This window comes from Caretta caretta, chromosome 2, assembly GCF_965140235.1.
Source record: "Caretta caretta isolate rCarCar2 chromosome 2, rCarCar1.hap1, whole genome shotgun sequence".
NCBI lineage: Eukaryota > Metazoa > Chordata > Testudines > Cheloniidae > Caretta > Caretta caretta.
Genome location: NC_134207.1, coordinates 260666599 through 261243314, shown reverse-complemented (window position 1 = coordinate 261243314; position 576716 = coordinate 260666599). Strand labels below are relative to the sequence as shown.

At 44.3% G+C, this 576716-nt stretch overlaps 3 protein-coding genes across 14 annotated transcripts; 2 read left to right on the top strand and 1 right to left on the bottom strand.

The window, feature by feature from the left end:
• The first annotated feature begins 237894 nt into the window (after window positions 1–237894).
• LOC125631165 (vasoactive intestinal polypeptide receptor 1-like) lies at window positions 237895–278413 on the top strand. Of its 3 annotated transcripts, none has more exons than XM_048837439.2 (13): window positions 237895–238002; window positions 252305–252404; window positions 256167–256274; window positions 260051–260160; window positions 263956–264053; window positions 265245–265377; window positions 266231–266384; window positions 267781–267841; window positions 269770–269842; window positions 271268–271359; window positions 272611–272740; window positions 274716–274757; window positions 277995–278413. In XM_048837439.2, exons 1-13 carry the CDS (start codon window positions 237970–237972, stop codon window positions 278181–278183), a joined length of 1323 nt encoding a protein of 440 aa, XP_048693396.1. In that variant the 5' UTR covers window positions 237895–237969; the 3' UTR covers window positions 278184–278413. The 3 variants fall into 3 exon arrangements, with proteins under 3 accessions (XP_048693396.1, XP_074982135.1, XP_074982136.1); XM_075126034.1 differs by lacking the exon at window positions 237895–238002 and adding an exon at window positions 241975–242118; XM_075126035.1 differs by lacking the exons at window positions 237895–238002; window positions 272611–272740 and adding an exon at window positions 241975–242118 and having other exon boundaries at window positions 277995–278132.
• Window positions 278414–294338: 15925 nt separating this feature from the next.
• Window positions 294339–474879, bottom strand: ADCYAP1R1 (ADCYAP receptor type I). 9 transcript variants are annotated; one of them, XM_048837440.2, is made up of 18 exons: window positions 474347–474879; window positions 438094–438258; window positions 414172–414277; window positions 377571–377678; window positions 362448–362483; window positions 361713–361754; window positions 360672–360781; window positions 359993–360090; window positions 358779–358911; window positions 354373–354526; window positions 350327–350387; window positions 341421–341490; window positions 337554–337645; window positions 328502–328543; window positions 315911–315994; window positions 306434–306563; window positions 306131–306172; window positions 294339–303068 (listed from the first exon to the last, which is right to left on the bottom strand). In XM_048837440.2, the coding sequence occupies exons 2-18, from the start codon at window positions 438142–438144 to the stop codon at window positions 302859–302861; spliced, it is 1569 nt and encodes a 522-aa protein (XP_048693397.1). In that variant the 5' UTR covers window positions 438145–438258; window positions 474347–474879; the 3' UTR covers window positions 294339–302858. The 9 variants fall into 9 exon arrangements, with proteins under 9 accessions (XP_048693397.1, XP_048693398.1, XP_048693401.1 ...); XM_048837441.2 differs by having other exon boundaries at window positions 294339–303055; window positions 474347–474877; XM_048837444.2 differs by lacking the exon at window positions 328502–328543 and having other exon boundaries at window positions 315911–315991; window positions 474347–474878.
• LOC125633076 (uncharacterized) lies at window positions 473766–519762 on the top strand. 2 transcript variants are annotated; one of them, XM_048842185.2, is made up of 3 exons: window positions 473766–474399; window positions 517768–518817; window positions 519205–519762. In XM_048842185.2, the coding sequence occupies exons 2-3, from the start codon at window positions 518238–518240 to the stop codon at window positions 519759–519761; spliced, it is 1137 nt and encodes a 378-aa protein (XP_048698142.2). In that variant the 5' UTR covers window positions 473766–474399; window positions 517768–518237; the 3' UTR covers window position 519762. The 2 variants fall into 2 exon arrangements, with proteins under 2 accessions (XP_048698142.2, XP_074982134.1); XM_075126033.1 differs by lacking the exon at window positions 473766–474399 and adding an exon at window positions 514679–514749.
• The last annotated feature ends 56954 nt before the right edge of the window (window positions 519763–576716 follow it).

Genomic DNA, 576716 nt, shown 5'->3' with positions numbered 1-576716 from the left:
GTGAGACATTTTGCTGACATTAACCATCCACAGGCACGGCCCCTTCAGCTCCAAGTGGCTGTGGTTCAATGTTCCTTCCCAATGGAAGCTGCGGGAATCATAGAATCATAGAATCATAGAATATCAGGGTTGGAAGGGACCCCAGAAGGTCATCTAGTCCAACCCCCTGCTCAAAGCAGGACCAATTCCCAGTTAAATCATCCCAGCCAGGGCTTTGTCAAGCCTGACCTTAAAAACCTCTAAGGAAGGAGATTCTACCACCTCCCTAGGTAACGCATTCCAGTGTTTCACCACCCTCTTAGTGAAAAAGTTTTTCCTAATATCCAATCTAAACCTCCCCCACTGCAACTTGAGACCATTACTCCTCGTTCTGTCATCTGCTACCATTGAGAACAGTCTAGAGACATTCTCTTTGGAACCCCCTTTCAGGGAAGCAGCGGGCTGCAGGGACGTGCTGCCTGCCACTTCCCGCAACTCCCATTGGCAGGGAACAGCGAACCACGGGCCCTGGGAGCTGTGGGGGCCCACGCCTGTGGATGGTCAACATCAACAAAATGTCTCGCAGCCTGCAATCAAATTACCCTGATGGCCCACATGTGGCCCGCAGGTTGCCCACCACTGGTCTAAGGCCAGAAGGGACCGTTATCATCATCTGGTCTGATCTTCTACATAGCACAAGCCAGAGAATTTTCCTCTGTAATACTTGGTATCAAGCATAGTCACCTGTGGTGGAACCAGAGTGTATTGTTTTTAGAAAAATATCAGGTCCTGATTTAAAGATGCAAAGGAAGAGAACATTTACTAGTCTTTTCTTGTCTTCCCTCCTGGCCCACCCTCTTTGTCACACCTGTGTGTTGTGACTATCTGAACATTCTTTGACTTTGGGGAAGTCCATATGTAGGTCCAAAGTTTGCAGTTTGACCTTCTCTCAGCACTGGCTTGATGCTGCAGACAATTCTTTTCAAAAGAAGATATAAAACTTCAATCACTGAGCCAAACTAAATAAATCTGCCGGTGTGTTTTCTCTTCGGCAAGTTCAGAACCCAAGTTTTCCATTGAGGACCCCCACCTCTACAAATACCATTATTTATTATCATGATTACAATATCTTCCAGAGATCTCATCTGAGATTGAGGCCCTCATTGTGTCAGGCGCTGGACAAAGGCATAGTCAAAGACAGTCCTTGCCCTGAAGAGTTCACAATTTAAATAGATAAGACAGACAAAGGAAGGGTTCTTTTCCCATTCTGGGGAAGTGAGGCAGAGAGACATTAAGTGGCTTGCCCAAGGAATTTTGTGGCAGCAAGTGAACCCAAATCCCCTGAATCCCAGTCCAGTGCCTTAGTTTAGATCAGGGATCGGCAACCTTTGGCACGCAGCCCATCAGGGAAATCCATTGGCTGGCCGGGATGCTTTGTTTACCTGCAGCGTCCGCAGGTTCAGCTGATCGTGGCTCCCACTGGCCACGGTTCGCCGTTCCAGGCCAATGGGGGCTGCGGGAAGCGGCGTGGGCCAAGGGATGTGCAGACGCTGCAGGTAAACAAACCGCCCCAGCTCGCCAGTGGATTTCCCTGATGGGCCGTGTGCCAAAGGGTGCCACCGATCCCTGGTTTAGATTGTAAACCTTTGGGGGCATAGATGCCATTTACTGTATGTTTGTACAAGTACAAAGCTTAGCACAGTGGGGCCCTACTTGGCTGATATGTCTAGATGTAACAACAATGCAAATAAATACAAAACAATATTTAATACTCCATTAACCATGAGACCATCCTTCCGCTAAATAGGAAATTGTTTAAACATTTAAGATCTTGCTGTGTACTTCTTGTTCCACTTCTTTGATCATTGGGTTCTTATGAAGGCTGTGTCAAGAGGCATGATAATATTACTTGTCTTATACATTGCCATTTAATGTCTTGTCCGGGCCACAGCAGTCCAGCTCTTTGGTTAGAACCAGGCTGAGTGGACTAGGAGCCAGAGAGTCAGAACTGGAGTCAGGAACCAGAGCCAAGGGTCAGAACCACAGTGACGAACTAGGATCAAGGCAGGAACAGGACCAGAGCAGGACCGGAACAATGAAAGAGCAGGGCCAGAACAAGGCAGGAGGAGGACCAGAGCTGATGCAGGACATGATCAAGGAAGGAGCAAGAGCAATCACAGCTGCCAAAACACTGAGCAGCCAGTGACCTGCTAAAGCTGCTGAGCCTAAAAGCAGGCCGGCTGGTCCCCCTCAGCCAATCATGTGGGCCGGCCAACCAGGCAGTCCTTCAGCAGCTCACCTTAGCTCATCAGTCTGCCTTGAGGCCGGGATGGCTAGTCCTCAGGCTCAACTGAAGGTACTTAAAACGGACATTTAAAAGGAGCCCTGAGCAAAAAGGTGTCTGATGCTTTATGCGTAATAAAATGCACAGTAACCTTTCTGTAAACATTCAGCAAAGGCCAGGCTTTCGTGTGTGTATTTTTTGGCAATGAACTATGATAACACTAGACACACTTTAATCTTTATACAATAAAATGTAGAGGCCTGCAGATCTACGCTCTCAAGATGTTGTTATTGTATTATTGACTGAGTGCTGTCAGCATACTGAGCCCTGCACAAAACCTACAGGAAGACTTGGTTGCAGCTCCAAGAAGAATACTGTCTAAATGAGACAAGACATATAGGCAGGTGCATATGTCAGCTTTCAGATACTAAGAAAGGTCAGGAGTTGACTGGAGGATATTGACAGTGAGTCTACGTCTCAAGCGATGGTGCTGAAGAATCAAGAGGTGGCAGTCTTCCCTCAGAGGAGATTACAATCAAAATAGACAAGACAGACAAAGGACGCATAATCCCCATTTTACAGATACAGGGGCAGGGAGATTAAGTGGCTCACCTAAAGTCACTCAGGCAGAGCAGAGAGCGGAACCTAGGAATCAGGAGATGAAGTCAAATGCCTTAAGTTACAGGATCATGCTTCTTTCTGGAACCGTTCATTGGCCTGTCTCAGGCCCTTCCATGGAAAAACCCACAGAAGAGGAAACCTTGCTAGAAAAGCACTTGTGGTTCATACTGTGGAGTCTTATGGCATCCCCTCAGCAAGGTGGGGCTAGTGGCAATGCTGGCCTATCATCCATCCACAGTCTGAAGATGCACAGGAAATCAATAGACCACAAAATGTCTTCATTCAAGGCCAGCTGCTGAAAGAAATACCATGGCCAGCTCTTCCCTTCAGGCTGTATCCCCGACTCACTGGACATGTTGCCATTGCTCTGTCGTCTAATCCTTCATTTACCTGACACTTCTATTGTCTTAGAAAGCACAGAATGGCTCTTATTAATATTCTCAGCAGGATTCACTTCCAGTGAGTTTTCCATCAGCAATTGGCTAGGGCAGCGCTGTCCAATACGTTCGCCACTAGCCACATGTGGCTAATAGGCTATTGAATTGTGGCTAATGGATGTGGCTTTTTTATAATGTGGCTAATAAGAAAAATTCAAAACCACAAGTGTGGCTATCAGTGTGGCTAGCATCGAATTTCTATTGGACACCGCTGGGCTAGGGGATCATGCCACCTGTGCCATGCCACAACTCACCACCTATACACGCTCCAAAATTCCTCTGGAGCCTCCAATGTGTATTTTCCTAACTTCTGAGTGTGAGACTTCGCAACCTTAACAATAAGAAAAGGAGGACTTGTGGCACCTTAGAGACTAACAAATTTATTTGAGCATAAGCTTTCGTGAGCTACAGCTCACTTCATCGGATGCATTCAGTGGAAAATACATTGGGGATGCATCTGATGAAGTGAGCTGTAGCTCACGAAAGCTTATGCTCAAATAAACTGGTTAGTCTCTAAGGTGCCACAAGTCCTCCTTTTCTTTTTGCGAATACAGACTAACATGGCTGCTACTCTGAAACCAACCTTAACAATGTTCTTTTAGCATTATTTTATAAATATTTTACGAAGTTTTAAAAAGGCAAAGTGACCCCCCCACAAAAAATATCATCAGGTGGCATCACAGAAATGTAGGGTTGGAAGGGACCTCATCAAGTCCAGTCCCCTGTGCTGAGGTGGGACCAAGTAAACCTAGACCATTCCTGAAAGGGATTTGTCCAACCTGTTCTTAAAAACCTCCAATGACGGGGGTTCTACAACCTCCCTTGGAAGCCTGGTCCAGAGCTTGACTACCCTTATAGTGAGAAAGCTTTTTCTAGCATTTAATCTTAAACTCTCTGTGATGCTGGCAGACCAGGTGCCAGCTCACGCCAAGATCCCCAGGCCTTAATTGAATGCTGACAAATACATAGGTGGGATCAGTCTGGCTCACCAGTGTGTCAGTATTATTAAAATGGGTATTAGAATTAGAAAGAATGTGTTTAGCGTTTAGATTTCATGGAATGCTTGTGAGTTGCTGCATGCAGGGCCGTCCTTAGGCATAGGCAACATACGCAGCTTTGTAGGGCACCCGAAAATTTGCGGGACCCCTGGGTCTTAGTGTCCACCCTCACACCGCTTCCTATCCCTGTTCTGACCCTTCCTGCAGGCTCCCATGACTGGCTGCTGCAGCCTGGTGAGTCTTCCTCCAGAGGGGAGCTAATAACTTAAAAGTGAAAAAGCCCTTCCAGCCCTATTAGCACAACATTGAAACGTGCACGGGCTGAAATTGTGGAAAAGCAGCATCACTTGCCCCATAACCTCAGCCATGCGGAACGCAATGCCATCCACAGCCTCAGAAACAACTCTGACATCATAATCAAAAAGGCTGACAAAGGAGGTGCTGTTGTCATCATGAATAGGTCGGAATATGAACAAGAGGCTGCTCGGCAGCTCTCCAACACGAGTTTCTACAAGCCATTACCCTATGATCCCACTGAGAGTTACCAAAAGCAACTACAGCATTTGCTCAAGAAACTTCCTGAAAAAGCACAAGATCAAATCCGCACAGACACACCCCTGGAACCCCGACCTGGGATATTCTATCTACTACCCAAGATCCATAAACCTGGAAATCCTGGGCGCCCCATCATCTCAGGCATTGGCACCCTGACAGCAGGATTGTCTGGCTATGTAGACTCCCTCCTCAGGCCCTACGCTACCAGCACTCCCAGCTACCTTCGAGACACCACTGACTTCCTGAGGAAACTTCAATCCATCGGTGATCTTCCTGATAACAACATCCTGGCTACTATGGGTGTAGAAGCCCTCTACACCAACATTCCACACAAAGATGGACTACAAGCCGTCAAGAACACTATCCCCGATAATGTCACGGCTAACCTGGTGGCTGAACTTTGTGACTTTGTCCTTACCCATAACTATTTCACATTTGGGGACAATGTATACCTTCAGATCAGCGGCACTGCTATGGGTACCCGCATGGCCCCACAGTATGCCAACATTTTTATGGCTGATTTAGAACAACGCTTCCTCAGCTCTCGTCCCCTAACGCCCCTACTCTACTTGCGCTATATTGATGACATCTTCATCATCTGGACCCATGGAAAAGAAGCCCTTGAGGAATTCCACCATGATTTCAACAATTTCCATCCCACCACCAACCTCAGCCTGGTCCAGTCCACACAAGAGATCCACTTCCTGGACACTACAGTGCTAATAAACAATGGCCACATAAACACCACCCTATACCGGAAACCTACTGACCGCTATTCCTACCTGCATGCCTCCAGCTTTCACCCTGACCACACCACACGATCCATCATCTACAGCCAAGCTCTGCGATACAACCGCATTTGCTCCAACCCCTCAGACAGAGACAAACACCTACAAGATCTCTGTCAAGCTTTCTTACAACTACAGTACCCACCTGCAGAAGTAAAGAAACAGATTGATAGAGCCAGAAGAGTTCCCAGAAGTTACCTACTACAGGACAGGCCTAACAAAGAAAATAACAGAACGCCACTAGCGGTCACCTTCAGCCCCCAACTAAAACCCCTCCAACGCATTATTAAGGATCTACAACCTATCCTAAAGGATGACCCAACACTCTCACAAGTCTTGGGAGACAGGCCAGTCCTTGCCTACAGACAGCCCCGCAACCTGAAGCAAATACTCACCAACAACCACATACCACACAACAGAACCACTAACCCAGGAACTTATCCTTGCAACAAAGCCCGTTGCCAATTGTGCCCACATATCTATTCAGGGGACACCATCACAGGGCCTAATAACATCAGCCACACTATCAGAGGCTCGTTCACCTGCACATCCACCAATGTGATATATGCCATCATGTGCCAGCAATGCCCCTCTGCCATGTACATTGGTCAAACTGGACAGTCTCTACGTAAAAGAATAAATGGACACAAATCAGATGTCAAGAATTATAACATTCATAAACCAGTCGGAGAACACTTCAATCTCTCTGGTCACGCAATCACAGACATGAAGGTCGCTATCTTAAAACAAAAAAACTTCAAATCCAGACTCCAGCGAGAAACTGCTGAATTGGAATTCATTTGCAAATTGGATACTATTAATTTAGGCTTAAATAGAGACTGGGAGTGGCTAAGTCATTATGCAAGGTAGCCTGTTTCCTCTTGTTTTTTCCTACCCCCCCCCCAGATGTTCTGGTTTAACTTGGATTTAAACTTGGAGAGTGGTCAGTTTAGATGAGCTATTACCAGCAGGAGAGTGAGTTTGTGTGTGTATGGGGGTGGGGGGGATGTGAGAAAACCTGGATTTATGCAGGAAATAGCCCGACTTGATTATGTAAAGATTTGTCACTTTGGATGGGCTAGCACCAGCAGGAGAGTGAATTTGTGTGGGGGGGTGGAGGGTGAGAAAACCTGGATTTGTTCTGGAAATGGCCCACCTGATGATCACTTTAGATAAGCTATTACCAGCAGGACAGTGGGGTGGGAGGAGGTATTGTTTCATATTCTCTGTGTATATATAAAGTCTGCTGCAGTTTCCACGGTATGCATCCGATGAAGTGAGCTGTAGCTCACGAAAGCTCATGCTCAAATAAATTGGTTAGTCTCTAAGGTGCCACAAGTACTCCTTTTCTTTTTGCGAATACAGACTAACACGGCTGTTACTCTGAAATTGAAACTATTAAAGAGTCATTCAAGTGGTAATAAGAAAAGGAGGACTTGTGGCACCTTAGAGACTAACCAATTTATTTGAGCATGAGCTTTCATGAGCTCCGTGATGCATCCGATGAAGTGAGCTGTAGCTCACGAAAGTTCATGCTCAGATAAATTGGTTAGTCTCTAAGGTGCCACAAGTACTCCTTTTCTTTTTGCGAATACAGACTAACATGGCTGTTACTCTGAATTAAGTGGTAATGAAGCCATTTAACAGGCATTTGTCAACCCCCAGGTATATACTGTCAGTTTCTGAATTTACTGACAAAAACAGTTGTGCATTACTGTAATATTTGCTCAGAACATGTTAGTCTACAGGACCTTAATTTAAAATTTGCTTTAAAAATATTTCATTAGTGTGTTGCTGAAGATTATAAAATCACAACTCTAAAATATCCTTGCATAGATTTTTAGATGCACAATCTGAGTATTCATTTTTAGCCTTAAATGCTTGGATCTTCAGACATTGAAGTTTTTATATAAATCCTTCAAAAGACCACCCTTATCTAAAATACACATTTTAATTTGAATTACTATAGTACAAAAAACTTACTTCCTAAGTCTTCCTGTCCTTTCTGTCCATCCCTTTCTCCCTTCACCCCCCTGTTGAAGAGAGCCCTTAAAGGGACAACACCCCTTTCCTTCCAGATAGCTAGAGAAAAGAGTTTCCTTTTCTTTACTTCTGACTATTTGGTGAACTAGTTTTAAGAGAACACTCCAGCAAAATCAATAGCTAAGTAAGATATAAAATCCTTTGTTATGCCTAAAATCTTTGGAAACATATTTTTTTTAAAAAGGAGGACTTGTGGCACCTTAGAGACTAACAAATTTATTTGAGCATAAGCTTTTGTGGGCTACAGCTCACTTCAGCAGATGCATTCAGTGGAAAATACAGTGGGGAGATTTATATACACAGAGAACATGAAACAATGGGTGTTACCATACAGACTGTAAGGAGAGTGATCAGGTAAGGTGAGCTATTACCAGCAGGAGAGTCGGGGAGGTGGGGGGGGGAACCTTTTGCAGTGATAATCAAGGTGGGCCATTGCCAGCAGTTGACAAGAATGTCTGAGGAACAGCCCGGGGGGGGGGGGGGGGATAAACATGGGGACGTACTCCTTTTCTTTTTGCGAATACAGACTAACACAGCTGCTACTCTGAAACCTATTTCCCCATGTTTATTCCTCCCTCCCCCCCCCCCCCCCCCCGCTGTTCCTCAGACATTCTTGTCAACTGCTGGCAATGGCCCATCTTGATTATCACTGCAAAAGGTTCCCCCCCCCCCGCCCTCCTGCTGGTAATAGCTCAACTTACCTGATCACTCTCCTTAGAGTCTGATGTATTATGATGTAGCTGGACTTGTGATTGTCACTGACTTCTGGGCAGAGCAGTCTGTACGGTAACAACCCATTGTTTCATGTTCTCTGTGTATATAAATCTCCCCACTGTATTTTCCACTGAATGCATCCGATGAAGTGAGCTGTAGCTCATGAAAGCTTATGCTCAGATAAATTGGTTAGTCTCTAAGGTGCCACAAGTCCTCCTTTTCTTTTTGCGGATACAATCTAACACGGCTGCTACTCTGAAACCATATTTTTTAAAGTTGGTGAAATTTCATAAACATGTCTATTGTTATGGAGATCACACAAAGTATATTAGTGTTCCCTTTTTCTAAAAGCAATGAACATTGTTATGAACACTCAACCTCTGTGACTGATTATTTTAAAATAATGTCTTTATTTCAGTGAGTTAAACATGTAGTAATCTGGAATGAGTACTTTATGAAGGCTTAAGATTACATTTAAAATATAAATATAATAAAATAAATGATGAAATCATCTGAGAAATACTGATTAAGAAAATGTAAAACAGAGAAGGGCTGCATCATGTATCCCATAATATTTAATGTTGTATTCAGCAGGACAGCTGACTTGCCCTTATTACAAAGTTTTTGCAAATAAATCTGTGACAAAGTTCAGTTTATATCAAAAACCCCATGACTGACAGTTTTTATTCCCAAATTTCGTGCTTTTAATTAGGTACATTCTGCCTGTCCAGTCTTCACCATCCGGCATGCAGTGGAAAACATGCTCCATTTTCTAAGGCCTTGTCTACACTGCCACTTTACAGCACTGCAACTTTCTCACTCAGGGGTGTGAAAAAACAGTGGCTGGTAGCTACTCCCCTCGTGGGGGTGGTTTTTTTACAGTGGCAGCTTTAACGTTGCTAGTGAAGACAGACCCTTAGAAAGAAATTGCAGAAGAGTGGTTTTTTCAAATGTCATTTGCTTCATTTGGGTTCAGAGATTTGGCGGGAAGGGGGTGAGCAGGGAGAGGGAGGGAAGAGAGGAGGGAGACAGTGGGGAGAGGGTGGGCCTGGGCACAGTGGGGGCGGGGCATGGGGCAAGCAGGGGTGGAGTATGAGCGAGGCCACTGGCAGAAGAGGTGGGCTGGGGAGCTGAACTGCCTTCGCTGAATTTAAAAAAAAGAACAATCAGAATGAGGCAGATGTTTGGCATGGAAAATTTCAGCTGAAATGCTTAAAGTTTGGCCAAGTTGTAAACTGAAAACAGGGTCTTAATGGGAAGTGTCAGGCCACCTTAATAATAGGTGGCGCTACCAGACCTGCTTATAATAAAACAGCTCCACTGACAATTAACACTCTCAAGGTTTTTTATTCTTTTCAAGATATTTAATTAAAAATAGACCAGTTCCTTTAAGTCGTTTGCAAATCTGGAAAGGACAGTGCAATAATTTCAGAAGAGGAGAGAAAAAAATCTCTCTCCCACACAAACACATAAACACCCCTTTCTGCAAACACAAAAACCAGATTACAATGGTATTTACTCTGCCAAGCCTCTGTTGACAATAACTGCTCAACTGTTTGGATTAACCCCTTTGGTTTCCAGTTTGAACAACAGCCATGTCTGTCAGAGTATTAATAAAAAGCCATTTTTTTTAGATTACTTCACTCCTTAAACATGTTTTGGGTTTCAGCTGAAATAGGCTGTTCCAAGTTTCCAAAGGTTATCTACACTCAACTAAATAATGGAGTGTATGTGTTGACTGTAGGACTGTTGGAAAACCAACATACTTCACAGCCGGTGTTTTCTTTTACTTCAAGGATTATATCCCATTGTATAAAGACAGTGTGTTACACGGCCAAAAATAAGACCAGAGATGAGAGAGCAGCAGAACAAACCCTAAAGCTTTTAATAGTCACAAGGCAAAGAGAATTTAATTTTCTAGAATAATAAAAATTATTCTCCAAGAGCAAAGATTCCATTGACTTCAGTGGAGCAGGATTAGACCCACCCTCCCCAAAAACACAAACAACCTCTGACTCGACTATTTTACCTCTCATTACACAACTGACTTCTTTTCTGTTGGACTTTGGTAATCACCAAATTATACCAGACTTCTTGTGTGGTCTTGGACATGGTGTTTTGGCCCAGAGCCACAAAGATATGTAGGTGCCTAATGGAATGGAAATTAAGATCCTAAATACCTTTGAGGATTTGGACCTTAATCTATCTGTGCCTCAGTTCCCCATCACCGGGTCCTAGGCAAAACTCTCTGATGTCCACCCCCAGCCACCTCTCTCCCAACCGGTCCCCCCAACATGGACACTCACTGCAGTGCCTCCTACTTGTAGCCGGACTTGTGGTTGTCACTGACTGAGTCTTCTGGGCAGAGCAGAGGTGGCATGGGCTGCTGGAAGTGGGGCAGCAGCAAGGAGGAGCAGTACTGGCTGTTCCATTGCCCACGCAGGTTTGGCCCTGCTGCCTCTCTGTCATGACAGGGAGGAGAAGGAGGCATGGCCAGGCCAAACGTAAGTGAGTGCCATTGCAACCTGGCACAGCACCACTCCGTTTTGGCCTCGCCGCCTATCCATGATGATGGAGCGTGGCAGGACCAAATTTGAGTGAGTGGTATTGCATTCGGGGTGCATGAGGCCACAGTACCACGCAGGTTGCCCCCCACCACCAAATTGAGACCTAGAAGCATGCCTAGGTTGCCTATACATTAACCTGGCCATGGGTGCTGGGAAGATAAATCTATTAAAAGGCTTGTGAAGCACTCAGATACTACAGTAATGGAAGCCATATTAGTAGCTAGGATGGACAGAGCACACCTCCTCCCAGCGGTCACTGACAAGTGAAAGCTATTCCTGCTTTGTAAGTATTACTTCTTTGTAAGTAGGGATAAAATGAGAACAGACCTGAACATTCACTCAAAACTTCAACCAGGCCCATCCCTTTTCAGCTAATCAAACTAGGGTCAGTTAGCTATTAGTTAGACGCAATGACTTAGGGGCCTTCACAATATTCTAAACATGTGTCTTGCTTCAGTGGAGAAGTGGGGCACTGGAGCTGGTGGTTAGGGACTTCCAATTGACCCTTCTGTCCACCACACCCCTATCTGTTTGCGTGGGCTTCCATGGCTCTCATTGGTTGGGTGTGGTTTGAGAGAGAGGCTTGGGGAACCAGATTGAAACAAAGCATTCTGTTGTAGGGTAGAACCTGGCCTGCCTCCAGCTCTAGGGAAGGCAGGGAGGTTAGAGTTAGGGATGCATTGTAAAGTTGGTTGGGTTTTTAGACAATATGGTCACTGTGTTCCTTTGAATATCTCTGTCACAATATAGTAGTGTCAGTGTCAGAAGAGTTAAGGAAGAAAGTATTAAAGTGGATGTAATAGGCTGAGCCTTTACCGGGTCCCACATGGGCATTTTGAGAGTCTCTTCTCCTTCCAAAGTCTTTTCCCCCTTTGGGAACCTTGTTTCAGACTTTCTTGATTCTCAGGTCCGGGGATCTTCCAGTTAAGGGGATGTTAAAGGGGGAATTTTCCTTTAAGAGAATCTATAGAGGTCTGGCTTGTTTACGGCAGTTAGGCAAGACTGAACCCTGTGTCAGAGTTTATCTTTCGCCCTTCCCTGTAGTGATTGGCTTGTACTTGGTCTGGTGGGCCCTTGTGAGCAGCGGACCTTTCCAAGCTCTCTTCCTCCCAGCAACTCTGTCATGAGAGTCAGCTAATTCCGAGGCAAAGCAGTTTCCCTCCAGTTGACACCCCTTCCTATGGCATGTTCTCCCTTTTAAGCTTGCTTCCTCCAAGCGGAGCCGGCCTTGCGCCTATGTAGTTCAGCCTGAATGCAGAGGAGCTTGTTAGCCTGCATGCCCCATCACAGTGGAAAGAAGTTAACCATCATTATTTAACACCAGTATGATGGTAACACCTAGAGGTCTCATCCAGGGACACTGTACATACAGTGCGACAGTGTCTGCCCCAAAGCATTTACAATGTCAGTGATGGATCTAAGTCTGAGAATTCCTGCAATGGGAATCTTATAATTAGCGCTGAAGTCTGGCACTAGACAAGGAAGCATGCATAAGGCCCAGATCTTGCAAGTCATTCCATGTGGGTGTAACGATGCTGGTTCTGGCGGGATCCGACTGAGAGTGCCAATTCAGGACAAATTGCTTAAAGCGGGGCAGTTACAGCCCAAGGCTGGGGTTTTTCCACCTCTAAGGCAAACCAAACCAGCCAGACAGAGTGGACTTTGGTTTTACCCAACTGGCTAACCAAAAGTCACACAAGCAATTCTCTTAGACACTCCAATTTCCCAGTATCACCACCAGTGCCACTCGTTATGGGGACAGATGGTTATGAAAACCAATAGCCCAGTAAAAGAAAAAAAGGTTCTCTCGATCCCAAAGAACCAAGGCCCAGATCCAGGTCAATATACAAATCAGATTTTACCCACAAATCGCGCTGTTGCCAATCCTTTAGAATCTAAAATCTAAAGGTTTATTCATAAAAGGAAAAAGATACAGAGGAGAGCTAGAATTGGTTAAATGGAATCAATTACATACAGTAATGGCAAAGTTCTTGGCTCAGGCTTGTAGCAGCGATAGAATAAACTGCAGGTTCAAATCAAGTCTCTGGAGTACATCCACAGCTGGGATGGGTCATCAGTCCTTTGTTTAGAGCTTCTGTTTGTAGCAAAGTCCCTCCAGAGGTAAGAAGCAGGATTGAAGACAAGATGGAGATGAGACATCAGCCTTCCATAGTGTTTTCCAGGTGTAAGAACAGCTCTTTGAAAATTACAGCAAAATTACAGAAAATTACAGCAAAATGGCGTTTGAAGTCACATGGGCAAGTTCCTGAATACTTTGCTGAGTCACACGGTGTATCTGCCTTCTCTCAATGGGTCAATTGTATAGCCGATGGTCCTTAATGGGTCATCAAGCAGGCTAGGCAGAGCTGACACCAACTTGTCTGGGGTGTCACCCAGAAGGACAGCATAAGTTTGAAATACAGACAGTATAGAGCCAATACTTATAACTTTAAATACAAAAATGATTCATGAATACGGATAGCATAATCACAACCAGCCAACCATAACCTTGTCTTAGACACCTTATTTGACCCCCTTTATACAAGATTTGGTGCCACTACAGGACTTTGGTTGCAACACTGATCTATAATGTCCCAGATTATGTCAATAACATCACAGTGGGTCAACCTCTATTCACTTCAGTTGGGCTCTGCATGGATGCATGGGTCTGCCCATGCAGAACAAATTGCAGGATCAGGGCCACAGATCACAACACTTGACTATTTTTCCATATTAATGTTGTGGGAAATGTGCAGAAGAACTCTGCGCTGGGAAATGAAAAGAGTCAGCGCTGCATGGAAACATGGCGGGCTGCTCAAAGTGACTGATGACCTGTTTCAAACACCGAGAGATTGCTCATCCCAGTAAGGAATGTAATAACTCCTGAGATGAGCTCTCAGTGTCACTGCTCCCAGGATTTAGTGTCTGTCTGTGGGGAGCAAATTTATACGATTCCCGTATAAGTACAAGGAATATACACTCAGCCTGCTCTGTCTCTCGCATGAGTGTCTGCCTCTGTGCAGAAGGCTCTTGCTCACTGAAACATGCCTTTGATTTTGCAGTGTGGGAGCTAAAAAAGCTTTTGACCCTGGCAAGAGAAATCAAAAACAAAGTGAATGCAGATCGTTCCCCGCTCTGAGGAATCTCAGTGACTTGCTTTGCATGTTACTGGAGCAAATGAAACTCAAAACTCTCAATGTCTCCAAACACCCAATGAGCAATAGTGCGGAAACTGTCAAAAGTGTTGTTGTGTTACCTAAAAGAAAAAGCATCACTGAAGATGCTCTCGCCTGCCCATTTTCAGCCACACTGGTGAATAAGTTTCAGAGGGGTAGCCATGTTAGTCTGTATCATCAGAAAGAACGAGGAGTCCTTGTGGCACCTTAGAGACTAACAAATTTATTTGGGCATAAGCTTTCATGGGCTAAAACCCACTTCATCAGATGCATGGAGTGGAAAATACAGTAGGAAGATATATATATACAGAGAACATGAAAAGATGGGGGTTGCCTTACCAACTCTAATGAGACAAATCAATTAAAGTGGGCAATTATCAGCACTTTTATAGTGATAATCAGGATGGCCCATTTCAAACAGTTGACAAGAAGGTGTAACAGTAGCGGGAAGACTTAGCATGGGGAAATAGTTTTTAGTTTGTGTAATGCCCCACCCACTCCCAGTCTTTATTCAGGTCTAATTTGATGGTGTCCAGTTTGAAAATTAATTCCAGTTCTGCAGTTTCTCGTTGGAGTCTGTTTTTGAAGTTTTTTTGTTGAAGAATTGCCACTTTTACGTCTGTAATTGAGTGTCCAGGGAGGGTGAAGTGTTTGCTGACTGTTTTTTGAATGTTATAATTCTTGACATCTGATTTGTGTCCATTTATTCTTTTGCATAAAGACTGTCTGGTTTGGCCAATGTCCATTGCAGAAGGCGTTGCTGGCACATGATGGCATATATCACATTGGTAGATGTGCAGGTGAACAAGCCCCTGATGGGGTGGCTGATGTGATTAGGTCCTATGATAGTGTCCTTTGAATAGATAAGTGGCCAGAGCTGGCAATGGGGTTTGTTGCACAGATAGGTTCCCGGGTGAGTGTTTTTGTTGTGTGGTGTGTGGTTGTTGGTATTTGCTTCAGGCTGGGGGACTGTCTGTTAGTGAGGACTGGCCTGACTCCCAAGGTCTGTGAGAGTGAGAGATTGTATTTCAGGATAGGTTGTAGATCCTTGATGATGTGCTGGAGAGGTTTTAGTTGGGGGCTGAAGGTGACGGCTAGTGGCATTCTGTTACTTTCTTTGTTGGGCCTGTCCTGTAGTAGGTGACTTCTGGGTACCCTTCTGGCTCTGTCAATCTGTTTCTTCACGTCAGCAAGTGGGTATTGTAGTTGTAAGAACGCTTGATAGAGATCCTGTAGGTGTTTATCTCTGTCCGAGGGATTGGAGCAAATGTGGTTGTATCTTAGAGCTTGGCTGTAGACAATGGATCGTGTGATGTGGTCTGGATGAAAGCTGGAGGCTAATTTTTCCGCCTACTGTTACTCACACCTTCTTTTGAACTGTTTGTAATGGGCCATTCTGATTACCACAATAAAAGTTATTTTCCCTCTTGCTGATAATAGCCCACTTTAATTGATTTGTCTCATTAGAGTTGGTATGGCAACCCCCATCTTTTCATGTTCTCTGTATATATATATCTTCCTATTGTATTTCCCACTCCATGCATCTGATGAAGTGGGTTTTAATCCACTTAAGCTTATGTCCAAATGACAGGTTTCAGAGTAACAGCTGTGTTAGTCTGTATTCGCAAAAAGAAAAGGAGTACTTGTGGCACCTTAGAGACTAACCAATTTATTTGAGCATGAGCTTTCGTGAGCTACAGCTCACTTCATCGGATGCATACTGTGGAAACTGCAGAAGACATTATATACACAGGTTTCAGAGGAACAGCCGTGTTAGTCTGTATTCGCAAAAAGAAAAGGAGTACTTGTGGCACCTTAGAGACTAACCAATTTATTTGAGCATGAGCTTTCGTGAGCTACAGCTCACTTCATCAGATGCATACCGTGGAAACTGCAGCAGACTTTATATACACACAGAGAATATGAAACAATACCTCCTCCCACCCCACTGTCCTGCTGGTAATAGCTTATCTAAAGTGATCAACAGGTGGGCCATTTCCAGCACAAATCCAGGTTTTCTCACCCTCCACCCTCCCACACAAATTCACTCTCCTGCTGGTGCTAGCCCATCCAAAGTGACAACTCTTTACATAATCAAGTCGGGCTATTTCCTGCATATCTATATCCAGGTTTTCTCACCCCTCCCCCCACAGACACACAAACTCACTCTCCTGCTGGTAATAGTTCATCCAAAGAGACCACTCTCCCTACAATGTGCATGGTCTCTGGTCACGCAATTACAGACATGAAGGTCGCTATCTTAAAACAAAAAAACTTCAAATCCAGACTCCAGCGAGAAACTGCTGAATTGGAATTCATTTGCAAATTGGATACTATTAATTTAGGCTTAAATAGAGACTGGGAGTGGCTAAGTCATTATGCAAGGTAGCCTATTTCCCCTTGTTTTTCCCTACCCCCCCCCCCGACGTTCTGGTTAAACTTGGATTTGTGCTGGAAATGGCCCACCTTGATTATCATGCACATTGTAGGAAGAGTGGTCACTTTGGATGAACTATTACCAGCAGGAGAGTGAGTTTGTGTGTGTGGGGGGGGTGAGAAAACCTGGATTTGTACTGGAAATGGCCCACCTTGATTGTCATGCACATTGTAGGGAGAGTGGTCACTTTGGATAAGCTATTACCAGCAGGAGAGTGAGTTTGTGTGTGTGTGTTTTGGGGGGTGTGTGAGAAAACCTGGATTTGTGCTGGAAATGGCCCACCTTGATTTTCATACACATTGTAAGGAGAGTGGTCACTTTGGATAAGCTATTACCAGCAGGAGAGTGGGGTGGGAGGAGGTATTGTTTCATGGTCTCTGTGTATATAATGTCTTCTGCAGTTTCCACAGTATGCATCCGCTGAAGTGAGCTGTAGCTCACGAAAGCTTATGCTCAAATAAATTGGTTAGTCTCTAAGGTGCCACAAGTACTCCTTTTCTTTTTGTCCAAATGAATTTATTAGTCTCTGAGGTGCCACTGGTGAATAAGACCCACTGACTGTGCCCACGTAGTGGTTTTATTCTGTAGTGTGTTGTGTGCTGTGGATGTTCAGATGGTCACTATACTCTCACCTGGCACAGAGCTGGCTGGCTTTCTGCCAGGCCTAACCTTCAGCTTACTCAGTTCCAGCTATTGAGGCAAACTCATGGAGTATCGTATCACGCCACCAGAGCACATCTTGTCCGAAAAAGACATACACATACCTGGCCTGTTCAGAGTGTCTACAAAACCTGTAGTCGCAGGAAGCCCTGAAATCAGAGGGGCCCCCCATAGGTGCTGAGGCTTCCTCTGCTGTCCCTGCCCTGAGGCTGCACCCGCACAGCGCTGGGAGGCAGCGGGTGCAAGGAGGAGACCCTCCTATCTCTGCGGGGAAGTTGTGGGGTGGTCAGCTGGGCTGGTGGATAAAAGCCTGGCTACAGTTTGAACCTCTTCTCAGCAAAGGGGAGCCTCTGTGCAGTTTGGCCGGCTTTGCAAGCATCTGGGAGCCCTGACTGGGAGGGGGCCGGAGCTGCTGAGGAACAAGAGGCCACCTGGAGCTGACGCTCAGGTAAAGCTTCCCACTTCCAGCCAAGCCTCCCCCACATCCCTTCTGGGGCTCCCTGCCTGCATACACAGAGCCCCCTGCCCTCCAATCAGACCCCTGACCCTCTCACCTCATGCCCTGTAACCCTCCTGTGACACACTAGGAAATAGCTGCATTATTTTCTGTGAAAATGGTGCATACCTGTGTGTGTTTGTGTACAGTGGGTTCCTTGCTATGGGGTGAGAGGTCTGATGGGACCACGCAGGAAAGGCAAACATAAGGGCATCACTCAGGTACTATCATACAGAAAACCAGGGCTCCTAAGGGGAGCTAGTATTTGGGTGGATGTCTCTGCTTGGCGTCCTCCCGGCTGGCAAAGTGCACTCTTCCCTGGGCAAACCTGAGATCCAAGGGGATACTAAAACCGCTCAGGATGCTAGCCTGCAGAAAGGGAGGGGGAGAAAGGATTGTCAGCCGCTGCAGGCTGACACAGACTGTCGGAGAGTCAGTCTGCAGCAAGTGGGCTCTAACTTGGCATCGAGGAGCCCTGAGGTTAAGTCCTGTCTCCCTCAGTGCTTGAGGGGAATGCCAAGTGTTGGTAAGACCGTGTGCATCTAGGTGTCTTTGTTATTTTAAATCCATTTCTCTGAGCGCTGTGAACCTTCTGGCAAATAAACCATACTTCGTTTGGAAGAGCCACTTCTGTGTCACTGCATCTAGTACAGGCCACAGGCTCCCAACGGAAAACTCTCACAGATGTCAAGTCTGTTGGGCCTGCTAGGTATCACAACTGGTACCTAGGGGGGCATAACCCAGAGACCCAGTCAGAGGGTGGTTGGCTTGTGGGATTCCACCCCCAAGAGAAGGGAAGATATGGGCCTATCTCCTGAAAGGAGGGCACTCAGGGGACTGGAAAAGGGTTTCAGAAGGGGCAACTTATCCAGGGACCACACCAGCCACCCAGATTCCCCCAGCTAAGCTCCTTTCTCTTTCAACTTCCACCACACAGATCTCAATCAGCCAGACCACCTTCAACCAGGCCTTCAGGCATACATTCCAGGGATGCCCTCTGTGCCTGGGTTCAACAAAAGGAGTTCGTGTGTGACTGGAAATCCTCATCCACCTTGGACCTGCTCATCTGAATGCTCTGGTATCACTTGTTTCACATAATCATGGAAGTCATTTTGTGTCTGTGATGTGTGGCTAACTAGTGGTAGCTTCAACAGACAACATGCAAAGACAAATTCATACCCAGTGAAACAGTCACGGAGTATGAATCAAAGCATGACTGAAAAAAATGGGGTGATTTCAGGAGCTCCTGGTGGGCTTCCTGCTACAGATAATAAACAGCACATGATTGCTAGAAGGCGTGATCTGAACTAATCATTTGCATTTACTTTGGTAAAGAACGTGAATCAGTGTCCCACTGTGTCATTTTCTACGGACTGTTATCCAATCATTCAGTGAAACCTTCCCTCCTTTAACATCCCCTCAGCACAAAGCACAGCTCTTCAAAAGACAAACCTCTGCATATTTTTTCAAAGGAGAAATTTAAATGAATGGAAAGACGGCCATCAAATAACATCTTTCAGTGGCATCCATGTGAAGGCCCAAGAAGCCTCAGACCATATAACCCTGAGGATTGCTCCGACTCGGAAAGCTCATACAGTTGGTGAAACTCAATGTTATCTGCAGCAAAAGACACTGTGTCATCGATTCTGGGTGATCACGCTACAAAACAGTTTGATATTGTTTCTTTATCTAACAACAGTGCGCCAAGATGACATGGCCTCTCAGAGAAGAAGATAGAATGCGTGAAAACAGGATACAGTCTTTTCATTGCCGTTAGACAAGCAATAATTTTGCTCAGCTTCTTATTTAATGTTTGAATGGGAAATGACAGCTAAAGCAGAGTTCTTGGTTTGTGAGGATCTATCAAGACGTACTATGGCAGAAGAAACGTTTAACAAACAAAATGAGTTCATCACAACAAATGGTGGGGCACGGCAGAGCTGCATTGCTGTATTTTCTGACTAAGTGGGCGCAACGGCTGGGAAATTTGGTGATATTCTGGGAAAAAATAAAGTGGCATCATATAAGTTCTCTCCCCGCAGCATTCATTGTGAGGTGCTAGTTGCCAAAAAATGCTTGCCAATTTGAAAATTGGTCTGGCTGAAGCTGTCAGTTTTACTAAAGCATAATGATTAAACTCTCACTTGTTTTCAGTTTTGTGCAATGAAATGGGACGGGAGCTCAAAACTTCTCTGTACAAAAGTGAAGTGACTCTGACCTCCATGCTGAGGTATACGTTTTCCTTAGTGAGTGTAGTTTTGCATATGCTGATTGCTTTGTGGCTGATGAGTCATGGCTGTCAAGGCTAGCCTATTTAGCTGACTTGTTCATGCATCTCAATTAACCGAATCCCAGTTTACAGGAACTGGAACCTCTGTCTTTTGATCTTTGTGATAAGCCAAGGGAAATGATAAAGAAACCAAAGTTTATAGAACAGGAGGGAGAAAATGGAATTGCCTGTCATTCCCAACCTGGGAATATTTCTTCAGTGGAACTAACTGAACATTCGTTTTGACCTCATGGTTGACATAAAGAACATTGCTGGAATTTAGTCACCACGTTTAACAAACCCTTTCCCAACGGTAACAAATGAGAATTGGATATGGGATCCATTTTCAAAAGAAGACATCCTGCTAGATGGCTTCTCAGCAAAGGAAAACGAAGTGTGGCCCGAGCAGTCATATGATGGTGGGACTCAAGCCTGAATTCAACCAAATACAGCTCAGCAACTTTTAGTTGAGACACAGAGAGAGGAATTTATCGTGATGTCAGACAGAGCTTTGAAGTTGTTGATGCGGTTCAGCATTACATATCTGTGTGAGGCTGGTTTATCTGCCCTGATCACCATTCAAAACAAGTACAGGATAAACTCCATGCAGAACCAGATCTTTTGCTGACATTCACCAATCTCTCCTCTGACATAAAGCAGCTATGTTCACTGAAGCAAGCACACCCTTATTAATGGAACTTTTGTTTTCTTTGAGAGCTACTCAATGGATTTGTATTTTTTCTTGATTTAAATGTTGTAGAATTGTAAGAAAGGGGAACTTTGGCGACTGTTCAGTCATCCAGATAAACATTAGCAGGAACTTCAAACTTAAATCGGACAAGATCAAAAGTCAAGCCACTGATGTAGTTCAGCAGCTTACCAAAACATATCAAGATGTCATTTCTAACTTATTTTGTCTGGTAATTCGAATAGCACAAAAGCCATAAATAATAATAAGAGCTGCTTTGCTGTGTATCTTTTCACTGCACTGCCTAAAAACCTGAGATGTTTAAAAAGGATGTTATCACCTAACATGTTAGGCTTCCTTATGCATTTATGTTACTATAGAGTCTGGAAATATTAAAGGTCAGCCTATCAAATCCTAAAATAAAAGGTGCACAGGAAGAAAAGTAGTTCATATGGTACTTCAAACATCCATTTTTAAAGACGGGGACAGCTGAATAAATAAAGCTTGGGAACCGCTGTCTTACATAAAGAAAGGCTCAGATCCTGCAAGCCTTGCCAACCCAAAACTCCCATCAAACCTAATGGGAATTTAGGGGTACACAAGGCCAGTAGGGCTGGGTTAAAAGACTGCCTCTTCATAAACACAGATGATTTCTATTTGTGTGCTCCGGAGTTGCATGGACTTTTTCAAATGTTTTATACCTGCTGGCTGAGCATGTCCCATGCAATATTTTTCAGATTCATCATTTTGTGTGTCTGATTCTGCTCTCACGTGCATCATTTTCACAATTAGACTGTAGGCTCTTTGGGTCAGAGACTATCTTGTACAGCACTATGGGAGTGGGTAGGTTCCACTTTATGAATACATGCCTGGGAATAAAAATACCCAAATTCATCAGCTAAATTATTCATGGATGAATAATTCAACAGATCAGCATGTCATAGGTATTAAAAATACACAATACTGGGCCTGATCTTGCTCCCATTGTATTCAGGGAGAGCTTTGTCATTGACCTGAATAGGAACAGATTAGGTTCACTTGTTTTAGAATTCTGAATTGCCAAGTTTCATGTCTTCATCATAGCAGATAATTGGTTTTGGTTTCAGTCCACCTGCTACTAATAATTTGTAATGCATCAATTCCTCCTCTTTCCTTTTATTCCATCTGTAATTATCATGGGAAAAACCCAAAGGATAGGAAAGGTGCCTGGTGCTTAGAACAGGGAAGCCTGGCACTCAGGAGTCCTGGTTTCTACTCCCAGGTCTTCCACTGACTTACTGTGGGCCTGATCTAAAGACTATTGAAATCATTAGAAATACTCCCATTGGCTTCAGTGGTCTTTCGATCAGGCCCTCTGTGATCTGGGCAAGTTTCTTCGTTTACCAAGCTATATAAATAGGGATAAACACTTATGTGTGTCAAAGGAATGTTGTGTGGCTTAATGGTTTAGGCTGGGGTGATCAGAAAAGGTGGAAATGGAGGTAAGTGCCCGACTTCCCCTGGAAGGCAATGGAATCTGGGTACTTAATTCTCTTAAGGCATTTGCAGAGCCCTACCTCAATGTTTCTAAAGCATTTTGAGAACTTTGAATGAAATGTTATGCATTTGAAGTGCAATGCATTGTAATTATCTGAGGAAGTAGGGGGGGGGGGGAGGGCGGAACTCAAAGCTCATTAGTTCAGCTGGAAACCACATACTGTAACTAATCTTTTTGATATCAGTGTGTTTGCTGCTCAATCCTGGAAAATCTTTCCATCCTGAAGCGTGTGTTTATTGTCCACCAGCTGCCTTTGTCACCTTGTATCCATTTCTGATTGTAGAGATAACACAGGCAGTTAATATTTTACTTCTCTTGTTGCTCTTATTTATCTTTGTTTCTTGTGGTTGCTAGACTTCATCTCCATTGGGAGAGTTCAATCACATTTTGAATGCTTTGAAATTTCATTCTAGTGGATAGGTTTCATTCTAAATTTGGAAGCACAAGTCAAAAAAAGTGTCGCAAGACACTTTGGTGATCATGTCAGGTGACATGAGGTCACATAAGTTGCTTGTGACGATAAAGAACCAGAGAAACACATTTGTAGATTCAAACTAAATTAATATTAGAAGAGATCAGGCCCTATAAACTAATATAGGAAACCAAGATTAAATAATTGGTCCTGGTCTCTGGCTCCCTAGGGCTGGAATAAGCAGCACAGTCCTTCTTTGTCTTGTTTAACTTTAATACTCTTATCCCCTGACCAGGGAGCAAACATTTATGGGCTGCAAAGAGATCGCTATGCAGACATCCTTAGCCTGAAAACTGGTGGTTTGGAATGGGACAAAGGAGTGAACCTTTGTTACAAAGGTAGCAAAGAAACATGGATGGTCCTCAAGGCTATTATTGTAAGGTTGCAGTGGAGAAATCTCACTGCTATCTCCCACCGAAGGAGAAAGAATAAATCTCAGAAATACACCATCAGAAAACACATTATTCCTAAGTGGTAACTGAAAACCAACATTTAAAAAAAAAACATAACCTGGTCTGACCGCATGAATAGCCTAGAGGGCAAATCTCCATTGGCCAGAATGAAAAGCAGGTAGTGGTAGATCCTCCCAGAAAAATCTGCCAGTTAATTAGGCAAGGAGCCAGTGGCACATCCAAATGCTGCTAGAGGCAAGAGCAAAAACTACTGAAGCATGGCCTGTCTCAATCTCCTAGCTTGCCAATCTATGCACACTGGAGAAATGACTACATATGATGTGCCAGAGCAGGGCAAGGACAGAGAGGGAAGAAGTTTTACCAGCAATTCATATTCTTAATGTGTTGACTGAATTGTTTTTTTAAAGTGCTGCCTTGCACCTAGAGTAGAGATAAACGGCGAAGTTTGGCTCCATACCTTAATTCCCCCATAGTTTGGGCACATTTGTATTCGGGGGGGGAGGGGGTTACTTTGGGTCCATCTGTAATCTTGATCATGTCCAAAAAAAAGGGTTATGGGAAGGTAAATACAATAGACTGAAATGAAAATACATTCTACATTTTCCCCATACTCCTTAGAAAATCAAGTGGATTTGGATTAGGGTGACCAGATGTCCCAATATTTGGGCTTTGTCTTATTATAGGCACCTATAAACCCCCACCCCCGTCCCGATTTTTCACACTTGCTGTCTCGTCACCCTAATTTGGATGGTGACCCCCAAACAAAAATCCAGGCTGCTCCTCTCCTTATGCATGATTAGAGGGTATTGCATCACTGTGCAACTAGCTTGGAAGTGAGGAAGAACTGTCCAGCTTTTATGGCACTACCTTAGGCTTTGGGTTCCCATCCCCGTTCTTCCCTGACTTCTTGTGTCACTTAGGGCTTGTCTACATGCATGGCAACGCTCACTAAAGGGGTGTGACAGATGACAGAACAAGAAGCAGTGGTCTCAAGTTGCCATGGGGGAGGTCTGGGTTGGATATTAGGAAACATTATTTCACGAGGAGGGTGGTGAAGCATTGGAATAGGTTACCTAGGGAGGTGGTGGAATCTCCATCCTTAGAAGTTTTTAAGGCCCGGCTTGACAAAGCCCTGGCTGGGATGATTTAGTTGGGGATTGGTCCTGCTTTGAACAGGGGTTGGACTAGATGACCTCCTGAGGTCCCTTCCAACCCTGATATTCTATGATTCTATTCTATGATTCTATGTGCGTCATCTAAAGCAGTGGTCTCCAAAGTGGGGTGCGTGTCAGACGATCCCTGGGGGGGCGCGGCAGGAGGAGCGCCGCCAGCAGCTCTTCTACCTTTGATTCTGCTGGAGGAGCGTGCCTGCAGCAGCTCTTCCACACAGCAGCTCTTCCCTTGTGTTTTCTTCAGCGTCACGCCCGCAGCAGCCCTCTCAGGGTTCTGGTTTTCGGCGGCACGCCTGCGGCAGCCCTCCTAGGGTTCTGGTTTTTGGCGTCACGCCTGCGGCAGCCCTCCCAGGGTTCTGGTTTTTGGCGTCACGCCTGCGGCAGCCCTCCCAGGGTTCTGGTTTTCAGCGGCACGCCTGCGGCAGCCCTCCCAGGGTTCTGGTTTTCGGCGGCACGCCTGCGGCAGCCCTCCCAGGGTTCTGGTTTTCGGCGTCACGCCTGTGGCAGCCCTCCCAGGGTTCTGGTTTTTGGCGTCACGCCTGCGGCAGCCCTCCCAGAGTTCTGGTTTTCGGCGGCACGCCTGCGGCAGCCCTCCCAAGGTTCTGGTTTTCAGCGGCACGCCTGCGGCAGCCCTCCCAGGGTTCTGGTTTTTGGCGGCATGCCTGCGGCAGCCCTCCCAGGGTTCTGGTTTTCGGCGGCACGCCTGCGGCAGCCCCTCCCCATTCTTTTCTTCAGCGGCACGCCTATGGGAGCTCTTCCACTTTTTGTTTTCTTGGGGGTGAGCAGTCAAAAAAGTTTGGAGACCACGGATCTAAAGTATAGTCAGGTGTTGCCTGCTAAAAGACCCCTCGTGACAGCTAGGGTACCATGGTTAGATAATAGTTGGACAAGCGCGGGAGATGGTACCTACAGAGAGAATATCCACAGAATCAGTATTTTCTTTTGGAAGCAGCCAAGTCCCATTTTCAAAAGCATTTAGGAGCCGGCGCGTCAATGGGACGCAAGCTCGTAAATCGCTGAGGTGCTGTTGAACCATTTTACCCAAGAGCTCAGTGATCAGCGATGAATAGAAAACAGTAGTGGATTTGCCAGTTAATCTCTGTAAAATGACAGGTAAACTGTGAAGCACATCAGCACTCACTGTGAACATTTGGGATGTCTGATATATGCTAATATATGCTAATGTATGCCTCCCAGCCCCACAACATGGTGAGGCAGAACAATTTTTGCTCTGAGTTAGTAGAAGCGTAACCTTTCAGGGTGATATCTGTGATAGGTTCATATACTCAGATACAAGTGAATCGTTTTTCTTTTCTTTCCCTCTCTTCAAAGTTCGTATCCGTTAGTCACACTGGAACTGAAGGAGTGGACTCTAGCGGTGTAATCTGATGGTGGAGGAAACACAGCATTACTGGCACAAGGGGACTTGAAAGAGGCCAGCTGAGTATTTCTTTATTTGCCCCTGGAGGGTATAGAGCAGGGGTGGCCAGCTGGAGAAGGAGCCAGAATTGACCAATGTACATTGCCAAAGAGCCACAGTAATACGTCAGCAGCCCCCCGTCAGCTCCGCCCTGTCAGTTCACCCCCCCACTCCCAGCACCTCCCACCCACCAGCAGCCCCACCAATCAGCGCCTCCCCTTCCCTCCCCATCAGCTGTTTCCTGGCGTGCAGAAGGCTCTGGGTGCGGAGAAGCGAGGGCATAGCAGGCTCAGGGGAGGGCCTACGAAGGGGTGGAGGGCGGGCAGGGCCTGTGGCAGAGCCAGGGGTTGAGCAGGGAGCCTCCCCCCCGCCTCCGGCACACTGGAAAGTTGGCGCCTGTAGCTCCAGCCCCGGAGTCGGTGCCTAGACAAGGAGCCGCATGTTAACGTCTGAAGAGTCGCGTGTGGCTCCGGAGCCACCGATTGGCCACCCCTGGTCTAGAGTACCCAGGATTTAGGCTAAGAGGATTTACAGCATTCACCAGCTGGATATTTCCAATACAGATGGAATTTTGGAATTAGGTGTTGATCCTTGCTTGATATGAGGACTCTTGGTGGGTGTACGTGAGGGTATCTGATGATACTCGGACCATTCCAAAATCACATGTGCTGATGTGCAACATAAACTGTTTTTCAGTGAGTAAAATTGAAGGTGCAGGTGCCTTGCTCCTTGTGGACATTTGCTTTTATTAAAATTGGACTCACATGCACAACTAGTAATTCTTAAAGCTTGGAGTGAGAGGCTGCACATTGGTGCAGTAGGTTATATTATTAACAGTAATAAGCCAAAAGATGAGCATCTGGATGTGTTCCGGGCCAAGGTGTTCGAAGCACCGCAGGCCGGCAGAGGTACTCTGAGAAACGAGACCCACACGCAGCTAAGCAGCGAGTTATTGGCTTTATTGAAGGTCAGTGACACACCCGCAACGGGGACGCCAAGCGTTGCTGTCACGGAGGCGGAGAACCCAGCGCACCGGAGCTCTGCCTGGGACGGGGTCCGACGAAGGGGCAACCAGCGAGCCATGATAAGCAGTACACAGAAATAGCTCATGAATATATAATTAGGTACTTTCCTAAAGGGGCTTTCCGCTACCTGGCAAAGGGCCATGCAGGGCAGACAGAACCGGCCTAAAACCGGTTAGAATTAGTTCCCCATGTCCTACAGTGACCGGGCGGCCTCGAGAAAGCGGAAGTTCCCTAGCTAGGCCGTAACAAAGTCTTCCACAGTCCCTTACAGTATGGCTTCAAGCTGAGTTTACTGGAAAACTGTTGCCTCCTGGATAAAGAGTTGAATGTTTCAAATAATTAACTATCCAAGGGCCATATTCGTAGCGAGGGTGACTCGAAACAGCTCCCTCATCTCAGAAGCATGCATTTTAAAATGGAGATGAAGGCTGGCTGAAGGAAATGCTCCATAGCTGCATCTCTGACTGACATGGGTTGTCTTTATGAGGAGTTCATTGTTACCTCAGTAGAAACTACTGCCATGTTCTGATGAACAAAAATAAATAAATAGAAAGATACTCTAAAATCCAAAGGTAAAGTTTCTCAGTTTGCTAAAACTGATCTCATTGATACTCCACTCCTGGATGGAATGCTGCCAGAATTTCCTCACTGTTGAAACAAAAGTAGAGTGGAGACATATTGTCAAAACTAGCCACCTAGCTTCTGTGTGTAAAATGAATCCATGACTCACTGTGTGAGACATTATCAGTCCCCACTTGTAGTTGGAAAACAGGCAAGCTGTGGCATTCGTAACTTCTTGTTCATATGCACAAACAAAGTGTCTACTGGTACAATTTGGGTGGCCACTTTTGAAAATCAGCCCATTGCTGCGGACAATGAAATTTAGAGAATGTGTCAGGTTCTGATCGTTATCCATACACTATGTGTGCCAAACGTCTTAATCTTTGGAGTTTCTGCAGTTGCTTGGGAGAACCTTCTGTTACAATACCCACAATGATACATGGTTCTCCTGGTTTCAGATTGTGTTACAATCTTGACATTCAAGCAAAGATCTTTGGAAGGCTTGCGAATAGTGCTAGTTGAAATTGTTTTGATAAAACTTTATATTTTGTCCCAAAATTGAGGTTTCAACAAGAAATTTGGACTTTGTTTTTGTTTTTAACACAAAAATTCAAGTTTTCAAAAAAACAAAACAAAACTGAAAACCAAATATTTTAGCTTTAAAACAAAGTTTTCAGTTTTAAAAATGAAAACATTTCAATTTCCAATTATTGACAATCATTTTGGATTTCCAGCCAAAAATATAGGGAAGGATTCAATTTTTCAAAACAAAACAAAAACCTGAAATTTTTCATGGGGAAAAAATAATTTCCTTCTGAGCTCTTCTTTTGAGTCTTGTAAATAACCATAGGCTGAAATGTTTTGGTCCTGTGTCAAAACCTAATGAAACCATGCGGCTGATGTGAAAATTAGCAGGTCTGGATAACTTTTGCATTAATTTTTGGTTTCACTGAAACCAAAAACGTGTTAGATGTGATAATACATAAATCAGAACTAGGGTGACCAGATGTCCCGATTTTATAGGGACAGTCCCGATTTTGGGGTCTTTTTCTTATATAGGCTCCTATTACCCCACATCTCCTGTCCTGATTTTTCACATTTGCTGTCTGGTCACCCTAATCAGAACTAAAGCATCACACGAACCGCTATGATGTCAAACACTACTGTGTTACACAGCTTTTAAACTCCTTTCTAAAATTAACACTACGCTGTAGTGCTGAAACATTAGGTTGGATTCGGATCTTAGTTACACCAACGTAGAACAAGAGCAGCTCTGCACCCCACCATGAAATTCCTCTGGAGTAAATGAAATAAGCATCTTGTCCATGGAGCACAAGCTGATGAATTACTAGAAAATGCATGATGGAAACCCTTCCTTGAATCTTTATGCAAAATTATTTTTGATTCGTTGAAATACATGTACCTGTCAGACTACCCATTGGGTCCATTATTATCCAGTAAATCCCATTGTTCTGGTAATGCAACCCTGACAGAATAATAGGAGTAACTGAAATGCAACTAGAAACATGTATAGTAAGGAACATATGTAATTTTTTAGAACAGATTGATTTACCCTGCTCTATTCCCACAGCCACCATTCCATTAGTCATTGTTTATTAATCTACAATATCCAATGACTACAACACTACATTACACTGTCATAAAGAACATGCATAATAAAACTGTACTTTCGAACATCACAATCTTTTTGTCAGTTATTTAAGCAATATGACATAATGTATTTTGCATGGGAGTCTGTATAAAATGAAACACAAATTGATCTTTCTTCAGAAATTTTACAGGCCACATACAAAGTGGCTTCTCGAGGATGTGCATAAATTGAGGTTCATTTCTGCTTGCACACCTCTCATGAACTAGCTACAAAAGGGGGAGTGGACCAGATTTTGTGCCCAGCCCATAGATACGATTCTGGGGGATCCAGAGAAGTTTATTCTTTCTTTCCCTGATTTCTCTCCCTTAAACATGATGGCTGCAAGGTGAGGTGTGTGTGTGTATGTGGAGGTGAGAAGATTGCTGTTTCCCACCTTTGTACTCATGATCCATAGGGTCATACTGCTCACTGGCTTATATTTTAGGACCCAAATAGGTCCATTGTACACCCCAGGAATTACAGGAACGCAGCCATTAGGGTGCCCAGATGTCTCGATTTTATAGGGACAGTCTTGATATTTGGGGCTTTGTCTTATGTAGGCACCTATTACCCCCCACCCCCATCCCTATTTTTCATACTTGCTGTCTGGTCACCCTAGCAGCCTTGCTCACTTACTCCATGTAAACTCCAACATACTTCCGGTGCTGACTCTCTAAGAGCCAGCAGTACCCCAAACCCAGGGAATTCTCTGCTACCCAAGTGTTTTCCTTTGGTAACTGACATATGCTAGACTGCCAGATGAATGATGAACTATAACTTAGGGTCTGATCTGGCCCTGTTTTATTTGCACGATGTGGTATTGTCATCTGTGATTAGCCCAACTGATTTTAGTGGCACAACTTGCCAAGTCTGAGTAACGGAGGAGAAATCAGTAATTGTGTGTTTGATTTTGTTAAAGAGACAAATTTGGCTCCAGTGGCTCCTAGCTGCGCAGGTCATACATAATAAACAAACAAACCGACAGATAAAAATAATGAATTTCAATGTAAGTCTTAAATCCTAAAATAAAATGTTTCCTGTGTCCTGACCTCAGCAGTGAATTCCGGCCCACAGATGGCATCCTTAGCCTCCGTGGCTGTCTCTGATCAACAGCCTTAGTGTTAAAGGTCTACAGGCCCATAGCAGCCACGCCCCTGACCCCTGATTGCATGGACGGGAAGCACTTCCATTGGGTGCCTGGATTGTATAAAGGCCCCAGCTGGAAGAGGAAGTTGTCTGAGCAACAGGCCACAGCATGCATTGACTGCCCCGCTCTGCCCCCTTGCCTCACCTCACCTTCTCAACTGTAACAGGCCGCTGGCCAGGATGCCCTGAGCCAGGCCTCTGTTAGCCCAGCTCCAATTAAGAAGGATTAATTGGGGCTGGCTGAGTATGACACGCCTAATTGGTGAAAGACGAGCACCTGCGGGCCTCATTAGCCAGGGGGCTATATAAAGCTGGCAGGAAGGAAGTTAAAGTGGGGGAAAGGAAAGAGTCGAGTCGAGTCATGTCATAAGCTGTGCATCCCTGCTGGCTGGAGAAGTGAGCTGTCCCCCAGGTTGCTGGTTTACACCTGTCTGTAAATAGAAGGTGGTGGGAGCTGACACTGTTAATAAAAGAAGCACTGGTGATTGCACTTGGAGGAGGTCTCTGACTGTTTTGTGTGAGGGCAAGCGAAGGCCTTGTTCCACCAACCCACTGCCCCAGCCCCTTGGATCAGTTCTTTCAGCTATCAAGTCTCGTGAGGACTCCAGCTATTGCCCTTGACTGCTTCCGATACGGATTGACCTGCCAGCTACCCGGCCACTCACGTACCCTTGACTACTGCTCTGGAAGGCCCCCTAGCCTGCCTCCGCCACCCCGCATTACATCCATATGCTAAATAAACGTCCCCTGCACAGTACAGCACTAAAAATGTAAGGTCCAGATCCTGCAAACGTGCTTAGCTTTACTATTATGAGGATTCCTATTGAAATCAAGGCGGCTTGCTCAATGTAGCTAAGCTACACACATGTGTAAGTGTTTGCAGAATGGGGAGCTGAGACTGAAAGCGACGATACCTATTTTTCATTGTTCAGGTAGAAGGGAAACGAAAAGACAATACAAACTACCAAGTAAAGTAGGACTGCGTTTTTCAAAATAGGAGATTTAAACATATTTGGAGTGATTTTCAAAGGCACAAATGGAAACTGGGTGATTGATTACTCTCCTTTGAAAATCCCAACCATCCTTTCATGTGCTGTGTATTTATACTTGCCTACTGTATGTTCCACTCCATGCATCTGATGAAGTGGGTTTTAGCCCACGAAAGCTTATGCCCAAATAAATTGGTTGGTCTCTAAGGTGCCACAAGGAGTCCTCGTTGTTTTTGCTAACCATCTGTGGTACTGGAACAATTTTTATAGCGAGGGTGCGGAAGGCATAGGCCATGTATTTGGGCTATTACTACTCCTTCAAGCCAGGGGGTGAGGCAGCATCACCAGCACCCCTAGTTCCAGCACCTACGCTAACCATTGATTTTAATGGAAGACATGTCTCAGTTTCCTATTTTCGAAATAGTGCATGGAGGAAATGTGTCTAAATCCCCTAGCCTGCTTTGGAAATTTCAGCCCCTGGAGGCTTCTCCTTTTTAAAAATGTCCGGTGTGATAGACACATAGCAGAAGAAAGGTATTTATAAGGCATGATTTTTAAGTTGACGGTGCTCCTTTAGCAGTTTTGAAATTAATTGTAACAATATTTAAAGCTACTGTAACCCTTCTGCCCGTCTGAGTTGGCAGCAACAAGGGCCGGGTTCAATATCTAGGGGATTCATTCCAATAACACAATGCAAACCGGCTTGAGCCCCCACCCAGTGACCTGGGACAAATATATACCACCCCCGCTGGGCGCCTCCAAGGGGCAATACTTCCCCTCTCGCAGGCACATAGTCTGAGTGTAGCAAAAAGCCTTTTAATAACAGAGAGAAACAATGTGGCATTATGTTGGGGAAACACCACCAACAGAATTCATAACACAAACCATGAGCAAAAAACCCACCCCAAGCAAATTGGGGCATGCTCTTTCCCTTTGGTTCTTGAGTCCAGCAACCCCAAATCACCCAAAGTCCCAAAAGTCCAATGACCCAAAAGTCTCTGTCCCTGGTCAGGGCAGCCCCAGAGTTCGAAAGTTTATCTGCAGAGCTTTACCTCCCAACCTGGGCGGAGATGGGGGCGGGGGTAAGAGGCACCTTACATGATCTGAAGCTGACCGCCCCACAGCTCCATAGGCCTTCGCTCCGCTCTGCCAGCCGTCCCACGAACTGCTTCGCTCAGCTCCGCTCTGCGGCCCACAAGCAGCTCCCGCCATCCCACGAACTGCTCCACCAGCCGGTCCACAAACTGCTCCGTGTCCCATCAGCAGCTCCCGCCGTCCTATGAACTGCTCCACCAGCCTGTCCACAAGGCACTCCAGCCGTCCTGCAAACTGCTCCACAATATATCTTCAGGCTCCCCCACTACTTAACACAACGCTCAGTGATTTCAGCTCTTAGTCAGTTCAGCTCTTTGGTGAATTCAGCTTGTAGTAGGGGAGCCTCAGTGCTGGTGCACCATTAGCTCAAAGTGAGCTCAGCAGCCTGTAACTAGACTCCTAACAGGATCAAAATTAGCTCTGATATTCCACAGTGGAGAGAGGAGGAAGTGCAATTAGCATGAAGAGCCCGCACCAAGGGGCCCATGCCACCAAGTATTAATACTTGTCCCCAGCCTCTCTCCAGTCACAGAGTTTTAAAACCCATGACCCTTGCCTAGCGAGTGCTACTTAGTTGATGGTGAGTCCCTCCATCATAACAAAAGGCCAAGTACAGTTCCAAGCACAGTTCCCATAATCAGGGTAATAACAATTTATTCTTCCTGCCCCAATAACAGAGACACTGGGGATCCCACAGCAGCCAAAGTGACCATTTGGGCAGCTATGGCCTCATTCTAGGCGGGGTGGGTGTGCCTATGCAAATGAGATCGGCCCCTGAAGTTCTTTTCCACAACTTGCCACACCTCACCACCAGATGTCAGGGTGGAGCTCATCCTGACACTGCTTACACTACATAGTACATTTTAAGTACTTTGCACAAAAGCTGTAAACTGGAGGATGATTCCAATAAATAGAACCACTACTCGGTAAATGGAATTAGTATTTAATTATTAACAATTATTATCAATTATTAAACATGATTTAATCTCCATATCTGAGGTGCTCAAGCTAACTTTCATTGGAAAGTAAGAAATAACACATCCTATTAAAAATTATTGCCTGTATCATCTGAGAGTATCAGATGAATGAGTCATTAAAGCACATTTAAACCATAAATCATCATCATTACAACAGTGCATGAAAATGCACTTACATCACAGAAATTCAAGGTTTAAAAAACAAAACAAACAAACAAACAAGCAAGCAAAAAACGCAACAACACTGAACCAGAAGAAATATCTTGTAAAGAGAGTGCAATTTACAATTCTACAATATTGCTTGGTTGGCTGAAAGATTTGCTACAGAAGTTATTTACTAGAATAAGATGTTGTGGGAAATAATTTTGCTCATATGAAATGGCTGTACGATGTCTAGCCACAATGTGACAAGATTTCACTAAGCCCCAAGCTCGTGTAGATGAATCGGGAGTGCGTGTGTGTCGGGGGAGGGGAGGAGGGAGTACAGCAAGACAAAACCCACTTCCTAATATTTCCCAAAAATAAAGCTAATGGCTATATAGAAGAGTTGACTCATGCCTGGTGCACGCCTCATGCCTGGGCACGGCAAAGCAGGCTCGCCTCATCTAGCACCTCCTGTCAACAGCAGCTCCAGCCCCATGGTGGTCTGCCTCTTCTTGTGACTTAGCCCTCCAGCCAGGTCATGGCTAGTCCCACCCCTTCCAGGGTAAGGCAAGAGTCCAATAAACTGAATTTAGCTTTTCATCTCCACCCCCTGCAGACTTTTCCTCTGCAGACTTTTCACCTCCTCCTGGTCTCTGCGGGGTTATCCTCTTGCTCTTGTGCAGAACAACACCTCCTAGCACTTTCTCCCTGGAGGCCCAGTTCCACATTCAATAATGCTTTCTCCCTCTCAGTCCCTCTTCTCCCTCCCCCGCCTGCCTTGTGTCAGGGCATTTCCACACCTCCTTTTCAAGTAGCTATTAGGGGAACCCTCATTCTCTTCAAGGTTCCTATCCAGGGACCCTATGGCAAGTCTGCTCTTTCAGAGTCCTCATGGCCTCCCTGGGCTTCTTCTTGTCTTGACTTTCCTTCAGGCCCTTTCCCACAGCCCCTCCTTGGCACCTTTTCTGTGCTTTCTGCTACTAAAGCAGGATCACAAGCTCCCCTCTCTCCCTACCATCCCCTTTTAATCTCTGCTTCTTTTCTTTACAGTTACCAGCCAGCTCCTTCCCATGCTGCACTGCATCTTTAATTAAGCATGGCCCACCCTCCAGGGGCAGCCAGACAGTCTAATAGTCCACCCCTTCCTGAGGGTGAAAGGGTTTCATTGCCTGTGTGGGGCATACAGGCATAAATAAGGGGTACATTTTTGACCTGGCGGGTAATTAACCATTGGAACCATTTACCACGGTCATCGTGGATTCTCCATCACAGGCAATTTTTAAATTAAGATGGGATGTTTTTCTAAAAGACCCGCTCTAGGAATTAGTTTGGGGAATTTCTATGGAATACGTTATGCAGGAGGTCAGACTACATGGTCACAATGGTCACCTTCTGGCCTTGGAATCTCTGAGCCCTGTCAAAGGCTAGTTCCTGTCATTTTACTATTTCACTTCAAGATGTTCCACAAAGAGAACCAGTCACAATGCTGTGTTAATGAATTTGAATGATATTTTTGTCTGGCTATATCTTTATGAAAACGGGCTGCTCTGCCCCAGCTGTCTGGGAGCCACCATGGTGGTATAGGCTAGTATTTTATAACTGGACTCATTGTTTCTTCTCATTCAGGGGGCCAGGTCTACACTTAAAACGGTTGCAGCTGCACCCATACGTGAAGATGCTCCTATACCGGTGGGAGCGCTTCTCCCATCAACGTACTTAATCTACCCCCCCCACCCCAAGAGGTGGTAGATCTGCTGTCGACACAGCACTGTCTACATGGGGCTTAGATCGGTATAATTACATCACTCAGTGGGGCGGATTTTTCACCCCCCCACGTGACGTAGTTATACCCATATAGGCCTCTAGTGTAGACTTAGTCTCAGGGTAGGTCTACACTACCTGCCGGATCGGTGGGTAGTGATCAATATGTCGGGGGTCGATTTATCACGTCTAGTCTAGAAGCAATAAATCGATCCCTGAGTGCTCTCCCATCGACTCCGGAACTCCAGCGCCACAAGAGGCGCAAGCAGAGTCAACGGGGGAGTGGCGGGAGCTGACTCACCGCCGTGAAGACGCCGCGATAAGTCGATCTAGGTATGTCGACTTCAGCTACTCTATTCTCGTAGCTGAAGTCGTGTACCTTACATTGACTCCCCCCCAAGTGTAGACCAGGGCTCAGTGATTCAAGTGATCATTGTTCAATTCCTGGCTCTGCCAAAGACTTCCTGAGTGACTTTGAGTAGGCCTGATCCAATGCCCATTGGAACCAGTGGTCTCCCATTGACTTCAGTGCATTGGAACAGGCCCTAAATCTCTCTGTGCCTCACTGCTCCATCTGAAAAATGGGCCTAATAATACTTCTCTTCTCCCACCCTTTGTCTTCCTTGTCTATTTAACCCTGGAAACACTTTGCATGTGCTTAACTTTACATACCTCAGGCCATGTCTACACTAGGAATTCATTACCGGCCTAGGAATGCCAGTACACTACATAAGGAATGCGGAATCACCTATGTTAGCAAAACTGCACTTTGTACCAGTATAATAAATTAACCCCTCCTCCCCATGAGCAAAACAAGTGAGATCGGTAAAAGCTCAGCTTTGCTGATATGTCGATGTCTACACTAGGGACTTCTGCGAGCCTGGGTATGTCAGTCAGGCATCCGACTTCTTCATACCCCTGACCACCATAGCTATGCCTGTGGAAGTCCCCAGTGTATATCCCAGCTTCAGTATCTTGCTTAACTTTACAGTCCCATTGAGTTCAAAAGCATTGCTCACATGTGTAGCATTAAGCATGTGCATAAGTGTTTACAGGATCAGGGCCTTGGATTGTAAAATCATAAGGGCAGGGACTCTAAAATGTATTTGCATAGTGTGTACAACAATGGAGCTCTGATCTCAGTTGGGTCTTGTCATAAATATAAAGGGAAGGGTAAACCCCTTTAAAATCCCTCCTGGCCAGAGGAAAAATCCTCTCACCTGTAAAGGGTTAAGAAGCTAAATGTAACCTCTCTGGCACCTGACCAAAATGACCAATGGGGAGACAAGATACTTTCAAAAGCTGGGAGGAGGGAGAGAAACAAAGGGTCTGGGTCTGTCTGTATGCTGCTTTTGCCGGGGACAGAACAGGAATGTCATCTTGGGATGCATCAGGAGAGGTATTTCCAGTAGGGATAAGGAGGTTTTAGTACCATTATATAAGGCACTGGTGAGACCTCACCTGGAATACTGTGTGCAGTTCTGGTCTCCCATGTTTAAGAAGGATGAATTCAAACTGGAACAGGTACAGAGAAGGGCTACTGGGATGATCCGAGGAATGGAAAACTTGTCTTATGAAAGGAGACTCAGGGAGCTTGGCTTGTTTAGCCTAACTAAAAGAAGGTTGAGGGGAGATATGATTGCTCTCTATAAGTATATCAGAGGGATAAATACCAGAGAGGGAGAGGAATTATTTAAACTCAGTACCAATGTGGACACAAGAACAAATGGATATAAACTGGCCACTAGGAAATTTAGATTAGAAATTAGACGAAGGTTTCTAACCATCAGAGGAGTGAAGTTTTGGAATAGCCTTCCGAGGGAAGTAGTGGGGGCAAAAGATCTATCTTGCTTTAAGATTAAACTCGATAAGTTTATGGAGGAGATGGTATGATGGGATAACATGGTTTTGGTAATTAAATATTCATGGTAAATAGGCCCAATGGCCTGTGATGGGTTTTTAGATGGGGTAAGATCCAAGTTACCCGGGAAAGAATTTTCTGTAGTATCTGGCTGATGAATCTTGCCCATATGCTCAGGGTTTAGCTGATCGCCATATTTGGGGTCGGGAAGGAATTTTCCTCCAGGGCAGATTGGAAGGCCCTGGAGGTTTTTCGCCTTCCTCTGTAGCATGGGGCACGGGTCACTTGCTGGAGGATTCTCTGCTCCTTGAGGTCTTCAAACTACAATTTGAGGACTTCAATAGCACAGATATAGATGTGAGGTCTTTTTTAGGAGTGGTGGGTGAAATTCTGTGGCCTGCATTGTGCAGGAGGTCAGACTAGATGATCATAATGGTCCCTTCTGGCCTAAATATCTATGAATCTATGAATCTATGAATGGAGTCTTAGAACTTTTAGTAAGTAATCTATCTAGGTATGTGTTAGATTATGATTTCTTTAAATGGCTGAGAAAAGAACTGTGCTGAATAGAATGACTATCCCTGTCTGTGTGTCTTTTTTGTAACTTAAGGTTTTGCCTAGAGGGATTCTCTATGTTTTGAATCTAATTACCCAGTCAGGTATCTACCATCCTGATTTTACAGAGGTGATTCCTTTACTTCTATTAAAAGTCTTCTTGTAAGAAAACTGAATGCTTTTTCATTGTTCTAAGATCCAAGGTTTTGGGTCTGTGGTCACCTATGCAAATTGGTGAGGATTTTTACCAAACCTTCCCCAGAAAGTGGGGTGCAAGGGTTGGGAGGATTTTGGGGGGAAAGACGTGTCCAAACTACGTTTCCCAGTAAACCCAGTTAAAGTTTGGTGGTGGCAGTGGAAATTCCAAGGGCAAAGGGTAAAATTAATTTGTACCTTGGGGAAGTTTTAACCTAAGCTGGTAAAAGTAAGCTTAGGATGTTTTCATGCAGGTCCCCACATCTGTACCCTAGAGTTCAGAGACGGGGAGGAACCTTGACAGGTCTGCTCGGTGCTACTGTACTACATTTAATACTAAGAGTCTGAAAAGTCACTTTGAAAATACTAAGCATGTTTCAAAACTACTTCGTTAATTTTAGCGCTTGCAAAAAGGTTCTGGGTAGAATCTCGTTCTCCAGTTCTGGCTTTTTACCCAGCATTTACTTCACAGGCCGTAGCAGTGCAACCTTGCCCCCAGCAGCCCCACCAGCATGTCTCAACCCTGTTATATCCCTGCCGAAGTGAGGGGAAGGAGAGATCGTGGCTCCCATCATCCTCAGAGCTCTCGTTTCTGTCGCTGGAACTAGACCATTTTACACCAGATAGGAATCCGGCTTTCTGTTTAAAAAACTAAAACTTTAATTCTGTGGATTTTCATTCAACAGGTTGGCACGGGGGGAAGATTGTCCCCCTGAAATTCCATTACCAGTCCCTTGAGCTACGGAGGTGGGAAGACGTTGTATCCCAGCATGGTCCAGGCCTTTCAATAGTAAAATCAGCCATCTAAGAATGCATGCTGCTATTGGATCCATGGGCAACTTAGATCTTAAGACCTTTCCTTCCAGCAGACCTCAAGATTTTCAGAAGATTAATTCATTTAATCTCCAGTATACATGCTGAGCAGTTGCTTACAGCCCATTTGGCTCCGGACAGCTCTGGACTGTGTAAAAGTTACCTTAAAAGGCTTTTATAAGCTGGATCCAACCACAACCCAGTTTTCAGTGTATAATTATTGTCTTTGAATTGTAATTTCCCTCTAGTTCTGCACTGAAAAGTCAGCTGCATGCTGTCCCCCCAACTCACAGCATCAAGTAGTGCATATTGTCAGAAGCCAGTTTTGGTGGCTGGTCCAATATACCTTGCATATCTGAAGCTACCATTGATTTAAAAAGTGGGTTGCACAAGTATAATGCATCCTGCCTGGGCTATCAGTGAGATTTGAACCAAGGACTTCATCACAAGGGCCCCAATTCAACAAAGCATTTAAGCACACATCTAAGGCCCAGTGAAGTTAATGGGCCTAAACACACGGTTAAGTGCTTTGATGAACAGGGACGGAACTAAGCATGTTGTTAAAGATCAGCATGTGCGTAAATGCTTTGATTAAAAGCACGAGCCTCTCATAAAGGATTATCTCCCTTAGGGCTCATCTACATTAACCACAGGATTGGCGGGCAGCAATCGATCCAGCGGGGGGTTGATTTATCCTGTCTAGTCTAGACGCACTAAATCGACCACAGAGCACTCTCCTGTCGACTCCGGTACTCCACTGGAGCAAGAGGCGCAGGCGGAGTCAACGGGGGAGCATCAGCAGCCAACCTACTGCAGTGAAGACATCGCGGTGAGTAGACCTAAGTACGTCGACGTCAGCTACGTTATTCACATACCTGAAGTTGCGTAACTTAGATCTATGCCCCCACCCAGTGTAGACCAGGCCTTTAGCCAACAGCTGTAGCAAATGCTGATCCTCTTACATGGAAAGAGCCACACTCTCCTGGATTGCGTTACACAAGGAATGAAGGATCTAGCCCTTGATGCCTGAATGAATCGTCTGATCTGATATGGCAAGTCCTTTACCAACATGATTACACAGACCAAAGGTGAACTTTTGTCCATCACTTAAACAGAACCTGACTCAGACCTTTCTCCGGGGCGGGCTAACCTTTAGATTTTTCATTTATTTTCACTCACAGTGTAATTCCCCAGGACACTTGGGAAGATGCCCCTAATCTTCAGAAAATCACCACAGAATCTTAAATAACCAGAAACACTCAGCACCTTAGTTTTTGGTCTCATCCAGAGAATGCCACCTTCACCAGCACCGTGCACCCTGTCGCTATGCAGAGGGCTTAATTCAGGGCTTGTCCTCATTGCACAGCTAACTCAAGCGTTGCCCCAGACCCAACTCCCGTCCACACCCAAAAATCTCTAGCTTCAGTGTGGTGGTGCTTTACACTCACACTAGTTGGCCCATCTGGGGGTATAGGTTAAAACTGGAGTGATGCTGATGCTCAAGCTACCACATGCTGTGTGGCTGCAGCTAGAGACCACTCAAGTGTTGATAGTCCCCCAGGTTCTTCCCAAAATTTCCCCCCGGGCCCTTGTTGTGTCTGCCTAGTTACTCCCTGCTACCGGACCAGAAGTTATAAATAGCCAGTATAAATAGCCCACTCCGGCATTCTAACCCTGCCCATGGTATTCAGGAAAACATGTTCCCCGTGTGCAGCTGGCTGACGAAAGTTAACACAAAGTTTTTGTAGATCTGTGGTGTGTGGCCAGCAAAACTCTATGATTTCACGTCCAGGACCAGAAATCACAAGTCTTGTGGCACTGTCTCCCTGAAGCTAGCTGAGGAAGGAATCCACTGGACTGGACTGTATCGGGCCTATAAAGCAGCACAATCATCAACCAATCTTGCCTAAAGTACTCCTCCTTATCCTTATGTTGCAAAGGGGACAGCATGTCCCAGTAACATCGCCTCTTTGAAGACGCTGCAGAAAGACTCTCTGCCACTTCTCATGCCCTGTATCTGCCTGTAGTGCAAAGTTAAGAACTAAGGGAAATGACCCCAGAAGGCCTAGTATCTCATGCAGTTCAGTGTCAGTGTGGACACAGTAAGTGAATATGGCTCCACTTACCCTTTTCAGTGTGGATGCTCGCACTCGAGCTAGACTAAGTGGAGAAACTTGAGTTAACTTTGTAGTGGAAACTTACCCTCAGAGGGGAAAGAATGCCCCCTAGTGAATCTCCAAAGACCTTCTCTTGCAGCACCTAGGCTTTCTCTTAATGGTCTCCTGTCCAAATGTTAATCAGGCCTACTGTTCACCGGTGAGACAGGTGCAGGTGAATTTGTTCTCAAATTTTTATTTTATTTTGGCATAGAGATAGATTAAGCCTGTATATCAGAGCTGAGCAATCATTCAGAAGCCTTCCGTAGCAAAGTTCAAAGTCGTCAACACCTTTCAGAAATCTGGCTCGGTGTATCATTTTCCTTTCATGCAAAATATTTGCTTATTTCTATTTGCCATGTACATAATGTGCTTTACCTTGGAGAAATAAATCACTTAGAAGCTATGATCATATCCTCCTGTGCCTAGAATGTATTTGTTTCATTTACTCTTATCGAGTGTATAAATTAATTAAACCTTTCTGTCTGAAGGGGAATAACACAATGCATGATGCTGGCTCCAGGGTAGATGTAATTCAACAATGCTTCCACCTGGATCCCAAGCCTGACTTTGATGATGTTAAAATATGCGTTGGAGAGAGAGAGTAAATCTGGTGACAAAAATTAAAAATGAACAACTCAAAAACAAGTAGAAAAAGAAATTGAAGGCAGAATACAAAGATCTTTGCTCCCTACACTGTTGTACAAGCTACCAAGATGTTGACTGAGAGTACAGAGAACCACACTACTTGGGGATTCCAACAACATGAAAAGTGCCATAGAAGAGTCACGCCGCGACTTAAAATGAGAATCACAACAGAAGCCACAGAGCAGTGGATCTATACCAAGGAGGCCAACCAAGAGCTGTGACTTTATCTACTTAGAAGGGAAGCTGAAGCAGATGGTTGAGAAGATGAAGGAAACTAGAACTTGGGAGCGGAAAATGAACCCATAGACTATTTAGTTCAAAGGAGAGGAATTGCCAAAATCAGTGATTCATAGATCTTAAGGCCAAAAGGAACCATTATGAGCATCTAGTATAATCTCCTGGATAACATAGGCCATAGAATTTCACCTAGCAATTCCTCCAGCAAGTCAATAACTTCTGGTTGAGCTAAAGGATATCTTTTAGAAAGACATGAAGTCTTGATTTAAAGGGAGCATCCACCACATCCCTTGGTAAATTATTCCAATGGTTAATTACCCACATTGTTAAAAATCTGTGCCCCACTGCCAGTGTGAATTTCTTTAGTTTCAGCTTCCAGCCATTGGATCTGGTTATGCTAAATTAAAGAGCACTCTACCACTAGAGGTCTTCTCCATATGTAGGTTCTTTTTTAGACCATGATAAAGTCACTCAACCTTGCCATTGATAAACTAAAATAGATTGAGCTTCTTAAACTGCTTATAGTAAGGTATGTTTTCCAGTCCTCAAATCATTTGTGAAGCTCTTTTCTGAACCCTTTCCAAATGTGGGCAGCAGAACTAGATACAGTTTTTCAGTAATGGTCCCACTCACGCTATACATGGAGGTAATACCACTTCCCGACTTCAACATGATACTCCCTTGTTTATACATCCAAGGATCAAACTAGCCATGTTAGCCACAGCATCACATTGGGAGCTCATGTTTAGATGGGTATCCTCTATGACCCTTATATCCTTTTCAGAGTCACTGCATTCTAGGATACAGTCCCGCACCCTGTAAATATGACCTACCTTCTTTGTTCCTGGATATATGACCTTGCATTTGATTATATTAAAATGAACCTTGTCTGGAAAAACCCAGTTTACCAAGCCATCCAGATTAGTCTGCATAACTGACCTGTCCTTGTCATTACTCACCACTCCACCAATTTTAATGTCACCTGCAAACTTTACAAGCCGTGATTTTATATTTTCTTCCAGATCATTCATATAGATATCAAATGGGGCCAAAAATAGGTCCCTGTGAAGCCCCAGAAGAAACACTGTCATTGGACGGTGATTTAAATCCGTTTAACATGTCCTCCATTGATATTGTGCACCGCTAATTGTTTAGTCAGAATGTCGTGTGACAGCAACTCACACTGCTTACAGAAGTTTAAGTATGATGTCCGTGGTTGCCTGGAAGGTGAGGTTATGTCAAAAATGCCTTCACTGGAGCAGATCCACAGGTTCTCAGCTCCGAGACCTAGGAACAACTTTCTCACAGTCTCTCCCTTCATGCTCTTTGCTCGCTATGCCCCTACCATCCCACTTCCTGTGTGTCTCACCTACTTCAAAACGCACTGCTGTGGCTTGGCTTTCTGCACCCACTCCTGTGCTGCCAACATTTTGATGAAAAAAGTGGATGACATTGTCACGAAAATTTTGTCCAGCATTTTGACCCGCTTGGCTAGCCACACAGCGGTAACAGTGTAGTTGGCTTCCCAAAATGTGCCCCAGTCTAGAATGGCCCCCAAAATGAGTATTAATCTCCACTGATACATGAAGCTGAGCTGAGGTGACCCCAGTGAAAGAAGGTGGACAGCAAGGGTGAAATTAAACCCCGCACAGAGATCAGCACAAGGGTTGTGCCCTACTTTCACCTGCTCTGAGAGTTTGAGGGTTGCTTAGAGTGGTGCAAAGGCACAGTGTAGATAGTGGATACCACATGGGACTGGAACACAGAAGCTTTAGGTTTTAGGGTGCTGCGTGATCTTTGGCGAATTAATTCCGATCTCTATGCCTCGGTTTCCCCATATGTAAAATGGGGATAGTGATACTAACCTCCTTTGTAAAGAACTTTGAGATCTATTGATGAAAATTGCTCTGTAAAAAGAGCTAGGTATTAGTATTTTCTGGCCCATTTGCCCTGCGGTGAACAAGTAAAATTGAGTAAGATGTATTCCTTCTGTCTTTCAGCCTGGTTTGGAAGGGTGAATACCTCTTCCTTAAGAAAGCAATTCTAAATACAAATTAGTAATAAGAGACAATAAAATCAGTGCTGACTGGCAGCAATAATCAGAACAAAGAATATGAAGGGGGAGATGGGAAAATATTAATCTGCTCCTTTTATAGATTTATGGCAGCTGCAAGTGTGTTCACAGAATCAGGAAGCAAAAACTGTGTCAAAAAGATGAATGATCTGTGCTACTCGCAGTTGCAAATTGCATTTTTAAGATCCATTCACCTCCACTCAGCCAAAATGACTGCAGGATAACTTACACAGTTCTCACCGATATATACATATATAGATATAATTAATCTTTTGCACAGATGTAGCAACATTCACTCAAAAATCCAAAATCATTTTACCAATATGGATTATTATTTATTATTTGCACTACAGTAGCATCTAGAACCTCCATACAGGACTGGGGTCCCATTATGTTAGCATTGTACAAACACATGGCGAGAGAGAGTCCCTAACTTGAAGAGTTTACAAGCCAAGACTCAGGTCCTGCAAACGTACATGTATGTAGTACAGATCCTCAACTGGCTTAAATTAACATAACTCCATTCACTTCAGTGGAGCTATGATCACTCTCAACGGTTGAAAATCTAGCCTGTTGACTTTACTTGAATTTGACACATGTGGGAAGTTAAGCATGCATGTCAGTGGTAACAGGAGCGGGGCCTAATTTGAGACAAGATGTGACAAAGGAGTGTTAAGGTGAGGAAAACAAGATCACATGGCTTCAGCTGTGGAGGGGTCGATCTTGAGGAAGAGCAGTTTGTGGCTTTATAGAGTAATTCAAGGAGGAAGCTCCACACACAAGGGTCAGCTCCACACACAAAAGAGCAGCAATGACTGAAGGAGAAGCTGAGAGAGGATGAGTCTATATAGCAGCCCTCTGAACTAATTAGCTGTTGCTATGATTGTTATGACCCCTTAAAAGATACACAAACTGCATTGCAGGGAAGCTCATAAGAACATAAGAATAGCTCTACTGGGTCAGATCAAAGGACCATCTAGCCCAGTATCCTGTCTTCCGACCGTGGACAATGCCAGGTGCCCCAGAGGGAATGAACAGACAGGTAATCGTCAAGTGATCCATCCCCTGTCGCTCATTCCCAGCTTCTGGCAAACAGAGGCTAGGGGCTCAGTGACTTCACACAACCAGTCTATGGGTGGGTTAGGATGAGAACCCAGCCTTCCTGACTCTCCAGGCTCCTGCTCTAACTAACTACTGCAAACCATATGTCTCTCTCTACAAATTCCCATCTTGCTCAGTCTGAACAAGGAAGCACAGAAATAAAGTCTCTCTTTAAAGCAAACTTGCTTTCACATATCTACACTGTCTGTCCTTGATCTGCTCGTTAGATTTATTTATGCTTAGGCTCAAGAACAAAATAAGATCAGGAGCTCTGCATTCAGACATCGGTTCTAGCTTTAACTTTATTTATTTACCACATTGAATGATCATCCACTAGGCATCTGACTAAGACAGGGAGAGGATTGGGATGGCAAATTAATGAGCAATAGTCAATAAAGTATAACTTCTGATTAATGACCTTGTAACTGTTAGAGTCATTCCTCTCAACTTACTCCCCGTCGCCATCTTCATCCGCTCTTTTCCTTTGAATGGACTTTTTGAGCTTCCAGCAGTCATACAGAACTGGAGTGTCGGCATGAGAAAGACTCCTGTTCAGAGCGTGGTTCCAGCTAAGGGAGGGAGAGAAGGGTCTATTCACCCTGATACCCCCTAATATGAAAAGGTGGGGGGGATGTAATGAGGAGTGGGAGGAGCCCTGGCTTCACCCCCCTCCTTCCAACCCCCTCAAACACACGCGCATTGGCCAGAGTAGCTAATTGGGCACATGGGAATGAACTGCTCCATGAAAAGGGATGAAGTAACTTGGCCCAGACTCCTCAAAGGTGTTTAATATGTATTAGATTTTAGTGGGAGTTAGGAACCTAAACACCTTTGAGGATCTGGGCCTTGCTCCTTCCCTAGAGCAATGGGAGTAGGGTCAGAATTGGAATGGTTACTCTCTGGGTCACAATTCATTCTCTAGTATGCTTCCTGTGCAATGCAGCTATGTGCTGCCCCTTAGGACAAATTGCAAATTTACAAATTGCAAATTTATTGCTTGGAAATGGTATGAGTGGGAGGATTTTGTCTGTTCTCATGCTACCTCCAGCAATATCTAAGCCCCTCTGAGGAAGACTTCCCTGGCTTTTCAGTTCCACTCTTTGCAGATTACTCCTAATCCTCCTGTGAAAATGTTAAAAAACCTTCTTCAGTGAAACTATAAAAACAAAGAAGTGTTTTTTTAGTCAATGTAATGCAATGCAACTAACTAGGTAACTCATTGCTATGTTTTATCAAAAATAATTCTTAAATCCACACTTTAATTTACCCAGTCACAACCACCACCTGCGCTAAAGGAATACCACAATTGGTTGGCAGCAGTAGTAAACTCTTATCTTCTTGTAGATCAGCCCCTAGAAAGAATGTGACATCCAGTTTGCCCTATTAAGTTTGCACAAGTTATAAGAACAATTAAGGAAAGGAAACACAAGAAAGCAAGTAAGTCAACAGGGAGCCTTTAGCAAAACAAGACGTAATTAAGATGAAAGCTCAAGAGAACCCTTATAACACCTCAAACAAATTAATGACACCTTAACTTCAGGATTGCAGATAGGCAGCTAACTGGTATTTAACATGGCACCTCTTAGAAATGTAAACATAAGTAGCACTTGTGCAGATTGCTGGAGGCAAATTGTTCCATGTGAAAGCACAGACCAGATATTACTGAAAGTAAAAGAAGTGATTGCAAAACTAAAGCTTGTGTGATTCCATAATCATGCAGCATTTACATACACTGCTAAGGTTTTGGGTCTCTGAAAAATTCTGTCATAAATTACCCATTTTCACAGTTGTTCAAAAAAGAATTTGGGCATTGTTAGTTTTCACCCATGGAATAATTTTTAAGTGTACTTAAAAACATATAACTTAATAATAAGCTGATTAAATGATCAGCTACCTAATAGGGATAGTGTTGAGCTTAATACTTGCAATTAATTATTAGTTTAATTACTATTTGCGACGCATGCTCAGATGCAAATTTGGTATTGCTGAGTCCAAGTGTTCAAAAATGATGAGTCAGCCCCTCCAAATCATAAGACTGGCTTAAAAATAATGAGATGGTAAAAAAAAGAACAAATGTTGAGTTCATTTCAATTTGCCTTCTGATGTTTGAGCTTTTAGTTACAAACATGAGGGCTAGAGATTGGGATTTTTAAAAATGGAAACTGAAATTTGCAAATAATCACATGACTCCAGGAGCTAGAGCTTTAAGATGACCACCAATTTTGTGAGACTCTTGATAAAGTTATGAGAGTGGGCAACATTGCAGGAAAGCAATATTGCAATTCAAAGAATGGTAGGATAGCGTACTCCTACTTATGGAAAAGCCAGTGGGCTGGGGTGGGGGGGAAAGAAAAGTCAGTGAGGTATGTTTTATTGGAATAATTCATGCCCTTCCAGGCCCAATACACTTCTGCCTCGAAAGCTAGTCTCACCCACCAACAGAAGTTGGTCCAATAAAAGATATTACCACACCCACCTTGTCTCTCCAATATCTTGGGACAACACGGCGGCAACAACACTGCACATCCTCCTTCCCCACACACATATCCCAGACACCACAGAGAGCCTTTAATGGGGTTCAGGAGCAAAGTGCATGAGAGTCCATGATGGTGATGGATTCCCTTCCTCTGCACACTCAGGGGGATATTCACAGATGGAGAGTCCATTCTGCCACCTCATGACACTTTACACAAAGAGCAGTTATAGCTTAGTATTGTCTTTAGCCTTGCTGAACCAGTGACTGAAGGCAAAGGAAAATAAAGCAAGCAGGCTTCCTTTAAGAAATAGAGGGTGGAAGGGCAGCCTCATCTCTGATACCTCTTAGCAGGGTATTCCAGAGAGAAGGTGCTAAAAGGCTGAAGCTCCAACCACTCATTTCAAATTGTAAATATATTTAAAGATGTCAGTACTACAGGCCAAGGAGGCGTAATTAGGGGTAAGGTCATGAAGCTGAGAAAGGCTAGATACCAGGAAGAAAAAGCTCCCCAAAAAAAAAAATCACCCATGTGTGGCATAATCTCTCACGGGCAGTGGTGGAAACTCATGCCATTCAAGTTTTGAGGATGACTTCAGCTGGTGCCTGGAGACGTGAGCGGTGAAGAAGTCAGAAAAATGATGTAGGCCAATATTTCAGCATAGTGTGACAGGGCAAGGCCAGATGGAAAAGTAGTGGGAGATAGATATATTAGCTCCAGGCTAAACGAATCCCTAGTACCAGGATAAGTACCATCACAAAATAGGGAAGAGATGGCCAGCCCTCTGTGGAGATAGAGGTGGTAAGGGACTATTTAGAAAAGCTGGACGTGCACAAGTCCATGGGGCCGGACGAGTTGCATCCGAGAGTGCTGAAGGAATTGGTGGCTGTGATTGCAGAGCCATTGGCCATTATCTTTGAAAACTCGTGGCGAACGGGGGAAGTCCCGGATGACTGGAAAAAGGCTAATGTAGTGCCAATCTTTAAAAAAGGGAAGAAGGAGGATCCAGGGAACTACAGGCCAGTCAGCCTCACCTCAGTCCCTGGAAAAATCATGGAGCAGGTCCTCAAAGAATCAATCCTGAAGCACTTGCATGAGAGGAAAGTGATCAGGAACAGCCAGCATGGATTCACCAAGGGAAGGTCATGCCTGACTAATCTAATTGCCTTTTATGATGAGATTACTGGTTCTGTGGATGAAGGGAAAGCAGTGGATGTATTGTTTCTTGACTTTAGCAAAGCTTTTGACACTGTCTCCCACAGTATTCTTGTCAGCAAGTTAAGGAAGTATGGGCTGGATGAATGCACTATAAGGTGGGTAGAAAGCTGGCTAGATTGTCGGGCTCAACGGGTAGTGATCAATGGCTCCATGTCTAGTTGGCAGCCGGTATCAAGTGGAGTGCCCCAAGGGTCGGTCCTGGGGCCGGTTTTGTTCAATATCTTCATAAATGATCTGGAGGATGGTGTGGATTGCACTCTCAGCAAATTTGCGGATGATACTAAACTGGGAGGAGTGGTAGATACGCTGGAGGGGAGGGATAGGATACAGAAGGACCTAGACAAATTGGAGGATTGGGCCAAAAGAAATCTGATGAGGTTCAATAAGGATAAGTGCAGGGTCCTGCACTTAGGGTGGAAGAATCCAATGCACCGCTACAGACTAGGGACCGAATGGCTAGGCAGCAGTTCTGCGGAAAAGGACCTAGGGGTGACAGTGGACGAGAAGCTGGATATGAGTCAGCAGTGTGCCGTTGTTGCCAAGAAGGCCAATGGCATTTTGGGATGTATAAGTAGGGGCATAGCGAGCAGATCGAGGGACGTGATCGTTCCCCTCTATTCGACATTGGTGAGGCCTCATCTGGAGTACTGTGTCCAGTTTTGGGCCCCACACTACAAGAAGGATGTGGATAAATTGGAGAGAGTCCAGCGAAGGGCAACAAAAATGATTAGGGGTCTAGAACACATGACTTATGAGGAGAGGCTGAGGGAGCTGGGATTGTTTAGCCTGCAGAAGAGAAGAATGAGGGGGAATTTGATAGCTGCTTTCAACTACCTGAAAGGGGGTTCCAAAGAGGATGGCTCTAGACTGTTCTCAATGGTAGCAGATGACAGAACGAGGAGTAATGGTCTCAAGTTGCAGTGGGGGAGGTTTAGATTGGATATTAGGAAAAACTTTTTCACTAAGAGGGTGGTGAAACACTGGAATGCGTTACCTAGGGAGGTGGTAGAATCTCCTTCCTTAGAGGTTTTTAAGGTCAGGCTTGACAAAGCCCTGGCTGGGATGATTTAACTGGGAATTGGTCCTGCTTCGAGCAGGGGGTTGGACTAGATGACCTTCAGGGGTCCCTTCCAACCCTGATATTCTATGATTCTATGATTCTAAGTGAAATGGCAGCTGCTCCAGGTCAATTAAGACACCTGGGGCCAATTAAGAACTCCCCAGAAGGCAGGGAGAATGCTAGGTTGATTGGGACACCTGAAGCCAATCAGGGGCTGGCTGAAACTAGTTAAAAGCCTCCCAGTTAGTCAGGTGGGGGTGCATGTCAGGAGCTGTGGGAGGAAGTTGCGCTGTTGGAGAGGCTGAGTAGTACACACCACATCAGGCACAAGAAAGGAGGCCCTGAGGAAAGGGTGAAGTGGAGCTTGAGGAAGTGAGGGCTGCTGTGGAGGAAGGAGCCCAGGGAATTGTACATGTCATGTTTCTAAAAGGTCAGCTACCATAGCTGATACTATTAGGGTCCCTGGGCTGGAGCCCGGAGTAGAGGGTGGGCCTGAGCTCCTCCCCCCACCTTTACCCCCTGATTAATCATTGAGACTGGGAGACAACAGAGACTGTGCAAGGAAGGATAATTTCTCCTCACCTCCCTCACTGGCTTATGATGAAAATGGCTCAGTAGACTCTGACCCTTGTCTCTAGAGAGAGAAGGGTTACGTGGAGGGTCACAGTGAGCTTCTGAGGCTAGCGAAATCTGCCAGGAAACGCGGGACCCACAGAGGCAAGGGCAGAGCTTTGTCACAATAGTTATAAGTCAAGAGAAGCGTGGCAAGCCTGGCATTGGAACAAACGTACTTGCTCAATCCAGTCACAATCCCAGTAGCAGCAGCATTTTTACTAGCTGAAACCTGTCAGCCCTTAGGAGCCTGCGTATTCCTGAGGTGTTTACTGTGGGACCCAGCCAAATGGGGGTGCTGAATGAAGGAGCCACTATGGATGTGATCCATGAAGCCACTTAGGTGCCTACATTCCAGTCTGCAGCACCACTGAACTCCACAAAACTCCCGCTTGGTTGCTGCCTAACCCTGTAGGCACTTAAAGTCACTCGGTGCCTAACTTTCCCCTGTAAAAGTTCGCAGGTGCCTAAGGTTTAAACTGTAGGGCACACGTGCTGCTGCCCCACTGTAGGTGTCTGGACATCAGTCGCCCACCTAAGTTGCAGAGCGATTCACAAACTGGGGGAAGATAAGCATTTGCGTGCCTAAGTCACATGTGAGTTTGTTAGTTTCTAAGGTGCCACAAGTACTCCTTTTCTTTCTGCTCTGGTAGGCGGCCTCCGAGCCTGGTTAGTGGATTGGGTCCTGTTCAAAATTTGGAGGGAAAAAGGAGAAGCCCAACGGTTAGAGCATTCATCTGGGATGTAGGAGACCTGGGTTCAGTTTCAGCCTCCCTACCACAGAGGGAAAAAAAGATTTGAACAGGGAGCTCTTACCTCTCAGAAGAATTTGCTGACCACTGAGCTATGGGCTCCCTCAGTCTCTCCTGTTGAAGCAGCTCCCACTGTGAATAAATAATGAAAGTGTGATTGAAGCAGGGGGATTGGCTCTAGGGTCTTCCACCTCCCATATGGGTGTCCTAACTCAACACTGCACTACAGAGACTCTCTCTTTCTGGTCCAACTATGACTGTTCCACTGTGGATAAACACTTAAATAGTCATTGGGGCAGTGAGAGAGACACAGTTATAGATAGCATTGCCCCAGTATCCACTTGATTTGGCCTAGCTAGCTTTGGGAATGGACCAGGAACATAGGAATTGCCATACTGGATCAGAGCTGAGTTTCAGTTACTCCTCTTTCCAGCAGTTGCCTGGCCTGGCTGCTTCAGAGGAAGCTGTAAGAAACCCGATAGTCATGGGATAACCTGCCCCCATGGACAGTTCCTTCCTGAAGGATAATGGGGACCATGTCAGAGTGGATGATGATGACGACACAGAGGTTAGATTTCAGAGTGGGGACTAAAATCACCAAAATCCTGCTGGGGGGTGGGGCGGTGAGGAGGGGTTGGGTTGTCTTCTCCTATCCTATGTGTAAAATGTAATTATATTTCGACTTTACACAGATAGGGTGAAACTAACCCTTGTGCATAGGGCCAGCCCAAGGCCTGTATGTGGTATCACAACAAATGGAATCAGAGTCTGTCTTAAACCGGAGGTATGTATTAAAGAAACAGCTGCTAACCCTAGATCCAAACCTTTAGGCTATGTCTACACTACTAAGGTAAGTCGACCTATGCTACGCAATTCCACTTGCGTGAATAATGTAGCTGGAGTCGACATACCTTAGGTCAAGTTACTGCAGGATCTACACTGTGGGGGGTCAATGGGAGAAAATCTCCCGTCAACTTACCTTACTCTTCTCATCAGGGGTAGAGTACAGGGGTCGACTGGAGAGCGATCTGCTGTCGATTTGGTGGGTCTTCACTAGACCCGCTAAATCGACCACTGGCCCGCTAAATCAACCATGGGTGGATCGATCTCAGAGGATTGATCTGAGCTTTAGTGTAGATGTAGCGTTAGGCTTCCATGCAGCTTGAGTTCCAGCTTTGGCTTCTTTGTTTAACAGGTACCACACCCTGCCAGGAAGGTTATACAGAACACAGTGCCATCTCGTGGCTGAACCATATAGTGCAGATAAATATCATCATTACACAACACTTAGGTCCACTAAAGTTCTAAGGTGTGTGTAGCCTTTTCATAGATTCAGAGATTATAAGGCTAAAAGGGACAACTGTGAACATCGAGTCTGACCTTCTGTATAATACAGACCATAGGTTTCAGAGTACCAGCCGTGTAGTCTGTATCCGCAAAAAGAAAAGGAGTACTTGTGGCACCTTAGAGACTAACAAATTTATTTGAGCATAAGCTTTCATGAGCTACAGCTCACTTCATTGGACGTATGCAGTGGAAAATACAGTGGAGAGATTTTATATACACAGAGAACATGAAACAATGGGTGTTACCATACACACTGTAACGAGAGTGATCAGGAAAGGTGAGCTATTACCAGCAGGAGAGAAAAAAAACCTTTTGTAGTGATAATCAAGGTGGGCCATTTCCAGCAGTTGACAAGAAAGTGTGAGGAACAGTGTGTGTGTGTGGGGGAAATAAACATGGGGAAATAGTTTTACATTGTAATGACACATCCACTCCCAGTCTTTATTCAAGCCTAAGTTAATGGTGTCCAGTTTGAAAATTAATTCCAATTCAGCAGTCTCTCGTTGGAGTCTGTTTTTGAAGTTTTGTTGTTGAAGAATTGCCACTTTTAGGCCTGTAATTGAGTGACCAGAGAGACTGAAGTGTTCTCTGACTGGTTTTTGAATGTTATAATTCTTGACGTCTGATTTGTGTCCATTTATGCTTTTATGTAGAGGCTGTCCAGTTTGGCCAATGTACATGGCAGACGGGCATTGCTGGCACATGATGGCATATATCACATTGGTGGATGTGCAGGTGAACGAGCCTCTGATAGTGTGGCTGATGTGATTAGGCCCTATGATGGTGTCCCCTGAATAGATAGGTGGGCACAGTTGGCAACGGGCTTTGTTGCAAGGATAGGTTCCTGGGTTAGGGGTTTTGTTGTGTGGTGTGTGGTTGCTGGTGAGTATTTGCTTCAGGTTGGGGGGCTGTCTGTAGGCAAGGACTGGCCTGTCTCCCAAGATCTGTGAGAGTGATGGGTCTCCTTCAGGATAGGTTGTAGATCCTTGATGATGCGTTGGAGAGGTTTTAGTTGGGGGCTGAAGGTGATGGCTAGTGGTGTTCTGTTATTTTCTTTGTTGGGCCTGTCCCGTAGTAGGTGACTTCTGGGTACTCTTCTGGCTCTGTCAATCTGTTTCTTCACTTCAGCAGGTGGGTATTGTAGTTGTACGAATGCTTGATAGAGATCTTGTAGGTGTTTGTCTCTGAGGGGTTGGAGCAAATGTGGTTGTATCGTAGAGCTTGGCTGTAGACAATGGATCATGTGGTGTGTCCTGGATGGAAGCTGGAGGCATGTACGTAAATATAGCGGTCCGTAGGTTTCCGGTATAGCGTGGTGTTTATGTGACCATCGCTTATTAGCACCGTAGTGTCCAGGAAGTGGATCTCTTGTGTGGACTGGTCCAGGCTGAGGTTGGTGGTAAGATGGAAATTGTTGAAATCATGGTGGAATTCCTCAAGGGCTTCTTTTCCATGGGTCCAGATGATGAAGATGTCATCAATGTAGCGCAAGTAGAGTAGGGGCATTAGGGACGAGAGCTGAGGAAGCATTGTTCTAAGTCAGCTATAAAAATGTTGGCATACTGTGGGGCCATGCGGGTACCCATAGCAGTGCCGCTGATTTGAAGGTATACATTGTCCCCAAATGTGAAATACTTATGGGTCAGGACAAAGTCACAAAGTTTAGCCACCAGGTTTGCTGTGATATTATCGGGGATACAGTTCCTGACGGCTTGTAGACCATCTTTGTGTGGAATGTTGGTGTAGAGGGCTTCTACATCCATAGTGGCTAGGATGGTGTTTTCAAGAAGATCACCAATGGATTGTAGTTTCTTCAGAAAGTCAGTGGTGTCTCGAAGACAGCTAGGAGTGCTGGTAGCATAGGGCCTGAGGAGGGAGTCTACATAGCCAGACAATCCTGCAGTCAGGGTGCCAATGCCTGAGATGATGGGGCATCCAGGATTTCCAGGTTTAAATGGCCCACCTTGATTATCACTACAAAAAGTTTTTTTCCTCTCCTGCCGGTAATAACTCACCTTACCTGATCACTCTCTTTACAGTGTGTATGGTAACACCTATTGCTTCATGTTCTCTGTGTATATAAAATCACCCCACTGTATTTTCCACTCCATGCATCTGATGAAGTGAGCTGTAGCTCACGAAAGCTTATGCTCAAATAAATTTGTTAGTCTCTAAGGTGCCACAAGTCCTCCTTTTCTTTTTACAGACCATAGGACTTCTCTGAATCACGTCCTGTTTGAACTCGGGCATAGCTTTCAGAAAAACATCCAGACTTGATTTAAAAATTTGCAGGGATGGAGAATCCACCACAACCTTAGGTAAATTGTTTCAGTGGCTAATTACCCTCACTCTTAATTACCATCACTGGCTCTGTGCAAAGTGATCAATTTCACCCTGAGGGTAGATTGGAGGGATGGTGTTTTAGACTGAATTTCCTTCCTTATTTTGCTTTTAACCCAGTTACCCACATTCTCGCTCTCCTTGCTTCTCCAGAATTCTTCATTGACTGCACTGGTGCTTTTGCTTGGGTACGGACTGAAGAATAGGGCCCATGATTTTTACATCCTTGGTGGAAAAAAATATAAATAAGCTGAAAGAAACATACATTGTTTTCAAGCGACTTTTATTGTTCCATTATTCTTTGGCAGTTGACTTGCTTACCATCCAGCTATGGAATACTAATATTAATGCTTAAACATATTACCCTCATGTAGTTATTATGCTGATTATATCTTAATTGCAGCATAATTCACCTCAAATAACATAAACCATGAAAACATAATTGCACTTTTATTACATCATTAAATTTAATTCCTATTTTATGGGCTCTTTTATATTGAAAACTGAACCTCTCTAGTCTACACTAGACATCACGGTCTATTTCCTGTTTGACAAATTCAAGCCCTATTTTTATTCCTTTCCAGGAATATGGGTGCAAAGCACCACTAGACATAGGACCATCATAAGGTCTATGGGTCAGCTTTTAAAAGGTATTTAGGAGCCTAAAAATGCAGATAAGTGCCTAGGGGGGATTTTCTAAAACTTGAAGTCAGTGGGAGTTAGGTGCTTTGAAAATCCCACTCTGGGCTAAATTCACAAAGGGGATTTAGATTCAACATTGCAATGTAGAACTTCAGACACCCTGCCTCCCAGTGGAATCCACAGTCTCATGTTAGGCACCCAGGCTTCTTACGTAAGGCACGAGGAGAGCTAGGTGCCTAAGAATGGGATTCACAGACACCAGCATGCTGAGCAGGGAGGCAGTAGGAAATGCCAAGGAGAGGGATCGGGCTTAAGACCATGCTCTCGAAGGGAATGAGGCGCCAAAGTCTGGGCTGTGAATCCTGTCCTGGAGTTAGACCTGTAGGTACAGGCATTGACTTTTGTTTTTGCCAGTGAGTGCTCCTCTCTGGCCCCACCCCCTGGGGCAAGCAGTGGGTGGAGCCTCAAAGGGAAGGGGCCGAGTAGGGGCGGGGCTTCAGGGTGGAGCATAGGCGGGACCTCAGGGCAAGAGGCCAAGCGGGGGCAGGGCCTCGGTGTGGAGCGGGGACAGAGCAGGGGCGGGGCCCCAGTCTGGGCGCTGGTGCCCACAAAATATTAATCGGTCCTGCAATTCCTGAACCCCTCCCTATTTTTTCTGGTGGGTGCTTAAGCCCCGGAGCACCCACAGAGTCGCCGCCTATGCCTGTAGCCCAGGTGAACCGCTTCTCACAAAAACAGCAGGGGTGCTTCCCACACCTTATGCCCTGTAGTCCACTGATTAGAGCACTCACCCTGGATATGGCACACCCAGGATCAAATCCCCACGCTGCCTGATGCAGAGCAGGGACTTGATGCCACACCTCCAAGGGGAGTTGTAAGGTATTCTGGATGCAGTACTCCTGGTGCTTCTGGTGAGGCTGTTCCACTTTATATAATATATGTACGACTTCATTCAATCAGGGACTTGAATGACTCTTTTCATCCCAGATGAACTTCCTAGCCACTAGGGTACACAGTCAACCTCTGTCTCAATGAATATTTAATTAGATATACAAAGCCTGGCACACATTCAAAGGCTCCCAAGTCAGAATGCTCTATAGCTCAGGAGTTAGGGCTTCCAGCTGGGAAACCGACATTAACATCCCCACATTGATTTAGACAGAATAGGGATTTGAACCTGGGCCTCCCACATCCTGGGTGAGTGCACTAACCACTAGGCTATAAGGCATACCGCTGTTTTCACCAGTTACCTTTTGTGTGGGGCCTGATCCAGCAGGCATGGTCCCCAGTAGCCTCTGAGAAAACCTACTGGATTGGACCCCACGGATGACATAGGCAGGGGAACATCTGGCCTGAGGATCTTGCCTGGATTTAGGCCTGAGTAGGTGCCAGGTGTCAGGACTTAGGCAGGATTTTGCATATGTCCACTGGCACAAATGTAGAGTCAGTGGAAACTTAGGCACCTACAGGGTTAGGCGACAGCTGAGTGGGACTTTTCAGATTCTAAATTTTGGAGGTGCCTAAAATGGCAGATGGGGCTAAATCCCTTTGTGGATCTAGCCCTAGGTGCCTATCTGCATCTTCATGTGTCTAAATACCTTTAAAAATCTGGTCTTATGTCCCACCTGGATCGTACTGAAATCCTCAAAACAGGGGCAAATTTCACCCTGTCTGCAGACTTATATACAGCAACCTGAACACATGAAGAAGCAGGAGTTAAATAATGGGGGTCAACAACTGCTATCTCACTACCCCCGTCGCTACATGGCCATGCCTCTCACCTCATGAGAATGTGGGGGATCCAATGCTCACTGAAGTCAATGAGAGTCTTTCCACTGACTTCAGTGGCCTTTGAATCAGGCCCGATCTCATTATTTTAAGCTTGTTAAGTTAATGCCCTAGGATCATGGTGCCCCGAGCTGAAAGATCATCTCGTGGGTACAAGCTGGAAATCTCAAGCAGAATCTTAGCAGTAAAATAATGAGTAAAACGATCTTACATTTGCAGCTGCTGAATGGGTTTATTTACTAATAGTGGGTGACTAATTTGGGAGGCAGATGAATTTGTCATTCCATATCAACGCTACAATTGTTCAGGTGCTGGTGCCACTTAACTTCATGCACGAGGTCCCCTGTTCATTAAATCAGCTTAACAACATTCGCTTCTGCTTTTCACTAATGGTTTAATAGGTGCAGTGCCTGTATTCAGTATTGCAAGACCTGATGTCTCTCTTGTCCTTAACGCATCCAGGTTTAAAAAAAATAGGAAGAGGAGCAAAAAAAAGTCACCGTAGCTAAACAACAGAGTAAAAGAGGCTGTTAGAAACAGACAGTCTTCCTTTAAAAATTGGAAGTAAATCCTACTGAGGAAAATAGTAAGGAGCATAAACTCTGGTATTAAGTAAACCTAATATAGGATAGACATATAATTACTTCCTTGGCCACTGACCCATCCCTCTCTCATTTCGTTGTTGCTTCCACCTGTTGTCACAATCCTAGAATCTGAGCACTCTAGGGATTTTTTTTCCACAAGTTTGTACGGCACCTAGCACAATGATCCTTGATTGAACCCTGATCCTTAATTGGAGCCTTAAATGCTCCTGTAATATAAATAATATGCAATCTATCAAAAGAAGCATAAAACACAGAGGGTTAGCTGCAGAATGATTTGATAAGTTCCATTTGCAGAGAGTGTTTTTTTTTTAATTAAATTATTCTTTTTAAAGTAAGTGACTGTAATGCTCATGAAAGAGGCTGGACTGAAGGTGATAGGGCCTGAACTCAAACGAGGCACAGTGTCATTAAAAGCAATGGAAGAGCCACACCAGTGCCCCTCAAACCTGAACTGGAGGAACCAGGGATGAAATACTGACCCCATGGTAGTCAATGGCTAAATTCCCATGGACTTCAGTGAGGCCTTGATTTCACCCCAGATCTAGGAATCCATTCTCCGTCCCCCATGATAATTGGATTCTTCTGGGCATTTATAGCCACAAACCATGCTATCTGAGTGCTTCCGGCCTTAGCAACCACGTAGTCATTCATATTTCTATGATAGATAGAGTGGTCAAACAATTAGATTCAGCACCCTACATATACCTTCAACTACCTGAATGGGGGTTCCAAAGAGGATAGAGCTCGGCTGTTCTCAGTGGTGGCGGATGACAGACCAAGGAGCAATGGTCTCAAGTTGCAGTGGGGGAGGTCTAGATTGGCTATTAGGAAACACTCTGTCACTAGGAGGGTGGTGAAGCACTGGAATGGGTTACCTAGGGAGGTGGTGGAATCTCCATCCTTAGAGGTTTTTAAGGCCTGGCTTGACAAAGCCTGGGATGATTTAGTTGGTGTTGGTCCTGCTTTGAGCAGGGGATTGGAGTAGATGACCCCCTGAGGTCTCTTCTAACCCTAACATTCTAAGATTCTATACAGTTCATGGCTCTAATTCACAGAGGCTCGAGTCCTGCAAACCCTTGCGCGTGGGGAATCCCATGCACAAGTGTCTGCGGCAGCATCAGGGCGTAAGGGTGAAGCTCAGCCCCTGTTTAGAGGGTCAGAGTAAGGCTAAGTCACTGCTTTAATCCCATTCCGATTTGAGGGCTGAATTGGTGTCTAGGCTGTGTGCTTACCCTTCTGCATCAGTGTGAATTTCACCCTTGATACGGCAAGTACACTTGGGGCATTGGTATGCTGGATGCAGATATCTATTACTCTTTGGGCTCCCTGAAAGTACAAAGTGAAACAGGTCACACAGTAGTGGCTCCATATTTTATTCAATGAGTTTGGGGTGGATGGTTCCTTCAAATAAATTCAATTAACAAACAGTCCAGAGCTGCATTTTCTCATTGTGTTTTCTTATTATTAACTGTCTTCTACCCATTCATTTGATGTCTTGTCCATGCCACTGTGACTCCATTTAGGAACTTTGATTTCCCCTGTCCTTGACTGCTATGGCTCACAATCCTAGCTGTGTCCTTAGTTCATGCTATGGCATTCTGGTTTTAGACCGAGTGGACTTAGACCCACCCCAATTTAACTCCAGGGAATTCATGACTGGGGTGAGCATAAAAATTGAATAAATGACTTAGATGGGATAACCTGTCTACACTATGGCACCACTGCGGCCCAGGTGCAGTGCGGTAGCTGTTCTTCCATAGCCACAGTAGTTAATGCATGGCCTAAGACCACTTTACACCATTCTGGCAGCCTAAAGTGCCCTTAAAGTGTACGCAAATTTGCACCCTATTTAAGATCCCTTTTAGTGTCAGACTGCGGATAAATGGCCTTAGTTTAAACAAGAATCTGGCCCTTCATCTGCAATAATTTGCATCTCTCGGGGGACGGGGACGGGGACGGGGGAGTGTGTTAAATAGCCTCGGTTCCAGCCTGTGCCTACAGCTGCTTCTTGCCACTCTAACTGCGAAGTTTCAGCTTCTGAATGTTGGGCTGACTCAAGGCTCACCTGGGTCTATTAATGCCATGGTCCTTAGCCATTCCTTTCAGGCTTTCACAAGATTAGCTGTTAAATAATGCCAGGGAATGGTTTAACTCCCACAATCCACCCCCAGATCTCTTCAGCATTAACATTTACAGTAAGCACTCACCTTCCCCAGGGCTCTTGTCAGAACAAACCTCTCCTTCAGCTCTGGCATTTATTGGTTTGGAATTGATTTGCTAAATTTCTAATTAAGGCTAATAGTTTTCAGATTTTGGATACAACTTTAATAAAATGGATTATGTTTGTTTAGAAATGGAATCAGGAGAAGCTAAAATGCTAGCACTTAATTCATTGTTTGAGAACCTGATATGAATCTACATTCCCCTTTGCTAGTTGAAATCAATTAACCACTAATGAAACTTTCTAAATGTGACTCATGTATGGGTTAGGGAAACAAACCAGTCATTAGGGCTTTTTTTTGGGCAGATAGAGGCCCAAATACTGCAGGCTTTATTAAGGCAAAACAGCCAGTGAATTCATTTAAACCCCAGTTGTGAGGATCTGGGGATGGAACCCAGGTTTGCTGTGTCTACACTGCCACCTGGCAGCTCTCAGAAAGTGGGGAACAGCAGCCTGTGTAAGGCCTCGGGAAAATGTAAGTGGGGAACTTACACCCTGTGTAAGGCCTCGGGAAAACACCTGGAGGCCGTCTGTGCATCTAGGCAGAACCCTGCCTGGCTGTGCAAAACAGACCTTGGTGAACACTCATTATACCTGTCCTCTCTTCTGATCCCTGCCGCCCTGCTCTGCTCCTGACACTTTGCTCTGCCTCTGTCCCACTAACCCTACTGCGGCTGACTCACTTGGCTCCGGCCCGGTCCTTTGACACTGACTTGATCCTCTGGCGTGATGCTAATGCAAACTGCTGCTTCCGGCCTTGATCCTCTAGAGTCTAGACTGAACTCGCACCATGTTCTTGAGTCCTCTCCCACTCAGGCCCGGGCCTCCACCAGCATGGGAGTCCTGACATCGACCCACTAAAGCACTCACGCATATGCATAACATTGAGCACGTGAGTATTCTCCTTGATGTCAACATGCTTAAAATTAAGCGTATGCTTAAGTGTTTGCTGAGTCAGGGCCTTGGAGTTCTGCCTAGGAAAGACTTAACTAAAGACTTCAGGAACTGTGCTGCTAGGGCTACTAAGCTGCCCCTCTTAAAGGTGAAGTTCACAGCTATGGACAAGGTTTCCGTGGAAGCCCTGAGGCTGTATCACCTTTGCCGGGTAATCTCCACAGTCCTGATGTCGGAGACATGTTAGTCTCTCTGATCCCGCTTTCCCCTCCCATCTCCATTTGTGCTGACACTCTCAGTTGTACGGCGGATATGTTAATGTATATGTAATGTAGTTTCAAGTGGTGTGTACAGACATGTCTCAGTGCTGCCCCCTTCCTAGGTATATAGGAATTGGCAGGCTGGATCAGACCCAAAGTCCATCTAGTTCTGTATCCTAACTGTGACAGTAACTAATACCACAAGCTTCATAGGACAATGTAAAAACCCTGTAGTGACAGATGTAGGATAATCTGCCGCTCACGTCAGGTCTCATCCTAATGTCTAATAGTTAGAGACTGGCTTAATCCCTGAAGCACAATAGTAATATCCCCTCTGAACGTTTATTTTACATAAGAACAGCCATACTAGGTCAGACCAATGGTTCATCAAGCCCCAGGATCCTGTCTTCCAACAGTGGTCGGAGTCAGATCCTCAAAAGGAATGAACAGAGCAAGGCACTTTGAGTTCCTGTCATCCAGTCCCAGCTTCTAGGAGTCAGAGATTTAGGGACACCCAGAGAATGGAGTTCCATCCCTGACCATCTTGGCTAATAGCCATTGATGGACCTATCCCTCAGGAACTTATCTAGTCCTTTTTTGAACCCAGTTATACTTTTTGACTGTACAACATCCGCTGGCAACAAGTTCTACAGATTATGTGCTGTGTGAAGAAGTACTTCATTTTGTTTGCTTTAAATTTACTGCCTATTAATTTCATAGAGTGACCCCTGGTTCATGTATTTTGTGAAGGGGTAAATAACACTTCCTTCTTCTTTTTCTCCACACCACTCATGACTGTATAGACCTCTGTCACATACCCGCCCCGGTCAGTCGTCTCTTTTCCAAACTGAATAGGTCCAGTCTTTTTAATTCCTTCTCATACGGAAGCTGTTTCATACCCTTAATCATTTTTGTTGCCCTTCTGTACTTTTTCCAATTCTAATAGATCTTTTCTGAGATGAGATGACCGGAACTGCACAGTATTCATGGCGTGGGTGTACCATGGATTTATAAAGTGGCATTATGGTATTTTTAGTCTTATCTATCCCTTTCCTAATGGTTCCTACCGTTCCCCTAATTTTTTTTGACTGCTGCTGAGAAGATGTTTTCAGAGAACTGTCCTTGCTAACTCCAAGTTCTCTTGCTTGAAGGGTCAGAGCTAATTTAGAACCCATTGTTTTGTACGTGTAGTTGGGATTATGTTTTCCAATATGCATTACTTTCCATTTATCAACATTGAATTTCATGTGCCATTTTGTTGTTCGGTCACCCCGTTTTGTGAGATCCCTTTGTAGTTCTTCGCAGTCAGTTTTGGATTTAACTATTTTGAGTAATTTTGTATCATTTGCAAATTTGCCACCTCACTGTTTACTCCTTTTTCCAGATCATTTATGAATATGTTGAACAGTTTCAGTCACAATACAGATCCTTCGGGGACCCTGCTATTAACATCTCTCCTCTGTGAAAACTGACAGTTTATTCCTACCCTTTTGTTTCCTGTCTTTTAACCAGTTACTGATCCATGAAAGGACCATCCCCCCTCATCCCATGATTCCTTACTTTGCTTAAGAGCTTTAGGTTAGGAGCCTTGTCAAAGGCTTTCTGAAAGTTCAAGTACACTATAGCCACTGGATTAGCCTTGTCCACATGCTTGTTGACACCCTATAGTGAGGAGGTGTGGCCCCTCCGCTGAGACTGACAGGAAGGAAGCCCCATCTACCTCCTGGTAGCGGATGGCGGGGATAGGAAGCTTAAAAGGCGGGTCCTGCAGCTCATCTGGAAGGGATTTGGCAAAGCCCGATGCCTTAGGATGAGCCCTGCAGTGCTAAGGACCCTAAAGGATAGGAGCGTGGAGGAGCTACTGGGAGTGCTGGGGGGGATGGAGGACCTCCATGAGATAGAGGTACACTGCAACGGGGTCATAGGAAGTACCCCAGGGACACCAGACAATAATCCGGTTGTGTGGCTACAATACTGGTTAGCGTGTTTCAGTGGCATCCCTGCTGACCAAGTGGTCATAGAATCATAGAATCATAGAATATCAGGGTTGGAAGGGACCTCAGGAGGTCATCTAGTCCAACCCCCTGCTCAAAAGCAGGACCCATCCCCAATTAAATCATCCCAGCCAGGGCTTTGTCAAGCCTGACCTTAAAAACTTCTAAGGAAGGAGATTCCACCACCTCCCTAGGTAACGCATTCCAGTGTTTCACCACCCTCCTAGTGAAAAAGTTTTTCCTAATATCCAACCTAAACCTCCCCCACTGCAACTTGAGACCATTACTCCTTGTCCTGTCATCTTCCACCACTGAGAATAGTCTAGAACCATCCTCTCTGGAACCACCTCTCAGGTAGTTGAAAGCAGCTATCAAATCCCCCCTCATTCTTCTCTTCCGCAGACTAAACAATCCCAGTTCCCTCAGCCTCTCCTCATAAGTCATGTGTTCCAGACCCCTAATCATTTTTGTTGCCCTTCGCTGGACTCTCTCCAATTTATCCACATCCTTCATGTAGTGTGGGGCCCAAAACTGGACACAGTACTCCAGATGAGGCCTCACCAATGTCGAATAGAGGGGGACAATCACGTCCCTCGATCTGCTCGCTATGCCCCTACTTATACATCCCAAAATGCCATTGGCCTTCTTGGCAACAAGGGCACACTGCTGACTCATATCCAGCTTCTCGTCCACTGTCACCCCTAGGTCCTTTTCCGCAGAACTGCTGCCTAGCCATTCGGTCCCTAGTCTGTAGCTGTGCATTGGGTTCTTCCATCCTAAGTGCAGGACCCTGCACTTATCCTTATTGAACCTCATCAGAGCTCTCTGCCACTGTCAGGACCCTGGGCTGGGAACTGGTGGAGTAGGGTGGGCCCAGGTCCCCCTAACCGCTGCGGCCGCCCCATCCCTGGGGTGGCAGCCTCCCCACCTTAGGACAAGAGGCCTGTGTTTGTCTGCCGTCTGCCTGAGCCAGGACACCAGGCAAAAGACTGTTTATTGCTCTGCCCTAACTGGAGATTCAGACTCCCATTAAAACTATTTGTTGATCCATGCTGCCTGAAGGTCTGAGCACCCTAGACCAGTGGTCACCAACCCATAGATCGTGATTGACTGGTCAGTCCTGGAACCTCGTCCAGTTGATCGCGATCTCTGACTGCTAGAAGTCCGGTGCCTCTCTGCCTGCCCCGGCCCCACACCGCTCCCGGAAGCAGCCATCATGCCCCCACAGCCCTTGAGGAGGGGGTAGGGGTCTCCTCATGCTGCTCCAGCCTGCAAGCACCACCCCTGCAGCTCCTATTGGCCTGGAACAGGAAACTGTGGCCAATGAGAGCTGCGGCGGCACTGCTTGCAGGCAGGAGCAGTGCGCAGAGCCACGTGCCCACCCCCATGGGCTGCAGAGGTGTGCTGCCTGCTTCTGGGAGCAGCATGCTGTCCACTTCTTGGGGCAAGCAGGGAGTTCACCTTAGCCACGCTGCGCTGCTGCCCGGGACCTACCCGAGGTAAGTGCTCTGCGATGGGAGCTTGCGCCCCAGCCCTGAGCCCCGTGCCAGAGCCAGCAACCGATACCCCCTCCTGCACCTTGAACCCCCTCCTTTATCCCAAGCCCCTGCCCCTGAGCCCCCTCCCAGAGCCAGCAACCCATACCCCCTCCTGCACCCCAAACCCGCTCCCACACCCTCTCCCCCCCCTGCCCTGACCCCCATCCCGGAGCCAGCACCTCATACCTTCTCCTGCACCCCAACACTCTGCCCCAGCCGGGAGCCCCCTCCTGCACCCCAACTCCCTGCCCCAGGCTCACCCCGGAGCCACCTCCCACACTCCAAACCCCTCGGCCCTAGCCCAGAGCCCGCACCCCTCCCTCATCCCAATCCCCTGCCCCAACCCAGTGAAAGTGAGTGAGGGTGGGGGAGAGCAAGCGACAGAGGGAGCGAGGGATGGAGGGAGCAGGGGAGGGCTTCAGGGAAGGGGCGGGGCCTCAGGGAAGGGGCAGAGTAGATCCTGGGTTGCACTTAAATTCAAAAAGTGATCTTGTGCATGCAAAGGTTGGAGACCCCTGCCCTAGACTGTTTGTGGCTCCACCCTCCCTGAAGGCCTGAGCTCCCTAGACTGCTTACTGCTCGGCCTTGCCCAGAGGGCCCAGCATCATAGTCTGCTTGTTGCTCTGCCCTGCCCTGGGACGGGGCCAGAGTCCTGAAAGCTCTGATTCCCCCTTATGCTTTGCTGGACAGCCACATGGTAGTGAGGGGCATGCCTCCCCCCCACACCGAGAGTGACAGGGAGGGAAGACCAAAAACCCTTACACACCCTCAAAGAATTCTAGTAGATTGGTGAGGCATGATTTCCCCTTACAAAAGCTCGGTTGACTCTTTCCCAACATATTGTGTTTACCAATATGTCTGATCATTCTGTTCTTTCCTGTAGTTTCAGCCAATTTGCCTGGTACTGCAGTTAGGCTTATCAGCCTACAATTGCCAGGATTGGCTCTGGAGCGTTTTTAAAAATTCAGCATTATATTAGCTATCAGTAAGTCATCTGGTACAGAGGCTTATTTAAGCCACAGGTTACTGTGGTGTTAGATGTGCTGTGGTGTTAGATAGTGCTGGGCAGAGACGGGCTCCATCTTACGAAGAGAGGGAAGAGCATCTTTGCCAGCAGGCTGGCTAACCTAGTGAGGAGGGCTTTAAACTAGGTTCACCGGGGGAAGGAGACCAAAGCCCTGAGGTAAGTGGGAAAGTGGGATACAGGGAGGAAGCACAGGCAGGAATGTCTGTGAGGGGAGGGCTCCTGCCTCATACTGGGAATGAGGGGCGATCAACAGGTTATCTCAAGTGCTTATATACAAATGCACAAAGCCTTGGTAACAAGCAGGGAGAACTGGAGGTCCTGGTGATGTCAAAGAACTATGATGTGATTGGAATAACAGAGACTTGGTGGGATAACTCACATGACTGGAGTACTGTCATGGATGGTTATAAACTGTTCAGGAAGGACAGGCAGGGCAGAAAAGGTGGGGGAGTAGCACTGTATGTAAGGGAGCAGTATGACTGCTCAGAGCTGTGGTACGAAACTGCAGAAAAACCTGTGTCTCTGGATTAAGTTTAGAAGTGTGTGCAACAAGAGTGATGTAGTGGTGGGAGTCTGCTATAGACCACCGGACCAGGGGGATGAGGTAGATGAGGCTTTCTTCCGGCAACTCACGGAAGCTACTAGATCGCACGCCCTGGTTCTCATGGGTGACTTTAATTTTCCTGATATCTGCTGGGAGAGCAATACAGCGGGGCATAGACAATCCAGGAAGTTTTTGGAAAGCGTAGGGGACAATTTCCTGGCGCAAGTGCTAGAGGAGCCAACTAGAGGGGGCGCTTTTCTTGACCTGCTGCTCACAAACCGGGTAGAATTAGTGGGGGAAGCAAAAGTGGATGGGAATCTGGGAGGCAGTGACCATGAGTTGGTTGAGTTCAGGATCCTGACGCAGGGAAGAAAGGTAAGCAGCAGGATACGGACCCTGGACTTCAGGAAAGCAGACTTCGACTCCCTCAGGGAACAGATGGCCAGGATCCCCTGGGGGACTAACTTGAAGGGGAAAGGAGTCCAGGAGAGCTAGCTGTATTTCAAGGAATCCCTGTTGAGGTTACAGGGACAAACCATCCCGATGAGTCGAAAGAATAGTAAATATGGCAGGCGACCAGCTTGGCTTAATGGTGAAATCCTAGCGGATCTTAAACATAAAAAAGAAGCTTACAAGAAGTGGAAGGTTGTCATATGACCAGGGAAGAGTATAAAAATATTGCTCGGGCATGTAGGAATGATATCAGGAGGGCCAAATTGCACCTGGAGCTGCAGCTAGCAAGAGATGTCAAGAGTAACAAGAAGGGTTTCTTCAGGTATGTTGGCAACAAGAAGAAAGCCAAGGAAAGTGTGGGCCCCTTACTGAATGAGGGAGGCAACCTAGTGACAGAAGATGTGGAAAAAGCTAATGTACTCAATGCTTTTTTTGCCTCTGTTTTCACTAACAAGGTCAGCTCCCAGACTGCTGCGCTGGGCATCCCAAAATGGGGAAGAGATGGCCAGCCCTCTGTGGAGATAGAGGTGGTTAGGGACTATTTAGAAAAGCTGGATGTGCACAAGTCCATGAGGCCGGACGAGTTGCATCCGAGAGTGCTGAAGGAATTGGCGGCTGTGATTGCAGAGCCATTGGCCATTATCTTTGAAAACTCGTGGCGAACGGGGGAAGTTCCGGATGACTGGAAAAAGGCTAATGTAGTGCCAATCTTTAAAAAAGGGAAGAAGGAGGATCCAGGGAACTACAGGCCAGTCAGCCTCACCTCAGTCCCTGGAAAAATCATGGAGCAGGTCCTCAAAGAATCAATCCTGAAGCACTTGCATGAGAGGAAAGTGATCAGGAACAGCCAGCATGGATTCACCAAGGGAAGGTCATGCCTGACTAATCTAATCGCCTTTTATGATGAGATTACTGGTTCTGTGGATGAAGGGAAAGCAGTGGATGTATTGTTTCTTGACTTTAGCAAAGCTTTTGACACGGTCTCCCACAGTATTCTTGTCAGCAAGTTAAAGAAGTATGGGCTGGATGAATGCACTATAAGGTGGATAGAAAGCTGGCTAGATTGTCGGGCTCAACGGGTAGTGATCAATGGCTCCATATCTAGTTGGCAGCCGGTATCAAGTGGAGTGCCCCAAGGGTCGGTCCTGGGGCCGGTTTTGTTCAATATCTTCATAAATGATCTGGAGGATGGTGTGGATTGCACTCTCAGCAAATTTGCGGATGATACTAAATTGGGAGGAGTGGTAGATACGCTGGAGGGGAGGGATAGGATACAGAAGGACCTAGACAAATTGGAGGATTGGGCCAAAAGAAATCTGATGAGGTTCAATAAGGATAAGTACAGGGTCCTGCACTTAGGATGGAAGAATCCAATGCACCGCTACAGACTAGGGACCGAATGGCTAGGCAGCAGTTCTGCGGAAAAGGACCTAGGGGTGACAGTGGACGAGAAGCTGGATATGAGTCAGCAGTGTGCCGTTGTTGCCAAGAAGGCCAATGGCATTTTGGGATGTATAAGTAGGGGCATAGCGAGCAGATCGAGGGACGTGATCATTCCCCTCTATTCGACATTGGTGAGGCCTCATCTGGAGTACTGTGTCCAGTTTTGGGCCCCACACTACAAGAAGGATGTGGATAAATTGGAGAGAGTCCAGCGAAGGGCAACAAAAATGATTAGGGGTCTGGAACACATGACTTATGAGGAGAGGCTGAGGGGACTGGGATTGTTTAGCCTGCAGAAGAGAAGAATGAGGGGGGATTTGATAGCTGCTTTCAACTACCTGAAAGGGGGTTCCAAAGAGGATGGCTCTAGACTGTTCTCAATGGTAGCAGATGACAGAACGAGGAGTAATGGTCTCAAGTTGCAGTGGGGGAGGTTTAGATTGGATATTAGGAAAAACTTTTTGACTAGGAGGGTGGTGAAACACTGGAATGCGTTACCTAGGGAGGTGGTAGAATCTCCTTCCTTAGAGGTTTTTAAGGTCAGGCTTGACAAAGCCCTGGCTGGGATGATTTAACTGGGAATTGGTCCTGCTTCGAGCAGGGGGTTGGACTAGATGACCTTCAGGGGTCCCTTCCAACCCTGATATTCTATGATTCTATGTAGCTTGTAATTATTAGAATTGGGAGCACTGGCTGTTGGGAGTCTGAAAGGACAGGAAACAGGAGAAAGCGGGGAGGAGTTCAGAGGCTGGGAGAGAGCTACAGAGGGTGCAGCAGCAGCTTGGTAAAGAGGTTTCCACTTTGAAAATAAAGTCCTGTTGAAGCTTGTTAGTACCTTGCCTGGTTGATACAACAGTTACATACCACTGTTAGTAGTTCTGCAATTTCATATTTCAGTTCCTTCAGAAAGCTTGTGTCAATACCATCTGGTCCTGGTGACTTATTACTGTCTAAATTATCAATTTGTTCCCAAACCTCCTCTATTAACATCTCAGTCTGGCACAGTTCCTCAGATTTGTCACTGCAAAACATAATTCATTTAGTTTCTCCACAACAGCCTTGTCTTCCTTGAGTGCTTCTTTAGTACCTTGATCATCCGGTGGGCCCACTGTTTGTTTGGCAGGCTTCCTGCTTCTGATATACTTTTAAAAAGTTTTTGCAGTTAGTTTTGGTGTCTTTTGCTAGTTGCTCTTCAAATTAGTTTTTGCCTCCCTAATTATATTTTTACACTTGACTTACCAGAGTTTATGCTCCTTACTATTTTCCTCAGTAGGATTTACTTCCAAATTTTAAAGGATATCTGTTGATTTCTAACAGGCTCTTTTATTCTGTTGTTTAGCTATGGTGACTTTTTTGGGTCCTCTTACTACTTCTTTTTATTTGGGGTATACATACAGTTTGAGCCTGTATTATGGTGTTTTTAAAAAGTTTCCATGCAATTTACAGGCACTGCACTCAAGTGACTGTTCCTTTTAATTTCTGCAAAACCACCACCCTCATTTTTTGTGTAGTTCCCCTTTTTGAAGTTAAATGCTATTGTGGTGGGTTTCACTGGTATTCCCCCTACAAAGATGTTAAATGTAATTACATTATGGTCATCTATAGTCACCTCTTGGACCAGATCCTGTGCACCACATAGGACTAAATCAAGAACTGTCTCTCCCCTTGAGAGTTCCAGGCTAGCTGCTCCAAGAAGCAATCATTACTGGTGTCTGGAATTTTTATCTTTGCATCCGGTCCTGAGGTGACACTTACCCAATCAATATGGGGGTTAGCTGAAATCCTCCATTATTATTGGGTTTTCTGTTTTTGTGGCCTCTCTAATCTCCCTGTGCATTTCACAATTAATGTCACCATCCTGGTCAGGTGATTGGGAGTGTATTCTTACTGCTAGACTCTTATTATTCAAGCATGGAATTTCTATCCATAGAGATTCTATGGTACAGTTTGGTTCATTTAAGGTTTTTCCTAAATTTTTCCTAAATTCCTGTGCTTTCTTTCACATATACTGCCACTCCCTCACCATCATGACCTACTCTAATATTCCTATATATTGTATACTCTGGTAATACAATGTCCCTTTGATTGTCATCCTTCCACTAAGTTCCTGTGATGCCTGTTATATCAATATCCTTATTTAATATCAGGAACTCAAGTTCACCCATCACAGTAGTTAGACTTCTAGCATTTGTATACAACCACTTACAACATTTGGCAATATTTAGTTGTCTGTCTTCATGTGATGTAACTGGATGGTACTTTTTCATTTGACTGTTTCTCTTCAGTTCCTACCTGTACTTTATCAAAGTCTATACTCTCTTCTTTACTTGGAGATAGGGTAGCTCCTTTCATAGGCACTGACTTACTCAGATCCTGGGGGGGGGGGGGTGCTCGATTCCTGCTCTGTCCCAGACCCCAACCCCACTTCACCCCATCCTCCAAGCCCCCACCCCACCCCTTCCTGCCCCCGCTCTGCCCTGCCGCTTCCTCTCCCGCTCCCCACCTCTTCCTGCTCCTGCTTTTCCACCTCCCGCTCCTCCCAGAGCCTCCTGCATACTGCTGAATAGCTGATGGCGGTGGATGGGAGGCACTGCGAGGGAGGAGTTGATCAACGGGCTGACGGCAGGTGGGAGGCCCTGGATGGGGGAGGGGGGAGGCACTGATCCACGGGGCTGCCAGTGGGGGGCACCCCTATATTTTTTCCATGGCTGATCCAGAGCACCCATTGAGTCGACCCCTATGGCTCCTTTAATAAATCCTCCCCTACAGCATGTGTCTGTCTGGACTGTGTGTTCCTCCACACCTGTCAGCTTTCCCTCATCCCTTAGTTTAAAAACTCCTCTATGACCTTTTTAATTTTACATGCTGTTACACAGGGTTTTCACAACCCAAAGCAGTGGTAATTTAACCGTTTCTCTCCAGGTGGTGTTAGGAATAAATCAATAAATGTTTGATACAAGCAACCGAGCTCTTATCTAAATATACTATTTATTAGACATTAATTAGACACATACACAATAGATTTAGGACAGCCCAGATGTCGTTACTCACAGTCTGAGATGGTTTCAGTGATCACCAGCCAGGTTTCCAGGGGCCCTCTTTCCATCCAGCTGATGGGGAGTTTAGATGTCAGCTCCTTGCCTGAAGAAAAGCTCCCTCGGACTGACTGTGCAGAAGTATTTACTTTTACCTAATCTTTTATAGCTAAGTCTAACAAAGCACATAACCTATAGTGTCTCCTAGTGGGTCAGCAAAATGATCTCCACTGGGTAACCAATTCTCCAATTTCACCAAACTACTCATTATCTCAAAACATTTCTAGCCATAACAAGAATATATTGGCACCTAAACCCCAGGTCACTATTCACTCACTCTCTTCCATAACTTTCTGTCCCATCCCCCTGTTCTGATTAGTAATCTACAAGCATGCAGTTGTCTGACCTTGTCTCACACAGGCCTAAGATTATTCCTAGCTATGGGATGTTTGGTTTGCAGCTTACAGTGGCTGAACATACAAAATGTGTCACTGCGGTACTATCAAGTTCTGGGGTACACACAGGAATGTCAAATTCCAGGGTAACAATTCCAGTAATCTGTTCCATTTTGGTTTAGGTAGAGCCCATCCTTCCTATATAGGCTCCTCCTTCCCAAAAGGTTCCCCAGTTCCTGCACTTCGGAAGGAAGAATCCCAGGCACTGCTACAGGCTGCGGACCGACTGGCTAAGCAGCAGTTCTGCAGGAAAGCACCTGGGGATTACAGTGGACGAGAAGCTGGATATGAGTCAGCAGTGTGCCCTCGTTGCCAAGAAGACCAACAGCATATTGGGCTGTTTTGAGGGAAGTGATTATTCCCCTCTATTAGACACTGGTGAGGTCACATCTGGAGTATTGCGTCCAGTTTTGGTCCTCCGACTACAGAAGGAATGTGGACAAATTGGAGAGAGTCCAGCGGAGGGCAACGAAAATGATTAGGGGGCTGGGCACATGACTTACGAGGAGAGGTTGAGGGAACTGGGGTTATTTAGTCTGCAGAAGAGAAGAGTGAGGGGGGGATTTGATAGCAGCCTTCAACTACCTGAAGGGGGGTTTCAAAGAGGATGGAGCTCGGCTGTTCTCAGTGGTGACAGATGACAGATGAAGAAGCAATGGTGTCAAGTTGCAGTGTGCGAGGTCTAAGTTGGATATTAGGAAACACTATTTCACTCGGAGGGTAATGAAGCCCTAGAATGGGTCACCTAGGGAGGTGGTGGAATCTCCATCCTTAGAGGTTTTTAAGGTCAGGCTTGACAAAGCTCTGGCTGGGATGATTTAGTTGGTGTTGGTCCTGCTTTGAGCAGGGGGTTGGGCTATTTGACCTCCTGAGGTGTCTTCCAACCCTGATCTTCTATGATTGATTCTAAATCTAAACTCTTGCTCCCTACACCGTCTCATCCATGTGTTGGGACCCTGTAGTTCTGTCTGTCTTACTGGTCCTGCTCGTGGAACTAGAAGCATTTCAGAGGATGCCACCATGGAGGTACTTTAATTTCTTACCTAGCAGCCTAAATTTGGCCTCCAGAACCTCTCTCCTACCTTTTTCTAGGTCACTAGTACCTATATGTATGACAACCATTGACTCCTCCCCAGTACTGCACATTAGTCTGTCTAGACGTCTCAAGAAGTCCACAACCTTTGCACCCAGCAGGCAATTCACCATGTGGTTCTTCTGGTCATTGCAAATCCAGCTATGTCTATTTCTAATGATCAAATCCCCCATAACTATGACCTGTCTCTTCCTAAAAACTAGGGTTCCCTCCCCTGGAGGGGTATCTTCTATGTGAGAGGATATCATGACATCATTTGGACAGAACACACTACAAACTTAAATCAATCAGGCACACGGCAAGGAAGCACACAACGACAAACAAACTGACAGCAAACTCACCCCAAGGGTCACATCGTCGCTCCTCCTTTTCTTGGAGAAGTCCCTCACGTAACTCCCCTGCTTGCTGCTCCTCTTTGCAGTTTAGGCATGAGTTATAACTCTGGATATTCTAAATATGCATATAAATGTCCAATCCTTAATTTCTTGGTCTCAACAACTTTCTGTGGCAACAAGTTCCACAGTCTAATTGCATACTGTGTGGAAAAGCTATACCTGCCTTTTATTTCCTGTCGTGCCACCCCTGCACATCATCAGTACAGGCAGTAACCATGTCCATTCACTATTTCTTTTCAGCATGCCAGCTAGCCTCCTTGTGTTTGATTTTATGGCACAGCATTTGATTCTCAACGCAGCGCGGAAAAAAGCTTTTTTTCCTTTTTACTGCAAGAGTACTTAAAAGTGCCAGAAGATGGATTTCCAATAGCTTCCCCGAGAGCGCGTGTGTCACTTTGTCAGATTGCATTGTGTCATCTGAAGTAGAACAAATGTCATGTTTTATCACAAAGATAAAGGGTCTCTCCTGGGTTAATCTTACAGGGCCAGATTCATCCATATGCTCCTCTTCCCCACTGTCTCATTTCCCATTCCTTTGTGTCCCTCACACAGTGTAATCAGGTCTTTCTAACCCGCCCCTAACACCATCCTTGTTTTCTTTTAATTCTCAATAGGTCCCCTATCTTCTGTGGTATTCTTTTTGAGTGCCTGAAGTCCAGCACACTCTCTGCTGGGATTTGGATGCTGTTCTATTGAAATCCGGGGCATGCCAGGGTTCCCCCAAATCAGGCATCCTTCTCGCAACTCTGGGGAACTCTGGAACTCAAATGACTTGAAGAGAACTGCTGAGTAATCTGTGGTTGTGAGAGTCCAAGAAGGATTTCAGCCTGGATAACCTGTTCTGAGTCACACACAGAGGGGAATGAAATTGTCCCAGACTGTCTTTATTTTTAAGAGAGGAGCTGAGGGTTAAGATAGTCTTGGTTTTTTACATAATGATTTGCCAGAAGCTGGGAATGAGCAACAGGGGATGGATCAGTTGATGATTACCTGTTCTGTTCATTACCTCTGGGGCACCTGGCATTGGCTACAGTTGGAAGACAGAATACTGGGGTAGATGGACCTTTGGTCTGACCCAGGATGGCCGTTCTTATGCCCATTCCCTAGTTTACAAACTTTTAATGAATTGGACGATAGCACAATATGCTACTGGGGAAACCCATAGTGCATGTAAGTTCAGTAAACCTACCATCCCTTTACCTGACGATAATTACCTGAATTCTGACCTGGAGGAGCCTTCAGTAACTCTAGGGGCTGAAAAGGGAGACCAGTTTCTGTGCTCATTTAATCCATGCATGCCGACTCATGCCCTTAACTTGTCTGCTGAGAATGTCACTAAGGACGCCTAGTGTGAAGCAGGTTCTTCTATGACGGGAACCCAGTCACTAGTGATTTACCAGAGAGCGCCAGCTCTTTTCACATATGGCACCACACGGCCCTTCAGTGACTGGTAACTGAGGCTGGCTTTGAAGCAGTGTATTAAAGGTAAGGAAGGATGGTCCAGCAGTTAGAATGGTAGATTAAGATGCAGGTTCAATTCCCCCAGCAAGAATATACTAAGTGTGAAGCACTCCAGTAGTGAACATAAACAGATGGTTGCACATCTCAAAATCCCATTAGCTAGACCTTCTTGCAGCAGATAGACTGCAAATCTCCACTACTTCAGGTCAGTGTGGCTGAAGGTGGCTATATGTCTCCAGCAGAAGACAGGAATCCCCCAGGGCCATACAACTGGTAAGACTCTGATAGAGAACTTTCCTGGGTATTTGCCATTTGTGTTACTATGGGAAACAGGTATTCTCCAGGTACCCACAGAGAGGAGTGGTATGCAGGATCCCCAGCCCTTCAACCTTGCAAGGACAGCAGGGAGGGGGTGGGTGTGCACCTCAAGGCAATTGTGTGAAATCCTCCTCTCTTGGTGCAGCAGTTGTCAACCTTCTTTGGCCTACAATCCACAAAATGACCGATAAAACACCCCACTACCCATCGTACCCCACAACCCTTGATGGGTTTGAAGAGTTGTGATATTTTGATCTTGGGATAATTTTTCAGCCAGTTTTTCTGGGGCAAGTTTGTATGCTGGGGGCCTGCTGCTCTTGAGCAGGGAGAAAGGGACAGCTGCTGGCCTTAAACACTGTGACTCTGCTGGGATGGGGGCATGGGACACCTGAGCGGGGGTCAGTGGTGACATCCCCTATGCACAGCTGAGTTCTGGCAGTTGGGAAAGGCTGCTTTAGGGGGCTGTGAAGCTGGCTTTGCAATCCCTTGAAGCCTCAGCTCCACAGCTGAGTGCTATTCAGGCAGAGGAGAAGATGAGGCTGATTATCTGCTGCTCTGGAATGGGGCGTGGGGAAAGGATGGGGAAAGGGCAGCCCAAATCACAGGGGACAGGGAGAAGGCCAGCTGCTCTTTCCCTCCGCTGCTCATGCTCCTTCTGGGTCCTAGCGACTGTGGGGTATAGGAGCTCTCTGATGGTGGTTCTGCCCCATAGCGCTCTGTCAAGGCTAACTGCCCACTCTGGCACTGCGAGTGCAGAAGGTGGGGGCCCGCAAGGATTCTAAAAATTAATACTGGCCACTCCAGGCTTGTGTTAAACCCCCAAGGCTACAGCTCTTCTCTGACCTTGGATTAGTAGATGCTGGCTGGTTGGGTATCCATAAAAGGGAGCTAGCACCCACCCCCACTTCATTTATCACAGGATCCCTCCTCATGACCAGCAGGTGGAGAAGTGGTGTCTTAGAAAAAAAGTGACCTGTACTCGGGGCACCGGGAATCTCTGAGCCTAATCCTCACCCTGACAGTGACTAGCTCTGTGCTCCTGAGCCACTCACTTCTCTGCCTCAGTTTCTGCAGCTCGACTATGGCTATTATGGCTCTCTCGGGGCTGCTGTGGGGGCTAGGCAGTTACTGTTTGTAAAGCACTTTGAATCGCTTTGTACTGTATCAGCTTTTCCACACCAAACTGAGGAATGAACTCCTGTCTGATACGGATTGCTGGCTAGCAGGATGCACACTCAGATATAAAAATATTTAAAAAAGAAACAAACCCTAGAACATATTGTACAATCTATTGGTGTGGCTAAAAACAGTTACAATACTTGGCCTACTCCCTATGCCTATTAATACGAACACAGAAGAATCAATACACTTGACATATTTTCCATTAGTGTTGTAAGGTCAAAGCAATTGCATGTTTTCATGAATTCCTTGGCTTGGGTCAGCAATGCAAAATGTCAAACAGTTCTGGTAAGTTTTCACTGTATCAAAATTCTGACAATCGATGGTTAAAAACTAGGGCTGATTGGAAATTTTCCATTAAGGCCACCACACTGCAAACCGTAAGCATTCAAAAAACAAAAACAGCCCAAACCAAAACCTGTAAGTTAAGCCTCTGGAACATAGTAGCAGCTGGTGCTATACCACCTCCAAAGTTATGCTGTCCCATAAAACAAGGACAAAGGGAAATTAATAGCAGGTGAACATCGGATAATGTTATGGCCTATTACAACTAGTTATGTGCATTAAAACAGGAAGAGGGCACCTGGCTCTCTCTTATGTCTCTCCAACTCAGACTCACAAAGCAAAGTGGTACAAGTTTCTGCAGACTATGTTCTAGCCAGGCCTTTGAAATACCCAAATAAAGAGTCTCTGCACAGAACCTGGGGTGAATTCTCAAGAGATTGTTCTATACATATTCATGCAGTGAAAATATGGGGCCTTACTCCCCATTGCTTTAGTCCAGTTTTATGCAAATGTAACTCCACTGGCTGTGATTCTCATAATGCAGACTTCAAGACCAGAAGGGACCATCATGATCATCTAGTCTGACCTCCTGCACATCGCAGGCCACAGAACCTCACTCACCCACTCCTGTAATAGGCCCATAACCTCTGGCTGAGTTACTGAAGTCTTCAAATCTTGATTTAAAGAATTAAGTTACAGAGAATCTGCCATTTACTCTCATTCAAACCAGCAAATGACCCATGCTTCATGCTGCAGAAGAAGGTGAAAAAACCCAGGGTCTCTGCCAATCTGACCCGGGGGTAAATTCCTTCCCAGCCCCAAATATGGTGATCAGTTAGACCCGGAGCATGCGGGCGAGACTCACCATCCAGACCCCAGGGAAATAATTTTCTATAGTAACTCAGAGTCCTCCTCCTCTAGTGTCCCATCTTTGGCAATTGGAGATATTTGCTAATAGCAGTTGTGGATGGGTCTTATGCCATTGTAGGCAACCTCATCATACCATCCCCCTCCACAAACTTATCAAGCTCAGTTTTGAAAGAAGTTAGGTTCTTTGTCCCCACTACTCTCCTAGGAAGGCTGTTCCAGAACTTCATTCCTGTGATGGTTCAAAACCATCTAATTTGAAGCATAAACTTACTGATGGCCAGTCTATATCTCATTTGCTCTTGTGCTAACATTAGCTCTTAATTTAAATAACTCCTCTCCCTCCCTGGTGTTTATCCCCCGCCTGTATTTATACAGAGCAATCATATCTCCCCTCTGCCTTCATTTTGTTAGGCTAACCAACTCAAGCTCCTTAAGTCTCCTTTCATAAGGTCGGTTCTCGATTCCTCTGATCATCTTAGTAGACCATCTCTACACCTGTTCCAGTCTGAATTCATCTTTCTTAAACATGGGAGACGAGAATACAATTTGATTTATTTGGTAGCTAAAGATTAGACTCTTGAGGAAAGGACAGACAGGAGAAGGAAACATTTTCTATTGTAAGAAACACTCATAAATAGTACAAAGTTCTATTTAATTGCTGCTTAGTAATATGTAGCACTGTTTTCCCTTCATGGAAGGTTTGTCTGTCCCCTCCTTCCACAGCCACTGTCCCTAGTCCTGGGCATGGGGAATATCTGAGTCTTTACAGTGGTTTGTTTTCTTGGAAACTACGGAACTAGAAATAATTGGCCTGATTTTCCTCTGGTGCTCCAAAGCAAATTGCAGGTAATTTCCTTGAGTCAATAGTTGCACTGATGTAAAGCTGTTGGAATGAAGAATCAGTATCTGTGTCTAAAGAATGCAAAGCCACTAGGGCTGATTTTGTTTAAGAGGGTGGATGATGGTTTTTAATGTGGTGGAGAAACAAAGAACAGGGTGCCACTAGCACTGAGGAGGGGTGGTCTTATAGCTAACATGGTGGGGTAGGGTTCGGGAGGTATGTGTTTAATTCCTGAGTCTGCCCCAGACTTTGCCCCTTTGGGGCAGGTTACTTTCTCTCTCTATGACTCAATTCCTCACCTGGGAAATGGAGATAATACTTTCTTTGTCTGCCTTGATATTAACTCCAAAAGATTTCTGATTTGGAATATTCCTCAGGGAATCACATATGAACACCCAGCAGCCTTCTGATTCCTGTATAGTTCGAACATGGGAAAGAAACATGTGTCGTTCAGAAACTGAACTTGGTTTGGATGGATGGAGCTGCTGATGGAAACTGACATTCTCCTTCAGTGAAAAGTATGAACTGTTCTGGCAAACTGGACTCCCTGGTATGATGACTTAGGGTTGTCTACAGACAAGGCTTCTTTGTTATTTGATCATTCCCTCAACCCTGTAGTTTGTGCTGGTTTCTGTATTCTAAATATGCTAAGAATCTGGAAGCATGTTGTGTTTGTGATGCCAGATTTTGTTTCTTGTATCAAAGCTTTGAATCAATCCAATATTGCAGACTTTTTAAAAACCAAACCAAGAAAAACCGGACATCTTTGTTGCCTAGGGTGGAACATACTATTTCCACAACAGGTTTTCTAATTTCAGGTCCTTAAACACTAAGGAGATGAGTAACAGGATTGCAAATGACTCATGTGTGACCTCAAGTTTAGTTGATGATGCTATTATCTGCCAAGGTATCTGGAGTATACAGCCAATGATTATTATAACCTGGAAATGTAACAGCAAGAGCCACTGTGTGAGACAGTATATTCAACTAGCTAGCCCGTCAAGTCCACTCTGCTCTCCTGTCAAAGCTGAGGAACATCTTCTCTTCTTAGTTGGGAAGTTTTCTGATTTTGTTGGGTGGGATAAGTCCTTACTGGTCACTTCAGCATCAAAGTTATTTGCTTCAGGAACTTCAGTGCCAGAGAAAACAGAAGCCTTATTTTCTCAACCAGCAAGTTGTTCCAGTTGCTTTGCTAGAAATCAATCACTTGCCAAGTTAGCTTTGTGTTTCCCATTAGTACTTGGATGATCATTTATGAGAAGTGCATGGAAACTCAATGCTTTACAAACATAAGGTACATGGTCCCTGTCCTGAGGAGCCTCCGTGTGATTAATCTGATTACCCAGGGAATCAATAGGAACAGCTGATCACTAAGGGGATCAGTATAAAAACCACAAAGGATATAAGAATTAAACCAAGATTGGGAGTTCCAGCCATTTCCACCACAAACATCCTTTGGCTGAGAAGGAGAGCCAGGAACCATCAGATATATGATGCATTCCCAACTCTGATCTTCCTCCATCCCTGACAGTTTTTCCCACCTCTAAACAGTTTAAGAGGACAGGCAGTTGTCTGGAGATGGGCCAAAGTCACCCAGAGTTAAAAGAGTTGTCCACCTGGATGAGGAAGCTGGCGATAGAGTCTGGGTGTGAATTGACTTTGTTTTATCTTGGTAATTATGGAAGTGTTTTCTGCAGACAAGGACTCTGTATTTCATGTCATCACTGATCACTCTCTAGCGTGCTTTCATTGTTGCCTTCAGTAAAGATCTGCAGGCTCAAGAAGGAAACAAACAGCACAAGGAATTATTCAAAAAAACATTTTCTAGCCAAATGGAAGTACCATTTCTCTGCCGCATTCCTGTAGAAGAAAAATCAAGTAACTTTACACTCATCTTCAATTAGGTGGTTTCTATATTATATTTAGACTAAGTTCTATGGGGAAAGGACTGGCACAATGGGGCCTCTTTCCTGGTTGACATCTCTAGGTGTTACTCTACTATAAATAATAAGTCACGAGAGAACAAAGAAAGGCAGCCTTTAAGTTTGCATGTTTGTTGCTTTTTATTTGAAAAGTATTTAAGAACTAAGCAGAAAGATACTGAATATAAACTTAAAACCCACCCTCCAAACCTTGGTCTGGTTTCTTGGTTTGTGGTTTTAAAAAAATCTCTCATGTTTTCCCCTTAGCAATCTCTCCTGAGTCTAATGAACTTAAAGTCTGTTACGCATGAATTGATTGGAAAACCTTTACATAAGAGTTTGCACCTGCTCTAAGGTGATATAGAGAATAACCTCTGTGGGAGCTATTGAAAGTGAGGTCTCTTATCTATCTACGCATGGACTTAGGGGTATAATTCTAGGCTCCTATTCTTTTTAAAATTGTGGTCCTACTTCTATCCATTACTCATTTAATAGTTAGGAAAGTGCATTATTTTACACTCCTTTTTTCCTTCTTGGAGGAAAACTGTGAGTTTTCATGAATTCCAGCTACTGACCTTTCTATGCCTCTGTGGGTGGACTCCGCTGTTCCAGAACTTTGACTGCAGGTACGTCCTTTGTAGGTTTGTACTCACCCAGCAGCATCTGGAAGAGCCCAGGAGTGCTTTATCCACACGGATGAGTTTTCACTTTCTCGTAACAACTTTAGTGACCCCTCAGAAATGAAGCTTTCCAAAACCTTCTTTCTCAAGGACTGCAGAGAGCCAGGAATCCCTGACCTGCAGTGAAATGTTCCAAGATCTATAATACACATAGCTAAGAATGACTATGGTGCACAATGACTGTGGCCAACTATGGTAGTTTCACATGGCACATCAAATTCAGAGAGGGGTGAATAAATGAATGAATGAAGAAATCCCCACAGAATTCTTTTATCTCCTGGCCAGCTTGGGAAGACTCCAAGTCTATTTCAGGGTGCAGGTTGATTTCGTATTTGAGAAGTTCAGAGGAATGGTTTCCACAGGGGGCTATGGAAGCGTACCAGTCACTTTCTTTACTGATTGCCAAGTGCTGTAAAAAGTGTATTTCTCTATTTGTTAAGTCTGACTTACAGTGCGGGTAAGTGCCTCCCTCTTCTCTACAAGAGAATTAAATATTTTTCTGAATTTCTGGCTTCCAGCAAGATTAGCATCTCCTACACACTCTGGATGCAATTTAGTCCTGAACAGAGGGCTGGTAAAAGCTAGTTCACCAGTTAAACCCAGTAAGGCCCTATTGTCAAGGCAGAAGTGGTTCACCATCCTTGTGCTGATCCCCCACAAAGAAAAGTGAACCCTCTGTGACCTGAAGGTTCACTTGAATGCAGCTAGCTGAAGGGGGGTTCACTAGCAGCACCTCAAAATGCCACCCCTGCCGTGAAAAGCTCAGGAGCAGCATGTGGATGAATGTACTGGACTCACACCACAAACTGTGAAATTTATTGAGGTTATACAGGTAAATGTAGGCCTTCTATGGCAACTGTTAGTAGGGCGACCAGGTGTCTGGTTTTCGACTAGAACACCTGATTGAAAAGGGACCCTGGCCGCTCTGGTCAGCACCGCCAGCTGGACCGTTAAAGGTCCGGTTGGCGGAGCTAAAGCAGGCTAGTCCCTACCTGTCCTGGGGCACTGCGCTGTGCTCCAGAAGCGGCCAGCAGATCCGGCTCCTAGGTGGGGGCCATGGGGCTCTGCACGCTGCCCCGTCCTGAGCACCCGGCCAATGGGAGATGGGGGGGGGGTGCCTGCTGGTGAGAGCAGCATGCATGGAGCCTCCCCCAGCCTTCTAGCACCAGCATGCACGTGCAATGCGGTGTCACGACAGGCAGGCAGCCTGCCTTAGCCCCCTCACTGCGCTGCTGTCCGGGAGCCACGCAGGGTAAGCCCGAGTTCCAACCCCAAGCCTCACCCCCCTGCTCCAGCCCTGAGCCCCCCACCCAAACCCTGAGCCTCCTCCTGCAACCCAAACCCCTCATCCCTGGCCCCACCCCAGAGCCTGCACCCCTAGCCCAGACCCCTCACACACCCCTGCATTCCAACCCCCTGCCCCAGCCCTGACACCCCACAAACCTGGAGCCCCATCCTGCACCCAAAAGCCCTCATCCCCAGTCCCACCCCAGAGCCTTCACCCCCAGCCCAGAGTCCTTACCCCTCCCGCACCCAAGCCCCTGTCCCAGCCCTGTGAAAGTGAGTGAGGGTGGGGGTGATGAGCCACCAAAGGAGGGAGGATGTAGTCAGTGGGGGCAGGGCCTCAGGGAAGGGCCGAGGCTAGCATGTTCGGTTTTGTGTGATTAGAAAGTTGGCAACACTACGCCAATCCTATTGACTATTCTGCATCACTGTTGGCTCACTCTCCAGGAAAGAAAAAAATGAATAGGATAGGGATAGATATGGATTTTTGGAGAGAAGAACTCTGCTTCTACTCAGTTTTATACCAAAAAGTGGGATAGAGTAGAACATGGGCACCTCTCCCTTGAAGGGCCACTGAGTAGAATTGGGTGGGAAATGATTTTCCGTCCCGTGAAAGTTTGAGATAATGTCAAAATTCTGACAATTTTCCTGAACTGAAAACTGAAACATTTTATTTTGACCATGTGATGCAGAGGTTCATTGGTGGTTTACTCTTCTGTGTCAGCAGCTCTGGTCAGGCCTGACAAACTCACTAGACCCAACTCACTAATGTCATAATCTGTATCTAAAAGGCGAGATATCATTGGACAACTAATAATTCACTGATCATTAATATTCTTGCACAATGCATATAGGGGGTGTTTACAAAGAGTTATGAATATGTGCTAGAATTGTGTTTGTTTGGCAAGCAGTGCATAAGCACAGTTTGCCTTAGACAAAGGCATGTGTATTTGTTTGTCTGTCCAACCTGGTAATCAGGCAGAGACAGTGAAGGTCCATTTACATATAAGGTAAACCAAGCTATCAAGCTAACATGCTGGGGAGAAGACAGCATGGTAGCTTACACCCAGCAGAAGAAAGAAACTCTATCTGGGCTATAAAGACAAGGGGTCTGAACCTCAAATGGTAAGCAGTTGAATCAACTGATTGTATACAATATTACTGTGTTATAAAAGTGTATCAGGTAAGGTCTTTTCTGAAAGCTAATGACACACTGGTGTTTAATACATAGTACTCCCACCTCTTGAATACTGTGTGCAGATGTAGTCATCCCAGCTCAAAAAAGATATATTGGAATTGGAAAAGGTACAGAAAAGGGCAACAAAAATGATAAATTTTCAGAATCGAGAGGGGTAACTAGTAGTGTTCCCCAAGGGTCAGTACTAGGACCAATCCTAGTCAACTTATTCATAAGTGATCTGGAGAAAGGGGTAAACAGTGAGGTGGCAAAGTTTGCAGATGATACTAAACTGCTCAAGATAGTTAAGACCGAAGCAGATTGTGGAGAACTTCAAAAAGATCTCACAAAACTAAGTGATTGAGCCACAAAATGGCAAATGAAATTTAATGTGGATAAATGTAAAGTAATGCACATTGGAAAAAATAGCCCCAACTATACATACAATATGATGGGGGCTAATTTAGCTACAACTAATCAGGAAAGAGATCTTGAGTCATCGTGGATAGTTCTCCGAAGACATCCACGCAGTGTGTAGCGGCAGTCAAAAAAGCAAACGGGATGTTAGGAATCATTAAAAAAGGAATAGAGAATAAGACGGAGAATATCTTATTGCCCTTATATAAATCCACAGTACGCCCACATCTTGAATACTGCATACACATGTGGTCTCCTCATCTCAAAAAAGATATACTGGCATTAGAAAAGGTTCAGAGAAGGGCAACTAAAATGATTAGGGGTTTGGAACAGGTCCCATATGAGGAGAGATTAAAGATTCAGCTTGGAAAAGAGGAGACTGAGGGGGGATATGATAGAGGTATATAAAATCATGAGTACTGTGGAGAAAGCAAATAAGCAAAAGTTATTTACTTGTTCCCAGAGTATAAGAATTAGGGGCCACCAAATTAAATTAATGGGCAGCAGGTTTAAAACAAATAAAAGGAAGTTCTTCTTCACTCAGTGCACAGTCAACCTGTGGAACTACCTGCCTGAGGAAGTTGTGAAGGCTAGGGACTATAACAGGGTTTAAAAGAGAACTAGATAAATTCATGGAGTTTAAGTCCATTAATGGCTATTAGCCAGGATCGGTAAGGAATGGTGTCCCTAGCCTCTGTTTGTCAGAGGGTGGAGATGGATGGTAGGAGAGAGATCACTTCATCATTACCTGTTAGGTTCATTCCCTCTGGGGCACCTGGCATTGGCCCCTGTCGGAAGACAGGTTACTGGGCTGGATGGACCTTTGGTCTGACCCAGTATGGCGATTCTTATGTTCTTATGTTCTTAAGATTAGGGACATGAAACAGCTTCCATATGAGGAGAGATTAATAAGACTGTGAATTTTCAGCATGGAGAAGAGACAGCTAAGGGGGGATATGATAGAGGTCTATAAAATAATGAATGGTGTGGAGAAATATATTATTTACTCCTTCTCATAACACAAGAATTAGGGGCCACCAAATGACATTAATAGGCAGCAGGTTTAAAACAAACAAAAGCAAGTATTTCTTCACACAATGCACAGTCAACCTATGTATCTCTTTGCCAGAGGATGTTGTGAAGGCCAAGACTAAAACATGGTTAAAAAAAACTAGATACATTCATGGAGGACAGGTCCGTCAATGGCTATTAGCCAGGATGGGCAGGGACAGTGTTCCTAGCCTCTGTTTGCCAGAAGCTGGGAATGGGCGACAGGATGGATCACTTGATGATGCGCTGGGCAACACAGCATAGGGAGTAGGTGGCCAGCCCTCTGTGGAGAAAGAAGTGGTTAGGGACTATTTAGATAAGCTGGACGTGCACAAGTCCATGGGGCCGGATGCGTTGCATCCGAGAGTGCTAAAGGAGTTGGCGGCTGTGATTGCAGAGCCATTGGCCATTATCTTTGAAAACTCATGGCGATCCGGGGAAGTCCCGGACGACTGGAAAAAGGCTAATGTAGTGCCCATCTTTAAAAAAGGGAAGAAGGAGGATCCTGGGAACTACAGGCCAGTCAGCCTCACCTCAGTCCCCAGAAAAATCATGGAGCAGATCCTCAAGGAATCAATCCTGAAGCACTTACACGAGAGGAAAGTGATCAGGAACAGTCAGCATGGATTCACCAAGGGAAGGTCATGCCTGACTAATCTAATCACCTTCTATGATGAGATTACTAGTTCTGTGGATGAAGGGAAAGCAGTAGATGTATTGTTTCTTGACTTTAGCAAAGCTTTTGACACGGTCTCCCACAGTATTCTTGTCAGCAAGTTAAAGAAGTATGGGCTGGATGAATGCACTATAAGGTGGGTAGAAAGTTGGCTAGATTGTCGGGCTCATCAGGTAGCGATCAATGGCTCCATGTCTAGTTGGCAGCCGGTATCAAGTGGAGTGCCCCAAGGGTTGGTCCTGGGGCCGGTTTTGTTCAATATCTTCATAAATGATCTGGAGGATGGTGTGGATTGCACTCTCAGCAAATTTGTGGATGATACTAACTAGGAGGAGTGGTAGATACGGTGGCAGGTAGGGATAGGATACAGAGGGACCTAGACAAATTGGAGGATTGGGCCAAAAGAAATCTGATGAGGTTCAACAAGGATAAGTGCAGGGTCCTGCACTTAGGACGGAAGAATCCAATGCACCGCTACAGACTAGGGACCGAATGGCTAAGCAACAGTTCTGCGGAAAAGGACCTAGGGGTGACAAAGGACGAGAAGCTGGATATGAGTCAACAGTGTGCCCTTGTTGCCAAGAAGGCCAATGGCATTTTGGGATGTATAAGTAGGGGCATTGCCAGCAGATTGAGGGACGTGATCGTTCCCCTCTATTCGACATTGGTGAGGCCTCATCTGGAGTACTGTGTCCAGTTTTGGGCCCCACACTACATGAAGGATGTGGAAAAATTGGAAAGAGTCCAGCGAAGGGCAACAAAAATGATTAGGGGTCTGGAACACATGACTTATGAGGAGAGGCTGAGGGGACTGGGATTGTTTAGTCTGCAGAAGAGAAGAATGAGGGGGGATTTGATAGCTGCTTTCAACTACCTGAGAGGTGGTTCCAAAGAGGATGGTTCTAGACTATTCTCAGTGGTGGAAGATGACAGGACAAGGAGTAATGGTCTCAAGTTGCAGTGGGGGAGGTTTAGGTTGGATATTAGGAAAAACTTTTTCACTAGGAGGGTGGTGAAACACTGGAATGCGTTACCTAGGGAGGTGGTGGAATCTCCTTCCTTAGAAGTTTTTAAGGTCAGGCTTGACAAAGCCCTGGCTGGGATGATTTAATTGGGGATTGGTCCTGCTTTGAGCAGGGGGTTGGACTAGATGACCTCCTGAGGTCCCTTCCAACCCTGATATTCTATGATTCTATGACCCATTCTGTTCATTCCCTCTGAAGCACCTGGCACTGGCCACTGTTGGAAGACAGGATACTGGGCTAGATGGATCTTTGGTCTGACCCAGTATGTCTGTTCTTTTGTGAAATGTATGGATTAACACAATATGAGGAAATATGGATACTTAATGATATTATTCTTTAAAGTCTGTGACAAAACACAGGGAGAAAAAGGTTCCCTCCCAGATAGGAGGGAAGGCAGCTGTCTACCTGTCTCCAATGAAATTAATCAAGGTGTGACCAAACACAATGGAAGCCCCATTTGCATACATATCAGCAGGGGCATGGGAAGTCCACAAGAAGGGAAGACCAGCATGAGGTCATCCTGCCTCTTGAAACAAGGTCAGTGAACTTTGGAGGGTATAAACAAGGACAGAAGCCATCTTGGCATCCATCACTAGATGGAAACAAGGGGCCAGAGCTCTTGCAATCTAAGAAAGATGGGTCCTTCAGCCTATGAGGTTGAAGTCTCTGGGAATGGAAGATTGGTAAGGAAACTACCTTGAGTAAAGAGTGTAGCTTGTTAAGTTAGGTCTTAGACTCTAGAAAGCATATTTTACTTTTATTTGTTTGTAACCCTTTCTAACTTTATTCCATCTACCTGGTATCACTTAACCTATGTTCTGTTTTCACCATAACACAAATCAGTGCTGTACTTGGAGGGAAGGGTATATTTATCCCTGTTACTAAGCTGTAATGTGCTTTTGCCTCTTTAAAGGAGTAAACTAACTGTATCATTTCTCTGAGTGTTCCAGGAGAAGGCTGGACCTATCAGGGCAGACAGTTTTGAGGAATTTCACAACTGGGAGGGGGTTGGTCACCCCTGCATAAAGTAACTGGGTGACTGAGTGGGGCTGTTTTGTTGCGGGAAGGCTTCTGGGGTCAGAGGGCTGAACAGGGCTGCAGAGCAGATGGACACTCAGGATATTGCTTGCTTGTCTGCTGCCTGAAAACATCCAGAAAAGAGACCCACAGTAGCTGAGCATTTTGAGGCACTCATGGTTACAGGGCAGTGACAACCGCTCATTGGTCTGGATTGCGCCCTAGAACATGACAAGCATCTTAATGTTGTGGCTTGGTGCACAAATTAGCTGATGTTTCTAAACCAAAGTCATTTAAAAGTGGAAAAACTGAAATTTTAGTTTAAAAAAATTCAAAATGGGAGGTTTCAACAGTTTTCAAGCTATAATTTTTTTTTTCAAAAAAGTTTCGAGTCCAGGAATTTGTCAAGACAGCCCCCTTTCCGGTGAAAAATTTCCATTTTCACAAATTGGCTTTCCCACCTCCACCACCCAGCCGGCTCTAGATTTGAGCACGGGTCTGGGCTCCCGCCAGCCAGAGTTCCGGCTAATCGTTGGTGGTCTTGTTGTGATCCCCTCTCCATTGTCTTGCGGTTATCCAGCCAGAGCAGTTGCCACATGGCCCCTGCTTGCAGGCTGCTCTTCCTGTACCCTGCTGCTGCCTGCACCCTGCATCTCTGCTTGGCTTGCACCTTCTCTTGTGCCACCTGCTGTTGGTGCTGGTTCACCCAAGGGAACTTCTCCAGCTCACCCCTGGAGGGAGAGGAAGGCAGGCAAAGAATCTGCTGCTCTGCAGACTCATCATGTTATTACATAGTGGATGAGTCTTTCCTGGGTGTCTGGCTGGTGAGTCTTGCCCACATGCTCAGGGTTCAGCTGATCGCCATATTTGGGGTCGGGAAGGAATTTTCCTCCAGGGCAGATTGGAAGAGGCCCTGAGGGTTTTTCACCTTCCTCTGCAGCGTGGGGCATGGGTCACTTGCTGGAGGATTCTCCGCACCTTGAAGTCTTTAAACCATGATTTGAAGACTTCATAGCTCAGATATAGGTCAGGGGTTTGTTACAGGAGTGGGTGGGTGAGATTCTGTGGCCTGCGTTGTGCAGGAGGTCAGACTAGACGATCCTAATGGTCCCTTCTGACCTTAAAGTCTATGAGTCTATTGGTCTATGAGCCACAAACTGTGGCATTGGACAGGGACACTGGAGCTTGGGGGATGCAGATCGGCATGCAGCGTGTCCAGGGAGGTGCCGTGGGTGTTAGGAGATCTGCACTCAAATCCCTGCCTCAGTTTCCTCACCATTCCCTCTCTTGCCCCCCAGGCAGAGCTGCAGTTCACCAGAGGGCCAGAGCATCTCATGTTGCAAGATAAGCTCCAGCCCTGGCCAAACTTACCTGACTCCAGGTGACAACACTGTGGAGCAAAAAGACGTGCAGTGTCTACTGAGGTCTGCTACGAGTCGTGACCCAGATAGTCGCAGTGCTGCTTCTGGGTAGTGGAAGGACATTAACTGTTTCAGTGCTTTCCAGCACAACCAGGCAGAACTCAAAGTGTGTTCCCAGTATCACAAACCCCAAATATCCAAAAATCATGAGCCAATCACCTCCCCCCCGCAAAAAAAATCACAAGACTGGCTTAAAAATCTTGAGGTTTTAAATAATAATAATAAATTATAGGTTCTTATTTGCCTGTGTTTTTTAAGTTGTTAGGTTACACTTGTATTATATTCTTTTGAGCTTTTCTCTGCAAGCACAAAGGCTTAAAATTTCTTTTCTTTTTTAATTAATGAAAAGTTTCTCGTGTAATAACTTGTGTCCCTCCCCTGGGGCTTTAGGAAAAACATCAACTATTGAGAGACTCGTAATGAAATCCCAAGAATCAGCAGGCTGCTTCCATTTCTAAAATGCATTTCAGCCCACATAAACAGTGACTGAATGTTACTAATGTAATGAGGACTATTTACAGCGTTATTACCATCTGACTGTCTTGTCTTGTTCATCTGAAATGGATTTCATTTTAAATGCACTCATCAATAGCTCTGTGTGTCTGTATAAAAAGGTTACATTAGCTGTCACAGATCCAACATAACAATCAGCTGGGAAAAATATTTGTTATGAAAAATTGTTGTTGTTTTTTTGACAAGACAGTTTTACTTTTCCATCTAAAAACTTTTTACAAGAGAACTTCCATATGTATGAAATTTAGCATTTTTACAGAGCATTTTTGAACCCCCCATTTCAAGGCGAAGTAGATCAAGGTTGTCAAAGTTTGACTCAGACTCACAATTTATCAGACCACTCTGTTTTATTAGGAAAGCTGCTCTGCTAATACATTTAGAAGTGAGCCCCCCGAGTGGGGCTTGTGTCTCTTAATTTGTACAGTTTTTTGGAGAACAAGTTACAGAGAAGTTACAGACAAAAGAAGAAAAAGATTTTAGTCACCACCCTTCAAGATCCCTGAGACCAGTCACGTATCTTCAATTACCTGCCACCCTTAACAATCTCCTTTAACAGCTTTCAGTTAACTTAACTAATTGCCCTTCACACCTTCCATTCTGATGCCTGCTTCTTAGACATGCTGGCTCTATCTTAATTGCTTCTCCATTCAAAAGTTAACTGTCCCTACGTGTGTTCCCTCAGATACTTTGTAACATGTTTTGGCATGCCCTCTCATATACAATGTATCCAGCATGTCCCCTTATACAACGTTATACTTATACAATGTTATACTTCCACAAGGTACACTGGGAATTTTAGTGCATGGTCGAAGGGTCCACATGGACAGTTAATGTATGGCACACATGTTAACTCTTCATCTAAACAAGCTCTAGGGTTAGTCTCATACCACATGAGTTTTTTTGTGATTCCTGATTGGTTCATTGTAACCGTAACAGAGGACAGGGATCATTGATATTCTCAGGCAGAGGATGTGTTCTGTTTGTTCAGTTACAGAAACATGGCCAGGTTTAGAAGGATTAGGGAACTATTTGGGGACGTTGCCTTTTATTAGGCAAAGACACGCTCCATTGTGTGAAGTTGTTGTTACTATCCATATCCCATATGCAGCTGTCATATGCCAAGGTCCCTTCAGGAGCCGGTGAGCACATACACACACATCTACGCACCGGTCCAGCAACATGCCAATGAAAGGGAACTACTTACTCCATTTGTGGGTAGTCTAACAAATTCCTGTGTAAAACTGAATCTGAAAATAACTGGTCTGGATATGGAAGCAATAGGATTTTTTGTAGATTTTATGTCATGACGGAGCTGTACATAGATCTCATACACTTAGTAAAAGAATTGTATTAAAGTATTTCCTTAAAATATGTATGAACTTACCATGAGTACTTTCAAGAAAATATTACTTGCATTTGCTAAATGCTTCCTTGTAAGACCTGCAGGTATTTTTCTAACCAGAGACTAGGCAAAACAGACAATTTTACTGAGGTTTGATACTGTCCATGCATACTAAAGAGAAAACTTGGTTCACTGATATAGAAAGATTTGCTCTTGCTGAATCAAGTTTTCCTTTTTTTCCATACACCTCAGGAAAAATCACAGAGTTTGTCTGTAATCAAAATACCCTGATTAAATCAAGACATTCAAATAACAGTTCTGTGACGTCCTTGCATTCATTAGTAGTATTGCAAGAGAGAGATGAAATACTGTACATCCTATATCAAGACTTCTTAAAATACACTGTAATATATCAGAGGAGATACACGGAAAGATAACAAACAAATAAACCATCTAATCCAGGGACATCCTGGATGTACTTCACAGGTACATTTTTGTGAATCATTTTAGCACGGATCTCCAAATACTATTATTGTACAAGCAGCCTATCCTCAAAAAAGTTGGAAGGTTTGAAGTAACAACATATAATTCCATACAGTATTTAAAAAACTTCAGATTCACTGTAAAAGCCGTGATGTGCAAAGATAGGTAAACAAAAAAAGAGACCTTTATGATCTGCTAGTCTGACTTCCTGCACCACACAAGGCATAGAATTTCATCCAGTAATTCCTGCAGAGGATAAAATTATTTCCCCTTAATATGTAAGTGAGCATAAGTATAAGTGAAAAGTAGTGTGGAAGGGAGTAATTATTGGAGTGGCTGATGTCCACACTACCCTCCGTCTGTCGTCTACTCTCACCAGGAGTGCTTCCACTGACTTAAGAGGGGCAGGGTGGGCGGCTGAGAGCCAGGGCTGTCACCTCCATGCAGCTCCCTGCTGGGAGCCCAGATGCCCAAGGCTTCTCGCCTCCAGCAGGGAGACCCACACCCAGGCTGCCATGCTTCCGGTGAGGAACTAAGAGTGGGGGGAGGGGGGCAACCAGGCTCCGAGCTGGGAGCCTCCGTGCAGCTGGGCTCCCTGCTGGAAGCAGGGAGTGGGAATCCTGGGGCCCAGCACGGCTTCCAGTGGGGATCCCAGGGAGCCCAGGGGCAGCCCAAGCCAGGAGCCTGGATGGCAGCCCAGCTTGGAGCGGAGACCGGGCAGCAGCCCGACAGTGGCTGGCTGGGAAGCTGGGAGCTGGACTTTCTTGTCAATTTCAGGGCTCTAGTGGTGCCCTGAAATTGACAAGACAGCCAACACCCAGTGTAAGTGACGCAATGTCTACCCTGACACTGTGCCACCCTAACTAGGGTTAAGCCCTACGCCTCTCATGGAGGTGGAGTTATTATGTTGGTGTATTAGGGCACCTACATCAGTGGGAGCAAGGCTGTAATCTGTACACTGTCATAACTAGATCGATGTAAGCTGCCTTACGTCTACCTAACTGGGAAGTGTGGACCAAGTCTCTGATGCGCTTGGTGAATGGAATGCTCATGAACAGAATGAACCAAAGTACATTGTCTGTAGTGTAGCCAAGGCCCCACCCACTCCAGGCTGCACAGCTCTGCCACTCACCTGTCCTCACCTGCTAGTCAGGTCCAGCAGATTCTCAGTTATAGCTGATCTGGGCTGGTTTTGCACGAGAGACTGTATTAATAATTTAGGGTCAAATTCTTCCTTCCAGCCATACTGCTGATGAGTATGGCTTTATTCCTCATGCAGTCCTAATTAAACCAATGTGAGTAATGGTGGCGCAGGATCTGGCCCTTATAGAGCACTGTCATTTTGCTCAGAATTGTATAATTTCTAAAGGCAGACATTTTCCCCACCCCATGAAACTTACAGTTGGTGTCTACGGGAACTGAGAGTCCCTACTCAAGCAGGATCAAAAACTAAGTCATGCAGACAATGTGGATCAATACATGTGCTATATACTGTAGACTGAAGGTTGACACTTGAACCAGTCCAGACTCCCCCCCCCCCCCCATGTATCCTCTGATCAGTGGATTATCATATAAAGGCTTAGATTATGAGCTCTTGAGAGCAGGGACAGCCCTTCAGTGTTTGGAAACCTAGCATATATCAGGTGCTATCAGAAATAAATAATAACAAATAGTAAAAATATGTAGACCAAGTATATTGGAAGCGGGATTCGAATAAATGGAGGCAAATTGCTTGGAAACTGAGGGAGTCACAAGCATGGAACAGGCTCACAGAAGGCATGAAGGTGACTGTAGAAGGTACAAAAGTGATACATGTTGAACCTCTGTACTCCAACACCCTTGGGACCTGACTGGTGCCAAACCAGAGAATTTGCCGAACCACGGGAGGTCAATACAGTACTGTAGTGAGCAGGTCTCTTTTTATGTTTATCTCACCGGGGCAAATAAACGGAACAACGTCCTGATGTGTCTCCTTTTCCAATTTCTGCAACAATTCCGCCTTCTGCTGTATCGATATTGACACATGCTTACGCTTCGCAGCATTGCCAACACTTCCACTGCCTGTTGGTCTCTTAGAAGACATATTTAGGGGTAAATTAGAGCTAAATAACAGCACAGAACACTGAGAGCCTGGTGGCTGCAGACGAACCTTGCCGGACCGCGGGAAACTTGGCCCCATCCCTGATAAGCGGACATCCAGCTAACTAAAATCATGCCAGACCGCGGATGTTGCCGGACCAGAGAATGCTGGACTAGAGAAGTTTAACCTGCTATTCAGAATGAAAGGAGCAGGGCCAGATTTAGGGAAAATGTTGCCCTGGGCGAACTTGTATTTTGGAGCCCCTGGCCCCCTTGGGTGCTGTGTCCCCCCACTGCCCCGGCTCCTGTGGGCTCCCTACCCACTCTTCACCCCTATCCCTTGCATCCCCCTCCTGCGCCCATGTGGGGAAAGTGACCTGGATGCACAGAATGGCTGGCATGGCTGCTCGCTCCCCCCATCAGATGCTGCTCCTTCATGACCCCCTAAGGGACTGTGTGTGGGGAGGGGGAGGGAGCAAGGAACAACGTCAGGGCTCCCTGCATCCAGATCACTTTCCCCACATAGGCTGTGTAAGGGGAGGAAGCAGGGAGAAATCTGCCCCCCTTCCACCCCGCAGCACTCCCCAGGGAGCAGTTTCTGATGCTACACCAACAGCACGCACCACTGCATGGCGCCCCTTGACCATGGCACCCTGGGCGGTCGCTGGGTGGCCCACTCCGAAGGCCGGTCCTGGGAAGGTGCAGAAGCAGAGAGAGAGAGAAAAGGAAGAGGAAGAAATGAGAATGGAGATGCAAAGTGTCTCTCCACTATCCTGAGACTGACATGGCTACAACCACACAGCATACAACAATGGAGAGGCAGGCCGGATCAGCGTTGAACAGAGCTTTTAAGGGTAGGATGATGTGCAAAAGATGAAAGGAAGCTAGTAAAGGGATAGGATGAGGGGAGTGACATAGCTGCTGCTTAGCTACTAAGGAGACAGGCACTTTATACGTTCCCTCTCTTTGTCCCCTGACCTGTGTGGCCTCTATTGCTGTAACATCTGAGCATCTCCATGGATGACGGCGGGTCAGAGCAGACAGAGGGAGAGAGAATTTTAGCAGCAGCATTTTGAATGCGGTGAGATGAGATGTTGGAGACCAGAAAGATGTGGGTAGAAGCAATATAGGTAAGAAGTGACCAAGATGTTCATGAGGGTTTCAGCATTTGGGCTGGAGAGGAAAGGACGGATTTGGGAGATTCTGAGGAGGGAAAAAGCGACAGGATTTGGCAAGTATCTGGATATGGTAGTGAAATAGCAGAGGGGGCTCAGATCTGACAGTCTGTGTGACAGGGAGGATGGTGACAACAGAGGGACTCAGATATGATTCTGAGGTAACCGTAGCTGAACCTTAGAGGGTCCAATGGGGTTTCTATTTGAAGTTGAATTTTGCCTCCTGCCTAAAATCCACATGCCTAATTGGATCAGCTTGAAAACTGATGTGCTGTCCAATTGCAATTTGACACACAGTTATTAGGTTTGAACTTCAGCATCTGGAAGTGAAAAACTAATGCTTTAACTCAGTGTTACAGAACAAAAACAATACAATAAAAACACGTAGAGCACTTTTCATTTTAAGTTCACAATGCACTTTGTACGCATTAACTAAGCCTCATAACAATGGTGCCATATGGGCAAATATCATTTTAACCTTTCTACAAATGGGGAAACTGAAGCACTGAAAGGTTAACTAGCCTGGGTAAAGCCACGTAAGAAGTCAATGGCAGAGCCAGAAATAGAAGTCCTGGGTGGGAAATAGTTTTCTTGTCTTGCAAAACTTCTGGGGATTTCAAGTTTGCATTGGGATGGGACAGAGACCATTCAAAGTTTTTTTTGTGAAAAATAAGAGCGAGGGAGAGACATGAGAACAACCAGTGTCCCAATGGTTAGAGCGTTCATGTGGGATGGGGGAGGCACAGATTCAAGTCTCTGCTTTGCTTCCTCCCCACATTTCCCAAGTGAGTGCCCAAAGCACCTACCTATTGGCTATTCTAGGATCGGACTGGCTCAGTCTCTGTTGTATTGATCTCAACAATCGAAACAGTTAAAGATGTTTTAAACTCTTTCCCTGTCCAGCATTGAAACAGCATTACAAAGGTTCCAAGTTCTCTCTACCGAGGCCCTGGTTTAGTTTCTTGGCAAACACCCAAAAGCACTCACTCTGAGGTTGGAAGTTAATTCATTAAAACACAGAAAAGAACAAGAAATCAAATCAAGCAAAACAGAGTAAAACTGAAACTGAGTAATTATACAAAACAAACAATCAAAACTTTTTATAGTCTGTCTTCTCTTGGAGGCAAAATATCAAAGTCTCTTCTTTTACCAACTACCTTTCTTTGAGGAAAAGGAAAGGGTTATTTTACTCTCAGTCCTGATTACGTGGAGGGGATCCACTTCTCCTGTTTTTAACAGACAGACACAAGGTGGAGAAGAAACAGGGTAGAAAAGGTGGGGTGAAGATACGGCTTTTGTCAATGTGCTTGGAGCCCATGGTGGCTGGTCAGTCACAAATGGGTGCGTTAGGCTAGCAGGTTGACCACAACCTCTGTTGCTCTGGACTCTGGCTCACATTCTAGTCATCATTTGGTTGGTTCCTTTCTCCTCAGACAGGGCAGGGCTACATGGGCCATCTCATCCTCCTTTGCTGAGAGGTAGGATAAGAAGAATAGTTGGTCAGAAAGTAATATCAAAAATGAAGGGAGACAGAATAGGATCTTACATGCCACTGACTGGAACCTTCTCAATGCAGACAATCAGGTATCCCTCCTGGAGGGCTGAGGGCTGGATGTCATGATGATATTTAATGACTTTCATGACTCACAGGTGAAGGACAAAGTTCCTTAAACAAGACCAAGGCCTCATGGCCTTCCCTTCTAAAAGAAAATCCTTCAGTCTGGTCTGCTCCTTTTGTCTTGGAGAAGCCAGTGAGAATTTTTTCAAGTCTCCTTTTAAAGTCCACCCAAAATGGGGTGGGAAGTGGATGACACAGTTCATCTCCTCGTCATTTCATTCACCAGTTAAACCCCACCCCTAAGGCCAAACTTGGCATAGGTAGCTTTGTTCCCACATTTTTCGTATTTAAGTCCAACTTCAACACAGTCCTTGAGCCTTATCTGCAGGCCTTTTTGTTTGGACTACTTCAGACTTTGTCTGGTTCTCTTGTGCCTGTATTTAACATTCATTATTGAAAACAACTCGACCCACTTTTCATAGTTAGTTCCCAAGCAAGAAAATATTATAGGCCCAGTTAGTACAACATCTCTGCTGTTGGTACTGTTCTACAATAACTAATGAAATACTGATGGTGCTGGAGAGAAACTAACTTTATAGCCCGGTGTTGTTAGCACTCCCCTGAGCTGTGGAAAATCCAGGTTCAAGTCTCTGCTCTGAATTAAGCCAGGCAGGGACTTGAATCTGGATCTTCTACAGCCCAGCTGAGTCCTAACCAAGTGGCTATTTTGGGGCCTCATTTTCTGCTTTTGACAAGAAATCCCAGGCTTGAACTGAGAAAGCTTTCTCAATGATAGTTTTGCCATACCTGATGCATTCCAGTTGTTAGCCAGTATATATATATATATATATATATATATATATGAGTGTTACATACCGGGGCACAATCCAGACTAGTGAGGGGCTGTACCGCTCCTGCCCTGTTACCGCGGGTACCTTACAATGCTTTTCTATAGTTTCCACAAACAAGCCATACCCTGAGTGTGTGTGTGTAACTGCAGCCTGCCTGCTACACCCTGGCTCTCACCAGCATTGGCTATACCGCAGGGTGACCCCAATACCCCCCCCACACTCCTATACTGACCAGCCCTCTCCTGGATAATACAATTATATTGTCTGTTATTTCTTTAGGGAATAATATGCCATTTTATTATCTTAAATAGTTATCCAGACACTTCGTCTAAACACAGTGGATTACATAGAACAGTAAAACAAGTTTATTAACTACAAAGAGAGAGATTTTAAATGAGTAAAAGTAATGAGCCCAAAAACTCAGAAATGGTTACAAGAAAAATGAAGATAAAATGCTTATTGGTATCTACTTAAGAAACTATCTTAGTTTCAAAGCAAACTTTCTCACCACATGCTCCAGCAGATTACTGACCAAAATTTCAGGTCAGGACCCCTCCCACAGAGTCCAGCGGCTCTTTCCTTTTGTCCTTTCGGTGTGAAGAATGAGGTGGGCAGGGAGAGAGAGGGGCCTGTCTTGGGATGTCTGCCTTTCTTTTTATAGTCCTTTCCCACCTTTGAGAACCACTTCCTCAGCTGGGAGCAAGGTCACACGCAGCTTGGTAAAGAAAGAAAACTCCATGCTGTTTCTTTGCTAAAATGTAGATTTTTTTGTCCCTAACCCCCTTTCATGCCAAAGAATGGCCCCTTAGCAGTTAATAGTCCATTAGCCTTGTTGACACCTGGCTGAAGTGTTTCTGAGTAATTTGGTTTAGCCACTCCCCAGACTTATCTGAGAAACATACTTCAGTTCAGATTTTAGCTTATGTTCATAACTTTACATATAATGTTGCTATGTGCATTTTGCCATGATATTATTGATCAGCAAGTTATGAGTTTGTAAATGATACCTCACAAGGCATACCTTCTACAAATTTATTACATCAGTGTGTAGGTTGTCACATAAGGGTATGTTCTGTCACAATATGTATTTCACACCATATTAATATGTATTACGCTTTATACTATATATGAATATTAATATATTATATATAAATGTTATCACAAAGCTTTATATTTGAATGGTATTATGCTTACTCTTGTTCATTCATGCTGAGTATCCCATAACACTTTGCAAAGCTGAAGTCAGCTTTGGCATGAGCAAATATGAAAGCTGTCAAAATCAAGATACATTCATTCCATGTCCCAGTACAGCTACCTTTACAGGCAACTGGTTGGAATGTGGCATCCAAAACATAGCGAAGAAAAGTACAGAACAAAACTACAAGTTAAGTTTGGATTTTAGTGATGCGCAAGACTTTTGTAACTTTTGAAATCACACTATAAATACTACTAGCTGAAATGTGTATCTTTGAAGTCCACCTTCTGTGTAAGGTGAACTGAAGATGCTGTGAAATAAGAATCACTTCCCCTAAAGGAAGCGTATTTATGTGTCCCTTTTATATTGCAGGTTTCAGAGTAGCAGCCATGTTAGTCTGTATCTGCAAAAAAATAGGAGTACTTGTGGCACCTTAGAGACTAACAAATTTATTTGAGCATAAGCTTTCATGGGCTACAGCCCACTTCATCGGATGCATCGTGGGATACAGCCCACAAAAGCTTATGCTCAAATAAATTTGTTAGTTTCTAAGGTGCCACAAGTCCTCCTGTTTTTTTTTATATTGTACTTTTTTGTCTTAGACAATAAACTCGGTTAAGTTAGGTCATTTGGTCTCTTGAACATTTTTCATGATGAGCCACAATTGTAGTCAAACAACTGGCTATGTATTAATCAATTCCATGAAAAGTTTTGGTTTTGTTGAAAAATTCCCAACCAGCTGTAGTCATGACTGCGGTCCATGAGTTCTAACCACTAGATACGTTCCCTCCATATCCAGCATACATATTCAGTGAATAATGGCCATAAGAATATGTGTTTTCTCCTTTACCTTGAACATATTTTGGAACCAATTCCAGGAATATCTTATGGAATCTCCTCTTCTGTTCAGGGGTTATAAAGAAGAACAAATATCTAAGTAGTAGCAGGAGGCAAATAGCCCTGTGTTTAGTGATGCGTTCTTTAGCCCATTAAAACATCTGGCTTTTATCCCTCTCGAAAGTATTTTTATTTGCGTTCAGAATTAGTTTAATTGTATAGTAAAATGTCAAATACCATTCAGATACATTACATCCTTATGGCTCTGTGGGGAAGATCAGGCTGTTAATGGAGAAAAATGTGTAATGATGATGCTAAACTGAAAGTACACACTCTGTTTCCTCTCCTCCTTGGTGAAGTAAGTTGTGCATAGATGGCTCCTATTAAACAGGACTCTACCAAATGTCCCACCCACATATGGAAATGGTAGCAATGGGATGCCTCTCATCATAATGCTTGGTACCCATATAGGATTTCAGAGCACACTGAAGACAATGATTAAGCCTCTGTATGGTATGTTTCAAAGAGTTTAAGGTCAGAAGGGACCATGAGATCATCTAATCTGATCTCCTGGAAAGCACAGGCCACTAAGCCTAACCCGGATACCCTGACATTGAACCCAACAACTTTTGAGTTAGAACAGATTGAAATTTTTCCTTCAAAATGTAATTTTGTTGAAAAATAACTTTTCATTGAAAAAGAGAATATGCCATTTTTTTAGAAAAACAAACAAACAAAAAAGCACCAACCGACCAGCCAATCAAAAAATTCACAGAAGCAAACTGAAGGCTATCCTGAAATTCAAAATATTTTGGGTTTCAGTTTCATAAAAAATAATTAATTAATTAAGCAAACTTTCCTGAGCTAGTTTGATGAAAATGAACATGCTTTAAAATTTTCCTTGAAAAATAAAAGGTATTTTTGACCAGCTTTACTCATAAACCCCTTTTTACAGATGGGTAAATTGAGGCACAAAGGAATTAAATGACTTCCTCAAAGCTATATCAGGATTGAGTGGGAAGTCATACATCACATGCCTCTGTGCTGACCATTAGCTATTACTGCCTCTTTCATCTGAGGCACCACAGTAGCCATTAAAACTCTTCAATTTATCTATTTTTCAGACTTTTGTGACTGCAAAAGTAGAAGTTGAAGTTACAAATTCAATTTAGGAACTAGGACCTAACTCCCATTGAAATCAATAGGAGTTATGTGCTTTGAGGATCTGGGACTGGGTGAATTTAGTAGCTGAAAGGTATATGTATGCATTTCAAAGGAAATACTCCCTTCCAACACTTCTTGGGGGGAAAAAACCAGTGAGGGGTGGGGGGAGAAACTCGTAGTACTCAGTATTATAATATACATGGGTTTTTTTTTACTTTGTAGACTGGGAAAGAGCATTCTAGTAAAAGTCATGAGATAAGGTATTTGTTCTGTAGCCATATTTCATTTTGAAAAATTGGTGAACAGATTATGTTATGGGATTTCTCTGCAAATGAAAGTTGAAAAGTTGTCAGTTTCCTCCCAGCAATTTCAAAGAACCTTGATAAGCAACATGGGTATATGGATGTAGGTTGTCTCAAAGATCTAAGATATAATTATATGGCCTTTGGAGCACTCCTAATAATTTGTTCTGAGTGAAAAAAGAATGCCAATGTTTTTGGTTTGGCATTTGGAACCAGTTAAGTGCTTTATATGGGTAGACATGATGAATATTGTCACCTCTGATCAAAGCCAATGTCTTCTAAAGAGCATCGGCCTTTTTCCCTCCAGAACTTGATGAATGATAATTATATCAACATATTCAAGTAAGTTAAGCAAGTTGTCACTATTAATTGCAATCTTTCCTTCTAAGATGCAACTTCTATGGCTTCTACACAAATAACCAATTTTCATTTTTACTTCATTATCTATATCAATATCAACGCAGCATGACAAATTCACATCAAGCTAAAGATAGGATATTAAGAAATTACTAATGCAAATTCCATCTTGCTCAAGGTTACAATTACATATGATAATTTAGATTTACTCCTCTTTGTCCTTTTGCAGAACATGGCCTTGCTCTCTAAGGCAGTTAAGTAGATGGTTCTAATTACATGTACCTGGATCTGAAGTGCAATATACTAGTTCAGTCAGTAAATGGGGATTTGTTCAAAAGAGGTAAAATGAAATTTGAAGGATTCTTGGCACCAGAGTGACAAACATGGTGTTAATTCCTAGGTCTGACAGACAGGTAAATGGACAAAACATAGAAGATTAAATACATGTGGTGGATCTATTTTTCAAACATTGTCACCTCAGTTGGACATCTGGCTTCAACATCTGGATACTCGATCACCACAAAGGCATATTAAATGGGTATTTCCATGCCTGAGGACTGATCTCAGTGCCTAAATAGAGTATTTGAATGTGTCTGCATTTTCAAACTGGGTTCTAAATGCCACTGCATAAGCAGTGAGCTGCACGAGGGAACTTTTCTTGTTGAAGGAACCAAAATAAAGAACTTTAAGATAAGCAATAAGACTGGGTGATGGTGAACCAGCTTGGACAAGATCACCCCAGTCTTGATCTAAATGCTTAAAAATGCTTAGTTAACTTTTTGAAATTATTATTTCTTATTTTCTGGCATCTCTGCAACTCCTGGTTGCAACCAGGACTAGAAACAGAGCTGGTTCTTTCCCACCTATGTAAATGGGTGTCATGTGCTACCATTGTGCTTTAATAGCTTTTGGCACTCAGTGTAAGTAACTAAGACCGAGCATTTGGCACAGATGTAAGTGACTATGGAAGGTAGGGAAAAAATCAGATCCAAAATTATATAACATGGTCACAGGTCCAACCAAACCCCTGGGATCTGGTCCACCCTTCAAGTTTGTGGGAGTCCACATCTGGATCCAAACTTTTAAACTGGACCCTCTCTCTCTATACTAGAATGAGCCAGAACCCCAGATCTGAACACCTACTAAGCTACAGGAAAGTTTGCATCTGTGTCTGAGATCTCTAGTTAAGAAGTATTTTATGGACTATAGAAGGTTAAAAGTAACTATATTGCATTACATGCTCTCCCTGTTGTAAATTAAACATCACCATAACGTTCAGGTGAAGAATTCCAACTCCTAATCCCTGTCCTTCAAAGACAAACTTTCGTCACTGCTGCTGGTTGCCACCAAACACAAGAGAAATTACCATTGACTTCAACACAAGAAAGATCAGGGCCTTATGGGCGGTCTGGATCTTTTCTGGTAGGAGAAAGGTAGGACAAGAGTCACTCCATACTGAGTCAAAACCTTAATCGGGTCTCCATAACACAGAGAGCTGAAAATGGTCCCATTTCCTAAGGTTTAAGAATTCTGCCCATATAAGCAGTATCACCAGTTTTTACCAGAGAAATTTGAGTATTGTCCAGCATAAAGTTGAACCAAATGCACTAATTTCTTTAGCTGTCTAAAGGCATTTAGCAGTTAGCTGTGGGGCTGAGAAAAAGTGTATATTGATTTAGTTTTTTCTTTTGTAATTGGATCATGATTTTGTATAATAGTATGGAAGCTTCTGTGATCAAAAGCAGATTAGCTCCCCATCACAGTGCTTTTTTTCCAACAGAGGGTTTCAACAAAGATACCTGCGGTTCCCTAGTCCTTTCAGCTTAGGCAAAGAGCCACTAGCATTGTCATAAGGCAAAGCCGACTTGCTTTACAGCAGGAATATGAATCATAAACGAAAACTGTAAAGTGCAGACAAAAGCCCTGCTTCACAAACAACTTATTCTTCCATCACTGCTTTTTTATGTAAAACTTCAGAGTTCCAACAGGACACAAAGTAAATTGACTAAGATCTAAAATATTGCCCGTGACAGAAGGTTGTATTCCCAGATCCTTAGTTGGAGCACATCAAGATAGAGTTCAATAGAGCTATGCTGACGTAAACCAGGTAGTTATCTGGGCCTGGAGATTTTAATGATCCCCACATAGACAGAAATATTTAGGCTTTAAAATTCCAACAAGGCTGTCAGACACATAATCAAATTTAATTCACAACCAAGAAGCTGATTGACTCATGGATTTCATAATATGACTAATAAGCTTTCATAGAAAACTGGCTAGAATGTCGAGCTCAGTGGGTAGTGATCAACGGCTTGATGTCTAGTTGGCAGCCGGTATCAATCAGAGTGCCCCAGGGGTTGGTCCTGGGGCCAGTTTTGTTCAACATCTTTCTCAATAATCTGGATGATGGGATTAATACACCCTCAGCAAGTTCGCAGATGACCCTAAACTGGAGGGAGAAGTAGATAGGCTGGAGGGTAGGGATAGGATACAGAGTGACCTAGACAAATTGGAGGATTGGGCCAAAAGAAATCTGATGAGGTTCAACAAGGACAAGAGCAGAGTCCTGCACTTAGGAAGGAAGAATTCCATGCACCCCTATAGGCTGGGGACCGACTGGCTAAGCGGCAGTTCTGCAGAAAAGGACCTGGGGATTACAGTGGACAAGAAGATGGATATGAGTCAGCAGTGTGCCCTTGTTGCCAAGAAGGCCAACAGCATATTGAGCCGTATTAGTAGGAGCACTGCCAGCAGATTGAGGGAAGTGATTTTTCCCCTCTATTCGGCACTGGTGAGGCCACATCTGGAGTATTGCGTCCAGTTTTGGTCCTCCCACTACAAAAGGGATGTGGACAAATTGGAGACAGTCCAGCGGAGGGCAACGAAAATGATTAGGGGGCTGGACACATGACTTACAAGGAGAGGCTGAGGGAGCTGGGCTTATTTAGTCTGCAGAAGAGGAGAGTGAGGGGGGATTTGATAGCAGCCTTCAACTACCTGAAGGAGGTTCCAAAGAGGATGGAGCTCGGCTGTTCTCAGTGGTGGCAGACGACAGAACAAGAAGCAATGGTCTCAGGTTGCAGTGGGGGAGGTCTAGGTTGGATATGAGGAAACACTATTTCACTCGGAGGGTGGTGAAGCACTGGAATGGGTTACCTACGGAAGTGGTGGAATCTCCACCCTTAGAGGTTTTTAAGGCCTAGCTTGACAAAGCCTTGGCTGGGATGATTTAGTTGGGGATTGGTCCTGCTTCGAGCAGGAGGATGGACTAGATACCCCCTGAGGTCCCTTCCAACCCTGATATTCTATGATCTCTAGATCACCGGTTCAAATCCAGCCCCTGTTGAAAGTGACTGACCGTGCTAGCACCCAGGAAACTGCTCAATGGCCTATGTATAATCCATGTTATTTAACCCACTGAGCCTCCATGAATCCCAAATATTTGTTTCCCTACATGCCAACCTTCAACCCAATTTGCCACTTTACGTGGCAGTGCTGTCTCAGAGCTGCTACCTCACTTTTCACAGAGCCATCTTTCTTCAACCAGCCCTGCAGCTCCGCTCCCATTGCCTGCTTCTCCTCTTCTCTTCCAGATTGGCCTCCTCATTTCCCTCAGCCCTAACCCCCATCTCACTTCTTCCTCCCAGCAGCTCCATTAGCCCCTCCTCAGTCCCTGTCACCCTCTCAACTTTATCCTAGTAAACCCCACTTAGTATCCCTTCTGAGGAACCATCAGCTGCCCCTTCCCTATTCCTCACACATCCTCAGCAGCCAGCACACCCATAGCCAGCACCCACCAATCCTCCAAAATTTCATAACTGCCTATCAACAGATCCTCTATTAACACCCTAGGACTCTAAATCATTCACAGTTTCTGCTGTGATCCCAATATCATAATATTGTGACGCATCAGGAGATAGAGGTAAGAAGCCATGGGTGGAAAAAGGAAACCACTGCCCTAGACAGCTATCTTATGTACTTATATAGTCCCATCACCACAGTATCTGAGCACCTCCCATGCTATAACATACTTCTCTTCATGGGAAGTGCTATTATTCCCAGTTTTACAGATGGGGAACTGAGGCAGAGAGAGAAAGAGGCTTGCTTAAGGTCATACAGAAAGTTTGTGGTGGAACAAGGAATTGAACCTAGGGTGCCTCACTCGGCACACTTAACCACAGGGCCATCTTTTTTCCAGAGATTCAGCACTCCAGATAGTCTGCTGCATTTCTTCTGTTCAAATTTGTTTAAAACAGTTTGGTTTATAACCAAGAGGATACTTTTCCCCGCATAGGATGTGTAAAAATACTATAATGTATGTACCAGGAATATAGTACAGAAATACAATTGTCTCATGACTTCTTGTGCCCTTCTATTCATTCCCAGAAGAAACCATGTAAGGTTCCTTTAGGAAAGGACGACATTACAAAAGACACCAATGGGGAACTCATTAGTGGTGGTAATACCCTTCGTCACATTTCTTATGAAGCTGCTAGATATTAAAAGAATTTCTCATACTGTTAATAAAAAAGGAAAGCAGAGGTCAAGAGCTCAACACCCACAGTTGTTTAGAATTCTCTTTGTTTACTGTCTCATTTGGTATGTATTAAATTACTCTGTAGAGAGGCAGAAACGTTACAGCAGTGTTTCTTTTTAAATAGAACTTGATGTAATGCTGGCGGATTGATAACCCAAATACTTTAAATCACTGATCTACTCTCAGAACAGTATAGACACTGGTTGTGAAATCCTGGCCCTACTGAGGTCAATAAGAGGTTTGTCATTGACTTCAGTAGGGGCAGGATTTCACCTGCAATGCAAACTTTCTCCAATTACTTTGGCAATGCATCTCAATACAGGACATAGGAAAGAGCTAAGTGGCATTTTTCGGACAAATGTGTTTTTTGCTGACAAAATGCAGATTTGGGTCAACTGAAACAGTTCACAGATTCGGGTTGAATTTGCCATATTCTTCCAAGTATAAAACAAAAACAAAAAATTCAGAAACATAAGGTATATAAGAATGAGCATACTGGGTCAGACCAAAGGTCCATCTAGCCCGGTATCCTGTCTTCCGATAGTGGCCAGTGCCAGGTGCTTCAGAGGGAATGAACAGAACAGGTCATCATCAAGTGATCCATCTCCTGTCACCTATTCCCAGCTTCTGATGAACAAAGGCTAGGGACACCATCCCTGCCAGTCCCTGCTAATAGCCATTGCTGGACCTATCCTCCAGGAACTTATCTAATTCTTTTTTGAACCCTGAATACCTAATCATTTTGTTTCAACATTTTCAATACAAAATGATTTGATTTCTTTGATTCAGAATGAATTTTTGTTTAGAATTTTACTTCAACTTTGTATTTTAAAAAAAGTTAAGGAAACCAAAAATCAAACAAAACATTTGTGAACTAAAAAACTTTTTTCACTTTTAGTTTCAGGTCAAATTAAATGTTTTATTTTGGATCATATGAAACGTTCTGTTTGACCTGAAATGAAACAAAACTTTTTTGACCTTTTCAGTTCACAAATATATTCCATTTCAGGACAACCCAAAAAGATATTTTTATTATCTTTCACAACAGAACCAAAGCCACAGTTATGAGCACAGCACTAGTCGGAGATCCACCTCTAGGGGAGAGAAGACAGTTAAGATTTTATAGGTCTTCTGTTGGGAGAGTCAAATGTAACAGTTAGTTTCAGTTATAGGGGTATAACCAGGGGTCTTGAACCCAGACCTACAGTATGATGAGGCAAGACTTTTGCGCACTACACCACAAACAGAAACAGCACCTAACCCCTCACCACCAGAGGTTACACCCACAGACAGGCACAAAGCTTCCTGTTCCTGTCCCATTATTTGTCTGAGGAACTAGTAGCAAAGCCTGATTTTGACCAGATCCCTGAGACTAAGTTCTGGCCTCTTCAACTGCTTCCCGCACCTGTTATCACACCTTGTACCTGGTTCATGCTTCCTTGGCACAATTCCAGTTAGTGACTCCAGCTTGATCCTTGGTGTGACTTTGGACTCTGGTCCTGGCACTGACCCTTGGCATGGACCCTGACCCTGGTTTGACCTTGGTGGGCTTCAAACTCTGAACTTGGCTTTGACCTTTTGTGTGACTTCTGACTGCAGCCTACCTCTGATCACTAGGTCAGACTGATCTGTTATAGGCCCCAACCGGTGTCTTAGTTGATGTGGACCATTATCCACTTATGGCCTGATCCAAATCTCATTGGCAGCATTGGAAAGATTCTCCCTGACTTTAATGGATCAGGCACTAGATAGTGGGCTAAGTTACCAGCTCATTTCACATAGGACTCATCAGATGGCAACAACTTTTGATCATTACCAACACTGGCCAGATTCAAACCTCTGACCTGGATGTGAACTAGACAATCACTCACAGAAACGTTTCTTGCCTATCAACAGTATATTATGGTTCTTCTTTTCATAATCTAGCATACTTAACTGACTATAGTCCTGCAAGGAACCCCTTGGGATTGTTCAGTGTCCTGCGTTCCCACGGAAGTCAAAGGAAAAGTTATAAACAAGTTAGAAATAACTTTTCAATTGTAAGCCGTTGTGCCTTGAAAATATAATCAAGGAGAAATTATGAGCCTCTTATGCAAGATTGATACAAAATAATGTGTTATATTACAGTATACAACTTATACTTGCACTGATTAGAATAATGATTTAGTATCAATTCAAATGCCTACGGTATGTAATAAAGCCTCCCATCACTTGTTAAATTTTATGATTGCTAACCCTCTCCAATCCCACTCACTACACTTCCCAAGATCATTCTCAAGTCACCTGGAACCAGCTTAACCATAGGAATTGTCACATCAGAGAAGACCAATGATCCACCTAGTTCGGGTTCCTTTCACAAACAATAGCAGTTACCCCATGCTTCAAAGGAATGCATAACACCCTGCAAATTTTCAAAAGAACTTAGGCACCCAAAGCCTTCTTGACTTTCTTACTATTATTCTCACCTGAGTGATTTGAGGTGGACACTTTGATACGTATTTTAGAGATTTTATTTTTCTTTTCTTGTATATTTTATTTGTGAAGGTCATGGGTTTGGTACATTCAAAATAAAAATTATTGTCAAATCAGATTGTCGTGAGGGAAATTTCTTCCTGGCCCCCATACATAGAATCATAGAATCATAGAATATAAGGGTTGGAAGGGACCCCAGAAGGTCATCTAGTCCAACCCCCTGCTCGAAGCAGGACCAATTCCCAGTTAAATCATCCCAGCCAGGGCTTTGTCAAGCCTGACCTTAAAAACCTCTAAGGAAGGAGATTCTACCACCTCCCTAGGTAACGCATTCCAGTGTTTCACCACCCTCATAGTGAAAAAGTTTTTCCTAATATCCAATCTAAACCTCCCCCACTGCAGCTTGAGACCATTACTCCTCGTTCTGTCATCTGATACCATTGAGAACAGTCTAGAGCCATCCTCTTTGGAACATAATTTAGTTCATGCCATGAAGTATGAGCTCTGATAACTCTTGTAATTTTATCCTGGCTAATGTGACTGATTCCTTGACCTGGTCAACACTTACAAATTTTGCTGACATAGCAATGTCACCTAGGGTTTGAAAAAAACAAAAATCACATCCCAAACAAACATAGCTTTGCTAAAAAAATAAATAAATAAAAGCCCTAATGTAGATGCAGTTTATATCAGCAAAAAAGTTCTTTTACTTGTATAGCTTATTTTGTTGGGGGAACAAGTGTAAACTGACAAAAGTATTATTTTGCGGGTGTAACTGTAACCCACCCACCTCCTGGGTATGGTGTTCTGGCCCATCTAGTGGCACAGAAACCACTTAGAGAGAGAGATTAACGAGTCTACTCTATAGTCTTAGCTAACAGCTCATGCAGTAGAGGCTCATGCACTAAACTTAGAGGTCCCAGGTTTGATGACAACCGAGGTCTGTCAGTGTTACATAACCATAGGGTGGGCTAGAGGTTTACTTCACCTTCACCTTCCCTCTCCTAGTGCTTAAAAATACTCCTGTAAAAAAAGCACCTAGAGAACCAGTATTCAGTCATTGAGGATTTTCAGCACAGGTTGTACAGGGTCGACCTTGGCACAATCAAATCCGAACAAAAGGAATGAACTTAATTCTTAAGTACCGATTTTATAAAATCTTATAAACATAAAGAATCATAATAGTAATACCTCAGTTTCTAGTACATAACAAGGCTACTTCATAACCATGTACATTATCTTCATAGTTATACATAAGCAAAATAAACACACTATATCTAAACAGGTCAGTCCCCACAACCATAAGTAACTCAGAGTTCCAAAAGCTTAGTTCACATTTCCCTGAGGCCTGGTCAACACTAGAACAATAAACTGGATTAACTACGTCGCTCAAGGGAGTGAAAAATCCACACCCCTGAGTGGCATAGTTAAGATGACCTAAGTCCCCGTGTAGACAGCAACGGAATTCTGACATTGACCCAGATACTGTCTCTTGGGGCGGTGGATTACCCAAGTGATGGGAGAACCCCTCCTGTTGGTGTAGGTTGTGTCTACATAGAAGCACAACAGCGGTGCAATTGCAGCTGTGCCGCTGTAGCATTGTAAGTGTTGGCAAGCCCTGAGTCTCAGTTAGAGTCTATGTTCATCAACTCGGTACAGTTTGCTGAGTCAAGAGCACTGCAGCAATAGCTTTTCTCCTCTTGCTTGCAGAGCTCTCCATCCGGAACCCATGTAGACTCTTTCTCCTCCTCTGCCGGACTGTGGAATCAGTCAATTAGCTAGTTGGCGAACTAATTAACTAATTAATCCACAGGTGCGGTGCTCTGGAACACTCCCTGGGAAGAGCCCCCCTGAGGGGGACATCACTTCATCGGATGAAGTGAGCTGTAGCTCACAAAAGCTTATGCTCAAATAAATTGGTTAGTCTCTAAGGTGCCACAAGTCCTCCTTTTCTTTTTGCGAATACAGACTAACACGGCTGTTACTCTGAAATCTTTCACTAGGGTAAGCCACTTGGCTTCACTGCCTCCTTAGACCAAACCTCAAAGCTTTCAGCTCCCCTGCTTCACGCTGTGAGCTCCCTTCAGTGAGTCCACTTGAGTTGGATACCTGGGAGAGACTTGTATAGCCAAAGGAAGCAATGCACTCCCACTTTCAGCATGTGCAATGACTCTCAGCCAGCATTGTAAAAGCAGTAGGGTTTACTAGGTGTCTGCAACACAGCATAGCAAGTCCTTGGTTAGCACAGAGAACAGAAAATTACAGCATGGTCCATCTTGTTCAGCCTGGAGCCCTCTGACCCCTCTTTTTTCCCAGTTCAGGAGAATCAGAAGTTTCCAGCAAACCACTTTTAACAACCCCACCCCCCAACCTGGCCTCTCCTCAGTCTTTTGTTCTTGTTCCCAGGCAAACATGGCAAGCTTCCAGCAGAGGGGTGGGCCATCCATAGTCGTTAGTTGCTAGGTACCAAATGTCTAGGCTACTGGAGTGACCCAGTGACCCAAGTGTCTTCTTGGTCTCTCCGTAGACATGGGCCCAGGGCCCAGACAGCTAGACATCAGTCACACCTGGATCTTTGCAGAAAGTAAACCACCTTTCCCCATCACCTAATCAACAATGCAGCATACATGGGAAATTGAGACACTCACAACAGTCATACAAAATATTACAGAAAATTCCCACTCCTGTTACAGTCCTCCATGGAGTCCATGAGTCCAGCTACAGGGAACCTATTGAGCATCCCCCCAAACTACCACACCAAATCCAGAAACTTCTGGGTGCGAAATGCTAATTGTGTATCTGCCTAGTAACAATGACCCAGACACAACTCACTCCCCTTTTTCCACTTCTCTCTAGATCTCTGATGAGATATCTCCCTATAAGTTGGGGATTAGTTTTTATTTTATTAGTTGGGGATTGGTCCTGATCTGGGCAGGGGGTTGGACTAGATGACCTCCTGAGGTCCCTTCCAACCCTGATATTCTATGATTCTATGTATAAGGCACGTGGGTTACACTGGTATTGGCTTTGTCTCCACTGGGAGAGTTGGCCAATATAGCCATAGCGGTATAGCGATCATAGAATCATAGAATATCAGGGTTGGAAGAGACCTCAGGAGGTCATCTAGTTCAACCCACTGCTCAAAGCAAGACCAACCCCAACTAAATCATCCCAGCCAGGGCTTTGTCAAGCCGGGCCTTAAAAACCTCTAAGGATGGAGATTCCACCTCCTCCCTAAGTAACCCATTCCAGTGCTTCACCACCGTCCCAGTGAAACAGCGTTTCCTAATATCCAACCCAGACCTCCCCCACTGCAACTTGAGACCATTGCTTCTTGTTCTGTCGTCTGTCTATCTCGGCAAACCCTTTCTATGTATATAAGGGCAGTATCCTGCCATTTGCAGTGACAGGAAGACAGGTAAATAAGCTTTTGCAATAGAATTCCATTTTTTGAAGTATTGATGGGTTAAAAGATCTCCACTTGGATCTCTGTTTGTATGTTTGTCGTATACGGCCTGTCTCGTCCTTCGCAACTGGGACTGGCTGGGCGGACACCATCTGCCCATTTACAATTCTGCACAACCACCTGGAAAATCAGTCAGCTCTACAGAAGTATCATTGACTGCATTATGTTCTTCCAGCCAGAGCTGATGTGAACAGAACTTGGTACCGTGAATGTTCGCTGAAAAGCAAACTCAAAAAAGGGGAAGAACATGAGTAGGTTGACTCAGGAGTCCAAGCTAGACACCATTTTTTGTGAACAAATGTTTCCACACTTTGTTCAGCTCTGCAGAAGGGTCACACTCATACCCATAGAAAAGCAGCTGTCTTAAGAAAAGATGAGTAAGTCTGTGAAGTAGCCTAAACTCATTTCAGTCCAAAAAGTCTTCAACATAAAAGTTCTTTTCTCATGGCAGCGTTTAGTGCTCATTAAGGATGCAGGAAAGTCCCCGTGGGTGGAAGAAAATAAAGATTTTACTTCAGCGGTAATGGAATGGAATGATATGGAATCCATTTTTATCTGTACTTTAAAGTGCCATGTACATCTAAAGCATGGTGCTATTTGTCAGGAAACAGGGCCTGCAGCAACGTCAAATCTCCAGGCAACCCAAAGATTGCAACGGGCCTGCAGTAGGCTGTCTGATGGACTGAGTCAGAAGACTGGCTCTTAAGCTCAGCAACAGTTTGGTGGCTGCTCAAGCATAGATCCAGAGCTGTAACATTGACGGTCCCTGCTTGTTCCTAGCCCTGCTCCTGCCTTGCCTCACTCCAGGTAACTCAGGCATCACTCTGGCTCTAATTTCCATTCTGTGGTAAATTTAGACATTTCAAAATTGGTTTTTGTTCCAAATTGGAACAAAAAGCTGAATTTTGAAATTTCCCACAGAGTGAAAATTCCGTGAAATTTCATTTTGAATCCATCAAAATGTTCCATTTCAATAATGTTGAGGCGTAATAAAAATAATTTCTATATACCATTAACATTAATCTTTTAATAGAATAGAAACATTGAAACAAAATGAATCAAAATGAATTGATTTTACCGTATCAGGAAAACATATTTTGACGTTATTGAAATTTACGGTTTTGACATTATCAGAATGAGAAAGTTGAAATGATTCCTTTAGACTTTTTCCCATCAAAATGTTTGTAGAAATCAACACATCCCAGTGACATGCTTCAACTCTGATGAAACTGCATTTTCCAATGGAAAATGGTTCTACTGAAAATATGTCAACCAGCTCTATGGTACATGTTGCTCCTATTGAAGCAGTACTAAAGATAATTTCCTCTAGGTTCCACTGAGCTTTATTGTTCAGTACCAGAGAAATGACTTCTGGACCCTCCACTCAGCCAATAATCATCTTCACAATGTTCCCCCTCTACCTCCATCCCCAGAGTGCCAAAACCGTATTGTGCAGTAGGCCAAGATTTTCAAAACTAGGGCTGGAATTTTCTGGGGATGCTAAGGGAATTTCTTTAGGTGCCTAACTCCCTTAGGCCCTTTTCAAAATCCCAGCCTCCACGCTTACAGTTAGATTCCTAAACTCAAAGGTATGTGCCCTTAATTAAGCGGCCTAATTTTCAGAGAGGCTGAGCACCTAGAATCTCCCATTGAGTTCAGTGGGAGCCACTTATTTAGGTATCTCAGTATGGATTTAGGAGCCTACCTTTAGGCAACTAGGGTAAATTTTTCAAAATTGTCTACATGCGTTAGGCTCCTAAATCTCATTGAAAGTCAATGGGATTTAGACTCCTAAAAAGCCTAAGTCACTTTTGAAAATGTGATGTAGGCTCCTAGGGCACTTAGACTCTGTCGAAAATTTTACCCTTAGTGTTGAAAGTCTTGGTCTTAAACAGTGAAAAACACAGTTTGACGATATTGATTCCTTTTAAAGAAGGTGAGATGTGATTTTAATTGTTCTTACTGACAAAGATCAATCTCTTTCCGGAACGCGAAACCTCATAAATCCACTGTAGGAAAAATGAAGTTGACATGCAGCTAGTGGGAATGTGACATGCAGTGAGTGCATTTCAAAATTTTCCAAGTTTCTCTTGGATAACTAAATAATGTTACCAGAGCAATCTAGTCTAGTATTTCCCAGATATTCCCTATGCTTGGAAGGTATATCGAAAGCTGTTGAAAGTGAATGAATTCTTAATGGTTTTGATCCTCTACCAAACCATGAAAACTAATTTCTCCTAATGGAAAATGGCACTTCTCTTTTACCTGGAAAACACAAAGACAAAGAACAGTTTGCTCACTGACCTTTAGATGCTAAGAACAGAAATGGCTCTTCAGTCAATTGTTTCTTTAAATTCCCGCACCATTTCCTGCAATCGCAAAGCATATACATCATTATGGAATCCTATCTAATTTCCTTAACAAGAAACTCTTTTTTGTCAGCCTGAAAAATATCTGCTTTTCTTCCAGCAATCGCAGCTTCTCTGTCAGGAATGAACTCACAGAGAGAGCCACTTAACACTTTCCCTACTGCAGCTTTTTGGATTCAGATGTTCAGTTCAGATAATCATCTACAAGGTTTGAATGCCTCCCAAAAACATAGTTTTCTCAATGAAACCTAATGGATTTCACATATTCCTTATAATGCGTGTTGACCAACAAGGAGAGATATTTTTTCCTCCTTTTTTCTTCCAAAATTTCAAGGCAGATCCTCAGTTCTTGTCAGTGGATTTGCACCAGCTGAAAATTGGTCTAGTTGGTTGGATTTTCAAAAGAACTCAGTGTTGATCTAACTCTGCTCCCTTTGAAATCAATGGGAGGTTGATCATTGACTTTGGAGCAAAGTTATGCCAATGCTAAAGGATTCTGAAAACCGCAACCATTGCATATGCTTCTGTACATGATAAGTTCAGTATTCGGTGAATCTCAGGAATACTGTTTAGAAAAGTACCTAAAAAAGTTGGAATACTTATTGGAACTTTAGTGGCTTTGCAAAATTGGACTAGAAATCTCAAAAGAGCCAGTTCTGTCACCAGGTGTCTGTCATAATGAGAGGGTAAGTCAAACCCAGGATGAATTGTTGGCTTTTTCTAGCTGGACTGGTTGGGTTTGTCATTTGGTATTTCTTCTGGCTCCCTTATTTGCTGAGCTTACTCCATGGTTTGGGTGGAGAGCAATAAAGATGGCTAAAAGCAATAGCAACAGCAGAAGAGCCGGTTCTACTGATATTTTATAACCTATAATCTAAGTCTCTTTCAAAGCAGTTCAGTGGGATGTTAATTTAGTTATTGTCATCATTGGTTCAGAAGAAACTATTTGCTAATGGGGAAAAACAGAAAATACAGTAGAGCACACAAGCTCCTCAATCCGTGAGCAGGGCATCTGTGATAGGTGCCGTACAAACCAACAAAAAAAAGACTATGGGCCTATGAGGGGACATAGAAACCCCACCCTGGGCAGCACGAGCTTAATGAGCTATCGTGGGCTCTCTTCAGCCCCACCCCCCTGTGTGTGATGTCAGACTTGGAGGGAGGATCTTAAAAAGGAAGAACACAGTACGACTTGGGGCAGGCCAGAGAGGAGAGCAGGCCTCAGCTCCCGGAGAAGGACTGTCTGAAGGCAAAAACTCCTTAACGGCTGACCAACGACCCCCTTCATGATGGGAGGTGGAGAGAGTCCGATACTAAACCACTACTGTAAGATTATTATTCTAGACTAGCCTGTGAGTCCAGATGGGTTTACCAGGGACCCTGTGAAGAAAGAGAGCCCTACTGCACCTGTGGGACACTTCATTTTTGTTCACTGATTTTTTGTGTGTGTTCATTGACAACCCCAACAGGATATCCCGTACCCAGCCACAGGGCTAAACCTTCTATGACCGGACTGATGTGGCCGAATGCCCAGATGTTGCAGACCAAAGGTAGAGGAGAGCAAAAGCCCTATCATGGCCCCTTGGAGAGGAACATGGTGACAGGGCCAGATTTTTAAAGGTGTCTAGGCGCCTAACTCCCACTGACTTCACTGTCTAAAGACCTTTAAAAATCTTATGTTTTTTCAATGTTTCCAGATAGCAGAAACAGTAAGTGTCAAGGTTCCTCCCCAACTCTGAACTCTAGGGTACAGATGTGGGGACCTGCATGAAAAACCTCCTAAGATTATCTCTTTACCAGCTTAGGTCAAAACTTCCCCAAGGTACAAAATATTCCACCCTTTGTCCTTGGATTGGCCGCTACCACCACCAAACTAATACTGGTTACTGGGGAAGAGCTGTTTGGACACGTCTTTCCCCCCAAAATACTTCCCAAAACCTTGCACCCCACTTCCTGGACAATTTGCCTAGGTGACTACAGACCCAGACCCTTGGATCTTAAGAACAATGAACAATCCTCCCAACACTTGCACCCCCCTTTCCTGGGAAATGTTGGATAAAAAGCCTCACCAATTTGCATAGGTGACCACAGACCCAAACCCTTGGATCTGAGAACAATGAAAAAGCATTCAGTTTTCTTACAAGAAGACTTTTAATAAAAATAGAAGTAAATAGAAATAAAGAAATCCCCCCTGTAAAATCAGGATGGTGGATACCTTACAGGGTAATTAGATTCAAAACATAGAGAACCCCTCTAGGCAAAACCGTAAGTTACAAAAAAGATACGCAGACAGAAATAGTTATTCTATTCAGCACAGTTCTTTTCTCAACCATTTAAAGAAATCATAATCTAACACGTACCTAGCTAGATTACTTACTAAAAGTTCTAAGACTCCATTCCTGGTCTATCCCCGGCAAAGACAGAATATAGACAGACCCACAGACCCTTTGTTTTTCTCCCTCCTCCCAGCTTTTGAAAGTATCTTGTCTCCTCATTGGTCATTTTGGTCAGGTGCCAGTGAGGTTACCTTTAGCTTCTTAACCCTTTACAGGTGAGAGGATTTTTTTCTCTGGCCAGGAGGGATTTTAAAGGGGTTTACCCTTTCCTTTATATTTATGACAGTAAGCTTAAGCTTTTATTCAATATTATCTGCTAAACATGTAGTGCTGAACTGCTTTGCCACGACTAAACAACTTTTGTTTGACAGTGAGTGCATTTCTTTTGTGATTCCTTTTACTCATTGGCCATATTGTATAGCTTAAAACAGTTCCCTTTCCATTTTCAGTATATTAGGTCTCACAGTGGTTATCTTTCATGTAAAGACTTTGTCTTCCCCGATGTAAAAAGATAAGAGATTGTAAAAAGTAGTAATAATGACACTATATTAGTATGAACAGCACATTTAGATGATGAACATTGGGAGCGCTCAAAATCCTTGTGTCTGCAATTCCACAGAAAGAAAGAAATTTCATCAAAAGAGCTCCCATTCTGAAGAGGCCACAGCCAGTTACATAACCTGGTTTACATGGGAGCTGGTGGTGACCTTACTGGGAGGACATTGTGCTGGGAGACATAAGGAAGGCCCAAAGCACAGTACCATGCTAGATAGCTGACTTGAATGGGAGTAGCTAGAAGGATCATGAACTCCTACCAAATGTGCACCATCTACATGACTGAGACATTTCTTTCCAGCCACCATACCTTCACGCCCGTAGGGGTGCTGTTCTGTTGTTGAGAAAGGTAATGCCATGAAGATGATGGGGCTGAGGTGAGATGGATGACAGACTATGTGACAATGGTTAGGCAGCTGGTGTACTGTGACTGCTGCTTTTCATGCTGGCGAGTTTTGTCTCATTGCTATCTTGTGCTATCCCCATCTGATTGTATTGTAAGCTGCTTGGGGTAGGGGCTGTCCTTTTGTTATCTGATTGTACATAGCCTAGAACAATACATTCCTGGTCTATGGTTGTGGCCCCTGTGTGATCCTGCAATACAAATAAATAATAATAAATGGTTGCCTGTGGATAGTGAATTCCGCCAGATTAAACTGGGTGGTGACTTTCTCTTAGTTGTGAAGATTCATGAGCATTATTTATTGGTAATTTAACTACATTACAAGGCTGAAATCAGAACAATCCAGGACTGATAAAGAAAACCATATAATTTCAGTCCAAAGTGATTTAAGATTAAAGAGATGTATAGAAAGGGAGAACAAAAGTAAACTCCCTGAGAGAGCACAGTGTATGTCTCCTCGAAAAGCAGGTTGCAACAACTCTGAAAACAAAATGGCTGCTGTTTCTATAGACAGTTTCTTAGAAATTTAAAGATGATGTATGCAGAAAACAAGTATATTATCAGTTTCAAGCTACATATGTCACAGATTCAATTAATGGTCATAATATTGTTTTACAGCTACATTTTTAGAGTTAATTAAAATGTCTAAAATCCAGAGCTGACATCTCAATGGCGTCTTGAAAAAGTGGTAGATATCTTACAGATCATAACTGCATTTAATTAAAAAATATACCTCCTAGAAAAATCCCTCCATGCCCATCACAGCTACTTTTGCAAGTGCTGCATATCAATTATATACATGGAGATGAATTCTTGGTAAATAGTCCATGAGGTTTTATTGCTTAATCTTTGCCCAAACCTCCCCCTGTTGAAGCCTGATGCTCTTGCCCTTGCCTTCAAAGGAAGCAGCCTTTAGGCCCCATATATCTTCTGCCATTCCATCCCAGTTCTCTCCTTGAAAAGTTTTTTCACGGCACCTCTTCATGTGTTCCTCCTCCCCCACTCCTGTACACTTTTCAGTTCCCTTCAGTGCGGCACCTTTTCATGTAATGGATTTATGTGTCAGTATTTGCTCCAAGACTGAATATTTTACATTGATCTGTATTAGATCCAGCTTCCACCTACAGTATTACTCATGTACTTAAACTGTCTCTGTCCTGCTGCATCTGGCTGCTCCTAATTACTGGAGCACTCATCTATAAATTTGAAATATGCAACGCTCAATATTGTAGTCTTAGATATATAAAGAAATAACGAAAAGCTGCAGACATGGAGCTGATCCCTATAAATCAATGCCCTGCTTTGGCTTTGAGCTGTCGGCTTTTTGCAGCAAATTTCAATTATTTTAATCAAAGAACTGACCACCTGAGAACCAAAACATTTCAATTTGGAAATATTCCCCTGGAGCGTTATGGGAGTTGCAGCTCTGTCATGTTCTCATAATCCTCTATAGGCTGAACTCTCCAGCCAGTCTACATCTCCCATCAGGCACCTGGGTCAGGGACTCCCATGATGCACACCTCCCCTCTCCAAAAGGGGGCAACTGCTGCATCATAGGAGAGGAGAATGGGAGCACGAAGCACCTAACCTACAACTCCCAGAAAGCAACAGTTTTCAATATTCAAATTTCCACCAAACAAGTAATATCTGCTGAAGGAAAACAATCCTGTTTTTCAACCAGTTTCCCCCCTGAGTTCTACTCTGGCTATGCCAGTACTTTGTTGGGCCCTTATGAATCACAGAATCATAGAATTATAGGGTTGGAAGAGACCTCAGGAGGTCATCTACTCCAATCCCTGCTCAAAGCAGGACCAACACCAACTAAATCATCCCAGGCAGGGCTTTGTCAAGCTAGGCTTTGAAAACCTCTAAGGATGGAGATTCCACCACCTCCCTAGGTATCCCATTCCAATGCTTCACCCCCCTCCAAGTGAAATAGTGTTTCCTAATATCCAATCTAGACCTCCCCCACTTCAACTTGAGACCATTGCTCCTTGTTCTGTCATCTGCCACCACTGAGAATAGGCTAGCTCCATCCTCTTTGGAACTCCCCTTCAGGTAATTGAAGGCTGCTATCAAATGCCCCCTCACTCTTCTCTTCTGCAGACTAAAAAAGCCCAGTTCCCTCAGCCTATCCTCATAAGTCATATGCCCCAGCCCCCTAAACATTTCTGTTGCCCTCCGCTGGACTCTCTCCAATTTGTCCACCTCCCTTCTGTGGGGGGGCAGCCCAAAACTGAAACAATACCCCAGGTGTGGCCTCACCAGTGCCAAATAGAGGGGAATAATCACTTCCCTCGATCTGCTGGCAATGCTCCTACTAATACAGTCCAATATGCCATTAGCCTTCTTGGCAACAAAGGCACACTGCTGACTCATATCCAGCTTCTTGTCCACTGTAATCCCCAAGTCCTGTTATGCAGAACTGCTGTTTAGCCAGTCGGACCCCAGGCTGTAGCGGTGCATGGGGTTCTTCTTTCCTAAGTGCAGGACTCTGGACTTGTCCTTGTTGAACCTCATCAGATTTCTTTTGGCCAAATCCTCCAATTTGTTATGCATAAGTACATTGGCACCATTGGGACTATTCATGGAGTAAGGTACAATTCAGAAGGAGGAAGCCTGGTGCCTCTGCTTGCTTTTAGGTATTACGGCAATGGACACACAAATTAGTTTACCCGTTTTTAAAAAATGGGATGAAAATACTTAACCATCTCACAGGCATATAGTGAGTCTTAATTGTCCGTAAAGTGCTTTGAGAGTGTTAGATGAAAGATTGCTTATCAACATGAAGCCTCATTATCAAATAGCATTAATTACTAGACAGCTAATATCTCAAAGCAGTGGTTTTCAACCTTTTTTTCATTTCCGGATCCCTAAAATTTCAAATGGAGGTACAGACTCCTTGGGAAATCTTAAACATAGTCTGTGTCTGCAGACCACAGGTTGAAAACCACCATTTTAAAATAATTTCAAGCTGGAGCCTGCTGTGCCAATGTATCATTTCAATACATCGGTTCAAAAGCTTGCCCGTGGTCACAAAGTGAGTCAGAGCTAAGGACGGGACCTTGGAATTCCGACTCCTCACGCCTTGCTCTGACTAATACACCCCTTTTTTTCATAGGTCAAAGGCAAACTTTTGCCTCAAAGGGAGAGCAGCAATACATATCTGGAATCACTCTGGCTCACCAATGTGTTAATATTGTTATAATTCTATTACCCATTTTAAGAATGCTTTTTACCTGTTTAGACTTTATTGAATGCTTATGAGTTGCTACATGCATATGTGACCTTCCTACCTTGAAACCAGCTTGTTTCTCTTTAATCACACTCTTATTTCAAAATGTCCTTCCATTTGGGCTCTTATTATAGCTTCTAATGCTTTGCCCTACAACTGAATAGCGTGTCCTTAAACATTTTCCTAACAGAATGACTGAAGAAATTGGCCATTTTCCATTCTTCTAAATTATGAGAGCTTTTAAAAAAAATGCAGTTAAAGCTTCTTTAATTTCTGTCACCAATCCAATCTCTCTCCTCCAGACATTTTTAAAATTGCTTTTAGTTTTAAGTATACAAGCATTAGATGATACAAATCATGTAGTATAGGGCTTCTGGCATGGGGATTTATTAGTTTAATTTTCAGGGTTTCTTTTTAGCAATTGTTGAGTTTTATATAGATGTCCAAAACTCTGTACACACTGTCATGAGTAATCTCTCTGTTATGTTCCCTCGTGTGTGCTTCAGTGTAATATTATTTCAAACAGCACTATGTTAAAGCGCACTAGGGAACCTTTAGTGCGCACCAGCAAGGTCTACACAGACCAATTAATGCACAATATGCTAGTGCGCTTTAGAAATCACATCCCCATGGTCTACATTACTGATCTGGGTAGACAAGTCCTTGGATACAAATAACCATATCTGTTTCCCCCCCGCTATGTTTATTCAATAAAAACCTATGTCCGATATTTTTTTAAACAGGGGTGCTTTATCCATGTTTATGGGTTAAAACTGAAAATCAGAAGCCCTATGTATTAATACAACACAGTATAGCATTTACAGTTCACCAAATCATAGAGAGCTATACTGTATATGTAATATACATTACCCCCACATGCTTCACAAGCCATATATCCAGGGTCAGATTTTAGGTATTGCACTTGCCCGATCAGCTCCCATGCAGGAGGGGGTAAGGAAAGAAGGAGGATATGTCATTGGTCTTAGTGGGACACATTGGGTGTCAAGTGCTTTTGCCCACTTCATTTAGGTACCTCAATGAGAGTTGAGGGCTATTGGAAATGTGGTTCCCATGTGGGTGCTGAGCATTTTTGAAAAATTATCCGATTAACTATAACACGCACATACCTAACAAACAGCACTAACATACAACCACATCTCGGGTGACAGTGTACCAGTCAGCCAGAGGAATTTTGCCAGACTTCAGGGACCGAGGGGATACCATGGCTTTAGACCAAGGAAATAAGAATGTCTGGCCAAGGAAATCAGAGTTTCATGCTTAATACAGCATGTTGCAAACCCTACCTCTCTGAAGTAATGGCTGCTCTTATTTGCAGCATGGCTGGTGTCTGGCTTTGAAAATAATGAACTTGAATTGTAATTTGGAGCAAACGCTGTGTATTTCATCCTAAAAGTGATGGAGTTCTAATTCCATTCCCTGAACAGTTTTATTAGTAACAATTTCTTACATTTATAAGGCCGTCCATTCAGTAAATGCTTTACAAAGTGAAACACAAACCACAGCTACCTTTCAGATGGGGGGAGTGTTTCCATCCAACCTATTGGCTTGTCCTTGAAGATGTCACATCCAAACAATTAAGCAGTCTACTCCAGTGATCTAACAGGTTCACAGCACAGGGCAATACAACAGCAGGTTTAAGGTAGCTGCTCACCAGGGAAAATTTCAGTTAGCATGAGACAATGTCTTCTATGTTAAGGGGCAGATTATGCCATCATAAGAACAGCCATACTGGGTCAGACTAAAAGTCCATTTAGCCCAGTATCCTGTCTTCCAACAGTGGCCAGTGCCAGATGCTTCAGAGGGAATGAATAGAACAGGTGATCAACAAGTGATCCATCCCCTGTCGCCCATTCCCAGCTTCTGGCAAACGGAGGCTAGGGGCACCGTCCCTGCCCATCCTGGCTAATAGCCATTGAAGGACCTATCCTCCATGAACGTATCTAGTTCTTTTTTGAAACTTACTTCTATTTAGTACCTTTCTCACTGAGTAGTGGACTACTCAGTGAGTAAGGTACTATTCAATGAGAGTACGGGTGGCAGAATCTGCTGCTTTAAGTAGATTGCATTTAATCACTTGTCTATAAAGGCAAATCCATCATCATAATTAAGTAAAACAGATAACGAAATTGGACCAATACGTTTCTGCCTTAGGCTTCAGAAACTGAATCTCATTATAATGGATTATTTTGTGTTGATGGACAATATTTGAAAATCTGCCAGTTCAAAAATATTTCTGCAATACCAGATGAGCTTTTAAAAACCTTTTTAAGGTGACCAAAGGAACTTGATCAGAAGGAGCGAGTCTGAGATGATTTCTGGGATTTCACAACAGTTGTATTTTGCTGAATCTTGAGCTCAGATTTGTGAGTCTCTGTGTAATGCTCTCATGCACCTTGTGGGACGACAGCCTACATGCACCACCTGAATTTGGGTTTCCCTGGTATCAGGTGATATGTGACCGAAAGATACCAGCTGCCCAGTCCGAAAATCAACTCCTTTGTAAATGCTGAGCAGTATTTATAATGTATTTTATCGCTGTAGCAACTGTGATGTGTATGACATTTTATAGACATGGTCCCTCACCGGGAGAGCTTACCACCTGCCAGCTATATTATACCTGCTCCGTCCTATGTGTGTTGGAGACTTAGCAGGGAATCTGTCTCCTATCGTCTCCACCACTCCCCATTGTTTGGCTTTCTGTTATCCCTGATCTCAGGATTACCCAGGGAAACCTTCTTAGTTTGGTAGGAGTTCAGTGAAATTGTAACTCAATCTCTTCTGCTCCCTTCCTTGCCAACTGTTCACCCTCCCCAGTAAATTGAAGACATGGTTCATTATTTGCAAAGATTGCATAGGGACTTAATTTCATCCAATCTTTCTTATTTAGCTATGGTGTGTGTTTGCCGACACCAAGGAGTCTATATATGGAAGCGTTAATGGGAAGACATTGTAGAAACACTTTATTATTAACCTTTTAGAATTGTGGAAGAATCTGCAAAGAAAAGAAAACTATAATTTCCATAATTAATGATATGGTTCTAAAGAATGATTTCCTGTAGCTCAACAGGTTAGGGGCTGACTGAACAAGGTAGGTTGTGTATGAAAGAACATGAAGCAATGTGAGATTAATTCCATGTGTCTCTCCAAAGATCACAGGTTATCAATGTGGGAATAGGATTTTATAATTGTACTATAAAAATTGATGTAAACTTTGAATTAATTCTGCCAGACACCCTTTTTGCATAACAGAAAGGAATGACCTTCTGAGACTGGGATCTTGTTTCCTATATGCATTATAAACTTCCCTCTAGTCATTTCTTTGGTTTAAGGTTTAGTAAGTAAAAGACAGGATCTTGTATTGTGCCTATGTTAATTAGATTAAAGGAATGATAAAGGCCTAAGCCACAATGTAAACTGTTTTGACCACAAGATTTAGTAAAGTTTAATTTACAATGTCTTCTGCTGAATATAAAATACTGCTGTCTTCTCGGTGAGAGATTGTTTGTGTGAATGAGGAATGAATGCATCATGAAAAGATAAGGTGTGAAAGCCATCACAAATGTCCAGTTGGTCAAGAAAAAGTGAGAGACTTGGAAACACCAGGAGACAATCAGAAAACATCCATTGTATCCAGTGCTAAACATGTTAGCAGCATTGACGGCCTCAGAGGTGAGGCAGCCACCCCCGAAGGCAAGACAACAAACAGGAGATAACCATGGGAAGCCGGACAATAACCATCAAATGATAACAGCGGAAGGATTACCACCACTAAAGGACTAATGATTACAGGATGACATTGCAAAATGCATGGACTCAAATGGGAATTTACAAGTATAAAGCTGGGGTGTTTTGCCATGAAACTCTGGGTTCAGTCCTGCCAAAACCTCAGAGCATCGGATTGCGACCAACAGAGCCCAGCTCCTCACTCGTGTTCAATCTAACTGGCCATTAGATTGACTTGAGCTACAACAGACTGGTAACTATAAAAACATCAACTGGCAGGACTGTGTGCCTGATGTGTATGTGTGTGTGACTGAAAAGCATATGCTAACTGTTGTGTTTTCAAAAAATATGGCGTATTTGCCTTCTCCCTTATAAAAGATTCCGTGTGCTTTACATAACATCAGTGGGTGCTAAAACATTTTCCCCCCTCAAAAACACTTATCTAAATGATTAAGCAGACACAATATGGTCTGTTGGCAGGTAATGGAGAACTCTGACTGAACAATGTAGAAGATGAAGAGGAAATTGTGGAATATGAAACGGCATGCAGCAGACAACACTATCCTGTAATTTACAAAGCTTTCCTTAAAGTTGTCTTCTCTTCTTTTGCATATTATTGTCTGCTATCCAGAAGATGGGACTCCTCATCTAGACTGGACCATGCATCTCTAAAAATCCTAATTCAATGTAGGTGCCTAACTTTCTTCAAGGTCATACGGCAAGTCGGTGACTGAGGAAGGTTAGAACCCACATATGCTGACTCCCGGCGTCATTTATTTAACCATTTGACTGTCTACCTTCCCATGTATAGATACAGCATAGTGTATGCAACTTCTCCTCCAGTAGATCATTCAAGGATATTTTCACCATTATGCAGAAAACGCTCTGCAGATGCAGTTCAACTTTTGGCACCATGCACTAGGTGACTCACAAAGCTTCGCTTTGGCCTAGGACCTTTGCAAGACCGAAACTCTGTTTCTGCGGATATTAGAAGGTGCCAGGGCCATGCACCTGAAGGACATAATTCACCTTTGGTCACTTGGAAGTTTTGTTTGCGCAGAGTTCAGTAGATGAGGGTTACACTGTATTTAGCAACTACATCTTTTAACAGCTTTATGCCCATGTCCAGCTAATGCTGGCAGTAATTTGTCTTCCTCCATTTGCCTAGCTCTGCTCCTAAACCAATTGGGCATGAAAATGCCACCCCAAAATGGTAGCTGAGCTTTTTTGAAAAACTGACCATTTATTTCAGGGCCTAAATGGGAGCTGAGCTCTTAAGGAAAGATTTTTTTCTTCATATTTGTTTTATTTATGAATTTATGCTACTCTCTAAATTAGGTGGTGCCAAATGTTTGTAGCGCTTTCTTATATTGTTAGTTTTGGGGTTTGGGCTCTATCCCGTGACTCTTGTCATCGTGTTTTATAGGTGACTCATGTTAATTTCAGTGGGGACTCCTGCATGCAGATTGGGAGCAGGATATTACCCACAATGTACATATACATTTCTGAGTCACACGTAACATGGGAGAACTTGTGAGGAGGCTCTATGGAGCAGGCTGGACTACATTTCCCATGATGCACATCACTTTATTCCGTCTTGGGGAGGCGAGGGGATACAGCATAAGAGTCCCTGGCCAGGTGCATCATGGCAGATATAGTCTGGCTAGAAAGCCCAGCCCAGAAAGGAAAATGGAAGCAGAAGGCAATCAAAATATAATGTTCATGAAGCACTGCAGTGCCATGTTGAATCACAATATTCTGGTTTTCAGGTATGCTGGGTTTTTATATAATATCAAAATTTACCACAGAAAGCAGACACTTTTTGGTATGTGTGCAAAAGATGTTGTTTCATCAAAAACACAATTTTCTGTTCAAAAAGTTAGAGGGAAAGCTTTCACCCAACCTTAGTCACACAGTATTTATGTTCCCTGACTGGATGAGTAATGGTAAGAAAGAAGGAGAAAGCGTGATCCGGAATAATAAATGTTAACCCTTGTAGATATTCATTTATTTGTTACCACTTAGTGAACTTCACTTCTATTATGTCTCTTCTGTCCTCATACTAGAGGGGAAAATAATGAATTAAGTATTAAACAAGTGAGCTGCTTCGTCCCACAGGTTGACAGATGGAAAAAGTCTGACTCACTTTTGTCTCCTTCACAGGCAAAGACCAAGTCATGTTATGGCGGAGGCAAATGTTATGCCACTCATTTTACAGAAGCAGACTCTCTCTGTGTTGCCAGGTTCAAACATAACTGTTTTCTATGGTATGTTCAATATAATATGCCAGCAATTCACTAGAAAGATTTTCCCCTTCAGTTGGCATGGTAGCATAATTTACGGAGTAAAAAATATTGATTTGGAAGACGAAAAACACCTCTTCAGTAGTATATACAATGGCATTAGTATTAAAGATGTCAACATTGGAGCTGTTTGGCTCTCTGTATGAACGTTATTCTCAGTTCAGTACAAGCAGTTATCTGGATATCTCTAAGGAAATGCTCTTAAGTTTTGGGGGTTTCTGATAATTTGGGGAAGAGGAAAACAAAAACAAAGCATTCATTCAGAATCAAGGTTTTCCATAAGAATTATGGGAATGAATAAAATGCCCCAATCTCTTTGCAGATACTGTTCCAGCTGTAAAATCATAGAATCATAGAAGATCAGGGTTGGAAGAGACCTCAGGAGGTCATCAAGTATAATACCCTGCTCAAAGCAGGACCAACGCCATCTAAAACATCCCAGCCAGCGCTTTGTCAAGCCGGGCCTTAAAAACCTTTAAGGATGGAGATTCGACCACCTCCCTAGGTAACCCATTCCAGTGCTTCACCACCCTCCTCGTGAAAATGGGATCCTTTTAGCATTTCCTTATTGCCATCAGACTGTGAAGACCAGACCGCTGGTTTTCAGCCCCCTACGGGTCCACAGACTATTTCTAAGGGGTGTGCGAAAGGTGACTATGAAAATAAAGTTTCAGATCCCAGAAGAGCATTTCGTTTTTATCAATCAAAATATCTGAATACCCCCACCAAAAGGTCAAGACCCGGAAGTATTGTCGTTACCATGGAAGCCCACAGTTTAACGTCCTTTCTCACGTTGCATCAAATGCCATGTGTAACATGCAACATTTATAGATGAATTCTAGTCAGTCAGTTTTCAGTCAAAGACTTCTATGGTAGGGGTCCGCGGACAACAGGTTGAATTTCCGAAGAGGTCCGCACCTCCATTTGAAAAAATTTAGGAGTTCGCAAAAGTGTGAAAAAAGGTTGAAAACCACTGGTCTAGACCCTCTCAATTCAGCCTCTTCTTTTTCTTAGTGTATGCCAGGAGTTTTGTTTTTGTTTCAATGTGAAACTGCAGAACGGGAATTAATTTGGAAACTGGACACCGTCAAATTAGGCCTGAATAAAGACAAAGTGGTTGGATCATCACAAAACCTAAACCTAATTTCCCCCTACTGTTACTCACACCTTCTTGTCAACTGTTTGAAATGGGCCATTCTCATTACCACTACAAAAGTTATTTTTCCTCCCTGGTGTTGATTGAATTGTCTTGTTAGACTGACCTCACACTTGGTAACGCAACTCCCATCCTTTCATGTATTTATACCTGCTCCTGTATTTTCCACTCCATGAATCTGATGAAGTGGATTCTAGCCCACAAAAGCTTATGTCCAAATAAATTTGTTAGTCTCTAAGGTGCCACAAGGACTCCTCGTTGTTTTTCCTTCTTTGTTTGCTATCTGCTAGTGGAACCTTAAGGGTGAAACAATAAAACCTCCTAAAAACCCTGGAAAGGCATTTCTTCAGCTCTCAGGCCACCTGTGAGCTGTTTATTGACAGATAAAGTTAGAACGAGTGCAAGAAATCAGGACTTTCACATCTTCCATAAAACATCTTGATGAAAATTATTTACCACTGATGCCTCTGGAGGTGAAGAAATCTTGTTTGTAAGGATGCCTGGGTGGCGTCTTAGGCAGCAAACATCCATCATGTTAAATCTGGCTTCTAATAACTGAACTCATATACACAAAGACCCTATTACTCTTATTGCTAACGCATAGCTTGCACAAAATGTGATTTGGAGGGAAAACTGTGGATTTACCAATCTCAGCTTCCTCAGCCTGTTCTCGGTACTCATTGTTATGCCTTAAAGTACATCCTTCTGTCTCTTCCTTGCTACTCAATGCTCTGCATGTCTACAGGTCCAAGAACTGCTTTACCTCCATGGAAGCTGTGATCTTTGGAAGTAGGAAGGATACTTTGTGGGGAAATTTTATTTTCCATCCCCTCCCTCTCTTTTAACTACTGCTGTCTCTGCTCCTGCTTACATAAGAGTACTTCCGGGTATAAAGCTGAGCAAAGGGGGAACATCAGATTTGTATCTGTACTGTTTTATTTCTCTAGATTTTCTGTCTCTCTCCAAATTCGTTTGTTTCAGGCGAACTAAATGGGACAAAATATTACCACAAAATTAGTTACAGACCTGAATCAGAATCCCAGATCTGGTAAGTGCCAGACTCTTGGGAAGCTCAGTTGTTGGACCCAAACTTTGCCAGGGCTCTTATCATGGGCAGCAGGTGAACCATGGGCTTGGGGATGCTAGCCTCTGGTTGCCATGCCCCTTCTGCCCAGGGCCCTGCCCTTCCTGCCCCCACCAGAGGCCCCCCCACCAGTCCCAGGCTGCCTGAGTTCCCACCCCAGGCCCAGAGTGCCAGGCAGGCAGGCAGCTGAGTGCAGCCCCCAGGCCCAGTGCAGCGGGCGGGCCAGGGAGCAGCACGGCCCCCAACCCTGGAGTGCCAGGTGGGCGGGCAGCGTGAGTCCCTGGCTGCAGGCCAGCCCCAATAGCCCCAGCCCCAGCCCAGGGCAGGGACACCAGAGCCCTCCAAAAAGTGTGTGTGAGGGGCCAGGGGCCCGCGTTCCCGCGGTCCGAGGTGGAGACAAAAGCAGCCCCCTGCCCATGTCCCAAGCCCCGCACCCAGGGCAGGCATGGCAGAGGGACCCAGGCTCCCCACAGCTGCCCATGTGGCTCTTATCATGGCCAGACTGCGGCTCCGAGTTGTCGTCCCCCGGCTGGAGCCGGGCCAGGGAGAGCCGCACAGGCAGCTGTGAGGAGCTGACAATGTGGACGGGCGGTGAGCCCAGGGGTGTGGGGACATGAGTCAGGGACTGCTCTCAGCTGCCCCGCACCCCAGACAGGTGGAGAGTCTGCCATGGCTCCCCACAGCTACCCGGGATCCCCAGCCAGGCTCCACACTGGTCTGGCCAGGCACGGGGCCTCGGGGGGAAGGGGGTGGGGTCCGCCCCAGTGAAAAGTGGACAGGCCAGGCCCATCCACTTTCAAAAACTGGGAGGGCCCTGTCCCCCCAGTTCTGGCACCACTGGCCTGAGGTCCCAGCCACAGGGGAAGGAAGAGCCACTGCAGACTGCGGCGGGAAGCAGGAGGGGGCTTGGGAGTGGTGTGTGAGCAGAGTCATGTAGGCAGTTTGGCTTGGCACAGCCTTCCCCTGCCTTTGATACCTGCCGCCCATGGCTCCTATCTCTATAATGGAGAAGAAAAACACTCCAAGGACAGAACTGCAAGGACAGATTTCTAGCTGATGTAAATCAATGTGGCTCCATCCAAATCAGGTGAGCTATGTACATTTTTGGCAGAAGATCCAGTCCCAAATCAGAACACCCCAGAACTTTGGGAGAGTCCAACTCCAGGTCTGAACTTTGCAGCTGAGGTCCATCCCTACTAAAATCCTAGAAAGTCTCTGTGAAACACAAGACCACTGAATGATCTAAGACCTGTTTCTTATATGTCTACTGTGGGGGTTTCCACAATCTTTGTCCTATCTGTCCATCCATCTGTTCATCTATCTACATATACAGGCATTATTGTGTGTTCACCATGAGAATATTTCTTCCTCAAGGTACAGAAAACATACTGAGGACTCACCAGGTCCTAATATTTTTAGGACTGTCATGCAGGGAGTCTCCTTTTCCTCCCATAAGTGAAGAAGATGTGAAATGTAGTCGTTAAAACATGGTCAAGGGTGCTTGCTGTTTTTTCTTGTTTGGACTCATTTCCACTGACAACTCAGGAAAACCCAAGCCAGCTATTGAATATGTACGTGTAGAATGGATTGTCTCTGCTTAGGCTCAGCACTGCGTGAAAGCGACTAAGCAAGAAGGGAGGAGAAACCCTATTTTTCCCATTTTTAGGGCTTGCTTGAGCTTCTCCTTGAAAAGGGCAGAAACTCTCTTGACAGGCTATGTGGTTCTGTTGAACTGCAGTTTCTTAAATGTTCATAAACCAATGCACGGATTTAAAGTCAGAGAATCAACCAGCCACAGAATGCCGAGGACACAAATTCCTAATGGTGGAAATAGATGCGGTGAAGTCTAGTTTAACGCTCACAGATCTAGCCGGGGTTTGTTCACCCAACCCCACAGATCTCCTGAGATCCATAGCCAGGAGAAAGGCCTTGCATTTCTACACTGCCTCCCAACCCACCGTATGGGATCAGGATGATGCTCCAGAGAGCAGCTGTGTATCCTCCAGTTCTGCCTCCATCCCTAGCAAGTGGAACACAGAAGAGCACACTGAGTGGTGTTTGCAGGAATAATAGAGTATGTAGCAGAGTTAGCCCTACCCCCTTCTAGGACCCCTGCAACCAGCCTGCATCCAATGATTTTAGCTACCCTCTGCTCGCAGATGCAGATGTTAGCGTATAGCTCCAAGTTATTATAAGATAACCCAGGGTCGGGGACTGGGTTATGCCTCAAAACACAATCTGACCATAAAAGAACAGAGATTTACTTCCTCGGGTAGCTGAGTGGAGCTCAGACACACCTGAATATCTGGGCCATTGACTCCAGTAATATAAGGGAGAGCAGAATTTGATCATACCCTGTGGTACTGTTTTCATCAGCTTCAGAAAACTACCTAGTCTCAGGTTGGTGTTGCCATCCACCATCCTATATACTGTAGTATCACTTGTATCTTTTAAGGTGGTCTGGAATAGTTTACATCTCTAAGATAGGTGAGTAAATCACATCAACACCAATTTCAACACAAGTTTTGTTGTACAGGTGAGAGCACTCTGTGTGTTTGGTGGTGCTGTTAGCTATATTTTAGAGGATTAGAAAGCTGGATCATATAATGGCTTTATTGTGCCCTAAGCACTGTACATTTCCATGTTGTTAGCTTCCTACTTTTACTGAGTAACTAATTTAGGTAAAGACAGTTACTTTAAGTTGTAACAGTGTACTTATTTTTTCGATCCCCTTTGCCAAGTAAAAGGACTACAGTTGTAACATCAAAATATACCATGTACGGGTATACTAAAAGCATACCGTGATGCATCTCTTTTTAAAATAAAATATAGCCAATCAACACAGCAGTAATAGTCCAGGGCCAAATATATGCCACAGCATCCTGCACTGGAAAACATTTCCTCTCTTTCACTTCTCATACATTATTGCAAAGCTATACTGTGGATAAAAACAACCATTCGGAACCCTCCTAAATCAGCCTTTCAGTTGGTTGAAAGTCTAGGGCTCTGACGCTGTCAGTCAGAATTTTCCGAACCTTTGAGAAAACATGCACTTAAAAAAAATAACAGCAGTTTCAGGTTTGCAACCTCTAAGGTGGCTGGCGGTAATAACCACCCATCAAATGGAATTGATGTTGGGGAAATCTGCTTTTAACTCTGCCAGCATCAAAGCAACATACATTATATCCTCTCATAACTGTAGCTGTTTGATGGCTTTAGGAAAGCCAGCGTGTTATATATTAGGAAGGCCTGTGTGTGCACACCCACATGTACACATGGATTGAACCGACAGTATCCATTAATTGGATTTTTAATTAGCATAACAGCGTAACGCACTGCAATAACTGGAAGGATAGTATGCAGAAGGTGTATTGCTTGCATTGCATTAAATAAGGCTTTAGTTGGGGCATGCCTTAGAGGAGGTGGTTAATGAAGAGGCAGATGTCCCTAAATAAGGAGCACTGAGGTTGTGGCAAGGGATAAGTATGGAGCCCTCAGGAGCATGAAGTTGGAATGGTGCAATTAAATATTATTCATTGGTATTGCAGCCTTTGTAAACAAGCATGGGGCAAAAGGGAAAGAGATAATGGCATACAGCAAGAAAGCTCCATGAGACAGAAAGAAAAAGAGCAGCTTCCCAGTCCCCTTCAGAGCGACACACGGCGCAAGAACAAGATTCCACACTGCGGGATTAGGCTGGAGAAAAATTACGAGGAGAAAGCACTAGTTCCTCCGTAAATAACTGCAGCATTCGTGTGCGACAGAAAATGCCTGACATTGTTCCCATTGAATTCAATGAGAGTTTTGCCTAAAAACTGAGGAATGCCTTCAGGGTTTGTGTTACTGATATTTGCTTTCTGTATACGTATTCTCTTTCCGTAATAGTTTGAATTAAAGGCTGTGTTGCTGGAAGAGTAGAGCTGGAGGAACGAAGGTCAGGTAAACAGCAGTGTGGCCAACTCTCATAACTTTATCATGAGCCTTGTGATACTGGGGTTTCCCTCAAAGCCCCAGCTCCTGGAGTCATGTGATTATGTGAGAACCACAGCTGTCATTTATTCTTAAAGAGACAAGCTAGGAGAGGTAACATTTTATTGGACCAACTTCTGCTGAAGGAGGGGACAAGCTTTCAAGCTGCACAGAGCTCTTCCTCTTGTTACCTTCTCCAGACCTGTACGATAACTCTGTGCAGCTCGAAAGCTTGACCCTTACACCAACAGAAGTTGTTCCAATAAAAGATATTATTCACCCACCTTGTCTTTCTCATGTCCTGGGACCACCCCAACAACAATGCAAACAACATTTTAAGTAAGTTTCTAGCCCTTGTCGTTGAGAAGAAAAGCTTGAAAACATGAGCTGAGTGTAAAGCAAAGGCACAAAAACCAGAAAGTGAATAAAAAGAACACTAACATTTAGTAGTAGTATTTTTTACAAAAATCTCATGATTTTTAAGTTGAGCTCGTGATTTTTGGGGCCCAATTTATGATCTTTCTTTTATAGTTGGGATTGGTAATATTAAAACAGGCATTGTCATGCCTCCTGTATATAGTTCAGTGGTTTCTGAAAGGCTTGTTTTTACAGACACACATGAAATTGATTGTCTTACCAATAGATAAGTATACGGTTTTTAGGTTATGATTAATTGTAAGTGGATACTTTACAAGAAATCAGAGCTCAGAGACCATTAAAACCTAGGGTCCCAATGCTCAGATACCACAGTGACAGGCATGGTATAAAAATCGGAACAAAATAAAATCGAGCCCAGAGCATCCCTAAATCTGACAGAATCAAGGATTGGGCTTTAGTACAGGATTTCTGTTAAAAGCAAGATAACAGACTGACGTGGAAATCAGTGTGAGAAATTCTACCTTTCTCCACTTGAATCTTCATTTTTGTTTTGATTACGGACATTTTATTAGTGAGGGTGGAGTACAACAGTTTGTATAGCTGGATGACTCATGCGTTTTGCGGTAGAACAGCAAAAATAAAAAACAGCGCCATACAGAGCTGCTGTTACATGCACCTTCATTCCCAAATAGTTTAGCGCCTCTCTTAGTCTTTCAAATTCAAAAGTATATGTCTACAATGGATTGTACAGGAAAATATTTCAATGAGAATGTTGCCTTAACACTAACATTCTTACATGACTGAAGAATCGGGAAGTTTGATTGAGCACACCTATTGGCTTTCTAAAGCCAGCCATAAACTGTGCTCATTTTTTCCCCAACAAAGCAACGGTGTGTGTACATCCAGCCTACCTTTAATGCCATCTAGGTTCAGATGGCCCCTGTCCTGACAGGCAAAAAATACATGTTTTTCAATCATGTTAGTCCGGCACAATTGAAAATTCCTCCTCAGACTCATTAAGACACATAGCCACTTTAACAACAATATCCAGGTCTTATGATCAGTAGATTTCAAAGCATGTTATGAAGGAGGCATCATTATCCCCATTTTACAGATAGGGAAACTGAGGCACGAAGTGGCATGCCAAAATCTCTCAGCAGCCAATCCAGGAATAGAACCGAGGTCTTCTGGGTCCTAGTCCAGCACACTGCTCACTAGACCACACCCTGAAAGGGTAAGTGCTATGGAATGGGTTTCATTACCATTTTCATAGAATCATAGAATATCAGGGTTGGAAGGGACCTCAGGAGGTTATCTAGTCCAACCCCCTGCTCAAAGCAGGACCGATCCCCAATTAAATCATCCCAGCCAGGGCTTTGTCAAGCCTGACCTTAAAAACTTCTAAGGAAGGAGATTCCACCACCTACCTAGGTAACGCATTCCAGTGTTTCACCACCCTCCTAGTGAAAAAGTTTTTCCTAATATCCAACCTAAATCTCCCCCACTGCAACTTGAGACCATTACTCCTTTTAATGAATACATAATAATAAAAATGTATTGTCTCGTGCAGGGAGATGATGGTGGACATCAGAGAGATCCCAAAGTGCTTTGGGGACTGTATAGGCAATGGTTATTCACCCACCATTAAAGTGTACCCACATGTGACCTAAAATATGTCAACCAAGCTGTGATCATAATACCAAACACTGCTTTAAGCAATGGCAGCGGAGCCCGGCTTTCCCAGCTGGAGTTACACCAGCATGGAATTGTCAGGATGGTCCAGTGGTTTGAATACAAGCCGAATTTTTGGAGATCAGGCTTAAATTCCATGCTTCCCCCACATGCTGCTTTTGTGACCATGAAGAAGTTACTTAGTCTGTCTATATCTCTGCTCTTTACCTCGCCATGGGTGTTGTGAGTATAAAGACGTCTGTGTTTGTGAGGTGCTCTGATCCTCTTGTAATAGGGACCGCATAGGTACCTTAGAAAAAAGGCTGGAATTTAAGCAGGATGCACTGGTTGCAAAGACTGAGACAGGAGTTGCATTGGTGGTAGGACCTGCTATTCACAGGACAGTAATTTTAGTTCAACATTTTGGAACTTTGTCTCAAAGTGGCACAAAACAACTGAAATTCCTTGCAAAGGAAAAGTTAAAAAACTTGTTTTGGAATGTTTGAACCATTTTATTTCAACACGACCAAAACATTTACTTCAGTTTCAACTTTGTATTCGATTTGATAATGTCCAATGTAGTACAAAATAAAAGTAATTCCAAATGCAAAGTTGTTTCCAAATGAAAAATTGAAACTTTTTGTTGTCAGATGTTTGTTTTCAGAACCCTCCCTCCCTCCCTCAGTTTTTCTCCAAAACCAAAATTAGGTGAAATTGACATGATTTCACAAAGCATTTAGATTACAAAAGAACTGCATTTTTCAACGGGAAAATGGGTCCATTAAAGTTTCTCTGACCAACTCTACCCAGTATCCTGTCTCTGATGGCTACAAGCACTTCATGCTTCTGAGGAAGCTGCAAGAAACCCTAAAGCAGGCACATGCAGGGTAATCTGCCCTACTCCTGCATGTTACGTCTCCTTCTAATATCTAATAGTTAGAGACTGATATGAACCTGAATCCTGAGGTTTTATATCTCTTCCAAAATTTCTTAGTTTAAACTATAACTCTTGATATTCATAAAAAAAATCCAGTCTCTTTTTTAATCTTGTAAAATGTTTGCTTGCAAAGACATCCTGTGGCAATGAATTCCACAGACTGATTATCTGTTGAGTGAAAAATAATTTGCTTTTCTCATTGTTTAATTTGCCACATTTTTAATCTCATTAAATGTTCCCTTGCCCTTGGATTATGAGACAGGGAAGCTCCCCATCTGCCTTCTCTAAATCAATCATTATTTTATATAAACTTTTATCCTGTCCCCTTTTATTCGTCTCCTTTGTAAGATAAACAATTCCAGTCTTTCTTCATATGAGCATATTTTCCATGTTCCATGTTGTCACCTTATTTGAACTTCCATCTACTTCTACAATATCCTTTTTCAGATGCTGTGACCACTACTGTGCACACTGGTCTAAGTAATGCTGCCCTGTTGATTTATATAGTGACTGTATAATAGTTTCCATATTATCATCCATTCCATTCCTTATGCATGCTATCTGGTTTGGTCTTTCGACTGCAGCTGCATATTGAGCTGCAATCTGCACCGAGTTGTCTCTCATGCTGTGCACGATGTTGATATAATTCATTTAGAATCTCGTCAGGTGTATGAACAGTTTGTTCTTCTCTCCACTGTTTGTTATTTTGGAGCTATCAGCACTGAACTTCATGTGACATCCTGCTGCCCATTCACCCAGCTTGATTATGGATCTTTGAAGTTCCCCACAGTCCTGGCTGGACTTGACTCATCTAAATAACTTGTACCATGTGCAAAGTTAGCGACCTCACTACTCAACACCCCCACATTCCAGACCACTAATAAATATAGTAAATAACACGAATTAGCACAGAACTTTGAGGCATTTAGGGATGTCTGTGGACATGAGAGACTATATTTTTATTCGCAAAAAGAAAAGGAGTACTTGTGGCACCTTAGAGACTAACCAATTTATTTGAGCATGAGCTTTCGAGCACGAAAGCTCATGCTCAAATAAATTGGTTAGTCTCTAAGGTGCCACAAGTCCTCCTTTTCTTTTTGCGAATACAGACTACCACGGCTGTTACTCTGAAACCTATATTTTTTATTATTTATTAATTAAAATGAGACGGAAACACTACTTTACACTCTGCCCCTTGTTAAAGTGCCCATAACAGCACAAGGATGTCTCTAGCTTATATTTCTTAGGATGCCTTTTTGCCATATTCTCATCTGACATAAATTGTCATTGCTTTGGGATTTTTTGTAAGGATATTGATTCTTTTCGCAAACTTCATTTTTGGATGGTAATGAAATTAAGAGCCTGCTACATTCATTGCCCCTAAATCAATGCAGCCACAGTGGACAATTTTGAAGATGTAGTCAATTGAATGCCATTGCACCAGAATCAAGGCTAACAACCTCTGCAAAGCAAATTTACATCATCCTTCGGCTGACGGAAAATGAAAGGTTGTCTGTGTCTAATAAAGAAGGGAAGGCGAGATTAAGCAGAGATGAATTTATTAACTGGCTTCTTAGTGCACTGGGAGAGGGCTTTTAAACTCAGGGCTACGCGGAGGTCAAAATCATGCACTATAATTATGTCCAAATCGTGAGCGTGATTCCCTTTTCACTATGTTAGGTTTACACTAGTTCAATTCCATCAGAACTGATTCTCTATTGTTGTCATCCTTTGAACCTGTGGGCGGTGAGCGTGAAATGCTGCCAAATCGGAGAAGAGAGGCGGACCAGATGCAAGGCCATGGAGAGTCAGGCACGCTGATTGCAATGGAGCCACTCTGACTTACACCACTGGAGTGAAGAGGAGAATCAGGCCCACAGGGTTCAAGAAAAGCATGAAGGGCCAGCTCTTCAGCTAGTGTAAACTGGCATAGCTCCAGTGATGAGAGACTAAAGAGCAGTTACAAGGGAATGTCCTTTAGTCATTGTGTGTGTGAATTTAGTGCTTGCGAAAGCCCTGGAGATTGAAGTCCCCTCTTTTATCAAGTGCTGCAATAGGGTGGTAGCAACACAAGCCTCCCCACCAGTGGGTCTCACCCCTTTGTTGACTTTTGTCTTATACATAGACTGTAGACACTCTGGGACAGGGATGATCATGTCACTATATGTGCGTGTACTGTGCCCAACAGAGCCAGGCTCTGATCATTGACTGGTGGGCTCTAGGCACTACTGCAATATATATAATACATTGTAATAAGTCAGAAAGTAGTATCACAATGAGTGTATTCGCCTCTTCTAGTGCCCACATAGAAGTAAGAGCATATTACTGCTACCAGTTAACGGAGCTGCTCCTTTAGCATGCAGCTGAGGTCTGTGTTTTGCTTCTGAAGGCTCTAGGTTCAAACCCCCATGCAAGTGATTGATAGATTTCCACCTTTCTTGTCAAGCAGGTCAGGTTCAAATCAGGTCATTAGATCTACATAACTGAACCGTTGCTAAAAAAAAAAAAAAAGCAGCTTTACGTAGCCGTGTTTCCTAGTCGACAGTCTTGCAGGTGCTGCTCTGGGGACACTGATAGAAAATGTTCAAATATTAGCAAAACCACCATTTAAAAGGAAAAGCTCTTTTCATCCCTTTCAGGTTGAATATGTTACCAAAAAAATGGCATTTAGCCATTTAAATTACCTTTGGTAAAGACACTGCAGTGATTCACCCAAAAGGCCATTATTCTACTTGGGATTGCTTTAATATCCCCTTTTATTCATCACATACCATGCTGAAAGCCCCACTATTTCACATATGTCTTCTCTGCTGTCTCCAGCACTCTGCTTACCTGACTGAAAGATCATCAGTGTTTGCTGCTCCTGTTGTACGTGCGCATAGTTTAAAGCAAAGAGCTATAATTGGGGTTACTGGTCACCAGTAATTTGTGGATGCTCTGGGGTAGTGACCCTTCCCCACTTTCTATTTTTATTCTGCACCCATTCCTGAAAACTGGTCTCCACTGGTAATCTGCAGCTCCTATGTAGAGCCTCATTTAAGACTAGGGCACTCACTCCACAAGAGTGGGGCTTTAAAATGCACGTATAACCCTCTGCTTATTTGTCCTGCATCTGGTGCATGATCCACACAGGCTATGGGTCTGTTACAGCTCCCAACTTGCAAGTCTGGATCTTCAGTTCACTTTTTAGAAATGTGTGCTATTTTCAGTTCTCATGATCCGTGGTTCAATTTCTAGTGGGGGTCAAAGGGTAGCTGATATAAATGATCTTTGGAAAGGGATCTGTTAACTGTTTACCTACTGCCCAATGGCATGAATGTTTAGGGCACTAAGCTACAAAAGGGATAGTCTTCTCTCTATAGATAAGGTTTCTTCCAGGGTTCTAAGTCTGATTTTCATTCCTCCACCTTTAGGATAGGAAAAAGCTTTTCATCTCAAAACTTTTTAGGCAAATGCTGGGGTTCTTAATAATTCGTACTTGCTAAGGCAAAACCTCCTATGGGTTTATGCTGGCCCTAGGCTTTGTGCTGGACTTCCGCTCAGGGGTGAATTGCGCCCCAAGGCTTTTATCCTTGAGCCACCCATGTTGTAGATTGAATTGGCTTGCTCAGTGTGGCGTCTGGGTTCTGAAGGTTTGAATGGTTTAGCTTTCATGTCCTGGAGGGATCCATTTCATTATCCTCCTTTGCACCATTTCAGCTCCTTCCATGTCTCTGCTATAATGAGTGGAACTGATTGCCTTAGTTTAATTAGGTTCTTTTGCCAAGAACACTGAAACCACTTGCTGAGATTCGTTCTCAACAGTCTGCTGAGAGTGAGCAAGGCATGTGTTAGTGCCCCAAGAACAGAACAGGGAGTGGGCAATGCTGAAATTCTGAGCCCAGCTCTTACATTGGTGTTCCCTCTGTGATCATATGCATACCGCTTCATCTTTCTGCCTTCGTTTCCCTGCCTACGAAATGAGCATAACAACAAGTACTTGCCTGCATCACAGGGGTGTTGTGAAAGTAATGAGTTCTCAGCTTTGTCAAGCGCTTTGAAGATGAAAAATGCAATACAGATTCCACGTGTTATTAACATTGTAATTCCGTCGAAAAAAATCTCACAATTATGTCCCTCTTTTCCCTCTCACTCTCCCACTAGGGCTTGCTATACATTGATTCGGCCAAGGGAAAAATAAGTCCTCCACCAGCCAGTTGTATTGAAAACAGCCCTACAATTATGGCTTTGCAAGGGAGGGGAGTTACTACAACACAGGTGTAGAAAACCAATTAAAATAAAAAAAAAACAACAGTTAAAACATAACAGAGACTGCTAGCTTCCTATGCCAGCAGTGTTATAAAAGATCATCAAAAATGAACCCCCTTACCTGGTCCTATAGATATTGTAGCCATCAGACTGTAAGAGAAACACTGACCAGCACAGAATTCTGAAACGTAAAGACAGATAATGATGAAAATTAAACAGATACATCATTTTAACACATTATGTGTTTACGCTCCTCAGAGCAGGGGATGCTTTCTGCGCCACTACCTAAAGTGAAGTCTTGCAGAATTAGGACTTTTGCTCTGTGCACATAGCTCCCTTATGGAATTTGTTGCCATTTGATATGAAGCCAATGGCCAATGGGAGCTGCAGGGGTGGCGCCTGCGGACGGGGCAGCACGCAGAGCCACCTGGCCATGCCTCAGAGCCGGAGGGGGGAGAAGCTTCTGGGAGCTGCTTGTGGTAAGCACCGCCCTGAGTGTGCACTCCTGAGCCCGCCCCGCACCCCAATCCCCTGCCACAGCCCTGATCCCACTCCTGCCCTCCAAACCCCTTGATCCCAGCCCAGAGCCCCCATCTTGTACCCCAAGCCCCTCATCCCCAGCCCCACCCCAGAGCCCACACCCCCAGCCAGAGCCCTCACCTCCCCCATGCCCCAACAGCCTGCCCCATCCCTGATCCCCCTCCCGCCCTGCAAACCCCTCAGTCCCTGGAGCCCCCTCCTGCACCCTGAACTCCTCATTTCTGGCCCCACCCCAGAGCCCTCACCTCCAGCTGGAGTTCTCACCCCCTCCCACATCCCAACCCCCAATTTTGTGAGCATTCATGGCCCCGCCATACAATTTCCATACCCCGATGTGGCCCTCAGGCCAAAAAGTTTGCCCACCCCGGTTTATCTGGTCTTTTTCTTTTAAAATGATCGTAGAGCACTGTACATAAGAACATAAAAATGGCCATACTGGGTCAGACCAAAGGTCCATCTAGCCCAGTGTCCTGTCCTCTGACAGTGGCCAGTGCCAGGTGCCCCAGAGGGAATGAACAGAACAGGTCATCATCAAGTGATCCATCCCCTGTTGCCCATTCCCAGCTTCTGGCAAACAGAGGCTAGGGACACCGTCCCTGCCCATCCTAGTGAATAGCCGTTGATGGACCTGCCCTCTATGAATTTATCTAGTTCTGTGAGACAATTTTCATGACTAGAACCATATCCTTTTTTATAAAAGAAAACAGTACTAATGTTACATTCCACACCAGAGGTGGCTGCACTTTAATAGTAGGGGAAGAAGAGATCCTAATATCCAGCTGAAGTTTTAAAAGTGCTCTGGGATATATTTATGCTCAGACATCATATCTGGGAATTGCAAAAGTGTCCAAATGCCATTGAAATTTTAGTGTGAATTGGATGTCTAACCCCCTGAGATCTCTTGAGTCTCCCAGCCCACAAACATAAATGTCTCAAATATTTAAATGAATCTGAAATCATAGCTCTGTAAAGTACAATATAAATGTAATTTAATCTTCTAATGGACTTGTGACGGGGTGTATTCCCCATGCTGGCCCTGAAAGGTTTGAATTAGGCCAGGTGAGCCCAATCAACCAAATAAGCAGTGAACAGGGGAGAGATTTAGGCTGGGAAGGGGCTTCTAATTGGAAGCAGGCTTAGCTGGACAGGAACAGGAGGGGCCTGCATAAAGCCCAGGAACTGAGAGAAGAAGGGGGCTGCAGAGAAGGAGGCTGTAGCCATGCCTTGGGAAAAGGGGAGGTGTATATGGGACTACAGAGGGTACTCCTTGGGAGGAGGTAGTTGGAGGCTGGCAAATGCAAATTGCAGAGGGAGGTAGGAAAAGGCTTAGGGGAAAAGCAGTAAGGAATAGGAGAGCAGACCTTGGCTGCTGATTAGAGGGCCCCTGTGCTGGGACCTGGAGTAGAGGGTGGGCCCAGGTTCTGCTTCTAGCTACACATGGCACAGAGAAGGCAAATGACAGTACACGGCCTGGAACAGCTTGTTCCAGAAAGACTATTACCTTCCCCCTGAAAGGGGAACCATGTAGTGACCTGGCTGGAGTGACCAAGAGGAGGCTGCGGTTCCTGGAGTGAGAGGGGCCTGTGGGGTGAAAGGATGATGGGCAGGGGCATTGCCAAAGGAGGGCAGCACCTGGCAGAGCTAATCCCCAGGATGGCCAGTGCCGCTAACGGTGAGTGGATCCCATCACAGTACTATTGCACGATTACTTGTGATTTTGCACTGTTCTTTTCTACTCTCCTATGGTAAGCTGTAGTGCTTGGGGTCATAACAGTCGTGTAGTGTAGCACTTTTAAAATATGAATTGCATTGTTCATCAATACCTAATTATATAGTGTCTACCCAACATATGCCTTCAGGGTCTGCCCAGCGTCCAGCTTCTGTGCTCTCTGACTGCTCTTCAGCGCTCATGCCGAGTTGCTCCCTGAACTGTACGGAATGATCCCAGACTCGCTAAAGACACATTAACTAGCATCGGTATCAAGCCCTGAGTCCCTAGCTTTTTGTAGCCTTTGTCTTTACTGCTAAAAGAGTTTGTGGTTTTTATTGCAGGATGTCTAATGTGGGTTCACTGTCCCACTGTAAAATCCTGGTGGAGAAAAGGCACTGTCGTTTTCCTATGAGATTAAAAAGGCAAGGTCAATCAGAGGCAGCTATTGCCTAGCTTCCTCTTGGTAAAAACTACAGGCGTCCTGTCTCCTCTAAGATTGTAACAGCTCAGTAACTATTGCATGTTAGTTATCTTGCTGTAAATAAAACACCTCTTTGGCAGTGAAGACCTAGCCATAGAGCGTCGCTCCGGTAGATGTTGGTTATCAAGGGGCGTCAGGGGGTTGATCCTCCACTTCAGGTTGTGACATGAAGTCCTTTCAAGTTCCCCTTCCCCTCCACCTCCTCATACATGGGATTCCCCAACACAGATGGCTGATGTGGATCATTTCCTCATCCATTCAATTTTTGTTGCATTTTTGAGGGGAAAGAGGTGGGTTGGAAAAGCTCCTTTCCCTCCAGGTCTGCTGAATGCATTAAGAATTCATGTTTGGGTTGGCTCACCAGTGATGCAACAGCCATCGGTAATAGCTGAAGACCCATGATGACATCTTTTCATAAGGTCAAGCCCATCAATTCCCTGCTTCCAATACAAACATTTAAATCCACTGCACAGTAATCCCTGTGCATTCATGAGAAGCAAGCACAAAATTCTATAGGCACCAGCCTAATATGCATGTTCCGTATTCCAGTCAGAATATATCTGGTTACAAACAGAAATGTAGGCAACAAGCTATATCCACAGCTCCTGTACATTGGCACAGCTCCAGTGTGATCAGAAGAACTACACTTGAGACCAGCTGAGAATCTAACCCATGGTGTCTGTCATGGAAAAAATGTTGCCAGGATTAGATGGTAGGCTAGATTAAAGAACGCTGGGCTACCGCACGTGGCGATGCCCTCTGAAGAAGTGATTGGCCAACTTCCGAAGCACATATGGATGCCCAGTACAAAAAGTGATTGGTGAATGTCTTCATGAATAATCATGTCAAGTTGTGCTGCTCTTAGTCAGAGGGGGCCTAGTATTTGTTGTTCACAGGTATTCGGCCGACTGCTGGGTTGACAACTGGTCTAGTGGCTAAAGCACAAGCTTTGGCTTCAGGAGACTGCTGTTCAGTTCCTTGCCCTGCTGCAGGCTTCCTATGTGAGCCTGCACACATCAGTTAGCCGCTCGGTGCTTCACTTTCCCCATCTATAAAATGGGGATAATAGCATTTCCCTACTTAAAGGGCAGTGTTGTGAGGATGGCATGCAAGACTGAGGCACTTAAATACTGTAGTCAGCAGGGGCATAAAGATAACGATGCTCACTAAGCTACTTTTACATCATTTAAAGCGTAGATACTTCATAGGAACATTGTAATTCTCTCTCTCTCTCTCTGATGTTAGCTGCTAGTGGGGCACAGAGATGATATAGTATTACTAGCATATGTAAGACCTCACCTTTTCCTCAAGCAGTGTCATTCTGTGTTGCTGCCGCTGAAAAAAACCAGGTTCTGATCCCGATTGTGTGTACTCTGGTTTTCGCAGCACGTGAATTTTGTTGCACTGCAGTGATTTTTTTTTTTTTGTCAGCTGGAAGTTTGTCTCTTCAAGAGATTTTTTTCCCCCTAAAAGTTTGTAACTATATGCAGCCCACAGTAGAATGTCAAAGGGTTAGATTTAAGAAACAGACTGAGCAGCATCTTCTGTATTTTCAGACTTAAAACCTAATTGAATTTACAATTAAATTTAACATATTACCTCAGAAGTGCTGATCATCAAAATATATGTAAAGCCTCTTCTTTCTAACATTAATTTTCATTCCTCCCATAATGAGTTTATTTAGCTTTCGGCAGAACTAATTCTAAAAACATAATTTGTTTTTGAGTGATTTTCAGGCAGGGTTGGGTGTTTTTTTTTTTTTTTAATGAAAACTGATATGAGAATCATATCAACACGGCAACAGTTTCAGAAATGATTTTCACTATTGGTTTGAACATGAGATTTCTGATTACTGCCGGCTGAGCGAGAGCAAATCCCAGCGGACGTAGACAAGGAGTTAAAATATCATAGGTCAGATCTTCCTTCTCTCTCCCTGCCCTCAAGCCTGAGGCACAAGCTAAAAGAACTTTGATTGCTGTAACTTGCAACAGTATGTAACACCCACCTATGGACCATGATACCAACAGGGGTTGCTGCAGTAGAGCATACTGTAGCCATGTCCCCGCACAGGCTTCTGGGAGCTCATCAGGAGAGCTCCTCCCATGGGGGTGAGAAGAAATCTTCAGCTCCCTTGTTAGAACAGCTTTAAGTCCCCTTTGCATATAGAGCACTGCCAAGGGACTTAGCAGGCCTGAGGATCTGGTCCCCCAAGTGAGCGGGGCCATAAACTTCCCTTGCCTATGCCAAGAGGTGCAGAAAGAAAAGAATTAACACAAAATGTCGGCAGGCTGGAAGGCACAGCAAACCTGATGTGTTGGCCCATCAGAAGGGGAGGGATCAGTGACAGGATCAAGGATGCGGCCCAGACTCCCGTCAAATCCTCCCCTCCTTCCTCTGGCAACCCTGCTGGCCACTGACTTCCTCTCACCCTATCTTGGCTCTACTTGAACATATCAGAACTTCTACGAACCTGCTTGCCACTCAGTGTGACTCATTTATCTTTCCTTCTCTTCACCCTGCTCTCTCTGCCCCCTCCCTGTGTCCCTCTTCATGTGCTAGCTACAGTCTAATTTAGACTATTCTCTTTGGAGAGGGGATCGTGTCTTTTTTGTTTAAGGATGTTCTGGAATTGCTTGGCTGGCTCGAGATAGCGGATAAACTTGATAGAGGTTTCACCCACTACATTCTTGCAGGAAAATCATATAGGGCTAGACCCTTAGCTGGTGTAATCCACTGTCGTCAGTAGAGCTACCCTGCTTGACTCATGGCCAATTATACCCACCTTTGTTTTGTTTGTTGTTTGTTTGTTTGGCTTTTGCACAGAGGGACCCTATGTCTCCAGTGGGGTAGCCTCCACTTAGTGTCTGGTTTCTGGCATTTCCTTTCCCACAACCGCTGTTATCTACTGAGTTATCTACTCCTCATTTGCTGAGTTACAACTACTTTAGATAGCAAAAAGAAAAGGAGTACTTGTGGCACCTTAGAGACTAACCAATTTATTTGAGCATGAGCTTTCGTGAGCTACAGCTCACTTCATCAGATGATGAAGTGAGCTGTAGCTCACGAAAGCTCATGCTCAAATAAATTGGTTAGTCTCTAAGGTGCCACAAGTACTCCTTTTCTTTTTGCGAATACAGACTAACACGGCTGTTCCTCTGAAACTACTTTAGATAGTGAGCTCTTCAGGACAGAAATCATGGGCCAGATCATCATCTGGGGTAAATCAGTACTGCTCCAATGACTTCAGTTGGACTCAGCCAATTTACACCAGCTGAGGATCTGGTCTGTATTGTCTTATACTGCTGTAACTATATTGCTGTTTATGAAATTCAAAAAGGGTTACAAACTGTCTTGGTTTGAGATCTGGGCTGATTCTGGTCAGTTCTTGTGTTCATAGATTTTTTTTTAAGGCCAGAAGGCACCATGATGATCATCCAGTCAGTTCTCCTGCTTAGTGAGGCCAAAGCATTGCAGACCAAAGCACTTCACCCAATAACTACTGCATCATGCCCATAACTTCTCTTTGAGCTATAGCATATATTTTTAGGAAGACATCCAGATATAAAGACTTGAAGTGATGGAGAATCCACCTCAAGGTAAGCTGTTCCAATGGTTATTTACCTTTGCTGTTAAAAATTTGCACTCTATTTCTCATCTGATATTTTTTCTACAAGCTTCTGCTTCCAGCATTAGCTCTCAATATGCTTTTGTCTGCTAGATTAGAAGAGCTCTCCCCCCAACCACCCCCCCCGCCATTCCCCCAGTTGGATCTCTTCACCACCAGACAATGTATTTTCTTATTCTCCCATTTTCATATATGTACATATGATGAAGACTACAAATAGTTTAGACTTGAAATTGTTCCCTTGCTGTTACACTGTGCAAAAATTAATCAGATTGCCTTCTTGCATGTTTATGGGAGCCTCAGAAAGCATCCATGGGACGAGCGAATCAGTGCACCCATCACCTTAGTATATAGTTTCTATGATTCTCTCCTCGTGTGGTTGCTTCCTGATGCTCTTGTGAGCATATGCAGGAAGACAATCATCTTTGATTTAATTTATGCACAGTGTTTCAAGTCCAACCTATTTGTATTCTTCACAACATGCACCTATATCATGAAGGGAGAATAACAAAGTGTGTCGTCTGCTGGTGAACAAATTGCAGCAATATGAAAAAATTACAGCAGGGAATTGCAGAGTTAAATTAATGGAACAAAAGTACAGCCGCCACTTTAACAGCAGCAATTCAGAGACATGAAAGCTTTTCTCCTTTGATCATGAAAACCAGAGTGAACTAGGGATGGCAATTGTGACTAACAGAGTAGACACGTTTGCATCTTTCCGGCCTTCTCCTGAGAGTGAAAGAATGTGGTGCACTGTCTCATTCACTGTGATAGTACACCTCCCTCCATTCTTAAAGTGAGAGCCCTGTGACTGGTTTGGTCACAGAGATCCCCTGGGGACTGTCACCTGATGTGCTGAGATTACCTCTGAGCCATTTTCCCTGCCAGCTTGGGACTCCAGAACCCTGTCTTGTTGAGCCAGACACGCTAGCCTGCTGCAACCCAGACCCAGGTCTGGTCTATGCCCCCAAAGCTGCAGATTTTAACCAAAAAACTGCTCAGCAAGTCACCTGTCTCCAGCACCCAGCCACCCAGTTTCCAATGGGATCCAAACCTCAAATAAATCCGTTTTACTCTGTATAAAGCTTATACAGGGTAAACTCGTGAATTGTCCACCCTCTATAACACTGATAGAGAGATATGCACAGCTGTTTGCTCCCCCCCCCCCCGTTATTAATCACTTACTCTGGGTTTATTAGTAAACAAAAGTGATTTTATTAAGTATAAAAAGTAGGATTTAAGTGGTTCCAAGTAATAACAGACAGAACAAAGCAAGTTACGAAGCAAAATAAAACCCACACGTCTAAGCCTAATACATTAAGAAACTGATTACAGATAATATCTCACCCTCAGATACTGCAAAAAGCTTCTTTCACAAACTAGGGGTTTTCTCATGACTGGAACCCCCTTTGTCCTATTCCACCCCCCTTTTTATAGCTTTGGCACAAGGCAGGAATCTTTTGTCTCTCTGAGTTTCCACCCCTCCTTCTAAATGGAAAAGCACCAGGTTTAAGATGGATTCCAGTATCATGTGACATGTTCACATGTCCTATGAGACCTCTAGTCTCTATTCTTCCAGGGCTGGCCAGCACATAGCTCGGAAGGTTTGCAAGTAAACAGAGCCATTTACAACCAGTTGTCCTAGTCAATGGGAGCCATCAAGAGTCTAAATCACCATTAATGGCCCACACTTTGCATAATTACAATAGGACCTCAGAGTTATACTTCGTATTCCTAGTTTCAGTTACAAGAATGATACATTCATAAAAATAGGATGAACTCACTAAGTAAATTATAAGCTATGTATTCGCAAAAAGAAAAGGAGTACTTGTGGCACCTTAGAGACTAACCAATTTATTTGAGCATGAGCTTTCGTGAGCTACAGCTCACTTCATCAGTTCTGATGAAGTGAGCTGTAGCTCACGAAAGCTTATGCTCAAATAAATTGGTTAGTCTCTAAGGTGCCACAAGTACTCCTTTTCTTTTTGCGAATACAGACTAACACGGCTGTTCCTCTGAAAGCTATGTAATGATACCTTACAAGAGACCTTTTGCAAAAAGGATATTCCAGTTGCATCATATTCACACTTATAAGCATAATTCCATAAAACATACAGAGTGCAACGTCACAACCCCCTTTCTAACCATGAGACTTCCACTATCTCTACATGCTTGCTTTTGTGTCCCTAGCTTATGTCAAGCCCCAACACCTACTAGCTATTTGGGTGGGGTATCCATGGGAAAGATAGGTCCCTAGGTATAAAAACAAATGGTCATAAGAGAGAAAGGAAACTACCCAACCTTAATACAATGTACTAATGGTGGAGCTATTCTGGAGGACAATCCAGATCCATTCATCTCTGTGATGTAACTAATTGGTGCATTTGGTTTTTAACTGAAAGGCTGGTGACTTGAGCCCCACCCCACAATGGCTCTTTGGACAGTCAGGGTGGCCCAGTGGTTAGGGCATTCCATTCTCTGCTCTGCCACAAACTCCCTGTGTGGCCTTGGGCAGGGGACTTAGGGTGGGACTTCCTGGTGAGCTGGATGCACACTCCATCTGTATGTCGGAACTCCAAGGAAGATGGTGCCACCATCCCATGAGATCGCGTAGCTCCACAATTCTTCTCAATGCAGATCTGTACCTCATGTCCCCGTCCAGCCCTTCACTTCAGAACAGATTCTGGCTTTGTCAGCAATGCCATGATAGTTCAGAAGCAAACATAACAATATTCATTTTAGGGCCAACTTGTAGAAAACTTGCTTTGGGTGACCATTCTTATTGACATTTCTATCTCTACGTTGCACCCATAATCCCTATGCAGACGACAGCTCTAGAATGATCGTGTTTTTCTGCCGTACAATGTCACAACATGTATTCTGAAATTGTTCTGTTTGATCCACAGTTTATTATGCACCCTGACACATTGTCACTACATGAAGAATCACTTCCATCTCACACATTAGATTCCAAAACTGTGAGAGTTAGCATCGGGGCCAAAAGGCTATCCCTAAGCAAGCTCATGCATGCAGCTTGAACTGCTCATGGCACTGCAATTATAATTTGAATAAACAGTTTCAAATCACAGCAAGGTTTTAGGCACAATCAATGTGCCTGAGTATAAGCAATTATAATAGATAAGCCTAAAAACTTTTTGCTGAGACTCCTGCCGTGCTGTAGGTGAACAGTAGATAGCTCAAGGTCATTTTTATCTTTCCAAAAGAGAAAACATTTGCCTTTAAAATTCATTATCTATTTCTTCAGGGGAAAAAATGGTGTAAAAGTAGGTTACACTGATTACTGCAAGTTAAATGATTGATTAAAATGTATGGCCTTTGGGGTTGATTTTGATGTCCCAGTAATGTAAGTCAATAGTATCTCTAATGTGAATGGAGTTGCACTGGTTTAAAAGTGGCACAAGAGAGAGGATACAAGTTTAAAACATCGGGGGGGGTGTGTGTGGGGGGGTATTAAGTCCTGATTCTCAGCTGGCATAAGTCAGTGAAGCTACACTAATTTTTTATTTTTTTTTCCAGCCAGCCAAGATTTGGGCCTTTGCACTGTGAAGTTGCTCCTGGTTCCAAGTGACTGTATTGGGGATGAAGGTTCAAAATCTATTCATCCCACCTGTGCAAACCCGTTGTAATGAAATGGTGTTGCAAGAGTATAATCAAGAGCAGACTTTACTTCACTCTACAGTGGGTGCCATAAAAATGAAAAATATTACCAACCCTTATCACATCGCGGTATTTGAGATACCAATGTAATTTCCTGCTCTTATCCAGAGGCACGCATTGATATATCTTAGATATAGCAATATGGTAACTTCATACGTGTAGATGTTGATTTCTGTCTATCTGGATCTTGTACCGCTCTGATCCCCATAGTAACAGCATCTGAACAATTTCATACTCTTGTAAGCAAATGGAAAGGATCTATGACAGTAAGTCATCTATCACTGGATAGATGGTAACTTCATAACTGATACAAATGTACTTTGTTCTACAATCTTAAATCCTTGCAAGTCATCAGTGATCAACTTGTTACCTGATGGCTATTGGATGGGCTATGGGAAGAGACTCTGGTGGTCTCAGCCCAGTTCTTAGTGGGCAAATGTCCCCCATCATAACAATCATTGTTATAATTGACCCCTGTACGGCAGTCTCAGTGGAAAGAACAAGCAGTCAATAAGTCATGGAGACCAAATGAGTGTCACCCCTCGAACGGCGCTGCAATGGACAGGAAGCTGGTGATGCTGCTGCTGGAGTTGTATATGCAGAGAGTGTCTCACTCAAGATTTCAATCCAGTACTTTTCATCCATCCGAAACTTCCTCAAGTATGTGTGAGGCTGGGGGGAGAAGGCAATTCTGAGAAGCCTCACTTCAAGGTAGATCCCCATTGATTCAAAAGAGATGGATCTATGAAACTTGATGGCATGGATTTTCCATGTGTTGGGGCAAAGCGACTTGGTACTGTATCTCTGTGAAAAAGACCCATATAGCAATGGAAACTGGCAAGCAGCACCTGTGGTAGATGAGAAATGAAATCCTAAGGAAATGGGTTTCACCTTTAAATATAAAGGACGTAGCAGTATTGCAAAACTCCCACTAGTATTGTATGTTTGAACACTCAGGGACAGACTCTCATTTGTGCTCTGGCCACTGGGCACTACTTTGGCAGTGCAAAGGGGCCTTATGGCTGGTGTAATTGTAATTTACATCCACTTTAAGGAGCAAAGTGGCCTTCATGTGAATGAGAATATGACACAGTGGCCTGTTGGTGGTTCATTACTGTCTCAGCAACTCTCATCAGGCCTGACGTACTCACTACATCTAACATTGTTGTCATGATGAATACCAAAGAGATGGCATGTAATATATGATTGGACCACTAATAACTCACAGATCACAATATTCTTGCATCATGTATGTCCAGGATGTGTACAAAATATGGGTATGTGCTAGAATTATGTTCTTAATGTCTTTGACAGCAGTGCCTCAGCACAGTTTGCCTTAGATAAAGCCATGTGTATTTGTTTCTGTCCAAGCCTGGTGTCAGGCAGAGACAACTAAGGTCAATTTACAAATAAGGTAAACAAAGCTCTCAAGCTAAAATATGGGGGAGAAGACAGCATCTACACCTAAACAGGGGAAAGAAACTTTTATCTGGGCTATAAAGACAACTTATTGAATCAACTGATTGTATGCAATATTACTGCATTATAAAAGTGTATCAAGTAAGTAAAAGTGTGACAGCTAATGAAACTCATGTCATGAAATGTATGGATTAACCCTATAAGAGAAGTTCTGAATACTCACTAATATTCACTAAAGTCTGCAACTAAAAGGTGTTTAAATCAGGCAGATCAGTGGGAGGTGGTAAACAGCTTCCCTCCCAGACAGGAGTGAAGGCAGCTGTCTACCTGTCTCTAAAGAAATTAGGCAAGGTGTGACCAAAACCAGTGGAAGTCCTATTTACCTCCTGAGTCTGGGGACAAAACAGTGAGTTTGGGGAGATATAAGGAAAGAGAAGAAGCCATGTTGGCATCTATCACTGGACAGACACAAGGGCCCAGAGTTCTTGCAAGCTGTGAAAGATGGGTTCTTCAACCAAGGGGGGTTGGAGTTTCCTCACCAGTCTTCCATTCCCAGAGACTATCTGAACAAAGGTTGTGAGTTGCTGAAGTTAGGTCTTGGCCATTAGAAACTGAATTCTTACTTTTGTTTGTAACCCTTTCTAACTTAACCAATGTCCTTTTTGTTAGTTTCATTTTTACTATCATCAAGCTCAAGTGCTGTTTGAACTGAAGGGATTGTTAACTCCAGTTAAAAGAAAAACTCTGCTCTTGTCTCTTTAAAAGAACAAGAAACCTTATGAATTCCGAGTGTTCCAGGAGAGGACTGGATGCTTCAAAGCAGATAGTTTGGGGGACATTTGGGTCTGGGCATGTGTTGGGATCACTTGGCTGGTGGAGACCAAAGTGTGGCTGTGGTATAACCAGGATGGCTCAACACACAGACACTCAGTAAGTGCTTTGTATGTTGGCTGGGAGTGTCTAGACAGGGAGCTACAGTAGCAGAGCATTTTAAAGCACTCAGGGCTACAGGACAAGCGGTGACACAACCCACTGGTCTGGGTTGCACCCAAAACGTGGCAGAGAATCCGATTCTGAAAGGTCAGGAAATGCAGTCGTTTAAAGTTCTGATAGCAAGGCTAATGTGGCCGTATTGTACATACTCGAGATTAGAGCTGGATGACATTTTTCAGACTAATCGTTTATTCAATTAAAAACTGCAGTTTGGTCAACCTGAAAGTATTTGTGAATTTAATGCAGAGTTTTAGGCCATTCACAAAATAACCAGAGGTGGCAGTGGTGCTGTTTTTCCCCAGCCCGTAACCCTTAGCCCAGTACGTAGGGCATTCGCCTGGCATGTAGAATACCCGGATTTGAATCCCCACCCTGGAGCAGACCCAGAAGGGGCTTTTTTGATTCATCAGAAATTCCAGATTTGGTTTGACGCAAAGCAGGGAAAAAACTGGGGGGAGGAAGAAGGGGAATCGGAACTGCCACTAAACTGAAATATTGTGTATTCAATCAGCTCTATTCTATATTAGATCTACAGCTGATCCTGGTTAACTAATTTGAGGCCTGTTCGGGGTTCAACTACAGTAAGCACCAGCTCCTTGCCACTTATGACGAAGACCACCCCCCTCTGCAACGTCTGCATATCCGCATCAGTAAACCCTCTCACAGGGTCATCTGATGCCTGCCCATCTCCTTTACCTATTAAGCGGCTATAAAGCCTCTTCACTGGAACTGGAAAGCCAGGAGGTGGAGCCAAAAGGCAGTTTTCCAAACAAGACAGAGGGGAGAATGCGCTCCTCCTGGGTCCCACTTCTGTTGGAATTAAGCACCAGTGTGGCCTGTAATTGGAGCTGTGCTCCGGTGGGTGAGATTTACTGCTCAGATTTGGCATCCCTGGAAAAAATCAAAACTCTACGCACGTACAGGAGAGGCTGCCATTACTTGAAAATTTAATGAGCAACTGAAAATACTTCAGGCTTCCCCTGTTCTTACTGAAGTCGGTGGGAGTTCTGCAGTGGGAACTCAGGCAGCCGTGGATGGGTAATACAGCCCCTCCGGCAACAGTGAAGTGGTTATAATGCAGGCAAGACTCCAGCAGTGGGGAGGGGAATGAAAGTGTTGAGGTTAATAAAGAGCGTGTCCTGCAGCCTTCAGATAGTTACACAGCTGCACTTGGTGTCCTGCAAGCGTGGGAACTTCATCGTTCCTGAATGATGCTGTCTCCCTCCTGACAGCGCTGGCTCCGGCAGTCTATCTCCAAAGCCAGGCAATTTCCTTCCATAATTGAGCTTGTTTCTGTCATGGGATCGGCTGTGAGGAATCCGTGCGTAGCTTATCTTTAATGGATTTCCTCTCTCCAGCCTAACTGTAGTGGAGGGTGGAACAGCTCACTGGAAAATGTACAGGCAAGTGCCAGCAGAGCCAAGGGACTCAGACTCCGGGGGTAATACATTTTTAGCCACTTTTGCTGGAAGAAGAGTGAAATTCATAATTGTCCAGCAGGACTTGTGTGAATCTGATTATCAGCAGGCTGGGATTCCCTGATGCGGGATGTGCTATTGCGTTGGATGTAGGGGCTCTCAGGGACAGGCTGTGGCCGGTGGACACTTTGCCCTTGGAAGAAGCAGTGCAGAATTGCAGACTCCAAGTGGTGACTCAGGAGGCACCATCCCTCCCATTTCTCCAGGCAGCATATGGTTAGTATACAGCTTACTCCCCTGCCCACCCCCTCAACTCTGGCCTTCCTCTTGGTGGCAGTGGGGTGGGGGGTTGGGAATGGACTAGTTGACCTCTTGAGGTCCCTTCCAGCCCAACTCTTCTATGCAGGAAGTCTGGGTATAGCTCCCCCTCTTTCCCAGCTGCTTTGGGGTAGGCTTAGCACCCAGGATTCATGAAGGGAGCAGTCCCAGTGCTCGGTCAGTGTGAAGTATCCTAGACCTGTAGCATTTCAAAGACACACAGGTACCAGGCTTAGACTACGCCTGTCTCCCATCTCTCTGGTGTATGTGGAAATTAATATCCTTTTAAACAAAATGCATACAAGTCTCTCTATCCATAGAGGACTGTGCCCTGATAGGAGGGAGGAACAAACAATGGAGAAGAGACTCTACCCAATAATTCATGGGTCAGTCTGGTTTTCTTTAAATATGCAAAATATCACTGTTGTAAAAGGAAGTAAGAGTAATGGCTAAACAAACATCCAAGCTGGTCATGAGGCCCAGTTTGCTCGCACTGTGCTGAGGAAACGTTTGCTTAAACAATAAGTGATCCGGAGGAGTCTACCAGTTAAATGCATGGGGTCAGATCCTCTGATCACATAAATTGGCATAGCCAGTTCAAAGTCAACGGAGCTATGCTGACTTACACCAGCTGAGCATCTGGCCACTGGATTTTACACGCTGATCAGAAAACATGGACATGGAACGTGCACTGTATTTTTTGTTGCTGTTTTTTTTTAAACCTGCTACATAAAGTGTAGGGAGGTGGTGAGGACCAAAGTAGAAGGTAGATTTTACAGATGCATTGGTGTGATGGGCAATTTTGTCCTGTTCCAGAGAAAGTGAAATCTACCTGGCACCATTTCAATGTCCTGTATTTTAAGGACTATTCATTTCTGGAACTCTGAAGTAGTACTCTGTGTAATACCCCTACGTGGGTTGTCAGCAAGATTTGAATCTAGGCCCCATTAGCACCAATGCATAGATGTCTATCCCTGGTGCTGAAGGAGTGGCTTCATTTGTTGATAGCAGTAGTGGGCATTTATCCTCTAAGCCAGTTTAAGGGATTGTGACACATTTTGGCAGTAGAATTACTTCAGAATATACTGTGTTTCCATGCTTTGAGACCACTTATTGATGATTGCAGGACAATACATAATGCCACCAATCCTCTTTCCCCCCCTCCGCCCCACAATAAATATATCCTTGAGACAACTACTAATAAAGGAATATGATGAGCTAGAGAGATCCCATTCAGTGTCTGGCAAGGAGACGGTTGAGCAGAAAAACAAGGAGCTGCTGGCATTCAGTATAGGAATTGCCCAAGGAACTTGGTCACTAAGTTAATTTGATCCTGCCTGAAACTGAAATAAGCTCAACCAATTCAAATTGTAACTGTCTATATGTGGGGTTTGCACTGGTTTCTGGCCATTGATTGCTGAATGAGGGCCAATCCCAAATTCAGAATATTTCCATATTAGACATTTGGCATTTTCAAAAAGTTTACCAAAAAATATCATTTTGGTCCAACCCCAAAATGAGAATTTTTCAGCAAATCGAAATGTTACAACCTAATTTATGTGGGTCAAACAATGTTGTGATCTCTTATTTTTTTAAATGGTCAAAATAACTTTTCATTTCAGAAATTCTTTTATTTCCCACATGTCTTAAAGTTTTGATTCGAACCAACTTTTCTTTTACAAAATGTCAAAACAAAACTTTTTTTATTTTAATTTGGAGGAACAAAAATCTAGTAGTTTGCTGAAACTGACATGAATGCACCGAACATTTCAGTATCATCAAATCTGCATGTTTTTCAACTGAAAAATAGTGTTGGCTGAAAAATGTTGCCCAGCTCTACTCAGTGTACCCGACCGAATACGGCACATCTGAATGCTCTTTATTGATTTGCTTTCGGTGACCATTCCAATTGTTTGAGGTTTATCTCACAACAGGAGCTGCTGCTCAGTGTTTTGCAAATATCAAATTTGCACTTTGCAAAGAAATTTACCAGGTAAGTTGCACTTCATGAAATTCTGTTCTCTCTGCAGGTGCCAGTTTTCTATGAATATAGATAGATATCTAGCAATTATCAGCTGAACGAGATTTATTGATCAGTTTTTGAACTTTGACGACTGGAAAAAAAATCTTTATTTGCTACAGCTTGAAAAGTAAAATATGCTAATCCCTGTGATGAATCTGGCCTACTGTTGCCTTACAATAAATTAGATATCTTGATTACATTCCTTTTGCGGATTGCGTTTGCACTTTCTTTGTAAAAGGCATATTATCCCCAGACAACACTTTGTAACATTATTAAACTACTTTAATATTCCACACTGAGTAAGTTGTTTATGTAGTTGATATTGTTTATAAACCTGGGAGCATCTTGAATTCCAACTTCAATATCTATTCCTGTGCTCTCTTAGGAGCAAAGGAATTAACAGATTCACAGATTTTAAGGCCAGATGGAATGATTAGATCATCTAGTCACATTACCTGTATAACACAAACCAGAGAATTTCACCAAGTTACTCCTGCATTGAGCCCAATAACTTACATTTAAGGTTAAGATTTTTGTCACTTGTATTTTTAGTAAGTCACAGACACAGGCACTAAACAATAAATCATGGAAGTCCAAGGTCGCCCTGGCATGGGGCTGACAGCCCCAGCTCAGAGCCATGCCCCTTCCTGCTCCCATTGCAGGGCTGAAGTCACAGAATCCATGACTAAATCGTATATTTGACTAAAGCTTATCTTTCAGAAAGGCACTTGTCAGGAATCAGGGTCTGCAACAGACCCAGATCTTCAGGCAACCTAATGAGCAGGCTGCCTAATTGGCTATGTCACCTGATTGGTTGGAAGAGTCAGCAAACCGACTCTTACGCCCAGCGGCAGAAGTCTGGCAGCAGCTCAGTGCATTTGCCCATGGCTGTGTTAGCTTCTCTTCCCTAGCCTTCTTCCAGCCCTACTCCTGCCTTCCCTCACTCCAGGTAACTGAGGTCTGACCCTTCGCTCCAATTCCTGACTTCCGGCTCTGGCAATTGGCCTCTGACTCTGGCTGGGCTCCTATTCCTGGCAACTGCCCCTGCTCTAATCACTAAACATAGAATCATAGAATATCAGGGTTGGAAGGGACCTCAGGAGGTCATCTAGTCCAACCCCCTGCTCGAAGCAGGACCAATCTCCAACTAAATCATCCCAGCCAGGGCTTTGTCAAGTCTGACCTTAAAAACCTCTAGGAAGGAGATTCCACCACCTCCCTAGGTAACCCTCTCATAAATATAAAGGGAAGGGTAAACCCCTTTGAAATCCCTCCTGGCCAGGGGAAAGCTCCTCTCACCTGTAAAGGGTTAAGAAGCTAAAGGTAACCTCGCTGGCACCTGACCAAAATGACCAATGAGGAGACAAGATACTTTCAAAAGCTGGGAGGAGGGAGAGAAACAAAGGGTCTGTGTCTCTCTGTATGCTGCTCTTGCCAGGGGCAGAACAGGAATGGAGTCTTAGAACTTTTAGTAAGTAATCTAGCTAGGTATGTGTTAGATTATGATTTCTTTAAATGGCTGAGAAAAGAATTGTGCTGAATAGAATAACTATTTCTGTCTGTGTATCTTTTTTGTAACTTAAGGTTTTGCCTAGAGGGGTTCTCTATGTTTTTGAATCTAATTACCCTGTAAGATATCTACCATCCTGATTTTACAGGGGGGATTTCTTTATTCCTATTTACTTCTATTTTTTATTAAAAGTCTTCTTGTAAAAAACTGAATGCTTTTTCATTGTTCTCAGATCCAAGGGTTTGGGTCTGTGGTCACCTATGCAAATTGGTGAGGCTTTTTATCCAACATTTCCCAGGAAAGGGGGGGTGCAAGTGTTGGGAGGATTGTTCATTGTTCTTAAGATCCAAGGGTCTGGGTCTGTAGTCACCTAGGCAAATTGGTGAGGCTTTTTACCAAACCTTGTCCAGGAAGTGGGGTGCAAGGTTTTGGGAAGTATTTTGGGGGGAAGGACGCGTCCAAACAGCTCTTCCCCAGTAACCAGTATTAGTTTGGTGGTGGTAGCGGCCAGTCCAAGGACAACGGGGGGAATATTTTGTACCTTGGGAAAGTTTTGACCTAAGCTGGTAAAGATAAGCTTAGGAGGTTTTTCATGCAGGTCCCCACATCTGTACCCTAGAGTTCAGAGTGGGGGAGGAACCTTGACAAACCCATTCCAGTGCTTCACCACCCTGCTAGTGAAAAAGTTTTTCCTAATATCTGACCACTGTCCCAGTCTCCAACAGCAGTAAATCATAGCTTGAGGTTTTCAACACGTGGGAAATCCACACTTCCCTTGGTAGTTTGTTCTAATGATGAATCACCCTCACTGCTAAAAATGTGCCTTGTTTCTAATTTGAATTGCGAGACTCGAACTGACCCATGGTCCACCGAGTACCGTATCTTGTCTCTGACAGTGGCCAAAAACCTTACATGAGGTAGATGTGGGATAGTCTGCCCCTATCGTAGTTCTACTAATTCCTATAGTCAGAAATGACCCTAAACCCTAAAGCATGCTGTTTAATATTTCCTGTGCCTGAGAGTGTCCTTTCCACAGGTGTTTATATGCTGTAGCATGTGAGAGGTGGCTGCACTCTGTAGCAAAAGTCAAAGGTAAGTAACAGGGTTTGGCTAATCAAATATTGGTGTTCATCCCACCAGCTTTTCATGAAGTTTAAACACATTTTTGTACATTTTTTAACATTGACGTTGGACTGTGCTAACATACAAGTGAGCAGGCCTGGCGCCTGGCTGTGAATTTGTCCCTTCTTAGCTGACACCTGCAGCCTTGGTCAGAGCTGGCATGTGGCTTTCCAGCTTCACACTAGATACTGTCCCAGAACAAACTGGACCCCTTGTCTTTTAAAGGCTGTTTAAGTGAGAGTGGTGCATAAGATGACACCAGCATCATGCCAGCTTTCAGAGTGAGGTGCAAGCACCCCTTTGCCGATGACCATCGGGGAGGACCCAAGGCCAGAAGAGGATGCTGTTTTGCAAGGAAGGTCCAAGATGGGGGTATCTACCGAATTGCAGGAGCAGAAGGCTGGAGAAAATGGGTTTCTGCCCTCAGAGGTGGTCCTGGCTGCTGTGGAAAGGCGTTACCCCATGAGAGCGCTAAGAGCCCCTGATTATTGAAAAGACAACAACCATGCTGCAAACTACAAGGGGGAGGGTATACAGAAGTGGTCATCAAAGGGTTAACTCGGAATATTGTGAGTTGGACCAATGCTCCACCCACCCTTACTTCCTGGTTAGGTAGTATGTGATTTTCTTCCCCCACCTTCCACTGGTTTATTCCCCTACAGAACACGGTCTCAGCCTGCAGTACTATGAGAAAAGCATGTTTCTTGTCCATTGAGCCTCCCTTTACAAAAGCTTGACCATCGTAGTGAACTTTCCGGGTCCGTCTACACTACAATTAACAAATCTGCAGCACTGTTAATTAAGTGGCAACAGGGGCACTGCACTTTACAAAAACATTACCCAGTTCAAGGGTGGATAAATGATAAGTGTGAAAGCAGAGTAATATTCTTTCAGATGCAGGAACCAGATTATTGCTAAGGGAAACCACAGACTCACCTACTGTCTATGTTCCAAGTACCATGCATTGCCAGTACACAGGAGCAAGTAAAGAGACGAAATAAGCAGAATGCGTAAAAGGAGTATTGAAAAATATAATTAAACATTTCAGAACATTCACACACCATGAATAAAGGGTCACCAGGGAAGGAATGTGTCATTGTTTTATGGTACGATATCGAGGTCCCCAGCATGAAGCTAGAATGCAGCAAACTAAGCAAAATTTACCAGCCCATGTAAACAGGGTGCAGCAGTAAGATAACTAGCTATATCTTACTACATGGGGAATGATCTAATTACTGCAGTATCCATTTGCAGACCACAGCTAGGTATTCTGCAACCGTGGCTTCCCTGCTTTTCCTGAATGTAGGGGTAGCTTCTAGTCTCTTTGCACTGCATGCTCCATGCTCTGCAGAGTGTGTGTGTATGTGTATTTCTTAAACTTCATAGTTACAGAGGCCTCCCGTCAGCCAGGTATTTAAGCCTGGGCCTAACCTGAACAGTGTGAATAGTCCCAGTGAAGCCAAAGTGCTTAAAGATAGGCACACGCTTAAGTACCTTGGGGAATCAGGGCCACAGTTAGTATTTTCAGCAGCATGGCAGGCTGGCCTTCTTTAAAGCTGCAGCTTTCTACTGGTCCACTGCTCACATCCACAAAACATCAAATCTCTCATGCCTACATTTCCGAAGGCCCAGGATATTCCCCAAGGGAAGATGAGGGGGAAATCTAGCAGCTAAATATGGTCTCTTGTTTTGGTTCTTGGCTCTGCCACTTAGGGCATGTCTACCCTGCAGCTGGAGGTGTAGTTTCCAGCTTCGGTGGATGTACACGCATGAGCTTTGACTAAACTAGGGCATTTAGAATGGCAGTGTAGCCACGGTAGCAAGAGCCGTGGGACAGGCTGGTCACCCGAGTACAATCCCTTCCAAAACCCTTCGTACTTATTCAGATGGCAAACCCAGGCTGCAAGCTGAAGTGCTGGTTTCAGTATTCTGACTCGGTCAGAGTTAATGCGTGTACCTCTATCCGAGCTGGAAACTACACCTCCAGCTGCAGGGTAGATGTACCCCGAGTAGTTGTCTGATTTTGGGCAAGCCACCCAGCCATTGTGTGTGTCAGCCTCTGGTGTGATAATTGGGCCTACAGGTTTACCCTGATTGTGAGCTCACCGGCCAAAGTATGTGCAAGTTCATCAGATGTCACAAAAGCCTAAGAACAAATGTTGATGGGAAGAGCTATGAAAGGGAGACAGAGATTGAATTAGTCCATGCAAAAAGGCCTCCTAATATAACTCAGGATGGCGGTAGGATCATGCCTGGTAAACAAGAAAATGTGAGTCTGGAAATTAATAGGCCAAAACTGTGGCTATTAGGCCTAACTGGTGGGAAAAAATCACAAGGGGAGGGGCTTTTGCACCCACCGTTCCTTTTGGGGGTATGTGGGACTTCAGGCCTTGAGCCCTTAGCAGCTAGTAAGTTCCAGCTTGCCACCCAGTGATCTGCTTACAGTTGTCAGCACAGAAGATGAACTTTGACAGACGACTGCAGTCCTGGGATCTGACTGGTTCCCAGATTTCTATTTTTAAAAAAGCACAGGAACAGGAAGTTGTCCATATAACTGGATCCCTCCTGCTTAGTACTGCTTCCCCTGTAATACCTGCCCCTGCAGCTATTCTCCTGGTAACCTGACCCTGCCTAACTCCTGAGTCTTGGTTTGCCTGCTAGCCAGTGTTAGACTCTGACCTCCTGGTATCTGACCTGGCCTGACCACTAGGTCAGATTGCCCATGTCCCAATTGTGACAGTGGGTCCTTACAGAAAAAAACTAATATAGGGGAGAAAAATTGCTCACTGGAGTGAACTGCACCATCATGGACACCATCCCCCACCAGCTCCTGGGACACTGGACCTTTGTCCTCATCCTGCCCAGGCCAGAGAGAGGGACCCAGATGACATCAGCAGCTCCAGTTAAATCCCAAACATTGCATGGGGTGAAATGGGACTGGACTTTAACAACAAGAAGAGCATCACTGACAGCTCCAGCCCATTTCAACTAACTTCTCTTTTCCCCAAAAGAACAGTTATTACCATCTTTGATACCCTCTAACCTTTCCAGATTACTGCACTCCTTTCAGGGGTCTGATTTGTCTTGCGTACCCCAAGTTTCACCTCACTTAAAAACAGCTTGTTTACAAAATCCGACATAGAAATAAAAAAATGTCACAGCACACTGGTACTGAAAAACGGCTCACTTTCTCATTTCGACCATATAATTAAAAAACAAATCAATAGGAATGCAAATATTGTGCTTACATTTCAGCATACAGTATATGGAGCAGCATAAACAAGTCATTGTCCGTATGAAATTTTAGTTTGTACCGACTTCGCTAGTGCTTTTTATGTAGCCTGCTGTAAAACTAGGCAAATATCTAGATGAGTTGATGTACCCCCTGGAAGACCTCTGCGTACCCCCCAGGCGTAAATGTAGCAGTGCTCTAAGGGACTGTCAGACAAGGGAGATTTTCTTTCTAAATGAGAGTCTTATTTAATACTTTACGTTTCAAATGCTTTAACTGTTTCTCTTTTTTTCTTTCTCCTTAATAAAAGGTTAAAGGGGATTTTTAAGATATGGCTGCCATGGCGGAAAGCAGGCAGAGGTCTCTGTATACCAAACCTTGTTTAACTCTGTCTAATGTTGAACAGCGACTCAGTTACATTAACACCTTTGGCCCATTTATTCAGTCTAAATTAATAAACCACCCCATGAGTGAGAGGGGAAGAACAGTACTTAACTACCTGACAGGTGTGTAAGGATCACAGAGGCTGAAGTAGATGGCTGTCTCTGAGAGAGATGCGTTCGCTAAAACAGTACCAATAGAGTGGCCTGAAGATTAGGACTGAGACTTTTTCATCGATTCCAAGGTCAGAATTGTGGCCATCTAGTCCAGTGGTTCTCAACCCGCGACCCGTGGGGTGCTCGTGGCCCAGTCAGCAAACAGCTGCAGCCCATGTGACATCCTTAGGGCCATAACTAGGGCAAGGTGCGAGGGGCTTAAAATGGGGCAGCATAGGATTGGTCCCAGTGTCAAAGGCAGGATCGGGCCCAGCAGCATCAGCAGAATGCCAGCGTGCTCAGTGCCCACCCCCCGCCCACCCCACAAGAGCACGGGTCCAGTGACCCCAGCTGGAGGAGACTCCCCGGTACTGGGACTGCAGTGCCAGGAGAGTTGGATGAGCTGCATGGCTGAGCTAAGTGCAGGTGAGGCAGGACACCAATGAGCACAGGGAGTGGGGTGCAGGGAGCTTGGGCAGTGGGAAGGGGGGTGCATCTGGTACATGGGGAACAGACTGTAGTGGGGGGACTGATGGATGGGGCAGTACCTGGATGGGGGCTAGATACTGGGGCACAGTCCCTGGATGGAAGTGGAGAGTGCTGGAAGTCCTTGAGGGGGCTGGGGACTGGTGGGAGGCAGTCCCTAGGTGAGGGGGTGGGTGCATGGGGGCAGTCCCTGAGTGGGAGACTGGATGCTGGAGGGGGGCAGTCCCTGGGGGGCCATTCTGCCCTGGACAGCCAGAGGTGCTGGAACAATTTTTATAGTGGGGGTGCTGAGAGCCAATGAACCAAACTGTAAACCTTGTATATAATGGAAACCACTTCAAGCCACAGGGTGCAGCAACCCCCCATCCTCGACACCCCTAGTTCCAGCACCTATATGGACAGGGCACCTTGTTTCTGGAGGGGAGGCACATGTGCCAGCCCAGTGTTGGGGAGATCTGGATGCTGAGGGGACAGCCCCAAAGGGGTTGCCTGATGGGGGAGCATTCCCTGGCTGGGGGCAGGGGGCAGCACCTGGAGGGAGGGCTGGATGCATGGGGGACAGTTTCTGGCAGGGGGGTGCCCCGCATCAGGCAGGGCTCCCCACCTTCGCAGGCAGGCTCTGCAGCTGTGCTCTCCGGGCGCTCAGCCCACCTTTGCCGCCAGTAGCAGCGTGGAAGCGAGGGTGGCAAGGCACCATGCCCGGCTACCCTTACAGGTAATGGTTTGATTTATATTGCTAATTTAAAATGCTCTTGGTAGACATTTGTCAGGGGTGAAGTGAAAGGTGCTGTATTGATTTGAATTGTATTGCTGTCATATAACAAATACTACACCTTTCTTTTTTTTTTTTTTGTATGCGCATTGCGTGGATGCGGCCCAGATAACACAGAGAGAGCTGCGTATGCGGCCCACTACGGTGAACAGGTTGAGAACCACTGATCTAGTCTGACCCACCATGTAACACAGGCCGTAACACTTCCCCCAAAATACTTCCTAGACCGGATCTTTTAGAGAAACATCCACTCTTGATTTACAAAGGGTCATTGATGAAGACCCTTGGTAAATTGTTCCACTGGTTAATGATTCTCACTGTTTAAAAATTGACACCTTATTTTCAGTCTGAATTTGTCTAGCTTCAGCTTCCAGCCATTGGATCATGTTAGATCTTTCTCTGCCAGACTGAGGAGCCTATTATTAAATATTTTTCCCATGGAGATATTTATAGACTATAAGTCACCCTTTAACGTTCTCTTTGGAAGCTAAATAGACTCAAACACCTCAATCTGTCACTAGCAGGGATACTCTCGTATCCTTTAATCATTCCTGTGGCTCTTCTCTGAACCCTCTCTAATATATCAACATCCTTCTTGAATTGTGGGTACAAGAACTGGATACAGTATTATGGCAGCAGTTGCACGGGTGCCAAACACAGAGGTAAAATAACCTCTCTACTCCTTACTTGAGAGTCCCCTGTTTATGCATCCCAAGATTGCATTAGTTCTCTTGGACACAGCATCTCATTGGGAGCTTCTGTTCAGCTGATTATATGACCCCCAAAATCTTTCTCAGAATCACTGCTTCCCAGCATTGGGCTCCATCCTGTAAGTATGGCCCACCTTCTTTATTCCCAGATGTGTACATTTGCATTTTCTTGAATTGAACCACATATTGTTTGCTTGTGCCCCGTTTACAAAGCAATCCAGATCACTCTAAATCAGTCATCTGTTCTCTTCTTCATCATGTACCATTCCCCGAATGTTTGTGTCATCCGCAAACTTTGAACTTGACCTGATATTCTACGGGGAACCAGTGTAGTGAGCAGAGTGGTGGGGGAATGTGCTCGCAGCAGCACCAGCTGCTGAGAAGCTAGGCTACAGTATTCTGGGTTAAGGTTATGTCTACACTGCTCCACAGATCAGGCTATAGCAATGAGCACCAGAATGTGTGCTGACTCCCCTATGTAGATGCTGAAGACACAAACTAAAAGGTTCCTATTGCACATTAAAATAGTCCTGCAGTAGAATCTATTAGTTCACCCTTGCAGCACCCACACTGAGGAGCTACAGGACATTTTGGCGTTCAGACCCATGCTGCTGTTCAGACCCCCATAGCCTGACCAGACCTAAGTGAAGCTTTCTTAGGGCCTATGGTATCAGCCATCTCCAAAGCCCAGTAAAGTCAGTGGAAATCTTTGCCTTGACTTCACTAGGCACTGTAAGTGCACAGGGCCTGAGTCAGCTAGATATATTGAGTTTCATCCAGTCTGGAAACGACAAAACCGTGGCTAACTGTCGAGAGGTGATGCTGGCCTGATAGGAGGGGGGCACAGTGTTCTAACCAGTCTCACGGGGAAACAAGAAACACGGGCAGTGGCAACTATGGGGAGGCTTTGAAACCTTTATTTAGCTCAAACAGGTCCCTGAATGGAGGTTAGAGATTATTTAGGTGTATTTGAACAATCATCTGAATTACTTACCAAAGAATCAGCAACGGTTCCAACCTTTTATCAAACGCTATTATTTTCAGGGCAAGATGGGTCCCTCTGAAGTGAGGCTTTGAACGTTATCACTTGATCCGTCATTGCAGACGGCACAGCTCCCAATGACATGTCAAAAATGAAAACGGCAGCGTGTTCTGTAACAACACGACTGACATAACCCCAAGGCAGGTGCACTGATCAGGCAACACGTCAGCAGAGGCAGCTGCAAGGACTCCATTTTTCTCAAAATGAGAGGGTTGGCTTCAATTTTCCCATGGCACAGAATGAAAAGTGTAACTCTGAAAGAAATTAAAGTTCCAAACCTGAAATAAACAAGATGGTTTGAATCTCTACTGGCTGGCACCCTAATTGGGACTCTACTGGGTGATCTACAAACACATAGTGAGTCCTGCCCTTAAGAGTTTAGTCTAAAGTAGACAAAAAAGAGGAGAGGGGAGGGGCGGAAACAAGCCCAGAGAGAAGCAGTGACCAAGGTCACACGGCAGGAGAGTGACAAAGCCACTTGACAGATAAGGAAATTATTGTTATCCAGGGATTGCTGCCACTTTCCCCAGGTCTGAATCTGGCCCATTGTGCTTTTAGTAAAAAACCTACTCAGATGTGCTGCTGAAATCAGGGTACTGTGCTTTTGTGAGTACGGAAATCACTGTTTTAAAATAGAAAAGCAATTTCCAATTTGCCAGAAACAAATAAGGGAAAGATGTTTCAGGAAGAGCGAATTGAAATTGGGAGCATCAGTCACTGGGCTTTTACAGGGCACAGTCACAAACAGCAGGACATGTGTGTCTGTGAGAGAGGGATAGAACATTGTATCTGAAGGTCTGAAAATAACTTTGGCTGTATTTTACCAGCTCCCTGTAGATGCAAAGGCTCTGAAGCTTTCTCTGACAGTGAAACAGCTGACTAAAGCCTCGTATGGTTGATCATGGAGGTGTAAGAAATTGGTAGGGTCTCATCTTCAGTGTGCTGAGTTTGAGGAAAGCTTGTGCCCAGGCTGTTAATGGAGCAAATAGAGCCTGGACCACAGCTACAATTACCTGGCTGCTGGCTTTCTTTTCCCTGAAGCGCTCAGTAATCGGGACCCTGGAGGGCTTGGACTACTGATCCTGCTGGAGCTCCTGGTGCTTCCCTCCTCTCATTCTGGTTGGTCATGGAGAATGTCTAGCCGCTGAGAGTACCCTTCCCTCTTTCTGCCCTGGCAGCTCCACGGTTCTCCTCCTCCTCCCCTGCTTACCTTCTTAGATGGCGCGGGTGGAATTATTGGGTGCCTGGTGGACCTTTTGCTGCTCTTATGCCTTGCAGGGACAACAAATGCTCCACGTGGCAGCTGCAAGTCTGAGACAACAGCCTTTGACAACCCCAATTGTTGCCAATGCCAGGCTAGTCACGCAATAGGCCTAGGTTGGCATCATATGCAGCTGTACATTCTTAGCCTGGCGCTGCTCCTTAGAGCCCTGGGTAAGCTATATTTAGGCTTAGAAGGCTTTGATTTTTATTGGTATATATCGGTAAACATTGTGCATATGGTGAAATCAATCATCAAAATTTACAGGTAGGCAAAGTAAGAGAAATGCTGCTCAAGAACTTAACATGTGATTTAAGGATATGTACTTTGTATAATTTGACACGTGATGTTAACACTTTGTTTTAATGGTGATAAAGCTTCAACATTTTCAATCTCAACATCTACTGTCATTAAATAATTGTCTGACTCCTCCCCCCTAATTCCTTGCAACTGTAACAATTTAAATCCTGAAAAACTGGGGAAAATGTTTTTGAAAATAAACCTAGATGTTATCTGTCAATTAGATGCAAAATTCTGTCAAGCCTAGCTTTATTGCACTTGCAAAGTATACACAGTCTCAGGAAAGCTGCATGCACTGTACTTTGTCACCAGCAATTGATCACACCACATCCAGTTGCCATCGCATAGTCGATGCCACAAACCAAGTCAACATTACCCTCATTTAGGAATCCGGGCCTTTCATACACGTTGGCTAGCATTGCCTAGGGACTGAGGTTACACATAGACCACATACAGCCCGGGCAGCTGCAGTAAAAGCATCTCCCTCAACATTAACCTTAGCCCTGACTTGCAGGAAATCATCAACCCACGGTCAATAGAAGATTTCAGTCTTCAGAACTATCACTTCGGCACCTTTCACAAACACTAAGGGCAAGATTTTCAAAGGTATTGAGGCATCTCAAGATGCAGAATGGTGCCTCGTAGGCACTTTTGAAAATCCTGACTCCCGTTGATTTAAATGGAAGGTTAGATGCCTAATAGAGTTGGGCAAATAACAGATGTTTTTGGTTTGTTGGCAATTCCGAAAAATGGGAAAAAAAATTCCAATAAAAGAAAGTGATTTAAAAAAAACAACCAAACAACCTCTTGGCGAAGCAATGAAATAGGTTCAGTTTTAGGTTGAACAAAACATTTCCATTTTAATTTTGATCCTTTGTAAACCATTTTTGATTATTTATTGAATAAAATTAAAGGGACCTTTGAACTGAAAAGTTGTTTCAAACTGAAAAATCAAAACACTTCATTTCCAAAATGTCAAAACAAAACATTTTGATTGTTTTGGGGTGGGTTGGTTTGGGTTTTTTTTAGAATTGTTTTCAACCAAAACAATTCAGCAAAACTGGCATGGATTCTCAAAACACTTTGGTGTTGCCAAATCTGCATTTTTTGCCAAAGATGTATCAGCCAGAAAATGTCTCCCAGCTTTAATATCTCACTTGCTTATGTATCCAGTGTCCCTACTAGGGAGATATCTCTTTAAGAGATCTATTTGGGGGTTAGGAAGGAATGTTTTTTGTCTGGGTCCTTGTTGCTACACCGATGCACAATTAGCTCTCCAAACTCTGAAGTTTCTGGAATTAGGTGTGGTAGTTTTGGATATGCTCGCTAGTCTCTGTTGCCAATTTAGCAATGTTTTCGCTCGATTTAGTGACTTTTTGATTTCCCTAGCGAGGAAATAAGTGTCAAAGTGACCAGTGACAAATCTAGCAACTGGCACTGCCGATTACAGTGATATTCAGAGAAAGAAGTCGCCGATTTGTATAGTCACAAGATCATAATAAAATCCATTCCACGCTCTCCTGACTACACAATCCTGCCGGTCAGCCCTGAGCTGGGATGGGGAGTATGGTGTCCAGACACCGAGTGGGGGGAGGCCTGAACAGTGGCACCCAGAGACGTCAAACCACAAGCGCGGCCTGTCCCGGAGTCACCACATGCTGGTGGTGTGAACAGCTCAGCGGTCTCCCTGTCGGGCCTGGTAAGGCCACGACTGGGTGAGGAGGGAGGAACCTGACCTGGGGTTGCTTGGCCGGGCGTGTGCAGCAGAGCCAGAGAAGAGATGGCGTCTCAGCTGCCACCTCCCAAGTCCTGGGAGAACTGTTGCCTAGCAGGCACCATGGCTGAGGCCTTCCAGTGAGTGCAGCCTCCCCTGCATCCCAGGGATACTCCCTTTGAGTCCTGCCCCACCCCCTGCCTCGCTGGGGGGAGACTCTTTCACCCTGCCCTGCTGCCCCCCACCCTCCCAGACCCTGCCCTGGCTTCCCTCCTCCCCCGCACTGGGGAAAGACTCCCTCACTCGGACACTGCCCTGGGCACCCCTCGGCAGGGTTGCCACCTATGCGGTTTTCACCCGGACTGTCCAGGTTTTGGCTTTTGTGTCCGGGTTCCATCTGACAAGCTCTGATGTCTGCTCTTTTTGATCTGGGGCAACCCTAAGTGGAAGGAAGAAGGCAGTGCAGCAGCATCAGCCAGCGCCACCTCCGGGGCCAAGGCTGCCCATGCGGCTCGCGATGGAGCCTTGAGGGAAGAGGCTGAGCAGGGGAGTCTTGAGGGAAGGGGAGTGGCAGGAGGCGGGGCCTCAAGGGAAGAGGAGGAGCCTAGGTGAGGCCTTGGCGGGAAGAGGTGGAATCGTGGGCGGGGCCTTGGGGATCCAGTTACCAGCCATTAGGAAGGTGGCAACACCACCCCTCGCTCATTGAGGGGAGAGAGATTCCCCTCGTGTGAGCTGGACACTTCTTATTGCATCTGTCTGAGATGTTCCCTCGTGTAGGTTACAAAGTGACATCTAGCGACATTTCAAGGTTTCTCTGGCAACTTCCTGCTGTGTGGAGTTGGAAGGCAGGCAGGCAGGCAGGCAGGGCAGCTGCTTTGCAAAAGGCCGTGTGCCCTGTGTGGGTGGGGGGAAGATAAGCCCCAACTGCGGGAAGCAGGCTGCTGTTTCCCCTAACTTTAAAGCATTTTGCAGCTGTTTAGTTATATTGTTAACCCCTGAACAGGAAAGCCCTGACAGTGTTAATTATAGAAAGGGGAAATTTTGAGGGAAACAAATGTCTTTTGTTTTAAATGTATACTTTGAATGTTGTTTGATTTTAGCCAAACTGCTTTAGTTAAATTGTCTCAACTAGGATGATTCACCAATTTTTCTTTTATTTAAATGGGAAGATGGGGAAAGAATAATTTATTTTGCTATTCTGTTTTTGTAGTTTTCTTGTAACAGGGTTGTTTTTAAAGCTATAAACCTAACTGAGTGGTTGGTTAATTGGTTAGTAGCTAACAGCGATTTCAGCAGCGGAAGAGGAAGAGTCTGCATGGTTTCCAGCTGAAAATTTCCACAAGCAAGTGAAAGGAAGATGTTGCTTTTCATTCAGCGGACTGTATAGATTTGGTGATCAAAGACTCCAATTGAGACTCAGGTGAACTCAATCTAAGCTTTTGGGAATTCTGAACTTCTTCTCACTCTGGGGACTGATCTGTTCAGATTTAATTGGTTTTCTTTCTTTCTATTTATGTATAACTGTGAAGATAATGTATGTGGCTTATAAAGTCGCTATGTTATGTTGTAAAAATTAAGTTGTTAATGTTTATGCTTCTTTATCATAAGATTTTGTAAAGTCGGTACTTAAAAGTTAAGTTTATTCTTTTTGTTCTTGATAGTGGAGAGGTTGTCCGTGTGCAATCCTTGCTGAAAATCCTCAGTGACTGAATTCTGGGTCTCCAGGTGCTTTTCCATGGGAGTTGGGGTTTTTTAGGCACCGAAGAAGAGCAAGGAAGTAAATTCTAGCCCACCCAAAGGTTACACTTACATGATTTTGAAATTCCCACTCCATGCCTATCTGCCTAATCCCTTTGAAAATCTAGCCCCAAGTGCAAATCTAATTCTGTTTGTGTTTTGTATGTGTGTTTATATGTGCTCCATTCAATTGGGAATCAATGTTTGCAGTTGATCAGTGAAAATGTTTGCTCTTTAATGAGACATTTTTATCTTATTCCTCTCCATCTGTGCCCTCCACAGCTTGGCAGCAAATACTGGGATCATAGAATCATAGAATATCAGGGTTGGAAGGGACCTCAGGAGGTCATTTAGTCCAAACCCCTGCTCAAAGCAGGACCGATCCCCAATTAAATCATCCCAGCCAGGGCTTTGTCAAGCCTGAGCTTAAAAACTTCTAAGGAAGGAGATTCCACCACCTCCCTAGGTAACGCATTCCAGTGTTTCACCACCCTCCTAGTGAAAAAGTTTTTCCTAATATCCAACCTAAATCTCCCCCACTGCAACTTGACACCATTACTCCTTGTCCTGTCATCCGTTACTGCTGAGAATAGTCTAGATCCATCCTCTTTGGAACCCCCTTTCAGGTAGTTGAAAGCATCTATCAAATCTCCCCTCATTCTTCTCTTCTGTAGACTAAACAATCCCAGTTCCCTCAGCATCTCCTCGTAAGTCATGTGTTCCAGACCCCTAATCATTATTGTTGCCCTCCGCTGGACTTTTTCCAATTTTTCCACATCCTTCTTGTAGTGTGGGGCCCAAAATTGGACACAGTACTCCAGACGAGGCCTCACCAATGTCGAATAGAGGGGAACGATCACATCCCTCGATCTGCTGGCAATGCCCCTACTTATACATCCCAAAATGCCATTGGCCTTCTTGGCAACAAGGGCACACTGTTGACTCATATCCAGCTTCTCGTCCACTGTAACCCCTAGGTCCTTTTCTGCAGAACTGCTGCCTAGCCATTCGGTCCCTAGTCTGTAGCGGTGCATTGGATTCTTCCGTCCTAAGTGCAGGACTCTGCACTTGTTGTTGTTGAACCTCATCAGATTTCTTTTGGCCCAATCCTCCAATTTGTCTAGGTCCTTCTGTATCCTATCCCTACCCTCCAGCATATCTACCACTCCTCCCAGTTTAGTGTCGTCTGCAAACTTGCTGAGGGTGCAATCCACACCATCCTCCAGATCATTAATGAAGATATTGAACAAAACTGGCCCCAGGACCGACCTTTGGGGCACTCCGCTTGATACTGGCTGTCAAGTAGACATGGAGCCATTGATCGCTACCCGTTGAGCCCGACAATCTAGCCAATTTTCTACCCACCTTATAGTGCATTCATCCAGCCCATACTTCTTTAACTTGCTGGCAAGAATACTGTGGGAGACAGTGTCAAAAGGTTTGCTAAAGTCAGGGAACACCATGTCCACTGCTTTCCCTTCATCCACAGAACCAGTTATCTCGTCATAGAAGGCAATTAGATTAGTCAGGCATGACTTGCCCTTGGTGAATCCATGCTGACTGTTCCTGATCACTTTCCTCTCATCTAAGTGCTTCAGAATTGATTCTTTGAGGACCTGCTCCATGATTTTTCCGGGGACTGAGGTGAGGCTGACTGGCCTGTAGTTCCCAGGATCCTCCTTCTTCCCTTTTTTAAAGATGGGCACTACATTAGCCTTTTTCCAGTCGTCCGGGACTTCCCCGGATCGCCTTGAGTTTTCAAAGATAATGGCCAATGGCTCTGCAATCACATCCGCCAACTCCTTTAGCACTCTCGGATGCAACGCATCCGGCCCCATGGACTTGTGCACGTCCAGCTTTTCTACATAGTCCTGAACCACTTCTTTCTCCACAGAGGGCTGGTCTCCTCCTCCCTATGCTGTGCTGCCCAGTGCAGTAGTCTGGGAGCTGACCTTGTTTGTGAAGACAGAGGCAAAAAAAGCATTGAGTACATTAGCTTTTTCCATATCCTCCGTCACTAGGTTGACTCCCTCATTCAGTAAGGGGCCCACATTTTCTTTGACTTTTTTCTTGTTGCCAACATACCTGAAGAAACCCTTCTTGTTACTCTTAACATCTCTCGCTTGCTGCAACTCCAGGTGTGATTTGGCCTTCCTGATTTCACTCCTGCATCCTCGAGCAATATTTTTATACTCATCCCTGGTCATTTGTCCAATCTTCCACTTCTTGTAAGCGTCTTTTTTGTGTTTAAGATCAGCAAGGATTTCACTGTTAAGCCAAGCTGGCCGCCTGCCATATTTACTATTCTTTCTACACATCGGGATGGTTTGCCCCTGTAATGTCAATAAGGATTTTTTAAAATACAGCCAGCTCTCCTGGACTCCTTTCCCCCTCATGTTATTCCCCCTCATGTTATTATGATGTTCTACACTTTGGAAAGGTTGTTTTGTTCAAGAAAGGGTGTCCAAGACTTTTATTTCAGTCCCTCATTCTGACGGTCTCATTTGGCATCAAATTTTATGGAAGCAAAATTAAAATTGCAGCAGTGATTGCAAGAGAATAATATCTTTAAATACAGGGCCCTTTTCACCATAAAGTCCTTTACAAGCATGATAAACTGCTGTGCAAAATGTAGGCTATAACATGCACTGAACTCCTGTGGGTGTCACTGGGGTTTCAGGTGCATAGGGTTTGAAGGACTGGAGCCAGGAAGTTGCAGTGGGACCTGGAGGAACATCTCTACCTCCCACCGCCTCCTTCTATGAGAGCCAAGACTAGGAGCTCCAGAGGAGGGGGCTTTTCCCAGTCTGTGCCCCTTTTATGGGAGTAAGGAAGTAGTGGACCTTAGAGAACGTTTGAGATAGGAAGGCTCCACCAGATGGCACAAAAGGATCTGGGCACCACCAGGGTCAGCAGCTGAGAATGGGGTCATGAGAGGACCCTGTGCTCTCTCTAAATATGAGGATGGAAACACCAGCTATAATGTATGAAGGACTGTGCAAGGCAGTATTTGCTGATGCTCAATGGATGGTCCAGTGATTAAGGTGCTAGCCTGGGAGTTACACTTGACCTAGGTTCTATACCTTGCTCTGCTACCAACTCTTAGTCACTTAGGGCTTGGCTTCATGATGTTTCAGTTTGCACTAACTGGCCCATGTGGTTCCTGCTGGGGTGCACTAGAAGTTATCTAATGCATGTTGACGTAGTATTGTTTGAAACGGCACTACGTTCTGGGCCTTAGGTCTCCATCTGTAAAATGGGGGTATTAGCACTTCTCTGCCTCACAGGGGGGCTATGAGGATAAAACCATTAAACACTGGAGTGCTCAGTTGTTACAGTAACAGAGACCAGATAAATACTACATGTAGAAATGAGAAAATGGCATAATATTGAAAAACTATACTAAGAATGGATAACAGGTTCATGGTGCCTATTCACATCAGCATAAAATACAAAGGTACTTACCTGATGCTATCTTTAATTATTATAGAAGTCAGTTTATCAAGGTAAAGCTGAATTGGGGTGCCTTGGAATGCGTGTTAGGTTTGGTGGCAAAATGAAAGAGAAAAAACACAGAAAAATATAACTTCTGTTTTTTTAGTGAAAGGCATCAGAACAACAACAAAAGTGCCAGACCTGAATTTCTGAACCTTTGTGAGAAGTTGTAGGAAGGCAATGAGAAGTACAATAGAAGTAGGGAATAAACTAATCTCTGGAATTTCTTGAGTTGCTCCTAAAACAGATAGAGGTGTGAGGATTTGGAAATATTATAAAGTAACCAGAAACCCCTCATTGTAAGTAGATCAGTACCTGATTTCAGGCTCACATTTGCTAAATTGGCAAGAGACTAAATTGTGCACATTTTTACACATTCCAGGCTTAGGTGGGATTGGATTCAGATTCTAAATAATTCCCTAGGGCGAACACACAGTGTGCTGTTTTGATATGAAAGGTCACCATATGTAGTGATAATGACTTTCCCATATTCTAGTGAATTATAAAAGAGGTTCTCCAGGATTTAAATTTTCTTGGCTGACATTTAGATGATAATTTTTTTAGGTATACAGAAGAACACCTGGGGAAGCCTTTAGGTTCAAAAAAGGTGAAAACAATGACAGTTTCAGAGTTAAGAAAGACAACTTGGATCTTTCTTTCATATTTTTTTATCCAGACACACATCATTGCCGAGTGGATGCATCCTTTAAAACTGTGGTTCCTAAACTTATTCCGCAGCTTGTGTAGGGAAAGCCTCGGGCGGGCCGGGCCGGTTTGTTTACCTGCTGCATCCGCAGGCTTGGCCGATCGCGGCTCCCAGCGGCCGCGGTTCGCTGCTCCAGGCCAATGGGAGCTGCTGGAAGTGGCGGCCAGTAAGTCCTTCGGACCGCACCGCTTCCAGCAGCTCCCATTGGCCTGGGGCAGCGAACCGCAGCCGCTGGGAGCCGCGATCGGCCAAACCTGCGGATGCAGCAGGTAAACAAACTGGCCCGGCCTGCCCGAGGCTTTCCCTACACAAGTGGCGGAACAAATTTGGGAACCCCTGTTTTAAAAGGAACAACAAAAGTCTGGGAAAGAAGGATGTATCCCATAATAATTCAGGGGTGATTTTTTTTTTTTAACCTTTGTTAAACTACTATGGAAGCTTCATTCCTAGTTTGTCTGCAGTAATAAACCCAGCAACTTCATCGCTACAGAAGAATTTAGAATGGTTTTGCACTGTGAAACACGGTAAGCCTGGGGCTCGACTCTGAACTCCATTGAAGTCACTGCAATTATAGCAGTGTAAGACTTGAATAAGGGAGATCGGACAAAGGCACAAGGCTTCTGATGAAATAGAAACCAAACTGAGTAGTTCTAGTGTTTTGACACACACTTCTTGTGAGCATGCGATGCCTCTGCAGCAGGGACACAAGCAGTGTCTAGGAGCAGTATATCAGTCAGGCCTAGGATCAAGGGAGCATTCAAACAACTAAAAGTCAGCTGTGTCCCCAGCCCTCACCTTGGCCTTTGGCTGATCCCAGCTCCGCCAAGATGAAGGATGGCTCAGCCTAGAACTGCAAATACCCCATTTCAATTCTTTGCTCTACCATCGACTTCATGTGTAAGCTTGGTTAAACCGCTTAAATTCTCTATGCCATGGTTCTGGATCTGTAAAATGGAACTAATGACATTTCCCTACCTCCTTGGGGTGTTGTGAGGATAAATACTTTAAAGACTCTGAGGTGCTGAGATACAAGGTAATGGGGGCCATACAAGTATTTAAGCTAGATCCCCAAGAGCGTCTAGCACATGGTATGAAGAACTCTTATTCAGTAGACTGGATGCTAAGAGTTTCCTTCTGTGGGCCTCCATTTTTCTGTGCTCAGCTGGAAGGGGCCTGATTTCAAGTGAATGCTGAGCCCTCATCCTATGAAAATCCTGGTCCTTTAAAGGCATCTCACACTGGGCACCCCAGATCACTTTGGAAAATGTTGGCTGTAAGACTTAATTCTTCCTAAATCCCCAAGTAACCCAGAGGCTTCAGGAAAACTCTGCAGCTGTTTCATTCTCAACTAGCTGCTGTTTGAGTTCAATATTTGAAGCCAGCTCTAATTGCTCGTCTTTGAGCAAGGCTCTGTGTGGGCGAGAGGTGGAGGAAATTAATTGGAGACTTCTCTGCCACAAACTATTATGGTCTCCCTTCTTCTCCTTAGCTGGATCATTCTGAACGTTAGCGTGATGCAATACAGGTGCTTATTTCCTTTGCGCTTAACATGCTGGCTGTAAAATCGATCAGCTCTGGCAGAAATGAAGTCTTTGTGTTCTCTCAACAACATGAAAGAGGAGCAGCAGCATGCCTACTGTCCTCTCCCTTGGCAGCAAGACTGATGGTTGCTCAAAAGAGCATCCTTAGCATTTCCTTCTCAGCAAAACTGGGAGGAAGAGAGATGCACGTGATACACCAGAGAGACCCGAGACAACTGCCAGGATCCCAAGGATACAGCTGCCAGTGAAACCAGAGGTGGAATAAAACAAAGGATGCTTTTCATTTTCGTTTGCAAGTTGCAAATGGATGGAACAAGTTTCTGAGGAATTATCTAATGCCGAATGGAAGTTTTCTCCCGACCTAGGCCATGTCTAGTGATTTGGAGGTCTCTCCTTTTTTGGTGCCCAGACTGAGACCCTAAAAATGGACCTGTCTGTGGATATCTGGGACTGTCTCTGTATCATAGGAAAACAAGCCGAGCTGCCAAACTCTGACCACCTATTTCAAACCTCACAAAGCATGGGAGTGCTTGGATCTGAGGTAAATTCTGCTTTGGGTCCATCCCTACATCATTGGTTTTGTAGCCTTTATTACCTTTGACTAATGTGGGCCCAATTTTCAGTTGCACTAAGACCCTGACACACCACTCAGGTGGTGTAAAGGGGGCAAAAATGCACCCCTGAGAATACCCCTTGGCCAGGGTAGAGTTGGCCTGAGGTCTGCTTCTAGTCCCAAGCATAAGTGGCTTCTCAAGGGAAGGGATGTAGATGGATTGCATTCTGCAATGGCTATTCCTGAGGCTGCTCCAGCTTATATTGGGTGCCAGGCAAGCTCCTGGCTGCCCCAGAAAACACACAAGTGGTTTGAAGCTATTTCCATTACTTCTCTCCTCACCCCGGTCCTTGCTCCAAGCTCAGGAAAGCAGTAGTTACTGAGGCCATCGTGTGTGTTCTATTTGCAGGTGTCCTAATTAGTCTCTCACTATTGCAATTTAGTGCCTCCTACCCACTAACATTTCTTTGCAGCGTCTCCTCTCTTGGCGACAGTCATGCTGGGTTTGATTGACATGCTTATCTTGGAAGCAGAATGGTTTATTTATAGCAGAGCTGAGAACATGCCTTATCCTCTGCCATCTTGTCGTCAATTTGATTGCCAAGGAACAGCCTTCAGATGCTGTTCACTTTTTGACCCAGTGCTGAGAGATACTTTTTGTATCTCCCTAATAATCCCCTTGAATTTTTACTGCCCTAAAGTTAATTTTAGGTGAGATCCAGGGACGTACTGAGCAACCTAAGCTCATCTTAACACCAGTGAGGATTGAGAGCTCTACGCAGAATTGATCCCTCCTGCCTATGCAGGAAGAGAGAGTATCCAAGGGTGTAACGAGTCCACAGTGAATGCAGCCTGCATTGCAGAAGGGCTTCAGACAGATTGAGGGGATGGGAAAGCAATGCACAGAGCCTTCACAGCCTCCTTCTGTAGCACCCCTGTCCTTGATCTACCTAACATGCGTCCCCTGGGATCTGCTGTGGAGGGGACGATAGGTCTTAGGGTAGAGTTCTACCATATAGACATGATTGTGATCTTTCCTCTGTTCAGGGGGAAGCTCAATTGCTGATTGCGGCCAGCTTTCCTTGGATAGGGGGGAGGGATAGCTCAGTGGTTTGAGCATTGGCCTGCTAAACCCAGGGTTGTGAGTTCAATCCTTGAGGGGCCATTTAAGGATTTGGGGCAAAAATGGGGATTGGTCCTGCTTTGAGCAGGGGATTGGACTAGATGACCTCGTGAGGTCCTTTCCAATCCTGATATTCTATGAAGACTCTGCCCACCAGTGACTTTTCACTGATTGCAATTGATTCAGAATGCCTCTGGTTGGGTTTTTGCAACATCTCTAGCTGGCCTCTGCTATTCATTCCATGAGGGCCCTGCATAGCTTCTTATAAAACAATAAACACTGCTGGGGTTTAGAAAGGAGTGTATTCAAGTGGTTAGAGCAACAGGCTGGGAGCCACGACTTCTAATTTCTGTTTCCATCTCTGCTGCTTGTTAACAATTCCCTTGGGGCTTAGGGCCAAGTTTTCAGATGCAGGTAGCTGAAGTTAGGCATTTAACAATGTACTTACACTCTGGTTCCTGGGCCAGGCTTTACATGTCTAAACCAGGCATTTAGGTATCCACCCAACCTTGAAAACTTGGTTCATAAAAAGTTAAGGCACCTTCATGTCCCAGCAGTGAAATGGGGGAGATAATTGCTTTGAGATCCTCAAAGCAATGTGCTTCAAGTGCCTTATAGATTATCCAGCACTGGGATTAACCTCACCAGCGCACGTCTTCCTTCACCTCACCATCCGTTCTGCTACTTTGGGAGGACTGTCGGTTCGGGTTACGGCTGCTACGCTGAGGGAACTTGACCGGCGCTGCATTGCCTCTTGATTGCACTTGTATTGTAATGGAAACAGCACACTGGGACACCAGCCTAGTAGAGGCAAGAGCTCTAGATACCAATTCTAGAATAAGATTAATGAAGTATTCGAGTTATTATTTAATATGTTTATTATGGTATCACACAAAGGCCCAGCTGAGAGCTGGGCCCCACTGTACAAGGTGCTGTACAGATACACAGGGAAGCATGACCCCTGCTCTAATGAGCTTACTATTTCAATAGGCAAGTCAAAAAGCATATAGTAAAATGTCAGTGGTGCATACCTAATGAGTTCTCCTTACCTTAGGGAAAGTGTGAGATAGACTCCAGCTGGTTTCTCACTGCAGAGGCGGCAAATGAGACCATAAATCTCACTAAAAAATGGCACTTTGGTGTGTGTGGGCTTGTCTGCATGGGGAAACCGACCAGAATAACTATTCCAGTATAGCCTCCTGTGTAGACACTCTATTCTGGAACAAACTAATCATAATTAGAATAATACCACCTATCTCTTGTATAGCGATTTTCATTTAATGATCTCAAAGCACTTTACAGAGAATCCCCATTTTACCAACGTGAAAACTTTGCTTCCAGAATAATTAGTGTGCTTCTGAAGTGGTGTAATTATTTTGAAATATAGTGACTTTTATTGTGGTATGGAATAGGCACACAGGGAGCTATTCTGCAATAGCTGTTGAGGTCAGTTTCTCCATGTAAACAAGTGCTGTGTCTCTCAATGCTGTGCTTGAAGAATTAAAGGGAAAAAATGATTACCTTAAGTCAGGAACATAATAAGTCTGAATGAAATATGGCTTGAAGAGGAGACAGTAATTCAGCCTCTCGCTAAGGCTATATAGGAACTTCTGGAAGGAGAAAGGAAAAGTGCAGGTTGAAGATTTATAGATTAAGGAAGCAAATGTAGTTTGTAACTCAGACGGGGAAAATTTTAAGAATTCATGTGAGTTGAGCAAGTCAAATAAGGGGTAAAATATTTGACATTAAGAATGAGTTAGAAGGATACCCTTGACTGCAGAGCCCTCCTGATGGGATAAGCAAGCCAGTTCTGGAAATCAAGATTATGATAATAAGTAATTCCAATTTTGGCATTGAAACCAGGGAAATCCTCAAGCCTTTCTGTTAATCTTGTATTCTGATAATGGTCGGACCAGCTGTTTCCTCGCTCAGCATGTTAGCTCCTCTCCCCAAAATGTTAAGTGCCTTAATCTGATATGACCACCTTCTAGCTTGCAGATAACTTGAGAAAAAGAGCAGTTCCCTTAGCCAATGCACCTTCGCTAATTGCAACCTAATGACCACTTAAATCAAACCACCTGCAGAGAATTTCCAATAGCTGCTGTGAGCGGATGCCCAGAGGAGGCATGGGGGGAAAGAAGCATGTTAATAAAACATTAATGGGCGTGTGCAGCAGGTGTAGTCTCAGATCTGACTGCCAAACAATAGGATTTGTGGTTGAGTTGAGAAATACACAGGGATTTCACGGGGCTTTGGGATCTGAAGAGTTATCTTTTGTTTCCAAACACTGTGAAAGAAATCTGTGCGATAAAAGCAGGGACATCCAAAATATACCCCCGGGGGTATATTTGGGTATACCCAATCTTCCCTTCTTTTGGTATTCTGCCGTATCTGAGACACAGGCTTGCTCTCCACTTTAAACTCAGACTATGTCTACACTTGGAACAGGAGTGTGAGACTCCCAGCTCGAGTAGACATTCTTGCATTAGCTTGCAAAAAATACTGGTGCAGCTGTGGTAGCCAAGACAGTGCAAGCAGCGGTGTGGGCTAGCCGCCACAAGTAGCTACCCATGGGGAAACAGGTAGGTTTCTACTCAGAGTGGCTAGCTCATGCCGTCACTCACCTCTTCCTGTGCTACTGTGGTTACACTGCTATTTTTGGCTTGCTAGTTTGATGACAGCGAGTGTGAATATTTCTCGTAGAGCTCGGATCCAGCTCTAAGTGCAGACGTAGCCTTGTCCTGGCAAAGTTAAGTCAGTTGGTGAGGTGAAAATAACTACTCATAAAACGTAGCTACTCATAGAAACCCCGGGTAGGTGCAGGTATGCCGACAGAAGTGTGTGTCTCTTGGTACAGCTAATGCATTCGGCATAGACACTGATTCTGTGGGTGCTCTGGGGCTCAAGCACTCACTGGAAAAAAACAGGGGGTGCTGAGCACCCCCAGGGTCAGATGAATCTTTTGAGGGCCCCGAAACCCTGACCAAGGTCCCACCCCCCACTCTGCCCAAACCCTACTCCGAGGCCTTGCCCAAGCTCGGCCTCTTCCCCCTGAGGCTCCGCCCACTGCTCCACCCTGAGGCTCCACCCCCATTCAGCCCCTTCCCCATGGGGCCTCCTGCCGCTCACACGGGGGTGGGAGGGGGCGGAGAGGAGCACCCACCACCAAAACCAAAAGGCACTCATGCCTGTGTTGTTCGGGGAGGTGGTGTTCTTACGCTGGAAGAAAAACGCCTTCTGTTGGTGTTAAGTTCCTTCTACACGAGGGGAATATGGTATGTTGGCATAGGCTGTGAACTGGAGACAGTACAGACCACAAGGCCTAATAACTCTAACAAGTCAGCATCCCTGCCTCCCCACAAATGGTGATTGCTTTGGTTTTTTTGCACCTACAGTTTTGTGTAAAGCATAGTTTTACCTTGAAAAAAAATGGCACCTTGGGTTTCTGCATCTGTTGTGTCTCACTGATTCCAGCTGAGATTTGCTCAGTTTATAAGTAAAAAAAGTTTTTTATTTTCTAGTCAGGTGAAATTTTTGGGACAAGGGGTTTATGCTCTGAAAAATGCAGATTCAGTTCAACTGAAACGATTCACTGAATTTAACTTGAATTGTTAAGCTGAGACAAAAGAACTATTTTTCTTTCCCCCAAAAAGTCGATTTGCTTTGACATGTTCCAAACAAAATGTTTTGACTTTTCATTTTTAACTGACATTTCATTTCAAAATTTAGCTAGATCTGTTTTAAAATGGGTAAACCCCGCCCCCCCCGCTAAACTAAATGAAATGGAAAAAAAAATCAACCCTCAACAAAATCATTTCAGAAGCTGAAATGAAACACTGAAAAGAAGAGTCAGTTATTCACTCAGCTCTAATTGCTGCAAACTAACCTTGGAATTTGGGAATCAAACAGGTTCTTTCCTTCTCGTGCATGATCACCAGTTACGCAGATTCTGCAGGTCAGATTTACCCTCAGTGACCCCTCAGCAAGGCCACATGACCTACCATTCCTGCCCTCAGTGGGCAACTGCATTAAGATCTAATGACAAATTTCAAAATGATCCTAACATGTTCTGCTAAGTCTGATAATAAATACCCCTCTGACTTTTTGTGGCAGAAGGAAATAAACGTGGAAAGGGGGAACTATGGCTCCTGCCAGTGGATAAAGCTCTTTGCCACGGAAAGGACCTGAGGTACATATGGGTAGTTTGGCACATTATTGAGAAACATCACATTTTACTTCGCCTGGGGAATGTAACAGATGGCTATCAAAAAGATTAAACATGATTTGAGTGTGTCAGCGTAAGGGAGAGGAGTGGAAAAAACCTGTAATTGAGCAAAGGGATGAGATAATAGGTAGGGTAGTTGAGAGGGAAACATGGGAAACATTAGACAGTGGCAAATAAACAGGTTCAGCTATGCAGAAATTATAGGGGTGTAGGTTAAAGGGTGAGTATAACATCTAAAAGGTAGAGAGAGAGAGAAAAAAATAATTATTAATGCTACAGAACATTGGCTCTGGCTTAGCGCAGTGGAGATCGGGACTATCGCCATTCAAGTCGGTGAGGTTACAGTCACAACACCAGAGTGTGAGAGATGTTTGTTGTGAGGGAATGTGGGGAATGGGGGAGGTGTTATAAGATGTAGATTTATCTCTGCACTGGTGTAAGTGCACAGACGTGGCAGTTTGGGCATCACCTATACCAGGCTTCTAGGGGCTGGTGCACGCTAGGCCAATCAGGAGGGCTGCCCGAAGATGTACCCCCTGTTTCAGTAACCCCTATGGGGCTTTGCAGAGGTGCAGATGCAAGCCACACCACCTCCATCCTGCATAGGGCCCCCCTCCTTTCTGCACTGGCCCATCCCAGACTGCTCTTTGCACTCCAGGAGAGAGGCTGCTCAACACAATCTGCCATCCTAGGCAAAACTTCAGTGTGCCACCCCACGGATAAAACCATAGAGACGATGGGCCGAGCTTTGTGGTAGAGTAGGTGGAAAAAAGAGTAGTGGCCAAAGCTCTATGGTCCTAAGGGTGTGGCTTTATTGTCCGGTGGGCGAGGCTGCGATGTGCAAGGAGTGGAACACTACGGAGAGTGGGTGGGGCTGTGTAGTATAGCGGGCAGAGCTCACTGCATTGGCGCACATTGGTTGTCGGGTGTGTGTGTGCTTGTAATAGGGTTCGCTCCAGAGTTGGGGTTGGCAGGAGAAGGCTAAGCTAGTGAGACAGAAGTGAGGTAAACCAGGAAGATGGTAAAAGCCAGCTAATCTGCATCACCAGATGGGACTTGGAGACCATTGTTGTTATATAAAGGAGAAGACAAGGAAACTAACTGGTCAAAATTTGGTTCTTAGAACCATGCCTACTGCTCCCAACTGACTCAGCCACCTTAAAAGTCAATGGGAGCTGTTTCCATGCAGACTTTGATCATCTATATATACAATAAGACACTGAAATGCGTCTTTATCTATTCTTCATTCCTCTAGATTATGTAGGACTAAAACAGCCTGAAATTTTTTGTTTGAAACCTTATTTTTTGACTAAAATGTCTTTTTTTGTTAACATGGAGATTTCTGTGAGAAATATCCAATTTTGATGAAATTTTTCAGGGTTTTCATTGAAAAACCAAGAAACACTAAAACTGAAAAGTTTTCAGATTTTCAACAACAAGCTGTAAAAGTTGTGAGCAAAAGTTCCGCGACAATGAAAACTTTTTTTGGTTTTCACTTAAATTTTTCATGGATGCTCCCCCCACCCTCCCCACATTTCCTGACAACATCTACATGAGATCAAGTTCACAAAGGCCTGACTTTTAATAGCCCTCCTTAATTACCCCAAACTACCTTACAAACCTGATCTTTCTCTGTTCCCTCTGCCAATCAGTCCTTTCACAAATCTTCACAGCATTGGGGTGAAAACTGTCATCATGAATTAACTTGGAACCCTGAGGGATGATGCTGGCTATTGTTACAACATGAGGTTCTTCTCATGAAGGGCCTGATCCCAATGCTATTGAAGTTGATGGGAGTCTTAAGGTATGTCTACACTATGGAGACTGTAGCTATGCTGTCATAACCCTGTAGATGCAGCCTAAAATGATGGAAGGGGTTTTTCCATTTATGAAGAAATACAGCCTCCTCAAATAATGGTAGCTATGTCAATGGAAGCATTCTTACATCAACATAGCTGCACCAATCCTGGGTGTTTGGTCGGCATAGCTACATCAGTCAGACATGTGGATTTTTCACATCCTGCCCAACACAGTCATGTTGACCTAACTTTTAAGTGTAGACCGGGCTTAGATCAGGACCCAAATGACTTTAATTCCTGACAGCAATTTTGAAACAGGGCACTTTCTTTTCTTTTTATTTTTTTAACTTAATCTTTCTTTGATAAACAGCAACAAGATAAGTTACAACAGGTGTGTAAAAGAGAAGATTTTCAGATATTTAAAGTAATAAAATGCAAGGTTGTAAAGTGAAAATCATTTCACGTGAACATTTAAGGTAACAGTGAGTTTATTAAACTCCTAAGAAGTCAAAATGTGTAACTTCTTTGACGGAATTGTTTTTTCAAACTCTTGAGAGCATTACTGTGTTGGGTGTATAACCTGCATGGGCCTGCCACTTGTTTAATCATTTCCTTAATTTAAATGACATTCACTTCATTCACATTTCTTCCTGCATTTGCAGAACACTGACTTCATTGTTTTCTACTGAATCAACTACAACCATCAAATGTTGACACCAGTGTAAAAACAATTTTAAAAAGAACAAACTGATTGTACACATTAGCCCATAAAAGTCACTGAAGCAGATGGGATAAATAGGTTTCCAATTAAAAAAAAATAAATTAAAACAAGGCCCGGATGTGTTTAGTTATTTTTAACCTGTGAGACCCAGGGGCATCTCTCTTGCTAGATTTGCTAATGAGGACAGGAACACACAGAGAATTAGAGGTTTAAATGTCTTCCAAGAAGGTTTTGGTCAAAACCGGACACGTTACTTTCTTATCTGGGGAACTTTTCAGAACATAAAGCCAAACATAAATTCAATTAGTACTAATAAATACTTCTGGCATAGCAGTTCCTGAGACAACATAATCTGGGTTCAACTGAGCAGAGGCAAAATGTTATGTTTTTAAAGTACCATAAAGAAATCACTTTAGGAAAAATCTTTATCTGGGATTCAATTCTTCAGGACATATGAGTAAATAATTAGCTATTTATATCCAGACTCATGCTTACTTGTCTACTTAATTTAGGGTCCTCTCCTATTCCCATTAAAGTTGATGGCAGTTTTGCTTATTGACTATCTGGGAACAGAAACAGACTTGTAGACTAAAGTATCTGAAGAAGAGACCAGATATTCCTTTATGTAGTTACATCAGGCATCAAATGCCTAATAGACATGCGAGTCAGAGTCACACACACTTTTCAAAGGGCAGCTCTTGGTGTCTTCTTAGCACTAGGACCTGATGTGAATGAAGGTCCAGCTCCTCAAAAGGTATTTAGGTGCCAAACTCACATTAAAATTAATGGGAGTTAAGCTCCTAAGTACCTCTGAGGAGCTGGGCCAAAGGAAATGGCAAAACACACCCTGACTTCAGCAGAAGTAGGATTTCAAGCCATAACAAATCAGAAGCATAAGAAGCAGTTATGTTTGTCTTGCTCTATTATTGTGATATACAAGGCAGTTAAGATACATTAACCCTCTTCCACCAATGCCGCTCTCTGATTAGTGAGAGCTCTCTCCAGACTGAATAAGCTCTACACACAGAAATAATCAATGGAAACTGCAGCAATATTAAGTGCATGAGTCACCATGGCCATTCTCTGCTAATTCCCCTCTCGGATGGTTTGTTCACCTCACAGATAGGGAGCATCTCCATCTGCCTCGCTCTTGACAAAGGTTGTGAAATTGACCCAGACCAAGTTACATTCATTCTGGCACATCATTTACAATTTCTATATATCATTGTCACTAACAAACAGTTGTATGAAAGTAGCACCTAGAATCACAGAATCATAGAAGATTAGCGTTGGGAGAGACCTCAGGAGGTCATCTAGCCCAAGCCCCTGCTCAAAGCAGGACCAACCCCAACTAAATTATCCCAGCCAGGGCTTTGTCAAGCCGGGCCTTAAAAACCTCTAAGGATGGAGATTCCCCCACCTGCCTAGGTAACCCATTCCAGTGCTTCACCACCCTCCTCGTGAAATAGTGTTTCCTAATATCCAACCTAGACCTCCCCCACTGCAATTTGAGACCATTGCTTCTTGTTCTGTCATCTGCCACCACTGAGAACAGCCGAGCTCCATCCTCTTTGGAACCCCCCCTTCAGGTAGTTGAAGGCTGCTATCAAATCCCCCCCCCCCCACTCTTCTCTTCTGCAAACTAAACAAGCCCAGTTGCCTCAGCCTCTCCACGTAAATCATGTGCCCCAGCCCCCTGATCATTTTTGTCCAGATCCCTTCTGTAGGTGGGCGCCCTCTGCTGGAATCTCTCCAATTTGTCCAGATCCCTTCTGTAGTGGGGGCCCCAAAACTGGACACAGTACTCCAGATGTGGCCTCACCAGTGCTGAATAGCGGGGAATAACCACTTCCCTTGATCTGCTGGCAATGCAGCCCAATATGCCGTTAGCCTTCTCAAAGCCTCACCCAGCTTGTGGCGACATTGTGGAAGGCAACATGCAGTCGGATCGTAATTCATCTATTTTTCAAAGCTGAGCTGAACACTTAGGGCCAAAGAGCAGTACTCAAAAAAGGCCCATTGTGCCATGTGCAGGGATCATAAAGAGCTGCAGTGACATCCAGGGAAATCTCCCCTGTGTAGGAGCTGCATAGGTCCTCTCTCAGCCCCTGCCATGAGGGGCTGCTTGGGGGCAGGAGAGGGCGGATCACAGGTGGGAGGGGGAGTGGCCAAAATGCTCATCACTATGACAGTTTCGGGGCTGCTCCAATTTAACCCAGTGGCAATTCTGGCCCCCCAAGTAACCCGGAATCCCGGGAGCACTCAGGTAACATCACGCCACTTTTTGTTTCCACTCCTCTGCATTGTGTGTGCTTCTCAGGACATGCAGCAGAGAATCTAGCCTTTGCCTTTCACAGTCCCCTATGGCCTTAAGTCCCCCCTGCCACCCGTTATCATTGTGAGGTGGTGTTTTTATGAATTCCATATAGGCCACCTTCTCACAACACACTTCTTCTGTGATACCTACACAACACTGCCAGCTGACAACATCTAGGCAAGCAGGAAGCTACATTGTGTGCCCAGCCAATCCATATGAAAACACGCTTGTGTTACGGCTACCTCATCCTCCCTGGCTGTTTGTTTCATCCAGCCATTGCATCTTACTCTTAACCTAGACTGCAAGTTCTTCAGAGCAGGGCTGTCTTTTTATTATGTTCAACAGCTCCCTGCACAATGAGGCCTTAGTCCCTCAGTAGGGTTGTCACACTGCCTGGAGTGGCTCACAGCTAAGAGTGCCTAGCTCAGGTCAGACTGTCATAAACCAGGGCTAGTGGTCTGGTGGTCCATTAGATTTCACCAAGCCAGTAACTAAAGTGTACTCCTGGATCACTATATCATGGAGCCACCAATAGTCCCCTTTAGGGTCTCCAGTCCCTACTTTATGACACAGACAAACGGGACTTATAGTGAAAGCAAGGTTATTAAAGCCAAAATTCATCACACAGTAGGTTCTTCCAGTCCCAAAAGACCAGTCACTTACCACAGGTAACAGTATACTTCAGATCTCACCAAAGAAAACGCTGTAGCCGATTCCTTAGTAACTAACTAAAGATTTATTAACTAAGGAAAAGAAATGAGAGCTATTGCAAGGTTAAAGTGGATAAAATACATTACAGTTGGATCAGATGATGTAGTCCGAATGCTAGCAGAGATGTAGCAATCTGCCCGTCTCTTAGAGTCTTTTCATAAGTTCCTTAGGGTTTTCCCAAAGTGGATCTGGGGAACTCTGTCTTGTATCTGGAAAGCCTCCTGACAGCACCTGAAAAGATCAAGAGATGTCAGGATCATCCCCAAGGTCCAGTATTTATAGCTGAAAACAGCCTTCCAAGTGTTTTTAGCTCAGTATGTGTCCGTAGATTTCCCTTTCCCTTGTTTAGCACACAATCCACCCACGTGCTGAAGTCAGTGTTCCTACTTGCTGACCAATTTTAGACAAATGGGTATAGATAAACGGAAACAATGTGATAGTCATGAACATTAGTTTGCATGCAGTTTTACATATCAAATTAATTCACAACTAAACTCTAACATACATGATTATTTCAGGGTTCATTAAGAATATAGACAGCAATCACAGGTAAACTTAGTGCAAATGCAATTAGGGCATGTGCCATGTGAACGCAGTGCGACAACATCTTCCTTTGTTCTGTTCTAACAAGTGGACACAATAACATTGGTAACCAACAGGTTCATAGACAAGGGAACTGCCTATTGCTTTTAATTTGAGCTGGTTTGCCTGCAACACAGAGGCCTCTAAGTGCTATGGTAATATAAATAATAAAATGATGATCACTTAGATTGTAAGCTTTTTGGAGCAGGGACCATCTTAATTTTGTTTTGTGCTTGTACAGCTCCTAGCACAATGGGATCCTAGTTCATGACTCATAGATGCTACCACAATACAAACACATAAATAATAATAATGCCAATTAAAGCAAACAAAATATGTATTTCTGGATACCTGCCTGCCTTGGAGTTGATTTCCTAGTGAGGTTTTATTCCCCTTCAAATATATACTCCTTGCTGTTTGTAGAAGGGAAAGTTATCTGTGTGGTGTAAGCAACAGGTAATGGGGAATGGAGGCTCAGTCACCTCCAGGTTGCTTCTTCAAGTCTGACGCAAGCCAAGCTTCCCAAAGGTGTCACCATTGGGTGGCCTATGGCATTTGTCCATATCACAAATAGCACAGTTAGCTCCATTTGGGTCCTCTGTTGACAGAATCAGTTGGCAAGCCCAAGATGGAGTGGGAAAGGACTATCACCTGAGATGGCAGTGTCATCTAGTGGGTAGATCATGGGAGTGGCACTCGGGAGACATGGGTTCTATTCCTGACTACCATTGGCCTGCTGTGTGACCTTGGGAAAGCCACTTGGGCCCAGATCCTCAAAGAGATTGAAATCAGCTAAATACCTTTGAAGATCTGGGTGTTTGCTGCTGTGTGCCTCAGTTTCCCTCTCTGTATTATCTAGCATTGATTTCCATCTACATGGGGTTGGGTCTTCAAGTCCTTCTTTTGTTTTGAAGCAGTTCCTTGGAAACTCCACAGCTAATCAAATCCTTTTGTAGGACATCTATCCATCTAGTTTTGGGTCTTCCAACCCTTTTCTTTCCCTCCACTACTATTCCTATTGTGGTGGAAAATTAACCATGCGTTGTGTTTGGATCAGAACCAAGCCTGAGGTCTGTTTATTCAAGCATGTGCATACAGGGAGAGTCAGCCGAAGCTGCTCTGCATAAACAGAAAATACAGGGGTTTATATAGCTGAAAACCACAATTTGTTAAGCACATTTCCTTTAACAGCATTTCCCCCTTATTTGGCATATAGTGCAAGCTTTAACAGCAGCTTTCCTTATTTGGAATATAGCAAACCAAGCTTTTCCTGTTATTGACAGGCTGTTCTTTGCGGTTAACGGGCCTTTCCTGATTTCTAGCTGTTCGGGTTACATTTCTTAAGCTGTGGTGTTGCCATTGTCTCACACTGGAATTTTCCTCACTCTTTTCTTATGCTCTAGATACACAGTTAGCTTGACCAAAGTTTTAGGCCTACTTGGGAAGTTTAAGCCTATTTGGGTCCAGTGGATTTTTTCCTCCACACTAAGTATTTCTATATTGTCTTCCGATCTTCTTTTAACATGCCAAACCATCTACGCCCATATTCCCTCAGCTTCTCTGTAATTGGTACCACCTTCACACTTCCCCTAATGAGTTTGTTCTGAACGTGATCCTTCCTTTGTACTCCAAGGATACATCTTAACATTTTCTTTTCCTCAGCCTTCAAGGTCTGCTCCTGTCTCTTTCTCAGTGCCCAGCATTCAGAGCCATACAAAAGTGCGGACCTAATTACTGTCTGGCAGATCTTACTTTTCAATTTGATAGATATTCTCCTATTGCAGGACACTCCATTCACTTCTCTCCATTTAGTCAAAGCCCTTCCTGTTCTGCCCATAAGTTCATCATTGAGTTCACCATTATCTTGTACTATAGGATCTAGTGACTTGAACTTCTGTACTTTTGATTGTGGCTGCCTCCCTCCCTGACTCACAATCTGGCTGTCTTCCTGCAGGGAATCATCGAATCTAAAGATCAGATGCTCTGTTTTGTTTCTGCTGATTTTCATGCCAGTTCTTTCCACTACACCCCTCCATCTCTCTAAATCTTCTTCCACTTCCGCTTTGATCTCTGTCATGAGCACTGCCTCATCTGCACAGCAAACGCACCAGAGTGCCACTCTCAGGATCTGTACGAGTACAGTGTGCATGGTAACACTCATTGTTTCATGTTCTCTGTGTATATAAATCTCCCCACTGTATTTTCCACTGCATGCATCCGATGAAGTGAGCTGTAGCTCACGAAAGCTTATGCTCAAATAAATTTGTTAGTCTCTAAGGTGCCACAAGTCCTCCTGTTCTTTTCACTCTCAGGATCGTAGGCGCCGACTCCCTGGGTGCTCTGAGGCTCAAGCACCCATGGGGAAAAATAGCGGGTGCTCAGCACCCAGAAGTAAGAGCTTGAGCATGGAACGGGATCAACTCTGTGCTGCTAACAACTTCTGCCCTTGGGGCAGGGAGTTTGTTTATAAAGAGAGGCAAGGTGATCAAGCTAAGGAAAGGCTTGTCATTAAATTAAAGTAAGGATCCTTAGATGATCCTGAAAGCATTCCCAGGCACTCCAGTTAAAAGATAGGAAACAAAGGGTAGGAACAAATGGTCTATCCTTCCTTAGAGGTTTTTAAGGTCAGGCTTGACAAAGCCCTGGCTGGGATGATTTAACTGGGAATTGGTCCTGCTTCGAGCAGGGGGTTGGACTAGATGACCTTCTGGGGTCCCTTCCAACCCTGATATTCTATGATTCTATGATTCTATGATTTTCAGAATGGAGAGAAGTGAATAGTGTCCCCCCCAAGGGGCTTGTACTGGTCTGGGATCGGTGCTGTTCAATATATTCATAAATGATCTGCAAAAAGGGGTAAACAGTGAGGTGGCAAAGTCTGCAGATGATACAAAAGTACTCAAGATAGTTAAGTCCAAAACAGACTGCAAAGAGTTACAAAGGGACCTCACAAAACTGGGTGACTTGGCAAGAAAATGGCAGATGAAATTCAATGTTAAATGCAAAGGCAATGTTAAAGGCGAAACATAATCCCAACAGTACATGCAAAATTATGGTGCCTAAATTAGCTGTTACCCAGCAAGAAAGAGATCTTGGAGTCATTTGCACTACTCTGGAAGCACTATGTTTCCAGAGTACTGCAAATTCATATGAATCCTTCTCACTGCATCTGTATCATCCTGAACTGTGGCATTCTCATTTTCCTGCTTCAGAAAACTTAAAAATTATCTCCAGTCATCAGTGGGACAGATGCAACTGAATAATGTAGCTGTCCTTAACGTGCATCAACATAATACCAGGGAACCTAGATGTAAATAAGATTACTGACAGTTTCATCCAGAAAGCTACAGTGAGACAGAATGTCTTTAAACTGGGATGTTAGTGAAGACAGCTTGTGGGTGGTTTCAATGATTTTAATATACTGTAATTCATGATAATGTAATGATGTAGTTCATGACAATGTCATCATTAGTAAAATGGTAAAGATACCAATGATAGACACATTCAATAACTAGAATATGAAAGAAGTGTATACATGTACTGAAAATAGCCCCCCCCCACCCCACAACACACACACCTCTTCAAAAGCACCCACCGGCAAGAACAAAAGTGAGCGCCTATGCTCGGGATGTCTTCTGCAAGTGCATCAAGCACCAAGGTGAACAAAAAGGGGCTTAGAGCCAACCCCGATGTCCTCCAACTTCCACTAGAAACCGCTGCTTCTCCACGTGGCCTTCTAACTATGGCAACAGCATCCTCATTTTATGTCTGGCCCAAGCCTGAAATAGTCTTCAGGTATCTCTTTTCTTCTCATGCACCACCGCATGCCTTCTCTCGGATCATGGCCATAAACAAGCCTTCTTAAGACTGGTGAATACCACAGGCAGGGTTTCCCCCTTTTCTCTGTGGTTTTGAAAAAGCAATCTTAAGGCAAAGATAAAATCAGTTGCTGATCGGCCTGGCACAAATCCAAACGGATTGTCACTGTTTCCCCATCTATGTAATGATCCTGACCTCTTTTGTAAACTGCTTTGAGAGATCTATGCTGAAAAGCATTAGAAAATAGCCGAGTATTGTTTTCTTTGCACCCTGGGCCCTGACTCAGCTCAGGAGTGAGTGTGGGTAACAGGGTGGTGTGGTGAACTTTGCACTCTTTGTGGTACACTTCACATGGTCTACAGATGGATTCTAGGGTTCCTTCTGGACTTCACTGGAGGACAGAAATTCACTTCACCATTGTGGCTTCAAAAGATGAATGCCACCTGTGCGTTTGTTCTCACCAATATTGGGTGTTTATATAGCTACAAAGACACAGACTGCCCCCTTCTGGTCGAACCATATATAACAACTCACATATTTAACAGTTTTCAGAGTAGCAGCCGTGTTAGTCTGTATCCGCAAAAAGAACAGGAGTACTTGTGCCACCTTAGAGACTAACAAATTTATTTGAGCGTAAGCTTTCGTGAGCTACAGCTCACTTCATCGGATGCATGCAGCGGACAATACAGTAGGGGGATGTTATATACACAGAGAACATGAAACAATGGGTGTTACCATACACACTGTAACCAGAGTGATCAGGTAAGGGGCGCTATTACCAGCAGGAGAGCAGGGTGGGGGCGGGGGACCTTTTGTAGTGATAATCAAGGTGGGCCATTTCCAGCAGTTGACAAGAACGTGTGAGGAACAGTATGGGCTGGAAGAATGCACTATAAGGTGGGTAGAAAGCTGGCTAGATTGTCGGGCTCAACGGGTAGTTATCAATGGCTCCATGTCTAGTTGGCAGCCGGTATCAAGTGGAGTGCCCCAAGGGTCGGTCCTGGGGCCGGTTTTGTTCAATATCTTCATAAATGATCTGGAGGATGGTGTGGATTGCACTCTCAGCAAATTTGCGGATGATACTAAACTGGGAGGAGTGGTAGATACGCTGGAGGGGAGGGATAGGATACAGAAGGACCTAGACAAATTGGAGGATTGGGCCAAAAGAAATCTGATGAGGTTCAATAAGGATAAGTGCAGGGTCCTGCACTTAGGACGGAAGAACCCAATGCACAGCTACAGACTAGGGACCGAATGGCTAGGCAGCAGTTCTGCGGAAAAGGACCTAGGGGTGATAGTGGACGAGAAGCTGGATATGAGTCAGCAGTGTGCCCTTGTTGCCAAGAAGGCCAATGGCATTTTGGGATGTATAAGTAGGGGCATAGCGAGCAGATCGAGGGACGTGATCGTTCCCCTCTATTCGACATTGGTGAGGCCTCATCTGGAGTACTGTGTCCAGTTTTGGGCCCCACACTTCAAGAAGGATGTGGATAAATTGGAGAGAGTCCAGCGAAGGGCAACAAAAATGATTAGGGGTCTGGAACACATGAGTTATGAGGAGAGGCTGAGGGAGCTGGGATTGTTTAGCCTCCAGAAGAGAAGAATGAGGGGGGATTTGATAGCTGCTTTCAACTACCTGAAAGGGGGTTCCAAAGAGGATGGCTCTAGACTGTTCTCAATGGTATCAGATGACAGAACGAGGAGTAATGGTCTCAAGCTGCAGTGGGGGAGGTTTAGATTGGATATTAGGAAAAACTTTTTCACTAAGAGGGTGGTGAAACACTGGAATGCGCTACCTAGGGAGGTGGTAGAATCTCCTTCCTTAGAGGTTTTTAAGGTCAGGCTTGACAAAGCCCTGGCTGGGATGATTTAACTGGGAATTGGTCCTGCTTCGAGCAGGGGGTTGGACTAGATGACCTTCTGGGGTCCCTTCCAACCCTTATATTCTATGATTCTATGGGGGAAAAATAAACATGGGGAAATAGTTTTACTTTGTGTAATGACACATCCACTCCCAGTCTTTCTTCAAGCCTAAGTTAATGGTGTCCAGTTTGCAAATTAATTCCAATTCAGCAGTCTCTCCTTGGAGTCTGTTTTTGAAGTTTTGTTGTTGAAGAATTGCCACTTTTAGGTCTGTAATCGAATGACCAGGGAGATTGAAGTGTTCTCCTACTGGTTTTTGAATGTTATAATTCTTGATGTCTGATTTGTGTCCATTTATTCTTTTATGTAGAGACTGTCCAGTTTGGCCAATGTACATGGCAGAGGGGCATTGCTGGCACATGGTGGCATATATCACATTGGTGGATGTGCAGGTGAACGAGCCTCTGATAGTGTGGCTGATGTCATTAGGCCCTGTGATGGTGTCCCCTGAATAGATATGTGGACACAGTTGGCAACAGGCTTTGTTGCAAGGAAAGGTTCCTGGGTAAGTGTTTTTGTTCTGTGGTGTGTTGTTGCTGGTGAGTATTTGCTTCAGGTTGGGGGGCTGTCTGTAAGCAAGGACTGGCCTGTCTCCCAAGATCTGTGAGAGTGATGGGTCGTCCTTCAGGATAGGTTGTAGATCCTTGATGATGTGCTGGAGAGGTTTTAGTTGGGGGCTGAAGGTGACGGCTAGTGGCGTTCTGTTATTTTCTTTCTTGGGCCTGTCCTGTAGTAGGTGACTTCTGGGTACTCTTCTGGCTCTGTCAATCTGTTTCTTCACTTCAGCAGGTGGGTAGTGTAGTTGTAAGAACTCTTGATAGAGATCTTGTAGGTGTTGGTCTCTGTCTGAGGGGTTGGAATAAATGTGGTTGTATCGTAGAGCTTGGCTGTAGACAATGGATCATGTGGTGTGGTCTGGATGATAGCTGGAGGCATGTAGGTAGGAATAGCGGTCAGTAGGTTTCCGGTATAGGGTGGTGCTTATGTGACCATCACTTATTAGCACTGTAGTGTCCAGGAAGTGGATCTCTTAAGGGCTTCTTTTCCATGGGTCCAGATGATGAAGATGTCATCAATGTAGCGCAAGTAGAGTAGGGGCATAGATATATGCCATTATGTGCCAGCAATGCCCCTCTGCCATGTACATTGGCCAAACTGGACAGTCTCTACGTAAAAGAATAAATGGACACAAATCAGATGTCAAGAATTATAACATTCAAAAACCAGTCGGAGAACACTTCAATCTCCCTGGTCACTCAATTACAGACCTAAAAGTGGCAATTCTTCAACAACAAAACTTCAAAAACAGACTCCAAGGAGAGACTGCTGAATTGGAATTAATCTGCAAACTGGAATCCATTAACTTAGGCTTGAATAAAGACTGGGAGTGGATGTGTCATTACACAAAGTAAAACTATTTCCCCATGTTTATTCCCCCCCCATCCCCACTGTTCCTCACATGTTCTTGTCAACTGCTGGAAATGGCCCACCTTGATTATCACTACAAAATGTCCCCCTTCCCTCCGCTATTCTGCTGGTAATAGCTCACTTTACCTGATCACTCTGGTTACAGTGTGTATGGTAACACCCATTGTTTCATGTTCTCTGTGTATATAAAATCCCCCTACTGTATTGTCCACTGCATGCATCCGATGAAGTGAGCTGTAGCTCACGAAAGCTTATGCTCAAATAAATTTGTTAGTCTCTAAGGTGCCACAACTACTCCTCTTATATTTAACAGTAATATACTTCCATCTAGTGGCAATCATGCAAATGGGAGGTAAAAGTAACAAATGTCATTGAAAGCAAGAGAGATTGTGACAGAGTCAACTGGCACATGGAGAAAAGCACCAAGGACAACATAAACAAACAAAACCCAGGCAGCTGTAGGTAGTCCAGATGGCTGTAACCAACCATGATACCTACAGAGGCAGCTAGGAATGGGAGACGTCTGGCCTATATAAGGCAGACCCGGCTCATGCCAGAACTGGAAGGGAGCATTGCTGCTTCTTAAAGGATGGGCTGGTGAGAGCTGGGGGTGTGGGGACTGATAGGTGACCCAGGAAGACTAGAGCGGAGTCCAGGAGCAGGGCAGGATGGAGTGGAGAACGTGACCGATCCTTGGAAAAGAAGGTAGGAAAAAAGAGTCACAGATGTTCACTATTGTTTGTTTGTCTGTTTGTTTGTATTGCTGTAACGCCTAAGAGCCCTAGTCTGGACTGGGGCTGGTTAAAAATACCAGGCCTATTTTGGAGGTAATGTAAATTAGGCTTCTTTATGCTTACTTCCTGCCACTTACTGATGGGTCTGGGAAACTAAGCTGGAGTCACGTACAGGCAAAAGGGCCAGAAAAGTGTGTAAGTAAAGTAGGATGGGGCTACTTCAACCAACACTCTCCTGTTAAAAGAAAAGGAGGACTTGTGGCACCTTAGAGACTAACCAATTTATTTGAGCATGAGCTTTCGTGAGCTACAGCTCACTTCATCGGATGAGCTGTAGCTCACGAAAGCTCATGCTCAAATAAATTGGTTAGTCTCTAAGGTGCCACAAGTCCTCCTTTTCTTTTTGCAAAGACAGACTAACATGGCTGTTACTCTGAAACTCTCCTGTTAGTTGCTCTTCATGCTACTGTCCTCGTCTCCAGACCCCGTGCCTGGGAGTAGCTCCAACTTAGACTCAGTGGTCCGGGTTCAGAGGTGATAAAGTGAGGGAGGGTGAGTTTAGGTCCAGGTCTAAGTTGGTTTAATATCCAGAGTCAGAGCATGGTGGAATAGGGTAGAGGGGTTAGAGTCTCCGGTTTCATCTCCAAATTTGACCCATAGCTTCCCCCCTTTCTGAGGCACTGTATATTTACTACCAAGACCTTAAACAAGAGTGAAAGGTGAACGAGGAATGAATGATATGTAACAGCTATAGCTACATAAAATGCAAGCAGCATCCTAATGCGATGGCCAAGAATTCCTCATTGCACTTCATGGAACACTCTACATGTATAAGACGCCAGGAACACTAAAACATTTCTAAGATCTCTAGCTCCACAAAGTAGCAGTGGGTCTGCTGCCTGCCCTGAAAAGATCAGGACATGGGGACTTAGTTGGGTAGAGAAGCAGGCTTACTCTACGGCCTCCAGAAAACTAAGTGGGATGTGAAGGGGCAGCTAGCTACTCCACAAAGATCTTCACAATGCTCTTCCTCCCTGCTCTTATCAGCTAAATATTAATGTACATATTGCAGTCAGCCGAATATCAAAGAACTGAGTGTCAAAGAATAGTGATCAGCTGAAGAGGAGCTAGAAAATGAACAGTGGAAGAGGCAATAAATCATCTCTATTGTTTTACTGCAGCCTGAGGTTAGTAATCAAATCCAATAATCAACTTCATAAAAACAGAATGGAGGGAAAGAGCCACAGCAGTTATTGGATATAGTCCAAGTTTTTGGTACCTTTGTGCTTTTGGGTATGACAGACTGAAAAGTTTTATCTACTCCAAGGTGAATGCAGATTCCTGGCTGCAGACGTTACAATCTTCATCAGTGACAGCTGCAGAGAAGATATTGAATCAAGCACAGTACAAATGTGTAACTCTGTTTCACCCCTAGCATGATCAGGTTGGGATCAGGAAGGACATTATTGCAATAACTGTTTCGTCTAGGTTTCTTCATGAAATAAACAGCTGGTTATAACACACTTGCATGGGCAGCTTTCTTTTCTTGTGGGGTTGGCTAAACATGCTTCTAGGACTTTCAAAGACCCTCTGTAGATCAATAAAAGCCAGTTACTATGATTGGTATTCTTCACTTACTGTGTCTGCAATTGGAAGAGAATAAAGATCACAGTAGTGGTACCACATCCTATTCTGAAACCACCCAGTGACTTTCTGTCCAGACATTTACTATCACTGAGTTATCCAAGAACCTCTCAGAAAGAAATCTGGCACAGTGTTGTAGAGGCTGATTGAGGACTCTTGTCACTGCTTTACCTGCAATAGGTAGCCCTTGGTAATTTGCACACTCTCATCTGTCACCTTTTCTATCATATAAAGGGAAGAAGATTGCATCTTTGATATCACTTGGCATGATCTGAGAGTCTTAAATGGATGCAAACAATTGTTGAAGCCTGTGGATAAGTGCTGGATAGCCACAATTATTATTAAATAATTTATGATGTGCTCATTGTTAAGCATTAGGTAATTACAGTGGGTTGAAGAAGGCTGCCTGAAGATTTGATGATGATTAAATATGCCCTTTTGATGGAGGATATTCAATCATGGATGCGGTGAACTAGTGTTCTGAGGTGGTAGAGAGAAGCTTCTTTCTCAGACACAGATCAAGGGCTGGGAAGGAATTTCCCCCCGGATCAGATTGGTAGTGATCTTGGGGTCTTTTTACTTTCCTCTGCAGCATGGATCATGGATTACTTGCAAGGATCATCTGGGCATAGTTCTCCCAATCATTTCCCTTCCATTACAGGGGTTTCAGTCATTCGTGCACCTCTGTCTCTCCTGGTCTCTGCCTGTGGCACATGGCAGTTTAGTCTCCTGAGGACTGAAATACTTTAGTCTGATCCAGCATTTAGCAAACTGGGGTCCGCGGACCACTGGGGGTCCATGAGGGTTCTGCAGGGGGTCCGTGAGCCCTGCTGAGCAACTCCTCCACCCCAAGTTCTCCCCCTCCCTCTGTCTCCCAGAGGCTACTGAAGCCAAACCAGGAAATTTTAGGCACTAACACAGGCTCCCTACCTGCCCTGGCCCCACGCCGCTCCCAGAAGCAGCTGGCACTTTCCTGCAGCCCCTGGTGGGGGTAGGAGGTTTCCATGCACTGCCCCCACCCCCAGCGCTGACTCCACAGCTCCCATTGGCTGGGAACTGCTGCCAATGGGAGCTTCAGGGGCAGTGCATGGAGACTCCATGCCCCCTCCCCCCCGTCTAGGAGCTGCTACCAGAGGGATGTGCCAGTCATTTTCGGGAGCCACCCGAGCTAAGTGCCACCCAGCCAGAGCCCGCATCCCACACCCAAACTCCCTCCCAGAGCCCGCACCCCAACCCTCTGCCCCAGTCTGATGAAAGGGAGTGAAGGTGGGGGAGAGTGAGCGACGGAGCGAGGGGGGATCGAGTGAGCAGGGTGCGGGAAGAGATGGGGGAAGGGTGGGGCCTTGTGGGAAGGGGTGGAGTGGGGGCAGAGCCTGGTGCTGAGCGGGGGATCTTGATGGCACCTGAAAATTTTTAAATCAAAATGGGGAACCTTGGTTTGCTAAAGTTTGATCTGGTCTGATCCAATTTATTGGGCTCAATACAGGGTTAACCGGATGAAATATAGGGTACATCTAGACATCAGTTAAACACCCACTGCAGCTGACTTCGACTTGCAGGGCTCAGGCTATGGTAAGGTTTAATTGCTGTGTAGACATTGGGGCGAGGGCTGGATCCTGAGCTCTGGGACCCTCCTCCCTTGCAGGACCACAAAGATCGGGCTCCAGCCCAAGCCCAAATGTCTATACTGCAATTAAGCAGTCCCATAGCCTGAGCCCCACAAGTCCGAGTCAGCTGACCCAGGCCAACCAGGGTTTTCAATGAGGTGTAGACATACCCTTAATGGCCTGTGACATATGGTAGGTCAGACTAGATGATCTAATGATCTCTTCTGGCCTTAAATTCTATGAAACTATACTTATTTGTTATCAAAGTTTGCAGCCTTGGGGTCAGGACAGATTTCCAGGTGCTTCGAGTTGACCAGATAGCATCAATGACCAAATCTGTTTCTCTCCCCCCCCAACCATTTACACCTAGAAAGGTGCTTGTTTGCTACTGTTTTCCATGCTTTTGTTCCTTCCAGTTAGTACAGAATTTAACACCTTGTTGGCTGAGGGGAGTATCTCGCCTTGAGTGCATAATGCCAGTGCTCTGTAATATGCAATACACCGGGTAAGAACTGAGTAAAAAACTAAGGGACTTATCCAGTGCCCGGTGATGGAAATGGGAGTCCAAAACAAAATTGACAGTATCCTCCTCCTCTTAGTTTTGTCTCAATTTCCCTTCGGCTAGCTGCCTCCCACCATCACCCTGTCCTCTTGGGCCTATCCCTTTCCTAACTCCTGTTACCTCATTTAAAGTCTTACCTTCTTTTGCTCGGAATTCATGAAGCTTCGGAATGATCATAGGGAAGGAGGAGTCACACTGCTTCCCTGAAGGTCATCAGCATCCACGGAGCCTACTTAGCAATAGGGACCCTCTCTGATGGTGACAGTGGAATATATTGCCAGTCACTAACTCAGAGGTCTCAACCAAAGCAGTCACGCAGTACTGGGCAGAGCAGAAGATTTTCCCACTTAATGTCACACTTCCATTTGTACACTTCTGACTACTTCTCCCATTCAGGTGACACGAGCTGATCTGAAGATCCATCTCACCAGGGTGTCTTGATGGAATCTATTCTCCTCTTTTTCCCATCTGTCAGGAGAATTGAATACATCTTGCTTAGAGGTTCACGGATCACAGTGCTTTCCTAGTCACTCACTGCTCCTCAACACTGTTCTCAGTCAGTGAAGCCACCAATGGACCTCTACAATGTATTGAATATGTAATCTCTATTCCATTAGACGGCACGAGACATTGAGCATGAGCAGGTTACGCTTGTAAGGTAGGATTGTGCTGACCTGATTTGTGGCATCACCAGTTTAATAGCAACCAGATCTTCAAAAATCTTACCGGTAAACATATGACCGAAGGAAAGATAGTCCCTGTCCCAAATACCTTACAATCTGAAAGATATTGTTATTAATTTTTATTATTAATATCATTATTATTTACAAGTTTTGAAAAGCTTGTGGACATGACAAAAATGTAATGAGAATACTGACTGCACTCGAACCAAATCTGCTTTTTCTGTGCATTAGAAATTTGAGTAAAATATTTCACAGGACTCTGCCCTGAATGATGCTCTGATGTCTTATTAAGCATTTACAATGTTGTTACCTAGCAGCTCTGGGTTCTTGGGGAACCAGGATGCAGTACCCAGCCTGTCTGACTCACAAAAGACCTTCGCCACCCCCAGCCTCTGCTTCAACCAAAACCGGTCAGAAGAAAGACTTACAAAAAGCAATGAAAAGGAAGGGAGAGACACACCTAAACCCCTCCAGACAAGGGTGACAGGATTAAGGAAACTTCCCTAGCCTCATTTGCATCGAAGATGGGACAAGGAGGCATCTCCATTAGCATACAGAATGGAGAACAGAGATTCCAAGGCAAGAACTGCACTGAACTCTGGGATCAGAAAAGCAGGGAAGCACTGCATGATGGGGGATCTCTGCTCCAGATGTTAATGAACCCATGCCTGCACACACCCAGCTCAGTAGCTGTCAGACCAATGCTAGTAATAAATCCTTTACTGGTATCCAAAATAGTGAAGCTCCCTAATTGCATTGTGAGCTCCCTCCAAGGAACACCGCCCATAGCCAGGAATAATCAGTTCCTATTGTCTAGCCTGAACAAAACAACTTTGGTATACTCCCTTGAGCCATCAATTTACACATAATCAAATCTAGTGTTCTCCCTTGAACCATTGTTCTTTCCCTAAAAAAAACCCCTACCCATGCTCAAGTAAGTGTTCTGATGCCTGGATCCTAAATCTGCATCAGTTCCACTGGGACTTCATCTTCTCCTGACTGATCGTGCTTGGGGGTCCGCCTGTCTCCAGCACTCCAGACCCTCAGCCACCACCATCACCGCGGAACCCCGATCTATTCAAGCTTCATGGAATGGTAGAACCCAGCTCTCTCTCTGTCTCTCTCTAGGTATAGCCTTCTGACCTTGACTTGTGTGATCCGTTATAGTTTTCTAATCCTGACTTTTATAATCAAGTTTATGTTAGGTTTAATATTATAACTATTTTGTTTGTTTGGCTCCCTTATGGTTATTACCTGGCAATAAATAACTTTCATGATCAAGCTGGTTGCTTCTCTCTCCCCGCCTCCCCCACCCCCCCGTGGGTGTTTTTTGGTTTCCTCATTCGCTCTGCAGCAACACTGCTCGTACCTAAGCTAAAAGATCCCTGCAGCACCCAAAAATCCTGTGGGGTTTGCTCATCAAGTGGGTTACCACCAGAATAATTGTAACATGAAAGTGGGAATAGGGACGTGCTGAACCTGGGGCATATGAGGGTGGCAGATTGAAAGTGCTGCTCGAACCAGCCTGCTCAGGTGTACTCTATTCCGGTGCAGTGCCCATGGCATATGAGGGTGGCAGCTTGGAGGTGCTGCTCGACCCAGCCTACTGGGTCCAGGGACATATAAGGGGTCAGCTTGGGAGTGCTGATTAACCCTGTCCTCTCAGATGCGCTCTGTTAATGTGTGTGTGTGTGTGTGTTCGTCTGATTCTGGGGCTGGAGGAACCCAGCCCTGGGGAACCAAGGTCCTGCAGGAGGGCTCCATTGCGAGGGAACTTGCAACAGGGAGAAGTAGAGCTCCGTATGAGAACACAAGGGACACAGGCAGTACATGGATAGACGTACAGAACCCCCACACCCAGAAGAGTAACCCTAATAAATGAGCGTACCCCAAAGTAACGGGCAAAGCTGGTAACAATGTGTAACCTACATAGAGGGGAGGTACACTGTTTTACTTACAACTTTGTACGATAGAATTCCTCCATCTGACTAAGGTATTTGCACCAACCATGAATTCATATCCTTGCAAGAGATTACAACTGGATTTTCCATAGGAACCCTCTAAATACTGAAAGTGGAAATTATAATAGCATTCACTTTCTTTTTCTTCTTAGGAATCCGGGACCAGTCAAACCATAAGACAGTTACACACACACACAATTAGCAGCTTCAAATTTCTTTTTACTGAATAACACTCCAAAGATAAACCACTACATCACAGCAGTTACTATGTACCCTACCTAGCTAGAGTACCTAGCTAGAGTAACATCACTAACTAGAGGTCTTTTATTTTCCTTTAAAATGACGACTATAACACAGGGCCTAAACTCTAAAATATTATGTTTTTAAACCCCACAAGATGCATATCGGGACTGGGACTTCTAACAATTGGAGATTGTCCATAGGTCCATCAGTGGCTATTAGCCAGGATGGGCAGGGAGTGTCCCTAGCTTCTGTTTGCCTGAAGCTGGGAATGGGCGACAGGGGATGGATGGATCACTCGATGATGACCTGTTCTGTTCATTCCCTCTGGGGCACCTGGCATTGGCTGCTGTCGGAAGACAGGATACTGGGCTAGATGGACCTTTGGCCTGACCCAGTATGGCCCTTTTTATGAGATCTACTTTCATGTAGGCTCACCCTGGACTATTATATTGACAAATAGATAAAAAATTTCGTTGTACCACATAATCAGTTGTTTCAGCATCCACACCACTGAATAGATACACAACTTCAAATAAAAAACAAACAAACTATGGATAACTGTTGTAGCTGTTAGGCTCTCACAGGGTTTTCTGTTCAGTGATCTGATAGCAGTCACGAAGCCATTTGGCCTCCAGTCTACAATTCCTCCTTTATGGTCTCAATACCATGTAAAATTACAGGGAACGGCATTGAGATCCACCCCACAGGTTCCGCCTGGATTACACCTGGCAGCTCTATCTTCTCCCTGCAGGTCTGGGCTGAACAGGACTGGTGGTGGTGTGCAACATGGCAGCCAGTTTTGTACCCCTGGCAGAACTCACCGCTGATTGTACAGGAGCTTCCAACGTCTGACTGGGGGATGTGTGTGTATGCAGCAATGTCTGCCCTTAATGAAAGCCTTCCATGCCGGCTTCAAAATGGCTATTGAGCATGGTTAACAACTTCCTGTACTCCCTCTAGTGTGCAGTCACACAAGCCTTTATACTACCACCTTGTCTGGGACTGATTTCCATATTAACTCAGAGCACATAGATACAGCAGATAATTACCGCACTATGGTTTTTGGCTAAACACCAGAAAATAACATAACTTTACAAAAAAAGAAAAGAAAGGGGGTTACAACTGCACGATAAGTTTCTGCAGTGATTTACAAAACAGGCTAAGATACATACAGTCCCTCTCTGAAGGGCTTACATTATAGCAAAACCTGCAACCCTCATTAAAAATAGGAAATAGGTATCCAAAATGATAAAGTCTAATTTGATGTAAAATTTAACCAATAACATGGGGGGGGGGGGGTTGTTTGCTTGTTTTTGTTTGTTAAAGCAACTTGTGCTTTAATAGTAACTCCAGACATTTTAAAAGTTGCATTAATGGGTGAAAATCACCCTTTAACTACACACTTCTTTCCCTTCTTGCTTCTCTTAGGACACTTTGTTGTGTCTTTTCTATTGCTTTTAATTTAGTTTCCTCTAACAATCTTTTGAGCAGTCTCTTTCCTATAGAACCTCTCTTCAACTGCATCAGATCCGAATGTGTCATTACTAACACTAGTCCCTGTTGGTCCTGATTGGGTTATCCACCTGTCAGTTAGTCCACTTAACTATTGGCGATACCAGCTTCTCTTCTGATCTTTCAAGGGCTTTCCCCAGCAAAACAGATACAACTGCTTGTGATTTAGAAGTCATTAATTCTATTTGCAAAAGAATTTGTCTAAATCTACAGGCAGACCTAAGGGCCAGATTCTTTGGTCTGGTTAAGCTGTGCATATGTTCCCTCTTCTTAAGTCTTCTTCTCACCTGGATACATTCCCTCCTCCTCCTCACCTGAGATAGAGAGCGGTAATAGAAATGTAAATACAATTACAGCATTAACAGGATGGAAAGATTTGTCCTCCCTACCCTGGAAATATAAATCAGGCATTTTCTGCACGGGGCTCCACAGTCTTCTACTATTCATAGTTATTGGGCTTTATTCTCCTCTTTCTTATATTTGTGTAAATCAAGATTAACTCCATATTAATTAATGGATTTACACCACTGAAAATCTAATGAAGTTGAGGAGAAAATCAAGTCAATTGTTCTGTTAAATGGAGGATTCTTTTTCCCTCATGTGAGCAACAGAGAATGAATAAATCATATATGGTAAATGTACAGAGCTTGACTCAATGCTGCTTTACTTAAGGATTATACCAATTTCACTTGAGTTACACTGGTAGAAAACTGTAGTAGCACAGTGATGAATCAGTCCCATGGGCTGTGAAGTTCAAATACTGTTTCCTCTTCCCTCCTTCTCCTCACTTCATAGTAAGCTCAAAGTCCACTCAAATTTTTTTTATGAAAGTCAGATATTATATACTGTGGGCCAGTTCTCTTCTCACAATGATCATAGAAACATATACGACTTTTGACTCAACTGAAAAAAAACCCCTACCCATGATTGCCACCGATGTGAGAGAGGAATCAGGTTTCTGTATTTTCCTTCTTCATAAAAATTGGGGGGCCCAGAAAGAAGATGAACAATTGGTTATACATTTGTTCGCAAAGTGCTAATAAAATGGTTTCCTGGTACTGTCTGTGGTTTTGAGTGATAAAGTCAATCAATAAATCTCTGAAAGAGTAAACAGCCAGTGTTTGGTAGTGTCTTGACAACCCCCCTAGATCTACCTAACCCTAGTTGGTATAAATAGTACTGGCGAGGCTCCATTTCTGCCTTCATTTTGAATCACAATTGTGACTCTAAATATTGTTTTGTTAGGCCCCCAAGCAGAGATAAATGGAAGAATGCAGAGTCCTTTTCTTAAGTAGATGACAAGCAAATTTCTCTGCTGTCTGCACTGTGCATTAGACTATTTAGAAAGCTGCAAGGAAACGGTTACAGGACACACATACAATTAAAGTCATTTCCTGTTCGTGTGTAATACCAACTATTCATTTAAAATTGAGTTTGGATTTTACATCGGTATGATTTTTTATTTCATGCTCTGATAAAAGGAAATGGGAATCCTTTATACAAGCTCTTTATTTTGACAAAGATGCCAATTAACTGTTTTATGCAATTAGACTCCACCATTCTTTGGACTGGAACATGGCTCAAATTGCCCTCTTAAAGCAGTGATACTCAGACCCCAGTGGTTCAGGGGCCAAATCAGCCAGCAACATTGCCCAAAAGAGCCGCAGTAGCGTGAAGTCATTGTTTCATTACATATATGTACAGTGTTCTCCCAGCAAAATGACTGACCAAGTATTATCATTTTATCAACTACGATTGGTCGCTAATATAGTAAAAGCATCTTGATTGGTTAATAACTTTGATTGGTTAATAATTAAACCGCACAGTGTTTTAATATCGTGTGCTGCAAAGAGGCACCGGAGACCCATTAAAGAGCATCAGTCTCAGTAATGCTGTCTTAAAGGGAAACTGAAATATAATATGCTATAAAAGCTGTTGTAATCTCGGTGTAATTACAAGACCCCAATTCCCAAGTCCAGTGGAGCTGTATTTTACAGAAAAAATTTGTATCTTGCACCAGATACAAACAAAACTGTTTCCAGAATTTGCAATGAACGACCTGGTGTTTCATGAGAGACAAATATCTCTTTGTAGACAATTTCCTGTCTGCTGATGCTTGTCATATCTAGAGATGATTTTTTTTCTACCTAACCAGTTATTCCTGGTCAAAGCATCACCCTTTGTTCTTGTTTGGATGTTTCAGTTCCTAAGCTGATTTTGACATTGATTTTTAGAAAAAAAGTAGCTCTATCCGTCTTACACCAGATTTTTGTTCTGCTCTCCCTGATTTATAATAAAAAGGTTGTTTTTCTTTCTTCACATCGCCATTTTTCCAGCAGTGGGATAGTAGCTCTCCATTACAGCTGGTCAAAACCATTTTCTTGACTTTTTTCATGAAAGAAACTGCTTTGTGACCATTGTTGACAAAAATATTCAGGATTTTGTTGGAGGAGGGGATGGCAACCAGTTTTAAACCCAATGTTTCATGTTTTCAGTGTAAACCTGAAAATATTTGAAGAATTTAAATGAAAAAAAAAATCCATAGGACATTTATTCACAGGGAAAAATAAAAGTTTCCTGATGGACTTTTAATACAGGAGACGTTTTGTTTTTTTGCCTCAATCTAGGCTATGGATAATGTGCCCAGACACTGTGGTGATGGGTGCCATTTAAAATGCTTGTAGCGAATAAAAAAAAAATCTCACAAAATTCATTATGTGGTTACAGTATTCTCATATAGGGCTTGATATTGCCTTTAGGCACAGTGCTCAGCAAGGCATGGTGCATTAACTGCCCCATCCCAGGAGCAGTCCCAGACGGCATTGACTAACCTTTGAATTATAATCCTACTACTGCTTCCTCCATGTTGCAAGGGGGTGATGAGTGAGTAGCAACTTGCTACTGGCCTATACCACCAGCAGATGTAGAGTTTGGGAGGTGGAACCAAGACTCCGCCCATTCTGTGCCCCTCCCACCTGCTCTGACCAGGTACCTGCTGAATTCTATGCACCCAAGGTCCAAGCAGCTTGCACAGGAGTATAAGGTAAATTGTCCAAGTCACTATCCAGTCCATAATAAAAATTGGTGTGCCATTTTTGTCACCAGACTAACCATTACCTATTGCTGCTCCAAAGCTCACAGTATTTCAGCTTCCCACAGCTCTGCTTTGATTTTAGCTGGTTCGCCCTCCTCCTTTCCTCCCGCTGGAAGATTGGTAATAACCCTCTGTATTAGTTCAATACTCACCATTCGGACATCAGTTTCTGTGGCACTTTCCTTTAGCAATGCTCATGAGTGCCTGCAACAGTCGTTTGTTTGTTTTTGTTTTTTCTGGTTTCCATGCCTCTGTTGATGTGCCTGAAGTTTTATTAGTAGGCCCTGTAATCATGTCGTTACGTTTCTTATTGGTTTTACAGTTGCCACAAGTGATTTCTGATCAGCTTCTGTTTCCGTGGATATGCGTGGTAATAAACTGGTGCAATTATTTCTCACAGCCAAATGCCACTACTTGTTTGTCTCCTTCCCCAACTCAACACCATTCCAGAAACCTGATGTCTCCTCTGCCTCAGACCTTGGGCACCTCCAGGGCAAAGTGGATGCAATTCAGAATCGTAAGGTTGCACAGCCCCACATTGTCATACCCATCACAATCTGGCCCACAGTTTCTCTCCGGTTGGTCTGAAGTATGAGCAGATCAAACAAGTCAATCATCCTATAATATAAGGGGGAGAGAGGGTAGCTACTTTCCAATCTGGGCTGTGGCAATTCATCCTTGAACTCGTTGTGTATAGTATCAACTGTCATTTACACTTGCATTTAATCTTGGACCTTTACAAACCATCTTTTTCACTTGATTCTGGGTCACAAATAGGGAAACTAAGTGAGTCCCAGTTCAGTGACTTTAAGAAGGCCATCCTTTCACTCATCCTCCCTGATCAATATTGCTTTCTCATTGCAGGTGTGAAATGCATGTCAGCCAGGTGTCCAAAGAAATTACTCAGAGGCAGGGCAGACTGTTAATGAGAGGTGGAGTTAGGCCTGCTGCACGTTCAACATCTTATAGATGCCAAGTCAGACAATGAGTGAGAAAGAAAGCGCACACATTAGCATCAAGTCTATATGAATCACCTGCACAGCCAATTATTTCAAAGGTTGCTGGCTATTTTTGTCCTGCTTTTCTTCAATAGATCCTTGAATCCCTGGTGTGTAAAATACATCTTGTTTTATTCATAGCCCAGCTAGAGTCCGTCATACAAACAATAATTGGTCTACTTCCGTGGTCCCCTCTGACTCTTTAGACCACTGAATAGTTTAGTATGTAAGCAACACAAAAGAAAGAAATTCTTCCTGTTTCAGTTTCAAATCTTATTAAATGTCTTTTTAATTATACTTATTCTATCCCTGCAGCTCTTCCACTATAATAAATCCTCCACTGCCGGTAGATGGAACAAAACAAGCCATGAATTAGGAAGAAATACTTCAGTCCCTGATACAATTCTTGCTGCCATCTATTAATTAGTGGACACCAGAATAGTTGCTTTCACTGGTCTGGGATTAGAATTACGGTCACAATTGATAGTTACATCCACTTTAATACTAACCTGCAGAAGTAACCTACTAATCACCAGATCATCTCAACCTGAATTAAGGTAGTGACATTTCCAAGAAAAGCTTTGAGGATGCGGGCCCAAGCCAGACCTGTCTTCAAGGCCATGATCATTTGTCTTTTGTGTTACTATGTAGCACTAAGAATAAACTAAAAATACAACAGAGCGTGGAAAGACTAGGATTGCTTTGATTTCAGCATGTTAACCACCATAGTCCACTTACATTTCATTTAGTTTACAGATTAATTTCTGCATCAAGAGCAGAGAACATTTTTAACAGTGAGATTAATAAACCAAGGGAAAATTTATTGTTTTAGCATCTGTATTATAATAGTGCCTAGAGAACCCAACGGTGAGGGCCCCATTGTGGAAGGCACTGTAAAAACACCATTTAACGACCAACAGTCCCTGCCCCAAAAAGTTTGTAGTCTAAATATTGTGGTCAGTTCTCCACCCTTGAAGTCTTTAAATCAAGAATGGACTTTTTTTTTTCTAAAAGAGACGTACTTAGTGTCAGTCACAAGTTATGGTCACAGTGGATACATTCTATGACTTGTGCTATGCAGCAGGTTAGACTAGATCATCTTAGTGGTCCCTTTCTGACCTTAAAAGCTGAGTGGCTGCCATGAAAAGTCAGCATTTGTCAACATTTAACACTGAGTGATGTATGAGATACCCTGGTTTCCATCTACGTTCAGAATAGAAAGCAACAGGAGGTCAGACTAGATGATTCAATGGCTCTGTCATCACCTGTTGGTATGATCTTTCTAGGAGTCTCAGCTATGTGTGGAGGCCACCTGGTGCAGGGCTGTCGCCCCTTTGCTATCTCAGGCCTTTCTGCCTCCCTCTCGGTTCTGTCCCCTTTATAGCAGGTCTTGTTTTCTCTAGTGGTCGCAGCTGTGGGTGCCTGTCTCCATGACCAGCAGTTATGGCAGGTGCATGGGAGGGTGAGTACGTGAGACTCTGCTCTCCCTTCTGCCTATGCTCAGTACAGGGTTTGTAAACCCTATTTTTCATCCTCGCCCATAAGGTCTACGTCTGGCCTAGGTGGCAAAGGCTACTTCCTTGGACAGAAAATCAGCATTGTGATGCAAACTTCCTGCCCACTGCTGTATCTGAAAGGCATGTGGTTGACAGGTACCATTTCATCATCTTTGGGTTCATCTCTTTTATCCCATTTAGCCACCACAAGGGGGCCTGATCAGTAACGAATGTGAACTCCTTTCCTAGGAGATAGTATCACCGGCTTTCTATTGCCCCTTTGGCAGCCAAGACCTCCTTTTCTATCCCTGAGTACACTTTCTCTTGGGGGAAGGATTTCTGGCTGATATGTATTATCAGGTGTTCTTCTCCATCTTACTTCTTGAGAACAGAGTGCCCCTAGTCCTACCTCTGATGCATCTGTTTCCAGTAGGAATTCCTTTTCAAAGTTTAGGCTCTACATCACTAGGTGTCTGCAGAGTATGGCCTTGAGCTTTTCAAAGGCAATTTCTCAGGTGGGCCTCCACAACACTCATCTTGGGGTGGAGTCCCTAGTTAGATCAGATAGCAGGGCTGCTATGGTGGCAAAATGGGGCATGAACTGGCGATGGTAGCCAGCTAAGTCTAGGAAGGCACTTAGTTGTCTTTTGGTCATGGGGGTCTTGTATGCCTCTAAGGCATGGACTTCATCCACCAAGGGGTGGACTTGTCCCCCACTGACTGTGTGGCCTGGCTAACGGGCTTCTTCCATATCCATTGCACATTTCATGGGGTTTCCCATTAATCTGGCTTTTCTCAGTGATCAGAGAATGGCAGCTACTTTGTCCTGATGGGAGTCCTAATCCTTGCTATGTCATCCAAGTATGCCTCCACATATTGATTATGCTGTTGGAGTAATTGGTCCATCAAATGTTGAAAAGTGGCCACAACCTTGTGTAACAAAAAGGGCTTCATCTTAAAATGAAATAGGCTGAGTGGTGTAGAAAAGGTCATCTTCTCCTGGTTGTCTGGCATCAAGGGGATCTGCCAGTACCCCTTCGTCAAATGCAGAGTGGTTATGTATTGGGCTTCTTCCAGTTGGTCTAAGAGTTCATTCAGTTCATTCTAAGAGTGTATCTTGGTTTAGGCATCAAAGGTAGAAATCGCACTCACTTTTCTGAAATCTATGCAGAAACTCAGTGAGCCATTTGGCTTTGGGACCAGCAAGATAGGACTCCTCCAGTCACTTCAGGATTCTCCTATCACTCCTAGTCCTAACATGGTCCTGATCTCTTTCTCGACGGACTCCCCTCAGTTTGTTGGGGATTGATGGAGCACTTCCCATATTACTTTACCAGGTTCTGTATTAATTTAATGTTGTGCCAGGGACGTCTTCCCGGGGAGAGCTGAGACTACCTGTGGAAAAATGGCCACCAGCTGGCTTGCCTGTTCCTTTTGCTTTTGGTTTAAGTTCTTTCCACTGGGTACTGAGATTTCTTTTAGGCAGTCATTAATTTGGGGTCCTGGTTCTAATTCCTCAGGTTATGGTATTATGGTGTTATGAAGAGATTTTCCCTAATTTTCTAGGGCTTCTGGTAAATTTGTTGTTCCCTTTTCTTCCCTGGTTGTCTGATTAAGTAGTCCACGGTCCATACTTTCTTTATCACCTTGTAAGGGTCTTACCACTCAGCCATTACCTTTGATTCCGAACTTGGAAGAAATAACAGGACTCTGTTGCTCATCTGGAAGACACACATACATGCCCCTTTATTATACTGTTGTTGTTGTTTCTGTGCTTCTTTGAGATTTTCTCTAGCATATGCCCCCAAAGCCTCCAGTCTCTTGAGTAACTTTAAAACATACTGCACTATGTTTTCAGCTCAATGTGCCTGGCTTTCCCAGGTTTACCATACCAGGTCGAGTACACCGCTTGGCTGTTGTCCATATAGCAGGGTGAAAACCTGTTAAAGGGTGAAAACCCAGTTGAGGGCGTCTTCTTCAGGCTCCTGTGTTAGGGTCTGGAGACATGCATGTTGTTAGTTGAGTGGAGAGTTGTTAAGGCTGCTAAGTTGTTACTGCGGCCAATGTTGCTGATTCTGGAGCTTTGATGTTAGCTATATTGGCATCCCGTGCAGCATGTTAATTTAGCAGATCTTGATGTTACTTATAAAGAAAGACCTCAGGCTTGGTCCAGTGGTGATGGTGCTCATCCAGGGTTTATTGTTAGCAAAGCACAGTACTGGTGCCCATGACAAGGTAAAGATTGAAGTAAACTATTTTTATTGATTATTTTGTTATTTTTTATTTTATGAAGGTTTGGTGTGTTTCTATACTGTTTTTTAAGAATGTGTTTCTGTAGTTACTTGAGAGATTTGTTAGTTTTTGTTTTTTTGGTCAGGAATGTGTTTACTTGGTTAGTCAATACATGTTGTGTTACTGTTTTGCCCAGACCAGGCCTACCTGGGTTCACAGCTTTTGATTTACACTGTTACTTATGCCTAGGGCTCCAGCAAGGCTTACATTGCATACTCTCATGCGGTCTTGGTTCTCATCAACAGTCAGTCTTATTATCATGCTGGGAGACCATAAATTACAGGGGTTCTCAAACTGGGGGGTCGGGACCCCTCAGGGGATCACAAGGTTATTACATGGAGGGGTTGCGAGCTGTCAACCTCCACCCCAAACCCCACTTTGTCTCCTGCATTTATAGTGGTGTTAAATATATTAAAAAGTGTTTTTAATGTATAAGGAGGGGGTTGCACTCAGAGGCTTGGAATGTGAAAGGGATCACCAGTACAAAAGTCTGAGAACCCCTGCATAAAATATCTCCATGGATGCGTTTAATAGGGATTTCCGCTTTCTCACATTTCCCTACTCTTCAACTGTCTGTTCGTGGACACATGTCTGGTCACATCCCGAGTCCACAAGGGCCAGTGTCTTCTGACTATCCACCTGAATTGTGAGTTTCCCTGGGCTTTTTTTCTGGGCCCTATTCTCTCCTGTCCAGACTTGTCTGAAGTTACACTCCATATAGGGGCAGTCATGAAATCTATGCTCCTGTTGTCCACAGGAGTAACAGTCTATCACATCTGTCCTTTGTTTTCCAGTGGCTGGGTTACCCTCTCTGAGATTCGCTGGGCCGTTGTTCCTGAGTAGACATGGGGCAAGAGTCTGGTGGGACACTTAAAGTCGTGGGCCTACTGTCTTGGGGAAATCTTACCCATGGACCTTGAGGTGCTTGCCTACCCCCATCCTGCCCATCGACCAGTCAGCTGCCTGCGTTTGCTTGGGATTTACCCATGAGGGGCCACCACCCTTGGATGCCTGATCCATTTCCTTCTGCAGTGTATATGGAGCAGTTACTTCCTCAGCAGAGCGTCACCAAATGGCTTGAGTGGCCATATTGTCCTCCATGAGGTGTGTGGCCTCAGCTAGGGGTGACGGTGAGTGTCTACAAACCCAGTACTAGTTCCGCCACCCCATGCAACAACTGCTGCCATCTGTTCAAACAGCTGTTGTTCTTGTGCTTGTAAACCAGCCAGTCATTGCAGGAGTTGATTCACCTCCACAGTTCTCTTCTATATTTAGGAGGGGAAAAAAGGAAGGAATGGGTTGTTTTATTTGTTTTTTCAGGCTTCTCTTTTCTGCCAGGATGGTTAAATATAACCCCACTTCTGGTACCACATAGTCATCCCCTCTCAGTGTGTGGTCTTTCTATGGGTCTCAGCATCTGTCTCCTGGTGGCTTTCTTGGAGACAGCCTGGTGCAGAGCTGTCACCCCTTTGCTCTCTCAGATCTTTCTGCCTGGCCTTTCCTCTTTATAGCACATCTTGTTTTCTCTAGTGGTCGCAGCTGTGGGTGCCTGTCTCAATGACTGGCAATTCTGATAGATGCATGGGGGTTGTGATCAAGCTGCTTGCCTGTAAGCAGGAGAGATTCTCCTCTCCTTTCCGCCTATGCTCAATAGGGGGGTTGTAAACCTCATTATAGGGTTCTTCTGGCCTTAAACTCTACGAAACTATTTCAGTTAGCCTGAAAGTGCTGAACAATACTGCAGAACTTTCCCCACAAATGCTATTTGAAAGTTTTTGTAATGAATTTGGTTTAACTGTGCTCACTACCCCCTTTTGCATTTACTTTCCACAAATACATTTCAGGGGCGAGGGAGGGAGGCAGGGAATTCATTGTTTTGACAAATATTTCAAGTGATTATTTCACAATATTCACAAATTTTGAATTCATAATGGCAGGTATCCACACCAGAAATGTATTAAAAGGAACCATGCTCATCCAATCAGAAGCATGTCATGTGACCTGTGTCCAATCCAAAGCTTTTGAATTTCAGATGCTTGCAATGGTTTGTTCATGAATAAGCTGAAGGCCAAAAATTATCCACCTGTGACTAATTCCAAATAATGAAGTTAAATTATAAAAAAGTGATCTTGTCTCCATAGACAGCATTAGTAGGACCACTCCTAGGACACTGTGTCCTAGTCTGATGTCCATATTTCCATATTGTATTTCCATATCCTTCTTGAAGTGTGCAGTTCAAATGAGAGCTACAAAAATGTTCCAGGGGCTGGAATTCAAGCCTTACAATATAAATTTTAAGCAGCTCAATCTATTTAGACTATCAAAGAGAAGGTTGAGAGCTGACTTGATCACTGGGTATAGATACCTGAACTTGCAAAAGTTACCCAATAGTGTGGAGAAGGTTTTTCCATTTTGCAGGCAAAGGCATAGCAAGATCCAATATTGAAAGCTGGACAAATTCAACCTTGTAATAAGACTTAATTTCCTAGCAGTGACAGTAAATAAACATTGCAACAGTTTACCTGGAGAGGTGGACTCACCATTGCTTCACATCTTCAAGACATTTTTAGATATTAGACATGCTTTAATCCAGCTTCTGGGGAAAATTCTACTGCCTGTGTACACCAGAGGCCAGACTAGATGATCCCAGTGGTCCTGTGACTGGGTGCTGATAGCAGCTACAAATACAGCCCTTGGGAGGTCAGCACCCTGGTCACTTAGATCATCCAGGACACCAGGTGTGTTTGGAGTGGGAGGAAACCTGGTTGCTTGGTTGGGTTTGGAAAGGTAAAAGGGATCATTTACACCTGTGAGGAGCCTGATGAGCTAATGGGGTAATTAGCTCACCAGCTGGAGAACCCAGGGAAGAAAGCAAGCTGTATAAAAGGAGCAGGAAGGGGCCTCCATCTACCTGCTCCTATACTGTGTTGTACGTGGAGCTTAGGGAAGAAGCAATAATAAACACACGTGGTGAAAGTACCTGGGGGGATAGTGAGTGAAGTAGAATTCTCCAGGAGCGTTTATTAGCCCAGGTTTGCTGGAGGTGAAGCAGGAGCCTGTTCACAGGTTTCTTCTGGCCTGAGAGTTTGAATCTTTTCATCGGCTCAAGAAAATCTTATGGACTATTTGCAAACAGAAGAAGAAGTGAAATTCACTGAATAAACTGGTCATTGTTCACCTAGCTCTAGTCTTTAATAGTGTCCATTGTAGGTACAAACAGGATAACTCCAGTTCAAGCAACTTAATGGTACCTTTAGGCTACCTGACAGTTTTAAGCTCTTTAAACCAAATATTATTGCTCTGGACTTCTTTTCTGGTTTTGATCGCATGTTTTTTTAACTGCAAAAAAGGGAAATGAAATGCAATTAAGTTTTTAAACTCTCCATTACATTAAAACTATTTAAGAGCTCCCAAGTCATGTAATTCCAAAATGTGAGGCTTCCCAGCTACATCACCAAATTGCATATATACGATACGTCATATTCTTGTTGTCTTTGTTATATATAAACTTCAGTGCATTCTTTTTATATAACAAAAATATTTGCATCTCACCAAGTTCATGTTGTGTGAGACACCTTCATTTTCAGAATTTAATTTTGCAATAACACTTTTTTTGCAGTTAATTGTAATAAACTTAAGGTTGGCTTTGTACATACTTCCTAACAAGGAAGGAAAAGTGATTTAGGAATATTTTCCTCCCACAGTTGATTTGTTATATAGAATTATATCTAGTAACACAGTCTGAGTTATGTAACTGAAGCATATGGGACTGTGCTTACTCTGTTCCTTTTTTAATAAAACATATGGTGTACGTATATTTAGCTCTCAGAATGGCACCGGCTTATGCTCCATATGTCGTACTGGAATGTTTCTGCAAATATTTTTAATAACAAAAATGTATAGAGGGCAGAACAATAAAATATATGATCCAATCTTGTGAAATGTACAGAAATAAGACAATGGGGTTATAATGGTCTAGTCTGGGCAGTGTGGCCCAGTGTATCACTATTGCACATATTGGTCCATTTTTGGAATACTGTCAAGTTTAAATCTTAAGATCTTGGTGGATACCCAAAAATTTGGGGTTATCAGAAGCTAGTAATGGAGCTGTGCCCATTACTCCTGAGCAAAGGGTTTGGTTTGTAATGATATGGTTGCCTTCGGTTATATTATTCAACCACTATTGTATCTGTGTGCTGTACAACATTCCAGACACAGCATGGTCACTGGTAAACAAAGGACACAGAGCTGGAACTCAAGCTGTGTGGAACCCTTTTTGTGTGTTTCCTGAGTTTGTAGCTTTCTAATATAATAAATGCCTACTTTTTAAGACTTTGATTCTATATATCTTGACAGAATTCAAAACCTGCAAAACCTCTCTTGATTATAAAAGTTTGGTCAGTTTCTCCCTGGTTGTCTTGCTCAGAGTGAGGAGGTGGTGGATGACCCTCCAACTTGGAGGGTCCGGAGCATAGTGAAGGGTGGACTCAGCTTCTCCAAGGTCCATTGCCTCAGCAGGGAAAGGTAACTTTGCTTAGGGCTCTGAGAATCAGAGCATGATGAAGACAGAATATCCCAGACTTGGAGGAATAAGAAACCTTGGGTGATATAAATGAACTTTGATTCCCAGAGCTTTCATTTAATTTGCATTTGGACTGTATGGGAATTGCTTCACCCTAAAATAGGCCAGATATTGCTCTAATAGGGGATTTTGAAGGGGAGTTGCATTTTAAGTTTTGGTTAGTAAGATGTTTAGGGCACACAAACACACACACACACTGTGACAAAGTTCCTCCTCTGCCTTGGTGGGTCCTGTGCTTATTGGCGGATTTGCTTGCCTCAGAGATTCACGGCAGCCCTCAGTTTGGCCACTTTTGCTAGTGGCTCAAACCTGCCGTTCTCTCAGCTAACCTCATCACTGGCCAGCATGGGAAAAAGGAAGGAGAACAATCCCCACAGTCTCTGCTGATCCACCATGTGGGTCGGGGAACAGCCCAGAGACCTTCGCCTCTGGTGGAACCCACAGTCCAGGTCAGCTCCTCCTGTGTCTGATCAGGAGTTGGGAGGATTTGGGGGTAACCTGGGCCCGCCTTCTACTCTGGGTTCCAGCCCAAGGCCCTGTGGAATGCAGCTGTCTCGAGTGCCTCCTGGAACAGCTGTGTGACAGCTACAACTCCCTGGGCTACTTCCCCATGGCCTCCTCCCAACACCTTCTTTATCCTCACCATAGGACCTTCCTCCTGGTGTCTGATAATGCTTGTACACCTCAGTCCTCCAACAGTACGCCTTCTCACTCTCAGCTTCTTGCGCCTCTTGCTCCCAGCTCCTCACATGCATGCCACAAACTGAAGTGAGCTCCTTTTCAGACTCAGGTGCCCTGATTAGCCAGCCTGCCCTAACTGATTCTAGCAGCTTCTTAATTGGCTCCAGGTGTCCTAATTAGCCTGCCTGCCTGAATTTGTTTCAGCAAGTTCTTTCTTGTTCTGGAACTGCCCCTGTTACCTTACCCAGGGAAAATGGACCTGCTTAATCTGGGGTTAACATATCTGCTTTTTAACACTCTCCTGTAGCCATCTGGCCTGACCCTGTCACAACACACACACCACTACACAGGGAATGAAGGTTCAATTCCAGTATATTTGGTTTCCACAAAGTGGAGTCAAATGTAAATGAGACCATGCCCATCTCTCTGCACATTCTGTTGCATGCACGCATACAACTGGGAAAGCAGCATACCTAGTGGCACTGTCATGCTCCCATTTAAGTCAATGGGAAAATGCCTATTGACTTTAGTGGGAGAAGCATCAAGCCCTAAGTGTGCATCGACATGGGTAAGGAGGACAGCACAGCAGGGAAAGTACTGCATGATCCTTTCCATTACGAGCAGAGTTTACAGTAACCAGAGCCTGCTATTTCCCCCAGCTCCAATCTACAGCAGCTTCTGTTCAGTCTCAGCTCCCAGGGCTGCTAGGCAGCTGTACAAACATATGACGATACTGTCCCTCCCCCGAAGAATTTAAAATCTAGGAGCTAACCCAAAAGTCCACTGAATTCAATAGAAAGATTCTTGTTGACTTCAATAGGATTTGTACCTAGCCCTAACTGCTTCAAGATATAAAAAGGTCACCAGAAGGATTCAGGAATAAATCCTGTCTTTCCCATTCTATTGTACTAAACAATTAGTTGTTTCATGCCTTCTACTGCTGGCCACTGGCTGAGACGGAATATTGGTTTAGGCCCCAATGCTGCAAACACTTAGGCCTGGTCTACACTACGTGATTAGGTTGACATAAGCTGCCTTGTGTTGACCTTGCTGTGGAAGAGTCTTCACTTAAATTTGACTCCCAGAGACGTAAGTGCCTCTCTATGCCAATTTAGTAACACCACTTCCCCGAGCGGCGTAGAGTTCAGGTCGATGTAATGAGGCGACACTGCGTTGATTGCGTCAACTGTTACTGGCTTTCAGGAGCTGTCCCACAATGCCCCACAGTGATAACACAATCGAGCAAAGTGCACCCTCACCACAGGAGGTGTCTCACCACAACTGTGGTGTCACAGTTATTAAACCACTTGTGCGTGTCTACACGTTGCCGACATGAGCAAAGTGTAGACACACACAAGTGATTCAATATCTGTGATGGCTGTATGCTGACGTAAGTTAGGTTGACCTAATTTTGTAGTGTAGACACGGTCTTAGATGCTTACCTTTAAGTATGTGAGTCGTCTCATTCAAGTTAATGGGATTATTCACATACTTAAGGTCAGTGATGAGCTGCCAAAAGCTGAAGAACCGATTCCTTCACTCGCTGCGGGTCTTCGGCAGCACTCCCGGGACCCGCTGCCAAAGTGCCGCCGAAGACCCGCAGTGAGTGAAGGACCCGCCGCCGAAGTGCCACCGAAGACCCGGAGCGCCGCCGGGTGAGTAAAAATTGCCTAAAGTTAACCATGTGCTTAAGTGTTTTCTTGTTAACAGCATTCAAAAGCTTTCTAGTTGCCTCACAGCACACTGTCTGGTTCCTTGTATTCTTTAACACCCGGTTCTAAACCGGCTTCAAAATTTAACAACCAGTGAACCACGTGAACCACTGCGAACCGGCTCCAGCTCACCACTGCTTAAGGTGACATATAATTGTTTGCAGGATAAGAGCACTAGATGGTCACAGTTCCTGCAAACATTCCTGGGTCCCTGGTTCCTCTGCTACATGCCGAGCATGTGATTCAGGGGCCTGGCTGAGAGGGCGAGGGGATACCCATGTGTCATCACCACAGCTGTGTCAACATAAAGTGTGAGCATAGCAAATTCCATATTACACAAAGGGTGGCTTTTCCATAATGAGTCCTTCAGTAATTAGCGGTGGACCTATTTATTGTTTATCTGCTTAGGCTGAGACTTTAGCTGGAAGTGTTATTTGAATAATACATGTCCTGCTCTTTTCATTCAGTGTGACTAAGAGGACACTCTCCGAAGCTGTTAGTCAGCTATTCAATTTTCTTTTGTATTTAATCTCTGCTGGAAACTAATTTTCACTGATGCTAAAATCATCCCCTCCCCCCACTCCACAAAAAGAGTTTCTCTGACATCCTAGTTTTCATGACCACAGATGGTTTTTATACTGGTTTTATTCTTGAGACTCTATTATACTGCAGAACGTCCAGGAAATTCTGCAGCTTACTGAAAGTGCTAGCGTATTATTACTCCTTAGCTCTGTGATGGTAGCACTTAGAGGCCTCAAATGATATCTAAGATCCACTGTGCAAACACATAGTAAGGGATAGTCCAGGTCCTGAAAAGTTAAATCCACAAGACAAAGGTTAGGGAAAAGGGAGTATTATTATGCCCATTTTACAGATGGGGAACTGAGCGATGTAGAGATTAAGGGTAAAATTTTCCAATGTCTCTATATGATTAAAGAAAGCCATTGGACTTAGGCTTCTGAAGCACTAAGGCCTGGTCTACGCTAATGCTGTAAATCGATCTAAGTTATGCTAGTTAAGTTACGTAAGTAACGTAACTTAAGTCAACGTACCTTAGACCGACATACAGCGGTGTCCACGCTATGCTGTGTCGATGGGAGACGCTCTCCGGGCAGCATAGCTTCCGCCTCTCGTTGAGGCGGATTACAGACATCGACGGGAGAGCGCTCTCCCATCGACTTCACGAGACCCACCAAACTGAGGCCACTGCATTGGTCTGAGTGATGCCGATGTAGCTGCATAGTGTAGACATGACCTTAGACGCTTTTGAAACCTTTACCCTTGATCTTTGTCTCTCAGTTCCCTCTCTGTAAAATGGGGATAATTAACACTCCCTCCGTCCCATCTCTCCCACCTGACCTCGGCACTTTTGAAAACGTTACATGCAGGGCAGGCCTTACAGCCTGCAGCCAGGATCCTCCACGCCCGGGTTGATAAGCTCACAGGGCTCACGCTACCTCACTAAAAATAGCCCCATAGAGTCGCAGCTCAGGCTGGAGCTTAGGGAGCTTAGGGAGGGGGCAGGCTTCAGAGCCCAAGCTGCAACTTACAAGTGCTGTGTCTACACAGCTATTGGTAGCATGACGTCCACAAGCCTAAGTCCGTTGACCCGGGACTTGGAGGCTCGCTGCCGTGAGCTGCCATTGGCTGTGTAGATGTACCCGTAGTGCACAAGAAATCTGCGGAGGGGCCAGGAATTGAATCTAGGGTTCCCGAGTCACAGTCCAATGCCTTAACTAGCATCCTTCCTTTAAATTTAAAATTTAAGACCGCCTATAAAGAACCTGGTTTTGTTACAGCAACATTCAAAAATTACGAGACCGACATTGGTCACTCTGAAAAAAGCAGTAACTTTATCTGTTTAACAGCTGGCATTCATCCTTCCCTGGGGGCTTTCAGATGGGTTAGGTGGATGCCAGAAATGTAGTCCATCAAACAATAGAGGCTTGCGGTCATAGTACTTTGCTGGGCTAGTCTGTATTCAGGCCCCTTATTCGAGAAATCATCTCTACCCAGGTAAGCATTTAAGCATGTGCTTTGCTGAACTAGGACTTTCTCTAGGACACCTGTGAAAAAAACCTACTTGCTGTGGGAAGTGATACTGACATGTCGGTGGAAGACACTTCCAAAAATTCAAAGGCTCTGAATGCTCATGGCCACACTGGAGAATGCTGGCACTAGTAGTCCAGAGGGAGGCTTGAGGATCAGAAAAGCTTATGATTCCTGCTTTGGATTTCTGTTTTAGTTTTCTTTATCTCTAGTTTTCACTCGTTGAAATGATGGCCCCTGGACAGATTGGGTCATTTACCTCTCTCTTTCACTACCTTTCAGCCTACCTTTCTCTTTCACTAGCTTTTCAGGGCACTGATCCAAAGCCTGCCAAAACCAATGGGACCTGAAGAAGAGCTCTGTGTAACGCAAAATCTGGTCTCTTTCACCAACAGAAGTTGGTCCAATAAAAGATATTTCCTCACCCAGCTTGTCTCTCTAAAGTCAATGGGAGTCTTTCCAGTCACTTCAGTGGGCTTTGGGTTGGGTCCTTCAGATGTCTATGGCACATGTTAAAGTTAAACAAGCTTTTCTGCTGCTGCCTGTACCCAACAGGGCCATTTTATATGACTACATTTAGGGGAGATTTTCAAAGGCACAAGGGGAGTTAGGCTGACTTTCAATGGGCACAGCATGTCTAACTGCTTTGTACCTCTGGAAATCTTCCCCTTCTGTTGTAGTACTTACAGATCTCAGCCAGGCCAGAACCTCCTGGTGCTAGGCATTGTACAGTCATACAGTAACTGACAGGCCCTGCCCAAATGGCTTGCGGCCTAGAAAATTCATAGATTCTAAGGCCAGAAGGGACCACTGTGATCACCTGGTCTAACCTCCTGTATAACACAGGCTTTAGAATTTCTCCAAAACAATTCTAAAAGCAGATCTTTTAGAAAAACATCCAATCTGGATTTTAAAATGGTCAGTGATAGAGAAGCTACCGCGACCCTTGGTATATTGTTCCAAGGGGTAATTACCCTCTTTGTCAAACATTTACGCCTTATTTCCAGTCTGACAAAAGAAGACATAATAGGTGGATGAGACCAACAAATGGATGGAGGGAAGGGAAGGACAGCATATCAAAAATCAACAGGCTGTCTTCGCACATATTGGCTAAGAATTGTGCCCAGAGGAGCCAATCAATAACAATAAGAACAACTTGCCACCTGCCCAGACGATACCTTGTCTTCCATATGTGATCCTGTATCTGATTAAGGAATCACTTGATTCCTCAAACTCATATGTTGGGGTTTTAAGTCGCGCATATGCATCGCCGGACTTACATTTCCCTGGATGATGAAGGAAAAGAAATGTCTCTCAGAAGTAACATTTTTTTTTCCTGGGCATTATAGCATCACATCTTAAAAGTATCACACCTTTTTGTCATCCTCTTCGTCCCATGAATATATACTGGTGTAACCCTCTGGTGAGTGTGTGGCTGACATTAGCCCGTACACCTGTAACTGTGCTGGCTTGACAAGGCAGCGACTGCCTTTTAGCTGCTTTCTCAGCTGCCTCAGTGCCATTTTTTAGACAAGATTTCCGTACACATGCAGTGAAATCGGAGGCAGTAACTGCTCTATCTCCTGTTCCATCTCATTTCACTGAGGCAAATGGAGTCCGCAAAGGTGAGTCTCTGCCCTACAGCTGCTGCTGTTTTGGCTGGGAACAGCTATCGGAAGAGCTGGGCTAACAGGGTGGCACTAACGGCTCTGGACCTGATCCAAAGCTCATGGAGGTCTTTCCACTGGCTTCGGATCAGGCTGCGTGGGACTATCTTCACAGCCAGAAGTGAAAGCGGGCTGCTTTGGGCCGGTACAGTGAACCGGTAAGAAGTAGCTGCCGGTACGGGCCCGTATGCAGCCAATGTTAAAGCGCTGACCCTTTTGCCCCCCCCCATCCCATTGGCAGCCCTGCCAGTAGGGACAGGGCCGCCAACGGGGGTGGGGTGGGAAGGGGCAGCTGCCCCGAAGGCCTGATGATTTAAAAGGGCCCAGGGCTCCTGGCCGCCACTACCGTAGCAGCAGCTGGAGCCCCAGGCCCTTTAAATCGCTGCCGGAGCCCCGGGCTGCGTGGGCTGGGCAGTGCAGAAGGGCTGTCTGGGAGAGGCTGACCCCCCACCAGCCCAGCCCCTTCTGCCTGAGTCCCCACCTGTTCCACAGAGGCCCCGCTCCTTCTGCCAGAGGCCCCACCCCTACCAGGGCCCCCGAACCAGCAAGTCTTTTATGTTACTTTCAACCCCTTTCACAGCATAACATTCAGAACGAGCAACTCTTCGGTGTACATCGCTGTTGGCAAGAACTGTCCCTTTCGGTGGGTTTGGAGGACACCGCCTCCTTGTAAAGGCAAAGGACAACACAGGAGGCATCAGCAGGAGTTGCAGTTTCAGTGCTCCATGTGGTGGGGCACTCCTGGAGGTACTGTGCCTCTCTGGGACACAGCGCCCTCAGCCCAAGGCCAGGCAGTGCTCAGAAAGCACAACACGGCTAACCATACACCAGATCGCCCACTGCTATGGAACACGGAACAGGCCCCTGACCACCCACGCCTCACAAGCCCTCTTTCAAGTAGGCTTCATGCATAATGTTAACATTTGCATCCTCACGTATATGCAGCAATACCTCCCATTTGAGCAAAGTAAGTAACACATTGAATGATGTTCAGAATCTTATTTCAGAGGTTACTATTAATATCGGTCCATTTATGGCTTTTAACAAATCAGAGGCTCGATTCCCCCTTACGGGGGGAAAAATACTTACGGATATTTTTGCCTTGCATGGTATGCTTCACAATAAAATGTGCTTTCACGTGTGGGGGTGGGTGTGTACATATGCTTCTATTTAAGGAAATCGTTGACTGTAACCTCTTCTTCGATCCAGAGATAATTTTTAAAAAATTATTGGGAAAATAATAAAACTAGTTGTAAGCAAAAAGAAAAGGAGGACTTGTGGCACCTTAGAGACTAAATTTGTTCGTCTCTAAGGTGCCACACGTCTTCCTGCTCTTTTTACGGATACAGACTAACACGGCTGCTACTCTGACACTTGTTGTAAGCAGTTACCCATGGAGCCAGCTACAAAGGCCTCACAGAGCTGTGTCTTCAACAAAAGGTTGAATGTGATTCTTGGGAAAGCTAAAAATCAGCTGCTTAAGACAGGGGGTTTCCTATTGGAAGTGTGTTCCTCCATGCAGGTGTCACTGTACTTGTGTTTGCAAACGCTGCCTATGATCGATGCTTGGCATGTCAGGGAGAGGCAGTTGGATGGGGTCAGTCTGGGATTTTCAAGGAAGCCTAAGAAAGGTGGATGCTCAGCTCTCATTGTAATTCAATAAGATATGTAGGTGCCTAACTCCCTTAGTCTCCAAAGCAAATCACAGCCTTGAAGGCTTTGGGTCAGATTCTCTCCTGAGCATTTGGCTCTTTGCTATTCTCTTCCTCCTAACTGTAATTTTTTTTTTTTGCTCTTTCTTTTTGTGCTGGGAGAATTATAGCCCCAAACAAGCAAAAAAGTTAGTGGTGTCCCAAGGATAAAGATGTGGCAAGCATGGTACTAACAGATGCTATCACAGACACTTAGGCAGGCAGGTTAGAGAGACATTGGCACCATAGGCAGGACATCCCGGCATTTCCCCCTTCAATCCATCCAGAATATAACTGCAAAGCTCATCTGTTTTTGAACAGGTTCGGCCCCTACACATATCCCTTCACCTTCTGTATTACCTTCAGAATCCTGCCCAATGTATCACCTCCTGCTTCATCTCTCTTGGTCCCTTCCAGCACTCCCATCTTTAAGCTAAGCAATCCCTAGTCTTCTCCATCTTCTACTCATCTCCAGGCCTTCTTCCTCACAGCTCTTTGTGCCTGGACAGGGCTTGTACGTTGGTCTGCCATCCCTCCATCTTCTGCCCCTTTAAGTCCCTCTTGGAAACAGACACATCCCTGTGAGGCCTGCAACACTTTATCCTTCCCTCTTAGTACTTGTATCCTTGAGTGTGGTGGAAGATAGAAGGAAATTAATGGAATAAATAGCACCAAGAATTCATAGAATCATAGGACTGGAAGGGACCTCCAGAAGTCATCTAGTCCAGTCCCCTGCACTCATGGCAGGACTAAGTATTGTCTAGACATCCCTGACAGGTGCTTGTCTAACCTGCTCTTAAAAATCTCCAATGATAGAGACTCCACAACCTCCTTTGGCAATTTATTCCAGTGCTTAACCACCCTGACAGTCAGGATGTCCAATATAAACCTCCCTTGCTGCAATTTAAGCCCATTTCTTCCTGTCCTATCCTCAGAGTTTAAGAAGAACAGTTTTTCTCCCTCCTCCTTGTAACAACCTTTTATGTACTTGAAAACTGTTATCATGTCCCCTCTCAGTCCCCCTTCTCTTCTCCAGGCTAAACAAACACAATTTTTTCAATCTTCCCTCATATGTCATGTATTCTAGACCTTTAATCATTTTTGTTGCTCTTCTCTTGACTTTCTCCAATTTGTTCACATCTTTCCTGAAATGTAGTGCCCAGAACTGGACACAGTACTCCACTTGAGGCCTAATCAGCGCAGAGTAGAGTGGAAGAATTACTTCTCGTGTCTTGCTTACAACTGCTAATACAGCCCAGAATGATGTTTGCTTTTTTTGCAACAGTGTTACACTGTTGACTCACATTTTGCTTGTGGTCCACTATGACCCCTAGATCTCTTTCTGCAGTACTCCTTCCTAGGCAGTCATTTCCCATTTTGTACGTGTGCAACTGATTGTTCCTTCCTAAGTGGAGTACTTTGCATTTGTCCTTATTGAATTCCATCTTATTTACTTCAGACCATTTCTCCAGTTTGTCCAGATCATTTTGAATTTTAATCCAATCCTGCAAAGTACTTGCAACCCCTCCCAGCTTGGTATTATCCGCAAACTTTATCAGTGAACTCTCTATGCCGTTATCTAAATCATCGATGAAGATATTGCACAGAACCGGACCCAGAACTGATCCCTGCAGGACCCCACTCAATATGCCCTTCCAGCATGACTATGAACTACAATAACTACTCTCTGGGAATGGTTTTCCAACCAGTTATGCACCCACCTTATAGTAGCTCCTGCTAGGTTGCATTTCCCTACTTTGTTTATGAGGAGGTAATGTGAGACAGTATCAAAAGCTTTACTAAAGTCAAGATATACCACATCTACTGCTTTCCCCCATTCACAAGGCTTGTTACCCTGTCAAAGAAAGCTATCAGGTTGGTTTGGCGTGATTTGTTCTTGACAAATCCATGCTGACTGTTACTTATCACCTTATTATCTTCTAGATGTTTTCAAATTGATTGCTTAATTATTTGCTTCATTATCTTTCCGGGTACAGAAGTTAAAGTGATTGGTCTATAATTCCTTGGGTTGTCCTTATTCTGTTTTTTATAGATGGGCACTATATTTGCCCTTTTCCAGTCCTCTGCAATCTCTCCCGTCTTCCATGACTTTTCGAAGATAATTGCTAGTGGCTCAGATATCTCCTCAGTCAGCTCCCTGAGTATTCTAGGATGCATTTCATCAGGCCCCAGTGACTTGAAGACATCTAACTTGTCTCAAGTAAATTTTAACTTGTTCTTTCTCTATTTTAGCCTCTGATCCTACCTCATTTTCATTAACATTCATTATGTTAGACGTCCAATCACTACTAACCTTTTCGGTGAAAACTGAAACAAAAAAGTCATTTAGAACCTCTGAAATTTCCACATTTTCTGTTATTATCCCCCCACACACACACACTGAGTAACGGGCCTACCCTGTCCTTGGTCTTCCTCTTGCTTCTAATGTATTTGTAGAATGTTTTCTTGTTACCCTTTATGTCTCTACCTAGTTTAATCTCGTTTTGTGCCTTGGCCTTTCTCATTTTGTCCCTACATAGTTGTGTTATTTATTTATATTTATCCTTTGTAATTTGACCTAGTTTCTACTTTTTGTAGGACTCTTTTTTGATTTTTAGATCTTTGAAAATCTCCTGGGTAAGCCAGGGTGGTCTCTTGCATACTTCCTATCTTTCCTACATGGTGGGGTAGTTTGCTCCTCTGCCCTTAATAATGTCTCTTTGAAAAACTGACAACTGTTTTCAGTTGTTTTTCCCCTTAGACTTGCTTCCCATGGGATCTTACCTACCAACTCCCTGAGTTTTCTAAAGTCTTCCTTCTTGAAATCTATTATCTTTATTTTGCTGTTCTCCCTCCTACCATTCCTTAGAATCATGAGCTCTATCATTTCATGATCACTGTCACCCAAACTGCCTTCCACTTTCAAATTCTCAACCAGTTCCTCCCTATCTGACAAAATCAAATCTAGAACAGCCTCTCCCCAGAAGCTTTCTCCACCTTCTGAAATAAAAAAATGGTCTCTAATACATTCCAATAACTTGTTGGATAATCTGTGCCCTGCTGTGTTATTTTCCCAGCAGATGTCTGAATAGTTGAAGTCTCCCATCACAACCAAGTCCTGTGTTTTGGCTGATTTTGTTAGTTGTTTAAAAAAAGCCTCTCCACCTCTTCTTCCTGGTTAAGTGGTCTCTAGTAGCCCCCTACCATGACATCAGCCTTGTTTTTTACCCCTTTTATCCTTACCCAGAGTCTTTCAACGTCTGTCTCCTATTTCCATCTCAACCTCAGTCCAAGTGTATACATTTTTAAATATATAAGGCAACACCTCCCTTCTTCCCCTGCCTGTCCTTCCTGAGCAAGCTGTACCCTTCCATACCTATATTCCAGTCATGCGTATTATCCCACTAAATCTGTGATGCCAACTATGTTATAGTTGTGTTCATTTACCAGTATTTTGAGTTTTTCCTGCTTATTCCCCATACTTCTAGCATTAGTATACAGACATCTAAGATACTGATTTGACTCCCCCAGAGTTCTGTCTTGTCTCTTCCGTATCCCTGCTATAACAGTCCATGCTCCCCCCAAATTCCGACCCTTCTCCCAGGTCTCCATATTTTTGACTTACTTGTGGTCTTTGGTCACCTGCCCCCTTCGAACCTAGTTTAAAGCCCTCTTCACTAGATTAGCCAGTCTGTATCCAAATATGCTCTTCTCCTTCCTCGATAGGTGGACCTCATCTCTGCTTAGCAGTCCTTCTTCCTGGAACAGCATCCTATGGTCAAGGAAACCGAAGCCCTCCTGGTGACACCATCCTCTCAGCCAGGCATTCACCTCCAGGATGCATCTGTCTCTGCCTGGGCCCCTACCCTTGACTGGAATGCTTCACCCTCAGATTGGGGCACCAAATTTAGGAACCACATTACTTTGGAATTGTACCCCTTGATTCTCACTCTGTCTCTCACCCCCCAAACCCCTGCACCATGCATCTTTCCTCAGTTGGAAGGCTCTTAAGGTAGGGACTTCATTTACTGTCTGTGTGTACACTGCCATGCACACTAGTCACAAAATTGCCATCAAAACTGTTTTTTTTTAAATGGAAAATTGACTTTTTGATTGCATGATTTTTTTGGTAAGAATTGTTTGCTTTCTAGGGAAAATTTCCATTTTTCACTGAAAAGAAAACAAGCAACCCAACCCAAAAATATTTCAGTTTCCATCCCAGATTTTTCAGTATTTGAATTTCCACTGAAAACTTGAATTTTTTATGGAAAATTTAGACAAAAATGTTTTTTGTTTGTTGTAAATTTTCCACAAGGGTTGTGTGTGTGTGTGTTGTGGGGGGGAAGTGGGGGGGGGGGTTCAGCCAGCTACAGTGAATATAAAATCACGCTGGAATTTTCAGTGTAGCCTAAGGGATTTGGGCACCTACCTCCTTTGAAAATCCCAGCCGTAATGAATAATGATGGAATAATAATTCCTGTTCCTTTACCAACTCCACTCAGTGAAGTAGTGAGTCTGGGGCATGACTATGGAGATGAATGGAGTAAACTCTCGGGGCAGGAAATTTAGGATTAAATTCACCCTTGTGCAAAAGAGTAGCACAAGGTCGGTTCATTGTTTAGATCCTCCTTATGCCTTATTTTGAAGACTTAAGCAGGACTTAAGAGGGGCATAAGCCTCAGGCTGGCCCTCACTACGGGAGTAAATTTCACTCTTGGGGCTCAATTTCAGTTGGTTCAAATCAGTGTAGCTCCATTGACTTCTCAAAACAAATGTTGATTGTCACGCAATTAGAGGAAAACACCAGGCTGGCTGAATAATATGATGCATGGGAAAAAAATATTTCTGAGCATAGGAACAGTTGGCTGCCAACTCTCTGGGGGCTATTATTAGGTATTGAAGATTGCACCAAGAGTCACTGGAAAAAGCAACTTCCCTCAGATTTGTAGGAAGGGGGTGCCCATCTTGAAAAGGATGCAGAAGAAATATAAGGGGCTCATAGACAGCTGAGAAAAATGAGACGGACTGAGAAGATTAGAGACTGTTACTTGAAAAAGGGGTCATAAAAGAGGGGCTGGGGCAGGATCTAAGGAAATTTTTTGAAAGCTTCTAAGCGTATTTTCACATTCACCTACAGTGGCATATTGACTCCCTACACTGCCCGGCCCCCTAACATGGGTATAAATAGTTCTGTAGACAGTGAGGTGCTGCTTAGCTGAGTAAATATACACCAGATCCTTAGGGTCTATACACTATACCCTAGCTGGCTCTCCACATGCCCAAGCAGGGCTATTTTTAGCAGTGTAGTGTCCCACTGCCTCCCTGCTGCTGGATTCAGAGCTTTTCCCCACTGCAGGGAGCTGCTGGAACCTTTCCCCACTGCTTCCTCCTTGCCTGAGCCTTTCACTGCAGCATGTAGCTACATGTCCCCTGTCCACCAGTGTAGACAAGGCCTTTGTGACTTAGGCTTCTAACTCCCAGTTTTAAAAGTGATTTGGGCACTTAGCAGCCTACAGCACATTGAAAATATGTCTTGGGCTCCTAAGAGCCAGATATTCCAAAGTATTTAGGTGCTTAAAAATACTGCTTGATGCCTCATGGGATTATCAAAAGTGCCTAAGCAGGTTAGGGGCATAATGTTGATTTCAATGGGAGTTAGCTGCATCTTTAGGCATCTAAATGCCACTGGAAATCTGGCCCTACGGCACTTTTGAAAATGGGACTTAGGTTTCTAAATTACTTAGGGTCTGTGTACACTGCAATCATCAGGTGCGACTGCAGCCCATGTGGACATACCAAGCTAGCTTTAATGTAGCTAGCTCAACTAACAATAGCAGGGAAGGCACAGCAGCAAAGGGGCTGCATCAAGGAGATTAAACCACACAGTGACCACACAAGGGTGCTGCTGTAACACACTCTAGAGGAGATGTGTCTTTGTCCTCTCACATAAGAGGTTAATGAGCCTACCAGAGTTAGCAGCTATGGGACTTAGTATTAGCTCACGAATTAGTGGTCCATTCTTTTAATTCTATCAGCCCCAGGATTCAAACCCCACTGTTGGCCCAAGTGTGTTTGGTTATATTTATTCTTTGCATTACTGTAGTGCTTAGGAGCCCTCATCATGGACCAAGACCTCATTGTGCTAGGCGCTGTACACATGCAGGACAAAAAGACAGTTCCCACCCCAAAGAGCTTCCAAACAAAGTATAAGACAGACAACAGACAGATACAGACAGATGGAGGAGCACAAGGAAACAACGAGGCAATACTGGGCAGCCTGATTGATGGGGTCGCAGCATACCAGCAGTCTAGCCATTGGTACAGTGGCACCCAATGGAACTGACCTTCATCTAAACTACTGTGAGGTTGGTGCTGAAGGTGAGTTTGGGGACAGGCCAGGGAAGAGGTTCTGGACCACTGTCTATGTGGATTCAGTGGCCCCACTACACTGGAGGGAAGGGGCTGTGGATGCTGCTCCAGCTCATAAAATAGTGTAACAAACATGAGGAGGTACTTGTCCAGCAGGCCCCCATGCTGTCATTGCGGGGGTGGGAATTCCACTTCCCTGCATAGAGTCCAAATATGCAGGTGGAGTCAATTTCCTCCAGACAGACTAAGAAGTGCATCACATAGCTGCCATGGTTACAGGATTGGCTGCCCCTGTATCCCCTTTCAGGTCTCTCTGAGTGTAACCCCTCAAGTCTCATGCCTTTACCTTTCTGGGGACGGAAATCATGATCCTTCCACTTTTAGACCAGACTCTGGGCTGCAGTACCCCGTGTATCCATCAGGCTTACCCAGCAAGTCCAACTGGGTTCACCGCCCATGGTTCTTCCCTTAAGAGTCTGTGACTAGTGGTGTATACAGAGACCCACAATGGAGCTTGAACATAGGATCCGTTGTGCTGGCATATCCTTCAGAAAGTTGCTCCTTCATGTCATTATTGACAGAGATCTGCAGGTGGAAACTAAGATGCTGGTCTACAATGTAGTAGTCATCCCCACTCTTCTTTATGGGTATGAGACCTGAGTGACGTACCAAAGCCATCTTAAGCATCTGGAGTGGTACTACTAGGACTGCCATAGGAAGACTCTCCGTATCAGATGGGAAGACCGTTGTACCAATGGCAGCGTTCTCTCTGCAACTAACATCACCAGTGTAGAGGAAAAGATTATGAAACATCAACTTCGCTGGGCGGGCCATTGCATACGGATGGCTGGTACTCGTCTTCTGAAGCAAGTCTTCTTTTGTCAACTTAGTCATGATAAGAAGACCCATGGGAGACAGAGGAAATGCTACAAGGACACTCTTAAGAAGGAAGGCATTGACCCCATGAATTGGGAAGAGCTGACTGGCCACACACTGCAATGGTGTCGCATCATACACCAAGCCTCTGCCTGTTTGGAAGAGAATCACCTTGCTCAAGAGGCTGAGAAATGGCAGAGGAGGAAGGAAAGGGCACAGCATCCCAGCAAGCAGCTGTGCTCTCTCCAAGCAATCATCTACCACATATGCAAAAAAACCTGTCAAGCACGAACTGGACTCCTCGGCCATCTTAAGTCTCATCAATGACTTTTCCCCCTGGCAGACATCCTCGCATTGAGGGATAGCCGCTGCTGCCACTGAGAATTCAGAGACTACACCGACCTTACAGCCTCCAAGTGTTTGCTGAGGGGAGGGCGTAGCAGAAACACTTCTTTGCCCTTCCAGCTTTTTCCTTACAGCCCCTAGTAAACTAACCCACCACATACATAGAGTAAACATAGATGTATAGATTCATAGACTTTGAGGCCAGAAAGGACCATCATGATCATCTAGTTTGTCTTCCTGCACATTGCAGGCCACAGAACCTCACCCACCCACTCCTGTAATAGACCCAGAACCTCTGGCTGAGTTACTGATGTCCCCAAATCTTGATTTAAAGACTTCAAGTGCAGGGCAGGGTAGGTGTTGTATCAATCAGGCAAGGTACTAACAAGCTTCAACAGGACTTTATTTTCAAAGTGGAAACCTCTTTACCAAGCTGCTGCTGCACCCTCTGTAGCTTTCTCCCAACCTCTCAACTCCTCCCCACTCCCTCCTGTTTCCTGTCCTTTCAGACTCCCAACTTCTAATAATTACAGGCAACATCTAAACACCATAGTGGGGTGGGGAACCTAACTGGCTTCAAAACTGAGCTTGATAAGTTTATGAAGGGGGTAGTATGATGACACTGCTTACAATGGCATGTATCTGATCTGTGATTGCTAGCAGCAAATATCTTCAATGGCCGGCAATGGGACACTAGGTGGGGACGCTCTGAGTTACTACAGTGAATTCTTCCCCAGGTGTCTGGCTGGTGGGGCTTGCCCACATGCTCACGATCTAACTGCCCATCCCAGTAACCAGGACAACATACAGCATTTATAAATTATCAAAGAGCAGCTCCACTTCCATTGCAACATAGCAAAACTCATTGAATAGATTATCCTTGCCCAGCTCTGAGTGTTCCTCTTTCGGTGCATAATTCCATAACTACTTGGAACAAATCTGCAGCAGCACGTTCCTCCAGCTTCCTTCACGTCTTCCTTCCCCCCCTCCCCAGCCCAATGGGAGCACCAACAGTTGTAGAGTTTTAATTCTTTTTGTACACCCTTCATTGACTTATTTTTAAAATACCATGAAACATTGTCTTTAATTATAGCTGCACTATGTTGGTCGGTAAATTCCACATTCTGTCTAAGCATTGCATTACACTCTCCCAGTAATTGCAGCCTTTCTTCCATCCTTTCAGTTTTTTTAATTTCAAACCCATCAAAACACTGGTTAGCAAAGTCACTTGTATACAACTGATTCACCTTCATGGATTCGCTAGCTTCTAGGTTGCATTGCAGCACCATTACAGAGTGTCATGCTTCTCCTTTTGATGCTCTGTAAAGTGCTTGAAGGGAAACACAGTTAGATTTCTGAGGATTTTTGTTATGGAAGAGTCAAATTAAAATAGAATGAGTTCCAGATCATTTCAAAGAAAGCAGCTCAGCTCTTATTAACATTCAGGGGAGCTGTGTAAATGTCAAGACATTTTCATTAAATCAGCACTGATACACTCAGAACTTCTGGGGTATGTATTAGCAACAGCTCCAAGACATCGGCATTAACTGAGATTCACACGTTCAGATGGGTCACTTGCTTGCACTAATAAGACATTTCTCCCCACTTCTGTGTAAGCTTGCAGCGGGGTGGGAGGACTATAAAGCCATAGGAAAATTGAGTCAGTCCTTATCTCAAATGTGTTGTTCTGTAATTGCTGCAGAAGGGATTGCTTCGTTACAGTAAGTATCAAAGGCAGAACTATGTATTTTTAACAGTAGCTAGCACAATCACTAAGGGCAGGTATTAACCATATGCTTAGTTCCCCACCTTTGTTGATTTGTGGATGTATTTTGGGCACCTAGCGAAAAATAGAAAGGGCTGGAAGAAGGACAAAAGGTCCCAGGGAGGAAGGCAGATGGTATGGTCCAAGTACGGGACCAGGACACAAGAGGGCTGCCACAGCCTTCCTGTGTGACCTGAGGCAGGTTGTTTAGTCTCTTGAGTCTCACTTCCCCCTCTGTACAATGGGGATAATGACATTCTGATACTTTTTGTCTATTTTTCCCATTTAGACTGTAAGCTCTTTGGGGCAGGGACTGTCTCTGTGTGTTTCTACAGCACCTAGCACAATGGCCAGATTCACTGCTATGCTGTGCTGATGCAAAGCAGCCATACAGCTGGCTTACGCTGCTATTCATGTTTCTTGCTGTGTACTTCACAACCTTTCTGATTAACCAAGACCTCAGTAGGAAGTAACTTTCACTCACCAGTTTTACAGGTATGATGATAGAGAGTTTGCATAAAGTCACTTCAGGTCGAGCTGGGGATAGATCCCAGGTTTCTAACAGAACAGAGCTGAGTCGCAGCCATTTTGCTCTGCTACCTTTCAGGAAGGATGTGTGAAGTTATGTATTTGTGTAACCCACACGAAAACAGTGTGGCTCCCTGCCATTTTTTACGGGCTAGACAAGTCGTGGCCAACCTGAGCCTGAGAAGGAGCCAGAATTTACTCATGTACATTGCCATAGAGCCACAATAATATGTCAGCAGGCCCCCATCAGCTCCCCCCCCCCCGGCTTCCCCCGGCTCCCAGCACTTCCTGCCCACTGGCAGCCCTGTCAATCAGCGCCTCCCGCTCCCTCCCCACACCTTCCGATCAGCTGTTTCGTGGCATGCAGGAGGCTAGGGGTGGGGAGGGGGAGGAGTGAGGGCATGGCAGGCTCAGGGGAGGGGGTGGAGTGGAGTGGGGTCAAGGCCTGCGGCAGAGCCAGGGGTTGAGCAGGGAGCCCCCCCCCGGCACATTGGAAAGTTAGCACCTCTAGCTCCAGCCCCGGAGTTGGTACCTAGACAAGGAGCCGCATGTTAACTTCTGAAGAGCCGCCTGTGGCTCCGGAGCCCGAGGTTGGCCACCCCTGGGCTAGACCATAGGTGGAGGTTTACTATGACTCTGATAATGGCTCTCTACTAAGAGAGCTGGTTCTTGAGCTCAAAGGGAAGAAGGCTGTACATTTACACACAGAAGTCACAGGCTCTGTTCCTGCAGAACGATGACCAGAACAAAGGCGGTATTACGTTTTGTCGGTAATTACTAGAGTACTGCTCCCAGAGCCAGGAAGAGAACCCAGGAATCCTGATGCCATCTCGCATGAAACTCCCCATGGGAAGCGTTAAAGGTGACATGCAGGAACTACACCCAGCGAGTCATTAAGGGTATCCTCTAGCCCTTTCTGAGCTTCTTTTCCATTGCAAATGACACTGCACAAAAAGAGGAGCATCCCCCAGGTCACGTAGTGGGCTTAGATGAGGCGTTTTCAGCTAGAAGGGTTTTCCCAGATGGAACAAGGCCTGTGTGTTAAGCAATGAGTTTGGGGGCGAGTCTAATGTGAGATGATGGAGAAAGACAGAGGCAAATGAGTTGCTCCTGGGAAAAGGGCTGTGGTGACTTAGTGGGGCTTTCTACAAGGGAGAGGGAGTTACCTGAGTGCTGTTTGTTACCAGCTCTCTGCCAGGAAGAAGGGCTTGTGCACATTTTGTGACTAAACAAGTTACGCAGTCCCTGACTTCGCCTCACCCATTTTCTCTCCAAATAAAAAAGTGACGGGCAAGGCTTGCAAAATCTGCTAACATTTGGCAGAGGGGCAGTAATGTAGACATGGCAAAAGTTAGCATCACTTGTTGTGCCAATAAAAGCTTGTTGGACTGAATTGAAGACCCTGGAATAAGGGGAGCTATTGGAGTGAATTTCTGTTGCAAAACACAGTATTCAGAAGAGAATTTGGATGTGATGTTAATATTAGCTTCGTTGCATTTTAGTGTTTATTTTTGATAAATGGGTTGATTAATGGGTGGGACACTTTACTGTAGCTTGTGTTTTGAGGCTGAGTGTGGTGTTCGGGAGACTACGCCTCTGTGTGTCTAGAAGGTGGAAGACCCTGCTTGTGCAGGCTCCCAAAGGATCAGCCCTTGATCTGATACATTTATATTTCCATTAAGCAGCCTCTTTCTTAAAGGTGTACTATTACACTTAGAAGTGGTGGAAGTTTGATGCCTTGAGGCATTGCTAATTAGCTAGAGAGCCTTCCAGGTCCAATCCTGCCCAGCTCAAAAGGGATTAGAAACTGTGTCCATATAGTGGATGTTTGGTGGTCCCTACTGAGATGAGTTCACACAGGGACTGTCTCTTACTCCATGTTTGTACAGTGGCCAGCACAAGGGAAACCTGACGGCGGTTGGATCCTTTAGAAAGTGCTCCTGCAGCAGGGGCCAGTGTCACCTGGCTGGCCTTATGTCTGTGAGAGCTGGCAGCAGAGTAACTGTCACCTGCACTGCGGGGGCGAGCAGGGGGAGTTCAGAAATCAGACTCCAAACCCTGACTTGAGAACATCTCTTGCTTTTTTTGGCCGAGCTCATTATCCTTGAGGAGGGTGAGGCTCTGACTCTGCCCGTTGACTGAGTGTTGGCCAGACTGTGGGACCTCATACCCTGGTGAGCAGTAGTCGCTCTGGATGGGCAGATGGAGCTGCTTGACTAACGCTGGATCCCAGGGGTTGCTCCACATACAGCCAGGTTCCTCCCTTCCTCTCTTTTTTTTCTTCCCCTGTCTCTTGTACTTTTGCCCCCTTCCTGGGACTCCTTCTTGATTTAGTGCATGGAGATGGCCTAACATAAAGCACACCCACTGCCTGACTCCCCTGTGCTCACTAAGCCGAATGCAAACTCCCCTGGTTTGGAAGGGAGGATAGGGTGCAGTTTGTGCTTCTGTTGTCAGGTAGCTCCCTGCCCTGCCCCCCCCCCCCATACATTTTTTGGTATGGTGGGAGAGAATCTGGCCTGAAGCTCTATTACTTAATGACCTTCTGGTACATGGAGCAAAGAGGCAAACACCTCCCCCCCCCCCCCCCGCAGCCTCAATTTCAACAACAGAGAAGGGCAGCATTTCAGCATCAGCTTATTCACTTTGATGTTGAATTCTGCACTCGCCCATAACTCTGTGGATGAGGATGAATAATTAAGGACATGCAAATCAGCACCGAAGTCAATTTTATCTTAAAGGGCCCCATACAGCATGGCTCAGTGTGCTTATGTGCTGAGCTACATCCATAGCGATTCCACTGTAGGCTTGGGGGAGGGGTGGATCTTATGAAGGATGAGTCCTCAGAGGAGGGAAGTTTTGGGAGCTTAGGATCCTGCAGGTGGAGGAAAGGAGAGTCTGGCATGTTGTGGGGAGAGGAGAATTTGGCAGCTGGATGAGTTTCTCTGGGAGATGTTGGGGCTTAGGGAGGTATTGAGAGGAGCAGGAGGTCATAGGCCCCAGGAAAATTAACAGGATGTGAGAATTTGTGGGCTCAAGGAGATCTGAGGGAGAGGGAGACTTTGGAGGAGTTGGACTAGGAAGGGTGGAGGAGGATGTAGAGATTCAGGGGGTTTGGGTTAAAGCTGGATCTGCTTGGATCCTGCCATATGTTCTACCCAAGCCCCTAAACTGTCCCATCAAAGGAGAAACTCTAGTTCCGCTTTCTGTTCCAGACACTCCAGATCCTGGCAGAACCGTAGGGGAAAAACCCAGTTCTGGCCCCTGCACACCGCAGGGTCCTGCCAGTCTTTTGCCCCTCTCCTCCAAACCTCACTGGCTAAATAGAAAACAAGGATCACGATTCCCATTGCTCTGGGATATTCCAGGCATCAGGAATAAGCCTCACAGATCCCTGGATGGATCCAGCCCTGGGATCCTGCTGGGTGTTAGCCCTAATCTCCCACATTTCACTGCCTACACAGGGAACAAGCTCAGCAACTCCAGCTGCCCCCTCCCCCCCCCCCCCCCCCCCCCCGAGAGCTCCAGACCCAATGGCGCCCTCAGCGCCACCATAGCTGGGATCTGGCAGCTGGCTCCTGCCAGGCCCTGCAAAATTGGGCCACGAACCCAGCCAAGAGGCCATCAGAACGGAGAGCAAGCACTGCTGTGTGTGCCCAGCCCAACACCTCTGGGGCAGGGGGAGTCCGGGTCCAGGTTTTTGCAGCGCCTTGAAGGGACGGGGGGGTGCTTTCTGGGGGGCAGAAGGAGCAGTTCCTTGCTTTTGAGTCGGGGACTCCGGGGGTGTCAAACCTCGGCAGGATCCAGGTGGACCCAGCCCCCCCCCCCCCCCCCCCAGCCTCAAGGTAAGGAGAGACTGGAGCTCTGGGGAGGCTGGGAGGATTTGGAGCGGGACTCGCCTGGAGCCCCAGGAACAGGGGAGCTGGGGAAGGACCCTTGGGGAGGGAGCTGCAGCGTGATCCGGAGGAGGCAGGGGCGGGACTTGGGAGGTGGGGAAGGGCTGAGCTGAGCCCCGGCTCCGGCAGCCAGAGCTCAGAGGACGCGCCAGCGGCTGCTGAAGATGCTGTGTCTCTCCTGGGCGCTTCTCCCGCTGGTGAGTGCCCTGCGCCGTGCGCCCTGCGCTGCGCGGGGGAGGGAGGGATGCAGGGCGCAGGGCTGCCGCGGGCGGGCGGCGGGGTGGTCCCAGAGCCGGGGGCGCTTGCACCTGGATGGGGCACTTGCGCTCCGGTCCCCACATCTGGCTTTCTCCCCCGTGCGCTCACATCTGGGTGGGGCACTTTCCCTCTGCCCTACACATCTGGATCTTTCACATCCGCCTGTGGGTCTGGTGGTTGTTGTACAGATGTGGTGTCTGTCATCCTAAGACGGGAGGGGGTGAAACAAAAAAAAAAAACCCAACCCTACCATGCTGGGAGTAGCCAGAAAGGGCAGAAGAAAGGAGAGATTCATTTGACAAATGCTAAAAAAAAAAAAAAAAAAATGACTTTACAAGTTAGAGTTATCTAGTGCTCCACTTCCCGGGGGGAAGCTTTGCATATGGTTTAAAGGTTGATAAAGCCTTTGATTAGCTGTATATTGTCCAATCAGTAAAAAAAACCAAACAACAACAACAAAACAGAAAAGTATGCAAAGCATCCACATCCCAAGTTAAAGTGGCCTGAAGGGGACCTCCGTGGGCTATAGTGATCATGAGGAAGAGAACTTTGCTGCAGAACCAGAATATAACAGAGGTGTGTGTGTATTTCCTTAGGAAGGTGCAGAGCACATGCAGTTCCATAGAGCACTGATGAATACCTTTAGTGATCTCAAGCACCAAGATGTGCTATACTATGTCTAAAGTCACAGAGGCGTTGGCCTCACTTTCGACATGCCCACACAGTGAGAGCAGAAACACCTGTGTGCTGGATTTGAATCTGTGTTTATAACCTCTGTTACCAGGGCTTGGTATTAGAATTTCCTGTTTCACGGCAGTCATGGCTGGGGTGAATGATCACACATCTGTGCACTGCCAGTTATTATCTTATCTGTTCAAAATATTGTAACAGACAGTACCAGACATAACATACTTGTCCCATGGGATTAGACAGGACAGAAATTCCTGCTTGACAACCTGTAGGTACCACATAGCGTTTGGCATCATTTTTGTCACTCACACCTGAGCCTCAGATGCATCTGTTAGGAGATTCAGTGAGCTAAGTATCAGTCATTTTTTACTGGTTGAGGAGAAACTTTGGATTCTAAATAGGAAATGCAGAAAAACCCCAAATCCACAAGGTGTTTAGAGAAAGCAAATGTTTCCTTCCTCTGCCAGAAGATCAAGGTAGAGTGGAAGAATAATTCCAACAAGGATCCTCTGATCAAATATTTGTCCAGGCATGAAAATAAACTAGAGGCCCAATCATTCAAGATGATGAAAACTTCCTATGTGACACTGATCACCCTCAATTCCCATCAACTTCAGTAAGAGTTGAGTACTCGCTACTTCTCAGGAGATGTTCATCACCTTGCAAAGCCAGGCCAAAAAGAGTGCTAAAACTATTCTTTATGCACATGACAGTAGCATCTAGACACTCAAGTGAGATTAGGACCCCACTGTACTAGGGGCTGTGCAAATGCATAGCAAGAGACATTGTCTGCACTCAGGGGCAGGAAGGGAAACAGAGTTACAAAAAGGGGATTTGACATGCACAAGGCCACAGACCAATTGAATGCCCCATCCACAGGCCTACACATGCCTCTTTAGCCAAAAAGCATTTTTACCGAGTAAAGTGGAATAAAGGTAATTATTGTAAAAAAGGAGGGATTGCTACTGAGGTGTAAAGATGTCTTAATGAAGCATTTCATGGGAAGTTAGACACACAGCTTCGACTGACTAAGACACTCCCCGCTGGTAGGACATGCCTAACTCCCTCTATAGTCTCATCGTCCATTCCTTGTGCACCTTAAATTCCTCTTCACAGAGAGCTGTGGATATGCACTGAATACAGGATCAGGCCTTTAATGGCAACAGATATTACGCATACTGAGAGGGGAAACTGGGCAGCGATTTCCTTTTTAAAGCATCAATGGTAATTAAATGTTTGACCTACTTTGGGATAAATTCAAGTCACTATGTTTTCATTTCTTCCTCCAGGTTATAGTTAGAAAACGTCTGTTGTATATATTTACATACAGACTACAGCAATGTGTCCATATATGCATGTCTACAAGGTTTATGTGCATATATTGCCACATATCTATGTACATATACATCTATATGTATAGATCTATGCAGTTGAGATATAATCAGATCACTAGATATAATCTGATACAACCGACAAACATTCAAGCTTTGCTCCAACCTTTAAAAACAGTCTCGAAAAGTTATTGCTTAAATGAAATCTGTAAGGCAGACAGTGAATCAGCTTGTCTTACTCCATAGGTAATCAACTTCAGAAAGAGGAAAAACGCACGGAAAATGCCCCCTAGCCTGTCGTGTTCACTCAAAAAAGACTCCTGAAATAACCTAATTAACAGACTGGGGAGAATGACTGGACACATGTGGTTACATAGCGAGCATTCTGGACCAAGTCTGTGTAAGACCTAGCAAGCAACAAGGAGGAATTTTGAGGCTAACCCAAAGGGTAGTCACTAAAAAGTAGTTTAAAAAGAGAGGCTGTGATCACAATGCTCACTGCCAATCAGAACCAGTAGGCAGAATGGTTTGGATAAGAGAGAACCACACTGGACCTTTACCCATTTTTAGACCCAAATCTTCAGGATGGAACCCTTCTGCTGCTTTAGAAATGTGTGGCTAACTTTCATAGTTTCTTCATTTGAGAGCTTTAACCATTGGGATGTGTTACCTTTTGTAATTTCCAAACCAAGCTGGGGCAAAGGTCTCATAGTTGAGAAAGCAAAGCAGCTGCAGGTTTGGATATAACTCCTCATAGCAGTGTTCTGGCATCAGCACAGACTCCTGACTCATGCAGCAAATAGCATACTAAGTAAATACCATCAGCATCATTTATACCAGTGTGACTCCATTTAGCCCAAACAGTCAAGTCTATGTTTGTGAGAATGGATCCGCACCAGAGTTGGCGAAACTAAAGAACGATATATAGACTCTTTAAACAGACCCAAAAAACAACACAGGGTCTGTGGTGAGTAAACAAACCCCACATGGGCTGGAAAGAGATAATGAACAGTGGTGAGCATAATCAGCCTTGCCTGCCACACCTGTAATGGAGTCAGGCCTGTAAAAAGCGGGAGAGCGTGGCTCAGTCCTAGCTGGTTGGGAAGGAAAACAGACCAGCGGCTTGTGCTTGGGGAGAGAAGCTGGCTTGATCTGAGCTGAGTAGGACTGTGGCTGGTCAGAGCTTCCTTGGTGAGAAGGCTGGGCTGACACTAGACTCTTTGGGTTTATTAGGGACCTGCTGATGGTGGTAACACAGGCCAAGGTATGGAATGTCCCAGCTGGGGAGAAGGCTGGGGTCGGAGAGCTGAGCTCAGAGGGAGCGCAGCTGCATGAATAACATCAGAGGGGCAGAGAACTAAGCCCAGTGGGGCCAAAGACTCCTTTATTTTGTGTTTGTTTTGGGACTCACTGTGCCTTTGGACTCTGCTACCCTGAGGAGGGGAGGGCATTGAACTTTCACAAAGGCCTGGCCAGAGGGCTGAGCCATAAACCGCTAAAGGGAGGCTGCAAACTCTGTCTTGGAAACTGCAGCACTGTGTCCTGCCATGAGGATATGCACAGGGTGGTGACCTGGTGACAGGGCCCAACTTTAGGTCCTATCAGACAGACCTCTAGATGGCAGCACAGAAGCTATACGATGTTTTCATAACCCTAACCCTAACCCTAACCTTAATAAAGAGACTGCCCATGGATACCTCCCTTCGGTTCCCGGTGGTATTGTGCACTTAGAATATCCTTGTGGTAACTATAGTTACACGCTGGACACTCCTGTCATAAATATAAAGGGAAGGGTAACCACCTTTCTGTATACAGTGCTATAACATCCCTCCCGGCCAGAGGCAAAACCCTTTCACCTGTAAAGGGTTAAGAAGCTAAGGTAACCCTGCTGGCATCTGACCCAAAATGGCCAATGAGGGGACAAGATTCTTTCAAATCTGGAGGGAGGCGGGGGAAACAAAGGGTTTGGTCTGTCTGTGTGATGCTTTTGCCAGAACAGATCAGGAATGCAGCCTTACAACTCCTGTACAGTTAGTAAGTAATCTATAAATAATCTAGCTAGAAAATGTGTTAGATTTTCTTTTGTTTAATGGCTGGTAAAATAAGCTGTGCTGGATGGAATGTATATTCCTGTTTTTGTGTCTTTTGTAACTTAAGGTTTTGCCTAGAGGGATTCTCTATGTTTTGAATCTGATTACCTTATAAGGTATTTACCATCCTGATTTTACAGAGGTTATTCTTTTACCTTTTCTTTAATTAAAATCCTTCTTTTAAGAACTTGATTGATTTTTCATAGTTCTTAAGATCCAAGGGTTTGGGTCTGTGTTCACCTTTACAAATTGGTGAGGATTCTTATCAAGCCTTCCCCAGGAAAGGGGATGTAGGGCTTGGGGGGATATTTTGGGGGAAGATGTCTCCAAGTGGGTTCTTTCTCTGTTCTTTGTTTAAAATGCTTGGTGGTGGCAGCATACGGTTCAAGGACAAGGCAAAGTTTGTACCTTGGGGAAGTTTTTAACCTAAGCTGGTAAGAATAAGCTTAGGGGGTCTTTCATGCAGGTTCCCACATCTGTACCTAAGAGTTCAGAGTGGGGAAGGAACCTTGACAACTCCTCAGTGCATAAAGGTATCATGAAAGCTCCTTATATGAAAGGGAAATGAACCTGGCTGGTTTCCTGGGGCACAGTCATGTTACAATCACTGTAACATCTCAAAATCTCCCCCAAATTACTCTGGGTGTACAGTGTGCTAGGGACTTCAGAGCTGCAGTGACGACAGACCCAGTCCTGCAAGGTGCTCAGCTGAAATCAAAGTGAGTTCGGGGCACTCGCAGCTTGATCCATGACCCACGGAAGGCAATGGAAATTCTCCCGCTGACTTCAGTGGTCTATGGATCAGGCTCTCTGCCCCACAAATAGCACTCAGGGCCTTGCAGAGGCTGGGGAAATGGGGACTGTGCTTTATGGCAAATCTCAATGAGCTCATAAACAATGTCCTATTTGCTGGAGAACATATGACAATGAGCTTTCTAAAGAGTAGTTCAATAGGCCCACCAGGGCTTCTCCACTCAATGCTTGGAACACCCCCCGACAGCTGCTAGAGAAACTTGGGGGTGAAATATGCCATTCAGTATAATATGACTTTAATTTGTGTAATTAATTGAGGACTCTTCGACATTGGTGAGGCCTCATCTGGAGTACTGTGTCCAGTTTTGGGCCCCACACTTCAAGAAGGATGTGGATAAATTGGAGAGAGTCCAGCGAAGGGCAACAAAAATGATTAGGGGGCTGGAACACATGAGTTATGAGGAGAGGCTGAGGGAGCTGGGATTGTTTAGCCTGCAGAAGAGAAGAATGAGGGGGGATTTGATAGCTGCTTTCAACTACCTGAAAGGGGGTTCCAAAGAGGATGGTTCTAGACTGTTCTCAATGGTAGCAGATGACAGAACGAGGAGTAATGGTCTCAAGCTGCAGTGGGGGAGGTTTAGATTGGATATTAGGAAAAACTTTTTCACTAAGAGGGTGGTGAAACACTGGAATGCGCTACCTAGGGAGGTGGTAGAATCTCCTTCCTTAGAGGTTTTTAAGGTCAGGCTTGACAAAGCCCTGGCTGGAATGATTTAACTGGGAATTGGTCCTGCTTCGAGCAGGGGGTTGGACTAGATGACCTTCTGGGGTCCCTTCCAACCCTGATATTCTATGATTCTATGATTCTATGATTCTATGATAATGTCTTTGCTATGTTTTTCCTGTGGCCCAAAACACCATATGGGGCTAAAAAACCCGCCAAAACAGTTGACAATGGATGGTGTACATTCCAGCCATGTTATAAAGAGAGGACGGGGAAGTGAAGGGGATGAAAATACTTGGTCATCAGAGCTATGGCATGCAGGGGGTGGGGGGAATAAAAGAGTACAAGCCAGGGAAGAAAGGGATGTTTTCAGGTGCGATTTGAAATGAGAGATGGGGTGAAGAAATATAGAAAGACTGTCCCAGAACACTGGAGCTGTATGTGCAGTGGGGGATGAGAGCTATGAGAACTACTCACACCAAACAATTTTTGGGCTTGATACAGAAATTCTTGGCTGAGGTTCTCAGGTCTGTGTCCCGCAGGCGGTTAGACTAGGTCAAGGATCTCAAACTCAAATCACCATGAGAGCCACATGAGGACTAATACATTTATAGTCAAAAATGAAGAAAATGAAGAGTAATATAGAATGCTATTAAAAGTCAATGTATTCACTTTTTAAAAACGGTAATGCAAAGAGGGGTTTTAATAAAATATAAACACCTGTAACTATTCCTTATGTGGTCAGTAACACTGATGATGATCTACACTAACAGTCTATCACTGTAGCTGTAATGGCAGGAACTTTTTTAAAGTAACTATTCATACAAAATACGTTGCCACTTTTAACAAACATTCTTCCCAACTACTCACAGCAAAGAATCATCCATGCTGAACTTCATACCTCAGACTGCTCATCTAGTCCATGAGGCCCTGCCCCTGCCCCACCTCTTCCCACCCCTTCCCCGCCCCATTCCAACCTCTTCCCCAAAGTCCCCGCCCCAACCCTGCTCCCTCACTGCCCCTATTCCAACCCCTTCCCCAAATCCCTGCCCCAGCCCTGCCTCTTCTCTGCCTCCTCCTCTGAGTGTGCCAAGTCCCTGCTCCTCCCCCCTCCCTCCTGGAAAGCGCTAAGCGCCGCCAAGCAGCTGTTTGGTGGCAGGAAGCTCGGGGAGGGAAGCAGAGGAGCGGGACGCGGCACGCTGGGGGTGGGGGTGGAGGAGGGGAGGTGCGGGGGAAGGGAGCTTGGCTGCCGGTGGAGTCGGTGCCTATGGCGGGCCGCAGGAAATAACTCCGTGGGCTGCATGCGGCCTCCTGGCCGCATGTTTCAGACCCCTGAACTAGATCGTCATAATGGTTCCTTCTGGCCTTACAGCCTATGAATTTATCTGACGAATGTGTCCCTTTTTTCTGCTTGTGAATAACGTCCAACCAGACTTGGTTACACATTTATTCAAAACACTTTGGGTTATGTTGCCAAAAGGGACTGGTGAAGTCAGGTGCCCAGTTTGAGACATTGTCCAGGGGCTTGACTTTCTGAGGATAGATAGAATGTATCCCAGCCCGGAGTTCACAGCCCTGCTTTTTTCAAAATGTGCTAAGAATTTTTAATGACCACATGTTGACAGGACCACTGTGGTATGGCTCATCTAAAGACTGCATTTTTGGCATCATAGCAGCCCTTGGGGCATTATGTTTGGCTGGGCTGTGAGGGTAAGTTTGGGGGGAGGGATAGCTCAGTGGTTTGAGCATTGGCCTGCTAAACCCAGGGTTGTGAGTTCAATCCTTGAGGGGGCCATTTGGGATCTGGGGCAAAAATTGGGGATCGGTCCTGCCTTGAGCAGGGGGTTGGACTAGATGACCTCCTGAGGTCCCTTCCAACCCTGATATTCTATGATTCTATGGTAGTTGCCAACTGCCTCCTGAAGAAGGCAGGTGTTTCTTGAAGGTCTCCCATGCAAGCACTTGCCAGACTTGGTATTGCTCATTTGATGAGACCTGAAAGGATCCCAGCCCAAGGTGATACAGCTTGTGGTTTTACTCTTCTGATACAGACAAGCTGGCATTTCACAAAGCAAACAAATAGAGTATCACGTCCTTTTCATTTGCACAATGCTGGAGTTTTCAGCATTCTAAGCATTTTGATGTTAAGAATACAACAGATTTACGAGGCCAGATTCTAGTTTAGGATTTTCTATCACACCCATCCCTATTGTAAGTAGACAGCCCTTGTTCGACGCTGAGCTTTCTGAAGGAAGATGGAAGGATGACCCAGTGGTTAGGGCAGTAGCTTTGGACTTAAGGTCCCTGAGTTCAAGTCCCTGTTCTGACACAGGCTGCCTGTGTGACCTGGGCAAGTCACTTAGGGGTAGATATTTGAAGGCTCATGTGATATATAGGAGCTTCACTCCCATTGGGTTTCAGAAGCTAGATGCCTTTGCAAATCTGCCCCGTAGTTGCTCTGTGCCTCAGTTCCCCATCCCTAAAATGGACACAGGGGTACTGAGAGGATAAATACAGCAAAGCTTGTAAGGCTTCAGAAACAATGATAGCAGGGGCTATGTAAGTACCTTAGATGGATTGAGACCACTGTGAATTGTGGACATGCAGCAGCTTGCAGTCTGAAGCCCTACATTGTTACTGTTCATCATTTAAGAGGAATAACCAAGTATTGTGTAAATTACAAGTGAGAGACAGTCAGCAACAGCAGACGATGTTCTGGCCAGAAGGGTTTTCTGAGTGCAAAATAATTTACCTTTTTTTTTTTTTTTAAAGCCCCGAGGAAGGCCAGCTAGTTTAACATCATCACACATTGTATTTCTGAGGGATGTTTCCCCCTCTTCTTGTATAACCGTGTTTGCTTTCAGTAAGGCTACCTGCTCGGTAGCATACAGCTCCATCATTTTTGTTTCTTGCTAGGCAGGCCATAGGTAGGGCTGCTGTTGGACTTGTGGTAATTTGCAAGCTCTGACGGGTCAATGATGATATTTAACATATGGGATGGTCCGTGCCAAAGGCCACTAGGCGTCCTGACAAACAGAGACATTTTGCAATTTATTTCTGAAATGGTAGCTTATAACAAGAAACACCTTGTTAAAATGTTGATGTTCTAATTGCTCATAATCTTAGCATGATTGATCTTAGCCAACAGTCAGACTGGAGTTTCCTAAGAGACACAAAAAGAGTTTGGGATGGTGACGCACAAGGTGGCATTATTCCTGGTAAGACCGCACTGAGCTATCCTAGCATGGTGCTAGGACACTTGGTTTGGAGACACTTTCTTTGAAATGAAATGTGCAGCTATTAAAGAATTCCTTGGATTTTTTTTTTTTTTGCAAGAGAAGGGACGGTAACATGAGAAGAAGCAGAATATTTTCCACTGCAACTGGTTTTCAATGGGAAATGGGGGTTTCAACCCCCCTTCATTTGCTTTATGTATTGAAAAAAGTGGCTCATTTCCATGGCAATCTTTGGCTTTTTATTGAAAAACACAAACCCCTGAAAACCAAACAGTTTTTGACTAAACTCCATCAGCCAAACATTTTTGGCCGAAAACGTCAATTCAGAGATATCAAAACACTTTGTTTTCACCTTTGCTGTCAAAACAAAATGTTTTGATGTTCCTGATTTGAACTGTTTCACTTCAGCTCCGTTTGACCTTAACCCACACCCTCCTGAGCAGCTGCTGCGGTGCCTTCTAAGAATTGGTGTTCAAGAGCATCATGCCTCTATTTTTCCTTGATAGGCTGGACTTACCAGCCTAAATACATCTCCCGTGATGCACTTGTGACGCTCTCCTCAGGGAGCCCAGAAACATAAGCCACTATGTTACCTCTCTAATTCTGCAGCAGAGAGCTGTGCTGGCATTTAAACTGTCTGCTAGCTTCCTGCCTCACCAGGCTGTCTGCCTGCCAGCAAACTCTAGGAGACTCTGCCAGGCTAATCCTTGCCTTACAGGTAACATTCAGTGTTCCCAAGTTTCCCAGAGGCATCTCTCTGCAGTGTCCAGTCTGTCACACTGGCCACTCCCAGAAATTCTGAGTCCGCTGTCTCCAAAGAGACAGAATCCACACAGCCTTTCGTTTAGCTGAGGACCCGCAAGTCACTTTAATGTACCGCACTGAGGCAGGTTTATAATAGAGCAAGAATCAGCTTGTTACTAAAGAACAGAGACTTAAGTGATATTAAGCAGAGATGATAGAAACAGAAAATGGATGGAAATAAAACCAACTCAAACACACTTTCTAGTGTCTGAAATTTAACAGATTATAATCCTGGTCTCAGGCAACTTCTCACCTACACACTCAGTTCTCAGCATCCTCAGCCCACACGGCTGAGGGATCCACCTTTCACAGATTCTAAGAATGCTAGCCCATTTTGTCCCTTCAGTGATGGATAGCTAAGGGTTCTCTCCCAGATATAGTCTGGCCAGGGATCCTCACCCACAGGGGGAAATGGGAGGCTGATGCTCCCAAAGTACAACTCCCATGAGCAGCACATGTGGACACAGTCTAATACTGAACCATCCTTGAATTGAAATATTCTGACTCCGTTTAGCAATCCAAAATATTTCAATTTGGGTCAACCTGGCATGAAATATTGTTTTGATGTTCTTGACAAAATCTTGTAGCTTTTGTGCAGAAGATTTGGATTTTTTAGTTTTTTTGATGAACATTTGAATTTATCTGTGGAAAATTTTTGATGAAACTGAATATTTTTATATTATTTTGTAGAATTTTTCTGCATATAAAACCCCCATTTTCCTACCAGCTCTAGTTAACTCTTGCGTACGGGCCAAACTCCTAGCAGGGACCAACAAAGACAGATGCTAATGGCCAAGGGGCCACAACTTTTTTTATAATAACTGAACAAGATAACACCTAAAGATGACCTGTTCTGGTAGCAGTGGAATGGGGTAAGGGAGAGGAGAAGCAACAGCAGCCTGGAACATAATCAGGTTTCCACCTTTGGTAGGGATAGCATAGTGACAGCTGCCTTAGAATACCATGCATGAATTTGATAGATATTCAAATATAGAGCATCTTAATTCTCAAAGGCCCAAAGAGACCCACCTAATCCTGAGGATAGACTTGCATTATACTGGAGCTGAGATAGACCCGTGCAAAACCATTGAGTTTCGAATTCCAGCAGGTCAAGCCCCATCAAGATGATAAGGCAGGTTCATGCTGCATCTACAGGAAAGTGCAGGAAGTGGATCAAGTGCTAAAATGTCCAGCAAACCCACCTGATCTCAGATTAATGCTCAGAGTAAGTTGACCAGATGTCCCAATTTTATAGGGACAGTCCCAATATTCAGGGCTTTGTCTGATATAGGCACCAATTACCCACCACCTCCTGTCCTGATTTTTCACACTTGCTATCTGTCACCCTAGCTCAGAGTGATAGGAATGGGGAGGAGGGGAAGGGTACTGGCAATGCATTCATATATGACACACACAACTCCACTTACCAGACGGAACAATGTAATTCGGATCCTATCGTGTTCATGGTCTGCACATTAGTACAGGGACTATTTCTTTTACCTCCATGCAAGCTTATGGTGCCATATAAACATTAAATGCTAAGGACGTGATTCACTCTTATGCTGAACAGTACCATATTCTGCAAGTAGTCCCATTCCCATCAGTGGGACCGTTTTCAGAATTAGGTTCTACTCGGTGTAAGGGGGACAGAAGCTAGCCCTATATAATGATGACATTGGCTGCCAACTGGTTTCATTTTGTGATATGTCAGAGAAAGGATTCTCTACGCAAAATAAATTGCATTGCACCAGGCTGTACGCCTATGACTTTCGAACACCCAGCGTAAAAATACCCCAGCTATAAACAATTTCCCATTATCAACAACCAGTTACAAACACTTTAGGAGCTGAAGAAACAGCTAATTTCCAGCCAAACCACTGAAAGGTTGTTGTTTTTTTAAATGTAAATTGCGGTTGATTTTCATAGTAATCATTTTATTACTGCTTCTAAAGTTGTTTGTTGTGCCAGCACAGTGCAAAATGCAATATCGTTGAAAAGATAAAAAATTAAAGAAGCATTGTGTTGGATTCTGAATAATAGCAAATTCAGAAAAAGAAAAGGAGTACTTGTGGCACCTCAGAGACTAAATTCAGAAGCGTATTCCTAATGTACAATAACAAGAGATGCTATTTTAGGAGTTGATCATGCTGATTTTAAAAAATATATTTAAGGTTGCCCATTGTCAAAGCACAATGGGTGAAAATTAACCATTGTTTAGAGTGTGTCTTTGTTTTCTTTTCATGTTAACTCTTTCATTCTCTTTCCATTCTAATATGTGAGCCATCGCAGATGCCACACGTTTAAAAGGCACACAGTCCTTTAAAGCCCCAAATGTAGGTGTTCTTGCAAAGGATTTTTAAAGATGAAGTCTTGCCCTTTTCTCTAGGTGGAGATTCCTGTGCAGTTTTAACTGTTTATGTGGGCAGTAAAATTTCCATTCAGGCTAAAAACAGAATCCTGATTTCCCATTAAATTGCGCTGTGTATTGACAACATTCCATAAGTCTATAAATCAACTTCCTGTGACTGAAAAAAGAGACCCAGTGTAGTGGTAATGTCAGGATTGGTATAATAAAAGACAAGACTTTTACTTAGGGGCTTAGGGTGGCTTACAGTGTTCTTCAGAAATGTCTCGGTAAATCTGCAATCTATCACTTAGATTAAATCAGCATTTTCAGTGCTTCTGGGTGTGTTTTAAATAGGCCAGCTTGCAAAAGGCCAAATCGTGTTGCCTTATTCACTCATATGGTCCCAGTGGCTTCAGCTGAATGAAACTTTTGGTGCTATCAATACGTAGCACTCAGATACTCTGCTTAATACTCCTCTCACTTATACTTGTTTTACGCTGTGTAACTGCACTGAGTTTCATGGAGTTACTCCGGTTTCACATCAGTGAAAGACAGTGGAGAATCAGGCCCTCTGTCAGTTTGGTGGAGACAATCTGAAAAACCGAATAGGATCAAATTAAATTGAGCACACAAAGATTTGTTCCAGCACCACCATCTGTCTCCCCTTTTCTTCCTGGCCTCCTCATGCTCTAGTGTAAGTAAAGTAGATACAGGCAGGAAAGCTGGCCTAGTGGCTAAGGTAGTGGAGTGGGACTCAAAAGTTCTTGGTTCAGAGCCTGGCTGTCCCACAGATTTCCTGTGTGACTTGGGGCAAATCACTTAGTCTATTTTATCCCTCAGTTCCCTGTCTATGAAATGGGAGGACTACCTCAGGCAGTGGGGACCACCCATCCTGAATTGGGTGGAACAGTCCCGAAATACAGTGTTCAAGTCCCGGTCCTGGACTGAATTGTCCCAAATTCCTTGCAGAGTAGCTCTGCACCTGCCCGAGGCTTAGGGCAGCGCCAGTCTCTTCCCTGGGAGAGCGGGGGGAAGGGGGAGGGAACTGAGGTGGGCATTAGCACCCCCTCACTATGAGGTCCCACCCCCTGCTCTTCCTCTCCCCCCCACGGCCCCGCCCCCTGGCCAGGCCGGAAGCTGCAGCTGGGAATAGTAAGAGCTGCCCAGAGAGTCCAAGCTGCTGTGTCCCTACCCTGCCCTGGGTGGCATGCCCTGGGGGGTGGGGACACAGGCAGGGGCTTGCTCTTGGGCCCCCAGGCCCTCCGCAGGGGGCTAGGGCTTGGGAGGGGGAAGAGGAGGAGCAGGGGGCGGAGCCACAGAGGGGGGCAGGGCTCCTACTTATGTCCTGCTTTTGCCTTTTGAAGAGGTGGTCACCCTAACCTCAGGGTGTTGTGAGGCTAAAAATCCATTAATGATTGTGAACTGATATCACCGTGGCGAGGGCCATCTAGATCGAGTCATGGCCACGAATACCACTTTGTTGCACTGTTCTTAACTATGATTTCTCCTCTTTCAGCTTAGTAGGTGAACTTCAATGTTGTGAGCGTATGGATACCCCTCATTTTTGCTGATGTATACATTTACACTACATTTTTAAATATCTGGAGATTTTTCACTGCATCCCCATAAGTCTCTTGCTGACTTTAGGGGGGGGGAGGGGGGTGTCCCCAGGGAATGCAGCGTTCACAGCCGTTTGTTATATTAATGTAAAATGTATATCAGAATTCAGACCATAATGAAAAACTCTTCTACTACTTTACTTACCGCTGCCCATCTTCTACGTAATGGCCCATCATAGCCATTGATACAAACACATGTGCTCAGACCCATGACTCCACGCCATGGCTCCTTCCTGATGGAATTGCGGTTGCTGATCACTTGTATTGTCCTGGCCCCAGTTGGGATTGGGAAGTCATTGCCCCCAAAGCGCTCACAGTCTCAATTCATAGGCACCGACTCCGTGGGTGCTTCAGGGCTGGAGCACCCGCGGGGAAAAATAGTGGGTGCTCAGCACCCATTGGTAGGCCCCACCGATCAACTCCTCCCCCAGCACCTCCCGCCCGCCGCTGATCAGCAGGGGTCAAGCACCCCCGGGGAAATCAGAAAGTTGGCACCTCTGTCTAATTTTGAATCTAATATCAAGCTCCAGGGTGTATTCCTCCAACAACTGTATTAAGATTCTTAAGAATATGTCAGCAAAGGGGAGAGTTATTCACCATGGAACCTGTTAAATCGCACCCACCATTTCTACCTATCTCTTGCCCAGGTTGCTTCTATCCATCCGGAATGCAAGATATTCCAACAGGTGGTGAAAGACCAGGCTCTATGTTTAGAAAAAAATGAAGCTACTTTACCCATCTTAAAAGGTAAGAGACATAGGCCCTCTGCTGCAAAACCTGACATGAGCAGTCTGTGCTTGACTTCAATAGGGCTAGCTGCATAAGCAAGGCCTGGTCTCTTGAGTAAAGTTTTGGAAGGTCTGGCCTGATTTTTCTCATCACTTGTGCTCTGTAAAGAACTTGTATCTTGAAGCATCTCTTTTTTCTTTTTGATTGTAGTGGTGTTTTACGTTGATAATACACTTTATTTGTCCATTGCTTACATTCATAGCCAGTATAAGCTTCGGGAGGGTCACATCCTCTGCTGGGTAATTTGTCACACGTCCATTGGTTTCCGTGGAGCTGAATTTATGCTGTCCTCACATCGCCCCTGTAAGTAGGCAGTTACTATTATTCCCATTTCACAGAACAAAACTGAGGCACAGAAAGTCTAACGGTCTAGTCCAGGCTCTCATAGGATGTCTGTGATAGAGTAGGGAAGCAAACTGAACCTGAGGTACTAACCTGCGACTTGAGAGACCTGGGTTCAATCCCCTGTCACGACTTCCTGTGAGACTCTGGGCTAATCATTTAGCCTTTCTGTGTCTCAGTTTCTCATCTGTAAAAGGAAATTACTATTATTCCCATACCTTATGGATGTGATGTGAGGATAAATCCATTAACAATTTTTCTTGTTGCCTAGTTTTGTTTTTCTGATTACCAGAGCTCCTTTTTCAAGATGATGGTACAGTTAGGATTGCAGTTGCTTGATTCTTATGCAGAGGTGAAAGTAAGCCAGTCCTGGCAGGTACAGAGTACCGGTAAGGAAAGGTGCAGCAGCGTACCAGCAAATGAGTGGAGCATTTAGTACTGGCTTACTTTCCCCTCTTTTGGCTGCATAACAAACAGTTTAAACTCAGAGCTAATAAAAGCTTGGAAAGGGATAACTCACTGTCACATTTGTTTGTTGTTTCTCTCCCTCTCCTTCTCCAGCCAGGCTGCGGAAGGCAGGTAGGCACCGCGCTTTCCCCCGCCTGGCACTCATTAGCAGCTGCAGCGGCTCCCTTCTAGCTTGCAGGGGGACTGGCTGAGGGAGACGCCTGCCCAGGACGACTGCCACCTGATAAGAACAGTTTAAAACTCAGGTGTTCCCTCCGCGGTTCAGACCGTGGGATTAGGGGCCAATTCTGGCATCCTTGTTAATTTCACTCACAGTTGTTGGGTGGGTGGGGTGGGTGACCAAGGCAGGGGCAGTTCTTTTCTGCCCCCTGGATGAAGCAATCTCCAATAGTATAATACACAAAAAATACAATCAAAATGAGGAACCATTTCCAAGTTCAAATCTAACACCCCAACAATGGTGAGTGAAATTAACAAGGATGTCAGAAATGGCCCCTTAGCCCGCGGGCTGAACCATGGAGTGAACAGCTGAGTTTAAACTGTTCCTAAGCAGGCAGCAGGTGTCCTGGGCAGGCTTCTCCCTCAGCCAGTCCCCCTTCTCCTGGCTGCAAGATAGAGGGTAGCCACTGCAGCCCCTGCTGAGTGCCAGGTTAGGGGAGGGGAAGCATGGAGCCTAGCCATGTCGGCAGCCTGGCTGAAGGAGGAGGGAGGACAAGGAGAAAAATGTGACAGTGAGTTTTCACTTTTTCAGGCTTATTCCAATATTAAAGTTTTATTACAGACAGTTACTGGTAGGAGTAGGAGTAGCTTTATTTTCTATATCTAAGTCATGCAGTGGGAGGGATCCATGAAGTATGTAGGAGAGGTGGGTTGCTTGCGTTTGGACTGCACCGGTAAGAAATGTAACTTACTTTCACCCCTGGCCCCGCCCCTTCCACCTGAGGCCCTGCCCCTGCCGGGGGAGGGCAGAGTGGGCTCCGTACTGGTAAGATCTGTGTTTTACTTTCACCCCTGCTTTTATGTCCATTTTCTCAAGAAAAGAAAAGATACAGATGAGATGAAAAATGTATGTGAGATACTGTGTCCATGACTGTAAAATAGAAAAACAACATCCTACTAAATTTGTGGAACTGAATGGGATTTAGCACAACCATGTGTCATGCTGCCTAGAGTGGCTCATGACTGTAAGTGCCAAACTTACAGCAGACTGTTAAAAAGCAGGACAGAGATCCCGAATTGGTTGTGTGTTCTAGAATTAGATTTCACCAGTAGCAAGTGTGAACTCCTAAAGCACTAATATAGTCTTACCATGGAGTCACAGACAGTCCCCTTAAGCAATCTAGTCTATTTTGCCACCCAGGCAAGCTGGTCTTAGTGATAGATGGTTGGTATACACCAAAGATCACAAAATATTCTAGTTCCTCCCAGTCCCAAAGGACCAGTCACTTACCACAGATCAATTTGTACCTTAGATCTCCCACCAAAGACAATATTTGTAGCCAATTCTATGGTAAACTATCTAAGGATTTATTAACTAAGAAAATAAATGAGTTATTACCATGTTAAAGCAGGCAAGCATATATTCACAACTGAGGTACACTCTATGGTTTTACAAGGTGACAGAGTTGCAGGAATCTGTCAGCTCCAAATTTCTTTTACGGCTAACTTAGTTTAATCTATGCTTCTCTTTAGTAGCTCTCACGGGAGAGGCCAGACAGCAAAAGAAATGAAAAAAATTTCTTATCAGCGGTTTTTATTTCCTTCTTCCAAAATGTAAGCTGATGGGATGAGCCCTTTTGCACATAGTCTCTTCATGGGTGTACGAGGGTAATTAACAAAGTCTTTGTATTGTGATGTCCCACAATGGCCCATTTAGTTTTGATAGGCCTTCTTGTTGTGCAGGAGATGGTCCCTTCTGACTGGGTTCACAGTTTCAGAGCAAACATTTTTTTCAGTTACAGGCAAAAATGTAAATATTTCCTTATAGTAGGTGTGATACAGCGTGGCCAGAAGGCAGCCCACGAGGATATAGGAGAGATATGTAAGTCCCAGGATGAGAAGAAGCCTTATTCCCTGTAGAGGGAAGAAAGGTTTCTATAGATTAATTAAGAGCACCTGAAGCCAATTAGAGCACCTGACGCTAGTTACCTGATAAAACCCCCTGCTTCAATCAGCCAGGGGAAGGAGTTGGAGCAGAGAGCAGTTTGGAGGAGTTGAAGTAGAGGAGAGTTTGGAGAAGTGCCGTGGCTTGCTAGAAGACCAAGACCCTGGGTAACGAGACACCCGGCTTGTGCAGAGAGAGAGGGCAGGAAGCCCCACAAGCTGAAGAGCAGGAGAGGGAAGTAGCCCAGGGGAAGGAAGCACTAGTTCAAGTGGTTTACTACTATCCCTAGGGCCCCTGGGCTGGGACCCGGAGTAGAGGGCTGGCCCGGGTCCCTCCCTCTCCACTACCCTTCTCTGGGTTACTAGTGGGACAGTAAATTCCCTAGTTCAGGGGCAGAAAACTACGCCCTTAACACCCCCCCTCCCCAAAGAAAAGGAAGTGTGGGACCCATCATAATGGTACCAGCAATTTGCCACACAGGTGATAAAGAAAGTATAAGTGAGATGAATGCATATAGCAATTTACAAGCATTTCATAAAGTCTGAACACTAAAGACATTGTTATAAGCCCAATACCCATCTTAACCAGTTACTAACACACTCCTAAAGCCTTGGCAAGAGCTGGCACCTGGTCTGCCAGCATCACACCACGTAATTGTGAATCTGGGCTAAGTAAGAACTGCAGCTGAGTCTCACACTTGGTCCACTGATAAAGACACAGGCAATCTTTCCGTAAGCGATTGCAAGACTTTTGAAATGCCTCATTCTGCAGGTGTCTCTTTAATTTCAGACTCTCTTTCTTTCCAGGATGCCCAGGGGATTGGGATGGACTGAGTTGCTGGCCCAAAGCCACTTTTGGAGAAGTGGTAAAAGTTGCATGTCCCGGATTCTTTGAAGAAATCACCAACGTACACGGCAAGAATGCTTTTTCCTATTATTAACATTCCTAGCCATTTAAAAATATGCATAATGACTGAGATACTAAGACAATCAACATTCATGCAAGATCTAGGGCCCTGGGCTGGAGCAAGGGAGGGGGACCCGGCACCAGAACTGTGGCCCTGCCCCCCACTTCTGCCTGCGACCCCACCTTGTTCCACCCATGGTCCCCCTCTGTTCCACCCTTCCCCTGCAGACCCTTCCCCATTCTGCCCATGGCCCCACCCCCATTCCGCCCCTTCCCCTACAGCCCCGCCCCCAATCACTCCTTTCCATGCCCCTCCCCACCCACTGTGGCACCGAGACTGGAGAAGCTTTGCTCTGGGGCTGCGATGGAGGGAGATTTTTCTGGGGGCCCCAAATTGGCTCGGGCCCCTGGGCCTGGGCCCCATTGGCATATGCAGTAATCTGCCACTACTATCAGGGCTTGAGATTACTGGTGTCAGGAAGAATTCTTTTTCAGGGTTACATACATTCATTAGGCACATTTTTGGAGCGGGTTTTTCTAATGCAGTGCTTCTCAAGCTGACTGATGTGGGGGGCCGGCAAACTTTTTTTCCAATGTGCGCGGAGACCGGCAGCCGATGGCTCGCGGACCGGCACCAGTCTGCGGACCACCACTTTGAGTAGCACTGCTCTAATGTATCCTACATGCAGCAGTGTCCATGACCAGATAATGGACTGGATGAACCATTGATCTTTCAATACATGAATACCTCCACTTGGACAGCTATGCCTTCACAATCCCTTTGCCCATTCTAATCTGGTCTGATCACAGCCATTTGCCAAGAGATGGAATGAAGTCAGTAAAGAGTGATTTTTGCAATCATCTAGGGAATGCACTGGTCTTTGCAGTCGTATTGAAAGTAGTAGAAACTACATGCACAAATACAAAGGACATATTTAGCCCTTATGGATAGTAGCTTAGAAAAAATAAAACTCTTCCTAATTTTGCCCATTTTAGCAGCCCAAAATTTGGAAAACAGAAGCACTTCCCAGCATGAATACGCTGTAGATTAGAATTGCATTTGAAAAAGGTGTGTTTGAATTTGGTGTGGAAAATAAAAGGCCCTGAGCACCCGTACTTAAAGGAATAGTCTCTTTTGAAAGAATCCCGTAGCCAGTGGATGCAGTCTGAAAGTTGATAAAGTTATAATTAGAGCTGGTAGAAACTAAGAATTTGTGTTCTATGGGAAATTCTGACCTTTCAAATTTAAATTTTGTTCCAAATTGGAACAAAAAAAGAATTTTTGAAATTTCTCACAAAACTAAATTTATGGGGGGGAGAGGAGGAAATAGTTTCGGGTCATTTCAAATGTTCCATTTTGATACAAGTGAACTGTTTCATTCACATTTTGACTTTTTATATTTGCTGTTATCATTAATAATTTAAAATCAAAAATTCCAAATGAAAAGTCATTTTGCAACAAAAAATTGATATGGCCCATTCCAATAAGACTGAAATGCTTCTTTTTGGTGTTTTTTTCCCCCTTAAAAGAAATTTCATCAACATTGACAAATTTCTGCAGTAAGTACCCATGTGGATGAAATGGCATTTTTCAACAGCGAAACATCCATTGAAAAAAGATTGGCCAGCTCTAGCAGTAATCCCTCTCACCATTTCAAAACAAAAGCCAAACGCTGTGACAGTCAGTGGGGAGTATCTTGCTAAAATAGTGGCATCATTTGTATCACTGGAAGGATGGGAGCCAAATGTCAGAGCCCAGACAACTTTTTCTATCCTACCGTAATTGAGAGGAAGGATGGTCTTGCGATGGGGTCCTTTGAGTCAGGATTCCTGGTTTCTATTCCCGATTTTGCTGCAGATCCTCTGTGACCTTGGGCAAGTTACTGAGGACTCTGCTAACATAAAGAACGAGGAGTACTTGTGGCACCTTACAGACTAACAAATTTAGTGTTTTCGGTGCCAAAAGTACTCCTCCTTCTTTTTGCTGATACAGACTAACACAGCTACCACTCTGAAATCTGCTAAAAAATAGTCCCCTTCAAACTGAACTACATTAAACATGAACTAGGAACCTTTTAGTTAGTGCCCACAACATCCATATGGAGGGTTTATAGTGTAGCACTTTGGTGCACCCAGTTATTCACACCCGGGGCAGTGTAGACATAGCCTTCATTTCTTCATCTATAAAATGTGGATAATAACACTACCCTACCTTCCTGAAGTGCTGAGAGGCTTAAGTCTTTCTGGCTTGGAAGTGATTGGAAATTATATGGGCTTTGGGATCCTTGGGTAAAAGATATTACAGACATGCAGAGTATTGTTATTAATGCTATCAAGTGGGTATGCAGTGCTGTTGCCGTGTTGGTCCCACCTTGTGTGTCTAATCAACTGAGTAGTCATATGTCTCAAGAACCAAACTGGTTCTTAAAGGCATGCTTTGGATGCATGACTTAGGTGCCTCTGTATACAAATTGAGCTCATAGTATGTAATTCCTATATAAACCTGGAAGCTGCTTTGTTACTTCCCCGTTCATTCAGTGATGAGCTGCCAAAATCTTAACAACCGGTTCCCTCCTCAACGCACGAGGGGGTCGTGGCCCACCCCCGCCCCCCTGGACTCCTGCCCCATCCAACCCCCTGCGTTCCTTGATGCCCCCCTCCAGACCCATGCCCCATCCACCCACTTCCCCTGTCCCCTGACTGTCCCCAGAACCGGGCAGGAGGGTCTCGTGGGCCATTGTAGTGGGTGCCCACCCCGTCTTGCCCCTAAGAGCCAGAGGGACCTGCCGGGAGGCGAGGTGGGGAGTCCGGGGGGTACTTACCTGGGGCGGCTCCCAGGAAGCATCGGGCAGGTCCCTCTGGCTCCTAGGGACGGGGGAGTGAAGCTAGAGGGGGAGCAGGGGGAGTGGCTGCTCCCCCCACTGATCACATCAAAAGTGGCGCCTTAGGCTCCGACTCCATGGGTGCTCCGGGGCTGGAGACCCCATGGGAAAAATTTGGTGGGTGCAGAGCACCCACCGGCAGCTCCCCACCCCGCGACCGGCCCCAGCTCACCTCTGCTTCGCTCTGCCTCCTCCCCTGAACGCACCACCCCGCTCTGCTTCTCCGCCCCCTGTCCCGGGTTCCCGCGAATCAGCTGTTTGGCGGGAAGCCGGGGAGGTTGGTGGGGGGCTGAGAAGCAAGCGGCGGCTTCGCGCTCAGGCCCAGGGAGGCCCTTCTCGCCCCCCCCCTCCCCCCGCCCCAGCTCACCTCCGCTCCACCGTCTTGGGCCTGAGCGCAAAGCCGCCGCTTGCTTCTCAGCCCCCCCCCCCCCCCCAGCTTCCCGTGCGAACAGCTGATTCGTGGGAACCCGGGGGGGGGGGGGGGGTCAGAGAAGCAGAGCGGGGTGGAGCGGAGGTGAGTTGGGGCTGGGGGCAGGGCGGGGAGCTGCCGGTGGGTGCTCTGCATCCACCAAATTTTCCCCTTGGGTGCTCCAGCCCTGGAGCACCCACAGACAACCGGTTCTAAAAGGGCTTCTAAATTTAACAACCGGTTCCAGCGAACTGGTGCAAACTGGCTCCAGCTCACCACTGTGTTCATTTGAATATTTGTCTCAGCGTTTCACAAGGTAGATAGCTAAAGTAGCTTTCATTCTGTATAGCCAAACTTGCTAAAAGCAGTTAGCACATCCAGAAGTATCAATAAGTAAGAAAATAGGTCTGAGGATTTGAGCACTAAGAATAAGCTGTTTCTTGTCACTGCTAAACCATATGGGTCATTTGCTGATGTGTTTCACTGTTTTCAGGTTTTCTGCAAAGAAACTGTACGCAAGAAGCATCTTGGTCAGAACCGTACCCACCGTACTCCATTGCCTGCGGATTCGATGAAGGTTCCAGTAAAGGCCCTGAAGATCAGGTCAGTATTGGGTTGGAGATGCACCTAGGAGGAGCAAACCCAGAACTGCCCCCATGAAAACACCCTGAGGAATGCTGAATATACATAAGCCAGATTCTCTCCTTTGATTGACTGTACTGTCCAGCTGAGACTTCCCTGGGTACTCCACAAGGCCAGTGGAGCTGGCCCCTCCACCACCCCAACCCAACCCCAGCATAGGTGGGGGTATCAGGGACAAGGAAGGAACTAGGGCTAGAGGGGGATTGCACTCCTGTGGTTCTCAGCTGTCATATGGCCTCTTGGACTAAATAACATCAGGGCTGGATCTGACACAATGCAAGGTGGAGAATTGGGGAGCCAGTTATGGCCCCCTCATCCTGCACTGAATGGATCTTGGCATAGAAGAGTCTGTCCTGCTGTGTCCGGTATCTATCTGGGTGGAGAAGATAGCCTGCTGCCTAACCCTTTGCTTCTATGGGGAACATTGCATACAGTGAAAGGGGAAGAGTCGTCTTCACGGTTCCTTTTAAATTAGGGTTCCAGAGACTTGTGTTCATCAGCCTTCTCTGAAGATAGAAAGGATGGTCCAATGGTTAGGGTACGCGGGAGACCTAGGCTCAAGTCATTACTCTGCCCATGTGGCTTAGAGCAAGTAGCTTGGCCTCTCTGTGTCTCAGTTTCCCATCTGTAAAACGGGGACTCAACAGCACTGCCCTACCTCACGTGGTGTTGTGAGGTTAAATCCATCAAAGATGATGAAGTACTCAGCTCCTGTGGTAACTGGGGAGGGGGTCAGATAAATACCAGGGACCGTGTATAAAACACACTGTGGGAGAGCTAGTGGGTAGTGTTTTCTCTGCATACTCAGAACCTGAGTACCCTTTTCACCCTCACCTGTTTGGACTCTGCTGCTTACCGTGCTTCTATCAGCTACCCCAGAAGAGGAAAGAGCCTTTGACCCACCCGCCTGCACAGTTGAACAAGTCTCCTGCTTTCCACCTTTGTGTAGCATGTTGCATAGAAAATGTTACAGTGATTTCACCAAATGCCAGGATGATTCTTCAATGAGCAGGTTTCCTGCCAACGTTTCTGAATTTAAAATTGATAAATGACTGTCTCAGCCTGGAGTTGCTGGCAGCTTCTAAGCCTTTTGATAAACAAGGTTAGGGTTAGGACAATGCGGCACTTGCATCGGCCCTGAGGAAATTTGACTGACCAGCAACAAACTAAGGATTTTGGTTCCTTATGATTTGGAATAATCAGGTGGCCCTGTAGTGAAACAGAAAACAATTTGCAGAGGCAAAGCTCGATGATGCTTCCTGTTTTTCTCAGGATACATCACTATGCGACATGTCAAAATGAACTTAGCGGTGTTAAAGGGTAATATCAGAGAGGCAATGTCACTTAGGGCCCTCTGCACTGCAATCAGAGGTGTGGCTGCAGCACATTGAGACCAATCGGAGCTAGCGCTGATCTAGCTAGCTTGAATAACAATAGCAGTGAAGCTAGGACAGCACAGGCTGATGAGGTTCAATAAGGATAAGTGCAGGGTCCTGCACTTAGGACGGAAGAACCCAATGCACAGCTACAGACTAGGGACCGAATGGCTAGGCAGCAGTTCTGCGGAAAAGGACCTAGGGGTGACAGTGGACGAGAAGCTGGATATGAGTCAGCAGTGTGCCGTTGTTGCCAAGAAGGCCAATGGCATTTTGGGATGTATAAGTAGGGGCATAGCGAGCAGATCGAGGGACGTGATCGTTCCCCTCTACTCGACATTGGTGAGGCCTCATCTGGAGTACTGTGTCCAGTTTTGGGCCCCACACTTCAAGAAGGATGTGGATAAATTGGAGAGAGTCCAGCGAAGGGCAACAAAAATGATTAGGGGACTGGAACACATGAGTTATGAGGAGAGGCTGAGGGAGCTGGGATTGTTTAGCCTGCAGAAGAGAAGAATGAGGGGGGATTTGATAGCTGCTTTCAACTACCTGAAAGGGGGTTCCAAAGAGGATGGCTCTAGACTGTTCTCAATGGTAGCAGATGACAGAACGAGGAGTAATGGTCTCAAGTTGCAGTGGGGGAGGTTTAGATTGGATATTAGGAAAAACTTTTTCACTAAGAGGGTGGTGAAACACTGGAATGCGTTACCTAGGGAGGTGGTAGAATCTCCTTCCTTAGAGGTTTTTAAGGTCAGGCTTGACAAAGCCCTGGCTGGGATGATTTAACTGGGAATTGGTCCTGCTTTGAGCAGGGGGTTGGACTAGATGACCTTCAGGGGTCCCTTCCAACCCTGATATTCTATGATTCTATGATTCTAAGTCCACCCAGGACCCTGGTTATATTCTTGAGCGGCTAGTCCGTGCAGCCACGGCTTCGCTGCTATTGATATTCAAGATAGCTGGAGCAAAGCTAGCTTAGGTATGTCGATGCATGTTGCAGTCACACCTCTGATTGCAGTATAGAAATACCCTTATTAGGTTGAGTTTGAAACTAGGAATTAAGGACTCTGTGTCAGAGCTCAGGAAATAACTCCATTAACACACCGTGTGATGTTGGGTCAGTCTCTTAGCTCCATAATCATAGAGAATCATAGAATATCTGGGTTGGAAGGGACCTCAAAAGATCATCTAGTCCAACCCCCTGCTCAAAGCAGGACCAATCCCCAATTTTTGCCCCAGATCCCTCAATGGCCCCCTCAAGGATTGAACTCACAACCCTGGATTTAGCAGGCCAATGCTCAAACCACTGAGCTATCCCTCTCAAATGTTTCAGTTTCCTCATCTGTTACTTTTTGCTTAGCTGTACCTACTCACTAGAGGCGTGATCCATAGCCCATTCAAGTACATTAGACACCCATTAGTTCTGATGGGCCTTGCATCTGGTCCTGAAACAATTAGTTAGTCACAGAATTTGCAAGGTGCTGAACACTTGTGACATGCTGAGTGACTACACCTCCCAGCAGCTTCAATGAGAGTTGGCAAAGCTCAGCACCTTGAACCATCAAACCTTCACTGAGGATTTGGGATAGGCCACAGCTAGGCATGTTTATCCAAATGCTCCCAAACATTGGTGCTTCAAATAAATGAAGCCCAGCTGCCAGACACCCCTGCTTTTATGTCGCAGATATAAAACCTGAATCGCAAGGGTTTGTAAAACCAAGACACATCTTAACAATACTTAGCTATTAGAGTGAATTGAGTCTTTCCAGTAGCTTCAGGGGGCTTTGGATCGGGCTCATTTAGCACATTTATACACATCAAAGTCCTTTGCACGGGGGGGGAGGGGTATGAGTCACTGTTAGAGGTGGTCAGAAAATAAGGGGAGTGTTCTGCAGAAAAAATTGACTTTTTGTCAAAACATTGAAAATTTTCAGCCAAAATCTGAAATTTTTCTGGTATTGGTTGAAAGCTTTTTTGGGTGTGGAATGGAAAAAAATCAAACTGTTCCTGGTAAAATAGACACTTCACAAGAAAATGTGTTTAATCAAAAACCCAGTTTTCTGCTGAAAACCCATTTCAAAGGAAAGTTTTCAACAAGCCCAAACCATTATCTGCATTTTTCAGATGGGGAAACTGAGGCACAGGGAGGGCCAATGCCTTGCCCAAGGTCACGCAGAAGATCAGTTGCAGAGCCAACACTAGAACTCAAGTCTCCCAAGTCCCAGTCTAGAGCCCCTCTCCACTATAAAGCACGTTGGAGATTGTAAAATATAATTTATATTCTGTGGCTGAGGTGCCTTAGTCATGCCTTAGTCAAATGGGCACACTGGGATGAATGCTGCACATCCATCTATATTTTTGTCTTTTCTTCCTCTCATAGAAATCATATTATTCTGCATTTTGGCATGTCTACACCGCTGGCTATGCGACATCTCTGACTTCACTCATTACAGCTCTCGTTATCTTTGCCATCTTCAGGTAAATGCTTGCAGCGGCCTTTGAGGTATTTGAAGTCCCCATTCAGCTTCATCCTAATTCTCATCTCTGTGACTTGCAACTCCAACTGGTTTTATTTTCCAGTTTTTGCATTCTATCACAGACACAATATTTCCATCCACGGTAACCTATTCTCCATCACTTGTGGTGTGATATTTCCCGGCAGACTTTAAAACATAAGACCTGACTGTGTACCCTCTCACTATTCCTCCTGGAGGGTTTTTTTTTAATGGGAATATGGCTTGTGTCCATGCATGATGGCCTCACAGTTCACATAGGGCAACTACTTTCCCCATGCTTAGCAAGGACGTTCTCTCCATAAACTCCCCTCAGATGTGCCTGTACCATCCATTACAGATTATAGGAGCTATGCACAGAGATCGAGGGAAAATAACCTGCACATTCAAAAAGGAATTAAATAAATTCATGGAGGATAGTACCATCAATGACTATTTGCCAAGATGGTCAAGGATGCAACCCCATGCTCTGGGTGTCCCTAAACCTCTGACTTCCAGGTGCTAGGACTGGACAACAGGGGATGGATCACTTTGATAATTGCCATGTTCTGTTCATTCCCTCTGAAGCATCTGGCATTGGCCACTGTCGGAAAACAGGATACTGGGCTAGGTGGACCATGGCCATTCTGATGATCTTATTTGTGCTGAGTTTGGATGATAAGTGATGAGTTTGGGACAGAAACTTTTGATTTTAGGCCACTAGTATAAATCCAGCCCTGGGTGGTAATCAATGGAAATCATTACTATTTAGCATCAACACAGTGACCTATGCAATAAGAGACCAGTCCAACATCCACTGGAGTCAAAAGGGGTGTCTCTCCAATGAGCATTGAATCAAATCACAAATTGTCCAAGCCTGTTTTCCAGTGGATAGGCATAAAACCACCACCACAACTGTCACATTCCATAGTAATAGTGGTAGGGGCCCAGGAACAAAGAGAATGAGCTAAGCTATTGCCTTGCTTCTAAGAAATGGCTTCTCTAGCTCAAGGCTGAGACTTTGCTGGGGCACGACAGGGAAAGCATGCCCTACTGTACTTGTTTTGACTTGCTGAGTGATGTCTGAAGACAGAATGGATTCCTGATTGGTTTTTAGATGGGGTAAACTGAAGTTTCTCTTTAAGGAATGATTTCCCTTTTTATTTTCTCATTTCAGAAAATTCCACTGTACACGGAATTACATCCACATGCACCTGTTTGTCTCTTTCATCCTCAGAGCCACTGCTGTTTTCATTAAAGATGCTGTTTTGTTTGCTGATGAAAATATGGACCACTGCTTAATGTCAACGGTACCAATCTTTTCTTCTCTGTCACTGTGTTTGATTTTACTGGTTAATCCTTGTTACAGAGGTAACACTGAGATTTCCTGATTCTGTCCTGTATTTTGGTTTTATGGGTCTGAGATCATCATACTTTAGGTGCTGTTATGTTTATGGCATACACACAGACAAATTAGAGTATTTATGTTTTTATCTTTCTCGAGGGTTGCAATGTAGCAGTACTTTATTGAATAGAATTTAAACCATTAACACACAAAATCCCCAAAACAGAGAAAGAGAAAACAGGATGCTCCCTAAAACAGAGAGGCACAGCTCACCTCACTTTGCTTTAGGCTGTCTGTCTTCAGACTCATTCTGGTAGGCCCAGATCCCATGCTTTCCTACAAGGATCCCTAGCCTGCAAGCAGGATCAGGAACCACCTCCACCCCCGAAAAAACCCCTCTTACAGTGATAGCTTGCAATTCCAACTTGGCCTGCAATATACCAAAGTAGCAAATCGCATCAGACACAGAAAGAAATACCAAGGGCCAAATTCAACTCTGGTGTACGAGAGCACAACTCTGTCAACTTCAGCAGAGTTTCATCCGCTTACATGAGTAAGGATTTTGGCCCACAATGGAGGCCTAAATGTTCACTTTCAGACAACTGTACACCACTCACTAGAATTGTATAATCTATGGGTATAACCCAAACCCTGTTGATGTCAATGATAAATCTATTGAGTTCAAGAGGCTTTCGAACAGAACCTGTGTACGTGCATATTTCTCTTGGTTCAGATTTTCCCAGCTTTTTCCCAGGACCTTTAAGATGACTGACTTCAGAGACTGCAGCTAATATTCTCCTTTCCCTGTGTGTCTCCAGGTTGCATGTAAGGTTGCAGTCGCATTCTTTCAGTTCAGCATTTTAGCCAACTTCTTCTGGCTCCTGGTAGAAGGGATGTACTTGCAAACACTGCTGCTGTTGACATTTGTTTCTGATAAACAGTACGTGTGGTGGTTCATTTTGGTTGGCTGGGGTTAGTACACTCTCATGTTTTCTCCCTTTGCTTGTGTATGTGCCTTCTTGCAGTTATGTCTAGAGCTCTGAAAAGCATTTGCCATGAGATGCATTTTCGATGAGCGTTGACAATTCACGAGGTTCAATGCAACTGCAGTATTTTATTTATTTTTGTTAAAATAATCCCGGGTGGACATTTTGTCACTTTCTAGACACCCCATGAAGTATCTGGTGTGAGTGTAATGCACTCGGCAATGTGGCCGTACAGGTCTGGGAAACTGGAACTCGTGCGTTCTAGTCTGATCTTTGCCTTAAGAATACTTTGGACTAAGATAAAAATTTCACCTGCATTATTTTCATCAGGCTACACAGTGCCCCCAGGAGGTAGATAAATGTAATTGTCCCTACTGCACACATGGGGTGACTGGGGCTCTGCCTATCAGGTTGCATGAAGCACCCAAAATTAGTGGATACTTCTGAAATTTTTGCCAAAAAGTTGAAATCCAGGGCCCATTGAAATCAGTAGGATTTTTGCCACTGACTCCACCAAAGAGAGCATTTCACATTAGGGGTCTAACACTGGGCACCCAAAGTCTAAGGCGCTGGTCACGAAATGGTAGATTGTGATCGACTGGTCAATCCTGGAGCCTCTGACAGTTGATCGCGATCTCCAACCACTAAAAGTCCGGCAGTGCAGCGGGACTAAGGCAGGCTCCCTCCCAGCCCTGGGCCCACGCCACTCCTGGAAGAGGCCAGCATGCCCCTTCAGGCTTTGGGGGTGGTCAGGGATCTGAGTGTGCTGCTCCTGCCTGCAAGCACCGTCCCTGCAGCGCCCATTGGCCGGGAACAGGGAACTGCAGCCAATGGGAGCTGCGGGGGTGGTGCCTACAGGGAGGGGCAGCACACTGAGCCACATTTCCCCCCCTTCCCCGTGCCCCCAGGGGCCGCCGGGGCATGCTGGCTGATTGCCGGAGTGACATGGGGCCAGGGAAGGCAGGGAGCCTGCCTTAGCCCCACTGCACCACCACATGGGAGCCGCCCGGCAGGAGCCCTCATCCTTTCTACATCCCAACCCCCAGCCCTGAGCCCCCTCTCAGAGCCAGCACCATGTACCCCCTCCTGCACCCCAACCTCCTGCCCCAGGCTCAGCCTAGAGCCCCCTCCCACACTCTGAACCCCTCGGCACTAGCCCAGAGCCTGCACCCCCTCCCACACCCCAAACCCCTGGCCCAGCCCAGTGAAAGTGAGTGAGGGTGGGAGAGAGCAAGCGATGGAGGGGGGGGATGGAGTGAGCGGAGCACGGGGCCTTGGGGAAAGGAGTGGGGCCTCAGGGAAGGGGCGGGGTAGATCCTGGGTTGCACTTAAATTCAAAAAGTGATCTTGTGCCATGTTGTGTTCTGCGTTGATTCTTCTAGGAACTCCCAGTGCTGTGATGTCTGCTTGGATCCTAACCCGAATCTACAGACAGAATACAGGGTGAGCCAGAATCATAGTGCGGCTGGGCATTGCATTTGGCACAGTAAATGTGATTCATCAAGAAGGGAGATTTAAAAAATAACCAAAGCTTTTAACCATAAGAATTTGCATTTTTAATCTTTAAAATTCAGAAATAGGCAAATGAGGAAGTCGTTTTGAGAACTATCTCCCAATTTACATCTGACTGCAGCAACAGTGTTGCCAGCTCAGGATTTGATCAAAAGTCTCACGATTTTGAGTTATTTTTCTTAAAGCCCGAGCTGCTGCAATCATGATATTGCAGGAGAACCTTGGCTTTTGTTTTAAAATATGTGTCTATCCTTCATGGTTGCCAGAAAAACTTGACAATGTGAAGCAAGTGCACGCTGCAGCCAGAAGGCAAATAAAAAGAACCAAACACTTATTATTTTTCCAGAAGTCGTGGGGGTTTTAAGCCAATCACATGATTGGGGGGGACTTGACTCAGTTTTTGAACATCTAGGGTTGGCAATACTGTACGTGTGAACTCTTGCATTTGAATGATTATGCCGTGTATTGAACTGTCTTACCTCTGGCACTCATCTCCTCTGTCTTTTCACACAATCTCACCACTCTTGGGGCAAGAGTCTTATACTCTGAAGCTCCTTCCATCTGGAACAGACTTTTTCTATCTCATCAACTTTCTACCTTGTCCTAGTCCTTTCTACCTAGTCCTTGTATCAAACAGTGCAAGCTTCCCTATGGCACCTGGCTAGTAGGCTTCAAGTCTGGTTTACTATTATTGGGAGTGAAAGTGTTGTTCCATTTTCATCTCCATTCAATCCTTGGTTTGACCGCAAAGCCTCTCAACCTGAGAACAGGAGTGGGGGCAATATATCACAGATGCTTGGTTACTAGGAGCTGAACTTTAATCTTCCCATTCACTTCACACAGGCCCCAAGATAGGAACAACTTCTACTCCTTCCTAACCTGGGAAAGATTCAGACCAATGACCTAAAGGTGAAAGGCTGTCTGGCCCACTGCCACTCACCTGGCCCTTGCAGTCTGCCTTGCTCCATTCATGTTAATTTATGGTACCCAAATATATCAAGAGGCATCAGGACCTCAGTGCCTGGACTCTGCTGAGCAGCCCGGAAGCCATGGCGAAGAAGTGAGGAGTGCTTTGGATTTACTGCAGCTGAATCCAGCCTCTCTTCTTTGCCCTGAAATATAGCTCCACACAGCAGGGGAGAGAGAGTCTTAATGAGCAGCCTGCAATCAGGATAATGTCCCCTTCCTTGTTTCACTTTGGCTATGTCAACATTTACAGCGGTGTGTGGAGTGCGGTGTGCAGTCATGGCATGTACCCCTAGCACGGATAGAAATAGCAGAGTAGATGGAGTGGCACAGTTTAAGTGGGTAGAGAAAAGACATGCCAGATCCTTAGTGTATGTACCCTACATGGCTCTCCACACCCCAAGCAGTGCTTCCCACATATACACTTCTATTTTTACAGTGTGGTGTCCCGTGGCCAGAGCCTTTCCCCACCGTAGTGAAAGGCTCTGGGAGCAGGAAAAGGTTCTGGCAAGGAGGAGAGAGCAGGGAAAGTCTCTGGCAGTAGGGCTCTGGTCTTTCCCCATGGCCTCTCCGCTACCAGAGCCTTTCACTGCTACATAAAGCTACACACTGCAGTGTGAACGTAGCCTGTTTTTCACTGCAGTCTGTAGCCACATGTACCCTAAACACTACCACCAGTGTAGACAAGGCCTTTGCCTCAAGTTGGATAAGCCTTCTTTGAATTAGGCTATAGAGCAACCTTCTGGGGAGTGAAAATCTGGAAGAACTTTTGGGAGATGCTTTTAAATTGCTAACAGCAAGAGTTAACGACAACCACTTTTCTGTACCAAGACTTGAGTCGTTTAATATTCAGCACAAACCAGACCAGGTAATTATTTAGTTTCCTGTTTCAGATGCTGGGATGATGATGATGAGAATACAGCAGTGTTATGGATCATCAAGGGACCCATACTGCTATCTGTATTAGTGAGTTTTGCCTTTGATCTGTTCAATCCTTTGAAGAACTGAAAGCTAAGCACATATCTCTTTTCAGTAAGACAGGCATACAGTGCCGCATACTGCATTTAATTTGTTTTTAATTTTAGGAAGCTGGAAATTGTTGCATAACACTTGCTATATTGTGAGTGGAAGAGAGACAAGCAGCAGTGAAAGGCATGAAAATTACAAATGAAGGGCAGCATGTTGCCCTGGGACATGTGTATTGAATGCCATTTCAGCCAATGTAAGCTATATGTGTCCAGCCAAGGCTGGCAATAGTGCAAGATCACACACAGGTGATACAAAGCTAATTACTCAGAGTCTAATGCCAGGAACATGCCTAAATAAGGACACTCCTGCATTGTCTATGCATGATCATTGCACATTTGCAAGTACAGGAAAATTTAGCCTTAAAGGCTCATTGCATCGAGTAACGTGTAAGATCATCTATTTTGTGTCACTTACTCATGTGTCTGACCAGAGAATCCATCTCCAAAATGTGAAGATATACTTAGATTGTGAACTCTTTGGAGCACGGGGTGTCTTTTTGTTCTGTGTTTGTACAGAGTCTAGCACAACAGGGTCCTGTCCATGACTGAGGCTCCTAGGAGCTACCACAATACAAATACGTAATAACGGGCTTGTGACATGCCTGTGCCTAGTCATTTCTCTTTCCCCTGTTTTTATTCTTCTGTTTTCTCTCCAAACCAGTGAACAATATTGCCCCTCTCCCCAGGATCTCCTCAGTCTTTTCTCCAACTTCATGCCAGTGTGCTTTGCACTTGAGCCCTTAGGATGCATGTTTAGGAAAAATTTGGCCATTGTATATGCGAGCAGGATTCTTGCTGACTTAAATTGTGTTGCAAGATCTGTTTTGTGGAACGTTATAGAAATGTGAATCGGTCAAATTTTTCAAACATGGGTGCCTAAAGATTAGCACCTACATCCATCATTAGGCATAACAAAAAATTGGTCTGATTTTCAGGGTCTGAGCAAGTAAACCTCCTATTCAAAGTCATTGTGGAAGCACATCATAATTGAAAATCAGATCATGTTTACCTAGGGTGACCAGATGTCCCGATTTTATAGGGACAGTCCTGATTTTTGGGTCTTTTTCTTATATAGGCTCCTATTATCCCCCACCCCCTGTCCAGATTTTTCACATTTGCTGTCTGGTCACCCTATGTTTACTTAGGTGCCTAAATAAGGATTTGGGGGTGTCACTTTAGGCATCTAAGATAGAAAATGTTGCCCTTATTATTTATTTGACTGTGTACAGATTGAGAACCAGATATTCAGTTGGCATAAATTGGCATAGCTGCTTTGATATGGATGGATCTATGTTGATTTGCACCCATTGAAGATACGGCTCAGTCTCCTAGGAAGCTTAGAAACCCGTTTTTCTCTTTGCAGATGAACTTTACTATATTTGTCAATGTGATCAGAATTCTGGTGCAGAAATTACAATCTCCAGAGGTCAGCGGCAGCCATTCTAGTCATTTTGTGTAAGTGACAATACATTTTTTGTGTTGGTTTCAGAGTAACAGCCGTGTTAGTCTGTATTCGCAAAAAGAAAAGGAGTACTTGTGGCACCTTAAATTGGTTAGTCTCTAAGGTGCCACAAATACTCCTTTTCTTTTTTTGTATTATCTCCCATTGGATCTGGTTTAAGATATTGTTTCCTGGGGGTGTCCCCCTGTGGCCTCTTTCTCAATAGTGGGGAAAGTAACTCCCAGAACAAAAAAACAAAGTCGAGTTGCCACTTTGTTTCTAAGGTATGAGCCGGTAGAAATCTGCCCTCTTTTTCTAGAGGCCCCAATATAAAGTCCTCTCTATGCTAGTCCACCAGCGAGGCCCAACTGAAAGCCCTGCACCTAACAAATTGTAATCAACTTCACACACTCTTAGGTTGCCACACAATTGGCCCCTCCTTTCTTCCTCACCTTTCTTATTTTATGCACATCAGCTATGGCCTGTAGTTGAATGAGCTCCAGATGCAACTGGTTCCCAGCTGTTTAACTCCTCCCATTCTGGTTCCATGCCCTTCGTGAGAGACTCAACCCTGCCAGCCTCTGTAATGGTCTCTTAGAAACCCGCAGGGGACTAGTTGGCTCATGGCTTTGGTAAGGCTGGAGAAATTTCAATACTAGATTGCCAGTCCAATTCAGCCCCAAAAGCATGTTTGATTATCTATGTAAAAGAGTTGGTGGCCTGCATCCATTTCAAAATGGACAGGTGGCTCCATCAGAAGAACCGCCATCATGCGTACCACAGACTAGCATCCATGCCTGTTGACACAGGAGAGAGCAAAAAGATTGCAAAGGCATAGAGAATGAACGACCCTATCGCCATTAGACATGGTGCACACACGTTGGCTTTGCCTGATCTGTAGATAAATTGAGGATTTAGGTCTTGTCTACATGGCGCAGCCTTGGGCACTCCGGCAATGAGATTTCTAAAGCACACTAATGGGTTGCGCATTAATTGGTCCGTCTGAATCCTGATGGTGCACACTAAAAGTTCCCTCCCGCACTTTAACTATTACACACCAGCAGGGTATACACAGACCAATGAATGTGCAGCATATTAGTGTGCTTTAGAAATCCCCTCTCCCCTCCCTCCATAGTGTGCATTGCTATGCCATGCGCACACGCCCTCAGTCTCCGTTCTGTTAGTTTCCCACCTTCCATTAAATTCATTGAAATGTTGTCAAGTGTGTCACATTTGTGTTTTTTTGTTTTTTTTTCATTTTCCAGGAGACTAGCTAAATCCACACTGCTCCTGATCCCACTCTTTGGAGTGCACTATATCGTGTTTGCGTTTTGCCCAGAAAGCACTGGATTGGAAGCTAGACTTTATATTGAGCTGGGCTTGGGCTCCTTTCAGGTATAATAAACAAAGACAGAATTAATAACTGTCCCAACCTTGCCCAATCCAGGGAGGGTGACTAAGTGCCTTACCTGGTGTCTCATGAAGCCTCGGGTGTCGATCAGAATGAGCTGCCTGACATTCAATCCAGATAAAACAGAGGTGATGAGAGTAGGTTAGGAGAAATAACATCAGTCTCTCTCCTTCCATTGGCAGTGCACCCACCGTTCACTATTTGAATTCTTAGTCTGTGGGTCCAGTTAGACCAACAACTGCTGTTACGTGATGAAGTAGCAGTTATGGCCAGGACCACTTTCTCTATCTTATCATGGCCAGAAGAGTATGGCTCTTCTTTTGGATGTAGACCTTGCTGCTTTCATCCATGCCTCTGTCACTTTGAGATTAGATGACTGCAATGCACACCTGGTGATGCTACACTTTAAGTATATTCAGAAGCTTTAAACTGGACTGGGATATGAACTGCCCATGCAGTGAACGTTACACCAATGTTCCGTGTTCTGCATGGCTACCTGTTGGCTTTGAGACAGAATTTTAAGGTGTTGCTTTTGACCCAGGTACACTTAAATTACCTGGGACCTGCCTATTTGAGAAACTACCTCTCTTGTGCCATATTGCTGGGGTTGCAATGAGTCACGGTGAACTAGCTGGCACTCCCTGGCTCTTGGCAAGGTTTTCACCCTGGAATGATCATCCTTTCTTGGTCAGAAATAGCCTGAATCTCTTAATGTTCTGGGCAAGCTGCCAGGCACTTGCGGGGCCGAGGGGGGTGGGGGTGGGGCCAGGGCCAGAAGGAGATCGGGCATGAGACAGGCTCTCTGCTGTGCTCTATCATGGCTGGATTTTGTTACATGGTTAGGCTGACAGTGATGTTTCCTTTTATTGCACAGTTTTGTAGGCAAACTGAAATGTTGTCAGGATACACGGGGCTATAGAGAGGCACCTCCTTGGCTTTAGAAATAGAAAGAAATACACCAGAACTGTAATTTTCAAAACTGTCTAAGTCACTTGGGAGCACAAGTCCCATTGAAAGCCATTGCTAAGTCATTTAGGAACTGTTGCAATTCCACCCTAAAGAAATATTTTGCCACAAACAGTGTCTATAAGGGAAACTGAAGTTTTTATAGCTTACTGTTTTTCAGCCTCTTTTGAATCAAATTATCGACACAGGCTGGGCACAGGTACTTACTGGTAAACTTGCAGCCCAAAGGAGAAAGCATGGGGTGGACATTTTGACCCCCAGAATTTAGCTGTCCTTATCCCATGGCGTGTCTACTCCAGATGCTCTCTATGATAGGCCCCAGGGAGGAACCAGGGGTCAGGGTACATACAGTCTGTTTGTTACAGAAAGATATTTTTAGGCTTCCGGGAGAACATTTAGGGGTGTATAAACAGAAGCAACTGTCTGTTCTCTTTTGGAAAATATCACACTGAAGTACTTAAAACACACTTTCATTACATAGCTGTGATTACATGACAGGTTTCTGATGATCTCACTGATGACAGTCTTTGCCATATTTATAAAGATGCTGTCAAAACTCTGCTGTATAATTATAGCCTTATAATTCACTGCTACATATTTTTAAAAAAAACCTTGGCCTGCCTAGGATTTCATGCCAAAACAGGGCTAGAACTCAGAGCCGCCTGCTCTAAAAAACACAGACCCTTGCTGCTTGAGCTAAAGGAGAATTCTGGTTAACTGCTCGCAATATAAGGGCTCCTCACATACACGTGAGCAGTTCTGATTATATCCATTAGAGGTAAGTGGTGCACATATGCAATGTCAGGGCCATGACAGTGTTTAGTCTGAATATGAAAGCCATATAAATACTGATTGGAAAAATTATGTTGTTGTGTGTCCTAATCAAAGTATTAATTAGGCTGACGTCACTCTACAATTATCTGTGCTCCAAGGCCTGCTTTGCGGAAGTTCACCTTTTTTAGAAATAACCTTTTTTTCCCCTTAATTTCCTAGGGCTTTGTTGTCGCTCTTCTATATTGCTTCTTAAATGGAGAGGTAAGTAGCAAGACATGCGATTGCATAAGACCTTTGAAAGTCAGGGCCTTCTATTGTTTTCCATGTGTTCCAATTTCCAGAATAGGCCATCGCGCTTTACTTTGATCGGCTCCTGAAAGCATGAAATAGCCTTATCTGTCTTCTTGCCTGTGTCTCTCTACTTTATCTAAATACATGTAATTCTGGTCTGCTACAGGAAGGCACAACATCAGCCTTGAACTAGTGACCCCTTGACAAGTGTCAGGGATTCCCCTGTCATGAGAAAGTGTGTTCAGTTAGTGTCTCTAGACACGTATCGGACCTCTGTTCAGCTTTTATTTCCTCTCGCAAGCTCTTTTCTTCTCCAGGGCAGCCTGTGTGGTTCCAGATACTCTTGTTCAATCTTATGCTTTATGTTCTTTGATTATTGCTAAGACTCTTGGCTACATTTTCCAAGATACATCATAAAGTGCCATCTGTTTTAAAAAGTGGCCGTTTCCCAAGGGAAGATGTGGGGATTTTTTATACTAGATATGTGCTTTATGGAGCTTGCAGTGCGAATGGCCAGATCTTACCTGAATTTGTCCCATAAAAAGAGTATTAAAAAGCCAACTAAGGCATAAGCAAATGTGGATGTTTCGGGTGGGATTTTCGAAAGCACCGAAGTAACTTGCGAGCATGGGTCCTATGGACTTCCAAAGTGATGGGTGTTCCTGAGTCACAAAGGGGCAGAGTCACAAAGGGGCAGAGTCACAAAGGTACACAGCACCTAGTTGCCTCTTTAGGCACCTAAGTCCAACATTTAGGCACCACTGACATTCTCAAAACAGCCACTCAGTTGTCACTTAAGCCTGCAGGTGCCTTAAATTCCCGCTGGTGGGCGTGTGCAAAGTTGCCAAAGCCCTGATGTAACAGCTAATGAGCTACTTGGAGCCCCCTCTCAATCCTCGCATGATTCTCAAACTGGGTGTTGCCTTGCCTGTGCCCCCAGAGGAGCCTGATTGCAGGGGTATAGAGTTTAAGGCCACAAGGGACCTCTCCTCATCTAGTCTGACCTCCTGTATATGACAGGCCACTTAGACCCTGCACACTAAACCCAGTACCCAAAGTGAGACCAAAGTGTGAAAGCCCACAGGCAGAGAACAGGAGGGACCGAGGTGCACCAGTACTCAAGGCCCCCACAATAGCAGGGAAATGACTGAGAGATATACCCAGATAATCCTGGCAAGTGACCTGCCTCAACATGCTGCAGAGAAAGGCAAACCGCACTCCGCTCCCCAAGATTACTGCCAGTCTGACCGAGGGGGAAAATTGCTTCCTGACCCCTGCCGGTAGCTGGCTGAAATCCTGAAGCATGAGCTTTAAGAACATAAGAGGCAAACTGGAAGTGAGCCCCAGAGCTGTTGAGCCATGCCCTCTATCATCACAAGCAATCCCATCATACAATCACACTCAAAAATTTGTCCAGGACTCTCTTAAAACTAATGAAATTGTTTGCCCCCACAACTCCTATTAGAAGGCTGTTCCAGAACCTCACCTGGTTAGAAACCGTCTTTTAATATCCAGTCTGAGTTTCTTCACAGCCGGTACATAACCATTGGATCCTGTGCTAATGTAATGCCAACAGACCCCAGTTGTCGAGATCGAACCTGGGACCTCTGGAGCTAAATACATGAGCCTCTACTGCATGAGTTAAAACCCACATGCCTCTTAGCTAAGGCTCTAGCAGACTCATTAATCTCTAAGTGGTCTCAGTGCCGTGAGAGGGGACAGAGCACCACACCTAGGAAGTGCGTGGGTTACACTAAGATTGCCCTTTAGCTTACCCCACAATGTATTTATAGAGACCAGTCATATCCCTCCTCAGTCTCCTTGGCGCATGCCTACAGGATTGGGCCCCAAACAAAAGGCAGCTCCAGGAGTGTGTCCTAATAGCCCATAGACCATTGGGCTATAGCATCAACCCCCGCCCCCTCTGGCCAACAAGTGAGTGCCCCACCCCTGAACACCCAATGCAGGCTGGTTGGGGTATACAGCTAGGATGTAGTGACCAGCAGTCATGTCCATGCTCCAAATCAGGCAGAGTAGGGATCTGAATTCAGGTTTCCCAGGTGAGTGATTTAGCCATTTGGCTGCTGGCTTTGATGGGATGGGGGCATAGGTGCCGACTTTGTAATATGCCGGGGGGTGCTCCCTCTGGCTCCTCTCCAGACCCCGCTCCCACTCCACCCCTTCACCCAAGGCGCTGCCCCCCTACCCTGCCTCTTCCCGCTCTGTTCTGCCCCCAAGTGTGCCCCACCCTTGCTCCTCCCCTCTGCCCCCCCAGAGCCTCCTGCACACCATGGAACAGCTGATTGTGGTGGGCAGGAGGCACTGGAGGTAAGGGGGAGGCGCTGATGGGGGGGGCTGCCAGTGGGTGCTAGGCAACCACCATTTTTTTCCTGTGGGTGCGTCCGTGGGTGGTCCGTGACTTCTGCAACCTCCGTGACAGACCTGGAACCCTAGCTATAATGTATAGACCATACATAGATGATATGAATAGTATAGAATTTCTGTCACTGGAGGTTTTTAAGAACAGGTTAGACAAACACCTGTCAGGAATGGTCTATTTATTACATTGTCCTGCCTTGAGTGCAGGGAACTGGACTAGATGACCTACCGAGGTCCCTTCCAGTCCTCCACACATCTATGATTCAAAGGTATTGACGGCAGCCACTGCAGACGCATTTCCGTGGCTATCAGAGTATGGGGGGTATGTGAGAGAGAGAGAGAGAGAGTGAGAGTGATGGCAGTACCTACAATGTGCTAGGCATTATCCAGACAGAGGTTAGGGGAAAGGGGACATAAAAAGACTAATCCACTCAAGTCACCTCTATTCGTTGTAACAGGGCTGAAGTGGGTCTTTTCAGACGGACTTAGATTTGGACAGGCTAAGGGCCTCGTGGATGAGCTCCAGCAGGTGTTACCACAACTTGGTGGCCCCATGGAATAAAGCACAAAAACCATTGTGTTAGGACCTGACAAACAGAGGGATGACAGGTGGAGGTGGGTGGTGGGGGACACTAAAACTGGGGCCTGAGCGCTTTTGAAAATCAATCACTTGTTTAGGCACCTAGATCTGGATTTGGAAACCTTACACTGGGCAGGTATTTTTTAAAAAATCTTAGCCTCAGTGTGAAGTTGGAATAGCCACATTAGTTCTATGTCCAATTCTTTGGCCCGTCTCCCCCTCCCCCCTCTTTTCGTGCTTTTCCTTAGGTTCAGGCTGAATTAAGGAAGCGCCTGCAGAAGTGGCAGTATCAAGAGTACCTGAACTTCACCCGCAAACCTCGGACCATGTCTAGAGAAAACAGCCCCGTTAACTATGTCACTCAGTTATCACTGCTTGAAAAAATCAGCCCTAAGAGGAAAACGTCCATCTACCGGAATGGCACGTCCTCCGTGTGAGCCTCCCAGAGCAAGCGGAGCTGTTGCAGAGTGGTCTCCTGAAAAATTAAAGGAGGGATGGCCAAGATGGAGTCTCTGTAGGGTGACCGTATTTCCCTATGCTGAATACGGGACACCGGGTAGAATTATTTGTATTCAAGCCGTTCAGTGGCAATCAGTCAGAACTATGCAGGGCAAACGTTCAAATTAACATCAAGTCGACTGAGCCCCCGTTAAAAAGAAATACCGGAGTTTGATTCTTTTTATTTACCTTCTTATCTTTAAGGCTCTAGGGTTTACACAGGGAGGGGTGACTCACACATACTCCCGTAGGCCTCTCTCCCATGGTGGGGGGGGGTGACTGACTGACCTGACCCTCCCTGCCTGGTGCTCTCTGCTCTCCATGCCTGGCTGGGCCCCTGGGACGGACCTGCTTCTCCTGGTACCTGGTGCCGCGTCTTCCCAAGGTGACACGTGGGGTCACATGCCCCCCCCCCGTCCCAGATTTTGCCAGGGTTCACACCAGAATGTGGCCAGCGGCAGTCTTTCGGCACTGTATGGGAGGGAAGGGATGGGAGCTGCTTCTCACCGCTGGGGAGGAAGAGAGGGGAAGGGATGGCCTGGCCCTTGTCTTTGCAGAGCTCATTTCTCCTCTCCTCCCCCTGTCCTCCCCCTGTGGCTGGAAGCAGCTTCTCCCTCCCTGCCCACAATGCCCCCACTGACATAACCCAATCACCTCCTGTTCCCCCACCCCACCCCCCAGCTACAGCATGGGCAGGAAGGGGTTAAGCCCTAGGTTGCATTGTGCACCAGGGCCCAGTGGATTCAGCGAACTCAGCCAGGGAGGTGGCTCAGCAGGGGAGGGTGCCTAGGGGAGGGAGCAGCCCTGCACTCCCTGGGGGCAGGCGGGGGGGTAGGAGATGAAGATGGTGGTCAGCCCCTGCCTGGAGGGGGCTGCTGTGGAGCCTGCAGGTCAAGGCGTGAACAGGCTGGAAATCGCTTCCCCCCACTCCAGAGCTTAGCTGAAGGGCAGAGAAGCTTCCCCATGCCAGCGCTGTGCGGGGCTTTGGCATATGCAGGGTTTGGCTCCTTCTGGCCAGCGCCCCAGGCCAGAGGGTCTTAGGTTTTCCTGGGGCGTCGGCCCAGCCAGAGGCAGTGGGGGAAGGAAGGAGCCTGCTGGCCAGGCTGCTGGTGAGCTGAGCAGTCCCACCAGGGGCTGGTTCTCTGCCCAGCGCTGGGAGCAGGATGCACCTCGTGGGGGGGATAGGGAGGAGCAGCAGGGTTGGCGTGGGTGAAGGGGCAAAGCAGGGAGAGGACAGCGAGAGGGGGAACGCATAAAGGGCTGACTGGTGGGCAGCAGAGGTGACATGTAACTGGTCACTACCTGGCACCTGCCCGCACTCACCAACCACCAGTGCTGGCCGGAAATGGACTGGGGGGCTGGGTCTTGCTGGCTGTGAGCTGGCATGCAGCAGGGGCTGCACTGAAGGACCAGCAGGGGGAGCGGCCAGACCCACATGCTGCATCTTTGCCCCGCCGCCAACCTTGCAGACCCACCCCCATCGCCGGCCACTGGACCGCCCCCCACTCGACGCTGGTGAGAGGGCGGCTGGCAAGCAGGGATCTGGCCAGCAGCAGGAGTGGGGGGGGGAGACAGAAAATATGGGACAATTTGCCTGTTTTTAAGAAAAAGTCAGGACACCTGCAGGAAGGCTTAAATATGGGACTGTCCCTTTAAAAATGGGACATCTGGTCACCCTATTTCTCTGTGGATCCTCATGGTGGAACTTCTTGTCCCAGACATCTCTCACTCTTCACTGCAAAGTCCACGTCTCAGGATTGGGGCCTTTGCCAAGTGCTTTGCATTTAATCCCGTGATCTAGAAATGCAAAGCGTGTGTTAACGCTTGTTGGAAGGCATCATCACAATACGGCCCTGACCCACAGCCCATTCAGATCAAAGGGAGCCTTTCCAAAGGGTTCAAGCCCTATATCTCTAGTTCCCTCACTAAGACTAGAGAGTACCTGGCTAGACTCCCTCCCAACCAAGTAATTCAGATCATCTCTTTGTTAATTGAAATCTTACCTTTCAGTTCCAGCAACCCTAATGTTCTCTGTAAGGGGCCATCCCCTTATGCTATGTCTGCCCTGGGCACTGCGTCAGCTCTTCTTGTAAAAGAGCATCCTTTTGATCCTTTGTCTAAAATTCTCATCGCTTAATGTGAGCAACTGGAAACGGATTTGTGGTTTCTTTATACTGCAGATGTAGGCACATAAAATAAAAATAACAATGGCTGATGTGGCGTAGTAATATTTATATCTTCAGATGGAAAATTAAATAAGCTAGACGTATATTTTCGACTATGGATCAATTTTAAGGCAGGGAAATAAAGATTTACAGCTATGACCTCTTCACTGTAGACAAGACTTTCCTACAAAAGCCCCCTTCCTGCAGTTGAAGTCAATGCAACTGTGTGTCATCGGTGGGGCACCACAGCAGGATCGGGGCCATATGGCAGACACCTAGCTGCACACATAGGAGTGGAAAAGACCTACTGGGTCAAGACTAGTGCCACTGCAAGAAGCATCCTCAGATAATCCCATTCATACGCTGATCAAGCTCCTTTTTAAAACTGGTTTGGTGTCTTGCCCTCGCTACTGCAATTGAGAGGCTGCTCCAGAACCTCACTCTTCTGATGGTTATAAACCTTCAGGTTTCCAGCCTAAATTTATTGATGGCCGTTCCATCTCCATCTGTTCTTAAGAGCTCCTCTGAGAGTTGAACCCAGGGCCACGTAGACCCGAAGTGAGACAGCCCTCTACCCCAACACATGAAAGTTTACTCAAGTAAGTTGTTGCATTAATTTTTATAGGGCTGCTCACATGAGTCAGGTTACCCCTGTGCCCAAGTGTTTGTGGGAGTCGGCCCTAATGGCCACAGAGGTTGAGGGGAGCTGTGCCCTCAGTTTCATATGGACCAGGAGTTTCATATGGACCAACAATAAATAGTTTGAGCTTTATGGGGTAACGTTCTCCCAAGAGCAGTTTTCCCTCAGTTTCCTGGTCTTTCCCCTCTTCTCCCACCCATGGCCGATTACACAGGGCGGCCAAGTGTAAGCCATCTTGTGTGACACACACACCCAAGCCACAGTAGTGCCCACAGAACAGAAAACTTCCCTGCTGGAGCCAAATACGGAAGGGGCAGGGGTGGCAAGCAGCGTTGGTGGCCATTGGGACAAGATGAAGTGGTACTTTTCCTGCACCCCTAGCCTCAAGCGCGTCCTACAGTGCCCTAGGCAACCCCAACACCATGCTGTAGCCGTAGCTCCCCTCCCAGCCACTCCCACCAGACACGCCTCACCCAACTTCCTCCAAGAGACTGCCACCCTCCCCACCAGGCTCCCCAGCTCCCCCAGCCTCCCATCCTGCTTCCCCCAAGACACTGCCTCCCAGACACCATTATTGCCCCAGCCACCCCAACAGGCTTCCCCAGCCAGCCCCCCCCCCCCCCCCCAAATATCCAGCAATGGTCTTCCTCTTCACCACAATCTACCTAATACTTCCAGACACTCTCTAGCACCTCTCCCCACACATGCCAAGTTTTGTGCACCTCTGTGTCCTACCCCTGCCACTGCTTAGGTCAGGGTTTATTGACCGTAAGCAGAAGCTTAGGGTTATACGAATAACTGTTTGCAAATGTGCAAACTACCTTAATATATAATTTGCATCAACTGTCACCCCTGGATCAGTGCAAAACTTGCCCCTGACTATGTTAACAACCTGTACGACTCATCGGGGTAGAGACTAGTCTATGATTTGAATGGCTGTTGGCCCCGTCTTCACTAGCAACATGAAAATATTGGGGGCTGGGGGGACATGAAGCGTCATATCAGAGCCTAAACAACGTAAACGGGTTTTTCACAGAGACTAACACTGAAATGCGGTTCCTGCGTGTGGGGAGGTGCTACCACCTTGTGGTGTATGTTTGTAAGCAGTTCTAGAATATGCGAAGATACGGAGAGCAATACACAAAGCTAGGTAGGCAGGCACATTTGGAGTGCCTAAACACAGAAAGGTTTCAGAGTAGCAGCCATTGAACCTATTTCCCCACATTAAGTATCCACACACCTTTCTGTCAACTGTCTAAATGAGCCATCTTGAGTATCACGACAAACTTTTTCTTTCTCCTGCTGATAATAGCTCACCTTAACTACAGGTTTCAGAGTAACAGCCGTGTTAGTCTGTGTTTGCAAAAAGAAAAGGAGGACTTGTGGCACCTTAGAGACGAACCAATTTATTTGAGCATGAGCTTTCGTGAGCTACAGCCCACTTCATCGGATGCATACTGTGGAAAGTACAGAAGATGTTTTTATACACACAAACCATGAAAAAAATGGGTGATTATCACTACAAAAGGTTTTCTCTCCCCCGCCACCCCACTGTCCTGCTGGTAATAGCTTATGTAAAGTGATCACTCTCCTATTACCAGCAGCAGAGTGAGTTTGTGGGGGGGGGGGGCGGAGGGTGAGAAAACCTGGATTTGTGCTGGAAATGGCCCAACTTGATGATCACTTTAGATAAGCTATTACCAGCAGGACAGTGGGGTGGGAGGAGGTATTGTTTCATGGTCTCTGTGTGTATATAATGTCTGCTGCAGTTTCCACGGTATGCATCCGATGAAGTGAGCTGTAGCTCACGAAAGCTCATGCTCAGATAAATTGGTTAGTCTCTAAGGTGCCACAAGTACTCCTTTTCTTTTTGCGAATACAGACTAACACGGCTGTTACTCTGAAACCTCTCCTTACAATGTGTATGATAATAAAGGTGGGCCATTTCCAGCACAAATCCAGGGTTTAACAAGAACGTCTGAGGAAGGGGGGGGGGGGTTGGAAAAAAACAAGGGGAAATAGGTTACCTTGCATAATGACTTAGCCACTCCCAGTCTCTATTCAAACCTAAGTTAATTGTATCCAATTTGCAAATGAATTCCAATTCAGCAGTCTCTCGCTGGAGTCTGGATTTGAAGTTTTTCTGTTGTAATATCGCAACTTTCATGTCTGTAATCGTGTGACCAGAGAGATTGAAGTGTTCTCCGACTGGTTTATGAATGTCATAATTCTTGACATCTGATTTGTGTCCATTTATTCTTTTACGTAGAGACTGTCCAGTTTGGCCCATGTACATGGCAGAGGGGCATTGCTGGCACATGATGGCATATATCACATTGGTAGATGTGCAGATGAATGAGCCTCTGATAGTGTGGCTGATGTGATTAGGCCCTGTGATGGTGTCCCCTGAATAGATATGTGGACACAGTTGGCAATGGGCTTTGTTGCAAGGATAGGTTCCTGGGTTAGTGGTTCTGTTGTGTGGTATGTGGTTGTTCGTGAGTATTCACTTCAGGTTGCGGGGCTGTCTGTAAGCAAGGACTGGCCTGTCTCCCAAGATTTGTGAGAGTGATGGGTCGTCCTTCAGGATAGGTTGTAGATCCTTGATGATGCGTTGGAGAGGTTTTAGTTGGGGGCTGAAGGTGACGGCTAGTGGCGTTCTGTTATTTTCTTTGTTAGGCCTGTCCTGTAGTAGGTGACTTCTGGGAACTCTTCTGGCTCTATCAATCTGTTTCTTCACTTCCGCAGGTGGGTATTGTAGTTGTAAGAATGCTTGATAGAGATCTTGTAGGTGTTTGTCTCTGTCTGAGGGGTTGGAGCAAATGTGGTTTTATCGTAGAGCTTGACTGTAGACAATGGATTGTGTGGTGTGGTCTGTATGAAAGCTGGAGGCATGTAGGTAAGCATAGCGGTCAGTAGGTTTCCGGTATAGCGTGGTGTTTATGTGACCATCGTTTATTAGCACTGTAGTGTCCAGGAAGTGGATCTCTTGTGTGGACTGGACCAGGCTGAAGTTGATGGTGGGATGGAAATTGTTGAAATCATGGTGGAATTCCTCAAGGGCTTCTTTTCCATGGGTCCAGATGATGAAGATGTCATCAATATAGCGCAAGTAGAGTAGGGGTGTTAGGGGACAAGAGCTGAGGAAGCGTTGTTCTAAGTCAGCCATAAAAATGTTGGCATACTGTGGGGCCATGCGGGTACCCATAGCAGTGCCGCTGATTATCCCACCTTGATTATCATACACATTGTAAGGAGAGTGATCACTTTAGATAAGCTATTACCAGCAGGAGAGTGGGGTGGGGGGAGAGAAAACCTTTTGCAGTGATAATCACCCATTTTTTTCATGGTTTGTATGTATAAAAACATCTTCTGTACTTTCCACAGTATGCATCCGATGAAGTGAGCTGTAGCTCACGAAAGCTCATGCTCAAATAAATTGGTTCGTCTCTAAGGTGCCACAAGTACTCCTTTTCTTTTTGTAAATACAGAAAGTGCCTAAATGTCAACAGAACATTGGCCTTGGCATACGCAGATACTTCAGTGGGGGCGAGGCGGGGGGGTGGGGTGGGGAGGGACATGGGACATTCACATTTCTCCCATCTGGCTTAAATAAAATTTAAACAATTTCTAGACCACTGTCTGTCTGCCAACCAGTGGGTTGTGACTCCTGGGGCAGATCATAAAATGCAACTGGGCAGATCACAAAGTGTTGAAAAATCCAAAGCGAAGAAACCGTTGCTCCTCCAGTCACCCCCCCTGTCCTTCAAGGTCAAGCGCTTTCTGTCAAGCTCTCAAATCTCTCTCACTCACACCCACCCACCCCTCAGTTACATAGGGCTAGTATTGTTAACATGGAGCATTTTAGTTTTCATCTTACTTTTATCACGCCTGTAAGAGGGGCCTGGTGATTTTTTTGACAGCGTAACGGTGTGCCCAGCTGACCTGACTGAACAACAGGCTGACCCAAGCCTTGTGCTGTCCCCGCCCCTCCGTGGGGTGAATTTTGCTCCTAGCTTTGTGGGCAAGCCCTCCTGTCTGACCCAACAGCATTTTCACATTGAGACAAGGGTTTACACGTCACACAACTGGCCCCTTTTCATCACACTTCAAGATACAGCCTGGTGTGTAGCTAAAATATAGCCCTCATGGGCCCACAGCTGGGCTGTGCTAAAACAACTGGGCCCAGCTCTTGCCGACTCAAACTGGCCATGAAGTTGGCTTACCCAGACACTAATGCCTGACCCTTAAGAGAGGGATCCTCAAGCTGTGTACATATGAAGGCCTCCTCCCCACCAGCACACACACACCCAATACCAATGCCTTACCTGTAGCTAGCAACTGAGGCACAGGGATGTGACTGGCGCACCCCTGTGACCTGGCACTTACCAGTTGTCATAAAAACATGTGGGTCCCTAGGTCAGAGCCCAGGCTGTGAGCAGTCAGCCTAGTGGTTAGAGTCAGAAGCCAGGAAATTTCGCATACCCATTTCTCCCCGAGCTGAGCCAACACCTCTTCAGCCATAGCAGGGGGTCTGCCCTATCTAGTTACAGTCGAGCGGCTTTGGGCATGCTGCTGTATTATTAATGCAGGCAAAAGTGTTGATAAGGGACCTGCTTTGTGGTTTCTTTTACTGAGCATTAATCTCCTGAGTTAGATAATACTGGTCTAGAGAACACTTAGTCCTGCCATGAGTGCAGGGGACTGGACTAGGTGACTTCTCGAGGTCCCTTCCAGTCCTACTGTTCGATGATTAGATGCTGCCATATTGGAACCTGGCCTCATTCAGACCTGGTTTCACATAGCAGTTTTCTGTAGTTCTCCTACAGGGTAACTAGCTGCATGACCCGGTATAGGATTTCTTTGTGATGGGCTGAGCACCGGCAAAGCTTGTCGTTTTTCATTTTCTTGTCTGTCATAAGGATTGGCTGTTGTGTCCAGAAGAATTCACCCCTGAGCAGGGAGCCACTGTAGCATCTCAATCCCATTGAGAAACAGATTTTCTCCTGACCTTGGCTAGCTGGTTTGCACAAAACCTAGCCGGTCAATCACATTCTTCTACTTCACCCACTATGCCTGTGTCACTAGTTTATTTTGCACATCCTAATCTACACCCTTTGGTTTAATTTATGGCCTGTGCATTGTCATAGCTGAAGTCATTCTCCTGATTGTTTAACCCACCCGGCAGCCATTGCCATGCTCAGCAGCTGCCTCAGCTACCAGAAGCTGCCCCTTTGGGAGAGGAAGGTTGACAAATGCACTCACAGTTTATACCAGGGAGAAAAGGTTGGTGATTTGGGCCCCGATCCTCAAATGTATTAGGCACCTACCGCCAGAGCCATCCCACCCATAGGACGAACCGGGGCAACCGCCCCAGACCCCATGCTTTGGGGGGCCCCCGCACTTTGTGGGGGCCCCCATGTTTTGGGACGCAGGGTCCAGGGTGGCCTGGAGGGTTAGTGGGGGGCCTGGTGCCAGTAGCAGCAAGCGACCCAGCCTCAGCCCGTCCCGCTGGCTCCCGGGTCGCTCGGGAGAGGGGGCGGAAGCCGGAAAGAGGCAGGGCAGGGAAAGGGGCTTGGGGAAAAGGGTGGAATGGGGGCAGGGCGGACCAGGGGTGGGAAGAGGTCAAGTGGGACTTGAGGGAAGGGACGGGGACAGTGCAGAGCAGGGGTGGAAAGAGGCGTGGCAGGGTGGAGCCGGGGCGGGGTTTGGGGAAGGGGTGGAGTGGGGGTGGGGCATGGGGCGGAGGGGAAAGTGTTGTCCTGGGCCCTGAATCCCCCTAGGGATGGCCCTGCCTACCACCAATTTAAATCCATGAGAGTTAGGTGCATAAATACTTTTGAGGCTCTGGACCTTGGGGCCTTTCAGCTCGGCTATTGATTCAATACTTGTCTCTTTCTTTTAAAGTAAACTGCTAACATATGACCAGGTGGCTGCATATTTAATGTGCTATGTGTGTGAGCTGGCTAATGTGGTGTAATGTTAAAAGCATTCTATAAGACCAGAAGAATAACACGGGAGGAGACCAGGCCACCAAAAAATTGGTGATAGCGATTGTCTTAGCAAAACATGTTTAAAGTCCTGGAAAAAATCTCCTCCATATTATAAACCAAGACTTTGGGGCGAACAAAAGTGGGAGAGTTTATACGGTCACATATATGCTGTACATGCCTTAGGACTTCTCATGGAGAGGTCAATCCAAAATGGATGGGCCAGATCAACTGACTTCATTTACCAAGCAAATCATTATCGCATTGTTAGTATTTGCCAATCAGGCCTTCCAAACACTGTGGAACGATGGTGGCTACAGGATGCTCAGACAGGAGCTGGAGAACCAAGACTCCTGGGATGAGATTCACAAAGGTGTTCAAGTGCCTATTTAACTCAGTGGAGTCAAAGGCGATTCATTGCCCTTGTAGATCTCACTCCTGAGTGCTCAGAGAATGTCAGTAAATTTGGTAATGCCTAGTGAATCCTGTATATTGGTGTAAAGCAACAATCCATGCGTCTTACTGTGATCGTGCTCTTCATGTAAAACTTTCACCAATAAACTGTAACTTATCTACAACATCTTTTTGAGTGCCCACATTTGCCAAGCACCCAGCCTAGTTATAGGATTTCTAATCTGGCTTGATGTATACTAAGCATAAAGAACAAGTCTCCTTAGCTGGTGGAATTGGGCCCAGCTCCATGGACTTCAACAGAGAGATGTCCCTTTATACCAGCTGAGGATCTGGACCAAAATATGTGTATCTTGGCTTGATTGTCAGCTACAAACATGTACCCATCACGGAAGGACAGGCATTGTTTGAGACAGGCCAAGGAAGGGTAGCTAAAGGAAGAAATTGAGAGTGTGAAGACAGAAGGGAACAGTTCAGAAGAGTCTGTTGGCCTGTGACATCCTCAGCAAAGAATGTGGTGGGAGCCTCATGTCTTAGCATGTTTCAAACTTGACTGGACAAAATGCCTGAAATTATTATGTGCAACAAACCTCTTTGACAGGGAAAGCAACTGGGTCACATAGTAGAGCTGCTCCACTTCGTGTTTCTAGGCTCTACTGTGAATGTATGGGGTCTTACATTTCCAGAGCAATAGTAGACCATATTCAGCCCTAGTCTAGCTCCACTTGATTCCACCTTTGACAAGATACCTCACCAAAGGCTCTAAAGCAAAGTAAGCTGTCATGGGATAAGAGAGAAGGTCCTCTCCCGGATTGGTAACTGGTTAAAAGACAGGAAATAAAGCGTAGGAATAAATGGTCAGTTTTCAGAATGGAGGTAAATAGTGGAGTCCCCCAGGGGTCTGTACTGGGCCCAGTCCTATTCAATATATTCATAAATGATCTGAAAAAAGGGGTAAGCAATGAGGTGGCAAAATTTGCAGATGATACAAAACTGCTCAAGATAGTTAAGTCCAAAACAGACTGCGAAGAGCTACAAAGGGATCTCACATAGCTGGGTGATGGCAACAAAATGGCTGATGAAATCCAATGTTGCCAAGTGCAAAGTAATCCACATTGGAAAACATAATCCCAACAGTACATATAAAATGATGGGGTATAAATTAGCTGTAAACCACTCAAGAGAGAGATCTTGGAGTCATTGTGGATAGTTCACGAAAGCTTATGCTCAAATAAATTTGTTAGTCTCTAAGGTGCCACAAGTCCTCCTTTTCTTTTTTCTCTGAAAAGAGCCACACAATGCACAGCATCAGTCAAAGAAGCGAACAGAATGTTGGGAATCATTAAGAAAGGGATAGATAATAAAACAGAAAATATCATATTGCCTCTATATAAATCTATGGTACATCCACCTCTTGAATACTGCATGCAGACAGATATGGTCACCCATCTCAAAAAAGATATATTGGAATTGGAAAAGGTTCAGAAAAGGGCAACAAAAATGATTAGGGTATGAAAGAGCTTCCGTATGAGGAGAGATTAATAAGACTGGGACTTTTCATCTTGGAAAAGAGATGACTAAGGGGGATATGATAGAGGTCTATAAAATCATGACTAGTGTGGAGAAAGTAAATAAGAAGGTATTATTTACTCCTTCTCATAACACAAGAACTAGGGGGTCACCAAATGAAATTAATAGGCAGCAGGTTTAAAATAAACAAAAGGAAGTATTTCTTCACACAATGCACAGTCAACTTATGGAACTCTTTGCCAGAGGATGTTGTGAAGGCCAAGACTATAACAGGGTTCAAAAAAGAACTAGATAAGTTCATGGAGGATAGGTCCCTCAATGGCTATTAGCCAGGATTGGCAGGGATGGTGTCCCTAGCCCCTGTTTGCCAGAAGCTGGGAATGGGCGACAGGGGATGGATCACTTAATGATTACTTGTTCTGTTCATTCCCTCTGGGGCACCTGCCATTGGCTACTGTTGGAAGACAGGATACTGGGCTCGATGGACCTTTGGTCTGACCCAGTAAGGCCATTGTTCATGGTTTAAACCAAGAATGCCCGTTGCCCATTGATAGCAAAGGACTTATGCCTGCATACTCCAGGACTGAGTTTGTCAGACAGCAGCCAAAGACTGGTAGGGTGGGCTCTGTGTGGGACCCAGGGACCCATTGGTGCCAAATGGCAGTGGGCATGGGGTGCGTAGGGATTTACAGTCATGCCCTGGGTTGGGTATACGCATATTAGTTCACCAAAGGGTGGCATGTGAGGTCTCCATTGAGAGCCAGTAGCCCACTGGTTGACATAATGATTGTGAAATGTATGTATGGCTAATATTTAAGGGCTTACGTATGTGTACTGAACATTATATTCTTAAGGACTTGGAGTTGTCAAGTCACCAGGAGGTGATGTACCTTGGAAATGTTCCTTTTAGGGAGGAGATATCTGATGCCTATCTCCCTGTCTGGTCATTTGACTATTGTCCATTGCAGTGGATTCAACCTGTGGTCGGCAGACCCCTTGGTATCCACAGACTGTCTAAGGGGGTCTGTGAAAGATTGTCACTACCATAGAATAGTGTTTTTTCAACCTGTGATCTGCAGATCCCAGGCTATGTCTAAGATTTCCAAAGGGGTCTGCACCTCCACTCGAAATTTTTAGGAGTCCACAAATGAAAAAAGTTTGAAAACCACTGGCCCACAATTGTAGGCCTATTTGTATACTGAGTCACCGGCTAAATAAGAGAGTGTGAACTCTACAAGAGGGGAAGTCTGCAGGATGGAACAAACAGCGAGGGGTGTCCTGTTCATGAATATAGACAAAGGATGAAACTGGTAAATCTTGAGGGGCAAAGAAACACACTGGGTCCTTCACCTGGGAGACAAGCTGACAGTGTGTCTGTCTCATGAAAGGAGGATCCCAGTCAAGTCTGGCGGCAAAATGCTGCAAGGATTCAGGCAAGCATTTCTCTGCAAGACGTGAAATCTAGGCTGTAGAATGCACGCTATGATTTTGTTTTATAGGTAAGCATGTATTTCCAATACTTCTACTGGCTATCACTTGAATCTCTGTGCTTTGTTAAATAAACTGACACTTGATTTCACTATAAACATATCTGAGCGCTGTGTGTTAAGCCGACCGGTGATCTGATGTGGAACTGGTATGCTGGGGTGTGCTGTTCTTTGGAAGCAGTGACTCTGTGAATCATAGAATCATAGAATATCAGGGTTGGAAGGGACCCCAGAAGGTCATCTAGTCCAACCCCCTGCTCAAAGCAGGACCAATCCCCAATTAAATCATCCCAGCCAGGGCTTTGTCAAGCCTAACCTTAAAAACTTCTAAGGAAGGAGATTCTACCACCTCCCTAGGTAACGCATTCCAGTGTTTCACCACCCTCCTAGTGAAAAAGTTTTTCCTAATATCCAACCTAAACCTCCCCCACTGCAGCTTGAGACCATTACTCCTTGTCCTGTCCTCTTCTACCACTGAGAATAGTCTAGAACCATCCTCTCTGAAACCACCTTTCAGGTAGTTGAAAGCAGCTATCAAATCCCCCCTCATTCTTCTCTTCCGCAGGCTAAACAATCCCAGTTCCCTCAGCCTCTCCTCATAAGTCATGTGTTCCAGACCCCTAATCATTTTTGTTGCCCTTCGCTGGACTCTCTCCAATTTATCCACATCCTTCTTGTAGTGTGGGGCCCAAAACTGGACACAGTACTCCAGATGAGGCCTCACCAATGTCAAATAGAGGGGGACGATCACGTCCCTAGATCTGCTGGCAATGCCCCTACTTATACATCCCAAAATGCCATTGGCCTTCTTGGCAACAAGGGCACACTGCTGACTCATATCCAGCTTCTCGTCCACTGTCACTGTCCTTTTCTGCAGAACTGCTGCCTAGCCATTCGGTCCCTAGTCTGTAGCTGTGCATTGGGTTCTTCTGTCCTAAGTGCAGGACGCTGCACTTATCCTTATTGAACCTCATCAGATTTCTTTTGGCCCAATCCTCCAATTTGTCTAGGTCCCTCTGTATTCTATCCCTGCCCTCCAACGTATCTACCACTCCTCCCAGTTTAGTATCATCCGCAAATTTGCTGAGAGTGCAATCCACACCATCCTCCAGATCATTTATGAAGATATTGAACAAAACCGGCCCCAAGACCGACCCCTGGGGCACTCCACTTGACACCGGCTGCCAACTAGACATGGCGCCATTGATCACTACCCGTTGAGCCCGACAATCTAGCCAACTTTCTACCCACCTTATAGTGCATTCATCCAGCCCATACTACTTTAACTTGCTGACAAGAATACTGTGGGAGACCGTGTCAAAAGCTTTGCTAAAGTCAAGAAACAATACATCCACTGCTTTCCCTTCATCCACAGAACCACTTATCTCGTCATAGAAGGCAATTAGATGAGTCAGGCATGACCTTCCCTTGGTGAATCCATGCTGACTGTTCCTGATCACTTTCCTCTCATGTAAGTGCTTCAGGATTGATTCTTTGAGGACCTGCTCCATGATTTTTCCAGGGACTGAGGTGAGGCTGACTGGCCTGTAGTTCCCAGGATCCTCCTTCTTCCCTTTTTAAAAGATTGGCACTACATTAGCCTTTTTCCAGTCATCTGGGACTTCCCCCGTTCGCCACGAGTTTTCAAAGATAATGGCCAATGGTTCTGCAATCACAGCTGCCAATTCCTTTAGCACTCTCGGATGCAACTCGTCCGGCCCCATGGACTTGTGCAGCTTTTCTAAATAGTCCCTAACCACCTCTTTCTCCACAGAGGGCTGGTCACCTACTCCCCATGCTGTGATGCCCAGTGCAGCAGTCTGGGAGCTGAACTTGTTCGTGAAGACAGAGGCAAAAAAAGCATTGAGTACATTAGCTTTTTCCACATCCTCTGTCACTAGGTTGCCTCCCTCATTCATTAAGGGGCCCACACTTTCCTTGACTTTCTTCTTGTTACCAACATACCTGAAGAAACCCTTCTTGTTACTCTTGACATCACTTGCTAGCTGCAGCTCCAGGTGCGATTTGGCCCTCCTACATGCCCGAGCAATATTTTTATCCTCTTCCCTGGTCATATGTCCAACCTTCCACTTCTTGTAAGCTTCTTTTTTATGTTTAAGATCAGCAAGGATTTCACCATTAAGCCAAGCTGGTCGCCTGCCATATTTACTATTCTTTCGACACATCGGGATGGTTTGTCCCTGTAACCTCAAAAGGGATGCCTTGAAATACAGCCAGCTCTCCTGGACTCCTTTCCCCTTCATGTTAGTCCCCCAGGGGATCCTACCCATCTGTTCCCTGAGGGAGTCGAAGTCTGCTTTCCTGAAGTCCAGGGTCCATATCCTGCTGCTTACCTTTCTTCCCTGTGTCAGGATCCTGAACTCAACCAACTCATGGTCACTGCCTCCCAGATTCCCATCCACTTTTGCTTCCCCCACTAATTCTTCCCTGTTTGTGAGCAGCAGGTCAAGAAAAGCTCCCCCCCAGTTGACTCCTCTAGCACTTGCACCAGGAAATTGTCCCCTACGCTTTCCAAAAACTTCCTGGATTGTCTATGCACCGCTGTATTGCTCTCCCAGCAGATATCAGGAAGATTAAAGTCACCCATGAGAACCAGGGCGTGCGATCTAGTAGCTTCTGTGAGCTGCCGGAAGAAAGCCTCATCCACCTCATCCCCCTGGTCCGGTAGTCTATAGCGGACTCCCACCACTACATCACTCTTGTTGCACACACTTCTAAACTTAATCCAGAGACACTCAGGTTTTTCTGCAGTTTCGTACTGGAGCTCTGAGCAGTCATACTGCTCCCTTACATACAGTGCTACTCCCCCACCTTTTCTGCCCTGCCTGTCCTTCCTGAACAGTTTATAACCATCCATGACAGTACTCCAGTCATGTGAGTTATCCCACCAAGTCTGTTATTCCAATCACGTCATAATTCCTTGACATCACCAGGACCTCCAGTTCACCCTGCTTGTTTCCAAGGCTTTGTGCATTTGTATATAAGCACTTGAGATAACCTGCTGATCGTCCCTCATTCCCAGTATGAGGCAGGAGCCCTCCCCTCACAGACATTCCTGCCTGTGCTTCCTCCCGGTATCCCGCTTTCCCACTTACCTCAGGGCTTTGGTCTCCTTCCTCAGTGTGTCCAATGGCCTAGGGGCTGGACACTCCAGGGGGATGCTGGGAGGACTTCGGGGTGGGAGTGTGCCTATCACTAACAGGTGGAGAGACAGCAGAGCCTCGGAAGGAATGTTTGTGTTGCCGGTGGCATAGGGGAGCTGACCCCCAAAAGGCATAGACAAGGCTCTCCTGCTAACGGCAGGTGGTAGTCTCATACTGTGGTACCCCTGGAAAGCATCACTTGGAGGCAGTACAGAGAATTCCCCTTCTAGGCATCTTGGCAGGTGAGGCTCATCCAGGTTTATACTAATCACCATTTTCAGGACTGGGAAGGAATTTCCCCTCAGGTCAGACTGGCAGGGACCGAGGGGTTGTGGTGGGTTTTTTGCTTTCCCCTGCAGGATTGAACATGGGTCCCTAGCTAGGATCACATGGATCTATCTCACCAAATCATTGTCTGCCATTGCAGGGGCCTCAGGCATTGATGTACTTCGGTGTCTCCTATTCTTCACCTGTGGCACACACTGGCTTAGGCTCCTGAGAGCTGTAATATTTTAGTCTAGTCCAGGTGGGGTTCAGTGGTTTGTAATATACAGGAAATCAAATTAGATGATCCCTTCTGGCCTTAAACTCTGTGATTCCCAACAAGCAAAGCACCTTCATTAATGAGTGCATCCTGCTAGCTCCCAAAATGGCAACTCTGCAGCATTGGATCAGCCCAAGAGTTCAGTTTCATAGCAGAACAGACGTGCAAAAATGATAATACATTTATTGTGTCATCTACAGCAGTATACATGTTAAAATCTATTACTGTTTCTCAGAACACACACAAAGATTAGTCTAGTAAGCAGCAGTTGACATCTGTGTGTTTCCACTTAACAAAATGTAATAACCCCAGATCCTGTTACCCATGACGATAAGAAAGGTCACTATTAGACCCAGAGGGCCAGTAAATTCATTCCTTGACACCTTCAAAAGCCAAAATACAGCTTTACATACATGAACCTGGCACATCTCTCCTCGGGAGCTATCGCATGTTGCATTGCTACTATAATGGCAAGAAATTGGGAGAGAAAATGAGGACACTAACAGGTGTCTTTATAGATTATGCAGGTACACTGAGACCTCTGGAGACTCCTGTACAGTGATAAGGTTCATTGGAGCAGGTGTATACAGAGGCCTAGGTTACTTCAGCTACTGACAGACACTGCGAGGTTCATACCACTCATTAACTCTTCACACGGATGAATTCCCCACAAAGAAAGCAAATATGGAATAATAATAATATCCAGGTGAAAGGATCACAAGGGTCAAAACAAGGCATATTGTTCAAGCTCTGTAGAGGTTGGATAAAGTACAATACACATTTAGCTGAATGTCGCTGTCTACCACAAAAACACATAGCATTTAACATCAGAGTATCCTTAGATATTACTGCATGCTCCATACTCCACCGCTCTCTGCGATAGTAGATGCAATCCGTAGCTGGTTGTGCCTGTCTGACATCTTTAAAGATGTAGCGTAAATCCTCCCCTAACTCACTAAAGGTGCCCCCAGGCATAATGTCCCTGGTTTGGTAACGAGGCAGTTAACACAGAGCCATAACCCAAGAGGTTGCAAACAGAGATCTCAACTGTAGCTGACTCAGAGATGGCTCTGCAAACATCACAGGTGAATCCAGCTGGTGGCACGTTTGGGGGCGTGCCCAGGGGAATCATGGTTGATAGCATACTTTTCTCACGGCTACTAGCAGAGTCACTGTGAGCCATAGTGTCTACTGCTGAAAGTAACATCCAGTCAAGAGGACGGGGAGACATGACACCCTTGGGACGGTTCACCAGTGGGTCTGCAGCTCCTCAAGAGAGTGATTGGTTGGAATCCTCTTGGGCTGGTTTACAGATACCTTTGGTGAGTTACAGGCTCTTGTGCTACTTTTCTCTCCCCCTCCTGGCACCCATGCAAGACAAGCAGGACTTTGCTCACACTAACTAGGGATGGGTACATTGAAAAAATGTTGGCAGTCAGAGCCCAGCAAACACGCAAATGTTCAGAAGTTTCTCTGAACTGGCCCAGCTTCTGCAGTGTGCAAGCACAGAGCTGTGAATCTCCCAGGAAAACAGTATCTCAGCGCATTTCCGATACTCCCAGGCATGGCTAGAAATACCATGAGAACAGCCTTTCCTGTGGTGCTTTGGCATAGTTTGATTTTGGTTGGGAGCAGGAAGTGCAGTGCCGGCAAAATTGAAAGGATGACGGGCGAGGAAAAACCCAACTAATTAAATGTTTCAAAGCTGAGTCTTGAAGAAAGTGCAATTGGATTTGGTTCTAAAAACGAGCAAAGAGTCAGGGAGGGTCAGATGTTTTCCAGAAACGATTTAAATATGAACACTTGCAGTTGCTGAAGGGCAGCACCTCTGCAACTGCAAAGCCCCCGTATCTGAAACCCCATAATTCAGGACATAATTCTTATTGCTCCTTTGGATGAATCACCTTGGGAACATTCTCATTTCAAATGCTGTCTTCATACAGTAACAAACCTCTCTTAATAAAGTGATTCAAAGGAAGGAAGAGGAAATAGCCAGAGTATAATTGTTGACTTGAGAGACTTATCTAACAAAGGACAAATGCTGTCCTTTCTGACTGAGCAACTGGAGAAGTCTAGAAATTGTAAGTTCTCATTTTTTCTTCTTGAGAGAATCCAATCTACCTAAAACTGCCCAATGGAGCCGTGATGTCAGTTGTGGCCCCTCACCCCTACTGTAAGACAATTACTACTGCTAATAATATATGGGAATGATAGCATGAGCTACAGAAAAAGAGCATGATGTATATAATAAATGAGCTGCATGGCTTCAGAATGTTTGGCTAATTTTGATGCAGCATCCAGAAAGCTCTGAATTGTATCAAACACTTCTTTGAACCTGGAAATCTTCTGTGAGCAGAGCAAATCTTCCTTTGGCTAGAAAAGCGATATTGACTAGGAAGTGGTGTTTTAGAGTACAGGGAGTAATGGCTATTAGCTCAGATGTTTGAATGAGTGATATATCAAAGCATTCACATTTTTCGGGGGGGTCAAAATTCCAAATTTTCATTGACAAATTGAATTTTGGAAAATGTTGACTGGCTCCAATATACAGTAACAGCGTCCATAGAATGAGTCAGAGCCCACTGACTGCCTTTGTTACTACAAACAGAGCTTTTAGGCTTCAGAGCTGGAAAGTTACAGGATTTAGAAACCAAGAAGATGGTCACTGAGTGGAGGACTGGCGTTGCTGAATGTGAAGTTTAATGTCACCGTATGTATTGGCAGTAGGAAGACCCATCCTCAAAAGAGAAGATGAAAAGAATGGCGAGCTACAAATCGCAGCAGCAGTGTGATGGGCCAGAGTTCTATATTTGGCAATGTAAATTAGAGAGTATCCAACTAGGTAGAAGAAAAGCCTGGAAATACCATCAGGGAATATTGAACCTTTCAAATGGTTTCTAAAACCACTGGACCAAATTTCATTATTTTTTGTGTGGACAAGATTTTTAAGACTGCCAAAAATACGAATTCATGGCAAAGGCATTAACCAGAACTGCAGTTCCAAGCTGACCCTTTCAGCTTTGAGATATTGCCTCTTGCATCTTAGAAATAATTTTTAAAGCAGTGAAGAAAAAAAAGTAGAACGTGTAAGAGACACACAGCAGAAATGACAGTTCAAAGCTTCCCAGAAGATGAACATTTTGAATATTACACCTTTCCTAGAGGAACAAGAGTCAGCAGAGCGTGCATTGTGGTGATGCGAGTTAAAAAAGGAACTGTTATCTGTGTTGAGATTAGACTCTGGCTAGATGTGACTCTATCTAGTTCCCTTCATTATTTTTGCTGTTACAATGTCGTTAAATCATTGTGAATGGCTTTGCTGGACTCCCTACTCTGTCAGCATCTATTTCCTGGTATGTATGGGCCAAGGAGATAATGCTGAGATCTAGATTCAGACTAGTCAGAGGCCAGTTCACTTTGGAGTCTAAATCATGACTGAGAGTCAACTTCAGATGCAACACTGCTGAAATCTCACCAGCTGATCCCATGACATTTCTGCCAACTCAAATGGTGGAGATTTCATGAGACCTGTGGAACTAATGAGATTCCACCATCTTGTTACAGGGTTTCAAGGCAGCTGTGTGCCAGCTCTGACCTCACATCAGCGTAAGTAAAGTCAACAGAGTTATGCCAGATTTACACCAGTGATGCTGAGACCAGATTGGGGCCTATATTATGGGCCTGTTCAAAGCTCACTGAAGTTAGTGTCAAGACTCCCATTGAGTTCAGTGAGCTTTGGATCTGATTCCACAATCATAAAGAGCCTAATTCCATTCCCATTTCAAGGGCAAAACTCCCATAGACTTTAAGCAGAAGGATACTCTCATGGTCCAGGTAGGCTTGCTCTTATAATTCCAGCACATTATTATTTACTGTGTTGTAGTATGTGGTCATACTGATCATGAATTTGTATATTAGAAGAGATAAGCTGCTTGCTGCAATTAAAAATAATCTTAAATTGATTTCACCTCCCCCCCCAACTGCTGTCTAGTCCTAAAAGGCACTTGAGGAACCTCTCTACCTCTGATAACTGCCACAAAAATATAATTTGTCTAGCCCTCTTAATGTAATGACCAGCAATGTAAGCAACATAGGCATAACTTGTCACCTTTGGGAATACACAGAAAGAGAGTTTGAATTCTGAGTTTTACATCCAGGAGAACTTTAGCTTTGATTAACTGATGTCCACGTGCAGTGGGAATCGTGACATGGATTTTCCAAGCAAACCCTAGCCTACGTCTTGTTGTCCACTGGTTTTAGTGTTCTGGTAAAGCCCTTGTAGAAAAAAATAAATATTTGGATCCTGCAAACTGCTGAACACCACTCAGCACCTTTGACGACTGGTCCCTTAGAAAACAGTGGCCCATAACACTGTATTAACAATGCCGCATGCATTAGTTCTTTGCGCCAGTACTGTAGGACACTGTTTCTCATATATTGTACCACAAAAACAACTTCAGGACTGATCTACTTGGGCTGTTCTTCTCTGAACCTATTACAGTAACTAGGTAACTTTCATTAGACCTCCATATCCAAGGGGACTCATCTGCTACAGACTAAAAGGAAAAGCGAGAGTCTTTCCTGAACATCACTGAGATTGTGCCATTAAAATCTTAAGCCCAATTTTTTCAAACATGAGTACTTAAGTTAGGCAAAGCGGCCGGATTTTTCACCCTTAGTGCCTCTGAAATTCAGTACTTGTGGCACCTTAGAGACTAACAAATTTATTTGATCAGGCTTCTTTTATTGAGGTGCCTAGATTTTGGCACCCAGGCTCTGATTTTCAGAAGTGCTGAGCACCCACAAATCTAAATGAAGTCCAACGGAGATATAGGTGCCCAAAGACACTGAAAAATCACACCTCTCTGACGTAATATTTGTTTCAGGATTTTAAAATACATCTCGTAGCAGATCTCCCTATTCAATGGCAGACAATGAAACAGTAGCTCTATGCGCTACAGACCCACAAAAGCTGCAGTACAGAAGATTTTGTACATTTACAAAAGCCAAATAAGAAAAGTAGACAGGAAATGTATTATTGGCATATTATAAAAATGGCTCAAGGAGCATAGCACACATTTTTTAAATTACATTTTGTTTTAATAACATGTACTTTCTAACTCCAAAATATATTTCACAGTAGAAATAAAACAAACATTGTTACACGCGAATAGATATTTACACACGCTTTGAAGCAATTCTTCCTTTTGGTTCCTTCTATCTTGACGCTTAGTAAGGATGGTCACCAGAAGTGGTGACATGCACATTTAGCATCTTCAATTTACATTCAACATAAAGATACCCAAGAGCATACTTTGTGCAATGGCATTAGAATCTTTGTTTAGGTAACGACTGGTTTCTCTATATACACCTGAAGTATGATCTTTCGAGTAACACTGAACATTAGAGTGGCCACATGAATGCCATGATTGTAAGAGTCGTCAGCACTTCCAGTAAAAAATCCCACTGGAAGGGATTTGCCTGTACTTTATAGAATATCGGATATATTAAGTATATAGAGAGATACAACTTCTAGTAAACTCATTGCTGGTGAACGATACTGGATGGAAAATCTCAAACACTGAAGTCCTCTATCGGTCTCCTGCAGTGGTTCTTAACCTATTTACCATTGTGGGCCGCATATGAAGCTCGCTGTGTGTTATGTGGGCCGCATCCACACAATATATATACTACCTGTATGGCCCTGAGGATGAGCTGTGTGCTGATTGGGCCGCAAGCAGCCCACAGATTGAGAACCACTGGTCTACTGAACAAGTACAGCATACAGTGTGGAAGCTTCCAACACAACGTCCCATCAACCTGCCTCAATCCTGAGTTTGGGCTCTAAGAATCAAGAGGTGAATTCAGTCTCTAGGACCATTCAGTCCTTGGCCTCTCTTGCTGAGACTGTAAAAAAAAAAAATAAGGTATCCATGCCAGATCCTCGGCTGAGGTAAACCGATGTAGTTGCATGGACACCAATGGTGTTGCACTGATTTACATTATCTGAGGATCTAGCCTCCAATGTGTGCCAATTGCAAGGGTGGTTTTGTGATGTGGACACTCGCCCACGAGGCACTGGACTGAGACCCACCAACTCAAATAGGAGAGGATTTTAGAACTGCCAGAAAAAAAAACCTCTTGCTCTGGATTGAAATGTGGCACAAAAAAGGTCTCCAACCAGAGGCAAGTTTTAAATATAGTGATCAATGACTGAAAATTGGCTAGTAACCATTCATGCAAAATATGCTTTGTCCATTATTTCTTTTTATAATACACTTACAGTATTGTCAGTATTAACCTCGTGAAAGTCCATACTACAGAAAATACAAAACTAAATTTCATCTGTTCATTTAATATTAGATAGTTTTGTTTAAAAAATTATAAGTATATATTTACCAGATAGATCTGACTTTACCCCTCTCCCTCTTCAGTGTCTTTCTGGTCCATAAAGAACATGATTCATTGGGAAACTTGCTAAAATTGCTATTTACATAATCTGATGAGAGAAAAGTTTCCAATCTATCAGTTAAAAAGTACTTACGTAATTTTTGCACAACGTCTGGAACATAGGGGGCCAAATTCTACTCTCGGTTAGGGTCAATCCTATGCAGAGGACTGGCAAAAAGCCTGTACATCACATAAGTCCCACTTAAGACCTCAAAGTACATTCAGGTGGTACATAGTCCTTTTACTGGTCTTCTGTACAGGAGTGAATTTCACCCTTATAGTGGTGTAAATCTGGAATAAATGTCTGCTGCTGCACCCACTGTAGTCAAGGCAGCACTCCCATTTATTTCATAAGAACATAAAAATGGCCATACTGTGTCAGACCAATGGTCCATCTAGCCCAGTATCCTGTCTTCCGACAGTGGCCAATGCCAGGTGCTTCAGAGGGAATGAACACAACAGGTAATCGTCAAGTGATCCATCCATTTCAGTGGATTTCAGATTGACTCCTAACTCTACTGGGATTATTTAGATTTACACTTCTGTAACTGAGAGCAGAATACGTCCCATAAAGCACTAAGTGTTAAGTATTATCACTAATACTTCTTTCATAACTTTTCATGATTTTTTCCTTTTAAAAACAAGGAAACTATTTTTAAAAAAAAAAAACTATACTTAACATGACATTACAAGTTTTGACCTAAACTAACAAAACACAGTGAAATCAAAATCTCTGCCGACAGCAAAATTTTGTGTCTATATCTTCCCCCCTTCCCACCACTGTCTTTTTCATTTCAATTAAGAACAAAGAGCTAGGCATAATTTTGAATTCCCTGGTTGCTGTTAATTTGAATCCAAACTATCATATTTAAATGTCATTTTGTTGTTTAATACACACACACACATATAAATCCACAAAGAAATAAGAGCAAATACAGTCCTTAAAGCCTTTATGCACCACATAAAACCTCTCAAGAAATAATTGACATCATTGATGTTTGACTGAAGTAGATATGTAACCAGTCATGGCTCTAACTACAAGGCAAAGTTGGAAAGGACTTTTTCTTTTGTCTCTCAGACATTGGCATTAATGATATCTGTTGGTGAACAAACAAACTATCCAATGACAGAAGAAACTGCCAGACACGGTAAATCATCCAAAGTCTTTATCATTCCCTTCCGTAGTGTCTTACTGTTCAGCTTAGGTGCTCCACAGACACTGAGGACATTAATCTTCCTGCACCACCACGTTGGGCCCCTGTTGAGTCTCTTGTGCTGGCAAACTTGAGGCATAATGCTGTCAATGCCAGCCTGGTCGCAGAGGCCACACACACACACGTCATGCCACTACCAGTCGCAGTGCAATGATCAGACATCAATGCAGGAGTTTCATTATAATTCAGAGGAAGCAAGAATCCTGGTACTGACCTTTGCCTCTTAGTGGGGGGATCTTTGTTCACATTACTCAAAACTCCAACCTATCAACCCCAAAAATATAGATCTCTCTCAAATGGATGGCCCTCTTAGAAAATTCACAGCTTTGCTAGAACCTAAAATAGCAGACCCCATCTCTGCTGCATGGATTCCTCTCTCCGGAATGGTGACAGGTATGCTGTCTCACACAGTCACAGCAGATGTTCTAAGTCCGCTGAGTTCTTCTGACCAAATCCAGCCATGAAATCAATTTCCGGAGTCCTTCATGAACTGGCCGGCATTATTAACCCCAACGTTATAGTCACATCCTAAGACTCCAAAGAGACTGAGAATATTCAGACACCAAAGATAGGAATGAGGCATAGTGAAGATGCATTGGATTAGAAAAACAAACAAACCCAGACCCCAAAAATAACAACAATGAAGTCCATGCACAGACAGATTTATATCAGTTTGGCAACCAATGTTCACAACTGCACAGCAATCACTTGATACACTTGGCTGACAATGGATTACTTGCAGATGCTCTAAATGGGTGTGTGGGGGTGGGCTTGGCATGTTATTGATTTTTTTTATCAATGGCATGGATCTTAGTGGTGTATTTACAATGATTGTTAAAAAAATATCCTTTTTTTCTTCTCTGCAAAACGCCAGGGATGTTTTGTTTCATGCTTTCGGACAAATCTTACATTAAAAAAATCATAATAATAATCATTAAAAAAGAAAACCCAGACCAGCAAAATTATGATTTTTTTTCTTTTTAAAGGGGTGTTTTGGGTTTTACTGGGGGAGGGGTTATTTAGTTGCTCATGTCACTAGATTCTCCGCATTTATGCTGGACATCCGAATCTGAGAGCTGCTCTTGCTCAGAATGGAGAGTTGTGTCCCCCCGTTCACTCCGCTGCTCGCCAGAGACGGATGGCGATGTTTGAAATCCACAGCAAAATACCGGTTGACTTTCCAGCTCCTCCATTTTCTCTTTATTTCTGATTGCACCTTTAGGGAGAAACTTTAAAAGGTCATTTTTTTATGTACTTAGCCGCTCGGGTACATGCTGACAGACAATCAAGTTTCAAAAATAAACAGTGCTTGTTTAAGACCCGTCTTGAACTTCTCCCCTCAGTGAACTCTAGGGAGACTTCTAGATGTGCACGGGATGGAGGCAGTGGGGAAATGCGATGCAACCCTATTGTACACTCAGTCTACGCTCACTGACATCAGGGTACGTGAGTTGCCACCATGAATCAGACCAGGGATGCATCGAGGTCCTGTCATGTCCACTGGCTACCATGCTGACTATTGTCTCATAGATTTCTTGTACTCCTCCATCTGTTGTCTCTTGTCTTACACTGAGATTGTAAGCTCTTTGGGGACAGGACTGTCTTGTTTTTCTGTTTGTACAGCGCCTAGCACAATGGGGTCCTGGTCCATGACTAGGACTCCTTGGCATTATGATAATACAAATAATAAACACAAATGTAACAATAACATTAATGATGTTCCTAAGCCCATCAACTCCTATAGTCTCTGGGTAAGGACTCTGGTCCAGTATCCTGCCTACGACAGTGGCTAATACCAGATACTTTAGAAGAAGCACAGCCATGAAATCCTGTAATGGACAAGTATGGACTCCTCTGCCCTTGGGGTACTTTCTTCCTAATTCCAGGCAGTTAGTGGTTAGCTTGGATACTCCAGGTGAAATCCTGACTTTGTTGAAATCAATGGGAACTTTACCATTGACGTCAGTGTGGCCAGGATTTCACCCATCATATCCAGAGCAGAGGGATGATATGGTCAGTGATATTTTTTTTTCAGTTCTGAAACAATGGGCTGCAACTTTGCGGATCCACTATCCTCAAATCAGATCTGAGTCTTTCCTGTATGAGTGGAAATAATCTGCATCACCGTGCTTGCATTTTTTGCTCTCTATTGCATTTGGCACTCATTGAGTTAATCTTTCCTTGTGCATGAAGCACCCCACCCAGTGAAGTCAATGGAAAGATTTCTCCTTTGATTGGCATTGACTTTGGATTGGGCCCTTGGAGAACCATGCAAGATGGAATATGTTTCATACACATTTCATTCCCATCTTGTCCCCAGTGCTTCCATCCACCTTTTGTGGCTGTATGGCTAGTGAAAATACAGCATTCTCCTCTATCATTTCCCCACAAAGGGGTGACAGCAGTCAGATATGTAAGTGTGCATACTACCCTTTCTAGCATCGTACTGGTATGTCACCTAAATGGCACAATAAGAGGACATTCTAGGACGGGCACAGTTGGAAGATGAACAAGTAATGAGGTTTAACTCTTCTTTGTTAACCATGTGACTGCTGCCAAACTTGCTGGGCATATATATGACATGTACACAGTGGGGTACGCCCACCTGCTGTGCTGCTGAATACCCAGGTATACCTGATGTGTCACTGATTGCAATGGGAATGTAAATACAACTTAGCAACTAATCTTCTATCTAAGGGAATCTAACTACTTCAAGAACTGTAACGACGGGAAGCTCTTTATAAATGATATGCATTATTAGGATGCTGCACATCAACTAGACCAGGGGTGGCCAACCTGTGGCTCCGGAGCCAGACGCGGCTCGTCAGACCTTAATATGCGGCTCCTCGTACAGGCACCAATTCCGGGGCTGGAGCTACAGGTGCCAACTTTCCAATGTGCCGGGGGGGGCGGGGGGGTTCACTGCTCAACCCCTGGCTCTGCCACAGGCCCTGCCCCCCACTCCACCCCTTCCTGCCCCCTCCCCTTAGCCTGCTGTGCCCTCCCTCCTCCCCCCCTCCCCGAGCCTCCTGCACACCACGAAACAGCTGATTGGGAGTTGTGGGGAGGGAGGGGGAGGTGCTGATCCATGGGGCTGTTGGTGGGTGAGAGGCCCTGGTAGTAGGGTGGGGGAGCTGACGGGGGCTGCTGACGTATTACTGGGGCTCTGTGGCAATGTACATTGGTAAATTCTGGCTCTTTCTCAGGCTCAGATTGGCCACCCCTGAACTAGACAATATATCCCCCAATCTTAATTCATGACTGAGATGCACAGACAAAGTTAGAGCATAGTTTTATTGCATGGAAATGGTATTTCACACATGCACAATTACTGTAGATTTGCCTGTGTAAAAAAGTACAGAACACTGCCTGAAACTTCCCTGTAAGCCGTGCCTTGGCAAGGCCAGTTATATATATATATTATTTTCCCCCAAGCAGCCCCTCATCACAGGGCCAGATCAGATAATGTAAATCAGCATCCCTCCTCTGAGAAAAGCTGGTTTACACCATCTGAGGATTTGGCCCTATATTTTTAATTTCCCCCCCTCATCCATAGTAAATGACACTCATATGGAAAACCACGACTGCAAACCCAGAGACCAATTTGGGTTAATAATGAACAAAATGACTGTCAAATCTAGGACCAAATCTACAGTATCTGAAAAGCAAGAATCATAAATGCCGTGGCCGTGAATGCAATTCATACCTCTCCACTCACTGTGCCAAAGGCCAAAATTGGAAAAATGCCCTTTAAAATAGGACTAAGTTATTTAACAAAATTGAAAGAAACAGCATATATTACACACAGCAAAATGTTGGAAATAAATATGAAATATTTTGTTGCATCTTTAGTGGCAAAATCCCCTATTTCCATCCAAGGATCTCAAAGCATTTTACAAGCAGTAATAAAAATAGCTCCAGATCACCTCTGTAAAGTACGGAAGTATTATTATTCCCATTTTACAGCTACTTTGTAACATAAGGATATTAAGAATTTAATCCTGCACTGATAGTAGGAGTCCCAAGTGACTTTCTGAGCAGCTACGTGTTAAGCCAGAGGCAAAGGCAGGAATAGAACCCAGAAGTATCTGACTGCCAGCCCAGTGCTTTGACTAAAAGACCAGGCTTCCTTCCTGCTTTGCTGAAGGCATTCTGAAATTTGGACGAGGTCAAGGAGTAGAGAGCTAATGAATTACAGCTGAGAGGTGGGTTAACGGTGTGATCCCAACCAAATGTCATGCTAAACAGATGGAGGCGGAGGGAGAACTGGTAAAAAAATCAAAATTCTTACCTCCCCATTCAAGAAACAATAGAGAACAGCAACGACAAAGCCCTGGATAAACAGGAGAGAAAAGACTGTAAATTAAAATCCTCTAGGGAACTGATAGAAAATAGCTGAAGGGGGGGTGGGGGAACCTGCTAGTCTACAAAGCACATACGGTAAGTGAATGAACACACAAAGAGAGATCCATGCACAGCAGTCATAACAAATACAGACTTCTTTCTTTCTTTCTTTCTTTCTTTCTTTCTTTCTTTCTTTCTTTCTTTCTTTCTTTTTCTTTTTTTTTTAAAGCAGAATTCACGGTATAATCACCTGGAAAGATCCCAGTCCCAGTTCAAACACTAGTCTCTCCCGTTTACTGACATTTTCAGGAGAAAAGGCAAACACAGTGTAGTGAATTCCAAACAAGGGGATAAGCAGCAGAGTGGAGCGGGCCAGCCTCCTGTTACGACAAATTGAAAGAATGTTAATATATCTCTGCAGGGACAGCTTGAGCTTTGATTAACATTTTGTGGTGTTCCATTTGCAATAAATAAATAAATAAATAAATAAATAATAATATATATGAAATGTTCCCATGCGTTCCCATCCCCTGATTTCGCCTACATTTTATCCTGACCCCATTTTCTAACACTTGGTACAGTCTGAGTATGAATATGTATCAACAGTTTAGAACTGTTGACTATCGTATTCTCTTATTTTGATTGAATGTTCTTCTGGACATAGGGTGACCAGACAGCAAATGTGAAAAATCGGGAAGGGGTGAGGGGTAATAGGAGCCTATATAAGAAAAAGACCCAAAAATCGGGACTGTCCCTATAAAATCGGGATATCTGGTTACCCTATCGGGACAGGGACTGTCTCTTACTAGGGATATGTACAGTACCAAACACAATGGGGCTCTGATCTTAGCAGTGGTCTCTGAGTGCTACCATAATACAAATAAAATAAATAACAATAGCACCACCTGATGGCCTTCTTTATATGCAGCACCCAGAATCTCCATTCTGTGAGTTCACTCTTCTTGAAAGAGAAAAGGTCTCCATGGTATTATGCAATCATGACTCTACTGCCCATGGGCCTGATTCTGCTTTCATTTACACTGGTGCAAATCATGTGTAACTCCATTGAAGTCAACTGTGTTGCACCAATGTAAAATGGTGTGAGAGGAAAATCAAGCCCAGTGGGTGTAGACAAGAATACTGGGAACTAAATAGGTACTAGTGAGCAATTGATTCTATATGGATGAAATTCACGCTATGTAGAGGCCCAGCACAATGTCTGTGCATCACTCAAGCCCTAATTAAGCAAGCCTATGCTTGGTGAGGCAGCTTGCCACCATGAGAAACCATCTCTTGCTTTCTGCTACAATATAAGTTGAATTTTTATGGGTAAGCACACAAAAGGAACAAGCCAACTGACTGCCTATCTGCAAACAAAGCGGGTATAGTGGTCACAAAGAATACCTTCTGGATTGCAAAGCTTAATTTCCTCCAGTAGAAAGATGAGTGGCTGAGAGATGTCTGATGGGGACACATGAACATTTCCCTTAAAACGAGTTGGCATAGAGGTGGGAATAGAGAAAGAGAGAGGCCCTTGCTGAGCGCTGGAAGAACTCCCCGCCATTATTTCATAGGCAGTGCTGACGTGGCTATACCGAATGCCACAGCGAAAATGTGACACTGGCTCATTGCTGGAAGTATTTTTGTTGTACTCTCTCCCGCTCCCCATCCCCTGCAGCATTCCTCTTTGTCTGATATGGCTTCAGCCGGCCAAACTATGGGTCGTCAACAGGCTGCGAGAGCATACAGGATTCATCAGTCAATTCACTACAATGTATCAAGCTAATGACGAGGCTGCTAAACATCATACACCCCAGTACAGCGTTTGTGGACTATGAAAATATCATAGTGGATAAGACAAGTGTCAGAAGCACTGGAAGAAGAGAGAGCAGGCTAACAGAATCTTCAAACCCATTTGACACTACAATATTTAAGCTAGCCATGGAATGAGAAGAGATCAAGACGAGGCATGAAGATAGACACAGAGATACCTCTCTCCAAAATCCATCATTTTAGAAAAAAGATGTTTTAAAAAACCCAGCTTGAATGGAAAGTGCATTGTTTCATAATGGATTGAAATGGCATGCTCTAATTCAGCCACAAGTTACTGGGTTCAATGCAGGAATGCCTGGATGAATTTCTATGACTTGCGCTAAGCAGGAGGTCTGATCAGTTGATCAAAATGGTCCCTATTGGCTTTAAAATCTCAGAATCTGTAACTGCAATGCCATCTCAGGATTGGAGGATACTGTCTTTAATTAACCCTGTGAAAACCTTGGAGGAAATGCATGCATAGTGAACACTAAGTAAGAGGTATTTTGTACACACACAGATTTATAGAAGATCAAAAATTGGCTCATAACAAGTTAGAAAAGGGGATTGTAATGGGTAGAAAAGAATTAGATGTTGTTAAGGAGTCTGCCTCGTCTGACTGAAGCATACTATTCCTGAACCAGGATGTCAAAACAAAGTCTCCAAGCTGGTTGCTGAGAGTTTTTGAAATACTAAATAAAATCATGCTTTAAAAAGAACAAGTTTCCTCATTTTTTTAAAAAAATGAGGTCTTGTGCTTTCATAATTGTGCTTCCATTACGGATATGGAGAAAACACATGAACTAACAAATGAACTTTGCAATGTGATTGATCAATGCTTCATACTGCAGAAAGGCAAAGAAATCAAACAGAAATGGAAGAAAGAGCAAGCCTAGATGAAAGACAACTTGAAGTACCTGGTGCAACTAGACTGGCCATGTCACAAAAGGACATTGGAGAAGGGCACTAACAACATCCATCTTTAAGGAACTGAGATCCCTAGAACTTATACACTGTGCAGATCTTGTATGTAACAAAACTGCGGCAAGGAAACCAAAAGCCAACAAACACAACATTAAAACAACTGATGAAACAAAAACTATCCATAGATGTTATCCAGCATTGGCAGCCAGCTATCACATCTGCTGATGGGTCACAGCCAAAACCTGGGATCTCAATACCCATGAACTTGGGGAAGTTTGCACATGAATCTCCCTTTCACATAGACACCTTATCTCTATAATAAGCTAAACCAAAACTAGCTTTGAATATCCCCGGGATTGAACAGAAATTTGTATCCAGGTACAATTTTTGCCGCTCTCTATAGCTGTTTCTGAATGAGAATTCTTGGCGACATGATGTTGGATAGTCACCCTGCAATGGTCAGAATCAGTCTGTTGGTGAAGAAGTGATGATTCCTGTTATTTTACCAGGAGCATCAGCAGGGGAGAAAAATGAAAGCAGAAGCAGTGATGAAAGCAAGACTGTTACAGCGTGCTGCATTCATTTACATTCATGGCTACAGAACTTAATAGACACGCTACTGAAGTTGCAGAAACACTAGTTAGCTGACCAAACATTACTTGGCTGTTTGGAAGGGACACAGCCTCTAAGAAATGTGACTAAACTCCTGGCTGCAGTCCAACACCTCTAAAAATACCAGAGTTAGCTAAAATGCCAGGGAGGGCTAGTGCCCTGTTAGACACTGAACGAGGCAGAACATCTATTGGTTTTATGACTGTCTTCAATGAAAGCATTAAAAATGAGAGACTTTGTTATCACAGTTCAGGGATGGGTTTTCTCACTTATATATTGTGACTGGGAGTCAGAGTATCAATGGAATTTTATTGTGCAAAAACATGGATTCATTTTTTCCTTTTCTTTTTCCTCATCTCCTGATTGACGAGGTTGCCTCAACCAACCTGAAGTCTAATGCACTAAGCAAGATACGTTTATAATAGATGGGAAGAAATAACAAAGAGGAAAGTTCTATAATTTTGTCCTCTATAAGGAACCTTTCATTTGCATTAATAGGCTTGTTTGGAGAGAGGTTGCTGAAGCCCATGTACGTTGCTGGGGGCATAAGTCTGCATGAATCAAAGATGGAAAAGATCAAGTATGCTAAATTAATTTAGTCCCCTTTCCAGTGATTTGTACTGAATATTCTACCCTATTACTATTTTACATTTTAAACAAGATTTTAAAACACATGATTGGTCTTTGTTTTAATCAAAACTAAGTATGTGTGGTTGGAAAAATAAACACCTTAATTTGAGAAAATCAGAGATTTGTGTATGTGTGTGCACTGTGATCTGGAACTTTGAGACTGAGTTCTAAGGAAATAATAAAGGGAGAGGTTTTCAAAGCTACCAAAATATTTAGATGACCATTAATTTCTAAAGGAAATTCCTTATATGGCTTTGAAAATTCCACCCAAAATAACCAAATATGCATAACAATCGATACCAATGACTAAGTGGGGTTGGATGAATAGGGGAATGATAAAGGTCTGTAAGTATTTGAAGTATGTAAAAACATGGATATAGAGGAATTATGTAGAGTGGTACAAGAGGGTAAGAACTAGGAGTAAAGGATTGAAATTAATAACATGATAATTAAGCCAGAATATAAATAAGAAGAACATATTGACCATGAGAGCTAATACAAAGCAGAATTGTCTCACCATTGCTTAAGGCATTAAAAACTGGGTTCAACAATAACATTCTTGTTAGTCACAAGGTGGCAAGAATACAGATTGTCTCAGCTGAATGTATAGGTAGGTAGATCTTGGAGAAATGCTTTATAGTTGTAGTGCAATGCTTCTAGGAAGCAGAGCATAACTCCAGAAAAGTTTGTCTGGAGAAGCTTTCTAAAAGGTTTTTGCTTTTTTCTGACTGAAATAATTGCTTAGGTACTCGACGGACCCATAGACGCAAAACAAATATTATCAGGGAAATTACCCAGGAATTTTTCAAAAGTACCTAAGGGAGGTAGGCAGCCAACTCCCATCCCCCTTAGACATTGCTGAAAATCCCAACTTCTGTGGGTTAATAAAAAACCAAGAAAATCATTACAGATAAAGCATCAGTGAACCACACCTAAGGAAACAACTCCCCGTAGGGAAGGACTAGTTGTCCTAAAAGTTTTCTTCCATCTTTAATTAATAAGATTCAACACAGACACATCTTGTGACTTAGAAATCCGGGCAGCTAGAATGGTGAGAGAGAGAGATTGTGAAGGCTCGGTGAGTGAGCGTTCCTTGTCAGGCACATAGACAGCCCGCAACGGGAGGAGGGCTGTGACTCCGGAATGGATTCTGTGAGGAAGCTCTGGGGTTTATCTGTTCTTCCTGCTTCTGGGAAAGAGGGAAACATGAAAAAAACAACAGCTGAAGGCTGAGAGCTGCCTCTCTCTTCTCCTCTAGATGTCTTCTGATTACTGAAGTTGTGTCTGTGTCATAGTTCCCAGGACTATGCCTGCTTGTGCTAGTCTGGTCATGAGGCCATCTAACAGAACTACGCCCTTGTCATATATATAAGATTAAGGCAATGCTACTCTGTGCATATGAAGATTGAGACAACATTGACAACTATTCCAATTTAGGAACAGACTGATTGAGGCCTACTGCTGAGTCCATGGTTCTCGTCTCTTGATGACTTTCTTATAAAACTTTTGGGGGGGCCCCCAAGGATCTGTACTGGGACCAGTGCTGTTCAACACATTCATAAATGATCTGGAAAAAAGGGTAAACAGTGAGATGGCAAAATTTGCAGATGATACAAAATTACTCAAGATAGTTAAGTCCAAAGCAGACTGCGAAGAGCTACAAAGGGATCTCACAAAAGTGGGTGATTGGGCAACAAAATGGCAGATGAAATTCAATGTTGATAAATGCAAAGTAATGCACATTGGAAAAAACAATCCCAGCTACACATACAAAGTGATAGGGACTAAATTAGCTGTTACCACTCAAGAAAGAAATCTTGGAGTCATTGTGGATAGTCATGGGTGGTGGATATAATAGGTCAGAGGAGGCTAAGGCTACCCTGGCACAGCTGCCACCGACAGGTTGCCAGACTTCAAGGCCCTGCACTTCGCCTCTTGTCCTCCCTGCTCCACGCCTTTCCTGAGGCCCTCACCGCCCACCGCTGCCTGGTGAGTGAGTCCCTCCTCTCCTCCACTCCACCCCCATCTCCTGAGGTCCTTGCTGCTCGCCACATCCCTTCTCACTCCCTGCCCCCATGAGACCCCCTTGCCCACCACGTCCCTCCTCACTCCCCATCCCGAGACCCCCTCGCCCACCACTCGCCACGTCCCTTCTCACTCCCCGCCCCCATGAGACCCCCTCGCCCACCACTCGCCATGTCTCTCCTCACTCCCTGCCCCAAGACCCCCTCGCCCACCACTCGCCATGTCCCTTCTCACTCCCTGCCCCAAGACCCCCTCGCCCACCACTCGCCATGTCCCTTCTCACTCCCCGCCCCCCCTGAGATCCCCCGCCCACCACTTGCTGTGTGCCTCCTCACTGCCTGCCCCCACCAGACCTCCCATTCACCGCTTCCCTCCTTTCCTCCACCCCGCATGACACCCCACCGCTCACCGTGTCCCTCCTCACCCCGTTGCCCCCACAAATGGGACGGAGTGAGTGGCGAGTAGGGATGCAGCAAACAGCGGGGGCGGGGAGTGTGTCTCACCGGGTGGGGCCTGAGGAGGGATGCACCCTGTGGTGGGCAGGGGGGGTCTCATGTTGGGAGGGGTGAGGAGGGATGCGGCGGGTGGGAGCGGGCCTCGCAGGGCAGGAAGGTGAAAAGGGACAGAGTGGGCAGGGTGTCTTGTGGGACTTGGGATGCGGTGAATGGCGGGTGGGGGGGTCTCACAGAGTGGGGGTGGAGGAGAGGAGGGACGCAGTGAGCAGGGGGTGGGGGGTCGCACGGGGAGGGGGTGGAGAAAAGGAGGGATGTGGTGGTCGGGGGGTCTTGCAGGGGAGGAGGTTGGAGGAGGGGAGAGACAGGGTGGGCAGCCTCGCGGGGTGGGGGTGGAGGAGAGGAGGGACATGGTGAGCGGTGGTGTGGGGAGGGATGGTGGAGGGAGCAGGGACTGGGCCGAATGGGAGCGGAGCCTGGGCCGTGAGCAGAAGAGGCAGGACAGGGAGCCAGCCTTCCCCAGGGGAAACTTTGCCAGCCGTCCACGTGGCTAGCTCTCTGAAAACATTCACTTCACTTGCAGCAGCAGTCAAAAGTGCTAACTGAATGTTAGGAACCGATGAGAAAGGGACAGATAATAAGACAAAAAGATTATCATGCCACTGCGTAAATCCATGGGATGCCCACCCCTTGAATACTGTGTGCAGCTCAAGTCACCGCATCTCAAACATGATATATTAGAAGTTGAAAAGTTAAAGAGAAGGGCAAGAAAAATGATTAGGGATATGAAACAGCTTCCATATGAGGAGAGATCAAAACCACCTGGGACTGATCAGCTCAGATAATAGATGATTAAGATGGGATATAATAGAAGTCTACACAATCATGAATGGGGTGGACAAGGCAAGTTTTATTTATCCTTCACTTACCACAAGAACCAAAGGTCACCCAATGAAATTAATAGGCGGGTAATTGAAAACTAGTATATGGGAGTACTTCACACAATGCACAGTCAACCCATGGAACTCACTGCCTGGGGATGATGTGAAGGCCAATTGTATAACTGGATTAAAAAATGACTTAGAAGAGTTCACGGGGGAATAGGTCTGTAAATGCTATTAGCCAAGATGGTCAGGGATGCAACTAACTCCCTGCTTTGGGTGTTCCTAAACCTTTGGTGGCTAGAAGCTGGGACTGGAAGATCACTCAATATCTCCCCTTTTCTGTTCGCTTCCTCTGAAGCAGCTGGCACTGGCCACTTACGGAAGACAGGATGCTGGTCTATATGGACCATTGGTCTGACCGAGTGTGGTCATTCTTATGTTAAGCTATCAATGGATCCAAGTGATTTATGAAGCTGTATTCTTCGAAAAAGATTTATATAATAGTTATTATGCTATTTGGGACCCCTCCTTTGAAGGAAAAAAAAGGCTAAATCTGGTTTCTAGTTTAATTTGGAATATGTATAAGTAGCTCAGGATGACAAAATTGTATTTTAAGGAGGAGGATAAGGGGCAAAAGACCCATTTTTACACTAGGTAATGGAGGAATGGAATGCTGCAAGTATAATTAGATGCTTGGTTTATGCTCCACTGCCTGTATTTTGGAATATACAGTAAGTCAGCATCTATTTATTGGAGACATTGGCCAGTTTTAATAAAAAACAAACAATGAAGGCAAAACCTGAGATGGGTGGATATGGAGCGGTCATGGTTGTTTGGGAACTCAGCAATCTCCTGGATGGAGACATTATCTGTATATTTCCACAGCTTCGAAATGTAGAGGATTCAGTCAATGGGCTGCCTATCTCTGCCTGGCTGGAAAACAGACCACTTAGATCAGCCGGGCCTCTTCTGAAACCGAACAGGGCAGCTGATTACATTTCTCTTGTTTGGCATGTCAGTAAGAATGCTAGCACTTAATGCCCTCAGTCTAACAACTGAATGGCCATGAACACTGAACTAACCTGTCACACCTAAACAGCAGCCCTCATGAACACGCTGGAGGTATGTTGCTGGGATGGCATATGGAGAGTTAACATTGCCTGCAGCCTGTGCTGGGTTTATATTATGGTAGCTAGAAGACTTCAGCTGTCCATCTGCCACCTTTCAACTGCTCTGAATTCACTTAGAGTGAAATTCACCGCTATGCAGAGGCTCAGCATGAGGCCTGTCCACCATTTCCATGTGAATTAAGTGGTGAATTTCATCCTTAAAAATGATTTTAGCTCAGAAATGTGGATTCCAGTTTCTATGGTGGTCTCAGATCACTACCTTCTCTGGACTGAGCAAATGCCTATTGCTGATTTTTTAAAAACAATTATTTTCTTCTTCTTTTCCTACTTTTTATTTCTTGTGTTTGTTTTTATTCAGAATCAGTTCCTTGGCTGAATCTTTTTGGGCAGCTCCTCCGCTCTCTTTTTGTAAGTACCCTGAGAAGAGATCCCGTCTCTAAACTAGAAAAATATTTTTTCAGGCTCAAAATGGGGTAGGTTTTCAAGCAAAGGGAAAAAGTGTGCAACCATTAAGAAGGGAAATTTCCTTGACCTTGACAAAAGGCTGTATTGTGTTTAGATCAGTTTGGCAGGCCACCTTTGAGAGTCCAGGGTTCAAATCACAAGATTTTACCATGAAATTCCAGTGAAAGTTGGGCTGTACATCATACAGCATAGCAAATATACATAAATACATTTTAGGCCAGATCCTTAGCTGGCATAAACTGCTGTAGCTCCATTGACTTCAGGCGAGATATACCAGTTTATACCAGCTGTGGATCTGGTCCATATTTTTCATATTTATATTTTCCTAGCAAAGTTTCAGGCAAAGCACTTTCTTTCCAATGTGCATAGCACTCCCTTGCTACATAATGACTAATAGCTTTTTCTTTAAAAATGGGTAGGTTTGTTAAAAGTTTTCATAAAGACTTTGTGGGTATATTACAGACTGATTCAAAAATCAACTGAACTCAATAAAAAACACTCCCACTGATTTCAACAGGCTTTGGATTAGGTACTAATTCTGTTATTCATAATCATAAATCATGTTGGTCAATAAACTGACACATTTGCAACAAATAAGCTTAACATTCTTGATTGTGATGTATCAGCAGAAGCACACAACAAAAACAAAACAAAACAAAAAAACCAAAAAACCCATCCGCATGCAACAAGAAATAATGAACAGTTTCCCTTCTGCCCCACTGCTTATATAAACCATTTATTTGCAACATGCCTCACAAAAACACAATAATGTCACGGGATTGTGTACACTTACAGGGTAATGGTGGATAGTTCTGACATCTTGCAAGAGTGCTGGTTAGCCCTCTTGGGCTTACAGTAGCATTTCTGAACGCAGCTGCTAAATATGACAAGATTAGCATTTTTTTTCAGAATACCATGAAAAGGCCAAAGTAGGTCAGTTTCAACACATTTCACGAGACGTGGCACAAAGGTGGAAAGTGGATGCAACTAAACGCAAATGCAGCGCAAACCAGCTCTTTGATCAAAACGAAAACATAAATAAAATGCATTAGCTGCTCCTGGCAATTGCGGTGTATTGAGTCACAGATAAGTTAAAGGAGGAACAACCTGGCTGCAGGTGATTAGAACATTTATGCATAAAAAAAACACGTGTGACTTTGCTGTCAGATACTGCACAGAGAGTAAAAAGAACAATATACTTAATTGAACCAGACCATAGGTATTATGTGTTTGTATTTGGAATACATTTATAAAACAGAAATTGCTGTAAGTCTGTCTTGTTTGACCAGCTCCAAATTAAAGGCACGTGTAACTCTGCAGCCATGTGTGATTCATTATTAGAAAGTGGTCACGGACACCAATGTGTTTTTTCAGTTTAGCTTCCTCTAAACCATGGGAATTCCTTGGGAAACTGTGTGCATGACCGGCTCTGCTCACTGGGACTCTTTGCCAGGGTGGTTACACTCAGAGGAGTATACAAGCAAAAACGGCAGCCTTATTCAGTATCGACAGTACCACACCTTCTCCTTGAGATTCTAGCTAAGCCCCAGGGAAGAGGACGGACTCATTACACTCCCGTGTGTGCCTGGGAGGCGTGCTCACAGAAAGGCAAGAAAGGTAGGATTGGGGCAACTTGGGGGAACATTTATAAGGAGCCAATGGCTAACAACTTTCTATAGCGCGTGCAGGTGGCTTCTGCATCACTGCTTCCCCTTGGGGGTCCTATCAGCTTTAACTCGTGGCTGAGCCTCCATCAACGAAGGCTGCCCTGGGGATGTGTTGTATCAAGTGCTCTACCCCACCAAACCCCACCCAATTTGGGAGAGCAGCGTGTGGCAGGGAGCAGGGCTTACGAATGCTTTGTATTGCTGCAACCCACCTGTAGGTGGACTTTTCACTTTGCCCCAGGTTACATCGGTGGAATAACTCTGGTATGAATGAACCCCCAGAAGTCCAATGTGATTGCTTAGTGGGGCTTCCCACAGGGACCCTGTTACACCAGTGCTCTCTTCTTGTTTGCTTCTGGGGAAAAAAAATCAAGGAGTTGGCTTAGATGTATAGATGGTATATTATTTTGGGTCCTAGCTGTTTTAGAGACTACATTCTCCAGTGGTGTACATCAGCATAGCTCCCCTGAAGTGGAGCAGCTGGCCCCTTATATTCCACCCTGGGCTGTCTATGCTGCACTTATAAGGGATACAGAACAAAAATTGCAGACCAAGAGGCGAGGGGGCTAAGGAGGTAGCTCTAAGCCACCTTGGTACTCTCCAGCTGCTGGGGTACTCTGGGGTCCAGAGCAGGCCCTAGTATGAGTTAGACAAATCTGGCAGGCTAAGTTATGGCAGGCTCCGAGGACTGTCCAAAATCTCTGCAATGCTGCAACTCCACCCCTAATATGCCCCTCTCTCCCCAAGCATGCTCCCTACAGGAATATTTGAGAGGAGGTCTTCAGACAACAATCACTGTCTTTCTCCTGTTTCCTGCATCAGGAGAATTTTCCCCTGGCTGGATTCAGGGCTTTAGGCGATCCTTGATGCTCTTCCAGCCCTTTCGTCTGTTCTGTTACCCTCTGGTGGTTAAGACCATCTGTGGTGCTCCAGCTAACAGCCCACAGATTTGTAGTTCTTGGGTCAGGTGGTGAAGCATTTCCAGGGGAGGCCCCAGGACTGCAATTTGTTTCCCAACCTGACCTCACAGACGTAACTCAGCTCTTTTGATTGCAAAGCCTATTTATTTACTCAGGCATTTACCCAGAGAGGTAGCATGGGAAGGAAGGAATTTTTATGACAGTTTGAGGGACTTTTTTGCACTTGACACTGTGTCTTTCTCTGGTTGTGTTAATATATTATTATTTTCGTGTTTTTGTGCATCTGCCTAGAGGTGGCAAAGTCAAAGCTCGCCAGCCCCCATACTCATCGAGATGACTCAGTTAAGGCTCATCAGTTTGCCTAGAGATGGCAGAAGGTGCATTTTATAAACTGAACAATAAAGTCGAATAAATATTTTGTAGCTTGACCATATCCATTACTACGGTTAGAACTGCTGAGTCACTTATTAAAGACACTGCTCTCTTTTTGCACCTTCAACAACCTTGACAGCTACATTCCAACTGCAGAATATGATTGGTAATGATGTAAGAGCCTGAGAGAACAGAGCAGGAGTTTTCGATCTCCTGTGGCATATACTGTTCTAGCAGACAGAAAAAAATAATCATGCTTTGACTTGTAAGCAGAGCTCATTTACTGTGCATAGTGCTGAGAGTAAATACAGAACTGCATGGTGTTTCTGTTAGTAAATCACTTCTCCGAGTATAAATGCTCACTGCATCATCTACCTTGTCTGTTTTTACTGTGCTGTATTGTGCATTGTTTGGCAACTGAAATCCATAATGAGGACTCAGGAGACGATATTAGAAGATTCAGTCAGCTTGTTTTCATGAGTGCTGAAATTTTCAAAAGTGACTAGTGATTTGGGGTACCTCACTCTTTGATTTCCAGAGGGCAGTGCTCAGCAGTTTCTGAAAATCAGGCCTTTTACCGTTTCCCAAATTGGGCATTCAGTTGCTTACCACTTTTGAAAATCTTAATCCTAGATTTACTTCTTCCTGACACGTTTCCATGCAGCACCTTCTTTGAAGCTTGAGAAATGGATTCCCTTATCACGTCACTCCTTTCTTTACTTAGAAATAACATCTTTTACTGGACCAATTGTCTCTCTAATATCCTGTGACCGACACAGGTATAGCTACACTCCTTTTCTAGTTGTCAGATTAATTTTCCATTGTGTGTGTGCATATATAATTCTGGTGGATAAGAACCAACATGATTCTGCTTGTTTGCTAAAATAACATTTTCAGCAGGAAAAAGCACATCTCTGGAAATAATATTTGATGGACAAGTGCTGCTGCAAAGTCAGGAAAGAGCGGTACACATTTTGGGATAATTATGGAAAAGGTCTGCAGAACTTCATAAAAAATAACACAACCTTTCCACAAGTTTTTTTTTTCAACTATTCTACTGAACTTAATAGAGAATTATACCCCTGCTATTGTGTTCTACAAGATAAACCCAAAATCTGTAGAATGTAGATCTGCTAGAAGCTTTTATATCATGATTGTTTGTGTGGTTTTTTGGATACAATACAGTTGTATCCAAATCCATTACCCCTTTCCCTTTTTGATCACTGAAAAAAGGGAAAAGGAAAAGAAAGGAGCGCAAAAACAAAAACAAAAAAAGGCTTTTTCTTAAAACAAAACCAGAAACATTTATTTTTTCCCCCAAAAAGCTCTCAAAAATGCCCAATTTTTTCCTCTTAAAACATACTTACTAGAGTTTTACCTCATCTAATTTGACCTATTGCCTTCTAAACAGAGCGAAAAGCAAAAGAGGTCAAACCGTTTCTTAACGTTTAATGAAAATGTATTGTGCTCTCATTTTGCATATCATCAGCACTTTGATAATACACTGATCGTGGATTTAGGAACGCTGATAGATCAGGTTCGTTCACTGGAATGGGACGAAGCGTTGTCATCAAGGCAGATGGAGATTAAGAGGTAGTGCTTAACTCAGTACACCTGCACAGGTGTAAGTGAGGGAGAATTTTGCTGATGCATGATTGTAAAGGTGAAAAAGAGGAAACGTTATACAAGTTAAGAATGATGCTATTAAGAATTCCTGGGCAACTCCTTTTGGGGGAGTGGGGTCGGGCGGCTTGTCTACACTACTGTTTACGTCGATGTAAGTGATGTCACTGAGGGGTGTGAACCGCCCCCGAGCGACACAACTCACATCTACTTCACGCAGTGTCTACACCATGCGATGTCGGCAGGAGATGCTCTCCCATCGGTACAGCTTCCGCCTTTAATGAAGGTGGATTAATTACAACAAGAGAGTGCGCTTCTGTCAGTGTAGCTTGTCTTCACCAGAAGCACTAAATTGACGCAGCGGCATCAACCACAGTGGCGCCGATTTAGTGCTGTAGTGAAGACAAGCCTGGGGAAAGGAGACTGGAAACATAGTGGAATGTAGGCCAGAGATAATAATGCAGACAAACTGTGCAAAAAGGAATGGAGAGGAGGAGTTATTGAATGAAAAATAGACTCTGTGTATACCTCATATTCTAGGCACCTACTTGTATCTATTTAGCTTTTTTGAAGAGGCTTGAGTTGGAGTTTCTTCTCTTCCTACTGAATAGTACAGGATTCACCGTAGCTAGAAAAATCCAAAATCACCCTTGCAAAAAGTGTGGGTTTAAGCGATCAGGAAGAAATGCTTGCAAAGCTGAAGCAGTTTTGCATTTGCAAAATATTACTTGTGATGTCTGCAAAACTTCAGTCTATACAAGATTTGAACATCCGTCCTACTCAGGGAAACTATATTAGAACTATGCATCACCCAATCCACTCAGGCAGAGAGTAAGCTGTATTGTGTTTGTCTTGCCCTACGGACAAATGTTTTTGTGTACTTCACAGAGAGAAACCTGCCTCTCAGCTGGATTTCTGAGAGTGACTCCCATTCCCCAGAACTCTTGTCCAACTCCAACCTCTCTAACATTCTCTCGAGAACTCTTAGTTCAAAATCTCTGTGAATAACTTCATTTCTTGTCTGTAAGCTTGAGGAGTGTGAGAATGGCTTACACTATGTATTTCTATGGGCTTGCCAAGTCAAAGTCAATGCAGAACCCTGGAGCTGTTGCGTAGAGGGCAGCTAATTTGACCAGATGCCTGTGGAGAGGCTATTTTTGTTTTCAATGCGTCCATGGTACTGATGACATGGGGCCCCAATGCTGCTTAAAGCTACATGAGTGTAAATCCTGATTAGTCCCACTGAAATTAAAGGAGTTTACACCAGTGTAACTAAAAGCAGAAGTTACTCCAGATTTACCCCATGGTAACCAAAAGCCGAAGTTGACACACGGGCTCTGGCTGCCTGAGGGGAAGCCGCCACCCACTGCTCCACAGGCTTAGAGTTACTGGCCCTGGTCAGCCTACCACGGCTACTGACGCTGGCTATTTGATAAGGATAACATGTGCCAAAGTGCGAGAGCAAAGCGGCTGAGTGAGCTACTGAGGTAAGGAGAGTTTGGCTGCTGGGGGAGGAGGCTGAGGGATTATAACAATCCAAAAGGCACCAAGTCCCCAAGAAAAGTAATAAAAAAGCCAAATAAACCAATGCCTCTAACACACATACCCTAAACTAAGGCTACATAAAAAAAGCCCAAAGAGTTAAAAAAACAAAATGCAGGCAAAAGACCAGCAGCATGTTTGGGGCTCCCCAGTTTATTGCACCGAGTGCAACATGTACAGTTACCTGCCTTGTGGGCATACAGTGCAAGCAAACCACAGCCCTCAGAGACTGAGTATGGGCTCTTGAGGTCAGAGTGACTGAACTGGATGAACAAAGAGAGACAGAGGTACAGAAGGGAGACTTCTGGGGGCGTAGTAGAGCAGTCCCACCTCCTGACAGCCCCTGTGCTGTGGAGGACGATGAAATTCTCAGGACAGGACAGCATCAAACTGGAGCAGAGGGAAAGGATCCCATAGTTAGGACCCACCTTCTGTCACACTGAGGATATCCCTCCAGGGGCAAGAACCGCAATTATTAGGAAGAGACAGGTAATAGTAGCAGGGAATTCAATTATTAGAAACATAGATGGGTTTGTGATGACTGGTGAATTGCATGCTGGGTGAGAAGGCAGAGAGAGGATCTCATGAGATATCTAAATAGTCTTATATATAGTGTTGGGGAGAAGCCAGTGGTTGTGGTACATGTAGGTACCAGTGACATAGGAAATGTAGGAGAGAGGTCCTGGAGGCCCAATTTAGGCTCCTAGGTAAGAGATTAAAGTCCAGGACCTCCATGGTAGCATTCTCTGAAATGCTTCCAGTTCTATGCACAGGGTCAATAAGACAGGCATTATTGCAAGGTCTAAATGTGTAGATGAGTTGGTGTCAGAAGGAGGAATTTAGGTTTAGCAACCAGGGAATGTTTTTGGGAAGAAAGAATTTGAGAAGCAACTTGCTAAAGACATAAACAATAACAGTGATTTTTTTGTAAAGTACATCAGAAACGGGAAGCCTGCAAAACAGACAGTGGGGCCGCTAGATGACAAAGGTGTTAAAGAAGCAATTAAGGAAGAGAAAGTAATTGCAGAGAACCTAAATGAATTCTTTGCACCCATGCTCACTGCAGAGGATATGTGGGAGATACCCACACCAGTGCCATTCTTTTTTGGGTGAGAAATGTGAAGTGTTGTCCCAAATTGATGTGTCAATAGGAGCAGGTTTAGAATAAACTGATAAATTAAATGGTAATAAGTCACCAGGACCAGATGGTGTTCACCCACGAGTTGTTCTGAAAGAGTTCAAACATGTAATAACACAACTACTAATTGTAGTAGTATTAACTGAAATCAGCTTCTGTACAAGATGGCCAGTGAATAGCTATTGTAATCAATTCACAAAAAGGGCTCCAGAGGAGATCTTGGCAGTTATAGGCCGGTGAACCTAATTTCTGTACTGGGCAAACTGGTAGAAATTACAGTAAAGAACAGAATTATCAGACACGTAGATAAACATGATTTGCTGGAGGAGCATCCACACAGCTTTTGTAGAGGGAAGTCATGCCTCACCAATCTATAAGAATTCTTTGAGGGAGTCAACAAGCACATGGATAAGGGTGATCCAGTCGATATGGTGTACTTGGATTTTCAGAAACCATTGACAAGGTACCTCAGCAAAGACTCCTAAGGAAAATAAGTAGCCATGGGATAAGAGGAAAAGTCTGCACAGGGATCAGTAACTGATTAAAAGGTAAGAAACGATGGGTAGGAATAGGAGGACTTGTGGCACCTTAGAGACTAACCCAATTTATTTGAGCATAAGCTTTTGTGATCTACAGCTCACTTCATCAGATGCATAAAGTGGAAAGTACAGTGAAGAGATTTTATATACACACAGACCATGAAAAAATATATATTGTAAGGAGAGTGATCACTTAAGATGAGCTATTGCCAGCAGGAGAGTAGGGTGGGGGGAGAGAAAACCTTGATTATCACTTCAAAAGGTTTTCTCTCCCCCCCCCCCCACTCTCCTGCTGGTAATAGCTCATCTGAAGTGATCATTCTCCTTACAATGTATATTTTTTCATGGTCTGTGTGTATATAAAATCTCCTCACTGACTTTCCACAGTATGCATCCGATGAAGTGAGCTATAGCTCACGAAAGCTTATGCTCAAATAAATTGGTTAGTCTCTAAGGTGCCACAAGTACTCCTTTTCTTTTTGCGAATACAGACTAACACGGCTGCTACTCTGAAACCTATGGGTAGGAATAAATGATCAGTTTTCACAATGGAGAGAGGCAAACAGCAGAGTCTTCAAAGGAGCTGTACCGGGGTCTGTGCTGTTCCACATATTTGTTAATGATCTGGAAAAGATGTGAACAGTGAAGTGTCAGTTTGCAGATGATACAAAACTATTCAAGATAGCTAAGTCCAAAGCAGACTGTGAGGATTACAGAGGGATCTCACAAAACTGAGTGACTGGGCAGATGAAATTCAACTTGATAAGTGCAAAGTAATACACATGGGAAAACATAATCCCAACTACACATATACAATAATTGGTTCTAATGTAATTGTTACCACCCCAAACAATGATCTTGGAGTCACTGTGGATAGTTCTCTGAATATTTTTACTCAAAGCGCAGCAGAGGTCAAAGAGGCCAACAAAAGGTTAGGAACTATTAGGAAAGGGATATAAATAAGACAGAAAATGTCATGATGCCACTATATAAATCTATGATACACCCACACCCTGAATACTGTGTCCAGTTCTGGTTGCCCCATCGCAAAAAGGATAAAGTGGAACTGGAAAAGCTTCATAGAAGGGCAAAAAGATGGTCAAGGGTATGGAACGGCTTCCGTATGAGAAGAGACTAAAAAGATTAGGACTGTTCATCTTAGAAAAGGGATGACTAAGGGGGGATATGACAGAGGTCTATAAAATCATGACTGGTGTGGAAAGAGTGTATAGGGAAGTGCTGTTTGCCCTTTCACACAATACAAAAACCAAGGTCACCTGACAAAATTAATAGGCAGCAGGTTTAAAACAAACAAGAGGAAGTACTTTTTCACACAATGCACACCTAACCTGTGGAACTTGTCACCAAGGGACATTGTTATGGCCAAAAATATAACTGGGTTCAAAAAGCAGTTCATGGAGGATAGGCCTATTGATTGCTATTAGCCCAGATGGTCAGGGATGCAACCCGATATTTGGAGCAATTGTGAGCCTCTGACTACAAAAAGGCAGGAGTGGAAATGGGGATGGATCACTCCATAATTGTCCTGTTCTGTACACTCCTCCTGAAGTTCTGGTATGGGTGACTGTTGGAGACAGGATACTGGGCAAGATGGACCATGGTATGACTTAGTAAGGAAGCTCTCATGTTTCTCTGTTTTTGCAGATGGGCTCATACTGAAACCATTTGTCTGGAAGTCCTAAATCCCACTCAGCTGGGATGAAATGAGATTTGGGTCCAAACCACCCCTGGTCAACAATAAACCATACCCTGGAATCATCTTTGGTGTTGTCCATATCAATAGGGTAGGCAGGCAGCCCTGAGGAAGGCAGTGGGCCTCACTCGGAGATCAAGCAGCGGAAGGGAGAGCATATCGTAGGGTAGCCCTTGCTTGGACAGAAAGGCCGGGAGCAGAAAGAAGCAGCAAGGGGACACTTAAGCCTAGAATCTTCTTTACTAAATGTGCTATAGTTTCAAAGTTATATCATTTCGAGCTTCCTTTATATGACTTCCTGTGATCCTATTTTAATCAAGTGAATTGTTTTCAGTGATCCAAAGGGATGTTGTACATTGTCATGTATAATGGAGTGATTCTGTTATAAATGCACTGACATAACTACAGAGGACATGATAGTAATGGATCTAATGTGGAAAACATACTGTACTAGACAAAGCCTGAGCGAAGCCTATGTGTGTTTGAATGCAATTACAGAAAGGAGTACTGACCGGATGTGCAGAGCACTCAGGCCCAAATCCACCCACTGAAGACCAATTAATTAATGAGTCACTCCCATTTTTTTAAACATAGCATTTAATGCCCCAAATCAGCATAAGCTGAAAGTCTAACACTAATGGCTGCATTTTCTAAGGGGCCCTGGAAATGTGGACTATCAAATTTGCATTCTCACAAAATCAAGCATTTGCGCATGCCAACAAGATTTTGCATTTTTAGATCGGTGTGCACAAACTCCCATTAATAAAAGCACAAAATGTACAGTGGGAAGCTTAGAGCGTATGTGAACATTTGACACTGAGGGCCGGATGGAGAGCTGGTTTAAACTGGCAGAACTCCATTGACTTCGATGCAGCTGTGCCAAATTTACACAGGCTAAGGGCAGGCTCTGTGGGCTCAATTATCCTTTCATTCACACTGGTTGTACCCTGGCGTAACTCCATCGACTTAAACGGAGTTATTCCTGATTTATAATGGTGTAAATGAGAGAATCAACCTTAATATGCTTTAGTAATAATGATCAGATTGACTGAGACATAAGCACAAGGTCAAATTCTATGCTTGTCTATGCTTAGTGAAACCCCACTGCAGTCAATGGGCGAAGTGATCTTTGCTACACCTCTTCAAACCAGTACTGTCAATGGCGTTACTCAGGTGGAAATGAGGAGATGTGACCCAATGGGCTGCTGCATGGAGTGTACAGGCCTGAAACGGCAGCCTCTTATTCATATGAACTGTCCTGTTTACTTCAGTGGAACTACTTATGTGATTTGCAATGTGCAGGTTCCCTAAGTGGGGGAAGAATCTGGCCCAGAGAATTTAACTAACTGCATAATCACCAGCGCGCAGTTCCTTTCATGCACACAGTTAGATGATGACCTGTTCTGTTCATTCCCTCTGGGGAACCTGGCATTGGCCACTATCGGAAGACAGGATACTGGGCTAGATGGACCATTGGTCTGACACAGTATGGCCGTTCTTATGTTCTAGATAAGTTAGTCTCATGAGAGACAGGTTCACCAACACCTTTCTACACCACAGCTGCATCTTCTTACTCAACACAGCCATACATCATGAAGTGCTTGCACGCTTGTCCAGCGCGCCTATCAAGAATCCTTAAGACACTTGACATGAAGAGCGTCAATTGCAAAACAAAGGGCACAAGAAATCAAGGATAAGAAAAAAGAAGAGCCATTATTGGCAATTAACGCCGTTTTTGTTTGCCATGTGATAGAAGCCTAAATGCGAATGGCGACAGAAGTTCGACGGAATAGCATGGTGTGCCTGAAGCTTGGAAAGAAATTAAAAGCACATCATAGATCAAGAGATGTCAGAATTATTCCCCATTATCTGCAGTCAGCGAACAACTGCAGCATGAAGACCAGATTAATTCAGCCCCCTTAAGCAAGTGACTCCAAGAAAAAAGGAGTGGGGATCAAGCTGAAAAACAAAACTCAAAATCCCTCCTTCTCCCCACCCAAAAAAAAATCCAAGAATGGCCATTTTATCCTAGCCATTGTGTTCTTCAGTACATGGTTTGACATACTAGCACTGGCAAAGGTGGGACAGCGAGTGCCTGGGGAAGCTCATAAATCCACATCTCAGAATACCATCTCAGAAACCTGTGGGATATTGACAGGACTGGGCTAATCAACAATTAGGGAAGTATCAAATGACCCAACAGAATGTAATGGTTTCAAGTGGAATCGACTGGGACATCATCAGGGCTCTCTTAATTCTGCAGCCCATAAAGATTTCAAAAATAGCCAACACATTCACAACAAAGCCTGCCTGGTGATTGTACCTCTTCCTCTCTCAGCCACATGCCAAAACCATGGAACTGTTGGTACAAATACATTGGAGCAGGGTGCACATGTAGCAATGTTTAGAGAAAAAAAAACAAACACTTGTTACTTCAAAATAGGAAACAAAGTCCAATTGGCCTACATGCTACGGCTATCACCTGTGCTGAGTGAGTTCTAAAAGGCATGACTCTAATTATGCAAAAAATCCCAAGCAGAAAAGTATTTTAAAATTTCATGCATTGCAGGTGACCTTGTAACTACAAACATGTGAGTTGTGCTGCTGTGATTTACAGTATCAAAATCAGAGGATACCAGCGTAGTATGTAGCCACAGTAAAGTGTTCGTGTTTCACTGGAAATTAATGGGATTTTCTTTAAACTGACCTCCCTGAAAACTACAAATCTTGTAGTCCCTCATATGAAATGCTGCACTGGGAAGTCACCGATAAAATGGCAAAACCAAATCCAAGCTGGATGTGGCTTTAGGCCTGCTCCTCCCATCACTATTAAAATAATGCAAGCAGGATATGTACAGAAGAAGGATGGATGGGTGGTTAGGGTGCTAACCTGGGACTCAGGAAACCTCAGTTCCATTTTCTGCTATAACAGAGGATCCCTGTGTGACCTTGAGCAAGACACTTAGTCTTTCAGTTCCTCATATGCTAAATGGGGATATAGATCATAGGAGTGCTGTGGGGATAAACACATTATAGATTGTGAGGCTTCAGATACTATAGTAATGGGACCATCTAAGTATCATACACAGATAGCTCAATGACAGGCCAGAGCCTTCCACTGCTTTCTGCAAATAGTTTTGGAGTGTGGGGGGTTCACCTTAATTACTCCTAGTGTGATACTTAGTTATATAACCTTAAATTTCCACGGCGGTACAGACAATTGTCTGTTTAATGCTGTTTAAAACAGATACAGCCCAAATTAAAACTAGGCTAGAGGATGGGAATTTGTCTTGGGGGATGCAAAGGAAAAGCACAATATTTGTGAAGGCGGCATTTTACCCTTGAACACTAGGCAACTTTGGTAAGATTTAGTCTTTCCAAAAATAGTCAAAGCAATAATTTTCAACATACTTATTGGCTGTTCTAGAAATTAGAACTAGGACCCCACTGTCTCATGTGCCGACAAGTAATCAATGATCATTGTTTCCATAATCTTTTCCTAGTGTTGGGATGGATAAACCTTTGCTTAAGAGACCCCGGAGTTCCTGGTGTTAGTGGGAGTTCCACCCCCTCAATGTCCGCGTTTAAGCAATTAAAGCGCCGTGCCCATGGACAGACCACTTAGCAAAGGAGCTGCAGTTTTCTGTTATAAATGGGGTTTATGCCAGGAAGATCCTGTTGGAAATAACTGGCACTGTTAATTTGAGTACTTGCAGCAAGACAAAGCAGTAGCAAAATGAGTCATTGAATTTCCAGTGACTTTGTCAGTGAATTGCAGAGGAGTGTTGTTTACCAAAACACTTGCTTTCAGACACTGATTCTGCTAACCTAAGCCCTTTAGATTGGACCATATGTAAAATCATACCTACCTATGGTATATGCCATGTTTCTCCTTTCTTTCCAGCAAGATGCTGATTGGAGGAATGACGTAGACCTGAATTAGCTAGATAGATGTGTGGTTTTATTTTTTTCTTTTGAGTTTTCAACAGGCATGATACAAAAGTCAGGATGAACAGCAGGTTAAAAAAAGCAAAAGCAGAAACAAACCAAAAAAATTATACTATGCATCCATGAACCAAAAAAATATATATATGTCAATCCAATGTGCTTTAGCCCTTTGCAGTGAGTGAGCAAGCAAAAAGCTGAATGGAAATGCTTGCGCTATTTTAGTCTTATGGCTCAACCCAGCACATGAGTGATTCATGCATCTCCTGGGTTTTTTTAACCTATCATACTGATATAATTACATTCCATTTTGTATATAAATAAACCTCTCATTAACAGTAACTTTGGTCATGCATACAGTAAAGTAAATTTTAGTTAGACACCTCAGTGTAATTATTTCTGCACTGCAGGTTTATTTACTATCTCTAGAGACAATTCTGCGCTCAATTATACCTGAGCAACTGAGTGCAGAATCTGGCCCCCTATCTTCACCATATTATTTGTGTTTGCCATGCGATGGATGACAAAACCTTGGCTGTTCAGCATGTTAAGCATTTCTTGGCTTCCGGTTCCACAGCTGATTCATGAAAAAATATATGAATGGTGCAGGTACCAACTGATCTGCCATGGATTGTGCCAGTCAAAGCAGGGATCTAAATAGTAGAAACTTGTCTCTAGTCCGCAAAAGGAGAGTTAGAATCATAGAATATCAGGGTTGGAAGGGACCTCAGGAGGTCGTCTAGTCCAACCCCCTGCTCAAAGCAGGACCAATCCCCAATTTTTGCCCCAGATCCCTAAATGGCCCTCTCAGGGATTGAACTCACAACCCGGGGTATAGTCAGAATTTAGTTGCCCATTTAGGATTTGGTACATGGCTTTCAATATATGGATGCAACAATGGCCCTGGATGGGTCATCTGTTGTAATGCTACCTGGGTCACTGGATATAAAAGCCGAAGTCGCTGTTGCCCGAGCTATAAAACCAGTTGCTTTAGCTTGGGGGCACTAAGAGACCATCGTTTTTACATAGTTCAGCCACTAGAAGGGGATATCAGCTCACTCCTGTGTGCTACAGAGGCAGTAATCAAAAAGAAATAATACATACAATTATGAATGTTAATACATAATCAACACTTCACCCTTTTAGAAGACCTTTTATCTGAGGTTCTCAAAACTCCAACCGGGTTCAATCCTGATTTAATTTACATTGGTATCAAATCCAGAGCAACTCTAGTGAAGTCTGTGGAACTACTGAGGACTGACACCAGAATAACAGAAAGCAGAACATGGCCCAAGGACCACAGGCCTGAACTTTCCGTATGTTTGCCTTTGACTGCTCGCTCCTGCCAGTAGAAAGTAAGGATGATTAACAAGTGATGATATTTACGGAAAAATATGTTCTAATAAGCTAGCAAAACAAAGAGAGAACTCTGAAAAAAAAGAGTCCTGAAATTTTAAAGGGCATTGACAATGAAATCAGCACCCCTCTCAATGGCTGAGATATTTTTTCATGAATCCAGCCTTCACTTAAGTAAAATGGAAGGAGAACTTTGGGTTTTAAGCATCATTAAAATAAACACTGAGTCGTTGTTTGTTCTGTCCAGGTCTGTCACAGTTAGAGCAACTCAACCTAAAATGGAACGAGCAGCATGCAGGTAATGTTGAGCCCGAACCAAATGGAGGATGACAAATTGCACAAGGCTGGTCATGAATGGGTGGATGTACAAATGGATAAAACTGGAGATATCACACGCGCTGAAGCATTTAACTGGTCTGCAGAAACAAAATCAAGAACACGGGGAATTAGCTAAATGTTTCTAACCTTTCTTTTCAACTTGAAAACACAGGAAATTACTTATAATGATCTTTGGGGAGGTTATTTAGAGTGAACATCTAATTTTGATGATAATCACTCATATTTGCGGTGCTGAATACATTTTAATGTGCATGAAGCAAGTCCCACAATATATGGTGGCTACGCTACATTGACTTTAGCATCAGTACTATTGCAATGTAGTTCCTCTATAATGCACTATGCATCCAACAAAGAGGCCCTTACAGGGCAGTTATAGATGAATGCAGTGTGACATCATTTTATAGCTAGATAGATGTGAACAGAGATACATACGACTTTCTGGCACGTTAGTGAAACTAGTTCGTATGATGTATGAACCATACTGGTAACTATTTACTGGTGGTTGCTATTCAGGTACTAGACCGTGCATTTTGGGTGCACTCTGAACTCCCATTAACTTCATTGGGGTACCCAAAGAATGAAGAATTAGGCCACCCAATATACATATGAGCTAAGCAGAGAAAATAAATGAATTTATTGTTAAATATTTCTAGGATGAGTCTGGGAAACCTGATAACCCAGATTGTTAAGAGCACCACTGAATGGAGTTATGCCAGCAGAGAATTTGGCCCACTGTTGCACAGGTAGAAATGACTGCACCAGGCCCCAAGGCAATGGGAAACTAGGCCCCTGAGACCCAATTCAGGAAAGCACTTAAGCACATGCTTAAAGTCCATAAAGTCAAGGATGTGCTTAAGTGTTTGGTAGAATCAGGGCCACAGGGCTAGAGTTGCAAAGAAAGTTACAGGTAGTGATGCTGAGTGTCACCATGCCTCACTTTTAGGTGCCTAAAAAGTCACTGGGATTCACAAAGCCTGGGTTAGGCATACAACGAATGGGGACAGACAGGTGTCCCAGAATGGGCTTCAGAAAATCCAGCACTCGCCTAAGCTAGCCACTGGGGCTATGCCTAAACTGCATTGTAAACCAGGGTCTGTGGGACCCAGGCTTGTAGGCTCAGAGTTACCCAGCACGCACTTGAGCATCCACACTGCATTGTAGACCTGGGCTTACAATGGCTGGACCCGGGCCTCACAGATGTGCTAATACATCCACACTGCACTATGCAGACCTTCTCACATGGGTCTGTGGTTTGAGCTGCATCCACACTGCAAAATGGCAGCACTTGAACCCAAGTCCCAGTGGTGCTCAGGCTCTGACCGTCCCCTCAGTAGGGTCCGAGGAACCTGATCCTGAGTGCCTGATGATCTGAATCAGACTGTTTTCTGTGTGAATGGAAGGGGGGGTTTGTGCACAAACTTGTGTCAGAGCTTAGGTGTAGTGTGCAGTGTAGCCATACACTGGAAGGTGCCAAGCCAGCCCTCTTTTGGGGGTACGTGCTTAAATCCGGAAAGCAGGGAGGCACTTCCCTCTGCTTCTGATTCTCAGCTGCAAATGCTCTCCTGGGGTTAGCCACTGTGATAAAATGAGAATTTGCTGTAATGTCCTTATGAAGCCTATGTGTGCCTCAGTTTCCCCTATATTTTGCATAGCTACCCACTGGGGGGGGGGGGGGGGAATGACCAACTTTGCTCTCAGGGCAGGCTAAGAGACATAGCAATGCACATTGCCTAGCTACCGGAGTCTGAATGTGTCATTAAAAAAGACTGTCTGAAGCCAACCCACATCTGTCGAAAATCCAAGACAATGAAGAACCCAATCACCAGAACATTGACACCTAGCAACCAAGAACCCAGAGGGAGATGGAATTTCCCCACTTCTCAGCAGGGAAGCTGAGCAAATATCCCAGCTTGAGAGCAAAGGACTGGAAGGTATGTGGTTGGGGGATAAAGGATTGGCTTCTGGAAGGAATTCTGGGCTTTCTCACCTGGGAGAGAATTCTGGGCTTTCTCACTAAGGGGGTCAGATTGACAGTGAGAGAGGCAGAACCCGAACATGGGGTTCATTACAGCTTGGCTGGGGGTCTGGGCTAACCAGCATGGACTATTCTTTAACCTTCATTTCTCTATGGTAACCAAAGGACTTTCAAATTCTGTGTGCCAGGTGACTAGTAAATGGTTACATTGCTTTGAAAAGGCTGCCTACATCATTGTAAATACTCCCTGAGAGCATTGTGGCTTAGAGGGACCCAGTTCAAGCCTCCCACAGAAATATGGCCTTGCTGGATTCGCTGCAGGCAGCCACAGAGAGAGACAGGAATCTCTGGTGCTGACGGGCCAGGCTTGGAGGCCAGGGGCCTGCTGCTGTGAACTTTGTGGATCCTTAGGGCCTGGCCCACTAAAGGAGTCACTCCCAGGAGACTGATTACCATAATATTTACCAAGATTCATATGTTTAGCATATCTGGCATGTAAATACCTTGCAATGCCGGCTACAAAAGTGCCATGTGAATGCCTGTTCTCACTTTCAGGTGCCATTGTAAATAAGAAGTGGGCAGATTATGTCCCGTAAGTGTAAACCAACCTGTTTGTCTTAGCGATTGGCTGAACAAGAAGTAGGACTGAGTGGACCTGTAGGCTCTAAAGTTTTACATTGTTTTGTTTTTTGAGTGCAGTTATGTAACAAAAATAAATCTACATTTGTAAGTTGCACTTTCACAATAAAGAGATTGCACTACAGTACTTGTATAAGGTGAATTGAAAAATACTATTTCTTTATCATTTTACAGTGCAAATATTTGTAATAATAATAAATAATAATAATATGAAGTGAGCACTGTACACTTTGTATTCAGTGCTGTAACTGAAATCAATATATTTGAAAATGTAGAAAAACGTCCCAAAATATTTAATAAATTTCACTTGGTATTCTATTGTTTAACAGTGCAATTAATCAAGATTAATTTGTTTGAGTTAATCGCATGAGTTAACTGAGATTAATCAACAGCCCTAGTTATAACTTTTAGTCCAGTGGTTAGAGCACTCACCTGGGATGTGGGTTCAAGTTCCCCTTCCACCTGAGGGAGAAATAGGGATCTACCATCTCAGGTGAGCGACCCAGTCACTGGGCTATAGGATATTCTGATGTGGAGCTCCCTCAGTCTCTCCTTTGGAAGCTGTTCCATTGGGGATAAATAAGGAAAGGATCACTGGGCCAAAGAGAGAGAGCCAGCAAAAGAATGAGAATGAGTCCATAGCCTTGTGGTTGGTGCACTCACCCAGGAGCTGGGAGACCCAGGATCCTATACCAATACCTTTCTGTAATTACGTATCCACAATGGAACAGCTTTGACAGGAGAGACTGAGAGAGCCCTGCATCAAAACACCCCACAGCCCAGTGAATAGGGCATCCAACTGAGAGGTGGCAGATGCCTGTTGAAACCCTTCTCCAAATCATGTGGTGGGGGGACTTGAATTGGGTGTCTCCAACAGCCCAGGTAAGTGCTCTAACTACTGTGCTAAAGTTACGACAGAGGTCCTTATGCTTCTCCCTCCACTCCTCTGTAGGTCCCCTTACTGGATTGGGCCCCACAGGTAAGTTAGGCGAAGAAACACCTATCTATCTTTCCCAGTTCATGAATCACACTGGGGCTTAGGTGTCTGGATGACTGGCACAAGGCTGCAGTGTGCATGCTCAGAGGCAGAAACATAGGCGCCTAAGGAATATCTATTGCAAAAATTTAGATGCTGAGCAATTTTAGACTTTTAGGCACCTACAGGCGGCAGTTGAACAGAAGGTTTTTGAACCCCAATGGAGTCTGATTCTCAGATTTAGGCACCTACGTCCTTTTGTGAGTCTATCCCATAGTGTCTATGAAACAGCAAACTCATAAGCTAGTTGATAAAATGACCCTCATGTGTGAAGATACAATATAGATAATAGGAATATAACATTTCCTCTCATTTCCTCTCAAAGCTAGTAACAAGCTTTTTAGAATTCTTCTTGAGTTACAGGCAAGTTTACCCATATGGAAAGGGCATGTGTGTTTCATATACACAGATAGTATATCATATTTCATGTGTATGGACTTTAATATATAAGGAACCATTTACATATTAATTTATATTTGGGTCATATACTGTATCATCTCAAGTAAATCCAACATATAAAATTATCCTAATGTATGGATATAATGTATGGATACAATTTTTTTTGTCCCATATGGGTGAAAAGAGTATTTGTCTTTACAAAAAAGATACACATAGTCTTTAATATGGAAGTGTATGAATTAACTTATCCTAAAGTACTGTATGACATTTCTTTCTCTCTCTCTCTGCCTCTGTGTGTGTGTGTGTGTGTGTATCAACATATTCACAGTGGTCTTTTTAGGGTAATGTAAAGAGGCTACATCTTGTTCACCCTATTCACATGAGCAATAGCAGTAACATAAGTAGTTCCACTGAACTGAATGACCCAAATTCTGCCCATAGATATACTTGTGAACCTCCAGTTTATTAATGCCCAGATTCAACAAAACATTTGAGCAGGTGCTTAATTTTAAGCGTGTGCTTATACCCCATTGAAGTCAATGGGACTCAGCCACATGGTTAACTCCTTTGCTGAACAAGTTAACGTGTGCTTAAGTGCTTTGCTGAATGGGGCTTGAGTACTGAGTTGACCCAAATGGGACTGTCTGAGTGGGAATTTTGACGGCTTGTCTCATTTTTATAATAAAGGATGAAATTCTGGCCCCAGTTCTTGACCCTATACCAAAACTCCTATTGAGGTCAGTGGGCCAGGATTTCACCCAAACTGTTTTTTCCAACCAGTATTCAACAATACGAACATTTATTTTTTCTCCCACGTGAATCATGTCTATGGATTCACAGCTGGGATGCAGAATAAGCTGCCTTGTCTTTCATTCTCATTTAGCCTGACAGTACTGAATTCCACAGTGTTTTTTTCAAAATGGTACATTAGAACAAAAAGATAAATCCCCCCAAAACTGCTTTGAGCATGTTTGTTGATATGAGGTGTGTCCAGAGTACTGCAGAAATGGGTGGAAGTGTTTCATTTTTTGTCTGGTTAAAGAAATGGGCAAACTAAACATTTGTTAGTCTGAGATAACAGAATAGGGCAGGGCAGATATTCATTATGGGCTCTAGGTTAAATTCCATGGAAGTTTTAATATGGTGACATAACCATACCTCTGATGTAACAACAGAATTGTATACAGTATGTGTGCATATATACTATATCTGCCTGTGAATATCTATGCATATATTTTTTTATTTCTTGCCTTACTTCTAGATACATTTGCTACTGTTAAATCTGTTTGGATAAACAACACTCCACTTCATAACACGTACATAAATGAAGGATATATTTACACATGTCCATTTATACAGTTGCAAACAAATATGAAAAAAATAATGGCAGCGAATGAAACAGAAAATATGATGTTTTCTTGTTCTGGTTGCCAACTATACACATAGGAAAAATATCAGTGAAACCCAGTAACCATATTGACTAAAAAATGGCAAGGATGCTTCATAGCCTACTCTAATCATTTGAATTTATGGCATGCTTTGCCTCATATGTAATAGCTGTGCAGCAAACATGCACTTAGCTATTCACAGGAAGAGATGGCTCTGCACATCTAGATTGCCATTTAAGATGCAGTGGGGATTTCCTGCAAGCAATTACATGGAAAGTCTTCATGCACTGGATTGGGCAAACCATGTGGGTAAGCGGGCTAACCTAGCCACTACAGTTTCTTCTGAGTTGTAAGTCTCAGCAGTGTGTATCTGCAGAATGTATTTAGAGCATTCTTTAGGTCTGTGGATATAAAGCTTACAGCTTTGAGTGAAACACCTTCATTAAATGGATGTTCCATTTAGGGAAGACCAAAAGGAGACCGTGATCTACAGAAGTGCCACCATTTCATGCAAACATAAACTGGAGGATAGGAGAGGAGAAAAAAATGATTTTCATCCATCAGTCACACAATGAACTATGGGTTCCTGTAGTGACCAGACCTGCAATGCTTACTTAGGCAAATATTGATGTTGCAGTGTTTTGTCATAGACACAAGCCTCCATAGCAATGAATGCAAAGAGAATTTTTTAGGATGCTGAACAGAGACAAAGATCCTGAAGTTCTATCTTCTAAATTAGCTTAAACGTGGTCACTACACAGGATCTCTCTACGCTCCATCCAGGACTTAACAGTGACGAAATGAACTGCTTACTACACCACAGACCTCAATGGGATTTTTGCGTAAGTAAGGACTTTTGGACTGGGCTGTAAGGTACAGTGGAGGCATTAGATCGAAATTTTAAACATAATCCTAAATGTTAAGAAATCTCCTCCTGTAACCTGTTAAATTGGATTTTTCAGTGCTAAGCAAAGACTAATAATCAGGGTTTTAGCTTGCACAAAATGCGTGGACTTTGGAAAGGTGCAAGGGATACCTGCTTAGTCCTTAGGCAGGAAACCAGGGGAAGCACCAGGCATTTTGTAGCTATTTTTTTTTCCTTTCAACATTCCGTAAGTATTTAAAAGAAAAACAAAAATAATTCTAATGGGAGACACAAACCGGAGATGGGGATTTACAGCCAAATCAGTGCTGACAACGACTCTCTAGGAGGAGGAAGAAGTAGGAGCTAATGGACAGGACATATGTTTTGGAAAAAAAAAAAATAAAAGGGCAAAATGAAAACAAGTTCCGATTTAAAAACTCACATGGAAACATTTAAGATTAGTTGTGAGCTTTGAAGCAGTTTAAAGAGCAATAACGATTGTTTAGTTTATGTTGAATGGATTCAAAATTACCATCCAAAAAGGGGAATATATGTAACTTTACAAGGACTTCATAACTTAGAATCTCTGATAAAGTCCACTGAAGTTAACAGAACGACTCTCATTGAATTCAGTGGACTCTGGATCAGGTCCTTGGAACATATGAAGCCCAGCAAACTGTCCCATAGATATAACAATCCTCGAAGCCTGGACAGTATGTTAATTTTCAAATAACTGATCTGTGCATAATCATTTTTTAAAACATATACAGCATTTACAATTATTTTCTAAGAGCTTTAAAGAGAGATCAAAGGTGGCACTAAAAAAAGTATTTTAGTGGCCGTTGGATTAAAAAAAAATCATTAATAGACTCTATGACACAGGCAAAAAAGTCAATTGAGTTCTATTGAGCGTGTTTTTCCTATGTGTATATTAGAGATCTGAATTAATTAGTGATTATTTGACAGCTATTGTACTTACAAGTAAATGCTGGATTCGTTGCCCCCAATATCAGGCGACTGGAGTTTCTGCACAAGGATAACGATTATGCCAATGAAAAGAACAAAGTTTATCTGGGAAGAGAAGAAAAAGAGAAATGAAAAGCAATCCTGGCTTATGGGGAGAATGCTATTAGCTATGCCGTAGTTCTCCTAATATGACAGGGAGAGTCTGACCCGCTGGCCCCGTTGCCTCACTCCTCCCAAACCTGCAGAGCTGGAATACTGTAGAACCTCTGTGGAGAGGGGACTTTGCAGGGTCATGATTAGTAGTGGGGCAATATGCCATGGAGGCAGCATTCCCACTTTGTCTATTGCCCCAAGCCCAGATTTTGTGGGCACAGACTCCCTTGCGTGCCTGAGCATGCCTTTGCCAGCAACAGTTAATGAGAGGCTTAAGTAAACAGCTTTCAGCATTTGTCATTATCAAAAACTGCAAGGGAAACAGATCCTTGAATGCCTGTACTTGGCTGGCCAGATCTCAGGCCTAAGGGGTACTGAGCACCTTCAACTCCCATTGACTTCATGTACTCAGCACCTCTCAGAATCAGGCTACATGTGAAGGAAGAGCTGATTTGTTCTCTTACTGAGCGAGGGTAAGGCAGGTGTCTTTGCCATATTGCTCCTTGCAGCCCTGAGGCTCGATTTAGCTCACAGATCCATGCAGGCGGGGAGAAGGAAGGTGGGGGGGGGAAGGGGCTGTGGTGGAATAATGTCCACAAAAGGGAGCAGGTGAGGGGCCTTGGCTACTGCAGCTGGGGAATGCCCTGACCGAACACTAGAAGTGGTAAAAAAAAAATCCCATTTTGTTTCTGTTAAAAATTTCAATTTAAAAACCCGCCAGAAACAAAAGCTAACACAGTCACCAGGCTCTGAAATTCCTTTTTCCAGACAAAAATCAAACGTTTCATCCATACGGATAGGTTTTCAAAAAAACATTTTGATTTTAATGCTGCTGCATTTTTGATTAAAAAAATAGTCAAAAATTGCGAACAGCTCTGCTCAGGGCATCCCCTCAGCAGCATCCAGCATCAGAGCCCCAGACATAATTTTTAACTTTCCCTTCACTGAAACCCCCAAGGGAAGGGGGTGGAAGTACCATCACCTACGTATCCTCTAGGGTGAATCCCCCTTGGTGATCTGTCACCGGGAATTGCAGGACCCTTACGGTTTCATTTTACGCTCCTCTACCTTCAAATGTTGCATTATTATTTTCTGAATCCATCTTAGTCTCCGCATCTGTGCCCACATAACTTAGTCTTATAACAAATATGGCTCTACTATAGAATCATAGGACTGGAAGGGACCCCGAGAGGTCATCTAGTCCAGTACCCTGCACTCATGGCAGGACTAAGTATTATCTAAACCATCCCTGACAGGTGTTTGTCTAACCTGCTCTTAAAAATCCCCAGTGATGAAGATTCCACAACTTCCCTAGGCAATTTATTCCAGTGCTTAACCACCCTGACACTTAGGAATTTTTTCCTAATGTCCAACCTAAACCTTCCTTGCTGCAATTTAAGCCCACTGCTTCTTGTCCTCTTCTCAGAGGTTAAGAAAAACAATTCTTCTCCCTCCTCCTTGTAACAACCTATTATGTACTTGAAAACTGTCATCATGTCATAGAATCATAGAATATCAGGGTTGGAAGGGACACCAGAAGGTCATCTAGTCCAACCCCCTGCTCGAAGCAGGACCAATTCCCAGTTGAATCATCCCAGCCAGGGCTTTGTCAAGCCTGACCTTAAAAACCTCTAAGGAAGCAGATTCTACCACCTCCCTAGGTAACGCATTCCAGTGTTTCACCACCCTCTTAGTGAAAAAGTTTTTCCTAATATCCAATCTAAACCTCCCCCACTGCAACTTGAGACCATTACTCCTCGTTCTGTCATCTGCTACCATTGAGAACAGTCTAGAGCCATCCTCTTTGGAACCCCCTTTCAGGTAGTTGAAAGCAGCTATCAAATCCCCCCTCATTCTTCTCTTCCGCAGGCTAAACAATCCAAGCTCCCTCAGCCTCTCCTCATAAGTCATGTGTTCTAGACCCCTAATCATTTTTGTTGCCCTACGCTGGACTCTCTCCAATTTATCCACATCCTTCTTGAAGTGTGGGGCCCAAAACTGGACACAGTACTCCAGATGAGGCCTCACCAATGTCGAATAGAGGGGAACGATCACGTCCCTCGATCTGCTCGCTATGCCCCTACTTATACATCCCAAAATGCCATTGGCCTTCTTGGCAACAAGGGCACACTGCTGACTCATATCCAGCTTCTCGTCCACTGTCACCCCTAGGTCCTTTTCCGCAGAACTGCTGCCTAGCCATTCGGTCCCTAGTCTGTAGCGGTGCATTGGATTCTTCCATCCTAAGTGCAGGACCCTGCACTTATCCTTATTGAACCTCATCAGATTTCTTTTGGCCCAATCCTCCAATTTGTCTAGGTCCTTCTGTATCCTATCCCTGCCCTCCAGCGTATCTACCACTCCTCCCAGTTTAGTATCATCCGCAAATTTGCTGAGAGTGCAATCCACACCATCCTCCAGATCATTTATGAAGATATTGAACAAAACCGGCCCCAGGACCGACCCTTGGGGCACTCCACTTGATACCAGCTGCCAACTAGACATGGAGCCATTGATCACTAGCCGTTGAGCCCGACAATCTAGCCAGCTTTCTACCCACCTTATAGTGCATTCATCCAGCCCATACTTCCTTAACTTGCTGACAAGAATACTGTGGGAGACCGTGTCAAAAGCTTTGCTAAAGTCAAGAAACAATACATCCACTGCTTTCCCTTCATCCACAGAACCAGTAATCTCATCATAAAAGGTGATTAGATTAGTCAGGCATGACCTTCCCTTGGTGAATCCATGCTGGCTGTTCCTGATGTCCCTTCTCAGTCTTCTCTTTTCCAGACTAAACAAACCCAATTTTTTCAATCGTCCCTCACAGATTATGTTTTCTAGACCTTTAATCATTTTTGTTGCTCTTCTCTGTACTTTCTTCAATTTGTCCACATCTTTCCTGAAATGTGGTGCCCAGAACTAGACACAATACTCCAGCTGAGGCCTAATCAGTGTGGAGTAGAGCGGAAGCATTACTTCTCGTATCTTGCTTACAACACTCCTGCTAATACATCCCAGAATGATGTTCGGTTTTTTTTGCAATAGTGTTACACTGTTGACTCATATTTAGCTTGTGGTCCTCTATGATCCCCAGATCCCGTTCTGCAGTGCACCTTCCTAGGCAGTCATTTCCCATTTTGCATGTGGGCAACTGATTGTACAACTGATAGGGGCAAAGCAAGCCTGGTGGGCCTATGACAGCAAGTATACACTGCCTAGGACAGGGTCATCCTGATGCTCCAGATATGACTTGCATTGGCTTTATAGAGCTTAGTGACAGAAGGGAGAACGACGATCATCTGGTCTGACCTCCTGTGTTACACAGGCCAGATAATTTCCTCCCGTTATTCCTGTATTGAGCCCAATAACTTGTGTTTGACTAAAGCACATCTTCCAGAAAGGCATCCAGAAGACAGAGAATCCACCACTTCCCTTGGTAGTTTATTTCAGTGATTAATCACTTCAATAAGAGATGTGCATGATTTACTATCCAGAGCTAGAAAGAGGTCCTGCATGCTAAAGGTATCTATGAACCCTGGGAGCAGTAATACTTGGGTACATGCATGTTACATAATAGTAGGTATTTTCCAATTTGCTTAGGGCAGAGCAACTTCTAGCCAGCCTCACCCTCTGCTATGTGACAACCTGTAGAGTCATTGGCTTTAATTCAGTTTTAGCTCATATTGATAGCCATGAAGAGATATCTTGTACGTATGTTACTTACCATTATTGATCCAACCACGGGACCCTTGATCACCCACCACAGGGCAGTGTTATCATTCATGTCCCAGCAGCTAAAATAATTAAAAAATAAAGGGGGATTCAGGGGAAGAAAGAGAGAGAGAGAGAGATAAAGAGACCACAGGGCACGCCAGTACATTGATATTTTCTTCTACTGGAACTTTGTCACAAGAGGGAAAGGAAGGTCTTGCAACTAAAGCACAAGGCTTTGACTCAAGAAATAAGAGTTCCCAGTCCTGTCTCTGACACTGACTTCCCTATGCAGCCTTAGCCACATCACCTGAGCCAGATGTTCAAAGGTATTTAGACACCTTAATATGCAAAGAGGTGTCTCTTGAGATTTAACCTAACTTCCATTTAAATCAATCACAGTTAGGTGCCTCACCTGTTTAGGCACTGCCAAAAATCCTGCTAGCCACTGATATGCATCCTTAGGCACCTTTGAAAATCTGGCCCCAAGTGTCTGTATGCATCAGTCCACGTTTGCAAAATGGGTATTCGAGCACTTAACTAGCTCAAGGGGGTGTTTTGAGGTTTACTGTGCAGAAGAGCAAAGTGATATTTTAGAAGGTTCAGATTGAGTTTTGGGCAAAGGTTTAGGTCAGTTCTTATTTTAACTGTTGTAATGTCCTCTGCAGCAATCTATCATTAAAGCAAATGGCATTTCTGCCCATTGGATCCGCATTCTGCCTTTATATGCACAATTGACACCTATGGAACTGCATGAGCACTACATACAAACACTCATTTGAGGGCTAAATTGGTCAACAGAATGTCTGGGTTTTCAGGCCTTGGATGTGTTTCTAGAATTGGGAAAATAGTGCAAACTTTTTTTTCTTGTACATGCATCTGACCTTTTCCCCCCTGCACAGCTTTTGATTAGTGTTCCCAATTTTAAAACAAATCAAGCATGGTTACTGATTGGGATTTATTTTTCCTAGCACCATCAGGCATCCTAAAATGCTTTGCACTTGAAGTTGTGAGCTTTCCTCCCCATGGGAATAACAACTGTAAATCCTGGTTCTAGTGATGTATTGTCGGATTCTAACCCACAGTGAAAAGAACTCAGAAGAACAAAATGTTAATATTGTGAAAGTTTATCTTTACCTTTTACATACGTCAAATGCCTGCCTGCAAAACACTGGGGGTGGGGGTGGTGGGGTGGAGTAGAAACCCGTACATTAAAAACTATGGTCCCTTTGTTGTGTGTACATGTGTGGGAGTAGAGGAAATGTTTGTGAGCCAGATTCCATCTTCCATATGTATGTGGTGCACAGATCTGAAATTTCCCCATCAGTCCTGACTCATACCCACAAATGAACCACTCCATAGGTTGTCTAAGACAGGAAAACTATATATATGTGGGGTGAAATTCTAGGGCAGGGTCTAATGGGTCAGGCACAGACAATGGCCTGTATTTTTATCCCTGACACACTCAGTGAATGGAATTTTCAAAAGAGCCTAAGTGACTTCAGAGCAAGAGTCCCACGGAAAGTCAATGATTCTTGTGCTCTTAAGCTACGCAGGCACTTGTGAAAATTTCAGCCAGGATCTGTAAAACTGAATTTGTCAGGACCCTGCATAGATTAGCCCTGCTCTGGAGGGTTTGTGCGGGGGACCATGTCTGGTTAGCATGTGGACATGTCAAGGTTCCTCCCCCACTCTGAACTCTAGGGTACAGATGTGGGGACCTGTATGAAAAACCTCCTAAGCTTATCTTTACCAGCTTAGGTCAAAAATTCCCCAAGGTACAAAATATTACACCCGTTATCCTTGGAATGGCCGCTACCACCACCAAACAATTACTGGTTACTGGGGAAGAGCTGTTTGGACGCGTCTGTCCCCCCAAAATACTTCCCAAAACCTTGCACCCCACTTCCTGGGCAAGGTTTGGTAAAAAGCCTCACCAAGTTGCCTAGGTGACTACAGACCCAGACCCTTGGATCTTAAGAACAATGAACAATCCTCCCAACACTTGCACCCCCCCTTTCCTGGGAAATGTTGGATAAAAAGCCTCACCAATTTGCATAGGTGACCACAGACCCAAACCCTTGGATCTGAGAACAATGAAAAAGCATTCAGTTTTTACAAGAAGACTTTTAATAAAAAATAGAAGTAAATAGAAATAAAGAAATCCCCCCTGTAAAATCAGGATGATAGATATCTTACAGGGTAATTAGATTCAAAAACATAGAGAACCCCTCTAGGCAAAAGCTTAAGTTACAAAAAAGATACACAGACAGAAATAGTTATTCTATTCAGCACAATGCTTTTCTCAGCCATTTAAAGAAATCATAATCTAACACATACCTAGCTAGATTACTTACTAAAAGTTCTAAGACTCCATTCCTGGTCTGTCTCTGGCAAGAGCAGCACACAGACAGACACAAACCCTTTGTTTGTCTCCCTCCTCCCAGCTTTTGAAAGTATCTTGTCTCCTCATTGGTCATTTTGGTCAGGTGCCAGCGAGGTTACCTTTAGCTTCTTAACCCTTTACAGGTGAGAGGAGCTTTCCCCTGGCCAGGAGGGATTTCAAAGGGGTTTACCCTTCCCTTTATATTTATGACACGCCCCCCAAATCTCAGCTAGGGTGAAACACTGGCTGGGATTTCTTCCTGGAGCTCTAGGAAAAACAGAGTTAATAAGACACATGCATCTCTAAATATACTACCAAGTACATAAAGACTAACAATATTTTCCACATCTCAAGGACGATTTTAACCAGTTGACTCTGGGAAACTTTCACGGGAGAGTGCATCAGCCACTTTGTTAGAAGCTCCTGAGATGTGTTGGATGTCGAAATCAAAATCTTGGAGAGCTAAACTCCACCGAAGAAGTTTTTTGTTAGTTTCTTTGACGGTGTGAAGCCACTTTAGTGCAGCATGGTCGGTTTGCAGGTGGAAACGCCGTCCCCAAACATATGGGCGTAGCTTTTCCAGAGCGTAGACAATGGCATAACATTCTTTTTCAGTGACTGACCAGTTGCTTTCCCTCTCAGACAGTTTTTTGCTGAGAAACACTACAGGGTGGAATTCTTGATCAGGTCCTTTCTGCATTAAAACTGCTTCTGGCCATCGGGTGGCAAAATCCATGAAAGTCAGTATGTACTGCTTTCCTCTGGGTGTCTTTTTCGGAAAAGGACCCAGAATATCCACAGCTACTCGCTGAAATGGAACTTCAATGATGGGGAGGGGTTGTAGAGGGGCTTTGACCTGGTCTTGGGGTTTTCCCACTCTTTGGCACACCTCACAAGACTGGACATAGGTAGAAACATCCTTGCCCATTCCCTCCCAGTGGAATGACCCCCCCAAACGGTCTTTGGTCCTGTTCACCCCAGCATGGCCACTAGGGTGATCATGGGCTAAGCTCAAGAGCTTGGCCCGGTATTTAGTTGGAACTACCAACTGTCTCTGAGGATGCCAGTCTTCCTGGTGTCCACCAGAAAGAGTTTCCTTGTATAAAAGTCCTCTTTCTACAACAAACCTGGATCGATTAGAAGAGCTGAGAGGCGGTGGGTTGCTCCGTGCCGCCGTCCAAGCTCTCTGGAGGCTTTCATCTGCTTCCTGTTCGGTCTGGAACTGTTCCCTTGATGCTGGAGACATCAGTTCCTCATGGGATTGTGGACCTAGGCTTGGTCCCTCTGGAAGCGATATAGGGGATGGAGCTGTTTCTGTTGACTGTGAACCGCTCTCCGCTGGTGCACTATGTTGGGATTCAGGCTCCGGCTGAGCCTCTTGGGTCGGGTTATCGGCTGCTGCCAGTTCAGGTTTGGTGGGGCCCTCTGTTGTTGAGGTTGCAAGTACTGGATTCAGTGCTGACACGGGGTCTGGTGTTGGTTGTTCGGCTGGTTCCGGTTCTGGGACTGGTTCCGTCTGGGTCTCTGGGACTGGATCCACTACTGCTGTTGCAGACATTGGCCTGGGGTCCAGGTCCATCACCTCTGACTGGGTCCTGATAGAAGTTTCCGGAACAGAGCTAGGCCTCACGGCTTGTTTAGCCTGGCTGCGGGTGACCATTCCCACCCTCTTGGCCTGCTTCACATGATTGGCCAAGTCTTCCCCCAACAGCATGGGGATGGGATAATCATCATAGACTGCAAAAGTCCACATTCCTGACCAGCCCTTGTACTGGACAGGCAACTTGGCTGTAGGCAAATTGAAAGAGTTGGACTTGAAGGGTTGAATCGTCACTTGGATCTCTGGGTTGATTAAATTGGGGTCCACTAAGGAAGCATGGATAGCTGACACTTGTGCTCCGGTGTCCCTCCACGCGGTGACCTTCTTCCCGCCCACACTCACAGTTTCCCTCCGCTCCAAGGGTATCTGGGAGGTATCTGGGCCTGTGGACCTCTGGTGTGATTCCGGTGCAATGAACTGTAATCTGTTGGGGTTCTTGGGGCAGTTGGCCTTTACATGCCCCAGCTCGTTACACTTAAAACATCGTCCAGCTGACGGGTCACTGGGGCGAGGAGGGTTGCTGGAGAATGGGGTGGTGGGACGATAAGGGGTCTGGAGGGTTCTTTGGGAGGTAGGTGGGGCTTTGGGCGGCCCCCGGTAATAGGGTGTGGTCTGGGGTGGTCCCTTCTGGTCTCCGCTCCAACTGCGACCAGTTTTCTTCTTCTCTGCCACCTCCACCCATCTGGCTCCAATCTCTCCTGCCTCAATTACAGTTTTGGGTTTCCCATCTAGGATGTATCTTTCTATTTCCTCAGGAACACCCTCTAAGAATTGTTCCATTTGCATTAGGAAGGGCAAATTTACTGGAGATTCAACACTTGCTCCTGATATCCAGGCATCCCAATGTTTCACAATGTGGTAGGCATGTCGGGTAAATGACACGTCTGGTTTCCACCTTAGGGCTCTGAACCTCCGACGAGACTGCTCGGGTGTTATCCCCATTCTGACTCTTGCCTTGGATTTAAACAGTTCATACTTGTTCATGTGTTCTTTAGGCATTTCAGCTGCCACCTCAGCTAAGGGTCCACTGAGCTGCGGCCTCAGCTCTACCATGTATTGGTCAGTAGAGATGTTGTACCCAAGGCAGGCCCTTTCGAAGTTTTCTAAGAAGGCCTCAGTATCATCACCTGCCTTGTAGGTGGGGAACTTTCTGGGATGGGAAGTGGTACCTGGAGAAGGATTGCTAGGGTTTGTTGGTATATTCTGCTGGGCCTTTATCTTCTCCATCTCCTCCACATACTTCCTCTCTTTTTCCTTCTCCTCCAGTTCTTTGTCCCTTGCTTCCATAGCTCTCCTGTGAGCAGCCGCTTGGTGTTGTTCTGCTTCTCTCGCTGCCTCCCTTTCTTGTTCCTTCTTCAGCCGCATGAGTTCTATCTGTCTTTCATGTTCCCTTTGTCTTTCCTCAGCCTGAAATTTGGCTAATTCCAGCTGTAGTCGAGCTGAGGATTTGGTCATTCTAACCTCTCTGTTTTTAACTAACTTTACACCCGAGGTTTAGAAATAAACAAACAAAACTTGGCTGTAAAATTTTGCTGTGCTGCAATAGAATACCTATTCTCTGATAGTGATTGTCAGCCTACAGAAAAAGACAATTCCCTTGTCTCTGCTCTGGGCCCAAATTAAAGCAAAAAACCTCCAACTGCTTGGAAACCTGCTTACCCAGCCCAAAGAAAAAGCAAATGGGTAGAACACACACCCCCTATTTACTTTTAGGAAGAAAAGAAAAAAAAAAAACAATGGGTTGGAAGACTGTGAATTTCCCTGCAGGAGTTAAGTACCCTGCCTCCAGGCAAAAAAACCTGCAATTCACAAGATAATCCCCTTTTGTCTCTGCTTGGCCAAAGTTTCAAAGCTGCTTTCTGGACTTTCTTTCCAAAGAAAAAAAAATTTCCTTTTTAAACTCTGTATTTCTAGTTCAAAAAATCTCAACTGGATCTCAAATGATTTCAGGTTAATCCCACCACTGTGCCACCATGTCAAGGTTCCTCCCCCACTCTGAACTCTAGGGTACAGATGTGGGGACCTGCATGAAAAACCTCCTAAGCTTATCTTTACCAGCTTAGGTCAAAACTTCCCCAAGGTACAAAATATTACACCCGTTATCCTTGGAATGGCCGCTACCACCACCAAACAATTACTGGTTACTGGGGAAGAGCTGTTTGGACGCGTCTGTCCCCCCAAAATACTTCCCAAAACCTTGCACCCCACTTCCTGGACAAGGTTTGGTAAAAAGCCTCACCAAGTTGCCTAGGTGACTACAGACCCAGACCCTTGGATCTTAAGAACAATGAACAATCCTCCCAACACTTGCACCCCCCCTTTCCTGGGAAATGTTGGATAAAAAGCCTCACCAATTTGCATAGGTGACCACAGACCCAAACCCTTGGATCTGAGAACAATGAAAAAGCATTCAGTTTTTACAAGAAGACTTTTAATAAAAAATAGAAGTAAATAGAAATAAAGAAATCCCCCCTGTAAAATCAGGATGATAGATATCTTACAGGGTAATTAGATTCAAAAACATAGAGAACCCCTCTAGGCAAAAGCTTAAGTTACAAAAAAGATACACAGACAGAAATAGTTATTCTATTCAGCACAATGCTTTTCTCAGCCATTTAAAGAAATCATAATCTAACACATACCTAGCTAGATTACTTACTAAAAGTTCTAAGACTCCATTCCTGGTCTGTCTCTGGCAAGAGCAGCACACAGACAGACACAAACCCTTTGTTTGTCTCCCTCCTCCCAGCTTTTGAAAGTATCTTGTCTCCTCATTGGTCATTTTGGTCAGGTGCCAGCGAGGTTACCTTTAGCTTCTTAACCCTTTACAGGTGAGAGGAGCTTTCCCCTGGCCAGGAGGGATTTCAAAGGGGTTTACCCTTCCCTTTATATTTATGACAGGACATCATTAACAGTAGTTTTGCAGTGTTAATATGCATTATTTTGTGGCTAAGAATTTGTCCATAAAGGAATAAGCTGTCAGGGATCAGGGCCTGGAACAGTCTGTTTCCCAGCACCCCAACAAGTGCAGCTGGCTTGCAGCAGGCTACCTGACTAACTGCCCCACCTAACTGGTCAGGAAGAGCAACTGGCTGGCTGTTAGCCCAGCATCAGCTCTCTAGTGGCTCAGTACATTCATGTCCACAGCTGCGACCGTCCCTGTGCCTGCTGCTCCTTGCCGTATTCCAGCATTGCTCCTGTTACTGCCTTGTTCCCCAGCCTTGTTCCTGCTCAGTCCTAACTACCTCTGATTGCTCCTGGCTACAGCTTCCTCACCCTGACTCTGGTTCTTGACTCCAGTTCTGACCCTTGGCGTGGCTACTGGCTTCCAATCCTGGCTCTGACCCTTGGCCTGGCTCTTAGCTCCGGCACTGACTCCTGGAATGGCTACTGGTTCCTGACTCCAGCCTTGGCCCTGGGGCTGGATTTGCTTCCCAGTTCCTGCTTTGACCACTAGCCATGACTCTTGCACCTTCCACTGAACCTGACTGCCCATGGGCTGGTTTCTAACATAAGCAGTTACAAGGGCAAAATGTGCATTTCCCAAGACCACTTTAGCCCAACCCGTGCGCCTCCCACAGAATGAAAGGGGTGGAAGCAACAGCCACTTTTCCCTTTCTTATGAGTCAGAGACGTAAGAGTACATTAGAATATGAAAAACAATGAGAAAAGAGCTGGGCATGTAAGTATCGACTTAAAGACTGCACTCCCCAGGCAGACTCTGTTACAGGTAAGAGTGGCTTGCTGCTGTGGAGACCAGAACCACATGACTTCTTCTATTGCGGGGGAAGGCCCTTTTCCATTTTAAGATGCCAAATTCTGAGCTCTGGTGTAACTCCATTCCCTTCAGTGGTATTACTCTGGATTGACAGACAGCACCATCTAGAGACCCAGTTCCCTTCTCACTTACACTGGGCTGCATCAGGAGTTGAAGTCAGTGTCTTTAAATTTCAGCCCTTACCCTTTCTCTTGGTGGATTCCCCGCCCCATGATTTCTGAAATGTTTTCAGACTCACGCTGGCTTTTCCTCCCCACCCTTGAACAAACCTAGCTGATCTTTCAAAAAAATAAAATAAAATAGCCACTGAGAGACTCAGCTCGACTCCATCTACATGTGCTGCATGATAATAAACTTCTCAGAAATAAAGCAGCAAAGGTTTTTCCTCCCATGAGATATTTACTCCCCCAAAACAGGGGCCATCTGGATTTCTAAAAGCAATTAATGCTTTTAGGACCAGTGCTATAATCATCATAATGACACAGCAGGGATTTCTGGCTTGTTTTGCATGGAAATAGGTGATTTAATTTGTTTTATCATCAAAATAGAACATTGGATAAAAAAAAAACCCAAATCCTCCATGGAGAGAGGTTTTTACGTGTAGTCAGTCACTGAATCACTAGGAAGGGAATTTGAGAGAGACGGACCTGAGCCAGAACCTCAGATACAAACATCTCTAATCTTTGGTGAAGTTGGGATCTAATATTCAGAGATGCTGAGTACCTGAAATCCCCACTGGCTTCAAAGGGCAGCAACTCAGAATACTGTATCACGTCTACTTCTGTGCTTAAATAGGTATTTAGGAGTCCAACCTTAGGTACTCAGTGGTTTAGCCCAATGGTTCTCAACCTGTTTACCACTGTGGGCCGCATATGTAGCCCACAATGTGTTATGTGGGCCACATCCAATACGACCAGTATGGCCCTGAGAATGTCACATGGGCCACAGCTCTGTGCTGATTGGGTCGCAAGTTGAGAACCACTGGTTTAGCCTAAGCAAATTGCCCAAAGTTATACAATGAGTTAGTGGCAGAGTTGGGAACGGAAGCCAGGTCTCCTGGCCCACATTCCCCTACTCTAACCACCAGACCTCTTCCCTTCTGTACTTCACTTGAAAATGAGGTGACTGGAGAGTTTCTCACCCAATGGTACCTACCCGGTATCATCAAAGTGAAGTCTCAGTACAGCCCAGACAGTGACACAAATTGTCGGGGTGCCTACAAAAGACAAGAGAGAGAAATCATTATTTGTTTATTGTTATTTATTATCCTTATTTGCACAGCGCACATCACTTCCATCTGATGCACAATCTTTCTCCACGGAGGTTTTATATTTCAATGGCTTATAGGGGAAAAAAAGCTGCTAGGAATGACCCCAAGCCCTACAGCTTACAACAGGATTGTTCTTGAATCTAGCAGCCCTTACTCTCTAAGGATTTGGCATTCGAGTAAGGACTTCAAGTCAGAATCCAAAAAGGGTGAGATGACTTCAGTGAGGTTTCATGAGTATAAATGACGACAGGGAGGGGTCTATAGTGTTTCAGGCCAATGTCGTAGAATGGTGCAGGATTAGATTGTTGTGCTGTTGATATTGTTCAGTCACCACACAAAACACTGGAAATAAGCCAGGCATCTTCCTCTACTTAGAGATGCTGAGGGATGCAACCGCTGCACAGAGGCAAATGTGGAGTTTTAATGGCATGCATTGTATTTTTGAAATGGGGCAAATGAAAGATTCAACCTCTGGTGGGAAGATTAAGGAGAGGGACTGACAGAAACCACAAGGACGTAGACAACCCTAGGGTGTAGCAGGAGGTGAGACTGGCAGCCACAAGTAAGCTTCATATATTTTGCAAAGCTGAGTTGGTGTCACATTGGTTAATAAGTAGAATTAATCTTCTCAGGGCCTGTCCTGAAGCTACTAAAATTGAGAATACCACTTTCTAAACCTATTTGGTTGAGCAAAGCAGAGCTCTGTCAAAGAAGAACATACCCGGATATTCTAAAAAGTTAAAATAGAGAGAGATTGAACAGCAACAAAAATAAACATTCTGGGGAGAGGAAATAAAGCATGTTAAGTTGAATCCAATTTTAATATTCTCATGCTTATGAAAGACCAAGGATCTTTGGGTGTATAATGGATGTTTATAAAATTTCAAACCAAAACATTACATTAAAAATGAAGATCTGATGAAACTGTAAGTATGATCAGATCAAACCGGTCTGCTGCGTCTCTTGCTTACAATGGTGTAAATCAGAAGTTACTGCAAAAAAGTCAGTGGAGCTACAACAATGAAAAGTGGGTGTGAGATCAGAATTGGGCCCAATGTATCTATTGCAAATGTAATCCAAACAACGCTTCCATATAGGGATATGCCCGGGGAGGAGATGGGGGGCAAGCAGGGGTGCAGGTCCCGGGGCCGCAGTGGGAGCTAACAGCTCTTCCAGCCACGGGACCTCAGAGGTGAGAGAGCGCGCAACCTCTTCAAGCGTCAGGACCGGAGGAGCTTGCTCCCTGCTCCTGCTCTGGCCAGAGGAGCTCTGTGATTCCGCCGGAGCCAAGTACTTGTGGATACACAGAGTCATAGAATCATCGAATATCAGGGTTGGAAAGGACCTCAGGAGGTCATCTAGTCCAAACCCCCTGCTCAAAGCAGGACCTAATCCCCAACTAAATCATCCCAGCCAGGGCTTTGTCAAGCCTGACCTACATCTCTTGAGCCAGCTCCATGACACATGGATTTTCATTGAAATGATGAATGCACTGCTGTTTATTTCTATGCATATGGTGTTTGTGTGTGTGTTGATATGGTTGATATGGCAAGGTCAGAATAAAAGCAGCATCAAAATGCTGCTGAAAGGCCCATTCTTGCAGAGAGAATTTCTTCCCTTACCAGGAGCAGAAATTACAAGAAATCTTATGAGAAGATAGGATCTTTCCTGAAATTATCAGTCCTATTTTGCAGGGCTAAGAGGACTGAATAGTTCAGAAAAGTATCCACGTTTGTAACTGCATTAATTTTATGCTAAGTGCTGACAATGCACTTGGGGCCCTCCAAAACACTGGTGAAGACCTCAGCCCTGCAGAGTGCTGACCCCCCTTCAGCTCCTATGCATGCAGCTCCATGCACCTTGAAGCGTTGGACATCTTTTGCTCTGGGGAACTTATGATCCTGAAATCAAATATTCACCTGAGACAGGGTTGCACTATGGTCTGGTTACACATCTAGGTAGTTCTTTAATTATATAGACGGACAATCCCTTTGTCAGTGTGTCTGTATGCTGTCTTATATTGTTCTCATATTGAACACTATATTCAGATGCGCTAACAGACATAGGCCTAGAAGATCCTGCAAGCAGATCTATGGGGATAGAGCTTTACGCCTGCATGGAGTGTCATTAAACTCAGTGGGCTCTGCCTAGGCACAGAGCCCTGCTCTTTTAGATTAGATAACAGCTTAGCTGAGAAGCAGCGTGGTTGAGTGGCTAGGGTGTTGGTTTAGGCCTGCAAAGACAAGAGTTCTATACCTGGCTTTCTCACTTCATCTTTCTGTGGCTCTGTTTCCCCTCCCACTCTTTATCTGTTTAGAGTGCATGATCTTCATAGCAGGAGCTGTCTCCTATGCGTATATACGGGGCCTAGCACAATGGAGCCCTGAATCCTATTGGGGCTCGTAAGTGCTAAAATAATACAAATCAGAAGAACCAGAGCTGTAAATGTTTTCAGATTTCTTTTGCTGTTTTTTTTAAATTACTCCAAGAAGTTATTTCTATCCATGATCAGTTTTGAAGGGAACTTGTTTTACAAAACATAAAACATTGGGCCTAACCTTGAGACCATGCGATTAAACCTGAGACAAGCAGCTGCAATCAATGGTTTCTCCTGTGTCTGACATCTTGGATTCATAGCCAAAATTTCAATTACATACTGTCTGATTAACATGAATTTGGCCCCAGAAGTTTCACATCCAAAATAAGCACATTACATATCATCACAGGATTCTCTAAAGCACGGTTTGTTTCTTTCCAAGATAACCAGCTCCTATTTACCTATCCACTTCTGGATTGTGAAGCGAGTCTTACTTAGAGATGCTTTCCACTCAGTCATCAGCTTTCAGACATGACTGTAGCCTCAAGGAATGAACCAGAGCGGCTATTTTTCTGATTTGTATAAGCAGAAAAGTTCCTGTTAAGAACATTAAGAACTCTTCTTGCAAAGAGAAATCCTCTAAAGGAAACCATATGCTCGCAAGTGATGCAATATCGTCCTTATTTTAATGCGGGTATGGCTAGACTGGGAGACAAGAAGAAGGTTTCAGAGTAACAGCCGTGTTAGTCTGTATTCGCAAAAAGAAAAGGAGTACTTGTGGCACTTTAGAGACTAACCAATTTATTTGAGCATGAGCTTTCGTGAGCTACAGCTCACTTCATCGGATGCATACCGTGGAAACTGCAGAAGACATTATACACACAGAGAGACCATGAAACAATACCTCCTCCCACCCCACTGTCCTGCTGGTAATAGCTTATCTAAAGTGATCATCAAGTTGGGTCATTTCCAGCACAAATCCAGGTTTTCTCACCCTCCGCTCCCCCCCCCCCACACACACACAAACTCACTCTCCTGCTGGTAATAGAAGCAGTTTGGTTTATAATGGCAATACTGATATCTGTAATACCAGTGGGAGGAGAAAAAAAAAACTTACATCACTTAATCCACATATAATGGAGAAGTGCAGGTTGTCTGGTTTGCTTCTTTTTTGACTATTAAAACACTTCTTGGAGTGCTACAAGAGGCATGTTGATTTTCTTCAGAAAGAAAGACGTTTGGATCTCCACGGTTCTACAGCCAACCATATGACTGGCTTATGAGCACTGCTGAGGAGCCCCAAAAGCAGGTCTCATTCATCTCAAATTGGGCAAGGAAGATGGTTGTGATGCCGGGGCTTTGGGGTGGGAGGTAAGGAAGTCCTCCTTTTAGATTACATGCCACACACACTTGTACATGCAAACACATGGAGAGCATAGAAATGCAAGTGCCTGGAGCTGGTGACTGAAAATACCAGGTGGCTTCTGCTTTGATTACACTCATTCACTTGTTCTCATTCAACTCCTCATTTCAAGATAAAATTAGGGGGAGTGAAGTCTTTTGCATGCAGCAGGGTTAAAAATAAACAAAGCCCATGTAAGAAATGCCACCTACCCCAGCCGATGATGGTGTACCAATAAAAATATCTCCTCTCTGGGAAAAAGGTCTCCACGAGTAAGGTGAAAAGGTACAATCCCTCAATGAACAGCCAGAAATAGTTGGACATGACACAATAGTGGAAAAAGACCATCACTGCTTTGCATTCCACCTACAAAAAAGCAAGCACAAATAAAGTTATTTTGCTGTTTCACCCATGTTTGATGGGGATATGAGAACTAGACACAGATCCCGAAATCCTCTAAACAACAAGTAAAAACAATCTGGCCTTTTATTTTATAATATGTACATCTAAAGAGTTTATGAAAACTGTTACAAGCCACTTTAAGAGTTCAGAGTAACAGCCGTGTTAGTCTGTATTTGCAAAAAGAAAAGGAGTACTTGTGGCACCTTAGAGACTAACCAATTTATTTGAGCATAAGCTTTCGTGAGCTACAGCTCACTTCATCAGATGCATACTGTGGAAAATACAGAAGATGTTTTTATATACACAAACCATGAAAATATGGGTGTTTATCACTACAAAAGGTTTTCTCTCCCCCCACCCCACTCTCCTGCTGGTAATAGCTTATCTAAAGTGATCACTCTCCTTACAATGTGTATGATAATCAAGGTGGGCCATTTTCAGCACAAATCCAGGGTTTCTCCCCACCCCCCCCAACAAACCCACTCTCCTGTTGGCAACAGCTTATCTAAAGTGATCACTCTCCTTACAATGTGTATGATAATCGACATGGGCCATTTCCAGCACAAATCCAGGTTTTCTCCCCCCCCCCCCCCCACACACAAACCCACTCTCCTGTTGGTAATAGCTTATCCAAAGCGATCATTCTCCTTAGAATGTGCACGATAACCAAGGTGGGCCACTTTCAGCACAAATCCAGGGTTTAACAAGAACGTCTGAGGAACGGTGTGTGTGTGTGTGTGTGTTAGGAAAAAATAAGGGGAAATAGGTGCAAGGTACCCCCCCGCCCCCGTTCCTCAGATGTTCTTGTTAAACCCTGGATTTGTGCTGGAAGTGGCCCACCTTGGTTATCGTGCACATTCTAAGGAGAGTGATCGCTTTGGATAAGCTATTACCAGCAGGAGAGTAGGGTGGGGGGAGAGAAAACCTTTTGTAGTGATAAACACCCATTTTTTCATGGTTTGTGTGTATCAAAACATCTTCTGTATTTCCCACAGTATGCATCCAATGAAGTGAGCTGTAGCTCACAAAAGCTTATGCTCAAATAAATTGGTTAGTCTCTAAGGTGCCACAAGTCCTCCTTTTCTTTTCACTTTAAGAGTGCAGCTCTAAAGGGTAGAAAACCAATTTTAGCAGTTAGGTGGTATTTTATGAGTGCTTTCAGGCAGCTTAAGAACTTCTCCTAGTAGTAAGGTGTATGCCAACAATGGCAGCTAATTGCTAGATTATAGTTCTCCCTGCCTTAAGTGCAGGTAAGAAAAAGAATCTGGTTTTGTATAGAGAAATCTAAGGAAGGGTTTTAAATAGAAGTAAAAGTGTGGAAAGGCCTGAGATTGCTAAGAGGCTCATAAAGGATGCACCCTACTGTGCAAACTTCAGAATTTTACTTCAATGCAATTTGGTGGAAGCTGTCATTCCGTGTCAGGAAATGAAAATTGAGGATAAGTTTGAAGAAAGCTGAGTGATTTACCATACGAAGCAAATGGGGAAAAGTTTTAGACAAAACTACAAATCCACTCTATCAAGCTCTGGTGGAGTCTGCTGACCCCTACACAGACATTGCGTTTGGCAGACTTGTCTTTGCAATGTTGCATGTCAACAGGATGATATTGAATCTGCAACATCACCCACTCACAAAATGGCATCACAGAATAGCCCTGAACACTGGAAGCTCATCCCTGGAGCTTGGGGAGGAGGAGACACCTGGTTCCCTCCCATTTACATTCCATCCCCTGGACACATCCTTAGCTAGTGTAAATTGGCATAGCGCCATTCACTTCAATGGAGCTACACCCTTTTATGTCAGCCAAAGATCCGGCCACCAGACTGTAGGATCTGTGGGACTCATCACTTGTGATTTGAGGTTCATGGAAACTTTGAAACTACTCAGGTAGGGCTGAGTTAATGGATTTTCAGTTTGGGAAGGCTGAACCAAATTTTTTAAAAAAAATTCTGGTTTGATTGGAACCCAAATTGTTTTTTCACAAAGTTTTCACCAAATCGAAAATGCCCCCCAAAAATTTCAGTCAACTCAAAATGTTTTCGGTGGCCTCAAAACTATGTTGTTAATTTTTTGGTCGAGTATTTCATTTTTAATTGGACATCTATGGTGGTTTCCCCTCATTTTTTTGCCTTTTTTTTTTAATTGCCCAAAATTAATTTGAAATGCCACTTTGAGTCAACAAGTCAAAACAAAACGTTTCAAAATGAAATGGTCAAAACAAAATGTTTAATCGCTCTAAAAAAAAATGTCAACCAAAACCATTTGTCAAATTCAATCTGATCTAATGTCTCTGAGCTGGAAATTACACCGCCAGCTCAAAGTATAGCCATACTGGAATCTATTTAAGTGAGAAAGAAAAGGCTGACGAAGAAAGTAGAGTATCAGTGTTTTCCTTTGGAAAAGAATCCTGGGACTTTACATCACAACTGGATGGGCAAGAGAGACCTCAGTTTAGCAGCTCCTCTAGATGTTCATCAGAATGATGGTGGGTTTGGATAAAGTAAGAACCAGATCAAAAATTACCCATAAAATTGAGCCAAACAAACTGAACTTTTCCTGAGGGTCAAAAAAGTTGAGATATATTTTTTAAAATATATATGTATGTTATTGTTACACACCTATGCTCTTTTTAGTCTTAGAGTGCAACAAAAGAGGCTGCTCGCCAAGGACCATTTGCCCAGCTGGAAGCCAGAAGTACTTGAAATCTCACAAGAAAGCCCCCAGCACTGTCAGTAGAGCCAGGAAGTTTAGCCAAGTATCCAAATGTCAAGGTACCGACCAAGTTTTTCACCTGCTACCATTCAGTGACCCCTACAGCAGGGCACTGCAGGCATGACCCTATGTTGCTGCACTGAGGTAAACAAACTACTGTCACTAATTGAACTTTACTGGGGTATTCTAGAGACCATGAGGTGTGAAGCAGAGCTGTAACTAGGCATTTTAGCACCCAGGGCAAGCAAGCATATTTGCATCCCCTACCGTTCCCCCATCCCAATCTGTTTCCACCCCTGTGGCCTTGCGCCCTGGGCTGCTGCCCCGTTCGCCGTGTCCTGATTATGGCCCTGGTTTGAAGATCTAGGATATTTTTAAATCTCTGTTAGAACAATCTTCTTTCTTCCCCAAACCCAGATGTGTTCAAAAAAGACCCCCATCCTTCATCTGGGGGCACTTGGTCTCTTGTGCCCCTCCGCCCCATCCTCTTCTAGCCATGCAGGCTTGGGAAATGGAGAAACTGCCTGGATGGAGCCAGGCTTGAGCTACAGCAGTGAATTCTTGACTCTACTGATGGCATCAGACTATGCTTTCTGGACATAAGAATGGCCCTTCTGGGTCAGACCAAGGGTCCATCCAGCCCAGTATCCTGTCTTTTGACAGTGGCCAGTGCCAGGTGCCCTGGAAGGAATGAACAGAACAGGTAATCATCAAGTGATCCATCCCCTGTCACTCATTCCCAGCTTCTGGCAAACAGAGGCTCGGGACACAGTCCCTGCCCATCCTGGCTAATAGCCATCTCCCTTGTGATGATTGGCTGTTTGCGCCAACTCCCTCCCTCATAGTTCACTTCAGCCTTAATCCAGGCTTCCCTCTCTCTTTTATTCCTGCCTCCCCTCAGACTGCCTTGAACTCATTCTCTTCCCTTTGTCTTTCCTTTCAGCTGTTCACTTTCTGCCTTCCCTCCTTACCACACTCCTATCCCAGGACCCAAACTCACAATATGGGTGTGTGAATAACAATAACGTTAATAAGCAAAAGCAACCAAAAAGGTCTCACATCATGGAAGTAACAGGATGTTTGCAAACCGTCATCACTCTGTTTTCATAGGACATCTCTTTTGCTCACTGTTTACTGTTATTAAAATTACTTGTACTACTATTTGTAGCGCCTAAGAGCCCCAGTCATAGACCAAGACATTATTGTGCTAGGTGCTGTATAAGTCTCATCTGTTTACACTGGAAGCTGATCGTGATCCAGGTTTGGATTCTCTGTTACTATGCATTTGTATGAGTCAAGGGCAATGAAGGACAGACCTCAGGTGGCACATCCAGGACCAACTGCAATAGAATCACAGAAGATCAGGGTTGGAAAAGACCTGAGGAGGTCACCTAGTCCAACCCCCTGCTCAGAGCAGGACCAATCCCCAACTATTAATACAGATAGTAACAATCATTATCTCCTTAGAGAAAAACAACGGACTTCGGCCTTGGTTCTACTTACAGTAGATATAAAACAATGGTTGCTGTCCTGTTCTGCATACAAAATCCCGTCTTTGATGAAGACTGATATTGCTCGTAGAATAAATGAAACAAAGAGGTTCATGTGAATAAAGTTCCGAGTGCAGTGAAGCTTCCTAGAAAAAGGAGAGAGGAAATGAGGGTGGATGATTGATTTCTCTCTTAAGAATACAACATCCAGACTGGTTGTTTCATGTCTGAACACCTGGAGTTTGAGCACATGTGATCCCAGCCAATCCAGCAACTCAGGAAACAGTATTCTGTGCTTTCCATGGGGCTGGGAGACCTCGGCATTTTTTTATATCTTACTGACCTCGTGGCCTTGATGATATCATGTGACAATGAATTCTACTGGCTAACTGTGCATTGTGTGACAAAAAATATTTTAGGTCTATGGAAGATTTTTAAATGCATTTGCTCTAATGCTGGCATCTCTTATTGAATTTTAATCAAAATTTTGGATTCAGTTTTTAATCTTTGCATTGTAGGTTTAGGTTTTTAGACAGCGGGGAATTTTGCTTTCCTGGTTTAAGAGATGATACTCATGAGAACCTTGATAATGTCTGTGCCTAATTTTCCTGGACAGCGCGTACACAGGTGTGAGAGTTGGTTCCTACAGAACTTTCCATGAAGACTTCATGGGCAGCACCTTCAAAAGTGCTCAACCTAACTGTTCTCATTGAAGTTGATAGTAATAGTCCCATTTACCCATTTACCTAGGAACAGAGGTAGGCCATTTTACCATTGACTTCAAGATTTCATTAATCAGTGATTTGAGAGAGGAACGATGGTGACCTAAGGTAAGTCATTAAGTTTCTCTGTGTCTCATTTTCCCATTTGTAAAATGGGTATGATAGCACTGTCCTATTTCCCAGGGATATTGAGAGGATAAATATGTTAAAAGATCACAAAGTGTTCAGATGCTATGGAAACAGGTGCCAGATAAGTACCTAAGACAGACCAGAGTTAGGCCAATCCTGAGTGCTTTGGAAATTCCAATCTCATGTACACTGAAAAATGAACAAAACCAAGAATCAATGACAACACCCATTGGAAAGATCTGATTTTTAAGGGACGGCTGGCATCTTATTTTTGTAACTCCTGAGGTCAAGGACTTGATTTTTTTTTTGGTTCCCTGGACCCTGATCTTTCGTCCCCCCTACAGAGATGAGTGACAACTCATTCCTGGTGACTCACCTGAAACGACACAGGATAACCATTGCTGTGGTGAGGGATACAAGGGAAGTGCTGTATCCCACTGTGTACAGAGCCTTCACAGAGAGGTAGTAGTAATCCTTGAGAAACAAACAGGACATGGTCACCAACAGTACTGTCACGTAGGGCCAGATCTTGCTCACCTCACTCAGGGGAGTAATTCCACTCACCTCAGCTCTTAATGGGACTGCTTGGATGAGAAACATGAACAGGGCTGGGCTCATACATGATGTCTTCATGTACTTTTCCCGTGCCATATATAATGACCACGGTTAGCATAGGTTTGGGTCTGTCTGTGGCTTAATGCCTTACTGAGGTGACTGATAATGTGTGGGGCAAAAACTAGATTTTTATGATTGCAATCACTACTTCCTACGTTGTTTAAAGGCATAGCAGCTTACTTTAGGGCAGACTATATGCCGTAGTCAACTGTAAGGATTAATTAACTAATGTTTATAAGAGCCACATGCTGCATAAGCGGTATGTATTAATATTATGGAAATATGCAGTGTAATGCTAGACTACAAGCAAAGCCCTGCCGCTTTAGAACTCATATTTATGGATATGAATAACAGAGAATGTTGTATGGATCAGCCCTGAATCAAACAATTAACATGTGTGCACTGTTCTTCACTTGCTCCTCATTTTAAAGGGTTCCTACCTGATTTTCAGACTCTGTTTCATTTTCATCAAACCCGCAGGCATCATAATAATGAGGGAAAGGTTCAGACCAGCCATCCTCTGTGCAGTTTCTGCTGATGTCCCCTACATCTGGAATGGACACAAGCATCATGTAAAATAGGTCACAAGGGAAATGCCGTTGCCAAACCAAACAGCAGGACACATCTTCCTTTACTGACTGGAGCATTACCACACATTTCCTGGCCTGACAACAACGTAACTTAAACCTTAGCTTCAGTCCAAAGACTGCAGTTATGGAAATGTTTAAGAGGAGGATTCTGAAGCCAAGAAGGATGGTTAACATGCTTGTTCACATCTCTGATTACCCAGAACACTCTACCAGCACATGGCTGTTTCACAGTAGTAGCTCTTGTGACTACACTGAAAAATTAGACCAGTGCACGTGGGTGCACTGAATTCTTTTCTGAATGCCCTGCAAGCCAGAACTGTAGAATGCTTTCTATTTATTGAGCCATTCCAGTTTCTTCTATTTGGATTGAACCTTAACCAGAATTCCAATTTCAGCTTTTGCATGAGGATTTTCTGCCGCTCGGTATTTTTCATTTTTAGAGCAATTTTGTTAGGCAGCACAGAAAAAATAAGGTCAGTGCCACTGACATGTAGTCATGTCATTCATCCATACATGGAACAGAACGCACCTATTGAACCAGTGCATTCTTCTGTGAGCATTCTATTATTTGCTGAATTTCAGTACGTTATTGTTGCACACCAGCTCCCAGGTCTCTGCAGAAATAGCTACTAAATCACACTGTTGGGTTTCTTCTACACCATTCAGTAATTATTGTTACAGTAGTAAATATAATTTATAATTATATCCTTGTTAGACTGTAACATTCAATGATGGATCTTCATAATGCTGCTAAAAGTAACGCATAACTAAGCATGGCACTATAATTAGAATTCATCTGAAAAATAACTTCCAGCTGGCAGGAGAGAAAGCTGGGTTATTCCTTTAGAACAGTGTAAAAATAAATAAAACATCCTTGTTTCTTTTCCTTACCTAAGGGAGTTTGGCCTGTGCTATCCAATAGGTCAAAATCACCTACAAAACCAGAAATATAGTGAGGACATTTTGTTTACAGCTTCTACAATATGGGTTTGATCCAATGTCCAGGAAAGTCTCCTTTCTGATTTCCAGGGTATTTGGATCAGGTCCTAAATAAGTGGCCTGTTTTGTTTTGCCTTTGGGAAAGGTGAAATTGCAAATATGGGTTCACCCTCTAGTTTGAATGACGAACATACTTATGCTAAAGTTTACACACACACACACACACATTTAAAAATCTACAATAAGATGGAGTTAACGTTGAGAGTGCAGATCAGTAATTTAGGATAAAATACCCACGACATCCCTGTAATGTATCCCAAAATCAAGCGGTATAAATCCAAGACAATAAGAGTTATGATAAAATATAAAGAAAATCCAAACATGTTAATGAATGGAAATGCACAATTAAGGCACCTAAACAACCTTAGTTCTGCCCTGTATTATGCAATAACCATATGATTTTGAGTAAGACATTTTAGCATTTAGATTAAACTAATTCTAAAAGACATCAAATTTTTATTTCCCTTCATGAGTGCTATTGTACTACCAATATTTACGAAGTACAAAAATAACGGGTGTCTGTCTAAATTTTTAGTCTGAGGCACATCATAACCCAGAGCAATTTAGAGAGATGAGCTCTGGGAGAAGATGTATACAAGCTTGGAAGCCAACAGAACTGCCTCCTACCTGGATGAGTTTGCCCCATGTTATCCACTTCCCAACCTGGAAAGAAATGACATCTGGTTAGCACAGATGATTTTTTTTTTTTTTTTTTACTGGTTTGTTTTCCATAATAACAAAATGTGATTGCAATGTCTGGGAAAGTTCTGTGATCACAGCGGTCCCTTCTGGCCTCGGAATCTATGAATGTATGTCTGACAGGAAAACAAGAATGTAAGGATACAGAATCATAGAAATGTAGAGCTGGAAGGGACCTTGCGCTGAGGGAGGACCACATATACCCACATTATCTCTGACAGGTCTAACATGTTCTTAAAAGCCTCAAATGATAGGGAATTCACAACCTCCCTATAGTTAGCAAGTTTTTCCTAATAACTAATCTAAATCTCCCTTGCTGCAGATGAAGGTCATTGCTTCTTGTCCTCGGTGAACAGGAGAACAATTGATCACTGTCCTTTTTGTAACAGCCCTTAATATATTTGAAGACTGTTATCAAGTCCCCCCTCAGTCTTCTTTTCTCAAGACTAAACAGATACAATTTTTTAACCTTCCCTCATAGGTCAGGTTTTCTAAACCTTTTATCATTTTTGTTGCTCTCCTCTGGCCTCTTGCCAATTTGGCCACATCTTTCCTAAAGTGTGACACCCAGAACTGGACACAGTACTTCAGCTGAGGCCTCACCAGCATCGAGGAGATCAGAGCAATTATCTCCCATGTCTTACATAGGATATTCCTGTTAGTACACCCCAGAATATTAGCCATTTTACAATAGCAGCGCATTGTTGGCTCATATTCACTTTGTGATCCAGTTATGCCCCATTCGGTATTTGTGTACTTGGTTTTTCCTTCCTACGTGAAGTACTTTTCACTTGTCTTTTTTGAATTTCATCTTATTGGTTTCAGACCAATTCAAAGTTGTTTTGAATTCTAATCCTGTCCTCCAAAGTGCCTGCAATCCCTTCCACATTGGTGTCACCTGTAAAATTTATAAGCATACTCTACATTCTGTTATCCAAGTCATTAGTGAAAATATTGACTAGCACTGATCCCAGGACTGATCCGATCCAGATACGCCTACCCAGTTTGACTGCAAACCATTGATAACTACTCTTTGAATAATCTTTCAACCAGTTGTGCTTGCACCTTGTAATAATTTCATCTAGACCACATTTTCCTAATTTGCTTATGCAAATGTGTTGGGGGACTGTTCCAAAAACCTTACAAAAATCAAGATATACCATGTCTATCAATTCCCCCCATCCACTAGGCCAGTAACCCTGACAAAGAAGAAAATTAGATTAGTTTGGCATGACTTGTTCTTGACAAACCTATGTTGGCTATTCCTTATAACTCTATTATCCTATAACTGATTGTTCAATAATTTATTTCAGTATCTTTCTAGGTAACAGTGTTAGCCTAACTGGTCCATAATTCCCCGGCTCCTCTTTGTTCCTCTTTTTAAAGGTAGGTACTATGTTTGCTCTTTGCCAGTCCTCTGAGACCTCACCCATTGTTCATGAGTTCTCAAAGATAATTGCTAATGAGCCCAAGATTGCTTCAGCTAGTTCTTTGAGTCTGCTAAGATGAATTTCATCAGGTCCTGCTGACTTGAATACATCTTATTTACCTAAATATTCTTTGACCTGTTCTTTCCCTGTTTTGGCTTGTGTTCCTTCCCATTTGTCGTTACAATTAATTGTGTTGAGTATCTGGTCACATTAACCTTACCAATTTCTTCATAAGAGCCTTTAACATATTTGAAGCCTGTTATCAGCCCCCCACCCACTCGTCTTTTCTCAAGATTAAACATGGCCACTTTCTTTTAAACCTTTCCTCATAGGTCAGATTTTCTAAACCTTTCATCAGTTTTGTTGCGCTCCTCTGGACCCTCTGATTTGTCTATATCTTTCTTAAATTGCAGTGCCCAGTACCTGATATGTTTACTTCCTGTATATTATTCAATCACTAGATATCTCTGTGTGCTGTATAGTGTTCCAGGCAGGGTGCAGCTCCTAGAAAACTAGAGACCCAAAGCAGGTACTCAAATTGTGTGGAAACCTGGTTGGTTGTTTATCTGCAGTTGGTTTTCTTAATAAGCAGTGTCTTGTTTAAGAAGGTCAGTGATTCCCTATATCATGATGAGCAGGTCTAAGTTTTATTCAGGTCTCCTCCACTGAGATACTATGTAACCTTGGGCAAGTCACTTAACCAGTCTGGGCCTCATTTTTCTTGTATTTAAAATGAAGCTACCTCCCATGTTAAAAAACAAATTGAGGATCAAATTCTGCCTTCATGTACACCTCATATAGCACTGAGGACCTGGATTAAGATTGCATGGGATGCAAAGACAGCATTTTAAGCTATGTCTCTTTATGCTTTAGTGGGAAATGAGACTCAGATTTTTTTAAGGTATTGGGTACAGTAAAGCACAAGTAGTTGTGGGTATTTGGGGTAAGCTGCAGGGGAGCCTATCTCTGGATCTAAAATTCTCTAATTTAATATATACATAGAAGGGTTCTGCTGTTGTTTGCAGGGTGGCAAACCTCACTCCAAGATACCAGACAATAAACCATTATTCACACCCTTCAGCCTTTGGAGTAAGGCTGGAAGGGCAGGATCTTTATTTAACTTTTACTCCCCCACTCAGTCTCCTTAGTTGTAATTTGTCTCGACATCTGCAGCCAGCAGAGAAGCGTGGATGGCCAATTGGGGCCGTAAGGCCAATTGGGGCTGGTCTAAAACACACCCACACTCCTTGGAAGCTGGAATTATTAATCCTTGCACAGTACTGGACACATCTGCTCTGGAGTGCACATTGGGCCAGACAGTCAGCTTATGTAAATTAATGTCACTCCATTGTAGTCACTAGAGCTACAGTGAATTATGCCAGCGGATCTGGCATAATTTCCAGCAGCCTGAAAATCCTGTGAGGTTAGTTCATATTCTGCCAGGCAGATCAACCTGCTACCCTGCTGAGCCAAAGACTTGGGATTTCAACTACTGCTTAATTGAATTCAAGGTGTTGGGTGTGGTGTGAGTGTGTGTGTGTGTGGGGGGGGGGGGGGGTAGGGGTATATGCCTGGTTAGAAAAGTTTCCCAGCTGCACAGCTTCCTTTATGACGTGACATGATCCTGAAAAAAAGATCCAAGATACTGCAACAATTTTGATGCCTGGAATGCATGATGATGCAATGCAGACAAGATAGACAGATCAGAGGAAATCTGAGGAGTGCTTGGGTAGATCTGAAAGCTCGTTGATTTTCTGCCATCAAGTTGGAATTGCCCTCTGCCTACCTCCCATCAATCCTATTTGCTGCCTTAGTGAAGCTAAGGGCCTGACCCAAAGCCTACTGAAGTCAGAGTCCCTCAAGTGACTTCAGTGGGTTTTGCACGAGGCTCTGTGTCAGAGAACTGAGCATACCAGTCAGATAAAAGATGATCCATGTATAGCCACAAGGTGGCAGTGTTGCACCAGAGAAGAAGAGTCATGGTGGAAAACTAACTGTGATCTTCACGATTTCAGACTAGTTCTGTCAATGCTCTACTGAAAAAATACACAGTGAAAAGATGTGGACAATGTTTTATCTGCCTTTTGCAGGCTGACTGTTTAGATGACCTTAAGTCCTTTAGAACATGGAGTGTCCCAATACCCTCAGATTGTCCTACACTAACTCCGAACGTGACCCACAGCTATTAACTAGGGACTGGAATAGCCACACATCTACCTTTTATGGAGGTCTTTTATAAAAATAGATGGTGTAAAATGCTGAGAGATCTGTCTAGCTCCTGCTGAAAACGGAACAGCGGTACAGGACAAAAATAATGAATGGACCCTTGCCAGCACCACATAAGAGGAACTTGTGTTTTACGTTTTTTAATTTTTATTTCACATGTTTTTGCTCTTAAAATAAACTGAAATGGCACTTTGGAGCAACTAAATGGGAAATCAAAGACTTCAGTGGGAGGATTACAGGGATTATAGGGCGAGTGGGGGGGCCAGGAAAACAAATCAGCAAGCCAAAACATCCAAGCCTCTTGCATCGTCATCATCATCATCCTTCTATTCAAATCCCTGGCAGGCAAACTGGGCTGCTGAGGTTGCTTGGATACATGTATTCAACATCTAATGTGTGTCCTCAACTCACTAGTCATTTTCAAGGACTAATCTTGAACCTCGTGAACAGAATGCCAATACGGTGACAGGGTTCTTTGCAGAAATCCATCAACTGCCACTTCTTTGCTGGTCATATTTGTTGCATATTTTGAAACACTGGTTAGGTCTGCAAATAGTGGGACTGGTTGACCAACATTTTGTGTCATCAATATTCACTGAATGCTGTACTTGTCAAATGGTATATGACCAGCTCTCACAGCACAAATACTAGATCTATCTAAAAGGGTCAAGGGCACAATCCATCTCCCATTGGCATCAATGGGAGTTTTGCCACTGACTTTACTGGGAGCAGAATCCAATGCAAAGCTCGGGGTTCTCTGATTGCGGTCCCTCAGTCAGACCCCAAACCTACTCTCACTGAAATCAATGGCAAAACTTGCACAGGAATTGCCAGACAAGATTAGATTCATGGTGCATCTGGCCCAGTATCCGGTCTCTCTGCTTCAGAGGAAGGGGCAAGAATCTCCACAGTAGGCAGATGTGGGATAACCTGGTCCACATGAAGGTCTCATCTTAATCCCTAATAAAGATTGTCTTAAATCTTAAAGCAGCAGGTTTTCTAGCCTTTCTAATACTATTTTTCTCATAGCATTAACTATTGGGAACATGCTCTCTCTCTCTCAAACTATTTCTCCTAGAAGCTGACAAGGAAGAAAAAGAGATAGATTCTTACTATTCGTGTTTATTTCTGACTACTCAGAAGGCACTCAGATATGGGGATGACGGAACATAGGCTTTTGGTTCATTTTGCATTTCATAACATTTGCAGTCACAGCCACAACATTACACTAACGTAGCTTTGTGTAATGAATAGCCTTTTTATGTCGAAAAAAAATCCCCATCTAGCCAAATTACTGCTGCATTTTTACCAGTGCTGGACAAAGTTAATGGATTGATATTTTCTACAATGTTAAATTTCTGAGTGTCCTAATAGCACATTTCCATTTTATTAACATATTTTTCTGCAGCCCAGAATTTGCTAATGCATTAGAGAAAGTTCCAGGAGAACCTTTTACTATCTGGAGCTTTTAGACTTTATCCATCAACCTAATTTTCACTAATACGTTAAGCCACTGGAAAGTCAATTAGATTTACATTCTACATTATGCTCTGCATTACAACTAGAAGTCAAAGCCAATCACATGAGCGTGAGGATAAAAAACATGTTGTAAATATAATTGCAGGGAAGCTACGGGCTACAGTCTGGCTTTCCCATCTCTGGGTGCCATTCTCATTGAAGTTTACAGCACCCAAGTGTGCATGTATCCAAACCTAGAATATGGAGGTGGATTAACTACACCGACAGAAGTTCTCGCATAGAAGCAGCTTCACTAAAACGCTACAGTGTTGCTATACATGAAGACAAGCCCTACGTTTATTCATATTATTCACCGAGTTCAGCTGGGTTACTCCCATTCTTAAAGTTAAGCAGGGTTAGGGTGTAAATCTGAATTTGGATAGGAAACCTGAGATTGCTGACTGGACGCTGTCCAATCCTCTGAGCTTTCAAATAGGACAGAATTTTGCTCTTAGGTCTGGTCTTACACTGTGGGGGGGGAGGGCAGGAATCGATCTAAGATATGCAACTTCAGGTACGTGACTAATGTAGCTGAAGTCGACATCTTTAAATCTACTTACCATGGTGTCTTCACTGCAGTAAGTTGATGGCTGACGCTCTCCCGTCGACTCCACCTGAGCCTCTCGCCCTAGTGGAGTACCGGAGTCGACGGGAGAGTGCTCGGCAGTCGATTTATCGCGTCTAGACTAGATGTGATAAATTGACCCCCACTGGATTGATCACTGCCTGTCGATCCAGCGGGCAATGTAGACAAGCCCTTACTATGTATGCTCTCAATGGTATGTACTCATATGGACTCCCAACACAGTATCAGCATGCACCTTCAACCTGACTCAAATTCTCGAAGTCCTGTTAAAACAAGAACAGAGTTTCTTTTTCAACAAGAAACCCAGAGTTACAACCACAACATTCTTTGGCTTTCTCCTCCTCTTCCTGGCTGCAGATCTTACAAAGAATGGGTGCAGTACTCCATGTCCCAGTGAGCATTCACAGGGAGCTTGATTAACCCCGCTTGGTTTCAGCTGTAGGCCTTTGGAACTCCCTGGAGATCAATGGACTGACACTGGGGTTTAATGATGTAAGGTCGGGCATAATTAGTCCCGAAGCATCCACACCATGTTCCAATGAGGCACAGCTTGGCTTTGAAACTCACAGGCTAAAAAAGAAGAAGAACTGCATTGAAGACCCAGACAATGACCATTCTGCAGCTGATGTGCTGCCTTGCTGTAGAACTTTTCGCCCTCCTGGCTCCCACCCGAGTCCTTCTGTTATATTATTCTCAGCACATGGACACTGAGGGCTCTGGTGCACTAGGCTTTTCAAATAAATCAAAGGAAACACATTGAGATGATTAAAATGGGCTAGATTCATCAAAGGCGCTACAGAGAAAACACATTTTCAAAAACAAAATCAGTGAATAAATAGCACTTCCTCTTCATTACGGATTTCAATTGAAGTCTGGTTTCAGAGTAGCAGCCATGTTAGTCTGTATCCGCAAAAAGAAAAGGAGGACTTGTGGCACCTTAGAGACTAACAAATTTATTTGAGCATAAGCTTTCATGAGCTACAGCTCACTTCATCGGATCCACTGTATGCATCCAATGAAGTGAGCTGTAGCTCATGGAAGCTTATGCTCAAATAAATTGGTTAGTCTCTAAGGTGCCACAAGTCCTCCTTTTCAATTAAAGTCTTACAGTCATGGTTCACATTGAAGTCTGTGCTATATGTGTTGTAAGTAACAGCACAAGACTTGATGAATAGTATCCATCAAATAATGTATTTGAACATTTATTTTTCAATCAGTAATTGCTTACACATGTCAATAAACTCTACAGCAGGTCTAATAATCTCCATCTAATCATATGTTCAGCAGAGTGTTACTTGTCTAATATATTGTTTGAGAGACCGTTTTGTCCAGTGTTTGACACAATAGTTTATAGTCTCTAGAGGGCAGTGATATTTTAGTCTAATCCATGAAGGGATTATTGGGTTGGGTTTAGTGGCCTATGATGTGCAGCAGCTCAGATGAGATGATCAGGTTGTCCCTTCTGTTATTATTACTATTATTTATTATTTGTATTACTGTCAATCCCAGGAGTCCTAGTCATGGACCATTGTGCTAGGCACTGTACAAACAGAACAAAAAGAGACAGTCACTGTCCCATGGAGTTTACAAACTAAGCATAAGACAAATGACAACAGGTGGATACCGGCAGACCAATGGGGGAGTACAAGGAACCACTGAGACAATATTGGTCAGCCTGGAAGGCGTGTTCTCTGCACATGGACAGCGTTTTGGCCTAACAATCTATGGCCATCTCTGATACTTACGAAGTGCCACTTTTTCAAAATTACAGAAAATTGTTCATCAGCTGTATAGCTATTTATAATTACTAGTATCACAGTACCACCTGGAAACCCTAAGCAAACTCCAGGGTCCCACTGTGCTAGAAGCTCTACAAACACATGGTAAGAGAGAATACTTGGAGACAGAGACTTACAATCTAAATCAACAAGACAGACAAAGGAAGTATTGTTTATCATCATTTTACAGACGGGAGAACCAAAGCATATAGATGAAATGACTTGCTCAAGGTCACATGGAGTGTACAGCAGAGATGGGAATTGGACCCAGATCTCCTGAATCTCAGTCTCCTGTATTAACCACAAGAACATCCTTCCTCTCTGTTGGTCATTAATGTAATAGAGTTTTGACAAACAAGAAATGCCATTGATCTATTGAAGCTAGACAATCACAACTACCTCCTCGCTACCCCCTTGATGTATGTGAATCATAATGCTCAAGTAACTTCTAAGTGCATCTCAGGTTGAACAGGCCAAAAAATAGGATATAATACATATTTAAGCCTCAGTACATTCTTTTAAATTGTCTTCTACAAATTGACTTTCTCCCCCCTGCTCTCTATGTCGGTTGGCCTTGGGATTGGGTGTATCTTGTGTTCATGTTTATCTGGGGATAACTTCTATTTAACCCTTTGTTCAGTGGTGCAGCAGGTACGGCTGGAGGGAACAGAGGCAGTCAGAGCTCATGTTGTTCCAAAGCACCTTGATAACCTATTTTTCTTATTCTCATTCTCCCTCATTAAGTATTTTGGGTTGCAGGGTCAGCTCACAAAAGGTAACCCTCAAATGGATATGATCCTGAGACAACTGGAATCAATCACAAAGCCCCCATTGATTTCAGTGTGTGCAGGATCAAGCCCTATATAAATGTGTGTGTGAGAGAGAGAGAGAGATGGAATATGGATAACACTTTCTCTAGACGTTCTCTATTGTGCTCTCCACCTAGGTAGGGTGTGAGCTTCTTGGACAGGGATCATGCCTTCTGTGTCTTGTACAGCACTGATTGTATTGTTAACGCTTACTGGCTAATAAATATCAGAGCTAGCTTCTACTACAAGATGCCCTTTTCCTCCCTCGCCTATTGTGCTGTGCATGAGATCCTGCAGCAATCTGTTCAACCAGCTTGCAAAGCGGCATCAGCAAGCAGCAGTCCAGTTAGACACCAACTTTTCCAGGGTCTTGTTCGTCAGCTTTTCCCACTGCTAAGCTCACCTTCCTGCACACTGCACCTGTCCCTCTCCTTGCTGTTTCCACTGCCTTCAGTCCATCCCCACACAGTAAGTCCTCCAGGTCCCTCACCTTCCATCTGTTCTGAAAGCAATTCAGATGTCGATTCCTTGTGGTCTCATTTACCGTTTCTATGGCAAGCAGTAGCTCAGCAAGGTTACAGAGGGCATTGGTTTAGATTGCAATTTCTGCCTGGAATTCTCCGAGGGCAGACACTATTCAGTGGCTGGGGCACTTTGCTGAGAGCCTGGTAGCACATTACGGCTCAGATAGGATATTGTGAGAGACGAGAATACCATTCACACGCTGGTATTTTGATGAAGTAGTGAGAAGAGACTGGAGCACTGGTGGTGGTCATCAGACTTTGTGTTTGATCCTTGGTAGCACAGAGACCTCTTACATTCCCATGCTGGGGTTGTGGGGAAGGCCAGCAAAATGTTCTTGTCCTCTAACACAGCATCTGCCCAGGCTAGACCAAGGGCACTGTATGGAAGTTTGGATACAGAGGTGATCCTTCTTTGCTGTGAATTCCCCCCACCCCTTTCCCAACTGGACTGCCTGGAGATGTGGGAGCAGGGTCATGCTGAGTTTCAATCCCTCTTGCTTGTTTAGAGAAGCTGGGAGAATTATGGTCTCCATCTGCAAACTCACCAGTGATGAAAGACCAGCCAGAAAGAAGTGTTCCCCTGTTAACAGCAATTGTTGATGTCCTCCTGCAAGGATGCAGAAGGCTGGCTTCCCTCAAAGAAAAAGTCATCAGGACCCCGAGCAGAAATGCTCCTGGAATCTTAGTGAGACAAGGTGAGTGAGGTAATCTCTTTTACTGGACCAACTTCTGTTGGTGGAAGAGACAGGCTTTTGAATTTACACTGATCTCTGGAATCTCAGACATTTAGCAGTGACTCAATATATTCTTTAACACCTCCACATGGCCAGGAATTTGTAACCTTCTCTCTCAACTAAGGGTGGTGTGACTGGGGACACTCTCCTCTCAGGAGTGCCTCCTGTTGGTCAGGTGCAAACTTGAACACACTCTCTCTCTTTCTCTCTCCTCCAGCGCCACCTTTGGGCTGGCTGTTAACCACATCAGGTGGGTTTTCAGTGGCCAGCCCTCTGGGCAACACAGTCTCTATGCATGAATAAACAAACCCCTTCTGGGGTAACAAAAGTCCAACAGGACCTACCAGTGTGCCCTGGTTGATATCTGCAGCCCTGTCTCTGGGCTCAGTTCTCAGCCCCTTCTGGGCTTGCTTTAAGTCCGTGTCTGCCTGGTATAGCGCAATGCCTCCAGGGCTTCCTCCCAGGGGGCTCTTTAAGTCACGTCCTTCACTTGGGCCTCTAAAGAAGCCTTATCCCCTTCTTGGGGCTTAGGCAACCCTGCCAGTGGCTGGAGGGTGGACTCAGGCCTACCCACTACTCCGGGTCCCAACCCAGGGACCATACAAATAGCAGCCATGTGCTGCTTCAGTTAACTCTATCACTGCTGCTATTCCCTGGGCCATAGAATCATAGAATCATAGAATATCAGGGTTGGAAGGGACCCAGAAGGTCATCTAGTCCAACCCCCTGCTTGAAGCAGGACCAATTCCCAGTTAAATCATCCCAGCCAGGGCTTTGTCAAGCCTGACCTTAAAAACCTCTAAGGAAGGAGATTCCACCACCTCCCTAGGTAACGCATTCTAGTGTTTCACCACCCTCTTAGTGAAAAAGTTTTTCCTAATATCCAATCTAAACCTCCCCCACTGCAACTTGAGACCATTACTCCTCGTTCTGTCATCTGCTACCATTGAGAACAGTCTAGAGCCATCCTCTTTGGAACCCCCTTTCAGGTAGTTGAAAGCAGCTATCAAATCCCCCCTCATTCTTCTCTTCTGCAGGCTAAACAATCCCAGCTCCCTCAGCCTCTCCTCATAAGTCATGTGTTCCAGACCCCTAATCATTTTTGTTGCCCTTTGCTGGACTCTCTCCAATTTATCCACATCCTTCTTGTAGTGTGGGGCCCAAAACTGGACACAGTACTCCAGATGAGGCCTCACCAATGTCGAATAGAGGGGAACGATCACGTCCCTCAATCTGCTCGCTATGCCCCTACTTATACATCCCAAAATGCCATTGACCTTCTTGACAACAAGGGCACACTGCTGACTCATATCCAGCTTCTCGTCCACTGTCACCCCTAGGTCCTTTTCCGCAGAACTGCTGCCTAGCCATTCGGTCCCTAGTCTGTAGCTGTGCATTGGGTTCTTCCGTCCTAAGTGCAGGACCCTGATTCTGTCATCTGTACTAGCTTTTACTCAAGCTCTGATCTACTAATCTGGACCGACAGAATTAATTGCTCTCAAACCTGTCAGTCGTGCCAAACTGAGTGGTGGGTGCTTTCTGGACTTCAACAGAATTCTTTTGAAAGACAGCATTTTCATTGGGTGGGAAAAAATAAAAAATAAGAAACAAGCCAACATTGCTATTGAGGATCACAGCTCATTAAATTACACCCAGTGGGACCAAGATGCTTCACTGTAGTGCCTTGACCTCCTTTGTTACACAGCCGTGCAACATCGCAGCTTTGCCACACGTCACCTCAATTTCTTTACCAAAGATGAGCTGGGATGCTTTGAATGGCCTGTGAACGAGGACATGTCAGCAGCAGAATCAACAGTGGCACTACGAAAACCATGACAAACGGCAACTTTATGCCTAAACTTAAATGTCCAGCCTTGCTACAATTTAAGCCCAGTCTTCCCGTCCTATCCTCAGAGGTTTATGAGTACAATTCACCTCCCTCCTCCTTGTAACAACCTTTTATGTACTTGAAAAATGTTATCATGCCCCCCTCAATCTTCTCTTCTCCAGACTAAACAAACCCAGCTTTTTCAATCTTCCCTCATAGGTCATGTTTTATAGACATTTAATCATTTTTGCTGCTCTTCTTTGGACGTTCTCCAATTTGTCCACATCTTTCCTGAAATGTGGCGCCCAGAACTGAACACAATACTCCAGTTGAGGCCTAATCAGCATGGTATAGAATGGAAGAATTACTTCATGTCTTGCTTTCAACACTCCTGTGAATACATCCCAGAATGAGATTTACTTTTTTTGCAACAGCGTTACACTGTTGACTCATATTTAGCTTGTGACCCACTATGATCCCTTGTGAGCCCCCAGATCCCTTTCCACTGTACTCCTTCCTAAGCACTCATTTCCCATTTTGTATGTGGGCAACTGATTGTTCCTTCCTAAGTGGAGTACTATGCATTTGTTCTTATTGAATTTCATCCTATTTACTTCAGACCATTTCTCCAGTTTTCCATGAGTGCAGGGGACTGGAGTAGAAGACCTCTAAAGGTTGCTTCCAGTCCTACGAGTCTCTGATTTATAACCTCCCCAAAAGACTAAAATGAAAGCAAGGTCTCTGGATTGATGGATGGAGGTCACATAAATATATTTTCAAGAAAGAAATGTTGTATCCTGGAATCCCAGCAGAGCAACAGCTCAGAAACTTGGATCCGTCCTTAACATACTAGAGTAGAAGAGATTTGGGAGCAATTCCGCAATTCTCAGCCAGATGGATCTTAAAATATCATTTTGGTTACTGTTTTCACCTCATGTGAAATGTCCTATCCTGGTATGTCCGGTAATTAACCAACCCTTTATAAACGGAACAGTCATAGAAATGTGACTATTGCTCCACTCTGCTCCTACTGAAACAAAAATACCAGACAAATAAAAATAAAAAAGTTGTAAGGATGATACAAAAAGGTCATGGGGATCTGAAATGGATGTAGAGTCCTCCACCTTTGGGTCACTAGTACAAAGCCAGTCTGAGTTAATAGTGGCCTCACATTGTTAACGATCTAATAGCTGTATGGTTACTTGATGATTTGGCGGGTCTTGGACTTGCTTCTATTGGACAGGTTTACACATGAAAACTGCAAGTGATGCCACCTGGCACTTGTTAGTGATTTTGGCATGGAGACCAAGAGGGCTGAATGGGTATCTACACTGCACTTCTTCTCACCTTTCCAGGTCAAGGTTGAGAGCTCGACCAGCCAAGGCCCAACTGCGGAAGGCAACATGTGACAAACATCCTAAACGCAGGACACAAAAGTATTTATGCAGAAAACTTAAAAGTACTGCTGGACTCATCCCTTTGTGGTACATAGCTCTGTCTGCAAGTGCAGTTCTGCAGCTGTTTATTTCCGATGCAGAGAGAGCACCAAATATGGGTGGAATGGAAACAAATGCAGGACTGACATTCATAATGGCGAGGGACACTTGGGAGGGTTGGGGTTGAGGCATGTTTACTATAGAGAAATCTTGCCCGTGCTGTAGATAAACAGCACGTCACTCTGCATTGCCAAACCAGCAACATCCCTGAGCAGTGCACTGGCATAAAAAAAGAAAAGATCTTCTACGTTGCCAAGCTTCAGCTCAAGGATATTTAAAGAATGTGATTACAAACCACTCAAAAACAGGGGCTTCTCATGGAACATCATCTGACAAGAACCTCTATTGAAAGCCGGGCTGCTTTAATTACATCAGAAGAAAATGATAAATAAGCCGCCAGTTGGTGCACAATAAACATTATAAAAGCGTTCTGCCTCCAGAAAGCGAGCACCCCGTGATTATCGTACTGGGAAAACTTTTGGTTGAATGTAACTGCTGCTCTGGAGATGACCTGAATGAACTAGTTTGGCCATCAGACTGAGTGAGTGACTGTGTGTGTGTGTGACTGATGCAGATGGGTATCCGTGTCTCAGGCTGGTCAAAAATCCATGGAGACAGCAAGAATTTTCTTGCCTGTGCTATCTCCATAAAACTCTGGCATGTCGTTTTGCTACCATCACTAGCCTTTGATGATTCAGAAAGTGCATCTCTGAGTCACTACAGAACCAATTCCTTAGCACTATTGAGGCTGCTGCAGCTGGTCTTATATATTATAGGACATCAAAAATAAGGTCTTTGTGACAACATTGAGTCATATAAAATCCAAAATAGCGTTTTTACAAGAATAAATGACCAGGACACTGAAGCAAGCATAACAGTGTAATGGGGTTTAGCACACACATGAACTTGTGCATGAAGTCCTTACTTGCTCAAATATACAAAGCTTTTTCTGTACAGTGTTTGCAGGTGCAAATGTGGACTTTACTATAGAAGAATGTATGTGAAAAATTTGCAAAATAGCCGTAGGGATCAGGATCAAGTTTTGTTAGCACCCCTCTCAAGGGAAGCTGCCATTTAACTGATACAGCACTGGATTAGGATTGGCGCTGGGAGGAATTGTCCAGAATTGGGCTATTTAACAGCAGCAAAAATGTGGTTAATGGATTACTATTAAAAACAAAACTTGCCAAACAAATTTGAAAGTCTGTCTCTCTCATGCATTCAAGTGGGAACCTCATTTCCTGTGCCTTAATGTCAATAATCAGACTAAATAGTTTAATAGTTAATTATAACTTGCTCAAGTCCTGAAGATTTTATTCAGGCCAAATTCACATTGATTTCATTGGGAGTTTTGCATGAGGAAGGACTGAGGGCTTGATTGGGATAGTTAGGCACAACCCTGCATTGAAGATGATGTACAGCTGTACTGCCCAGAGGGAACACCAAGAGCTATCAGACTCCTGAATGCCTCAGGCTGCATATTCACTGCTACTGCTACCCTTGATTCGCCTACGGTGCCACCAGCGAGCTACACCGAGAGATGCCTGGGGTGGTAGGACCATGGTCCCTCCCATTTCCACCCCTTATAGGGAGCATAAATAGAGCCACCCCCAGCCTTGGGTGAATGAAGGCCCTGGAATTCTTCCTGACACAAGACGGGAGTTCCTTCTATCCTCTCCCCCTCCTGACCACATGTGCATGAGGCCAACCAGAATCTGACCCTGAGTTTTGACTTCAGGACCTGTCTCTCTCTCTCTCTTTTTTTTTTTTTAATTTTGTATTAATAATACAAGGCCCTTTAGACAGCAATCACAATTCCCATTAGCTTCAATCAGTATCTAAGGGCGCAGCTTTCTATTTTGTAATTAGCCATAGTGTAGTGATCCTCTCATCTTGTATATTAGGCGATGCTTTCCTCCACACACACACACACACAAATCCTGGAAGCCTGACGTATTGTTTAAACACTATGCCTCCAGCAGCCCCAGTCCACTAAAGAGCTTTTGATCCCCTTAAATAGTCCAATTGCTTGGCTGTATGATCAGCATGACTGCAAGCAGCAAGAGGCTACTGAATCTAGCAACAATATGGAACAAATGAAGAAAGGAGAAGAGCACTTTACCGTCTTCAGAGTTAATAATTCTGAACAGAGCAGGACACTTGACAGAGACAATTTCGCCCACACTCGCCGACTTCCAGCATGTAATATTATCCCACATCCCAGGGCAACCTATAGAAGAGAAAGAGAGAAATAAAGAAAGAGTTGCAATCAAATTCAATCGCCTTTCAATTTGCTATAGTGCTTTATAGTTACCTCCATCTCAGAGCCATAAACATACTGTCCATTACTCTAAAGGAGTGTAACACTTTCATATAGGCTTAAAATGGGTGGGATTATTTTGTACTGACTGCACCAGTATTAAACAGGAGGCATCACTATGGTACCGGAACAGTGATAATGGGGCCATACTCTCTGTGGGCAGAAATTGAAACGAATTAAGCTGTGCCAATCAAGCTGCACCAATTTATTCCAATGGAGAGTCTGGCCCCCAGGTACCACATTCTGCTCTAATGTAGCTATCAGTCAACACAATGGGCCAAATCCCGAGGCCTTTCATCAGTTTTCCCCTCAGGCAAACAAGCCTCTGGGATAAAACCTGAGAGGTCCTGAAGACCAGAAACACCCCAAGAGGTCAGCACCTCTCAGGATTTGGTCCAGTCACTCCAGCGGGAGTTTGCTTAAGGACTACATAATAAGTGAGGGTGGGCTCTGGGAGTGGGAGTGCAGGGCCCAGATCCCCAAAAGCATTTAGGCACTTAGCTCCCACTGATTTCAAGGGACAGTAGAAGCCTAAATACCTTTTGAAGGTCTAGGCCCAAGAGCCTTTCCTCCTTCACCCTGTGCTCCCTGCATAAGGGCAAGGCACGGATCAGGCATGGGATAATCCCCAGCTAGCACAGGGGAAGCTAGGGTTACCACCTTTGAAATGCAAAAAAACCCAGCATCTCTTCCACCCAAGGCAAGCCCACTGCAACACCAACCCCCGGGCAACTCTGCAACCCTCCTGTCTACCCCCTCAACAGCCACTTATAGTATCTAGAGAGAGAACATGTATAGATAAGATTGAGAACATCGCTTGTCTCCTCACTCACGTGACTCAAACCCTCTCACACACACATAGGTGGTGCACTTGCATGTTGGTGGGAAGACAGCTGCTGTCTTTTTAATCGTGTTGATCTGTTACAGCTTAAACTGCAGAAGTGGGAACACTGCAGCATCTTTAGCTGGACACAGAAATAATAATAATGAAAATCTTTAGATGCGTGTAAAAAAAAAACCAACAACAACAAAAACCCAGCAGATTAAATTATTTTTCTGGCAACTGGCAAATCCATAAAAAAAACAGACAGGCCAGTCAAATACTGGCCAGGTGGTCTCCCTGGGAGCAACCTGTACTCCCCCTCCCACACCTCCCACGTAGGTAGTATAGATTCATAAATATTAAGGCAAAAAGGGACCATTACGGTCATCTAGTCCAATCTCCTGCATAGCAATAGCCAGAGAACCTCACCCTATATTTCCCTTGCATCCAGCACATTATTTCTGGTTAAGGTAGATATCTTTTAGTGATGGAGAATCCACCACCTCACCAGGTAAAGTGTTGTAATGTTAAAAAAAATGCACCTTATTTCCAATCTGAATTGCTCTAGCTTCAACTTCCAGCCATTCAATGGATCTTATTCTACCTTCATCTGCTGGATTAAAGATCAGATCACGATCAGAAATCTCCATGTGCAGGTATTTAGATTTTTAAAGGCATGCAGCCATTATTTGGTCAGCATTGCAAGACATAAGGAATTTAGATGGCTAAATCCCAATTTGAAAAGTGATTTAGGCAAGCAGGGCCAGGTCTTTAAAGGTATTTAGGTGCATAACTCCCACTGATTTCAATAGGAGTTAGATTCCTAACACCCAGATCCTCAAAGGTATTTAGGAGAATAAGTCCCATTGACTTTCAATAAGAAAAAGCTCCTTAGTCACTTATGAAAATGGGACTCACCATCAAATCACGTAGGCCTTGCTGAATGCAAGCAATGCCTAAATACCTTTAAAAATCTGGGCCTTGTAGGCTGTGATCAAGTCACCATTTAACCTTCTCTCAGATAAACGACACTGATGGAGCTTCAGAAGTCAGGTTTCAGAGTAGCAGCCATGTTAGTCCATATCCGTAAAAAGAGAAGGAGTACTTGTGGCACCTTAGAGACTAACAAATTTATTAGAGCATAAGCTTTCGTGAGCTACAGCTCACTTCATCAGATGCATAAAACATCTGTTAGTCTCCAAGGTGCCACAAGTACTCCTTCTCTTTCTTCAGAAGTCAATCACTGCACGGCATGGGTTCCAGACCTCGATTCAAATCTTAGCTCTTTTCTGAATGCATTTCCAGTTTGTCAACATCCTTCTAAAGTGTTGACATCAGAACAAGACACAGGATTCCAGCAGTGTTCTCCCTAGTGCTGTATATAGTATACCGCCATCCTTGGGTTGTCCTTAGCCTGTGTGCCAGAGCCAGAATGAGCCACTGTAGTTTAAAGCATCCTTGAGGTTGCTCTAAACTATGCTAGGGATTGGGCAAGCAGAAAACTGGCTACAGAACTGGGATGCCAGAACCTAGTACTTTGCCCACCATCTTCAACTGTGCCTAGCAGATAGAAGGCTGGATCCTCAGCTTACGTAATTCATCTTAACACCATTGATTTCAATCCATCTGCCCCATAGAATGCAGATGACAATCTGGGCCAGCATCTTTTTCTTCTTATTCAAGTAAAAATAAACTTTGCTTGCTTGTTTGTTTAGGATGATGGGCAGCAACATAAACCCCTAAAAAAACAGAAAAAAAGGCTCATTCTTAGCTGCTGGAGATAAGGTAAAACAGCTCCGCTCCTGTTCCTTTCTGAGCACTGCTGTCAGAAACACGACAAGCTCTGAACATTTTTCAAGGAGCATCTCACTGGCAAGGAAATTCTTTAGCATGACTGCCAATGAAATTCTTTAAATTTAAAGTCCCCAACTTTCAGGGTTGTAAACCTGGTAGGCTTGCCAGTTTGCAGAAGAGTTCAGAGAAATCCCTCAAATTCCCCATTAGTATCCACAAAATGATTTTGCAAGAAGCCCTCAAATTGGAATCGTATTCTGCCGCTGTATGAAAAGAAAGGGACAGAAAATCTAACCCACTCTGCTACCGCACGATTGCTTTCTGGTTCTTTTCATTTGATGTTGAATCTGAGTACATAATCTTATCAAATTTTAAAGGGAGCACTGTACTTGTCTGAATGGTTCTGCTGACAAATTCCCTCTCTCACTGTGAGTGAAAGAAAGACCTTCAGTGAAAGGAGACAATTCTTTAGAATGCCATTGTTGCCGTTTGGGTACAGATATAATACAGGGCAGATCATTGGCTGGAGTAAATAAACAAAGCTCTATTGACATCAAATGCTATGCCAATTTACATCAGCTAAGAAAATATGTCCACTGGACTGGACTTGCTCAGTGAGTTTTTCCACTGACTTCAATTGTAGTGGGATCAGGCCTTATATTTTCTTACTGAATAAAGGGCAGATCCTAAAACACATAATGACTGACTTGGGTATGTAAAGATTGTTTTCATGAGTATTTGGGTCACATGTTTGAACAGTGTGGGTCACACTGATTCATAGATTCTAAGGCCAGTCTGACCTCCTGCTTAGCACAGGCCATCGGACTTTCCTGAATTAATTGCTGTTTGAACTAGAGAAGATCTTTTAGAAAAAACACCCAGTCTTAATTTTAAAATTGGCAGTGATGGAGAACCCACCTCAACCCTTGGTACGTTGCTCCAATTGTTAACCAACCTCAATTATGTGTGGCATATTTCCAGCCTGAATTAGTCTAGCTTCAACTTCCAGCCATTGGATCATGTTAGACTTTGCTTGCTAGATCAAAGAGCCAATTAACAAAATTTAAACTTATAAACTGTGATCAAGTCACCCCTTAACCTTCCCTTGGTCAAGACTCAAACTGCTTGAGTCTGTCACGGTACGGCATGTTATCCAACCCTTTAAATCATTCTTGGGGCCCTTCTCTGAACCCTCTCCAATTTATCAACATCCTTCTTGACTTGTGGGCATTAGAACTAGACACAGTATTCCAGAAGGGGTCACACCACTGGCAGCAGCAGAGATAATATCACCACCTTACTCCTACTCAATATTCCCCTGCTCATACATCCATGGATCAGATTAGCCCTTTTGGCTACAGCATCACTCTGCAACCTCAGGTTCAGCTGATCATCCACCATCACCCCGCAAATCTTTTTCAGACTCACTGCTTCCCGCGCCAGAGACCCCATCCTGTCAGCATAGCCTGCACATTGTTCCTAGGATGTACACGGGACACTGGCAGACCAGGTGCCAGCTCATGCCGAAACCCCAGGTCAATTCACTGGTGTAGCAGTATAGATCAACGTAATTGTTAAAGTGTATTTGATGTTTAAAAGTAATGAAAACGAATAGTACGTTACTTGCCTTGTTTTCACTTGTCTGTTTCCTGTTATAATGTAACAGAAAACATTTACATTGTGTGGATCCCTGCAACCAAATAACCCATCAAAGGAGAAAGAAGCCTAGTGGAATGCAAATGAAGAACTTGAACAGGAAAGTGCTCATTTCAAAGCCAGTGGTCATTGTGGGTGACCATCAGAGGTCAAAGAATCAAAATGCATTCCTCACTCTCTGTCATCAAAGGAAAAAGCCCATGTCAGCAATGACACCTTCAGCTTGTTTTCTGTGAAGCTATGAGAATGGATTCAAGGAGAGATCCTTCATCTTTGGACTGTTTGGACTTGTACAGGGAAGTGTACCAGATGCAAAGCAGAGATTTCCAGAGACAATCTGGGTACCCTGAAAAGACTTTTAGGAAACAGGCAGTTTATTACATCTCTGCCACCATTAGGAATTACAACTGTGACTCACCTGTGCATATATTTTACCTGCTTTAACCTCTCAATAACTCTCATTTCCTTTTCTTAGCTAATAAATCTTTGGTTATTTTACTTTAGAATTGGCTGGCAGCATTTTCTTTGGTGTAAGATATAAAGTACAAATTGATCTGCAGTAAGAGACTGGTCTTTTGGGACTGGGAACAACCTGCTATGCTGTGATTTTTGGTATAAGTGACCTTTTAATCACAAAGTCCAGTTTGTCTGGGTGGCAAGATAGGCTGGAAAGTCCGAGGGGACTGTCTGTGACTCTATGGTAAGACTAAAAGAAAAGGAGTACTTGTGGCACCTTAGAGACTAACCAATTTATTTGAGCATAAGCTTTCGTGAGTGAGCTGTAGCTCACGAAAGCTTATGCTCAAATAAATTGGTTAGTCTCTAAGGTGCCACAAGTACTCCTTTTCTTTTTGCGAATACAGACTAACATGGCTGTTACTCTGAAACCTATGGTAAGACTGGCACAGTGATCCAGGAGTTCACATTTTTTACTGGCTTAGTGAACTCTAATTATAGAACATACCACCGATTTGGGGTGTCTGCATTGTTTTCTTACAGCCTGCCCTGAGGTAGGCACTCACAGTTGTGTGCCATTCCAGACAATGTGACAGTACCCTTTCATATTTGGCCATATTAAAAACACATACTGTTTGCTTGCACCCAGCTTACCAAGCAATCCAGTTCACTTTGTATCGATGACTGTCCTCTTAGTTATTTACCACTTCCCCAATCATTGTGTTATCCAAACTTTGTTAATTCTGATGTTATGTTCTCCTCCAGGTCATTGATAAAAAATATTTAACAGCAGAGGACCAAGAACTGATCCCTGGGGCACCCCTTGAGAAGCATACCTATTCCATGATCATTCAATTTACAATTCTATTTTGAAGCCTGTCAGTTAGCCAGTTTTTAAACTAGTTCATGATTTATACAAAATTAACCTTTTAAACCAAAAATATCATACTGCACCAAGTCAAATGCCCTTTAGTAATGGACCATTACCAATGTTAGGATTCTTTTTGTTCCTAATATACTTAAAATAGTGTCAAATAGCAAAATAAAATCATAACTAAATAATGCTGGAATGGCATCTGAACCTTTATTCAGATTTGCTGACCACAGCATACTCCAATGTTGTTGCAAATCGTCTCTCTAAATCTTTTCTGGGTGTTTGAAGAAATTGCTAATTGAAGCCACCTGTCTACCTGTTGCAGAGTAGCAGCCATGTCAGTCTGTATCCATAAAAAGAAAAGGAGAACTTGTGGCACCTTAGAGACAAACAAATTTATTAGAGCATAAGCTTTAGCTAACGAAAGCTTATGCTCTAATAAATTTGTTAGTCTCTAAGGTGCCACAAGTCCTCCTTTTCTTTTTACGGTCTACCTGTGCCAGTCCATTTGCCAGATGGGGGCTTTCCTCTAAGAATGCTGTTGTCTGCTATTGAGAAACAGAAACCTCATTCTCCAGAAGGCTCAAAGACATTGACTTGCAAAGGTTAATTATATAATCAGGATGATAAAGATGGAAATCCAGATCAAATTATACATTGTTAGTTTTGGTAGGCTGGGATGCCCACTGTCTGCTCACCCACTAGGAACTATATTTGTCATATAAATCTTGAGACATTAAATAATATGCTCTATAATGCTGTGCTACGTGACAGTCAATACAAAACCAGGGGCTATGTAAATACGCACGGTAATGAGACATTTTCTTCCAGGAGGTGTCTGAAACAATCAAAGAGACTAATAAGATTTTATGTGAACCACCTGCTGTGTTTTTCCCCAAAATCAAACACCTTTGGTGGAAATGGGGTAAACTTTTTTCTCTCTTCTAATTGGTATTCTTGCAAATACTGGAACAGCAATAGAGACCATACACAACATGAGAATCACATGAGTTTGGCAACAAATTAATAGGGGAGAAATGCATTGTAATACTTAGTCCTGCCATGAGTGCAGGAGGCTGGACTAGATGACCTCTCAAGGTCCCTTCCAGTCCTATGATTCTATAATGTTGTAATACTGTGCTTGAAATTCAGTGCTAATGAAGCTCTACCATTATTATTTATATTATGATAGCACTCAGCACAACAGAAGTCCAGGCTCCATTATATAGGCACTGTACAAACACACAGCAAGAAATGTCTGTTTAGCTACCAGGCAGGGGCAAAGACAGATAAAGGGAAAATAAAGGGAGAGAGCGGTGAAGTGATTGGCTCAAGTTGACATAGAAGATCAGTGAGAGCCAGGCATAGATGCTGGAACTAGGGGTGCTGCTGTATCCCCTGGCTTGAAGTGGTTTCCATCATATGCAGGGTTTACGGTTTGGTTCAATGGCTCTCAGCACCCCCCACTGTACAAATTGTTCCAGAATCCCTGAAGTCAGGAATAGAACACAGGCCTCCTGTGTCTACTCCACTGTACTCTGTAAACCCTACTGCCGCCCCCTGCCGTGAAAAGAATATTTGAACTGGACAAACTCTTTGCTGCCAGATCACAGGGAGTGGGATCATAGAATCATATAATCATAGAATATCAGGGTTGGAAGGGACCTCAGGAGGTCATCTAGTCCAACCCCCTGCTCAAAGCAGGACCAATCCCCAACTAAATCATCCCAGCCAGGACTTTGTCAAGCCTGACCTTAAAAACCTCTAAGGAAGGAGATTCCACCACTTCCCTAGGTAACCCATTCCTAGGGATAAATGAAGAAGAAAAAGGTAGCAGCAGAGAGAGGACGCACACATTGCTAAGGGCCAGATTATGTGAATCTTTTACTCACATTAGTGACCTGTCACTCACCCCAGTAATCCCATCACATTTAGCCCATTGAACTCAAGAGGACCACCTGGGTGAGTAACTACTCACCAGTGCGAGTAAGGGGTTCATGATCTGGCACTAAGACTAGACACATGCTGAGGCTATAAGCTGCCAAGCCAGGAGAATCCCTGATAGCCTTAAGGCTGGGAGAGAGAAAAACTTTGTTCACTGATGCTCTCTGTAATCTGTTCATACTCTGTGACACAAGCTTTACAGCTGCTTTACAGCTGCTACTAAGATCCTGCTATATATGTTTCTTTACCATTATTGGTTTGTTTCTATTTGTTTTCGACCCTATGCAAATACATGTTGCCTCTATTTAAGATAATCAGATGAGGTGACTGAAACAGGGACAAACGGTGGCTGATGCCTCTGAGGGAAGGAATACTCCATTCGACCTTCAGAGTGAGAAAAGTGAGTATGGACACTAAGGGCAGGATTAGGTGCCTAAATACATCAAAACCCAGATGGGTTGGGATCTCTTTCCCAAACCATGGCATAGGCCAGCGAGAACATAGGGAGAGGTGAATGGTGCCAGCTGGAGTTACGTAGATCCACTACATTAAAAAATAAACCCAGATAGGGCAGGGATGGTGTCCCTAGCCTCTGTTTTGCCAGAAGCTGGAAATGGGCGACAGGGGATGGATCACTTGATGTTGACCTGTTCTATTCATTCCCTCTGGGGAACTTGGCACTGGCTGCTATCGGAAGACAGGATACTGGGCTAGATGGACCATTGGTCTGACCCAGTAGGGCCATTCTTATGTTCTTATGTTCTAGATTCCTGCTGAAATATAGACTAGAGACCTGAAGGGATAGAAAAGTAGCAAAATACCACTACCCACTCACTACTGGCAGTCTGGTAGTCGAGCCGATCAGTCAAACAACTCTTGGGTAGAAGATTTAGGGCCAGATCCACAGCTGGTGTGCTTTGGCACAGCTCCACTGAAGCCAATGAATCTATGCTGATTAACACCAGACGAAGTCTTGTCCCATCATTGATATAGTAAAGTTCGGGTTTCCTCTTATTCTTCCAGCTAATGATCAGCATTGTCCTGGTAAAGGGCATCTCAAAAGCAGACATACTCTACTTATCCTCCCACAACCCCATCACCTCCTACAGGCCAGCAGGCTTCTGTTTTCCCAAACCTTGGTTTTTGCAACATGAGTGTTCAGCTCTGATTCTTTTATCACTTTAGTTCTTAACTTAGTCATCAGGCTGGAGGCAAATAGACTCAGTAGTGACCATAATATCCTGTGAAAATACCGTTCAGCCCCGTATTACCAATGAATACTTGCATTACAGTATCGTTGACAGGGTCCAATCGAGTCTGGGGATCCATTGTGCTAGGTGCTATATAAGCACAGAGAAAGATCCTGTCCCTACCCTGAATAGCTTACAGCTGAAGGCCCTGATTCAGCAAAGATTTATATGCATGCTTAACTTTAAAGAACTGAGTAGCTCCCTTGACTTCAGTGGCAATACTCACGGGCTTAAAGCTAAGTGTGGACATAGCCCACAGGGTGAGTGTGTGTTACAGGCCTCCCTTCTGTGCCTGGTCCATAGAGGATATAATTCTGTTATAGTCCTCAGTAGAGAAGCTTGACGTTTTAGCTCAAGCTCATGCTCTGAGTTCTGGAGTCTCCAGTTCAATTCCCACTGTGTTGGCCAAAACAGCAGCTGTCACAGGAGTGGGGACTCATCTGGGATTTGAACTCAAGAACTCTCACACAAAACACGGCAGGCCTGGAGCTTAATTTTACACAATCAGGCTCATTAGTGTAGCCTTTGTGTGAGCACTTCCCAGTGCCTCCATCAGGAGAGGGCCTATGACAGCCGCTTCACATTCCAATGTAAAAGGCAGCGCCTCTTTTAAAATCCAGCTCTCGAAATGCTCCCCGTTCTCAGGGGCCCTGTGCTGCATATCTGGGGCAGATTGTTCGGGACTCCATATGGCTCCTCCATGTGCCAAGTCAAACAAACAAAAAAAAACCCTTCCTTGTGGGGCCCAGACACAATTGGGCATGTTTTTAATCCAGCATTTCTGGGAAACTGAAAGAAGGCAGGAGGTGCATTGTACAAAGGAAACATTAAAAAAGAAATTGCGTCTGTTTCTGGAAGTCATGGGCTGAAACATTCATGACAATGCTGCATCCAAGAATCTCCACTTCCCAGTTTTGAACAGCTTGGAGAAGTGTATTATTTCACTGCAGCGTGTGGGTTTTACAGAAAGGCCCTACACTTGAATCCTGATTGTTTATTAGGATTTGTTTGACACTGACTGCTCTCAGTGCTGGATGATCAACCACAAACCAAAAAAAAACCCGTTAACTACAACAACAGAGGCATGGCCTACGTCAAAGAGAAGTGCATGCTGCATTCAGAAGGATGTTCTTCTGGTTAAAGGCACCGCGTGAGTCTTGGAAAATCTGCACTCCATTCCTAGCTCTGTTGAAGCCTCCTAGGATGACCTCAAGCAGATCAATTGGGATATCGGTAAACAGCAATCAGATGGTGCAATTTGCAGCTTGTGTAGACATACCTGAGAGAGCTTTAATCTAGCTTACTCAAGTAGTGAAGCTGTGCAGACCTGGCAGCATGGGTTTCAATGTAGGCTAGCTGCCTGAATAATAAGCAAGGGCTTGGGGGAATTTGTACAGCCCATGCTCCCATAGCTTAACTGCTCCAGGACTTGAGCGAGCTAGATTAAAGCTATCTCAGATACCTCTACACAAGCTGCAATCACACACAGTGTAGACCTACCAAGAATCTCTCTCTGCCTCAGCTCCCACTCTGTAACACTGAGCTCATAACACTTTCTGTCTTCCATCTTTTCTTTGTTTAGACTGAAAGCTCTTGAGTGTGTGTATGTGCCGTGCCTAAAACAACGGAGCCCTGATCTCCGTTGGGCCCCTTCGACGCAACTGTAATATCATCATTATGGCAATTCTATATTAGGCCAAACACAATTAGGACCATATTCAACGTTGGTTTCCAGTAAAATTCCAGTAATTCCAGTAAAATCCAGCAAGGGGGTTATACCAAGGATGAAATTGGCTTGTAAACTGCTGAACAAAGAGACAAAGTGTGTCTAGAGATGCAAGACTTCACGACAAATTGAAAACTATGGAAACGTATCTTTTCAATGTCTTCTGTCAAAAGAAGAAATTAAAACCAAGGAGACAGCACCAAAAGCCTTCCAATTCCCCCCCAGGGCTCACACAAGCTTTCTTCCCGTGTTTAGCTTTGAATGCAGCCTCTCTCCGAGTGATGTGCTTTCTTTTTGCTCCGCTATTCCTGGCAGCCAAAAGACTCCCTTCATATCTGAACCGGTCCTTGAGAGAAAAGGACTCAGAACTCAGGCTGAACAGCAATGACAAAGACCTCTTTTGCGGTAGTGTTAACCCTACTCTTCACACAAGCACAGGCCGGGGAAACAGCCATGTCATTTCAGCACTCTCTCTTCTCCAGCTGCTGTCTCAAAATTCTAAATTTCGATACATGGCAAATATAGGCCCAGATTCTCAGCTGGTGAAAGTCAGTATAACTCCACTGACTTCACTGGAGCGATGTCAAATATCTGGCCTATATTTTTTAACCAGTTACAATAACCGTATTATTTCCTTAAATGAAAAATACATTTAAATTAAAGACCACAGATGAAACCCATCCAGTTTGTTCTCTACAATACTCTGTGATTTTACTCATCTCCTCATTCATTGCTTTAAAATATCACCTTCAAGGTCAAGTTGCTTCAGAAGAGTAATATCAGAGGAAATGTAATGTTGAGAGCCAGCATATTTAAACTAAATTCAGCCATGCACAATAACTTTTAAAGGGCATCCTAAGAATAAAGCCTTTTATAGGTAGGGTGAATGTGATCTAGGGGCTTCCCACTGAAATATAAATCACATTATTTCAGTAGTCAAAGTCATACATGAGTATGTGAGCAGGGGTCCTACATTTTCAAAAGTGATAAGTGAGTTTGGGTGGTCAAATTGAGACACCTATAAATGGGCTTGATTTACAGAGATGGGAGAGCCACACTTTCTGAAGATCAGGCCCCTTCTGAAGATCAGGTACCCAAAAAAATCACTTGTCAGTTTTTAAAACCATAGGATAGTAAAAAGAAAAAAAAAATCACCAAATAAATTCCAGAATACATTGTAGAAGAAAGGCTTGCTAATGGAAGATCTTCTATTAAGGGAGAAGACTGCTGATTTATTAATAATTATGTATTAAATGTTGCATGTTGAGAATTTGTTTGACCTCTTGCAAGAAGCAAAAAACAGAGAGTCACTCCCTCAAAGAGCTTACGGCATGTACAAGACAGCCATAGGCAACAGGGCACAATGGGAAGCCCAGAGGAGAATGACCGGGACATTTTTCTTCAGTTTATCAACATTTTTTTATTTACTTCTTGTGGGCACTGGGGAAAATGTGAATCTTTTGGATGGATTTGAATGGTGACTGGTTGGTGGCCCAGAATACATAGGTCATTCCAGATATCTTACCTTCTATACCCCTCAGTTTTTTAGAATACGAGCATTTGCAAGAAAAAAGGTATCACTGTTTATTAAGAATTAATCTATTCCTGAACTAAATGCTCTTTTGGACATCATAGTGAAAGGAGGTGGAAATAAGTTATGAACAAAAGGAGAATTAAGACTTGAGGGACAAAAAGCAGGAGCCGATGAACGGTTGAGCTGCCAAATCAGGAAATGCAAATAGGCTGAAGGGCATGGATATATCCATCATGCCAATGTCCCTTAGAAACAAAAAAGTTAAAGGAGAAAATGTGAATAATCTAGGACATGGCTTTCAGAAGTTCACGGGAAGCATCTGTCATAAATATAAAGGGAAGGGTAAACACTTTTAAATCCTTCCTGGCCAGAGGAAAAACCCTTTCACCTGTAAAGGGTTAAGAAGCTAGGATAACCTCGCTGGCACCTGATCCAAAATGACCAAAGAGGAGACAAGATACTATCAAAGCTGGAGGGGGGGGGAGAAACAAAGGTTCTCTCTGCCTGTGTGTTGCCTTTGCCAGGACCAGAGCAGGAATGCAGGTCAGAACTCCTGTAAAGGGTTAATAAGCAATCTAGTTAGATATGCACTAGATTCTGTTTTGTTTAAATGGCTGATAAAATAAGCTGTGCTGAATGGAATGTATATTTGTTTTTGTGTCTTTTTGCAACTTAAGATTTTGCCTAGAGGGATTCTTTATGTTTTGAATCTGTTTACCCTGTAAGGTATTTACCATCCTGATTTTACAGAGGTGATTCTTTTACTTTTTCTTCAATTAAAATTCTTCTTTTAAGAACCTGATTGCTTTTTCATTGTTCTTAAGATCCAAGGGTTTGGGTCAGTGTTCACCGATGCAAATTGGTGAGGATTTTTATCAAGCCTTCCCAAGGAAAGGGGGTATAGGGTTTGGGAGGATTTTGGGGGGAAAGACGTTTCCAAGTGGGCTCTTTCCCTGTTATATATTTGTTAGACGCTTGGTAGTGGCAGCAATAAAGTCCAAGGGGAAAAGGTAAAAATTTGTACCTTGGGGAAGTTTTAACCTAAGCTGGTAAAAATAAGCTTAGGGGGTTTTTCATGCAGATCCCCACATCTGTACCCTAGAGTTCAGAGTGGGGAAGGAACCTTGACAGCATCAATGTATCATTAATACAGTGAACCTGCACTAAGGGCCACCTCCAATAAATAAACCCATATCTAAAGCACCTTCTGCACTAGCTGAGTTTCCACATGACCTCTAGGTACTGTCCTTTGTCAAATGCATTGTAGGAATCTAACATTTGATGTGACAAAAGTGTGGATAAGAATTGAGAGGTCACATGCAGAAGAAAAATGGTAAGTAATCGTCTTGCCATGGGCAGATGGTAAAGAACACTGGTGGGCACTGATGCTACCTGGCTAGCCAGTAGCAGCCACTAATCCAGCGATGCACACCCTCCTCCTAGATGTGAGTCTGTGTTGAGGGACCTGAAATGACCCCTGCCTCATTCTACACGCTCTGTCGTATCTGGGCTGCGTCTCAGCCAGTTCACTTCCAAACTCTTAACTCAGACAGAAGCAGAATACTCACCAGTGTGTTCTCCCTGTATGATAGCCAGGCCTAAAATTGGATTGACTGAGGTCTAGGACATTTAACTGCTCCACTCATTGACAGAACTGTCTCACCAAAAACTTCTTCACAGTCTGCTCCCCCAAAGTGAGCTCTGATAAGAGTTTTTCTCCACATCAAGAGCCATTTTACTGAGGTGAGGCCTAACAAGCACTTCATTATACTTCATAGGACTTGATCTGCTGAAGGGAGACAATCTTCTCCAGTAACTGATCTGATACCTCAGTGTTGGACTTCAGCAATCTAGAGGAACATGAGTTGGACTCAGAGGTCAGAGTCCGAAGCTTGCCCAGTACTTCCAGAACTTCAGTGGTCAAGGAATGTCAAATCGATCCGTCTAGTCGTAGGTCTGCAACTATGAACATATGACTAGGTTCCAAAGTAGAGCAATTTTTATTTACACAGACCAAATGCTCAAGCCCTTCATTACCCTACCTTTAAAGGCATTGGAGCAGATCCCAGGTGGTGCAGGTTGTCATAGCTCCTTTGAAATCAATGGAGCTATGACAATTTACAGCAGCCAGGGATCTTCCCCCTTACGTCCATATTCTGCCACCTTACTCCCATTGACTTGAGTTGTACTCTTATGAATACATCTACAATGAGCTCAGAGGCCCACGGCATGGTCAGAGGCCCACGGCTGGCTCAGATCAGCTGACTTGGGATTGGGCTGCGGGGCTAAAAATTATGGTGTAGACATTTGGGCTTGAGCTGCAGCCTGGATTCTGGGTCCCTCCCCCATCATGGGGTCCCAGAGCCTGGGCTCCAGCCCAAGCCCAAATGTCTACAACACAGCTAAAAAGCCCCATAAGCCTGAGTCAGCTGACACGAGTCAGCCATAGGCATTTCATTGCAGTGTAGACATACCCTTTCTGAAGTTAGGTCATCCAAAACACGAGCAAGGGGATCAGAATCTGGCCCTTACTATCGCTGTCCACTACGTTTCTTCATACTGTAGCGGTCCACTGACATATGAAATAAAAAAGGGTGTCCTTTGGAGACGGTCTGAAGATGGCAGGTTTGGGTTTTGCCAGACCTAAACCACGTCTATTTCAGAGCAGGGCCCTATTTTATTCAAATCAAAGTTCAACGGAGTTGAGTTCTCCAACTTCATAATGACTCCCCATCAACAAAGCACTCAGGTACTATTTAGAGATTTCTCCTTCCAACATCTCTGTGAAGTAGGGATGTGTCATTATTCCCATTTCATAAGTGGGGAAACTCAAGCAAAAAACAACAACAACAACATACGCAAAAGGTCAAACAAATTCTCATCACACAAGATTTAATACATAATTATTAATAAAACAGCAGCCTTCTCCCTTAATAGAAGGTCTTCCATTAGCAGGTCTTTCATCTACCATTAACCAGAAGAGCATCCTTCCTCAGTAGGCTGAAAGGCTTGTGTTTTATCCCTTATTTGTTTATCATGTTAATCTTGTAGACCTGATCAATAAAATAAAGAGGCTAGGTTTTTAATTTATTTGCTAGACTATTTTGCACATGGGAAATGCAGTTTTTTAAAGGACAGGAGCTGTTATCTGTCAGGAGAGAGGCACAAACCTTGTATCCTTTTAACATTGTTTAAATTCTTTACAACTGCTGGACATTTATTCTGAGCTCATGCTCAGCGCTGCAGTCTCATTCTCACCTGCCAAGAAAATCTTGTCAAAGGAAAGCTCCGGAGTCCTTTAAGTCCTGCCAACCAATTGGCAGTAGGTGCATCTTGGAGAGCTTAAAAGGGAAACTGAAATTTGGACAAAGATTCTGGAACAATTCCTTCATCTAATTACATAGAAGAGTAAGACACCAATAAATCTGGGCAATGTTGTTTTTAAAAGGTGTTTTTCAAATATAATAAAAATGAATTATTCTCATCAGAGAAAGTCAGCTATTGCCAGTCTGGGGGCATAGGGCCTGTTTCTGCAAGCCTTTTCTCACATCCACCACCCTTATTGTTAGAATCATAGGAGTGTAGGACCACAAGGGACTTCAGTAGGTCATCTAGTCAAGTCCCCTGCATTCAAGGCAGGGCTATGTAATAACTAGACCATTCCTGACAGGTGCTGTCTAACTTGCTCTTAAAAATCTCTAATGATGAAGATTCCACAACCTCCCTAGGCGATTTATTCCAGTGCTTAATCATCCTGACACTTAGGAAGTTTTTCCTTATACCCAGCTGAAAACTCCTCTGCTTCAATTTAAGCCCATTGCTTCTTGTCCTATCCTCAGAGGTTAACGAGAACAATTTCCACCCTCTTCCTTATAACAACTTTTATGTACTTGAAAACTGTTCTCATGTCCCCTCTCCGGGCAGGTCTACACTATCACTTAAGTTGATCTAACTTGTGTCCCTCAAGGGTGTGAAAAAGACACCCCCCGAGCAACGCAAGTTACAGCGACCTAAGTGCTGTCCGCACCGCCAACATATCTTCTGCCTCTCGCGGAGGTAGAGTAATCATGCTGATGAGACAGCACTCTCCTGTAGGCATAGAGAGTCTTCACCAGACTTGCTACAGCGGCACAGCTGCATTGGTGAAGCTGGGATGATGTAGCACTTCTAGTGTAGACCTGCCCTCAGCCTTCTCTTCTCCAGACTAAACAAACCAAGTTTTTTCAATCTTTCCTGATAGGTCATGGAGGATAACTAATGTGACGCCAATTTTTAAAAAGGGTTCCAGAGGTGACCCTGGCAACGTCAGGCCAGGAAGCCTCACTTCAGTACAGGGCAAATTGGTTGAAACTATCGTAAAGAACAAAATTGTCAGACACACAGATGAACATAATTTGTTGGGAAATAGTCAACATGGTTTTTGTAAAGGGAAATCATTCTTCACCAATCTACTAGAATTCTTTGAGGGGGTCAACAAGCATGCGGACAAAGGAGATCCAGTGGATATAGTGTATTTAGATTTTCAGAAAGCCTTTGACAAGGTCCCTCATCAAAGGCTCTTAAGCAAAATAAGCAGTCATGGGATAAGAGGGAAGGTTCTCTCATGGATTGGTAACTGGTTAAAAGATAGGAAACAAAGGGCAGGAATAAATGGTCAGTTTTCAGAATGGAGAGAGGTAAACAGTGGTGTCCCCCAGGCATCTATACTGGGCCCAGTCCTATTTAACATATTCATAAATGATCTGGAGACAGGGGTAAACAGTGAGGTGGCAAAATTTGCAGATGATACAAAACTGCTCAAGATAGTTAAGTCCCAGGCAGATTGCGAAGAGCTACAAAAGGATCTCACAAAACTGGGTGACTGGGCAACAAAATGGCAGATGAAATTTACTATTGATAAATGCAAAGTAATGCACATTGGAAAACATAATCTTAAGTACACATACACAATTTTGGGGTCTAAATTAGCTGTTACCACTCAAGAAAGAGATCTTGGAGTCATTGTGGATTATCCTCTAAAATCATCCACTCAATGGGCAGCATTAGTCAAAAAAGCAAACAGAATGTGGGGAATCATCAAGAAAGGGATAGATAATAAGACAGAAAATATCATATTGCCTCTGTATAAATCCATGGTACTCCCACAACTTGAATACTGTGTGCAGATGTGGTCGCCCCATCTCAAAAAAGATACATTGGAATTGAAAAAGGGTCAGAAAAGTGCAACAAAAATTATTAGGGGTATGGAAGAGCTTCCGTATGAGGAGAGATTAATAAGACTGGGACTTTTCAGCTTGAAAAAGTGGTGACTAAGGGGGGGATATGATAGAGGTCTATAAAATCATGAGTGGTATAGAGAAAGTAAATAAGGAAGTGTTATTTACTCCTTCTCATAATACAAGAACAAGGGGCCACCAAATGAAATTAATAGGTAGCAGATTTAAAACAAACACAAGAAAGGTTTCAGAGTAACAGCCGTGTTAGTCTGTATTCGCAAAAAGAAAAGGAGTACTTGTAGCACCTTAGAGACTAACCAATTTATTTGAGCATGAGCTTTCGTGAGCTACAGCTCACTTCATCAGATGTAGTGATGTAGATCACATCTGATGAAGTGAGCTGTAGCTCACGAAAGCTCATGCTCAAATAAATTGGTTAGTCTCTAAGGTGCTACAAGTACTCCTTTTCTTTTTGCAAACACAAGAAAGTATTTTTTCACGCAACGCACTGTCAACCTCTAAAACTCCTTGCCAGAGGGTGTTGTGAAAGCCAATACTATAACGGGGTTCAAAAGAGACCTAGATAGATTCATGGAAGATAGGTCCATCAATAGCTATTTGCCAGGATGGGCAGGAATGGTGTCCCTAGCCTTTGTTTGCCAGAAGCTGGGATTGGGTGACAGGGCATGGATCACTTAATGATAACCTGTCTGTTCATTCCCTTTGGGGCATCTGCCATTGCCCACTGTCAGAAGACAGGATACTGGGCTTGATGGACCTTTGGTCTGACCCAGTATGGCCATTCTTATGTTCTTTTGTCATGTTCCTTGAGTCATTTTTGTTGCTCTCCTGTGGACTTTCTAAAATTTGTGCACATCTTTCCTGAAATGTGGCATCCAGAACTGGACACAATACTCCAGCTGAGGCCTAATCAGCATGGAGTAGAGCAGAAGAATTACTTCTCGTGTCTTGCTTACAAGATTCCTGGTAATAAATCCCAGAAGGATGTTCACTTTTTTTACAACAGTGTTACACTCTTGACTCATATTTAGCCTGTTATTGATTCACTATGACCCCCAGATCCCTTTCCAGAGTACTCCTTCCTAGGCAGTCATTTCCCATTGTGTATGTGTGCAACTGATTGTTCCTTCCTCAGCGGAGTACTTTGCGTTGTCTTTATTGAATTTCATCCTATTCACTTCAGACCATTTCTCCAGTTTGTCCATATCATTTTAAATTTTAATCCTATCCTCCAAAGCACTTGCAACCCCTCCCAGCTTGGTACTGTCCACAGATTTTAAAAGTGTACTCTATGTCATTATCTAAATCACTGATGAAGATATTGAACAGAACCAGACTCAGGACTGATCCCTGCAGTACCCCACTCATTATGCCCTTCCAGCTTGACTGTGAACCACTGATAACTACTCTCTGGGAATGGTTTTCCAACCAGTTATGCACCCACATTATAATAGCACCATCTAGGCTTTATTTCCCTAGTTTGTTTATAAGATGGTCAGGCAAGACAGTATCAAAAACCTTACTAAAGTCAAGATATACCACATCTACCACTTCCCCGCATCCACAAGACTTGTTACCCTGTCAAAGAAAGCTATCAGGTTGGTTTGACATGATTTGTTCTTGACAAATCCATACTGACTGTTACTTACCACCTTTTTGTCTTCTAGGTGTTTGCAAATTGATTGCTTAATAAATTTGCTCCATTATCTTTCCGGGTACTGAAATTAAGCTGACTGGTCTATAATTCCTTGGGTTGTCCTTATTCTGCTTTTTATAGATGGGCACTATATTTGCCCTTTTCCAGTCCTCTGCAATCTCTCCTGTCTTCCATGACTTTTCAAAGATAATTGCTAAAGGCTCAGAGATCTCCTCAGTCAGCTCCTTGAGTATTCCAGGAGTAATATGAGTAGTAATATGCGCATTCATATTCGGGCCTAGCCCACCTCAGATTCTACAGTAAAGGGCATGGTAAAAATTACCTGGAGTGGATTAGACAGACACCAGGGGTTACAGAAAGGGAGCAAGACAAAGCAGAGAGAGATGCAGAAAGACATTCATCTGCTCAGCAACATTTCCCTTTTCATAAACTATTGGCTCAGCATTTGGCAGATATTACTTAGGCAGAATTCCTGCAAGTGAATTTTACCTGGAGAGAATTTTTAGTATAAACTTGACTGAGGACTGTAGGATTGGGCCTTCTGTCAGCCAACAGGACTGTTGGTGGGGATACCATATTAAAATGGCGGTCCTCCCTGAAGAACGTCAAAACTAACCCCAAGTGTGGAGATAGTAGGGCAGTGCCATATTTCTAAAAAATGTTTTAATAATAGCTGGACCCCTAAGTCCTTTATTTCCATGTACAAGACCATGTCTTCGTCCGTTTTCCTGCTCTTTTGTTTAAAAATAGAATTATCCATACTGAAAGGACATGCAACTCTTGAGCAGAAGAGAAATGTTAGTAGATCTTGGGTCAAATTTATCCCTGATGTAACCCCACTGATATCAAAAGAGTGACACCAAGGATGCATCTAGCCCTCTGTGTTTACTCCTCCAAATATTCCAAGGCTGAGAAATGAGTGAATTAAATTTTTTTTTTCTCTGAGCAAACTCCATAATTGATTTAGTGGTGAGTCAAGCAATTCCTTATTAAAACCCTTGGGACAGGATGTTCCAGTAGAGGAAGACAAAAGAGATCACAGTTAAAAAGCCAGTTCATTCAGTCTGATAATAGGCATTTTAACACAACCCATTTTATACACCTGAACAGAAAGGCAGACACAGTGTTACATTCAAACCACTTAAAAAGCTGTCAGTGTTGGAGTAGAAACCTGAAGAAAAAGGGTTGATTCAATAAAATTACAGAGTCTGTGCATCTTACTCTGGTTTGAACTTCCCTGACTCAGCCCACTTTGGACTATTCAGAGAACAAACAAACAATCCAGACCTACATGGATACGTACATGCCCAGGGGATTTTGATCAGTATGATACAGATGAAAAACTCTCGTTTTCTTTACCAACCGCTCAAGAGTGTGGTAGATGCCTCACAAACAAGAATAAACGCTCCCTTCCTGCCCTGAACACCTTGTCATCTAACTTAAGGCAGAAAAATGGGGGTGCGAGTGAAAGACAAGGAAAATTATACAGTCACATGGTGACGCAAACAGGGCACGTGTGCATCTCAATTGTTTCACTAATGTGGGGACCACAGTGGGTTTGTTTTTTTTATTTTAATTTCATGCTTCATAGGCAGCAAGGGAGAAGTTGTTTTTTAGAAGGCAGTTGAATGAGGTGAGGGTAGTGGCTTAGAGCCTGAGCCACTGGAATCAATGGGGAAACTCCCATTGACTTTGGCAGGATTTGGATCATGTTCCTGGTGAACAGGTTTGGTGGCTGCCGCACTCCACACATAGGGGTTAGCATGGAAGGAAGCATGGAGGTGGGAACGGGAAAAGGGGACAGAGGGCCACCCAGGCTGACATCACTGGTGAACACATAGGGGAGAAAGTGCAGTGTTCACTACATAGCATATTTGGCTTCCAAGCACCCACGTACACATCAAACCACCAGGAGAATGGTTCTGTCTTTTGGAATGGTGGGAGGGTATATTTAACACATAGTCAGAGACTAATTCAGAGGCCCCTGTTTTTCCTCTGCTGTTTTCCAGTAAATCAAGAGTCACGCCACTGAAGCCGGTGTGTTTAGACGGTGGTAAGGCTAGTGTAAAGGAGAGCAGATTGAAGCCCAGAGAATTTAGAGTACAGCAAGAAAAAAAAAACATGACAGTGCTGTAGAGGCAGACTGCCATGGAAATCTGAAAGGAAGTCAGGATTGCTCAGCATGCTATTGGGCCACATGTATTTGAAGGATGCGAACATCTAGGAGGGAGAGAAATTGCTTGGTGCTGAATAATAGTATAGCATTTACGGTGACTATTATGAATACCCTCCTACTGGTGAGATCTATGAGACTATGGAATAATCTACCAAGAAAGGTGGTGGAAGTCCCATTAGTTGAGCCCTGTAAAAATACACAGGACAAGGCACAGGAACCTTGATCTGGGGAATAATCCTGCATCAGCATGGGATGGAGGAAATGGCTGAATATTTCTTTTCCATCTGTAGCTTCTGTGTTCATTTGCTGACATTCTGACTTGCTAGCTCATCCCTGCATGCCTCATAATCAGATATAAGTTATGCCAAATGGCATCATGGTGTTGATGTGCACAGATATCCACTAGAACATAAGGGTGAAGTCCATCCCTGCATGAGGACCATGCAGCACTTACAACCCAGTTACACCCTCCAACTAAGACTTACATGGTACATAAGCCTTGTGTTAGCCCTCTGCTCAGGGGTGAATTTCGTCCTAGTAGAATAAGTCATGTGAAGGTAAGTGCAAAATAATTAGAAACCCACCAACACATCTTTCATTTGAGACCTTAGCAAGAACTTGAATTCAGATGTACAGAGGTGAATGGCTTTGCACTTTGAAGCACTTGAACCCCTCTTTTTAACTTCTTCAATTTGAAAAGGTAATGGAAAATAAACAGAGAGCTTATGGTGTAGCCTGTATGAGGGATATTATGATAAAGTAGCACAGACTGGGAGTGGTGTATTTAATTTTGCTCTCATTTATTCAATTAATATAACAATAGCTTGTGTTTTAAGTAGTTTGCAGGTTAACAGAGAAGGGGTAGAATTATATTAGTCTTTTGGCTGCATGACCAGAAAGCTGGAGCTAGCTCAAGAGCCTTAAAGTCTAGGGCCCATAGATGATGCTTATTCTCAAAATGTAGAATTCCCCATTGCATTTTTAATTAACTGTTTGTTGTTATCCCCATATTAACTTTACTGGTGGCACATCCTTTGGGAAATTGTATGATTGGTCTCCCATTACACATCCCTCAAGTCAGTACTGACTTCCACATACTGCTCTTGTTAACACTCGAGCCATTGATTCTATGGTGAAAGTCATTTAAATCATTTCCCTCCCCCCCCCGCCCCACACACACACACACCTCCCAAATTAAGAATTGTTCTTTCCTTGCTTTTTGTTTGGCTGGTGCTCTGTGTTTGCTTTGCTCTGCTTTGCTCTTCTGAAAAAGAAGCTAAACAATCCATTCCTGCAAGTCTAACGACCATGTAAGCAACAGATGCATAGCTTGATTTTCAAAGGTGCTGAGCAGCTGTTATACACTAAATTGGAGCTGGGGGAATTCAGCACCTCTAAAAAGCAAGCTGTGCATCGAACCAACAAGATGTGAGAATGTCACCAGATAGACTAGAATTGGCAGAGCACCTTGAGGTAACAGTGTTCCAGGATTTAACAATGTGATCTTGAACAGTGCATCTTCTCCTAATAATAGGGCCAGATCCAGTGATTCTTACACACACACAGGCTTCCTGCTGAATCGATGGGTCTTCGGTGTGGATAAAGAGTGAAAACCAAGCATGAAAATGTCTGGTGCTGTTCATGGTGCTGACGGTGAAGCCCTCATAGAATTGGTTTCTCTTTTCCTGAACCTTTTCCATAAACTGTTTGTATATGTTGAAATGCTATAAAACATTTCCAGTCTGTAATTGGTTACAGATATCAGGGAGGGGGAACCGAGTGAGCTATAATTATGGATGCGGTATCGGCTGGAATAAACGAAAAGGTGGAGAATCTGCTTGAACTCTTACATGTTGCCTGGGCCTCCCAAATACCTGCTTCAAAAGCAAAGCTGTTGTGCTTTCAGGTTGCCCCTCAGCCACAAATTTTCATTACCATGTAAGATGTAGGTAATTGCCCTGATCCACCATTAAATATCTAAGGTACCAATCTGTTTATCAAGCCATCACACCAAGCATCCATCATGGCATCTAGGCACAGCACACAGCATTACAGAGAAGCCCATTTCCACCCCTGTTTTGGCTCAGCTGTGCTAGCTAGCAATCTGTGGGCAGAGCCAAGGACCTGCCAGCTCCCCACCCTCCTCTGCCTTGCTACTGGAGGTGGGAGGGGGGAAGGAGTATGAGTACTAGGCATGCAGTCCCTGCTCCCCTCCCCTTTCCATCCTCCACAGAGCCATGGGGGTGTTCTCTCCCTTTCCGGCTCCTGTACAACCAAATAGGCCAAATCACAATTTGACCCTTAGTTATTTCCAGCAGGAAAATGATGCCTTAACACTCCAGTGAAGGAGAGAGAGAAACAAGAAGGCAGAAAGTTAAGAAAAGAAAAGAAAAGAAAAGAAAAGAAAAGAAAAGAAAAGAAAAGAAAAGAACATAGTTCTTGCTTTGGTAAGTGAATTTTGCTGAAGAAAAATCAATATGCAAAGTCTGCCAAATTATTACACGCAATCAACTACATACGCTATTACTGATCATGCAATTGAATAGAATGAAGATCTTGTCTTAATGTTTTAAGGAAGTTATATTAAGAAGCAGTGGCTGCAGGTCCGAACAAGAAACTAAACTATAAAATAAGGCAGTTTTAGTCACCACCCACCTAAACAAGGGATAAAATAATAACGTCAACAAGAGTGAAATTATCAACCCAATGAGCCTGATTCTCACAACACCAAATGGGAAAGGGCCACCATTACATGTCTAATTCTCATGCACAACTGTTGCACAAATCCGGGAGTTGCTCACACAAATGAAGAGTGGTATCAAACTGCTCCTGGATGTGCTATCACTGTAATGATTCATACAACTCATGCACACAGTCACAGACATCTGAGTGCGCTGTGTGGGTCTGGTATTCTGAAAACTAGCCCCAATATTTGGGAAAAAAACCCTCAAGGAATCTTATTTGTCTTCCCTTTCAAGGCCCTTTACAGCCTATCCCCACCCTAGCTATCCTAGTGACATTCCTTATCAAAATGTCGCCTTCCACCTCTGACAGGCCCATGACACCATCCTCCATCACTCACTTGTTACATTTTCCAACAAGCAGCTTCCAGGTTTCTCCTATGCTGCCCCTTGTGCTCAAGAGGCCCTCTGTATAAACCTGCCCACAAAACCACTTATTTGTCCATCTTCAAACCCTTCCTTAAAACAATCCTTTGCTGGGACACCTACAAAAAACATCTGGACAACGGTCAGGTGGCTCGTGTGCCCAGACCATGGCCTATCATCCTGATCAGTACTGTCTTTGTTTCCTTCTCTTCCCCCTCCGTCTGTCTCTATTCTTCTATGGTCTCTTGTTTTATAGTGAGATTGGAAGCTCTTTGGGACAGGGATGGTCTTTTTGTTCTGTGTTTGCACAGCGCCTACCTCAGTGGGCTCCTGATCCATCACTGGGACCCCTAGGCTCTATGGTAATAGAAATCATACTTTGATGTCACGTATTCTACTGTAAACCAGTGAGTTACACCACTTTCAGACCACTCAGCTGGAGAAGTGATTACACTAGAATCTCACTATCCCACATGGTTTATAATTTTTATGCAAAAACGATCACCCTCTGCTTTGTTCTCAGCAAAGATAGGATGGCAAGGGCTGTACCACCTTTAAACTCTCCTCTGCCGTGATGTCTACAGCATACGTGACAGTGCTTAGGCAGCTGGTGTGCTGTGACCACTGTTGACTATGCTGACCGGTATCATCTCATTGTTTCCTCATGCTTCCCCATCTTCTGTAGCCACATGTTACCTTATACTTAGGCCAGAACCACACTAGAAGTTTTTGCTACCTTAGCAATGTCTGTTAACAGTGAGATTCCCCCTCTCCTCCACGCACCCCCTCCCGAAACAAGTCTATACTGGCAAAAGCCCTGGTGTAGTTGAAGTTGCATTGGTATAGAAGTCCTTTTGCTGATACAGCTTAGTTTGCTCACTGAACTGGTATAAGCTATCTTAGCAAAAGCATTTTTTGGGTGGAACATGCTGCCTCTACACAAGGAGGGTTTTGCCCATAAAACTTGTACCAGCAAAACTGTAGTGTAAATTCAACCCTTGATTGTGTCAGTTGCTCAGGGCAGGGGCAGTCCATTCATTGTGTGTACAGCACCGAGCACAAAGGGGCCCTGGTCCATCACTGGGACCTCTAGGCTCTACGGTAATAATTAGCCAAGTCTAATATTATAATTGTGTCATTTCTAAAAAAAAAGATGTTACTGAATGTTTACTACAATATTGTCATCATCATACATAATTAAAAGTTAATGGGAATGATCCTAATAAATAGACACGGTGCATCTGGTGATGTAGCATGTTTGCTCTGTGGAAGTATAACATTGTATAAGTATAACGTTGTATAAGGGGACATGCTGGATACATTGTATATGAGAGGGCATGCCAAAACATGTTACAAAGTATCTGAGGGAGCACACGTAGGGACAGTTAGCTTTTGAATGGAGAAGCAATTAAGATAGAGCCAGCACGTCTAAGAAGCAGGCATCAGAATGGAAGGTGTGAAGGGCAATTAGTTAAGTTAACTGGAAGCTGTTAAAGGAGATTGTTAAGGGTGGCAGGTAATTGAAGATACGTGACTGGTCTCAGGGATCTCGAAGGGTGGTGACTAAAATCTTTTTCTTCTTTTGTCTGTAACTTCTCTGTAACTTGTTCTCCAGCAAGCTGTATAAATTAAGAGACATAAGCCCCACTCGGGGGGCTCACTTCTAAATGTATTAGCAGAGCAGCTTTGCTAATAAAACAGAGTGGTCTGATAAATTGTGAGTCTGAGTCAAACTTTGACAGTTCTTTCATTATCTGAATTCACCTTGAGGGGATATGCAGCCCTGTGCAGAGAGCCAGCACAAGATCTTTGTACTATGAAGTCCAACTTCAACTTCCAAAATAGGGCCATACCCACTTTGCTTGTATTGCCCTCAGTTATTCTTCACACAAAAATTGATATTTGAATAATGAGGTTTTATCCCCAGGTTCTCCAAAAGAAGAACTGACAAGCAAGGCACTTTCCACTGATTAAAACATTTGTTTTGAGGTTTAATAACTAATTGATAGAGGTGGCACGCCAATTAAAACAGTTATTGAATCATAACGAACGGCATCCTACAAATCTTGCAGGACTAATACCCTTCTCTTGATGTATAGGGAGGCAGGTGCTTTGGGCTCGATTCAGGAAAGTCCCTAATCATGTGGTTAAATTCAAGAATGTGCTGAAATCTCATTGATCTCACTGGAAGTTTAAAAACATGCCTACGTTCATGGAAATCAATGGGACTTACACACCTGCTTAAAGCTAACCACATGATTAACTACGTTGCTGAACTGGGGCCTTCTATCGCTGCCTACTGAGATGAGGCTCTGTCACCTGGTATTGAAACAAAAGAGCAAAATGAATGTAAACCCGTGTCTCTCTTTAAAGGGACAAGATAGCGAATAGTAATTGCAGAGGTTTTATCAAGAACTTGCAGGTTATATACATACCCACACAAACACATGCCATTAATCCACTGATAACACCAATGGATAAAGAGTTTTATTTATGCAAATGCAGAATGTTTCAGAATGATGAACTAGGATGTTTTCAGCAGGTAACAAATTGCTTTTTTGCACAATTTTAGGACGTGATCCTTCCTGTACAGCGTCCCCAATGCAGAAAAGAGAAACTCCGTGCACTGAACAGATTCAGGCTTGATCCTGCAATCATGCACTCATCCCACAAATCTACCTTCATTAGAATGACTTCTAGTACTCCAAACAGAAGCAATTAACAGCTGCCAGTTTTACACTGAAAAGCAGATATCACATCCATGTTTTCTTATTTCCTCCCAAAGTTGGATCAGTTAAGAACAGGGGTTTCAAATTTCACTGGTCTGACTTCCAGGGCATGATAATACTAATTGTGGATCTTTGAACAGATGTTTGAAAAAAGGTCTCTGTATTTGCCAGTAATGTTATAGAAAATACCTTTAGAAATGTTTTTAAATAACTTTAAAAATATTGGGGTTACTTTTGTATCCTTCCTCCCCCGGCTTAGGAGGAATACATAAACAGTTCTATCCTAAAACACTTTTTCTGTAACATGTGTCATATATAGCAGTTGCACCTTGCTGTGTGATCCAGCTAATAATGTTAGGATAACCATCATACCATCATTCGCTTTGCCACCCATCCCAAACTCATGATGTTAAAACCAATTACTCAGATTCCGGGTTCCAGACATCAGTTCAGCTCACTAATTCACACCATTCTCTGCTCACTCTGAACTTGATTCGTCAACTTCTCTCCTGAACCAGAGCTCTGGCATAGGCAGCTGGTTACAGTTCCTTCATCCTCAGGGCAAGATGTGAACCCTGAGACTACCTAGAACTATCTAGGGATGGATCTAAGTTTCAACACGGATGTAGGATTCCTATGGGGTCCATGCTGGTAGAATTCTGCCATTCTTCCTCCTCACCCACTCCTACCCCCAACACCACCCCTATGTAGTGGGGAAAAGGGACAGATATACCACACAGTTATGAACAACGGGGAGTGTCTTTACATGGAGAATTCTCAGCTAGAAATCTGCAGCCAGAGTATAGCTCCTTCATGCCACCAGAGCGGCACAAAGGGACCGTAACACATTAGGGAATCTGGCCCTATATAGGAACATGTTGAGAAACCAAAACCATTGTAATACAGCTCCTCACTGACTGCTAAAACTCTCTCAGTATCTGTCTTCCTGTAGCTATACAATTCCATTACTCTTAGTACACTGTGCATGCAGAAGAAAAGAAAGTGCCCAAGATATTACTGAAAAGGTCAACATTTGTATTGTCCTCATGAATCATTAGCATATACATTGGTGTCTCCTGTTTCCTTAGCCCTTTTGCCTTTACATGCTCATTCAGTCAGAGATAAATAACATCTGCACTAATGCACAGTCCTCTCCTTGTCCTGGTGTAATCCTTTCTAACAAAAAACTAGGTAATAATACATTTTGGCTTGGAGTAATTGTGCACCTTCCTTGCTAAAAACCACCCCGAAATGCCTCTGTTATTCATTGCTCTTAAAGTGCACAAATCATCTCAAAAGAAACTCTGTAAAATAACATTGTGGCTTTCACACATTCTTATTAATCCCTTGTATTAAAGTAGCACCTAGGAGCCCCCCACCATGGACTGGGACCCCATTGTAGTAGGGGCAGTATGAACCCAAAACAAAAAGACAGTCCCCCTCCCAAAGAGCTTACTGGCACAGGACTCTTCATCCAAGGGGTTCAATTTACAAGGAAAATCTAGGGTTTGTCTGGGCTTGTATTTGCTGCCAATTATTATTAGGATGGAGGGCTAATGAATTACAAAACACATTTACCAAGGAATGCACTCCAGGGCTGGGGATCACATGGCTGGCCATCACACGGTCACCAAAAGCTTTAGTGATGTGAGAAGATTGCCAACAATGGACATAAACTGAATATCCAGCCAGACCATCTTCAGGGCCTTGCTAGAGATCGATCTGGGTGGTTCTGAGTCTGCAAGGAGTCTATCTCCCTTTGGGACTTGCCATGATGATGGCAATTGCAATCAGGAACGTAAGTCTTTCTGGCCCATGCACCACCACCTGCAGTGAGAGATTCTGCACTAGGGACTTGGTTAACAATTCTGTTGGTGAGGCACAAATCAGAATAGAGTCCAGCTCACTTCCCCATAGCTCATAGGACTGTGAAGTGCTACAAACTTTGTTGTGTCAGAAAATAAAGCAGCTGTGACACAGAATACACCCAGGGAGCTGATCTCTTGAGTAATCAAAGAACATGTTTACACAGTTGCGTTTTTATCCCACTTCCACTGGACACCTCCCCCATTTATTTTCCAAAGGTTCCAGATAACCCTTGGGACCTTCCTAAAACCAAGGTCTACTTGCATGGGGATCATTTAACACTCCACTGAAATATGTTCACCTCTGCAGTGAATGCAGCACAGCCTCGGATAGGATGCAAAGAGCAATACTGTAGGAAAGGAAAAATGTAGGTACCAGACAAAATGTAGTCACCCCAATTCGAATTTGGCCCGACTATCAGCTTTAACACTCCTTCTCTCAAATTGTGCACTGGGCCAGAGGACTACCATAAGTGGCCAGGATCTCCCGTTCACACTGCATCTGAAAGACAGCTCTTCCACCAGACCCATGCTTCCCAATACCAATAGTGAACATCGCCACTCCCTGCATCTACTAGGTTTTACTGTCCATCAGTCATCCCAGTACTGCCCTTTCCTGACATGACAGCTCACGGCAGTTTGACTGCAGGCATACCCAGCATACACCTGAAGATCAGGGCAAAGCTAGCGCACATTGGCTCCAAGGGGCCTGGATTCTTTTTTAAATACACCGGGTGAAATCCTCAACCACTGCAACTGGCACAGCTCCACTAATGGATCTCTGCCAGTTCACACCGGTTTACAGTGGCAGATCTGGTCCCATAGTACCTAAGTTGCCCAGCAAAAAGTCAGGCTGAGCCCCTGGTTCCTGTTCAGAACCGAACCAGAAGAGCTGGTCTACGGGGTCAGAAACACTGGAAACCAGGAGCTCCCAATGTCTCATCCGGCCTTTGCTTATGCCCTACTGTGTGAGCTTGGCCAAGTCACTTAAACCATTTTTACCTTCATTTCCCCCATCTGATAAGGGAGGATAATAATAAACTATCTCCCAAGAGAGCACAGGGCTTAATCACTCTCAGTTTGATAGCACCATGTAAGTATTGTTAGGTCACAGCCAGGTTGTGGGCAGCCAGACCTAGGAGTCAGAGAAAGAGTCTGCAGTGACAAGACAGGTGTCAAGAGGCAGCTGGGTCAGGATATCAGGAGGTCAGAAGCAAGAGACAAACTGGAGATCATGAACCACAAGTCAGGAGGAACCAGAGTCAGGGCCATGAGACACACTGGAAGTCAGGAACCTCAAGTCAGATGCAAGGAGTTAAGACAGACTGGGATGCTAGGAAGTCAAACAAGAGCCAGAAGCACATAGTCCAGTGCAGGGTGAAGCCCAATTATTTGGACTGCATCCTGTTCCTGCTGCTGGTTTAAGTACGGCCAGCTGGCCAATCAGCTGTTCTGAGACTCTGCCAATTGGATCTCAGGGGCAGAGCCTCACAGTGGAGCTGGGCTTCATGGCTCGTAGGGGGCAGGTGGAAGGTTGGAGTGTGGCTGCTCCCATGAACTGTCAGGACCCAAGTTCAAGACCTTGGGGTCAGGACATAGTATAATAAACTCTGTAATACAGAATCATCTTTTTCACACTTGTATTTTCCAGTTAGATGGTGGTTTCAGGCTCTTGGCCATTGAAATACAACTTCTTTTGTTTCCTCCACTGGCTCAATTAAATTAAACTCCGGCAAATGTCCAAAGGACAATAGCACTTAGATTTGGGCCGTGGGCCAGTTGTGGCCTGCAGGCCGTAGTTTGCCCACCTCTGGTCTAGACTTTGACTTATGAGGAAGCATGTGAGTTTATACCCCTTCCCAGTATGAATAATGAGTGAATCCGCCACGTCTGGAGTCATGTAGCACCTGCTTTTACCCCAAACCTCTTTCCCCATGCTTCTGAACCTGGTCTTAGATGGTCAGTGGATGCTCTGCCCTGCTGCGGAGAGAAATCCAACACCACCAAAACACTTCTGAAGAGCTAATTGCCAGGAAAACAACCCCGGCAACATTATTCCCGTGCACAGCTGCAACCATGAAGGAGGCGTATGCACAATGAAATAACTTCTCCCCTGTGCTGGCGAGGGCAATAAGAACAGCTCACTCAAAGGCTTTGAAAGAATGGGAGATGGATGAGGTGTTTCAGGAAAAAAACTACAGCAAACTCTCCCTCTCCAGCACAACGCAGCAGTCCGGCTCCATCTTCCCATCCGGACGGGCTCCTTTTCAAAGCACACATCTGTGAAACTTGCTCACCCGCTGCATTTGGGAAAGCGCAACCTAATCAGCTCTCTCCCCCCCGCCCCCCATCTTTCATTTTTCTCTGTCATGTCTAAAGACAACAGGGCTCTGGCTTGCATGATTCTCCTGCGGGGGAAGATTGCTTCATATGTATAGCCCAGTAAAGAGCTGTTTAAAATACCTGATGGGGCTGGAAATGTGCAGCTGTCCCTTTAAATATTTCACCAGGAGGTGGGGATGGGCTGGAAAGCACGCCACATGCTAAAAGAGTTGACTGGGGCAGCCAGAATTAAAGAGTGATTTTACAATGAGACATCAAACCAGAGCCCTGGCCACTTCCTATTCCATTCAGCTTCTTAGACCGTTTCTGTCACTGTGGTGCCCGGATGCAGTCCAGAAGTGCGTTAAGCACCTGTCTCGTGTGTCTCTTTTTTGTGGTCATAAAAGATCCCATAGCACTTCGGATAAGGAAGGAATATAAGCCCTGGTGTGTTCTCCAAAGATTACAGCTACTAAAATACACCCTGCAGTTTCTACTGGCTAGGATGTTCCTGGTCACTCCCTGTGCTAAACTGTTGTGGAGTGTTGCTATGCACTGTTGTATACCTGCTGTGCTCAGGGTTGTTTGTGATAGGCATCAGGTGGTGTGATCACTCGGTCCCCAACGTACACCTCTGAGAGGCTGTAAGGAGGCAGTATGGCCTAGAGGATAAAGCACTAGACTGGAGACCTGGATTTTACACTCAGCTCTTCCACGGGCTGCAGGGTGACCTTGGTCAAGTTATGGCCCTGTGCCTTAGTTTCCCCAGTTGTAAAATGGGGATAATGATATGGACTTTCTTTGTGAAGTGCTTTGAGCTCTACTGATGAAAAACACTCTATAAGAGCTAGATATTATTATACAACAGTCATAAAACCCTCTGAGATCTTGGTACGAAAAACACTGCAGAAATGCAAGCATCATGACTAATACTACGGACAGAGTGTAGATCCCTGCCTGGAATGGCAGGTCCGTGGAGACAGGGCATTGCCCTACAAAGATGGAATCCAGTGCACTGTGGGGCCAGAACAGACCTGCATTATTGACATGGTAGACCAAGGAACTGTATTTCAGAAACTGTAATTACTAAACTAAGGGATCAAACCAGTGACGTGCTGAGCATCATCAACCCCTATTGAAATCACCTCCTAAGGGATCTGTACTGCAACCCTTACTCACATGAGTGTTTCCACTGTAGCAAATGGGGCTAGTTACATGAGTAAAGGACACAGGATTTGGCCCTTAGATTTTAAAATGTCTTGCAGCGGGAATCATGGGCCAGACTCTCTCATGTGCTCGAGCCCGTTTGTTCCAACTCTGGCAGCAAAAAGGGACCAGATGCTAACTGCACCTGGCCTGCTGAGAATTTCCCTGGCAAGTTGCTGTACAGACAATTTCAGTTGCCGTACAGACAATCTAGGCAACTCCTACGCCATCCCCACTAACTCCCAGGTGTGATGGGGATGGGACAGAGAATGCTGGGAGCAGGAGGGGGCTTGGCCAGATTGCAGATGTGCATTGCCAATTCTCAGCTAGTGTACTGAGGGGATGATGAGGTGGGGTCAGTGGACTTTAGACTGTTGTCAGCTATCATAGGTTAGAGCAGCCTAGAAGCTGCTCTAATCTACTCTAGGACTGAGGCTGGAACATGGCAGAAAATCAGGGAGATATCGGTGTAGGAAAGCATCTGGTCTCATTGCTGTGCACGGCTGCCCTTCCTTCTCTCCTGTCTCCTCCCCTTCATTCTCCTACATCGTTTTTCCCTGTAACATTTTCTCTCCCTCCATGGCCCATGACAGGAGGATTCTGGCCCTTGCTCAAAATCTGCGTATGCATCTCCTTTTATTCAGGCTTTGCACTTGGGAGGCCGGGATTGCAGGGATGTGGTCCGTATTTTGCCCTTATTTTCCTTCTTATGAAAGCCTGAAAACACTTAAGAGGAAGCAGCGATCGTGGAGCGGCTGTAAAATAAACATGAAAAGCTCCATTGTTTTCCAGGCACTAACAGACACCACAAAGCAGTGGAGGGAAGAAAAATACAACACAGCGGAGAACAAAACAACAGCAAACACAACCCAGAGGAGGGGGGAAATCTGCTGTACCAAGGCACGAATGCGTCCGCAGCCTGGCTGCTTTGTAGAATATTGTTAGCATTAATCTGAAGGCTGCATAGCTATAGCTGCAGCATGAGCATTGTGCACACAATGCAGCCCTAAGGAGGGGCTGGGGAGCCAACTCCTCCGCAGATCTGGAAGCAGGAGCCAAACACAGCAGGAGGCAAAGTGAGGAAGAACTGAGCGAATATGAGAGGTTTGGAGCATACAGAAAGAGCCCCCATTGACTTCTATGGGATTCATTTACTTGAGTGAAAGGACTTAAAGCATGAGGATTGGTTGGAAGGAACAGGTCCATAGAGAATGATAGAGTACTTCCCATTACTTATTTGCATCATGGCAACCCCAGTCATGGACCAGAACCCCACTGTGCTAGGTGCTGTATAAACACAGAACAAAGGAATAATGAAATAAACTGCCCCTGTGCCCACTAATTCAGCCCCTGCCCCGAGGACCTTACACTCGGCCCCTCCAGGAAGAGAGATTTCCTTCAATAGAGGATTACTCGTGAAATAGGTTTTGTTCGGTGGCTTTGTTTGGATGGGAAGTCAAAGGATATCCCTAGGTTTCTGCCCCTCACCTCCCTCTCTGTTTATTTACCAGTCAGAATGCGTTTCTTCCTTCTCTCATCTGCCCCTGACAAGCACATAGGTGTTTTCTATGCTGCTCGGTTTTCCAAAGGAAACAAGCTAACAGTCCATTTCTCCAGCAGCTGTCACTTTTAATAAGCCTTATTTTTTTAGCCCACTAAACAGAGAACAGCACATTCTCCCAGCTGAAGAACAGGTTGGCTGAGGTGGGTGGAAGGGAAAGGAACCAATCAAAGAAGAAAACATACTGCAAATGCCCCTGGCCACCTTCACCTGCAGGCAGGTATCTCCATGCAGGGAGTTTCAGAGCAGCGAGAACTGAAATGGGCCCATCTTTAATATGATACTGTTGATAACTGTTAATGAAAGTCCAGGTTCGATGATGCTGAATATTGCTTTACCGCACCCATGGCCCTACTGATTGCAGTAGGAATCATTGTGGAATAAGGGAGTACTCAATACGAATAAGGGTGGCAAAGTCTGGTCTGAAATACTTATTACACAAGGCTGGATGAATCAGATAGGTCTAGATTATAGCTTTACAATCTGCCCCGACTATGGGCTAGCAGGCAGCAGAGCAGGGAATAAACCCATTGACACTGCAAAGGAAGGTGTGACTGCAGCGAGGGTAGGCAAACACCCTCCTCCCCCAAGCATTAATCAAGCTGGCACAGGTAACAGTGGTAGGCTAGCTACCCAAATACAAGCCTGCTGGGGATTGTGTATATGTAGTCAGGTTGCTAACTACCACCAGGGTCCATGCCATCACGCCTTTGCTGCTATTGTTACCTGCACCAGCTAGATTGAAGCGAGCGCAGATATGCCGACCGTGAGACAATCATGGCGTCATTTGCAGTGGAGCGGTACCCGACGGTCAGGCCTACACTTGGAACTGAGGGTGTGATGCGAAGCTTGTGTAGATGTACCCACGGTAGCTCTCCTCAAGTGAGCATGCTGAAAATAGCAGTATAAGCGGGGCCACAGGGGTGGTGGCTCAGGCTAGTCCTGGACCCAAGGGGTCCAGGCAGGTACGGACTCAGGTGGCTACCCCAGCTACATTGCTATTTGCTTCAGTCCTAACTGTGCCTGGCGGCACAGCCTGATACGCTGGTCTGTACGTTCAAGGATCTGAGTGTCAAGATCCAGGAACTAGGGACAACTGGGTGACATTCTCTGGCCTGTGCTGGTCAGGAGGTGAAACCAGCTGATCCAATGGCCCCTAAGCTCTCTGAATTCCTGAATCCAAACAGCAGCCGATTGGCTCATCATTAATAACAAGTAACAAGAGTCACAGTCAGCTGCTGACATAGCTCTGCAGGGAAGCAAAAGATTCTTCCCCTTGCCCAGATTTATGATTGAGAAGCTCACCTATGACCGAAGGGGCAGCACTCAGAAACAACTAGAGAAGCCTGTGGGTAAAAGGAAAGGCCTGACCTGTGCGCTCTCCCTGGTTCCATCAAACGGTTTGATTTGTTCACGAGGCGCTAGACAGCAGGGTCCGGCCGCTGCTGCACGAGCCAGTTTGCAAGCCTCTAGTGTGGTCACTTTGCATTGTGCCCTTGGCAGATTTCTGCCCACAAAGCCATCTGAACAGTCCATGGGAGGAGCATCTCCACTTTAGGGAGTGTTCCGGTGGCACAGAGTCAACATAGAGGCTCCTGCATCCTCCCCCTTGCTTTCAGGGTGAAAAACGTGGCCAGGCAGAGGTTGCACAGTCAGGATTTCACCCTATCGCCCAGTTTGGCCACTTTTGTGCAGCCTTTACACCCCTGCACCCCAAATTCCACCACAGGGAGTTTGGCTGGAGCCCTAGAATTGACGCCTGGCTTCCAGGAACGCTTCGCTGGTGACTTGCTGAGATGAGTCATTTAGGGCCTGACTTTCAGAGGTGCTGAGCAACCACAGCTCCCACTGAAGTCAATGAGAGGGAGATGGTGCTCAGCACCTCTGCATTGCCTCAGTTTTTCTGTCTGTGGCTCTGAGGTAGTGGGAGGATTCTGTCTATCAACCTGGCACTCATCACGGTAGCCTATGATTAATGTCTGTAAAGCACTTTTGAGGTCCTTTGATCAGGGGTTCCACTGGTGCAAATTATTACAGAAATGAAGACAGGAACATAGGAACTGCCATTCCAGAAGACACCAACGCTCTCATATACAACTTCCAACAGTGGCTGATGTCAGATGCTCCAAATGAAGGTGTAAAACCCCATAGGGCCTGATCCAGTCAATGCCTATTGAAAAGTCTTTCCAGTGACTTCTATGGGCTCTGGATCAGTCCCATAAATATACCTCATTGTGTCATACTGTACTATGGAAGGAAGTATATTCCTGACCTTGGCTGGTTATCCGCATTTGCCCTGAAGCATGACAGTTAATTGCTCTTATAATGTTTATCCTAGGTAATTTAACTTTAATTGCTAAATCATATTCTAGTATGCCTTTGGCATCAATATTCTGTTTGTCACATGGTAGATCACACATGTAATAAGAGGGAAACTCTGGAATGCATTCGTTCAACATACATATCCATACCAAACTGGAACTCACCTGGGGAGGACTCATTCAGTGGATTGAGGGCACTTGCTCTCTTGATTTTCTCCAGACAGGCCTCCTGCTCCTTTCTGATGATGCAGTCTGAGTGCGTCGCTGCGACCTGAAAGGCAGAAAGCAGAACCATTACAAATACACCAGTCTATCCTGAGCTCATGGGAAAACCAGTAAATCTTGAGATCCTCCTCTAGGGGTAAAAAACGCCCTGGAAGGTGAAATAAATACACTGTAAACTCACTGCCCAGTGCTGAAGACCTAAAGCTAAACAACAGGATTACAATGGACATTAATTATTGCAAGGAATGTCATCTGTTTTATTTTTTCTGCTATCCACTTCTAATACACTGCTTTTATAGAGTCTGAATCACAGAGGAAGGATCATCTAGTGGTTAAATCAGTAAATGGGGACTCAGAAGCCCTAGAGTCAGTTCCCAGTACTGCCATTTACTCTTGTGTAACCTCAGGCATGTCACTGAATCTACCTCTTTCTTCTAGTTTTCAGCCAGGTAAATACTTTTGTGGCTGTGAAGCCCTGTTTCCTCCTTTCCTCTCTTCTCCCATGGCTACAAGATGGTTTTACAGCCAAAATGAAATGCAATCCCAGCTAAACTGAGCTGTGTTGATCACATCTCTCCTGGTACTAGCCACTGTCTTTATATCTCAACAGAAGTCCAGGGTAGGACACACTGCAAAGGAAGAGAGAAAAGGAAGTCACCAGGGGTTTGTATATGCAGGGCAGTAATGCAGAGTACAGGAGTGTGATCTCTAAAGCACATTAACGGGTTAGACGTTAATTGGTCCTGTGAGAGGGCTTTCCCTTCACCCCCTCCCCTGGTTCCTGTCACGCAGACAGAAAGCAGAAGACCAGAAGTCTAAAGTGCAGGCAACGTGATGTTTATTGGGGTTAGTTCCAAGCAAGCATATCCATAGCTTTACACGTCGGTAGAGTCTGTTTCCCAGTGTTCCATTTCCAGCTCTGACGCCGCAGAGCTTGCCTGTGTCCCTGTTCCCCCTTCTTGGCAAGCCCAAATTTACCTGCAATGCACGCCCACAGTCCCGTGCCTTTTGTACCCCATCGGAGGGGTGAGGAGTGAGGTTGTGTTACGGTCAGGGACAGGCATTTCTTTGATCTTTTAGTGTTTTATACCTTCCCCCCAATCCCTCTTTGCCCCTCCCGCCTGATTGCTTGACCGTGCCTGGAGATAGGGGTTGAGGCAATCTTAAAGTGTGCTTATATATGTTACATTCCTACCGTGCCCTGTAACACTTTAACTGCTCTGTCCCTTATCTCTCCCTATTGTACTCACAGACCCATCTGGCCAGGTAGAGGTAACACACACAGTGTCTTTGTTCACACATATTACTAAGGATATGAGAGTATCAAAGGTCAAACCCAGAATTCTATCCCAGGCTGACAAGCAGGCTTGTATGCTAACAGGTCCGTGTAGACCTTGCTGGTATGAACTAAAAGTTCCCTACTAGGTTTTCACATCGTGCCCACGTTACAGAGAGGTGACTTGCCAAGGTCACACGGAACACCAGGGACAAAGCTGAGCAGAGAGCCCAGGCCTGAGTCCTAGTGCAGTGCACTACCCCCTAGGACACGCTGCCTTTATACGGAACGCTGCCTTCACTTTAAGAAAATAACACCACGTTTGGGATGCACTATGAAAGAGGTGCCAGTGTTTGAATGAGTTATACGGAGATGGGCTATATCATCTAATTCTGTTTCCAGGCTGAGAATTTCCCAGGAGGTCTCTGGAAATCACAGATTAAGCCCAGCATGCATGACTTTCTCAGTTCACTGAATGACACTCATGCATAGGGATGCTATGTCCCTAGCCTCCCAAGTATGGCCAAACAGCACCGCAAAATGTACACAGTAATGGAAGCATGAGTTTCCCAGGTGTAACTTTGGTCTCTTTAAACGTGCAACAAACCTTATGAATTCTCTGAGTGTTCCATGAGCGGGTTGGGCACTTCAGGGCAGAAGGTTTGGGGAAAATCCAGGGTGGGGAGTGTGTTGGGGTCACCCTGCAAGTAGTAACCACAGTTGATGGAGACCCTGGTGGGGCTCCTGTGTTGTTGGCAGGCTGCTGGGGTCAGAACGCTGAACCAGGGCTGCAGAGCTCTGAACCAGATGCTCAGGGAACTGTTTTTGTCCACTGGCTGTTGGTGTCCAAGCTGTGAGCCACAACAGCAGAGCATTTAAGGCACCAAGGGATACAGGCAGTAACACACCCCTGCACTTCTGTGAGCTGAACCCCCAAAACGTGACACGAGGGTCACAGCATTCTCTGATTTTATCTCTTTTGACTTGAGGATATTTGCTGCTCCCAGACAGACCAGTTGCAGTTTCCCCGAAAATCCCAGTGATATCTGCAATTCTGGTACACACTGATGGATATCACAAAACCTAGAAGCCAGGAAGAGAGCATGAGAAAGACAAATGAATTTTTAGAACCAAAACCCAGAAATCCCAGAGAACCAAGTGACTGGGACTCCTCGAACTTCTAGGAAGGCAGGCATATTTTTGTTTAGTATGCAATGAACTAAAAATTAATCAAGCAAAAGGAGTAGGAGACCTGAACTTGTGATGCTGAAGAAAAAGAAATGTAGACTGATGGCTTTAAAAATAGATGCTGGCTATTTAGTCTAAAGAAATAAGATAAAAGACACATGCTGCTACTGTGGTAAAGCAGCCTAGTGGATAGTGTATTGAACCCTGATTCTAGTAATGTGGGTTCTATCCCCAGTTCTGCTGGTAGCATACTGGGCAACCTTTGACAAGTCACTTTGTCTCTAGTCCTCAGTTTCCCCATCTAATAGATAGTCATATTGACTTTCCTTCACAAAGCACTATGAGAGATATAGGCATCATTAACAAAGCACTTTAGAGACATGGAACACATTCATGTTATTTTTGAGCCTACATTTGTAAAGATACGTTATAAGTTCTGTGTACTCCTCTGTTTCTATAGTGCCTAGCACAGGAGGCCCTGCTCTTCATAGGTCCCTAGACATTACAGATTAAATCATAAGCATTGCTTAGTTGCATCAAATAAGCAAATGTAAGGCTAGCTTGTGCCACAAGGACACAGCCCGTCATCCGGGGCAGTACATTGCTGAGCTGCCCCTAAGGATCCTTGTGAAGGAACTGTGGCTCAGGGCGTCACAATCCCCTCACTAAACCCCTTTGCTACAGGGAGTTGATGGTTTGTTGCTGGCTTATTTCACAAGCTAATTATGACACCTCCTCTCCTCCAGCTCTGGTTTAGCTGCATTGGCCAGTGCTCTGGGGGGAATGGTGCCATGGCTTCTGCACATCAACCTCCCCGCCCCTTGCTCTGGAGGGTGTAATAGTGAAAATGGAGTAGTAGACACCCATCATTATTTACTTCTGCACACAGGGCCCCAAGGTCTAGCCAGCCCATACACAGGTGTAAGGAGGGTGCTCCTGAGCCAGTGAGATGTCCATGGACCAATCTAGCTAAGGGATCAAATGGACACTGGTAGCATAAGATATCCTATCCCATTGGTCAGGGTGGTACACTGAAGAGCTCTAGAAATTAAAATGACCCAATGCCATATTTGTAGCCATTGATCAACACTTGTTTTAGAAAAAGTTTAATTGAAAGCAAATCACAAGTGGAAATCAAAAAAGCTCTTCATGGCGTATGAATAGATTTCAGAAGTCTCAGTGTGCCACCACTGAAGAACTGGTTCAGAGACAAAAAACAATGAGGATTTCCCCCAAAATGTAGAATTCATGGCTAGAAATGCTGGTATAAAAATAGAATATTCCCTTCAATGGATATTCTGTGGGTCAATCCTGCAAACACTTAAGAATTTTATTCACATGAGTAAACTGAATGTGACTACTCAAGCAAGTAAAAGTTACTCTTGTGCTTAAGAGTTTCCAGGATCAGACCTTATATTTGTAAAACCAAAGTCCTGATGTAACAGGAATTGGTACAATACTCTTGGTACATTCATTGCAACAAAGAAATTATTTAAAAAGTTATACAATAACATTAGCTTTCTTTCTCCTTTGATCTCTGTATTTCCTATCTATAAGGACCTGAGCCAAAGTTCACTGAATCGAATGGGAGTCTTTCCACCTACTTCACGAGTATTTAGATCAGGCAAAAAGAAAAGGAGTAGTTGTGACACCTTAGAGACTAACAAATTTATTTGAGAATAAGCCTTAGATCAGGCAGTAAGAAAGAGAGAGAAAGAGAGAGACAGAGACTGTGTATATGAATATAGTTGAGCCCTTTGGAAACAAAGTTATCTACATCAACAAACTATAAAGATGAAATGGAGTCCGATTCATCTCTGGTGTAACTCTATTGTCTTCAGTGATGTTACACTAGGGATGAGTTTAATCCATTGGGTTTATTTTATCATTGACTTCATACTGAATTACATTTGTTTACTACCTCTATTCTGATTCTCATTTTTAAAAAAGCTAACTCACCAAAATGATGAATACGCATGAGGGAATTACTTACAGAAAGGAAGTTTGTTTGCAATGTTATTAGCTTTCATCCCCATTTCTAACAAGCAGCAATTGGTCCAACCAGGGCTTGGAGTCATTGATCGTTTCTCAGCCTACTTGTGGGGATGCTCAGGAATTATCTCTGATTAGATAGATTTTCTTGGCACTGATTTATGCCATTACTGCTCCCTACAACATTGGCCTGGCAACTGAATACATTGTTTACTCCATAAAGGCCGCACGTCAGTCACTTGATTGTGCTTTTATCAGTTGGCCTAAACGGAGACCAAACTCCTGTAATTTCAAAACACTTCAGACAAAAAGTTAAAGAGGAAAGTCATTAGAAAGTTATTCAAAGCGAGTCACAGGAATACAATCGATGGAATATTTTTTGACATTCTGTTTAAAACAAATTGCACCTAAAATGACAGAACCAGCTGGGAAAACAGATCATTGATCCCTTTCAATGGGTTAATGCATATGTAAGATGTGGTTACCTTCTGGAGCTGAAGGACTCCCTGGGAGATGCATGTCTATCTGCACACAAGAAAATAGCTACAGTATAATCACCCACAATTCACTTAATGGATGCCTTCTGAAGCGGTAACTCTGGATAAAAAGGTGAATTATGCAACCAGCAGTACCTTCTATTTCTTGAGTTTGGCATATGCAGCCTTTCATTTTCTGGAGAAGACCAATTATCAGATCTGTCTGTGAGCCCGAGTGACACGAGGCAGGTATTCTCAATGCCATCTCCGGGGTACATAGGAATTGCCATTCCAAATTAGACTGAGGGTACATCTTTGGTCATCCCCTGGCTGCAACAGCAACCAACACCAGCTGCTTTAGAGGAAGGTTCTTGACTTCCTGTCTTCGATGACTATGCAATGACCTGCTATCAGGGGGACGTGTCTTACTAACCTCAGCTCTTCGAGGTTGTGATGTATGCCCTGAAACACAAGGCCATCTATTCAACTCTCTCATTTTTAATCTTATTAAATATTACTGCGGACCTCATTATCCATTTCAGTATCTAGCCCTTCCTAAATCCAGCTAAACCCATTCTGCTGTGACCCTCACCCCTGCTCTGGTCCTTTATGTTAGGTAAAAGACTGCTAAGCCCCCTGTTTCAGGCTGAGGGGGTGGGGAGAGATTCCTCCAGCACAAGCACTGTAGAGACAACTGCAGGCTGCCTTCCAACGAGCCCTTGCAAACCTTGTTGTAGGGGGCACACTGGGACATTTGTGGGGTTGGACCATGGTACTGTGGAGAACCTGGGTGGTGCTGCCACCAGAAGGGCAGTCCAGGGAGGCTGCTGTAATGCCGTCAGGCCACCAGGGCTGTTTAAATTAACTCAGCGGCTGCTCCAGCCCTCAGGGCAGTCTGGGATCCGTGGGATTAAGGGATGCAGAAAGGTGGTTTAAAACCCCCTTAACTCCTCTTCTCCATGGTCTGCATGTTCTGTGGTAGTGCCTCTGGGTTGGTATGTCTGCACTGCAATTATCGGGTGCGATTACAGCTCATGGAAACATACCCATGCTAGCTTTCATCTAGCTAGTTCACGTGCTGGAGCAGTGAAGCTGCGGCAGCATCACTGGGGATCCCCTTTCAAATCCCCAAGTGGCCAGTTTTGCTGTCTGTGTAGCCCCTGAACTCTGGCAGGGCTCACGATCAGGGCCGCAGAGTGGCTGAATGTGGGCACCATGCCAAAATAACCTTGAAGGATGTTATTATTCTAAAGCAGAGCAAATCCACCCGAGTGCAAAACCTAATTCTCCAGATGGACATTTGGAAATAACGTGACTCTTGAGACTTTCTACTTGTGGCTTTGCTCGACTGTTCATTTGTTTGCAAAGCAGAGTACTGTTCTTACCCATTATATATGTGACCATTTACACTTAATTAAACTTAAATAAAACCCCAATGGAAATACTTCAGGCAGGAAATGCCCTTTGTTTAGAATCTCAGCAAGAACTCACCATTCAATGGGGTCATGACTAGCTTTCAACCTTTCCAGAGTACTGTACCCCTTTCAGGAGTCTGGTTGGTCTTCTGTGCCCCCAAGTTTCACCTCACTTAAAAACTACTTGCTTACAAAATCAGACATAAAAATACAAAAGCATCACAGCACACTAGTAGTGAAAAATTGCTTGCTTTCTCACTTTTACCGTATAATTATAAAATAAATCAACTGGAATATAAATATTGTATTTACACTTCAGTGTATCGAGCAGGATAAACAAGTCATTGTCTGTATGAAATTTTAGTTTGTACTGACTTTGCCAGTGCTTTTTATGTAGCCTGTTGTAAAAGTAGGCAAATATCTCAATGAGTTGATGTACCTCCGGAAGACCTCTGTGTACTCCCAGGGGTACGGGTACCCCTGGTTGAGAACCACTGATCTGAGTCACACTTAGAGCTGAGCAACAACTACCACTAGATGAGCCTAGAAACCCACCCAGGGAGTAAGTTTTAATTAATCTCCTAATTAAATTAAAGCTATTTGCCCTCAACTTTACCAAACATCCTCACCCGGCTCTGACACAGTGTCCTGCTAATGCTCTTATGTTCTCCCAAGGGGTTTCAATATTTAGGAGAATGTATCAGACTGTGATTAGAAAGAAGGGTGCTTAAGGATAGGGTCATAGCGTTCACTATAATGGTGGCCATTCATAATGGCAGAACTTTTTAATTCTAATTCTAAAATTCATGTGTGTTCATTTCAGAGCCAGGAGACACTGGTTCCCGTGTTATGTCCAAGTGGGAAAAGGCAAATCTCTTAATGAACCCATTATTCAGAGGACTGAGGCCAGTAATCTGTAAACCAACCTTCTCAATAAATCTCTCTCCATAGATTTGCCTCTGTCCCACTGCACATACTTGGGGTGGGAGGAAGAAACCTATTCAGAAGCAAGTGGAGGAGGAGGCTGAATGGTGTGTCAGAGTAACACCACAGTAAAACTGACCAGCTTGGAGCCTAACTGAGGGAAAAGTAGAAGCTGAAGATCTGGAAAAGCTTCCCAATGATGAACAGTTAGAATGCAGAATAATAATAATGCCCCGGGGAAAGGGAGGCCCCCAGCTCTGGAGATGTTTAACATTGGGGCTGGAAAAAAACACAGGGATTGGAGACCTTGTTTCTCTACTCTGTTCAAGTCTGCTTGGGTGGAGCACACAGCAGGGGGTACAGTTGCCCCAGTGCCCAGACCGGGTACCAGTTAGAGCTGCTCTGTGCAGCCATAACTTAGGGTGGTGGAGAACAGGGCATAGTTTTGCTTCCCCATGGCCACTCCCTAACCCAACCCTTCTACCCCCTACACATCCTCTCCTTCCCCTTAAACCAGGGGAGGAGAAAAGGGATGGTTGGTTGAGCTGCTTACATCAGCTTGCTCCTGGCAGTGATTTCCTCTGTGCAGATGGGAATTCTCTCCTGGACTCCCCTGGCTAGTTTAACACCACTTTGGGCTGCTTCCATGACACAATATAGCCTTAGCTGACTGGTGAGACTAAATATACCAAAGGGGCTAGTTATTTTGGCTGCCTGACTTGAGAAGCCTTAAAGTGGCCTGATTTTCAGAGGGTTGGATGCTTGGTATTTTCAGAAAGTCAGTCCCCTTCGAGGTTGCTCAGGGTGGGGCTCCAAATTCTCACTGGCAGAGCTGGTCAGCAGTTATCTTTTCAAGTCACTTCAACATTAAACTGCATTTTCCGGTGGTGACCCATTGCCTTATGGGAGATGAAGTTTGGGGTCCCACATTTCCCCATTCTCCTATGGGCTGGGCTCCCTGGCCAAGACTCCACCTTCCATGATGTAACAAGGTGTATGCTCTGGCATGGTGCACCATGGGAGTCACCTGGTTGTTTGTGCAAACTACACAGGTTACAGTTCCCATGAAGCACCCATACGGAAATGCAGTTTAATGCGGAACTGACTCAACACAAAGCGTTTTGGGTGAGTTCAACCAAAATGAAACACTTTGAGTCGGGAATATTTGTTTTATTTTGCTCAAAAATGCTGCTATTCAATATTTCACCATTTCTGAACTCAAATTTGTGAAAAGTTTAGATATTTCAACATTTTGTCCTCATTTGGGATGAAAATTTCCTATCAAATATGCTTATATGCCCCCGCTCACCACAGTAGATGAGCACCTATCTCCAAATTTGGGCACCTGGTTAGTGCCTAGATTTCCAGACACAGCTCCTATTGCGGTCAATGAGAGGTGTGGATGCTCATGACACCTGAATATTCAAGCCCAAACTTATATAATTGCTGAAATATGGAGTTAAGCATCTAACATCAGGCATTCATGTTTGAAAATTTTTGCTAGATATATCCCCCACCCCCCATTTCCCACATCTCTCGCTCTATAGGTTAACAGAAGATTGCACTCACATTGTAACAGGCTCTCACAGTGGCTCGATCACCAAACTTCAGATCCCGGACTATGGTTCCATTGCAGCTCTAGGTCTTATGCAACCTCCACATATCATAAAAGGCCACGTTCAGTGATCCACAATCATCTCAGTTACACCATGAGAGTTAACAGGTAAATTCCCAAGAACCAAGTCCCAGGTTTCACTTTATGAATCCCATCATGCACACAGACAGACACTCTCTTGTACGATGACTTCTGCTCAGCTAGACCAGTGAAGGTCTTACCCAGTTGGGAAGGATTCATGATAAATCCTATTTCTCCCATGTTACGCCCTCCTAATGTTTTAAGTCTCAATGAAAACAAAATGTAATATACATCTAAGTGTTAAGCCTGCCATCGAGACTGGGAGGTCTCACTACAGAATATAGTGGCATGGGGCTTTCTCCAAGGAGAACAGAGAGGGCAGCTGGTGCTGTTTGCCAAGCAGATGTCTGATTGACTGCAATGTACAGACATTTAGGCCTGATGATCTTCTGCATATTTATACAAGAGACAATTTTTTAGTGTCAGAGGGGAAAAAAACCCAACACCCCAAGTATGCAAAGCCATTAATCTACATTAACCATAGTAGACTTGGGCCAAAATTATCAGCCTGGCTTCTTAAATTTAGGCTTCTCAAACTGCAATTGCTTAGCATCTTTGAAAAAAATCAGGCCACAACTATTTAAGTAGATAAATATAGATTCAAGAGCCTAGCTTTAGCTCCCCAGGTTTGAAAATGTTCGTCTGGCTTCCTATAAATGACACTGGTGACCTTATATTATATCTTCACAGATGCTCAGCTTCTGACATCTGCTGCAATCCACGATCCCTGCAGTCCTGCTGCATTACAAATCCCCGCAGGGCAAGCCAAGTTTTGTCTCTATATTTAACCTTGGCAGTTGCTGCATTAGCACCATGCAGCATGCTCTGTCTGACTGATCTTTCTTTTCATGCCAACCAGGAGTTAATGCATTAGCACTTCTTCTTGGAGGTTGCAATTAGTGATGAAAGAACCTCTGAAAGTTTGGAGCTCAGGTTCAGCTAAAGTCCCCAAAGCATGGATGCTTACCATCCTGAATTATCCAAAACGTCTGACATGCCATCCCCACATCCAGCTCCCTATTCAGATCCCTTCCTTACAAATGACTTTGTAGCAGGGGGTTGGACTAGATGATCTCCTGAGGTCTCTTCCAACCCTAATCTCCTATGAATCTATGATTCTATGACCCAGTTCACCTCTGCTCATGTTGCTTTCTTGGTTATTGGGACAATAGCCTGCTACCGCACTTTTCTGCCCCTCCCCCAGCATTCCAGGGGGACGAAGAGGTGTAAAGCACTTCTCCTCCCTCTGGGTGGTTTCCAAGGAGAAGTCTGAGATCTCTTTCTTTCCTCAAGACAACAACATCGTTTCTAAGGGGAGATCCAGGACCTTTATCCGCCCCTGCCACTTTTATGTGAACAAAATGTACAAGGTGAGGGCTCCAGTCACAATCTTCCATCCCCATTCCTCTCTGGGCTGCAGCTTAGTTATATGGCAAGGATATGCAGGATAGCAGGGAGAGAGAAGGGGTGGAAGGGAGTATGTATTTTAATCTACTTGGTTCACCCATTCCTTGTGCCGGCTGTGCAACCTGCCCCCACCTTACCTGTCATCTCTCATTCCCTATTGAGATGACGCCTCGCGCCTCCAATCAGCCTAGGATGCCAGCTTCCATCACCCACTTGTTAAATGTTCCACCTTGGTGCTTTCTCCCAGGCTGCCCTTCACGATTGGGAGGGACTCACTGAAAACATCTACAAAGCCACACATAGGTGATGGAACCAGGGGTCCTGGGGGAGCTGCCGCTCCCCGGCTTGAAGTGGTTTCCATTATATACAGAGTTTACCATTTGATTCAATGGCTCTCTGAGCTCCCACTGCACAAATTATTCCAGCACCCCTGAAACCAGCTCATTGGCCATCTTCAACCCCTCCTTAAAAATCTCCTCTTCTATGAAGCCTACAAACTTGCTCATCTCATCTCCTGCTGTGCTGTCATCCTGACTAATATTGTCTCATTGTTTGCTTGTACTCCCCTGCCTGCCTATGACCATCTGCTGTCTCTTCTCTTATACTTAAATTGTAAACCCTTTGGAGCAGGGATAGTCTTTTTCTTCTCTGTGCAGTGCCTAGCACAATAGGGTCCTGGTCCATGCTTGGGGCTCTTAGGGGCAACAATAATAAATTAACAATAATGTACGTTCAGCCACATTAATTCTGGATGCCAAATAAGTTATAGAGATAAATAAGGTGGATCCTTCTGTCACCGGAGGGATAATATTGCAGCTAAAGAAAGAACTGGAAGGATGGATGGGGATGTACAATATTTTATATTAACCCTCATGGGTTGGTCTGAGTGACGTTAAAACATTTTTGACTGCCTTCTATCAGATTTTCAAGGTTATTGTCTTTAAATTATATACAGTAAGCCTTTACCAGTGCAATTTTATAGGTATAACTCCCCCCCCCCCAAAAAACAAGCAGTTGTATAAAAGTAAGCAATGTACACAAAATAAAGAATGAAGCAATAATACTGAAGATAGAAATTTCATTAAATTAATAATTATTCATCGTGATCCCTATAACTCATCACCGTGGTATCAAATGGTCCCTGGTTCTAGCCAGGATAGAGGAGCATTCACGCACCCTGGGCAAGGATCAGTCCTTGCTTCCTCTGATTAAATATATCAGTGGAAATTGGTCTTAAGATATGGTTTTTACCATATTAATAGTGTCATCATTCCGGGATTGAGGGAGTAGGAAGCAGGATGCAGCTGCAGCAAAAAACAACAGAAACTAATCAATAGTCAGTGGTAGATAAACAACAGGGCAGATCTACACTAGAAGCGCAAGGTTGGCGCAGCTGCGTCACTGTAGCAGGTCTGGTGAAGATGCTCTATGCCAACAGGAGAGAGCTCTCCCCTTGTCATAAATGCTCCACCTCGGCAAGAGGCAGAAGCGATGTTGGCCGGAGAGCATCTTCCACCGACATAACACCAGTGTGGAGAGTGTTTAGGTCACTGTCATTTGCGTTGCTCAAGTGGGTGTTTTTTCACACCCCTGAGCAACGTAACTTAGATCGACTTCACCGGTAGTGTAAACCTGCCCATAGCAACATGGATGTTTATCAGCAGAGACATTATTGGCCTCAATCTAGACATTTTATTCATAAAAACATCCCAAAGAAATCTCTTAGGCAGCTGCAGAAGAAACTGGATGAACAGAACAAGTGTGCTGAAGTGCACGGAGAAGGGAAAGGGTAGGTAAACATAAAGATGAGGTCAGATTTTTTTAGCCTTCAGAACCATGTTAGAAATCTTCTGGGATGGTTGTTTCTTCATGGTGTGCTGCAATATGTTAGATCAGGGGTCGGCAACCTTCGGAATGCGGCCCATCAAGGTAATCCGCTGGCGGGCTGCGAGACATTTTGTTGATGTTGACCATCTGCAGGCACGCCCCCCCCCCCCCCCCAGCTCCCAGTGGCTGCAGTTCACCATTCCCGGCCAATAGGAGCTGCGGGAAGCTCACCAGGAGCATTTGCATAGTTTTGCGTGTCAGTGTGGGGCATTGTGGGAAGTCTTCTGAAAGCCAGCAACAGTCAATGTAAGCAACTCAGTGTCTACACTGACACTGTGTCAACATAACTACATCAACCTAAGCACTACACCTCTCATGGAGCTGGAGTTATTATGGCGACGTAGTGGGCGAGTTACATTGGCGGGAGTGACATTTTAGTGTAGACCCTTACAGGATTAGGTTGACTTACGCTGCCTTCCGTTGACCTAACTCTGTGGTATAGACCAGGCCTCAGCAGTTCCCAGATAAGTATTTTGTGAGAGAACCATTGCTTCCTTTTAAGAAATGGGAGTCAAAGTGGGACTAAAGTGAAGCTGTTCGCCTCCTGCCCAGAGAAACAAATAGAAGGCTTTGTTGAATTGGGCTATTTACCCTTGGGGTCTGCAGTCATAACTACACTGGGAAATTATATATGGTAGCAATATATTTCTTGATGGGCTTTACAGATTTTGACTAATTCATCCCATACAATACCCCAGGAAAACAGACAAATATTGTGCTTCAGATGCGGAAATTGGGGCACATAATGGATAGATGCCTATTGAAGGCCATGGACTGAACCAATGGGAGAGCCAGTCTTGGAATACCTGAGTTCCTGACTAATGCCACAGAGTTGTAGTAAATGACAGGTAAGCAATACAAAGAAATGTTCCTGGTTTTGCTCATACCCTCCCTTCCTACCCTTTGGCTTTAACTCCTGTCTCCTTATTAACGCAGCTTGCAGTCTGCACTGAGGCTGTCTCACTGAGAGCTGACTCTACAGTAAATCTGCACAGGCTGCTGATTCAGCAATAGAAAGGAAGAAAAGTCCAGCAACACCCTTATTACAGACTTGAATAATTTCCCTCCAGGAGCTGGATATTAATAGCTGAACAGCACATGCACAAAAGTCACTGAATCTGATATTTTATTTTACATGCTCTTTTCCAGTGGATCTAATATTTTATTTCTAGTTTTTATTTAACTGTTCATCCAATACGCCTCCAAATGTACCAATACCAAACAAGAAGAAAAAAAATCATAATAAAAGATCCTAAATCTCTGTAGTCCCCATACTGTTTGCTTATCACAGATATTATTATGGCTACTGCGGGGGAGAAGGGGAAGGTTTTAATGTAAGGCAACCATTTTGTGCTTTGTAATCTGCTACCAAACATTTTTAAGACCCAGATATCTGTTAAGCTTAAATAAAAAATGTATCAATGTTTAGATAGCTATGTGTGCACATAACCAGAAGCTTATGAAATGGGTTCAGATCTAGATGTTTTGCAATTAATGTATTGTATGGCTGTACTGAAAAACAAGTTTCTTATCTATATCTGTATTCTATTGCTTCTATCGGCAGAGCAGCTCAGTCATTTGCAGGCCCCAGCACGCTAGTTGCTGTATAAACAGACAGTAAGAGACTGTCTCGGCCCGAAGAGTTTATAGTCTAAGCAGACAAGATGGCATTATTAGCGTCCTTTTACAGATGGGGAACACAGAAAATGTAAGTGACTTTCCCAAGGTCACATAGGGGACACCGTGGCAGTCCTTGGAACTGAACCGACATCTTCTGGGTCCCTGTCCAGTGCTCTAATCCTCAAGATGATCTTCTAATACTATTTATTAATTAATACAGATTGGAGATCTTCTGATGAAAGATGCCGCATAAGTGCACAGTTAACATAAACCTATGTTAACTCTCTGCTTTACACAACCTCTGCAAAGTATCCCCATGTGGTTTCTAGCATAGTCTTGTTTGAACTTTATTTAAACACTGGCCTCTCCTAGGCAACCTGATTTTGCTCTGTAGTTATTCACAAACCTGCAGTGAACCTGGGCATTGCTCAGCTTGTGTTATTCTACACTCTTGGACCTTGACTCTCCAATCAGAACAGGTCTCACCAGAAATTGCTCTATCTTCTTCCTGTGAACCACCTCACTTATTTATATGCCCAGGCCAATTATTTAGCCACAATGGCAAATGTCTATGGGCCCAGTCAATGTCTTGCTGATTGCCTTCTACTCCTCAGTACACATATAACACTATCTATAAGTGTTACATAAAATGGCAGTGGTAATAATAAGTAGGCAGAGACGGGCTCCACCTAATGAAGAGACGGAAGAGCATCTTCGCAAGCAGGCTGGCTAACCTAGTGAGGAGGGCTTTAAACTAGGTTCACCAGGGGAAGGAGACCAAAGCCCTGAGGTAAGTGGGGAAGTGGGATACCGGAAGGAAGCACGAGCAGGAGCGCGCGAGAGGGCAGAGGTCCTGCCTCATACTGAGAAAGAGGGACGATCAGCGAGTTATCTCAAGTGCCTATACACAAATGCAAGAAGCCTGGGAAACAAGCAGGGAGAACTGGAAGTCCTGGCACGGTCAAGGAATTATGATGTGATTGGAATAACAGAGACTTGGTGGGATAACTCACATGACTGGAGTACTGTCATGGATGGATATAAACTGTTCAGGAAGGACAGGCAGGGCAGAAGGTGGGGGAGTTGCACTGTATGTAAGGGAGCAGTATGACTGCTCAGAGCTCTGGTACGAAACTGCAGAAAAACCTGTGTCTCTGGATTAAGTTTAGAAGTGTGAGCAACAAGGGTGATGTCGTGGTGGGAGTCTGCTATAGACCACCGGACCAGGGGGAGGAGGTGGACGAGCCTGTCTTCCGGCAACTCACGGAAGTTACTAGATCGCAGGCCCTGGTTCTCATGGGAGACTTCAATCACCCTGATGTCTGCTGGGAGAGCAATACAGCGGGGCATAGACAACCCAGGTAGTTTTTGGAAAGCGTAGGGGACAATTTCCTGGTGCAAGTGCTGGAGGAACCAGCTAGGGGCAGAGCTCTTCTTGACCTGCTGCTCACAAACTGGGAAGAATTAGTAGGGGAAACAAAAGTGGATGGGAACCTGGGAGGCAGTGACCATGAGTTGGTTGAGTTCAGGATCCTAACACAGGGAAGAAAGGAGAGCAGCAGAATACGGACCCTGGACTTCAGAAAAGCAGACTTTGACTCCCTCAGGGAACTGATGGGCAGGATCCCCTGGGAGAATAACATGAGGGGGAAAGGAGTCCAGGAGAGCTGGCTGTATTTTAAAGAATCCTTATTGAGGTTACAGGGACAAACCATCCCGATGTGTAGAAAGAATAGTAAATATGGCAGGTGACCAGCTTGGCTTAACAGCGAAATCCTTGCTGATCTTGAACACAAAAAAGAAGCTTACAAGAAGTGGAAGATTGGACAAATAACCAGGGAAGAGTATAAAAATATTGTTCGGGGATGCAGGAGTGAAATCAGGAAGGCCAAATCACACCTGGAGTTGCAGCTAGCAAGAGTAACAACAAGGGTTTCTTCAGGTATGTTAGCAACAAGAAGAAAGTCAAGGAAAGTGTGGGCCCCTTACTGAATGAGGGAGGCAACTTAGTGACAGAGGATGTGGAAAAAGCTTATGTATCCAATGCTTTTTTTTGCCTCTGTCTTCACGAACAAGGTCAGTTCCCAGACTACTGCACTGGGCAGCACAGCATGGGGAGGAGGAGACCAGCCCTCTGTGGAGAAAGAAGTGGTTCGGCACAATTTAGAAAAGCTGGACGAGCACAAGTCCATGGGGCCGGAGTGCTAATGGAGTTGGCGGATGTGATTGCAGAGCCATTGGCCATTATCTTTGAAAACTCATGGCGATTCAGGGAAGTCCCGGACGACTGGAAAAAGGCTAATGTAGTGCCCATCTTTAAAAAAGGGAAGAAGGAGGATCCTGGGAACTACAGGCCAGTCAGCCTCACCTCAGTCCCTGGAAAAATCATGGAGCAAGTCCTCAAAGAATCAATCCTGATGCACTTGCATGAGAGGAAAGTGATCAGGAACAGTCAGCATGGATTCACCAAGGGCAAGTCATGCCTGACTAATCTAATTGCCTTCTATGACGAGATAACTGGCTCTGTGGATGAGGGGAAAGCGGTGGACGTGTTGTTCCTTGACTTTAGCAAAGCTTTTGACACAGTCTCCCACATTATTTTTGCCAGCAAGTTAAAGAAGTATGAGCTGGATGAATGGACTATAAGGTGGATAGAAAGTTGGCTAGATTGTCGGGCTCACCAGGTGGTGATCAATGGCTCCATGTCTAGTTGGCAACCGGTATCAAGTGGAGTGCCCCAAGGGTCAGTCCTCAGGCTGGTTTTGTTCAATATCTTCATTAATGATCTGGAGGATGGTGTGGATTGCACTCTCAGCAAGTTTGCAGATGACACTAAACTGGGAGGAGAGGTAGATACGCTGGAGGGTAGGGATAGGATACAGAGGGACCTAGACAAATTAGAGGATTGGGCCAAAAGAAATCTCATGAGGTTCAACAAGGACAAGTGCAGAGTCCTGCACTTAGGATGGAAGAATCTAATGCACAGCTACAGACTAGGGACCAAATGGCTCAGCAGCAGTTCTACAGAAAAGGACCCAGGGGTGACAGTGGACGAGAAGTTGGATATGAGTCAACAATGTGCCCTTGTTGCCAAGAAGGCTAATGGCATTTTGGGATGTATAGGTAGGGGCACTGCCAGCAGATCGAGGGATGTGATCGTTCCCCTCTATTCGACATTGGTGAGGCCTCATCTGGAGTACTGTGTCCAGTTTTGGGTCCCACACTACAAGAAGGATGTGGAAAAATTGGAAAGAGTCCAATGGAGGGCAACAAAAATGATTAGGGGACGGAAACACATGACTTATGAGGAGAGGCTGAGGGAACTGGGATTGTTTAGTCTGCAGAAGAGAAGAATGAGGGGGGATTTGATAGCTGCTTTCAACTACCTGAAAGGGGGTTCCAAAAAGCATGGATCTAGACTGTTCTCAGTGGTCGCTGATGACAGAACAAGGAGTAATGGTCTCAAGTTGCAGTGGGGGAGGTTTAGGTTGTATGTTAGAAAAAAACTTTTTCACTAGGAGGGTGGTGAAACACTGGAATGCGTTACCTAGGGAGGTGGTGGAATCTCCTTCCTTCGAAGTTTTTAAGGTCAGGCTTGATAAAGCCCTGGCTGGGATGATTTAGTTGGGGATTGGTCCTGCTTTGAGCAGGGGGTTGGACTAGATGACCTCCTGAGGTCCCTTCCAACCCTGATATTCTATGATTCAATGATTTAATAATACTTAGTTCCCTGAGGTTTTCCGTTGTGCAATGCATATGCTTCTGGCACAACCCTGGTTCCTATTTGTGCAGGGGACCTTGGAGATATATAAGTCTATTTATATGAGATGGTTGGGTCCTAGGCACAGCTGTGTTAGGGGTTCCTGTGGCAGACAATATCCCACCCCACTTGGAGTCCTTGACCTTTCTAATGGGGATACAAGATCTTGAGACCAAAAACACCTGAATGGAGGAAAGGCAGAGGAACTGGTTCAAGGCTAGTTGGTAACAGCCCAAGCAAGGAAACAAAGGTGGTCAGAGGAGAGGAGAAGAGGACAAGCACCTTTATTTGTGCCCATCACAGTTGGGAAGAAGAGGAAATTGCGTGTCCTCAAAGATGCATCAGCAGGGAGAAAGAGGAACTAGGCAAATAAAGCAACCAAGATTGCCTCTAGAAAGAATGGTCTAATCTTCAATCACAAGAGGCCCGAGTTTAGATGATCCTATTTGAATTTATCCCAGTGTAATAAAAGGACAGAGCAGAGGTGTAAGTGGATTATGGAGAGCAGCGGGAAAGTCAGGGGACAACATGTCCTTAAAAAGATCTAGAAATCTATCTCCTCTCAGTCAACAGAATTGGAGAAAACATGTCTGGGTCCTTTCCTCACCTCAGTAAATGGAGGCTTGATGCTGCCAGATACAGCTACAGACCTCTGATCTCGTACAGTTTCCCTGTCTCCCCCATCTTATATTTACCTTGCGGTCTTGCACAGCTCACTATTAGTATACAAGGAACATCAATTACACCTTCCTTTGTCAGGGACTCCAAGGCACAGCTCAGTAATCCAAGTAATTAACCATCAGATAGAATATTTTACCATCTGGACTTTCCAGCCATGTGGCATTCAGAGTGCATCCACAGAAAACTCCAAGCATTAGCTCAAGAAATACATCTGATTGAATTATTACAGACAGTTAAAACACCTGCATTGCAGTCGCATTTAAAATTCAGTTCAAATCCAAATCCAACTTTGTGACTCATGAATATCTTTGTTTCTTGAGTGCTTTTTGTACCAGACAAAGGAGCTGTGTTTTAAGACCCCATTTTCTCAATAATTTTATGATGACTTTGTTAACATTTCCAGTAAAAACACCCCTATTGCATTTACAGATGTGTGCTCAAATAAACCCAGCCAAATGACAGGGAAAGTGACAGCAGAGTGAAAAGGATTGAAGGGTGCAGAGAACAGTTGGACAAATGAAGAGAAGGCACATGCAGGCAAGACAGAGAAAAGAATGAGAGAGAGGTTGAATATAAACCTGATAAAATGACGGCATCCATGATACCTCATCAGCTCCGACTCTGTTGAGGACACTGAGGTAAAAACCATATCCATTTATGTTAAAAGCACTTTAACCCCATTAGTAATAATGTCTCTATTGTTTGCATTACAGTAGTGCCTAGGAATGTAGCAATCACCAGACTGGATCAGACCTGAGATCCACCTAGCTCAACGTCCTGTCTCTGACAGCCACTAGTCGCAGATGCTTCAGAGAACAGTGCAAGAACCCCAAAGGCAAATATGGGATAATCTTCCCCCACAGTAGGTCTCCTCCTGGTCTCTAAGGGTAGTATGTCAGCAGGGTAGCCGGGGTGTGACTGCAGCTTGTGTTAGCTTTAGCTTTAATCTAGCTCGCTCAGGTACCAGAGCAGTGGAACTGTGGCAGCCCAGGCTTCAGCCCAGGCTGTACAAGCTCACCTGCTTTAAATCTAGCTAGCTTGGGTAGTGGGAGCCATAAAGCCAGCTCAGGTATGTCTACTCAAACTTCAGTCGTACTCCATGACTCATTAGAAATTGGCTTAAGCCCAGAAACATGAGATTTAATAACACCTTTTTCAGTATCCATCCTAACTCAGGGATCAGGGCCCCATTGTGCTAAGTACTGTACACACACGCACATGACATTACAGATGTATTCCATAGCCATGGATCAGCTGCAGAATTCATGCCACAGATGACGCTTCTCAAAGCAATATTGACTTCCACCTCCAAAAGAAGGGAGCATTGCTGCAATCAGGGAAGTTGCCAGGAACAAGGGCAGTCTAGGAAAGCAGGGATATGCTCAGCTCTTCCAAAATTCATGGCACGGCTGTCCAGGAGTTCCCAGATGTTCATGCTGCATGTGGTGAGAAGACCACGTCCTCTGCCCTTTCTTTGCCTCTTCTAACCCCTCCCACAAGCAGAGGGTAAAGTGGTAGGGCCCTTTTCTGTATAGGCTTGTTTACCTCCCTGAACACTGTAGTATTTGAGCACCTTCCAGTAGCGCAGCACATTAATGCATAACATCTGTCACATGCGGCTTGTTCTCGTTCTCTCTCCCACCCAGGTGACAATTGGGCATGCAGCAGAAGGTTTGGGTAGGGTTTGGGGGTTAATGTATACACTGCTCTGTGTTTATGTTACAGAAGGGAGGTCACCTTGCACTTGAAGTGGAAGGCAGTGAGGTCTGTGGTGGCCCTTAGTTCCTGGAGGAGTTTGTTCCGCAATCTTGGACTGGCCTCTGAAAAAGCTCTGTCTCCTGCACAGATGAGGTTTACTCTTATGGACTTCCATGGGATGAAATAAGCAGAAAGTTTTGGGATATTTTTTTCCCTTTCATCCTCTCCTCAGTGGAAGGGGACCACATGGCCTTGTTTATATTTGGGATTAGCCTTGATTCTACAGTCAGGGAGCAGACATCAATAACTCACAGAGGTTATGGGCCTATTACAGGAGGGGTTTGAGGTTCTGTAGTCTGCGATGTGCAGGAAGTTAGACTTTAAGGCCAGAAGGGACCATCATGATCATTCAGTCTACAAGCTGAACAGGTGCAATCTCCAAGTGTAGACAAGAAAAGGCATGACTTGCACTGATTGAGTTCACCCTGACTTGAAACAAGGAAAGCTCAACCAGTGCAAGTCATATATTTCCTATAATTTGGGGTTTGCAATGGTGTGTCTACATTGGTTTCTCACCAGTGACGGCTTTATTCTAAGTACAGAAAAGGCCCATGAATCCAGTCCATCCAACTGCCTTAGGGAATTTACATCATGCCAAGAGATGCCAACACTCCTGTGAGGCAGGGCTATTATTCCAATTTTACAGATGGGGCATTGAGGCACAGAGAGACTAAGTGACTTGCCCACTAGTTAGAGTGCTAGTCTGGGATTCAGGAGACCTGGGTTTGATTCCCTGCTTTGCTGCAGACTTCCTGTGTGACCTTGGGCAAGTCACTTAATCTCTATGTGCCTCAGTTCCACATCTGTAAATTGGGAATAACAGCCTTGCCTCATAAGGGGGTTGTGAGGATAAAGACATTGAAGCTTGTGAGGTGCTCAGATACTACGTTGATAGGAGTCATGGAAGTACCATAAAGATTTATCAAACATCAGCTGTGTGTGTAGAAAGGCAAAACAAGTCAGCAGGGTGTGGGAAAGAAAGCGTTTTACAGGGCTTCTTAGTCTGCAGCATGTAAGAAGGAAATTAGCTTGCTCTAAAACTTTGCAGTGATATTTGCAACTGACTTAATAAAGGAATCTGGTAAAATTCAACAAGATAATGTGATTGGCTTCCTGACATCTATACTGTACAGAACAGGGAGATCCAGAAGTGAAGGGGATCTATGTCACTTTTGATTCAGAGAGTCAAAGCAGAGAGCTAACCCACTAGTACAGATATTGCAAAGCAAGGTATGGCCACAACAAGGCATACAGTGTAAATAACATCAGTGCAATATGCACAGCCTCCAGCTTGAGAGAGAAAACTCGAGGGAAGAAAAATGAAAGAATAATTAACACACAAAGAAATTATAATAAAACCTCTGCCTTGGGCATAAGTCTTTCCTATTTTGGGGTGTGTGTGTGTGGGGGGAATCAGCGATGTTACTCTCTGGAACCCTGCAGGAGACATAGCAAAATCTTGCACTGTCTACAGGTACAGAGCCACTGTAGAAAATGATATGAAGAAAAGACGAGTATTCTATCCTATTAACCCTGCTTTGCCTTCTGGTCGTTCATTATGACCAAACGAGTGCTGCTCCATTACAGAAGCCATAGTCAATCATTAATTATCCACAACAGCGATCATAGCAACTTACTGAAATGCAGGAGATAGTAAACAGTGGCTTGTTGCCTTTTGACACTTACCAGGAAGTCCATTCACCTGGAAGCTCAAGAGATCTGTTATATAGTTACAATAACAACAAAATTCACCTTTAGAAATAAAGGACAAGATTTTTGTTTTAAAGCGACTAGCGATTTTGGGTGTTTCAATCTCTGGGCGCCCAATCTGAGACACTTGAAATGGGCCTCAATTTCTGAGCAGTAACCCTCTGGAAATCAGGCCACTTTAAATGCGTCCTTTGCTGGACATTCAATATTTCAAGTCAGTTTTTGAAAATCTTGGCAGAAGATTCCCACTTCGGGGGCCCTCGGGTGGCTCCTTCCCAAAACCTTTTATGGAATTCCTCTTGACACGCCTCTGTATCAAGGTCTGTGGAGAATTTCTCTATCACTGGAGGTTTTACATCAAAATGGAATGATTTAAAGAAGATATGGTCTAATTCAACCACAAGTCATTTGGCTGGATGCAGGAATCACTGGGTGAAATTCTATGGCAGCAGTTTCCAAACTGTGGGGTTGAGACACTGAATGGGGTCGCACCATCAGCAGATGGGTTTGCACCAATCCGTAGTGTGCTAAGGACACTATTTTGCTCTGCAAAGCGTGAGCTCGCACGCACGGTGCAGGAAAGGTCACATCACATGGGGGACCCCATATTGCTCTACAAAATGGCATCCTCTGCACAATGTGACCTCACATGTACAGTGCGTTCAAGGTCACGCTGTGTGGAGGACTCCATATTGCTCTACAAAATGGCATCTCCCAAGCTGCCTGGGGTCCCAGACAGAAATAGTTCATTAAAATAGGGTCATGCTGACAAAGAGTTTGGGAACTGCTGTTATATGACCTATGTTGTGAAGGAGGTTGGATTAGATGATCAAAATGATCCCGTCTTGCCTTGAAAAATCTGAGTCTACAAACCTCACTGAGCTTGTCATTCCCAGTTCCTCATTTTATCTAGCATCAGCCTCCTCTCAGTTCCCTCTTCCAGCCTCACTAGCACAAGTGCAAGAGCCTCTTTGTTTGCCACCTTGTCCTGCCACCTTGAACTCCTCCTGTCTCTCTTCAATTCATCAGCTGCCTGTTTGAAGAGACAGGGGTTAGAGCACTGTGCCTACGTACAGCTTTTGGATTCTGTCTGATTTTACAAAAAAGAAAAGGAGGACTTGTGGCACCTTAGAGACTAACCAATTTATCTGAGCATAAGCTTTCGTGAGCTACAGCTCACTTCATTGAATGCATCCGATGAAGTCAGCTGTAGCTCACGAAAGCTTATGCTCAAATAAATTGGTTAGTCTCTAAAGTGCCACAAGTCCTCCTGTTCTTTTTGCGAATACAGACTAACACGGCTGCTACTCTGAAACCTGTCTGATTTTAGGGACTCTATCTCTCTGTCAGACTGGCAACTCCATTTTGATTGTAAGGCTGGTCTATGCTGTTTTTTTACCTCTGCCTGGGACCAACATCTCGAGTGGTGGCACAGGGCTAACAACAGAGGGTCGTTAAATATTGATGATTGCCCTTTTTGAAGGGAGCACCCCAGGACAAAAAGAGATAACTGCCACATAAGTCAAACCACCAAATCAAATTCAAGTGGGGAAGTATGTAAGCAATGGATCACCTGGTGAGGGCTTTAATAATCAGATAAGGCTGAGTGGGAGTTACCTGACAAAGCGATGGTCTTTCACTGAATATTTTAGAGAGAGAGAAGGGACCAGAGAAACTCCATGATTTGGAGAGAAAGCCATGTGCAAGAGGAGAGAAGGGATCCAGGGCACCCCAGAGGACGCTCCAGAGGACTCTGAGCTAAACCCAGAGAGCGCTCAGGAATGCTCAGGAACCTGAAACTGGGAAATGTGTAGATAAGCCCTTACACGTAGACTATATGACCCTGCCTTCTTCACATGTACAAAAAAAGCAGTGAGCATCATTCTACCCCATCTGCCCTAGAAGCGGAAAGTGGTTTAATAGAAGCTAAGGGGGAATCCGGAGAGCCCTCAACCATTGTCAGCAACAGGCCCTTCTCCTAGTATGGGCTGACAACCCCATGCATTTAAAACACATGCACCCACAGACCACCATTACAGAGACAGACACACATTGTTTGTGGGATTCCATACCAGAGGAAGCAGCACCAGAGTGAAGAAGCAGATCTTCAAGGAGATGGCCATCTTCTCCTAATAGATATTTAGCCAATCTATAGCAACTGAGAGCTGTTCTTGTGGCTCAAGCACACACCATCTGCCGATCCCAGTGTCACGGTCTTCAAGACTCAGCTCAGGTCTCTGCAACGAAACAGTATGAGAATTATAATAATGAGAAATAAGAAGGAGAGTTGCAGGAAAGAGGAACAGGGGTTACAATACCTAGATTGTGAGCTGTGTAGGTGAAGGGCCAACATCTTGTTACTTATGTGTACAGCTCCTGATCCTTGATTGGGGGGTGGGGGAAATGGACATTATTGTGCTATCAATAATTTGGAACAAAGGCACTACTGAAACAATGTAAATGATAAAAGCTAAACACATCCAAAGAAAAGTAAAGTAAAGGGACTGAATGTAACAACTGGTACAAGGTCAGGGATTGAAGGGGCATGAACACTGAACTACCCAAGGATTGGACTGAGTCCCTTGATGGGTGTGCAGGGGAACTTTCACTTCTTGGGCTGAATCAAGGGGCTAGACCCTTAGCTGGTGATGGTTTCACTGGAGCTATGTCAATTGAGAACAGCTGGGAATCTAGCCCTAGTTCTCTGGAGATATACAGAAGACACAATTTCCCTGGGCCCTCAGTTTGGCATACTGGTCAGCAACATGACCAAAAAAAAGAGGAAGAAAAGGGAAAACCTAACAGAGGGATCAAAGGTAACACAGAAACGCTATACGTGAGGGGAGAAAAAAGTAAAGAGAATTCAAAAATGAATACCAGAATCGTACATGTTGTGGGGGAAAAACAATAGTTATTCTTACAAAAGAAAAAAGATGCAGAAAAAGTGAGGGCTAAGTCTAGTAAAAGGATAAATAAAAGGAAGACGGGGAGGGAAATGGGTTGCAAGCAACAAGATAAATAAATAAAGATAAATAAGAAATAACTCTCCAATCGAGGGCTGTTCAATATTCCTTCCAATTTCAACCTTGACTGCAGCTTGCTGGCACGATATTAGCATTTGGGAAGCCGAGAGCCTTTCATTTAAAAAAAAAACAAAAAACACCCTCTCCTTTTACATTAGTCATCTCAGTCCAGGCCTCAACTAAATAGAGGAGAAAATGATTCACAAAAACCTCTCCATACTCACCCTCCTCCCTTTCTTCCCTCGCTCGCCGCTCAGGTACTGAATTTAATTACTTCTCCACTGTCTTCCTGATGTTTTATCAAATAATGAGAGAGAGAGAGATAAGATCTCAGCCGAGGAGGACAGAAAAAGTCCATCCTGACATTTAGCGGTGAGGAGGTGGGAAATAAGAGTCACACCATTAAAAAGAGCCTGTGTACATGGGAGCCAGGCGGAGGCAACAGCTCAGACTGGCTTTCAGATTGTTAGCTGGTAACTGGCTCTCCTATTGGCAGCCTTGGCAAAGAAGCCCAGAGAGGGGTATGGAGACTGATCTCTACCTTCTTACTGCAAGACATGAGGGATATTGGGAGGAAAGTGTGGGAGAAGATTGAAGAGCTACTGCTGACTTACTGTCCTGCATGGCATTTAGTTACCATGGTAATGCATGCATTAGAAATATGCTAGTTACAGGATGGATGCTCTGTGTTAAAATAATGGCCCTCAGGACTCTATTATTGTAATTATTTTAAAGAGATGACGGACCAACACTGATAGAGGCTGGAATCCTCTATGTAGCTCCACAACATGTTTCTCACAGAGAGTGGAAAATTTCCCTACAGCCCTATGTTAGGAGTGTTTGTTCTCTGTTCCCCTGCGTTCCTTGGCCCCTCTGTAGAGAAGGCCAACAAAGTGGCTAGGTTTTTGTGCAAGTGAGAAATGGAAACCTGCCTACTACAAACTGGATCGAGACTTCCAAATCTAGTCACCTAGGCATTAGACAAGGACAACTTTCAAGTTTCTCATGACCCAGGGCCCCGATTCCGCAACTGAATCCACATGGTTGGATGCTCGCACGTGTTAAATTCAATAAGAATTCATGGGATAGCCAGCGTCCATCCACGCAAAATTCCCCCTGGCTGATGTAGAGTTAAGAGCAATCTAGAGTCATGGGCTGCTTATGCCCCCATGCAACTCTAAACCATCCATTCACCCTGCTCTCCAGAGTTCCAAACCCATCAGCTTTACGCAGCACTTAAGAAAACAGAACAGCCCCCGGTGAACCTAAGACACCCCCATTACCTGGCTTTAAAAACAAAAAAAAACCCAAAAAAACCCAACATGATTTCTCAGAATTCCTTCAACCAGATTTTGAAACCAATCCTCTTGCCATGTCTCCAACCCCACCCCCACCCCACACGCCTAGCGCAGGGCTGAAATTTTTCGGGCAAAACTGTTTTTCCACTGAAAATGCAAACCCCGTGTTGACAGAAATACTCTGCAAATTGGTATAAAATTCAGCCAGTTGTTTTGATGCAAAAAATCCATAATTTTTTCCCCAGAACAATTGACATATTTCGTTTTGACTTTTTCAAGAATGACTTTTTTTTTTACTTTGTTTTAATTCACAACGATTTTTTCCCCCAAAATTTTCTTCAGCTTTAATTATTTAGTTTTAAAGGTTAACGCTCTAAAGCAAAACGAAATGTTTTGTTTCGGGTTAAACGAAATATTTTGTTCAGCGACCTGAAACAATGGGGGGTCTTTGATTTTTTTGTTACAGCCAGTGAGCCAAAAAAAAAAATCTGTTATTTGCACATCTCTACACATGCCCATTTTCCAGCTTTATTTAATTGTCCGTTTTCCCCCCCGCCTTTGACTTTTATTGATTGATTTTTTAACACGCGGTAGGAGTCTACAACAAGGCAAGCAGAAAATCTGCACAGCAGTCACTCTTTGTAAAGGCCTCCGGTCTGAAACACCGATTAATGGCTAGAACTGATCTCTGCTCACTTTTCTTCCAAAGGGAACCCATGGTAGAAAGGAAAACAACATAGAAGCACATGCTTAAATTAATCTCCAGAAGACACTCAACTCAAACTTTTCCATAATGCATGCTCCATTTATAAGAGAAATGGATGTTTTCATTTCCCATCTTGGAAATATTTACTGAGCATCTCTATTTAAAAAATGAGAAACCAATATGATTCAAGGAGGGACATCTGGAAAACAATCATGGAGAAAAATGTAGGGATGACAGTGATACCATAACTATAATGACCAGGATCAGCATTTAGACTGGCACTCAGATATTACGGTGATGGGCAACCTCATCGATACATAGAAATCCATTTATCTACCTTAAGGTTTTCAAATGACACCCCTCAAGATAGTACCTAATGCACCGTTCATGTAAAATCCAGAGAAATAGTGAAGACCATAGTGGATATTATGGAGTGTCTGGAACTTCTCCCTTTACAGGGTCAGAACTCTGCTTAGGGTAGGGTGTGGGGGTTTTGTTTTATTTAAATGATTTTATGAGCAGTAGAAGGGGTGTCAGTGTTGTGTCATTTATAGGGTGCAAAAAGAACAGGAGTACTTGTGGCACCTTAGAGACTAACAAATTTATTTGAGCATAAGCTTTCATGAGCTACAGCTCACTTCATCGGATGCATTCAGTGGAAAATACAGTGGGGAGATTTATATACACAGAGAACATGAAACAATGGGTGTTACCATACACACTGTAACCAGAGTGATCACTTAAGATGAGCTAATACCAGCAGGAGAGCGGGGGAGGGGGGGGGAGAAAACCTTTTGTAGTGATAATCAAGGTGGGCCATTTCCAGCAGTTGACAAGAACATCTGAAGAACAGTGGCGGGGGGGGGGGGGGGGGGGGAGGGGGAGGGGAGATAAACATGGGGAAATAGTTTTACCCATCCACTCCCAGTCTCTATTCAAGCCTAAGTTAATTGTATCCAGTTTGCAAATTAATTCCAATTCAGAAGTCTCTCCTTGGAGTCTGTTTTTGAAGTTTTTTTGTTGAAGAACTGTCACTTTTAGGTCTCTAATCGAGTGACCAGAGAGATTGAAGTGTTCTCCAACTGGTTTTTGAATGTTATAATTCTTGACGTCTGATTTGTGTCCATTTATTCTTTTACATAGAGACTGTCCAGTTTGACCAATGTACATGGCAGAGGGGCATTGCTGGCACATGATGACATATATCACATTGGTGGATGTGCAGGTCAACGAGCCTCTGATAGCGTGGCTGATGTTATTAGGCCCTGTGATGGTGTCCCCTGAATAGATATGTGGACACAGTTGGCAACGGGCTTTGTTGCAAGGATAGGTTCCTGGGTTAGTGGTTCTGTTGTGTGGTATGCCCTTCCAACCGTGTGATTCTGTGATTGGTATGATTGTGATTGGTATGTGGTTGCTGGTGAGTATTTGCTTCAGGTTGGGGGGCTGTCTGTAGGCAAGGACTGGCCTGTCTCCCAAGATTTGTGAGAGTGATGAGTCATCCTTCAGGATAGATTGTAGATCCTTGATGATGCGTTGGAGAGGTTTTAGTTGGGGGCTGAAGGTGATGGCTAGTGGCGTTCTGTTATTTTCTTTCTTGGGACTGTCCTGGAGTAGGTGACTTCTGGGAACTCTTCTGGCTCTATCAATCTGATTCTTCACTTCAGCAGGTGGGTACTGTAGTTGTAAGAATGCTTGATAGAGCTCTTGTAGGTGTTTGTCTCTGTCTGAGGGGTTGGAGCAAATGCGGTTGTATCGTAGAGCTTGGCTGTAAACAATGGATCGTGTGGTGTGACCTGGGTGAAAGCTGGAGGCATGCAGGTAGGAATAGCGGTCAGTAGGTTTCCGGTATAGGGTGGTGTTTATGTGACCATGGCTTATTAGCACCATAGTGTCCAGGAAGTGGATCTCTTGTGTGGACTGGTCCAGGCTGAGGTTGGTGGTGGGATGGAAGTTGTTGAAATCATGGTGGAATTCCTCAAGGGCTTCTTTTCCATGGGTCCAGATGATGAAGATGTCATCAATGTAGCGCAAGTAGCGTAGGGGCTTTAGGGGCCAAGAGCTGAGGAAGCGTTGTTCTAAATCAGCCATAAAAATGTTGGCATACTTCGGGGCCATGCGGGTACCCATACAAGTGCCGCTGATTTGAAGGTATACATTGTCCCCAAATGTGAAATAGTTATGGGTGAGGACAAAGTCACAAAGTTCAGCCACCAGTTTTGCTGTAACATTATCGGGGATACTGTTCAGTGGAAAATACAGTGGGGAGATTTATATACATAGAGAACATGAAACAATGGGTGTTACCATACACACTGTAAGGAGAAAGAAAAGGGGTACTTGTGGCACGTTAGAGACTAACAAATTTATATAGTCTCTAACGTGCCACAAGTACTCCTTTTCTTTTTGCGAATACAGACTAACACAGCTGCTACTCTGAAACCTGCCATTTACAGGGTATACAGGCCTTTGGATTGATACCAAAGCAATATTTGCCTTTCTTGGCAGGATCGGGACAAACAAGATCACAGAGAGAGAGAGAGAGAGCGCGCGCGAGAGAGAAAGGAGGATGGTCTTGTGGTTAAGACACTAAACAGTCTCAGGACATGTTGGTTCAAGTCTCAGTTTTGCTGTAAATTTCCTGTGTCATTTAATCGCTCTCTGCTTCAGTTCCCCATCTTTCTCCCACCACCTGTCTGTCCTGCCTCCTCTTGTAAACTCTTCAAGGCAGGGAATATTTCTTACTCTGTTCATGTATGGTGTCAAGGCTGAATCCCCACTCTGTCACTCCGAGTGCAGAAGGTGGGGGACCACAAGGATTCTAAAAATTAATACTTGCCACTCCAGGCTTATATTAAACTCCCAAGGTTACAGCTTTTCTCTGACCTTGCCTTGGTAAATGCTGCCGCCACCCAAATGCAAAATAAAAAAAACACTTGGACCCCGGAAAAGCACTTGGGAATTCCTCCCTGTGGGGTACCCTCCACCCTTTCACCCCCCCTCCAGGGAAGAGCTGAGAAAGAAAACAAAGGAAATTAGCTGTTGCCACCAGCTCATCAAATAGCATATGCACAAACCTCTTAGGACACCAAAAATCAAATCCTGTTCTTAAAAAAGGTAAATTTTATTAAAAACAAAAAGAAAGAAAATACATCTGGAACTTAGGCTTTTGCTAGATTTTAAAAGAACAATTCCAAAAATCAAGCACCCAAAATAGCTTTCTTGGGGGTTCAGTATAAAGGTTACAAGCAAACAAAAGCATCTGGGGTTACAACAGAGGACTCCACAAGCCAATAAGAAATAAAAGAAATAACCCTAATCGCATCTTTTTAGACATTCCCTAATTTTACTTACATATCTGTAAGTAGGTTTGAGGTATGAATTGATCATCTATAATTATACCTGGTTTAAAGCTGCTTAAGCATTACTGCTCTGTGTCCCTGCAGCCCAGAGAACAACATACAAAGGGCAAGTTTCTTTCCCAATTTTAAAAAGTTCTACCTTCCCATTGGCTCTTTTGGTCAGATGCCCGCTCCTTTTCTTTTAACTGTGGGCTTGTTAACCCTTTGCTGGTAAAGCAAGCAAAGAACAGACACCATGAGGGACTTTACAGCTAACTGGTTGGCTGGGTGTTCATAAAGGGGAGCTATCCCCACCTTCATTTATCACATATGGTACCTGGCCCAACTGGGCCCTAATCTCAGTTGGAGGGTCTAGTTTCAGCTGTAATACAAACAGATACTAAATAAAAGAATAGAGCTACAAATAGTATTAATAATACTGTAATGTTCAAGGAAGCCGTAAGTCCTGGTGAAACAAATACCATAAGAATGTCTGGGCACCTCAATCTCATTGATGAAGCAGAAGAAATTCATGGAAGAGCAACAACAACAACGGAAGGTGGAGTGACTAATTCACAAGGAACAACTAAAAAAAAGCTTACTTTGGCCAAATGATGACTAGAGGGGCTCATACGTGGTGACAGTTTACAAGTATCACCAGGTGTAAGAACTAAGCAGTGAGAGGAATTGTTTAGCTGGGGTGAAGCTGATAAAAGAAAAACAAGGTTGCACACCAGGAAAAAAAAATCCAAGTGAGGTCTATTGAGACTGGAATAGTTTTCTCCAAGTTAACCTGTGAAAGCACCATTGCTTAAACCAGTGAAAAATACACTGGACAAAGCAATGGAGGGAATTCTAATCTACTTCCTGGAACAATCCTACTCTGACAGGACCATGAGTTAATGGGATTTTTCCCTATGTCCATGTACAGCAGACACAAATGGTTTTCTAGCTCTCATCCAAGTAACAAATGCAAACCCACCTACATGGCTCTCAGTTTATCTATGGCTGAGATGTGAACCAGTGGTTCCTCATTATTTAAGTATTTTAATCTGCTTTGTTATGGCTTATACTATAAAAGGTAGCCGGGACTGCGTGTAGCAGAGGTGGGGTTCCTAATTCATAGCACATGAAAATGTCGCTTGCAGCTTCGGGAATTCCCTTCAGACTCCCTCTCACACCTTCAATGCTACACTCGGTGCTTTCGTCAGGCAAGGGCTGCAGGAACTCACCTATGGTGAGAACATCTTTAAAAGAGCAACCAAGTATGTGCAGCTTGGCTAAGCAACAACTAGAGAAGTCTACGGAAAACACCTATAAGCATAGGAAAAGGAAGAGAATTGGTTAGAGGTGGCTATAATGCGATACAAGAGTATTGAGGAATATAAGACTGGAAGGGGCCTCCTAGTACTATCTCAGGCAACCTTGTCATATAATCCCATTAATAAATGTATGAAGCTCCATCTTAAAACCATTTAGGTTGTTAACCTCCTCTCCTGCTACTGGACAGCTGTTCTAGAACCTTATTCTACTGATGGGTGGCATATGGAGCATTGGGGTATTTAGACTGAACATCAAGTAGGCCTTCTTGACAGCAAGATCAGCTGTACTGTACAAGAGTTGCCCAGTGGGAAAGTGGTAGATGCCTAATTGCTTAGTAAACTAGACTGGACACTAGAAAATATAAAATAGGGGACAATCTTGTAAGGGCAGCAGGGAAGGACAACATAATAGTTTTTTTCCATCTCATCTTTATCAGCAGTTACTTGGTGGGGTTTGGAAGTTTGGGGCCAGATCCTCAGCTGGTTAGGATATAGATATTCAGGCCTCTCTGTAAAGGCCTATACTCTAAGAATTTAGGTGTATTCTTATCACTTAGCTAGTTATAGAGGTATAAAAGAAAGAATCAAAATCACTGTCTGCCGGTGTAAGCTCCTTCTCTTACTGTGACAGTCTGAGGCCCTGTTCTTAGGCTGAGATCTCCGGCTAAGCAACAGAGGCAGCCATAAGCTGGGAAACGTATGGTCACATCCTCACATTCCAAACTAGTCACACTGAAATAAGGTGCTATTGGGCTGTTAGGAATACAATCCTGTCCTGATAATGCCTATCGCCTCCAGAGAAAGGGAAGTGCCTAGAAGATGTAAAAGGAAACTTAGTTTGATAGCATCCTGTCTGGCAAAAACTCACTTATCAATAGCTGGGATGTGAAATCCTCACTTCTGTATTGTTTTGTCATTATAGTTCCCACTTTGCCATTGTTTGTCTGTATAATCTCTGTCTGGTTCTGTGATTGTTTCTGTCTGCTGTATAATTAATTTTGCTGGGCGTAAACTAATTAAGGTGGTGGGATATAATTGGTTAAATAATCATGTTACAATATGTTAGGACTAGTTAGTTAAATTTCAGGAAAATGATTGGTTAAGGTATAGCTAAGCAGAACTCAAGTTTTACTATATAGTCTGAAGTCAATCAGGAAATGGGTTGGGTGTGTGGGGGGGGAAATGGGAACAGGGAATGGGGTTGGGGAAATTGGAATCATGTTTGGCTAAGGGCAGGAATGGGAACAGGGACACAGGTGTAAGGCTCTGTGGTGTCAGAGCTGGGAAGGGGGGCACTAAGGAAGGAAACTGGAATCATGCTTGCTGGAAGTTCACCCCAATAAACATTGAATTGTTTGCACCTTTGGACTTTGGGTATTGTTGCTCTTTATTCATGCGAGAAGGACCAGGGAAGTAAGTGGATGAAGGAATATGCCCTCTAACATAAATCAGCCTACCTCTACTGAAGTAAATGGAGCTAGACTGATTTACTTTAGCGTTAGCCCTGAGCCTTTTTGTTTATTCACCTTTGTTTATTCCATCCCAAAATGGCAAAGCCCATGAATGAATTTTTCTGACTGCAATGTCTTTTGTTAGCTACAGAAGCACAGGGATGGAAGGGTTACGGCACAGGAGTTCTAGTCAAACAGCCATGGTTTCAGCAGGGTTTCCTACTGGAAAGAGTAGACAGTGCTATTAGTGTCAAAAGTCATTTATGACTGTTTTGGGAGCCTCAGAAAGGAATGGGATGGATTAGACAGTAAGGCACGGCAATTGTCAGAGCACATCTGGCTACTGAGATAGGCCCAGCCAACATGGCCACCAGTGGAACCAACATGTGGGTTCACTTCTTAGATTCTGCTGGACCATGTCACCAAAACATGTGTCAAAGCATCCATAGTTGACGAATGCAGCCATATTAGAAGAAGAGACTACATCTGCTGCTTTTAGAATTCAGGACCATGGCTACTTTCCGCTCCAAGTACAAGCAACTGAGGCGAGAAGCTCATACAATTTTGAAAGTCGTTTTGCCTGAAAATAATTGAAACCAGTCTGCACATATCACCATCTGTTGGGTTTTCTGGCCTAGGCATTTCCATGTTAAAAAGGAGTGTTCTGTGGTGTTCCTAATTTGTGTGATTGTGACCTGGTAGCACCTTGGTGTTATAATTCTTTGAACATTTATGATTCAAATATATTGCATGAAATAAACATTTATGATTTTTAGTACAAGCCTGGTTTAAAAAACAAACAAACCATAATCTAGTGCGCAACTGCACATGCCAAAATGCATGCACAATTGCAAGCCTAATTTGTGCTTGTAATTACCATGATATCCAAAGGCAGATAAAAGGTGGGGTTTTCAAAAGCACCTAAGTGAAATAGGAGCACAAATCCAATTGACTTTCAATAGGACTTGCACTCCTGTACGTGCTTTAGGATATCTGTTGAGAGGCATTTTGTGCAGACAAATTGCAGTTTGTGTACTATATCTTTTCATGAGATATGGTGACCAAAACTGAATGTTGCATTACATTTTGTGCAATGGCATTATAATATGTTTTTACTCAACTGTCTGCAATTATGCTTACTGTAGGTCTTTTTCCTGAGTGATTACAGTTATTTAGGAACCCATCAAGTGCAGGCATAGTCCAAATTGTTCCTTCAAATGCACATTACCTAGTGTTCCTCTACAATAGCTGTTGTGTTTCCTAGTCCACTAGATTTATAAAATTATTCTGATATTCCAAGAAATCTAGACATAACTATTCTAAATGAGCCAGATCTTGAATTGACGTTGATCAGCCCAGCATTACTGACTTAAATGGAGCTACACGAATTTTCATCAGCTCAAAATCTGGCTCAATTTCTGATCATCGACCCACTCTTTCAGATCTTCAGTAGTATAAACAATAGCAGACCTAGCCTGGCTCCTCAAAACCTCTCACTTTTAACCACCTGTCATGCTTAGTATTCACCATTTATTCCCAACACTTTGTTTCATAAAGCATTTCTAACCCATAGCAAAACTCCATCTCATCTAATGACAAGATTCCTTAGAAGACTCTTAGGAAGGACCTTATCCAAAGCTTTTATAAAGTCCAGATCCACTATATCTCATAGACCTGTAAGGCCTGTAGGGACCATTGTGATCATCTAGCCCAACATTTCCAAAATATCAAAAGTTTCTCCCTCTTCAGAAAAATAAAACCAATCCCACCCTTTCATCCCCCCCCCCCCCCCCCCATCTCTTGTTCAGTCTATCTAAGATGAGTGGAGACCATAGATCTTTATAATATTATACTTCCTCTCCTTTCTTACATGTTTGGATGAGCAGTAAAAGATCTACAATGCTGACATTTAAAATATCATCACTGACATCTGAGTTAGCACCCACTATACTCAATGGAGCACTTCACACCTCTCAGAGTCAGTGCTTCAGGCACTCTGCAAACTCAGACACAGATGTATTGGTTATATGCAGGTCAGGTTTTCATGTGTTTCTTCACAACCATAACATCTAGAGAGAGACTTACGAAAGCTAAGACACAGGAGAATAATTAATAGGCCTATCCCTGTACCCTGCCCACAGGGGGCACACTCCACAACTTGGGAAACACTCGTCTAATCTGATTTCCTGCATAATATAGGCCAAAGAATCCACTCAGTAATTCCTGCTGTAGAGGAAATTTTTCCACTGCACCACCTGTCAGTTCTCTTTTATGCCATTATTTTGTCAACTCCCCTCAAAAAACTTCAGTCAGTTGGAATGGCACGACTTTCTTAACTAATGCACATGAATAGTCAATTGCAAGGAAATATTTATAAACTGTATTTAAGGAAAATTAGTAGGCCAAGTAAAAATAGAATGAGACTTTTCCTTTTGTCCTCGCAGATGGGTTAATTACCCTTTTGCAGTATTTGTGATGTATGTTGTCCTTTTCTAACTAATATGCCTGATGAGATCACAAAGGTAAGAATACACTCAGTTGCTGTACTGTGTTAGGAGCATGTAAAAAAGGAAAGTATAAAGAACTCTTTTCCAACCAGTGGGGTGTACAACTGGTACATCCAAGTTTTGCAACTGCTGTTTGACTGAATTTCTTTTCCTTGTCGGGTTTTCTCCTTAGTTCTGCAGTGTGCCTATTTTGTATTTCTGTAAGAAGGAGCAGCTATCCCAGACTCTAGAAGCCCTTCTTCCCTGCCGTCAGACAGTGGAGATGTTGGAAAATACATCAAATTTTTCATGAAAATTTTTGAAATTCAAAATGTTGACAAAAATATTCAAAATGTTCCAACCATCCATAGCCCACAGCCAACAGAACGAAGCCCCCTACAAGACACACAATCTTCCACAGATCTAAACCCTACCATGCCCCACCCTCTTTAGCACCCCATGCAAATAAATGTATACTCTAAAGGTCAACAGACCAGTTATTTCTGACCAGGGCATAGCTTGCTCCAGAGCTGAGATCCTCTCACAGCCCTTTCGTTTTAAATCACACACTGACCTATGCAAGGGGTGGTGTAGACCCAGGTGAATCTAAAGGCGACTTTGGTAAACTGGCCTGAAGAGGGTTTCGCATTCACTGCTACACCCCCTCAGGAGGGTGCAGTGTGTACTCCACTACATGGCTGGCCACACCTGCTGGCCAGTGAAGAGATTAGTGGGGCCACAGATCTGTCTCCTTCCACCCCCTTTCAGTTGCCCTAGGTGTGCTAGCAGGGACTGCAATTATGCCTGGCTGAACCTGGAGAAGCATAATGAGTGGGGAAGGATCCTTGAGTTAACACCTTAGGCTCCTTTTGGCCCATGTTCATGAACTCTAAGCTGGACTCCAGTGCTACCCATTCCTTTTCCAGCTATGCATGTTTGCTCTATAAGAGAAATTGCGGCTCCAACCCTCTGAGTATGTGAGAGTCTGAAGGAGCCTAAGATGCGTAGTCTAGAGCATGTTTAACTGAGCAATATGCAAGCAAGAGTCATTGTACAGATGCTGAGCCCCAAGTTCATCATGAATGAGGTGAGGGAGGTAGAGGCAGACAGTGACATGAGGACAAGAAATACAGTGGTGGGCTGGTTCATTGATACAGCTACCCCAAAAGGCCAGGAGCCATAGCCTTATGGGAGTGACCTATGTCAATACTGTGATGTAGTTATTACTGCTTTACCCTCAAATCTCTTGCCCCTTCCTCTGAAGCAGCTGGTACTGGCTGCTGGTCTGGCCCAGGACAGGATGAACCCTAAATTCATGAACCACCCATATATGGAAATAATGCTTAGAAGAAAGGAACACAATGTGTAACACAATACATAGCATCCCCTCTGCTACCAGGCCTCCCTTTGCCCTAGGGTATTTCCCCAGCACCTCAAAGCCTTGCCATTGTAAACTCCTCTAGACCAGGACCATTCTCTAAGTTACCAGGCTAGTGATTTTGCGAGCCTCAGTTTTCAGGAGCCCAACCTGAGACAGCTTCAAGGGGCCTGAATTTTCAAAAAGTGCCCAACACCTGCCCTCTGAAAAGCAGGTCCCTGCAGAGTTTTGACTCGGACACCCAAAAATCACCAGTCCCTTTTGACAATTGAGGCCTGTCTCTTTAACGGCTATGCAAAGCATCAAGTACACCTGAACCTGTGTCATGCACATCGCGACATACATGTGTTAACTAACTAAAGAATTAATGATAAATTACCTGTGGGCAGTTGTTTTTTATGAGCAGGTGTTCTGCTCGCACAGCTTATAGAACCAGAAATGCACAGTTCCTATGGCGCAAAGAAAACATAAGCTACAATGAGCCACCATAATGAAAGAGCCAATATTACTATACAGAGAAATCAAATGCAAAACGCCACTCTTCATGACCCTGAAGGAACCTTACATAATGATCACAGAGTTGCATAAGGCCCCTTTAAGAAAGAAAAATGTACTTCTCCCATAGCAACATTTTATGGAGTGTTCACAAACCACTGTTGGACAGAGGAGTCTACTGCTGGCAGCTACGCAGTAAGGTCCCCGATAGTGCTGTTCCTCTATGAAGCCTATGGGCTGTGAGTGGTTGAGGACCCCTTAAGAATGCAATAAGACCTGGATTACCCTTCTGTATGCACAAATGGTGCCTGAGGGTCAGGATACTGAACTGTAAGCAAGCTATACGCACAGGGAATCTGGGAAGTGGTCCATTTACAAGGCAAATCTGTGTTTCTTTTTGTGGTACCATCAAAAGAGGCTCATTCACATGTCAACATACCTGGAATGTCGAGCATAACTCTGATCTCTAAAACTTAGGAAGAATACAAAAAAAAAAAAAAATGCTAGAGGAAAAGAATGAGTACAGGAAGGAAAGGCAGAGTAAAGGAAGAGTACAGGAAATTAGAACTATAGATTAGGAGGAAAAAAATAACAATGAGGCACTGAGTAAACTGGATTTACATATGGTAGAAAAATACCCAGAGCATTTTATCAACGTGTCACTATGCCATGAACCAAAGGAGCAAGTTGAGGTGCTGAGAAGTTAAGGCCCTGATTTTTCAGAAGTACTTTCAACAATAGACTAACAACTTGATCACCTATCAACAACGCCAACAGAGCCCAAAGGGGGACAGAATGTCTGAAGAATATGCCCTAAGGGACTCATCCAGCATTGAGTAACAGACTGGAAATGAAACCCATGGCTCCCAACACCAGACCATGCTGCCTCCTAGACACAAATGGCCATGCCTTTCCCAAGACTCCCCCTCTTTCCATAAAATCAAGGTAACAAATGAACAAAGGAAGGGAGTTATCTGTTGTCTGAGAAAGTGGAAAACCAGTGGACAATTGCTTAAAGCTGAAGGTGGGGGGAAACACATGAGAATGATATGAAAGTAAAACAGTCTCATGTAACCTTGTCAGCCAACAAGAGAGATGGTCAGAACTGCAGCAAAATTGCAGAGGGATGCAGACTGGAAGAGGCAAGTGATCTTTGCTAGCGGTCTGTGTTGGGTTCCTTACTATTTTCCCATGCAAGCTGCACTGCCTTTGTGAAACTAATTGCCTGTTCTTTAAATAAGCTATTACCAGCAGGAGAGTAGGGTGGGGGAAGAGAAAACCTTTTGTAGTGATAAACACCCATTTTTTCATGGTTTGTGTGTATAAAAACATCTTCTCTATTTTCCACAGTATGCATCCGATGAAGTGAGCTGAAGCTCACGAAAGCTTATGCTCAAATAAATTGGTTAGTCTCTAAGGTGCCACAAGTACTCCTTTTCTTTTTGTTCTTCAGTGAGCACTACTCGGCAAGTCTACAGTGATGGTCCCACATGAGGATTTGTCCATCTCTCCAGCAAATCTGTGCCACAATAAGCAAGCGTGCATGGGCTCAATCGCACCAGACTTTGGTGAATATATCTTTTCTGTTGCCTTGCTTGGTTAAGGAAATTACTCCCATCTGTGAGACCTGAAAACCTCGAGAGCTCCAGCATCAGGGAGATGCATCTCAGAACAGGCCTGGTGCTGCAACTCAGTTGCTTCCGTCTTTCTGAGCTATTATGTGCTGTTTTAGAAGGCGGGAGAATGGGGGGAAAACAAGCAATGCAAGAAAGATGCCTGGAAAACCGGCAAGATCTCCAGTCACAAAACACATTGGTGAGAAAGCATGATCAAATACCTAGACTGTAAGCTCTTTGGGGAAGGGACCACCTTTTTGTTCTTTGTTTGTACAGCACTTAGCACAATGGGGACGTGATCTATGGGTGAGGTTTCTCGGTACTACCACAACAGGATAAATAAATGAGAGTTAAGACACTAGTCTGAGACTCAGGAGATCTTGGTTCAATTCCCAGCTTTGCCACGGACTGCATGTATGTCCTTGGGCAAGTCACAATCTATGTGACTCCATTCCCCATCTGTAAAATGGGAATGATAATATTCCCTTCTTCACTCTCTCGTCTCCATCTAGATTGCAAGTTCTGTGTGGCAGGGTCCGTCTCTTAGTATATGTAGGTACTACCCTACTCTAATCTCTCTTTGTTACGCAGTTCAGTTCTATCTTGCTGTGCATTTCCTTCCCCTCCTTTGGTCTTTTGCACAAATTCGATCCCAGTGGAAATGACATTAATGAAACACCCAACAGAGGAGGCCATGAAGCAGCTGTGCAAGGTGCAGAGAGATTATTTAGTTTAGTTGGTCAAAAAAGCCTGCATCAATTCTCAGAGTCTTGGCATGGATCTATCACGTAGCCTGGCCACAACATAAGAATGGCCATCCTCGGGACAGACCAATGGTCCGTGTAGCCCAGTATCCCGTCTTCCGACAGTGGCTGGTGCCAGATGCTTCAGAGTGAATGATCGGAAGAGGGCAATTTTTCAGTGATCCAGCCCCTGTTGTCCAGTCCCAGCTTCTGTCCAGTAGCACAGCTGCTTGCAGATGGATAGATGCTTCTCCGTTAGACAGAAATGGCTCCATGGACCACAGCTGGAGAAGCACTGGAATAAGGTATTGGACAGATCTTAAAACAGGGCTATAAAACCTGGATTTAAACTAATCTCTCATTACGAGGGACTAGGATTAAACCTATGTGAGGGGGTGTGGGGGCGGGGAGAGGGAAATTATCCCACATCTGCATACTGCAGGGTTTCTTGCACTTTCCTCTGAAGCACCTGGCACTGGCCACTATTGGAGTCAAGATACTGGACTAGATAGCCCCAGCATCTGATCCAGTCTGGCAATTCCTATGTATTGATGTTACGATGCAGAGATATTTAACCACAACAGTCTCTGGCTCTTCCCGTGTTTTGAATAGCTGCTGAAGAAAATATGGCATGAACAAGTGGTTTCTTGCTCTGCATCTGTCAAATACTCTTGAGGTAAAATCCTGGTGCCATTGAAGTCGTTGGCAAAACTCCCACTGACCTCCAGGGGAGCAGGATCTCACCTGGAGGCCTGGTCTACCCTTAAAAATTAGATTGACATTGCTACGTCGCACAGGGCTGTGAAAAATTTTGCACCCTCCGTGCTGTAGTTAGGTCAACCTAACCCCGGCTTAGACACAGCTAGGCTGAGAGGATTCTTCCATCCACCGAGCTATCGCCTCTCAGAGAGGTGGATTAACCACACTGATGGGAAAATAACTTCCTTCAACACAGGAAGCGTCTACATTAATGTGTTACAGTAGCACAATCACAGAGCCATAGCTCTGTCACTGCGGAGGCTGTAGCATAGAGATGGCCTTATTACTAGTTTTCCAGCAATAACTCCTTTCCCCCTCCTCCCTTCCCCCGCATCTCCTCCAAAACTAAATTTCTTTGAATGTCCTCCGAACACATTTACTAGGGGAACTGCTGTCGACATGCATGTTTTCGTGGGGTAGTGACCGTTCTCACACGACAGAGGAACAACCAGTCCTATTCAGTGCTTGAGAGACATAGAAAAAAAACTGAATGGAAAGCAAAACGTTATTGATTGCCAGCACTAGGCGATCTATTTTAGCCCTCTCCAAAGGATGCAATTTATTAAGATGAGAAATATACAAGTCCCGAAGCCCTCATTTCCACTTGCTCCATTATTAATGGCTCTTGCAGCCTGCAGATGGCAGGCAGCTCAGGAAGGAGTCTCCCATCACCAGGGTAACACTGGGGGTGGGGATCTGGGACTTCACCCATCTCCAAGGAGGAGGAGATCACCAATTCTGTGTGAATACTTAGCTGACTGAACATATTCGAAAGGCTGACCTGTTTATATGTCAGCACCCAAGAGCCTTTGAGGCATGTCCGATTGCAATTTCAAGTGCCAAAGGCACTTCAAGAAATGCACACTAATGCACGTAAAGCCTGTGACAAGCTCTTTGCCTTCAGTCCCCTGGCTCGGCAAGGGGTCTGCCGAGTGGCTAGCTCAGATTCCACAGTTGGCAGTGTACATTGCAGCAAGTCAGTCTGCAGCTTTTTATGGCCACCTGACAAACAAAAAACACATCACGAGTCGTGGGTGCATATTTACAGTCATTCTTTCACTGAGCCGCAGTGTTCACCTCTGTCCCGAGCGTCTGTAGCCAGCTGGAGTAAATGAGGCATGAGACGTGTTTTTATACCATCTTGCGATGTGTCACTCATGGGGGAAAATAATCCCTTTGTCTCAGTAGATAAGAATGAGCATCTAGTGGCCCCAAGGGGAAATAGCATAATACTGTTTCAGGCAAATGAAGTAAACTGTGTGGTAGATATTTGATATGATAATACACATACATTGTACAACAAACGACAGGATTCTGCCTTGCATATAGTTCGGATGTAATTAGATCTGTCCAAAGAATTAAGTATTTTATCAAAGATTGACTGGCTCATGGCTGTTTCCTGAACAAAAAGCCAGGTGATTAGAACAAAAAAGTCTTCTGAGAACACTTTGCATGCTTCCCCCCCACACACACACACATTATTAAGATTAAACTAGAATTTTGTGACACATTTTAGTTACCTTTTTTTCTCCCTGGGGTGGGTTGGTTGTGATTGGTCACAAAATTATTGTTTCTGGATCCTTAATCAGCTGCGATCAGGGGGTTTGGTAGAAACGATTTTGGCTCATTTTCCTCTGAGGGAGCAAGCCAGTCAGAAAAGCAATGGAGTAGAACAATAAAATAACAATAAACAACGATAGGACATAAAGAATAACTGGCCATAAATATGTAGACTACTGAATCCCCAACCCACCACCCTGTTATACAACATTCTATCATCTAACTCAAACCATTCAACCTCAATCATCCTTTTATTCTAATATACAGTTGAAACAACCCTGAATTTCTCTGAAATTGGAAAACATTTTTGGTAACGGTTCTTCAAAACAAGCTAAGTTTCCAACTAAACACACACAAACTCCTAGTCTTTCAGTGAATTTTTTCAGCTAAAAAGCCATATACGTCACACTAATGATGCTATCCATTTTTTTTCCTTGGGATTCCACCCACTTTTGTCATGTCAATGCAACCACATAGCAAAGTAAAGGTCTGTTCCTGTGAAGTGCTTTTAAAGTTGAGGGCACTCGGCTCTTCTCATGATTGAGTTCTGTGTGTGAGTTACTTTGGCATTACTGTACCACATTGGTCTAATTTACCACTGGCACATGTAGATACAACTCCTTTGAAGTCAAAGGAATCGAGCACCTCCTATGCCAGCAGTCTAATTTGGTCAGATGTCCTTGCTGTCCTTCAAATAACAAATAAATTTGTTCTATCATGATTGTATTGTATGGACAAGAATAAAATTCTTTGAATTTCTGAAGTGTCCCCAAAATTTTTATCACCATTTAAAAAAAAAAATTGCAGGGATATTTTTTGTTTGTTTTTCCATCTGTCTTACAGAGTTGACCAACATTTTGTTCGAAATTCAAAAATGGATCAGATTTTTGTCCCATGAAAAAATAAGCGTTGCTATTTCCCCCCACAACCCACTCTACAAATTAAACACCCAATGTCCCATGTAAACTCAGGAACCCTCCAACAACTGCTACCATCTTTGATAACATTCAGTATTAGTCTAGCTGGCAACTAGCGGCCACGGTGAAAAAACTGGTATTGTTTACATTTACTGTAGCTTCTTGAGCAGACTTGCAAGGAAACCTCAATATGACACACTACTTTTTTGTAAAAATTATTCCTCGTTGTAGCTGCTCATTGTTCTAGCCATCAACTGCTGGATTATCCTAACATGGATGGCAGGCGCATGCTAATCCAGTCATTAGTGGCTAGAACACTCACTGTTTATGAGGAGAACTCAGATTTCCAGGTAAGAGAGGTTTCAGAGTAACAGCCGTGTTAGTCTGTATTCGCAAAAAGAAAAGGAGTACTAGTGGCACCTTAGAGACTAACCAATTTATTTGAGCATGAGCTTTCGTGAGCTACAGCTCACTTCATCGGATGCATACCGTGGAAACTGCAGCAGACTTTATATAAACACAGGTATTGTTTCATATTCTCTGTGTATATATAAAGTCTGCTGCAGTTTCCACGGTATGCATCCGATGAAGTGAGCTGTAGCTCACGAAAGCTCATGCTCAAATAAATTGGTTAGTCTCTAAGGTGCCACAAGTACTCCTTTTCTTCCAGGTAAGAGAGTTACTCCAGATATTTTATCATGTGTATTGCCAGTTTATGTTCCTAGCCCAGTTTGTGGAAACAGTTCCTAGCCCAGTTTGTGGAAAAGTACAGGTACCCAAAATGGAGTCCAGAGTCGTGTGGTCTGCTCACAGGCCCTTACAGAGTCACAGCAGCCATTACTTACAGGCTGTCTGGAGCATTCTCAGGAAGGCTCCTCAGGTGGGGGATAAACTTCTCCTAAGGCCTGTTGTTTTGTTTTTTCTAATGGCCCATTACCCTGAATAGGCCCTTCCCAACCAGCTGTTTAGGCTGGAAGCATTTTGCCTAGTGGGTGTCACTCAGGTGTAACCACATTTGAACTACAGATACATAGCCAATATTCATAACTTTAGATACAGAAATGATACATGCACACAAATGGGATAATCATATTCAGCAAATCATAACTTTTCCAATGACACCTTACACAACCCATCTTGTACAAAATGCATCATAATTATGCCATAATCATATCATAATAATATTACTATGATGAATATGGGGCATAGTGTCACATTGCCTTTTTGTTGTTGTTGTTCATCATAGAGGGAAAAAGAAGAGGCAAGCAAGATCTGCCATAAATCTCATGTGGATCCTCAGCATCTCCCTATGGCCTCACTTCTTATACGTTCCTCCTGACAGGGCTTCTATGTCCTTTTCATCCTTCCTAGCATCTCCTCCATTTGCCTGGTATTTGGAGAGCTCATGTTCTCAAGGCTTCCTAAGGCGCATCTTCCAAACACCACAGTCGCATGCTCATTTGGGCCACAATCCTGTTTTCATTCAAATCAAAGCTAAAACACACACTTGACTTTAGTGGCAGCAGGTTCGGGACCAACACTTTAGTGGAAAGGAGACTGGACAAGTTATATGTTCTGAAGGGTTTATTCGTCAAACCCTGGGATTTTTCTTCACCTAATTTGTGAATAAATATTTTTGGTTTTGAACAATCAAATAACGTTCAGTGAATAATTTGTTCACCCCACCATCAGCTGGATAAGTTATTTATTAATACAATTTCTAATTATTTCATGGGTGTAGCAGCGATCTTGGAAAACCTTGAACCTATAGCATATTATAGTTAATTTCTTCCACAACAGTTATTTGTCTTTCCATCTCTTTTGCTGTTCTCTTCATTATGGGCCTGATCCTGCCAGTTGCAAGGCACCTCCTCGAAGGTTACTGGGCACTTTCAATTTCCACAGCAGCCTATAGCTATGACTACACTCTGAGCCAGGGGTGTGATGCCCCTTCTCATGTATATGGACTTGTGGTAGCTCAAGGAGAGCTAGCACACGTATAAATAATAGTGACACTCATAGGCACTGACTTTCCAAAGTGCAGGGGTTGCTTGACCCCCAGCTCTGCCCCAGGCCCCACCCCCACTCTACCCCTACCTCCAAGACTCCACCCACGCCCCTTCTCTTCCTGCCCCCACTCCACCCCTGCACCACCTCTTCCTGCCCAATTCTGCCCCCTCCCCTTAGCGCGCTGCATCCTCTTTCCTCCCCCCTCTCCCCAGAGCCTCCTGAACGCTGTTCACAGTGGGCGGGAGGCGCAGGGAGGGAGGGGGAGGTGCTGATCAGCAGGGCCCGCTGGTGGGCGGGAGACATAGGGGGCTGGGGGGGACTGATCGGGGGGCTGCCGGTGGGTGCTCAGCACCCATCATTTTTTCCCTGTGGGTGCTCCAGCCCTGCTCGGAGCATGAAAGAAGATAGCTTGTTTATGATTAAAATATATCTCTGAGCTATAGAAAAGAGAAGGATGATACATTTCCTTCTGAGAAATGCCAAAGTCATCCCTTTAGTTGCCTTCTGAATATGTCCTCCAAGCCACTAAAAAGAGACATGAGGAATACAGTCTAAAATCTTCCATGTAGCTATTGTCCCTAAGGAAATCATTGCCTAGGGATCCACAAGTTCAGTATACAGGCTCTCAGACATTCAGCCAACCTTCTCTTCAAATCCACTTCTCAGCTGTATATTGCCCACCTTGGAAGAATTCTTCTACTATATCCACTAAAGGCTTTATTCCATGTTAGTGTTTGTAAGCCACCTGCCTAAGAATCCCCTATCCGGGCACACTAGAGCTAAGCCCAGAGCCATGGCAAGTGGAAGTAAGATACCCAAAGAGCAGCTGCATTACACAGAGATAGAGAGGAAGTGGCGAAGCAGGTTATTTTGCCAGAGCAAAAGAGCAGCATGCACAAATCTAGGAAGACTAAGGAAGAGGGAAATCTGGGTACCTACACTATTGTATCCTATTTTGATATTGTCTCTGGGGGTGCATGGATCAGCGTTCACGTTGCACTCCCCGTCAATACCCAGCCCGAGCCGGGGAAACTAATGATCCAACCAGCGGACCAAATTCCATGATAAATCCTGGTTACGTGCCACCTGAGGCATGTTGCACACATGCTAAGAAAAAGTATTCATCCATGGTATCCTAGCCTGTAACTTTCTGACACAAGAGTATTTCACACTCATATGGCACCTTTCACCACAAAGGCCTTCGCCAACTATTCACCTCACGGCAATGCAGTCAGGGGGCGTCAAACAATCAGCACACATTTTGCTGCAGAGCAGCAGACTCAGAATGTTAGCCACAGGCATCGGCGCTCAACTCTTATGGAAAGGAAGATGGACTATTTAAGGTTCAACACAGAGCAGACAGGACAGGGTTGGTTTTTTTTTTAAATGTTTTACTAATTAGACTCCATCGTACCTTTGAAGCAATGGCCCACATTTGGGGCCTGGTCCAAGGGTTATGGAGTACCTGAAGAAGAGCTCTGTGTAGCTCGGAAGCTTGATTGCAGAAGCCGGCAGAAGCTGGTCCAATAAAAGATATTACCTCACCCACCTTGTCTCTCTCATATCCAGGGACCAACATGGCTACAATAACACTGCAGATGCAATCTGGCCCTTTATAAAGGCACCTATTGCACAGCCTGCAGAACACAATATTAAAAGGGGTCTAAAACCAAAGCTAATCATTCCAAGTACCCAGCCAGATCACACTGTCAATTGCTAAAAACGGATAACCATCAGGCAGCCCATCTACGAATGCTACATCCATCTATCCAGCCGGCAATCATCTGCTCTTACACTGTGATCACCGCCACAGCACTGCAGCGCCTTCCAACAATTCCCCACTTGTGCAAAGAACTGGAATGAAAGGGAGCTAGAGGAAGCAAAATAAACCAACAATCACCATCAACTAAGGCTTCACAGAAGTGGTCAAGAAAAAGCAATCAAATTGTTTTAAACTCTAGGCATTCCAAACCTGGATGGTGTGTCTCCCTATGTATGTATGCACACTGGCACATATGCAGGCATGTATGGATATCTCCCCCTCCCCCCAAAAAACATAGGTCAACCTAGGTCACTCTAATCCAATCATTCTTTCAACAGCAACTTGAAAAGGGATGGATGATAAATGGTAATTTGGAAGGAACAAGCTAATAAACCTTCTTTGGAAGACGCCAACACCCTACCACTCCCAGAGCTTCAAACTAAGAGCATAAAGAGAAATTTGGATGGTCAAAAACTTCAGAGAAAGGCTATAAATTGAAACACAGGCAGTTAAGACATAAAAACAGACCTAGGAGGATGGATGGCTCAGGAGATTGATATATAGAACACAGTTTTCCTCTCTATGTAGCCAGCTTGTATCCAACTCAGATGGGAAGTGTCATGTGACCAGGAGGTGGGCGGTCAGGTCTAGTGGTCAGAGCAGGAGTCAGCAGCCAGTTGCCAGAGTCAAGGACCACAGCCCAAGTCAGGAGCCAGGAGTTGGAGCCCAGGGTTAGAACCGGAGTCAGAGTTCATATGCCAGAACTAAGGGTCAGAGTCAAAGTCAGAAATCAGAGTCGAGGGTTAGAACTGTGTTACATGCCCTGAGGCAAGACAAGGGCCAAGGCCGCAGCAGGGGCCAAGACAGGACCTATCAGAGCCACGGGCAAATGCTTTGAGCAGCCACTGAACTGCTGCTGCTCCTGGGCTTAGGAGCCAGGGTGCTGCCTCTACCAGCCAATCAGGCAGTGTAGCCAATCAGCTGCACTCACCAGTTTGCCCACAGACTGGCTCTGCGGCCAGCCCAGATCCCTGACAGGTAGTCAGAGGAAGCTGCCACCAGCTCCTCTTTCAAGGACTGTGAGCAAGAGTGAGTCAACTCAATCCATTCCTAGTAGCAAGAGAGAAGCCTCTGAAATGGCACTCCATCTCAGCCAAGAAGCCAAGACCTGAAACAGGCTAGAAATTGAACTGCCCTCCAAGGTCTGACAGTGGTCCCGCCTGGTGAGGCTGAAGTACACTAGAAAGGCAGTGTGTGGGAAGCTTGCACTGCTGCTGCTTATGCTGTTCCAATGTCTGTGGATAAACAGAGGACATGATTTCCCCAGGGCGATGAATCTGGCACCTTTTCCAAGCACTAAATTCAAACATACAAAAAATACCCAGAGTACAAGAAAAGACTCATGCCAGAGGACCAGAAACAGAGAAATCTAGATGGAAATGTCGAGGTAGAGTTGACTAGAATATAGTGCATGGCTAGAGTTCCCTCTTCCTAATGCAAACCCAAGACACACATGCCAGTTTAGTAACGGCAAATGTTTAATCCTAGTGGAAGTAATCATCTGATGAATGGGTATATTGAGAATGCTCAGATTATTGTGATATTGAAAGCTAAAGTGACATCCAAAGATGAAATCCTGATGCCATTGAAGTCAATGGGAGTTCAGGCATTGATATCAGTGGGGACTGATTTCAGGATCAGGATTTCACCCCAAGAATTTAAGACTAGAACCTACTTGACTAAGTAGTCAGGAGAAGTTTACACAAGACCCTTCATACATTCATAATTAGTAAGTTATAGATATGGTAACCCATTTGGAAAGGAAATCCTTCCAGATTACAGCAGCTAATGAAAAGGATTATCTATTCTGCTGACTACACACTAGTCTAATTACCATCCCTTTCACTGAGGAGTTAAGCCTGAAAGGAAAGATTCTTCTCATCAAGGGAGATGCTTTTTGCCTGGAAAGGCCAATGTAATTCTTCCTCACTGCCTATCATAAAAAAAAAAAAAAAAGACAAGCACATTGCAAACATTAAGGACAAAGGTTTGCAAGTGATGTGCTGCTTTTCAAAGCTCACAAGAGCTCTGAGTTTGAGAGTGTGTTCAGCTGCTAAGCTTCATGTTCTCTTCATTGTGAGGATGATGACAATGTCACATTGTTAGAAATCCCCTTTCTGGGGGGAAAGCCCTGAGTGTTTGGCTAATTGTTTTTATAAATTTAAATAAAAAAATCAAAATACTTGCTTTTATTTTGTTATCCTAAGATGTGCAACTCCTACTCTGGGTTTTAAAAATATGTATTTGATAAAGCTCTACTCGTGAGAAGAAGGACCATGTTGTGGTAAAGACTCTGGACTAGGTCTCAGGAGACCTGTGCTTAATTCTCACCTCAGCTGCCAACTTCCTGACTCCCCTTGGACAAGCCATTTCATCTCTGTGTCTCACTTCCCCCTCCATAAAATGGAGATGAGAATACTTCATTTTCCCCCTCTCACTGTCAGTCTTGTCTATTTAGATCAGAGGTCCCCAAACTGTGGGGCATCCCCCCCTGCGGGTGGTGGAGGAATGTTCAGGGGGCCAGGCCTGGGGCCCAGGCCAACCCCCACAGGGAGCAGAGAGGGAATGCCACTCAGTTCTGCTACTGGCCCCAGACCCCGGGTGCCGGTCTCAGCCCCTGGCTGAGGCTCCACTCCCAGCCCGGCCCCTACCCCCAGCTGTGGCCCCAACCTCGCCCCCCTTGCCCCTGTCCATGTCCCCCCCTCCCGGAGCCGCAACCCTGCTCCCGGCCCCGGGGGACAGAAGGGGGCACAGTCAGGGGTAAGGAGGGGCATGAGGTAAAAAGTTTGGGGACCACTGAATTAGATTGTAAGCTCTCCGACTGTCTCTTACTATGGGTGTACAGTGCCTAACACATCAATTGAAGCCTCTAGGTGTTACCGTAATTATAAATAATAAGTTATATGGGCAAGCCAATTAAAAAGACTGCATAAAAAAATCAAAGGACATTGATAGAATGCTTGCTGAGATGTACAGCAAGAACAAAAGAACAGCTCTAGCTGAAGCCACAGTATCTTAGCAAGGATGAGCTACAATAATGAGTGAAGTTCCTGCACTATCATTTCACCCTCACCCACATTAATGGCTTAAAAGATGAAGAAATGGTTGTGGAAACTTAATGAGCCTTTTGTAAATCTAGGGCTGAAAATAGACGGCAGTCAACCATATAGCTGTTTATCTCAAGGTTGGCCAAAGCCATGGTGCTGGCAAAAAATGCTGAATCACACTGAATGAAGAGAACACAAATTAAAATAGTACAGAAAAATGCATGCAAACAAGAAACGATGGAAGGTTATTTGGGGACACTGTGGAAAGCGGGACAGAAAGCTTGGTGCATGAAATGAAAGGATGAGATATCACTACATTGCTGGGGTGTGTTGGGGAGGGCTCTTTTAGGGAGCTTTCAGGAGCAATGCTGACAATGATTTGCCGTGCTCATTGATTACTGGCAAATCTGAAAATTGCACAAAGGCAGGTGAAATTTCAGAAAGGAAATATTTTTATGATTATATTTTTTCTTTCCTGCTGTGAGGAGAGAAAGCCAGATATTTCTCCCTCAAGTCCAGCTCTGAATACTGATATGTGAAAAGAATGAACCAGCAACAGAGAAAATATTGTGTGAGAGGAGGAATGTCTGTATACTGATACACAGATGAGAGGGGCAGAACCATGCAGCGTCAGAAGACATTGCCATTACTAACATCATTTTGATCAGTTCACACAATTCCATGTTTTGTCATCCGTTTATTCTATCATTTGCCTCAAACGTCTTGATCTTGGAGAAGAGGAGTTTGAGGTCAGGACGATATCACAGTTACAAATAGGGGACGTCAAGGGAGGAGATAATGGACGTGATCTTGGGAAGGAGGTCACTCTTCTTGCTCAGCAGTAGCTCCTCCGTCTTTCAGCCACTGACAGAAGTTGAAACAAAGCCTCAAATGCATCTACTCCAAGGAGAGATGCATATCAATAAGTAGAGAAGAACTACACAGTCGCAGAGAACATTAATACCAACACAAGTTTGGTCCTATATGAACTTTGCTGCTTCATCCTTCTCAGTTCCAATGCAAGTGGTATCCTGCTCATGCATTGCAAATTCTGTAGCAGTCTCTAGTCTAAGTTTTCAGAACTGTCTAGTGATTTATGATGCCCAACTTGTTGCATGTTAAAGCGGCTTGATTTTTCAGAGTGGTTGGTGAGCCCTTTCCAAAAATGAAAACGCTTTAGAAAGTGTTGCATGTCCAAATTGAGATGTCACTAGAGACGGTTGATTTTTAAATGTAGGCCTTATACATTCTTAACATGAAGAGTAATGCAGCACTTTGAGAGGAAGGATGCCCCACTGGTTAAGGTGCTAGGCTTGGACACAAGAGACAAAGGTTTAAGACCCTATTCTGCCCCAGGTGTCCTGAGTGACCTTGGCTAAGTCGCTTTGTCTCTGTGTGTGTCAGTTCCCTATTGGTAATATGAGGACAATAGCACTGCCCTACCTCACTGGGGTGCTTAGAGAATAAATACATTACAGATTGTGGGGTGCTTAGAGACTACAGTAATGGGAGCCATATAGGTACCTAGGGTAGACAGATGTGTCTTGACATTCTGTGAATCTATTCAGTTGAAAACAGAAAACTCAAACACAGGACCAGTTTATATTGCAAAGCAAAGTGGCTGGAGAAAAAGGTGCCAAGGTATATAAACATTCATATAGTAGGATCAGCTGAAAAATCTGGAATTAGATTTTTCTGTTACATAAAAAAAAGTGTCCATGTTTTCCTTGTTGTGTATGGAATATAGACAAGATTTAGTGAGCGCATCTGTGGATCAAATGGACTGTATCTGAAAGCATCAGTGCTTAGACAGCAAAGCAATAGATGCCTTAGAAATAGTGAGATAGCTCAAAAGATCTCCCTTTTAGCCTCTGAACAAAACAGCCATGTATTATAAAATGGACTGACTTAAAGTATTACGGCTAAGCCACCACCTTGCTGTACGCTGAGCACTCTCTATTATTTTTTGGTCGGGGCTTGAGCCCCGGAACACCCACGACATACATCCTTCTATGCAGAAGAAGGCAACAGGGTAGAAGAGTACAAGATGAGTGGACAGGGATGAAGCTGGGGAAGAGTGTGGGGAGCGAGATCAGGAGTAAGAGAGACAAGCAGTTACAGCTGAGGCAGAGTTATCCAGGGCCAGTGGTGCAGAGCAGCATCTTCAGCACAGGCAATGACGACCTTCCATCCTGCTCTCCCTTCTGCAATTATTCAGTGCTGTTCTGGCCAATGACTTCTCCTCCAGCTGCTCGCCCATGGTATAAACTCATCTCCACTAACTAGCTCCTTCACTAGCATAAAATACTCCTCCAATGCCCAACTTAACGCAATTCAAGTAAATGAATCAAACTATGGAAGTCCAGGCTTCTTTGACAACTGTGGCACATTCATTAGTCATTAGGAGCTCAAGTACCTGTGATATTTCTAAAAAGAAAAGGAGGACTTGTGGCACCTTAGAGACTAACCAATTTATTTGAGCATAAGCTTTGGTGAGCTACAGCTCACTTCATCGGATGCATTCAGTGGAAAATACAATGAGGAGATGGTCTGTGTGTATATAAATCTCCTCATTGTATTTTCCACTGAATGCATCCGATGAAGTGAGCTGTAGCTCACGAAAGCTTATGCTCAAATAAATAGGTTAGTCTCTAAGGTGCCACAAGTCCTCCTTTTCTTTTTGCGAATACAGACTAACACGGCCGCTACTCTGACACCTGTGATCTTTCTGATACTCTCTCTTCTCCTCTCCATCTTAAGCTAACCACAAAACTCCTGGTAAGATTCCAAGGGTCTGATTCTCCCCACACAGGAAATGAGTAATTTCTATTTACTTTAACCAAGGCCTTTACATCATGTGCTAGTTCTAGCTTCTTTATAAACTTCTTCTCCAGGCCAAGTAGAGAGAGGTCAGTTTACTAGTGTGCAAGAGAAAAAACACAGCAACTGCAGCGGCTAGATCTTCATCTGGTTCATGCCGCGGAAGCTGTAAATATTTAACACAGTATATTCTGTAAGTATTCTCTTAATTTTGGTTTAGTAAAGGGCACTAAAAAATAAAATATGCATTTAACTATAGACTTGACAAATGCCTTATTTTATATGTGTTCCTAAATTTAAAACTTCTTCTAAAAATAAAAAGTCAAGGTTGCTAAATGACCAGTTGTTATTTATTGCATCATTTGCAAAACCCAAATGTTTAAAGAAAGCAAACTAACTGCTAAGGACGTTCACAAAAAGAAAAGGAGGACTTGTGGCACCTTAGAGACTAATCAATTTATTTGAGCATAAGCTTTCGTGAGCTACAGCTCACTTCATACATTGCAAGTCTTACACTGCCCACATAAAAACAGGTTTCAGAGTAGCAGCCATGTTAGTCTGTGTTCGCAAAAAGAAAAGGAGTACTAGTGGCACCTTAGAGACTAACCAATTTATTTGAGCATAAGCTTTCATGAGCTACAGCATCCGATGAAGTGAGCTGTAGCTCACGAAAGCTCATGCTCAAATAAATTGGTTAGTCTCTAAGGTGCCACTAGTACTCCTTTTCTTTTTGCAAATAAAAACAAACATCATTCTTATCTAGTATAAAGAAATTCATTTTTCCATCACAACACAATAACTTCAGCTCTGACATATAGATTGCTGAGGAGGGTTTATGTATCTTTATTGTTGTGATTTCAGTAAATATTTTTCCAAGGGATAATATTAAATGGGAAGCATTATTAGATATAATTATCAACTGACAGTAACATTGTTTTCGGATAGTACATTAGATGCTGGATGTATTTTATGAGAATGTGTATGACTACAGATTTATGCTGAGGAGATTAACCGTGTATGCATGGGTTTGCACTAGAAACTGCTCAATGTGTATGAACGGAAAAAAATGAAAATGGGGTTTGTGTTAGGGTTGAATTTTGAAATTTCAAAACCCAACCCATACTAAAAAAACACCCCTATCTGACAGTAAATAAGGTATTTCCATTATTGTCACCTCCCAACTTTATCTTTTTTATTAAATGAAGCTTTTTGGTTTTGAAATTTCACAGGTTTTGTTAGTCATTTTTTTTCTTTTGTGTAGGAAAAGTTCTAAAACGTTAAATAAATGCAGTTAAGTCTCCACATTATTTTTAAAAGCCAACAATGGCTCCTGTGAAGCCCTGCCTCATTCTGTGCACACCTGACAAGACCGGCAGGTTCCCTAGGCCATCATGATATGCATACATTCATAACACAGCCAAAGATTGATGAAAAAGTGAGGAGAAGTCATTGCAAATTAAATATCAAACTCAAGACTAGAATTTAGGTTACCTGGTTCTGTAACCTGTGTCTAAAACCAGTGGGAAATGCTACCTTCCAGCCAAGTCACTGAACATCACTGTGCCTTGGGTACCCCACTGGAAAAAAATATAAAAATATTTGGCTAGCAATCATGCTTTATACTCACATTGTGCTGTTCCATCTTCAGATCTCAAAGCACTTTACAAAGATGGGTAATTAGATTCAAAGCTTTTTTAGCCAGGGACTGTCTTTTTGTTCTGTGTTTGTACTGCACTTACCCCATGACCAGGGCTTCTGGGTGCTATGCTCTCGTGTTGAAATCAAGACCCCACTGAAGTCAATGGGGCCAAGATTTCACCTCCGGACTGCAGCAATTTAAGCACCTCCCTTGTTCAGGGCTCTGCCTAATGACACAATCTAACTCAGATTGAATGAATGGGGCCCTACTCTGGTACCCTTACTCAGACTGAGTAGTACCTTCTTCCTTTTGATATCAACAAGGCAGCTTGCAGAGTCATGTACTCCTCCGGGGGAGGATGTGTGGCAGAACTGGGCCCTGCATCAGAGAACTGAAAAATAAAAATCCATTCCATGTTTTATTTTTAAATCATTTGATAGTATGTATATAAAACAGGAGGAGTTTTCCCACTATCCATCAGTCCCATTCAACATTTACCAGAGCCTATAAATAACAGTCAGTAAATTATAATGATCAGTTAATTTCCAGGGACTGAGCGCCTTTCATCCAAAGATCTCAAAGTGGTACCAAAATGCTACTGTGATTGTCATTTCATAATGATTAGAGCACTGGATTGGACCTCAGGAGACCTCAGTTCTAGTCCCAGCTCTGTCATTGGCCAGCTGGGTGACCTTGGGCAAGTGACTTCACCTCCCCTGGCCTCAGTTTCCCCATCTGTAAAATGGGAATAATGCAATTGACCTTCTTTTTAAAGTCCTTACAGACCTATTGATCAAAAGCCCCATATAAGAGCCAGGTATTATTAACAACAACAGACAGACAAATCTTAAATATCTGTGTCAGAAGTAGCTCTGTGCAATGGGAAACTTTTAAACCTTAACATTTCCAAAGTGATTAATTTAAATACATACCAAAAATAATTAAGCAATGTTATGAGTTAATCCCTTTCATTTCTGTTGTAAGGAAAAAGTGTAAGAGTTACATGAACAATCTAGATTTGTTAGGATTTTTTTAAACAAACATTTATAAAATTGCCTGTTTTAAATAGATGTTTTCACACTTTCTAAAACGATTTTTTTAAATGCACCCTAAAGTAATATCATGTAAAACATTTTTTAAAAAATGTATTTTGTAAAGTAACATCATGTCTGACTAGTTTCAATTGAGATTCATAATATGTGCCCTAAAAAATAATTATAATGGAAAAATTGGCACACTCTTACTTACCCATGGTGTTGCAAATAGTATCACTGAAATTAAGTGGTAATATGGTTGTCACATTGATTTGCAAAGCAATAATCTGTCTTCTGAGTGGAGAAACTAAGATTCTAAAGGCTGACTAGCTCACCCTGATAAGGCAACTGTATTAGAATAACTCAGATGGATAGTACTATTATCACAGACTCAGAGCAGCAAAACGCTGGAAGGGTACTATTAGCTCCATCCCTATATCCGTGCATGATTGTTTCCCACATTATATTCTCCAGCACATTATCCATTCTAGTTTCAACTGTCTTGAACAAAGGGCTTCCACACGGTCCTTTGGGAGATGGGACAATCCAACCCCTGATCATGAGATATACATTGGAATTATTAAAACCATAGGGTGCTGATTCCAATCGCTTTTTCGCTCCAAGTAGCCTCACTCACATACATGTTTAAGGTATTACACAGCATGAATAAGGGCTTGGGAATCTGGCCCCTAGGAACTTTGAAAGTGTTTCTCGAGGGTTTAAATTTTGTCATTATGTAAATGTTTAAGCAAGGACAGCTGGGAGGTTTCAAAAGCGAGACAGCATGATTTATTAGAGCTAATCAGATAACGACCAAACAAAAACAAACAAGAAAACAGAAAAAGGTGAAAAATCTGCCAAAAATGTATGATTTCTCACCCCCCCCCCTCATTTTTCCAATCCGCTCTAACAACTGGCATCCAAAGGGACACACAGCTTTGCAGCCAGCCACAGCAGATGAGTGAAGGCCCATGTCTAGTATGTGTTGCGTGTAGCTATCAAACACACTCAGCTCCAAAGGATTTCTTTGAAGTGCTGCATGTTAAACTAAGTGGGAATTGGAAAGCTCTCTCAAGGGATGCTGAGCTTCATTACATATCAGGAATAAAGTTCAAGGGGAATTATGAAACCCAGAGAAATAAGTTTACTCAGTGGTGTGGCGATTGTCCTTGCCTATATGCAGGGTTGCCGGAACAATTTTTGTAGTGGGGGTGCTGAAGGTGGAAACCATGTATTTGGACTGTGATTATGTCTTCAAGCCACGGGGTGTGGCAGCACCCCCAGCACCCCTAGTTCCAGCACCCACGACGGTATTTTGCCACAAAAGATGGCTTTTAAAGTGGGGTAAGGACAAGGAGAAACAGACCCACACTGGTGTGACGTCACTGACTTCAGTGGTGTCGTTGCTCCAGATTTGCACTGGGGTAAAAGGTCACTCCATTCCTAGTGAGATGTCAATGGGCATTGGATCAGGCCCTAACTGAGAGGAGAATCAGACCCTTCATGCCTATAATGGTAATACAGGATGTTCAGATTTAAACATCAAAGGGGCACAGGCAGTAAAAACACAGGGGCATAAACTCTTGGGAGAATACTCCTTGCTGACTTTAAGGTCAGACTGATATGCTAACAGAAATGACTTGTCACACATGAACTGTAGGGGCCATATCTTCAGCTGGTATAAATCCAAGAAAGTGAAGTCCGTGGAGCTGTACCGATTTACACCAGCTGAATGCACTTTGGCTTAAATCAGTAGTAACTGTAAGATCTGACCTGTTCTAGCAAGATTTCCACCTAGACTTTAGATCATATAAGAATTAAAGTACATGACCTGCCTTGGATTTGCTTTGACTTTTCCCTGTTCCTTAACTTGAAGAACTGGGTTTTATTAAAAGATAATTTTGGAGTTAGACTTACTTTGCACTAAGTGCTCAGAAGGAATTAAAAAAAAAAAACAATCCTCTGTATTCAGATGAGGCGGTATCGGGTCCCCTGCTGGAACAAATGGTCAAAGGCAGAGGCACAGGAAAACCATCCCAAAACACTGTCCCCAGAATGCTGGCTGCTATGAGCTGGGATGAGAAAAACCTGAATACCAAGAGAGCAGTCAGGAACCAGGGGTTGGAAGTGGCCAATAGAGTATTCCACAGTCTAAGAGATTTCGCTATTTACTTTTCATGTAAATGTTCCTAATTTTAATGCCACCCCAACCCTTAAAATTATTCACCCTGGTAGCATCCTAAACAATTCCTCTCCTGCCTTGGTGTTTACACCCTCCAGATATGGGCAGAGTAGAGCACTTCTAGATGGCTACGTGTGGCTGTGAATCTGTAGTACAAACGGCAGATATTACATGCATGAGGAAAAAGGTACACTCTAGGTGTTGTGTTGTCAAGGAATGATGGAACATCAGAACCTGATTAGCCACTGTGTATTCCATTATTTACAGAGCAGCCCTATTCAAAGAGAAATCAGCTGGACCAGCAGGCTTTCCTTCTTCTTAGCCAGGAGAACCGACCAGTTATCTAACCATCGATTCAGTTCAAGCAGCAATCCTGCTCACTGCAACACATTTAAAGCACGCACACATGCACATTAATAAACAAAACAAAAAGCCTTCCATGCCATGTCCTCAAAAGTGATTGCCAGTGAAAACAGATCAATTCTATTTGACCTTCAGTTTCAATACATCAACAATTGCTGCCCTCAGCCAGAGACAAAAAACTGAACGGTAGCTAAGATACAGACAGAAAAATTTCAGTCCATGTCTTATCATTATGCCCCTAATTCAAGAAGGATATTGATCAGTTGGAGAGGGTTAAGAGAAGAGCCACGAGAATGATTATATGATTAGAAAAAATGCCGTATAATGAGTAAGCTCTTCTGAGTCTATCTATTTAGCTTAACAAAGAGAAATTTAAAGGGTGACTTGATTACAGTCTGTAAGAACCTACACGGCGAACAAATATTTAATAATGGGCTCTTCAGACTAGCACAGAAAAGTATAACCCAGTCCAATGGCTGGAAGTTGAAGCTAGACAAACTCAATCTGAAATAAGTTATACATTTTTAATTGAGTGAGAGTCATTAAGCATTGGAACAATTTACCAAGGGTCATGGTGGATTCTCCATCACTCATCATTTTTAAATCAAGATGGGATATTTTTTCTAAAAGATCTGCTCTAGGAATTATTTTAGGGATGTTCTACAGTCTGTGTTGTACAAGTGGTCAGTATCACAATGGTCCCTTATAGCCTTGGAATCTACAAATCATTACATCAAATGACCTGCTTCGGTTCTTCATCAGAATGTAACTGTTTTGTTATGTCCATCCAGTGGGAAACTTCTTTGAAGACAGAGCTGTCAGGAGTGAATTTTTGTATTATATGAACATGAAAGCCTGTCAAAAGTAGTCTCTCTGTGTATTTATAGCTATATCAGGTTAAGGAGTTCACCCTCCTGGTCCAGCTGACAGTAATAATATACAGCAAGCATTTATTTACTTTTTTAAAAAATATGCTCCCGTCAATTGTTTCCCCAATTTTAACCATCCTATGAGGTACAGGAATGCTGAAGGGAGATAGAGGCATATCTAAACAGAGTAACACACACACAAAAATGTATGTGTACTTTGTCAGATTTAAAATAACCTGCTTCAATCAATTTGTAGATGGGTATAACTGTACAACATACGCCTTGTATAAGCAACCATGAAGGATATTAAAATATTATAAAGGTATTTACAATTTGACTGTGTTTGGTTTGATTTTTTTGTCCAGTGGTTTTATCTGCAATGATATCCCACATGTTTTGCAAGCAAAGGGCCAGATTCTGTTCCCACCCCAGCTTAAACCCAGAGGAAATCCACTGTCTTCAGAGGAGTTCCTTCACATGTACACACCCTAGTGAGATGAGAATCAGGCCACAAATATCACCATGTTAAAAAAAAAAAAAAAGAAATCTGCATCCCTCCCCTGATGCTGTAGCTATATCTCCAGACATTAAATATTCTCTGCTGTTGATGCAAATGATGAGATTCCAGTACAACCACAGCCCCAACCACTGCACATGGCAGGTTCAGGGAACAACACAGCAGTAAGATGAGAAGTCCTGTTTGGTGGCTCTGACTTTAATGTGCTTTGCATAGAGATGGAAATATTGGAACAAGCTGTTCAAATACGGATAAGAGAAAGCCCCTCCCAACCCCCAACAGAGATTACGGTACAAGAATAGAGATTTTAGCTACTACTTCATAGTAAAACCAGAGAAGTCTCGCTAACCCTTTTGGCGCATTGGTAGAAGGGCGAATCAGAGTTGCTGCGGCAGGTGAACGAAGATGCAGAAGTGTGCAAGGGAGCGTTGAGCCAGAAAAATACCAATCGCAGCCCTGGCTCTGTTAGCAATCAGGTTTTATTTACCAGCCATATTGCATTAAAACCAGACGTGATCCACATACCAACAACACGTTAGCCTGTCCCCAGTTGTTTGGTTTTAAAGAAAGAAAAAACAAACAAACAAACACCACCACCCCACAGATACATGCAGTGGTTGCTGGAGGCAGAAATACGCTTGGGTGTGATTTTCCCATCCAGGGACTGGGAAAGCGAGCAAATCAGTGTCACTCCTGCAACACAACCCAACTCACATTCCCACTTCCTTTACCGCATCCCTGCTCTCCTTACGGACTACCATCAAGGCACCGACTTGGTCAAGTCAGGGTTCAACTAAAGCATGGCACGGGTAGCTCTCAGCTGCCATCCAGTCTCCAGCTAAGCAGTGAGACCCAGCAAGCGAGAGGAGCAAAATCACTGCAAGCCAAGTACAGCACGCGCTGGAAGGAAGAGGGACCAGGGCTTACCATTGCAGCAAGGGTCGGTCCCAATCTTGGAGATGCATTCTTCACCTTCCCAGGTGAGCAAGGCAAGGTTGGGGGGGGGGGAGCTGGGGGAGGCTGAAGGCAACTGCAGTCGCGATCTGCTTGACTCAAGTAGGTGGCGAGCAATCCAGGAGATGCAATGGACCAAAGGGAGCTAGGCTGCCCCTTCACACACACGGTCTGATTTCTCCAAAAGGAATTAAAAATCCCCTCCCTGGTCTTCCCTTCCCTGCCACGCGCCTCCGGGCTGCCCTTGCACAAGGCATTGGCGCGCTCTGTGCCGTGAAGGAATTTCCCATTGCTACATCGCCGGAGGAGGGGGCTGCAAACTTTTTTTTTTTTTTAATCAAGTAATTAATTTGCGCTCCGAGGAGCCGGGGGAAAGGGGAGGGCGGGGAGGCTGGATCAGATGCACAGCCCGCGAGCCCCAGCCAGCCTGCGCTCCCCTGGGTGCGAGTCTCATGCCCAGACAATGCGCTGCAAAGACGAGAGCCGGTCCTGCGGAGAAATGCAAGCCCCCCTGCCCCCCCCCCCCACCCCCAGCTCCACACAAGTGCCTGAGAAAAGGAAAGGGGGGAGGAGGGGCACTGAGCCAATCCCCTCCCCTTGGCTAGCCTCATTAATATGGAAGCAGGAGGGGGGGCGAATGAGAAAGAGGGGTGGGCGGGGTTTATCCAAAGCAGGGCCCTTCAATCAAACTCTTCCCCCCCCGCATTCCCCAGCCCTCCTCTCCGCTGCCCCAGGGGTTCTGCAAGCGAGCGACGAGGCGCTGGTGTCCGCGGGTGGAGTGGCTGGGGCTTGGCATCGCGGCAGTGGGACCAGGGTGGGAGTGAAGAGCCGAGGAGTTTAGAAGGAAACCGGGGGGGGGGGGGGGCGTGCATTGCCCTGGGCCCCGCAGAGGGTTTCGTCGGGGGAGCAGCGGCTGGCCAAGGCGCCCCCAGGAAGCGTGCCGGGCTCGGGGAGGGAGCGCAGCGTCCTCGGATGCTTTCAGCCACCCTGGGAGGGAGGGGACTGTCTGAACACGGCAGCCGCCAGGCCGGACTTGTGGCTACCCGGCTGCTTCGGTGCAGGGAAACATGCTGCTGGAGGGAGGGTGGGATTGGGCAAAAGGATGGAAGTAGCCGGTGCCCAGAGGGGGGGGGGGGGATGCCCAGGTAGATCCTTTGCCCCCATCCCTAGATGAACCCGCTACTCACAGGAGGTGACCCATCTCAGCCACATGGGCTCAGGGGAGAAAGCCTTGCCCAGAGCCAGAGAATCACCCCTAGCAAGAGTCAGAAGCAGCTGGCCTGCAGCCTGGGGGGAGGTCCACTCCCAGCTCTGAAGCTGATAGGGACCCTTGCAACAACCCCCCAGCTGCCTCCCCCATCCCCAGCCAGGCTGGCTCCAGTAAAGAATTAGATCCTGGTTCAGCAGAACCAGAGATTCACCCATCTGGAACTGGGAAGAGCCAAGGAATAACCAGGGACAAATGCCCCTGTGTGGGCCCCATCTAGGATCAATAGAGGAAGGATTTCTGGGGCATGAGCAGCAGCTGTTTGGCCCCTGCAGGAGCATCCACAAAACAAGCCAGGGGCATCCATTAACACAAGTGGGGTGGTGAGATCCAGATGGGGTGTCCTTTCGACCGCCCCAGATCTTCACAGCCCCTTGGACAGCAGTGCTGTCATCTGAATTCATGGTTTGAGCCTGGGCTGTTTGCCCCAACCCCTTCTCCCCTTCACTGTCAGCCTCACTCCCACTGCCCAATATTCCCCCTCCCCCACCCTATTTGTCTCTACAAACCCCCTCCTGCCACCCCGCTCACTTTGCCCCTGCTTCCAACTTGAAAAATATAAAAGCCAAAACCAGTAACAAAACCTGTAACTCACCAAGTGTGACAAACATCCCCATGATCATTTACTTGTATGTTATAGCCCATCAGAAGCAAGCTTCAGGACTGGAGTTACACCCATTTTACTCCTGTGTAATGGAGCAGAGAATCAGGCCTATATTCACAAGCTTAACCAGCCCATCCCACCCCACCCACTCAAACCACACCAAAAAAGTATTAGGTAATCAAATGGGCCTTGCTATTTTAATGAGTCCTGAAGGCCAACAGACTCATGGCCTGTTGGATCAAGGGAAGAGAAAAGTCCAGAGAAGTGACTTTCACTGAGAATGTCTGGCCTCTGGATATACAAATCTAGGTAGAGACACCTCAGACTTTCTAGAGGCTCCCAGTTGAACATAGTTTTAGAGCTTTCTTAACATAATAGACTACAGGCCAGTCTTGTAATCCAAAGGTCCTGAGCTCTGTCCTCAAAGACGACATTTTTCTTAACAAAACAGTTAGGCCCAGATCATGCAAATAATTACACATGTCATGTGCTTAAGTTTATGCACATGGGACTACCTGCGCATGAACCTACTCACATACATAAATTAAGCCCATGCAAAAACGGTCATTTTGGCATACACTGGGGATTGAACTGGGGCTTCCAGAGCTAAAAGCATGAACTCCTTCAGCTAAAGAGCCAGGCTCTAGATATGGGGGCAGTAGCCATAGCTTATCGAAGATGTCTCAGACACAGAAGGGCACACTGTAACCCAGTGGGTTACAGAAGTGTTTCTAAACCTTAGATTGTAGGTATTTTGGTGGAAGGACCTTGCCTTTTACTTCCTTTCAATGCTTAGAACCCACCTAGTGGAACATAAATAATAAAATAAAAAGGATTATTACAGCTAGTTGAAAATGTTCAAAATTTCAAGGGTTTTTGCAAAAAAAAGTTTGCTTTTTACAACTAGCTCTAATAATAGTGATGATAAAATAAATAGTAATAAGTGCTAATAATAATAATGAATAGCTCTCTAGGGAGGGCCTTATGGGAGCGTATATATCTTATACATAAGCCCCTTCATTTTCAGTTTCAAACGATTTTTACTGAAAAAATCCTGGGTTTTACAAAAAGTATTATTCGTTTTTTCCCAATTTTCACCCTACTTTTGCATCATTCAAATGTATAAAAATAACTTGTTTTATTAGGAAAATGCAATACATTGCATGAAATATATGTATAATGATAATACATTAGTCTCTGTGTGTATGCAAAGCTGCCTATTGAAGTAAGGCCATGTATTAGTCTAGAAGATACACACAATAAACAAACAGGCATGCATGCAAGCTCTGAAGTGCATGCCCATCTGAACATACTGATGAATCTCACGCCTACCACGTAAACATTTCAAGCTGCTAGCAGATAACGGTTAAAAGATTTGACACACTAAAATGGGAAGAAAATGAAAATCTGTCCTTCTGTCCACCAGAATAAACCCTGATATTTACGCAGAAAAATTATTAATAGTTTCTGCACTGATTTTCAGCTGGTTTTGTTGTTGTAATAAACACCAATAAATTCTCAGGAAAAATTAAAATAAAAACTGAAAATGAAGAGTCCTGCGTATACAGTGCAATCTGTTCCAGCAATGGGGTGATACTGAAAAGAAAAAAAGAGGGGAAAAAAGAAGCAAAATGCTCAGATTTCTTTACTAAACTATGTGGATTGGAATAAAGGACTGCTGGATTGTCAGTCCCTTCCTACACGTACCCTTACTCAATTACGTTGATAAGCACACAGCTCTGCAGTGAGGCAAAAATCAACAGGCTCCATGGTTCATGTGGGCCCAGTCAAAAAGATGCTGCAAATATCTGCCTTGTCTATTTTTCTCTTCTCTCTAAACAGACTTTGTACCAGTACATCTATTTTGGTTAAATTTCTGATTTTTATCGACATAGTTATACCAGTATGAAGGAATTAGAAGGGCCAGTGAGAAAGGTATTAAACACCTCAGTCTTGGGGCCTAGTCCCATTGACACTAATGGCAAAATCCCCACTGGTTTCAAAGGAAGCAGGCTTCGGCCTAAGCCTTTTAAGACCACTGATTAAACAAGGTAATGTTCAGCTAACTCATAGAAGGTGACATTCTTTCCTTCACCATCTGAAGAGGATAAACATCAGGCATAAAATCCTGGCCTCGTTGGGGTCTGTGGCAAAACTGAAGTCACTGAGGTCAAGGATTTCACCCCCCCTTTTGAAATATCTTCTGGAAACACACATTCAAGTTACAGGAGAGGAGTCTCAACCCATCACCCTTCTGATATAAATCAACTGAGTATCATGAAGTTTACTTTTAGGCCTTGTATTTACTGCTAAGACCAGATATGGTTGTTTTGCCTCAAGGTAACTAGCATGCATGAGCTATCCTGAGGTAAAAATCACAGTGAAGGCAAGGCATTTTACTTTTATTGAAAGCTAAATGACATGAGGCAAGATCAACCGCAAGCAGGCAGGGGTGTATAGTTTTGACCTCACCTAGTTTACCTCAGGATAAAATTTAAGTGCCTTCTCTTCACTGTTTTTTCACCTCAGGATAGCTTGTGTGCAACAGCTACGCAGAGGTAAAATGAACAGACCTCTTTTTAGCAGTGAAGTCAAGAGAAGAGGTTTTAGAACAAATTGATGAACTAAACAGTACTAAGTCACCAGGAGCAGATGGGATTCACCCAAGAATTCTGAAGGAACTCAAACATAAAATTGCAGAGCTACTACCTGTGGTACGTGACCTGTCATGGAAAATCAGCCTCTGTACCTCTGTACCTCTGATGACTGGAAGGTAGCTAATGCAATGCCAATTTTTAAAAAGGGCTTGTAGCCTTTTATTTTATTTAAAGTGAATTTTGCAATGTGGTATGACACCATCGTGGGTTCAGCTCTTCAGTGGCTAGTTTCAAGCTTAGCAGAGTGGAAGTCAGCTCTGCTACTTGTGTCAGATTTAGAGTCTCTAGGAGCACATAAAGACCAAGAGTAGTGTCTGTACATACATTCACAAGTACAAGGTCTCGTCTGTTTTACAAGTTTTAGTCAATTATAGTTAAGGTTATGATTACCTAAGCATATTGAAATTCTATAAAGACCTATACACAAGTTACAAATATAGTTATACTCACATCCTCCTAGATAGTGTTAGAGTCTGATGAGTCTCTCATGGATTGATTATCAGTAGAGGGATGGCTCCTGATGGAGTTTCCCATAGGGAGCTCAATTTTCCTAATCTGGGTATCCTCTTTTTATAATGTGATTCTAACTATCTCATTAACACATCATGCACCCTGCGGTTAGGGCATGTGTTAGAAAAATGTGTCTACCAGATATCTTGTAAGCAAAAAATTACTCTTACTGTTAATTTTTCACGATATCACCCATTAATACATCTTTTCCCATAATCTTGTGGCATAGGATCATTCTCCAGTCACTTACTTATATTGGATGAAAACTGATTTTGGGAATGCAAATTATGAAAATATCAAACACAGACTGGTTATTGGGTTAACACAGAGGTTCTCAAACTGTGGGTTGGGACCCCAAAGTGGGTTGGAATCCCAAACTGTTTCAATGGGGTTGCCGGGGCTGGCATTAGACTTGTTGGAGCCCGGGACGGAAGCCGAACCCTGAGCTTTGGCTTCCATTAAGCTTCAGCTTCCATTTAGCTTTGCCCCCCAACCACCCAAGCTGGTAGGACTTGGACTTTGGCCCCTCCACCTGGGGCAGCAGGGCTCGGGTGGGCTCAGGCTTTGGTCCCCCGCTTCTGGGGTCATGTAATATTTTTTATTGTCAGAAGGGGGTCATGATGCAATGAAGTTTGAGAACCCTGGAATATCTGTCACAGTTGCTAAACCTGAAGAGAGATTTAACCCTGGCCACAAGGAGCCAGAGGGAGCTTGAACAATGGGGTTCACTACAGCTTTGCTGCGCTCTGTGCTAACCAGAATGGTGTATGCTTTCACCTTCATTTCTCTAGGCTAACCTAAGGACTTCCTGTGCTGTGTTCCAGCTGAGCTGACTAATAAACCTTACTGTTTTGACAACGCTGTTTGATTGTCACTGCAAATGCTTGGTGAGGTGCATTAATCCCTGTAGGGTGATCGAGTGACTACCAGGAGCCTATCTCAGTTGGACTTTCTGAACAGAGCTAATGGTGTGATGCAGGAGGAGTGCTGGAGCCCCAGACGTTCAGTCTAAGGAGGCAGTTAGGCTGTGGGACCTACCCTGTGCATGAAGAGTGAGACCCCTTAGAGGTCTGGCATACTTTAGGGGTTCCTCTTAGAGACTGTTCCAAAGCTGGGGGTGTAGCACTGATCCTGTGGATCCATGGGCACGATGGACCCTGGTCTGACTCAGTATGGAAGCGCTTATGTTCTTATGATTTAGATGCGACTTTCCACTCTCAGGTTCTATAAGGCTATCAAAGATCATGACATTTTTTACAAGTGTGGAGTCCACTGCTCTTAGTTCAGGTTTCTCTTCTCCCAGCCATTGTGTCCATTGCTGTATACCAATTGGTTGTACTTATACACCTCTTGGTGCTCTCATTTGTTCAGTGCTTTGAGGTAAAAAGTTCTATGTAGATCTAAGATTTTATTACCAAAGATAAAAGGATCTTTAGTGAATGAGCATTACAGAAGGTTCCCAATCCTAGACCTGAGTAAATATGTTGCAAAAATAATTTATCTGGTTAATTTAGCTCCTGGAATATCCATCGTCTTATCTCAATTTCCTTAAATGTTTTAGTTATTTGAATTTATTCAACTAATTCCCCTCCCCCCCCCAGTTTTTTTTTTAATCTGTGGTTTCATTACAAACAGATTGCGTGGAGTATTTAGTTGATATTCAAAATGCAAGTTGGCTTTGGTTGTAATTGGTCAGATAAACTTACACTATGTTGTTTATCTTCCATGATTGGAAGAGCAAACATTCATGCTTGTGGATTTAAAATTTAACTTCCATGATTACTTGCAAATGTGAATTTGAAGCTTGATCTGTCAAAAGCTTGGAGAACATAAAATGCACACACACAAAGCAAATTAATTGAAAATTCCAGGAAGTATTTGTCAATTTTTTCTCCACACCACCCTCTCAGCTACTTTTGCTCATTTCCTGGAGGAGCAAAACATTGCGGGCCATCTTGGAACGAATGAAGAAGGGGGAAGTTTAAACATGAGTAGCATAACTACATACAATGTCATTAGGCCTCAGGGAAATATAAGGCAAAAAAACTTTAACCCAAACTTTAAATTAGAACAAACAAGTGACAATAAAGACAGATCCTCTGAGGCACTGAACAGAATTGCTCTTAACTTCCATTGAAGTCCACAGGATTTGAGAGCACTCACTTGTCTACACTAAAGGGAAAAGTCGATCTAAGCTACGCAATTTGAGTTATGTGAATAGCGTAACTCAAATCGACGTAGCTTAGATCTACTTACCGCAAGGTCCACACTATGCAATGTCAACAGAAGGTGCTCTCCCATTGACTCCCCTTACTTTTCTTGATCTGATGGAGACCCGCTAAATCGACGGCTGATGCATCGATCTCTGCATCGTCGATCTTCCAGTACGTGTAGACAAGCCCTAAAATAAGTTGCAGGATCAGGGTCTACAGAAACACTTTCTGTTGTACAACTCAGAGTTGCTCCACTAGGAAAGGATTTTCCTATGCACTTGATTGACCTACTGCAAATAGCTCTCTGATCCAGATCCTGGTAAAACTGGCATCATAAAAAAGACCAGCCAGAGTTACATTGCATCATCATGTCTATTCAACCTTTTAGTAAAAATACTAATACTCTTGGCTCAGGTTAGTTAGGGAGCAGCAGTAATATCAGTAGGAAAACAGATTCTGTTATGGCAATGTCATTATCCTTATCAGCAAGTATGAGGGACAGCTTCAGGGATCAGAACTAACGTGTAACCTTAACTATGTGGCAACAATGACAGCACTTAGGAAGCTGCTTCCCTGAAAGGAACAAAAGAATGAAAACCTGAAATGGGGTTGAGGAAGGGACAGATTCTGCTTCGTCGGCTCTATACTGTGTGAAGACAGGGACATAAATATAGCAGCTGGACTATGGCACAATAAGCATTATTTGGCAAGAGAAAGAAGCCACTGACCACAATGGCTAATACAGGCATTCAGTTGGGTCCCACACCTGCAATCATTTACACGTGGGCTTAATTTGGCTACCGTGATCCTTCCACTTACGTCAATGGAACTATTCACAGAAACAAAAGTAAACACATGCTTAAGAGTTTGCGGGATTAGGGCCTAGATCCATATTTATGTACCTCTGTGAAAATTAGACTATCATTGTAATAGATGATAATTTAACCACAATATTACCTCCAATTGCTTAGAAAAGCAAGCAAAAATATATAGGGCTAGTTTTTCAGGGATATTTAGGGACCTAAAGATGCAGATCGGTGCCTAACTCCCATTGATCTTAATGGGAGTTAAGCACCTAGGTATGTTTGAAAATTCCACTGGGTGCCTATCTGCCTCTTTGGTGTCTAAATAGCTTTGATAATGTGGGCCCATAGAGTTGTTCGGAAAGTGGTAAATATTTTCCACGGAAAAATGAAAGGGGAAAATGTAGTTTTTCCAGAGACATTTTCCAGGGTGTTGTGGGGATTTATTTGTTTTTTGGACTGTGCCTTTTTGTTTTTACTAAAGCCAAAAACAGTCAAAAGCTTTTCAGTAAAACATTTTTGGTTTTCCAGAAACAATGGAGATGGTTTTTGTTCTCTCAAAACAGAGTTTCAAACAAAGATGTCCCACAAGATTTTTCATATAAACTTAGGGTTTTTGTGTGTGGGGGGAAATAGGAAAAAAGTTATCAGCTCTAGAAAGAATCAGACAAACCAACATTAATTACAACAAAGCACAATGAGTAAATTGCTGACTGTGATCCCTGGAGCATTTGCTAGTGGCCTGGAGAGAATTGTCTGCTTACTCTTCAATGTTTCCACCTGCTAAATTGACTAATCAGAAGCTAAAAATACACAAATAATTCACTAATAGCAATTTCCCTAGTAAACAATGAGCATGTTACTAAAGGGATGTTATGTGATCATGGATGGGAGGGAAGGTTGTCTGCAGTGCTTCAACTCAGGTGAAAAAAATTTTTTTTTTTTTTTTTTTGAAGAGGGTATCATATTTTGGAGCAACTGCTTTGGTAAGACCCTGCCCCTCTCAACAATCCAGTTCAATTTTGTTATTATTTTAACATAGGCCTGTGACCCCGCAGTGACTCCCCCTGCATACACACGCGTATTTTAATCGCTGGTTGTCTGTGCAATCAGGCGTAAGAAGTGTTCCACAGGACAACCTCTGTTAGGATGTGATCCCATTTTGGGCTAGGGCCAAACTAGAGAGTTTACAGTGATGGAGCTACAGCAATGCCACATAGCTAGTCCAGCGATAAGCAACTCAGCACAGAATGGCATAGAGCTGGTGTATGCCACCCTCCTCTCTGAGAGGAAATAGGGCATAGTTGGCCGTGCTCTCTGGCTGCCATCCAGTTCCCCAGCAGCTAGTCCTGGGGATGAAGGAAACTCAGGGCAACCGGAAAGGTGTTGGAAATGTATGTGTACTGAAGATCAAACACTGCCATGATTCACCTTTTCCCTTCAACCCTAAAAGAGTCCCCCGTCGACTCAAAAAGCAACCCACCCTCACGAGTTGTCATTAGCATTTGATTGACAAAGAGAAGGCTCCTCTAGGGGGCCTGACAAGGGGAGGGGTCAGTAATTCCAGACTCCTCATCAACCCACACCAGAGGGAGGTCCTTAAAAGAGACCCAGCCCATAAAGTTGGCACCTGCTCAGCGTGTGCAGGAAGATCAGAGTGGCATGTACCATGTACTTACTGCCTTGCGGAGGTGGAGTAGAGATGGTCTCATAGCCTGAGCCTTAATCCAGATTGTTTGCAGTCGATTAGAGCATAAGTAAGAAGCTGGAGAAGCAGTGATTGGGGGCAAAACATTGATCTTTTTGACTTCCAGACTTGATTGGCATAGCACTTCCGTCACCTTGCCGACTGGCTTCCTTCGCATCATCTGGAAGACTCATTACATTCTGTCTAGACACTCGTCTCTAGAATTATTAAAGACCAGCTTGTGGCTAAATCTAAAGGACTCACTTCCAGCCTGATCCTTCTTGATTTATCAGATGCTGTTGTCACTCTGGATCACTCTCCCCTCCTTGATTTCCTTGGCATAGATGGATGGCTCTTCTGACTCTGCATCCAAATGTTAAGTGTCACCCAGGGCTATGTTCTTGATCCCTAGGCCAGAGAGTCAGTTCTGATTACAAAAGAGCTATAAAGAGTTACTCCAAAATTGTACCTTACCTGGTATATGAAGGTTTCCTTGGGAAGGAGATTCTGATCTCTGCTAATGCAGTAGCATAGCTAGGAGAGATTTCTCTAGGAGCAGGGAGGCAGTCTCTTCTGCCTTAATGTAGGATTGCTAAGAAGTGAAACTGGAGGAAAAGTCCATCCCTGTAAGGAGTGGGACTCTAGAAGGATCAGGGCACTCGGCAAAGGGGCAGTGTCAAGGTCATATAGGGTGAATACAGCTGGTCTGGGATTTTTTGACTCACCTTTTTTTTGTCAAAAAAAAATGCTGATTTCTTAAAACCAACACTTTTTGTGGGAAAGGATCTGCTTCTGCAAATTTCTCTCCAAAATACAATTGGGGGAAAAAATGCTGAAATTGTCAAAACGTCTCATTTCAACATTTTTTAAATGAAAAATTCTAGTTCAGAACTACATTTGAAATTTACACCAAAAAGAGTTAAGAAAGAAAGATCAAAATTGAAGGGAAACATTTGGAAATTATTGAAACAAAAATGTTTTGATTGACCCAAACAGATGTTTTTTTTGGTTTTTTTTTCAGTTTGCAGAAATTTGACATTTACATTTTGTCCTGATTCAGGATGGGAAAAAAATTCAAAGTCTCAAAAATTTTCACAGGATGGGAAAACTATTCCCTGCCCAGCTCTAGGGTGAGTTTCAGTGAAGAATACACATGGTCTGGGCCTTGAGGAAAGGTATTTGTGTAAGCAGAGCACAGCTCCATTCACAATTGTATTCTCATATGTCATTTTTCCTCCTATACTTTTTGTTTGGCATCTTGCAATCATCTTGCACCTGGAGAATGGACTCCCAGATCAATCATCTTGCACCTGGAGAATGGACTCCCAAAAGATCTTCACCACCATAGTCCCCTATTCTTCTCTCCTATAGAAATACCTGTCCTCTTCATCATGCTATCTCATTTGTAGAGCTCTACCAAACTCACAGTCCATTTTGGTCAATTTCACAGTCATAGGATTTAAAAAATCATAAATGTAATGTTTTCAGCTATTTAAATCTGACACGGTTTTGTAACTGTAGGGATTCTGACACAAAAAGGAGTTGTGTGTGTGTGCGTGCGGGGAAGGGGGAGTTGCAAGGTTATTGTAGGGGGGATTGTGATACTGCTTCTGTACTGGTGCTGGCTGCGGCTCTGCCTTCAGAGCTGGGCAGCTGGAGACCGGTGGCTGCTAGCTGGGAGCCCAGCTCTGAAGGCAGAGCCGCCCCATCAGCGGTGCAGAAGTAAGGGTGCCCTGGTATGGTATTGCCACCCTTACTTCAGCACTGGTTCCTCATTCAGCAGCCGCCGGTCTCCAGAGGCCCAGCTCTGAAGGCAGCAGTGCAGAAGTAAGGGTGTCATGGTATGGTATCAAGTAGCAGCCGTGTTAGTCTGTATACACAAAAATAATGAGGAGTCCGGTGGCACCTTAAAGACTAACAAATGTATTTGGGCATAAGCTTTCGTGGGTAAAAAACCCATTTCTTCAGATGCATGGTGTGAAAATTACAGATGCAGGTAATAGTATACTGAAACATGAAGAGAAGGGAGTTACCTTACAAGTGAAAAGAAAAGGAGGACTTGTGGCACCTTAGAGACTAACCAATTTATTTGAGCATAAGCTTTCGTGAGCTACAGCTCACTTCATCGGATGCATTGGAGAACCAGTGTTGACAGGACCAATTCAATCAGGGTGGATGTGGTGCACTCCCAGTAATTGAAGAGGAGGTGTAAATACCAAGAGAGGGAAAGTGGCTTTTGTAGGGAGCCAGCCACTCCCAGTTCCTATTCAAGCCCAAATTAATGGTGTTAAATTTACAAATGAATTTTAGTTTTGCAGTTTCTCTTTGAAATCTAAAAAGAAAAGGAGTACTTGTGGCACCTTAGAGACTAACCAATTTATTTGAGCATGAGCTTTCGTGAGCTACAGCTCACTTCATCAGATGTATACCGTGGAAACTGCAGCAGACTTTACATACACACAGAGAATATGAAACAATACCTCCTCCCACCCCACTGTCCTGCTGGTAATAGCTTATCTAAAGTGATCAACAGGTGGGCCATTTCCAGCACAAATCCAGGTTTTCTCACCCTCCACCCCCCCACACAAATTCACTCTCCTGCTGGTGCTAGCCCATCCAAAGTGACAACTCTTTACATAATCAAGTCGGGCTATTTCCTGCATAGATCCAGGTTTTCTCACATCCGGTTGTGTGTGTATGGGGGTGGGGGGGATGTGAGAAAACCTGGATCTATGCAGGAAATAGCCCGACTTGATTATGTAAAGAGTTGTCACTTTGGATGGGCTAGCACCAGCAGGAGAGTGAATTTGTGTGGGGGGGTGGAGGGTGAGAAAACCTGGATTTGTGCTGGAAATGGCCCACCTGTTGATCACTTTAGATAAGCTATTACCAGCAGGACAGTGGGGTGGGAGGAGGTATTGTTTCATATTCTCTGTGTGTATATAAAGTCTGCTGCAGTTTCCACGGTATACATCTGATGAAGTGAGCTGTAGCTCACGAAAGCTCATGCTCAAATAAATTGGTTAGTCTCTAAGGTGCCACAAGTACTCCTTTTCTTTTTGCGAATACAGACTAACACGGCTGTTCCTCTGAAACCTGTCTTTGAAATCTGTTTCTGAAGTTTTTTTGTTGAAGTATGGCTACTTTTAAATCTCTTATAGAATGTCCAGATACATTTTTTAGTCTTTAAGGTGCCACTGGACTCCTCATTGTTTTTATGGTACGGTATTGCCACCCTTACTTCTGCGCTGCTGGTGGTGGTGGTGGTGGGACGCTGCCTTCAGAGCCAGGCGCCTGGCCAACAACCGCCTCTTGCTGGCCACCCAGCTCTGAAGCAGTGCAGAAGTGAGGGTGGCAATACTGTGATCAACCCCTAAGATAACTTAGCAACCCCCTGCAACTCCCTTTTGGATGAGGATCCCCAATTTGAGAAACGCTGATCTCCCCTGTGAAATCTGTACAGTATACAGTAAAACACACAAAAGACCAGATTTCACAGGGGGAGACCAGGTTTCACGGCCCGTGCTGCATTTTTCATGGCCAGGAATTTGGTACGGCTCTATTCACCTGACAGCCTCTAGTAGCATTTGCTATCTGGATAATCAGCAGGGTTCAAACATGAGACCATAAGCACCACAACAGATTCCTCTGCTGCTTAACTAAAGGGAAAACTCCCGTTAGATTTTCTCAGTAGTACATTGTTATCCTCTAGTGGTCCAGCTCCGAAAGGGGAGGCAAGCTTTGTCAGTGTGTTATATATGCTAATAACGGTCTTAAATGTTCCTGTTTCATTATACCTCTGCAATTTTCTTTCTATCTGAGTCAGCACCATCTCCTCTTGGCTGAAAGCCAATTTAATACAATCCAGACAAATATTATTTTCTCCATACACCTCTCCCAGCTCTTTCCCCTTTTCTACTGCCCTCTCCCACTGTTGAGGATTCTCCCCCGTATGCCACTGGTCACTGTTCAGAATCTTAGCAATATCTTTGGCCATTTTCTTTCTCTGTCCATATTGTTAACCTGAGAAGATCATAGAAGGTAGATTGGGAACTTCTGTTCTCCCTGTTGTGTAACACAACAACAAGAAGACTTGTGAAATTAAAAAAAAAATACTTTGATGGGGGGCATAGATTGGGTGCTAAAGGCTCTTTAATTTAGCAAGAAAGGCATAATAAGAACCAGTGGCTAGAAGTTAAAGTCAGACAAATTCAAATTGGAAATTAGGCACACATTTTTAACGGCGAGGGGGATTAACCATTGGAAGAAATTACCAAGGGAAGAGATGAATTGTATCTTACTTGTTAACCTGAAACCATGGGTGGAGACATTATGTAATCTTTGACTATTAGCTACTGTGCTTATCTTGTCTTGCTGCTAAACCTATCCAGGGGTTTGGGACAGCCTACCCCATCATTTCCCGCCGCCCATGGAAAATTCATATAATCCACTGTAATCAATTGTTTGGCAGTGTCTCTAAGCCTAATAAGCAAGCTGACACTCCACGAGCACTGTGTGTAATAAACCCACGTGCTTGATTCTACACGGTGTCCATATTCTGTTCCTTAAATAGATATCAAAAGTATCCAGAATTCATGACAGCAAAAACTTTGGCAGGTTTATTAAACCTGGTGGCTTGTGTCCCGAAGCAGCCTCTAACTATTAGAGGTCAGGACGATACCCTGATGTGATGATCATATTATCCGACTTCTCCCAGTCCAGCCCCTAAACCAAAAAGGGCATCCTTCCTGTCTTTTAGAAGGTTGTTCCCCTTGCTCCTTGTTGTAGCTGTCTCCTGTTTCCACAGATTTTCCTTGGACTCTGTCTTCTTCCATTTCAGTTCCAATCTGAGTGTTCATCCTTTTCATATATGGCAACTTTCTATGGCTACTGGTTCAATTAATCCCAATTACCTACCTTAATGTAATCAAAATAAAGGGTGGAAGTTATATTTTTTTACATGCAAGTGCTCCAGTCCCTGAAGCTTGGACCACATTCAATAGGGGCACACAAAGGAAGCAGTGATTTAATTATACTGTAAGGATGGAAGCACATTTTCATGGTTAAAGCACTGGGCTGGAACTCAAGAAATCTAGCCTCAGTTTCCAGCTCCGCCAGAGGCATCTTATCTGCCTTTAACTTCTTCTCTCTGTGCCTCAGTTCCTCATCTCTGTAATAGGGATAATAGCAATACTTCCTTTCCCCCACCCTTTGAGTGCCTTGCCTATTTAGGGTGTAAATTCTTTAGAGCAGGGACAGTCTCTCTGTACATGAGCCTAGTCAAATGGGCCCACTAGGTCTTGTGCATTGTAATATAAATATAATTTCAGAAGCCATATTTGAGCACATTTAATATATTGGGACAGATTCATCCCTGAGCTAACTCCATTGATTTCAGTGAACTGTCACCCAGTCTGAAGTCAGTCCAAAGTCTCATAGGATATTTCTTCTAATGAATGATGATGAATTTTGTGATATTTCCAAAACACTTTATCTAGCTGTGGACTGTTTCTGTGACTAAAATATACATTCTAGCAATCAGTACAGGTTTTTGGAGGGGGCTGAGGGAGTGAGAGAACCTGGATTTGTGCTGGAAATGACCCACCTTGATTATCTTACACATTGTGAAGAGAGTGGTCACTTTGGATGGGCTATTACCAGCAGGAGAGTGAGTTTGTGTGTGTGTGTGGGGGGGGGGGGGCGGAGGGTGAGAAAACCTGGATTTGTGCTGGAAATGGCCCAACTTGATGATCACTTTAGATAAGCTATTACCAGCAGGACAGTGGGGTGGGAGGGGGTATTGTTTCATGGTCTCTGTGTGTATATAATGTCTACTGCAGTTTCCACGGTATGCATCCGATGAAGTGAGCTGTAGCTCACGAAAGCTCATGCTCAAATAAATTGGTTAGTCTCTAAGGTGCCACAAGTCCTCCTTTTCTTTTTGCAAAGACAGACTAACACGGCTGTTACTCTGAAAGCTCTAACCTGTTATTTGGATGTTTATTCTCTAACAAACACACATCAACAAACATACGGCATGAAATAATTCATGAGAAATGTATGTTGTTTTCCTGTGGGTTAGGGAAGTAGACCTTTGAATGCTGCCTTTCTAGCAGCTTTTGTTTGCAGTAATACACATTCCATTAAGGCTGTGTCACAAGGTGGGGGTGGAGGGGCTCTGTGTGTGAGAGAATCTGTCATAACAATTCTTAAAGATATATTCTACTGCTTAATATTTCAAGGACCAAACAGGCAATAACATTGCAGCATTACCCAGCTTTTGGTGATAAATATGAAAATAGACTCTAGCTCCAATCTTTCTGAACTCTAAATGTTCCCTTTACTCACCTCGAGTTTGTTTATGAGCAATACAGCAGATCGTTCTATCAAGTCCCCCTTTCAGGGCTTTATCATTACTACTATCATGAAAGGCTTTAAATGAGCATAGGTTGGAAAGCTGGAAAAACGACGAAGTATCATCAGTGACAGGGAACAGGTTGTACATTCCAAAGTGATTCTTTCTCCACGCTTCTCTTTAATTTTTGAAACAGCTCCACAAATTGTCATAAAGTGTAAGTTTATTTAACAGAATCATTTTCAACTAGAGAAGATTCTATCAGATCTACAAAAAAAGCAGAACATTTAATCATCAACAGTCAGCAAATGGCAAATGGTGCTTTGGATCCCACATTAGCCCATCCCCAATTCATATTTCAAGTAGTCCAGGGACTCTGCTAGATTGAGTGAACTGAAAATTTATTATTAATAATTACCTTATTTGTTTATAGCAGCTTTCATCTCAAAAGATTGTAAAGCACTGCACAAACTGAAAAACAGAGGGTTCACATCCCCCACCACTGAAATGCTTCCACCTCTGGGGCAAAACATAGAAGCTATTTAACAATGCAACCATTGGAGAATTAGCCATTTGAGTTATAGTAGTGCATCCAGGCAACAACCAAGATAAGGACCCACACAAACACTACACACCATCCAAACACAAAGAAAGAAAGAGAGAGTCCCTGCCCAGAACAGTTTAAAATCTAACTAGACAAGACACAGGCTGAGAAATGGAAGTACTATGGGTCTGTCTACACTATACAACCCCGACAAGGTTTGAGATCCCAAGCCACATCGTCCACACTGGTATTTTTAATGCTCTAGTCTGTCTAGCCAGGCTGGGAGGCTGCAATGTAGACATACCCTATGAGATTAAGGGTTAGATTCTGGTAGAGATTACTCAATTTGAGTGAAGTTTACTCTGGGAATAGTCCTAGTAAAATCAATAAGACCGCTTTTGGAGTGAGGTGCTATTCAGCATCAGAAAGAATATCAGAATCTGGACAGGAGTGATTTATCCCAGGTCACATAGAGAGTCTACATCCTAATCTGGAGTCAAGTCAAAAGTACACCTAGTTAGGAATTTTTCTACTTACCGTTTTTTTTGCCCCCAAATGCCAATTCATTGAAACCGAATTTGTTCGCACATAAACATTCGAGTGAAACACTCGAGTCAAAACATTTTTGGTAAACAAAAAAGTTTTGAGATTGTCAAACTGGAAAATTGTGTGTTTAAGTCTAAACAATTTTATTTTAAAATTATAGTAACTTGGCGCACACACACATACAGACATGGATTAAAAAGGTCTGCAGTGAAAGAAAATGTTCAAATGGATCCAAACTGAAATAGTTTTCAGATTTTCTGTACGCCAAAAAATGGAAATAGACTTTTCATCTCAATTTGGGATGTGAAAAATCAATTCAAAAATTCCCATAGGAAAACCTTTTCCCAGCCAGCCCTAATAAGAAAATCCCGTGAATCATAGAATCATAAAATATCAGGGTTGGAAGGGACCTCAGGAGGTCATCTAGTCCAACCCCCTGCTCAAAGCAGGACCAATCCCCAACTAAATCATCCCAGCCAGGGCTTTGTCAAGCCTGACCTTAAAAACTTCAAGGGAAGGAGATTCCACCACCTCCCTAGGTAACGCATTCCAGTGTTTCACCACGCTCCTACTGAAAAAGTTTTTCCTAATATTCAACCTAAACCTTCCCCACTGCAACTTGAGACCATTACTCCTTGTTCTGTCATCTGCCAGCACTGAGAACAGTCTAGATCCATCCTCTTTGGAACCCCCTTTCAGGTAGTTGAAAGCAGCTATCAAATTCCCCTTCATTCTTCTCTTCCGCAGACTAAACAATTCCAGTTCCCTCAGCCTCTCCTCATAAGTCATGTGTTCCAGTCCCCTAATCATTATTGTTGCCCTCCGCTGGACGTTTTCCAATTTTTCCACATCCTTCTTGTAGTGTGGGGCCCAAAACTGGACACAGTACTCCAGATGAGGCCTCACCAATGTTGAATAGAGGGGAACAATCATGTTCCTCGATCTGCTGGCAATGCCCCTACTTATACATCCCAAAATGCCATTGGCCTTCTTGGCAACAAGGGCACACTGTTGACTCATATCCAGCTTCTCGTCCACTATAACCCCTAGGTCCTTTTCTGCAGAACTGCTGCCGAGCCATTTGGTCCCTAGTCTGTAGGGGTGCAAGGGATTCTTTCGTCCTAAGTGCAGGACTCTGCACTTGTCCTTGTTGAACCTCATCAGATTTCTTTTGGCCCAATCCTCTAATTTGTCTAGGTCCCTCTGTATCCTATCCCTACCCTCCAGCGTATCTACCTCTCCTCCCAGTTTAGTGTCATCTGCAAACTTGCTGAGGGTGCAATCCACACCATCTTCCAGATCATTTATGAAGATATTGAACAAAACCAGCCCGAGGACTGACCCTTGGGGCACTCCACTTGATACCGGCTGCCAACTAGACATGGAGCCATTGATCACTACCCATTGAGCCCGACAATCTAGCCAACTTTCTATCCACCTTATCGTCCATTCATCCAGCCCATACTTCTTTAACTTGCTGGCAAGAATACTGTGGGAGACTGTGTCAAAAGCTTTGCTAAAGTCAAGGAACAACATGTCCACTGCTTTCCCCTCATCCACAGAGCCAGTTATCTCGTTATAGAAGGCAATTAGATTAGTCAGGCATGACTTGCCCTTGGTGAATCCATGCTGACTGTTCCTGATCACTTTCCTCTCATGTAAGTGCTTCAGAATTGATTCCTTGAGGACCTGCTCCATGATTTTTCCAGGGACTGAGGTGAGGCTGACTGGCCTGTAGTTCCCAGGATCCTCCTTCTTCCCTTTTTTAAAGATGGGCACTACATTAGCCTATTTCCAGTCACCTGGGACTTCCCCAGATCGCCATGAGTTTTCAAAGATAATGGCCAATGTCTCTGCAATCACATCCGCCAACTCCTTTAGCACTCTCGGATGCAGCGCATCTGGCCCCATGGACTTGTGCTTGTCCAGCTTTTCTAAATAGTCCCACTCCACTGTCTTAACCACAAGATCATCCTTCTTGCAGTAAACCATCGTGCCTCTCTAAGACTACGTAAACAAGCAAGTGAAGATCTCATATCCAGCTAAAGCTGCAGTGAAAATTTGAAGGAGGACAAAAGTAATAAGCAAAGCTAGATTTTGGCTAGGACACCAGGGTTAACACCCAACTTTTATGAAGAATACTATGGCATTTTTAAGTGGCCTCATGCCCATAAGGTTTTAGCTTTTTATTTGTTTCAAAATACAGCACTTTGAACAACAGCATGCCCCCTACTGCCGTAAAATGGAGACATGGATGCAGTACTGTCTCAGTGGTAAGGGCACCATCTACCAAATCATCCCTGCCTACAATACCTAGATTTTATCTTGTTTAGCAGACAAGACTTCAGCCTAAGGCAAGAGAATCAATCACTTGCTGAGAACTGATTGAATACTTTGTATTACCCCTCTGCCTGAACTGACCTTGTTACAGGATGGTTAACTTTTTAGTAAAGATTTTCCCTTCCTGAAGTAATGCCCCCTTTTGTGATGGGGGTTCTTATAACATTTTTAGTAATGATAGTATCTGACATATATATAATGCCTTTCATCTAGGCAGAGGCTACAGACCAAGAGCAAGCTGTTTGCCAAATCCTTTTCTCAGTTCTACCAGCGTAACTATGAGTTACCCTGGATTTATTTCCTTTGGCTCCGCTGAAACATTAGTTAGAGAGGAAAGAAGGATCCAGTGGCCACAAAGGCTAGTGCAGGTCAAAGTAATCTCTCCAAATTCACACCAGTGTAACAGATTAGAATTCAGCCCAATGCACAGAAGCATTTTTTCATGCGCCACTGAAATGCAGTTCTCTGTGGTGGAATATAACAGCTAATGAATGACTCACTGCAAACTTACATGGCAGAATGGGACAGGAATTGGAGAAGGCCATTGTGTCTGATTGAAACTGTCTGGAGCATTTAGGGAGAGAGAATATAGCTGTTCATTGAAATTTGGTCAGATAGTATGATAAGCTCTTTAATAACCAGGAGAGCTCAGCCCTCAGATATCATGTTATAAATACATAGGTAGACAGGGACCTCAGTTTCAGGTTTCTTCTAAACCACAGGACCTCCAGGAGAACATCTGGAGAACTCACTCAGAACTCTGACTTAGAGGGAGGGGTGACATCTACTGGAATCCATCCTGAAGAGCAGCCACACCAGTGTATGAGTGTGAAAAATGCTACTCCGGAGGGAATTCTGCGCCAAAAAAATAAATATTCTTCACACATTATTTTAAAATTCTGCATATTTTATTTGTGAAAATAACACAATATAATCACACCATTTTCAATTATTTGCTGACAAGGATTTTGAAATAAATTACCAAATTGTTTCTGATGAAACAACATCTGATGAAGTGAGCTGTAGCTCACGAAAGCTCATGCTCAAATAAATTGGTTAGTCTCTAAGGTGCCACAAGTACTCCTTTTCTTTTTGCGAATACAGACTAACACGGCTGTTCCTCTGAAACCTGTCAAATTGTTTCTGTGACAATCTGTGACATGCAGATCTTTGCAGAATTTTAATTAAAAAAAAATTGGTGCAGAATTCACTCCCGTGTACCAGGTTTCTGTGGGGCACAATCTGGATGCAGGCAGCTCTGTGGGGGGAACATGGATGCACACAGGCTCGGTGAGGGGTTCTGGGTGCAAGGGGAATGGGACTCTGCAGGGGAATCCAGGTGAAGGTAGTTAGGGCTCAGTGTGGGGGTCTGGAGGAGTGGGGCTTGGTGGGGTGGAAGGTCAGGGTGCAGCTGGTTGGGGCTCAGTGGGGTGGGGGTCTGGGTGTGGGGGACTCCTGATGCAGGGGGTGAGGCTTGGAAAGGTAGGGGTTTGGGGGACTCGGTGGGGAAGGGGTTCTGGGTGTGGGGGGTTCCTGATGTGGAGGGGGCTCAATGGGGGGTGGTTCCGGATGCACAGGTGGGGACACTGTACTGGGAGGGAGCTGCTGCCCCTGTCTGCCCAACACCTGTGCATCTGGACCCTCTCACCCCCAATCCCCTTCCTGAGGCTCTCCCGCACCGCTCTGTCCCCTCTGGCAGTGCAGAGCTTCCTGCAGCCAGGGGAAGTTTCTGGGACTTGAGCTGACCCAGCCTTGGCTGCTCCCTGCAAGGAAGGGGACAGGAGAGGGAACTCCATCTCCATCCTCCTCCTCACTCCCTCCGCCCGGCTGGGACTAGCATCCCTGGGCGACTGGGGCATCGCCAGATCCCCCTCCCCGCAAGGATTTACCTCTCCATCCCCATCCTCCCCCCACCACCCGTTGCCTGAACAAAGTCTGAGTGCCAAGTTGCAGGGGAGGAGTGAGTGAGTACCGGTGCAGCTTCTCTTTGCTTCCCAACGGGAACCATTTTCTGCAAGGAAGCAAAGGGAATCTGGGGGGGGTGAGGGGTGGGGGAAGGGAGAGCATTTTTCTGCTGCACTGCTGTCATAAATATAAAGGGAAGGGTAAACCCCTTTGAAATCCCTCCTGGCCAGGGGAAAGCTCCTCTCACCTGTAAAGGGTTAAGAAGCTAAAGGTAACCTCGCTGGCACCTGACCAAAATGACCAATGAGGAGACAAGATACTTTCAAAAGCTGGGAGGAGGGAGAGAAACAAAGGGTCTGTGTCTGTCGGTACGCTGCTTTTGCCGGGGATAGACCAGGAATGGAGTCTTAGAACTTTTAGTAAGTAATCTAGCTAGGTATGTGTTAGATTATGATTTCTTTAAATGGCTGAGAAAAGAATGTGCTGAATAGAATAACTATTTCTGTCTGTGTATCTTTTTGTAACTTAAGGTTTTGCCTAGAGGGGTTCTCTATGTTTTGGAATCTAATTACCCTGTAAGATATCTACCATCCTGATTTTACAGGGGGGATTTCTTTATTTCTATTTACTTCTATTTTTTTATTAAAAGTCTTCTTGTAAAAAACTGAATGCTTTTTCATTGTTCTCAGATCCAAGGGTTTGGGTCTGTGGTCACCTATGCAAATTGGTGAGGCTTTTTATCCAACATTTCCCAGGAAAGGGGGGGGTGCAAGTGTTGGGAGGATTGTTCATTGTTCTTAAGATCCAAGGGTCTGGGTCTGTAGTCACCTAGGCAAATTGGTGAGGCTTTTTACCAAACCTTGTCCAGGAAGTGGGGTGCAAGGTTTTGGGAAGTATTTTGGGGGGAAGGACGCGTCCAAACAGCTCTTCCCCAGTAACCAGTATTAGTTTGGTGGTGGTAGCGGCCAGTCCAAGGATAACGGGTGTAATATTTTGTACCTTGGGGAAGTTTTGACCTAAGCTGGTAAAGATAAGCTTAGGAGGTTTTTCATGCAGGTCCCCACATCTGTACCCTAGAGTTCAGAGTGGGGGAGGAACCCTGACAACTGCAGTTGTGCAAAATTTTCCCCAGGAGTAAAAATGCCCTGTTGTATTCGTGGAGCTCTTCAGGGCATGGGCCACATTGGCAAGTGTTTGTACAGTGCCTAGCACAATGGAGCTTCAGTCCTGTTCTGTGGCTGGGTGTGGTTTTCTGGGAGTGCTAATGCAATACGGATATTAAATACAAAACCACCAACAATTCAAACTGCTACTTTTCCTCTAAGTGTTTGAAGTGGCTGTGGTTGGAAGGCTGGAGGAGACAGGCTTCTTGCTCTGAGAGATCTTTTAAATGCAAAGGTTCCTTTGCTTTGGGGAAACGACTCGTATTTATATGATATTTGCTTAGGTGCAATATCTAGGGAGCTAAAACAATCTCTCCAGTACAGTAGCCACTGTACACCATATTTTATGGAAGCCCCCTTCCCTAGAGCGTAGTTACTTCGAGCATTGCCAAAGTGTGTTTGATCTTGCATAGGCAATAATTTATAAGCTTTCTTAGCATAAACCTTGGTCAGAGTAAAGCTCATTTGCATGTTAAAGGGTTTCTCCCTAGGAGTTGGTGCCTGCTTTTCCGAGTTAACATGCCAGTCTCTTTCAGCCGTAACCTGTAAAGCTCCCATCTTCTCAATAATTCCTTATCTCCCAATAAAATCCATCTATATGAAAGATTCTTTCTTGACAGCCAATAGCCGATCTGTCACACATAGTTCTGGAATAACCTGGCTAGTGTGAATGTAAATAACTGGCCTCTGCTGGATGGAATCTGGAATGTTCAACTGTGTGTCATGAGCCCTATCATGCTGACAGTTGATGGAGATTCTCATTTAGTTCAAGACGTCAGGGCTGTGCTTTGGAAAAGGACCTGGGTTTTATCTCTTCTGTCGTGAGGGAGTTCTAAATGGCCGTGAGGTGCAGAACTAGGAATACTGTGAGGTTTCAGAGTAGCAGCCGTGTTAGTCTGTATCTGCAAAAAGAAAAGGAGTACTTGTGGCACCTTATAGACTAACAAATTTATTAGAGCGTAAACTCATGAAAGCTTACGCTCTAATAAATTTGTTAGTCTTTAAGGTGCCACAAGCACTCCTTTTCTTTTTGAGGAATACTGTGGTATCCCAGGTAGCGAGGGACAGGTTACAATGTTTTGATTTTCCCTTCATATGTGGGCTTGCCAGCAATTCCTGGCCGTGTCTGAGTATTACGTGCCTGTGCAGAGAAGTACACAGCCGAGCAGAGCCGTGGTTACATGGTTACACAGCAGCAGTGCCTGTGTTCCCTAAGCTTAGGGCTTGGCGTTTTGAATGACATACATCACTCACAACTGGCAGCAAGGATTCCTCCCGGACATGGAACTCATTTCCCTGCAACACTGTAAGCTACAGGAATCACACGTATCTTTTACATGAAAGGTGAACGGGGAAGCTTTATATAAACACTGTAAAAGAGACTATTAAAATATAACTGCTCAAGATCCCTAATTGGTAACAGTCTAGCATATGTAGACTTAAACATTATTAAAGGAGATTAAAGATGTGGAAGGCATTTCAGCTCACAGCCACCAGATTTAAGGGCTTTAAGAAGATAGGCAGGGGCTGATTACAGGATTTCTAGCCAGCTTGCTGTAGATAAGGGTAAATCTGATTTGATTTGGAGAAGCAATGAAATATTGCCTCAAACAAAAGCATTAATTAGAGCATTAATTAATGCATCTTGTTATACAGAGGAAGAAAGTCGGCCGGTGAGCTCACATGCAAAGCAGGGGAAGAGCATTATTGTACACTGACTTGCCAGCCTAGGAAGGAGGGCTTTAAACTAGGTTCAAAGGGGCAAGGGACAAAAAGCCCACAGGCAAGTGTAAAAAAAAAAAAAAAAAAGATGACCTTAACAGAGGGTTGGAGGGGGACATGGAAAATTACAATTGGGTCATAGGAGTAACAAGAGAGAAATCAGTGGGCAAATTTGCTCAACATCTTGGACATCTATACACAAATGTATGGAATTTGGGGAATAACCAGAAAGAGCTGGAGGTATCAGTACATAAGCTAAATTATGACTTAATTGGCATTGCAGAGACTGGGGGGATGGGGTGGAAGATAAGTCTCATAACTGGAATATTGGTGCAGAGGGGTATCGCTTGTTCAGGAAGGATAGGTAGGATAAAAAGAGGGTGGTGTTGCATTCAACATCAAAAATATATATACTTGTTCTGAGGACCAGAAAAAGGTAGGAGGCAAAAGAGCTGACAGTTTCTAGGTAAATATAAAAAGGGTAAAAATAGTGATGTCATCATGATAGGGGTCTACTGTGGAGCACAAATCAGGAAGAGGTGGATGAGGCATATCTAGAACAAACAGAAATATCCAAAACACAAAAGCTCATAATAATGGGGGACTTAAATACAGCCAAACAAAATTTCCAATAAGTTCTTGGAATGTATTGGGGACAACCTTTTGTCCCAGAAAGTAGAGGCAGGAACAAGGAAAAAGCCAGTTTAGAATTGATTCTGACAAACCAGGAGGAGTTGGGAGCGAATCTGAAGATGGAAGCCACTTTGAGTGAAAGTGATGATGAAATGATAGATTTCATGAGTCTAAGGAAAGGAAGGTGTGAGAGCAGCAGACTAAGGACAATAGACTTTAAAAAAGCAAACTTTAACGAACTCAGAGAATTGGTAAGTAAGGTCGCATGAGAAAAAAAGTCTAAAGGAAAAAGGAGTTCAGGAGAGCTTGAAGTTTCTCAGGGAGACAGTATTAAAGGCACCACTGCAAACTACTCTGATGCAAAGGAAAGATAGGAAGAATAGTTAGAGGTCAAAATAGCCCTATCAGGAGCTCTTTAATGACCTGAAAATCAAAAAGGAATCCTACAAAAAGTGCAAGGCATGGACAAACTGCTTAGGAGGAATACAAAAGAATGTCACAAGTATGTAGGAACGAAATCAGAAAGGCTAAGGCACAATATGAGTTACATCTAGCAAGGGACAAAAAAGACAATAAGGAGTTCTTTAAATACATTAGAAGCAAGAGAAAGAAGAAGGCAAGCATAGGCCCTTCACTTAGCAGGGAAGGAGAGCTAATAACTGATGACCTCAAGAAGGCAGAGGTGTTTAATGCCTATTTTGTTTCAGTCTTCACTAAAAAGGTTAATGGCAACCAGATACTCAACACAATTCATATTAACAACAAGGGGGAAGGAACACAAGCCAAAATAGGGAAAGAGCAGGTTAAAGAATATTTAGATAAGTTAGATGTATTCAACTCAGCAGGGCCTGATGAAATTCATCTTGGGTACTTAAGCAATCTCAGAGGCATTAGCAATGATCTTTCAGAACACCTGGAGGACAGGAGAGGTCCCAGGAAACTGCAGAAGGGCAAGCATCAGACTTATCTTTAAAAAGTGGAACAAAGATGACCCCGGGGAATTATCAACCTGTCAGCCTAACTTCGATACCTGTAAAGATACTCGAACAAATTATTAAACAATCAGTTTCCTATCACCTGAAAAATACGTTATAAGAACAAATCATGCCAAACCAACCTAATTTCCTTCTTCAACAGGGCTACCTCTGTAGTGGACAAGGGGGAAGCAGTAGATGTGATATCTTATGTTTAGTAAGGTTTTTGACCCAGTACTACATGATATACTCATAAGCAAACTAGGTAAACATGATCTAGACAAAATTACAATTAGGTTGGTGCACAACTGGTTGAAAGACTGTACTCAAAGATAATTCACTGTCAAACTGGGAGGGCATATCTAATGGGATCCCGCAGGGGTCAGTCCTGGATCTGGTCCTAGTCAATATTTTCATTAATGACTTGGATAATAGAGTGGAAAATATTCTTATTACAAAATATGCAGATGACACAAAGCTGGGAGGGATCGCTAGCACTTTGGGACCCTATATTAGAGTTCAAAATGATCTTGACAAATTGGAGAATTTGTCTGAATTCAACAAGATGTAATTTAATTAAGATAAGTACAAGTACTCTGGGTTTGGGGGGGGCTCAGGGCTGAGGCGGGGGTTGGGGTGCAGGTCAGGGCTCTGGGCTGGGGTGCAGACTCTGGGGTGGGGCCAGGAATGAGGGGTTTGGGGTGCAGGAGGGGACTCTGGGGTTGGGGGAGGCTTGGGGCTGGGGATTGGGGTGCAGGAGGGGGACTGGGCTCTGGTCTGCGGGTGCAGACTCTGTGGTGGGGCCAGAGATGAGGGGTTTGGGGTTCAGGGGCTCTGGGTTTGGGGGGGCCTCAGGGCTGGGGCAGGGGGTTGGGGTGCGGGAGGGGGTCAGGACTATGGTCTGGGGGTGCAGGCTCTTGGTGTGTCCGGGGATGAGGGGTTCGGGGTACAGGAAGGGGTTCCAGGTTTGGGGGGCCTCAGGGCTGGGGCAGAGGTTGGAGTGTGGGTGGGGTGCAGACTTACCTCCGACAGCTTCCAGTCTGCACTGCAGCCGGGGTGCAGAGGCAGGCTTCCTGCTTGTCCTGGCACCACGGACCGTGCTGCGCCCCAGAAGCGGCCAGCAGCAGGTCTGGCTCCTAGGCGGAGGTGCACAAGCGGCTCTGCGCGGCTCTCACCCGCAGGCACGGCCCCCCCTTGTGGTCCCCCTGCCTAGAAGCCAGACCCGCTGCTGGCCACTTCCGGGGCACAGCACAGTGTCGGAACAGGTAGGCACCAGCCTGCCTTAGCTGGGCAGCACCGCCGACGGGACTTTCAATGTTCTGGTCAGCAGTGCTGACCAGAGCCGCTGGGTCGCTGAGCCAGGCGATCCAGTGCCTTTCGGGTCACAACCCAGTACTGGGTCGAGACCCGATCTTTGAAAAACACTGGGCTATGGGGTGCTATACCCTTGTATTCAACAGCATGCTGGTATCTAACCCTGCCTCACCAAACCTGTCAATCCAAGGCATGGATTAAGCCCTACATTTATAGCTGTTGTGTTCGTGGGCTGGCTTTGAACAATGTGAATGAGTTGGTAACAATCAAAATATAGAAAAAATATTAGAATTACTAATATCTACAGTAACTTCTGTGCCTCAGTTTCCCACAATCTTTTGGAAAGACTGGAAGAAAGGCGATTTTGTAACTGCACAGCATTATTAAATCTCCAGTTGTCTGTTTCATCTGGATCTGGATCACGACCTTATAAATTAATATCCAAAAGATCTCAGTTACCATCCAGCTACAACTGGATCCTGCTCCTCACTAATCATGCCCTTACTAATTAACATTTGTTAAGACCACTGTTTTCTTCCATCTTTGGGAATGGGTGGGAGTAATACCATGTCTGAGCCCCCAGAATCGTATGCACTTATGCCCCTAGCATGAGAGGGAAACCATGCCCAGAGGAGACCCTCCAGGTTGATCCTGTGGGGTTATACCCAGGTAAAAAGATTACACTAGACACTGAGGGCCAGATCCTCTACTGGTGTGTGTTGGCATAACTCCACTGGAGGCAATGCAGCGACACCGATTTATACCAGCTGAGGATTTGGCCCCAGGACTTTAGCTGCAGAGGAAAGAGAAACGCGGGTAACATGTCAGAAATACTAATTGCATATCCAAACTCCATTTAAAGTTTAATTCGCAAATCTGTCACTTGACAGCTCTCACATAATTCCCTTCTGGATGACTGTTTTAAAGAGATTGCTACTGTTTTATCTAGCAAGCGTCAAGTCACAGAGACACAGTCAATCACAGATTCACAGTGCAGCAATTAGAGACAGAGAGACCTGTTAGTTCACCTTAGCATTCCTTTGCCTTTGTAGGACTGTTCCCCTTATTATTTCATTCAACCTACTTTTAAATGGACCGAGCAATGGATTTTCCTCCATTCCCTTTGGAGACTATTCCACAACATACCTTTCACTAACAGTGTTCTTTTTTCCGCTCACCGCCTTAGATATTCTGTTGCCCCTAGTGTCTCATTACTCCTAGTTATGCATGGAGCAACACAGACAATTCCTCCCCCTCCTTGTGGCTCATGGAATTTCAAATGACAATTTGGCATAATACATGTTGGTCCAGATTCCCATCTCATTTCTCATGCTGAGTAGCAGCTTATTCCACATATAGGCCCATCCATTTCATGGGCGCTACTCACGGACTAAAACAGTTGTCATGGGACTAAGGCTATCAGAATTGGGCCCACTGAAACTAAGGCCGGTCTTGTGTTTCTGGTACTGGGCTGGGAATAGGAGATCTGGATTCTGTTGGGATGATTATTTCCTATGTGCTTGTTTGGCCAGCTGCAGCCCAATTACTTCTTTAAGCTTTTCCTTTTTGGACCCTCAAGCATTGTTGTTGTTCATCGGTAAAACCCCTTCACTCTGCATAAAATGGAGGCAAATAGCAAATAAGGCCCTGATTCAGGAAAGCACATGTCTCCGTGCATTCCTGGATCAGGGCCTAAACCAGCCATAAAGAACTCTGCTACCCCTTCTCCTTTTAAACTCACAGTGAAACAAATTATGAAGAGGTTTCAGAGTAGCAGCCGTGTTAGTCTTATCCACAAAAAGAACAGGAGTATTTGTGGCACCTTAGAGACTAACAAATTTATTTGAGCATAAGCTTTCGTGGGCTACAGCCCACTTCATCAGATGCATAAAATGGAACATATAGTAAGAAGATATATATGTATATACACATACAGAGAACAAGAAGAGGTGGAGTAAGAGGCTAATTAATTAAGATGAGCTATTATCAGCAGGAGAAAAAAAACTTTTGTAGTGATAATCAAGATGGCCCATTTAGACAGTAGACAAGAAGGTGTGAGGATGCTTAACATGGGGAAATAGATTCAATATGTGTAATGACCCAGCCACTCCCAGTCTCTGTTCAATCCCAAGTTAATGGTATTTAGTTTGCATATTAATTCAAGCTCAGCAGTTTCTCCTTGGAGTCTGTTTCTGAAGCTTTTCTGTTGCAAATTTGCTACCTTTAAATCTGTTACTGAGTGGCCAGAGAGGTTGAAGTGTTCTCCTACTGGTTTTTGAATGTTATGATTCCTGATGTCAGATTTGTGTCCATTTATTCTTTTGCGTAGAGACTGTCCGGTTTGGCCAATGCACATGTGTCATAAATATAAAGGGAAGGGTAAACCCCTTTAAAATCCCTCCTGGCCAGAGGAAAACTCCTCTCACCTGTAAAGGGTTAAGAAGCTAAAGGTAACCTCGCTGGCACCTGACCAAAATGACCAATGAGGAGACAAGATACTTTCAAAAGCTGGGAGGAGGGAGAGAAACAAAGGGTCTCTGTCTGTCTGTATGCTGCTTTTGCTGGGGATAGACCAGGAATGGAGTCTTAGAACTTTTAGTAAGTAATCTAGCTAGGTATGTGTTAGATTATGATTTCTTTAAATGGCTGAGAAAAGAATTGTGCTGAATAGAATGACTATTTCTGTCTGTGTATCTTTTTTGTAACTTAAGGTTTTGCCTAGTGGGATTCTCTATGTTTTGATTCTAATTACCCTGTAAGGTATCTACCATCCTGATTTTACAGAGGTGATTTCTTTACTTCTATTTACTCCTATTTCTATTAAAAGTCTTCTTGTAAGAAAACTGAATGCTTTTTCATTGTTCTCAGATCCAAGGGTTTGGGTCTGTGGTCACCTATGCAAATTGGTGAGGCTTTTTAGCCAACATTTCCCAGGAAAGGGGGGGTGCAAGTGTTGGGAGGATTGTTCATTGTTCTTAAGATCCAAGGGTCTGGGTCTGTAGTCACCTAGGCAAATTGGTGAGGCTTTTTAGCAAACCTTGTCCAGGAAGTGGGGTGCAAGGTTTTGGGAAGTATTCTGGGGGGAAAGACGTTTCCAAACAGCTCTTCCCCACTAACCAGTATTTGTTTGGTGGTGGTAGCGGCCAATCCAAGGACAAAGGGTGGAATATTTTGTACCTTGGGGAAGTTTTTGACCTAAGCTGGTAAAGATAAGCTTAGGAGGTTTTCATGCAGGTCCCCACATCTGTACCCTAGTGTTCAGAGTGGGGGAGGAACCTTGGCATGGTGGCAGAGTGGTGGGATTAACCTGAAATCATTTTGAGATCCAGCTGAGATTTTTTGAACTAGAAATACAGATTTGAAAAAGGAATTTTTTTTTCCTTTGGAAAGGAAGTCCAGAAAGCAGCTGAAACTGAAAGCAGCTTGTTTTTTCTCTGCTTTGTGGCCAAGCAGAGACAAAAGGGGATTATCTTTGTGAATTGCAGGTTTTCTTTGCCTGGAGGCAGGGTACTTAACTCCTGCAGGGAAATTCACAGTTTTCCAACCCAGAGTTTTTTTTCCCCTAAAAGTAAACAGGGGGAGGTGTTCTACCCATTTGCCTGGAGACAAAAGTGGCAGGGGTTTTTTTTGTTTTTTTTGTTTTAGGATTTTGATTTTTTACAAGGCGCACAAGTTTGAAAAGGAATTTTTTTTTCCTTTAGGCTGCTGGTAAGCAGGTTTCCAAGTAGTTGGAGGTTTTTTGCTTTGATTTGGGCCCAGAGCAGAGACAAGGGAATTGTCTTTTTCTGTAGGCTGACAATCACTATCAGAGAATAGGTATTCTATTCCAGCACAGCAAAATTTTACAGCCAAGTTTTGTTTGTTTATTTCTAAACCTCGGGTGTAAAGTTAGTTAAAAACAGAGAGGTTAGAATGACAAAATCCACGGCTCGACAAAAGCTGGAATTAGCCAGATTTCAGGCTGAGGAAAAACAAAGGGAACATGAAAGACAGATAGAACTCATGCGGCTGAAGAAGGAGGAGAAGGAAAAAGAAATGGAGGCAGCGAAAGAGGCAGAACAACACCAAGCGGCTGCTCACAGGAGAGCTATGGAGGCAAGGGCCAAAGAAATGGAGGCAAGGGCCAAAGAACTGGAGGAGAAGGAAAAAGAGAGGAAGCATGTGGAGGAGATGGAGAAGATAAAGGCTCAGCAGAATATACCAACAAACCCTAGCAATCCTTCTCCAGGTACCACTCCCCATCCCAGAAAGTTCCCCACCTACAAGGCAGGCGATGATACTGAGGCCTTCCTAGAAAACTTTGAAAGGGCCTGCCTTGGGTACAACATCTCTACTGACCAATACATGGTAGAGCTGAGGCCGCAGCTCAGTGGACCCTTAGCTGAGGTGGCAGCTGAAATGCCTAAAGAACACATGAACAAGTATGAACTGTTTAAATCCAAGGCGAGAGTCAGAATGGGGATAACACCCGAGCAGTCTCGTCGGAGGTTCAGAGCCCTAAGGTGGAAACCAGACATGTCATTTACCCGACATGCCTACCACATTGTGAAACATTGGGATGCCTGGATATCAGGAGCAAGTGTTGAATCTCCAGTAAATTTGTCCTTCCTAATGCAAATGGAACAATTCTTAGAGGGTGTTCCTGAGTAAATAGAAAGATACATCCTAGATGGGAAGCCCAAAACTGTAATCGAGGCAGGAGAGATTGGAGCCAGATTGGTGAAGGTGGCCGAGAAGAAGAAAACTGGTCGCAGTGGGAGCGGAGACCAGAAGGAACAACCCCAGACCACACCCTATCACTGGGGGCCCCCCAAAGCCCCACATACCTCCCAAAGAACCCTCCAGACCCCTTATCGTCCCACCACCCCGTTCTCCAGCAACCCACCTCGCCCCAGTGACCCGTCAGCTGGACGATGTTTTAAATGTAACGAGCTGGGGCATGTAAAGGTCAACTGCCCCAAGAACCCCAACAGATTACAGTTCATTGCACCGGGATCACACCAGAGGTCCACAGGCCCAGATACCTCCCAGATACCCTTGGAGCGGAGGGAAACTGTGAGTGTGGGCGGGAAGAAGGTCACCGCGTGGAGGGACACCGGAGCACAAGTGTCAGCTATCCATGCTTCCTTAGTGGACCCCAATTTAATCAACCCAGAGATCCAAGTGACAATTCAACCCTTCAAGTCCAACTCGTTCAATTTGCCTACAGCCAAGTTGCCTGTCCAGTACCAGGGCTGGTCAGGAACGTGGACTTTTGCAGTCTGATGGTTATCCCATCCCCATGCTGTTAAGCTGGTAAAGATAAGCTTAGGAGGTTTTCATGCAGGTCCCCACATCTGTACCCTAGCGTTCAGAGTGGGGGAGGAACCTTGACAAAATGGCAGAGGGAAACACAAGTAATAACAGCACGCTGCAGGAAGCCATGCCCCGCACTAAACTACACTTCGTACTGACTGCACTGAATGAGTTATGGTATTTTCTTTATTGCCCTTAGGCTCTTCCTTTTGCTGGCCCTGTACACTTGCAGAGATATATGGGAAATAAGCAAACATGATGTAATGGTTACAGCCCAGGATGTTGAGTTTCTAGGCAAGTCATTTAACCTCTCTGTCACCAAGTCTCTCAGCCTGTAACACAAAAATCATGGTTGGCTTTTGATTGTTTTAAAAAACAATGTAGTGGGGGTGTGGTGTGGGGCTCACTCACCTCCAGAGCACACCCTCTTGCTGGGGTGCGGAGTTACAGGAGTTCTTCCGATGACCGTTTACATCTGTGCACATGTAACCCACTTACATCTCCTGGATGTGGTGCTCTGTCCCATGTAGTGGCACCAAGAGCACTTAGAGAGAGAGAGAGATTAATGAGTCTGCCATGTGGATTTTAGCTCATTGCAGTAGAGGCTAATGCATTTAGCTCCAGAGGTCCCTGATTCGATCCTGCCCGCCGACGACCAGCATCTGTCAGCGTTACAAGTGGGGGCTCATGAGGGATTTCAGCTGGGAAGTCTCTGAAGCTCGGGATGCACTTCCTCAGCTAGGGGAAGTATGTAACCCACACACCTCCTGGGGGGGGGGGTGTTCTGTTCCCTGTAGTGGCACCGAGACCACTTAGAGAGAGATTAATGAGCCTGCTACAGCCTTAGCTAAGGGCCATGTGGCTTTTAGCTCATGCAGTAGATGCTCATGCATTTAGCTCGAGAGGCCGTAGGTTCAATCCCACCCAGCGATGACCGGAGTCTGTTGGTGCTACATACACTCCAGCCCCCTGGCTCAGAAGGGTGTAGTTAAGCCCCCTTTTGGGGTAACAAAAGGTTAACTGAAGTCCAAAGTCCCAACAAATCAGCCTGGAGTCTTCTCTCCAGCTCCGGTGGCTGGTCTCCACCGAATCCTGGATCTGGGGCCTTCATAGGAGCTGTGTAGTTTCTTCCCCACACTGAACCCCAGCCTTTGATGATGCCCCAGCAGCCATAGGGTTTTCCTCTGACCCTCTTAGTCCCAATCCCTTTGGCTGAGACTCAACTAATTAATTACAGCACTGGGGTTGCAAATGTCACTAACTCACTTTTAACCCACGCGGGCCTGTGTTGGGGTATCACCCCATCACCGGGAGGCATCTTTAACTAGTGTGTTGAGAATGGGCTCGGAGACAGAACATCTAGGTTCTAGTCCTAAACTTTTTGCAAGCCACCTATGAACCTCTCCAGGCCTTGGTCTCCCATAATTTCTTACTTTTGGAAAGATCAGAAGAAAGAGATGATGCAACTTACCAGCAGTATTCAATATCCTGCCTACTCTATCTGTATTTGGATCACTGCCTTGTAAATTGTTAATAGCCAAAAGGTCTTAGTTGCCATCCAAACATGTGGTTTTAATGATGTTATAATTTGTTAATTATAGGAAAACAACCTGGTGTTTGATAGGACTTTTGCCATTTTGTCAAACCCATCAACCTCGGAATAGGTGCTTATGCCCATCATCCATCTCAGCATTGCAACATTGTATTCAAAAAGATTGCTGACCATGCCTGAGGTTGTAATTTAGTTCATTTCTTTGCTGATAAGGATCATTAAACCCACCCGAACAACCTTGAGAAAATAAGCAGTTGCAGATGCTGGGTGTTTTGACCATGACACAAAATTTCCAAAGGTGGCCACTGATTTTGGGTGTTCAACATGAGGCCTGATGAGTTGGTTGAGTTCAGGATCCTGACGCAGGGAAGAAAGGTAAGCAGCAGGATACGGACCCTGGACTTCAGGAAAGCAGACTTCGACTCCCTCAGGGAACGGATGGCCAGGATCCCCTGGGGGACTAACTTGAAGGGGAAAGGAGTCCAGGAGAGCTGGCTGTATTTCAAGGAATCCCTGTTGAGTTTACAGGGACAAACCATCCCGATGAGTCGAAAGAATAGTAAATATGGCAGGCTTAATGGTGAAATCCTAGCGGATCTTAAACATAAAAAAGAAGCTTACAAGAAGTGGAAGGTTGGACATATGACCAGGGAAGAGTATAAAAATATTGCTCGGGCATGTAGGAATGATATCAGGAGGGCCAAATCGCACCTGGAGCTGCAGCTAGCGAGAGATGTCAAGAGTAACAAGAAGGGTTTCTTCAGGTATGTTGGCAACAAGAAAAAAGCCAAGGAAAGTGTGGGCCCCTTAATGAATGAGGGAGGCAACCTAGTGACAGAGGATGTGGAAAAAGCTAATGTACTCAATGCTTTTTTTGCCTCTGTTTTCACTAACAAGGTCAGCTCCCAGACTGCTGCGCTGGGCATCACAAAATGGGGAAGAGATGGCCAGCCCTCTGTGGAGAAAGAGGTGGTTAGGGACTATTTAGAAAAGCTGGACGTGCACAAGTCCATGGGGCCGGACGAGTTGCATCCGAGAGTGCTGAAGGAATTGGCGGCTGTGATTGCAGAGCCATTGGCCATTATCTTTGAAAACTCGTGGTGAACGGGGGAAGTCCCGGATGACTGGAAAAAGGCTAATGTAGTGCCAATCTTTAAAAAAGGGAAGAAGGAGGATCCTGGGAACTACAGGCCAGTCAGCCTCACCTCAGTCCCTGGAAAAATCATGGAGCAGGTCCTCAAAGAATCAATCCTGAAGCACTTGCATGAGAGGAAAGTGATCAGGAACAGCCAGCATGGATTCACCAAGGGAAGGTCATGCCTGACTAATCTAATTGCCTTTTATGATGAGATTACTGGTTCTGTGGATGAAGGGAAAGCAGTGGATGTATTGTTTCTTGACTTTAGCAAAGCTTTTGACACGGTCTCCCACAGTATTCTTGTCAGCAAGTTAAAGAAGTATGGGCTGGATGAATGCACTATAAGGTGGGTAGAAAGCTGGCTAGAGTGTCGGGCTCAACGGGTAGTGATCAATGGCTCCATGTCTAGTTGGCAGCCGGTGTCAAGTGGAGTGCCCCAGGGGTCGGTCCTGGGGCCGGTTTTGTTCAATATCTTCATAAATGATCTGGAGGATGGTGTGGATTGCACTCTCAGCAAATTTGCGGATGATACTAAACTGGGAGGAGTGGTAGATACGCTGGAGGGGAGGGATAGGATACAGAAGGACCTAGACAAATTGGAGGATTGGGCCAAAAGAAATCTGTTGAGGTTCAATAAGGATAAGTGCAGGTTCTGCACTTAGGACGGAAGAATCCAATGCACCGCTACAGACTAGGGACCGAATGGCTAGGCAGCAGTTCTGCGGAAAAGGACCTAGGGGTGACAGTGGACGAGAAGCTGGATATGAGTCAGCAGTGTGCCCTTGTTGCCAAGAAGGCCAATGGCATTTTGTGATGTATAAGTAGGGGCATAGCGAGCAGATCGAGGGATGTGATCGTTCCCCTCTATTCGACATTGGTGAGGCCTCATCTGGAGTACTGTGTCCAGTTTTGGGCCCCACACTACAAGAAGGATGTGGATAAATTGGAGAGAGTCCAGCGAAGGGCAACAAAAATGATTAGGGGTCTAGAACACATGACTTATGAGGAGAGGCTGAGGGAGCTGGGATTGTTTAGCCTGCAGAAGAGAAGAATGAGGGGGGATTTGATAGCTGCTTTCAACTACCTGAAAGGGGGTTCCAAAGAGGATGGCTCTAGACTGTTCTCAATGGTAGCAGATGACAGAACGAGGAGTAATGGTCTCAAGTTGCAGTGGGGGAGGTTTAGATTGGATATTAGGAAAAACTTTTTCACTCAGAGGGTGGTGAAACACTGGAATACGTTACCTAGGGAGGTGGTAGAATCTCCTTCCTTAGAGGTTTTTAAGGTCAGGCTTGACAAAGCCCTGGCTGGGATGATTTAACTGGGAATTGGTCCTGCTTCGAGCAGGGGGTTGGACTAGATGACCTTCAGGGGTCCCTTCCAACCCTGATATTCTATGATTCTATGATTTTCAGAAAACATCAAGCACCCAAGTGCTTCCATTGACTTCAGTTGAAATTGTGGGACTTCCAGAACTTCTGGAAATCATTGTCCCTAAATATCAAACTGGTTACCCAAAATATAGACAAAAAAGAAGGCAGCAAAAAAATAAATAAAAAAATGTGGCCACTCTTGACTTAGTTCAATGGGAGTTAGGCACCTAGGCATTTTTTGAAATCCTACTTGTTTCCTATCTGAACCTGTTGGCACCTAAGAACCTTTAAAAATCTGGGTCTTGCCTCCCAGTCTAGAGCCCTCACTACAGAATCTCCTCTTCTATTTGCAGGAATACAACACTCCCTCTTTGCGATTTTAATCTTCCATTGCTGTTGTCAGTTTCCTTGGCAGCAGGAAAGTGGCCAGGGCAAAGTGTAGAAGTAAACATGGATTAGCTCAATTTGTGAAAACTGTGGGTTTCTCTCGTCTCCACTTTAGTGGTCAACAGCAATGCAGCCACACCGATCATCTGCTACTGATCTGGGGCTGTTCCTGAATGTAGACAAGGCCTTAGTGGATACCTTGGCGAGGGCAAACTTGGTGGCGGGAAGGGCAAATGGCAAAGAATCAAGAATAGCGTGATGAGGAAGAAGTCTAGGAAGAAGCAGTAATAGCACCAGGGGTAAAATCCTGGCCCTGTTGAAGTCAATGGCAGAACTTCCATCAGCTTCAGTGGGGCCAGGATTCATCCCAGGATGCTGGCTGCAAAAGGCACCGGGAGATGAGATGAAGGCATTGTAGGGAAGGCGGTGGAGTAAAGGATTGTCAGAAGGTAGGTATTAAACACACATAAATTGTGAAGGTGATTATACAAAATGGAGTGGATTAAAAATAGACTTTTAATAAAAATGCTCTTTGTAAAGTACCAGCCTCCAACCAAAGTATACAGTTAACACAGTCAAACTATCACTAAAAACCCCCACAAAAGAAGGCAAAGGGAATATTTTAAAGATGAAATCCCATTCCCCTGGAACACGTGTCGTCCATTTCTGCCAGCATATGTCTCTCGGGTTTTTTTTCTATTTCCCACTTTGCATTTGTGTAAGGAATTTCACTTGCAAAAGCGGCAGGGCAGGTATGAACGCAAGAGGCTGCTTCTGACTGCCAAGACTTGGGCTTAAGTGTGGCTGAAAGATCAGCCATCAGGTCAGTTTCAGCTCTCATGAATTCAGACACAGGTTCTCTCATTCAGTGATGATTCAACAGCCTGGGACTAGTAAAGTTGCAAGGTTGGTACGAAATCGCTAACTAGACCTGACATCTGCAATGTGAATGGGCTGCTAAGTTCATGACATGTCCACAGGCAAGGGATTGCTCATTTATGTTGCACAATTTCACAATTTTCGAGGTGTGGCACACAGTGAGTCTTCCTCTTTCTTAGTGAATGGATTGATTTGCTAAATGATTTAAAAACTGAAAATTGCATAAAGAAATCTGCCACACTGTACGATTCTGCACAAGTGCATGTATATATACACAGACACACACAGGTGCAGAATACACCAAAGTACAGACATTGAAAAATGTAAACATTCATTACAAAGTGGCCAGGAGACAGGCAAAAATCAATCTTCTGGGTGAGATTTTCATCCCTTTTTTAGTTGCATCTCAATCCTGCAGCCATAGAACTGGTCAGAAAATGCATTTTATTTTCCACAAAACATTTCAAAAAATGTCACACATTGAATTGTTGCAATTTGTTTTGAAACACCAAAAGCCTGAATACCACCAAAATTACTTGGTGTTTGCCAATATAAACCTGAAAGTTTTCAGTTGTCCTCAGATACCTGAAAAATTTGGATGACAAACAAACTTTGTCTCACAAAATTCTCTTTACTCACAAAGCCGTTATGGGGGTGTGGGTGGAAAGAAGAGAGAGGAATGAGATGAAAGTCGTGACGGCACAAAAACAAATACAAATTAAAGTTATAAAACTGAGTAGTTGGGAGAAATTGACTGATTGACTTGTTCCGCCTCCAGCAGCGGAAAATCTGGTGGCTTGAGGTGAAAGGCGGGGCTAAATCCTGGAGCATCCAGCGACATTGGACCACCTCCCAGTTCCACAGATAGAGGAGCATTAGTGATAAATGAGGAGAGAACACGCAGCAGAAACAAATTAAAACTTCCATTTCATTGCCCACTTGTTACATTTTCAAACATGCAGCTATGTGCTTTCTTCCATGTTGCCTCTCACACTTGCGAGCAGCTCCCTGTAAACATCCACAAAGCTACCTCATTGGCCTCCTGCAAATCCCCTCTCAAAATTCTCCTTTGCTGCAATGCCTGCAACTCCTTCCCAAAACTTGGCAGCATTAGGCAGCTGGTGTGCCGAGACTATTGCCTCCCATGCTAACCATGATTGACTCATTGTTTCCTTGTGCTCCCTCGTCTGTCTGCATCCATCTGTTGTCTCTCATCTTATATTTGTATAGTTATATCTTTGGAGCTGGGACTGTTTTGGTTCTGGGTTTGTACAGCGCGTAGCACAATGGGGTCCTGGCCCATGACTAGCGATGCTAAGCACTAGTGCAATACAAATAGTAATACATGCTTTTTACAGAGTTAGACAAACCAATGAAAGGAACACAGTCTATGTAATATTCCGCCTTCCTTTCATGTGTTTTGTAATGGATTTTAGTAAGTCATTTATTAAAGAATCTCACCAAACCCCACATACAAACCTAATTCCAACTGGTTTGGATAGGACCACAGTTGCACGAACTGAGAATTAGCCAAAGGCTTGTAAACTAAAGGGTAAGGGTACAGGGCAAGTTGATAGATATCTGAAGAACAGCAGGGTTGGCATTACTTCCTGGTTTTATCAGGCCACATCCTCCCCATTGTCTAGTGGAGCTGGGTGGTAGTGGAACAAAGCCTATATTTATAGATGCCTGGAGTTCTGTGTTTGTTCCAAGCAGAGACAGCTGCAGCACGAACCTCTACGTGCTGCCCTGCTCATGTATCTCAACCCTGAGCAGGCAGTACGTCTTCTGGTAGAGAGGAGGAGACACCAAACACCATGCAACAGATGCTGGGCGCATTTCTGAATGCACTGCGGGAAGGCACTCAGCTGCCAGGGTGAGGCGTGCCATAGAAGAACCTGAGTGGAATAATGGCAAGAGGGTAGTTTAGTCTTTGTGACTTATCTTCAGTCTTTGGCCTCTCAGCTGCCACAAATAGTATGTGGAGACCAGGCCTTACATGTGTAAGGCCTGGTGGGTTTTGAGCCATCCCACCTCATAGAGGTGTATGATTATACTACCGCCTTATAGGAGCAAAAGAACGTCTCATTTTCATCAACACTGCGGGCTCTATAAATATCATAAGACTTCCTTGAGCAAAATTTGGCACAAGAGCTAATTTCTCAATGAATTATTATTATTAATTATTTGTATTACAGTAGCACCTAGAAGCCCTGGACCAGGATCTCTGTGGTAAATAAAGGGGCGGGGGGTAACTCCCTTTTATGGACACCCAACCAGCCAGTAAGCTATAAAATCCCCGTTAGTAGCTGTTCTCTACTTGCTTTACCTGTAAAGGGTTAAAAAAGTCCCCAAGTAAAGGAAAGGGAGTGGGCAGCTGACCAAAAGAGCCAATGGGAAGCCTAGACGTTTTTTAAATGGAAAAAACCCTTCTCTTTGTCTGTTGTTGTTCTCCGGGAAGAGGGGACAAAGCAGAGTCAGGGCTGGGACTATGCTGTAAAATGCTTTTTGCCAGGTATGGAAATCATCAGCTCATACCTAGAACTACCCAGATGCGTAAGTAGATCAGGAAAAGTCTAGAAAGACACGATTAGGGTTATTTCTTTTATTTCCTTATGGCATGTGGACTTCTCTGTGCTAACCTCAAATGGTTTTGTGTTGCTTGTAACCTTTAAGCTGGACTTCAAGAAGGCTATTCTTGATGTTTAATTTTTGTAAGTGGGTTTTTTAAATCTAGCAAAAGCCTAAGTTCCAGATGTATTTTCTTTCTTTTTTGTTTTGAATAAAGTTTACCTTTTTCACAAATAGGATTTGGATTTTTGTGTTTTAAGAGGTTTGTGCCCATGTTTTTTAGTTAGCTGGTGGCAACAGCTGATTTCCTTTGTTTTCCTTTCTCAGCTCTTCCCCGGAGGGGGGGTGAAAGGGTTTGAGGGTACCTCACATGAAGGAATTCCCAGAAGCCTTCCTGGGTTCCAAGGGGTTTTGCATTTGGGTGGTGGCAGCGTTTACCAAGCCAAGGTCAGAGAGAAGCTGTAACCTTGGGCGTTTAATACAAGCCTGGAGTGGCCAGTATTAATTATTAGAATCCTTGCGGGCCCACATCTTCTGCACTTGAAGTGCCAGAGTGGGAATTAGCCTTGACACCCCATTGAATTAAGTGCTATACAGAATAAAAAGACTGTACCTGTCCAAAATATCTGTGGGGCAGCGGGGGGATAGTTTACAAAATAGTTTACAATTTAGAAACTGCTTTAATACCTTCATGCCGGATTTTCCCAATGCGTTCAATACAATATGATTTCTCTATCTTCTCACGATTTGCTCTCTGGAATAGCTTCGTGAAATACCCTACATATCTCACGTCCATGAGAGATACAGCAGTCTCGCATGGAATCAACTGAGGATGACTGAATATATTAAAATATAGAGATTGAAAAATGAAAAAAATATTTTGCAGATCAGCTCAGAGTGTCAATGCTCCTTGGATTTGGCAGACTCCATTTTTTTCTTTTGTATTGGTATTTTAGGGTGGGGTGGGCAGGGGTTTAATGAAAAATTTTGAAGAAAAAATATTTGATTGTCAAAAATGAATGGGGGGAAAAAGAGAAAAAGATGGAGTGGGTGGGGAGGGGAGGGGAAGAAGAGGAAAAAACAAATAAAATGGTGATTAAAAATTGGATACATTTGATTAAAAATGTCAAAACCTGACAATCTTCCACACAAGTGTTCAGTGAAAAATGCCATTTTTGGATGAAAAACACTTGTTTGAAAAATGTTGACCTACTTTACTAAAAATATCAGAGAAGGCCACTGAGGCAGAGTCCCATTTAGTTCATTGCACACAGTGCGGATTAAGAGATTTAAAATGTTTCTTAAAAAACACCCAACGCTCCCCCTGCCATCCCCAAAAAAAACCCCCAGAACAACCCAGGAATCTTAGTCTAGCCACCTTGGGCAGAAATGAAGAAGGCAGCCAAGATTGGAGATGGATAAGCCTACTTGGTGTCTATCTGCATAATGCCGCTCCTGTTATTGACTGAATGATACCAAGCGTGCTTGGCGCTGTACAAAACATAAAATGAAGATGTGGGGCCAGATAATTATTTTTCATTCTGGCCCTTTTATGCTGCTTCAGTGGCACAGAAGGACCAGAGAACAGCTGAGATTGGCATGAAGGAGCTCTCAGTTGGTGCAGAGCAGGTTGTGGCCTGCTTCTATGCCCCTATTACCCCAGTTGTCCACATTGGAGGAGACATGTGAGACTGAGGAGGGTGTGTGTTCAGAATTCACTGTGCTCCCGCTATTCTTAGGGACCATAGTCAATTGGTGGAAGCTAGCACAGTCCTGGGATTGCCCTAGCCTATATAGATGCTCAGATCTGCCCTGGGAAGCAGGGAGCAATAATCTCTGCCAGACAGACTTTGTCTCTGCTGCACCAAGCAGAGAATTTGGTCCCCGACCAAACGATCTTACAATCTGCGTTATCTGCCTTTGGTTAAACTGTGTGATTTAATGCCCAATGGCAGGGGCTGGATAGACAAGTGCAATTTGTGTTCATCTTGATAAGTGAGATGCCAATCTGTTCTGGCCGCTGTACTGTTGCGCCCTGAAAGAAACACATGGTTTGCATACACCATTTTTCTTCCATCTGTGTTGCATTCAAATTCGTATGGGGCAGAAAAAAATACAAACGACATAAAATGTTTTCAATGGAAAATTAATTGGAAGATGCTGGATATTGTATGCTTCAGCCGTAGCTATTTGTACTAATGACAGTGACTGATTCAAAGAGAAAGGGGACAGGGAAAGAACGAGAGCAACTCTCTTTCCTTCGACTGAAGGAGAAAGGCCCCGAAACACAGGAAATCAATCATAGACTTCTTGTGGGACCTTGGGCAAGTCAAGTAGCTGCTCTGTGCCTCAGTTTCCCCATCTATAAAATGGGAATATTACTACTCCCTTTCTCTCTCTTTGTCCTGTTTATGTAGTATGTATGCTTTTACCTAGTATAGAGAGTTGAGCCCTTCACGTACTATTTAATCCAAACTGTACGAATCCTGTGATATTACAACTGAAGTAGTAGGTTGCAGACCAAAAGAACCTGCTTTAAATGAAAGCAATACTTATATAATGCAGCTAATTAGATATGTCCTGTGATCAAGTGGCCTGGGAAATCCAAGGACCTGAGTGCTATTCCTAGCTTTTTCACGGACTTCAAGTATGACTTTGAGCAAGTCATTTTGCCACTGTATCCCCACCCACATTGTCTAGACAGACTGTGATCACTCCAAGCCAGAGACTGTCTCTTAGTAGGTGTTGGTACAGCGACTGACAGAAAGGGCCTTGATCTTGTTTGCAGACTCCAGGCCCTACCATAACACAAACCCAATAATGCTGGAAACTCAAACAAACCATCTCCTCTGTTTTCTAAGTGATTTACACTATAGTTCATATTAGAGGCTGATTCTCTTTGGACACTTGTCCAGCCCTCCCTCCCACTCCCCATTCTGACAAGAGTTTTATATTTTGACAGTGAACTTGGATCACACAGAGAGAGGAGACAAGAGGATCCAGGAAAAACATATTCATTTGTGCCCTTCACTCTCACCTCCACTCTGCTGAACAGAGCATGGTTTCAACACACTAAGCCCTGGTCTACACTAGGACTTTAGGTCGAATTTAGCAGCGTTAAATCGATTTAAACCTGCACCCGTCCACACAATGAAGCCCTTTATTTCGACTTAAAGGGCTCTTAAAATCGATTTCCTTACTCCACCCCTGACAAGTGGATTAGCGCTTAAATCGACGTTGCCGGCTCGAATTTGGGGTACTGTGGACACAATTCGATGGTATTGGCCTCTGGGAGCTATCCCAGAGTGCTCCATTATGACCGCTCTGGACAGCACTCTCAACTCAGATGCACTGGCCAGGTAGACAGGAAAAGAACCGCGAACTTTTGAATCTCATTTCCTGTTTGGCCAGCGTGGCAAGCTGCAGGTGACCATGCAGAGCTCATCAGCACAGGTGACCATGATGGAGTCCCAGAATCGCAAAAGAGCTCCAGCATGGACCGAACGGGAGGTACGGGATCTGATCGCTGTTTGGGGAGAGGAATCCGTGCTATCAGAACTCCGTTCCAGTTTTCGAAATGCCAAAACCTTTCTGAAAATCTCCCAGGGCATGAAGGACAGAGGCCATAACAGGGACCCGAAGCAGTGCCGTGTGAAACTGAAGGAGCTGAGGCAAGCCTACCAGAAAACCAGAGAGGCGAACAGCCGCTCTGGGTCAGAGCCCCAAACATGCCGCTTCTATGATCAGCTGCATGCCATTTTAGGGGGTTCAGCCACCACTACCCCAGCCGTGTTGTTTGACTCCTTCAATGGAGATGGAGGCAATACGGAAGTAGGTTTTGGGGACGAAGAAGATGATGATGAGGAGGTTGTAGATAGCTCACAGCAAGCAAGCGGAGAAACCGGTTTTCCCGACAGCCAGGAACTGTTTCTCACCCTAGACCTGGAGCCAGTACCCCCCGAACCCACCCAAGGCTGCCTCCTGGACTCAGCAGGCGGAGAAGGGACCTCTGGTGAGTGTACCTTTTAAAATGCTATACATGGTTTAAAAGCAAGCATGTGAAAGGATTACTTTGCCCTGGCATTTGCGGTTCTGCCTTTGCAAAAGGTTTCTGGGGAGGGCAGCCTTATTTCGTCCTTCATGGTAGGACACTTTACCACTCCAGGCCAGTAACACGTACTCGGGAATCACTGTAGAACAAAGCATTGCAGTGTATGTTTGCTGGCATTCAACCAAAATCCGTTCACGCGGTGGGAGGAGGCAAAATGCGACCTTGTAACGAAAGCACATGTGCTATGTATGTAATGTTAACAGCAAGGTTTACCCTGAAAGAGTGTAGCGACTGTTTTATAAAATGTGTCTTTTTAAATACCGCTGTCCCTTTTTTTTTCTCCACCAGCTGCATGTGTTTCAATGATCACAGGGTCTTCTCCTTCCCAGAGGCTAGTGAAGCTTAGAAAGAAAAAAAAACGCACTCGCGATGAAATGTTCTCCGAGCTCATGCTGTCCTCCCACACTGACAGAGCACAGACGAATGCGTGGAGGCAAATAATGTCAGAGTGCAGGAAAGCACAAAATGACCGGGAGGAGAGGTGGAGGGCTGAAGAGAGTAAGTGGCGGGCTGAAGAAAGTAAGTGGCGGGCTGAAGACAGGGCTGAAGCTCAAAGGTGGCGGCAGCGTGATGAGAGGAGGCAGGATTCAATGCTGAGGCTGCTGCAGGACCAAACCAGTATGCTCCAGTGTATGGTTGAGCTGCAGCAAAGGCAGCTGGAGCACAGACTGCCACTGCAGCCCCTCTGTAACCAACCGCCCTCCTCCCCAAGTTCCATAGCCTCCACACCCAGACGCCCAAGAACGCGGTGGGGGGGCCTCCGGCCAACCAGCCCTCCACCACAGAGGATTGCCCAAAAAAAAGAAGGCTGTCATTCAATAAATTTTAAAGTTGTAAACTTTTAAAGTGCTGTGCTTAAAGTGCTGTGTGGCATTTTCCTTCCCTCCTCCACCACCCCTCCTGGGATACCTTGGTAGTCATCCCCCTATTTGTGTGATGAATGAATAACGAATGCATGACTGTGAAGCAGCAATGACTTTATTGGCTCTGCAAGCAATGATTAAAGGGAGGAGGGGAGGGTGGTTAGCTTACAGGGAAGTAGAGTGAACCAAGGAGCGGGGGTTTCATCAAGGAGAAACAAACAGAACTTTCACACCGTAGCCTGGCCAGTCATGAAACTGGTTTTCAAAGCTTCTCTGATGCGTACCGCGCCCTCCTGTGCTCTTCTAACCGCCCTGGTGTCTGGCTGCGCGTAACCAGCAGCCAGGCGATTTGCCTCAACCTCCCACCCCGCCATAAACGTCTCCCCCTTACTCTCACAGATATTGTGGAGCACACAGCAAGCAGTAATAACAGTGGGAATATTGGTTTCGCTGAGGTCTAAGCGAGTCAGTAAACTGCGCCAGCGCGCCTTTAAACGTCCAAATGCACATTCTACCACCATTCTGCACTTGCTCAGCCTGTAGTTGAACAGCTCCTGACTACTGTCCAGGCTGCCTGTGTATGGCTTCATGAGCCATGGCATTAAGGGGTAGGCTGGGTCCCCAAGGATACATATAGGCATTTCAACATCCCCAACAGTTATTTTCTGGTCTGGGAATAAAGTCCCTTCCTGCAGCTTTTGAAACAGACCAGAGTTCCTGAAGATGCGAGCATCATGCACCTTTCCCGGCCATCCCACGTTGATGTTGGTGAAACGTCCCTTGTGATCCACCAGAGCTTGCAGCACTATCGAAAAGTACCCCTTGCGGTTTATGTACTCAGCGGCTTGGTGCTCCGGTGCCAATATAGGGATATGGGTTCCGTCTATAGCCCCACCACAGTTAGGGAATCCCATTGCAGCAAAGCCATCCACTATGACCTGCACATTTCCCAGGGTCACTACCCTTGATATCAGCAGATCTTTGATTGCGTGGGCTACTTGCATCACAGCAGCCCCCACAGTAGATTTGCCCACTCCAAATTGATTCCCAACTGACCGGTAGCTGTCTGGTGTTGCAAGCTTCCACAGGGCTATCGCCACTCGCTTCTCAACTGTGAGGGCTGCTCTCATCTTGGTATTCATGCGCTTCAGGGCAGGGGAAAGCAAGTCACAAAGTTCCATGAAAGTGCCCTTACGCATGCGAAAGTTTCGCAGCCACTGGGAATCGTCCCAGACCTGCAACACTATGCGGTCCCACCAGTCTGTGCTTGTTTCCCGAGCCCAGAATCGGCGTTCCACAGCATGAACCTGCCCCATTAGCACCATGATGCATGCATTGTCAGGGCCCATGCTTTCAGAGAAATCTGTGTCCATGTCCTGATCACTCACGGGACCGCGCTGACGTCGCCTCCTCGCCCGGTATCGCGTTGCCATGTTCTGGTGCTGCATATACTGCTGAATAATGCGTGTGGTGGTTAATGTGCTCCTAATTGCCAAAGTGAGCTGAGCGGGCTCCATGCTTGCAGTGGTATGGCGTCTGCACAGGTAACTCAGGAAAAAAGGCGCGAAATGATTGTCTGCCCTTGCTTTCACGGGGGGGGGGAGGGAGGGAACGGGGGGCTGACGATATGTACCCAGAACCACCCGCGACAATGTTTTAGCCCCATCAGGCATTGGGATCTCAACCCAGAATTCCAATGGGCAGCGGAGACTGCGGGAACTGTGGGATAGCTACCCACAGTGCAACGCTCCGGAAGTCGACGCTTGCCTCGGTACTGTGGAAGCGCTCCGCCGAGTTAATGCACTTAATGCACTTAGAGCATTTTCTGTGGGGACACACACACTCGAATATATAAAACCGATTTCTAAAAAACCGACTTCTATAAATTCGACTTAATTTCGTAGTGTAGACATACCCTAGGAGCAATTTTTTGTAATGGGTGAAAGGTGACTTTTGCTTATAACAAAGGTGCCAGATTGAGAGAATCTTCAACTGACCCTTAAAATGACAAGGAAAAAGGCCATTTTAATGCTTATTTTTGGTGGGCGTGAAATGCAGCCCAGATAAAGTTGAATCTTTTTCAACTGGGGCAATCTGGTGGAGAAGCCGTGATCCTGATTAACTGGCTTTTTCCAATTAAAAGAAGAGACTTCAAAATAAAATCTAAAAAGCGTTCAAATAAATACTTCCCTGTACCTAATGCGATATTTAAAGCGATATTCTCTGCATTCTGAACAGGGTCCTGACTACACTTGCCATTATTATTAAAATTATAATAATAGTGCCAAGAGCCCCAGCCATGAACCAGGACCCCAGCGGACTAGGAGCTGGACAAACACAGAACAAAGAGACAGCCCCTGCCCCAAAGAGTTTACAATCTACTAGTTTCCTGCCCTGGGTTCAGAGAGCTGCGATCGGCCGAATCTGCAGACGCTCAGATAAACAAATCGTCCTGGCCTGCCAGCGGATTTCCCTGATGGGCCATGTGCCAAAGGTTGCCAATCCCTGGTCTAAGATCTTAAATCCTTCCCACATCTGGACCTCCCATCTTGCCCCCTTCTCTGCCTCTTTCTTTCAGAGTGAAAACAATTTGGGCTAGGGACGGTCTGTATTTCCAAGTGCTCTACAACGCCAAGCATATCGTCTGCAATATGCAAAAGACAGAGTGATAATGAGCAATGGCAATGAATGAAGTTCTAGACTTCAACAGCAGATGCACCTTTGAGCGCTGCTGTCCATTTGGCTCAAGTGTTTAGCTAAAACTGCAGGGTTCTTGTTAGGAGGAGTCAGGTATATTCTTTGGTGCTAGAAGCTGAGAATGGGCAACAGGGGATTGATCACTTGATGATCACCTGTTCTGTTCATTCCCTCTGAAGCACCCGGCATTGGCCACTGTCAGAAGACAGGAGACTGGGCTAGATGGACCTTTGGTCTGACCCAGTATGGCCGTTCTTATGTGTATTTGTTTATTTACAAAGAATGTCCACAAAGTCCTGCTTCCCTGAAAGCAGTAGAAACAAACAGCAGGCAATTTCCTTGTTCATACATCCCCAGGTCTTCCACTCCAGCAGGTTCTGTGCTCAGGAAACCGTCTTTCTGCTTCCACTCAAAGCCGTGATTGCAACAGCTTCTCTCAGCTCTTTACCAGCTTCTTGCTCTAAGCCTCCAACACAGGCAGGCTGCAAAACCAATATCCTTGCCCCTGCCTTTCAACCAGGGAAACCCCTCAGCCCACAATCTTAGCTCTCCCCGGCCAGGTTCTTGGTCGCTCCTTCCGTTGCTTTTAGCTGTCTCTACTACGTGAAGGAGTTTAACTGATTTGAAAGAGAGCTTGGAACACCCCTTGACTTTAACTAGATCTGTCATTGTCTTTGGATCAAAGATTCAGCCGATGGCAACTATTAGTACTTTTCAATTTAACTAGCATAAATAATTGCACCATCGTTTCAAATGTAGAGGAGGTTATGTCATCTGCAGTGCAAATATATCCCCAAATCAAACCCAACAGAGCGCAAAGGAGAAGAATGGACAAAGAACTTTTTTGACTCCTGGATGTTTTCGTTTGCATGGGCACAGAGCATAGGAAAAAAAATCTCATGAGGGTAATGGAAAAAAAGGAAGGGAAGAAGATTCTGTCACCACAATGTTCAAAGGCTGAGTGACAAAAGAAACCAGTAAGGTTGGGTTCTGCCCCTGCAAGCAGAACATGTTGTACTGTTAACTTGGCCAGCTCTGCTCCAGTGACAAATAACATGCTGCTGAGATTTTTCTGAGCCCTTTTTTTGAGTTGTTTTTCTATATGTGTGTTAATGATGAGATGGAAAAGTACAGCAGGTGAGGTGTAAACCTGAGATCCTGACCAGAGCTAGTTGGGAATTTTCTGGTGAAACCTTGAACATGTTGATTCACAGAAACATATCTGGTTCAAACAAACTTTTCACAGGCTCCACTCGAAACGTGTCTTCTTTCCTGCCAGCTCACCTGAGCTACCAGTGTCCACAACTCTGGGGCCCCACCCTCTGCCACAGAATCTGGAAGCTGCTGACTGAAACTGACATGATTCTTGTCAGTTTCATTGGTCTTAGTTAGTGGTGGGCCACAATCAGCTGCTGACAAGATCCCAGAAGAGATCATGTTTCATTTTGGAAACACCATGTGTTGGTGTGGCCTTTAAGCAAACCATGGCAATTTTCAATGAGTAAAGGCCAGACGCTGCTTTGGATTACATCAAGGACACATGCACTGAAGTCCATTCCTCTGAATACATAATAGCACTCCCAGGACCCAATCAGGGCTGTGCGCTAGACCTGGTATACACAGCAGCTAACATAGTCCCTGCCCCACAGAGCTTACAATTTTTGCAAGCCTGCTTTATATTTCCTAAACTCATACACAAGTACTGATCACACCAGGTCAATGCATGTGCGATTCCAACCTGGGCAACTGTCCAGACAGGCTGCATTTCAACAATATTTTATTTAATTACCGGGTGCTGCTGCCAGAGACGTACCAGTCTGCCCGAGCCCAATAATAACTCTTTCCTGGCAAACAGAGCTGATCCATATCTGTTACATCCCCCCACCTCCTTTCCTCCCTTCTCCTGCTAGGAACGCTGTTGTTTCTGCTGGCTAGGAAATGAGCCAAGTGAACAGTCTGTCTCCCCTCTGAGAGGTTCTGTGAGTTGCAATTTTATAGCAGGGCTTTTTGGTCAACCGCTGAATGGGATTTGCTCAGGAAACTCCTGTTGACTTGAGGGAAGAAAGACAGACATTTGCCTGGGACCTGGGCTCAATTCTTTCCCGCGTGATGCTGGGCAAATCACTCAGTCTGTTTCTGCCTCAGGTGGAGGGTATAAAACCCTGTACCAGACAATCAAACCTGCACTCACTCCTGTGCTTATTGTGTTTCCTTTGCAGTTTTTTTTTGCAATGGACTTTTATCAAATGGCTTTCAAAGTCTAGCTACAGGATGGCCCCAGTCTTGCAGGATGCTGAGTGCTCTGGTGAAGTTATTGTGCAGCACAAAACTCCAGCTCTACCTTGTTGGGTGTCCCAGAGAACTAACCGATTGGAGGGGCACAGTTTTCCTTTGCAGAATTGGGGTAACCTAATTCTTAGGCAATGCTTTTTCTAGCAGTAGATCTTAAAGGAAGAGAGTGTCACTGTTCCTATTTTACCTATGGGGAAACTTTAAGGTCTTCAACAAAGCTGGGCCTTGAACCCAGATCTCCTGAGTCTCAGTCCAGTACTCTAACCATTAGGCTCCACTGTTTTGTCTATAGCATATTATGCTCATCTGCTATATATATTTATCCATTGGGCACCAGAAGTGTGTTAACTCCCCCCCGCCCCACACTCCCAGCCATGAAGGATTTCCATGACACAGTGAATTGGCAGTAGAAATTCAATAACTGTCAAAATAAAATTTGGCCCTTTTCCTTTCTTGTATTGCCCTATTCCATACTATTTCTATGCCACCACCCTCCCCATTGTAGTATCTGAATGTCTGTCAAAGGTATTTGCAAAATGCTATACACACCAGAAGAACAGGTGCAAATGCTTATTGGCATGTGTTTGATGGTTTTAAGTCCAGAAAGCATTCATCCCAAGAGACAGGCTGATATCAGTTAAAAAACATTTTACCAAATTTGATCATTCAAAAATCATGAGTCAGGTTCCCGAAGTCCTGATATTGGCTTAAAGATCATGAAATTAAAGAAAAAAGAAATAGACACATTTTGGGTTCTTTTTATTTGCCTTTTGTTTTGAGTCATTAGGTTACACTCAGGTCACATTTCCAAGCTTCTTTCTGCAACTTTTTGTTGTTCTTTTGGTTTTATTGTAACTGAAAGGTGAGATTTTCCATAATCCCTTGACTCCAGCAGCTGGGGCTTTAAGAAAAAAAAACAACAACCCCAAATTAGGAGACTTGTGACAAAAATCTGAAGAGTTGGCAACATTGTAAACCTATTTAATATATATCGCAGATATGTTTCCCCCCTCTTGTAGTTCCAGGAAGATTTGTCAGGGTAAGCCTTCTTCCCCTTTGTGTCTGCTAACGTAAACTGTGCAGAGATATGTATAACAGCAGCCAGGTTAAAATCCTGCTGATACCTTTCAGAGAACTTTGGCAAAACATTTTTTTAAAAGTCCTGATGTTGGTGTTAACAATCTTTTTTCCTTTCCTTTGCCTCTTGCTTTAATTACAGAGAGGAAGTTCAGCTGTAGAGCCAAATACAAAGTTAGAAAGCATTTGGATCTCGGGGTTTTGTTTCAGGTCTGTGTCTATGTTTTAGTAATAGGAATATTTAAAAGAGAGGGCCTGATCCCAAGCCTGTTGATTGAAGTTAGCTGGATTCTTTTCTGGCTAACTGAAAGAGAACTGGAGTACTTGTGGCACCTTAGAGAGCAGGAGAGTGGGGTGGAGAGAGGTATTTTTTCATGCTTTGTGTGTATAAAAGATCTTCTACACTTTCCACAGTATGCATCTGATGAAGTGAGCTATAGCTCACGAAAGCTTATGGTCAAATAAATTGGTTAGTCTCTAAGGTGCCACAAGTACTCCTTTTCTTTTTGTGAATACAGACTAACATGGCTGTTAGTCTGAAACCTGAAAGAGAACTGCATGTCAGGCCAGACAGTATCTTTGTTGCTTAGAGTCATGCCTCTGCTCCTGCTGCTTACTCTTCAACTTAAATAACAATCCTTTGTTTGCGAGTCACCATTAGTTGCTGTGGAGATAATTAGGCAGCCAGAAAATGAGAATGGTGATGTTATGCAAGGAAGAGAGAAGAGGAGCAGACACATTCGTGAAGCAACAGAGGTCTTGTTTGCTTGCAAGGTCCCTTAGTAATTACAAATAAATAAATGACAAAAACGGAAAACATTGAGCTAAATTCTCACTTGCCTTGTGCATGTCAGTGCAAACAACACAGAAACAAAGTGTAGCATTGTCTGGCAGAGGAGAACTACCCCAGGCCAGGCTTGTCTGAAAGCATGTTAAGAAAGTGCTCTGATGGTTGTGGAAGTGTATAACATGCGATGGCTGCCATCTTGGACAATACACTGGGGGCAGAACCAGGGATGTTTAGAGCAAAACAGACAAGCAACTACAGCTTGAGCTAAAGAGCCCAGCTTGTGTAATACGTTAGTTGTAACAATTAATATCCTCTGTGGACCGGCACAGGAGCGCCAGTAGCACGAAGTTGCCAGAAATTACACATGAATGGGCTAGGAGGCATACTTGTCATGTTCAGGCACATCGGCATAACAAAACCGCAGGCCCTTATACAGAACTACCACTGTGCTTATTCCTAGGGAATTGATTGTGCATGAGTCTTTGGGTTATTGATTGCAGGGATACTGGGACATAAGTAACTCAGATCTTGCAGTGGACACAGTAAATGCATCCGTTTCCACAGTTCATAGAATCACATAATCATACAAGATTAGAGTTGGAAGAGACCTCAGGAGGACCTAGTCAAACCCCCTGCTCAAAGCAGGACCAATCCCCAACTAAATCATCCCAGCCAAGGCTTTGTCAGGCCAGGCCTTAAAAACTTCTAAGGATGGAGATTCCACCACCTCCCTAGGTAACCCATTCCAGTGCTTCACCACCCTCCTAGTGAATAGTGTTTCCTAATATCCAACCTAGACCTCCCCCACTGCAATTTGAGACCATTGCTTCTTGTTCTCTCATCTGCCACCACTGAGAACAGCTGAGCTCCATCCTCTTTGGAACCCCCCTTCAGGTAGTTGAAGGCAGCTATCAAATCCCCTCTCACACTTCTCTTCTGAAGACTAAACAAACCCAGTTCCCTCAGCCTCTCCTCATAAGTCATGTCCCCAGCCCCCTAATCATTTTTGTTGCCCTCCGCTGTACTCTCTCCAATTTGTCCACATCCTTTCTGTAGTGGAGGGCCCAAAACTGGACACAATACTCCAGATGTGGCCTCACCAATGCCTAATAGATGTTGGTTAAGAAACATTTTGGAAGGCATGCAAAACCTCATGCTTTAAACCAATCTCTAACTATGGCGGGGGGCGGGGAGGGCAGATTATCCAGCCTCTGCCTACTGCGGAGTTGTGTACACATTGGTCTGAGGCGCATGGCACAAGCCACTGTCAGAGACAGGTGGCTGGATTAGATGGACCCTATGTCTGATACCTATGGTCATAGGGACAATAGCTCTGTTTTCATTGGTGATGCAGAATTTAGAATATAGGATATTCGTAGAATTGCCTCTGTGTAGGATATTTATCCAAAGTTTCCAGGGAGCTAATTGTGGCTCTTTTAGGCCATTCCCTGGTGGCCTTGGTCAGGATAGAACATAGATTTCAGGAAGTGAAATCCCCATACATTAACTTCTATTGCATCAGCTATGAGCAAACAGCAGAATTTAACAAACTGTATCAGACAACACATAATGAGAAAAGCAAAGAAGAAACTGTGGGTTTGAAATCACTATATTAAGAAAAAAGATCAAATCGGGTCAGATTCTCAGTTGGTGTTAACTGGTACATCTCCACTGAAATCACTGGAACCTGGTCAGTTTACACCAGCTGAGGATCTGAACTCAAAATTAGAAGACGTGAACACAGGGTAGCAACAGTTAAGTGCTTGAAAAGGGAATTAAAACCAGTAGTAAAAGGTTCTATAAGCCATATAAATAAGAAGAAAACAAGGAAAGAAGAAGCAGGAGTGCTAAACACTGAGGATGGAGTGGAGGTTAAGGATAATCTAGGCATGGCCCAATATCTAAACAAATACTTTGCCTCAGTCTTTAATGAGGCTAATGAGGAGCTTAGGGATAATGGCAGAATGACAAATGGGAATGAGGATATGGAGGTAGATATTACCACATCTGAGGTAGAAGCCAAACTCGAACAGTTTAATGGGACTAAATCAGGGGGCCCAGATAATCTTCATCCAAGAATATTAAAGGAATTGGCACATGAAATTGCAAGCCCATTAGCAAGAATTTTTAATGAATCTGTAAACTCAGAGATTGTACCGTATGACTGGAGAATTGCTAACATGGTTCCTATTTTTAAGAAAGGAAAAAAACGTGATCCGGGTAACTACAGGCCTGTTAGTTTGACATCTGCAGTATGCAAGGTCTTGGGGAAAAAATTGAAGGAGAAAGTAGTTAAGGACATTGAGGTCAATGATAATTGGGGCAAAATACAACATGGTTTTACAAAAGGTAGATCGTGCCAAACCAACCTGATCTCCTTCTTTGAGCCAGTAACAGATTTTTTTAGACAAAGGAAATGCAGTGGATCTAATTTACGTCAATTTCAGTAAGGTATTTGATATGGTTCCACATGGGGAATTAGTAGCTAAATTGGAAAAGATGGGGATCAATATGAAAATTGAAAGGTGGATAAGGAACTGGTTAAAGGGGAGACTACAACGGGTCATACTGAAAGGTGAACTGTCAGGCTGGAAGTAGGTTACTAGTGGAGTTCCTCAGGGATTGGTTTTGGGACCAATCTTATTTAATCTTTTTATTACTGATCTTGGCTCAAGAAAGTGGGAATGTGCTAATAAAGTTTGCAGATGACACTAAGCTGGGAGGTATTGCCAATACAGAGAAGATCTGGATGACCTTGTGTGATGAAGTGGGATTGTTCTTAATGTTTTCTCTGAATACTATAGGGGGTGCCTCAGTTTCCCCTATGCATTTCTTAAGTCTCTAGGTGGTGGGATAATTGTTGCAGAGCAAAGGACCAGCGTACATAAATGGCCGACACTGTCTCCTGGCAACCGATGGCTTGGGCCCTTCCCCCCTGCAAGGTGATAGCTAAAGGGTTGGAGAACAAAGGAATCAGGTGACCTCCTGGCCCGGGAAAGGCACAAACCCCAGAGGAGGAGGAGCTGGAGGGGGAATCAGTTTTGGGCTGGCTGGGAAGATGCAGGGAACCCCAAGTCTGGGGTTTCTTAGGTTCCTTGCCCCCCAGAGGAACCTGACTGGGGGGTCCTGGTTGTACTTACAAGCCCTGCTTGGAACTGTGTTCCTGTCGTCTAATAAACCTTCTGTGTTACTGGCTGGCTGAGAGTCACAGTGAATCACAGGAAGTGAGGGTGCAGGCCCCTGACTCCCCCACACTCTGTGACACCTTGTAAACTGGAGTAATAGTAATAGGATGAAATTTAATAGTGAAAAGTGCAAGGTCATGCATTTAGGGATTAATAAAAAAATTGTTATAAGCTGGGGACGCATCAGTTGGAAGTAACAAAGGAGGAGAAGGACCTCAAAGTATTGGTTGATCACAGGATGATTATGAGCCGCCAATGTGATATGGCCGTGAAAAAAGCGAATGCCGTCTTGGGATGCATCAGGCGAGGTATTTACAGTAGAGCTAAGGAGGTGTTAGTACCATTATACAAGGCACTGGTGAGACCTCATCTGGAATACTGTGTGCAGTTCTTGTCTCCCATGTTTAAGAAGGATGAATTCAAACTTGAACAGGTACAGAGAAGGGATACTAGGATGATCCGAGGAATGGAAAATCTGTCTTATGAACGGAGACTCAAAGAGCTTGGCTTGTTTAGCCTAACCAAAAGAAGGCTGAGGGGAGATATGATTGCTCTCTATAGATATATCAGAGGGATAAATACTAGGGAAGGAGAGGAATTATTTAAGCTCAGTACCAATGTGGACACAAGAACAAATGGATATAAACTGGCCATCTGGAAGTTTAGACTTGAAATTAGATGAAGGTTTCTAACCATCAGAGGCGTAAAGTTCTGGAACAGCCTTCCAAGGGAAGCGGTGGGGGCAAAAGACATACCTGGCTTCAAGACTAAGCTTGACAAGTTTATGGAGGGGATGGTATGATGGGATAGCCTAATTTTGGCAATTAATTGATCTTTGACTATTAGTGGTAAATATGCCCAATGCCCTGTGATGGGATGTTAGATGGGGTGGGATCTGAGTTACTACAGAGAATTCTTTCCTGGGTGTCTGGCTGGTGAGTCTTGTCCACATGCTCAGGGTTTAGGTGATCGCCATATTTGGGGTCGGGAAGGCATTTTCCTCCAGGGCAGATTGACAGAGGACCTGGGGGTTTTTTCATCTCCCTCGGCAGCGTGGGGCATGGGTCACTTGCTGGAGGATTCTCTGCACCTTGCAGTCTTTAAACCATGATTTGAGGATTTCAAGAGCTCAGATAGAGGTCAGGGGTTTGTTACAGGAGTGGGTGGGTGAGTTTCTGTGGCCTGCATTGTGCAGGAGGTCAGACTAGACGATCCTAATGGTCCCTTCTGACCTTAAAATCTATGAAATGCTTTTCTAGCCTTTTCTGTCTACGAAAGTGGATCACTATTTTGTTCTAGTTTTAGTTGCTGAGTGTGGTATGCAGGTGCCAGGTGGTATTAGTGGTCAGAGAAGTGCAGGAGATCAGACCAGATGATCTGGTCATCCCTTCTGGCCTTGAACTCTGTGAAACTATTATTAAAACAATTAGAACATGTTAGTTTTTTGTAAGACGTCTGGAGACTATCACAGAAAGACAAAGATGATTTTTACTGCCTAACAAAGTTATGAATGTAAGCTCCGGGGCTCATCCTTTGAATGTGTTGTGCAGGTTTCTTTGAGGGTGAGGACTGAGAGGGCAGATCTGGAGTGATTGCGTTGTGAAAATTGAGGGTTGGTTCAGAGGGTTGGTTCAGATAGACTTTGCATAGCTTGAGAAACTGCTCTGTACACACTACATTTCTACACAGACACATCCACCCCTGTATTTATCCAAACATCTCTTTTCTCTCCCTTATCTCAAACTGGATTTTATCTTTGATAGACATAACAAGCCTTGAAAATCCTCCATTTCTTCAACTAAATTTCTATGTCCCCCAATCTATTTGGATAAATAAGATCCTACAATATCCTCCTCCCACCTCATCTTCTAAATCAAAAATTAGAATATTTTTGCTGTACAAGACTCTGAAATGTGAGAATGTCTCACTTCCTGAGCCTTAGCACATTCTATGGCTCAGGTTTCTAGGAAGCCACTCAGTAGCGTCGCTTAATCAAACTTATGCAGTTACTGTCAGAGGGTGACATTTTCCTTTCACCTTTGCTATTCCCTAAAGATTAAGCTATCAACCCTTTAGATCGTTACAGTTGTTTACATGCAGGCAGCAAAAGGATGAGCAAGCAGCCAGAATCTTTCGCTACAGCTGTAACATGAAAGATAAATATCACAGAATATAGAAAATACCTTTTTCCACAGTGGAGGCAGCATCTGTAGCACTAAAGGGTACCAAATACGGATATATAGATGTTTGTTTGCTATGAAGTGTAGAGTAACAGTGGTATAATTAGCACTGTAGCTTTTCCTGGATGAACACTGGGAGAGGACAGACTTAATAGGCCTGATTCTCCATTACCTTAAACTTTTTGTTTTTCTATATTCATAGATTTTATGGACAGAAGGGACAATTGTGATTATCTAGTTTGAGCTCCTGCGTAACACAGGTCATAGGATTTCACCCAGTAAGTCCTGCATGGAGCCCAACGTGGGGCTGGTTATCCCCTGCTCTGCATCCTCAGACATCATTTGGATGAGTGAAAAATGGGTCTAAGGCAGTGATGGGCAACCTGCGGCCCGTGGGCTGCACACGGCCCATCAGGGTAATCCACTAGTGGGCCACCATACAGTTTGTTTACATTTACATGGCAGCCCGTAGCTCCCAGCGGCCTCAATTTGCCAATCCCGGCCAATGGGAGCTGTGTGAAGTGCCGCGGGCTGCAGGGACATGCTGGCTACCGCTTCCCACAGCTTCTATTGGCCAGTAACGGCGAACCGCGGCCACTGGGAGCTGCGGGCCACTGGGAGCATGCTGGCCACCGCTTTCCGCAGCTTCTATTGGCCGGTAACAGTGAACCGTGGCCACTGGGAGATGCAGGCGGCCGTGCAAATGTAAACAAACTGTCTGTAGGCCCACCAGCGGATTACCCTGATGGGCCGTGTCATAAATATAAAGGGAAGGGTAAACCCCTTTAAAATCCCTCCTGGCCAGAGGAAAAATCCTCTCACCTGTAAAGGGTTAAGAAGCTAAAGGTAACCTCGCTGGCACCTGACCAAAATGACCAATGAGGAGACAAGATACTTTCAAAAGCTGGGAGGAGGGAGAGAAACAAAGGGTCTCTGTCTGCCTATATGCTGCTTTTGTCGGGGATAGACCAGGAATGGAGTCTTAGAACTTTTAGTAAGTAATCTAGCTAGGTATGTGTTAGATTATGATTTCTTTAAATGGCTGAGAAAAGAATTGTGCTGAATAGAATGACTATTTCTGTCTGTGTATCTTTTTTGTAACTTAAGGTTTTGCCTAGAGGGATTCTCTATGTTTTGAATCTAATTACCCTGTAAGGTATCTACCATCCTGATTTTACAGAGGGGATTTCTTTACTTCTATTGACTCCTATTTCTATTAAAAGTCTTTTTGTAAGAAAACTGAATGCTTTTTCATTGTTCTCAAATCCAAGGATTTGGGTCTGTGGTCACCTATGCAAATTGGTGAGGCTTTTTATCCAACATTTCCCAGGAAAGGGGGGGTGCAAGTGTTGGGAGGATTGTTCATTGTTCTTAAGATCCAAGGGTCTGGGTCTGTAGTCACCTAGGCAAATTGGTGAGGCTTTTTAGCAAACCTTGTCCAGGAAGTGGGGTGCAAGGTTTTGGGAAGTATTTAGGGGGGAAAGATGTTTCCAAACAGCTCTTCCCCAGTAACCAGTATTTCTTTGGTGGTGGTAGCGGCCAATCCAAGGACAAAGGGTGGAATATTTTGTACCTTGGGGAAGTTTTTGACCTAAGCTGGTAAAGATAAGCTTAGGAGGTTTTCATGCAGGTCCCCACATCTGTACCCTAGCGTTCAGAGTGGGGGAGGAACTTTGACAGGCCGCATGCGGCCCATGGGCCGCAGGTTGCCCATCACTATCATAGAATTATAGAATATCAGGGTTGGAAGGGACCTCAGGAGGTCATCTAGTCCAACCCCCTGCTCAAAGCAGGACCAATCCCCAATTAAATCACTAGTCTAAGGCCACTACCAAATCCCAATGGCAGCATTTTACACACCACTTTGCCCTGGTGTAAGTGATGACACCAGGTGTGGGCAATGCAGAATCAGGGCCAGGAATGCAAAGGACACCATGTAAGAACATTAGCATTTTGTACCAAATCTCCACAGGGTGAATGACCACCCAAAATGTAGGTGGTAAAGAATCAGACCCAGTGTTTCTTAATTGGTGTATGGCACTTGGCTACTATGTGGATAAGTCAACCCCAAACATTCAAAAATCATGAATTAGACTCCCCCCAGATCTTGAGATTAGCATAATAAGTCACATGATTTTAAAAAAGTAATGAAATTTGGATTCTTTAAAGGCTCAAACCAGAAGACAAAGAGTACACTTGCGTAATACTTTAAGCTCTTCTTTATACCCAGCTGGGGTAGAAACTTTCATCTAATCTATCTATCTATCTATCTATCCACAAGCTTAGATTATCATATAATCACAGAATCATAGAATATTAGAGTTGGAAGAGACTTCAGGAGGTCATCTAGTCCAACCCCCTGCTCAAAGCAGGACCAACACCAACTAATCACATGCCTCCAAGTGCTTGGACTTTAAGGAAAGCACCACATAGCGAGAGACTTGCAAGTTAGGCCATGTCTACACTAACACTTATGTCGGCAAATTTGTGTCACTCAAAGGTGTAAAAAAACCACACCCCTGAGCGCCCTAAGTTTTGCCGGCATAAGCGATAGTGTGGACAGCGCAATGTCAATGGGAGAGCTTCTCCCGCCAATGTAGGTACTGCCACTCATTGGAGGTGGTTGAATTACGTCGATGGAAGAGCTCTCTTCTGTCGGCATAGAATGGCTATACAAGAGATCTTACTGCGGCACAGCTGGATCGGTACAGCTGTGCTGCTCTAAGGTCTCTCGTGTAGACATAGCCATAGTTTCAACAAGAGTCTGGAAAGCTGAAGAGTGGACAATTGTTTTGTTAACAAGACGCAATGCAGTAGGCAGGCAGAGTTGTAGGAAACAAATCTCTATGTTTGTCCAGTAGTAGCCTACCTGCCTGTTTGCAAGGTAAAGCCCTGGTGTTGCACCAAACTAGATCCCCGCTGACACCTGACGCTCTTTCTCTAGTTCCACTCATCATATTTAGGCTTGGAAGGATTCGATTTCCATTGATTTCACTGTACACACAAAAACCGATGAAAAACTATTTCCATCAACAATAACTGAAATTTACTGATTGGCAAAGTAAGAGAAATGCTGCTTGAGGATTTATTAGAATATGATTTGAGGGTATTTACTTTGTATGTTTTGACATGAGATGTTTTAAGCTTTGTAACTGTTAAAACACAAACTGTCACAAAGCTTTAACTTTCTGAATCTCAGTGTCTACTGTTAATAAATAGTTATTTTCTCACCCTCCCCAAAGATTTCCCACTACTGTGAAAAAGGTAAAATAAAAATGTCAACAAAAAAAAAAGCGCTTAAAAATAAACCTGGAGATTATCCATCAAAATGCTGGAGAATTAAAAATCTAATTCTGCCAACCCCAATCGTACTGCGACACCAACGGCATCTAAGATGGGAATCCAGCTGAATAGAAGCTTTGGAACATGAAATGTATTGTGCTGTACCACTCTGCGCCTTCCACTCTTGCATGGATGGGATGAAGAGAAGTTTGCTGATTGCAGGGACTTCTCTAGATTTGCATTTCAGAGGGTTTGTAAAAACAAAGCCAGTGAAACCAAGAGAGAGCAAGACTAGGATTTGAGGCACGGCCCTGGGCAAAGAGCCGTGTGCAAACTGCACCACCCCGAAAGAAGCCTACGGTGGTGCTGTGCCGCATCTTTAAGGCACAATGCTTTCTCTGCTTTCCTCCTTAACTCATGCTAATACAGTACTTGATTGCAAACGTTCCCAGGCCTAAGAACCTCACTCATCCCAATGCTTGCAAATAGAGGGAGTGGGAATAATCAGGGTAGTGAGATGCTGGCTTTTAATAACAAGAATATTAGAGAACACTGGCTTTTTCATGGCACTGGTAGGGTTTAAAACCAATCTAGCGACACCATGGTGTCAATCACCATAGTATTTATGTATCTGGGGTGCAATCACTTGTAGTCTGATCTGGCTCTCTGCAATTATTTCCCCTCTGTCATTTCATGGCGGCAATGGTGTTTTTCTAGTTGTATTCACTGCACACTTCACACAGGTGGCTCAGAGCAAACACTAACAGAGAAGGCAGCAATGCGATCCTGGAACAACAGTATGGGGTGTCGTGTATTAAATTGTTCCTGTAGGAATGTGCTACTTAGGGTGTACTGAGCATGCTCAGTTCATCTGAGCATGCTCAGTAATATCTGCTGAAGCCACTGCCCTTCACCCTGCCCTTAAACTGATTCCCTTAGTCACACTGATTAGCCCATTGCACTAGAAGCAGTCCCATTCAGTATGTCTACACAGCCAGCAGCCCACGGCAGCCAGCCTCTGGGTGTGGGTCAACAGGCTGGAGCTCATGCTATTGCTCTAAAAAAAAGTTGTGTAGACAGCACTTTGAAGTTGCGTCCCGGGCTGGGGCTCAGGCTCTGAAGCCTAGGGAGGGTGCTGGCTTCAGAGCCCGAGCTCCAACCCAAGCTACAGCATCTACACAGCTATGTTTAGTGCAGTAGCCTGAGCCCTGCACAAGCCCAGGTCTGTCAGCCTGGGCTCGGAGGCTTGCTGCGGCAGGCTGCGTCTGTGTGCAAGGGAAGGTGCTGCTCAGTGTGACTAAAGGTGTCCTGGCCTGGCCCTGTGTGATACACCCAGCTCCCCTGGCGTGGCTCCAACTCCATTACACAGCCAAGAAACGTTGCTACAAATTCCCTGGCACTTCCTCTCCTGTTAAAGGCTGGGCACTGGACTGCTATCAGATCAATACCCGTTCCCTTATTAAACCATTCGTCATCCTTCAGCCATCGCAGCCCTTGTGTTACGTGAAGCCTGCATATAAGAGAGGGTGGCTCAGATGGAGAAAAAAGCAGATCCCAAGGATATAGAAGCCGGCAGGCTCAGGTGCTCCACATTTACTGTCATATGATCTAAATGGTTTCTTCCCCCTCCCTCCGACATTCATGCTGCGATAGAGGAAGGGCGAAGCTAAGGGCAGCAGTCACTCAGTGACCAGTTGGCAGTGAGGTAGCAGCCGGTAACGAACGGTCAAGAGATGAATGAAAAGAAACTGCTGCCAAGCTCTCATCGCTTAAAGAAGTAGCATGGATTTATAGCGTTGGTGCCATGGGTCAGCTGTTACCCTGTTTGACTCAGATAAGACAGCTCTTGCTCAGGGGAGACATCCTTACGAAGACCAGCTGACCTGTGGACTTTAGCAGCGCTACTTCCTGAATAAGGGACTACTTGAGTGACACAAGGTTGCAGTATTGGGCCATATAGAAATATTTTTAATGTCACTGAGCCAAATTTGGCTCTCAGGTACATTGCTAGACGCCTAATACCACTGTAACCCCCTGCTTGCAGGCCCCCTAGCCTAGAGAATGAACTTGATTCAGCCTCAGCTATGAAAGAATTTGCCTTCTAGCTCATGCAGTAGAGGCTCATGCGTTAAGCTCTAGGCGTCCCAGATTTGATCCCTACTGCTGGCACCCCTGTGTGGGTCAGTGTTACCCCACCAATATCCTCTGAAATATATTATGCAAAAGGAAGTTTCCATAATTTTTCTTTTCCTTCTGAATTTCAGTGAAAGGAAAGACTGGATTGGGGAGCATTTATATATTTCTCTGCAGTCATGTAAATGAAAGGATTATTTGCCCCACTATTTCCCCCATCTTAGATTTATTAAAGCTGAAAAAAAACCACTATGAAAAGTGATTTGATTTTCTAATTGCTTAGTCCATTTTGATTACCTTTGCATTTTGCTCAGCTGGAACAGTTACACAGGCTTAATCAGCTTCATATTCAGGGCCTGATCCTCCCTGATATAATCTAGCTCCAGGGATTTTCTGCAGATTTGCATCAGCTGGAGATCTGGTGCTCCTTCTACTCTACTTCCCTTTCTGCTTCTCTGTACTGTATCGTTTGGGCTTCTAACATTGCCAGAGAACATGTAAATCCTAATAAAAATTCCGGTGACATTTAGACTGCAAATAAACATGAAACCATTTTTGTAACAAATTGTATAAGCCCCTTTTCTCTTCCAAATCTAAACTTTAGCTGAAAAATGATCAGCGTCCCTTTCAATTGGAAAAATGGTATGTTTAAGGGACTTCGTTTCTTAACAAACAAGCATACAGACAATTCATCGAAAGCGAGGAAACTCCTGATTCCTTAAAAGATGACAAGATTATAATATTACAGCATTTTCTTATTATGACAAGAAATACAGCACACACTTAATGTGGCCAATCCAAACTGTTTCAGATTCAAAGGAAAGCTCTCAATCCCTGATTCAGAAAAGCATGTGAACATGTGCTCAATTTTAAGCTCATTTGAACTTTTAAGCACGTGCTTAGAAACCTGATTAGGTAACTCGTCTCGAATGGGCTTTCATTAAGAAGCTCTTTAGATATGACTGAGGCACAGTATTTCAAAATGTGATGTTTCACACAAGGAGATGCAAAAGGCTAATGGACAAAAGTAAGCTTTTTCAGGGTCAAATTAATAGCTATACAAGTGGCAGGCCTGATAAATGAGAGCAGCCACTGACTTGCTCATCCTTTGATTAAAATAGGTTAAAATGGGGGAGAAAAAACCCAACAGATAACAATGATGATTGATTAGTATTTACTATGAAAGTGTATTAAATACATTCTGAGGTTTAGATGTTTTGAAGAAGCCTTAATTATATGACTGGAAAAATTACAATGTCCCTGGATCCCTATTCTCCCTTTGCTTTTGGATGTTTTATAAAGATCATATCACCAAAATACTCATTAACAACATGTAGTAAATAACATGGGAAAACAGGTGGGAAGCAGACCGTTTTGTGAATTTCTGGTTACAACTGTGTATATGGCCTGTTCTAGTTTTGGAAGGCACCCCAATGGGAGCTCTAGCTCAGCACTTTTTGAAAAATAAGGCCCTGTATTTAGGTGCCTCTATGTGGATTTAGGAGCCTAACCGTAGGCTCCTATTTCTGAATATCTTAGCCTTAAATATTGCAGGCTGTAACATTCCTTTGCCATTCAATTAAACTACTGTTTTTTCAGCTTATGGCTCAGAGTGCTAACAGGGTGTGGAATCTATCATCTCAGGGGCTGTGACTCTGTACTTCTCATGTCCATTCACCACAATCATAGGTTTAGCCAGTGTTGGGCAGATGATATGGCCCGGTCTGTAATCCTGGTGAGATCTTCCATGGTGCACAATTCCCGCAGAAGCTGACAGACCAACAGACGTTCCATGGTTTGTGTTTCATCACAGTCGCGTGCGTCTGGGTCGTTGGACTAGCCCCACTTCCACACATTGACTTTTGACATTGAGCTTTTGTTCACAGACAATTTAAACATCTCCAGATTAACTAATCCTTCCCTGTGCCTGCAGGAAGGCATTCGGCAATGTCTATTTGCATTTTGACATCCTTGTCAAGTATTTTGAGTCGTGTTGTCATGTCGTCATCAGCGGTTTTTTAAGCGGTTCAGTTGCATGTAAGAAGACTTCCCGCTAGTTCAGGGAGCTAACTGCTGCAGTGTGGCCATCTAGCAGATGTCAGACATCTTCAACCTGTTGTAATCATTCCATTTTGCTTGTGACCACTCTCCTAATATCTAGTGGAGAGACTCTGGCAAGCACATAAATGCTGTTCACTCGTGTTGGGTTTTATTCTGTGATGTAGTGGCGGCTCTCACGCAGCACTAGGTCCAGCTTCTTTGTGACAGCCGATCTTCCCCACACATATTTAGCTGACAAATAGCAAAGGGCAACTGCAGTGGCTCTTAGTGTTGCAGAGTTGGTTCCCCATTTTGACTCGGCAAGTTAATGGATAACATTGTTCCAGGTGCTCACTTTGCCTTTTGTCTTCTCTATGTGTGCCCTGAAGGAGAGGGTGCAACCTAGTGTCACTCCAAGGGAGACAGGATTCCAGCAGTGGGCAAGTGATATCCCATCCCAGATGATGCTGAGTTGTCTATTGACCTCACAGTTCTGACGATGGAAAAGACTCACTTGTGTTTTGGCTGGATTGGTGCACTCTTTTTTCTTGAGGTAACAGATGGAGAGCCCAGACTATGCCAATGCTAACACGGCTTTGATCTGTGCAAGATCTTCGGCTTGGGCAGGACGCATAGTTCATCTGCACAGATAAAACTTCTTGTGATCATTCATCTCAGTGTTGAAGAGGATTGGCAAGAGTACGCTCCCTTGTGCTAGGCCGTTTTTCTGTTGCTGTCGTTGGCTCTGCTTCCCCCACAGTTTGATGCAAAAATGTTGATTTCTCAGCAGAGATTGTGTCCATTGTAGGAGATGGTGATCTTTGCTCACGTTGTGTATTTCGTGAGGAGCCTTTGGTGAGTCACTGGTGTTGAATGCTGCAGCTAAGTTGACAAACCTAGCACCTGTTACCATACTTGTACTTAGAACCTGGAAGGTAAACCCCTGTGAGCCAGATAACAGGCTGCTTCACATCTGTACTGATAGTAGATCAAGTGTCTCCGCCAGTTTTCAATAACTTGTGACCAACGGCACCTAGTATGCTAGGTGCTTGCCAAACCTAAAATAAAGTGTCATCTCTGCTCCAAAAGGCTCAGGCCAAGAACCTCAGAGGTATTTAGGTATCTAAGTCCAATAGATTGAAATGGGAGCAGGTGCCTAAATACCTTTGAAGTTCTCTGTCTCAAAGTCCAAGGTTTGACAACACCTAAGGAACCAAATAAAGAAGTTATACCCAAGTTACATCGAACAACACTGTCAGGTAGCAAGTTTCCAATGGGCCACGTAACAGAGCTGAGTCAGCAGGAAGGATCTGAATGTGGATAGAGTAGGAGCCTGGCAAATTAGTTCTGGCAGAGATCCTCCCATTCAAAAGGAGCAGCATGGAAGCAAGTCTGGAGAACACCTTCTTCACTGCTCACCTCCCTGGATGACTTAATCACAGGGTGGAAATGCTTCTGGGCCTGAAGGTCATTGACCTGCCAGATGCTGGGGAGATGGTGGTTTACTGGGGGCTGCTGGTGTTGAATTCTGGGATCCTTGACTGCAGCCTATGCTGCGTGGTCTGAATGATGTGGATAAATCTACTTTAGTCTCAATCCTGCACACCTCCTGAGAATGAATTTATAAAAAGCATGTATATGGCTATGAACTACAATCATTGAAAACATTAGATCGTGTTAAATATTTTAGATAATGCATTCTGGGTTATTTTAGAATTCAGCTAACATAAAACATATATTATCTAAATAATTCTTCCTCCAAATCAAGCAAGACAAAACATTACATTTGAAATAAAATTACAACTTGCCTATGTCAGGTTAAGATCAATCTGTTGATATTAGTTTCTATTTGAATAATTATGATAAGAAGAGTTATAGAAGAATAGTCGTGTGGTTTTGGACTGAACTTTGGAGATCTCCATTCTGTTTTTCGTCTTGCCGCAGACTTCATGTGTGACCTGGGTCAAGTCACTTGCCCTCTGTGCTTCAGCTCCCCATCGGTATAATGGGGATAACACTTCATTTCTCCCACCTTTTTCCATGTCTATTCAGATTTTAAGCTTTCAGGGCAAAAACTACCTTCCACTACATGTTTGTACAGTGCCTAGCACAACTGGGCTTCCTGGATATTGGTTTGGACCAAAAGGCAATCCTGTAATACAATTTATTATTAAGAATATCAACAGCCTCTCTGAGGTAGGTACTAGACCTAGGTGTACACTGAAAAAAAAAAAGAAAGAAAAGTTTGCCAATATTAGGTCTAGATTTTTAAGGCAAAAAGGGACCATTAGATCATCTAGTCTGACCTCCTATATAACCCAGGCCAGAGAACTCCATCCAGTTACCCTTGTCCTGATTTCAATAACTTGTTTGACTAAAGCACATCTTTCAGGAAAGCATCCACAATTTTGATCTGAAGACATCAAGTGATGGAGAATCCACCACTTCCCTTGTTGGTTTGTCCCTGTGCTCTATCACCCTTCACTAAAAAAAATGTGCCTTATTTCTAATTTGAATTTGTCTGGCCTTAACTAACAGCTGTTGGTTCTTGTTCCGGTTTTCCCATCCTCCACCCCCCCCCCCACCTCCCCCAAAGTAGATTAGGCCTCCCCTCCCCCACGAAAAGTATTTCTGTACTGTAATCAAATCACCTTATAATCTCTTTTTTGAGCTGTAAAATGAAAGTTTGCATCACCCCAAACCATGGTTCTTTACTATTCATTTCCCATCTACATTTGTGTGAATAGTTATTTGTGGCATAAGCTTTAACAAAAAGCATTTATTAAAAAAATAATGATGTGTTAGTTGTCACAGTTCAGGTGCAGTTGCTCTGTATTTCCCCTTGTGGTCCACCAAGGACACCCACTCTAGGCTCCTGACTCCTCAGCTGCCACCTCTCTTGGGCAAAGACTCTTGTCTCTCTCCTTCCTGATTGGAAGTTCCCTGCCTACACTGTGATATCCTCAGCAAGCCAGACTGCCTAAACAGGCCAGCAGCTGTGCTTTGCTTTCTTACCGAAGGCTACGGACAGCTGTAACTGCCTGCAGTTACAAGTTACTATGCAGTCCTGTATAAGCAAGCAGAATTATTCTTATGATCAAAGTATTGCAGGGAAAACATTAAAAAAATAAAAAACTTTAACACATATGCTAACAAGCCTACCAGAGATCACTCTGAACTCCAATAAGGGCTCTGGAAGGAGTCAGTCCTTCAAACCCCAGCCAGGAGTTTTTCTGTGGTTACAAGTTCATAATAGCCTTAGCTCAGAACTAGCTATGGGTTAGTCTTTCCTTTATAACATTTGGGCTTTTGATATTGAGACTCTGGGAACAGGTAATCAGCAGACCAGGGTCCTCTCCTCAGGGTGTAGCTTCAAACAGCTGCATTTTTGCATAACTGGATGTGACAAATTTGCATTCACATCCCTCTAGAGATTCCACAGGCAAACTGCTTGACATTGTTTGTCCCAAAAGTCCACTTTTTTCTGGCGCATTGTTCACTACAGTCTTTTGAAGTTCCTAATACTTCATCTCACATCTCCCACCTAGAGAAAGGTTATATACAACCCCTCCCAAATACACAAAGCATTAATTTAATGCAATAGATACCAAACATGCTTAAACTTAATTCAATAAGGTCTCCCAAGGTTACTGCAGGAAATTGCCATACCTGTCACATTAGTATTCTGAGAAACCAAATTTCAGATTCATACATGTAAGTATTTGCTTCTCAAATTCCATCCCTCAAGGTACTGCGACAAAACCATGTGTCCTACCTACTCCAAATGCAACTAACTAATGTAAGTGCTTATGATCCATCCAAAGAGTATAAACAATTGTGGGCTAAAGTGTTGAACAAATTCAAGGGAATCACCATCTACTGATGGATAGTGTAATGCATCGTTTAACATTCAGCATACAAACAGTTTGTGAATTATAATCTCTCTGGAAAAAAATATCCCCAATTTATAGATGGGAAACTGAGCCACAGAGATGTTAAGTGATTTGCCCAAGGTCCCACTGCAAGTTCCAGGCATAGCCCAGAACAGAACTCAAGAGGCCTAATCCCCAGGACCATATTCTACGTTCTTGATCTCTATTATAAAATGCTCATTATATTTAGAAACGAAACATTCTTCTGACATTACACCATTATGCTACAAGTGGTGGCTTCTTTCACTACCCTTTCTGCCACAACTCTCACTATCTATCTATGTATACGGGTCCCATCACCTCAGCATCTGAACACCTTCCACGTCATTCAAGTAGATACCAAACTCTGTTTCACTCCCACATCTGTCAGCGAGACAAGGTGGGTGAGGTAATATCTTTCATTGCACCAACTTCTGTTCATGAGAGAGACAAGTGTAAATCTCTCTCACCAACAGAAGTTGGTCCAATCAAAGGTATTACCTCATCCACCTTGTCTCTCTAGTATCCTGGGCTACAATTACACTTAGGATGACCAGATAGCAAGTGTGAAAAATCAGGACCTCAGGAGCTACATTTGCCCATAGGCTCTCAGAACAAGAAGAGGCAAACCTCAGTGAAGCTCAGCAGCTCATATCACAAGCGTTTATGAGTTAGCAAAATGCCCTGTTTTCAGCAGCATAAGAGATGGTTAAAATAAATTAGCTTGTTCATCTGAGTCCAAAGCCACTGCAAGCCACGACTGAGATGAGAGAGAATATCATAAAGCAGTGCCGGGAAATGCCACTCATTGGATTTGATAGCTTCAGATAAGAGGTGGATTAAATTACCTGCAAGAATGTGTAAACTCTATCCCTATACAGCAGAAAGCTGTATTTCTTTATTACCCAGCACTGTAATGTCTTCAAACCACCAGGCTCTTGGTAACTATTATATGTTTTGGGCCAGATCCTCAGCTCCTATAAGTGGCAGGGGCTGCACTGCAGTGAATGGAGCTAGGCCAGTTTACACCTGCTTGGATTCTGACCCTATGTATTTCAACTCAGTTTAGGGGCAACTACAAAAATTGAAATATCATAAGTTCAGGCGTTTATCCTTGAGCATCTGAGTTATAGCCCTGATATCATCACAGGGCCGGCCTGCAGAAACCTTTATGAGAGCACGTTTCGCTGTGCACACTCCACGTGGGGAACAGGAGGGTACGCACTCTGCTCTTTTGCCCCAGCTCCAGGAAAGCTATTTGAAAGAGGCAGCCAAGGATTCTCTTGACACAGAGGAGCCCCTGAGTACGGCAAAGCCAGTGTACCCTGGCTCCACGGTGTAGGGAGCATGCCCGGGGATAGGACGCAGTGCAATGTACTCTGCCAAATGTCAGTGGAACTGCTGCTTTCAGCTGGGGTAGCTTCGATCAGCCCCAAGCTTGCTTTAAAGTTACACTGAGGACCAGTCTGGCCCTCCGCCTGCCTGGGAATGAAGGAGCGTAAAGGTTTACTTAGGATTGAGCCATCAGAAGTGATGACTGGGCCTCCGTAGAGTGTGCATCTGTCAGAGGCTGTCCCCAGGTGGGCAAGGTAGCTGGCATAGACGTAGGGAGGTGTGTGTACCCCCCATTGGCAAACCTGTGTTTGGCCAGCCTAGGCTCGCTTACACAATACACATACCGTGAGAATGGAACCAACCTTCAGCTGAGACTGGGGAAGGTTCAAAGTCCCCGCCCCACACTGGCTGCTGGGTTAGCCACCCCTAAGGAGGCAGAGAATTCCCTTGGATGCACTCACCCACCCAGCCACGCCTTCTGTATTTCAGGGATAGAGGGAGACAGACAGAGTCTATGGCGGGGACACAGTGCTTGGGGCAGAGAGAAGCAGGCAAACAGCATTGGGGAGGTTGCTCCAGGCAGGCAGGATTTTTGGGAAGGGCCTGAGGACGTGCCATCAGTGCTGAATCTCTGTGCCAAGGCAGATAAGGAAGACAAGACACCCCTCTGCTAAACAGGGCAGAGAGGAGCTTGTGCTGTAGGTCCTTTACAGCACTCTTGCGCTCGCTCCTGCGGCAATAAGGACACTAGCGATCCAGCCTGGCACAGGCAAGTGACTGGAAGTTGCCATTTGTTGTTGGCCCAGTTCAGAGCGTACTTCCTTCATCTCTATCTGCTCAGCTCCCTGGGTGACGTAACCACAGGGAGGAAATACCTCTGAGCCGGGCAGACAGTGAGCTGTCAGATCCTGAGGAGAGGGAGGATTACTGACTGGTGGAGACTTGGCAACTCCCCTACTCTGAATCATAGAATCATAGAATATCAGGTTTGGAAGGGACCTCAGGAGGTCATCTAGTCCAACCCCCTGCTCAAAGCAGGACCAATCCCCAACTAAATCATCCCAGCCAAGGCTTTGTCAAGCCTGACCTTAAAAACTTCTAAGGAAGGAGATTCCACCACCTCCCTAGGTAACCCATTCCAGTGCTTCACCACCCTCCTAGTGAAAAAGATTTTCCTAATATCCAACCTAAACCTCCCCCACTGCAACTTGAGACCATTACTCCTTGTTCTGTCATCTGCCACCACTGAGAACAGTCTAGATCCATCCTCTTTGGAACCCCCTTTCAGGTAGTTGAAAGCAGCTATCAAATCCCCCCTCATTCTTCTCTTCCGCAGACTAAACAATCCCAGTTCCCTCAGCCTCTCCTCATAAATCATGTGTTCCAGTCCTCTAATCATTTTTGTTGCCTTCCGCTGGACGTTTTCCAATTTTTCCACATCCTTCTTGTAGTGTGGGGCCCAAAACTGGACACAGTACTCCAGATAAGGCCTCACCAATGTCGAATAGAGGGGAACGATCATGTCCCTCGATCTGCTGGCAATGCCCCTACTTATACAGCCCAAAATGCCATTGGCCTTCTTGGCAACAAGGGCACACTGCTGACTCATATCCAGCTTCTCATCCACTGCCACTGCTAGGTCCTTTTCTGCAGAACTGCTGCCTAGCCATTCGGTCTCTAGTCTGTAGCGGTGCATGGGATTCTTCTGTCCTAAGTGCAGGACTCTGCACTTGTCCTTGTTGAACCTCATTAGATTTCTTTTGGCCCAATCCTCCAATTTGTCTAGGGCCCTCTGTATTCTATCCCTACCCTCCAGTGTATCTACCTCTCCTCCCAGTTTAGTGTCATCTGCAAACTTGCTGAGGGTGCAATCCACACCATCCTCCAGATCATTTATGAAGATATTGAACAAAACCGGCCCCAGGACCAACCCTTGGGGCACTCCACTGGCTGCCAACTAGACATGGAGCCATTGGTCACTAGCCGTTGAGCCCGACAATCTAGCCAACTTTCTATCCACCTTATCGTCCATTCATCCAGCCCACACTTCTTTAACTTACTGGCAAGAATACTGTGGGAGACCGTGTCAAAAGCTTTGCTAAAGTCAAGGAACAACACGTCCACTGCTTTCCCCTCATCCACAGAGCCAGTTATCTCATCATAGAAGGCAATTAGATTAGTCAAGCATGACTTGCCCTTGGTGAATCCATGCTGACTGTTCCTGATCACTTTCCTCTCATGTAAGTGCTTCAGAATTGATTCCTTGAGGACCTGCTCCATGATTTTTCCTGGGACTGAAGTGAGGCTGACTGGCCTGTAGTTCCCAGGATCCTCCTTCTTCCCTTTTTTAAAGATGGGCACTACATTAGCCTTTTTCCAGTTGTTCGGGACCTCCCGCGATTGCCGTGAGTTTTCAAAGATAATGGCCAATGGCTCTGCAATCACATCCGCCAACTCCTTTAGCACTCTGCTCAATGTCAACCACGTGGAGGGTCTAGAGAACACATTATTGGCCCCCATCCGATTGTACGCCCCTCTTTTGCAGGCAGCTGTGTTTCTACCGGGGTCACTGATATTGGAGCTGGGATCCATGCTTGGCCTCTTCTACTTCTGCTAACGGAGAGTTTCCACTAGGTCTTTTAGCTTCTTCAGGCCAGCCACCGGGGAGCAATGGTGCATATACAAACTGGCCAATACATACTGGAAATCCTGTGAGGTCCTCACCCAGCAAGCAAAGAGGGGAACTGAGAGGCTTCACTACAGTGTCTGTCTTCTTCAAATTCACCCAGCTCAAGCCAGCCCCCATATCTTCATGCCCATATGTGGAATCCTTGATATTTCTGAGCATGATCACGTAGCTGACTGACATCTCTCTCTAACTATGGTCTCATCAGTTGGGACGGATTGCCAGTTTGATGTTCCCTTCTGGGCATTCTGCTGTCAGCACAGACAAGTGCTGCACTTGGGTGGACTCTTACATGTCTACCTTCATACCCATCAATGAGGATGGCACAATTGCTCAGTCACAGTTGTGGGGTGGGGCCCCTACCCAGGATTTTGTCACAAGGTTATGATTGGCAGCCTGCCCACCACTGACAGGGGACCTCTGTTACTTTTTATGACAGGCTTCTTGTGCTGATGTCACTTGCCTTCTTATATCTGACCATGCATCACACACACACACTCCCCTCTACACCTCCTTCTCCTTGAGTTCATGGTGAAACTCCACACACATACATAGTCCAATTCTTATTAATCATTACTGGTCCTTTGCTAAGCTTCCTATCTTTCACTCCTAGATTAAGCGACTGATCCCCAACCACATCTCCATGTGCTTCTGATGGGCTTTATTTTGTTTTCTAATGGGTTAAGAACTGGTTAGAACTGGCTGGAAAAAAGGGGACCGCAAGGTTGAGACTATCTGGTAAGAAACACCTCTCAAACACAAGCAACTTAATTCCACCCAACCGGAGAGACACTGAGATTCTGCAGTGGTGTCAGATTCCCTCTGAAGGCAGTGGAGTGGGACACTCTGAGGATGACAGAGTCAGTACCGAATGGATGAGCCACAGATTGTGGGGACAGCAACACAGAACACTGCTCTGATGCTGCACACTGTGTATCATGCCAGGGAGTTTCGGGGATGTGGTATGAGATGCGATCATGTCCTGTTGTCACTGTTCATCGCAATATGAGGCTTGTTTGCACACCCCTGGACAACCCCCCATCTGGTTCATGGAGGAAAGGTTTAAAAGTCAGAATAAGCCTTGCAACATCTTAGCAAAGGAAGCAAGAGGACATGCATGGACTGTACACCCTGCACCACACATTCGAGGCAAACATATTTTGAGTACAAGACCACTAGGTTGGCAGATGCTGCCCATGAAAAGGTGCATTTTAAATGCCTTAAAACAGTGAGTGAAGGAGCCCAATGCGTGCCCCTGAAGTTATGTTTTTCAGCTTCCCTGTTGGTGCTCAAGGAATATGGCCAAAGGCAAAGTTCCCCCTCGTGTCTGACATTGCACTTCAAGACAAGACAAATTCATGCAACTGTTTAACTGCAGAGCCCTTTTGTATTCAATCAAGGCAGTACAAGCAGTTCCCAACGGCAGCCTGAGTGACAACTGATTGATTGTCTTCAATAAAACATATAGCTGAAGCTGTTGCTACCTAGATAAGAACCTACCTTTCATACATCTACCTCCATTTGCTTTTCTCTTTTACCCTTCCCCAGTCTACTCTCCTTTCTGCAATTACAGCCTTCTATTCCCAGGAGACTCATCCTTACGCTGTCACAACCACTGATCACTGGACTCAGCAATGGTTGGACAGATCACCTCCTTCAGGTTTGTTAAATGGGCCACTAAAAAAAAAATCAACACATTATTTTGATGGACACAACTCAGTCACTGCTCACCTTCCCTGAGCTCATCCACTCCCCACACCCATGCCAGATTTTACATTTGGTTGGAAAGTAACAGGGGTGAACCCAGGAGCTTCCCCATTGCTCTATCACCGAATCTTATCCCAGGAGCAGTTTAACATTGTGGGGTGGGAGGGGAAGTAAAATAATGCTGATGGGGCCAGTACAGAGTTGATGGTGAAAACAGCACATGTCCCTTCAGCCTCAACCCCTCCCACACCTAAACCCTCCTCTCATCCCAGAAGGGCTTCGGCAAGATCAAGGGAAATTATATCCACCTGCAGAATCAGTCAGATCCTCAGTGGTATAAATCAGCAACGCTCAGTTGCATCAGCTGGGAATCTGGCCCTCACATTTTTAGGACTTAAATGCTTTGGGGGCAGAGATTCTCTCTCCATTTGGGGCCCTGACATCAATCGAGGCTTTTAGATGCTACAGTCTAATTGAAACAGGCATGGTACAAAAAACCTAGACAGCCACTTTAAGAGGGGTAGCCGTATTAGTCTGTATCGGCAAAAAGACCGAGGAGGACTTGTGACACCTTAGAGACTAACCAATTTATTTGAGCATAAGCTTTCGTGGACTAAAACCCACTTCATCGGACAGCCATGTATTCTGTGATCTTCTCACTCACAAGCTTACAGCCAGCTCAGCACTTGGATGGGGGAATTCAAAGGCAGCATTTCTCAACCTTTTTGATACCAAGGACCAGCTTGGTGCCTTCCTAAACTGTGTCAGGGAGATCTCAGGGACTGGCGCCAGACCACAGCCCGGTCGCTGAGAAACACTGTTCTAAAGGACTGGAGATGCTGTAAAATATGCTATTAGTAATTCAACATGTGGCACTCTTTATGCCTGTGTCACTAGTGACTCAGGGTGTGGGGAAGCCCTGTGCTGACAGAGGCATCGTATAGTGGATGGAACATTAGACCAAGATCCTGATGACTTTTGGCCATTAAAAATCTATGGCCATTTTTATAATAGTAGTGGACTTAAATGACAGCAATTACCAGCTTCCCGATGTCAAAAACTCTGACAAATGTTATGCATAGAAATGATTCTGCTGATATATCTTATTTCCTTTCCTTCTCTATTAAGACCTTTCCCACAAAAACATTCTCACCGTGGCGTAGCCGTTTCCACTGGAAGGGACTGTAAACAGATTTATAGCCTCATTAAATGATATATATATATTTACTATTAAGTTTTCCATGTGAATTTGGAGCTGGGAAAAGGTGCTGACATGAGACTGAAATCTTAAGTTTAGCCACAGAACAGGTACATGAACAGTAAGAGACAGTCCCTATCCCAAAGGGTTTACAATCTAGATGGCCATGACAGACAAAGAAATGGAGTAAGGGAGTCTAGCACGGATTCAAAATTCTATCAAATCTGTTTTTCAGTAGGAATTGGTTTGTCAATTAAACTACCTGTCCAAAAAAAAAATGTTTGCTTTGGACCGAAAGACCAAAATATTTTGATTTTGAAATGCTGCCTCTGTACCTCGTGGGAATTGTAGTTTGGCTGTTTTATGTCCACATTCTCCTTGATAGGCCAGTCTCCCATCTCCCATGATGCACCACAGCCAGGAACTCCCATGATGTGCTTCCCCCCAACCCCTCCCCACTCCAAGAGGGGAGGCTGGTGCATCATGGGAATGTGATCTCACCAAGCAGGACAGCCCGTGCAAGAGGATGAAAGGGTGAGGCACTAAAACGACAACTCCCATGAGGTACTAAATTGAAATGTTTGGGGTATTTTTGCTAACAATTCCCCCCCCCCAAACAAAAACAAAAACAAAGTTTTCATGGACAATTTAGAAAACAATCAATTTTTTCATTTTTCTCTCAATTTGTCATGACAAAATACTCCATTTTCTAGTGAGCTCTATTCTTATCCTCATTCGACACATGGTAAACTGAGACACAGAGAATTTAAATCCCTCCTTGCCCGGGTTCACACGGTAAGTCTGTGGCAAAGCCAGAAACTGAATTTACTCACAAGATCCAGAGCCAGACTTTCCAATGGAGTTGTTCAGCTCCAGGAATTTGGTTTGGCACATTATATGGAAAGGGGGACCAGATGCAACATGTATATTCCTCTATGATTGGGGGCGGGGGGAGCGTTAGACCATAAACTTTATCACTAATAAAAACATTTGTAGGAAAATTAGTTTCGCAGTGGATTCATCGTGATGACTGCTTTTTTACCTTGTGGGCTTAGGACTGGACTGAAAAACACAGGCCAAATTCTGCTCTCACTTCTACTCTTGTTGGCTGTAGTAAATGATTTCCTCCAGATTTCAGACCAGCATGAGTTAGAGCAGATTCTGGCCCGATTGGTGCAGTTCCCTTTTTTAAAAAGGGGCACATTTTGTTGTCCCTTAATTAAAATAGGATATTACTGCTGACTATGAGAGTTTGGTAGGAAGACTCACCATAGAAATGCAGAGGAATGACTGCGTAGAACACTGGTAATCTGACACTTATAGGTATAGCAAAAAAATTAATGCTGGAAGATTTACAATTATAGAATTAATATCACAAAAAAAATAATCAAGATTTCAGGAGAAAGCCAACAGGCCAAACCACTGTGGCTATTTCATTGTAGTGAAAGCAGATGCGAGTGAGGCCAGCATAAGGGACTAAGTCCTGAGAGGTGCTGGACATCCTCCCAGTGAAGTCAATGTGAACTGTGGGTGCGTCATTATCTCAGCAGGATCAGTCTTTAAACCCTTCCTAGTGGGGCCATCCCTCCCCTGGGGATGATCATCCACAATGACTGAGAAATTCTGGCCTGGTGAGGCGGGAATTTTGTCACTGCCACTCATTACCCGACCATTCTGCTGAGCTTCTTGCAGAAAATGGAGAGTGACAAGGTATCATTTTGACTCCAGAACATTTGCAGGAAATGTGAATTAACATTACCCCCTGGGATGACAAATTATACAGAAGCAAGCCACAGCATCACTGTGGTTCGATTAAATCCCTGTCAAGAGCAAGGCTGGGGTACTTGCTCAGTTACATTAGTTACCATGATGGATTCGTTCATATTGTATGTTTAATGGAGGGGTGGGATATTTTATATCCAGCTGCATCTGCCTGCTGTGTTGTTTTTAACTACTGTGTTTGGAAATACCCATTCCTGGGTCATTTTCAATGTCCTGGCATTTTCTCACCTCCAGCAATAACCAGAAAAGGTGGAGACTGCCCCTGAATGAGTCCCGGCCCTTTAAAATTCCTGCTCTCTTGCAATAAAGAAGTATCTTTGTTCAGGAACCCAAGCTACTTAATAGATTCCACCCAGGGGACAGGTAGCGCCCTGCAAACTAGGAACGTTTTTCAAGGGCCGGTACCCAGGGTAGGTACAATGAGAATGACAACTCCTTGAGTCTTTACTCCGCACTGACCTTTTTAATTTTGATCCCTGCTGCTGGGGTTTTCACACACACTTGCTTGGCTAATCAGCCCAGCAGCTGCCTATGGTAAGAAAGCATTGATGGCAGCAAAGTGTTTACTAACTGCATGTGTAAATTAATGTGGGGCCAGGGAGAGAGGGACTTGCTCATTTTCCAGTTTGCCCAGATCAGCACAGACACAAAGGCCTCCAGCACCCTACAGTCAGCCCAGCACGACCGTCACCTTCGCTAGGCCAACCAAATAGATTTTACCCACAGAACATCCCTACTTTAAACTTCTCCTTCACGGCACCACCTGTTGTGTATGCTGCCAGATCAGTGCTCCAGTCCCTGCAAAATGCAGCCCAAACAGACACAAATGCAGTGTGCTCAGAAATTTCCTAAGGATGGATTTTCACACAAAGCAGCTCTTCAGTTTAGAGACCCGCAGGGACGACAAAAGAGGGGCGGCTTCTGTGTCTCTCTAAGAAGGCTGAATGAATGTTGCTTGTTCCGGAAAGCATCGCTAAGAGACTTTGCATCTATTGTGGAGGTGGTTATATATGGCTGATTGGGTAAACAAAAAACAAACCCCAACCCCTGCCTTGCGACAAAGAGGAGACATGGACAGAATGCTAATAGACCGAAGCGGCTGTATTTGAAGTCTTACCATGGTAGCACTGCAAAGCCACGGGGGGGCTGATGGCGCACGTTTAATCCTGTTATAAATTAGCATGCGCTCCCAGCACTGTCGGTGAGGGCTACCCTTCCGGTTTCCAGAAAACATCATTTGGAAAGTTTAGCGAGCGTGGTGGTTGAGTCAACGGCTGCAGGAAAGGGACTGGCCAGCTCCGGCATGATAGTGATTCATAGCTATGTATTTAAGGTTCTGAGCAGCGCTATCATAAATCACCAGAGTGGAAATCCCAGAACAAGATTAACCTTGAATTAATGGATTGATAAACTTGTTTCTTTTTAGCAGTCATCAATGAATAAGACTTTAGGAGATTATCTGATCTTGGTTCCTCATTTTATATTTACCTTTTGGGGTCTAATTTAACTAAAAATACAGCCTGACCCTGTAGTCTTTACTCCCATGACTCATCCAGTTAAAGTCAGTAGGAATTTGAGGAAGGATTAACCCCCTCCTACACTGCAATGAGCCAACATTGCTCAAAAAATGGGAGGGAATATGGCTAACAGGTTAGAGAAGAGATTCATGGGCTGTGTCCTGTACTGATTATGCCAACAGTTCACTTTGTGGCATGGGGACAGTTATTTGACCCTACCACCTCAATATATCCACGTCTACAAAGGAATAAACACCTGCCTGCCTCAAAGAAAGGCTATGAGGCTTAATTAACTTTTGTAAAGTGCTGAGATCCTTGGATGAAAGGTGCTTTATTCAGTGCTTACATAATAAGTATGGCCCTACCAAATTCACAGCCATGAAAAACACATCACGGACTGTGAAATCTGGTCTTCCCCCATGAAATCTGGTCTTTTGTGTGCTTTTACCCTATACTGTACAGCATAGGGGAGATCAGCGTTTGTCAAATTGGGGGTCCTGACCCAAAAGGGAGTTGCGGGGGGGAGGGGAGGTCACAAGGCTATTTTAGGGGGGTCGTGGTATGGCCACCCTTACTTCTGTGCTTCCTTCAGAGCTGAGTGGCCGGAGAGTGGCGGCTGTTGGCCGTGCACCCAGCTCTGAAGGCAGCGCCCTGCCAGCAGCAGTGCAGAAGTAAGGTGTCTGTACTGCAACCCCCCATACAATAACTTTCTGACCCCCCCCCCACAACTCCTTTTTCGGTCAGGACCCCGACAATTACAATGCCGTGAAATTTCAGATTTAAATCACTGAAATCATGAAATTTATGAGTTTAAAAATCTCTGACTGTGAAATTGACCAAAACGAGCCGTGAATTTGGTAGGACCCTAATAATAAGGCGGTAGGCCTATGGCTCCAAACCTGCAAACACACACATGCACAGTTTTTAAGCAAGTGTACAGCCCCATCGTAGTCAATGGTACAACTCACCTGCTTTGGGGTAAGCACGTGTGCCCGTGTTTTCAGGACTGGAACTCCAGGCGGCTGGGAGGAGCTCTAAAAATGATATGTAAGGCATACAGCCTATTCCAGTTTTTATTTATTTGTACCTATTTTGCCTGTTGATAGATTTTCAGGTATAAAGCCCCCCAAAGCAGGGAACAATTAATATCCCTTACTGACCAAGGAGCTGATCCTGCAAAGGGAAGTCCATCTGCAAGGGTCCTTTTTCTTTTTTTACATTGGGCTCTGTTTCTGCAAAAACAGAATATTAAACATTTATACTGTTACTTTTCTTTTTTCTTACACTGCCCTGACCCTGTAAACACTTTAGGGCTTGTCCTCACTACTGGCTAAATCAGTGCCACTGCTATTGATGCAGCAGAGTTGATTTAGCGGGTCTGGTGAAGACATAATAAGTTGATGGGAGATCCCTCTCCCGTTGACTTCAGTACTCCACCTCCCTGAAAGGCGGAAGCTATGTCAACGGGAGAGCATCTCCCATTGATGTAGCGCAGTGTAGACACCTCTGTAAGTAGATCTAAGCTACCTCGACTCTAGTTACTTAACTTATATAACTTAACTAGCGTAACTTGGATTGATTTACCTTGTTAGCGTAGACCAGGCCTATCACACATGCTTCAAGTTGATCACAAGAGTAATCCTACTGAAGTCTATGCAGTACTCACCTGTTGAAAGGTACGCAGGTATGTAAGTATTTACAGGATCAAGGTCTTAGTTTGGATAACGGAAGCTCAGTGGTCAATTCCTTTTGGTTTATATACCATAGTCACTTTCATGTGTGGATTCTCATCTACCATTAGTCTGTTCTGGTTGGGTTTCTAACATTGTGCAGGAGTGTCTAAGGGAGGGAATTAGGCTCCCAATTTGCATTAAATTCCAATGGCTGGAATTGTCGAAGGAGTTTAAATGCCTATTGGCTTTTGTAAATCATTAAAAAACAGCCCCCAAAACTAAATTTTTGTAATACCTGCTTGCCATAGTTTCTTTAATAAAAGTTTGAAAATTCTACTCTTCCTTTGCAATTTTAGATATTTCTAGTAAACATGGAAAACAATTTAAAATTAAGGGTCTCAGCCTTTCTGCCTATTTTTCATAGGACAGTTTTACATTAAGTGAATATTAACTAATTGCAAAATGAGCTCTTGTGGCTTAATAAGTAAATCAGATCTAAATCTAGCTGCTGTGTAATTATCTTAAAATTATGCAAGCAGCAATACATAATTAAAACTATTCTTCTAGTGCAAAAATAGGAAGTCAGGCATGTAAAACCACATCTAACCTTAGAATGAAATAATTATTTGCCGTATGTTGTATAATTCATAAACAATCCTGCATACCAGAGGTGAGAAAATAATGCCAAATAATTGCCAAAATGATTGTTAGACTTTAAATATGAACTTGCTCTGATCATGTTTACTGTTCATTAGTGCAACTCTAGGCCCTGGTTTTGCAAAGCACTTAGACTCCAATCCAGGAAAGCATGTTAGCACATGCTTAACTTTAAGTATATGCTTAAGTCCCATTGATTTTGGTGGTGCTTGAATGACTGAATAGGGGCCTTAAACAAGTGGCATTGACTTCAGTTAGGCGTGTACTTAAATGCTTTGTTAAATCAAAGCCCTACTGACCAGGTTTGTGATGCAAATGTTTAGGGAAAGCTAATTTTAAAATTTGCTTTCTTTATATATTTGAGTACATGAGCTTGAAATTACAATTCCACAAAAGTGAGCCATTTGTGTGATGGAGTTTTAGAAGCACAGGTGATGGAGGAAAGGAATTCCTAGCTCACATGCTCAAATTCTCACAAAAGGCACATTTTAAAATTTGCATGAAGAACCTGATAACAAGAGCTCGATTCTTCTAATCGGTGAACCAAAAGGGTACTATATGGTTCATGTGGCCAGTCACAAGAAAGCTCAAATTTCACATGTCAAAGGGTAAACAAAATTTGTGAAAAATATTTAAAAACTGCATTGAATTTTTTTTGAATAATGAATTTAAAAAAAAAAAACAACAACAGAAAAAGAAGCAAAGTTCATCTACTGCATTTGTTAGGATTTATGCACTCTGCTCTGCATATATTTGATACTACTGTAAAATATTTTTAAACAGACGTAAAAAAAACATTCAAGATCAGGAAATTGGAAAGTTTGCACGTGTAACCTTAACTTTGCCCCCTTGAATGGAGGCATTACAAGAATTTCATTACGTGGTCACATATTAATTTTCCCTGCAGGACCTCCAAACTCATTCAAAGCCTGATCCAAAACACCTTGAGATAACTGGGGAGGAAAACATCAGATTAGTCATATGGTATGTTTCTATTCCCTCATTGGACAAGTCTTGAAGCACTTCTCTCAGAACACTGGCATATGCTCTGAAATTGACTCTGAGTATTTGTACCTGTTAACTGGACTGCTTGAATATTCCCAGAAAATGAACACAGCAAGAGATGTGACTGTTGCTGATGCAGATTCACTGGATAATTCTAATAAATATTCATGCACCTTTTTGTATTATTCTCCCATGTTTTAATGGATGGGTTTGAATGGTGAAGGTGTCATTAGCTCCTAACATAGTTTCCCACTAGGTCTGAATTGTTAAAAAAAATCAGACAGTATCTCAGTGGAAGCTTTGGGCCTGATTCTCTTCTGATTTTCACCCTTTTAAAGCAGGTGTAAACTCCATTGATTTTAATGGAGTTACTCCTATACACTGGTGTAGTGGGAAAAAAAAGAGATCCTCCTTATATTACATTGGCTCTTATTTGCTGTTCCCTTTAAGACACCACTGAGACTGGGATCCGATTACATCCAATGCATGCTCATTTCCAGCTTTTGCTTGGGAGCTGCTCAGCTGCCTCGGGTATGTATGGATAGACTAGGGATATTGGCCCAAAATCCCTGCTGGGCACAGCGACAAGGGTAATGGTCACATGCACAGGAGGGGTGATTATTGATCCGGTGGCCAGTTCTGTGTCAGCCTCAGCCACACAATCATAAAGTACATCAGCTGCCTGTGTTTCACAGGGAACTGTCTGCCAGCTTCAACAAGGCATCTGACACGCCCCTTCCACCTGGAGTTTCAGGGGTGGGGTAGGTGCTAGCTATACTGTTCTGTACCAGCTGGGGAGGGGGGACTCCGTGCTGGGGAGCTCTGGCTGATTTCCAGCCTCTTTCTACTTCCAAAATGGTGAAGAAAGAGTGGGAGCAGAGAAGAGAATCAGTGACATTGACATTTGCCGCCCAGTGCTTTTTTCTACTTGTTTATAATTTATAGAGTCTCTGAATCTAGAAATAGAAAAGTTATTAGATTTGCTAGTCCAGAGAAGGGGAAGGGTGAGGCTAAGGTTAGACACATTTTCATATAAAGTGAAGTGCCTTTTGGAGCAGCATGTATGGGCTTTGGCTGCGGGGTATTGCCAGGACTCTTTTTCAGGGACACTCGCTTTCCCCCATATTATTTTCTTGGGTTTTGTATTCTGCAAGTTTCTTTTATGGAGACAGATTGCTATCTCCAGAGACTAGCTAGCGTCTCCAGTATTCACACACCATTTGTCATGTTAGAATACTATGAGCAGAGAAAGCTCACAGAGCAAACCAAAGGGGAGCTAAGTCTCTGTACAAGTAGAACGTTATGCTTCCATCAGAAATAAGGAAACTCTCCTTGAATGGACAGGCTGCATTATTAAAGGAGTTAGCAGACTAGATGGACCAGTGGTCTGAAATCTGGGATACAGCAATGACAATCCCTGATGCTTCAGAGGAAGGCAATTCCTTCCATCAGCGTATGACTTGGAACATTAGAGTTAAATACTTTTATTTAGCTAACATAGCCTCATATGTTCTTAGTGGTCACTGAAGTAAATAAATTTCCAGCTATAGTATATTGGTCTTGATATAATAAGTTTAGATATTGTATTTGTTTCAAAGATATATATATTCACTACAATTAGAAACTGGTACTGGAGGCATTACATTGATAAACTATCTTGTACATTCAATTAGGGGATGAAGTTTGATGCTGTAACATTCCCTGAAAGAAAAATACATTGGTTTCTGCACCCAGGTCTAGCATGCATCAGGTTGTTCAGCAACTTTTGTGCCTACCGTGACCTCAGCCAGCTTCCTCACAGCATGAGATGATGCCAGGAGACAATCCCAAATGTTCTATGGTCCATCCCTTGAGATCAGGCCCCTAAACTATAGGTAAATAGATCCATCATAGGAGCCTCCCGTTCCTCCTCTTCATCTACTCCAACAAAAGTCTTAGGTTACCCAATGTATCACATTGAAACAGTAACTGCTGTGTGCTCCTTAAGATTATCGGTATCAGACACCATGGCGGTGAAGGTCATGTAAGTACTTAGGACTGAATGGTCAAAAGAAGTTAGACGCTCAGCGTCGCCAAGCCCCACTTATAGGCACCCGGATAAAATCACTGTGATTCGCAAATCCTGAGTGAGATGCCTAAGATCCTATACAATGAATGGGGAGAGAGAAGCGCCTTAGATTGTAATTCACAAAAGTCAGCACACTATGTGGGGAGCTACCTAAATTAGCCAAAGGGAGATGCCGATGACGGGTATGTGCAACCCCTACCCTTCTCATGGAGACAGGCACCGGCATCTCCTTTTGCTTGTGATTCCCTGCTGGGTAGAGCACTCACCCAGGATGTGGCAGACCCCGGATCCAGTCCGCTGGCCTCAATTATTCTTTAATTATTTATCCAGCGGGCAACCGCTTTAACAGGAGAGGTGGAGGAAGATACCTGAAAATATCCCATAGCCCAGTGGTTGGAGCACACACCTAAGAGGTGGGAGACCTCTGCTGAAATTCTTTCTTCTCTGCTGGCAGAGAGGGGGGAATTCATCTTGGGTCTCTCACATCCCAGTGAGTGCTCTAATCACTGGGCAAAAAGAGATAAAATGGGCACCTCCTCAAGCTGTTTCATATGGAGTTAGGTGACCTCTGAGCCCCTGAGGTGAGTGAGGTGGCCGAATGCCTATTGTACCCTGGTTTGAGAATCACTGTGGGAGCTTGCTAAGAGATCGGTGCCCAGACACTCACAGGGAGGCAGCATTATACACGCTCCCCGGAAGGAGCACGGGGAACTCTTACTACAAAATTGTAGGTGTCACTGCATATGCAGTAGAGCCCAAACCAGGACATACGCACCTGAAATAGGGACTTAAGCACCTCGCTCCCTTTGAGCATCCGGGCCTCATACAGTGCGTCTTTTTGTTCCAACTTACAATAGTTCACATCAGAGTAGCACCCAGAGGCCCCAACGAAAATCCGGGTGCCACTGTGCAAGGTGCTGCACATAGATATAATCAGAGAAAGTCCCCTGCCTCTGAAAGCTTACAGTGTGCACAGTCTGGTTTCTCATTCAGAACGTGGCTTTGCAAAGAACAATGTATTCCAGGAGGTTAGTCCAAGAGCTATTCATTTCAGAAGGTTAATTTTATTGCCCTCTCTGTGAGGTGTTGTTATTTCTGAGCTATTCCTATAAAAGACTTGAAATAAGATGCTTAGATGTGCTTGCCCATTAGTGCACTTTAAATTGAAATGGGCTCTGTGTTTCTTTGTCCTGCCACAAGACCGAGAATGCTCTGGCTGTTTGGCACTGCTCTGGTGATGCAAAGGAGCCATAAACCTGTTGCCCAGCTCAGTTTTCTAGGCTATCAGCATGCCACCTGATACTCAGCGCCTCACCGGAATGGAACCTTAAATGTAAAGGTTCCACTGTGGTGCAAAGAGAAGTGTCCAACTATTTTCCTGAAGCACTGAAATAAAATAACACCTCAAGCATCATTTAAAAGATAATTGGCATTTGAGCATGCTGGAAGCGTTAATCCATTGTCTATTTTGTTGTCATCTCGGTTTCAAATTGCTCCCAGAAGTTCCCCTCTAAATACTACTATGATTTGGAGTACAATTTCCATTAATTGTCACCACATTTAATATATTTTTAAAAATGAATCCAGGATAATGACTACTTTGTTATCTAGTTGACATTATCCAATGAGACATGCTTTATGTCATTACAAATTTAAAGAGACACTGCTTGGGAAAAAAACAGTATTAGTCGCTTTATAGCAAGTTGCACAAGATGTTAGCTAGGGCTATTCAAGAAACTGCAATAACCAACAGCAGAGATATTGCCCATCTCCCTCTCCTTTTGTTTACATTAATCACACCGACCCCTTCCTGCTACTCCCGCCCTGAAGGAATTAATCCTCCCCCCGCCCCCTTTCCCCCACAACATCCCTAGCTGCTTCTGTCTCTGGGGGCCTCCCCTGGCCAGATGCGGAGGACGTATAGAAAGTTGCTGAGGGCTAGATTCAAAGCATATATAGCTCAATGGGAGTTATCTTTCCATTGACTTTATCAGGCTCCAAGAACCCACAGCTCCCATTGTTGTCAGTGGTACCCGAAGGCGTAGCATCTTGCAAAATCTGTTCGTTACTTGTTGGGTTCATCAAGACCGCCAGTCCCTTTTCTGGACCCTGAGCTTCCTTTACTGTGTTTCAGTTTTCCACTCTGAGAGAAATAGTAGTATGGTTTGCAGAGTATTCAATGTTTAATTATAGTCACTGCTTTATGTACAAATCCCCACTGGAACCATCAATGGGAAATTTCAGGTACTCAGAAGCTCCTAGAACTTGCCCTACATTTGAGTTAACATTTACCCCTGTGCAGAGGGCCATCACAAAGCCTATGCACTAATTAAGTCCCTTTTAAGACAGAAGGCCTAGGCACCTCTTCAATCCTATGGGCTGAAATTAGATTGAGTTGTGCCCAGGCCTTAAGAGGGACAACTGATGCCTAGGGCTTGTGCTGGCCCTCTTTGCACAGGGGAGAATTTCACACTCAGTGCACAGTCTTTTAGGGTCCATTTATATATACCTGCACATTCATGCACAAACACACACACACAAATATATAAGAGCTGGTTGGAAAAATGGAATTTCTGACTGCTAGATGCTGGGACTGAATGACAGGGGGTGGATCACTTGATAATTGCCCTGGTCTGTTCATTCCCTCTGAAGCACCCGACATTGGTCACGGTCAGAAGACAGGATACTGGGCTAGATGGACCTTTGGTCTGACCCAGTATGGCCATTCTTATGTTCTGTTCTGCAGGACATTCTGATAGTTCAAAACATAAATAAATTTTGAATCAGAACAAAAAGCCAACATTTTCCACAGAACAAAAATTCATTTTAATAACGTCCCAACAAAATAAAATTTTAAGTATATAATAAAATAAGTATTTAAATATAAGTCAAAATGAAATGAAAACAAAATGTTTTTACCTTCTCGAAACAAAGCTCTTGTAAAACTTTTCCATTTGACAAAACTACATTCTCCTACAGAAAACTGTCCAGGCAAAAAATTTTCAGACACCTATATTATATATGTTTTCCAGGGACTTCTATTTTTCCAGTCTGCATAGCTCTCCGTTTGACAATGCTTAAGTCACATGAAGGCATTTTCCAGCTATGCCTTGGTGCATTAATCATCATTAGATTTGTGATCATAGCCAAAGCTATTACTTCAACCTCTTGTCATTTTGAGAAAGTGGGTCTCAGCTAAAGAAACTGCAATCTGTAACTCCTCTAAAATAGAATAAAAAGCAAGTACAAAAAGAAAAGTCTGATGACTGGGCACTATTATCGATGTGTAATGCAGCTTTAAACCCATTGAAAATATCAGGAAATTGAATTGTAATTTTCATCACAATCTCTTCAAAAGATACCATGAATTTTCCACTTCCCTTAAGTACTGGGGTGAAAGTTTGGTGCCACTGAAGTCAATGGGAGTTTTGCCATTGGACTTCAATAGGGCCAGGATTTTGCCTCCAAATGTTGTATACAGACAGTATCCACCCAGAGCATGAGCACCTTGCTATCAGTGCCACTAAAGTCTTCAAGAAAGATGGGGCTGTGACCTTTCCCTTTAGCCCACCCACCTCAGTTGTCAACCATCTATATAATACACTGATATATTCTAGAACCACCAATAATTTTACTGCAGAAAGGGCTGTACACCTTCCCCCGTGACCTTATGCATGACGTCCCAGAGCTTAAACATGCAGTCTGCTGCCCACACCCTCTTGTTAGTCCCCCTTAAACACCCACTTATAGCATAGTGAATCTTGTTGATTTGTATAGAAAAATCTGTTTCATTATTCCCCTTCCCTGACCTCTGTCTACCTGTCTGTCAGTCCTTAGACTGTGAGATCCTTGGGGGTGGGGACTGTCCTTTTTTGTGTGACTGGAAAGAACGCAGTTCACTGTCAGCGCTACTGCAAACAAATATCTCCTGCTGGTAATAGCTCATCTTAAGTGATCACTCTCCTTACAGTGTGCATGATAAACATCCATTTTTTCATGTTCTGTGTGTATATTAATCTCCTCACTGTATTTTCCACTGAATGCATCTGATGAAGTGAGCGGTAGCGAAAGCTTATTCTCAAATAAATTGGTTAGTCTCTAAGGTGCCACAAGTACTCCTTTTCTTTTTGTCTTCCAACAGTGGCCAGTGCCAGGTGCCCCAGAGGGAATGAACAGAACACGTAATCATCAAGTGATCCATCCCCTGTCACTCACAACCAGCTTCTGGCAAACAGAGGCTAGGGGCATGATTCCTGCCCATCTTGGCTAATAACCATTGATGGACCTATCCTCCATGAATTTATCTAGTTCTTTTTTGAACCTGTTATGGTATTGGCCTTCACAACATCCTCTGGCAAGGAGTTCCACAGGTTGACTGTGTGTCGTGTGAAAAAATACTTCCTTTTATTTGTTTTAAACCTGCTGCCTATTAATTTCATTTGGTGACCCCTAGCTCTTGTGTTATGAGAAGTAGTAAACAACCCTTCCTTATCTACTTTCTCTACACCAGACATGATTTTATAGACCTCAATCATGTCTCCCCTTAGCCATCTCTTTTCCAAGCTGAAAAGTCCCAATCTTATTAATCTCTCCTCATACGGAAGCCATTCCATATCCCTAATAATTTTTGTTGCCCTTTTCTGAACCTTTTCCAATTCCAATATATCTTTTTTGAGATGGGGAAACCACATCTGCACATGGTATTCAAGATGTGGGCATACCGTGGATTTATATAGAGGCAACATGACATACTTAACAAAATATACTTAAAATTTTGAACACTCTTTGGTATGACGTAAGCCCTTGGGACCAATAAGAGGGCATCAAGTCAGAATATGTAACTGATAAAAAATTAACAATTTTAACATCTCCTTTGCAAGAACAATCCATTACTAAGCCCTGGTCTACACAGGGAAGGGGTGGGAATTGATCTAAGTTACGCAACTTCAGCAACGTGAATAATGTAGCTGAAGTCGATGTACTTAGATCTACTTACTGTGGTGTCTTCACCGTGGTGAGTTGACTGCTGCCGCTCCCCTGTCGGTGGAGTACTGGAGTCGACGGGACAGTGATCGGGGATTGATCGCTGCCCACTGATCCGGCGGGTAGTGTAGACATACCCTAACAGTCCTACTGCACTTTTAAAAGCTTTACTGAAGCGCTAGTAAACAGCAGTATTGTAATAAATGCTAATAGCTTCTTGCTTCTAAGTGACTTTTAGAACTCTTTGCCTGTCTTATGTACAAATACAAATATTTATGAGGAAGGCTGCTTAAACTTAGTCAGACTTTAAAGAACTGACCAAAACTTACCTGCCAAATTCAAACTCCTGAAATCTGAGCCCCCCACCCTTCGCAGAAAAAGCAATGGTAAAGCCTAGAATGCTTAACCCCATTGTGCGAATATGCTGTTACTAATATATACTAATCAGCAACTTTTGCCAGTTGCCCCAGAACATCCCTTCCTACTGTGTCAAAGCAGCGTTATATTTTGGAGAATTTTTTGAAACCGGGACTATAAAAAAGCCAGATGCTGTAATGTACCAGTGCTGGCTTGCCTTTACATAAATAGTCATTGCTCTACTGGGCCAGATCCTCAACCGTTGTAATTAAGTGTACCTCTATTTCCGTGGAAAGAAGCCAGTTTATACCAGCAGATGATCTGGCCCATATATCTGTGTCTTTGGTTTCATCATCAGTACAAAGGGGCTGGGATTACTACCAACTTCAGAGTAGTATCGGGGTGTTTAATTCATGGGCGTGTATAAAGCATTTTGCAGTCTTCAGATGGAAGGTGCTAGAGAAGTGTGGCATATTACCATTATGTAAATAAGCTCAGGTGTCCTTCAAAGGGTGCAAACCTTTGTAAACCTTTTAACAAACCTGGGCTGAATTCCAAGTGCATAACAGGCCCCGAAAGCTGGCAAATTTTGCATGGCTTCTGATTTCCCTGGGACTATGTTACACAGCTCTAGAAACACCAAAGGGCACTGTGTAACATTGGCATGCATCATCTTCCTTCTCAGCAAGCCGAAATCCGAGTCTCACCTCAAATTACCACACATTCTGAAATAGCAAACCCAAGAGAGAGATGAATCAGGAGTCTCTCTCAGATAAAACATAGGCTGGGTTTTAAACTGCATTTCTGTGAGCAAATTTCTATCCGTTACCATGACAGGAAGTTAATCGTTTAGAAATACCGTCGAACCTCAGAGTTCCGAACCCCTCGGGAATGGCGGTTGTTCATAACCCTGAAATGGTTGTAACTCTGAACAAAACGTTATGGTTGTTCTTTCAAAAATTTACAGCTGAACATTGACTTAATACAGCTTTGAAACTTTACTATGCAGAAGAAAAATGCTGATTTTAATCATCTTCATTTACATGAAACAAGCACAGAAACAGTTTCCTTGCTTTGTCAAATCTCATTTTTAAAAAATTTTCCCTTTATTTTTTTTTCATAGTTTATGGTTAACACGGTACTGTGCTCTATTTGCTTTGGGGTTGGTTTGGTGTTCTTTGGTCTCTGCTGCTACCTGGTTGTGTACTTCAGGTTCCAAATGAGGTGTGTGGTTGACCGGTCAGTTCGTAACTCTGGAGTTCTACTGTATTATCACTCTCTATAAATCTCCATCCCTGTGCCGTTGGTTTTCTCAGGGTAAATTCTTTGCTCCCAACTGATTTTTGTCTCTCAACTATACATTTGTTTGCTGAAGTGGTAACCCCTTCTGCACGTAGCTACCAATCAGCTCTCCTTATCACCATCACTAAATGCAAGGGTTGTAGGATTAGCAGACCCAGAATTATGAAGATGTTAGGGAAGAAAAGTTCTAAAGCAACTGAGCTGCAGATGTTATCTGGCTGGTGTTTCACGTTACCTTAACATTTGCTATTTAGAAAAAAAGTCCTGGAAGAATTTTCCCCTCCCACAAAGCATTATGTTTCATAGTCACTTCTCGGTCTAAATAATAAAATGAGTAATGGTTGTGTCCTAGATAAATGTATTCTTCTATTCTTAAAAAGCATGAATTGCCAATCCAGCAAAAACCCAGTTTCTCTGGGTTTCTAAAGCAAAGTGAAACCCATGTTCTAGGTTACGTGTGGGTCAAGCCAGGGCTCATTTTATTCAGCTGCAATGATTTCAAGTGTTTTCCTAATGTGTCCTTTGTCATTTCATTCTTTCTGTCTTGCTGAAGCCATGCTGCACAGGGCAGAAGCCGTGACTGAGGAGACTCTTTCTGAGGTGTGCGTGTCAACACAAGCAGGTTTAAGGAAATCAAAATGAAAGGGATAGACATTGCTTCCTGCTAAAGAGAGAGGCATTGAATGTGACTTTTGTCTTTCAAGGCTGTAGCTGGTAGAAGTGTTTCAAGAGAGGAATTCTTATGTATCTATGCTGATGAAGGAGTAAGAGGTCAACTTAGGGCTCTGTGTACACTACAAGAACAATCATATTCCTGAGACTCCTCTGACATTGGGTATGTCTACATCGGAGCTGAAGGTGTAATTTCTGGCTCAAGTAGACATATCTACACTAGCTCTGACTGAGGTAGCATGCTAAAAATGAAAGTGTAGCCAGGGCAGCGTAAGAAGTGGGATAGGCTAGCTGCCTTGAGTATGATCCATCTGAGAGCCTAGATACGTACTGTGGTGGCTAGCCCCTTCTGTTACCTTTGCAGGTGCAACTCAGTTCTATTTTAGCGGGCTAGTTTTGATTACATCTAGCCTGGGTATGTCCACTCAGGCTGGAAATTACACCTCCAGCTTCAGTGTACACATACCTGTTGTGACACCAAACATGACTGTGGCAACAGAGCTGTCATCAGAAATGTGAAACCTGCGGTTGCCTATACCGAGTATGCATTAATAAAGTATGTCATTAAAACAGTAAATAGCCTGAGGCCAGCCCAACTGGGAAAGCACTTCTCTCCCCTTTGATACACTGCAAAAGGTGAGGCACTGATCCTAGATGCCCTACAATATTATAGAGAGGTAGGTGGCTGGCCAGGCATTCTTCATAAGGCACTCCCTGTGCAATTCCTTTCTGGACCTGGATTTGTTGAATACGGGGCACGCTGCTGGCCACATTTGTTTTGCTGGGGCTTTGAGGAGAGTACATAGAAAGTAAAGAACTGGCAAACTTCCTGGAGTGGTGGAAGAGGTGAAAGTGACTGAAATTTGTATCTCATTTTGTAAAGCTGTTTATGGGCACTTTTTTAGTGTTCCAAACGGCAAGAAAAAAATAGAAGGTTGTTTCTTTAAGTTGTTTCTTCAAGCTATAACAGCACTTCAGTGCTGTTGCACCTAGCAAAAAGTTTACCTTGCAGAAATCTTTAATTCAACATCACCCATTTTTATGGGCAAGAGTCCGGTGTAGAGTCCCCTGTTATACATGTGAGGGGTTCCACTTAAGCCACATGTGCGGCAAAGTGAGTGGATTGATTCAACTGTCACTAACTATGGATGTAAAGCTCTGAAACTGCCACTGCCTGTAATTAATGTCTTCACTCGATCATTAGAACCGCGTGTATGCCAGCAGAAATGAATGACAACTGGAATTCCTTTGCTCATAGCATAATGTAATTCAAAAGACCTGGCTGTTCCTCTGCTTATAGCGTACACCACTGTGGAAATGTATTATTTTAATCTGTTCTATGTTCCTTCTTTTGCCATCCTGTAAGTGTGGGCCTGTCTTCACAGCAATGTCAGTACAAGGTTAGTAGAACTCGAGTCAGCAGACCCTTGGTTTGTTAAACTAGGTCTTGAGAATCTACACTTATTTGTAACTCCAGGTTAGGAATGGCTGAGCCCTGGGCCCCAACCTAGGGATCCAGCATCTCCATGGCATTAAGAGGGGCCAAGTCCAGCCACTCGTATCCCAGTCATCATAGTGCCCTCCCAAAATGTGGCTGCTCTAGCCATTTGATTGTGGTGGAGTGTGGAAAAACTTGACTCTCCCGAGGACAAAGAAAGCCAGATTGTGGGATTCCGGGATACCTTTGGCAGATTGCCACAGCAGGAGTCCAGTAGGCCTGCATCTACACTGCAAAGCAATAGGGCTTGAGCCCTGGGTCCCAGCTTGACTCAGGCTCAGGCCCTCCACCCCCCTGGGGTCCTGGGACCTTGGGTCCAAGCTTTGGGTTAGCACAACTTGTGTGTAGACTGAAGGGGTGCTAGGAGCCTGAATTCAAACCCTGGGCTTACATTGCAGTGTTAACATACACTGTATTCCCCCAGTGGGCAGACAAAAATGGCTATTGACTTGTAATAATATAGCATTGTAATTAAAGGAAATAGTGAGACTCTTGTAAGCATGCATGGCCGTCCCTCCCTGTCAATCTGTGAGGGAGGCCACGCCTCCTCCCAGCCACGCCCTTGCTGCGGTGCTCACTCTGAGGGGACTTAGCTGTCTTTAAAAGGGGCTGAGGCCACCTGACCTGAGCGGAGCAGCAATAAGTCTCGGCGCTCAGCAGTGTTCCCTCTAATTTTTTCCACGCAGCTGCATGATATTTTTGATTCACATTTAATTTATGATCCATTATAGCTCACAGACCGTTTTCAGCAATACTGTCACCTAGCCAGTTATTCTCTATTTTGTAGATGTGCATTTGATTTTTCTTTCCTAAGTGTAGTATTTTGCACCTGTCTTTACTGAATTTCATCTTGTTGAATTCAGACCAAGTCTCTGATTTGTCCAGGTTGTTTTGAATTCTAATCCTGTCCTCCAAAGTGCTTGCAACCCCTCTCAGCTGTGTGTCATCCATAAATTTTATAAACATATTCTCCACTCCTGTATCCAAGTCATTAATGAAACTATTGAATAGTACTGAACCCAGGACAGACCCTTGAGGGACCCCACTAGATATGTCCTCCCACCTTGACAGCAAAACACTGATAACTGCTTCCTCGCCTATAGCTTTCCCCATCCACTAGGCCAGCAATCCAATCAAAGATTAGTTTGATTTGGCATGATTTTCTCTTGACAAATCCATGCTGGCTATTCCTTATCCTCTAGGTGCTCGCAAACTAATTGTTTAATAAACTGTTCAAGTATCTTTCCAGGTATCAAAATTAGGCTGACTGGTCTATAATTCTCTGGGTTCCCTTTGCTTCTCTTTTTAAAGACAGGTACAATGGTTGCCCTTTTCCAGTCCTCTGGGATCTCACCTGTCCTCCATGAGTTCTCAAAGATACTTGCTAACGGTTCCAAGATTGCTTCTGCTACTTTCTTAAGTATTGTACGATGAATTTCATCAGGCTCTGCCGACTTGAATACAGCAAATTTATCTAATTATTCTTTAACTTCCCCCATATTTTGGCTTGCAGTCCTTCCCCCTTGTTGTTAATATTAATTGTGTTGAGTATCTCGTCACTATTAATCTTTTTAGTGAAGATGAAGCAGAATAGTCATTACACACCGCAGTCTTCATGATGTTATGTTTTAGCTCTTCTTCCCTGCTAAATAGAGGACCTACACTTTCCTTTGTCTTTCTCTTGTTTCTAATGTTTTTTTCAAGAAACTCTTCTTTTTTGCTTCTTATATCCCTTGGTACATGTAACTCATTTTGTGCCTTAGTCTTTCTGAATTATCCCTACAGGTGTTGCTAATATTTTGTATTTATCCTTAGTTATTTGTCCATATTTCCATTTTTTTAATTAGTCCTTTTCCATTTTCAGGTCAGTGAAACTTATCCTGATGAAGCCATATTGGCCTCTCAGTAGTCTTCCGGTCTTTCCTTTGCATCAAGATAGTTTGCAGTTGTGCCTTGAGAAACTGCCAGCTCTCCTGAACTCCTTCATCCCCTAGATTTTCTTCCCATCGGACTTACCTACCAGTTCTCTGAATTTGTTAACGTCTGCATTTTTGAAGTCCATTGTCCTTTATTCTGCTGCTCTCACTCCTTCCTTTCCTTGGAATCATGAAATCTATCATTCCATTGTCACGTTTACCCAAATTACTTTCTGCCTTCAGATTCACAACCCTGTGCATACACACAATGCCTATACTATTTGTGCCACACCTGCAGTGCTTGTATCTCCATTTCAGTACCTAGCTTATTGAAGCCTGAGTGCATTCCTCAGAGATTTCTCTTGCTAGATAGATGCTTGGAACTATATGTTTGTCTTACCCTGAGTCTGTTACTGTGGGAGCATGGCCTGTTGTAACCACAGCAAAAATCCCTCACAATGAGAAATGTGCTACACAGTTTGCATTCCCACCGGTGCATTTCATTACTTCAGAACAGGTAATTTGATGGTGCCAGTTGAATCTGAGGGTTCATTATCATTGAGTACGAACAGCAACTGTGCTAACTGAGTGTGGTCCAATGGAAAGGATACTTGTCTGGGTGTAACAAGACCTAGGTTCTGCCACTGTCTTGCTGTGACCTTGGGCACCTCTCTGTGGCTATTTCTCTTCCTGCTTTTTAGTCTGTCATGTCTACTCAGACTGTATGCTCTTCAGGGCAGGGATTGCTATCTGTATGTAGAATGCTTAGCACACCGGGGCCCTGATCTTTGATGGGTCCATAAGGTTCTGCAGTAATATGTACTATAATTATTTGTATAAGTATATATTGTGACAGAATCAGCTGTTTGCGCGGGAAGCCGAGGGGGGGCGGGCTGAGAAGCAAGCAGTGGCTTCGCGCTCAGCCCCAAGGAGGCAGAGGTGAGCTGGGGTGGGGGGCGCAAGGAGGGCTGCCCGTGCCCTAGCAGGTAACCTGGGGGGCGCGCAGGGGAATTGCTCCCCACCCCAGCTCACCTCTGCCACCCTGGGCCTGAGCACGAAGCCACCACCTGCTTCTCAGCCCTCCCAGGCTTCCTGCCGAACAGCTGATTTGCGGGAAGTCAGGGGGGAAGAATCAGAGCGGGGCGGGGAGCTGCCTTCAGGGGAGGTGGTGGAGGTGGAGCGGAGGTGAGCTGGGGCTGGGTGCGGGGTGGGGAGCTGCCAGTGGGTGCTCTGCACCCATCAAATTTTCTCCGTGGGGGCTCCAGCCCAGAGCACCCACGGAGTCGGCGCCTAAGGAGCCACTTTTGATGTGATCAGTGGGGAGAGCAGCTGCTCCCCCTGCTCCCCCCAGCTATGCTACCCCGCCCCTAGGAGCCAGAGGGACCTGCCGGATGCTTCCTGGGAGCTGCCCCAGGTAAGCACCACCGGGACTCCCCACCTCACCCCCCAGCAGGTCCCTCTGGCTCTTAGGGTCGGGGTGGGCACCCACTACGGTGGCCCACAAGACCCTCCTGCCCAGTTCTGGGGGCAGTCAGGGAACAGGGGAGTGGGGTGGATGGGACAGGGGTCCTGGGAGGGCGTCAAGGAACGTGGGGGGTTCGATGGTGCAGGAGCCCCGGGGGCTGGGGTTGGGCAACGACCCCCTTGTGGGGTGAGGAGGGAACCGGTTGTTAAGTTTTTGGCAGCTCATCACTGGCTCTGACTGACCAAATACAAACACCTGACATCTGCCTCAGTGGGCCGTTTTTCTAGCTTTCTGATCAGTGCCTGAAGGAAGTAGATTTGGTACTAAAGGCACTCAGAGTCCTGTAGCAGAGGCAAGGATGAGTTGTCTAACTGCTCATTTGGAGACCCGTGCTCCACTGATATTCTCAACACCTTTCCTAACACCAGAAAGACGAGTGACAGCTGCACTGAAGCCAAGCCTGTTGAGTACACCATAAAGTTCCCTTGGGGACAAGTGGGGATCTCTGTTCATGTAATTCAGGACAGCTGGTCACCAAACAGGACACTTACAGGCAGACCAGACTCGCCTACATCAGTCAAGTCATCAAGGTCACCAAGTAACTCAGAATAAACCCCTTTGCAGGTTTGACTAACATGTATTGGTCTTATGTTTCATTCTTCCTCCAAGTCCACAGAGCTCATACTCACTTCTGTCCTTGTGCTCTCCCCTGCTCTGATTGGCTCAGCTCTCAGACTGTGAATGAAATATACCAAACTGCCCACCCATGATGACAGCTTTCTTTACAGCTTCAAGAAAATGTCTTGAGCGTGCCTAGTAACCACCGCACCCTTCTTCTGGAAGTTTCTGGGCCCTTCTAGACAAGTTGTCCTGCCCTGCTCATGTGTGGAGATACAGGTGATCCATACAAATCTATGCCTCCTCCCCACTGCTTCAGAAAAAAGTCAAGAAAGATTCATAAGTAACTGGATAACTGGGTGCCTGGTAGTGGGCTTTAAATCCTTCCACCTCTACCTCTCCAGTTCAAATCAAGGCCAGAGAAGTGGCAATTGAGGTCCCAGTCCTGCTCCCTTTGAACTCAGGGTCAATGCTCTTATTTACTTCAGTAGGAGCAAGATCAGCCCTCGTAACTGTCATGCTGTCTGGAGTGATTCACCGCTGTGAGTGCCTATCTCAGGGCAGACTGTTGAAAGCAGGGTAAACACCCCAAACTGGTTGTATGTTCTATAATTGGATTTCACCGACTCAGTCACAAATATGAAGTGCTGGATCACTGTCTTACCATGGAGTCACAGACAGTCCCCTTAGGCTGTCCAGTTTATCTTGCCACCCAGGCAAGCTTTATTTACTGATAAATGGTCATTTACTCCAGCAATCACAAAATATTCAGGTTGCTCCCAGTCCCAAGTGACCAATCACTTACCCCAGACCATTTTGTACCGGAGATCTCACACCAAAGACAACACTTGCAGCCAGTCCTGTAATGAACAAACTCAAGGTTTATTAACTAGGAAACAGGAATAAGAGAGTTATTTACAGGTTAAAGCAAGCAAGCGTGCATACACAAATGAGTTTCAGTCTGTGATTCAAATGGTGACAGAATTGTAGTAATCTGTCAGTTCAAAATGTCTTTCAGGGCTAACCCATGCCAAGCAGCGTGGGGATCTCTTTGCTTATGTTTAGGAATCTTTGGCCCCTCAGAGTCCAGACAGTATCAGAGAGAGTCAGTTTCTTCTTGCCAGGGATTTTTATTCCCTCCACTCCAGAGTCCCAAACTGATGGGATGAGTTCATCTGTAGATCTCCTCTTCTTGGAGGGAGTTAGGAATACAATCCACAGGGCCCCGCTCTGTGGATGCTACACAATACCTCATTTGCCTTCAATGAGCCATCTTGAACACTTTCCCTTAATTAATGCTTCTTTTCCTGTTGGGTGAGTTACACAATAACAGAGGTTTACAAGGCAACCACTCAATATAACTTTATACCATGGCCTGTAGAGGTTAAAAGTGAGATCAATACCTGCAGTATGCTACAAGCATTTTTATAAAGTTTAAACACATTCTTATCAACTTAACATCTAATCTAATATATATCTATATCTATATACTATATATAGATAATGCTAACACACAGGTGTAACGATGCTGGTTCTGGTGGGACCTAACTGAGAGTGCCAATTCAGGAGAAATTGCTAAAAGCAGGGCAGTTACAGCCCAAGCCTGTGGTTTCTATGCACACCAAGGCAAACCAAACCAGCCAGACAGAGAGGACTTTGGTTTTACCTCACTGGCTAACCACAAGTCACACAAGCAATTCCCTTAGGCACTCCAGTTTCCCAGTATCACCACCAATGTCACTCCTTATGGGGACAAATGGTTATGAAAACCAATACCCCAGAAAAAGAAAAGAGGTTCTCTCGATCCTAAAGGACCAAGCCCCAGACCCAGGTCAATATACAAATCAGATATTACCCACAAAGCACACTGTTGCCAATCCTTTAGAATCTAAAATCTAAAGGTTTATTCATAAAAGGAAAAAGATATAGATGAGAGCTAAAATTGGTTAAATGGAATCAATTACATACAGTAATGGCAAAGTTCTTGGTTCAGGCTTGTAGCAATGATGGGTTAAACTGCAGGTTCAAATCAAGTCTCTGGAGTACATCCACAGCTGGGATGGGTCATCAGTCCTTTGTTTAGAGCTTCCGTTTGTAGCAAAGTCCCTCCAGAGGTAAGAAGCAGGATTGAAGACAAGATGGAGATGAGACATCAGACTTTTATAGTGTTTTTCAGGTGTAAAAACACCTCTTTGTTCTTACTGTGGAAAATTACAGCAAAATGGCATTTGAAGTCATATGGGCAAGTCCCTGAATACTTTGCTGAGTCACACGGTGTATCTGCAAAAAGAATCAGGAGTACTAGTGGCACCTTAGAGACTAACAAATTTATTTGGGCATAAGCTTTTGTGGGCTAAAACCCACTTCATCAGATGCATGGAGTGGAAAATACAGTAGGAAGATATATATACACAGAGAAAAAGAAAAGATGGGGGTTGGCAAACCAACTCTAATAGGACAAATCAATTAAGCTGGGCTATTATCAGCAGGAGAAAAAAACCTTTTGTAGTGATAATCAGGATGGCCCATTTCAAACAGTTGACAAGAAGGTGTGAGTAACAGTTGCGGGGAAAATTAGCATGGGGAAATAGTTTTTAGTTTGTGTAATGACCCATCCACTCCCAGTCTTTATTCAAGCCTAATTTAATGGTGTCCAGTTTGCAAATTAATTCCAGTTCTGCACTTTCTCGTTGGAGTCTGTTTTTAAAGTTTTGTTGTTGAAGAATTGCAACCTTTAGGTCTGCAGTTGAGTGTCCAGGGAGGTTGAAGTGTTCTCCGACTGGTTTTTGAATGTTATAATTCTTGATGTCTGATTTGTGTCCATTTATTCTTTTATGTAGAGACTGTCCGGTTTGGCCAATGTACACGGCAGAGGGGCATTGCTGGCACATGTGTATCTGCCGTCTGTCAATGAGTAAATTGTATAGCTTATGGTCCTTAATGGGCCATCAAGCAGGCTAGGCAGAGCTGACACCAACGTGTCTGGGGTGTCACCCAGAAGCATAGCACCAGTTTGAGCATAGCACCGGTATAGAGCCAATACTTATAACTTTAAATACAAAAATGATACATGCATACAGATAGCATAATCATAATGAGCAAATCATAACCTTTCCATAGACACCTTACATGACAACCTTTGAACAATATTTGCTGCTGATATAAAACAGTGGTGTCAGGTTATGTCAATAACATCACAACAGGTAAGCAAGGTAAGTTTCTAGCTATTCATTTATGTGTTCAGTGAGGCTTGGGGCCTTGGCAAGAGCTTGCCAGTGTCACAGTAACATCTAATGTGGGGGTAGGCAGGCTAAATCCGGCCCTCCAGACACTTTTGAACAGACCCTGAAATCCTTTTATTTACTTGTTATCATTATTGGTTTTTTTTTTTTCTCCCCTCTGGAGTCTGGACCTTGACTATACCTTGATCAAGAAATTTCAACCTTGACAAAAAAATAATTCACTATCCCTGATCTAATGTCTGCTTGGTGACTTCTGGAAAACAGTCTGACCATCTCAATCCAGTAGCTCTGTAGTGTGGTGGCTGACCCACTCCTGCAGAACAGGGGATGAAAGTAGCCTTGGAGAGGGCTGCAGATGGGATAAGCAGTGAGAGCAGCTGAGGGAGTGGTCAGGTGTGCTCAGCTCAATCAGGCCACAGCTGGCCCTATAAAAGGGCTGTGAGCAGTGATGAGCTGCCAAAATCTTAACAACTGGTTCCCTCCTCACCCCACGAGGGGGTCGTGGCCCACCCCCGCCCCCCGGGGCTCCTGCCCCATCCAACCCCCTTGTGTTCCTTGATGCCCCCACCCCACCCCCCGACCCCTGCCCCATCCACCCCCTCCCCTGTCCCGACTGCCCCCAGAACCGGGCAGGAGGGTCTCGTGGGTCACTGTAGTGGGTGCCCACCCCGCCCCTAAGAGCCAGAGAGACCTGCCGGGGGGTGAGGTGGGGAGTCCCGGTGGTGCTTACCTGGGGCAGCTCCCAGGAAGCATCCGGCAGGTCCCTCTGGCTCCTAGGGTGGGGTAGCATAGCAAGGGGGGGAGCAGGGGGAGCGGCTGCTCCCCCCACTGATCACATCAAAAGTGGCCCCTTAGGCGCCGACTCCGTGGGTGCTCCGGGGCTGGAGCACCCACGGGGAAAATTTGGTGGGTGCTCAACAGCTCACCTCCTCTCCGCCTCCGCCTCCTCCCCTGAATGTGCCACCCCGCTCTGCTTCTCCATCCCCTGGTTTCCCGTGAATCAGCTGTTTGCGCGGGAAGCCTGGGAGGGCTGAGAAGCAGGTGGCGGCTTCGCGCTTAGGCTGAGGGTGGTGGAGGTGAGCTGAGGCGGGGAGCGGTTCCCCTGCGCGCCCCCTGGGTTACCTGCTGCAGCGTGGGTGGCCCTCCTCGGCCCCCCGCCCCAGCTCACCTCCGCCTCCCTGGGCCTGAGCGCGAAGCCGCCGCTTGCTTCTCAGCCCTCCCAGGCTTCCCGCGCGAACAGCTGATTCGCGGGAAACCAGGGGATGGAGAAGCAGAGCGGGGCAGCGCGTTCAGGGGAGGAGGCGGAGGCGGAGCGAAGGGGAGCTGGGGCCAGGCGCGGGGTGGGGAGCTGCCAGTGGGTGCTCTGCACCCACCAAATTTTCCCCGTGGGTGCTCCAGCCCCAGACCATCCGCGGAGTCGACGCCTAAGGCGCCACTTTTGGCCGGTTGTTAAATTTAGGCGCCCTTTTAGAACGGTTGCTCTGTGAGGGACAACTGGTTCTAAAAGGGCTTCTAAATTTAACAACCGGTTCCAGCGAACCGGTGCGAACCGGCTCCAGCTCATCACTGGCTGTGAGCCAGGGACTGAGGAGTCTCTCTCTAGCTGTGGAGAGAGAAGGGCCTGACTGCCTGGGAGCGCGGGGTACTGGGAGTAGAGCAGGGCTGGGGA

Coding starts and splice junctions, on each gene's coding strand:
- LOC125631165 (XM_075126034.1), top strand. CDS start 241,990: ATGGCCAATGAGGGGACAAGATTCTTTCAAATCTGGAGGGAGGCGGGG. Junction 242,119..252,304: donor TTACAACTCCTGTACAGTTA/GTAAGTAATCTA, acceptor TCTCTTGCCCAG/GTTGCTTCTATCCATCCGGA. Junction 265,378..266,230: donor ACCACTGCTTAATGTCAACG/GTACCAATCTTT, acceptor GTGTGTCTCCAG/GTTGCATGTAAGGTTGCAGT.
- ADCYAP1R1 (XM_048837440.2), bottom strand. CDS start 438,144: ATGGCCATCTCCTTGAAGATCTGCTTCTTCACTCTGGTGCTGCTTCCT. Junction 358,912..359,992: donor GTTATCCTGTGTCGTTTCAG/GTGAGTCACCAG, acceptor TCCTTTTTCTAG/GAAGCTTCACTGCACTCGGA. Junction 337,646..341,420: donor CCGTGGTTGGATCAATAATG/GTAAGTAACATA, acceptor TTCTCTTCCCAG/ATAAACTTTGTTCTTTTCAT.
- LOC125633076 (XM_048842185.2), top strand. CDS start 518,238: ATGCAGAGCTCATCAGCACAGGTGACCATGATGGAGTCCCAGAATCGC. Junction 518,818..519,204: donor AGGCGGAGAAGGGACCTCTG/GTGAGTGTACCT, acceptor TTTCTCCACCAG/CTGCATGTGTTTCAATGATC.